The sequence below is a fragment of the Alligator mississippiensis genome, chromosome 6 (assembly GCF_030867095.1).
Source record: "Alligator mississippiensis isolate rAllMis1 chromosome 6, rAllMis1, whole genome shotgun sequence".
Lineage (NCBI taxonomy): Eukaryota > Metazoa > Chordata > Crocodylia > Alligatoridae > Alligator > Alligator mississippiensis.
In genome coordinates, this window is record NC_081829.1 from 49851933 (window position 1) to 50428648 (window position 576716).

The 576716-nt window shown below is 44.9% G+C and overlaps 4 protein-coding genes, 3 long non-coding RNA genes and 1 other non-coding gene across 20 annotated transcripts; 5 read left to right on the forward strand and 3 right to left on the reverse strand.

The window, feature by feature from the left end:
* The first annotated feature begins 80585 nt into the window (after positions 1-80585).
* NRBF2 (nuclear receptor binding factor 2) lies at positions 80586-99640 on the forward strand. 4 transcript variants are annotated; one of them, XM_019496675.2, is made up of 5 exons: positions 80610-80707; positions 84336-84389; positions 93173-93257; positions 95116-95156; positions 96284-99640. In XM_019496675.2, exons 2-5 carry the CDS (start codon positions 84357-84359, stop codon positions 97001-97003), a joined length of 879 nt encoding a protein of 292 aa, XP_019352220.1. In that variant the 5' UTR covers positions 80610-80707; positions 84336-84356; the 3' UTR covers positions 97004-99640. The 4 variants fall into 4 exon arrangements, with proteins under 4 accessions (XP_006264808.2, XP_019352220.1, XP_019352223.1 ...); XM_006264746.4 differs by lacking the exon at positions 84336-84389 and having other exon boundaries at positions 80586-80707; XM_019496678.2 differs by lacking the exon at positions 95116-95156.
* A 5934-nt stretch (positions 99641-105574) lies between these two features.
* LOC132251166 (uncharacterized) lies at positions 105575-108742 on the reverse strand. The gene is made up of 2 exons (XR_009463040.1): positions 108627-108742; positions 105575-106776 (listed from the first exon to the last, which is right to left on the reverse strand). It is a non-coding gene; the product is annotated as an uncharacterized LOC132251166 (long non-coding RNA).
* A 478-nt stretch (positions 108743-109220) lies between these two features.
* On the reverse strand, positions 109221-368060 carry JMJD1C (jumonji domain containing 1C). Of its 3 annotated transcripts, none has more exons than XM_014610135.3 (26): positions 367731-368034; positions 280844-281008; positions 197962-198075; positions 168215-168320; positions 159412-159536; positions 157401-157544; positions 157095-157281; positions 155316-157006; positions 150963-151135; positions 148337-150534; positions 143247-143448; positions 140794-141008; positions 140149-140301; positions 134265-134354; positions 130192-130319; positions 129766-129979; positions 129056-129270; positions 128328-128606; positions 126252-126420; positions 125725-125815; positions 125498-125628; positions 124075-124197; positions 122340-122479; positions 119295-119471; positions 110474-110605; positions 109221-110142 (listed from the first exon to the last, which is right to left on the reverse strand). In XM_014610135.3, the coding sequence occupies exons 1-26, from the start codon at positions 367884-367886 to the stop codon at positions 110053-110055; spliced, it is 7608 nt and encodes a 2535-aa protein (XP_014465621.1). In that variant the 5' UTR covers positions 367887-368034; the 3' UTR covers positions 109221-110052. The 3 variants fall into 3 exon arrangements, with proteins under 3 accessions (XP_014465621.1, XP_059585853.1, XP_059585854.1); XM_059729870.1 differs by lacking the exon at positions 367731-368034 and adding an exon at positions 286066-286148; XM_059729871.1 differs by lacking the exons at positions 109221-110142; positions 110474-110605; positions 119295-119471; ... (4 more) ...; positions 126252-126420; positions 128328-128606 and adding an exon at positions 129388-129493 and having other exon boundaries at positions 129185-129270; positions 367731-368060.
* LOC109285487 (uncharacterized) lies at positions 254447-256023 on the forward strand. Its single transcript, XR_009463039.1, has 3 exons — positions 254447-254535; positions 254648-254744; positions 255791-256023. It is a non-coding gene; the product is annotated as an uncharacterized LOC109285487 (long non-coding RNA).
* LOC109285488 (uncharacterized) lies at positions 267486-277157 on the reverse strand. The gene is made up of 3 exons (XR_002093240.2): positions 272661-277157; positions 270256-271282; positions 267486-268253 (listed from the first exon to the last, which is right to left on the reverse strand). It is a non-coding gene; the product is annotated as an uncharacterized LOC109285488 (long non-coding RNA).
* Positions 368061-396333: 28273 nt separating the features above from the next.
* On the forward strand, positions 396334-488869 carry REEP3 (receptor accessory protein 3). 2 transcript variants are annotated; one of them, XM_019496690.2, is made up of 9 exons: positions 396366-396434; positions 413653-413757; positions 433168-433240; positions 459841-459917; positions 460345-460465; positions 460636-460749; positions 476430-476577; positions 480751-480902; positions 482176-488869. In XM_019496690.2, the coding sequence occupies exons 2-9, from the start codon at positions 413741-413743 to the stop codon at positions 482230-482232; spliced, it is 759 nt and encodes a 252-aa protein (XP_019352235.1). In that variant the 5' UTR covers positions 396366-396434; positions 413653-413740; the 3' UTR covers positions 482233-488869. The 2 variants fall into 2 exon arrangements, with proteins under 2 accessions (XP_006266983.1, XP_019352235.1); XM_006266921.4 differs by lacking the exon at positions 413653-413757 and having other exon boundaries at positions 396334-396434.
* On the forward strand, positions 483145-549959 carry LOC102568065 (solute carrier family 22 member 15-like). 7 transcript variants are annotated; one of them, XM_019496688.2, is made up of 12 exons: positions 483145-483231; positions 499502-499648; positions 503648-503780; positions 506797-506961; positions 509177-509306; positions 515473-515694; positions 522297-522437; positions 524854-524939; positions 528084-528192; positions 533776-534008; positions 543529-543601; positions 545899-545989. In XM_019496688.2, the coding sequence occupies exons 2-11, from the start codon at positions 499523-499525 to the stop codon at positions 543555-543557; spliced, it is 1374 nt and encodes a 457-aa protein (XP_019352233.1). In that variant the 5' UTR covers positions 483145-483231; positions 499502-499522; the 3' UTR covers positions 543558-543601; positions 545899-545989. The 7 variants fall into 7 exon arrangements, 6 of the variants coding, with proteins under 6 accessions (XP_019352233.1, XP_019352231.1, XP_059585856.1 ...); XM_019496686.2 differs by lacking the exon at positions 483145-483231 and adding an exon at positions 493324-493594; XR_009463041.1 differs by lacking the exons at positions 483145-483231; positions 533776-534008 and adding exons at positions 493336-493594; positions 547324-549959 and having other exon boundaries at positions 545899-546121.
* On the forward strand, positions 537921-537992 carry TRNAG-UCC (transfer RNA glycine (anticodon UCC)). The gene has a single exon. It is a non-coding gene; the product is annotated as a tRNA-Gly (tRNA).
* Positions 549960-576716: the final 26757 nt, after the last annotated feature.

The following is a 576716-nucleotide window of genomic DNA, read 5'->3' on the forward strand; positions in this document are numbered from 1 at the left end:
ACTTACAACAGCATTGTTTAATCTTCTCTTCAAACTCCTTTTCCAATGTTTCCAAATCTGTATTATCTTAAGAATGGCTCTTTTATTAGAATCACCAGGAGAAAAATCCATACTACTTCATAGCACTAGAGTTTACAAGAAGACTTTTTTTTTTCCAATTTTTGTTTATATCCCACTTAAAGAGTTTAATGTCATCAACTTTTTTTTTATTTTTTTTTAAGTTTGATTGTTTTGGTTCTATATACTTTCTGGTTCCAAATAGAACCAAGCCTGCCATCTAAAGCTTTTCTCCCTCTACTTATTCCTACATTGTTCTGTATTATAGTTCTGTAACTGAAAATTAAGGAAGTTTTAGTAGCACAGAAAAGTAATTTTGTTTTAAACTGATTGGAAATAGAGAGGCAATGCATCCTGTGAGTGGGGTAGACAGAAGGGGGTGTCTTACTCTATTACTTCCTTCATTTTCTTTGGAAACTCCTTTCAGGACTCTTCTGAAAACAAACATCCCAAGTGGTGAGGAAGTAGAAGCTCAGATGTTGAGAAATACAGACAGTGCATTTTACCTTACGTGTTTAAAACATCTTGCGCTGTTTGTTTGTTACAATGGATTGAAGATTGATGTCTTTTTAGGATAATACTTCAAGGAACTACATATGCAAAAAGTGCCAGTTCCTTTTCAGTTACTTCTCTGCATGTGCCAGGATATTGGTGGAAAAAAAAAAAAAAATCAGCAAATTTGGAGTGTTAATGTTCAACCAGGTACAGTAAAGAATGCAAAGCACTGAGAGATAGATCAGCTTGACAGTTCCACTCCTCCAGCTTATTTAGCCATGTATGTATGTTCCTTGTAAGTTGCCTTGTCTAATTAGCTGCTGAGGTGTTCCATCTTCATCCCTAGATGCATCATTGCTGATGGTAAGTAGAAGAAATCACTGCTGTGGACTATGACAGAGCAATGCTTGATTGTACTACAAGATGCCCCATGGATGGGGACCAGACAATTTTAACTAATAATTAACTTTCCAGCTCTTAACATCACTGAAAGAGAAGAACTGACGGTAAGACAGATACTTGGGTAAGATCTGAAACTTAATGAAAAAGGAATGGGTTGCCTTGTTTGTTTTAAAAAGGGCTGATTACAGTAGGCACCACTACTACAGCAACTGTATAACTCAGAAACATGAATGAAGATGGGATTCCTCTTAAAATAGATTTTTAAAAGGCTCAGCTTTTTAAAAGGCCATAGCACACACTTTTTAAAACATAATTCACAAATAAAGCTTCTCTCAAATCAGCAAAATCTATTACTTCATATGCAGCCTAGATTCACAGTTTAATTCATGTGCCATAGAGTTACTCATGAGAAGGGCAGAAACGATTCTGTGAAAAACAACAGCAAGGAGGTAGTAGATGGAACTCACAGAAAGCTGCAGAAATAAGCCTGAAATATGATGTCCTCCATATACTAAACACATTTGGTGTGCTCTCCTCACTGTAAACAACTTGAGTACACTCAATGAGTCCTTGAAATGATGTCAAAGTTTAATACCCAGATGTGCAATGATTTATTGGAGTTCCACTGCAATTCTGCCATCTTTTTTTTTTTTTTTGATCATCTAGAACCCCTCTTAACAGTAACTGCATGTGCCAGTTTCACAGTTAAAATTAATAAACTCATTATCTTGACATTAGTTATCTTCTTGATCCTTCCTCTCTTAATTTTTCCCTTTGAGAAAATGTTATTAAAGGAGGTCATGGTGAATCTTCTTTGGGATTACCTTGAAATTCTCAGATTTCCAGAATGTATTTCAGTTTGTTTTTAGACTCATCACTGGTACAGAAGAAGTGCTGGTTTCATTAGTCAGTAATTGGCTTTTTACTGATAGACATTGATCAATGGCCTAACTCAGATCCCATTATGCTGATTTAATACTTCAGTGTGATTGACATGAATAGAAGTACCTCTGATATATACTAATCAAAGTGAGGTTATAATAGTCTCAAGTATCTATGCTGAAGCCTGCATAGCTATCTTTTTACTACTGACTACTGTCACTAGTATGACTTTTAGACCAGGGAGAAGTAGATGAAGTATCTCTTGAAGGGTTCCACTTTTTTCTCACAGAGAAATCAAATGATAGTTCACCTACCACCCAGGTGGTTTACTTATCCCATGACTCTAGTATATCAACATTACTGTTCAGAAAGTACTGCTATGAGACCATGGGGCTATTAGTGAAGTAATGTGGGCTAAACTACTATCAATAGGATATTTAAACTTTTCATGTCTTTTCATTATTTCTAGACAGGGAAATCTCAATACTCTCTTGTCTGGAGCTTCAATAAGGAGTAGCCATCTAAGGGTTAAGCTGGGAAAGATAAAAGTAATTACAGAACAAAAAACCCCCACAAACTTCGTTAAGAGACCATTATTAAAATTACAAAGCAAAATTTTTCAAAATTAGGAAATGCCAAAGTAATTTGCTTGTGCAATTTTAACTCAACCCTTTTTGTATATGCATTAGGTTACATTTTTTAGTAATAAGATCACATATTTTTTCCCCACAGGTCCCCTACCTCATTCAGTACATAGAAGAGACACTACATCATTAAAGAGGAGCTATTCACTATAGTATTTTCTCATCATTATTCAATGTGTATTCTCTCTCTCTCCTGAAGACATAACTAAATTTCTCCATGGACTTTTCTATGGTGCTTATGACAACATTATCAGAGGGCTTCACAAACAATTAAATTTATCTTCAAAGTATACAGTGAGGATATTAACCTTCTTCCACAGATACAGATCTGAGGCACACAGAGAAATAAAAACATCTGTTAATTTTGGGTGCCTATTTTGAGTTGACCAGGATTGATTTTTCAGTATGTTTAGTTTTGTGTAGCACTTCATATGTTCAGAGGACTGTTCCAAATTACTACAATTGCAGTTCTGAGTGCTCTGCACTTCTACAAATCAAACAAAGGTCTCACCTTGGATACCCAAAAACTAAGGCACGCATAACTCACTACCTCCATAAAACATTTGATTTAAGCAATTGACATAGTATCACTCAAGAACTCGGTGATAGAAGGCAAAGACAGATTCCATTTCTCCAAGACAGTCTGAAAGATTCCAGTTCTACCTTAACCATAAAACTATCATTTCTCTTATTGTCACACCTGACAAGTTCAACAACAAATGAATCAAGAACCTTAGAGACAACATTCTTCTTTACTACACAACCCTAACCATCCCCTACAACTCCTCCCTTACCTCCAGTTAGTACTACCAGCCCTACAACCAAACAATGCTATTGCCTACCTTCTAGGCAGAAGAATGACCTGTTTATATGGGCAGCCCTAGATCCAAAATGGCTGCCCTCATCAGGCACCTGCTGGCTGCCAGCTTCAGGCCTTTAAAGTGGCAGGCACAAACAGTGCCCTGCCACAATGCATTTACATCCCAGTTACGCATACTTTATAAGCTGTAGGAAATATAACATATTTTCTCTTTTCATGGGTGTCATGCATGTGCAGCTTGGCTGCATGTAGGAACTAAGAGGTCAAGCTCAAAATATTTGGTATGAATGGAATATGCTCAGCAGCTACAGTGTGCTCAGTCAAGATGGCATCTTCAGATTCTTTAGCTGTCAAACTCTAGCAAATCTGGAATAAGCATGTACAAACTGAAGTTTGTTCAAAGTCATATAAGTTGGCCAAATTTGGGGAGATTCTTCCATGAGTACCACAAAAGTGCTTCCGTGAAACAAAGGTTACTCCTCTGTCAACTATCAAAACTCCATTCCAAAGCAATAAAGAGCTAGACCAGTCCAAATAAAGCCCCCTATATATATATCTATATATATTCGTATATAGATATATATATATATACACACACACACACAAGAAAAAACAATTTAGCTTTGTTCTTAGATTTGTTTTGGCTGTAATTTAAAAATAAATAAAAGAGTCGTGTGGAAAATGTCAACCAAATGGCAGTAGTATAAGAGTGATATTTAACCCAAATAAGTTTGACAAAATCATATGCAACTGAAAATGGCTTTTTACAGGTGACATATGACACCTATACTTCATAGTCTGCAGTGGCTACTAATTCATATGTGAGCACAGTTCAAAGTACTGTTTTTAATCTTAAGAATATACACTTAGGGGATGAGCATGCATGTGCCTCTTGCCCCACCTCAAACCCCTTTGAGGGAGGGGAACAGGCATGTTCAGGAACAAAAAAACATTCCCTGCACTGCAAACTTGCAGCACGGGGAGAAAATTAGACCCCTGGATATCCAGGGGTCTAAAAAAATTAAGTTTAAAAAAGCGAAGCAGGGGGGCTTGGGAGGCTGGGGCAACTGGAGGCTGGGTCCTCATGGAGATGCTCTGGCTGCCAGAGCACCTCTGTGGTTGTCCCTAGCCCTGGTGCAGATACACGAGGCCCACCAGGCCGTGTGTTTCACCACCAGGGCTCTGGTGCTGGTAAGGAGTCAGGGGGCCTGGAGGAGGGGAGAGGGGAAAATGGGGGGGACCCCCGATGGCCCCATCCACTCCCCCAGCCCCCCGAACCCTGCCAGGGCCAGCTTGATGCCCCTGACCCCTGCTAGGCCCGGCCCCTCCCCCTGCCAACCCCCTGAGGCCCCTGACCCCTGCCGGGGCTGACCCCTCCCCCCGCCAACCCCCCGAGACCCCCTCCCCCTGCCCTGGCCAGCCCCTCCCCTGCCAGCGCCCCTGAGCCCCCACCCTTCCCGGGTCCAGCTCCTACCCCCGCCAGCCCCCCGAGACCCCTCCCCCCTGCCCCCTGCCGGGTCTGGACCCTCCCCCTGCCAACCCCCTCCAAAGCCCCTGACCCCTGCCAGGGCTGGACCTTCCCCCCACCAACCCCTGCTGGGGCTGGCCCCTCCCCCTGCCAACCCCCACCAAGGCCCCTGCCAACCCCCCCAAGGCCCCCAACCCCTGCCCTGGCTGGCCCCTCCCCCTTCCAGTGCCCCCAAACCCTCAACCCCTGCCAGGCCCAGCCCCTCCCCCCGCCAGTCCCCCTGAGGCCCCCAACCCCTGCTGGGCCTGGCCCCTCCCCCCACCAGTGCCCCCAAGCCCCCTGACCCCTGCCCTGGCCTGCCCCATCCTCCCAAGCCCCCCAGATCCCTGCCCCCCCACCCTACAGCTTAAAAAACAAAACAAAACAAAATAAAAAAAAAACCCGGCACTTACCTGCAGTTCAGCTGCAGTCTGGCTAACTGGGGCCCTGCCTGCACAGTGTGGGGCAGGCTGACAGCCCCAGCAGCTGCAGCTCAGGCCCTGCTGCCCCGCTGCTGCCCTGTGCTACCCGGGGGGCTCTGCCAGGAGCCCCTGCAGCCCCCCCCCCACCCCTGCTTCAAAGGTAAGCAGAGGCTTTTTTTCCCCTTTTTTTCTGTTTTTTTTCCCTGTGTTTTGTGATGGTGCCTGAGATGGTGGGGTTAGGTCTGGGGGTGCAAGTTGCGGGGTGAGGCTGGGTGGGGAAGCCATTGGGGGGAGTCTGGGGGAGTGGGGGGGGCTGGGTGGGACAGCCATTGGGGGGGCTGCAGCAACTGGTGGGGGATGGGGCCAGGAGGCAGCAGTTGGGAGAGGCATGTGGGCCTTGCTGGGGGGGATAGCCCCTGCGGGGGCCATTTGGCCCCCATTGGGGGTGTACCCCTTGTGTGGGGGCTGAATCCCCAGTTAGGGGGCCGAACTCCTTGTTTGGGGCCTAACCCTCTGTTGGGGGGGCCAACCCCCTTCTTTGGGGGCTGTACCACCTGTTTGGGGGTTGAAACCCCTGTTGGGGGGGCAAACCCTTTGTTTGGAGGCTGAACCCCTTGTTTGGGGGCTGTACCCCTTGTTTGGGGGCTGTACCCCATGTTGAGGGGCTGAACCCCTTGTTTGGGGGTTGAACCCCATGTTGGGGGGCCAGACCCCCTGCTGGGGGGCCAAACCCCTTGTGTGGGGGCCATCTCCTTGTGGGAGTGCAGCAAAACGTGTATTCATGAATTCATGAAACATGTATTTAGAGTTCACTTTGTTATTATGATAAGAGATTTGCTTTACCACTGTAGATATATCAATAAAACATTGTCCAACTGATCGCTGTCTCTGTCTTGCTCTCTCTCGTTATAGTGGTCTTTTGTTTTACTTGTGGAGGAACATGGATTTAGGGGTAGTTTACAGAGTGTCTTTGGGATTTTTTTTATCAGGGATTTTTCAGTTTTCCAATAGGGAGGCCAGTGGCAGGACCCTGCCTGCTCAGAGCTGGCACCTTGGACCCAGCTGGCTGTGGCTGACCTCCTGGCCAAATGGGGCCAGGAGGACATCTTTGACAGTTCAAAGCAGGCCACCACACCCAGAACATCTTCCAGGCGATAGCTGCCCAGATGGCCAGGCAGGGGTCACACATGGCAGTAGTGCCATACAGAGGCTAACCCTGCAACCACAGTTCACTGGCAGGTGGCCCAGAGGGGCAGATGCCTCTACTAGATGTGCAGTCCCCATCTAGGTCTGGCAGGTGCGCAGCAGGTCACAGCCAGGCAGCAGCCCCCACTGCCAGACCCCTACAGTGGGTAGAGGGTGCAGAGAACTCTCAGGGCTGCTTCAGCAGTCCAGCTGGCACAAGGGGTAGTGTCCCCAGGTACCAATTGGCTGGGCTCCAGAAGTTCCTGAAAGCTAGTATCCCTAAGCCATTTGCCAGGGCGGCTTTTTATACTGCTGGAGCCAGGACAGGGCAGCTTTTTATACTGCTGGAGATAGCACAGGTGCTGGTCCCAGGCTCTAGCTCCCCCTGGCTGCAGATCCGGGAGGGGCCAAGCAGGGTTATTTTGCCCCAAGTGGCACAATTTGCTCCACACCAAAGTGCATGTCCTAGCATGTGCGCTGAAGCAAAAAGCCTCAGCTCAAATTTGCACCGCTTCTATTTGAGCTGCTGCAAGCGCACGTGCTTGCATGTGTGGACGTGCCCTTGGGTCCAAGGTTACCTTATAAACCATTTCTTTCTTGGTAGTGCATCCCAACAACTGTTTCAGCTGGCACTTCAACTTCCATCAGTTCCCAGATATAAGCATATAAGGAGCAGATGTTGAGCCTTCCCAGTGAGGAGACCTTATCCCTGGAACTCACATCCAACTTTGGTCAGATGAAGCCTAAGTGTATTGATTCTCAGTTTACATGTAATAGTCCATTTATTACACAAGATTTTCACTGTGACAGTGTTTCATAGGAGTTCTCAAGACTTTTTGCCAGGTGGAGTTATTGTTACCTTTTTTCAAATTAATCCTTTAATTGACACTGAGAAAAAGTTGTTGTGTAATTTACATGTAGATGTGCTTTGTGGGCACTGGAATAGCTATTTATAATTGGATCGCTTACTTTTTATTTCTCTCATTCCTTTAAACATACATTTTAACTTCAGGAAACTTTCCATTTTAAAAGGTGAAATTCCATCACAGTATACTAGAAAAACCATTGGCTGTCAAAATAAAACAGACGTCATAGTCACAGGACAACTAGATCAACCAAATGCAAGAGACATAAGACTGCAGCACATTTTTACTTTTTGGTAGTTAGTGGAGTATTTCTGTATTAAATTTAATAGGGATTCAATAGAGGATGCCAGATATTTTTGGTTTCTGCAGATAAGGTCCCTTCCCACGGGGGAAAAAAATAAATCTAGCATTCCTGTTGCTCGTGTAAGGAAATTATTGAGGAACATGACTGAACTGCAGTCCTATACTAGTAATGACTAGGTAGTCATCATTTTTAAAAACAATGCCACAAAAGCTATTTCAACGCTGTCACTCTTAAGAATAATTAGTTTCCATCAAAGCAACAGATTATCTGTTCATGTTGTCCACTGGGTCATTACAATGAGCAACCAATACAGATAAATGGTATCTAATCTTTTCTGCTCTTCTATTGGACTGATTGATGGTTATAACATCTCCAATATTATAAGGCAGAAAAATTATGCTGACATTTAGAAGCAAAAGCACAGAAAGATAAAACTATGTACAAAGCACATCCAACACCATAAAAAAGAAAGAAAAAAGAAATAGCTGAAGACAAATAGAACAGAAAACAGAATGGCAATTAGGCCCAAGGAGAATTATAGAAGGGAAAAGCTATACCTTGTGGGTGGCAAGCAGTTCAATTAATAATATTACAAGAAGGGAAATCCAGGCATTTCCAGGAGACATTATTAAAAGCCATAATGACTTAACTTTCTTTACATGTTATGCTTTAAAACAGAGGTGGGCAAAATATGGCATGGGGCCAGATCCGGCCCTCCAGATCATTCTATCTGGCCCATGGGGCCCCTAAAAAATTTAGAAAATTTAATATTTATTTGCTCCTGGCTGCCTGTCAAAGATGACAGGGGCCAGGGGCAGTAGGACCCAGGGGAAGCTGGCAGCAGGACCCAGCAGCTTGGAGGGGCTTGGAGGCCTCCTCCAAGCCCCTCCAACCAAAAGCCCCTGCCTAGCAGAGGCTTCTGGCCTGGGACTGTGGGGCTGTTCCTGCTACCCTGCACTGGAGAGGGAAATGTGGCCCTCAACAGCTTGCCAAAACTTGGTAAGTGGCCCTCCACCAAAAATAATTTCCAGTCCCTGCTTTAAAAGAAGACAAAAGGATTTCTATGGTATTGATTTTTTCCTGAATTCAGCTGACGTTCAGACATAAGAAATAACATAATGAGAGTTGGCCATGTAGCAAACAAGAAGGTATTGCAGTTACCAACACTGGTATTTGCTAGCTTCAATATATTATTGTCTTTGGCAGTTCAGAATTTGTTCATATTGCTTGACAGATATTTTAAACCACAAAATATGTTTTAAACTAGAAATTGTAAGATAATTCATTCATCTACTGCATACAGCTGACCACTATTACAACATTAGAAACATTAACCAACTTGAACCTGTAAGGCTGCATACAGACATTACACTTAGATTGTTCTAAGTGATCAGAAATCTATCTAAACCTGTAACAGTATAGAAGTTTGGCATGCATATTTTGGTCTAAAAATGGCAAAAGTAGTCCAAGATAGACCTTGTTTGAGGTACACTCAAATCAGATCTATCCAGGTTAGACTGGTACATCAAACTTCTGTACTGATTCCCTACCATTTCAAGATAAATCCCAGCCTTCATTGCAGCCCCCACTACTATTTCCTTTCAGGGAGGCATGCTAGCACTTGGCCTGCTTTCTGCTAATCCAGCTGAGAGCCCAGCAGGCCCCACCCCTGAACTCTTCCAGAACCAACCCAAAACAGCCCCTCTCCCCAGCCCTGCCTCCTGCCTCTGGCTATCTGTCAGCAGCAGATAGGCAGCAGAGGGAAGAGAGGCATCTGTGTCCACTACATGAGCCCCATGCCTGGGCACCTGAGTCCTCAAGCTGTGCCCCCACCCAGTCATGAAGCATCCCATGATGTACACACAGACCTGACACTGAGCCCAGGAGAACTCCCATGCTGGTGCACAGCCCCACAGGCCATGATCCTGGCTCCCATACACCCACTCAGGAACCCCCATGCCCCTGTGCTCAGGCATAGCCCCATGGAGCCAAACCCTGGCTCCCACACACCACATTTCAGGGGCCATAGCCAGGTACCCTGCCACTCAGACCCTGTCATGTACTCCCCAGGCAGGAGCCGGTGGAAGCAGCTTGCCTCTGGTGGGTTGGGGTGGCAGGGGCAGAACAGCAGGACTGGAGGAGGCAGCTCTGTGACCTCTGTGGCTCAGCCACTGCTGGCAGGTACTCAGGCCATGTGCACCTGGGGTGCTGCAAAGGTTTTTCAGCCCACAGCTACAGGGTCCTGGACTACTGGGGCCAGGGGTGGGGGGCATTGAGCATCCAAGCCAGGGCAAGCAGAGGGATGCCCCTGGAAACTTCAGGAGCAGGTAGGGTGTGCCCAGCTGGCTCCATGTTGCAGGTAGTAGACACGGGAAATTTCCAGGCTGGGGCATAGGAAATTGCCAGAATCACAGGCTATCTGCTGGAAGCCCCTTTAAAGTTTGAGGTTGTCAGGGTGGCCTGGTCAGTGGAGCCCTGGTTACTCTGGAGCAGGGGCTGCACCCAGCTACAGTGAGATGGAGAGCCATGTGCTGGGATCTGCATCCATCCATCCATCCATCCATCCATCCATCCATCCACCCCCTTGCAGCCAGACTCTTACCCACCAATGGATGCTAAGACCCCACAAGCACTGCCACAGATCATGAATGAGCCTGTCCCAGAGGCAGGTTGGGTACTGGAGGAGGATGCTCCTCCACTACCCAACCCTGGTCACACAACTGAGACTACAAGGAGATAAGGGATCTCGTTACCATCTGGGGTGAGGAGGAGATCCAGCACTGGACCAAGGATGTCTTCAAGTCCATTGCCTAGCAGATGCAAGAGTGGGCTTAGAACAGGGACTGGGTGCAGTGTCATGCGAAGACAAAATGGATGAAGGTCCAGTATAAGCATACGTATGATGCCAACAAGAAGTCCAAAGCCAGGAGGAAGACCATGCCCTTCTACAAGAAGCTGTCCCACTTGCTTACTGCGGACAGGGGTGTCGAGAACCCATACACCTATGGCACCACCAGTGGTGGGGGAGGAGTCTTCAGGAGGGACCCCACCAGAGGAGTAGATGCATGGAGGTCCCAGGACTAGGGAACAGTTGGGTGCCCAGGAGGTGAAGGGATTCCCAGGGCAAGAGTTCAGCTGCTGGAGATTGCCCCCAAGGAGTCCACCCCATTGGTGCTGGTCCCTGCATCATCACAGGCTGTGGGAGCTGAGCTCCATTTGCAGCTGGACCTGAGCTCCTTTAACATCTTCTCAGGCATGGCTGAAAGCATGGAGCACAGCACACAGGAGCAGGGAGAAAGCTCTGATTGAGACCTAGGACACATGGCAATTAAGATCCAGGACCTGGAGTCCAAGCCCATGCCTGCCATCACAAAGGAGTTGCCCCCACCCCAGTACTTGACCCCACAAACCTCAGCCAAGCATGCAGGTCCTGGGATACCATTCCTCAGACAACTGCCACAGGTGTTCTGCTCCCACTCCTCCAACACTTTGCTGCTCCCCTTCCAGATGTGCAGTCCCCTCCCCATTCCGCAGGCCTTCCACTACTAGTGTAGCAGCAGCTGCTGCAGCACAAACCACAGGACACACAGCCATCCCTCCCCGCACTTCTGTTGACAAGTCAGGCTCTGAACAAGGATGCCATGCAACCCAGGACAGTATGGTTCACCCACACTTCATGTGGCCATGACAGGGACCCAGGTACCATGGGAAACACAAAGTCCCTGAAAGGAAGCAGGGGGAAGGAAGGAGGAGCAGGAGGACCTGTAATTGCTACAGGCCATCCCCATGGTCACAGCCCTCTCCCAGGCTGTTGTGGCTGAGAAGCCCAGAAGGGGTTGGGGCGGGGGTATGCAGGGATGTAGGGGCATGGGGAGAGGGTGAATTGCTCTGCCCTTACCACTCAAAGCACAGGGCCCCAGGCCACTAAATGTTCAAAAATGTTTCTGTCTCAAAATGTTTCAGCACTGGGTAGACCAGACACTCCCTCTCCTTCCCTTCTTCCTCCCATCCTGGACCACAACCAAGGTGCCAGGCCCCCCACTCCCTGGCCTTGGGTGGTTAGCAGCCCTACTCTCATTCTACAAGAACATAAATCTGCCTCATTCACATCTCCTTGCCCTACCTCTTAGGACCATGCTCAGCTCCTGGGAGAAGTGAAGCATCCTCCCCAATGGCCAGAGCACTGGTGCTGAAACAACTCTCCCTCCCCTTTGCACTCACAAAAAGGCAGTAAAAGAACTCTGCAGACAAAGTGTCAAAACCAGGAATGAGTGCTGACCTTTAGTGCCCTACCCCAGTTGGCAATGCCACAGGACCAAGTGGCAGAGAGGACACTGAGGTCAGGGACAGGAGATAACACACAGCTATCTAGGAGAACAACTGGAGTTGCAGCACAGCAGGAACGAGAAAAATTCCCCCTTGTCAAACAATCCCTCTCTCTCCTTCCTTTCCTCCCAGTCCAAGAAAGGCACAGATGCGATGGCAGGAGTCCTGCATGTGAACCGTTATCTCAGCTGAACTGTTATCCCACTGCCCAGGTGACTCCCAAGTTGCGGACCTGGAAAGACTTGCAAATGGCACTCCTTCACTTTTCCACCTCCTCTCTGATGCTATCAGAGAGAGAGGGATAGTGTATGGCTACTAGGTGACTTCGAGTCTCACGGCACAGACAGACACTGTACCAACCTTTCATGGCAACTCCCATGCCCCCTCCTGCAATCACAGCCCCATCCTGGTCCTAGACCATACCCCTCTCACCCAGCCCTTGAAAGCAAAGTAACCGCCAACCCCAGCCCCTCCTAAAGTATTAAAAGTAGAAGAACAGTGCTGGAAAGCCAAGAGCAGCATACAACTGTAGCAAAACCACCAGTTTTTTGTTTTTTGTTTTTAATGCATTCTCTCCCCTTCCCCAACCATTTCTGACTTTTCCTTTCCCTCTCTATTCCCTATAGATAACTATAAGTGAGCTAAGACATAGGATAAGCTTCAGCATCTTATTTTGGTAGCAAGTTGTACTTGTTTTGTTTTTTTCTCCTTCTTTATATTGTATAATTATTATATTTATATTGATATTTACTGTTCTATATTACTGTTTTACTGGTACTGTATGATTTAGGCCTACATATGTAAGTTAGCATAAGTCATGTCAAGTCTCCATCCTGTCCTCGGGCCCGGTTGTGTAACCCATGACTCACGCCTACCCCTCCTATGTAACTTGGTTCCTGAATGAATGGGGATGAATGAGGATGCTTGAGAAACAATGGCAGTAGGTCTAAAAACAGCTCCCTCTGAATGACCAAACCATAAACACCAATACCTGGACCAATGACCCAGCCCTTGGAACCACCCTCAGCATTCAAGAAACAAAAGATGAGGCAACCCACCATTGTGCCAAGGCTGCATATGCTCAGTAAGAACACCTGGGTCCCTCTGGGACAGGACTGACCTTGCCTGGACAGGCCCTCCCCATAGGAGATCAGAGGTAGTCTGCCCCATAAAAAGGGTAGTGAAGACTGACTCCTTGGGACGCCCTCTCCATCTGGACCAGCACCATGCCACACCACCTATCCACCCAGAGGCCCTGCTGGTGAGCTCCCTCTGGACAACACCTACTGGACAAGGACCCCTTCCAGCCTGGATAGGCAGCTATCACCCCCCCACCCTCTCTTCAACCAAGGACTTGGACTCTGCTTCTCTTCCCTACCTGAACTCCAGCCCTTCCACTGAGTGTCTTTCTCCTGCTGCCATTGTGAGTGCTTGTGTGTGTGTGTGTGTGTGTGTGTGTCTGTGTACCAATAACTTCATGGGCTGTTTAGTGTGTCTGTTTAATAAAACTGCTATTTGGACCCCTAAGTTGGGTTTTGCTTTACTATGGTTTGGCCCTGCTTCAATCTCTGCTCCTCACCCCTCTAACTTCTGTCTCATTTCTCCCTCTCCTGCTTCCTCCAACACCTGTCCTGAGCTCCTCTCTGCCTCCAAACCCCCTGTTTCTTTGCCCCACTGCCTTTGCCTTTTCCCCTGAGCAATCAGGTTTCTGCCTCAGTTTCTTTCCTGGCTGTCTCCTCCTTGCCACCACTTATCTGCCCGCCCCCCCAATATCTCACTGCCTTTTCCCCTGAGCAATCAGGTTTCTGCCTCAGTTTCTTTCCTGGCTGTCTCCTCCTTGCCACCACTTATCTGCCCCCCGCCCCAATATCTCAGCTGTCTGCCTCAGTTTCCAGCCCCAGTCTACCTTAAGTAAACCCAAGCCTCAGTTCCTCAGTGAGCTTCTTTGTAGTCCACCGGCTGTAGTCCCAGTTCTGGCAACTTTCACTCCCGACACTTTAACTCTCTCTCTCTCACCTGAACCTTCCCCCAAGTATCCCAGGACCCCAAGCACACACATACACACTGCATCATCCAAGTTAGGAACTTACCTGTGTGTATGTATAGGTGGGTTGTATGTGTGTGAACTGGTGAGTGTGTATATATATGTCATTGTGTGCATGGTATACGAATTAGTGATCTGTGTCTAACTTTTGGGGTGTATAGTGTATGTGCCTGATCTGGTAGTGTGTGTGTATGCGCCTAATTGATTTGTCTTGTTTGTGTGTCTGTATATGTGTAATTGTGTCACACCCTCCTGTCTAACAGCACAATATTGAGATCCTGAGAGTTGGCCTGACCCCACAGGGCAACACAACAAGACTCTTCTTAGGCAGCAGGATTCTGGGGAACCTCTCCTTGGGTCAGGTCATGGGTTCAGCAGCATGTGAATAGTGGTGATGATCATGCAGGGGTTTAGGTTGTAGCCGTGTTGGTCTAAGGACATAGGCAGACAAGGTTCCTTGGGTGAATTTGATATCTTTTATTAGACCAACCCAAATAGTTGGAGAATAGTTATTAAGCAAGCTTTTGGGTTCAAAAACCCTTCATCAGGCTAAGGAAGTTTCAGCAGTTGGTGTATGCTCTTCCTGGATCATGAACTCATCCACAGGTGTCAGCTCATCATAGCGAAACCACGGGTAGTACGCAAGGCAGATCCTCACATTGAATGGCAATCCAGGATTCCCTGGCATGGCATCAAAGCAGATGGCCCTTCTCCGGCTGTTGAGCACCTCCCAGGGGACCATGTCCTGCAGCAGAAGCAGGGCATGTTGGCTGGCTCTCCCCTGGAAGTAGTGGTAAATCTCATCCCTCCAGGCCCAGCTGACTCTCATCAGAAAAAAGTAGGGAGAAAAGTACTGCTCCTGCACAGACACAGTACTGAAATGCTTCTCCTTTCAGGAAAGGATGGGGGGGAAGCGGGCAATGTAAGAGCTCTGCTGGCATTCCCAAAACTGGCCAGTCCCTGCCCACTCCAGGAATGCAGGACCCTGGGTCCCAGGACCCTCTGAGGGAAGAGAGCACATGCCCACCACAGAGCCTAGAGAGTGACCCAGGCCCTCTCTTCCCAGCAACCCATCCCAATACCTCTGCAAGGCCTGCATCCCACCCACAACACAGCCAGGACCGCAGTCTCCACTGTGTCAGGTGGAGAACAGCGGTGTGGATCCTGGCTTTAGGTTGGGGAAGGGTCCAGACAGGGGACTTACTATAGCTACCTTGCTGTCTCTGCATAAGTGGCCAGGCAACTGTTGGGAGGGTCCCAGATTTCCACCCTTATACTTCATTTTATCAGCAAAAGTTTCAACCTCACGCAAAAGTTCTGTCCCTCCCTTGTTTAACTACAGAGACACCATCTGTGCAAGGGAAGACAATGCCAGGAGATGCAATGCTGGAACAAGGCCAGAGGGGTGCACAGCTGCAGACTGTATGAGAGATGGCTGTAGGAGGTGTTGCAGAAGCAATGAGGAGATGCTGCAAACCTTGGTTGCCACCTCTGAGCACACAGAGCTGACTCCTGGCACCAGAAACTACGGGACCAATAGGAGGAGAGACTCCAGATGTGGAGGAGGGACATACTCAGGCTGGGGGACGCCTACACGTGGGCTGTCAAGGTGCAGGAATGGGAGCTTTACATGGCCAGCTGCTATTTCAAGGAGGCATCCCATGCCTCTGTGGAGCTGGCAGAGTTGCAGTGCCAGGAGAAGGAATGTATGGACAGAGTCCTGGACCACTTTGTGTCCACCTACAACACTCCTGACTGATGCCAATGCTACTTCCTGCAGAGAGTCCATAGTCCTCCATGCCAGTGTCTCTAGTGGGTTATGGAATAGAGAATGGGCAACTATTATAAGCATTCAAATATTACATTCAATATGACATCCCCCCGTGCCCATTAGGCAGTTTGATTACAATTGCATTTCACTACTAAGCCTTGCAAACTTATTGCAGTGATTCCATGATACCATACACAAAATTAATTTTCCTAAAATGATTAACCCAAACAATCCAATGATGCTTATTATAACATATATCACCCATTTTCCCAAAAATATAGTCTTTATGATGTTCCATAGTTGTTGTCCTATCGATCCTATTTCGTGTATAGTAGGTTTAACACCATTCCCCACTGCATTTCCAATCATGGCTAGTCCTTCTAACAACGAAGCAGATGGTGCATTGAGGATCTTGCTGGCGTTGAGTAATTTCAGGTAAGTAATGTGTTCTCCATAGTCCTTTGACAACATCACTAATTGTCCAGTTTCCAAGTTAAACGATATACGAGTCAAATTTAATTCCTGCAAGTCAATGTCCCACGCAGATAGTTGGAAATGCACCTTATTCTCCTCAGTCGTGCTCCAATGATCTGCGGCGATTCATGGAATGCCTGTTTTTGACCAAAGTACTACCCCCCAAACTGGAGTGTAGAGCATTAATTTTTGGCTCTATTATGCACACACATTTCCTTGCAAATGTGTCTCTCCAAAACTGAGCTCCAGGCTCACAGGGTGACACTTGAAGGATATTATATTTTATTTCCATTATTTCCCCTGTATCTCTCCAGAACTGACCCTCTTGCTTACAGGGCTGGAGCTGAGGAATATCATATCCCATTTCTGCTATTTCATAATACTGGGTTGCTTCATCTTGGGGAGTTAAGTCAAAAGCATGATCATAGTTTGATATGTTTACCTGAACAGTTTTGGTGTAGATTTTGCATTTGCAATCAGCACATTGCACAATATGGCTTTGATTCCATGCTTCCAATTCAGAACATTTATCATTTAATTTTACTTGGTTGGTGTTTACTTGCGTGCAATTATGCTTGGTACACCGCATGGTGGGTAATGTACCTGTATGTTTTCCTCCAATGCGGGTATGTACTGTCCAACCCGTTAGTGGGTTCACTAAACAGAGCCATTGTACACTTCCCTGATTTTCGTGACTAAATATCATAGTTATTTGACTATGACATTCTACATGAGGTATATGTCCAGCATCTGTAAATTTCTTTAAATTCGTTACAATAAGTTGTTCAAAGGTACTGGATTCATGAAATTGTGTACAGGTGATGAACTGTAATCTAGCTTTGATTTTTCTCATGTTAGAATTAGTGATATTTTCATTTTGTTCAGTTAATGTTATGAAATTTTGCATTCTTTGTGTAATGTTTTTTGTAATGGTCACGTGTAGTGGCAAATCCTAAAAGTGACATGAATTCAGGTTTTAAGGTTTCTTCCCATTCTCAATTTTGATTTTGCTGTGCCCATTCTGTTCAGATTGACCTGCGCTTTCTTTGTGGCTGCGTGCAGTTAATGTTATATGTAATGCGCATGGCAGCGCGGGAATATTCAGGATATTTTAAATGCCAGGCTACTGCGCTTTGTTTTTGGTGCGGTGGATCCCTTATAATTAAGAGATAAGGTAATATCCCTTTTCTAGTATGTACTATAGTTCGGCACCAAGTGCTAGTGGTAAGCCGGCCACTGTTCTGGGCAGTGTTAGGTTTCCAGAAAAGTTTATTCCACTTACATTGGATGATACCATAGGGGTCTATTGTAGCATTTTCAAATAACCCTACTGGGATAATAGTTAATTTTACCCCAAATATACTCTTTTCTGGGTGTGTTCTCACAAAACCCCATGGTGTTGGATAGTACTCAGTTTCGTTTATCCCTGCTTCTGTTCATTTAATGCCATACGGATATGGTTCATTAATTATATTACAAGGATTTAACAATTTGGAGGGGTTCCATGGTCCTTCCCAAGGAATATTACATTTAAGGGAATAACCTGGTATTGTGAGATTCCATACGTCGGTGTCATGGCGGGGTCCTTCAGGAGGGCCGTGATCTCCTCAAGGCCCTCTCTCCGCGCTAATTCGGCCCAAGGGCACAAATGTAATAGGGAGGCTGCCTCGCATCTCCTCGGGCTCGTAAACTCCTGGACCCCTCGTAGGTCTCCCCGTACGATGGGTGCTACTCAAGCACCCTAGCCTTGTGGGCCACACGTGGCTCCTACCACCCCTAATACCATGCCCCAAGCCTGGCTGATGTACCTGACGTTGGTGTGTCCTTCTCTATATAGTCTGCCCCTATCTGGGGTCTTCTCTCACAAGGCACTCCCCTCTTCAGGGCTTGCCATGCCCTCCTTGGGCTTCCTAAAATGCTGCCCCCCTTCTCTGGGGCTTTCTCTAACACTGCCCCTCTTCTCTGGGGCCTCTTCTAAAAGTGTTGTCCCACTCAGGGACCCTTGTCCACTTTGGGACTCTTACCTCGAGCCTCCGGTCTTTCAGGCCCACCGCGCTGCTTCCCCTCTTGCAGGACGCTGTGCTGCTATCCCCTTTACTTGGGGACCACCGCAGCACCCTGTCCTTCTCTTGGGGAGCTGTGCTGCTAACCCTTTCTGTCTGGGTCCACCGCAGCACCCTGCCCCTGTCCTGGGTTTTTTCCTGCAGCACTAGCCGATTACCGGGCTCGCTACGCCCGTCCTGGGCTTCTCAATCTGGCCCCTCTTGGGCCTCTCACATATTGCCCCTCTCGGGCTCCTCACATATTGCCCCTCTCGGGCTCCTTGAGCCCGCCTTGGGCTTCCTAGTAGTGCCGCCCCCTCTTTGGGGCTCGCCACGCCCACGCTCGGGCTTCCTAGCAGTGCCCCCTCCTGGGGCTCGTTGTGCTCACGCTGGGCCTTCTCAAAACGCCCCTCTCTGGGGCTGGGGTCTATGCACCCCGCACACAACCCAGGGTCTCAGTTCCCCGCCCGCAACCCACTGGTTGCACTCAATTGCGCCTCCACTGGCGCGCAAGCTGCGCCTTCACTGGCGCTAGGGGACCCCGCCCCTATGGGGACCCTATGAGGCCTCCTCCAACCCCTACAGCCTCACCCAAGCCTCCGGTCGTAAAATACACAAACGCAAACTCAAGCTGCCTGGCTATAACTAAACTCAAAGCCCTATGGCTCCAACAACATTGCTCCATATCAGCGGTACTTGCTGCTAGGCTCCTCTCCGCATCCTCACTCCCGGAGCTCCTGCCTCCCTGGCTGCTGGCAGGCAACCACCAGCCTGGCCTTGACTCTTAGCTTTACAGGAGCCAGGCCCTGCCCCCTACAGGCAGCTGATTCTTATTAGTCACCCTGGCAACCCACAGCTTTCCCCTCTTTAGGAGCAGGGCAGCGAGGTGCGCCGCAACAGTCAGCATTATATCCCAGAATTACGTTGGGTGGTCTAGGTACTGGTCTGCATAATGTTGCGTTGGTTAGCCACATCCAGTTTTCATCTCTGGGATCATTTTCATTCTTGATCTCTCACTGCAGCCACTTCAATCCTTGACACCTATAACAAAATTAAATGATCGCTTAGGTCCTTGTGAGACCTAGCTTCGTGAGGTTAACCAACTTTGATGTACTAATATTGTTTGATTTTCCTCAGTTAAACAAAAATAAGTGTTGGGATGTTTCCCCAGTTGATCAATTGCACCTTTTGTTATTTTTTCTTCTTTGGGTAAGTGTATCCACACTTTATCACCTTTTTTATACTTATATGTCCACACTGGAAATTCTTTCCTTTTGTGTTTCAACCACATGGTTTTATCATTATTGCACTGAATTAAGGTTACATGCAATACTGCATCCCAGTTTTTAAAGGAAATTGATTTCAAATTTGTTTTCAGTTGTGTCTTTAAAATACCAATGTGTCTCTCCACAACCCCATTAGATTGTGGATGGTAAGGAGTGTGCACATGGTGTTCTATATTATTAATTTGGGCTTTTTCTTGATTTCTTCCTCCTGCACTATGATTCCTGTTTAATCAGCCACCTCCCAGGGTGTCTGCCCCACCAGTGGTAGTAACCAGGCTTTTACTCCTGGGGTTTTCAGTACATTTGATGCTACCTCTAGCGACATCCTGTTGCAAATTACTTGTTCAGGAGTGCTGATAAACAAACAATCATTCCTTAATCTCTGTTGTACCCCTCTTAGGGTGTTTGGGGGTGCTGTCCAATGGGCAAAACTAATTCCCCATATTATGTACCTGATGTTATTCATACCCCCTTCTAAATTTTGGAGAAAGTTTAGAGCTCCCAAGTGATTTTTTACCCCAGTGGCAATTAATCTAGCTAAGGTTATGGGATACATGCCTCCCGGAATTATATTCATGATATTTATGAGAATTGCCCCCTTACTCCATCCCGTATTTCTCATTAGTGGGAGGGCCTCCTCCGGACTTAATAGGGTCCCTATTCCATTTTCTTCCTCTATAATCCTTCCTAGCCACACACAGCAATTTTTATTAGTACATCGTACCGTTCTCCTAGCCATATCCTCTATTTCCTCCCTGTTCCTTTCTCTATAGGTATTCTGCCTAACTGCAGGATTTGTCCCTTGTTGTTTCCAAGTGGTAGTTACTATAGGGTATGCCTCTGGTATTGGCTCTGCTTTACCTTTAGCTACTTCTCCTACCTCATAGTCAGCTTTTAATTCTTTCAATGCTGCTATAACTTCTCCATACGGGGGTGGAGCGGATGGAGCAATTGGAGAGGGTGCAGTAGGTTGCACAGATATTTTACTTGGTTTCTCCCCATGCTCCCCTGTTTCATTCACTTTACTCTGGTTCATAACCAATTTTAAAGCATTATTCTCTGCCACTAAATTTTCTACCTCATGCAATAACTGAATGATTCCCCGAGATGCCTCTCCTAAGAGGGACAGATAATTAGGTTTTTTCAAAGGACCTCCTGATGCTTGTTTCCAACTTACTTCTAACTCTCTTAGTATCTCTCCTGCCCGTGAACGTGTTATCTCCCTTGCTAGTGGCAATTTTATCTGATCGTAAACTCCTTTCCCTAACACCTTTCGCATTATCTCTCGAAAACCTCCCTCTTCTTTTCTACTTTCTTTCTTCCTACACACTTTTATTTCTGGCTTTATTTCCTTGTTTTCTAAGCGCCAATCTTGCGGACCATATGATTTCTGAATTTCTCCCATACAGCATCTTAAACTTCCTTGTGTAAACACAAAACTATACGTGATTGTTTCATCCTCATTATTAAGAACCCTTATGTTTACCTTCCAAGTTCCCTCATTATCATTGTGGAATGTGCAAAGCTGCAACACATTCACCCCATTTTGAAATGGGCAGCCAGCATATCCTGTTCGTGATGTCATGTCTCTAGTGGGTTATGGAATAGAGAAGATCCCACACAACTTACTGATTCGTTTGATGCACTGGCTGGGGGAGTAGTTAGTTGATTGCACGATTTCACAATGATTGCACACTTAATTCATACAACACAATTTTATTTTAAAATTCTTTGCTACGCATATAACACTGCTTAGCTTTAAGAAATACCACAAACATTAACACAATAACTACATATATCAGAAACAATGCTCCAAATGCACTTCCTTCCCAAACAATGCTATAAGAATTAGTATTACAAAAACAACTACAATTACAACTCAAAGTTAAATTTGAATCAATACTATCATTTTTTATAATATACTTACAATCCTAGAATTCCAAGAAACCAAATCCCCAGGTATACCTTCATTCTTTAGCTATGGTTTTAAGGTTGATCTCAGCAGTGGTAGGAATGAGCCTCCTTCCTTCAGTCCCCTTTGGACGCTCCTAGGCTTCAGCGTGAACTAAGAAATTCATGTTCACGGAGGGGGTGGTTCAGGCGATCAGTCTGATCTGGCCTACACTTGTGATTCTTCCTTCGTTGTTCTGCAAGTGAGGTTACCTCCAAATTGGGACTGTAGGTTACAGTTTTTTTTGAGTGAGTTGCCGTCTTGGGCCCCTCCTACCCAAACCTGTCACTACTCCCAAATTTGGGCTCGGATCTTGCTCAACAGATTTCTGCTGGGTTCAGTTTCTTTTGTTGACTATTTTCATAGATTCATAGATGTTAGGGTCGGAAGGGACCTCAATAGATCATCGAGTCCGACCCCCTGCATAAGCAGGAAAGAGTGCCGGGTCTAGATGACCCCAGCTAGATGCTCATCTAACCTCCTCTTGAAGACCCCCAGGGTAGGGGAGAGCACCACCTCCCTTGGGAGCCCGTTCCAGACCTTGGCCACTCGAACTGTGAAGAAGTTCTTCCTAATGTCCAATCTAAATCTGCTCTCTGCTAGCTTGTGGCCATTATTTCTTGTAACTCCCGGGGATGCCTTGGTGAATAAATACTCACCAATACCCTTCTGTGCCCCTGTGATGAACTTATAGGCGGCCACAAGGTCGCCTCTCAACCTTCTCTTGCGGAGGCTGAAAAGATCCAGTTTCTCTAGTCTCTCCTCGTGGGGCTTGGTATGCAGGCCCTTGACCATACGAGCGGCCCTTCTCTGGACCCTCTCCAGGTTATCCGCATCCCTCTTGAATTGCGGCGCCCAGAATTGCACGCAGTACTCCAACTGCGGTCTGACCAGTGCCCGATAGAGGGGAAGTATCACCTCCTTGGACCTATTCGTCAAGCATCTGCTGATGCACGATAAAGTGCCATTGGCTTTTTTGATGGCTTCGTCACACTGCCAGCTCATGTTCATCTTGGAGTCCACTAGGACTCCAAGATCCCTTTCCACTTCCGTGCCACCCAGCAGGTCATTCCCTAGGCTGTAGGTGTGCTGGACATTTTTCCTCCCTAGGTGCAGCACTTTGCATTTCTCCTTGTTGAACTGCATTCTGTTGTTTTCTGCCCACTTGTCCAACCTGTCCAGATCTGCTTGCAGCTGTTCCCTGCCTTCTGGCGTGTCCACATCTCCCCATAGCTTTGTGTCATCTGCAAACTTGGACAGAGTACATTTGACTCCCTCGTCCAAGTCACTGATGAAGACATTAAAGATTATCGGTGCCAGGACCGAGCCCTGCGGGACCCCACTGCCCACACCCTTCCAGGTCGAAATCGACCCATCCACCACGACTCTCTGGGTGCGACCCTCCAGCCAATTCGCCACCCACCGGACTGTGTAGTCATCCAAGTCACAGCCTCTTAACTTGTTCACCAGTATGGGGTGGGATACCGTATCGAAGGCCTTCCTGAAGTCTAAGTATATGACATCCACCCCTCCTCCTGTGTCCAGGCGTTTCGTAACCTGGTCATAAAAAGAAACTAGATTGGTCAGGCACGATCTGCCTGCCACGAACCCGTGCTGATTTCCCCTCAGCATAATTTGCCCTGCCAGGGTCTCACAAATGTGAGCCTTGATAATTTTTTCAAAGACTTTGCCAAGGATGGAGGTGAGACTGACTGGCCTATAGTTGCCCGGGTCCTCCTTCCTCCCCTTTTTGAAAATGGGGACCACGTTGGCCCTTTTCCAGTCCTCCGGGACTTGGCCCGTGCGCCACGAGCGTTCAAATATTCCCGCCAGTGGCTCTGCAATGATGTCGGCCAGTGCCTTCAGCACCCTCGGATGGAGCTCATCCGGGCCTGCCGACTTAAAGGCATCCAGTTCTTCCAAGTGACTCTGCACCATCTCAGGGTCTACGCATGGAAGTCTGGCGCCTTGCTGCTGCCTCTCTACAACCCCAGTGAGAGACTTGTCTTGCCCCTCGCTTAGGAACACTGAGGCAAAGAACTCATTGAGGAGTTCAGCCTTGTCCCCCCTGTCCGTCACCAATTGTTTCTGCCCATTTAGCAGGGGTCCTATTCCTCCCTGGGCCTTCCTTTTACTCCCTATATATCTAAAAAACAATTTCTTGTTGTCTTTTACTTGGGTTGCCATCCTCAGCTCCATGATAGCTTTGGCAGCTTTAATTACTTTAGGGAACTTCCACACCACTGCAGTGACCTTTTCTTTCCAATTTTTTCAAAGGCCCTAGGGTTTGATCTCTCGGGATGTTTGCTTAAGGGTCATTTTTAGGTTAACTTTGTTAAAGGCCTCTAAAGATAAAATTCAAGAGTTAAGACTTTGAGCAAAGTCAGGACCTTCCGCACGTAAGCCAAAACAATGGCCTAGATAAGAAGATGAATCTGGTCTTTTTCCTAAACTGGCTAATGGGCAACTATTATAAGCATTCAAATATTACATTCAATATGACAGCCAGGAATGGTGAGAGAGGCTGCCATCCAGCCCCTCATGACATGCTGTGCTCTGCTTCAGACTCTTCACAGGGCTGACAGGAATAGGGATCCTATGGGAGGGACCTGTGGATGCCAGCTGGGGAGGAACAGTCCCTACCACACCTTGACTGGGAGCTACCAGAGTGGGAGGGGAACCTGGACAAGAGAAGTAGTGCAAGGAAGCCACTGACCCAAGGTCCAGGGAAGCAGAAAAGCCCCTGGAATTGCATGTACCTTTGGGTCCTCTCCAGCAGGCAGCAGTGAGCGAAGGGAGTGGGGTGCCTGGGCCCCAGTGCCAGGGCCATCGGGGCACCATCCTCCTCTCAAAACTGATCCTCTCATCCCCAGCCCTGGCAGTCACTCCATGTATGCAGTTCCCCCAAGTGGGTCTAGGACAGTCCCAAAGGGGTAGAGAAGCACTCAGGAGCAGGGGGAGAGCACAACCCACAAGCCTACTGGGCATTAGCGTTATAGAGGTCTTTTCTTTTGTATGATGTATTACACTGGTTTTGAATTGTATACAAGGGAAATTCCTTGTATATTATGTTGCTGTATTTTAATTTCTCCTCAGAATTGTCCTTCAGGTTATCAAATAACATATTCATAATTTCCAACTTTGAGGTATTGAGTGTAACAACTGTTCCCCTTAAAGGTTCAAATGACAGTTTTGTAGTTTCTTTAATACTTCAGCTACACATGGAAAATCATTTACAAGAATCCACCGGCACTAAAGACAACATTATGCCTTAGACAGAGATGGTCCAAAGAATTCCACATCAGTGGGATATTTAGAAGTGAATATGTAAATGTCAAGACAAAAAACAAGTTCTATTTCTGCTCCATAATTATCAGTCTTTAACTTAAAACAAGTCAATCAACCAGATCTAAAGAATCAAACCGAATGACAAACATTTGATTGCTAAATGAAGCTTTAAGGAGTAAATTATGGATATAATTCTGTCTTTGTTTCTGTCTAAGCTTTTGAAGGAGGGTGAGCAGATTGGCAGCAAGTACATAGGGATTCCTAAAATATTCTACCTATAAAAGGCAGAGTATAAGAGCAGCCTACTCAGTAGATTCCTCTGTAGTGTCCCAATTATTATTTGGATTTATAACACACACTATCCAGAAAGGCTGTTCCACCCTCAACCAACTGATAGATGTTAGCATGATGTGTGTGCAGAAGACTGTAGAGCTGGGTTGCCAATCTAAGACAATACTACAAACTTTTTATTGATGTATGTTTTTACTGACATACGTTTTACACAATGTAAAGGTAACCTTTCTGCCAGCTCCTGAACAAGAGCCAGTTCAAATTTAAAGGTTTAACAGCAACCAGAGTAAAAATATTTGGTTGTCAGTAATAATTTGCAGATTGTCAGTAAAACGAATCTTAAATTTGCAACCCTGCTTAACTGCAGCAGTGGTTTTGCACCATGCTGTGACCTCAGGGATTCCCTACTCAGCCTACCAACCTGATACCCCGACCACACCTTGTATCATGCTGCCCCCCAGCCCATCCCTAGCCTTATGCCTGCTGGCCCTGCTCCCCCATACTGGCATGGACCCACAAAGAAGGACTACTGTCTGCCTACCTGCCACCCATCCCTGTTACATGCAGGCAAATGGATGCAGCAGTACCACCTGGCTGAGAGGGGAGAGGAGGAGGGAGCTACAGAGACTCTGATGAGCCACAAAACACTGACAAGAGCTCCCTTCAAGATGCTGTACTACTGCCTAGATACCAGGTGGTGCTGCTCTGCTTTGTCTGTCCTTCAGTGCTGCATCCAGCTTTACTGCAAGGGAGACTCAATCAAGCTCCGGTAGCTACATTAAAAAAAAACAAAAAACCCTTCCCCATGCCCCACTCCCCCCCCCCCGGCAATTAAAAAAAAAAACAAACAAACCCTGACAACTCCATTTCTGTTACAGATTTTATGTACAGGAACTTCTAGCCTTGTTTTTTATTGAGTATCTGTAAATTTACAGACAGTTGGCAATCCTCTTAATGAGCATGTTCGTTAGGTTTTACCCTAGGGTTTGAGAAAGCTACAGCTGCATCCTGCCTGTTATCTAAATTGGTATGTAGAATACAATAATAAAGTGGGAAGGTTATTTGTGTCATCTCTTCTCTCTACCTGATGGTACAAAACTGGCAAAATGTTATGTCATGGTTTTATATTAGAATAATTTATATAGAGCCTGATTCTTTCACATACAACAGCATAACTTAATTGACTAAAGTGGAATCATTCCAGATTTATATCACTGCAGGTCAGAGAGAAATTAGGACCAGAGTCAGGAGCACTGCAGTTTATTCTGCCTTCAGCTGAATAGTTAGTTGTCAAAAGGGTACAGTGCGGAATGAATTCTGTGAACTGCTATTTAACTACGTGACCAATCCAACTCTCTCAAGATTGCCATTCCTGCCTTCAGAAAGCACTGTGTGTACTGGCATTTGTAAAATGGCCAAATGGATTCACTTGTAATTCATCCCATGGGTAGTTTGATTTCTCCATTTAAAGTCACACTTCAAAGCAGTAATTAAGAACATACTGTAAACATAACTCTCGCCATCAAGCTAATTCCATAATTTAAAGAAAAATCAAACTTCCTTGTTTAAAACCAGATGAGAAGTATATTCAAGAGAGCTTCCCTCTAACTTTCTGCCTACGCAGCCCAAAGGAACATAAGTGTTAACTGCTGAGAATAGCTCAGGGGAGAAAGAATTCTGAAGCTCTGAATTCATGCACACAAAACAAAACTTGACTTTTCAAATAGAAAAGGTATAAATATTTTTAAGACTAGGAAATTACAAGCCTGACTAACAAAGCGACATGAGGCAAAGGTTGCATTAGAACAATCAATTTATTAGTAAAGGGAAACTGAAATCCTTAGAAGGAACACATAGGATTGTCCACCTCAGGAAAGTTGAGTGAATATGTGCCATTTGGCACAGTTTAGCTGATTTCAGTTTAGCTCATTTCAAAGACAAAATGTTTGTTCTTCAGAAACGTCTCTGAGCTAAGAGTAAAAGATGTTCCTGATAGGCATGGGCAGATTTAGGGTTTTGAAATGGGGGGGTGCAGATGGTGTGGCACATCATCACCAGGGATCTGGGTTTTCCGTTTCCTCCAGAAAAACACAGATTTTCCCCTTTAAAAGAGAAAAAGCCTTGATTTTCCTCTTTGAAGCAGGAAACTGCCGCTTTCTCCTTGCAGGCTGGCAGAGCTCCAGCCTGCAATATGCTGCCTGGGGCTAATGGGAGCAGAGGGAGGGTGAGAGGCAGGGCTGGTCTCTTCTCCTCCAGGCTGGGGCTGGGACTTGGGTGGTGCCTCCTGAGTTCCTTTTGCTTTTGAGTAAGGGGCTTGGAGCCTGGAGCTCTGGGCCTGGGGTGGTGGCAGCATAGGCACCCAGGAGTGGAAAAGCAGCAACACAGACAGCAGGTATGGGGCATGGCAGGCTGTGTTCCCCACGGGAGCTGCTGCTGCCAGTGATGTGCATGTATGCACACATACCCCCCCTGCCCCATGTACCCCCCATACCTCACACATATACACCCCTCCCCACACACCCACCTGGTACACCTGGAGGTTGGGAGAAAGTGAGTGGGGAGCAAGTAGGGGCTGCAGGTCACGAGTGAGGGGCACTGGCAGGGCTGTGGCTTGGGAGTGAGGGATAACAGCATGGGTAGCGGCAGGGCAATGGCATGTCAGGGCTGCTTCATGCCACAAGGCAGGGGGTGGGGCAGCTGCAATCCTGGTGCAGGGAGGAAGCAAGTGGGGGGTAGGCAGGGGCTGTGGCTTGGGCATGAGTGGCACTGGCATACCAGGGCTGTTCAGCACCAAAAAGCAGCAGGGGGGGGGGACAGCTGCAGTTGGACTCACATCCTGTTGAGGAAAGGGAACAGGGGGAGCCCTGATTTTCCATGATAAAAAACACCCAAAATATGGAGGTATTTAGAAGTTATTTTATTATAATGAATGAGGCACTGGGAGACGTCTAAGTTGCTTTAAAATGGTAAATATATCAATAAAACATTATGTTCAACTGATACCTATATACATAGAAGTGTTTCATTGTAATTGCAGAAAAATGTGTATTTTGGGTTTTTAAATCAGAGAATTTTGGATTTTTTAACAGAAAAACCAGGGTCCCTGATCATCACATACAACAGAACACATCTTTTTCTCCGGTTAAAGAGAAACTAAAAGCTTTACTAATATACTAGGGTGATAGCACTATATTATTCAGTTTAAGAGGAAGGTAAAAATAAATGTAACTATAAGAATGTGCACTGATTTATTAGTTATACATAAAGTTTTTAGAAAAACACAGGAAATTAGACAAAATAGTTAAAATAGACAAAAGACATTGCCATTAGTCTCACAGTCATTATCGTTAAATGTACATCTCAATCAGATTCATAAAACAAAATCTAACCTTCTTGAGTATCTTGACAGTGCCTCCAATATTTTGGTACCATTCCTTTCTACATCTGAGCAACACCTGAGTTAAAGTTTTTAGATACAACTAAAAACAGTCTTCAGGGCTGCGAAATAAGAGACACACATTATCAGGAATGTCTAATAGACAGCTAAATTGCAGAAGAAAGGACTAGTTGAATAGTGGAACAAGATCATTAAAAAGGATAGAGGGTCATTAACACCTGTGGAGTGGAGAGAGATAAGTGGGAATCAGGGAGATAAGGATGCATGAAATCAGTTGACTCTCTCTGTCCTGCCTGAATAGAAATGCTGTTGCCTCTCCCAGGCAGTTGGTTTCAAAGTTTGGGTAGAGCAGGGATCAAAGAGGAATGCAACTGCACCACTGCAGCCCTTCCCTCTCCATCTGCCTCTGCTGACAGGACCTAATTAGCAGAATCAGACACAGATACTGCTATGAAGTGTGACTTTAAATGGAGAAATCAAACTATGCATGGGATTAATTGCAAGTGAATCCATTTCGCCATTTTACAGATGCTGGTACACACAGCGTTTTCTGAAGGCAGGAATGGCGATCTTGAGAGAGTTGGATTGGTCACGTAGTTAAATACCAATTTATTAGAGGCAGGATATTTCTTCTCTTGCCATTAACAAACAAAAGGCAATCCAAGCAGATAAAAGGCAACAGCTGGGACATGTGGCATAGCTCACAAAAGCAGTGGATTTTGAGATTAAGGAAAGGGCAACACAGGACCAGAGACTTCCATGGCAAGCCATACGCAGAGAGGCCAAGGGATCTGGGACTCTTCATCTTCAAAAAAAGAAGGCTGAGAGGGGACTTGGTAGCAGGTTACCGCTACATTAGAGGTGTACATCAAGGGCTCGGTGAACAAGTGTTCACCAGGGCACCTCCACCTAACCCACGAGGTTAAGTGCCTTCTGGCACACTGAGGGATAACTTCAGAGAAGTCAAAGGGCTGCATGGGTAGAGCCAGCCTCCACCCCAGCAGCTGGGTCCAGGTTCAGAAGGTGCACAGTCCCACCAGGGGAAATGCCTTGCTGGACCTGATCCTGGCCACAGGCAATGACCTGGTGAGGGGACTGCGGGTTCTCAACCACCTGGGCAATAGTGATCATCGCCTACTGGAATTCACTGTCCAGTGCAGGGTGTCAAAGGCCTGCAGCAAGGCAGTAGCCCTTGACTTCAGGAGGGCCAATTTCAATGAGTTAAGGAGATTAGTCAGAGAGGCACTGAGGGAGTTGGGAGTCCAAGACGAGTGGTCATTCCTTAAGGAGACAATCCTCCAAGCCCAAAGGGTGACAGTCCCAACATGAATCAAAGGGGGCAAGAAGGCTCAAAAGCCCCCATGGCTCACCAAAGGCATTCAGGAACATCTGAAAGCTAAAAAGGAGGTGTACACCTGGTGGAAGGGAGGGGCTATCACCAAGGAGGATTATATCTCCGTTGCTCGAGACTGTAGCAGGTCTGTTAGGAAGGCTAAGGCAGAGACAGAACTAGGACTAGTGACCAGGATCAAAGACAACATGAAGTCCTTTTTTAAATACATAGGGAGTAAAAAGAAGGCACCGGGTAACGTGGGGCCCCTGCAGGACACGCTTACCAATCTGGTGGTTGCACCAGATGATAAAGCTGACCTCTTTAACAAATTCTTTGCCTCCATTTTTCTGAGCAGGGACTGGGATACCCTCCCACCAGGATTCCGGACGGACTCAGAAGAGGCACCGACAGGCCTAGAGTCAGAGAGGACCTAGTTAGGGTACTTCTGGTGGGCCTGGACGTGTTTAAAATCAGAAGGTCCAGATGATCTCCACCCCAGGGTACTGAGGGAATTGGCAGGGGTCATTGTGGGACCCCTGGTACAGCTTTACAAGCACTCATGGTTCTCTGGCCAGGTGCCAGAGGACTGGAAAAGGGCCAATGTGGTCCCCATTTTCAAAAAAGGGAGGAAGGAGGACCCAGGAAACTACAGGCTCATTAGTCTCACCTTGGTCCTGGGGAAGCTCTTTGAGAAAATTATCCAGAAGCACATCTGCGAGGGACCAGCAGGGGAGATTAGGTTTAAGGACAACCAACATGGGTTCATTAGGGGCAGGTCCTGTCAGACCAACCTGGTTGCCTTTTACGACCAGGTCACAAAATCCTTGGACGCAGGTGTCGCGGTGGACATAGTCTTTCTGGACTTTAGGAAAGCCTTCAACACTGTCTCTCACCCCATTCTCATTAGAAAAATTAGGCGACTGTGGCGTTGATGCCTACACAGTCAGATGGGTTGCAAATTGACTAGAGGGTCACACCCAGAGAGTGGTGGTAGATGGGTCATTTTCAACCTGGAGGGATGTGGGCAGTGGGGTACGCCAGGGCTCGGTCCTCAGGCCCACACTGTTCAACATCTTCATCAGTGAGTTGGATGAGGGGGTGAAAAGCACCTTGTTCAAATTCACGGATGACACTAAGATGTGGGGAGAAGTGGGCACGATAGAAGGGAGGGACAGGCTACAACTAGATCTGGACAGATTACAGAGGTGGACAGATGACAATGGTATGGAATTCAATACTGACAAGTGCAGGGTAATGCACCTAGGGAGAAAGAACCAGCAGCATACCTACAGGTTGGGGAGCTCCCTTCTTGTCAGCACAGAGGCAGAAAAGGATCTTGGAGTCATTATTGATTCCAAGATGAACATGGGCTGCCAGTGTGAGGACATGGTCAGTAAGGCTAACCGCACCTTGTTATGCATCCACAGATGCATCACGAGCAGGTCCATGGAGGTGATCCTCCCCCTCTATGCAACATTGGTCAGGCTGCAGTTGGAGTACTGCATCCAGTTCTGGGCACTGCACTTCAGGAGGGATATGGACAGCATTGAGAGGGTCCAGAGGAGGGCCACTCGCATGGTCAGGGGGCAGCAGGGCAGGCCCTATGAAGAGAGGCTACGGGACCTGAACCTGTTTAGTCTCCAGAAGAGAAGGCTGAGAGGGGATCTGGTGACTGTCTATAAACTTACCAGGCGGCACCTGCTGGGAAAAGGAGAGTCTCTGTTCCCCTGAGCACTACCAGGAGTAAGTAGGAATAATGGCCACAAGTTGATTGAGAGTAGGTTCAGGATAGACATCGTGAAGCACTACTTCACAGTCAGGGCAGCTAGGATCTGGAACCAACTTCCAAAGGAAGTGGTGCTCGCTCCTACCCTTGGGGTCTTCAAAAGGAGGTTAGATAATCACCTAGCTGGGGTCTTTTGACCCCAGCATTCTTTCCTGCCCATGGCAGGAGGTCAGATTTGATGATCTGCTCAGGTCCCTCCTGACCCTACCTACTATGAAACTATGAAACCCTTGGGGAAAACTAGGAGTAATGGTCACAAACTCCTGGAAGACCATTTCAGGCTTAGCATTATGAAAAACTACTTCACAACTAGGGTGCCCAGACTGTGAAATAAGCTCCCTCCAGAGGTGGTACAATTGCCTACCCTGGAAGTCTTCAAAAGGAGACTGGATGGTCACCTTGCTGGGGTCACCTGACCCCAGTTGTCTTTCTTGCTTGTGCAGGGGGCTGGACCCGATGATTTTTTGAGGTGCCTTCCAGCCTTACAATCTATTAATCTATCAATCCTGCTATGAGAGACTGTCACTTTCCACTCCATAGCTAAGTACAGACAGTCTTACTGCCTGCGGCTGACTCGATTCAGTCTTTCAAGTTACTTTAAACTGCACTCATTACATTGAAACACAAGTGAACAAACATTTATCTTTGATTCTGATAATGCAGCCACATGCCTGCAGTGGCTCAGGCCAGAAGCTGTGGAGCACTAGAGCACAGCTTTTTGTCTGTTTGTTCACTTCCTCTTCCTGCTGCCCCCAAGGTCTCTGGGATTTGCAGTGCAAAATTACAGCAGCAGGACTCCGCAGGGTTGTTAATCACTTCCTCTTCCAGCTTCCAGGTACTTCTGGGATTTGCAGTCCACAGTTGCAGCTAGCAGTAAGTTTGAGCAAGGGAAAGGGTGTTTAACCCTGCTCCCTGGCCCCAGGCCCCAGCCAGGTTTTGTCTGAGTGGGGCAGTCCCCACCCTCTGCAGACTGGGCTGCATCCCCAGCTGGGCTTGCCCCACCCCTGTCAGCTAGCCCTCACTCCTCCAGCTAGGGAACAGAGGAGCAGGGCCAGCCCTGCTCTCTGGAGCAGACAGCATAGCCCAGCCCAGCCCAGGGCTGGAAAGCATGCTGGGGGACTGCGATTTAACCTGAACCAGGAAAGGGTCTGGGACCGAAATTTCATAAACCAGTTTGACTCAAATCAGTTAAGTCTGATACTACATTCAACCAGGTTTATCTTAAACCAGTTTCAGCCATTTTGAAACTGGTTTATGTGCACTGAGTTTCTGTTCTGTTACAGCTTTAAACCAGTTTCTGATGACTTAAACCGGTTTATGTGTAACTTCTGTCCCTAGCCCATGTGTTCTGGGATGTAATGACAGGAATCGTCTCCTTCCACATTGATATCACCATTTCTACAACTATGTTTCACAGGTATAGCTTGAAAAGAAAATTAACTGGCCTGGACACCAAATTATCTGAGAATTTAGAGGAGGACTTCAGAAAAGTACTAGGTGCCTAGGACTCATGAACAAGCAGCCTGGGCCTCAGTTCTGATTATCTATTAGAATTAATATTTTCCTAGTAAAAATGGCATATAATTACCTAGCACACAAAAAAGTAAGTAATTGTAGAAGTTCTGCAAGAGTTGAACAGACCCAGGGGATCAGGGGGAAACACAACCAAAACTTTTTCATGCAAAATTGAAGAGCTTACCCAGCTCCTTTCATACACTGAAAGAGACTACATGAAAATGGCTTCAACTAAGAATATATGATCTTAATCACACAGAGTAGATTTTGGAAAATATGCAAGCGAAATTCTCTGCAATTTCTATGTTTTTTTCTAATACAACCTCCCGAATCCTAACACCATTTCCTTTTAACTAAGCCTCCACTCCTTCAAAAAAAAATCCTGCCCAGGCACACGCATCGAAGGTCTGGGTGGCCCTCATGCATACACCATGATCCAGGAGGATTGACAGTTGCCACCATCCTTTTAACTATGAGTACTGAGACAGAATATGAAAAGGTCAACAACAGCTTCTATTGACAGTTTATACAAACAAATCTTCCTACCATTCCACATAATTACTAACGAGAAGAAAACTTACAAACAGTTATAAATATGGGATTTTATTATTTCCTTTTCAGATTACAGTAGATATATACACTGATGCCACTGTTAGCTGCAAAGTAGTTGGCTACATATTATTTTGACAGTATTGTTGAAAGATGCATAAGCAAAGGAAGAAATAAGAAAAAAATCTTTTTATAGCTAGTTCATTTTTATTGGAAAGTCTAAGAATGTTAAATTATTTTCCATCCAGCTCCTATAGAACCAGGATCTAGTTTAAGTTGGTAATATATGGCCTAACCCTGGAAGATGTTTCCAGTTTCTATTGAACAAAATGGGAACTGAGTGCGCTCAGCAAAACAAAAAAAAAGGACTCACAGCATTACAGGAATGAGTTCCAAAGTTGCAACTAACCAGGAGAAGTGGAACAATCTCTCCAGTAGCTACCACCAGAACATCTCAGATCTACCAGTATTTTAAAGAGAGCATTTCTGTTATTTTCAAAATAAAATAGGGCCCAAGAGTTATATCAAAATTAGGAGGACTTTGAAAGACTTCCTTGGTAAAATAAACTCTGTTGTGTGTGAATTCAGCTCTGGTCATTGTTCCTAAGCTCAATATTTCCTTTACAGAATGAAGATTTTCAGTGTTTTTCAGAGCTGTCATCTCAGATTCAAAATTCCATACAAAATTACACATATTTTTAAAAGAAAATCAATTGGAAAGAGAGGTAATATATCTGGCAGCAGTATCAGAAGGTACCATATCAATTTATAGCAAAAGATAATTAGGAAATAGAATCTTGTGCTCCTAAGTTATTGGACAAGGTTATTAAATTCAAGTTAAACTAAATTTAAGTTACTCACTGTGTATGCATTAAAACCCTGGTGAGTACTGGGAATCTAGATATTAGGCTCTTCACTGTAGGTGCAAGAGCAAAATGTTTTTAAAAGTGAAAAAATAATTAAAAATAAACAGAGAAAGGATGATGTGAAATAAAACTTTGACTGAAATGTTCCTAAAATGTTTACCAGAGTGGTCTGCTTTATAAGGACCTGGAAGTCTAGGAGCTGTCAGCCCAGTTTAACTATGGATATGGGAAAGGGTGTATATTTTCTACAATAAAAAGTTGAGAAAGCTCATACTGGATAGTTGTAGGAAGAAAGCTGATATCAATAACCGGCACAGGAACATGGATATAGGGACAGCCCAGCTGTCCAGCCTTTGAGCTTTGAAGTTTGTGGGTGCATCTACACATGCATATTAACGCAACACAATAAATTCTGGTGCAGTTTGTGCTGGAGTTTATTGCTCCTGGATGCAACGTTTACATGTGCACCCAGGACCACAGCATGTTGAGCTGGGGCAGTGCACCCCAGCTGGCATGGGGGCCCAGAGGTCTGCCTGCCAGCTCGGGACTGCTCCAACCTGGCTCAATGTGCTGTGGAAGGGCTGGCTGGGGCACCTTTGTGCTTCAGTGCGGGTTTAGTCAGAATTTTTCCTAGTACCCTCATGCCCCAGCCAGCCCTGTCAGCATCTACACATGTGTTGTGGCAGAATAAATAACTGCCATAGGATAGGCAGACAGAAATACCCAATTACCGGTGGGGGCATATTTCTCACAGGAGGGCCACTCTCTCTCCAATCTCTCAGTCCTGATCCTCAAGGGAAACTTACACAACACTTCCCAGAGATGAGCCTATGAGCTCCATTTCATTAACCTCCTGGATACTAGAGATCATGGACTAAACATAGACATTGGATTTTTGATACATTATAATCTGCCTGGCAACTGACTCCCCAGCCCAGCCCAGCCCAGCCCCTGGCTTGTTTACTTTTCATTCCATCCAGGAAGAGCACACACCAACTGCTGCAGCTTCCTTAGCCTGACGAAGGGTTTTTGAACCCGAAAGCTTGCCTAATAACTTTTCTCCAACTATTTGGGTTGGTCTATGTGACAGGGGGCTCCTCGGGGCCGATCTCCCCGGCCCGCCCCCTGTCTGGTGGGCAACCACCAGCCTATCTCGCCTGCCACGCCTTTGATGATAATGGATTCAATCAGATGTCAATTAAACGGGAGGCTGCCCATCTAGTGCCCCGATGCCAGGGGGCGCCCTCTGCTGCTCCTATCCTCCCCAATACCGCAGCCCAAGCCTCGCAGATGGCATCTTGGTGTTCACATAATCACCGGCCCCCAAACTGGGCCCCAGAATCATCCACACAGGACCCCTCTACAATCCTCTCCTATCAGGCGGCCACTCCGCCATCATCCACTAGCCCTCCCCCCCCCAGCTACTTTCCCCTCTCGGGCATGGTCCCCCCGGGACCTTCGGCTTCTTGCCCTGGCCCACCTCCAGGCCAGTCGGAACCCCAGGCCCCCGGCTCTTGGGCGTCCCTCACGGTGGGCCCCTGGCCCTTTTGACCCTTCAAGTCCTGGCCCCAGCTTGGGCCACTTGAGGGTACTCCCTCCTTTGGGCTGGGTCTCTAGCCCCTCACTCTGTCTCCTCGGGCCTCACCGTGCCACTACTCCCTTTCTCCTAGGGGCAACCGCAGCACCACACCCTGTACTCCATACACTCTCTCGGGGTCCGCCCTCTGGGCCCCTCCAAACATAGGGTTACCCACCCGGTGGTGGGAGCTAGGGGTTAAGGCACCCCGACCCGCCTTTCACCGGGGTGATCACTGGCCTGGTATTTCCTGGGGGCTCCTGCACCACTGAGAGCCACACCAGACCACCCACTCCCGGCAGGGTGCAGTTTCAGGTCATGCCCAGGACCAGGAGCCTCCTTACCAACCCCTTGCAGCTCCACCCTGTGCTCTGCCACACACCTCCCCCCTTAAATCATCGCCGCCCCCTCACACTGGGGCTCATCGCCATCCCCTCACACTGGGGCTCCTCGTCGTTGCCCCCCTCACACTGGGGCCTCACACTACTGCCCCCTCACACCGGGGCTACGCAACCCACTGGTTGCACCTATCATCGCCCCCTTCCTGGGGCCTCTCATCACTGCCCCCTCTCTTGGGGCGTCTCACCACTGCCCCCTCTCTTGGGGCCGCCCCCTCACTGGGGCCGGGGTTTATACCCCCTGTATGCAACCCACTGGTTGCAAGTGGCAGGCACACAGTGCACTGCCACAGTCTAATAAAAGATATCAAATTCACCCAAGGAACCTTGTCTGCCTATGCCATAGGATAGTACTTGTATCTAGTAGTACTAACCTACAGCGGAGTTAATTTGTTTACTCCAACCTAATAGCTACACATATTGTTTAAGCTACTAGTTTTGTTTTGTGTTAGTATTTGTTTTAATTAGTAAATTGTACCCTGTAGAATGGCCTGAATCTTTGGTGTGGCATCAGCCTCACTGGGGGAAAGGCCAGCAGCCCTGCAGTATCCTTTTTCCAAAATATTTTTTTATATTTTAGTAGCACAGAGAGGATCCAACTGAAACTGAGGCCCCTTTATGCTAAGTACTGAACAAACACATAGAGACAGACTCCATGCCATACCAGTATGATCTAAATAGACAAAAGAGATAGGGTAAGGGAAAACAGGAGGCAGAAAGAGGTAAAGTACAATCACAGAAAAATAGGAGTGGAGGTGACATCAGGAGGTTTAGTCCAACCCTCTGTTCCAGGAAGGACAATCCCTGTCTAAACTATCCTAGACAAGTGTTTGTCTAGCCTGGTCTTGAAAACTTATAAGGAAGTGATTTGTTCAAACGCCGGTAAGCAGAGCAATAAAACTCACTGTTCTTAATTCCAGAACACTGCCTCATGCCCTATACCATGGTCTCTCTCAAAATATGGTCTGGTAGCTTTATGGAAAGAATAAAAATTATTTAGGGCTAAATTCTGGCTTTGGATATGGTATACTACCAGGATATTATGTTAACTTCAAGAAGCCATAGTGATTAGTTGCCTACACCAAGCCAAAATTTGCCCAGTGCTTTAACCAATCCCCTTTATGCTTATTTTTCATTCAAGCTTCTTCTATGCTTCCCAATTCCCAAATACCACTCATGTGAGGCTACTTTTGTAACTGGCACCAAACCTAAGCAAAACTGAAATAGTGCTAGTTCAAAGGAGAAAACACTTCACTAAATGGAACAAAAATAATTAAATCTGTTGTAACACATCTGAGGTTATTTCAATTCAAGTCTGTGGTGGGCTTTTTTCTTTTCTTGCAATAGGAGTGCCCTAATCCCAAATAATTTGATTTTTTTCTAGTCTAAGTTATGTGGAAACAACTTATTTCTTATTCTAAAATAAAATCATCCATACACAACTTGAAAAGAAGAGTTTCAGTTATAACTGATTGAGTTGACTTTGGTTCCACTGACTGTGTAAACAAGTCCTTCCAAGATGCTGACCTTTCTCACTGAGGGTTTTTGCCCTCCAGTCATCAAAGCAGTACAAAGCTTTGAAGTTCCTCTGTGCTTGTGACAGACTCTAGCTATGAAAAAAATTAATTCTGGCCATAGTGATTAAAGTTTCTGTTACCTCCAGATTGGACTATTATTCAGTGCATCTGCAACTGCCAATAGAACCAACTAAGAGACTCTGAGCTGTGTATGGTGTGATGGCTCTCCTCCTCAGTAAAATCAGAAAATGACAATTCACCACTCCAACACTTCAGAAGTTCACAGTGCTAATTCAAGGCCTTGGTCTCTAAATCTATCTAGTCAATCTAAGTCTAGCTACATCAGAGTATTCTTAACAGAAACAATTCATATGAGGAAGTCCATCTAATCAATCTAAATTCAGCTACATCAGAGTATTCTTAACAGAAATAATTCATATGACAGAGGCTTGCATATATTGCTCTTGACCAGATCACAAACTAGTTTAATGACCAAGTAACTCAGTACTAGAACTTACCATCAAATCTCCAAACTTAAGGCCACATTGATGCAACAGTGTCCAGCCCAAGTAGCTGGGGTATTTGGCAACATAGGGAATGGGAAGGGATCCTCTCTGAAAAAGGTATGGAGGGTTCCATTTTGTCCACTGAAGCTACTCTTCTCCTAACCTGCCTGCTATGCTGCACAGGAGAGTTCAGGGAAGATCTGAGTAGCAATGTGTTCTCTGATTTATTTGTGGCTCACTTGTATTTGCACTGGTGGGCAAAAAGTCTGGTGGGGGTGGTCATTAGGGCTGTGTGAAGCTTTGGTCACTGATTCAATTTGGGGGATATTTGGCCCGATTCAGCAGCTGAATCTCCAAATCTGAATCTAATCAGGAGACCCTTTAATCTCTCCAAATCGAATTGGAACCCTCCAAATCAATTCTGAGAGATCCGATGATTTGGACACAGACACAGCTTTAAATGTTTTTTCTACATACCTCCAGGTACCAGGTGGCTTGTGAATATTCGCTGAGATGTTGGGGTGGATGGAGCCTCCCACAGGAACACAAGGGGATCCCCAGGGTACTCAGCAGTGGACCCAGAAGTGGACCAGAAGCACTTCCTGGTCAGCCGGGGAGTGCACAGGGCCACACACTCCTCAGCTCAGCAACTGATGCCTCCTGGGTCTGGGGGGCACCCAGGGCCTCCCCACAGCTGATCACCAAGCCCCAGGGACCCTAGGGGGGTCCCCCACATGCTCAGCGGTGGACCTGGAAGTGGTCACTTCCAGACCCACTGGCAAGCATGTGGGGGGGTACCCCTGCACTCCTGTGGGATGCTCCATCTGCCCCACTATTGCAACATTCACAAGCCATGCCTGGTACCTCGAGGTACATAGAAAAAACATTTAAAGGTGTGTCTATGGCCGAATCACTGATTCTCCAAATCAGCACTGAATCTTCAGATTTGTATTCAGCCGAATCAAATCAGGGACAGTGATCTGAATCAACGAATCAAATCACTGTCCCTGATTTGGGCCTGTCCCAGAGGTACAAACATGGGGGCTACGCACCCCCAAAAAGAGAAACCCCTAAATCAAAGGATGCTCACCCACTCTAGGAGTCTGGACTCCAGATGAGCAACACCAACAGGAGAAAACCGTGCAGTTCGTCAGCCACACCTATATACAGCTAAAGCTGACGGGTGACATCACTGACAATCGCTGGCCAGCTAGGATAAAACCTGGCACCAGCTGGGAGCAGAGGAGGGCAGGAAAGGCAGCAGAGGCTGCGGAGGCTCTCCATGCCAGTGGCAGGCAACGCCGGCGAAAAGGGGGAAGTCCCAATCAGACAGGGACACCCCAGGCAGCAATGGCTGCAACAAGCCTCCATGCCAGTCACGGGCAGTACTGGCTTGTGGGAGGAAACCCTGCTCAGGGAAGAGCAGGGGGAAGCCCTGGAGATGTAAGAAACTCCCTGCACCGGGCACTCAAAGACTGGGTCAAGGGAGAAGAGTTGACCCAGAGAGAAGTGGAGGAAGAGCAGCCAAGATAGAGAATGGAACAGCATTGGAGGAAGCTGCCAAGCACAGACTCCAGGGCAGGCAGTATATCAAGGCAATCCAGCCTGACCTCTTTGTTTTTTTCTTTAGCAGCCTTTGCATTCCTTTTTGTGTCCTTCCATTCATTGCCTTCTGACCTGTGCTTATTTTTCTTTTGACATTTACCTTGTTTGTTGGTTTATTTTTCATTCTTTGATAACCTGATGCTGGGAGGTCCAAGCGACAACTTAATCACAAGAGCTGCCCACTCACAAGAGCCAACAAGGAGCCAGCGCTGAGCGGGAGAGACCCGTATGACAGAGGAACACCCAACGGACCCGTAGTCCACTAAGGTGGCTGGAGAAGACCCGACACTTGAAAGCGTGTGATGGATAAGGACTAGCACAACCAGAAGGCAAGCCACATCAAGATCAGGTGGCCTGTCAGAGGCTGGCTTATGGCAGGGGTGTAGGGGAGGTGGACCCCCACATCCATCAGGAGGAACAGCCAATCTTGAGGGATTGCCAACAGGAGACCCCACCACTGAAGATACATTCAAAGTTGTGGCAGGTGAGTTCTGGGGTCCTCTCCAGGGTGATTGGGGTCCCTGTCTGAGGTTGCACAAAGCCTCCCCATGCTTGTCACCAGGCGCACACACCAAGGTGGCATGTGAACAAATATTCAAAGCAAGGCGGGCACAGGGCCAAATCTGAATTGAATACAGCTCATTTTGCACATCCCTAGTGGTCATCCCTACATAATCATTCCAAATATTGCTGCCCCTTCTGCAACCTTTACACAGCAGAACAACACATATAGAACTATAGGGGGAGAGGGGACTTCTGCACCCTGAGGGAGGGACAAGTGTCACCTCTTAGTGGAAATTAGTTTTGTGTTGTTTTAGATTATAGTCTATTTGCTTATTTCTTTCTAATTTTTCAATTTTAACAGCATTAAAGAGCAGTGGAGCCAGATTTCCTGTCTGCTTCTGTTTACTACAGTAATGTATAATGAGCATTAGTAGGAAGCAGGGACAAATCCTGCTTCTGTTGCCACAAAAATGTGCTTGATGGGGAAACCAGTATGGCTCCAATGCACAAGGAGGGGTAAGATTCTAGAAGGTGCAGAGTTTAGCACCCAAGAGAGCCTTCTGTGCAGCTGGAAGGAGCTTAGCTAGGGAATATGCCACTGTGAGGTTCCTCCTGTCCACCCATACAATGGAAAGGAGGACAGCCAGGGTTAGGGAGCCTCTACTTATTCTTCTTTGGCTGTATAGCCAAGAAGCAATTGTGTCTTAACTCATTTCTCAAAAGTTTGTGCATGGTAAAATACTTGGATTTATTTTAAAATTATAATGCTCAGATTTAAATAAGGTGCAGATCCACACATATGCATGCACAATATAAAACTGACATGACATTTGTGCTGTCATGTTTTCCTGGAAGACGGCAGGAAACTTTTGTCAGTTTCTTCATTTATATATTGAAAATTACCAACAAGTTACACTGAATTGAACAAGGTCCCAGATACGTGCTACAAACCAATGGAACTTCATCCACATTCACTAGGCTGAAGTTTAGAACAAAGCAGCATACTCAAATTCAGGCAAAGTTCTTTGAGTAGATGTGATATCTTTTATTAGACCAACTGAGTAGTTGGAAAAAAGTTCTTAGCAAGCTTGTGGGTGCAATCATCCTTCTTCATAAGGAGTCTCTGTTGTTCTGAGACTCCAAGGAATGAGAAAATCTAAAAGTGTGACGAGATGTCAGTGAGAATGTAAATAGGTAGAAATACGTTCTCACTGACATCCTGTTACACTTTCAGCTTCTCTCATTCCTTGGAGTCTCAGAACAGTAGAGACTCCCTATGCCTAAAGAACGGTGATTGCACCCAAAAGCTTGCTAAGAACTTTTTTCCAACTACTCAGTTGGTCTAATAAAATATATCACGTCTACTCAAAGAACCTTGCTTGCCTGTGTCCTTAAACCAACATGGCTATAACCAAAAACCAAGCATATTTAATTCAGAATTCCTTGTTTTTGTAAACTTAAATCAGACATGTACAACTATTTTCAAGTAGGATTTTATATTTAAAAATAATCCATGCACACACAGGCTAGTACCAAAGCATAGCTTCTTAAACAATTAGTATCATATTCTCTTTACAACTGTGAAGCTCTCCCAAATGGAAGCCCAACATTTTGTTATGAAGTGGACTGCTGTTAAGGGAAACCACCTATTGTTTTAAAATAACTTTAATATCAATGAAAGGTAGTTTTGCTCAAGTCTCCTTTGCACTCTCTATGTAAAGGGACATAGCATAGCCTACACCTTCTATTTAGAGAGTCAAAAAACCTTCAGTGTGGGAAAATTGAGCTATTATATATGTATGTATGTATGTATGTATGTATGTTTATATCTCTCTCCATAAAAGAAACTTCCAGTATTGTCTGGTGTAGATCAAAAAATAATAAAGCCATTATATGATTTTTTTCCACACATTTCAGCCTATATATTGTCTAATATAATTTCACCATTGTCTCATCAAGATTAACATTAAATCAAACTATGAATTATTCATGAGGTATGAATAAATGGGATTAGCCTTTCTAGCACTCAGTCTGTAAATCGCATCTACTGGATAAATGCCTTTTTTATGTCTGAACACTAGAAATAATGACCTGGCTTGCAGCATTGCTAGATTAGATCTTGTTAGGGTGATATTTTTAGATGAACGCAGGTCTTATCAACAAACAGGATGTCAGTTCTGCCATCATTCCTAGCTTCCAATACTTGCCCTCTCCATCCCCAAACTGCTGCTTCATTTCTAGTAGCCATGGTACCTGGAGCTCAAATGATTTGTTGAAATTGACTCATTATCTACTGTGTTGTAACAGCAGTTAGAAACTGAATGACATTCAATTAAAATGATATTAGCAGCTCAGGAGTGATTTTGTTTAATTTACTCCTACTCAGATGTAAAAACATTAGTGACTTTTTTAATTGGACCTCATAATGTCTAACTCCTACTCAAATGCAATGAAATTAAAGACTTTGGTGGCTAAATACCGCTTAATTTACTCCTACCCATCTATAATGACATTAAAGATGCTTTAGGGTAGATATTGTTTCCAATCATTTTTATTCAAAAGAAATCTGAGCTTATAGGTACTATTATTAAGCATATAATAAAATCATACAAGAAATGTATCTATACAGTAGGGGATAGATGGTTACTAGTAATATTAAAAAGTAATCATTCATTTTTAATGCAGGGATATTAAAAAGTAATATATTAAACACAAGAATTTGCAAAGTTTTCAGTTGTTCACAATCTGTTCAAGGGCAGGGTTTTTTTTTATTGTGTGTCTGTTTTTATGTGAAACTTTTTCGATGAAGTGTTTCTTTTGCATTGATCTAGAAATCTTTATTTAGTATTTATATGATGCATCTATGCTTACTTTCATTATTATAGAAATACACAGTGAGCATATATGCCAGCAGTGCAATTCATTTTGTTTAGTAACTATGTTGTAGTATAACTTAATCAGCGTAATACACTATTTTGAGGTGGTAGGTACATGATTTTCTGTCACAATTATATTACATTGTCTTCCTTTTACAGTTGACTCATCTCAGAACAAAAATAATGGCTAACTGTTTCCCACTGGTCCAGTTTTGTAATACTGTACTGATGCATAGTAAGCTTTCTGTTGGGTCAAATACTATATACTTCCCAATTTCACACAAATGTCCCTTGGTGTTCTACAGTACCCTTTTAAAAGTCAAGTTCAATAAAAATTCCTTCCTTTCCTAGCAGCACTTTTAATTATTAAAATGGAAAAAAAATTAAATCTTGTTTGTACTTTATCATTTAGATAATTATTTAGGCTATTATTATTTAGGCCAGGGCAAGACAGTAATTGGTCACTGACAAGGGAGTGAAATGTACTCTGTCCAAGTTTGCAGATGACTCAAAGCTATGGGGAGAAGTGGACACGCCGGAGGGCAGGGAACAGCTGCAAGCAGACCTGGACAGGTTGGACAAGTGGGCAGAAAACAACAGAATGCAGTTCAACAAGGAGAAATGCAAAGTGCTGTACCTAGGGAGGAAAAATGTCCAGCACACCTACAGCCTAGGGAATGACCTGCTGGGTGGCACGGAAGTGGAAAGGGACCTTGGAGTCCTAGTGGACTCCAAAATGAACATGAGCTGGCAGTGTGATGAAGCCATCAGAAAAGCCAATGGCACTTTATCGTGCATCAGCAGATGCATGACGAATAGATCCAAGGAGGTGATACTTCCCCTCTATCGGGCGCTGGTCAGACCGCAGTTGGAGTACTGCGTGCAATTCTCGGCGCCACACTTCAAGAGGGATGCGGATAACCTGGAGAGAGTCCAGAGAAGGGCCACTCATACGGTTAAGGGCTTGCAGACCAAGCCCCACGAGGAGAGACTAGAGAACCTGGACCTTTTCAGCCTCCGCAAGAGAAGGTTGAGAGGTGACCTTGTGGCTGCCTATAAGTTCATCATAGGGGCACAGAAGGGAATTGGTGAGGATTTATTCACCAAGGCGCCCCCGGGAGTTACAAGAAATAATGGCCACAAGCTAGCAGAGAGCAGATTTAGATTGGACATTAGGAAGAACTTCTTCACAGTTCGAGTGGCCAAGGTCTGGAACGGGCTCCCAAGGGAGGTGGTGCTCTCCCCTAACCTGGGGGTCTTCAAGAGGAGGTTAGATAGGCATCTAGCTGGGGTCATCTAGACCCAGCACTCTTTCCTGCCTATGCAGGGGGTCGGACTCGATGATCTATTGAGGTCCCTTCCGACCCTAACATCTATGAATCTATGAATCTATGAATAGCAAAATGAGTTCTCTTTCTCCTGTGCCTTCAAGCAACAGCTGGCTATAAAGGTCACTAAATCAGCAAGACTTGGTGTAAGTTACAGTTGCAGTTGGTGCTAGCAACCCCTTGTGCCTTATACTCTGTCCTACTTCTTCCACAAGACCCCTTGGAGCCGTTGTGAAATCTGACCACGGCACTCGCATTTCGCACTCTGACCCTAATCACTAAACAATATGCTGGTTTAGGCCTGCCAATGTTGCAAGCAAGTAATTACATTTGTTACTGTAATTTTCTTTTTTTTTCTAATTAAAAGATTTGTCATGATGTTTGTAATCCCCTCCTCCTCCTTTTAAAAATGTATCTGGAATTGAATGTCTTGACAGCGTCTCCTGAATTACAGAGTACACCTTCATAAGTACTTTATCCGAACAGGTACTTAGTACTCTGATCCTGAACCAGCAAAATATGTAAGCAATTGCTTAGTTTTTTAGCATATGAATGTTCCAGTTGGCACCAATGGAATTACTTGCATACTTAAATTTAAACATGAAGTTCATTGTTTGGCTGGAGCTGGACCAACATGCTCATATTTTACACTATCAAGGTATACAGAAAATATACAATAGAAATATAATAACAGTAACAGTTAATGTAATGGTACTGTTAGTGTAACTCTCTATAACTAAGCTTGACTTTAGTATATGGGACTTATATAAGTGGTTCTCAACCTTGTTAGACTTAAGGTACCCCTCAGAAAATCCCAGCTGCTAGCTTTCACTTTTTTGTTGACTATGGAAAAATAAGGAGAGCAATTCTTGTAAAGAAGTCAGACAGACCATAAAAGTTCAACCTGTTTTTGGCAGTATTTGAAATCTCTGGGTTTATCATGAGCCTGCAATCCGATGCTGCAGCTAGTAAAGCGACCAAAATGCTGGCTTGCATCCATAGATGCTTCTCAAGCAAATCCTGGGACGTCATTCTCCCCTTGTACTCAGCCTTGGTGAGGCCGCAGCTGGAGTACTGCGTCCAGTTTTGGGCTCCACAATTCAAAAAGGATGTGGAGAAGTTTGAGAGAGTCCAGAGAAGAGCCACGCGCATGATCAGAGGTCAGGGAAGCAGACCCTACGATGACAGGCTGAGAGCCCTGGGGCTCTTTAGCCTGGAAAAGCGCAGGTTCAGGGGTGATCTGATGGCCACCTATAAGTTTATCAGGGGTGACCACCAGTATCTGGGGGAACGTTTGTTCACCAGACAGCCCCAAGGGATGACGACTAGGTCGAACGGTCATAAACTACTACAAGACCGTTTCAGGCTGGACATAAGGAAGAATTTACTGTCTGAGCCCCCAAGGTCTGGAACAGCCTGCCACCGGAGGTGGTTCAAGCACCTACATTGAACACCTTCAAGAGCAAACTGGATGCTTATCTTGCTGGGATCCTATGACCCCAGGTGACTTCCTGCCCTTTGGGCAGGGGGCTGGACTCGATGATCTTCCGAGGTCCCTTCCAGCCCTAATGTCTATGAAATCTTGTGAATCAGGTGCATCTAATTCCACATCCTACAGTGCTAATATTGAATGTCACCTCATATCGCCCTTAAAAGGATCTGTTACCCTGGTTGAGAATCACTGCTTTAAATAGTTTGGGAGCCCTCTAGTGGGCCTCTGTTTTATATTGTATTGCATAAATCACCAGATACCAAAGAGAAACAAAATGTACATGTAGACTGGCCTTGTATGTTTGTATATAGTTAGAAAACGTGTATTCATGTATTCTTGATATTGTACACAGAACAGCACAGTTACAATCTCTTCATGAGACAGAGCAATTTAGCTGTCAGTAGTTTATCCATTAACAGAGTATGAAGGTAATTCTAGCAAATAAATCCTTGCCAAATCCCTAGCATATTGGTTGCAGATTTTATTAAGATAGAGGGGTTGATAGGAACATAAACCCCAAGGGCACTTTTACACATGCTCTGAGGGTGGGGCACTTTAATTAAAGCAGCTCTCGGAGCGCTGCAGTGACTCATGTATCAGTTCCCTGTGCTTCAAAATGACGGTGGAGTCACTTGAACTATAGCTCATTCAACTAGTTTTAGTTAAAGTGCCCCAGTTGCTATTTTGAAGCGCGGGGATGCTGAAATATGAGACACGGAGGCTGGCTGGCTGGAGTTCAGTAATTACAATGCTCCAGCAGACTTGATTAATTGAGTCTTCTCTAACATGCTGTAATTACAGTGCATCCAAGCAGCCTTGCAGCACATCTACAGGCATTCTAAGCTTTTAACTTCCTGTTGTTCGTCATATACTTGCATTTTCCCTTCTTTTATTTCTCTCTCCCTTTAAATCAATCTCTGGACACACTGTTACCTCACAACATGATGAAATCAGAGATAGCCCAGCTGCTATAGTGAGTAGCCTGGCAATAAATAATTGTAGAGATAGAGAATGCAAACACTGAGATCTAAAAATGAAAGGAGGCAAAAGTGAAACAAAGTACATGACAAAGAAAAGGAGTAGGAAAGAGTGATTTGTGTTTTCACTGGTTCAGACATTCCAGTGCTAGTGTCAGTTAAGGCTGAATTAGAGATACATAAAAATATGTTGGGTACTTTTTATAAGGTTCCACAGTTTGGAAGCCATGTGGACTGTTAACCATATCCAGCTTTGAAACTATTACATATATAATGAAAATAATCGGATACTATCAATACATAGCAAGCACTTAAACTTAAATTTCAAGTCAAGTCAGTACCGGGGTCACTGCGACTATGGAGGTGGCACCTTAGATGTTGTAACAACCCTCCAAGGTTAGTTGAGTTGTTTTGTATCATTGGTGATTCTTCGGGCACAGTGACCTGAAGGCGCCCATCTCCTCTCCAAGTATGGATGGCAGTTGACTCGCAGGAAGCTCATCCACCCTTTGACAGGTCTTGTTTTTAGTCTTGCTGGGTGTCCGCACCTCTCCTCACCCTGGCTAGCCCAGGCAATGGCGCCAGTTTAGTCACCAACCTCACTGTAACAGCGTCGCAGCCGCAATGCGGTTACTATGACGAGGGAGCAGCTGCCGGAGATGAAGACATCCGGGAAATGGAGAACCCCAGGCAGCCAATGAGGACCCAGGAAAGAGAAATAAAGAGGGGAGGAAACTTCCCAAGGTTGCCTTCGGGCACGCACTCGTGGAGAGGAACGAGAAGGGACGCCTATGGCGACAGATACAGAGAGAATCCAGGAGGCAGGGATGCACCCCCAGACGGAGCTGGGAACTTTGGGGATCAAGACGTCCTTCCCTGGATTGAGTCCTACCTTGAGAAGACAGCCTCTGCGGTGAGTCATAAACGGAGCGGCGGCGCGGCAACCCTGCAGCTCCGAGGGCTCAGCGTGTGGGGATTCCCCGAGCGAGGGGAGAGAAGAGTAAAGACAGAGGCAGAGAGGAAGAGGGCAAAGGAGCCCCAAGCCTGCCCGGCAGCCACGGGAACCTTGATCCCGCACCGGAAGGTGAAGGGAAGCAGAGAAGCCAGAAAGTGAAAGGAAAGAAAGAAGGGAAATTGACGAAGCCACACTTTGCAAGCTGGCACAAACCGGGACTGGGGAATCCCGGTGTCGGCGTTAATCAGCCGCTAACAAGGCAATTAGCGGCTGATCATGAAGTAACAAAAGAACAAGTAGCCCTGCTTTGCTCGCAGAAAGCAGACGGTGAGAACCCCACAGCAATCCCCGGGGGATTGATGCTCCGAGAGAGAGAGAGAGCCAGGCTAACGTTAATAAAGCACTTGGAACTACGATCTGACCAGCGTGTTCTTTACCGCAGTACCGGTATCTAACAACTCTTCCTCCCCCCCAAATTTGCATTTAGATCAAGTCGTGGCAGGCGGGAATTGGGGGAGCTACAAGAGAAACGGGTACCCAGGACGGGCACGCTGACACTCACCATGGAACAGGCTGTACTGGTTTACATAATATCAGATAGCAGGCCAAGAGAGGCCTGGCCTGACAAGGAAATTTAAATTTACCTTCAAGAATTTGAGAAGTTCCCATTGAAGTCTGTAGTATTTTGGAAGTCAACAGGATTACTCACACACTTAAATTTAAGCACATCATTAAATGCTTTCCTGAATTAGTACATGGATTGTCTGGAGAGTTGATCAAAATATTTCACATGTAAAACAAATTGTAGAACGTACACCTCCTCTTGAAAAATAAATCTGTAACAACAACTGTGTTAAAGAAAGGCAATTTGAAATGATCAAACTAAACAAGACAGAATTCAGTTGGAGGTACTCTCCCACTCCAATGAAAAGTTCATGATCTATTGAAGGGCAAACCAAAATAGTCCTAATCTTGTCTCACTTTACTTGATTATCTAAATCCTCTTTCAAACATGGCTGCATTTACAGACTTCATATTTTCCATGGCTACCTTGCACTTTTTCTTGCTTAGCATTTAATATGTCTTTTTATACAAAACATTTGGAGTTTTTTGTTTAAAAAATGGGAAAGAATTATTCTGCAATAGACACAATGGAAATTTTAATAAACAGCACCCTCAAGAGGATTGGAACTCCTTTCCTTTAACATTTGAGACAATTTTTTAGTTGCTAGGCTACAGAGTCTTTAGTTACAGCCAGAAGTTTCCAAGGATTAAATAATATGATTAACTATACACACATCATGTGCTGCCCTAGAAATCAGCTACTGAGATATTTGTGACAAATATTGGTATTTTGACTCTCAGCTGTATCTACCACAATATTTTACTGTGCTCTTCATCAGAGGACAGGCACAATTAAAAAGAAAAATAATCCATGTTACTTGAGCATGTGAGGGGAACATATTTTGTTCTCTCTTGTATTTGCCATTTTAAAGGAAGGAATTGTGGGAAAGCTAATGCAGAGGAAAAAGATCTTATATTTTGTTCTGAAGGTGGTGAGATACATGGTCATTCTAATAACTTTTGGAGGGACATTCCATAACTGCCAGCCAAGTGCCAAGAAGACCCCAGTCTATACACCTTCAAGTTTCAAAGTGAAGTTATTTTCAGTGTTTCTAAGGAGCTCAGTTGTGATGACTTGGTAAGAAGAGGCAGTTTCTGAGGCCACACAGGTTGCACCAATTAAAAATCCTGAAAAGCAAGATTGGAAATACATATGTACTAAAATACGTGGAAGCACCAGAAAGGAGATTTATAACTAGGGACCTACTCAAATTGCAATTGCTTGGATATGATATAAATTGTGAAATCAGGCGATCTCTGTAAAACCCATAGGAGAAAAAAAACCCATATTAAAAACAAAATGCTGGCTCCCCAGTGGAAGCCAGCAGTCCTTCCAGCCGTGCAGCCTGGCACAAAAGGGGCTGCCAACACAAAGGCAAGCAGGCAAGATGGCTGCCGCCCCACCCCTCACTGATGATTAGCTGACAGGGATGCCTGTGCAGCCCTGCCCCTTTCCACTAATCAGCACCAGGGCCCCTCAGCCAATCAGATACATGGGGAGGCCCACCATGATAAGCCTATGAAAACGGTGGCTGGCCCCACAATCTGCCCTCAAAATCGGCTGCCCACATCCTTGAGTTGGGTAGACCCCTATTTATAATGTATAGCAGTAGAGAGCATCGAGATCATCTGAAGTGACTACATTCACTGTCCAGCAATACCCTTGCAACAGCACATAGCTCTTGCTATATCACTGCTGGCATGATTTTCCTGCATGTTAGTCCACTAAAGGAGCAGGATTTATTAGATTTATATGTCCCCATCTCCAAAAGAGGTTTAGGACAACTTATAATAAAAACTAGATAAATTATACAGACAGATAAAAGTATTAAAATAATATGCAATAGAACAAACTCCTCAAAAAATGCTTGCAAACTCAAATCACCTGCTGAAAGCCTTTCCAAATGAAAACATCCTATAATGCTTCTAAGACATACAAAAAACTAAAATTATTGGTTCCAAAATGATACCTTTTATTAGACCAACTGGAAAATGGCAAGAAAATTGTCTTTTTCTGCAAGCTTTCGGGATCAAACTCCCTTCGTCAGGCTCTGGGAAAAGTGTAGATGGTACAAGATGGTAAAAAGTCTCCATAGGCAGGAAATAAAATTCATTTTTGCACAGAGGGAGCTGAAGATGGAAGGCTGTCCCTCTGGGTCCATGAGAGTGTCTTTGTGAGCTACTCACAAAGACACTCACAAAGTGTCTCACAAAGTGCTCACAATGTGCTCTTTGTCTCACAAAGACACTCACAAAGTGCTCACAAAGACACTCCCATGGACCCAGAGGGACAGCCTTCCATCTTCAGCTCCCTCTGTGCAAAAATGAAGTCTATTTCCTATCTATGGGGACGTTTTACCATTTTGCACCATTTACCTTTTTCCCAGAGCCTGACAAAGGGACTTTGATCCTGAAAGCTTGCAGAAAAGGACAATTTTTTTGCCATTTTCCAGTTGGTCTAATAGGTATCATTTTGGAACCAAGAGTTCTAGTTTTTTGTATGTCTTTTTGTCTCTGACCAACACAGCTACCAAGTACACCCCTTATAATGCTTCTGGAAGATAACCAAGCTCAGGCTCTGATGAACCAGAGAACTGGTCCAGAACTAAGGTGTGACTGCTGATAACAAACTCCCATGTGTTTTCACTATACAGACTTGGTACATTTTGGTATGTTTGCAGGAGGTGGTTCTGGACTGACCTTAGGGAATGTGATGCACCATAAAGGGGAAGGTGGTCACTTAGGTATGTAGGGTCCAGTCTATTCTGGGTTTTATAGGTCAAAACCAGCACAGGAAATTGTGCCTGGATTTCTAGGAATACAATCTCACTAACACAGCAGTGATTATTAATTTATGCAACAGTTATTTACAGAGAGACAGAATTTATTACCACTTGGAAAGTTTTTCTGTAATGTTTAATGTTTCACCTGGAGAATGAAAACACTTTAATATTTACTTAAACTATGTGTCCCAAGAACAACGGGACTAGAGGGAGCCCCCGGCCCAGGGCCAGGGGAAACACTCACTTATGCTCCACAGGAGGGGGGAGCAGCGGCGGCGTGCAGGCCGGGGAGCCACCCGCGCGGCTCGTTAGCCGCGCTTTCATACAGCTGTGGCGGAGCGACATCAGAGAGAGGCGCCGCTCAGGGGAAATAAAACGCGGCCCCGAAGACAGAGGGGGCGTGCGGCGGGAGGACGTGGAAACCGGGAGGAAGCCCGGAAGTGGAACCAGGCCCCTGCAAGGGGCCTTTGCCATGGGCCAAACAGGCTGCAGCCACGCCGGGAGCAACGGAGGCTGGGAGAGCCGCGCCGCCGTGGAAGAGCGGCAAAATTGACGAGGGGGCCGGCAGAAGCTCCAAGGAGGAGCCCAGAGAGAGGGCCAGCTGGAACCACCGGTGAGGTAACTGGGAACGAGTGGGCAGAGGCTCCGGGGAGGAGCCTAGAGCGGGAGCCGGCGGGAACTCCGGTGAGGATGACCCGGAGGTGTATATTGAGGCCTTTGAACGGCATGCCCTCGTGGCAGGGTTGGATAAGAGATCCTGGGCCAGCCAGCTGGGGGCCTTAGTAGTGGGCAAGGCCCAAGCCGCATACCGGGCCCTGTCAAGGGAGGATGCCCTGGACTACGAGTCTGTAAAGGAAGCCATCTTAAAGCGCTTAGAGATCAACCCCGAGCACTACCGGCGCTGATTCCGAGCTAAGAAGGGCCACGAGATAAGACAGCCGAGAGTGTTGTTACAACAGTTGCGCGACTTGCTGGATAAGTGGGTGAGCCCAGCGGGGCATGACCGAGAGGCACTAGCCGACCAGATCGTCCTGGAGCAGTTCCAGAACGACTTAGAGGAGCGGACGCAATGATGGGTCCGGCAGCATACCCCACAGAATTGTGAGGAAGCTCTGAGGTTGGCTGAAGCTTTCTCTGCCTCGGAGGCGTACTACCCCAGGGAGAGAAGGAGCCAGGGACCCTCAGTGGCAGCCCCACGAGAACTGGAGCACAGGCGTCCGCCCGACCGAGGGACTCCTAGGGATACGGTATGTTTCCGGTGCGGGCAGAAGGGCCATTTTTCCAGAGAATGCCCACGGCAGGCCGCGGAACGGTGGGCCCCGGATAACCGAACAAAAGCCCTAGCGGAGCGGTGGCAAGGTCAAGGCCTCGGCGAGCCTATGGACTGCAGTTATGCGGTCGGCGGAGGGAACGTGGCGTGGAAGCGCCCGGTTGTCACAGCTGGGGTGGAAGGCCGCCCCGTGCAAGCTACTTTGGATTCGGGATGTGCTCAATCCCTCGTCAGGGAAGATTTGATACCACCGTACGGTCAGGGGGCAGCTTCCCCTGTGAGAATTGCCTGCCTCCATGGGGATGCGAAGCGGACCGAGTGCCAATGGGTCCGCCTACAGGTAATGGAGCATCAGGGAGAACTCCTGGTGGGCGCGGTGCCCCGGTTAGCCTGTGAAATGCTCCTGGGGCACGACTGGGCACCGATATATGACGTCCTAGACAGGGTAAGGGACGCAGAAGGGGCCCGAAAAAGGATCCAGAGCCGAGAGGGCTGGTTGGGCGAGCTGGAAGAAGGCGAGGGGCCAACCGATGAGGCGAATATGTTGGACCTCGACAACCTCATGAGTAGTCTCCTGTTCCGTGACGCCCAGGAGAAGGATCCGGAGATTGGGACGCTTTGAGAACAGGCCCAAGGTACCCAGAGGGCCTCTACGTCGACACCGGAAGGACGAGCCCACTTTGAGGTAAGGGATCAACTCCTGCACCGCCTACAGGGGGACAGGGGGGAGGAGGTCGAGGGCCCGCAGCTAGTGGTGCCCGCCCCATTCCGCCAGGCTATTTGGCAGTTGGCGCATGTGAGCCCCGCAGGGGGGCATCTGGGCCGAGACAAAACCTTTGCGAAGGTGAACAGATGGTTTTTTTGGCCCGGGATGAGGGAGGAAGTAGCCCGCTGGTGTGCGGCCTGCCCCATTTGTCAAAAGACAAGAACCGAACGCCCTCCTCAGGCCCCCCTCCAATCCATGCCTGTCATTACCACCCTGTTCACGAGGATCGCATTAGACGTCGTGGGTCCTGTGCCCCGCAGTACCTCGGGTCACCGATATATTCTAGTTATCGTGGACTATGCCACTCGATACCTGGAGGCAACCCCCCTGCGAATGGTAACGGTACCGTGTATCGCGGAGGAACTAATAAATTGGATAGCCCGAGTAGGGATCCCACAAGAAATCCTGACAGACCAAGGGAAAAATTTCATGTCTGGGGTTTTAAGATCGGTATGCCGGACCCTTCAGATAAAGCAGCTCCGCACCTCGGTCTACCATCCCCAGACCAACGGGCTGGTAGAACGCCTTAACGGGACCATAAAACGGGCATTGCGCCGGTGCATACAGGGGGATCCCCGGAAATGGAACCTCCTCCTCCCCCTAATACTATTCACTCTCAGGGACACCCCCCAAGAATCCACAAAGTTCTCACCATTCGAGCTGGTATTGGGGCATCACCCGCGGAGCCTATTACAGGTCCTAAGAGAAGAATGGGAGTGAGAAGAAGGACCCTCCCAGGAGCCGAAGACATACCAGCAGACGTTCCAACAGAGGATCAGATTGGCCCGAGATCTGGCCCACGAGAACCTCAGGGAAGCCCAAACCTGCCAAAAGGGCCAGTACGATCGCCGGGCCAAGGAGCGAGAAGTCGAACCGGGGCAGAGGGTCCTGGTATTGCTCCCCACGTCCACCAGTAAGCTCCTAACGCAGTGGCAAGGGCCGTTCGAGATCCTCCGCCGGGTGGGGCCCATAGATTATGAGGTTCACAGACCCGGACACCTCCGGGAGAAGCAGATCTATCATGTGAACCTCCTGCGGGAATGGCGGGATCCCGAAGGATGGGCAGCCTTTTCCGAGGCTGAGGACGAAGAACTAGGACCCCAAAGGCCGGAGAGAGGGATGGAGCCCGCTTCAGAAAATACCCCAGTCAGGCTGGGGGAGGAACTAACTCTGGCACAACAGCGAGAGGCCCGAACCCTGATAGATAAATTCAGAGGGGTCTTTCGTGAAGAGCCTGGCTGGGTTCGGAATACGTGCCACGCCATCAAAACACCCCCTGGGGCAATAGTGAGGGAGAGATGGCGGCCCATTCCCCACCATCTCTGGGAAACGGTCCGCAAAGAAGTTAGGTCCATGTTGCAACTAGGAGTTATCCAGCCTTCCAGAAGTCCCTGGAGAAGCCCATTGGTACCTGTGCGTAAGCCGGACGGATCATTAAGACTGTGCGTGGACTACCGGCGCTTGAATGCCATGGCGGTCTTTGATGCATTCCCCATGCCTATCGTGGCAGAGCTGGTAGAAAGGATAGGAGATGCGCGGTATATATTAACCCTTGACATGGCCAAGGGATATTGGCAGATTCCGGTAGCCAAGAGAGATCGGCAGAAGATGGCATTCGGCACCCCGTGGGGGCTGTACGAATTTGTTAGGATGCCTTTTGGATTGCACGGCGCCGCCGCAAAATTCCAACATTTGATGGATCAAATCCTGGCGCCCCACACCGAATATGCAGCCGCGTATATAGATGACATCATCATATACACCCGGACTTGGGAACAACACCTGGGAGTCCTTCGGGCCGTCCTCGCAGAGTTGAGACGCGTCGGCCTAACTGCAAATCCTCGAAAGTGCACTTTTGCGCAGAAAGAAACAAAATATTTGGGATTCTTGGTCGGCAGGGGCACAATTAAACCTTTGGCCGACAAAGTAGAAATTATCCGAAACTTTACGGCCCCACAAGATTGTCGCCAGTTACGGTCCTTCCTGGGACTAACCAACTATTATAGGCGATTTGTGCCCCATTTCGCAGAATTAGCAGCACCCCTGTCGGGGGCTCTCAAAGGGCGGAAAACGGGAGTAGTCAGGTGGTCGGAGGAGATGATACAAAGTTTTGAAAATTTGAAGAGGGCATTATGCGAAGAAGTCATAATTCATACCCCTGACTTCCAAAAACCCTTTATCTTGCAGACAGACGCCTCAGAGACGGCGGTGGGTGCAGTCCTCACCCAAGAAGGGGGGGGGGGGGGGGAAAGACCTGTGGCATATGCGAATCGCAAGCTACTACCGGCAGAAAAAAGGTACGCCACTATTGAGCGTGAGTGCCTGGCAATTCGGTGGGCGGTGGATTACTTCAGGTAAGAATTTACACTAGCGACAGACCACGCCCCACTGAAGTGGCTAAGTACGGCCAAGTCCGATAATGCTCGGATCACCCGGTGGGAATTAGCGCTCCAACCGTATAAGTTCCGCTTCACATACCGACCCGGGAAAACCAACACCGTGGCGGACTTCTTGTCTAGGTGTGGAAATGAAGACCAGGCCGGGGACCAAAAGGATCCGGGGAAAGGGTGGACCAACTCTACAGGTACAACCCGCAGGGGAAGCAAAGCAGCGCCCCAAGGCATCTTAAGGGGGGGGGCTATGTCCCAGGGACAACGGGACTAGAGGGAGCCCCCGGCCCAGGGCCAGGGGAAACACTCACTTATGCTCCACAGGAGGGGGGAGCAGCGGCGGCGTGCAGGCCGGGGAACCACCCGCGCGGCTCGTTAGCCGCGCTTTCATACGGCTGGGGTGGAGCAACGTCAGAGAGAGGCGCTGCTCAGGGGAAATAAAACACGGCCCCGAAGACAGAGGGGGCATGCGGCGGAAGGACGTGGAACCCGGGAGGAAGCCCGGGAGTGGAACCAGGCCCCTGCAAGGGGCCTTTGCCATGGGCCGAACAGGCTGCAGCCGCGCCGGGAGCGACGGAGGCTGGGAGAGCCGCGCCGCTGTGGAAGAGCGGCGAAATTGACAAGGGGGCCGGCAGAAGCTCCGAGGAGGAGCCCAGAGAGAGGGCCAGCTGGAACCACCGGTGAGGTAACTGGGGACGAGCGGGCAGAGGCTCCGGGGAGGAGCCCAGAGCGGGAGCCAGCGGGAACTCCGGTGAAGGAACCGGACTGGAGTCAGTGGAAACTCCGGTGAGGGAACCGGGAGAGAGCCGGTGGGAATCCCGGTGAGGGAATCAGGGAAGACCAGGCAGAGACGCCGGCAGGGCGTCGGGGAAGAGGGCCACAAGGGGCAGAGAGGCCCCTCGATGCCCAGTCCTCGTTCGGGGACAAGGAACCAAAGGTCCACGACCAAAGGTGGCGTTGGCCAGGGTGTAGGGGAGGTCAGAGCCCCGTGTGAGCCCGCCCAGGGGCGCTTCAGCACTGGAGGCCGCAGTGAGGGGGACCCCCCTGCTGCAGGCCCGGCCGCGACCGCGGTCGGCGAGTTCCGGGGATTCCCCAGTGAGAGCGGGGTAGGCCCAGTTAGCCAACCGCGCAAGAGTTGCCCGAGAGCACCTTCTGGAGCAGAGGCGGGCACACTATGTTTACACACATTCTTACTAAGAAAAAACAAATTACAATAATTAATAATTACACTTATTTTACTGAACTGTTTTTTAAAGACCTCATCTTGGCCTCTATTTTTGCTGGTTCAATTTGCATATAAAGTTAAATTGCATGTGCGCACACTGTCATTTTGATTTACTGTTTCTATTATTACAGAATTGTTGTTACTATTATTATTATTATTATTATTATTATTATTAACAGCAGCAACATTCTTCTGTGCTTATCACTATGGTATCTGGGCATCTTGCACAGATTACATGGAGACCCCCAATGTTTGACTGAGAAACCAAACACCACGCTCACTTTCAGCTTTAGCAGTTTCCTAAAACATCAGCCTGATCAGATTTATTTATTTATTAGATTTACATACTGCCCTTCCCAACAAAAGTTCAGGGTGGCTTACAATAAGAGGGAAAAATATCTTACAAAAAAGCAGGTAGCATATTAAAATAAGATATAAAACAAAAACTCCACAAATAATCCTGACGGCTAAATGCCTGCCAAATAAGAATAGGTATGCCTAGGCAAAGAAATGCACCTTAAAGCTTTTCCTGAAAGTAGCCGTATTTATATTAAATCTTTTTGGAGGGAGTGAATTCCAGAAGGTACATTCAGGTACAGACATTTCATTGATAGCTTGTGTTAGTGTACTTAATCATCCTGCAGAAATAAAGGCTGATTTTTAAAATGAGACAGCTACCCCAGAGAATGCCTTTATTACTGAGAAATGATGGTCACTGTAACATGTTGGCAAAATCAGATCTGGTGGTAAGGTACTTTGCTCCTAATGCTGTACCAAGATGACGTATTTAAGGTATAGGTTCATCCACGTGGACATATGCAGCGGGCACTGAAATAATAATAAGTTGCTGAATAATGTTCACTCACAATCAAGTTAATTAGGGGCCAAGTTTTACTTATGTGCAATCATTTTCAAGATTTCAGCATTAATGGATGTTCTACTAGTGCAGGGGTTGACAACCCCCAGCACACGTGCCAAGTATGGCACACAAGGCCATTTTACTCCGCACACCATGTCCAGCCATGGCTCTGGGTAGCTGCTGCCAGTGATAGAGCCTGGGCTGCTCCCAGCAGGGCTTGCAGCATCCCAGCTGCCTGCTGGGAGCAGCTCGGGCTCCCGGCTGGCAGCAGCTACCCAGAGCCAGGTCTGGCTGGAGCCAGGAAGCTCCAAACAGCTGCACTGGGCTCCAGAGCCCCGGCATCAGCTCCGTACCAGTGCGTGCACCCACGCATCGGAGCAGGCAGTGGGGGAGGGGCCTGAGGAAGCACAGCCCTGGTCTCTCTCCCACTCCTGGCATGGAGCTGGTGACTGGGCTCCAGAGTCCGGCGCAGCTATTTGTAGCCAGCCTGAGCTCTGGGCAGCTGCAGCACGCAGCGGGCAGGCTGCAAACAGCTGTGCCAGGCTCCACAGCTCCAGCATCAGCTCCATGCTGGCAGCGACTACACGTGCACCTTGGAGTGGACAGCGCTGCCCCACTGTCCGGTCTGAGGTGCGTGCACAGTCACTGCCAGCATGGAGCTGATGCCAGAGCTGTGGAGCCCGGCGCAGTTGTTTGCAGCCTGCCTGCTGCTTGCTGCAGCTACCTAGAGCACAAGCTGGCTACAAACAGCTGCGCCAGGCTCCACAGCCTAGTCACCAGCTCTGTGCCGGGAGCAGGGGAGAGACCGGGATTGTATTGCCTCAGGCCCCTCCCCCACCACCAGCTCCGACACGCGGGTGCATGTGCTGGTATGAAGCTAATGCCTGGGCTCCGAAGCCCAGCACAGCTGTTTGCAGCCTGCCCGCTGTAGCCGGCCCTGGGTCTAGGTAGCTGCTGCCAGCTGGGAGCCCAGGTTGCTCCCAGCAGGCAGCTGGGATGCTGCAAGCCCTGCTAGGAGCAGCTTAGGCTCCAGCAGCTACCCAGAGCCAGGGTAGCTGCTGACAGCCACAGAGCCTGGGCTGGGGGGCAAGGACTTTGGGTGGGGGGCATAGGGCAGCAGGGCTGGGGGGCAAGGGGCAGTAAGGCTGGGGGGCGGGAGCTTTAGGTGGGGCGCAAGGGGCACAAGCAGGGTATCCTGCCATGTACCCCCTGCCCTCATTTTGTTTTTCTGGCATGCCAGCACTCCGGCACCTTCCAAGGTAGGTATTGTGATGTTTTTCAGCACTCCGGCCAAAAAACATTGCCTACCCCTGTACTAGTGGATCCCATACACTGATTGACTGATTCACTCACATTACTGAGTCAGTTCCTTCTCTTCTTCAGATTTTTTCCATTTCTTAAAACAAGTCTTTCAAATTGCCTCAGATGAACTTACTGTAAAATGGAGATTACCTACTTTGCCATATATACCAATACTTGGCTAATCATGTAAAAATCCAGTATACCAGATGCAGCACATGTGGCCACTACCTCTGCGCTTTCATTGCTCTACTCTTTAAGTTAAGGATGGAGAGCAAACTTTAAAGGAAAACTTTCTGCACACCTACAAATTAATATTTCTTTTCTACCCTTCATAGAATAATGTCATATTGAAATAGGAACCCATCTTAACCTATACATCACCCTTGACTATATTTATCTTCATACTTTAATTAACAAAAAGGTGTTCATGAATCAGCTGAAAAATCTCATTTCGTAGTTAGATGACGCATTTTCTTCAACTAAACAACAGTCCCCAGTTACAAATGCCAAACAGGAAGAGCACATCTGTGAAAAACAAGCCTCTTACACTGAAAGAATGAATAATGATGATGTGTGGGTTGTGCTTTCTATACAACAAACTCTGGGAAGACCTTTCTGTGAACAGCTATCTGATAACAATTGAAGAGGCTTTGGTGTTCCTACTTGCCTCCCACAACCCTTTGTATCAGCCGCTTAGCAAAAAGAGTCTGACAGTAAGATTTCCTTTGTCATTTGAAATTTCAGGTACTGTAACTTGCCTCAGTGGAGCAAAAAGGCACTTTCTACCCTGTGAGTAAAGCTCATCTGTATAGAAGACATGGATCGTCTCGGTTGCCAGTTTCAGATCATGGCACATACTCCCACAGGAACTAAAGACCATCACAACTATCCTGTTGTTTCCAACAAGTTTCTCTTGTACCTCACATTCAGTGGACATTTATATTCCACTGACATGTAAAAATACCTTAGGTCCAAATGTAAAATATTAATATAAGCAAATATATCTTAGCTGACAGGGCCTTCTCTTCCTGCCATAAACTTTTTATCCATGTGGATTAATTTTAATGGTTCACTGTAATCATACATGAAGTATATCCATCATGTTAAGACTGCTACTGAGAGATGATAGCATTAATACTGGCAAATTCACATCTTCTCTTTCCCCAAATTTAATTATGCCAGTATCAAACCTACACACATGAAGATTCTGCTACATTTGTGTAATGCAGCTACATAGAAATAAAGCAACGTTAGTCCTGAACTCTAGAAAAAAAAATCACAGAAAGCAATGTTTCCAACAAGTTTCTCTTGCCAATACTAGTGGCGCTGGCAAGAAGCAAACTTCTGTAGACAAGAGTAGCATCCCCTCCAAGACTGGGGTAAGAGGAAACTTTTCATTCCCAATGAAAAACACAAACATTTCCCAAACCATAAAAACAGACAACCAGGGCTAAGGTCAGTTCTTGGATTTCTCAAACTGAATCTGACCAACTTTTCTACCATCCAAAATCGCAGTCATTAGATAAGTGATCAGTAAGTCCTTTTACAATGTATTTATTCTCCTCAACCTCACTTATATACTTTAAATGGCTGTAGCTTCACGGTGTAACTTGCATTTTTCACTTCTGAGAAATGAACACACCTCAGGTGAAATAACCATGAATACTGCTGTAATTGCCGTGTGTTTCACCCCTTCCACATAAAAATAATGCAAATTCAATCTTTCTGTTGACTTCTGCGTGTGTGACTTTCCATACTCCTTTTTGCCTCAGATTGTCAAGGACAATGCAACACTGCTTTGAACACAAGATCTGCGCAGATTTTTTACATCCAACTTGCATATATGCTGAGGACAAAATGATGGTTTTACAGAAAACTCTGAATGGGATGATTAAAGCACAGATCTTTGAAGCAAGAAATCAAGATCCTCTTACTGTCCATTACAATCATGCCATGTGACCCCTGTAAAAGCAGCTGCGCTCTGCGTTTCAAATCCTGCATCTGTAACATGGGATAAATATCTGCCTCATAGATGTTCCAAGATTTAATTAATTGGTGTTTGCAAAGTTTTTTGAGCTTCTGAGATAGAAGGCACCACAAAAGCATAACTTTTTCTTCATTTGTGTCTCTGTTTTTAATTATAAGACAACTGCAAAAGCTGTTCACCAGCTCTAGCTTCTCTTAAAGTAATTGCTAAAGTAAAGCTACTCCTGCCTTTAACTGCAGAAAAATCCTCCCACTACTTCCATCCTCCCACAGGTATTATTTTGCAACAATGCAATATGCTTAGAGCCACAGCAGGATGAGATGTGACTGCAACCCAGCTTCTTTCCAGGCACAAGCCTCTCTCTCACACACATACAGTAATATTGATGCTCTCCTTCACTGCAGGTTTGGAGATCCAAGCACATTTTACTTCTTTAGGGACTACCTAAAGTAGTATGCAGACCTGTGTGTGGGAAATAAGCAACAGAGGCAGGTAAGCTCTTTCACAAAACTCCTATGTGTATGCCAATATAATTTAAAATAAGGTTGATTGAAAAGGAAAGGAGATGATAGACTGTGTAAACAGAATGGCTTCTAAATAAATGTAAGCCACATACCTGTTCCCCCAGTCATGTGTTTTTTTTACCATCCTAAGAGAAAAGGCATCAAGTTAAGTGAAATCTGCAGAGCTGTACCTCAGCTGATTCCACTTTAGCATTCTCCTAGATTTTGATCAGGCTGTTTCTCCGTTTTCTTAAACTGTGTACAGACATTTGCCAAAGTTAAGGGGAGGTTAGATGGAGAGAAAAATGGCCACCTGATCTAAGGTAAGTCAGGATGGGGGAGATTAATGGGAGGAGGTTGAGAGGATGGGGAGGCAGGCAGTGTCCACAGGGGAGCTAGGGGGTCAAACATGGTCCATGGGGGGTGGAAATCAGGAGGGCAGACAGGGTCCACAGGGAGGTTGGTGGGGTCTGGGAGGGCTTGGTAGGATCAAGGGGGCTCACAGGGTCCGTGGGAGGGTGGGGAATGGGGGGGGGGGGTGTTCTCTTCCCTAGTCCCCAAGACTAGGGGCTATTTTTAGCCTCACAGCTTCCAAACAAATAATGTCCCCACTGTACCTTCCTCTCCACCCCCACCCCCACCCCTACTTACTTGCTTGGCTCCCAGCACTGGCAAATACTGGGGAAACCAGCACTGGGAGAGGCTTGTAGGATGCGGGGGTTTGCTGGGCTGGGGGGAAGGAGTTGTCCATCTGAGGGTAAGGGGGAGGAGCTGGGGAGCTAAAAATAGCCCAGTGCCAGGGAGGGGGTAGGAAAAGCACAGCCCTGTGGCTGGGGCCAGTGGCTAGACTTTCGCAGCCCTGGGGCTTTACTGGAAACTATGGAAATTCAGGGCAGTTAGAGTGACCTAAAAGTGACAAATCTGATCTAAGTTAGCTGTACTTTGGAGTAGGGTTAACTTAGGTCAGGTCAGCCATTTTTAGATTTATCTAACTGACCTGAACTTCTGTACAATACACACTTAGATCCACCTAATTAGTCTAAGGTCCATACCTTAGCAAATTAAGTTAGATCGGGTGGCCATTTTTAACATGACCTAACTTCCCCCTAACCTTCCCAAGGTGTGGGAAGGCAAAGTTTATCCTTATCTACTACTCTGCTGAATATAAGCAGGGGCTGGCAACGTTTTCTGGCAGTGGTTTGAAATGATCTAGCTCACATTTGAGACAAGTACACATTAAGAACTAGCTACCTCTACTGCTTTTCCCTGCTGGTTGGTTACAGCAGGGAGAGGCCCCGCTCCTCTTCCAAAGCCCCAGGTGCCTGACTGTCACACAGTGCAGTGTGGGCAGAGACCCCATGGCCAAATGCTGACAAAGCCCCAGCTCCATAGGCTGGATCTGGCCAATGAGACATAGGTTGCCAACCCCTGGTTTATAGCAAGCTACCAACTTTAGTCTACTGAAGAAATAGCCCCACCAAATAACCAAAAGAACTAACATGAGGGTCTATCTGTGGTGTGTTAAAGCATAATGTATTTGTGCTCCACCTAGTCGCTGAACACAACTAAAGCCAGATTCTGAAACTGGTTATGTGTAGGTATAACCCCACTGACTTCAATGGTCCCTGAAAAGGAGATTTCCTACATGGATCCAGCTATAGGATCAGGCTCCTAGGGCCACAAGTGAGTAAAGAACTAAGGCACATGTTAACATGTAGCTTTGTTAACTAGGGCCTAAGGTTCCAGTTCAGCAGACCACATATTTTGAGCAAAACACTCAAGCATAAGCTTAAGACTCACTGTCTTCAGGGGGATCTAAGCATACATGTGAGTGCCCTTTTAAGGAGGAGCAGACCTAAGCACTTAGGTGGATGAGGTCTTTTTATTCTAGATTTAAAAAGTGTCTAGAAAATATTGCCTTACATTTATTTTAATATAATTATTTAATTTGAGGTTTATAGAGCCAAGCACGAAATATTTATTATTCTACCTATAACAAAAATGATCCATTAACTGTGACAATATTTTTAGTACATATTTTGTTACAAAAGCATCAAGACATGTTATGAATCATTCTGGCATCATATGAGTTAACAGAAGATTATATATTTTTCAGGATTATTAATATTTAGTGTCTTTCAGTAAATTAAAAAATCAAGTTTAACTAAGGTTAAAAATATCTGATGATACAGTACACAGAAGATTGTAAATGTATATTGATGAAGCTTTGCACAATTGACTTGATATTTTTTCGTTAATCACTCACAGAACCATGCCACACATATATCAAGACTTCAGCTCCTTTTTCATCCAATCTTCCAACATTTCATTATTATGGTTACCTGATTAATGGATGCAATAATATATGTGGCATGATATGATATGTTCACATTAAATTTTAATCAAATATTACTAAATTCAGAAAACATTAAGTAAATCATGACTGATGAGGCAATATTGCTGTACTGTCATATTGATGGTTAGAAAAACTCACTACAGAGAGTTACAGATTAAGCATGAGAAGTGAATCTTATGAGGAAAGAAAAGTATCTCAACTTCAACTAGTTGTGTTCTTTTTAAATTGCCTTGCAGCCAAAGGCTGGATGCTAGATCCGTTAAAACTATTCCAGTGTCAGTAACTGGTGTGTGCATTTTCTTCAATTTGAAATCATCTTGCTTTTGCAAATATTGCTTCCATACAAGATCCAGAGTAATGGTGTGGTTCTTCTGTGGCTCTTGCATTCTGGGGAAATTTACTAGGGGTCACTCCTGAACAGAAGACAAACGTAGCGGATGCCAAAATCATTCTAATATTGAAGATGATTTCATGTAAAGTAAATCTTCCACAAGATTGGTAAGGCTTTGTAGAGCTGTGCGAAGCTTTGGTAGCTGATTCGATTTGGAGGAGATGTGGCCTGATTCAGGGAATCGCCGAATCCGAATCAAATCGGGAGACCAATTAAAATCTCTTAATCGATTCAAAGCATCACCAGGGCAGAGGCAGAGCATCACTGGGGCAGGAGCAGAGGCAAGCACAGGCAGAGGAGCTGTGGGAGTAGCCCCCAAGGCTGCCCTGCCTGGCCCCAGCCCCAGTCCCATCCCCTCCCGGTACTTAAAAAAAAACAAAACAAGCCCTGCACTCACCAGTTCTGCCAGTGGCAATTGGGGCCTCTGAGGGCTCATGGCAGAGCCCCCCCACACAGCGCAGGGCAGTGGGGGGAGGCAGGAATTGCTCCCCCGCCTGGCACCTGCGAGGCAGCTGCTCCATGCCACAGGTGCAGTGCGGCTTGGTAGGGTGCTACACGCTGTCTGCAGCTGGGGCAGTTCCATGTGTCAGCCAGAGCCCAGCACCACTCAACCCCAATGGCCCCAGCTGTACCTGCTCCATGGGGCAGATGCCGCATAGGTGTCAGGTGGGGGGGGGTGGCGATCCCTGCTGCCCCCCACTGCCCCATGCTGCACAGGGTGGGAGTCTGCCACGGGCACCCAGAGGCCGCAGGTGCTGCTGGTGAGTGCAGGCCCCAATCGCTGCTGCTGCAGCTGGTGAGTGCGGGGCTTTTTCTTCCCCCCCCAAGTGTCAGGACCAGGCTGGGGCCAGGCGGGGATGGGGTCAGGCAGGGCAGCCATGGGGGCTTCTCCCGTGGCTCCTGCCACCTGGGGAGATGTAGGCACAGCCAGAGGAGCTATGGGAGAACCTGCAGCTGGCCAGCTGTGCCCGCCTCTACCCGGCCAAGCCGAATCTCTGAATCAGCGCCAAATCTTCTGAAGCCAATTCAACCAAATCAATTCAGGACAATGATCCAAATCTCCGAATCGAATCACTGTCCTCCAAATCGGCTGAATCCAAATCGAATACTTCTCTATTTGCACAGGCCTAAGGCTTTGTCTTGAAATACCAGAGAATCTGGCTCTAACTACTGCAGACAGCTATTTGGCTTGCAGCTTTTGTTTTTCACTAAGTTGGGAAGAAAACCACCTATTTTAAGTCTGTATACATTCGTAATAACTTTCATATTATGTTTTGGCTGGTGGGAAAGTGGTGATGTTATTGTGTTTGTATTTTGAAATACAAACAGAATTATAATTGTCTATGTACATTTCTTTTTTTTGTTGTTGTTGGTAAAAAATCTGATCAGAAATCATTTTGCTCCTGCCTCTTTCCCCATATATTCTGTTCTACCTTTACTCCATGAGAGATTCAACATATTAATGGTTTCTTTGGATACTGTTCCTACAAGATTTATAACTGCATCGTTCACACAAACTCAATGCCATGAGTTAGGTGACCTGTCACACACCAACCAGTAAAGGTCAGGTATCGAATATGTAAAGCAGTACTAGTTAAAAAGAGATTGTAAACATGTATCTTAAACAACAGCATTGATGTTATAATGTTGGACTGCTGCAGCCATGATGGTCCAGGAAATGTTGGAGGCAGGGATTTTTGTGGGTGGTATCTTCTTATTGGACCAAATACATGCTTGGGAGACATTCAGACAAGCTTGCCAAATGTTAATTTGTCATCTTGCCCTGAGACTGGATTGAAAGCAGGAATGTTTCTGCTTAGCCTCAAACAGAAGGAATATAAAGAGAATACAATAATCACTAGAGCATGGATATTCAGCTGCTATCTCACACATGCCTAAGTCAAGACTGTTCCTTGACATGCCTAAGTCAAGCCAATTGGTGGCCCCTGAGGGGTTATATTGTGGCTCCCGGACACCTGCCCAGCTGCTGCTCTCCCCATCAACCTGGCTACAACAACAGCTGGAGTCTATGTGAACCCACTCCCTCCCCAGCTCCTGTTTCCTGCCCGTATTCCAGGGGGCAGGGCAAAGCAGCAGCATGGGGACCTTGGGGGTGAGCCTGGGGTGCACAGTACAACAGGGGGTTGCAGATATGGGGTGCAGTGTGGGGACTGGGTTGCAGATATGGGGTGCAATGGTGGGATAAGCATATGGGTGCATGGAGTAGCAGTGGGGGGGGTCATGGGTGCACAGTGTAGCTGTTGTGGGAGAGGTCTCAGATGCACAGTGCAGCGGTGGGGGGAGGGTTGTGGGCACTCAGTGCACTGAGGGGTGCTGGGCATATGGGAAGATGTCATGGGCACGAGGTAAAGCAGTTGGGGGGTGTCTGTAGGGATGTGGCCTGGAGGGGCCATGGCTCACCCTGGTGCAGCCTACAGGGTATGCAGCCCCACTGGTATGGACCTTTTGATGAGGCCCCCAGCTGCTTGGAGGTTGGACAGCCCTGTCCTAAGTTAAGGCATACCTGGCATATGTTCATTCACAGATCCCTTTCTTTCTCCCTTTATCCCCATCAACTCCCCTTCCTAAATTAATTGTATATAGAAATGATATGCTATATCATTTTTCATTTAAAATCCGATCCAAGTCCAATGAAGCCAGGAAAAAGACTCTCCACATGATTAATTGTAATGGAAATATTACCTTTACTGCTGCATCACAAAATTCTGCTCAAGTCAGTGCATAGTATGAAGACTTCCAGTTTTTTTAAGCAGTAAGAAAATTCTCTTCTTGCATCTGAAACCAAAATAGGTAGCCCTATTAATCTTAGAATATCACACTGGTATATAATATTTCCATTTTTTGCATGAAGGATGACTAATGATAAGATCAGAAGTGATTTGGTTCCCTCTTTTTAGTGAACACACATGAAGACATGCAGTGTGGCTACATAGAGTGGTGATGTGTAGGGGGTGCACGGGGGTACATTTGCACCCCCTGAGAATGCTGGTGTACCCCTTGGTTGGCCGTGCTCGCTGCTTAGGCGATGGGCAGGGGGGCCAGGCAGGAGTGCCGGCGCCCCTCCTGCCAGCGTTGCAGCTGATCACTGCAGCCACTCCCAGAAGTGGCTGCAGCGAACTTCCCCCAGGCATTGAGATCTGCCATGGGGGACTGACAGCCCTCCTCCCCCACGGTCAGCACAATCGGCCACAGGGAACGTTCCCCCGGTCGCTGACTCAAGAGGCACCAGTCACCCATGGCTACATATAACATGCTTTTGGTTCAATCCTCAGTGCATAAACTATGTTACAAAAATATACATCTAATTTTTTGCAACAGAATGTCTTGTACTGATTGTTAGAAAATTATCTTCCAAGGATCCCATTTTTTAAAACTCACTGATTGTGTCCAGAAAATCAAGTAGGTGAAATATTTAAATCCATCATGTCTCTGCATCTTAGTACAGGTACAAAATTGTGGAACCAGATGGTAAGGCCATGAGGGAGTTCGGTGCACAGGTGGTATTCTCTTCCATCCTACCAGTGAGCGGACGCGGAAGATGGCATGAGAACTGCATCTGAGAGACCAACTGGCGGCTTCGGCAGTGGTGTCTCGAGGCAGGCTTCGGCTTCCTGGACAATGACCCGCACATCACGACGAGGGACATGCTCAGTTGGGATGGGCTTCACCTGTCCCCCAAAGGTAAGTGTGTGTTTTCTTCTAGGTTGGCAGATCTCCTCCGGCGGGCTTTAAACTAGGCTCACCAGGGGGGAGGGGAAGATGAGGGCGGGGGAAGCTGTGGACCACCAAACCAGGTGGCACCCACAAGGACAGCCCAGCCTGAAGAAAGAGAACATTGGGAACCTGCAAGACGTGGGGCGGCCAGCACTACGGCACAGGTAAGAAACAAGAAGGTAAGAAATAAGGGGCCCCTTGGGACTCAGAGAGGGGGGGCAGCAAAGGCACCAGTCGCAGGGCTCAAGTGCCTATATACTAATGCTAGGAGCATGGGAAACAAGCAGGATGAACTAGCGCTCCTGCTTGCACAAAACACCTACAACTTAGTGGGGCTAACGGAAACCTGGTGGGATTCGTCCCATGACTGGGTGGTACATATTGAGGGTTATAGATTGTACAGAAAGGACAGGGTGGGGAAAAAAGGGGGAGGGGTTACTCTATGTCAATGAGCAATATACGTCAACCCTCATCAAGACGGAATCCAAGGATGAGGAAGTAGAAGGATTGTGGGTTAGGCTACATGGGGGGCAAGGAGAAAGGGATTTGGTGGTAGGGGTCTGCTACAGACCCCCATATCAAGGGGAAGAAATAGATGCAGGGCTCCTGAGGCAGCTCACCGAGACCATAAAAGCTAAAGAGGCGATAGTCATGGGGGACCTAAACTACCCAGACATCTGCTGGGAGACACAGACAGCGAAGTCCCACCGCTCACGCAGGTTTCTAACCTGTGTACAGGACCTCCACCTGACACAGGAGGTACACAGTCCCACTAGGGGGAATGCCATACTGGATCTGGTATTGGCAACGGGGGATGACATGGTAGGGGACCTACAGATCGGTAGCCATCTGGGGGACAGTGATCACCTAACAGTAGAATTCACCATAAGACGTCGAGTGGGTAAGGTAACTAGTAGGGTGAAAGTACTAGACTTTAGGAAAGCTGATTTAAATGAACTCAGGCGATTAGTCAAGGACGCACTGCAGAGTAGGAGTTTTGAAATGATGGGAGCCCAAGAAGGGTGGCTGTGCCTTAAGGAAATGATCTTTCGGGCACAAAGCGAGACGATCCCCATGCAGGGTAAAAGAGGGAAAGGGGCCAGGAGGCTTCCCTGGCTGACCGCAGAAATCCAGGGCAGCCTAAGGGCCAAAAGGGGAGCACATAAAAAGTGGAAACAGGGAGAGATCACCAAAGACGAATATACCTCCTCTGCTCGTGCTTGTAGGGAGGCAGTTAGATGGGCCAAAGCTACCATGGAGCTGAGGATGGCAACCCAAGTAAAGGACAACAAGAAATTGTTTTTTAGATATATAGGGAGTAAAAGGAAGGCCCAGGGAGGAATAGGACCCCTGCTAAATGGGCAGAAACAATTGGTGACGGACAGGGGGGACAAGGCTGAACTCCTCAATGAGTTCTTTGCCTCAGTATTCCTAAGCGAGGGGCAAGACAAGTCTCTCACTGGGGTTGTAGAGAGGCAGCAGCAAGGTGCCAGACTTCCATGCGTAGACCCTGAGATGGTGCAGAGTCACTTGGAAGAACTGGATGCCTTTAAGTCGGCAGGCCCGGATGAGCTCCATCCGAGGGTGCTGAAGGCACTGGCCGACATCATTGCAGAGCCACTGGCGGGAATATTTGAACGCTCGTGGCGCACGGGCCAAGTCCCGGAGGACTGGAAAAGGGCCAACGTGGTCCCCATTTTCAAAAAGGGGAGGAAGGAGGACCCGGGCAACTACAGGCCAGTCAGTCTCACCTCCATCCTTGGCAAAGTCTTTGAAAAAATTATCAAGGCTCACATATGCGAGAGCCCGGCAGGGCAAATTATGCTGAGGGGAAATCAGCACGGGTTCATGGCAGGCAGATCGTGCCTGACCAATCTAGTCTCTTTTTATGACCAGGTTATGAAACGCCTGGACACAGGAGGAGGGGTGGATGTCATATATTTAGACTTCAGGAAGGCCTTCAATACGGTATCCCACCTCATACTGGTGAACAAGTTAAGAGGCTGTGACTTGGATGACTACACAGTCCGGTGGGTGGCGAATTGGCTGCAGGGTCGCACCCAGAGAGTCACGGTGGATGGGTCGGCTTCGACCTGGAAGGGTGTGGGCAGTGGGGTCCCTCAGGGCTCGGTCCTTGGACCGATACTCTTTAATGTCTTCATCAGTGACTTGGACGAGGGAGTGAAATGTACTCTGTCCAAGTTTGCAGATGACACAAAGCTATGGGGAGAAGTGGACACGCCGGAGGGCAGGGAACAGCTGCAAGCAGACCTAGACAGGTTAGACAAGTGGGCAGAAAACAACAGAATGCAGTTCAACAAGGAGAAATGCAAAGTGCTGCACCTAGGGAGGAAAAATGTCCAGCACACCTACAGCCTAGGGAATGACCTGCAGGGTGGCACGGAAGTGGAAAGGGATCTTGGAGTCCTAGTGGACTCCAAGATGAACATGAGTCGGCAGTGTGACGAAGCCATCAGAAAAGCCAATGGCACTTTATCGTGCATCAGCAGATGCATGACGAATAGGTTCAAGGAGGTGATACTTCCCCTCTATCGGGCACTGGTCAGACCGCAGTTGGAGTACTGCGTGCAATTCTGTGCGCCGCAATTCAAGAGGGATGCGGATAACCTGGAGAGGGTCCAGAGAAGGCCCATTCGTATGGTTAAGGGCCTGCAGACCAAGCCCTACGAGGAGAGACTAGAGAACCTGGACCTTTTCAGCCTCCGCAAGAGAAGGTTGAGAGGCGACCTTGTGGCTGCCTATAAGTTCATCACAGGGGCACAGAAGGGAATTGGTGAGTATTTATTCACCAAGGCGCCCCCGGGGGTTTCAAGAAATAATGGCCACAAGCTAGCAGAGAGCAGATTTAGATTGGACATTAGGAAGAACTTCTTCACAGTTCGAGTGGCCAAGGTCTGGAACGGGCTCCCAAGGGAGGTGGTGCTCTCCTCTACCCTGGGGGTCTTCAAGAGGAGGTTAGATAACCATCTAGCTGGGGTCATCTAGACCCAGCACTCTTTCCTGCCTATGCAGGGGGTCGGATTCGATGATCTATTGAGGTCCCTTCCGACCCTAACATCTATGAATCTATGAATCTATAATGGAACTCCTTTGAAAATAATAAATAGAACTACAAGGTATTCAAGTAGCTACTGTTGTCCTCGCATTAAATATTCACTGTCTTTTGGCTGCCCTAACCACTGACCTTATGTGATAGTAAGATAGAATACACGACAGTGCGTTGAGAAGCCATGATCCAAATACACTGTAAGGAAGGAAAATGTGATAGCTGAAGATATGTCATTATTTAATAAATTCGGTAATATCTTACCAAAAATGTATCCTCCATACCTGCCAAATCCTTCTAAATCTTATCATAATTTTAAATGTTTCTTCATCCCAAATTGTCAAAACATTCCCAATGTGCATGGTCTTGCCCACATTTCTGCTACCAAACCAATTTGAAGATACATATCCTCTTTGGGCACAGCCCTGAAATCTGGTTATTTTGAAGACCGAACAAATAAAACCAGACCCATCAGTATGATAGCTGTACAAGTGTAGTGAGAAATAAACTGTCAGGCACATCAGTACATAGGGGAATTCCTTTTGTTTAAAAACTACTTCTTCAAAGGCATAGGCATCCCCATCTCTCTTTGAGGAAGGCACTGTGTGGGAGGCTACGTGGGCTTTTCTACAATGCCACAACTGAGAAGCCTGTCTCTAACTGGTGCTTAACTGAAAATGCACAGTCCAGGCAAAATGCAAAGGCACAAAGAGTAAATAAAGAAGTAGTCAATGCTAAGAAAAGTGTGGGCTGAAGAATTCTGCCTCCTAAGGATGTGACAGTCAAATGAAGCTGGCTCATCATGTGTGTCAAAGGCAGCATTAGACAGGTAAATGGCAATTCTACTCTTCCCTCCTACTCTAAAATTCCACTCTTAAAACACTGAGTATTTCAGGAAGCTTCCTGCTGATTGACACATCCTGATTAGAATTACATCTGAATATACCCTTGTACCAAAAAAGCATTTAACTGATAATTACATAATCAACGTGATATTTTCTGATACACTTCTTATGAGTAAAAAATCTAAAACATATACACACACACATACATATATATATTTGCCACACAGGATTAAGCTGAGAATGTTTAAAAAAAAGTTATCACAATATATCTTCCTTTCCACAAAATCATTAAGCTATATATGTTATATTTCTGGGAGTTTTGTACTGCAACTTTCAGTCTCTTAGGATTCTACTCTTTATAGGCAGCCTTTTTTGTGCAAAATAACAAAGGAGATTCTAAGGTGGTGTGGCACTAACGAGTTGGTTATCTTAGAACCTGTCAGCAAGCCAGTAGATGTCCCAAGATGTCCCTCAGAATGAAATCATGCGCTGATGATTTGGCCCAAACTTAGGTTCTGATGTTGCAGCTGGCTTTATGAAAGGGATTGCCTGTGCCTCCTTGACTATTTATAGTCCACAACAGCTCAGGAAACTAACCCCATGAAGTTCCTTCAGGATAAGAACCTAAAGGAATTTTAGTTTCAACAGAGCTAGAAAGTGGGATTTGGCAATCAAAAGTATTAACAAAATAAAGATTAAACAAGGACCAGTCTTGCTAGCCCCCAGCTTTAAAAAATCATGAGTCAAATGCCAACATCATGAGATTGATTTAAACATTATGAGATTTTTTAAAATAAGATTGGTGCTCTTTTTATTTGAGTAAGGTTTTTGAGTTGTTAGGCTTCATAGTCTCATGTTTTTCTTTAAAACCACAAAGGCTAGAAATGTATTTATTTTTAAAAGTAAGCTGAAAGTCTCACGTCATAAGCTGATTTAAGAAAAACACAAGATATTGCCATATCCATGATATAATTATAAGAGCTGGAGCACAGAAGCCTGTGTAAATCAGCTTGTGATCTTCTCCTCTTTCTCTGTACTTAACTCCTTGCAGTCTCTCCCCTTCAGGCTCATTTCTCTGAGGGCGCTGACAGATGTGCAGCTCCCTGCTGTAACTCATGGCACTTCACAAAAAACACCACGAGTTATAGTGACCCCCACCCAACAGACATTCGCTGTTTGGGGACCAGGGGGAGAGTGGAAATAGAGATCCATTTTGGAACTGATCCAGCAGAGAGAGGCTGTATAGGTCTGCAGCCTCTTCCCTAGCCATACCACTCCCCACACCCAGCTCCAATGTTGTCTGCAAGATGGGAGGGAGGAGGGGGAAGAAGAGCTATGGTCTGGGGTTTGTGGGGGCAGGTGGATTGGAGCCCCCTGATGCAGGGAAACGTGCAGGGACAAACAGATGTTAATGAAGGTGCTCTGCTTTGGAACACCTTCGTCTGAACCCCATTAAATGCAGATTAATTTGTCACGTGATGGGCACTTCTAAAGCGCTCTGCAGCCGTACACTTTTGTCAGGGCATGGGTGCAGAGCACTTTCAAGGGGCTGATTGCATAACAAATGTCACTTCTGTTAGTGTCCTGAGTGGTGATATAACCACTTATTTATTAATGTCTCCAACCTGGCCTACCATGTCTTATCAAGAGCTGACCCGCAAAGATGGCACAGAAAAAACCTCCAAACACAGGGCTCTAAAATGTGAGAGAATTTGTGTAATTCTGACCACCCCCGCTATCCCCCAGCAACTGCTTGTTCTTTCAGAAAAGCAATCAAGAAACCAGTAAGTATAAAATGTTAATGGAATTATAACATTTTCCTTCCAAAAGTCTCAAAGAAAATTCCAAAACACTAAATTGTACTGAAAAGAGAGGGAAAGGGCTCCTTTGGATTGTTTATATATGGAGGTATTAGGACAAGTTTTGCTGTGCAAATCACTACAAAATAAAATATCACACTAGGAAATTCTTAAATAAATATCACGCCAGAGAAAAGGCTTAAGGAATAAAACCTCTTTCTCTACATAACATACCTATACTGCAGCAGATCAAGAAACACTCTTTATGGTCCGCAATGAGAAGGTACCCACTCATATCGCTGAATGGGGGCATGGCCAATCCCTTGGATGCATATTGCTATTGATAGTTTGTTGGAACTGTAGTAAGGAACACTGCAGACTACATGGACACCTGAGCAACATTATCTTATGACAGTGCAATTTTATGATATTTAATCAGCTGATGCAACTTTCCTTTCCCAAACCATTTCTCCCACAGTTGCTGAATTTTGTTTTTTGGCTGTAGTTTTATTGGTCTAAGGACATAGGCAGGCAAGCTTCTTTGGGTAGATGTTATATCTTTTATTAGATTAACCAAATAGCTGCAAAAAAGTTCTTTGCAAGCTTTTGACAACAAGCACCCTTCTTCAGGCATAGGGGATCTCCAAGGAATTAGGGCACTATTTTATCTGTTTTATTGAAGAAAACATCTTATGAATTGGTATTTATCTTAACTTCTCCTACGTCTCTTACAAAATGAAATTAAAATTAAATTAATTACTCTTTCTTGACACTTGTTTATGGAAAACGTTCCTCAAAACTAATGATTTTATTTCTAGGAAATTGTTCAGCATAACAGTCTATTTTTAGAAGAACTGTGCTAATTATTGAGAGTTGGTAAGCACATAGGAGGCAATAGTTATTCTATCTCCAGTCATAAATTAAACTTTTTGCATAATGTATTGAAAAAACATGTAACAAGGTAAGTTTACATATAGAAATTTTTTTCCAGGTCTGAAACTTAGCAAAGAGAACAGCAGTTAATAAAGTGGAGAGAAATGTAAGCAACTTGATAGGATATTGTTTCACTGTCATTGTGTAACTAGCAAAACCCCCAGTTTCTGTTTTTTTAAAATGCATTCCCTCCCCTTCCCCAACCATTTCTGACTTTGTCTCTCCCTCTCTGTTCCCTATAGATAAGTATAAGTGAGCTAAGACATAGGATAAGCTTCAGCATTTTATTTTGGTAATAAGTTGTACTTGTTTTGTTTTTTCTCCTTCTTTATATTGTATAATTATTATATTTATATTGATTTTTACTGTTCTATATTACTGTTTTACTGATACTATATGATTTGGCCTACATATGTAAGTTAGCATAAGTCATGTCAAGTTTCCATTTTGTTTGTCAAGTGTCCATCCTGTCCCCAGGCCCAGTTATATAACCCATGAGTCACACCTACTACTCCTATGTAACTTGGTTCCTAAATGAATGGGAATGAATGAGGGTGCTTGAGAAACAATGGCAGTAGGTCTAAAAATAGCTCCCTCTGAATGACCAAACCATCAACACCAATACCTGGACCAGTGACCCAGTCCTTCGAACCACCCTCAGCATTCAAGAAACAAAAGATGAGGCAACCCACCATAGTGCCAAGGCTGCACATGCTCAGTAAGGACATCTGGAACCCTCTGGAACAGGACTGACCTTGCCTGGACAGGCCCTCCCCATAGGAGATCAGAAGTAATCTGCCCCATAAAAGGGGTAGTGAAGACTGACTCCATGGGAAACCCTCTCCATCTGGACCAGCACCATGCCACACCACCTATCCACCCAGAGGCCCTGCTGGCAACCCCGCTCTGGACAACACCTACTGGACAAAGACCCCTTTCCAGCCTGAATAGGTAGCTATCACCACCCCCACTCCCCCACCTTAAGCCAAGGACTTGGACTCTGCTTCTCTTCCCTACCTGAACTCCAGCCCTTCCACTAAGTTGCTTTCTCCTGCTGCCATTGTGAATGCTTGTGTGTGTGTATGTGTGCACATGTGCGTGAACCAATAACTTCATGGGGCTGTATAGTGTGTCTGTTTAATAAACCTGTTATTTGGACCCCTGAGTTGGGTTTTGCTTTACTGTGGTTCAGCCCTGCTCCAATCTCTGCTCCTCACCCTATAACTTCTGTCTCATTTCTCCCTCTCCTGTTTCTGGCTCACTGCCACCTCCAGCACCTGTCCTGAGCTCCTCTCTGCCTCCAAACCCCCTGTTTCTTTGCCACTGCCTTCTCCCCACTGCCTTTCCCCCTGAGCAACCAGGTTTCTGCCTCAGTTTCTTTCCTGGCTGTCTCCTCCTTGCCATCAGGCTTCTTTTTTTTTTCCCCCTGCCATGCAACAGTGACCTCGATTAACCCTGGGACCACTTAAGATTAAGTAAACCCAAGCCTCAGTTCCTCAGTCAGCTTCTCTCTAGTCTACCAGTTCTAATCCCAGTTCTGGCAACTTTCACTCCCTACACTTTAACTCTCTCTCTTTCACCTGAACCTTCCCCCAAGTATCCCAGGTTCCCCAAGCACACACATACATACCATACCATCCAGGTTAGGAACTTACCTATGTGTAGGTGGGTTGTATGTGTGTGAACTGATGAGTGAGTGTGTGTGTGTGTATGTATGTGTGTATATATATATATCATTGTGTGCGTGATATTTCATGATATCTCATTGTGTGCGCTCGTGGCGCATGGGCCAAGTCCCGGAGGACTGGAAAAGGGCCAATGTGGTCCCCATTTTCAAAAAGGGGAGGAAGGAGGACCCGGGCAACTATAGGCCAGTCAGTCTCACCTCCATCCTTGGCAAAGTCTTTGAAAAAATTATCAAGGCTCACATTTGTGAGAGACCGGCAGGACAAATTATACTGAGGGGAAACCAGCACGGGTTCGTGGCAGGCAGATCGTGCCTGACCAATCTAGTCTCTTTTTATGACCAGGTTACGAAACGCCTGGACACAGGAGGAGGGGTGGATGTCATATATTTAGACTTCAGGAAGGCCTTCGATACGGTATCCCACCCCATACTGGTGAACAAGTTAAGAGGCTGTGACTTGGATGACTACACAGTCCGGTGGGTGGCGAATTGGCTGGAGGGTCACACCCAGAGAGTCGTGGTAGATGGGTCGGTTTTGACCTGGAAGGGTGTGGGCAGTGGGGTCCCTCAGGGCTCGGTCCTTGGACCGATACTCTTTAATGTCTTCATCAGTGACTTGGACAAGGGAGTGAAATGTACTCTGTCCAAGTTTGCAGATGACACAAAGCTATGGGGAGATGTGGATACGCTGGAGGGCAGGGAACAGCTGCAAGCAGACTTGGACAGGTTAGACAAGTGGGCAGAAAACAACAGAATGCAGTTCAACAAGGAGAAATGCAAAGTGCTGCACCTAGGGAGGAAAAATGTCCAGCACACCTACAGCCTAGGGAATGACCTGCAGGGTGGCACGGAAGTGGAAAGGGATCTTGGAGTCCTAGTGGACTCCAAGATGAACATGAGTCGGCAGTGTGACGAAGCCATCAAAAAAGCCAATGGCACTTTATCGTGCATCAGCAGATGCATGACTAATAGGTCCAAGGAGGTGATACTTCCCCTCTATCAGGCGCTGGTCAGACCGCAGTTGGAGTACTGCGTGCAATTCTGGGCGCCACACTTCAAGAAGGATGCGGATAACCTGGAGAGGGTCCAGAGAAGGGCCACTCGTATGGTTAAGGGCCTGCAGACCAAGCCCTATGAGGAGAGACTAGAGAAACTGGACCTTTTCAGCCTCCGCAAGAGAAGGTTGAGAGGCGACCTTGTGGCTGCCTATAAGTTCATCACGGGGGCACAGAAGGGAATTGGTGAGTATTTATTCACCAAGGCGCCCCTGGGGGTTACAAGAAACAATGGCCACAAGCTAGCAGAGAGCAGATTTAGATTGGACGTTAGGAAGAACTTCTTCACAGTTCGAGTGGCCAAGGTCTGGAACGGGCTCCCAAGGGAGGTGGTGCTCACCCCTACCCTGAGGGTCTTCAAGAGGAGGTTAGATGAGTATCTAGCTGGGGTCATCTAGACCCAGAACTCTTTCCTGCTTATGCAGGGGGTCGGACTCGATGATCTATTGAGATCCCTTCCGACCCTAACATCTATGAATCTATATACGAATTAGTGATCTGTGTATGTATACTGAGTGTGCTGGTATTGACAATTGATTTTTGTCTTATGTTTAGTGTGTATGTGCTTGAATTGGTGATAGGTATGCATGTGCCTAGGCTGGTTTGGATGTGCATGTGCCTGAGCTGGTAGTGTGTGTGCGTACGTGTGTGTGTGTATGCACCTGATTTGTGTGTTTGTATACGTGCAATTTTGTCACACCCTCTTGTCTAACAGCTCAATATTGAGATCCTGAGAGTTGGCCTGACCTCACAGGGTAACATAACCATAAACTCATCCTACATAATACCTAATTTAGACCCAAGTCTGCAGCTGGATTAGTACATCTTGGAAAAGGATCATCGATAGATTATGTGAGAGCTCAGGTACCAGAACGTGTAGCAGAATCAGTAAAATATACTAGGTCAGTAAAACATGCCGCATTTGGAAAACACATCTTAATACTTCACGAACTAAAGGGCTCAGCACTAGACTCTGCAAGGTGCCTCATGAAAAAGTAGCATGGGATCTTACAATTAATTTTTTTTGCGGTAATTTAAGAGTGATATTGTATCCATGATGGATCAGAAATGATGCAAGAGGCAAGGATTTCTCAGGGTGATACCTTTTATTGGACCAACTACGTAGCTGGGATAAAGTTAGACAGGCTTTTGAAAGCAAGACATTCTTCCTCAGGTCTCTGAACATACAAGGGAATAGCAAGAGAATACAGGAAGCCAATGGCTTCCTATATTCAGAGACGTGAGCAAGAGTGTCCTGCATTCGAAAGCTTGTCTAACTTTATCCCAGCTATGTAGTTGGTCCAATAAAAGGTATCACTTTAAGAAATCCTTGCTTCTCGCATAATTGCTGCACCATCATGGCTACAACATCATTCTTCCACTATTGCGAAAGGAACGGGTCCTCTAAGACTGTGCTATGCTTACTTTCTTCCTCAGGTCTCTGAATGCAAGAAGCCAACTTTGGCTTCCTATAGTCTCTCCTATATTCTTACAGTCAAAAGCTTGTCTAACTTAATCCCAACTATGCCGTTGGTCCAATAAAAGACATCAAAAAAATGCTTGCCCCTCATTCCTTTCTGCAGTGAAAAGAGTATGGGGTAGTTTGAGGCAAGGGTTAGAAAAGTGGCTTGGAGGAAACAGGATAGTCCAGAGGGTACCTGGGGGTACCCGTGTCCTATTGTGAGCAAGGGGTGGGCCGCTTCTGAATACAGCTGCCACTGATGTAACATCAGGAGGCAACACTCTCCAAGTGGCCCCTGGCCCCTACCACCAGCACATCCCTGTGCTAATGACAGGGAGGCAGAAAGGCCTGACACTGTGGGAAAGTTGGGGCTGAAGGTCCTGCTGAATTGGCCTGAGTGCAGCAGCAGTTAGGCCTGCAGCTCCTCCACCTGCACCTCCTCCACCTTGGCTGGTGCGCCCTGCCACTGCCCTAGACAGCTCGGGTAGTCTCAGAGCTGATGGAGGCAGTAAGGGCTGCTCAGGGGCCACCTGTGCAGCTCGGTTGCAACTTGCCCAGGTTCCCGGCAGCAGGAGGAGGGCACAGCAAGTTGAGCCTGGTGCAGGTGAGAGGCTTGGAGCAGGTCCGCCTTGCAGGACACGGCAGGGCCTGCCTGCGCAGCTGCTCAACCTAGGGCCCCGGAGGGCCGCAGCTGGGTGTAGACTCGGGCTCGCACCTTCCACCTTGCTAACGCTGACGTCAAAGATGATGTCAGGAGGCAACACTGGCCACAACCACCCTGCGCGTAAGAGCGAGAGCGAGCGGGGCGGGGCCGGGGCGCGGTAGCGCTCCAACTCCGTATCACGAGTCCTTCCCCCTGGGGAGCAGGCCAGGCACCTGCCGACTGCCCCTTCCCGGCCGCGATGGCTTCCTTGGTGTCACTAAAGGAGCAGGAGCCGCCTGCAAGGGCACCGCTTCTCCACGCAACTCCCCAGGCGAAGGCGGCCCCGAGCGGCGGCGCCGGGGAACGCACGAGGCCGCCGTAGGCTTGTCCCACTGCGCCTCCGTAGTGGCCTGGGGTAGGACCACGTCCCTCCCCCCGCGCTGACTGTGTCACAGCCGCACCCTCTCCCTAACTGTCGCCGCGAAGTGGGAGGCGGACCCTGAGTGGGCGAGGCTCCGGTCGATCACGTGGAAGGGTTGAACCAATGACAGCCCTGGAGTTGCCGCCGGCCACAGTAACCGGGCTAGCAGGATTTACCCTGTTAGGAGGAGCCTCTCGCGAGACTTCTGCGCGGCTCTTGCGCTCGGTGACGACACTGCGGTGAGCGCCAGGCGGAAGCGTGCCCGTGTTTATAGCGCGGGCCGGGCGGGGGGTGCCGTGGGGTTGGGCCAGTGCCTATGTGCCTGCAGCCGGCGCCCATGGAGGTGATGGACGGGCCCCTCAATTTGGTGAGCGCGCGGCGGGGCGGCTGCTCCGTCAGCCCGCTGGGCCCGCTCCGGCCGAGCCCTGGCGGGGAGACGTGTCCGGCTCGGGGGGGGGGTCGGGGCCGTTACACCGGGGTCACGTCGAGAGGCGGTGGCGGCAGCTGCGGGCGAGCGATCACGGGGAGCGGGTCCTTTGCGTGGCCCAGCTGCAGCCCTCAGGCGCAGCGCCCCTCGCTGCCGGTGGTGCTATTCCACAAACAGCGCCTGGCTCCTTGGGCGGCGCCACGTCTCTCGGGTGGGCAGGGGGCTCTGCGGCCTGGGAGCGCCCGGCCTCGGCATCATGGGAAAGGGCAGAAGCTCTCAGGCAGGCCCGGGGAAGTGCTTCCCAACCTGTGCTCCGGGGGACTGCACCTGCCGCTTATCTGCCTCCAACTGTCCAGCATCATTTACCTCTTGTTCTGCAGCTACCGGCCTTTCTGGTCACGGAAACATCCCCTGACTTTTTATTTAATCTTACTGAGCACTTGGCCTCTCCTGTGGCACCAACCACCACAGATACTGCACTCCCAGTTAAAACCAATATTCATACATTTTTGCACTGATTCTTGTCTGCAGGCTGTTAGCATGCAACTCAGATATTAATTGACTCGGATATTAATACCAGTTGTATTTTCCTCTCTAAGCTGTTCAGGGTTTAATTCTGAGACAGTGTCCAGTGACTCAAAGGAGTTAAGGAGACCTGCCAGCTTTCCCACAAGAGGATCCTTGTGTCAGTTCTCATGCTGCAAGTTGAATGTGAGCCATTTGCCAGTGGAAGGAGGTAACATGGCTGTACCACACTATGCTCCAGCGATCTCCAAATCATGCAGCTGCCTTTTGAAACAATGGCCACGTTGGCATACTTCAAAAGAGCATAAGGACATGTAATTTATGGCAGGGCTAAAATAGCCTCTCTTGAGCTCAGAATTAAGGAGCTGTGCTCACATCTGGCACTGACCAAAGTATGTAAAGAGAGAAATGAAATTGAGTCTTTGTTCCTGGAGCGCCTTCTGAGAAAAGGAACTGGGGTAGTTGGAGTTGAACCAAAATGTTAAAGACGAGGCTATACTTGTGAGTTACATAAAGGCACTGTGTTTTCAGTTCCAGTTTTTAAATATCTAACACACAGGTTTCTTAACTAGTCCTGCAGTCTGGCAAAGGCCTTTGTAATTAACATGTTACAATTTACAGGTACCTGTTACAGTTAACTTGGCAAAGTACCCAAAGTGTACAAAGTGGAGGTGCATTGCTGTATTGGTCCATATCCTATCAGCACCGATAAAAGGAAAACTGACGTTATCAGCAATTGGCTTTTTGGCCAGTGTAGTCAACAATGTCACCGATAAATACCACATGCATGGGTGCAGCTGCAGCATGCACGCAGCCAGGAGTGCAGCCTGGCAGCTTGGAGAACAGCCTCCTGCCAGTAAGTCTGGGGGGAGGAAAGGGCATGGGGGGAACAGTAAAAAGGGACAGATGGAGGCCCCCTCAATGAGGGAGGGGGTGGGGCTGGGGCAGGCACTGCTCAGCTGGGCTAGGGTAGGGTGTAGGAGAGAGCTACAGGCAGCTCAGGTGGGGGATGCAAGGGGGTGGGAAGGCAGGGGCAGCTCCTGGCTGCTGTGCAAAACCCAAGGGAGGCGTGGGGGCATTGGCAACATGTAGGGGGTGCACGTGCACCCCCTGAGATCGGCTCTGCACCCCCTGGAAGCGCCAGTGGTGAAACTGGAAGTGTACCACCAGATTTGGGAGGCACCAGTCACCCATGCATTGGGGGCATGTTCCCCCTGCGTTTGTGCATGGGATGAGGGTAGGCTGCCTGCTAGGGCTGCATCGGCCTCTTCCTGGCAGGGGGGCTGAGCTGGGGTTGCGCTCAGGGCAGGCGGTGGTGGCACTGGAAGGGTGGGACTACAGCAAATTTTGGGGTGGCCGGCCCCCTCTCCCAGCACTGTGGCCACCCCACCACGAAGAGGCCACCACAGCCCTCAGCAGGCAGCCCACCTTTGCCCCAGACACACATCTGGGGGGCACATGCCCCCCATGCCTCCCCCAGGGCTGCATGTAGCAGCAGGGAGCTGCCCCCCCCTCAGATGAGACCTCTGCAGCTCTGTCTCACATCCTGCCCTGGCTGGGCAGAGCCTGCACCTGCTCCAACCACACTCCCTCCCTCACTATGGGGACCTCGATCTGCCTCTCCCATGCCCCTTCTCCACCACAGACTTACCAGCCGGATGCTCCTTTCCAAACTGTGGGGCTGTATATTGGCAATCAGATAGGCATTGGCCGATACGGCTGGCTAGTAACTGGTGGTTGGTATCAATCAAAAAAATATTTATTAGTGCACCCCTAGTACAAAGGTAGTGCTTCCAAATATACATTCTTACATGGGTCAGTAGTGCCCCACTTAAGGCACCCATTCATTTATTACTTCTTAGGTACTTCTGGTGGTCTTCAGTTTGCTCTTCCATATTAAACTACTATAAATTTCATCTGGAAGTGTGATCATGTTTATAAGTACTGGCCTTTGTATCGATCTGTATCATCTCAGTAGTGGGGTTTGAGGTGAGATTAGTTAAAATCTGCTGCAATGATTTAAATGGGATTTAGGCATCTGAACATCTCTGCAAATCTGGATTTCAATATGTACCATTCAATTAATGGTACTGAATTGTACCATTTTCTGTCTTTAACTGGGAATGCCTTCTGCATCTGTTTGTGCATTTTAATCTTAAGAGTTTTTAGTTTCCTCACTTCAGGGTTTTGACTGGCTACTTCACAAAATCCTGTATTACTTACAGATGTGTTGAGAATGGCTTCTCCTTTCTTTCACAAAAAACTTAACACTATTGTGTGGTTCACTCACAGGCTCTAAAGAGAACAGTCATGCTTTTGGCTTTTGTACCTTTTCCAGAGAACAGCAACATTTTCCTGGCTCCAGAGTTTCTTTAAACCCTGAGTTAGTGGATTTCTCTAGCCCTGATCTTAATCTTCTTAAGGATACCAGGAAGATAACCCTACATATACGGGAATTGGGTTATATCTTAGAATTGGTATCCAGATAGATTCTACTGCTTTGGTTCCACTCAATCTGCTTTCTTCCACTCAATCTCATTTCCTATGTAATCTTTAGTATAATACTACTAAGCCTCTTCTGTTTACCTCCTGTATGTCAGTGTATATTTTATAAACAAGAAATACTTAAATGCTTCTTGGTCATAATTTTTTTCACTAGTTTCTTAACCTGCAAAGGACATTGTTGAGGACTTGAAGAGCTCTTCATCTAAACTAGACAGGCGGGGACATTAAAGATGATTCACTGTGTGTAGGTCACTATAGTTACCAAGTTCTTTAAAAGTTAGGATTTAGAGACTGCTTAGGTTTAAGAGGAGGTGTTAAAAACCCATATAGAAAAACAAGCTATGGAAATAATTTGGCATTCCTGCTTTTACCATATAATGATATGGGTGGAATGGGGAAGGAAAAGGCTAAGGGAGAACTCCATGAGTGTTCAGGAGTTATGCTATGCTAATAAAAGCTGTGTGCACTGAGCACTTTACTTCCAGAGCAATTTGGAGAGCTTCTCCACAAGTGACAGATTCCTATTCTATTCTTTCAGTGAAGGAGAGGCTGCAGAAGCATGCCAAAGGGCTACACTATGAATAACCATGGGGTGAGTAACCAGCTTGCTTAGCCACCCTGCATATGAGAAGCAGCTGAAGCAGAACCAGTGCATCTGCCTGCATAACATAATGTAGGGAGACGCACCATTTTTTGCCACAAGCCAAACCCGCAAGAAATAAAGCGGAAGCAGTACACCTACCTGTATAATATAATGCAGTCATACAGGCTGCCTGTGTGGCAGCTCTTTCTCAACGGGGCTCCATGTGCTTCCTAAAAACCAAGGCGCATAGGGCAATTTCACTCTGCAGCAGTGACATCATGACATCCCTGGCAGGTTCTCATGGTTGTCTCATCCCTATTGAGAACCACTGTTCTAATCCACGTGGCTATTAGATTAAGTCAGTGACTGCTTCCTTTCAGTAAGCAAGAGCTGATGATACAGCTGTGTTGAGATGTTCAGAGAGGTCCTGTTTAAAGGTGCAGGGGGCAGGAAGAGAAGGGAAGTTCAAGTCCTGAAATATCGGACTTTGTTTAATATTGGACTTTGTGGCCTTGATCCTCACTTGACCACAGTGATAGAATTGCACAGTCAGCATATGTTTATCTTTACTTTCTTCAGAAATCTGAGTCTCATCTTATCATTTTTTTTAATAGCAAACAGGAGTGGAGATTCTTTTCAAATGATTCTAGTCAACTGTGTTTAGAAATGCTTTAGAAACAGGTTTTAAGTGAACATAGTTCTGGGAAACATCTTTGGAAAGCCCCATATTAGGGACTTAAACTTTGATACTTATTTACAAAATCACAATCACTTATTGACAAAAATCACAATCAAATGACTTTTCTTTCTTATTCCTATCCTGTTGTAATAATCCCTATGGAGGACACCTAATACTCTTTTCATATAATGCCTGAGACTGGAGGACATGCTGTTTTCTGATCTTTGCTCAAAACATTTGTTAGTGATTATGTCTTCAGGAATTGAGTGCTGAATCTGTGCCTCATTGTTGCTTAACAGGATTCTTTTTTGGGAAAGGTAAAAAGTCTGAAATCCCTGCTGAATAAGGGGTGTTAACAAGAGAATGTAAATTGCTCTCAGTACTTCTTTAAACTGTCTTTTACAGTTGAGCAAAGCAGTCCCACCCAACAGACAGTTCTCCTTGAGAACCTCCGCTTTATCTTGGTAGCTTTGTTTTCCTGATTTCATTTGCAACCATCTTAGCAAATAGCACATTGTAATATGTGTCTAATTTGTTGCCTTAAAGCATGTGTTGGTTTCTAAACAGCGCCCTTTGGATTGCAAGCCTAACAGACAAAATGGCTTTCTGGGACTTAAAAAGTTCCTTTCTAGTGAAGAACTTTTCTGCTGTGTTGCAGAAAAACAAAGTATAACTGAAGGAAGAAAAAATTTTGTCACATTGTTGCTCTGAAGAGACTGTAGTAAACCCACCCTATATAAAAACAAATTGCCAAATCTACCTTTCAGAAAATGTTGACTAGTCCAATGCATCTTCTCTCCTTAACAGCTAGCACTCAAATGAAAAGGTTTGGAGAAGCTGCCTTTTCTCTACCCAGGTTAGGGCCACATGAGCACTTAATTCTTAAAGCTGTAGTTGTTCATTTCCACAGAAACAAAAAAAAAACCTGTTTCCATCTTTCCATACCCTAAAGGGTGCTGCAGATCTGGCTGTTTTCCCTTCATCTCATTTGAAAGAAATCTTAACTCCTCATAGTTCTTATCAAAATTATTTCTAAGTACACAAAATTTCAGTGCTGTATTTCTTCCAAGTTGCTTTTTACACCATCTGTGAGGTATCTTAGCTGCAGGCAGAGGTGCCCTGTCACAGCTTCATTATAAGCACACTGGAAACTTGTTTGTTTCTTTAATTTCCTTTGTGCCTGGGTCTGGCAAAGCATCGATTCATTGCTGAACACTTCAAGAGCTCAGGTGACTACATCTAGCACAGCTATTGTCAGAGTAATTGCAGGAGCCATTTACCTTACTTGTATCCCATTCATGCCCGCTTCCACTTGAGAAATACAAGATTTTCAGCTTACCTGTTTGTCTCATGGCAGATGACAGAGCTAGACACTGCTTCTCACCACAGTTTACTACCCAGGTTTAGTCACCTTTTGCCCTACCCTTTCCAACCACTCAGATGACAGGGAAAGGAGGAAGCTTAAGTACAGAACAGTGTAACATATGCTGCCCAGAACTGAACACAAGACCAGGCATCTTTGAACGAATCCCCAGTTTGCCATTTTCATGAGTCCTTAACTTTTTTTACAGTGGCTTTTTTGAAAGCAAGAAATGCTTAGGCTGTTGTTTCACCAAGACAAGGACTGTTGTGGGGAGAGAAGTCAGCCATATTTTGTAAGTTCTGTGTGCTGGCACAGAGTTTATTTCTGTGCCCCTATCAGACTACCGCTGGTGCATACGGCCTGTGGGAGCTGATGGAGCTGGCTCTGCCCCCAGCATTTCGGAGGCTATACTCTCTAGCATCCCAGCATTCCCAGGGTCTAGGTTTAGAGTGGGGCATAGGACATTCTTATGCCTGGTCTCCAGCAGCCCTGAAATTGATGAAACAACCTCTCCTTCATCCTGCACCAGCCAGGGGGTGAATCTGGGTGCTGTATCACACTCATTACCTTCTTGCACAAGGTCCTCTGCCACATACCTGAAACAATAAAGGTCTTTCTGACTTCAAAATCTGTCGGCTAACAAGTGGGCGGTCAGACATATGGTTAGAGATCTCGGAAACATGACTTATGAGAAAAGGTTGAAAGACCTGGAGAAGAGAAGCTTGGCGGATTTGATAATGAGCTTTAAATTCATGAAGGATTTTTATAAAGAGGATGGTGATTGATTATTATCTGTGGCCGCAAGGGATGAGATGATAAGTAATGGTCTTGAATTGCAGCTAGGGAAACTTAGGTTGGCATTAGGAAACCTCTCTGTGTGAGGGTGCTTAAAGATTACAACAGATTACCAAGTGAAGGGGTAGAATCGCTATTTTTGGACACTTTTAAGAGCAAGTTAGACAAACACTTGGCTGGGATTGTTTAGGGGGAGAGAGTTAGCCATGTTAGTCTGAAGTCAGGCAGAAGGCAGGATAGGTTTGCACCTTTATAGACTAACTAGCCAATTGCCTGTTGAGAATGACGGGCAGCGGGGAGTGGCCATGGATAGAGGCCTGTGTTCGGCCCCCCCAGGGCTCCCCGCCCTGCCGTCTGCTCTGTTGCTGCCGCCTGCAGGGCTGGTCTTGCCCCCTACCCCCTCTGTCTGCTCTGTTTTTGCAGCCTGCAGGGAGCAGTGGGGATGGAGCCACTGCCACTTGCCCCACCCCCCCTCCATCTGCTCCATCGCTACCACCTGGTGGGTGGGGGGGGGACAGGCAGGGACAGAGGCCCAGGGCCAGGTTCGCTCCCCCTACCCTCACCCCTACCGCTTCAGGGCTGGGGCTACTCCCCATCCCGGGGGAGCTGGCAGGACCAGAACCCAGCATCTGGCCCTGCTCCCCTTGTCCGCGCCCCCCCCCCCCCCCTTTCAAGCCTAACCACCACTCCCTGGTGGCTGTTGTTGGGATGGGGCCCGCTGGCTCAAAGAAGCAGCCTGGGGGGGAGGTGGGCAAGGCCAGCCCCTGCTCTGCCCCCTCAGTTATGGTGGCACTTTGGTCCCCGCCATCCCCCTCTGGCTCCAAGGAGCCCCTCATTCCACAGTGTCACGGCAGTGCTCTGCTGTCTATCTGTCTGTGTAGAACACTCTGATTGGCTGCTGAGACAGCCAGTCGGAGTGCAAATAAAGTGTTATGGACAGACAGGCAGACAAAGACTTTTACAATATTAGAATTAAATTGGAGATGTATACTCTTTCCTAAGCAGAGGACTTATTTCATCAGATGCTCTGAAGGGACTGTAGGAAGCAGAGCTGGTGAATAGAAAGCAGTGACAGAGAATACAAAGGGCAGAGAAAGGGGACAGAAAAAGGAGGGGACACTGCTGAGAGAGGCTAGGTGTATAGGAGAGAGAAAAACAAAGCAATTAACCCATCGAGCGGATGCGTGGTTTGTAAAAGGAATTCAGGTAATGCAGTGGTTTTCAATCTTTTATTATTTGCAGTCCTCTAAACTTGTTTTTGAATGGAGGTGCCAGACCCCTTTGAATTGTAAGTGTGTGTATTCACATACTTTTGATCACGGTCATCTTTCACAGATCCCTTAGATGGGGTCTGCAGACCACAGGTTAAAAATGGAAAATTACATTATTCCACTGAGGTAATGGAATAAGAACCTGGAGTCCATGTTTAGACCCTACTTAACTCAGGCCCGTCTGTGGATAACATCTTGTTCTGTCATTTCCCATTCAAATTCATTTTTGAAGTGTTGTTCTCTAAGACCAGGCACTCTGAGGTCGGCAAATGTTCAGGGAGGTTAAAGTGTTCTGTCCCAGTTTTGTCTTTCTTTCTGGTATTGATGTCCCAAGTGTTCATTCATTCTTGTTTAGCCAGGGAGCTGTAAGCAGAGGATGGAACTAAATGACCTCCTGAGGTCCCTTACAGCTCTAATTTTCTGTGATATCTTACGAGTCAGGGTTGTGCATAAAGGGATTTGGCACTGAGAATGCACAGTAGATAGTCATAGGCTAGACAAGAGGTGGTACTTGTCATTAAGAGATGCCATGCTAAACATCCAAGTACTTTTGTTAGAGGTGTATCACTTTCTGTTAAGGAGGCAACACCATCCTTTTCTTTGGACCCACAGATTGGTTATGCTGAATATTCTAAGGTCTTCATAAAATTGACTGGTTGGAAAAACACTTGCAAGGTGGAATAAGTGAGTAAACATTTCCCAGATGAGAAATTTCCCCCTAGTGAAGAATACCTTGTTTTCACAAATAGAGCAAAACCTACCGCTCCCCAATAGGAGTTTCCACAGCAGAAATTAGTTCCAGTGATGTTGGAATTTGCCCTACAGTATACTGATGCCAGGACAAACATTCATTTTATCTAAACCTGATATTGGCCAAAAAGTTTTGTCATTGTATCTCTATCTCTGTATTCTGGATAACAATCTGATTTTTATCAACATACTTCAGTTACTGCCTTCTTACTTGCTAAGCTAAGGCTTTGACTTTATTGGGCTTGCTTAGTTGTTTAACCAGTCTCTCTGTGATGGATAATACTTAATAACTTTCAGGAGGCTTTTACATATACTTAACTATCTTAATTAAAACCATAGTCAGATGGTTAAATGACAAAGATTAATTTAAGAACTTGTGAAACTTAATTCTCTACACTGAAGAAAATGATTTCAGGCATTCACAAGTGGAATTGAGGCTCTGGTTGCTGACTTCCTGTGAACAATTAGATTTTTTCACCTCTCAGGATTTTAGAAAGTTTCCTCCTCCTAGTGTACCTGGACTCTGTGGGTCTGGTTTCCCTACCCAGTACAAGGGCTGTTGGTTCCAAGTTGCAGAGAAATGTTACACTGGGCAGTTTTGGCTTCAGTATACTGGGACTCTTACAGTAGTTATTTTGATGTAAAACACCAAACTCAGAATGCCTGGTGATGGCCCACTGCAGATCCTTTTCATGGAAGATTCTTGATTTTTGTATACCTTCTTATTTTGGTACTGTTTTTCTTGGTAGTTATCAACCTCCTTTGCCAAAGGCAAATGGCACAGAAAGTGGCTGTATCTGAAACAAACATTTCTAGATGGGCCAACATTACTTGCAAGTTACTCATCTGCTTCTTCCCTAGTAATGTGTGCTCGTTTCCTTGGCACAAGATTGGTCCCCATGCCTGAGCTCCTACAAACAAAGTCTTTATATTGGAATACTAGCCAAAAACCTCCTTCCTCCTCAGTAGCCAAACAAATGCAGGGGTGGATGTGAGAGAGAGAGAGACAAAAATAAGCTAGTGAATTCTTGTCAGTACCTTAAAAATCTAGTCTGAGATCAATTTTTTTAAACTACTCAATCCTGGAAGATTGAAAACAGCCTTCAGAAGACTAATATATAAACTAAATTGATGACTGGCCAGACATGTGTGTTGGAGAACCCCTCCTGAAAAATGAATAATATATATCATGTTTTCCTACACTACAAAATTATTCTATATTTGCTCTGGGTGCAATCTTAATGTGGATAGGGAAGTGACAGTTTCTTGTTGACATTTGTAGCATTTCCTGTTGCAGGTTGTTTTGCAGGAGGAGCCTTCAAAAATAGCATAGCCTGTAATAGACACTGCAAATTCTTGTTTATCTTAGTAACAATGTTGCATGACCAGCAGTGTAGCTAACTGGTCACACCTGAAGGCTAATTACTGCATCAATTATTTCATTTCTTCATCATCATGTCAGCAGTAGAACACAGCCATGTCAAGCAGGGTTCAAAATACTGCTTAATCAAGTTTGAAAAAAGTGTTTATTTTAGTCTGGCTTTTGGTTTGGGTGATCCTTTCTGATGCCACCAATCAACAATATTCAGTGGCCCACAAAAGTATGTGTTTGTAGATATTCTCTCGACCATTACTTAACTGAATATTTTTATTTTTTTTTCCTTTTTAATTTTCACTGATGGGAAGGGATGGACTTCAAATAAAGTAATGCAAACTTTTAAACCTCCCATTCCGTGCCAACTAGCTTCTCATTCAGCTTCCTCTAATGGTTCAAAACTGTCCAGCTGTTTCTCAACCAGGCGCTTAAGAACAAAGTAGCACCAAACAACAGGATGTTGCATTTATGTGCTTTAGCCTAGTTCCTGGGCTTTGTCTAATATGGTCTCTCCCCCTTATAGTGGACAGATTGGATTGGCACTCTGTGAAGTAAATGATAAAATGGCTGGTATTAACAGTGCAACTGATAATCACAACTGAGTCTTTCTGAAATATTTTGTTAAGCATACCAGTTACACGTGATGCATTTATCATTGACATCTGCAGAGATGGTAGAAGGCTACAACATTTTGCCTACGTAATCCATGGGTTTTTAAGTAGATTTTTCTTAAACTGCTAGGGTAGATGCTGCCTATAAACCCATACTTTAAGTTTGCAAGGTAATGAGTCTAACTCTTCTTGCTACATAAAGATAAAATCTGAATTAGTGCGTGCAGACAGACCAGCTGATAGGATCTCTGAGTCCTTGGGACTTTTAAGCAAGAGAAACAGGGGGCTAGTAATAAACATGACAGACTTGGTAGGCCAGAAAAGTAGACTTCTTTGGAAAACAAAATGAGTAAAGCAGCCCACCCTCTCATCACCCCTTCCTGGTTTTCTTCCATCAGACAGACCAGTGGACTAAAAGGCACAGTCTTGACCATCACAGCCTGAGTTACCTTTTAGGTTTTCATCACCTGGAGAGATGTCCAGACCAGATAAAATCAGGGGAGAGGCACTCAGCTGTTGCTCCCACCCCACTCCCTCAGGTTTGGCTGTCACCTGAGCACCACCTGTGGCTGAAAGACAAGGCAGTTTGCACAAATTATTTCCTGATAGCTCAGATGAGGTGAAATACACTGGCTGCATCCAGACAAGTGTGACTGTGCAATACGTGGTACTGCAGACCTGTCTATGGTACCACGTATTGCCCATTCACGTGTGTTCTGTGCTGCTGCCTTGCAGCACAGGGTTGGGGGGGGGGGTTTGACCCCCCAAAATCCAGGGGTCAAAGAAACCGGTGCAGAAAAAAAGTAGGGCAGCACACATGGGGACAGTGTGCATCACCCAAAACTGGAGCCTGGCTGGCTGGAGCTAGGCTTCAAGCTGCAGGAGTGATGCAGCTGCAGCTTCCCTGGCCTCCAGGACCCCAGGTAAGGCTGCTTGGGTCAGCAACTGTGTTGGCCTCTGCCTCCCCTACCCCACCCGGGGTAACCAGCCATGCACCAGAGGGCAGATAGCATGAGCATTCCCCAAGGGACCAAATCTCCATGCTCGTCTGGACGTGGCCATTGTGTCCTAATAAAGACAAGGCCAGAAGCCGAAAGAGGGAGATACAGGAACTAGCTGCAGAATGATCGGTGCAGTCCCACAGCTCAACTAAATTTAATGAATCAGTTCCCAGAAAGGCATGTTATGGAGGATGGGGGAAATCTCATGCCCAGCTAACCCCACACATGATGTCTTATCTACCAGCAAGCTGTTCTTTGGTGAAGGATGCACACGAGGTGATGCATATTCCAAACATATGCTTGGAACAGTCATAACTGAAGGGTAATAAGTTGCATGAATTACTCTATCCTATTGCAGGCCTGGGCCAATTTTAAGCAGGCCAAATCTCGTGCAGTAATAGGCAAATCTCCCATGCATGTCTGAGGATTTCAGGAAAGTGGGTTAGTACTGATGAGCCTCCTGGTTATTGGTCTGAAACACAGCAAGGAGGAGCTTAGTCAGAAATAGTCTAAGTAAGTTTTAATTGTTGAAGGCTAACGTAGAGCATAAAGTCATAATTCTAATGGAAGCCAGTTCCTCAGAACAGCTGTGCTAAACCAGTTTTTTGACATTTATCGAACACTAACACACATTGTTTACTGATATAATTATGTAGCTGTGGTGGCTGTCACTACTATGTACTCATACACAGTGTTTATATAAAAAAGTGCACATGGTCACTGTGAGCAGGGTCCTCTGTGTTGTCAGATCTGCCCAGAACGCTTGTCCGCACAGCCTTACACAGCAAGTCTTGCAGGAGATGCAAGTACAGGGGAAATACTTAAGTCTGAGGCTGGTGTATGAGAGCTAAGACCCCCTTGAGTATCCAAACAGCTGTATTTGCTACTTACTTTAAAACAGTTTTAGCTTCAACTCTAATTATAGTAACACTACTCTTATTTTCAAGGCTCATCAGCAGAGCAGAAAAGCTGACCGGTTGTTGGCAGCAGGAAAATATGAAGAAGCAATTTCTTGTCACCAAAAGGCAGCTGGTGAGTAGGCACCGCTGATGCTCATAGCCCAGTTTCCAAATGCCTCATCTGAAGTTGGTCAGTCCTAGTAACTAGACATACTGTTTTATGTACTTGGAAAAACTAAAGTCTGGGGCTTCTGCTGGAATGTGATGTTTATTTTTAATTGTTGGTACATTAGTTTGACACTTCAATAACTTCCTTACTTGGAATTACAGGCTTTGTCCGTGCAGTGTGGCAAGTGTGTAACTTGTTTACCAAAAGTTTGTGGCTGACTGGTACTTGGTTATATTAATCTACTTAAGGGATCGGTTGCTGGCACCAGAAAAGCTCTTCTTCTAAGGGGTAACAAGTTCAGCTTCTATAGGTTATAAATCAAATGCCAGGAAACTCTGTAGATCCATCTTTATTGATGGCTGGACAGTCTTCCCTTCTGCATTGGAACTTAGTTTATTTAGCTTCTACCTTAAGCACACGTTTAGATGTTCATATTTGATAATGCATGGATATGCAGCTGGCAGTAGGGTACAATTGGTGTCTAGTAGTTGGAGGCATCTGCTTTAGAGGGATGGGAGGGAGGAAGAGGGAGTTAACTGGCACTAGTAGCAGGTTGCAGACAGCGGTTAGCTCTTGTATGGAGGCAGCAGATAAGTGACTATTTCAAGTGGTGCAGGCTGAAAAATGGGACACTTTTAGCAGATTCTGCTAAGTGTGACAGTGGCCAGTAAGGGCGTGCAAAATGGGCCGTATTCAATTCGGATTGGCCCAAATCGGGGACAGTGATTTGATTCATTGATTTGGATCACTGTTCCCAATTCTATTTAGCTGAATCAGATGATTTGATGCTCATTCAAAAAACCAGCGATTCGGCCATAGACACAGCTCTAAACGTTTTTTCTATATACCTCAAGGTAGCAGGCAGCTCGTGAATGCTGCAATGCTGGGGTAGATGGAGTGTCCCACAGGAGTGCTGCCTCCCCCACTCCGTGTGCTCCCTGGCGGATCCAGAAGTGCTTCTGGTCCACTTCTGGGTCTGCTGCCAAGCATGCTGGGGAGCCCCCTACGCTCCTGTGGGACACTCTATCCACCCTAGCATCACAGCATTCATGAGCCACCTGCTACCTTGAGGTAAGTAGAAAAAAAGTTAAAGCTGTGTCTACAGCTGAATCTCCGGATCTCTCCGAATCGATTCGGAGAGTTCCAATCCAATTCAGAGAGATTAAAGGGTCTCCTGATTCGATTTGATTCAGCCACCGAATCAGGTCGAAACTTCACACAGCCCTAGTGGCCAGTCCCTGAGAATAGTCGCTATGGGGTGAGGGAGGGGGTTAACAAAATCTGTGAGTGTGAGATTAGTGAAACAAACAAAATATTTACCTGGGCCATTACTTAACCACTCTTCTACACTTTCCACCCCGCAAGTGTCCTAGGCACTGACCTGACCACTCTGCAACCTGCTAGTAGTGCCAGTTAACTCCCTCTTCCTCCCACCCCTGTGGAGAAATGTCACATAGACAACACTGTTTTTGTGCTTGAGGGGTTAAGTCCTATCGGAGTCTGGCTGTGTTGTTGCTGAGCTTTCTCTGACAAGCTGAGAAGTTGGGGAAGAATAGAAGTTGTAGAAGAATGCAGACAAGTAGTGGATCCGCACAAGCAGAGACATCACTTACAGGTGGTGGTGTGTAAAGAATGACCTTTAAGACTTTGAGCTCTGAGTAGAGACACTAGAAAATCAGCAAGCACCTTCTTAGCACTGCACTTGTGTGCTTCAGCCAATGGATTCTGTGTTAAGAAAAGCTTTACCTTTTAGCTTTAGAGAGCATTCTAGCTTTCACAACTCTGCCTAAAGTCTTTCCCAACGTGTCTGTTTTTTGTGCAGCATACCTTACCGAAGCCATGAAGCTGACGCAGTCAGAGCAGGTGAGATTCCATTTAGCTTCAATTCTAACTACAGCTGCTGGGAAACGGAGAAGGCACAACTGTGCACCCCTAACTCTGTCCCTTGGACATGTGCAATCCCCTGTGTTCCAGTGTCATCAGGCCCCTCAATTACTGCACAGTGGATCCTAACTTCAACTTAAATTTCCAAGGCACAAATTGCTGGTAGAGTAGCCAGGGACAGGAACCATGTAATTCCTCCCCCGCCTTGAAAACAATTGGGCTCCACAGAACAGAGGCAGTATAAAAACTGAATTGCCTAAACAATTTTCCCAAACCTTCCCATGATGCAAGAGGAATCTTCAGGTAGTTGGTTAAGTGGTCTTCCTGGCTCTCATCTTTTAGTTTTTAAAGAAGCACAACTGCGATCAACATCTGTTGGAGCTAGGCAAGGGAAAAAGTTGAATGCAACATCAGAACAAGTGTCACTGGACGTCTTTTTTTTTTTTTTTTTTTCCCCCCTTCAGCAAGGACCATTTCTATAGCAAATGACCATTTTCACTGCAAGGTACAAAGTTACATTATCATGATAAGGGAGAAGGCAACTTCCCCCTCATCCTCTTGTCCTTGGGATTGAGTGACACGTGTCTTCAGGAAGAGATCTAAGCTGGGCCAGCAGTTCAGTGGCTTAGGAAGTTCTGAGCAAGTTGTGGTCAGACTGGTTAGTTAGTTACCTTAGCATTAACTGCCACCACCTAACCTAGCATGTGAGCCATGCACTACAGCAATAGGATTCTTTTTCTAAAAAAATTCACATTTTTCAATTACTTCTCCACTGAATTAATAAACACATTTCAGCTAACACTTCTCTATTTTTCTACTTACCTCAGTTAGGCTCATAGTTGTTCCCCTTACGTGTTCATAGACCGATTCAGTTTTTGGACTTCTTTCGATCACACTTAACAATACCATTCCACTAATAAATTGTAGCTCTGCAGAATTCAGTGGTATGATGTCTAATTCTACTGTGCTTGGGAACATTGGGCATTCACTGGTATATTATCTATATAACATGCAAAGTTTCCCTTCAGGCAGGTCTGCCAAAATATTCAAGCAAATAAAGTTATACAAGCTTAACTGTTAATTCAGCCAATCTTGTTCTTGCACAGGCTCAACTATCACTGGAATTACAAAGGGATAGTCATATGAAACACATACTGCTCATCCAGGAGAGGTGGAAAAGAGCAAAGAGGGAAGAAAGGCTAAAAGTCCAACAGAATGTAGACAAGGATATAGCTGCCCATCTTCAGACTTCCTATAAGCCATCAGCTCAAGAGTCTGATGACCAAAATGTATTGGTTACTACTACTCAAAAATACAGCCCTTCCTCGGAGAAGCATCTACAGGAAATTCAGGGAGTCTTTGACAGGGACCCAGATACACTGTTGTTTCTGCTTCAGAAAAAAAAGGAGCCATTGGAAATGTGTATTGGGAGCAAAGCTCCAAAAGATGACAAAACAATAATAGAGGAGCAGGCAACCAAAATTGCAGATTTGAAACGGCATGTGGAATTTCTTGTAGCTGAAAATGAGCAATTGAGGAGAGAGAACAAGCAGCTGAAAGCAGAACGGGCAAAACTCATCAAATCCCCAGTGGAGAAAGAGCTGGATGTTGATGCCGACTTTGTGGAGAAATCTGAGTTATGGGGTCTTCAGCAGCATTCAGAAACTACTGCTACATCAGCCTCAACTTGGCAGAAGTTTGCAGCCAATGCTGGGAAGGCTAAAGACATTCCAATACCTAATCTCCCTCCTTTGGACATTCCATCACCCGAGCTTCCTCTTTTGGAGCTCTCAGAGGATATATTAAAAGGACTCATGGATAGTTAAACAAAGGCCATGAGAAGTGGTCAGTGCAGTTAAGGAAGATGAGAAAAGGGAAGAACCCTGGGACAGTGGTGATCCAAGGGTAGCAATAGCCCTATGGTGGGAGAAAAGGCACAGCAGCAACTTTTCCACTGTGAAATACAGGTCCTAGCTAATCTATTTCACAGAGCTGAAGGGTACTGAAACTGGCTTAAAAAGGAGGGAAAAAAGCAAGTTCTTCAGTCCTCCTGACATTTCAAACCAAGTGAGTGGCATTGGAGAACACTTCAAACAGCACAATCCTTCAGGGTTTTTAAGTACATTATATGTAATAGCTATATCTAGAATGCCATGAACAGAACTGGTTGCCAGATGGCTGCCACTTCATATTGAAAATGGCTCTCTCTCTCTCTCTCTCTCTCTCTCATGTGTATGCATTTTCATATACACACTTATGGACAAGTTTGCTAATTTAGTGCTGGTGCAACTCAGACACCTCCAGATGGATCTACATGCCACATGCTCTGTGCTCCTGATACTGTTAACCTCAGATCAGTCAGGAGAGAATTAATTTTCGACTTTATGAAGGAACCAAGTTTTTAGTTCTGTGAGGATTTTTTTTAGTTCTCTGTTTACATGACTAATCAGGGTGCATCAAATCTACTTTGATTTCTGTTTAAAAAAAAAAAAAAGACATTGTCTAAGAAAATATACTCAAGGAAATCTGGTTTTCTGAGCTGCACGAACGGAAGTAATACTTAGCTGACAGTAATTGATTGAAAAAAAAATGGTTTGTTTACATCTACATTAGCTAGGAGGAGGATGAAACTAAGATGTTCTATGCTACACTCTTAAGCTGAACACTGCAATAACGATAACAGTCTTTTCAACTGTTGCAGAGTCATTAAAGAAAAAGATTCATGCTGTCGCTGACATATACATAGAGAAACAGTGACTGAACGTCTGTAGCCTCTCCACTGTCAGTGAGTAAAGCAGTGTTAGCATAAGGTGAGGAATTCTTGGCAGTATATGAAATGACTCAGCTCAGTCTGGTTCTTATGATGCAGATCAGGTGCCTAGCAAAGCAGCAGAGACTGCAGGATGTACTTCACCCCAAGAGTTTGTCTTGAAGTGAGAAGACTGTCTCCCCACAGGAGCTTTAGGAATGTGCAGGATTTAAGTTTTTAGTGGTGCTACTATAATGTTTTCAACTGAACACTGTTCATACTACAACAGAGGTCAGCAGTCTGTGGGGGCTTTGCCTACACCACACTATAGCCTAGAGGGAGGGAGTTTTGTCTGTGCTGGGCCAAGTCATTCCAGCCAGTTATGGCAAAAAGGCTGCTGACAGCTGTATTACATAAACTGTTCCAAGCCAACATGTCTTGGTTTAGTGACTAGCTAAACATATGTTTTTTTTTCTTTTAAATACCTCTTCTTTCCAGAACTGCAGGCTCCTACATCTTGAGTAGCAGCCTTTTGCTGAAAAAAGGTGAAGACCACAATGCTTCTACTTTTATCTCATCTGTGCAAAGTTTCTTACCCTGTTGAAGGAGCGCTAAGGAAGAACCATAGAAAAACAGCCAGGACTTGCCCAAGGAAACCCACTCTTGATTCAGTTGTGCTGTAGTCATAAGCAAACAAGACACATTTTCCACTTCCTGAACATGCTTCTTTAGAGATAGAAAAAGGAGATTTTAAAGCCTTTTGAACAAAACAGTAGTTATGTTGGCTTGTAAAACGAATGAAAAAAACCCCCAAAAAACACGGTATGCTCCATGGGTAGCTGCTTAAGTAATTTGATTGAACTGCCTGAGATCTGAGTAACGCAGTGCACGGGGGCAAGTAGTAATAGCTGTCTGTGCTCCTGTACCACCCAGAGCTGTTGCATGGCATTCTCTTGAAGCTCTGCAACAGTAGGTCACTGACTCAGGAGCAAGACTGCTGAGGAGCTTGTATGCTGCAGGCATCATAACTTTGCTCTCCCTGTCAACCTGAAAACCCTGTATCTAGTGGACAACATTTCCTTGAGCATGAGTAATATGTTGCATATTCACCACAGTTTGAGGACCATTGAAGAACCAGGAGAAAGGAAGAAGGCAGTAGCAAGCCTTCAGCTTTATTCATTCAGTTCATAATAAAGATGAATATTCAAACAAGTATTTCCCTGGCCCTTGGAGGAAACTTCCCACCTCCAAGAAAATCCTTCAGCACGTGACAAGCTCCGTGGGTATGCCCACAGTAAGTAGCACAAAACACATATTTCTACTTTTCCTCTCCACAAACCTCTACAGCAATTAACCAGAACACCTGGAAGCTTCATTGGCTTAATATGATGGTCCGAGTCTGTTTATACCTTGATGAACTCTGCACTGAAGGCAGCGTGGCACAAAGTAAGGATGCAGAGCTGGTTCCATGTTGGCCCCACTCATCCTGCATATTGGGGAAATAGGTTACTTATATGAGCCCCTTCTCACTTCTGTAATAGCAACATTGACACACAGTACTTGGAAATCCTGGAGGAAAAGCAAAGTGCTGAATATGAACATTTCCAGGCTAATTTATTACTTATACTCTAGAGAACTCCTGCTGTTTTCCAGTTAAAATCTGTATTCAGCTTGAAATAAGCATGTGGCCTATTAAAAAGCTGCTGCACACTAATTGTTATGCAAGGTGCCAGATTTCTTAATGGATAACCCTGTAGCTAAGTGTTTCTACTGAATCCTTTCTTAAGGCCCGTCTCTGGTTAGCTTACACTCTAATACAGGGTTGACAATATTTTGCAACATTTTGTCACCTGTGGCACTTGCAACCTAGCCCATGCCCTCGCTGCTTCATTTGAAACCTGAGTCACTCCCCCGAGCACTCGCACAGTGCTGCTGCCACCAAAACACAGCAGAAGCCCTGTGGCTCTTTGGCTTGTAGGTTGCTGACCCCTGCCGTAACGTTTGTGGATATTGCTCTTTCTCCACAAACATCTCATCCTTTTGTGAATCCTCCTAAGCCCAAGCCCTCAATGAATCAGTTGGCGATGAGTTATACAGGCTAAAAGTGAGAGGATTTTGCTGTTATCAATTTTGGATGCACTACCTGTTGGATCGTTTCCCGGTTTCTGTGTTGAGAGTAAATAGGGGTGTGCCCAAATTACTTCCTCTGCTACAGCTAACTCCAGATTACTGTTGTCATATCCATCCTCTAAGAAGTCCCACATTTTTCCTCCTTGCTGTGGCCTGGTTTTTCTTCCCATGCTGCCTCTGGATTTTTTTCTGTTTTTACCACCTCCTTTGTGAAAAGGACTTTTTTAGAACTGAACCCAGCAGGGCAGGTGAGGTACACTGCTGATTTGTAGAATGATGATAATTCTTTCAGTTCTCTATTTTCATATAACACTATTTGCTTTTTGACTGTTACCAATGCATTCATTCTACTTTAACTGAGCTAGTGGCGCCCAGGTTAAACCTTGCTTTGGTTTTCATTGACAGACACTGCCATCTGGTGGACACGCAAAATACTGTTTGTCATAAGAGCTATTAGTTTTAATTTTCTTAAATAGCATATCGTTTTCTTTTAAATTGCCCACTTCTAGTTATCAATATTGTTCTGTTAGAGAGATAAACATTACATGCTGTATAAGCAGTTCAGATCAGCAGAATCTGTGGTTTTTGCTGCTGTAGTTTCAACTTGATCAGACAGACCTGTTAGTTAGGCCTGATCCAAAGCCGAATGTAGAAACTCTGATGGGGTTTGAAATCAGATCCAAAAGGCATTGTACTCAACACATCTGTAAAACTCCATGGTCCATAATTTCAGAGTGTCTCACCAAGAACCAAACTGACATGAGTCCAGACATTGACTTCTATTCCTAGAGCTTACTTCACCACAGGAACCACTGTTTTCTTTGGAAACTAGATATGTTATCCTTGATGTATATAGACAGCATAAGCTTTGTAAAAAGAAATTCTAAATACACAGTCTACAAATACATCCCCATAGAGAGAAAAATCAATAGAAATCAGCTGGGAAGTGACATGGAATCAAAGCCTATCCCAACCATGCAGTTGGTCCATAAAATATCACCCCCAACAATCCTTGATTCACATATTTTCCATACTGTTGTAGCTGCAACATCACTCCAACACTACCAAAAACATTGCGTCTGTTTCAAACTTCAGTTTTATGGCCAGTGTGTTCTTTTAGTTTTTATATGAAATCTCCTTTGCTGTGAAATGCTGGATTTATTTTAACAACAGTTTCTGTGCCATACAGAAGCAACAGTTAGTTGGATATTTTGAAAAGTACCAAAAATGGTGTCTCTGAGGTCACCTGGGCATTCACAGTCCTATCCATGTTTACACTCGTGACTGCTTTTCATGCTTACCCTCCCATTCTGAAAGGGCACAGTAGGGGTGCTGAAATGAAGTAGACAAATCTATTTATTTGAATCAGTGAAGGCTGGTTAAAAGTATTAAACAGGCCAGCAGAGCTCCATGCTAATTTGCAGCTGCAGATGAAATTCCTCACTAAAGTGGACTCAGGTTGTGGCAATATCTACCCAGTCAAAGCTCCCCAACTTGAGTTGGTCTAATAAAAGATATTGGATTTTTCCAAAGAACTTCTTCTCCCCTAACTTAGAGACATTTAAGAGAACCAATTTTTCATTGTGGTTGTTATGGTCTCTTGCTACTCAGGTGAGAAGTAACCCTTCCCTTTGTGGGAATTAGAAAAAAAATTGAGCTCTGGAGACAGCCCATGACCTGGCTGATGAACATCTCTGGAATTTACTGTTCAAAAGTGATGCTAATTTTTTTGATGTTGACCAATGAAGCCTGGATAGCCACCAAATAAAGTTGACTTTGGGCTTCCACTTCTCATGAACTGGAAGGTAGGCAGGAAGAGTTTATCTTCCTGGAGACAAGGTGATGGATTTACTTTCTTAACCTCGGAACATTGGCTGTCTACCCTACTTCAGGTAGGAATTTGTTCCAACTAACACAACAATGCTGTCCTATCCTTGGGGCTGCAAAAATACAGAATTTCCTACCTCAGATCTACTAAAGTCTCGCCGTGAGATCTGCTAGGGAAATAGTTTTACACAAAAATTATGATAAATGCTGGATGGAGTAGCAGACAGTTCCTGAATTGGGAGAAGCAGCACTTGCAAGATGACTGAATCATGCAGGAGATGACAGGAAAAGGGAGGACATTAACTGTGTTTATGTGGTTAGAATATCCCAGTGATGCTCACTTCAGAATATTACAATGAAAACTTTCCTGTCTGACACTTATCCTGAAAAGACTTAAAAATGCAGCTGTTCACACAAGCCATGTTGGGTAAAGCATCTGTTTCTGATTTGCTCTGAGAGGAGACAAGTTTCCTGCTGGCAGATTAATTTTCTGTTGTGTTTAAGTTACGTCACAAGCTGAGCATCATCTGGCCTTTGCAGTTTCCAAAGCTGCCTTGCTGAGACAAAAAGAGGGGAGGACAGAGAGCTAAAAAAACAGCTTGCAACCACACCAAAAAAGTAAATAAAAGGACTGAAAACAGAACTGCTGACCTCGTTTCACCAAAGACAGAGCTGGGGACCAAACAAGGGGGAAAGGTTTATTCCCAGGGTCCTGACTCTGGCAGGGAGGGCACACCTATTTAGTAGGGATTGAGGGGAGATGTTCTATGATGGGGAGAACTGGGGGTTTTGAAGTGCCCCTTATTGATCACAGACATGTTAGACCTGATCCTAACTGGGGACACGTAGTGATGGTGGAGAGAATACTGAAAAGTACCTCCCAGCCACAGGCCTGCAGGGCAGGAAGGTTGATAGCATTGCCACTTACAAAGAACTAGGACAGGAGAGGTGTTGGTAGTAAAAACTTTTGGCCCCATTGAGCTAGGATGATACAAGTCCTCTCAGATGAAGACAAGCAAAATTCAAGATGCTTTAGTGTAGATTAACTGGTGCCCTTCAAGAGAGTTGGTGGAGAGGGGCAATTGAACTCATGCAAATATTACCTATGTTGTAGTCGGCATTCTGGTCATCTCAACTTCACTATTTTGAGTAGTGGGTTCAAGTAAGCATGAAAAGGTGCAAGGCAGTGATTTCAGAGAACCAATAAAGCAAGCCTGGTATGATGTTTTGGTATTGCACAGAGCAAGAGTTTTGGCCTTTATGTTTCTGACTATCTTTATAATTAGCTGTTCACTAGCAACATTCACTTTAATAACTTCCTTGTCTAGGAAAACATGCAGTCAATGATGCTCCATTTGTGAGTAATAAAGTCATGTTAAGTTTATGGTAATAATCATAGCTCTCTGTCTTATCATATACCTTTTGTGCCACTTTACCCCTTTAATTTGTTTTTGGCCTTTTGTTTTTGGCCTCCCCCATATGTAGTACATTAGTAACTAAGGGGAAGAATATTACTGCTCCAGGCAGTGTGTGTAGTGACATCCACAAGTGCAATTTAAAGGCAATGTTTATAAGAGTATGTAAAATACAGTCTTTTTTTAACCAGGTGTTATAAACCATTTAACACAAATATTTTTAAGAGCTTTATACTCATTGCAACTATTGTGTAAACACAGCATACTGTATACATATTGGACATACCAAGTCAATCTTCTGTTCAGTGAAATTCACTATTACATACCATATAGTCATCCATATACCCATTTGCCATATTTCTGAGCCGATTGTTTTATCTAACCAGTTCGACATTGTACTGAGACAGCATAGAAAAAGTACTTACTCCAACAATTACTCAACATATTTTTCCATCTTCTCCATTTTGTGTTCCCACAAGGGAGTTGTTTTCCTGAAAGATTATCAGTATCTCAGCCTTTTCCTTTGAAAAGCTAGCTCTAATACTCCATCAATACCACCCAGGTCTGTATTTTTGTCACAGTCACAGTTCCACAGCAGAGAATTGTGGAACATGATGAAAGAGAAACAAGAAACAAGAGAAAGTTTAGTGCTGATCTCTGGAAATTAAAGGTAACTTGAAAATTGAAGGGTTCTGTCACCAAGCACTGAGGTAAAAGACTTAATTTTTCCTATGTCCAGCAGACACATACACTAGGACTATGGCCCAATACAGCTGCCCTGTGAAACAAAGTTCTGGTAGTCCCAATTCTGAGCAAAACAATGGGCCAGAAGAGGCGCAAACTAAGGCTCAGATATTCAGAGGTACTTAGGCACCTTACAATCATAAGTACCTCACCTGTATTGATTTCAATGAGAAGTAGGCACCTAAATATCTGTCAGGATATCGACTTAAGGGTCGAAGTGACACTCCTTGTTGGCTAATATATAAAGGAATAATTGATTTCAGCTAAGGAATCCTGAGCCAGAAGGGAAAGGGAACTTGGATCAGTTGGCAGCCCTGTGTACTACTAACAGTCCACATTGTTTAAAAGTAAATTTAGTGCCCCTGAAAACTGCTAGACTTATAGCACTGGAAACTAAAGTTCTCCACCCCCCAGAAAACATGCAGTATACAAGTAAGTTCATCCCTGCTGCTCTGTCTTAGGCTAGACTGAGAGGAACCATTTTTAAAAGGCTGGGAAGAAGGCTCCTGCCTATTTAAAATTAAGCTCCTGAGATTGCAGAAGTCAACTTTTTTCATACTTGACCAGCTGGCGTAACTTTTAATTGATGCTAAACAAGTGGTCAGGGCAAAAAGCTCCAACCTGTATTTTATTGACAATGCTCCAAGATATCTACTCTCTTTAGCCTTCCCTTATGTTGTATCTATAAATGATCTATTAGATACAGCTGTTTGTCAGATGTTCATATATACCAAATTAAATGGGACTGGCTTCTATTTAAACTGCTGCCCCATAATGCCTCAGCTTACTCCTAACAGTTAAGTTCATAATTACTCCTAGGGCACTGTTTACAAATTCTCTCTCAAAGCAGCAGCGAATTCCAAGACCTCTCAACATGTTGAAATGATTTGACAAAGATAACCTTGAGGATAGATACAGTTGATCACCTTCCAGAATATGCTGTCTCATGGGCTAGCTGGTACAAATAACAAAATGCAACTATTAATAAAAGTGACCTTGCAACCACACGCTTGTACTGTAGATGAGGAAGGTAAATACGAGGGCATCTTTCTTGCTAAAGCATTTCACAGTCCGTTTTTCTCTTAATGCAAGAGGAAAAAACATTCATGGTTGAACATTCTACATCATAGAAGGGGTTAATGGGGAAAATGAATCAATTTCCCAAGGAAGGTGGCAGGTAGCCTGAGCCAAGCTGCTCAAACAAGAAAACAACAGCTGGTCTAGAACTGAAAGTTACTCTGTATTAAATGCAGAGTAAATTCAAAGCATAAAAATTATTCTGCCACAGGTTCTCACACAAACAGTTTTTACCAGGCTCTGGCTTCATTCAGCCGGTTTCAGATTAAAATAAAATTAGAAAAGGCATTCTTATTCTAGAATGAATGCAGCCACACAAGGAACTGTTGTGGAACAGCTATTCTGGATCATTATCCCAAATAGACAAGCTCTTAGACTCTGGATCTAATGACATAGTCATCCTAATTACCAACTCTGGATGGAATATGGAGCAGTTCTTAAGTAATCAGAGACACTTTTTGTAAAAGAGCTTCTAAGACCGTTTAATTCCATAATCATCAGATCACATGGCATCATGATTGTAAGTTCATCTTGCAGCAGTCATGAGTACAAAGGAGCACAGAACCGACACAAACAAATTGCATCACCATTGGATCTCATCCAGGAATTTCAATGCCTGATCCTGGGAGATATATAGACAAGGTCAGATGGTGTAGAAGTTTTCTGAAAGTCACAGATGAAATAGAAGGTGAACTGAATCAACTTTGGTGGAGTTTAAGACAATTGTTATCCCCCCATTTTAGCTACCATCTGAAATACATACCAGTCACATAAAATAGTCAGCTCTATTTGCTGCATAGCCTGGGCAATAGATCATTCTTCAATCTGCACAGTAATATTAATGCCATACCAGAAAAGCAAGGGCTTCTCACAGAAATCACGGAAAGGAAAAGATGTTATATTACAGCTTCAACCTGCCAAGATGCAGTGAATTATAGACAAACAAAACAGATTAGAAATTAAAAAGAATATCTAGAGTTCTCACAACTGCAAAAATTGAACAACCAATTTCTTTATCTTCCGTGTGAAAGATCAGCTTCAAGCAGATATTGTTCGTATCACTCAGGCAGGTGTCCCTAAAAACATTACAGGATGAGAGACATAGGCTGCCTACTTACAAAATAGGATTTTCATTTGTGAAAGGAATTTTTTAAACACTGCCATGTTGCTCACTGTATATATTGCAGTTCTCCAGTATTACAGTCTATGTGCAGCAGTACATACCAATAATACACATACTGAGGCAGCTTAAAATGAATAGGTGTCTACTTCTGGAATGTCTTCAACTACAGTATTGGTCTTAAAAATCTTGGTGCAGATGTTTACAGACATCTTCATCCGAGTGCAGATACATTTCCTGGCAGACTATTTAAATAAGCAGTAGTCTCAAAATGGCCTTAGAATCTGTTTAACATGTGGAAAGACTTGCCACTAAAACAATTTCTGTCCTTTATGGTCAGTTGGACCGCCCTAAGCAACCCAGAAAATCTTGGGCACCAAAACTGTTCCCATGACAACCTCCCTTCATACTGTCCTGCCTGAGGCTTCAAACAGCATCACATGCTTACCACAACACCACACATTTTGCCTTCTCTCTACACTACCACATTTGGTTCCTTTTGGCATCTCTGGCAAAAAGGTTCCTTGCAGGCAATACCTGAAGGAAAAAGAAAAGTTCAAGCGGTTGTAGATGCGCATGGATCTAAGCATTTATATTGTAGGCCCCTGAGCAGAAGTGCAAATGAAAACACAATAGATCTGATGTGGGATCCCCACAATCATGTTTCCTGCCATGCCATACATAAATGGCAAGAGGTGCAATTGTGGGATCCAGCTTCAGATCCCATCACACCATATTGCTGGTGCAGGGGGAGTCTGAAATCACAATCCCAGCGCCAGCAAGTAGCAAGATCCCATGGCTGCAAGCCACACATTCAGTTAATGGTGTGATAGGAACCAGCCACAAAGTTACCACACAATTTTATGTAATAACTTTGTGGATTATTCCTTGTTTTATCACACAATTAATTGCATAAACATGTGGCCAGGTAGCAACGTAAGACCATGTCTGGTTACTCATGTCTTAAACGTAATGTGTCGGAGCTTAAGAATGGGCATCAGCTGGCACTGCAGTGAGGATAGCAAGATAGGAGACTACAGTAGCAGTTCTATGCCTTAAATACTAGTAAAAATGACCATGTGCTTTGCGTAGGATTTTGAGAAAATGACATGCATATCATGTTTCTAGGTGACCATAGTAAACAATTTATAATATTTTTCTTATTTACTTCAGATCAGGTTGGCAGCAACATTATAAATTTGAGAGGCTCCAAAATCTAGCCAAAGGTTAAAGTTCCTCAGCAAAAAACAAACCACTACCACAAGAAACAATCTTTTTAGGGATTAGAGTAAAAATTAATTAGTAAAAATTAATTCAGTATCCTAAGCCTAAATATTAACAACCATTATACTATATTTGTAATCAGATTTTATTTCTGAAAAGGTACGTATAAAAGTATGTATAAGCAGCTTGCTGCATCTCCAGCTAACAGGTTGATATTAAATGCTCTACCCGTTCTGCTCTACACGCAGAATCAAGGAAGTAGAAATACCATATTTTGTCATATACCACATGCCCCCTGAAAAAGACATGCACTTTGTTTTTGAAAGGCAGGCAGAATTAAAGAAAAACAAATCTTTCTTTGACAATCCTGGTAAATACAGTAATTTTTCAAAGAAAACAGGCAACTGCAGGGCAGAGGGAAGCAAAACATTACAGATGCTATATTATAACCCACTAAGCTGTAAGACAGCGCAGGCACTGCTGGTTGAGCCAAGCTGCCCTCTTCTCAAACTGAAAAGCAGCATCTGCCAGGTCCACTTTTTCAAGAAAAGAGCCTAGCCTGCCATATCTGTGGGCTCAGCTGAGAGCCCATATAGCTTGAAGAGTTGGGCAGTTCAGCTCCATCAGGATCAGGCCCTGAGCTGACTTGGCAGGTGACACTGGCTGAACCATTTGGCTCAACTCAAGAAGGGAAGAGGGGTCAGGTAGTTCAGCTCAGCCAACAGTGCTTGCTGCATCATCCTGCTGGAACTGAACTCGTCTTGAGTCAAGTGGGCCCACAGCTGATTACGCAGGCACAACTTGCCCATCCAGCTAGAGAAGAGGGGCCAGGTAGCTTGGTTCCCACAGGATCCCTCTGCTCCTTAAGACCTGCCCCCTACCCCAATTTCCAGCAGCCAGCTCAGGAAAAAAGGCATATGTTGTATTCAAGTAAAAGTGTTAAGTGGACAGGAACGTAGGGCACAAAAGACAATGCATTAGCAAACCATTCCAGTAAAGTCCCTTCCAATTTTTCTTACCAGTTTAATAATAAAAGTTTTACTTTTCACCAAAAACCCCCTGAAATTACCTTTGTATATCACCCATCTTAGTAGTGCAAGTTAAATGCCACCCTTCTTCAGATAAAAAAAAAAAAAAAAATGCTGACATACTTTGTTACCTACCTTTATTTCAGTTGGCAGCGTGACATTTATAGCTGCAATATTGTTGGCTGAATCATGAGATAGGTAACAACTACCAAAATCTAAAAGTGAGAAAAATAAAGTTGAAAACACTATGTAAAATAATATTTTATAATGAATAGGAGAGTTCCTCACAACTGACCTAGTCCTACTGATTTTTCTTTTAACAGGTTACTAGATAAATTAGACAAATACACTCTTCTTTGGTAAAGAAACACTTTACTGGGTTATTTGAATTACAAGGAATCAAGAAGTTCAACTTTTATTCCTCAGAACGAGGGAAACATTTTGTTATTGAAGACAGAACATAAAGTTGAATTTTATTCTGAAGAAGGAGAGAGCTCTCTGTGGCTCTGCCACTTGAACTGTGCTCCAGAACATCTGTTCTGATTTCCGTATTCAACCTGGAGAGGGCAGAATGGTGCATGCTAATTAACACACAACATCCCAATCTTTTACAGAAAGCAGCATTACAATAGAGACATTTGCAATCACTGTGAATTAATTAATGACTCAGACAAGAGCATCTGTCACAAACGTGCCACAAACATGAAAAACAAACACAGTGAGACAACATTTGATAAAGTCATTTTAATGGAAAATGTAAAACCCCTTTCAACTTCAATGTACAAAGCATGTGTAACACTTGCACTTTTAACAAATTAAAGCAAGCCAATGTTCTAAAAAAATACATCATTGAATGTATATATGTATATATTTACATAGCATATTAAGTTTAATATTTAGCTTTAAAAGTTCACATAAATTTTACCAAAATGAGACTTTTTTTAAATAAATTACACCTTTGAAAACATTTAATTGTACACTGAATAGCTTCAATAAAATACTGAAGTGTCTGTATTTAATATCTACTTTATATACTTTATATTTACAAAGTTTACAATTATTTGGCAGTAATTTTCAGATTATGACATGACTGCTGTGCGGACTCAGCAAGATCCCAAATGCAGGCAATAGCTGGTGTTTGTGTCCTACTCTCACAGTAACTGTCTCAATGTAGTGAAAAATATCTGAGTTATTTTAGCAAACTGTACAAGTCACATTTACATTTGATCAACAATATAGCAGAGAATTTTGTGGGCCTTTTTTTCCAAAAATAAATACATCATTTTAAATCTTTGACATTTCACAAACTTCATGTACATTATAATACAAGACAGCAGAATGCTGCTTAATTTTTTTCTTTTCAATAAGTCTAATGTAATCACAGTAACTGTGATATATGAAGCTAGACGGCTGCAGTGTCAGTAACAAGTAAATATGATGACTATATTTTCTTGGCACTGATGGTTTGTGAAGCTTAAATTAGTGTGCATACTGTTCATCATATATTAGAAAAAATAACCTCCATCTGATAGTCTAACCAAAAAAAAAAGGCAGAGAGCACTTAGTTTTCTTCTGCATCTTCCATTTCACTTTCATGAATCTTCAACGCTCTAACCATTTCTTTAACTGCATGATACAAGATATTTTTGACCTGCAAAAATATTGAAGACACTTCAGTGAGATCCACATCATAAAACTATTTACTGTTAAAAGATGGTCAATAACTATGTTTAAGATTGAGATTTAGACTCAGCCAACAAGAAAACCTGATGCAAAAATATTTGTCCAAAAGGACATTAAAACTGAAATTAAAAAAAGCGACTCAAATGAAGGTCAACTACATCAGCGCAGTCGCACTGGTGTTCATTGTTATTCTGTGTGAATGGCAACTGGGAAGTGACCCCACAGTGTTCCACATTTCAATGAGTGTCTGAGCACGCAATGCTTTCAGAACAGATTCTAGATGAGAATTCATCCCTTACCTGCAGTTTATCATCATAATTGATTTCTTCCTTTGACAGCCTCAGTTCCTGTGTTAGGTGAAAAGACTGTACAAGATGTTCTGGAGACACAAAGTCTTCAGTTACTTGAATGCAGCTGTGAAAATTTTGTACCTGTTGGGGGGGGGGGGGGGGGTGAAAAAAAAAAAAAAGGAAAATTAAAACAGGTTTTTTCTTGGAAAAAAAGGACTGAGTAATGGGCTCCAGAGCTTTCAAATTATGTGATTACTGGACAAAGACCATTTTTCTACTTTTTTTTTTTTTTATGAGCAGTAATGAAGTGAACTAAGTGAGCTAACTTCAGATAGCAGGTATCACCTGAATAATGCCAATTAGTATCCGTTTCTAACACTCAGCCCTACACTGGGGCTGATATTCTTAAAATATTCTAATATCTGCAACCTGGTGGCACAAGGCTTGTATCAGATGTGCAGGAGCAGTCAGTAGCTGCAAGGCTAATGTGCACCAGTTCTTAAAATCCTGACATAGGCCCCCAAGCTGAAATATCCTGAAGGAAACAAGTCAAAAGCCAGGGAACCAAGTTTTAACCTCATACATTTTTCCAGCAATTCAGAAACATGTTTCTGTGAACTGGGACAAAGCCCCAACCCTAGATTTCTGCAGAACCTAGACGCTGCAGTATTTGTTTTAGAAACATTCCAATGTGGTGTTTATGAAATGAAACATGTGCTCCTGGCTCCCCAGCTGCCTGCCTGGGAGTCTTAAGCAGAGACAGGCTCCTAGAACCCTGAAACGGAGTAAATGAATTAATTTCTGTCTGTTCACTGCCACACATGTGAAGTTAAGGCATGATAAGATCTTATGTGTAATTCACGCAATCGTGCCTTCTGCTGTGCCACACAGGCATGGCAGGAGGTGTGATTGTGGGATCACAAATATCCCATTGTGCCTTAGTGCCCGACTTTTCCCCTTGCACTGGCAGGCTCCTGCAGCTGGGAGCCTCATGCACCCTAGCTGAGGGGCCCCCAGCTGCAGGGGTGTCCCATGCACCCCCAGGGCCAAAGGATCGCTGCAGAAGTGATCTCCCCGCCCTGGAAGTGTGGGAAATTCCTGGGGCCAGAAAATCAACACAATCCTCTGGCTCCAGGGGTTCCCTGCACCCCAGATCCCTAGGGATTGTGGGAGCTGATGGGGCTCCCAGCCAAAAGGGGAGACCCTGCTACATGTGCAAATTAAAGCTCAACAGAAACCAGTGATGAAGTTAGCACACATTTTCAAGGTCTAACTTTACAGCTGGTTGGAGCTTTTTATTGTGCGATAGCTACTTTGCACATGTAGCTGATCTCCGGGTAATTGCACAGTACTTGTAACGCATAGAAGAGGCCTGTCTAGAAGTGGTGAAACTAGTGACAGTACCAATCAGGCAGCCAGTAACACTATGGAGCCTGGATGCCCCAGGTCTTTGGTAGTTTGCTTAAGGCACTATTGAGGAGCTAGGCTCCCTGGTTGCCTAATTCTCCATCTTGCGCCCAAGAGTCTGGAACCTTAGGCTTCCTGTCTCCATGTTAATCTACAGAGAGAGCTTCTCTGGAAGCCTAGGTCCTCAGATGGACAAACTGGTAGGAACCTGAGATTTCTGTACTGAAAAAAGAGATTCATTGTTCCTTAATAGAGTGCAAATCCCTGGTAAACTGAGAGAACAGGCATGTCCCTCTTCACAGCCCGCACACAATGCCCCGAGGTAGGTGGAACATGGAGAAGGCCTCAGATACCAGACAAGTAGTGTGTGAAAGAGGGCTGATTCAAAATGAGCTTCCTGCACCAGCAGCTCCACAACTCCTGTCACAGAAAGCTCACTACCCTTGCCAGCAATGCACTTCTCAGCCCCTGTGCAGCCAGAGCACAGACTCTACCATTTAACTGCGTTGGGTCATAAATGTAAAGAAATTCCTTTATCATGTATATTCATCAAATCATCTCAGGAACAGCCCAATATCTATATATAATGCATGTTGCATTATAATGTCATTATGTTGGTAAATCAACATAATATAATCTAATGTACATATATAATCTAATGAACTTGTAAAAAAAACAAACCCCACAGAACATAATTACTTGTCCTGCTACAAGCAGGTAATTCAAGTACTGCATTTAGTTTCAAATGACATACTTCAGTCAGTAACTCAAGTACTTCCCTCTTATCTTTTAATGACAGCTTTAATTAGGTTTTTAAAAATTCAGAAGGCTTAATTAGCAAACTAAAAATGTTTGATATCTACAATTTTACTATACCTTTATTTGTCTTAGATTTCAGTACAGAAAAGAGTAAAAGCAGTGAGCATAACACAAAAGAAAGCCTCTGAGAACATAACATTTCATAAATATTGGGATTTGCAAAATGCAAGTTACCACAGTCAGCAGCATGAAATCTACTGGTGACACATTAATACAGAGGATCACCACCCCTTATTTTTACAACTGGAGAAACAGAAGTGGAACAAAAACTTCATAGGACCAGAAGTAATGTCTCTCACTTAAAAAAGCATTTATGAGATAAGCAGGGGCTTAAGTGACACATGAGTTGAAGGACCCAGGGGTATTGATCACAGCATGCTCAACCAGCCAGAACAAGGCCATGACTATGGAAAAGGGAAGTGAGATCCTAGGATGCATCTATATTTTCCCAGTATAAACAAGAAAGTATTAATGCTGTTGTACAACAGACTGGTGAGACCTCATCTGGAACATTTCTAGTCATTCAATGTCCAATTAAATGGAGAGCCTCTCTTAAAAGAAGAGACTAAAAAAACAGCCTAGTTAGCCTGAAAAAATGAGTGTTCTCTATAAACACATAGTTGGAGGCAAAGGGGAGAGGGTAAACACCAGGGAGGGAAGAGTTACTTAAGTTAAAGGAAAATATTAGCACATGGACAAACACCTCCAATGAATTTAGTCTAGAAACTGGAAAAATATTTCTAGTTAATCAGAGGAGTGAAATGCTGAAAGAGCTAGCAGTAAGCATTATATAGCATGACTCCCTACAGGGCAAGGGGCTGGGACCAATGACCCAGGAGGCCCCTTTCAATCTCTGCTTCTAGTCCAGATGAGCATCTAGTGACAAAACAAGCGAAACAAGAAAAGCAAAGATAATTTTTGTCAGCTGTACTCTGAACTCTGAGACGTTATGCATATAAAAATATTAAAGCCTTAAAAATGTGAGATCCCAATATGTCACCCCTGCTTGTTGCAGCTGCTAAATGTGTTTTGTGGCATATGAAGGATTTGTGGCACAACTACAAAATTATTTACAGATCAACATATTGCCCACATATCTCAGGGAGCTCAGCATTTCCCTTTGTTCTATTTTCAGGAACCTGTCACTAGAGAGAGCATATTTCACCCATCAGGAATTTCAACAAAACTGTGCTATTAACTTCTGACTGCCTATCCCACCTCAAAAGAGGCTGGAAATTATGTCAAGGGGTTAAAGGTGAAAACACACCTTCATTTTAGGATAGCATTATGGTGCCAGTGCATTCATGTTATGCACCGCAGGAAGGCTTGTGCATGCCTTATACGCTATAAACTATTTTGCCCAATACCATCTGGGGAATCTTGAGGGTTCCTGTTTTCTACGCTTACAGTTGGACTCCAATCAACTGCCAACTACAGGGACATTTCAAGTAGCAGCTGCTGATTCTGCCTGTACCCTTATGACACATACTTCAACATGTCCTGAATTTATCAGCTTAAAACACTGATGCAACTTAAGAATCCTTTAAATAACTTTAGGGCTTATGCTGGTTGCCCCTTCGATTTTTCAGCAAAGATGCGAGTCCCTTAGAGTCTTGGGGCAATTTATTTAAAGAAAAAATAAAATCTGACAAATTGTACTAGGTGGCATAATCATAAAATGTAAGCTGAGCTTGGACATTACTTTTCTGAGCTGTTCTCTAACTTCCAAGAAGATATAATCATTTAGGCTCCCCTCATCTTCAGGCTGGTTTAGGAGTTTGATAGTTCATCTTACCTGAGCTAAAGTAACCACCACAAAACTCTTATAACAGACACAAACGTCAGTGCTGCATCTCAGGGAGAGATCTGGGTCAAACCGCACTCTAACTGAATAGGAAGAAAATCTTCTCTGTTTGAATCAGAAACAGAAGAGGAGAAAAAATATTCTATTTGAATAGGAGGATCAGAACTTGAAGGAGCCTGAGAGCATCAGAGAGAAGAAGCTGCACTAGTACAGGCAAGTTGTGGTACTATCTTCAGTAATTTCACAGAGGTTGTAAATAAATCAGATTCAGAAGGGGCTGATACAGCTAATTTCCAAGCACCATAAATTTAAGTGCTAATGACTTCTGTATTGAGAGAATACAGTCAGCACATGGGCTCATGTCACCAATGGCCACGTAGAGATATTCAGTTTCTACTGGGAGAATTGCCATTCTCCCAGTCAAAACCCAACGCATGTGGACCTTCAAGCTTTCTATCCTAGAGCAAAAATGACTGCTCCAGGAGAAATTTAATCCAGGAACAGTCAAGATTAAACTGTACCAGGAGACAATGTCCAATTTAAACTACCCTGAGGCCAGGAGCAGTGGATCCTGGGAAAAGGCTAGAGAGGGCATAGGGGGGCTGGGGGGGAGAGAAGGAGCAGATGCTCTCCCCATCCCACAGAACACGGAAGAGCAACCACCAGCTGCTCTCTGCCTGCTTCTCACTCCAGAGTTCCAGGGGGGAAGAGGGGAGAAAGGGGCATTTTACCATCATAGCAAGGCTCCCAACCTTTGCAGCTGCAGCACAGCAGCATGCCTTGTGCCACACTGCTCCAGATCAGCTGGACGGCATAAGGAAGTGGGTGCATGGAAGCTTTCCTAAGCTGGACTCCTGGCCCCTCCAGCTTTTAAATCACTGTCCCTGCCATCCAGTTGAGCAGCAGAGGGAGGAAAGGAGAAGCAGGTAGGCAAGAGGTGCATTTGCAAGCCTGACTCTTGGCCACACTGGCTTTCCCTCATCTCCCCTGCTGCTCACGCGGGTAGCAGACAGCAATTTAAAAGCCAGAGGGGCCAGGAGTCCAGCTTGGAGAAAGTATCTGCAGTCTGGCTCCCACCCTTCCAGCCTCTGCTTGCCACCTGCACAGCCCAGATGACCTGGAGAAAGTCAGCCCAGAGCACAGCATGCCAAGATAATGTTATAATCTCCCCCCTGCAAGGCTCATGACCCTTGCTACCATGCTGATGTGCCCCCAACTTCACCTCAGCCTGTAGCATGGAGTAAAGGCAGTCTGCTGTGCTGCTGCCACAAGGTTCATGGAGGCTTGTCATGGCAGCTGAGTTCTGCCCCATCCCAGCACTCCTCTGGGTTAGCTGGAAGGAGTGCAAAAAGCAGGGACATTTTCCTGCAGGGGACACCTGAAAGAGCTCCCACTATAGGAAAATGAGCTGACAGGCGCAGGGTGCATTCTCTGGGGGGCTGGAACCCTCCCCAGCTGTCTGTGGCAGCTGCTGCTTTTCAGAAGTTGCCATCTGCCATGCAACAGACTGCCACCTTCCCAGGCAGGGAAGAAGGCTGCCACCTTCCCAGGCAGGGAAGAAGGCTGCCTGTCAAGTAATGAGCTCTTTTGAGGGCAGGGGTGGCCCAGGGAGCAGCAGCCCTGTGAAGCTCTCCAGCCATAGGGCTACAAGAATGTCTGCACAGCCCGGCTCCCAGGCTATTGTTCTACCAGAAATTTCTTCTGGCAGAAATGAACATCTGTATTAAGCTAACGTTACTGGCACCTGCTATCTATGGCAATACCAAGATAGAAAGATCCTTCTACAGCATCAACTCGCATCTGCAGTTCCTATAGCTAGAAGCATAGTCAAAAAAGAACAACATTAGTGCTAGAGGTCAAAGAGTCAGTTTCCTCCGGCTGTCAGCCTTTTGTACTAAGAAAAGAGGACAGGACAGTCTTTTGGCTTTGACTAGAGATCTGTTTCACAGAGGAATGGCCTGAAGCAGATGACAGACAGAACAGCTGAATAGTGGTTCAGTGCAGAAGCAGGATTTCTAGGAGCTGAAGCAGAAAGAGACGCAGCCAGAGCACTATTTGCATAGGATTGCTGGAGCCCAAGAAATAATTTCATTCTAGAGTGGGAGGCAGGCTTTATGGACATGTCTAATGGGGAAGGCTTTAGTTGGACATCTCTAGTCATTTGAAAACAAAATTATGGATCCCAGTCAGTAACACAGGTTGGTAGTAAGCCAAATACATTTAGGGCTGTCCTCCTTGAGGGGAAGAGCTGCCTCAGATAACATGTAGTATGTGAAACTCCTGTGGGACGCTCCATCTGCCCCGGCATCACAGCATTCACGAGCCGTGCCTGGTACCTTGAGGTATGTAGAAAAAACATTTAAAGCCGTGTCTATGGCTGAATCGCTGATTCTCTCTAAATGGAGCGTTGGACTCTTCAGATTCGGCTGAACTGAATCAAAGACAGCGATCCAAATCAACGAATCAAATCACTGTCCTCAATTCGAGCCAAATCCGAATCAAAGACAGCCCATTTTGCACACCTCTACTGGTAAACATCTTGCCAGTGCACAGCATCTGACTCGGGGGGGGGGGGGGGGGGGGGGGGGGGGAGGAGAAGAGATGTTTGGAAGTTGTTTTTAGAGGACACTTGATCAGATTATTCTTCCTAGGAAAGGACCAGACTCTTAGTACAAGTAGCACAAAAGCCCAGGAGGACGGTTAATAGATGATCTACAATCCCCCTTAGCCAGTGTGAAAATGCTCTTTGACCCACGAGTACCAATCATCTTGATGGCCATGCAACAGGACATGTAATGCAGCCACACTAAGTTTACTAGGCTGCCTAGTCTGTGTCAATATTCTTGAAGTCCTCACAGAGTCCAGTCCCGGTCAAACTGTTTTGATGAACATTTAGGTTTATTCTGTGGGACTCCCTTTTGTGCATCAGAGGGGGGCTACTGTGGTTTGAGAAGAAATAAAAGCCATGTTAGAATGAAGGTAAGTCTACTGCGCAATCAGCACACTGCTGATAAGCACTCTCTTAAGAGCTAACTACCATATTTTTCTTTATGAAGTTGCAAATAACGCTGCTCGTTTGCAGGAAAGAACAGCACAGTTTGTGATGCAACGGAAGGCTTCGGACAGTGCAATCTGCAGCTAACACTTGCTTTTCTGGCTTGGAGATGCATCTTCTAAGTAAAAAAGGAATTTGAGAGACCCATTACTTCAGACGGAGGAAGGATTTCCTAGAATGTCACCTCACAGATGTCTTGTTGACTAAACCAAAACTTTCCCAAATATTCTACCATGGTCTAAGATTGAACAGGAAAAAGTCTAAATTATTTTTCTTTCAGAGGAGATTAGAAAGTTGGAAGAACAGTAGGTTTATAATGGAAAGGTACAAATGTAACAATGTAGAAACTACCATGAGGGTTCCATAACTTGCTAGTCAAAGGAAGTTAATTCATAAGCAGGGATCCAGGTTTTCTATTTGCAACAAAAAAAGTGGCAAAACCCGTATTTTCACATTTTAGGAGAAAAAAAAACAAGGGAAATGGTGGGTTTCCCCTTGCAGGCTGCAGAGTTCCATCCTGCAAGGTGTTGGGGGGAGCAGGAGGATGGCGGTCAGGCAGGTGGTGCCATGTGCATGTGCACACTGGCTCCCTGCTGTTGTGCACATTCCGGGGGGGGGGAATATGCGCCGCGCCCCCCCCCCCCCCCAGATTCATGCATGGGGCAGAGGCAGGCTGCTCGCTGAGGGCTTGGGCTCCCTGCCCCGATGTCTTCCCGGAGCCTCTGCAGCCCAGAGGGCGGGACCCAGCACAGCAGGATAGAGCAGGGTCGGGCAGGGAAGCTCAGTGCTACTGCTGCAAGTCCTGTACTGTCTGGCAGCAGCAACGGGCAGAACTCTGCACCACCCCGCCACTGCTGCTGGGCAGCCAGTAGGAACCTTGCTACACAGATGTGGGACTCATGGCGCAGCATTGAGCTTCCCTACCCCACGGGTTCTTCCCACTGAGCTGCGGCGCCCGAGCATGCCCCAGGCAGCCTTCCCCCCATCCCGCACATGGGCTCTGCTCTGGCAGTGCCACCCATGGGGGAGGGGGAGGCAGGCTCCATGCTCTGCTCCACTGTAGCAGCCAGCACCTCTCATATGCAGCAGCCAAAGCTTGGGTACTGCTGCTGGAGGAGAAGGGGCTATGGACCTGGGTCTCTGGCCCCATAGCCCTGGCAGCTGGGGGCCCCCACTGGCAGAGCTGGGGGGGCTGTGTCAGGAGTGAGGGGCAATGGCATGAACCAGCATTATCAGGGCTGCTCAGCACCACTAAGCAGCAGGGAAGATAGTTGGAGCTGGACCCATGACCTTGCGAGTGAAGGGGGCAGGGGGAGCTCTGATTTTCCATGATAAAAAACCCAAAATCAAACGCTAAAATTTATAGGTATTTAGAACGTATTTTATTATCATGACTGAGGCACTGGTAGGTTTCCTCAATTACTTTAAAATTCTAAATATATCAATAAAACATTGTGTTCAACTGATAACTATATATACACACATACATATAAACATATACACACGCACATATACTTCCCCCCATCTCTATCTATATCTCTATCTATACACACACACATATATATAGTGGCATTTCATTTTAATCGCATAAAAGTGTGGATTTCGGGGGTTTTAAATCAGAGAATTTGCTATTTTTTAAACAAAGAAAACCAGGATCCCTGCTTATAAGAATCACTGCTAAAGAAATAAAATCCAATTCAAGCGTACTTCCTACACACTGCTGTCTTTGAACAGAAGGATTTTACCTGATGAAGTGCTCCTGCTGGCAGGATAATAGCATCACCAAGGAACTGAATAACAGTGCAGGTTTTTACTCCATATTCTTCAAGAAGTCTTTGGCGAAGTTTTTTGTTCACATACCAACTCTGGTCACGTATCGGATCATGCTCTGGTAAAACTTCCAGGCCCTGTTCCTTTGCAATCTGTGATACAGGTGAGATACAGGATTAATTAAAAAACCCAATAAAACAAAAAAATGAACTGGAGAAACTGACATGTTAAAAAAACAGTAACTTATCACAATATGTGCACAAGAATTTTGGTTAAGATAAAAAAAAAAATCTCCAGGGAATGTGGCACCCAAAAGTTACACCTAAATAACATTACACCTAAATAACAGTAGGCATTTTGAAAAGTCTCATAAAACTTCATTTATAAGCAATTATGACATAAAAATGGAGGAGAAGGCTTAGAAGAAAACAGTAATCTTGATTTCATGAAAGTTCATCTCCTTCAGATTTCCTATGTACCCCCGCTTATGTTATGCATGTTTGCCTACATGGTGTGTTCTGGAATGGTAACTTTGTGTTCTTTCTCTGCATACCCTACTCAGTATGCATGCTTGGAGGTCTGGGGGCTACTCACACCTGTTTTTACCGTTTGTGGGCCTTGGTTTTACTGTTTGAAGTCAAGTGTGCAATTGTAATTGTGTCCATTGGCCTTCCCTATTAAAAAGGTGAAGTTTTAAAAGGGTGAAATATTGCTAATGTAAGGGTTGCTGCAAGTTCAGCACTTACTGGGAGCCTAAAGAGATCTGCAGTAGAGTGGCCCTCAGTTTGAGCACAGAGTTAGTGTTTGAGTAAGAAGCAGAAGAGGCTCCAGACAGAAGTCCATGCCTGGATAGCCTTGGGGCTCATGAACTCCTTAAGGGAAAATATACTTGTGAGTACAAGTCCCTACAATGGGTTCAGAGGGAAGCCTGATACTCGCTACAGCTAAGAAAGCTGAAAATCCCTGAACCTGCTGTTGAAACAGGGTAGGGTCTAAAAAGACCTGGGGTTGCACAGGCCACCAGAGGAGCTGTAGTGTGAAGCAGTAATCATGGCCCCTAGCAGCATGGAGAACTAGCAGTGGCAACCCCTGGAGGCGATGGCCAAGGCAGCAATCCCCAGCACCGATCCCTAGCAGCAGTCCCCAGCAGCACAGTGGCAGCAACTCTGTTTGGTGAGAGCTTCCCGCTTGCTACTCTGGCTGGCATAGCTGGTTGAACCCAGAGCAGAGTAGCAAACCCTCTGGGTTGGGCCTCTCTACCCAGCATCTGCCACTGCTGGCTGGCAGAGGTGGGTAAAGCCCCTGGACAGCAGCCCTGGGTTAATCTCAATTCCCAATTTAGTGAGTAGGTGGTTTGCCAGGGACTGAGACTATTAGCTGTTTTGGGTTTCAGTTAACGTTTAGCAGTTAGGGTGTTATTTAAGGTTGTGTGCTTGTTCCCTTTTCCCGCTGAACATGAGGGAAGATGGCTCACTTTAGAATAGCCAGTTGCGGTTTGTTTTCCCAGATTTCTGCATGGGGGCTGAAGCTAGATTTGAAAAGCTGGCGTTAAACCTCTGAATTAGAAGCCAGACCTTATTACTGCCATCCATCGCCTGGCAGAAGGGTTACACTGACAGTCCAAACTATCCAGTGTCGACACTGCCAAATGTGACATTATAATCTCAAATCAGGAAAAAGCAGCACAAGTTCATATCAAGCAAAGGAATTAATTGTCTTAAAGTATTTCCCTGAGACATCAATAAATTTTAAGTTAAACAATCACCAGTTTTCCTGATGCTAACCTCCTAAGCAGCCAAGCAGAGAGGGTCACTACTGTCTGGATTATTTCCATTTTCCAACCAAAGATGTAAAGATACCTAAACAGTTCTGGGGGACAGGGGCCAGAACTAGCCACTAGGAATCCTTCTTGCTTCCTCCCAGCATTGTTTATGCTTTACATTACACAGTAACTGGCTGGAAAAACAGAAATAAGGCTGGCAGGGGAGACATGAAACCAGGACTTCTCTCTCCCTTTGCAAAAGTGCCCCGACTGCTAGGCTATAAAAGCAGATTCCCTCTTGCTTGTTGTTCTCCTCAGCTTCAACAAGAAAAGCACCTAGTCTACTGTATTTTAGTGGTTTAGGGCTCTGTCCTGGAAAGTGGGAAGATGTGGGTTCAAATCCCCTCAGGTTTTCCACTTCCTTGGCAACCATAGTAGGCTATTGGGCGAAGTCAAGAGAACAACGTGGATTTTGAATCACTTTAATTCAGAAACCCAGTACATGGCTATCCTCAAATGTGGGTCTAGGCATTGTGAATTGCAAATCAATTTTTTTTTCAAAAAGGATGCAGACAGACAGCTGCTGCAGAACTCTGTAAGAGGAGAGCAATGGGTTAGGCTCCAGAGTATATGCTATTCTTGCTAAGAATAGTACTCCTCAAGTATTCTGCGATAAGCCTTCTCATGAGATTAGAGTCCAGACAGATTTACTGCACCTGACCTCTGCCTCCTTTTCTTCAAGCTGTTGTCTTGGAGGCGTGGGCATCCATCTAGCTGTGGATCTCTCTTACCCTAATGGGACCAAATCTTGTGAGGAAAGTAGGTTCCTTTATGTAACTTCCTATTACATCAAAACTCCCTGAAAGCCCCTTTCCAAACAGACCTATTCTTACACTTCAGACAGAAACACTAGGCTGTTGGAGACGAGGCTCTGTAAACACTAGGCTGGGATGGAGACTGTCCAGAACTAAAGACTGATATGGCTAGAACCTGTGGTTTGGACGTGTGCCATAATTAAAAGTCTTATGGTTATGACTATTAGCTGGTTGGGAAACATTGTAACCTAACCATTTTGACTGGTAGAACAGATCAAGAAGTTGTTATTTCACTAAGAATATCCTACAGCCCAGCAACAGAAGCTTGGAAATAGCCACCTCAAACAGTAGGAATTTTCAGAACTACATTTTTTTTCAATATAACTAACAATTTTGAGGAGTTACGTTATGCAAAGAAAATATCTATTTATTATAAATCTAACCTTTTGCAGAAACTCCCTTATTTTGTCCACATCTTTGCCAGCATAAATGTGCCACAAAGCACCAGGCAATTCACTTGAATCTTTCAATCTTTTCTTTAAAAGGTCATCCAAATCCTCCTCTTCAAGTTTCTTTAATATGCCTAAGAATTGACAAATATATTAAATACAGGTAGCAGAAAGACTGAAACATTATTCTTGTTTTTTAAATTTCCTGTGACTAATTCACAAAGACTTTATAAATGCAAATTTTTGTTCTCACAGCTTTCAAAATCAGAAAGTTAAGGGTACACATTATAAGATTCTAAGACAATTTATGTCCATATTTTGAAATAGTCTGACATTTGATAAAATCTGATAGAAAGTGTTTCCCTAACTAGAAATAAATATGTTGCTGAATCAGACAATTTAGAGTGGGAAAAGACATTTTTGTGAAACCAAAAGAAGTAATTTTGTATTAATTCTACAGCACCCAGTCAAAAACCGACTATGTATTACTAGAACTATATTTATATTAATAGTAATTACACGCGACTAAAAAAAAGCAAACTAAAGATAGTCATGCATAAGACAGGGCAAGGTGACACTTTACAGACCAACTCACAGGTGCTCAACCCCCAACCCAGATCCAGCCTGCAGAGCTATGCTGTCCAGTCTGCCAGGCTCCCCAGGGTCTGAATATCTGGCCACAAGGAAGCAGAGACAGCGTTAACTGCTGCTCCCCTGCTGCCAAATTTCCAGACCTGTGGGGAGCCCCATGGGCTGCATAAAACTTTGCACACTAGATCAGGTGTGCACAGCTGGGGCAGCACCGGGCCCAATCTACAAGCATGGAGCTGGGCCAAGGTGGCACAGGGCCCAATCTGGGTGCAGAAGCTGGGGCAGCACAGGCCCTGGTTTGTGAACCAGTCCCACACCACTCAGTTGGCCCATGGAACCAAAAAGTTGAGCATCACTGAACTAACTCATTCAGAGAGACATGAGGGTTTTTTGACTACAGTCAACTTTGTCAGATAGCATAAATTAATCTATAAAGGTGCCAACCTGCCCTGCCTTCTGCCTAACTACCTCTCTCTAGAGATAGTCAGGTTCAGTCTACATCTGTTAAGCATGATGAATAAATCAATGTTTGCTTAGATCCAGCTAACACACAGGAAAAAATAATGGACAGGGAATAAAACCCTGTTGTTTTAAGTGTATTATGCACTACAGCATAAGTAGTAAACATTATACTCAGCACTAGCATTCACCGCTTCAAGTTCTCTGGTCTAGAATCTATTTCTTTCATACTAAACTTAACACAGAAAACATTGTATCAGGTAGATTCAGAGTTATCCTAATGGATTTGGAAATTATATCAGGCTAGACTAGAAGCACTTTAAGAGAAAATCCTTCATCCTGCTGTTCACTTCTTCTGCCATCATCAGCACTGCTCAGGTACTTTAAGTAGGTAATGGCAGGAAAAAGATGAAAAGGTGAGAGCAGTAAGTGACTATTTCTGAGCTCCAACATATTTTACATTAAATAAGTCACTGCACAAAAAACTTATCCAAGCCAAAGCACTACTTTCAGCTACTAGCATGTATTTGAAGTCATGTTTCATTTATACATTTGTTTCATTTCACTTGCACATTTCAAAAAGCATCAATTTTAAAACTGCATATTGAAATACCCACTAAAACTTTTAAATCATGTGTCATGCAATCTCATTTGTCCAATACAAATCATTTTTCTTTACCTGATTTGGAGTGTGCTCCATTTCCTTTTGCTATACCAACATAAACAAGGATGTTCACTACATCAGAAACTTCAATATGGAGATTTGTAGTTCCTACATCATGATCTTTAGTAGCAGCAACGCCTATTTTACAAGATACAGAATTTCAGATAGGATTTAGAGTTACTGAACTGTCTTATTTGGGACAAGTTTGGGACAAGATACAGAAGTGGAAACAAAATGATGCTGGCTTTGTTCCCAGCCCTATTGAATGGGATCTTATGCAAGTCATTATCTCTCCTTTTCTCATTTTTACACAGGCGAACAATAATGCTAACTTGCCTTTTGGATGCACATATGGATCTACAGAAGAAAAACATTATGTAAGAGATAAGTAGAATTATTATTACTATTATTTGTTCAACTCCAGGTTAAACCAAACTAATCTGTGCATAGAGATACTATGATTTACTTTTAAGATATACTGTTTTATGAATTCAGAATGGATCTTTTATACACTGGGAAAAAGGATTAAAAAAAAAACAAACAAAAAAACCCAACAACTTAGTCCTGGCAAATATCCTTTAAATCAGATCATCTTTCTTTCCTGCCTATAAAATGGCTTGAACCCTCCTTACTAAAACTAAAAGACAGGGACATTTTCCCAGTGCAGAAGGTTAAAAAAAAAAAGGTTCTCTCTAAAAACAATATTTTAAAAGTATTAACAACCTTAAATATGGGGTCACTAGTGTTTCACCTGTAATTTCTCCAATACATCTTTAATTGCTATCTTTAATATATATGTTTCAACAAAGATGACTCAAAATATTTCAAAGCCTTCAACCTCTGTGCAGTAATTCATAATTCACTTCTTTTAAGAGTGTAAAACAGAACACAAAAATATATTTGCAAAATGAAGAGCAAAAGGAAAAAAAGACTGTGGGAAGCAAAGTTTGTTCTAAACAGCCTTTTGACAGTTAATTCAGACAGAAATAGTAAAAGGAAAAAAAATTAAAATTGCAATAGATAAAAGTAAAACTATCCCACAGATTTTTAAGGCAGATTAGAACTGAAGCTAAAAGCTTGGTTGGAGTTTAAAAAAAAAAAAAAAAAAAAAAAAAAACCAGCAAAAAACTTACCAGACATTTACTATCCAATTAAAATAGCCACAGTTGCATTAGACAGGATAAAACAAACAAACAAACAACTAAAATGCATAAGGGATGTAAGTTATGATTCAGAACATATGCTAACCACTGACTGATGGGTTAAGAAAGAATTTCCCTCCTGGTCTGTTTACAACTGCCATTTAAACAATAACCGTACTTTCCTCTGAAGCTTTACCTATTGAATGTAGTCAGAAACAGGATCCTGGAGTACACAAACCCCTGACCTTTTCAGGTATGTTAATTCCTGTATTTCTACAGTACTGATGAGTACTTACCATATCCACTACATAATCTGGGTCCCAAATCTGGACGTACAAAAAATCCCGGCAAGTGGGAAGCCAGGTTTAATTTTCCTTCTGGACTACAATACTCTGGCAATGGCAAACTTTTTAATAAGTCTTCATACCTGGAGAACAAAAGAAAGAATGTTACCAGGCGTGCACCATTTCTGAGAAACCAACACACCATCATTTGTGAATAATGTCAGATTTTAAATAAGTACCTTCCTGGCATCATAGCCTTGAAGTCTTCACCAGATGGCCAGTCTTTCAATTTTAGTACAACTGTTTCTCCATTTTTTATTTTCTGCCGTTCTGCAAACAATATACAAATTATGAAAAACTATATATGCTACAGATGTTTTATCTGAACTCAGATGAAGATACAATGGAAACACGGACTTCTTTATCCTGATACCTGATATACTGTTCCATATTTTATAAAATGAGTGCATTTGCTAGCAACTAATTTTGAAAAATACAACGTAATGTACATCCACTTTGGCAGCAAATATAAAAATGAATGTTTAATTAAGTTTACATTTCACATAACAATACCAAAACTAATACAGGTCTACATATCCAGAAAATGCATAAAATGCAACACTTCACTAGTCTCCTTATATAGACTGGCCTGAGCTTTGTTTAAATTTAATTATTTTTGAAACCTCAAAAACCATGAAGTTGGCAGTTTTTGGCTATGTAGCTGCTATGTTTGTACTATTCCGCTAATTGTACTTAAATAACATACTTGCAACTTCTTCAAAACCATCCCAGAATTCCTTGACACTGGCATTCGAAATAATGCTGTCTTTGCAGTTCAGGATATCAGCCTGCTGGTCTCCAAAATCTAGACTAATTGATTCTGCCTTCCACAAGCTGATGTTCATTTTCTTGTGCATACCAGACACTAAAACAGGCTTAAAAAATTAAGGAAATGTTAACAGACTAATAACAATTACATTTGAAGGACATGCTTATTTCAATTAAAGCATGAAATACATTCCACATGTCAGATGAAACCTTGGCCCCACTGAAGTCAACAGCAAAGCTCACATTTACTTAAGTGGGGCCAAGACTTCATATTCCGAATTTTTTCTGATGCCTAATATCCCTTATAATTTTTGAGAAACCTTCTTGTAAGCACAGAAAACAGATTTTTAAATCTATTATCACTACTGAAACATAGAAAGGCATCTGCACGAAACACTTGGCGTGGCCAGAAGTATGTTCCAAAGGGCCATCTGTACAAACGTACAAACCCTTTGAAATGTTTCAAAAACAGATGAATTGCTCCAAAATAATTCCTTGTTAAACGAACTACTATTTTGAAGTGTTTCACTTTTTGTTACTTGTGCATAGGGACAGGGATGCAGAGCCTGCCAGGTGTTCAGCCACTGGTGCTCCTGGATCCCCACCAGGCCCTCCTGTTGGGTGCCCTGCCCTGCCCCTACCAGGCTTGTCTTTCATCCCCCACCCAAGGTGACTGCCACAGCTGGCTCTTTTAGCCCAAATCCCCCTCTATTTCTTGGCTGAGCAGAGAGGGGGGAGAGGAGAGGTTCAGGGGATTTGAGGTGCTCCACCATCTCACCCCTGCTTGCCTCTGGTGTTCTCAGCTCTCTCATCCTGATGGGGGATGGGGAAGAGGGGAGAAAGGACCCGCTGGTTGCTGCAACCTCCTCCAGTGCCCCCCTGGTCAGCATTAGAAAAAGCTGTTTTTTAAAACATACCAGGCAGAGGGTGCCACAGGAACTGTATGTACACCCCCTGGCTGAAACTCCCTTTCTGGAACATTCCCCAGCATTTATTTCCCTTGCAAACATTTCAAAAGTTACTTCTGCCCACACCCACTTAGTGCATTTCCAGGGATGAAATAAAATCTGTTAAGAATACAGCTTCAAACTTGGTGAAAGAGCCAAAATCTATGATGTACCCATCCTATTAATAACATCTGAGAGTTCATATTGGACATTGAGCAGTCAGCTCAAAATAAGAAACGAATTACATGGGGAGACAGCGGCAGTATAAGACTAATACATTTCTTTAATAAAGGGCTCATTCTGTTTAAAATATACAAGGTTTGTAGAAAAAGAGAGTCATACTTCTAAGGTGTCCTCAGCACACATCACAATTTTTCTGCAACTATTTATATATTGCATCTTTAAAAAGAAATATGTTGGTATTAATATACTTAAAAATCTGTTATGGCTACTAGTAAATTCAACAGCAGGTACAATTGAAGCATCTTGAATAAATTAATTATGGAAAGACAAACATTTCAAACTTTACAATTTTGAATATTTGACCTACTACACCTCCTAAAAATGTGTTTTATATATTTGTAGCATGCAAGTAATGTATTTACTATAGTTTTAGCAGTTCATGTTTAGCAAATCCTATGACCAAATTTAACCCTGTTCTCTGTTCTTTGCTAACTAACATTTTTCAAAGTTCCCTTCCCAGCCTTTTTACACAGAGCTGCCAATTTTAAATAATAAATTTGATAATCTTGCACATTACATTACAATATCACATGAGCATACAGTACTATCCAGTACAGCTCTGGTACTAAGGAATGGGTTCTATTCTAGCTTGTGTACCAACAGCACTCTTAACTAAATTCCAATTATAAAAACATTATTGCTGGTGATCCATAAGAAAGCAAGCCCACCCCGACTTGAGATTCAGGTTAAGTATACGGAGTTGAAGGTCTACACAACCAAAACTTTTTAACTACACCAAACAGAACTGATCTTGAAGTTAGAGACACAAGCATGAACTGCTGTGTCACTCACTTTTCACAACAGACTTGGACTTTGATACATACCTTCCCTTGTTTCCAGCACTCTTTAAAGAGCTTCCAGTTGTTGCTGTTTTTATGATCGTTGAGCCACAAAATGTGCTCATCACAGAGCCACGAATGTGGAATATCACTATACAATTTACTGCAATCATCCAGAACAGACTTTTCATCATCCTTTGGCTCATCCTTCATTTCAGATTTTACATTCATCTTTGGTGTTCTACTGGGTGGAATCTTATTTTCTACAACTGAAGCAATGATGTCATCAAGAATATTTGGCATAGTCCTTCCGCCTTTGCCACTCTGACAGAAGAACAGAAACAACTGCTTACATGCCGATATTTTGATGGGCAGCCTAAAGTCTATGGTTTTCAGCAGAACGTTTAATATTTAAGTATCAAAGTATAATCTCAAGAAATATGCTGCTCCTGAAGAAAAATGGACAGACTTTTACACTGAAATAACTATTTCGAAACAAAGAAATGAAGCTAAACAGCAATACATATATCAGAATCTTTCTTTAAATCGTTAAGTCTGTTTATCCAATTCAATGATAATTTTGTTAGGTATTGATTATTAAAATATCAACATTTTGGGGAGGAAGTTTAGTAAGGTTTATTTATACACTGAATTCCAAAATAATATTCAAAGTAATACAGTTATTAGATTGTTCTAGTTAAAGTGAACGAAAGCAAACTGCATTAATTTTCTAAGCCCCAATGGAAAACCCATGCACTGGTGTCAACACTCACTGGTGTTCCTGTAGAGTAAACTGGAGCAAAAGCAATACCAGCATCTGTAGAGCCAAGACGCAGCTTGCCTGCTGTTGTTGTTAGTAAGTCTCGTAAGGTTGATCCCTGCTCGTTGTTCTGGGACACAGGAGGGGAAGTTTTACAGTTTAGGGACTCTGAGCTGTCCTGGTCTCTTTCTTCTTGTGGATGTTTTCCAGGAGAACATTCTTTATTCTCTAAAATAAAAGTGTTTTTTGATATTTTACATTTTGGGATTATGATGCAAAATATGAGCATTGGCATCCTACATTTTACAGTGCTGGTAAGATACTGAAGCACTAGTGCTTATTCACCTGAAAACACACCAGAAGATGGATTAAATCCTTCAAAACGCAGTCAAACAGTTGACCATGAAAAATGGCCTTCCACAACATCTCAGACACGCAGCTGAGTGTGTACCTGTCACAAATGAGAGATGCTGTAGCTAAAAGAGCCTGGAAACACTGACATATTACACGTGCATGCCACTAATGGTTTTTCTGTAATATTCAACAAGTAATCCACTAGAGGAAGGCACTAAAGTTACATGATTAAGTTCAGAGACTATGACATTTTAATTATGTATGTCACAAATCAAAACCAACATGGAATTTTTATTTTTCTAGTGCATTCAGTACAGATTGCTGGGACCTCCAAACCATGCACTCAATAATATTATGTCTAATAGTTACCTTTCTTTTCTTCTCTGGCCTTTTGTTCTGCTAAATCAGCTAACCAATGCAGTGGTGACTGGGATTCAGGTGGAGTTAACTTGCTGTCTGTGCTTACATCACTCCCTGGACTTGTATTACCATTTGTCTCAGACTTTTGAGAGGCACTCTGATGCTGAGACTCAGGCATGCACAGAGAAATTTTATTACTGTGATTAAGGACATTCTGTAAAACCTAGAGGGCAGAACAATTATATTTTTTAAACAAAGAACATATTTTGTTTTAATATATGCAAAAAGCAATACCTAGCTAATATATGAACATGGAATATAGTTATATAAATAGTAAAGAAAAAGTTGATTAATGGATTTTATCCTTCAAATGTAAAAAAAACCTAACATGAATTGGCATTTCTGAATAAACTAACTTAAATGTTTTAAACTCACCTGAGAGACACCATTCACAGCAGGGAGCTTGCCAGCTTGCACACACTGTTTGTTCGTACATTGACAGTGGGATTTAATTTCAAATTTCTCTTTAAGATTGTGCATTGCATCTAAAAGATCTGTCAGAACTACAAGACAAGCAAGCAAAAAAAAAAGGAATTTTTTTTCATAAAAAATGCAAAATTATTTTGTGACCCTCTTTTCAATCAATACAAGTGTTGTAATCAGATAAAACTACTTACAATCCATAGCAAAAGCTATGTGGAACATTCAAGAATCAGGAAACAAAAGCTTGCTTACTTGGCCTTAACACTACCTTAACATTTGCACAGGAGGCAAAGTCTTTAATTACATAGTGATATACCCCCTTTCATAAGACCAATATTCCATGCTATTTACATGCTCTATGGCGCATGGTAACAGAGCGCATTGTTCATTTTAATAACCACTGGATGCGTCTACACATGGCTGTACAGCGACGTTGCTACGGTGCTGCGCTTTAGTATTTATTTTCAGAAGTACTAAAACAGTGCAGTAACTACCCATAGTTACACAGTGTGCAGTTAGATTTTGCCACTACGTTGCCATAGCAGTATGCTAAAATGGGGGAGTGTGCTGCTAGAGCGACATAGCTGCCGATCACATGTAGACCCATTGGTTGCTACTTCACCATAGCGCCCTATACAGCAATGTAGTATGTCACTATGTAATCACAGGGTGACATGTAGATGCGCCCAGTGATCAATGATGTACCCCTGCCTCACTTCACACCTGTGTAATGTGTGATCATATAATTAAACATGGTTTGTATTTGGATGTGCTAAAGGTGACAGAACTAAGATTGTGTAGGCAGACTGAACTTTGCCATTTTCAGCTTGGTTCTTTACTAAGCAACTGACCTTTAACACAGGCTTTCTTTTTTATTGAATTTGTCCCCATGTGTTAATAATTTTAATTTGTTACAGTACTTGAACAACCTTTATTCTTCCCTGAAGTAACGTGAAACAAGCTACAGGGGTTTTCAACCTTTTTAAACGACTGTACCCCTTCTGGGTACACTTTTGGCGCGGGGGGCGGGGAGGAGGAAACGGCAGCGGCCAGACTGAGGAGCAGGGGGGCGGGTGGTCTGGGGGGTTTGCATATTGCAGCGGTGCAGGGTGGCGGATAGCAGTGGCGGCTGCGTGCGAGCTCCCCACCCTGCCCCCACATCTAGCCAGCCAAGTGGTGCCTATGTGGCCCTGCAGAGGGGAGCTGCTGCCCTTGTCCCCCCCGGCCCTGCTCCTGGGAGGCGGTGGCATGGGCTGGTGGGTGGCAGCACTCTGTCCCCGCCCATCTGTGCGTACCCACTAGCCCTTTTCCAAGTACCCCTGGGAGTATGTATACCCCCCAGTTGACAACCCCTGAGGTGTGAAATTTAAATTAATGTGCATTTGTAGCTGCACATAAACATTACTAATCTTATTTATTTTAAAACACATTAGGTTTTTACATTCTTTTCCACTGTGGATGCTACTAGAGAGCAAAATTAATGTTGTCCAGGAGTTTTAAGTGTACATTTCCATAACTAGCATGTTTGGTTCAAGTTAAATTCACAATATCTTGAGTTTATATGGGGGGTTGCTACTGAAATATTCACATCATTCTTGGATTTTTACTTTACGGGGTTTGTTTGCATAGGTCAACATGGGGCAATAGAGAGGTAACTGAGCTAGGTTAATGTTAGGGTGACAATATTTGGATCTTGGGGAGCATTGGATTTGCAGCTGACCTGTGGCCTAGCAAAAGCTGCTGACCACAAGGCAAAATGATATATTAAAAGTATATTACAAGACACTTAGGCAAGCAAATTTTGCTTATGAATGCTTATGCTAAGCCAGCCATTTGCTTATGCTAAGTAACCATTTTAAATGTGTCAACCATTTTCAAGTAAGTCTGTGTGCTGTGAATGAGGTAAAGCCTTAGGAATGTGGAATATGGTAGAACATGGGACTAAAAAACAGACTGGAATGTGGAAGACAAAATGTAATTGGTAACAGAATCTGAGATGAACAAATGCAAAAAGGTGAATGGTGACCGGTGAAGAAGCTTCCAGGTTTTAGTCAAAGTCTGCCCAGTGACCGAAGAAGTGGGGTGAAGTTCTTAGGCATGCGCTCTTAGCAAAGAGGCATGTAAATGAAAGGAATGCCTAGGCAATTCCATGCTAATGAAGCAAACAGTAAACAGAGGCAGAGCTTGAGATGGGAGGAGAAATGGGTGCAACAGAAGGAGGGACAGAGGTAGAACAAACGTTAATAAGCATGAACCAAAGTGTATAAGCGTGGAAAGAACTATTGTTCGTTGCTGCTCCCCTGGTTTCATGGGCTGTGTGTCTACGAGGGAGCTCGCCCAAAGCCATCTCCATTCTGAATAAAGCTGTTGCAAGCAATGTTTGCTCCCTGCTTGCTCTGGCTAATGAGTAACAGGATCCACGAGCAATTGGATCACCATCTCCCTAGTTGTTGGGTGCCGCGTGGAGACAGGGTCTACCAGTACCAGAAGAAGTTCAGTTAAATTAGCACAGAACTCCACAATGTATAATTAGTATGGGCCTCCATCAGGAAGAAACAGTTCTACTGAGTTCAGGATCCTACCGAATTCGGAGCTAGTTCAGGTACCAGCTGTGCTGGTCAACCCCCCCACTCCTGGAGGTGGTGGCAACTCCTGGAGATGGGGGGGGGGGGGGGGGGGGGGGGGAGGCAGTGTGAGGCCACCAGAGCTGGCCTCGCCTCCCTGCCCTTGCTCCTTGGAGGTGGTGGCGGTACATGGAGGGAGTCAGGTCAGGACACTGCAAGGGTGGCAAGCCCACCAGTGCTGCCCTTGGCCTGCCCTTCCCCCCTTCCGTCATCACCGCCTGCAGCGCCAACATGTCGGCAGTGGAGGGAGGAGCGGGCGTGCGGTGGTGGGTTGAGAAGCTGGCCCACTGCAGCGCTGGGGGGAACAGCAGGCCCAGCCTGACATGGTAGCGGCTGGGGGAGGGGAGGAGCAAGCCTCCTCCCCCCTTCACACCCGGACCCACTCCTTCCCCACACCCCCTCCCCCACATCAGCCCTGAGCCCGCTCCTCCCATCTCCCTGCCACCGTTGAGTTGGCCCAGGCCCACTGCTTCCCTCCCCTGCCGCAGCAGCCTGGCTTCTCCCCACCCTCGGGCCCGGTTCTCCCTTGCATCGGGTCCAGGTCCTCTCCTCCCCGTCACTGCGGTGGGGGGGGGGAGTGGGCCTGGACCCCAAGCAGCAGAAGGGAAGGGGGGAGCAGGTCCACTCCCCCTGTCATTCTTATTGTTCCTGTGTGACCTTATTAATAAACTAGCCAATTGCCCATCAAGAAAGAGAATGTTATCAGGGAATAATCTGTGTTTTAAACTAGAATCTTTTTTAATTCTTGTTTAGGGTCAAATGCACTAGAATACTGGTGTTCATTGTTCCAGCACATGGGCTGGAGAAGGTGGGATTTGGAAGGTCCACAGGCCAGATCTAGTGTGTGAAGCCCACATGGATTCAAACCCACATGCTAGGTCCAGCTGTGGACCAGTCCTATACAATCAGCTTGATCCAGCATGCAGGGCCGTATCATCTGGCTTGTGGGGTTCCACACACATCCAAAAATTTGGTGACAGGGGAGCACTGGCAGCATTAATCATTGTGGGGCTTCTGCTCCCCAGCCACCAAATTTATGGACCCATGGGGAATCCTATGGGCCAAATGGTTCAGGTTCACACGCTGGATCCACAGGCTGTACTTTCAGCACCACCGCACTAGTACTCTGACGGCTTTATCCCACTCCAGAGCAACGCAAAACTATTTGTTATGGCCATCTTCTGTTCCTCCACCTTCATGCTCTTGCAAACCTCTAGCATTTTCTGCTTCCTCCAGACTCCTCTGAACTTCTCCCTTCTCCATTTTTCCCCACGTGCTTTCCTTGCTGAGACCTACTAAACTAATAGTGATGAGAAGTTGCCACAAATTAAACTTGTAATCTTTGTTCGTAGAAAAATAACGTTGGAGAATAAATGGTGTCCTTCTTGCAGGACTTCTTACCAGAGCCTGGAATAATCTGAGTTGGCATCAGATGCTTGTGATCATGAGGCTGTCCTTTCACACATTTCATCCAAGCATATAATTCTTTATCTGTAAAACAACATTTCCAGTAATTTATTTATTTAATTAGGGTTATCCTACTGATCAATTCCAAACATAGTATAAACAGATGTTGGTGTTGAAATCTCCATTATTATGATAGCAAATGAGGCCAGGACTGACATTTAGGCCTTTTGTGTTATGCACTAAAAAAAAAAAAAAAAAATAGGAAACAAGGATTTCCTTGAAGACCTCACAGTGTAAAAAGTTAAGATAAAATAAAGTGTGGAAAGGAGAAAGACCTAAGGCAATAAAGTGATTTGTCACTGATTTGTGTGATCTACACTTCCCTCCTGACTCCCAGCCCAGTACCCTATTTATGGGTCCATGCTGCCTCTTTTAAAAAGAATCTTCAAATCTTTTCACCAAATGTCCTTGTTCGTAGCAATGCTTGTTGCACGCTCCCAACAGGTGGGCTAACAAGAATTCGGCATTTGCACAGCATACATTTCTTTACAATGAAACCTTTATAAAGGGACCAAATGCTTTCCTTAGCCTGGGCGATGATAGCTCTCAGAATGCATTGTCACAGCTGAAAGAATTCCATAAATTTTCTTGGAGGACAATAAAATGTACAACTGAAAACAATCAAGAAAATGCCATTCCAAGAAAAATAAGATCATTGTATAACTAACTAGGGCTTGTAGACATTTGTTCAATATATTTCTTCATTGACTTATTTCATCTAAATTTTGGAATTAACTTTTCCAAGGTAGCATAAAAATCTAGAAATAAGAAGACTCCCACTATTCCACGCATTTAAATCTAGCGAACTGTGTATTAGAGCTCCAGTCTCCACCCAGACCCTGCAATGAGTTACACATGGGTTGCACACAGTTATTTGATTACTACACAACCCACTTTTAAAATTAGTGTGGAGAATAGTAATTACTAAGATTATTTTGTATTTAGAAATGAACTTGGAAGTCTTATTTATATTTGTTTTCTTGTATTTATAGTTACTGGGAAGTCAGGAACTGCATGCATTATGGAGAGTAATCAACCTGTTACTCCCAGAGATAGTCTCAGCTGCATTTGGTTTGAGGTATGGTGGGAAGGGAGTAAGTACTCCTGCTGTCCTGTAAACAAGGCTTCACTTACCAGGGCTCTGGACCAAACTTGACACACAAAAATTATATGCAAATATGCAATTCAGTAGTTTGAATAAAATGTCTTAAAACTTGGCAAATAGGATTGATGGTGCCAGGAAAAAGCTTGGAAATTTGTAATTTTTTTATTGGTGCAGTGAAATTAACTGGCTATTTAAACCTCTGACATTCAGGGTGAGGCTGCCAGGAATCAACATATCATTCTCCATTACATTAAAACAACTGCATAAATTGTCTCTGGTTCCAGGAAAAATGGTGTAATATGAAGTGGAATTATATGGAAGAGTGTGTAGTGTTAAATGTTCTACAGTCACAGTCTAGGTACAGTTCACATGCAGTATACCAGGCATCCCCAAAAAGGAAACTGTAGAATGAGAAGCCATCACCATAATCCTGTTTTAGCACGTGCTGCAGGATGATGCGATAAACAGGAACAATTCTCTCTGAAAAAAAGAAGCCTGTTTCTGTATACTTCCTTTTCAAACATCTGAGACTTTTTACTAAATCTTCCTGGCTGTGTAGCACGTGCGCTGTAAAAAACCTCTGAGTGCTTGTACATGATTTCCCTTAATGTGTTTCTAAGCATTCACAAATGCCCCAAGCCAAGTAAGGCAGATATACACATACATACAGGGTCCTAGACAACTAAGAAGAGCTGTTAGAAGAGGCAGTATAATAAATGCTTTTGGGCACCAGAACTAATTCTTTAGACAGAAAGGAAATGTGTCTTAACTTTCCTTGCTGCCTATAAAAAGTCTTTCAGTGTGCATGCAGAGAACTCTATGAACAAGTAGCCAAAATAGCTGCAAAACTGATCCCAGTCATAGGCAAGCATAAGAGTTTCACAAGAAACTGACGTGAAAAGCATTAGGAGAAAAATAAATAACTTGGTTTACTTAATTCTGGCAGGAACCTCAGATTAGGAAACTAATTAGCAAAAAGATTTGGAATCACAAAAGGTACGTGCACACTGGCCACAGAATCTATGAGATACTGCTGTAAACCTTCTCTGAACACAAAACTAAAACATGTTCATGGATCTCTCAGCTCAGGCCTCTGCTTTTACCCAAGGAGAAGCATTTATCCAAGGATTTTCCCCATATTGCCACTTTAGACCCTCACATACAAATAGAAGACAAAAACCAAAAACCACCAAAAATATACCCCATGACATCCCAGAAGTAAAAGCAGGGGAGATGAGTGTACTGCTACTTGCTCTTCTGCTGCAAGGATGGAGAAACAACTGGTTAATAAAGAGATGGGCAACTGGGAGCCCATGGACTATGGGAGCTGTATGCGGTTCCCAGGCTCCCACCCACCCCTGCCCCTTCCTTTCTCTTCCTGCTACCTCCTCCTCTGGGCTCACTCTCCCTTCCTCAGCTTCTGCTGCATGCCCCTGACCCAGGGAGCACAACCCACAGGGCTGCGAAAGTTGAGAGCCCAGACAGACTGCCTGTGCAGCAGAATGCCACAAAGAAGCCCACAGGAAGCTGAAAGTGAGGGGGTGCTGCACCATTCAGGGAAGCACCAAGCATGCGTGCAGAGGTGTGTGGTCCCTGTTGGTGTGGTCTGTGAGGCATGCGATGTGGTGTGTGGCCCAAGACCAGGGGCGGGCAATTATTTCAGGTGGAGGGCCGCTTACTGAGTTTTGGCAAGCCATTGAGGGCCGCATAACAGGGCAGATAAATAGTAATTTTCTAAATTTTTTAGGTGCGCCATGGGCCAAATAGAATGGCCTTGCCCCCCCCTGCCCAAGACACTTTGAAGTTGGACACCCAACTTCCCCAAGGAAGGGGAGCATGTTTCATTCAATAAAAGAAGGCAAAACTCCCATGGTCCTTGCATATATGGCAATCAGCATGACCCAGAGAACAAGATAGGATCATAAGCAAAATCCAAAACTGAATACAAGCCCTCAGCACATTTTCAAGCAGAACACCAGACCACATAGAGGCACATGCAGAAATAAACAACCCAGCACATAGAAGGACTTGCTGTTTGGCTTTTCAAATTCTTAATAAAGAATTCTTGGTTTAACGAAGACTTATCACTGACCACTGAGACCACCCTGGCAGGCAGCAGGTGCTCTATGTACAACCAACTCTATGTACACCCAACACTGCATTTTGTTTGAGACAGGAACATACCTATCTGCCTGGAAGTTTCAGAAATGTTTATGCATTCTGCCTTCCCTTGCTAGTGTGCATAGAGTACCCAGTACATTAAATACCCAGGTCTACCTTCTTGAACGACAAATGTTCTGGAGAAATATACCACAAATAAAAGACTATCTAAAGTAACATCGCAGCAACAGCTGATCGGTATATTTGTACTTGAAGTGATATAATTTCAAATGGAAGAGTATTAGTTTAGATAGGTCATGAAACAAAACAGCCTACCTATCTAGTCTTCCAAACAGGTGTTTTCAGAGGTGCCAAAACTTAACTATAACAGGAAGATTAATCTGCAATAGTCACTACTTCCATTTTACAAATAGCAGTAGTGACACAGACTTTTTGAAGGACTTTGGAAACACCTTATAACCAAGATGGAGGAAGGGGACCTCTTGCCCTGTGCCAAGGGACAGAGAGGGAGTAAAGTTTTTCAGTAGTTTGACATTTTATTTGTATTTATTTTTAATGGTAGTCAGATAAATGAAAGTAAATATTCCTGGAACAAATGTGGAGATATTTCTTCATAATTAATACTGTATCTGAATTTGTAGCTAGGATGACATTTTATTTTAGTCTTCCAGGTCTAGGAGGGGAGGTGGATGGTAGGAGATGCCTTCTAATCGTCACTTAACAGCCTCCACTTCAGGGTGATTATCAGACAATGGCAGAACTAGCAGCCTTAATGGCTCTTTCCCAGTATCCCAGGAAAACCTGTTCCAAGATGGGATCTGGGTGGGTCACAGAAGAATTTTTGCTTTTAAAGAGAACATGAGTTGGTCCTGTTATGTTCTTATAATTTAAAAGGAAAGACTACTTGTAGTGAAATGTAAGATTAGATTAAATCAAATAGCATGTAGGTCATTTGTTTGTTTTAAAATGCTTTTTCCTCTAATATGTAAAAGCAAATAATAATAATAAGCAATAATAATAAAATAGCTTAAAAGCAAATAAGAGAAATAATAATAATAATAATAATAATAGCTTAAAGCTAATAAGAGCAACAACAACAGCAACAATAATAGCTTAAAAAGCAAATAATAATAATAGTGTAATAGTAATAATACTATTACTTCCTTTTAATAAGGCTATGGGTTAAGAAACCTGGTCATGGATTCCAGAGGGGAGGATTTAAGCAAGTGTTTAACACAAAACAAGCCTTTACAAAATAACAAGAGGTTAGCTGGCACTTACATCCCAGCTTAAAAGCAAAAGAACTACAAGATTCCATCTTGAGGCAACTAATGATAAAAACCTTAAAAGCAGAGACCAAAAGGGAGGCAGAAGTCTAGCTAGCCCCATAACCATGAAAACTGATTATCTGGAAAGTTTGATTTTAAATATTTACCATAGTTACCCCAATATAAGATGAACCTGAATCTAAGATGACCTCCCAATGGTTAGTTTCTACACATGGAAAATTTATAAATGTATTCTAATCCTTCCATGTATGTAATCTAATTATGGGAGGATCATCTAAATTTACCCCCCTGTCCCCCACTACTGCAGGTGGTAGGGGGAGAGGTGATGAGGGGGGCAGTAATGGGGTAGGCAGTAGGGGCAGACAGTGGGGGACAAAATAGGGGGGCGTGTGGTAGGGTAGGCAGGGGCAGTAATGAAGCAGGCAGTGGGGAGCGGATGGCAGGGGGCAGGCAGACAAGAGAGGCAAGCAGCTTGCCCCCTGCTGCCTGTCACCCCCCTCCCCCCCCCCCCCGCCACTTACCTCCCATTGTGCCTGCCCCCCTTGCAGCCTAAGGCTGCCCCATTCCCCCCATCCCATTCCTTGCTGCTTCTGCTGCCTGCAGCCTCAGGTCCCTGTCCCCAGTTTGTCCTCCTCCCCCTGACCCTTACCTTTGCTCTGTGCTGGCAGGTTCCATCCCTGCTGCAGCCCAGGGCCCAGAACATAGTTCCAGGCTGGCCTGGTAGCAACAGCAGTGCAGAGCCAGCACTGCTATTCTAGCTTGGGCTCTGTAGCAGCACCACTGGCTCCCTGCCACTGCTGCTACAGGGCCAAGCTGAAGCTATGCTCCATGCCCCAGGTTACAGGAGGGATGGAGCCTGCCAGTGCAGAGCAAAGGTAAGGAAGACAGTAGCAGAAGGGGGGGGGGAAGAGAGGGAGCAACAGTGACAGAGGGGCAAGAACAGGGAGCTGGGGGGGGAGGGCATGAAGTGGGGAGTAGAAAGGCATGCAGCACAGGAGGGGAGGTGGAAGCTGCAGCTGTCTCCACGTCCAGCCCCAACCCCAGATTGGGGCCAGAGCCACAGCAGCTGCCTCCATCCCCACCCTACTGCTTGACTGTAAATGGCAGAAAAAACTTCACCTTCCAATCAAGCAAATTTGGTAGCATCAAGGAAAGTTAACTCCTCAGAAGCAGAAAAAAAAATCTTAGGCTCCACATGTAAAAAATAATATACTTATTAGTTACAAAAAGGCATGTACAGTTCTTGACCAGCAATTTTAAAATATGCAAACTGCTTTAATTCATATAAACTTAAAAAATTGACCTCTAGAACTCTTCCTTTCCTTTGCTTTATAACAATCTAAGCAGACCACAAATCCACATTTTTGGCAGACCCAGTGAATGTTAAACAGTGTGGCTTCGCATGCATCACACATCTCTCGGACTCCTCTCACTGCTCTCTTCCAGGCAATTTTGGCTGAAATACAAAATAAACAGAATAAAAATCACTGACATTTAAAGGTAAATATGTGCAAGCTGTGACACAAAAATGAATATTTTCATCTAAAGGGCCAATCATAACTTTCCTCTCAAAAAAGTCTGAAAAAAAAAAAAATCACCCTACATATAGTTTTCAACAAATACAACTTCAGCTGCATTCCGAGTATTATGTAACAAAATTATCCATGTTATATACCACTATCCTTAATGAAAAAAAGACAAAAAATAACAAACATAAGACTTCTGTAGAAAAATACAGGTAGAATATTCTCTATTGAATGATATGTGGCACAATTCTTAATGAATTCTTCTGTTCCTATTTGGTCAACAATAGTATCAGTACACACAAGTATTGTGTACACCAGACAAATGGAGCATACTGAGACATGAACAATTCTGAAGGGGAATAAAACTTCATTAAAACTAGCTTTGGAATGGAATTACAGAACAACACTTAAGATTTCCTTACCATCTTTTTTCACCCAGGACATGGCTGTTTTCTCAGATGTTACTAACTGACAGAATTTATCCCCTATGATGTCTAAAATGTATTTAGAAGTTTCTAGGTCCAGTTCATCATCATCATAATTTTCATGTGTCCATAAACTCATTGCTTCATCATCATACTGGTCAGGAGAAGAGAAACCATCTATCCTAACCACTCCATTCTTACTAAAAGACAACCTAAAAATGAAAACAGAATTTAACTATAAGTCTTATCATACGTTGCACCCTAACCCTTGTTTGCCATTACTATGAACCACTGACCAGATAGAACTAAGTTTAGCTTTTGCAGTAGAGAACACATATGTCTCTGATGGTTCTCCCCTCCCTCCTCTAAATTTGTAAGAGAATCTGGTGTTACTTCAACTCCTTCCTAAACCAGTACTAACAACTCTGGCTTAGTTTTAACGTTCTACAGACCTCCTCCCAACAGTTATTAATACCCATGTATTCATGATCTAAAGCAGGGGCAGGCAATTATTTCAGGCGGAGGGCTGCTTACTGAGTTTTGGCAAACCATCGAGGGCTGCATGACAGGCAGCCAAGGGCAGATAAATACTAATTTTCTAAATTTTTTAGGGGCCCCGCAGGCCAGATAGAATGGCCTGGTGGGCCACACCTGGCTCACAGGCCGCATTTTGCCCACCCTGATCTAAAGCGTTCTTCTGTTTCAATCCGGGTTTCTTTCTAGACTGGAGACTGATAATGTATGAAACAATGACTATTAAGGTCTAAACAATGACCAGAATGAAACCAAATTTGTATTTATAACCTGTGCCAGATTCCCAGGATACAGGTCCTCCAGAGTGGAAAATAGGCTCACTAACCTTCTACAGAAGTAAAGAGTTCTTTCCCCCCCCCCCCCCCCGCCTCCCTCCCCCCAGTAACAATTTTCAGTAAGGAGGCAAGTATTTTTGTGGGTGGTATCTTTTATTGGACCAACTCATGATTAGGACAGACTTAGGCAAGCTTTCAAATACAATAATATATTTAACTGCTATAGAGATTTATTTTAAGAACAAAGAGAATATTCTAAAGCTAAAAATAAGTGGTGAGGTAGATTACATGTTAAGTCTAATTTACTCCATATTTTCCTTTTATCATTAAATTATAAACAAATGCTAATGCAAAGTATTTCTCTTCAATTTGAAAATAAAGTTCCATCTTCGGTTATTTCTCAGACAATTTACTGTGTGTTACATTGTCCCACTACATACACATCCCTTCCAGCATAAATACTTAGCATTCTTGGATTGATAAACCAATAAAAGCCAAAAGGCCAACCGGTACAGCCTTCCTAACATTAACAGAGGGCATCAAAGGATTCTATTTTCTTGTGATGTAGGTCCTGGTGGATTGTTGTAGATGTTTCATGAGCACCACTGCTGACTGGCTAGAAAAGACATGATGCAAAAATTATCAGCAGTTCCATTCTTCAGCAAAAAGGTCTAAATGGAACTTCCTCTCCTTTCTCCCCAATACTGCTGATATTAAAGAATGGACTGTTCTAGTGGTTTTTCGGGAACATTGCTCAGCTTGTGCTTTCTATGCTAGACGTGATACTGTGGTCCTGTCTGTCTGTACGCACTTCTCAGTCCTTTCTATTCCGTTGCTGCTTTTCCATGTGCTTGATCCCTGCATGGGTATGTACTGAGATAGCTGGAAGTACCCTTTGGCATTTTGTAGTAGATTCTAATATGAAACTAGATATGTTCTTCACCCAACAGAAACAAAAGTATCCATCTCCTTGAAAGATCAAAAAAAATGCTACTGAAAAAGGTGGGTACAGATCCAAGAAGCTGCTTACTATGAAAATGGCTCATAATGAGCTTTGTGCAACACAGTACTATTTATGTAAGTAGTTGGCTTCTAGTCAAGTTGACTCCCAACAGTGGAATGAAGAAATTGAACCAGACAAATCACTGCTTTTGTGCCTGGTGCATCATGGGACAGCAGTGGAACAATTATTTATATCAACTGTTTTACTATGGCTGTGAAAGGTGTCCATACAGACAATTAATCAAACTAACAGACTGAGTCTTATTCCATAAGGGCTACCTGCCCTAATCAATGGCCATTCCATTGCCAACTGTAAAATGGGGATAGCAGCACTTGCCTACCTCAGGTGTGTTAAAAATTGATTAGACCATGTGAACTCAAGGGCGTACCCCCACTTACTTTAAGACAGATCAATTGACTGACAGCTCTAACTGTGGGTAGGTCTAAGAAAAACTACTGTATCTCAGGAATGGTAGTTGCTTGTTCAGATGTAAATCACTATAATGCTGCAGTGTTACACAAAACCTACCTCTTCCAAACTACAAGGAGGTCACTACACAAAAGGAACTCTGAAAATGCAAATTAACGTAAAGGATTTTAACCACAAAACGAATACATTTCCAAAAGAATTGTACTTACCGACGAAAGTAGTAAAATCTACAAAATACTGGTGAATGAGATGGTTCTTCACCTTTCTTACTTCTTATCAGCCTACATTCTCTGCACTTCTGCAAATTGGGCCCTATTTCAGAACAAGAATCATCCTGCAAAAAGGATTCTCCAGTTTGCTTCAGCTTCTTTACTTTGCGCCAATCTTTTAATACTGAACGCGGTATGCCAGCTGCAAAAGTAACAACCATTTCAGGCAAGAGAAATTTACAAACTGTTTATACTTTGAAGTCCACAAGAACAGCAGACCTTCATTTCTGGAAATCCAGCTACTTTCATTTTCTTCCACTTACATAAACACTCAAGTTTAAAAAAAAAAAAAAATCTATGATTTTAAATGTTACCTAGACAAAAATACAGTTAACTGTATCACTACTTATTTACATACTGCACTTGTCCAGTATATTTATTTGTATTTGTTAAGTATTCCCCAGAAAATTACTGACACAACACTACTGCTACCAAGCAAAAAAGGATTCAATAACCTAAGAAAGACAGGTTCATTTCTTGTATCAATGAGAACACACATACAACAATGCAGCAACCTCCAAAAATTTTCCATTCTGCTGCTTCAACGTTAAGCCACTCAGACTCTCTGTTTTGCCAACTGTAAAATGGGGATAAGAGCACCTACCTACCTCAGATGCGTGAGAGGATATTTTGGTATTTGGCTCCATTTCAAATTGTGATTAAAGAAGAAATCTTGAAATCTTCCAGATAAGGGTTGCCATGAATGTGCACAAGTATTCCCAGCAGCTTGTCAGGAATCCAAGCAAGATTCCCAGAACCCTGTTTCTCATCATCTGAAAGTTCAAGCCTGAGATGTTTTTAGGTTAAAAAAAAAAATCTGAATCCAAATAAGTGTACTATATTTTCTTGCATACAACACTTAAAGAAAAAAAAAGCTGCTGGAATTTTCAATGCACATTATAGGTAACAAATATGGTAAGCGCAGTTTCTGCTCTTACAGGGCTGAAGTGAATGTAATATCTGCACAGACTCACAGGGTATGGACAGAAGTTACACATAAACCAGTATATGCGATCAGAAACTGGTTTAAACCTGTAACAGAACAGAAGTTCAGTGCACATAAACCAGTTTCAAAATGGATGAAACCAGTTTAAGATAAACCCAGTTAAATGTAGTATCAGACTTAACTGATTTGGATCAAAACGGTTTATGAAACTTCTGTCCCAGACCCCTTCTCTGGCTTAAATTAAAACAGACACCCCCCCCCCCCCCCCGCATGCTTTCCAGCCCTGCTGGGCTGTGCTGTCTGCTCCAGAGAAGGGTTGGGAGAGGGGCAGAGGGGGAAGCAAGGAGTGCCCCTCCCGCCTTGGTAAACCCTGGCTGAGGTCTGGGGCCAGGGAGAGGAGTTAAACCCCCCTTTTCCCAAGTACAGAACTGCCCTGCCCTGCTAAACTTATTGAAAGTTACCGCTGGCTGCAACTGTGACTACAAAATCCAGAGGCACCTGGAAGCAGGAAGAGGAAGTGATGAGAAACCCTGTAAAGTCCTGCTTCTGTAATTCTGGACTGCAAACCCGAGACCTTGGGGGCAGCAGGAAAAGGAAGTGAAAATACAGCCCACGCTGGCCACGTGCCGGAGCCGTGCTCTAGCTCCCCCCGGCTTCTGGCCTGAGCCACTACAGGCATGTGCCTGCATTTCCTGAATCAAAAGTGAATGCGTGTCCAGTTGTTTCTCAGTTTAAATCTCTGCAGCTTAGACTAACCTGCAAAGACTGAATCGATTCAGCCTCAGACTTTTTGACTGCCTGCACTTCGCCACAGCGATAGAATAATGAGCAGGTTCAGCTCTACATCTGCTGCTACTCAGTTATTACTACATGTAAATATCTTTTTTCTTCATTCTGCCATTCAAAAACAAGGTGCATGTTTTATTCTGGGTCATGCTGTATGTGAGAAACGTCCAAATATGCGTTTCATCAGAAAATTTTGGACCTGGTCTAACTGTAATATAATGGGAGTTATTCCAAAAGGAATGCAAATAAATGGTGAATCATTCAGTGGTGATCCATAATCAGAAGCTGATAACAGGAGGATAGGAGGGAGGGGGAACTGACAGTGCTGGCAGAGAACTGGAGCAACAATAAATTAAAGGACAGTGGCAAAGTATCTCATAGGTGACTCAAGCAGTCTACGACAGCTATTAATAGTCATAATTATTACCTATTAGAAAATATCAATAATGAGAAGGAGGACAGTAAGGACCAAAGTCTACTAATGTTTATCTTCTCTTTCCTGAAACCTACCCAGTGCACAAGATAAATCCTGAAGTTCCTACTTATCTGACAAACCTAACACCTTCCAAATAATTCTAGAAACAACAGCTGAATTACTAGACAAAACAGGGGACGGTCCTTCATTTAAGCCATCTTACTCATGCCTCTACATTAAGAAAGATATTGTCATTTTCAATGAACCCCTACATATTTTTCATCTCGTGACAGGGTGAAGATCACTTGGTAGTACTGCATGCATACACAAAAAGTGTGAAGTCCACTTATGCACTGAGCTAGTTAAAAAAAAAGCAAACAAAAAATGGACCGTTCTCTTTCATCCTCCCCTTTGGAGAAACAACATTAAAGACAGAAGTATTCTAAGCATTGTACCAATATGGGACACCTTCCAAAAACTGATACTGGTATCATGTTACATAAATTAAGCCTACATAAATTGGACTACGATAGTGTTGTAATATGTCAGGAGGTAAAAGGCCACCAAGTCAAAATACAGAGATGAAAATCCATCCTTTGTACTAGGGCTGTACGAAATTTCGCTGCCAGTTTTGTTTCGACACTGTTTTGAGGTCGAAACAGCAAAATCAAAACAAAACTGATAGCTATGATAACGAGTTAAAGAGCAAGGATTAACACCTATGAAACCACAGACTAATGAGAGGAAAGAATCAACACAGAGCACGGCACTCCTTGAAACTTCACTGTTAAAGGTACAGAAGCCCGGGTTTGAACTAATGAACACTGGAGACCGACTCTTGGGACTGAATACCCCTCGATCAACCGTTCCCAGAGCCCTATTCATCATGGCAGTGAATTAATCAAAATTCATCAACAGACTGCTAAGACTGCATGTACTTGTGGACATGACCCCTGGGGCTGACAGCTGCCATCCAGCAGCCAACAAAGGAGACATCCCACTAGGTCAACGACCCCTGGATTAGGTAAGCCCAAGAATTGGGGAGTCACCAAACTCTGCCAGAGAGGGATAAAAGGCAGTGAAGAATGGCCCCCAATGGCACCCTCTTTGACCTGACCAGCACCCCTGCCTGTCCAGCCAGAAGGACCAGCCAGCAACCCCCTTCTGAAGCAACATCGCACTGAAAGAAGCTTCAACTGGCCATCGATAGCTGACTCCAGTGCTTGGGGATAGGTATATCTTGACACTGATGCTTACTGAGAGAGAGGGAGGGAGGGAGTGAGTGTGAGTGTGGATCAGCCCCAAGGTTTACTATTTGAATTTTGCATCCGTCTAATAAACTAGAATTTTATGATGATTCTGCGAGTTGGTCCTTTGTAGCAGCTTGAGGTACAGTTTCCCTCAAGCCCCTGAGCCTATCTCCTTGAAACCTGGCAGGCTTTGTGGCCTCAGCAGGGGCTAGCATGCCTGCAGTTTTGACCCCACTGTGGCTTAACACATACACTTGACATGAGTTTTGCTTTCAAGACTTTGTGGTGCAGTTCCCCCAAACCCCCTGCACCTATCTCCTTGAAACTTGGCAGGCTTCATGCCCTCAGAAGGGGCTACCACTTCTGCAAGCTTCATCCAAATCAGGCCAAAAATGACAACATTATAGGCTGTTTTGACCTTCCTCATTATATCACCGTTTCAACCCTGTTTCAATGGAAGAGAACGAAACAGCAGTTTCAAATCGAAACAAAATCTGAAACAGAATGCTGTTCCATCAAAAGGCTGGTTGAAATGGAACGCTGTCATTTCGCACAGCTTTACTTTGTACCAGCTGCATTAAAAAAAATTCTACATTATGAAACGAAAATTAATAGGGGACTTTCACATTAGACCAAAGATGAAAAAAACTAATAATATTTATCTTACATAAAAATAACTCAAACATTTCAAGAAAAGTCATTCCTGCTCCCAAGGTCAGGTAGTTCAATTCGGTACCTGTGACAACATCACAGCATGCAGATTCATCTGTAGCTTTATTCCTCATTCCCTAAACTGGTAAAGATGATGGTACTGTGAAGGCAACATGCTCAAAACTTAGTAGAGGTAGGGACTCTCATAGCTCTGTGTAAACCAGTGGCACTCAAAGCACAGCCTGTGGAGCAGAGTCATGGAGCATCTCACAGCTATGGGAGCCCCACAGCAATTAAGGCTGCCACCATTCCCTTATTGCTAAGTTTTTGGACCTGTGGGGAACCCTGCAGGCTGGATTATATGTTCCCACATGCTGAACTGACCCAACATGGGGACCTGCCCCTAGGCATCAGATGTGGCCCATAAACCAGTCATGCCTTTCTCATCTGGCCCACATGCTGGAAAGGTTGAGCACCACTGACCTGAACTATCCTTTCCATGCCAAGCACAGAGCATTCTCAGAGTCTCAAGAAAATTACCTGCAGTCTTTGAGTTGGAGGAGGAATTAAGATATGGACACCTCCTCAAATGAAAGTTTAACAGTGCACCCCAAAACTTAACGATTCTTTTTTTTTTTTTAATGATGTAAATTAAGTGTGATCCCCTGCACAGTGAGACTAGTTCTTTATAAAAGCATGCTCATACATACTTGTTTTTTAACAGGCATATGTAGATTTTTTAAAACCAAGAAACAATGTGTGAAAATACACACACTTTTATATAAAAGACACTTTTCTTAGACTAAGGCATCCAGATGGGGTTCAGTTAGTAAACTTGTAGAGCTACCCAATTTTGATACTGTCTTTTTAGACTGTTTTCAGTTGCATGCTACCATAACACAAACACTCCATGCATCAACACAACTGTCCATAATCTTTGTTTTATTTATCTCTTCTAATTCAGATTAACTGACATACTTACTGCTGTTGCTCTGCAACTTCAACTTGCTTTTTTCTTTGGCACTCCTGCTAAGAACACCATTGGGTTTTACTTCTTCCTCTGGATCACCCCTTCTCTTTTGCAAGTCATTTTGTTTCTTTTTGTAAGTTGGCTTAGGCTGCCGTTTAGTCCTTTGCTCTGATTTGCTCTCACTTGCATCAGAGTCTCCACTTTCAGAGCCAGATTCATAAGTTCTTTTTGCTTTTCTCCTTGGGTGTTTATCTTCTTTCACAAACTTATCTGCTAAGATTTTACTATCTACATTATTTTGTAAATCATTTGATGTAGAAGCTATTAAACTGACAGTACATGGCTTAATAATTTCTGATACATTGTTCCCTGAATTCTCTCTTTTATTAGTGTTTTTATCTTCCTCTGAATGTCTTGTAAGCCAAGCTTTTTTCAGTTTTGTGTGGTAGTTTGGCTGACTTGCCTGGGAAGTTTGCCCATTGCCTACAGAGTTTGCTTTGTTTATTGTATTGCAGATGATAGCATTGTCGAGGGAAATGGAGGCTGGAAGTGTCTGATTTTTCACAACAGTGGACTCAGTCTCAATGGCATTACTACTTTTAAATTGAGCTGCAGCCAATGCTGCCTTGTGCTTTTTCAAATGGATAAAATCAGTTGGGCCAGAGAAGCCAGAGCTGGACTGAACTGCATTTGCTGGCTTGCCACTGGCTGGTGTAACCGGAGCTGCAGTGCTGACCTTGCATTCTTGTGTCTGTGCCACTGCCTGACTTACTGCTGTAGAGGATGTACACTCAAGTGGTGTACATGTCAAAACTGCATTTGATAAAGAGCAAGTCGCATCTGAACTACCACAACCTGAAACACCGGTAGTTGTGGCTGCAGATGTGGTTACATCCATTTTGGTACTACACATCTTAGTGGTCTTAAGTGTGCCAGAACTAGGAATGCTGCCTTGTGAAACAGCTGGAAATTTCTTTTCATGCTGTGTGTGAGTAGTGTCTGAGTTCATATTTGGCAGAATGATTCTTCCAGTCTCTCTGGCTTCCGCTGTTTTCAGGCAATCTGTTTGATTTGTCCCTGTTGAAGATCTTTCACTCACTCTGTCTTTGGATGAATGCATTACTGGCGCACTCTCATATTTTGTACTAGGAGGACGTACAATGACAGATGCTGTAGCGGATTGCGACTTGCCACTCATTCTCTCAATACGCCATTCAACTTTTTCATTGTTTGGAGAATTATTAGATTTCCATGCATCTGATATATTCTGCTCAGAAGTGCCCTTGTACACTGTTTGCGCTTCCTTAGGTTCAGGTACTAAAGTTGGTGGTTTTTGTAATTCCTGGATTTTGCCACCAGCATTAACTGGCTGGACTGGAGTTAGGGTTGGAGGTGAAAGGCTGCTATAACTGCTTTCTTTCCTCTCTAAGTTCTGATGGACAGGAGGATGAAATACAGGGGCTCTATGTAATGCAGGCATACTTCGGAGTGTATTTGAAGATGAAACTGATAACTGAGTAGGGCTCCGGCTGTCATTTCTAAAAGAATTTATGGAGTGAGACTGCATTGGCTGGGAAAGCTGCTCTGTTATCTTGCTTACTGGACCTTCAGCCTCTGGTTGATGCTTAATCAAAGGTGGAGGCTTTGAAAGAGATGAAATGAAAGAAGGGAGAGACTGGAGATTAGTTGCTGTTGATGGACAACTACTGTGTTTATCGATATACATGCTTGAAACTTCTTTAGATGGGTATGACCTTGGTGGTTCATTCACTATGCTATTAGACAGGGTGGTGAAATAGTTACTTTGTGGCAAACTCTGTGCTACTGAATGCTTCATTTTATAAAGTTCTGAGACAGAACGTTCTGCATCCTTGTCATATTTTACTACATGGCTTTTGGGGCTCAAAGATGATAATGGTGTTCCTCTTGAATAATTTTCTCTCTCTCCCTCTAGAGCCTTGGTTTTAGCTGTAAAAGGAGCAACTTCAATACTCTCTTGAAGTATCCGTCTATGCTCTTCTTTGTATTTGTTTAATCGCTCTCCAGTCTCCTGTGGTGGCTTCGGTAACTGGTTCAGCATTGGATCCACAAAGTGTCTGTGCAAATGGCTCTCTTTTGCAGTCTGTATTCTGCTTTGTTCCAGATCAGTCTTTACTGGCACAGTTGTAACAGAACGTAAAGGTTCAATAAATGCTTTCCTCTCCAATTCTCTGTATAAAAAGAAATGGATAAAGTACACTTAGATTTAGAAGAAATATACTACAACACAGTAGACCTTTCCTTCATCTCTCCCAAACAATACTCTCTAGTAACACAAAGTAAAGCTGGTACATATCTTTATGCTAGGTATAATTTTTCAAAGCCTGCAAGTGACTTATGAACTTAAATTTCCTTCGAAGTACAGTTGGCAGAGTCAGTTTTAAAACTGGACTTGAGTGCTTTTGAAAACGTTGTCATCATTTGTTACTATATTTAGGCTTGTTGATATCTATATCTATAGATATATAGATACATGCCAGATGATGCACAGTCACAAATAAACTGGAATGAAAGTAACTGAATATTAAACCTTATGCATTTCATACTGCAAACAAAGAACTACACATCAGGTTATAGATTTAAACAGTGACCATCTTACTCTTTATGATGATCTACTAGATTCTTGGACAATGGTGGACTAGAATGTGTTGTCAATTTGAGTGGCCGATGAGGATCTGCACTGGACGGTCTTACAGGAATGTGACTCAATAACCCAAGACTGTCAGCTGAGGTCACAGGGGTGGGCTGGTGCAACCAAGGGCTGGGAGTATTCTGTTAACAGCAACAAAATCAGACTTAAAAAAAAAAATAACCCCAGAAACAGAAGCATACTAGCATGATACATATTTCTAATTCTTCCAATGATGTAGCTAAATGATATTTCAACACTGCAAATCATATTTTCCTTTTTTTCTTTTTAAGGCTCTGAGACATATTTAGAGAGTAGGGCTGGCTATCTGACCACAGTTCCAACTTGTTTTGCAACATGTAAAACATGCATTTCTAGTTTAATATGTATTTTGTAGAAGTTTAATTTTCAAATGCCTCTTTTGATAAGTTCAGCTGCTTGCAGATGTTAAAAAACAAACCCCCCCCGTGCTTTACTGGAAGAAATAGCATGTTACTTTAACCTGACTGCAGCGTCTGTAAAGATCAGGTGCTTCAGTGGGGCTTTTTGGCACTTTTAGCTAAAGCTAATTCAATCAGCTATTAGATAAAAGCACCCAAAAAGCCCCATTAAAGCACTATATCTATACAGACGTTGGGTGAGCTGGGTCCCACTAAGGCACTGCCTCTTCTGGGCATGTGTAGGGCTTGGCACAGGAACACGCCAAGTTTAAAACAAAACACCGCTTTGTTTTTTTTAACGTCTGCAAGCAGCTTTTGTTTCTAGAGAATTTCACCTCAAGGCTGTGTTAAAAAAAAAAAAATTGCTTAATACTAACAAAATGCTGACACTTTAGTAGTGTATAATTACAATTATCAGTTAAACAGAGAATTGGATTTCAATAAATTACAAAAAAAAAAATTCTTTAAAAGGTATAATTCTTAGGTAGACTTATAAAGCAGATCAAAGTTTCATAATTATCTTTTTTCCTTTCTACTTTTCCTACTGTCACAGAGCACTGAGGTGCCCTGCTCTCAAAGAGGGGAAAACTGCTGGGGAGGAAGCCCTAGCAGGGAATAAGAAGCCCAGCTGTGGGTTGCCAGGGCAACCAGAGAAGGTCAGCTGACCAGAAGGGGCAGGGCTTGGCTCCCTTTATAAACCCTAGGGGCGAGCAGTCCAAGAGGAAAGAGCTCTGTCATGGAAAAGAGGGGAGACCTGACTGCAGGAGCAGCGTTTGGCACTGCTGAGGGATGGAGTAATCCCCGGGTAGGACTGAATGGTCTTATGGCCAAGCGGCTTCCATTTAAGTTATAGCCAGAGGGCTTGTGTTTATGTTGCTGTTTGTTACACCGGTGGTTTGGGTCAGGCTATTAGGGGATGGAGGAGGCCTCATAGGGGACTCACAGTAGTGTGGGGACCCCAGCATCAGTGAGGGCGCTGCATACGGGGTATAGACCCCAGCCCCAGAGAGGGGCAGTTGAGAAGCCCCAGAAAAGGGGGCGTTACTGAGAAGCCCCAGTGAGGGCATGGTGAGCCCCTAGGGAGCGGCGTGACAGAGGAGGCCCCGAGAGAGGGCGGCAGTATTGAGCGCCCTGAGAGGGGGCAAAAGCCCCAGAGAAGGGGGCAGTTACTGAGAAGCCCCAGTGCAGGCGTGGTAAGCCCCGGGGGGGGGGGGGCATTATTGGGGAGCCCTGGAAAGAACAAAAAGGGGGCCAGTTTGTAATTAGTTTGAGACATAATGTCTTCCATCGGCAAGGTGTGGACTGCAGTGTAGGGGAGGAAACAGAGCCGCAGATAGCGCCCCCTGGCAGCGGGGCAGTACAAAGGCAGCCTCCTGCTAATTAACACCAATCAATCAATTAATAACAAGGCATGGCAGGTGAGTAGGCAGGCGGCTGCCCCAGGAACAGGTGTGTGGGCCCCGTTTAGGTTGGCCCGGATCGTGTACCTGTCACACCTACCATGCTACAAACAATTAGTTGCGTATACGCCTAAGTAATGTTATAATGTCCCAAAGAATTTCACTCAAAGGCAAAGGTTTGCATGTCGAAGTACTCAAGATTATGGTATCGTATCATATCAGTTTTCACATACAGTTGAAAACTTTTGTGAAATGAATGGTTACAAGTTATCTCTGAAACATTGCAGTGTTTGTCGCATGCGAGATATAAAAAAAATTATCGCAAATACATATGGCTAAGTGTAGATTTGCAGGTGAAACATTAATATTCCTATTATTTCCTGACTTTTAAACACTTAACTGAAAGACCTTAGATCAGGGGTAGGCAAAATGCAACCCGCAGGCCAGATGCGGCCCACCAGGCCGTTCCACCTGGCCCACAGGGGCCCCTAAAATGTTTAGGGAATTAATATTTATCTGCACCAGCTGCCTGTCATGAGGCCCTCAATGGCTTGCCAAAACTCAGCAAGCGGCCCTCCGCCCAAAATAATTGCCTGCCCCTGCCTTAGATACCATCTTAATGTAGTTTTTGCTGTTCAACTAATGTCATACATTTAAAGAAAGTTTCCAGTACTATAACTAGAAGACAGCAGTCAGCAGAAGACAGAGACTAGCTAATAGTTATAATTAAAAATCTCCATATTTACAGACTAATTTATTTCATGTGGTCAGAGAATCTGATGGGAAATAGTCTATGATAATCCCTTAAAGCTGGGTTAATATTTCCATATATACTTTTATAAGCAAAATTAGTAATGCCTATATTTAAGACTTCCTTCTGCTTTCTCTTACAAGGCAATTTTTCTTTTAACTTATCACTGTCAAACTTCTCACTGAATATTTCCATACCAAGTCAAACTTCTTTTCTGGAAAAAGTTTCAACTAAAACAGTTCAGTCATGTTTGTAAATAAGGTTAAGGAAAAATAAAAATTGTTTAATGCATGATAAAAAATTTACAACCACTGAGAAGTTCCAATGTAAAGACAAAATATTCCCAAATTAGGCCATACGTACAAATGAAAATTATGCAATGCTCAGGAGAAGTCTGACAGAGGTTGGCAGCACTATTTTCCAAAGATTTCATCTGCTCCATGCCAGAGCTGAGCAAGACTTTTCCTGCAGTGGCTGCCTACAATGGAGTTCCTTCTATTGTGATCTCAACTGAGTTGTAACTAGTAGAGTTTGCACCCTGGGGTGCCAGAATAGAGGCCAGAGTCGATTGAGGCTCTGGCCATGCACAGTAGTGTAGGATGCTGCTTGCAAAAAGAGGTATTGCCACCAACGATCAGATTAACTGTCTCCTTGTCCAAAAACCCTTAATCTGACTGCACCTACAGGGTCAAGGAAGGGTTAGCTTGGTTCTTCTAGCAACACCAGACACCTTCCCTGGCAGGAACGGGGAGCCGCAGTGTATTCAACAGGGAGAGAGGAATGGTAGCCTGATAAGAGGTCTCTTGACCCTGCACAACCAGAGCCTCAAACCCCCTTGTCTCCATTCCAGTGGCTGGAGTTGATGTCCTAGTTGCACACCCTTAGTTACACTACTGGATCTCAGGGCTTTCTTTTGCCAACATTCAGAAAGCATGGAGAAAAAAACTGTCAGCCACACTTGAATACAGAGGGGGTAAAGAGCAGATGGGGAAGCAGAGACAGGAGATAAAGAATGTGTGCAGAAAGGAACAGAAGGGCATAGAAATCTAATAGGCGATGCATGGACAGATGCAGAGAAGAACAAGGCAGTGAGTGGCAGTTGATGGGGCAAGAAAGGTGTACAAATATAAAAGCACGCTTCCCAACACAACCTGTAATTGAACCCAAAATTCCTCCAGTCTCAACACTTCTCTGTCATCTAGCAGATACGAAATCCACTGGCAAATCAAATGTCGTCTAACACTTAACCCCTGTAACAAATCGTTTCCATAACACTGTTAGCTCAAATAATCAAATCCTGTACTGCGGATGTGCAGATTCCATTGCTGTTATTTACCCAGTGTTGTTGCAAATGAAAATGTTTCAATAATATTTTGTTAAGGTTTTTAAAAAAACTTCAAAAAAAGTATGTATAAAATAATACTTTTTAAAGATGCCCGAGGTTGTGGAGCCTAGCAAGAAAAAGATAGCAAATGCCAGAATTAAGGTTTCCCACAAAAGCTTAATTTAGTCCTCTGTTCATGTCCATTAAGATACAGTTACTTCATTAGAAGTTATACCCATTGTGTGTGTGTCAGAAAAAAAGTCATGTATAAGCCCAAAGGCATAGCTGCACTATGATCAGCTAATAAATATATTTAGGAGCCACCCAACTGAACATGTAAACCAGTTATCTGGAAGGCAAAATGCTATCCTTACATAAAACATATCTGAATAAATCAGTATAACTTACCCTTCTTAAGGAAGCCTCAGCATTAACAGGAGTTTCTGGATGGACCCATTTAGAGGAAGGTAGACCAAGTCCTGAGTAAGCATGTGTTCCATTTGGATACTGCCAAATAATTGGATAAAGCCCTAGCTGATTATATGAAGCAGTAGGATGAGCTTGTCCAAGTAGATGTGGCGACTGGTGCTGTAACAACTGCTGCTGTTGCTGGTGTGCTAATGCCAAATGGCTTAGGCTGCTGGCATGAGCAGTCTCTAGTCGTGGATGGCCACCTAGTAAGGAGGCTGTAGGCACTCCAGGTAATACTGCAGGAAGTAGATGAGGGTGATGAACAGAATGGTGTGATGTAGTACCAAGAGGATGAGTGTTAATAGCAGACAACGGAGTTTGGTTTGATGACCCAGCTAATAGATGAGATGCACCAGATAATGCAGGATGAGGGGGGTTTGGATTTAAACACGTTCTGTGGGACGAGGAATGAAGAGGATAATTATGTTGATGTAAGTAAGGTGAAATGTGATTAGCTCCTGTTTCTTGTCCAATAAGTGTGGGATCCCTGTATACTGTGAAATGTTCGTTCTTGTCAATGATAAGAGGACTTTTAGTAGCTTCTAAAGTACTAACTCTAGCTGGAACTGGATGAAAACTAGACCTAGGCAAATCATACTCAGTTTTATTTGCTGACCTTGTTACTCCAGTAACATGACTGTTCTGTGAACTAACCTTAGACTTCACAGTATCAGGAGATTGGGTGAGTTTAGCCTTAACATCAGGTGAAGAATATGGCTTTGATTTGGGATGATCAACTGAAGCACTAGACTTTGACTTCACAGAATCAGGGGCTGGGCTTCGTTTACGTAGTTTGCCCTCTTCTGCTAAAGAAATTACATTTAATGAAGACATAAAGGAGCCATATTGAACTTTTTCTTTTTCAGGATTTAGATGTTCATTCACTGATGAAGTTGTTTTTGTAACCCCAGCTGGGATCAAATCCATTTTATTGACAATAGCGCTAACCCAACTCTGATCAGTTTCTTGTTTTCTTACTTCTAGAAAATTTGCATTTGTAGACTGGTGTTTTAAATCACTGCTACAAGACTCTATTTTCTGAACTGTCTGCAAAGCAAAGGTACTTGCAGCATTTTCCTGGCTCTCTCTATCAGAATTGTTTTCATTAGTTATAACAACAACACATTTTGGTGTAGGAGGCCTGGGCACAAACTGCTCATTATTCAATTTCATAGCATGCCGCTTCTCAGTATTGCACTCTTGAACATGTAGGCCATTGGCATTCTGATCAGAGACTGTTGGCTGTTCTGCTGGATGGGGTGAAGATTTTTCTTGCAGGTCTAAGTCAGTTGACTTTAGTCTTTCTGCCCCCTGATGTTTTTTATCTTCCTGTATTCCATCCCAGGGAGACTGCCTGTCTATTAGTGTCTGTTCCTCTCCACCCTCACTACTTCGGGATTTTCCTTCTTCTCCATTTATCTTTGAAGTGTTCTTGCTTTTCAATTCATTCTCCGAATTTTGCTCGGAGGAAGAATCTGTTAATCTTTTATTTGAGTTTTCTGAGTCACTGCTCTCAGAGTAGTCTGAGATATTGTCTGTCCGCAGTCTTTTCATACTCAGTTTCTTCTCATCCTCTTCAGGTTTTCTTCTTTTGCTAAGAAAGTGTTTATTTTTACTTTTGGGATTTTCTGTAGAGGAGAAAGAAATGCTTGTTATATTTTTAGTTCCGTACAGCTTTAAGACTCTTTCGCCCTCCCATTTCAATAACTGCCCTACCTCCTCGACCTATATAATCATATTTTTCTTCTTTCATTTTTTCTTCGTCAGGCATGCTGCTATCTGAGCCTTTCCTTTTATTTGGCCGAGCGTTCCGTTGTTGCTGGTGAGAATTCTGTTTTGGTGCTACCGTTTGGGAATTCATTGCTGGTCTGGGACTATTTGCTTGAGCACGGGTATAATGACCCTAGAAGTAATTACATAATTAGTTCACTCTACATGATCCTAACTTAGCAGCTTAATCATAGATACTGATTATTTGCTACAAACAATAATACTTTAAGTAAGAAGAGAAAATATATCTACGTGGACTGTGTTGCTGTTCTGGCTGGAACGAGACCTGCGGCGCGATGTGATGCCAATATTTTCACCTTTCAACAAAGAGTGAACAACATCATCTAGAAAGGTCATCTGAACCATAGAAGGATCAACATTCTGTGGTTCTAACACCTGGTTTATTAAAAAGAGAAAAAAAAAAATCCATAATCAGCAGGTGTTCAGATACACTCCAACCTGTATTTTCATAGTAAGGTTCATGTGTTTACGTAAGCTAAATTATATACTTTATTTGTAAGCTAAAAGACTAGCTGAAGGGAAGACATAAGGCAAGGCAGATTTGCACCTTAGACTAACTAAATCAGAGATGAGTTGCACATCCTTTTGTAAGCAGCGGACTTATTTCATCAGAAGTTGGGGAAAAGACTGCAAGAGGAAGACCTTCTAAATAGAAAGCAGCGAGTTCCTTTACAGCATCTGATGAAGTACACCTGCTGCTCACAACAGCTTATACTACACATCTCTGATTTAGCTAGTCTATAAGGTACAAATCTACCCTGTCTTCTGACTGACTTCAGACTAACAAGGCTAACTACCTTTTTCCATCCAAGTGAAAACCATAGCTTATCTTGATCAGGACATCAGATTATGGATTTTTTAACTGGGGATTGAAGCAGCAGCAAAACCCAAACCTTATTACTTAATTTGAAGGTCACCATTTCTGCTGTAGGCACTATTGCACTGGTTCCAGATAACAGTTTGCCAGATAACACATTGAAAAGCCACTGAATTTTTCTTAGCTGAGAACCATTAACCAACTGTTTTAAAAATAATATACTCTAGCCACAAATAGAAAAACGAAGTAACTGATGGGAGTGAATAGCAAAATGCCAAGACAGAAGGGAGATGGTCACATCTATACAGAAAGCCAGCACTAACGAGATAAATTTAGGGAACGCTACAAGTGAAGACATTTTTTCAGGTAAGTGAGAAATGAGGCACAAAGAAATCCATGAGCTATGAGTGCTAGACCAAAATAAAACAGATATTTGGGGAAAACAATTAGAAGAAAGGGAAAGAAAGAACTTGAACATACGGTTTATAGTTCTATCTTGACCATTTAATCATGGGGTAAGCAACATTTTTTGGCCGGAATGCCAAAAAACCCACAATGTCTACCTTGGAAGGTGCCGGAGTGCCAACATGCCGGAGCCTGGAGCAGCTGTTTGCAGCCTCCCGGCTACAGCTGGCCCATGGAGCTCTGTCTACTTGCAGCCTCCCAGCCGCCTGCTGGGAGCAGCCTGGGCTCTGTGGCTGGCAGCAGCTGCTTAGAGCCTGGGCTGGTGGTGGTGGGCCAAGCAACATGGCGTTGCGTGCCATGCTCAGCATGCGTGCCGGGGGTTGCTGACCCCTGATTTAGTCACTTCAAGGAAGACGGGACATCTGCTCTTTTAGAACTAACCAATATTCTCAGGTTTCTCTTGGGATGCAATTAATTTTTGCCATGAAAAATAACTCGCAGTTTTTTTGGCCAAGAACAATTTCAGATTTATAACTGAAGAGTACTATAACAAATACTTGTACTGTACTGTTCAAAGTGAAGGCTTTTAATTGTTCAGGGGAAAAAAAAAATTACTGGAGTTATAAGAGAAAAAAAAAAGTTATTCCAACTGGAGTTATACAGGAAACTTGTGTTAAAAAAGACTTCCAAATGGTGCTGACAGGAAAGACTAATTTGTATTACTAAATTACTTCATTTCTAACACTTCATTAGTCAGATAGTGACCACATAAGAGAAGCTAAAGTCTTTGAATCAGAATTAATTATAAAATGCATTTTGCATAAACGCTCACCCTCAGAAAAACTTGACTGCTGATCCAAGGACTCAAACACTATTTTACAAGCAAGAAGGATATACTTGTACACATTTGAAGCAAACAGTATAATAAATCGAAGATCTAAGACATTACAAAACCTTTAGAAAATTCCAAGTATTTCTTTTTAACCCAATACTTTTCCAAGTAGTGGATATAATAATTACCTGGTCATTCATAACAATCATAGTGCGAGTGAAGAGGTCATGATGAGTAATTATACCAGTAAACCACTGGGTGGCAGAATCCTGTCTGTATACTCTCACCCTATAGCCGTTTAAGGAATATGGACCTTTAAAAGGAAAAATTTACAGAAAGATGCTAAGAAATTCAGAAAAAAGAGACACACATAATGTTTTGCAACCATACTCAAGTATAGTGTCATCCACAGGACATGGGGAACAAGCCACATGCACTTTTGGCAGAATGGCCCACCTATGCACTTTACTTTCATTCAGAAAGACGTTCTAAAATTCAAGTGGAATCTTTAGGATCATTTGGTTGAACCTACGGTCAACTATGCTAATATTTTCAACACACAATTTCCTTATCTAACTCTATGCATCTGTGATGATAAAAAATGGAAAAAATCTTTACTACAAAAGGTAACCATAGCAAAGTAATCTGAAAGGCAAGGTAGCATCAGGTTATACAGAAGCAATTATTCAACAGGTTGGTCACATGCCCGGATGCTTCTGCTGGGAAAAACAATTTAGATTGTGGTGTTCAGGTTCTGCAGCTGCCAAGACTTTCTTATAAATGACCACAAAGTTTGTCTCTGCTGCAGGAGTTCAAAAACCCAGTAAAGTAGTCCTACCCCTCCTCCTGGCCTCATAACAAGCTGCAGTTATATGCACTAGTAAGAACTCTGCTCGTTTTGCAAAGGGTTCACGTGTTAAGAAACCGTAAACATCACAATCGTATAGGTTGCAGACAGAAGTAACAAATTTTCACCTCATCTGGCCCCAGAAAATGGTCTATAACAGTGTCTAAACAAGCGCATAGCTACACCTCACTTAAAAAAATGACTGATAGGATGAAACTCTGAACCTTCATTGCATGAGGGTTCAGATGAAGACATTTCAAAATATAGCGTCTTCTGTAATTTGTGTGTGTGCTGCCTCCCAGGCAGTCCCCGTTTTCAGAATGGGAGGGAAGAAACAAAGTGGAGGGAGTTTGGTTTGGGCGGTTTTCAGCCCTGTGGAGGGTGGGGATACTGGAGCCTTTACCTTAGGGGGCTCCAGTACACCCACCCACCCTCCAATGCCTGCTGGGAAACCTGTAAAAGAAGCTCCCTCTGCTTCACTTCCCTCCTCCCATTCTGAAAAAGGGACACACCGAGAGGGAGGAGGGGCCATCGCTAGGGGAAACCAGAGGCAGTCTGGTATCCAGCAGCTAGATTCCCCTCCCTCCTGGAACCAACAGGGAACTTCTGTTTGGTCCAGGTGCTCTCAGTTACAGTGGGGAGCTGCACTTCTGTTTGCACCCTCCCTTAGTGGCAGAATCCCCCTGTGCCATGAAGGGGTGATATTATATCTATTTTACAGACCAAGATGCAGAGATTAAGGTCTGAAGTTTCCATTAATTTAGGGTGTCCAGTTTGAAAAGACAACGACCACCGTATATACTCCCATTTAGTTCTATTACAACTGTGAAAAGTCATTACTTCTGAGTTTCAAGTCAGGCACCCAGAAAATGAAGAGCACAGACTATTAGCAGCTACTAATAAGAGTTTAGTTGAAATGATTGGCCTAGCATCATATAGTACCTCTGTAGCAGAGGCAGGGATGGAATCTAACTTACTAGGATAGAATTCACTTGCCTTTACCACAAAACTGTCCTTTCTCTTCCTGCAGTCCCCTACCTCCTTCACTACATACCTCCTTACTTCTGCAATAAATGAGGCAGGGATCCTACACTAAAAAAAACAAAAAACAAAAGCTGATTCACTCCCACAGCAGATCTCTCCTATGCTCCGAATGGAACAAGAGACCTCCAGAAAGAGATTACATGATCGGAAAATTCAGGGCTGTAGCATTTATGCATGTGCACAAGAAGGCAGAATCAAGGTTGTTTAAGCAACCTGAATTCTGATGTTTCCAATCTCTGAGCATTTAGCCCTGCAACCTTAATAACGGTCTTTTGTAGTTTTGGTGTGTAACTATCTACATTTTAAAAAATTATCAAACATTTAAAAAGTCATGTGGCATCACCCTCAATCCCACACACGGTTTACTGGAGTCCAGTGATAAATCATCAATAATGAGCTTTGCCTCTTGAACTAATGGGTTAAACAATGTCTGCAGTACACTTTCCTCCCTTACCTGGAGGCCTGCCTAGAAATGGATGAAACTTACACTTTGCTGTGAGCAAATATCTATGAAATCCATTGACAGAGTAATATTGAGACTGGTGCTCTGGTGTAGGCAGTGTACTGTACCAGGTCCAAGTCTTCCCCACCCAGCCTCCTAAGTCTTTTCTCAGCCAGATTTATGCCAAGTTTTTCCCTTACTTTAGACTCACAGTCCTCATCCCAAACCATTGTTTTCCTTCCCTCCCAACCCAGCTTGTATCCTCCTTTGCATTCTAATGAGACAGTTTCCTCTTCCAAGCTGCCTGATGTTAGTTAGAAGGTCACTAAGAGAAGTTTCAGATGAGACAGTCACTCTGGTCAAGAGCAGCTGGAAACAACCCCTGCAAAGAAAGTCTGGCTTTGTCCTTTTAGCCCTGGGCTGGAACACGTTCAGCCACTCTTTGAGGAAGGTACATGGGCTGTGCAGCCACATATAAAAGAGCTTGAGAGAACAGAACATATTCAGTTGCTCTCAAAGTTCTCAGGAAATGTGATCAGCACTAGAAGCTGTCAGGCTAACACATGCTCGGAAGACAGAATCTTCAGAGATTTTTAGCTGCTAAAATTTAAAAAAAAAATATAAAAAATATATATATTTACTGGACAGATGTGAAATGATTTTGCAAAGGCTGGCCAAATTTTGGAGTATTTTCACAGCAGTGACATAAGGCATATCCCTGACAAAGGCTACCCCCTGCCAAATTTCAAGCCTCTAATCCAAAGCATGGGGGGTTTGACAGTTGTTCACAGATTCTTTTTGACATGGGCAAAAAACATGTTTCCACATCTGAAGCTAAGGGAAAATAACTGAACATTACTGACTGAAATTTCCAAAAAATAAAATTAAATCTTAGGAAGCACTTCTGGCTAAAATTTTCCTTTTGAAGGGTCAGTGCTCAACAAAGTTAAAATCAACTGTAAGATTGGTTTTATAGTAGAAAACATTAGGCAAAAAACATATTGCACTATCAGGCCCTAAAATATGATCACTGAGATTCTTGTGTAATTATTTAATGCAAGGAGCTGGGACTTTGAGAGAAAAATTCTACAGGATTTGAAATAAAATTTGAGAGTTGGCTACACTGCAGAATACATTTCTAAAACGAATAATTAAACTAAACCCACACTTTAAGGCATGAAAAACTTATGTGCATTTTTTTAAATCTCCTTTATGCATTTCTGGATAGCTTCTTTGTAGATGTAGAACAGAATCTTACTCTGCTACTCGTTTCACTAATTTTATTCAAAATATTGCACAGGAAGGTACTATTCACACAAGTAAGCAAACCAGAACCCTTTGTCATTATGAAAAAAACATGCCTTTGATTTTATGTACAAGATACCAACAGTATTAATACTCTATGTGCATTGAACTATTAGTGGATTTATGACCACAAATAGGTTAAAAGTGTTCCAGCATATACACTCCTTAAATATATCACATTATCTTGGTTCTAACTTTGCAGGGTGTGGTCAAGCTGGCTTTGAATAATCAGACTAGTTTGTTCAGTCCTACCTATTAAGACAGATCTTTGCCTGAGGAAGAATGAAAAGACAAGTTTCACTTAGTTTAAGACTCTAAAGCTGTCCAGTTCTTATTGAAGTCTTTGAATGTGTTACTCTCAATCTCATTATCCCAAGCTGCTTTCAAACAAGAAAAGAACAGAAAATAATGCTAATACCATATTACATGTTTAATATAAAATGCACATATAATTTTATTGCAAATAGAAGAAATTCATGGTGCTGGTTTCTATAACATATAGAAGAACAAACTGGAGTTGACCATTTCAGATCTTGGAAGTCTTGTCTAGTTTTGTTTCAAAAACTAGGATTTTATTGAAAAGCTGAACCAAAGTGGAAGTCTACAGTGATTCATGATGAACACACTGTGCACTTCTCCATTTCAAATGTCATCATCTATTTCATGCTCATCAGTGAAAGATACTTTCTTAAAGCATATTTTGACAGCTTTTGCTGTTTTGTTTTAAATGTCCAAAGAAAACAGAACTGGGGGAAAAGGGAACAAATGGGGGTGTCTACAACTTTCCTTGGAAGACTGTCACACAATTTAGTAAACTAAATAGTAAGGTTGTTACTATTGTTACATACCTAACAGCTGACAATGTACAAGGTGCCAGTGTGAACTGTCATTCACACAAATATTAGAAGTCTATTAATATTTTAATTGGTCCTTTAGCATGTATTTCTTGCTCTTTTCTCAACTTCAGTTTCTGGCATATATAGGCGCTGACTCCATGGATGCTCCAGGGCTCAAGCACCCACAGAAAATCAAGTAGAGGTTGCTTAGCACCACAAGCCAAGGCTGTTTTGCTTGCAGGTGTTTAAAAAAAAGCTTTAATGGAAGCAGCATGTGCCTTCTACCTGGCTCTGCAGCATCTGTAAAGATCAGGTGTTTCAGTGGTGCTTTTGGGAGCTTTAAGCTAAAGCCAATTCAATTAGGTATTAGACAGAAGTGCCAAAAAAGCCCCACTAAAGTGCTCCATCTTTACATACACTGCAGAGTCGGGTTGAAGTAATGCACTGCCTCTTCTGGGCATGCGTGGGACTCAATGTGGGAACATGCCAAGTTTAAAGTAAAGCACCAATTTTGTTTTTTTGTTGGGTTTTTTTACGTTTGCAAACACCCACCATTCAAAAAAAGCGGCTTTTCGCCAACTGAGAACTGCTACCCAAAGGAGTTTTCCATCTATTGAACCCTCTGTAAAATCCCATGAAATAATAATAATAATATAAACTTTCATTTCTACCCAGAACTTTTACAATCTTTTCTCTGATACCTGATGAAAGGGTGTTTGTGCCTGAAAGCTTGGAATTAAAGAATTTTTTTTTTGCAAAAATCCTGTTGGTCTACTAAAAGATATTACCTTTTCATAAGCCCTGAGGCAGAAGAGGTACACTTGTTAAAAAAGGTTGAAAACCCCTGCCTTAGTGAAATGCAGCTGGAATAAACAAGTACTAGGGAACCTAGGAGTTTATCACCTAAATTAAGACATACCAAATGTAAACAACAGAGATGGGGAATTAAGAGCACCAGTGCCCAAAATTCTGGCCCCATGGGTCAGATGCGTGACATGGGGTCAAGTCTGCAGGCTGGATCCCACACAGGGTCAGGTCATGGGCCCAATTCTGCAGTGCCTTGATCCAGCCACAAACTACCTTAATCCAGCCCCGCACAGCTTGCCTACCAGATCCAAATTTACGCTGTCATGATCCAGCCACATGTGGCCTGTTTTTCTAATCTAGCTGCGTACTACCCTCCCTACTGGATCCAGCTGCAAGCCAGTTGCGATTTTATGTTCAAGACCACATTAACCAGCAGGGCTCCCCATGGGTCCAGAAAGCTGGCAGTAGCAGAGCAGTACCCCACTCCCCCACTGCCAAACTTCCAGACCTTTGGGGAACCCTGTAGGCCAGACAACATGGCTCCACAGGCCAGATCTGGCCTCCAAGCTGGGGGTTGAACACCTCTGGTTTACAGAGATGAAGAGAGTAACATGAGGTTACATTGACGCAATAAAATTTCCACATTTGGAGTCTTTTTAAAAAAAAAAGAAAAAGATATAAACAATGTTATTTGTAAATCGCCAGTGGCCACCAGCCTAGCCTTTATCCGATGGCAACTTACTATAGGCTTCATGCCAGAAGTGAATCTTGAGGGAAGGGGTAGGGAAGGGTTGGGGAGGGGAGATCTGAAGGACAGGACAATGGTTTAACAGATTAGTTCAGGAAAAGGCATCCCATGTGTAAGAGGAAGCATGAATATACTTGGAGATATATATAAGTAAACACAAGCATGGTTAGTCAAATGGAGTGACAAGGACACATTACAAAGCACATTAATGGTCCTAAGGGACCATGTTCTCCCTTTGCCCCATCGCCAGGCCTGTAAGGTGAGGCGAGAACAACTTCCTGCAAGTACTATTAGTAAGTCAAGTCCACCTGGCAAAAAAGCATGGAAGGTCATTCTCAGCAGTTGCTCCTCAGCTTTCGAACTTCTTCCCTCAAGGCCCAAAGGCCCACCAGAGACTGAACCCTGGACAACTTTTGGAAGAGCTGTAAGACCTTCCTATTTTGGTAGGCATTTAGCAAGCAAAGCTAGGTTGAAAATATTGGGTGGGGGGGGGGAATCAGTTTTACACTGATTTTCTAATTCCCTTTTAAGTAATTTGGTTCCTTTTGTTGCAGACCTGTCTTCTGTCCTCTTAATGTAATGTAATTTGCCCTGGGCCTTTGGTAGAAAAGGCAGCATATAAATACAGATAGACAGAGCTTCAGTAGCTGACTTGATTCACAGGAGATGCGGCCTGATTTGGCCGACTGGGCCACAGACTAAACAGGCAGCTGAAAGCTGCCTCTAGCTAGTAAGTCTGTTGGGGGAGGGGGAGGAAAGGAAGGTAGGGAGGGAGGGATTGGGGCTGGGACAAGATGCCCAGCCAGGGCAGGGGGTGCATTATTCAGGGAGCAGGGCAGGGGACCTGGCATGTGGGCGTGGCAGTGCTGGGAGAGGGGCTCTGCCTTGCTGCCACCTGCTCACCTGGGGGCAGGGGGGGGGGGGGGGGGGGGGGGGGGGGGGGACCACGGCGGGATGCAGGTGCAGCTCACTCCTGGCAGAAGGGGGCAACAGGCAGCAGGGCACAGCCCCGTTCCCAGTGCTGTTGCGCCTTCATCCTGTGTTCTCCGTGCCGGCTGGCAAGCAGCAACAGGGCAGAGCCCCCGCTCAGAGTGCTGATGCAGGCACGATAGCACTGGGAACAGGAGCTATGTCCTGCCGCTGCCCGGAGTGAGCTGTGCCTGCATCACGCCCCCCTCCCCCCCCCCCCCCCCAAGCTGGCCAAGCAGCAGCAGCAGCGCATAGCCCCTGCAGCTCCCCCCACCAGGGCAGAGGCAGGCACAGCTGGGGGAGCCGCAGGAGAAGCCACCATGGCTGCCCTGCCTGGTCCCATCACCCACTTGGCCCAGCATCCTGGCAATTAAAAAAAGAAAAGCCCCACACTCATCAGATACAGTAGCAACGATTGGGACGTTTGAGGGCTTGTGGCAGAGCCCTCCCCACCCCCCAGCACAGGGCAGTGGGGGACAGCAGGGATCGCCCTCCCCCCACTTGGCAGCTGCCCTATGGCGTGGGTGCAGCATGGCTCAGCAGAGTGCCGTGCATTGCCTGGGAGCTGTGGTGGCTCCAGTAGTCAGCCGGAGCCTGGCAGCACTCAGCCCCAGTGGCCCCAGCTCCCAGGCAGCACGTGGCGCCCTGCCGAGCCATGCTGCACCTGTGCCATGGGGCAGTTGCCATGGGGAGGCAGGGGCCATCCCTACTGTCCCCTGCTGCTCTGCCATGAGCCCTCAGAGGCCCCAATTGCTGCTCCTGCAGCCAGTGAGTGTGGGGCTTGTTTTTTGGGGGTTTTGTTTGTTTTTTTTAAAGCTCTGCAGTCACCAGCTACAGGAGCAGGAATTGGGGCCTCTGGGCGCTTGTAGCAGAGCCCCCCTGCGCAGCGCGGTGGAGGGATCGTGTCCCCCCACCCCGACCACTGGGTACCCACGCAACAGCTGATACATCGCACGGGTGCAGTGAGGCTCAGCAGAGTGCCGCACAGTGTCTGGGAGCTAGGGTAGCTCGAGCAGTCAGCCGGAGTCCGGCAGTGCTCAGGCCCGGCAGCCCCAGCTCCCAGGCAGTGCACAGTGCCCTGCCAAGCTGCACTGTCACACCATTGGGCAGCTGCTGCGTGGGTACCAGGTGGGGAAAAAAAAACGATCCCCGCTGCCCCCTACTACCCTTCGCTGCAGGTGGGGGGTGCTCTGCTACGAGCGCCCAGAGGCCCCAATCGCCACTCCTGCAGATAGTGAGTATGGGGCTTTTTTTTAAGTGCCAGTACTAGGCTGGGGCTGGGCAGGGGATGGGGCCAAACAGGGGAGCCATGGGGGCTTCTCCTGTGGCTCCCCCCAGCCGATCCAAATCACTGAATCTCTCCGAATTAGTGCCAAATCATCAGTAGCTGATATGGCCAAATCGATTCAAGACAGTGATTCGAATCTCTGAATCGAATCACTGTCCTCTGAATCAAATACTTCCCTATTCACACAGGCCTACTACCTCTAAAACCACATATAACACTGGCTCAATTGTCACCACACACTACACATTTCTGCCACAGCTTAATACCTAGCTTCTCTCTGTACCCTTTTGTTTTTGATTTAATGGGTTATCTGTAATTACAGCAATTAAGACTAAGTCAGAGAATCTTAATGATCTCTGACCTAACAGTAACTGGTTAGAAAGAGGGACTATCAATGACAGGGCCTTTTTATCAGTGCTGAGCTACTGTAAGGGAAATCTATTTACTTCTGAGTAAAACTCCGTTACCCAAGACTGCTTCTTTGTTCTGAATGTGTACTGGTATGCTGGGAGATGAAGAGGGACACATGGTTATTATTAGTTTATAATAAAGATATCACATTTTAACATCAAAATCCTTAATAAAATATCCACGAGCTGACTTATCAAATTACAACTGTAATGACATGTCCCAAATTTTTTAATCTATTCAGTCACATTTCTAGCTTCAAAACAGAACATATGCATACATTGCCAAAGTAGTTACCTTGCATAAAAATCTCCTGAACCTTTTGTTCTTTTACCCAGGCTTTTACTTCCTCATGTAGCTGCGGGCTGTCCCTGAGAACTGGGTTTAGACTGTCTACGTCGTCCTAGAGATTTAAAAAGCACCATATGTTATGTTTATTCATAACATTTATGAATATTTTCCTAAATATAACCTGGAATACAATGTGAAGTAACCTGGCCCTAAATGTACTGATTAAATACAAATCTATGTACTATTCTTGGAAAAAATGCAAGATAGAAGAAAAGGTTGCAGCATGAACAAAGTATACAGATCCCACAGGTGGTAAGACTTATAAGTTATTCATAGGATCAGACATTTATAAATAATGCCTCATTGCAAGCTAGTTCCCCTATAAAGAATACAGTGTTTATAAGCACACAGCAAAAAAGGATAATAAAATGTGATAAAAAGAATTTAGAAAGTTAGTTCAGTTTTACTTTTTTTTTAAATTAATTGAATATATACTGAACACACGTGCACACACACAAGCATGCACATAGACAGAAACAATTTAAGGTTTTGCATTATACATCTGTAAAAAAAAGAAACATTTTGACAATTTTAAGGCTGAATATAATTTTGTTAACAGTATGGGTTCAAAGATCATATATTTCAATATTGGTTAAAATGCTCTTAAATATTTAATTTTAAAATATACATTTTCTTGCCACTGTACTATTTTGAGTTAGTGAGATAGCATCTTGACAGCTAAACAATGCATTTTTGGTGGCACTGTCATCATACCAGTATAGATACAAAACCATTTTTCTTTCCCCTAATGCACGGCTCACAGAGACACAGGACATGGTACAATCTATTGGTTCACCTTTAAATGGTGGCATTTCAAGGTATATTTTCTACTCCTGCATTCATGTTCAGTGGCAGAAAAACAATAAAACAGCACTGCTGATTGGTGGCTCTGAGAAGAACACAGGCAGCTCCTTGAAACTAGTAGATAAAAGGTATATTGTAGCTGTGCTAGAGACTTCCATCTACAATTAAAATAACTGGGGAAATCCTCTGTACATGGGTTAAATGTTTTAACAATAACTGACCCATTTCCTTTCAATAATCCTGTTATTAAAAGAGTCTATCTTTAACTGCATCTTCCAAGCTTAAAAATGGGAGTGAGGGTGCATATAGTATCAAAAGACAGGTCTAAGAGGTAAAACATACTTTGCACAGGAAACTGAAAATCAGCTTGAAAATTGTATAAGCTTCAACACGTGAATTCCAGGCCTACACACTGTGTTTGCCATTTGACATATTGCATCTCTGATAAGTACAACATACGGAGTCACAAAAAAGCCACACACAAACACACGAAAGCTATACAAGATATCACAAAGATCCCTTCAGAGATTAACCTAAATATGTGTCTCTGTATATATATCTAAAAAATAAAAGTTACCACATTAAACATGTAACAATGGTAAAATATGCTGAAAGTGAAGCTTCTCACTGAATGTTTCCAGGACATACGGCATATTCACACGCACAGGATGTGTGAATTGCTCAGTGGTGAGACCTTAAATAGAAGAGCATCCCCCGCCCCCCCCCTGGTCCCCAGGTGAGAGAAAACTGCATCTCAAAGGATCCCAATACAAGTAACTAACCTTCATTTTTCCTTCCAGTTTGCTGGAGGCTGCAAGTGAAAGGAGCAATGGAAAAATCCCTGGCCGTACCCAGTTTACTCTCCCTCTTAGCATCTAGCTCTGCCACCGTGACAGGATATTGGGCAAGATGGACCTATGGCCTGACCAAGTAAATTGCAGTTCTTCTGGAAGTTTGGGGTAGGTCCCTTCATGGAAGAGACTAGAAAAAGATGACTTACAAAAGAAAGTGGGGTTCCTTTAACTGATATTATACCAGAGGCACGCTGTCAAGGCTGCTATGGCCTCAGCAGGACCTAAAGCAATTGTGTAGGTTTGTATGTATGTACCTGCCACTGCAACAGTGACATGGTGGGGATGAATTGCCTATGCAGCAGTGGCAATGGGGGATTGGAGCATGCACAGGATCACTCACACAATGGTGGCAGCAGCAGCAGGGAGCTTGCACTGCTCTTGCAGTGGGGGTCCTGGGGAGTCTGTATTGCAGCACACAGACAATGTGGTGTATGGCCCCAGCTGCTCTGAAGCTGGACATGCTTTAATGCATGAATCACAAGTTTTAATACGAACAAAAACTCATTACAACTGCAATGTTTTACAGAAAAAAAAGGCTAAGTAGATTTTGCAATTCTTGCAGAGGTCAGCACCACATTAGTCCTCGCCATCTGTGGTTTAATTAACTATAGCTTCCTCTGGCTGCTTAGAGATTTTCTGATGATTTAAGGCATGAATTAAATGAAAACATGAATATAACAAACTTAAAAATACATTTACACTGAACACGTGTAGAAAATAAGTACTGCAATAATTTTTTAAAAATATTAATGTACAGGGTTGTCATCCAAATTTAGGAGAGCCAGCTAGGAACTCATTCAATTTTGGTATTAATTTCAACTACAATGGAATTATTCTCACTTATATTAGAGGTTAATTTGCTCAGTAATTATAAGACTACAGACAGACCCAGTATTTCAAAAGCTTAAAGCTTATCTTCATTCATCAGATCCATTCTATACACAAGAAATTATTTTATAACCAGTAAGGTACACATCCACTTACACAATCATCAACTGCTGTACTTAAGATTATTCAGTTTCCAGAACTAAGTTAATAAAGTGATTAATTTTACAAGATTACCGCTTGCCTTTTCCACACAGGTATTGCCTCAAGATACACCATGATGAAAACAGGTTTTTCTGGTTACAGTGCAATTTATCAAACCCTGATAAACTGTTTATTTGCCATCTCAGTCTATGAAGGACACAGATTTTTAACAAAAAAAAGTTTACTTAAGATCAAATTGAGTAATATATCTATTATGCTCATTTCCAAGGAGAACTATTTTGAAGATACTACAATGGCTATGACTGCACCCCTAACACAAGATGCCTGTGCAACTGTTGAAGCTGTCCTCAGTCTCAGGAATTTAACAGCTTTATAGCTGCTTCTAGACTTTCAGACAACAACAGCCATAAAAATGTAATTTTTAACCTTAAGATTGCTAAATTATTTCCTCTTGGATGCAAAACCCAACAACAGGTTTACTAGATGGAGCATCAAACAAAAGTTTTTAAAAATGGGCTTCTCCTACAAAAAATTCAATGGCACCTTTCTTCAACCTTCCTAGACAATCAAACCTTTAATCACCTTTCCTGATTTCTTCCTACTCAGCCTCTCTCCCCCAAAATGTTCTATTACATTATTTCTCCATCTTTTACAGCCCCTCATGTCAGCTGTATCTTCTCCCTTTTCTTTTCTCCACTCCCTCTCCTCTTTTCTAGCTATCATCTCCTCTGCCTTGTGAAAAAAAAATGAGGGAGGCAACTTATTTTTGTGTAATACCTAAGCCAGCTTTTCTGCTCAATATTATCCTGGCTCACTGAAGAAAATCAAATCAAGAGAGGCTCTTAGAAAGGTACAAGCAGGAGATGAAGCAATGAAATATAAGGTAGCATCTGATGAAGTAGACCAGCGGTGCTCAACGTTTTTGCCTCTACAGGCCAGATGAGTGGTGCATGGATGCCAACAGGCAAGACTGGGCCCCACACTGCCCAAACTAGCATACAGGGCCACACTCTTTGGTCTCCGAGGCTTCCCATGGGTCCACAAATTTAGCAGCAGGGGACCTGCAATTAGCTGCCACCACTCTCCTGCAGCCAAATTTTTGTACATATGGGGAGCCCCACAGGCTGGTTGACAGCTCCATTGGCCAGATCTGGCCTCAGGGTTGGGAACTGAGCACCTCTGAAGTAAACTATATCCTACAAAAGCTTACTCTTCTCTGAATGAGTTAGTCTGTATAGGGTGCCACCCTGCCCTGTCTTCTACCAAAAAAAAAAAAAGAAAATAAAAACAAACAAACAAACAAACAAACAATCAAGGATCCTCAAGAGAGTGTGAAAGGAGCTATTAATTGGAAATTGCCCACCTGCCTGGCTGCAACCAGGCGGGAAGGGTATATTCTCCTCAGGCCTGAACCTAGGTTAGACAGAGGAACTGAACTGATAAAGATCCCTGCCTAAAGAAAAAGGATGTGGGTGATCAGCAGCAACTACAGATGAGACACTGACAGTGAAGCAGAAAAAAATAACAGGGTCAGACTCTCTCTCAGGTCAGGAGTAGGGGTGTCAGGTTAAATAGAATTCCCACAACAACAACATTTGCATGGAACAAATTTTAGGTAACCCACAACAGACATTTAAGCCTCCTGTTGTTTCATACCTTTTCTCTGCCTACAGTCTACCAATGCATAATACATACACTGTTGTGAAAAACTGAGTGTTTTATTTTAAACTTGGCGCATTCCCTCATCAAGCCCCATGCGAGCCCAAAAGAGGCAGCGCCTTAGTTGCACCCAGCTCACCCAACGTCTCTATAGATTGGGTGCTTTAGTGGAGCTTTTTTGGCACTTTTATCCAATAGCCAATTGAATCAGCTTTAGATAAAAGCAACAAAAAGCCCCGCTGAAGTGCCCAATCTATACAGACGCTGCTGAGCTGGGGTAATGCACTACTATTTCTGGTAACGCGTTGTTTGTTTGCTTGCTTGTACATATGAAGCAGCCTTACTGGTCACAGGCTCCCAAAGGAAAAATGGGCTTGGAGGTGTGTTTGGACTAAATGTGTAATCGCTTGTAGCAAAAATGGGGTCTACAGCCTAGAAATCCAATACAGAAGTGGTAGGACTGTGTGGTTTCACCAAGAGATAGAAAGTGGTGGAAAACATACATTATCAGAGAGCTTCCTTCAAGAAATCTAAAACATTGTGCATTCTGTAATCACGATACCATTCTTTCCAACTAAAACAAACTTGAAAAACTATATTAGAGATTAACATTTGCACCACAGAACACTAAAGGCTTCTAACTGAAACTATGACAAGGCACAGTTAGTTGCATGTTTTACCCCAATCAGGAAAACTAGTCATGATTAAGGTAACACATGCTAGCTAAATCCAATCTAAACTTAACATTTTTCTCTAAATAATAATAGCTAAATAACTGAATAATAGCAACTTGACTTTACATGAGCATGGCAGGAGTCCAGACTACAGAAAACTGAACTAGCTAAATCAAGTTCAATGCTATTATCCTGCATTTACACTAAGGAAAAGGTCAAGTTTAGGTAATTTAGTTAATACAAGTATGATTAGACATGCTGCTAGAAGTGGACCACTAGAAAATTCATGTCAACAGGAGGCCACAATTTAAAAAGATAGGGATGCAGTCTTGCTCAAAATGAAAGCAAAGACAAACATAAACTGATACACAGAGAGGGAGAAAAAAGCCAAATCCACAAATAAGGGATAACTTGCTTGCCAGTAGCACAACATCATTATGCTGTCACAAGAAAATCAAATATAAGTTTGACCTGGTTTAGCAGAAGCAGTATATGCAACTACACAGAGCTGATTAGGCTTCATCTGAAGTATGGTGTCCAATTTTTGGCACTGCACTTTAAGGAACACATAGAGGGACAGGATCCAAATAAGCAGCCAGGATGATAAAGGAATTGAAATACAAGCCATGGGAAAACTAGATATATTTAGTTTGGAGAAAAGTAATTAAAAAATGGGAATGACAGAAGGTTTCAAATATTTGAAAGTTCACCATAAAAAAGAGAAATAATCCTTTATCACAGAGAGAAAGATAATGAGTTTAAGTTCAAGTAGAGAAAAGCAGGTTTGGATTAAACATCAGGAAAAGCTTCCTTACTATAAGAACAGGAAGACAATGAAAAAAGCTGCTTAAGGAAAGTGGGGCATCTCCTTTATTTCAATGAAAAGCTAGATAAATATGTCCAGCATGGTTTAGGAATAACTGATCTCGCATATATGCAAGGGTTTGAACTAGATGACTCATGAGGTCCCTTCCAACCCTACTGTGAAAATCATCATTCTGAGACAGCAGATACGAACGCTAATGTTTGCATAACGGGGGACACCGAGCAAGGAGTTGGACTACATCAGACCTCTGGAGGTCCCTTCCAGCCGTACTTCAATTCAATGATTCATTGTCTTCAGAAAAAGAAATTCTCTTTTTTACACTCAACAACATAGATATATGAGTATATACTATCCTCAACTGGAGGCAAACTGTAGGTTGATAAAACTGGGAAGCTTGCAAAAGAATATTAAAAGCTGCAATATGGTCACTGGGTGTTAACTAACTTTTCTGGTATTTGTCCAATACCTTACTGTTATATTCAGCATTACTCAAGTGAGAAGAAAGCAAATTTTTAAATATTTGTACTGTTTCTGTGTTCTGTTCTCTTTTCCCCTCCATCACCATCTTCTCTAAGCCTTCCATGCTTTTCTTTCCCCTCTGAACAATCTTTCCTCTCTCTTCTAGCTCCTAGTACCACAGCCTTCATTCTCATGCACTTCCCCATTTCATTTGTTAGCAGAGATGAATAATTAACGATGAATAAAGTACCTCACAGAGATGCTGGTATCCATCAATGGACAGCTGTACCAGACCTGCACCCCAAGGCTAGGCAGATGTTACATAAATCACTTGAGAATCACACTAAAAGGCTAATACAGTTGAGAATAATGCAAACCAAATAAAAAATAAAACTCAAGGACCGTGAGTAAGCCTACTTGCTCTTTTCCTACGTGCAATACGAACATCAAAGTCTAAAAACAATAAGCAGTCTCTCCCATTTCCATCTTCTCCTACTGATGACTCATTCATTTTCTTTCCTTCTCCACTGAATCAATCACTCTCACTCCTCATGCATTTCACACACAACACATTCACCATCATCATTTCAACTAACTCATTCTCCAGTTTGTTTTCTCTCTGTCTTATTTGCAAAAGACAGTGAAAAAAAAATGAAGAGCAAACCCTGGAACATTTCTCTTGCTCCAACCAACAGCTCTGAAAGCCACAAAAGACAGGTTATGTCCTTAAGCATCTTCCTGACACCCTACTGATGGCACTAAAGGCAATCTAGGGAATGAAGGACACAGATTCTCTTCTCTCCAGGGTGAGCAATTAGAGAAGAACAATGCGGACCAGCATATGATTCAGGAAGAACCTTGTACTCTGGTATGGGATTTTAAGCCTAGATACAAACATGTTATTTATGGACTAAGATACCCTTTGAAGGCAAATAATACTCCAAGTCATATCACTAGGGAACAAATCATATAAATATGGAAAGTCTTCGCACAAAAAAAGCTGTCAAAGAGGCATTCTTTTGAATGACAGTTGAAAGGTTGGAAAGTGGCTAGATGGATAATCTGCTACACCCAGAAGTCAGGAAGAGTGACTAAAGCTTTCTTGACTGAGAAACAATCTTTCAATCAAAGAAACTGACATTAAACATTACTAGAATCTGAGCGAACACTGGGTATCAGGAATAATAAAAGTTATTTGCAGTACTAGGACCAGTGGAATTGGAAGGCCCATATACACTAAGTGTATTTAGAAATGGCAACAGACTGAATGATAACAATTCATAAGTCCCATCAATAAGATTTGTGCTGCAAGACTATTCCTTGACAAGTAACATTGATAGGATTTATCACACAGCAAGCTACTACTCTACATGATCAAAGGTCTCAAAATCCAGTTCTACACAAGGAAACTATGAAATGAAACATTATCAAATATTAACAGCAAAGCTCAACCTCAAAAATAAAAATATTCACTAATGTAACTTCAATGAATCATACTCACATTTATCATTTGTATTACCAGTAACTTGGCTTCCCGGCAGTTACAGAATCAGCAGCCTTCCAGATAAAATGTATATAGGCATATAGAGCCAGCCTAGGAACTTCTCAAGATCTTCAGGAATATGCTGTTCCAACTCCTGTCTCTACAGAGTCTCTGAAACATGGGCAGAGTATAGATGTCTATCAGACCACAGCCTTGAATGTGGGGTCTCGGCCTGGACAGCACAGCTGGTCATCCTGGCCTGCTACCATACAGCTGATACCCCAGGCTGATCAAAGCCAATCCAAAGCCTGCAGCAGGGCCTAGCTCTCTGCCCACTCTCTGTCACTTGAGGGGCTGGCTGGGGTCAGCTGAGCCTCCACTTCCCTTACAAAGGGAGCAGGAAGCATCCTGGTAACCTGACCCAAGACTGCTCTGCGACTCCTTCTTAGACTCCACTCTTAGTTTGATCTCCCAACTAGGCCTGTTGGTAACCCTGCTTTCCCCATCTGCTCCTCCAGTGCTCTTGACTCAGCTCGCTCATAGATATTGCTCTCAGTTGGATCTTCTGGACTCCTGACTCTGCTCATTGGTAATCTTGCCCTCTGTCTACTTCTTCAGGGCTCCTGACCTGGCATGCTGTCTAACTCTGTTCTCAGACTGACTTGGCTCCCTGACCCAGTCTGTCCCCAGGCTGTATTCATCCATCCTGACCCAGTTCAGTGCCCCAGTCCCTGAGTGGCCGCAGACCCAGCAGCCACGTCCTAATGTGGCAACCTCTCAACTCTAAATACTCACCAAATCCTCTCAGTTGCAACGCTCATCCCTTAAGAAAAACAAAATATACTGAAGGAGTTGCCATAGTTACCTCAATGTTTGCAGCAATAGCATGTTTCTGGCACACTAGCTGCCACATATGAAATGTTATTTAAATCAGCAGGTATTTTTAGCATTTTGGTTATAAAATACATTTCTTGGTAGAGTGTGCGCCAAACTTGCTCCAAATCCTGACAGTGAAGAAGTATAATAAACAAATATTTTCCACCTGTGTTGCAAAGAAACCTCCTTTATAGCTGTAATTGAAGTTTTTGAAGTTATGCAATCTTGTGAAAAGTGTCCTGCACAGAAAGGGAAGGGTCAATAACAAACTGGTTCGTATACACCAGTATTTTCAGTATTAGAGCCCACCAACCTGTAGTCATGGAGGTCCAGACAGTGAAAGACTTGCTTCCTGAAGAAAGACAGCTAAAGAAGGTGTTGCTTGTCTGTTAGACTATTCTCAACTGAACAATCAAAATAATTACTTCAAAAAGGATAGGCTCTGATTAGAGGAGCTGCTTGAGGTATATACTGAATGTCTCCTATGGTTTATAGTGTCTCTTGGAGAAACCAATAGCAGCTCAGGTAGTATGCTCTTGAAACTTTTAATGCTCTCTTGTTGGGGCAGGAGTACACATCAGGCCTGCATGAATAGGGAAGTATTCAATTCAGATTTGGCCGATTCGGAGGACAGTGATTCAGTTTGGAGATTCGAATCACTGTCCCAAATGAAATTCAGCAGAATCGGTTTCAGAACATTCGGCGCCGATTAGTAGAGGTTTGGTGATTTGGCCATAGGTTATAATGAGGAATCACTGAAACACCTATAACTCTCATTTTTTGGCAGATTTAAATGAAAATTGCAGGGATGGTAGCCCCTTCTAAGGGCATGAAGCCTGCCAGGTTTCAAGGAGATAGGGTGCAGGTGTTTCTGGGAAACTGCACCTCAAACTGTTCAAACCAAATCTCGTGACGTGTGACTTCGTGTGTGTTAAGGTGCTGTGGGAAGAAAACAGGGGCTACCATCCCTGCATTTCTCACCCTCAGAACTCCACTGCAATCAGTAAGCCTCAGGCCTCTCAAAGATCTTATAGGTCTGGGTTCTCCCCAGCCAGGACTGTGCGGTGACTGGAAGTTATCAGGTGCCTCCTACCCGCCTTCACAGATGGGCCTATGAACTAAACTTCATAGATTCATAGATGTTAGGGTCGGAAGGGACCTCAATAGATCATCAAGTCCGACCCCCTGCATAAGCAGGAAAGAGTGCTGGGTCTAGATGACCCCAGCTAGATACTCGTCTAACCTCCTCTTGAAGACCCCCAGGGTAGGGGAGAGCACCACCTCCCTTGGGAGCCCGTTCCAGACCTTGGCCACTCGAACTGTGAAGAAGTTCATCAACCTCCTAGATACAGAAACTCATGGATTCAATATAAGCACTGGATTTATGACACACTACAACCTGCCTGACATCTGACTCCCCAGGTAGCAGGTACCTCTCCCCTTTTACCTGCTACATCCCCCTTCCACCTCCCTCCCCCATCCTCTCTCGCCCTCTGATGCCTCAATTTACATTTTCACTGACTGGCTTTCTTGCTTGCATTGTATGCCAGCCTCTGGCTTCTTTACTATTCCTTCCACCCAGGAAGAGCACACACACACACACACACACACACACACACACACACACACAACAACTAGATGCTTCCTCAGCCTGATGAAGGTTTTAAACCCAAAAGCCTGTGTTTCACAGATGGCATCCCAGGCAGCTAAGCTCACCTGGAGCCTCACAACTGCACTGCAACCAGCAAGCCTCAGCCCTCTCAAAGATCTTATAGGTCTGGGCTTTCCATAGCCAGGACTGTGCATACATGTGGTGCCTGGAGATTATGGGGCCTCCTACCCACCTTTCACCAGGGAGGTCCTTGGCCCTAGCATTTCTTCAGGGCTGCCATGCCACCAGCAGGGTGCAATTTTAGGTCATGCCTCCCAACCCTAGCAGGGTGCATTTTTAGGTCATGTCCAGGACCTGGGGCCTCCTCCTTTCCCACAGCCCCAGCTCATACCTCCAAGTTCACCCTGGCACAGGAGCTCAGCAGGAAGATGTTCTTCCCATGCTGGCCGGTGATAAATTGACTGCCGCCTCGCCAAGTCTCTGCATCCTGCATGATTTTGTGCTGTGGGATGATCAGGTCTGCCTGTTTCTCCTGCAGCACCTTGCCCCCCTTGATGCTGCGGTGAAAGTAGCATGCTACCTTCCAGCATTTTGAAATCAGCTGGGTGGTAGTGATGGTGCCATCACCTGCAGCCCTGTGCCCCTCCAAAGCATCCCTATGAGGGAACTTGTGTGCCACACAGCAGATGCCAACAAAGTTGACATCATGGACCACCTTGACCCTATTGGCCCCGTTGTTGGTGACCATGAACCCGCAGGTGAGCTCACCCTGCCCAATGAGCCACCCCTGCACCATGTGGTTCATGGCCACCATGATTTCCCTTGCCATGTGGGACTCATCCATCACCTCATCTTGAAAGAGAGCCTACCAACGGCCTGACTGATCACACCAGTGCCCTGTGAGGGAGAGGTAGGTATGATCTCCATCCTGGTTGCTTCAGATGCCCGAGGTGAAGTGCAGAGCTTCCTGTGGGCCTACTCTGCTCAGTTCCTCCCTCAAGTACTCCCTGCATGCCTCATACAGGGAGGACACCACCGTCCTGATACAGGTGGTGCATGCGGGCACTTGGTAGGATGGGGCCACAAGCATCCCTGGCCACTCAACTAAGAAGGGCTGGCCATCCAGACCAAGCACCTCCCCAGTGGGGATGGGGGCTTTGGAGCAAGAGGGGGACTTCTCTTTAGGTATGCTCCTACTGGTGCCAGGCTGAGGAGGAGCAAGGGCAAGGGGGTGCTGCCTCCCAAGATGAAGCAGCATCACCATGGTGGTGAAGTGTTTCACCTCCTTGCCCTGGCTGATCTGCCTTCAGCAGTGCTGGCAGGAACCATACCTGGGATCATCTGCCACCTCAGAATGATCCCACGCTACACAACCACGATCATTGAAAAGCTAGAGATAGAATATAACTTCCTATCAAAGATGTCCAACCTTTAGACTCTATTTGTCAGTATAGATTTAGACTGTCCTTGCTTTGCCTTTTCATTAGCTGCCTCTATCTATGACAAGGAATTCCCACAGGATGGGAGAAAAAATGTTCAAATTCTTGTGAGGAGACCTTCTAGAAACATTCTTCCCATTTCAAAATGCGATCAGGGGAGTTAAAGGACTATCACAAGCATTCTAATTCTAGGTGGCAGCAGGGATCCACGTATATCATGCTCTCATACCAACTGAACTCATATGATTGTGTCTGGTACTCTCATTGCCAGAACTATCAACAATGGTAGTCTTTACAGCTTTGGAGCCAATACCAGTGAACTCAGTGCTTATCTTCAACAGGAGTGTTTTTATGGCACATACCAATCATAGCTTTTAGTTCCTTGAGCCAGATTCATACCAATGGGTTGCTAACATACTAAAAGAAAGAACTGTAGAGATTCAAAGGACAACGAGAGTCGTAGAGTCATAGCTCAAGATTCACAGACTTTTCATGCAGTTATACTTTGGATGAATATACTTGAGAATCTTGAAGATACTGGAAGTTTATGTTATCATCTCTGCACTCTGCATTTTGTGCAACACTTTTGAAATACCGTGTCTAGTTCTGGCATCCATGATTCAAGTACGATTCAGAGAAGAACCATAAAAGTTATATTGGAAAACAAAGCCTGATCATCAAAGACTCCAAGACTTGTATTTGTTCAGATAATGGGTGACTCGAGCATAATCCATAAGCATCTACATGGGGAACAAAAATTTGGTAAGAGAGACTGTGCGGGCCGGGAGCGGTTCGAGGCCCTCGGGGGATCGCGGCGAGCTGTGGCCAGCAGCCCTGGCACGCGGGTCGGGGAATGCAGGCCGGTGGACTAGAATTAGGCACGGACGCTTAGCGGTTGATTAAAGATTATTTTACTTACACTGTAGATGGTCGCGGTGCAGGCAGGAAAACTTGCTTGAGTTGCAGTTACAGACAGGAAAGAAGAAAAGCAGACAAGAGTTCCTTCCACGTGAACCTCTAGCCCAATCCGGTTGAAGGCTCTAAAACACGTGAGCCTGTCGTGTCAACCGAAGAAAACAACTCGGAGAAGAGCTCTGGATACACTCACACAAAGTTTGCTAGGCTCCGTGGAACTTGCGCGCAGGGAAGGGGTTCATCGAGGGATCGTTCGGCGACGGGGAGAGGCCAGAGGTTGATCAGACCCCTATAGCCTTCTTAAGGCACGCGCTGGGTTCGATAGGCTCCGCAGCGCTTAGAGTGCTTCACAAGACGTGAAGCCCTCCTCCTCCAGATGGCTGTGGAGTCCTCCCTTGCAGGGTTCTCCTTGGAGTTCTCCAACTTGGGCGGAAACCGCTCAAGCCTCTTATACGGCTAGCAAGCCAATCGCTAGCCGCCACGTGGGAATAATTTAGAACTGGCCAATAGTGGGACACAAATTTGCATGTGGGTGGCGGGAACTCCTTTGCACCGTGCATTTCTCTTTGCAACTAAGAAATGCACCCTGCAAAGAAAGCTCCGAGTGGCGGGAAATAATTTAGCAGTGCCAAAGCACACACAAACAAAATCACACCCTTGGGTTGTGACAGAGACCTCTTCAATTTAACAGGCAAAAATATAAGATTCAGTAGCTAGAAGTTAAAAGCTAGCCAAAATCAGACTGGGAATTAGATATAAAAGTTTAACAGTGTTATAATTCAACAAAATAATTACCCTAAATATCTTACCAAGGGTTATGGTGGATACTCCATGGAAATTTTAATTCAAGATTATATATTTTTCTATAAAATATGCTCTGATCCAAAAGGGTATTAATTCACTCAAGTCATCTGGCTTGTTATATGAGAAGTCACACTAGATCAAAATGGTCCTTTCTGGTCTCATAATTTTGATGTATAAATTGTATTTTGATATCTGTTATGGCTATCTGCAGCTCTGTTGAAAGAGTGGCTCTATGGATTGTCAAAAAGAAAATAATTATGGTTTTGTATGGAAGAAAAACTGGACTGACATTTGCATAAGAGTATTATGACTGGTTCTGCCTGGTGTGACCTCAGCAAGTCATTCAATCCCTTTGAGCATCTGTTATCCCATCTGCAAAATGGATACAATCCTTTTCTACCTCACAGGAGTTGCATGTGGATAACTAATTATCATGTACTCACGAGGTATGCAAGAAACAGGATGCTGATCATCAGTCAATCAATTCAAGAATTAATTTAATCAACTTGCAATAACTACAGCTGAGCACTACATTTCAGTTCCAAATGTTCAGCTCTGCTTTTCGGAAATTGAGATACTGGCTGGGGAGGAAGAAAGCCTCTATAATCTTAAAATAATGTATGCAACTTATATTCAAAATTCATCATTTGTCAACGTTAAGTTATACTATAAATTAATATTTGCAAAATCCATCAAAACCAATGTTTCACGCTCTTATTTGCTCTACAAGCACAAGCTAAAGCATAATTCTCAATAATGCTAGCATGCACACACACAGGAACAAAACAGGAATAGTAATCTTAATTTCAACTCCATTCAACAGACAGGAAATGTTTACTAAATTGAACAGGACAAAAATCTGTATTTATAAACAATGGTAGTAAAAAAATAATAATTCAGAACTATATTTAATTAAGTAGTATACTTTTATGAGCAGGAAATGTATTGTACTCCAAGTCTTTTACATCAAAACAAAAACTGCAATTCTATTTCGTTAGTAAAGCCATGCCAATGCCAAAGGAAATAAAAAAGCTATTGGCTAATCACCCTCATCTTTATTAAAAGAATTTAAAGTTTGGATAAAAGTTACATGAGTTCCTAAACAGGTATCTGGCTGTCAGAATTCCACATATAGTAGTTCCAGATGAAATGAGGATGTAACTAAATTTTCACTAATTACAATTTGCTGAAGGTCTTGGAGTAGAATTCTTGTAGAGCACTAATCCTGGAGTTAAATAAATAAATAATCTGTACTTATACTAGGTATTTTTTTTAGAAATATATTTAATTGGAAATTACTTCTCCTGCCAATAGCAGTTAACTTTAATACTGTACTGTTTAAAGCTTTCACTCATGACATTATTTAAACCTACATTACCTCAAAATACCACATACCCTGACTTTTCTGTAAGTTATTCATCTACATTGCATGAGCAGGAGGGTGTCACCTATACCATGAGTCTACCAGCCACAATGCACTACATCCAGTTTCCTCAAATATGTATTTTTAAAGGTATGAGAACTTTTGATGCTTTCTACAAAATTCTCTGAAAACTGCTGTTAAAGTGCAGCATTCACTCCACAAAAACAATTCCCATTCCTACTCTGTGAACTTACTGTGCTTCACAAGCATCCTCAAGCATCCCAGGTGAACCACTTCATAAACTGGAAGCAATATAAAACTGTACCCATCTGGCATCACAGGTAGACTGACCGATACTGCCACTCAGAAGCACACAGCAACCCATCCCAAAGTACAAAACAGACATGGTTATGCTGGTTCTGGTTTAGGAAGCAGCCCATCCAAAGCAGTTTTTGAGTGCCCTGCTCTGGAGCATAGTAAGTTTACTTTGTAGGTTAAGTCAATGTTATGCTAACTACAGTATATTTACCATATTGTTTTGTAAAACATAGCATACCTGCTTCTTACCAAACAGCATGATATCGAGGGAAAGAACAAAAGCAGATATCCATTTCCACATTTCATCTAACAAACTCCATCCTGTGGGTGGGACCAAATTTAAGTATTTAAGTTCTGCGAGGAAAAGTCTCTACAGAACTTAAGTCTCTCAGAATTTCTCCCATAAGTTCCAATTGTAACAAATTTTTTGTATATTTTTTTTTTAAACGTTTCACTTGAATGATTGCAATACTATGTCCCAAACCAAGTTTCTGAGTTCCTTTACAAAATTACAGTGAATTTGCTACCAAGTATATGAGAAAATGTAAATTGATTTTTAATCAACTGTTCATCAAAAAGGGGCACTGGAAGGAAACACAGAAAGTAAACCAACAACATAACCGGTAAAAAAAATGCATGTTACTATTCTGCATATGTTGTTACCCACCTCCATTGCCCAATCCAAAAGGTAAGAATGCCACAGTTACAGAGCCTAGCTGCAAAACTCAACCTGTAAAAGACTCAAGGTTAGTGGTGGAAGTTTCTGGGTTCAGTCCACAATGCATCAGCTAACATAGCAGCTGTCACACAGGGCAGATATTTTAGATTTCCAGTTTCTGTCATCTATTACTATATGTGGCAGGGCACTGTTGGTGCCTGCCACTTGAAGGGCTGACTCAAGCAGCCAGCAGGTGCTTGACTGCAGTGGCCATTTTAGAACCATGGCCGCCTATATAAACAGAGCAGTTCATGGCTGACCTGGCTGAACCGCTGAACGGAACATCTGCAGGCAGGAGCAGGAGGCTCTTGGTCTTGGGTATAACCTAAAACTTCACCCTGCTGGGTGCGCGTGGCCTGGTGGGGCTCCCAGTGGCGTGGGAGCCCCTCAGGAAATACCAGGCCAGTTACCACCCCGGGAGAAGGTGGGTCAGGGAGCCTCAGTAACCTCTAGCTCCCACATCACTGTGGGTAAAAGTTGGGGCCAGGCATGGCTATGGCAACCTGAGCCTCCACTGGGGAGGGAAGCCCCGTAGCCACAGTGAGAGGGTAGATGTGAATCTCAGTGAGGGAGCGGAAGTGGAGCCCCAGGGAAGGGGGGAAACCATGGGGGGGGGGGGGGGAGTGGTGTGTGTGTGCGCACAGTTGCCCCGGGAGGTGCCAGGGCAAGCTTGCCCCAGGTCAGTTAATTGGCTGGCCACTACCCTGGTAAGGGTCACGGGAAAGACCCAAAAGACAGCATGTCTGCCACCCAAGGTGTGTTCTAGATAAAGCCTATGGCCTAAGGGCTCCAAGAGGGAGTAAGGCAGTATAAGTTATCGATGCTTGAAAGAGACCCTGTAAGAAGGGGTGGAGCGTGAGAGGAGGGTGGTATGAGCACATGTACAAATGAGGCCTGACAATGACGGCTAAGCTTGGTCCGGCTGTAGGCCAGGAGCACTGTCACCTGGATGCCATCTGTGAGGCTTGGGCTGTGGTATAGGGGAGGATCAGAGCCACAGAGAGTGCCCCCTGGCATCGGGGCAAGAATGGGCAGCCTCCCACCTAATTAGAACCAATTATGAAACAAGGCATGGCAGGCAAGTGAAGTGGGCGGCAGACTGGCCCTGAGAAGGTCCCCCGTTACACCATATTTACCCGAATTCAGGATGACCCTGAATTTAAGACAACTCCCCCAGTAATTAGATTCTATACGTGGAAAAGTTGTTATAATTTTCCATGTACAGACTCTAACAGTACGGGCAGCAGGCAACTTGCCCCATCTACCCCTTACCACTTATTCCCCCACCTTGTGACTGTTCCTGCCTGACTTATACTACCCCCGCAGTAACCTTGGGTCCATGTTCCCCAGCTCCCCAATGCTGCTTTTGCCTCCATGTTGTCCTTCCCCCTCCCCCTCTGCTTACCCTTGGTTTCAGAGCCCGCAGCAGCACTAAGCCAGTAACACTGCTATGAGGCAGGACCATTCATGGTTGATGACAATGACAGCTTAAGAAACTGCAATGAAACTTAGCTAGCACCACCAACCATCCAGCTCCACAGGAAGTATTCTAAAGGTAGAAACTGTTAACATTACGGTGTACATAGCTGCATAGATGTTTCCCTCAAGGCAAGAAACTTGTACACTGGTCAATGTACAAGTTTAGAGAAACAACATTTCCACAAAAAAAAAAAAAATGCCCCATAATCATCCGCTTGTACATCAAATTTATCAGTTTAAAAACTACTACTGAGATCTAGTAAGAGCAGATACACAAAGCAATGCTGAAAAGGTCAGACCTCCTGTTCAAAATTACATTTCTTTTACTATTCTAAGATGCCTGATTTATACTTTCTGACATTTAGTTCAAATTTATTTCCACAAGAACTTTAACTAATGCAATCAATAACTTAACTCAGGGGTGGCCAACTTGGGGCGTACTGTGTGGTACACAGCAGGCTGGGAGGGGAGTTGCAGCACAGTGGCAGATGGTGCAGGAAGCAGAAAGCAGAGCAGCAGGTCAGGCAGGGAGCACAGGCGACTAAGCAGAAAAAAGCAGCAGACTGGGCGGGGGAAGGGGATCAGAGTGGCACTCGGGGTAGGTGCAGGGCTAATGTGTGGCATACCTGCCAAAAAGGCTGGCTCCCACTGACTTAACTGATCACAGTAAGAGGAACAGGGTAAACAAAAACCCCTGTCAGACTTTTGACCAACCTATTCTGGGTTGAGAACAGACATTAAAATCTCAGGGAACTCACAGTTCATTTTCTAAGGAAGACATTCATACTGGGTTAGCAGAGATGGTGTAAGCCTGCACAGCTTTACTCCTTTGCCGAGTTAATAAATTGGAAGACATAGAGCAACCCTCATTCCTTTCTTCTCGGTGTCATGATGAACCTGATCCTTCTCTCACAGTGGTAAAAAGAAGATGGATGTAGTCAACTGACCCATTTCTAATGGATTGGGGCTTTTGTCTGCCTTTATGTTGGGAACATTCGTTTGAAAGATGTGGATGGTGTCAGTAGCATGCTGTTCAGTCATCACTGTTTAAGATGCTGCCAGAGAAGCCAGCTGGACAGCTTTCAGGCGGTCCAGACAACAAATATGGATAAGAATTGAAACAGTTTTTAAAAGAGCACCAAGAAGAGTTAAATACTGAGACGCTGTGTGCTGCTCTGTCATCTGTGGAGGAAATGAAACTGGGAGCTGAGCACATGACGGTGGGGAATGCCAGCTGGCCTGCACTGAAATTTCTCAATCTGTTCCTCTCAACCTTCATGAGTGGGACAAACCAAAAAGCCTATGAGTTGCTTCATTAGAGGAGGTATAAACTTATGAGAAAAGCTTCATTTCACAGTTGCAGTTGTTCTTTCTAAGTCAGTAGCTGACTACATCTCAAAAGAGTCCATGCTGCATGATTAGACTGCTTAAAGTTTCATAAACCACACTTATTTTACTTCCCTTCTCAAGGTTTCAGAGTACACTATTTATTAATGTATTTATCCTATAAAAAGATGTGCACCATGTTTTATCATGCACATGTGAATACTGTCTAAACCATGACACTTGCTTTGCTCTTATGAGCAAACAGGGTAATGAAAAATAAAGTATCTAGTTTTCATATGCCTTCTGCCTACTCACAAAAAACAGAAAAGGAGTGAAAGGGTTTTATTTTTTTCTTATATATAAAAGTGTGTGTACACACACACACAGAGAAATATCCATATTTGGGCTAGCTTTGGGGTGAGTAAAGATTTTAGCAGCAAAGCCCTACAACTGTGGGCCAATTTTTTTTAATGAGTCAGTTGATTTGGGTTTATTTTGGGGCTTTTATGGTAAATTTTATCTTTTAGGTAGGTTACAATTGTGAATGCTTAAACTTGAATGCTTAAAAAAAGTATGACACGTATTTTAAAAAGAGAATTCTCTGAAGTGCTAACTAACCTTTACCTTTCTTCATTTTGCACACAACACCTCTCTCAGTTCTTAACACCTTATCCTGTCTGGAACTAGGGTAGGTTAGACGAACTGACCTCCGATTACCCTGATAAAAATGCTGAGACAGTCGGATGCAGCTAAATTCTGGCTGCAGTTTTATCTCCCATATATTCTGGCTGGTGACAATCTGAAGAAGCATGTTTGGATCAAAAAGAAAGTCCAACTCAATGGAAAGCTGGTAAGGCATGTCTTTAAAAGCCTTGTCCCAGCCATTTGTTGAAAGGACTCATAGAAACAAACTTTTGAAGATGGTCTTGTGTATTTCCTTCCTTATGTGGTGAAATGCCCCTTGCAGGAAATATAACTAATTTAAAGGCACAGAATCTGAATTTGTGCTAACCTCCTAACTCACCTGTGCAACCAGCCACTGTTTGTTCCCATGTTGGGTCATGTCGTGTTCAGAAACACTGGGTAAAATTTAAACTTACAGCTGTTAAGATTACAAATCAGCACTTGCAGGTTCTCCAATACCAATTCAGCTGCCTTGGGAGCAGCAGGCAAAGTAAAAACTTTCAGCTCTGGTTACTAGGCAGCCATAACAGCAGCCCGTGGGTTCACACCCTGCTCTGTTCTACCCAGACAGTAATCAAAGCAGCAATAAAATTGTCTTCGAATGTGTATTTTGAGCTTCTTGGGCCCGATTCTTTATATTTTATAGTACTTAGTGAATTTTGTTGTCTTGTTTTAAAAATATTTATTTTTGTTGGTTATTTGCTCGTCCAAAGCGCAACAGATCCTAGCAAAAAAGGGAGCATCAGCCAATAATGACACAACAAGTGCTTAAGCAGAACTCTGTGCCTGTGAAAGACCAATGTTGCCGAACATCTTTCAGAAAAAAAACACCACGTTGATGAGACTATACACAACTTATATGGTACTTTAGTTCTTAGCATATTGTCTACTTTTCTTCAGGTAAATTGCACTTTTTAAACAAATGAATATACTAACTTTTTTTTGCTGTAATTGTAGAGCTTTCATTTATAATACATACTATAGAAAACAAATATACAATTGCTTACATATTATTATTATTATTATTATTATAGGTAAACATATACATTTTGAACACTACTTATCAACTGTACAGAGCTGCAGAAACAGTAAAGTCTAATTTAATTTTAATTACTGGTTATACTTATATTTTTGTGTCTCTTATAAATTCACAAATATTTTAACAAAAAACTTATTTGACAACTGTGTTTTGCATATATTTAGTTGATTTTGAATATCTGTTCAGAAATATCCAGGCTATTAAAAATGTAATCAACACACAATCTGAGTATTATATAGGGTCTTGGCTCTGCACTTCAGTATTCATATGTAATCTTTGAGGTCAGAATTAATCAGAAAATAACAGAATTAGGTTATTTAGGTATAGGTTTTTAGTTTGAGCCAGACTAGTATTTCAAAATGGGGGGGGGGGGGGGAAGAACGGGACAGACACATGCCACCCCCCAAAAAACCCTCAAATATATTCCACCATGATTAAATATTTAAGATTTTAGATTAAATTACTTATAATATCTATTCTTGATCATTTGTAGAAATAAACAGGAATCTTTTTAAGTAGCATTGTTTGAAATTATAAAATTTGGTCTCAGCTATTTAAAAGAGGCATGGTTTTGCTTTGGTTGACAGGGAAATGCACTAATATACATGGAAAGAGACTGTACTCTCAAAGTATAATTTGAAGTCAGCATACTGTTTAATATTTCATCATATTTTACATATCTTAATGTTATTTCTGTTATGTTTTAAAACTATAAGGACTTTTCTTGCACTATGAAACTCGTGATGAAATTTAACATGATATTTGGCTACAAGTCCGGAAGTTGGGTATGAACTGTTTCCATTTAGAATATGCAAACTGGAGTAAACCTACTCTGTGTAAATTCAAATACAGCACTGCAATATACTGTAGTAATCATCCTGGATGTATTTAAATCTGATGCAGTAATAGTTTGCATAAATCTCATAATCATCAAAAATATGAGAACTGAACTATAGTTGGGCTATTATTTTTTAACTGAAGCTTCCAGGGGTAGAACTACAGGATAGTATGCTAGTCCAGTGTCTGAAGATAATGTAATTTTTTTCATCTTCAATGCACTCCAACATAAAAATTTGACAGAGTTTTGGCCACTTGAGCACAAATTGCCAAAATGGAAGTAGTAGATCAACACTAAAGGTGAAATTTAGGAGGTGGATGAAAAAACAATTTTGCTTGTATTATTCCTGACTCAACTACCCACTAGTATTGGTTTATTTCCTCAGCGCTTGCAAGTTTTTTGCAAAGCATGTTTTCCACATACAGCATTTTAATGGATCATACGAACAATATTAAAATATGTATTTTGGATGCAATGTACATGACTTTATATTTCACATTCCAAATCCGTTATGTCAATTACAAATACAAAGTATCATTACAATTTTAAAACAAGCATTTTAATATCTACCACTTACTGCAAGAAGGTAGTTTTCATGTCATTATTCAACCTGTTTGCATCAGTTCTCTGAATGTCTGTCTTCTCCTCAGCAGTATGGAGACGCTTGCCACTAACAAGGAAATTTGTCATTAACTGGTCTGACCCTCCCATATTAATGAATGCGAGTTGCACACAATTTTCATGTAGGAAATAATAACTCTTATCCTCTCTGTAGCAACCAAGATGATAAAAACTGCAGAAGTGCATGTGACAGGCAATCAAAAGTTATATGGTGACTGCTGCACTGCACATACAAGATCCTGTGGGCACAAATTATAAGTGGTTGCCAATTATAAAGGAGTGACTTGACTTCACAGCAGCACCTATGCACGAATGGGAAAATGGAATTCCATGCAATGAGAAGTTTAGATAGATGTATGAGCTGGACGAGGTATTCTCCAGGCAGCTCTCAGAGGCCATTCAGGCGAGGGAGGCGGTGGTCATGGGGGATCTAAATTACCCAGACATCTGCTGGGAGGTGCCAAACAAACCGCTCACGTAGGTTCTTATACTGCATGCAGGACCTCCACCTAACCCAGGTGGTGTCCAGTCCCACCAGGGGTAGCGCCTTGCTAGACCTGGTCTTAGCAAACGGGGATGATCTCTTGAGGAACCTGCAAGTACACAGTAACCTGAGAGATAGTGACCATCACTTGGTCGAGTTCACTATCTAGCGAAGGGTGGAAAAAATATCCAGTGAGGCTAAAGTGTTAGACTTCAGAAGGGCCAACTTTAGTAAACTTAGAAGGCTAGTTAGTGAGGTGGCAGAACTCAAGAGCATCGAGCAAATGGGGGCCGAGGAGGGTTGGAGGTTTTTCAAGGAAGTGATCCTTTGGGCACAAAAGGAGTCTATCCCCTTACGCAGGAATGGGGGTAAGGGATAAAAAGCCCCCTTGGCTGAACAGGGAACTCCAGAAAAGACTGGGGGCAAAGAAAGATTTACAGGCAGTGGAAGCAGGGGGCAGTCACCAAGGAGGAACACACCACCCTGGTGCGCTATTGCAGGGAATCAGTTAGGCAGGCCAAGGCAGGGCTGGAGCTTAGGCTGGCTACAACAATCAAGGACAATAAAAAGTCCTTCTACAGATACATACCGGGCAAAAGGAAGGTGCAGAGTAACATAGGGCCCCTGCACCACCGATCAGGACAGTTGGTGGTTGACGCAAGGAAAAAGGCAGAGCTCTTCAATGAGTTCTTTGCTTCAGTATTCCTAAGTACTGACCAAGACATTTCCCTCACCTTGAACATAGACATATGTCCAAAAGGCACCAGACCACCAAAGGTTAGCGCTGACTTAGTTAAGAAGCACTTGGAGGGGTTGGATGGGTACAAATCAGCCAGCCCAGATGACCTTCATCCATGGGTGCTGAAGGAATTGGCCACTGTCATAGCTGAACCTCTGGCACGGCTGTTCGAGCACTCATGGTGCCCTGGCCAGGTCCCTGAGGATTGGAAAAGGGCCAAAGTGGTGCCCATTTTTAATAAGGGGAGAAGGGATGAGCTGGGTAACTTTAGGCCAGTCCGTCTTACCTCTATCCTTAGGAAAATACTGGGGAAAAAAAAATAAATAAAAAAAATCAAAGAGCACATTTGTGAAGGCCCAGCAGGGGAAACGATGCTGAATGGAAACCAGCACAGGCCCGTCACAGGTAGATCCTGCCTGACAAATCTTATAGCCTTTTATGACCAGGTCACACACTGCCTTGACACAGGAACTGAAACTGATGCCATCTACCTGGACTTTAAGAAGGCCTTCGACACAGTTTTGCATCCTATTCTCATAGGGAAGCTAGCAGGCGGCAGGGTGGACGCTTGCACAGTCAGGTGAGTGGCCACCTGGCTTAGGGACTGCACCCAAAGAGTGGTGGTGGTGGACAGGTCGTTTTCAGCCTGGAAGGAGGTGGGCAGTGGGGTCCCAGAGGGTTCGGTCCTTGAACAGGTGTTATTTAATATCTTCATCAGCAATTTGGACAAGGGTGTAGAGAGCACCCTCTCCATCTTTGCAGATGATACCAAGTTATGGGGCAAAGTGAACACACGGGAGGGCAGGGAGCACATACAGCCCGATCTGGACAGGTTGGAGCAATGGGCAGAACAAAATAGGATGCAATTCAACAAAGATAAATGCAAGGTACTCCACCTTGGGAGGAGGAATCCCCAGCACACCTATAGGCTGGGAGATGACCTCCTCAACAGCTCAGCAGCTGAGAGAGATCTTGGAGTCATAGCTGACTCCAAGATGAACACGAGCTGGCAGTGTAACAAGGCCATCAACAAGGCCAACCACACCTTGTCGTGCATTAGCAGATGCATGACCAACAGACTGAGGGACGTGATGCTCCCCCTCTATACGGCATTGGTCAGGCCGCAGTTGGGAGCTCTGTGTCCAGTTTTGGGCGCCACACTTCAAGAGGGACACAGAGAATCTGGAAAGGGCTCAGAGGAGGGCCACTCACATGATTAGTGGCCTCCGTGAAAGACCCTATGAGGGGAGGTTGAGAGATCTGGATCTCTTTAGCCTTCACAAGAGACGACTGAGGGGAGACCTTGTAGCCGCCTATAAGTTTATTAAGGGAGGACAACAAGGAATTGAAGATGTGCTATTTACCAGAGCACCCCTAGGAGTAACTAGGAAGAATGGGTGCAAACTAGTGGAGAGCAGATTCAGGTTAGACATTAGGAAGAATTTTTTTTTTTTTTTTTTTTTTACAGTAAGGGTGGCCAGAATCTGAAAAGGGCTTCCAAGAAAGGTGGTGCTATCACCTAACTTGGAGGTCTTCAAGAGGAGGCTTGATAGTCACCTGGCTGGGGTCAAATGACCTTGGTGCTCTTTCCTACCAGGGGTAGGGGGTCTGACACAATGATCCTTTGTGGTCCCTTCTGACTCTACAATCTATGAATCTGTGTGTTAAGTTCCAAATTTATTTATCAAGTATGAAGGTGATAATGAGAAGATAATTCTTGTGATACAGCAAGTATGTCCATTTGGTACCAGTAAAAGGCACTGAATTTACAGCCACTGAAATTAAAGTTATATAGTTATACTATGGGAATCTATGCTCAAGATTCCTCAGACAGTCCTGCCAAGATGCCTTTATCTCTCTTTTTTTTTTTTTTTTTTTTTTGCAGGGGCCATTTTTAATACTTTAATTTCCTTGATTAAGCAGTCTGCATTTTTTCAGCTAAAACTAAAAAACTACCAGTTATTCTGTTTCCTCCAGCTTTGTCTTTGAACTAGGCTAAGACAACTACCTAATGCCATAAAGGTCATATAACTGTTGTGTGAGATGGTGATCTATTTCAGTCAAAACTGATATGGTGGTCAGAACTCATACAGGAGATCTACAGAAAAATAAAAATATTAGAAACATTGTGTGTCAAATACTGATAGTACGATGAACATATTTATCATCTTACTGACAGGAAATTTTATTATCATCTTACTAACAAATTCACTTGGAGAAGAAGGTGATTAGGAACAGTCAGCATGGATTCACAAGGGCCAAGTCATGCTTGACCAACCTGATTGCCGTCTATGACGAGGCTACTGGCTCTGTGAATGCGGGAAGACCAGTGTGGTATACCTTGACTTTAGCAAGGCTTTTGATACGGTCTCCCACAACATTCTTGCGGGCAAGCTAAGTAAGCATGGGCTGGATGAACAGACTGTAAGGTGGATAGAAAACTGCAAGTCTGGATCATTGGGCTCAAAGGGTAGTAGTCAATGGCTCTATATCTAGTTGGCAGCCAGTATCAAAGTGGAGTGCCCCAGGGGTCAGTCCAAGGGGCAGTTTTGTTCAATATCTTCATCGATGACCTGGAAAATGGCACAGAGTACACTCCCAGCAAGTCTGCAGATGACACAAAGCTGGGGGGAGGAGGGAGCAGGGATAGTAGATACGCTGGAGGTAGGATTAGGATTCAGAGAGACCTAGACAAACTGGAGGATTGGACCAAGAGAAATCTCACGAGGTTCAATAAGGACAAGTGCCAAGTCCTACACTTCGGACAGAACAATCCCTTGCATGGGTACAGGCTGGGGACTGACTGGCTAGGCAGCAGCTCTGCAGAAAAGGACCTGGGGGTTGCAATGAACAATAATATGAATATGAGCCAACAATGTGCCCTTGTTGCCAAGAAGGCTATTGGTATGCTGAGCTGCATTGGTAGGAGTGTTGCCAGCAGATTGAGGGAAGTGATTATTCCCCTCTGTTCTTCATTGGTGAGGCCACATCTGAAGTACTGTGCTCAGTTTTGGGGCTCCCACTACAGAAAGGATGTGGACAAATTGAAGAGACTCCAGCAGAGGGCAATGAAAATGGTAAGGGGGCTGGGGCACATGACTTCTGAGCAGAGGCTAAGGGACCTGGGCTTATTTAGTCTGGAGAAGAGGGGACTTAATAACAGCCTTCAACTACCTGAAGGAGGGTTCGAAAAAGGATGGAGCTAGATTGTTCTCAGTGATGGCAGATGACAGAACAAGGAGCAATGGTCTCAAGTTGCAGCAAGAGAAGTTTAGGTTAGATATTAGGAAAAACTCTCACTACAGGGGTAGTAAAGCACTGGAACAGGTTACCCAGAGAGGTTGTGGAATCTCCATCCTTGGAGGTTTTAAAGACCTGACTAGACAAAGCCTTGGTAGGCATGATATAGCTGGGGAGGGTCCTGCTTTGAGCAGGGGGTTGGACTAGATGACCTCCTGAGGTCCCTTCCAACCCTCTTTTTCTATGATATACAACTCGTGTGTTAAAGCACTGAATCTGAACTTTGTTAGGGTCTTCCCATTTAAACCTTAAACAAAAATTTAAACCTTGCCTGTTTTGGTACTAAAGAATTAAGACTGTAGAGCTCCCAGTGCATCGGAGCAGACTCAATTAAACTGAGTCTGCTGGAACATGGAAATTGACATGCTCCAGCAGCCTCATGTGTCATGTGTATTAGTATCACCATGCATCTCTATGCTGACAAAATGGCAACGGCGAGCTTTGAAATAAAACATATCTGATGAGCTTTAGTTCAAATTGCCCCACTCTCATTTTTTCAGCATGGGGACACATGGTGATGCTGATACACATGACTCTCAGGCGCTTTTAATTAGCATGGCTCATTAATTAAAGTGCCTGGCGCCAGGCTGGAAACGCATGTAAAAAATGCCCTTAGTGCTCAGACTACAAGAACGCACAATAAAAAAAAAATGTAGTTCAACCACAAAGGTTTAAGACATTTAGGGATCTAAAGTATTATATACAGAAAATACTACTGTTAAGGGCCCAAACCAGAAGATTAAATACATTTAGAAAAGGATTTAAGTTGAATGATTTTTGCAAAGTTGTGTTAAGTGCTTTGTTCAATGGTATGATAACAGTATTCTGGTTTAAGCCTTTCCAAAAGAGGATAAAAAATTAAAACTAATTTAGATTTTAAACTGCCTGAAAGAAGGCATGTGTGTTTACATGGCAGTAACTTCAATGTTGGTACTCAACAGATCAGTAGTTTTTCAAAAGAAAGCGTGTTAAGTCACAGATCTTCCAGAAAAGAACACCCAGCATATCAGTAAGGAAAGCTGTTTAATATATTATGCACATATAGTTCTACTGATGCATTTTACAGAAGTGTCCTTTAAAGCTGAAGAAATTCTCACAATTTTTATATGCACGTTAGAAACAAAAATGCTTAGTAACAAGGCATTGCAGTCCCTGGAAGTGAAGGTAAAACTATGCCTCTGAATACTGTTTCCAAAATATTTCAGGATTCGCTATCTATTTCAGTTATTTTTCATTAAATATTTGGACAACTGGTCAATGATGGTTAGAATCCTGGCACAGATCTACATTCAATGTACAAATCAGATCCAGTCTTTAGGATTCCATCAATACCTAAACAAATCTTTCCTTTTCAATTATCTCCTCATTGTTATAACGTGGAATGATAATTTAGGTTTCTCTCAAGACCTACCAATGTAGGATGGTCATAAATTAGTGATCTAGCATCTAGGTCATCACAAAAGATGTATGGAAAACAAATTTACCTCCCACTAACTCAGACTGACCACTACATGTCAGAAAGCAGGCCAAATGGAAGCAGAAGCTAGGGAAATCTTACACTAATGTCCTCTATGTATTATGAATCATACTGCACCTTTTTGGTGAAGTGATGAATTCTATTCCCCAATATCAAATCTACCATGAAATCCCACTCATTAAAGTATTAGTATGAATGTAACTATCTGTGAAAGTCCTTAATACAAGAACATAATGGACTGAAATATTTTCTAAAACCAATTATGTCAGCATTAGCAATTCCAAGGATTCCAATTCTAGTTAAACTAAAAATCTCCAAAATCTAAAGCCAATCTTTGAAAAATTTAGTGAAGCCTCTTCAACTTTCAAAACACTTTAAAATAAAAACAAATGCAAACATACTGTGAAGTGCTGGGCCTTAGATATTCCTTTGTTGTAATTGTGACACAGTATTAATCAACAAATATAATGATGTAGCCAGCAAGTCATATGGCATTTTCAAAAATTACTGCATTACTTCAATTTTAGTTTCTCTCCTCAAGATATACTCAGGAGTGAGAGAGAGCAGAGAACAAGCGGGTGAGAGCATAAGAGCAAGCATACGAGTGGAAGACACACAGAGCGCAATTTTGTGCAAATATTTGTGTGTATGCCCATGCATATACCATTTTTTTGACAATCACCTGCTACACTAAAGGATTCTAAACACTTATTGCATGGGACATGTATATGTAGGTGTCTGCCAACTGGCCACATGTCGGATGGCTTGACAAAAATGCAACATTTCTTCCCCGTAAATTCAGTTAGCTTCACTGTAAATTTGCTCAGACTGCTCTGTAGAAATGCAACATAACCTTCTGTCAAAAGAAGGATAATTGCATCTACTGGAATAACATTTCTGGAAAGAAAGAGCTTGCACGTGTCTCATACAAACCACAAGAAAATTAAAGCAGACATTTTCTTGGTGAATGAAGGAGTTGGGAGACTGAAATTGGACTTAGTATAGGTTTTCAGTTTGTTTAGCTTCCTTAAATATTAATGCTACATCACAAAATACCCAAACCATTAAGAAAACTAAAATAATTAAATTCTAGCTATACAGTTCTTATTTTTCTATGTATTGGCAGGGGGAGGGGAATTACAGCAATTCTGAGTGTGGGAAGGATGTTATACGGAACTGGATCAGCTGTTAATCTTTCAATATCCTATAGAATATAATCCCAATCAGAAGAGAATTCATAGTAAGTAGTGGCAAAATGAAGTGTTTATTCCAACACTCAATTCTTTGTATTTGTCACAGAAGAACTCTTTTGCAAACTTTTCTTACAGAACACAAAATATTCTTGTTCTTAAGTTCTAGTCATCAGATCCTGCACAAACCCTATGTTCCGATCACAAATATAAGCTAATATCAGAACATTTTTCAAATTAATAAAGGTTGCAATTAAGAAATCTTGAATACTGGACATGTAAAACTGAGCTTAGAAGCAGCAGCAACAATTACCTATTTTGTCTACTGTCAGGAAAAAACAGCTTTCTTTCTTTAAAGTGAAAATGGACACCTACTCCATTTAATCAAGTACTACTGTAACCTGAGGCTCAATAAACCAGAGTACAGCTTCAGAAGGGCAGATGATACACTATTATCTACTTGGTCATTATTGGTATTGGTTAATCTTTATCAAGTAAGCTATTTTACTTATAAAAACTGAATTGACAAGGGGCTGTGCAGTGTTTCTGCACCCCATCATCAGATTCACCACTAAAATCCAGCTACGTGACATGCTGAGCACCACCTCAGTGAATACCAGGAAATGAGGTGCTGATTATTACATAGGACTTGAACTGTAAAAAGTATGTGGAAAATAAGTAGACTTCAATTAAACTAGATGTACACTACCCATGCTTCTTACCTGATAGGGCTGAAAGGCACTATCTTCAGTTACAAAATCCAGTTGTTTGTCCACAAGGAATTCTACTGCAGTGATTGAATTGTACACACTTTTTCCAACCAAGGGCTTGAATGCCTAAAAACAAAATGTAAAAAAAAAAAAAAAAAGGAAGCTGTCAGAGGTAAAAACAAAAAATCCAATTTCCCCACAGTTGCAGCAAACATAAAATAATGACACGCTGGTATTTTAACAGAAACAACAGCAACATTTCTTTAAATGAAAAACAAGTTAATGCTTAATTATCTCTTAAGAAATCAGAGCAACAAGTACAGATTAAAATGTTGGGGTTTTTTTAAAGTTTTGCTTTTTGTTTTTGTACAATGATTGTAAAACTTGGGGCAAGAAAAGGGAACTACAACATACATTCTTCCTTTTGCCCACTGTTGAGCAAAAACATTAACTACAGAAGCTCAAAGTCCCATTTTAGAGCCCAGGATTGTACCATGGGTACATAGCTCACACTGAAATTCCCACTTCCTGCATGCAGACAGATGACCACAGATGCATCTGCTTAAGAAAGCACATGGAAAGGAACTGCAGATAAGAGCTGCTCCATTCCCTTGCTGAATCTCCTCTTCCATTCTCCCTAGGCAGTTTTCCCTTGTTCTTCACTGCCTCTAAACGCCTCTTCTACTTCCCTCCTCCCTGCTGTACTCTCTTCCTGCTACTCCTCCCCCCTGCCAGCTGCTCCTGCAGAGCAGTCTCAGACCTGACAAGCCTCTCTGCTTAAGCTCCCTTCCCCCTCCTCCCTTGGGCATTTGGCAGGAAGTAGGAAACCTCCTCCACAATACAGGCAAGGAAAAAACGTCCTACTAGCTCCTACATACTCCTCAGGAGAAAATACCCCAAGTGGGCAGGACTAGCTGTAGAAGGCTTGTAAACCCTCCCATTTTGTGGGACAGAAAAAAATCTTGCAGAGAAAATGTGGGAAGAGAGTGAAATAGGGGAGGAAGGTTCTCCTGGAGAGATAGGAAAGAATCACTTCCACTGGTGCGATTTCCAAATACAGAAGTCGAGCATGGGTGTGACTGGCTGGGGATGCATCAAGAGAAGAATGGTAAAATGAATCCCAGAAAAGTGACTTGAAGGTAAAGGAGAAAGAATGGAGCTGAAAAATGGGCAGACAATAGGAAGAGGAAGTTATTAAAGGAATGAGGCAACAGAAGAAAGGAGGTTAGCACAGACCACATGCATAACACAAAGGGAGAAAGCAGGGAAAAAAGAAAATTATTATACAAGATAGAGAAAAAGGAATAAGGAAAAATCCCAAAAAGATAGACAGCATAAGGTGAGAACACAGGAAGGACCGGGAAGTATACAAAGCTTTGTGAACAGTATACTAAGCAATGCTTCAAGACATAAGGGTGACACCTAGTACTTACACAGCCCTTTTCAACAACAGAGTTCAGTGCATCTTACAAAGGAAGTTATTATTACCCTCATTTAGAGATAGGAATACTGAGGTACAGTAAAATGAAGCAACTTGCCCAAGATAATTCAGCAGACAAAGGCAGGGCCAAGTGACTTGCTCAACATCACCTAGTAGGCCAGGAGCAGAGGAAAGAAACATTAAGTGCTTTAAGCATTTTGTGAAGTTCTCCCGAGTTTCAGTGTAGTGCTCCACTGACTTGCCCAGACTCCCTTTAATGTAGAAGACTGTATGCGTGAGTATATGAAAACACGGCATAAAATAGTTGACCTGTGGGTATCAATTTCACCGTGGACACCTAAGCAGGGCAGAATCCAGAAACTATAATGGCATGTAAAATATGTAATGAGAAAATTTGGGGGAGAGCCTCTTCCATTAAGAAGTACTACTGTCAGCCCAAGTATGCAAATACTGCGCAGTCTCACATGCAACTATTTTTTCATGTTGAATTCCTCTCCCTTGTGTTTCATTTGTCCCACAATCTAAAAATTAACACCCAGTTTTATCCAAGTCCAAATATAAACCCAATACAACATTACCCAAAAGTGTGATTTATGCATTCACTATAGTAACTCCGGTAAAATAACGAAAATGAAAATAATCAGATTCTTAAACTCTCCTAAATAAAGAGCTTCAAAAATCTGAATAATAATTAGAAAAAAGAAACAAACCTCTCATTCATACTAATTTACAAATTAGGAATAGGACCATGTCATCAGAAGGTACTGTCGAGCATATAAGGATGCTCCTTGCTAGTGGTATGAGTAAAAATTCCAGCACTAAATATATCCGGCATTTGTACAAGTGAAAAGGGATACTTTATAAAAATACTCCATTTAAGATTATTTTGCTATACATTTAATATCCAGATTTAACATGCCAGGCTTCTATATTTAATTTAGTGATTATCTCTTCTCTTACGGTTTATGAGAAAAAAATCTCTCCAGCATCCTCACCGATATGATACCTGGAGAGGTAAATGGGTGGGGCTAAGTGAAGAGGAAGTATGTGGCAGAAAGTTTGGAAATTCTGGATTCCAAATGGCTGATAATTATTTAACTTATACTGCTGAAGGGCCTTTGCTCTAAATCAGTTTTCACATATTGGGGCCTTGGATAGGTAGGTAGCCTTTTGAGTAAGTCAAGGATGTAGTTCATGCCATCTATGCCTAAACACACAATATAAAACAAAAAAGGGGATTCATCTATTTCAGATTCTGATAGCTATTTTTAAATTACGGATTAGCATCTGCACTCTACTTGCTCTTCAAATTGCTTTCTTTAGTGCTGTCAAATCATTCTTGCAAAAAAAAGTATTCTTAATATAAATACTTGTATGTAGAAGGTAATTAACTAAAACACTACAGGCGCAATGTTTTCTTTCAGGTTTTGTAGAAAACTGCATAGTAAGTTAACATGTAAACCACCAGATTGATTCCTGGCACTGCAAAACCTGGTCCCAAATACTATCTTAAAAAGTGATTCTCCCCAGAAAATTAATTCTGTTTCTCTTATCCTTTAGCAAGCCAATGCTCCAAAAAGCGGTGGGAATACAGCTCCACATGGCAGATCGAAAGAAAATAAAGCAGAACTGTACAATGTTACACAACCTTGTAAAAGGTGCAACTGGCCAGCTGAACATGCTTAGGTTGAGATTTCCCAAACAGTAACAGAAAGCATTATTATATGAAACATCTGTAAGGAAAAGCAAACATTTTTAGCCTGGGTATCATTAAATCAGTAAGCTGCCATATATAATGGGATCCAAAAAACCTATATAGATATACATCAGTCAAAATGTTAGCAATTCTTGAAAGGTTTTTTTTTTCTACTTGGTAGCCTAGATACAGAGAATCCCAACATGCAGTGTTACACCCCATGCATTATAGGACTACAAAAAAAAAAAAAAAAAAAAAAAAAAAATCATCCAAGCCTTCTCTACCACTAAACAGTGTGTAAAACATATAATAACAAGAAAATATAAGGAAAGGCTCAAATGGTCTCTTCACAAAGCTCTAGAGAAAATAATTTCCCCTCTTTTAGCTAACAAGGCAATCAATGTACAGACCTCTAGAGATTTATCTTGTTTTTTACTGGAAACAAGGAAAACCAAACATCTTCAGCCAACTAATTCTTTTACCAGGGCCTCTCTCCTAGTTTTACCATCTCCATCTGTTGCTAAGACTTAAGTGCTTTGCTTAATTAGGATTTTTAGAGGTTTAAGCACATGCTTAACTTTAAGTGACACAGGTCTTTTTCTGAACTGGTTCCTTCAAACTTATTCTCTTTGCCTGTATTATGATCCAGAGCTTGGCACTAAGAATTTTATGAATACAAATGTTTAATTTCTGTATCACCAAGGTCATTATTATACATAGCTCTTACACTGACTCATCCTTCCCATCAGCTTTGTACTGCCTGGCAGGGGCAACTGGGACAGCTTTCAAACTGATGGCAAAAGTCACTTTCAGGCTTTTGAGAATTGGATGCAGAAATTAAGTGGAATAAAATACTGAAAAAAATCTTGTTACTTCATAACAGTTTCTTAAACGTGTTCATGTTGAATATCAAATCTTCAGAGAATAAATTTTCTTGTGGGTGCCTTTTCCTTACATGTGAAACTGTGCAAACTCTTCCCATTTATCATCACAGCAACCTGGTAGCAATTTCAGGCACTATTTCCTTGAAGTAGCAACATTAAGAAAGCATATAATGAAGTTTCAGTGCTAAATACAGTACAAGAAGTAAGCTGCTGGAAACAAGGGAAGCTGATACCATGTGACCAGCCAGTTCTCTGGGGGCCTCCAGCACATGATCGGAGGATTACCAGTGTGGTTCTAAGAACCACAAATTTAAGAACTGCTTACTAAAGAATATAAATTTATGTAAATCACAGTGATTAAACAGGCTAATTTTCATCTCAAAATACCCATTTTAGAAATAAAATAACAATGGTGTGGTTAGTTTGCCAGATTATGTAAATTTATTATTATTATTATTATTATTATTCTTGTGTAGGCAGCACAGCTGCTTATAACCCAATCTTCATTCCAAATAAATATGGTTTACATAGTTTTCTTATGTGGTGATTTGCCTTTTTAAACTATTCATTAGCCTAAAGTAACAAAACTATCTACCAGTTTTTATAAATATAGCAAATGCTTTAGCATCTGGTTTTTCAAATTAATTTGGAATAAACGCTTTATAATACATCCAAGTATACTGGAATGTGAGGAACTGTAAGCAGAATTTACTGAAAATGTACAACTCTGTATAAATGATTTAATTATATAAATGGATGCATTAAATTCAAAAGCAGGTTTTCAATTAAAAGTCATAGTATTCAGCAACATTTGCTTCTTTGGCAAAATACAGAAGTGATTTTATAATGTTTCCATTTAAACTATAATAGCTGGAAAATAAGTGCACTCTATTAAGTAAACTTTTCCATATATTGTTTTCCATTCCAGCTGTTTTAATCTACAATAGAACAACATGCTGGCACCTGCTCATCATGCTACTAAATCGTTAGACCTCAAAACAACTATAATTTTCTTCCCATATGTGTTTGCTGGCATGATGACAAAGACAAAACTACCAAGTGAAAAAGGTAAAAAGATAAAAAAGATAGTTAAGTAATATTTCCAATCCTATTCTGGTTCATTCCTCCTTGTGCAAGTCTCCTTTACCGAAGCAGTATAGGTTGTTTGTATTTCCTGTAGCACAGCTAGCCTATTTCTAATTTGAAAAACACATTATTTAGAACACATGACCCTACACAGTACCTTCTTCTAAGATGTCAAAAGGTTCTCTGAGAGTGCAGTTAAACAATTGATAAAATGGACTAAAAACAGTAATGATAATCATTAGAACTTAAGCATCAATCAAGCAAGGGTTTCTACTTCTTTCGGGCCAATCTATTTGGTGGGGCTTTTCTTTCTATTTCTTTTTTGCTGCATCAGGAAGAAAAATATACGGATAGCTCCAAATATTATTAGAAAAGTTGACGCCTTCCATAGTATTTTCTTGTTCCTCAATATTGAAGGCAGAATTCTGAATCTACAAAAAAAGCTATATATATTTTGTAGATAAGATGCACAAAAGAATTTTAAAATGTATTTTACTCATTATTTTAAAACTGTGTGCACCAAAAAAACCCACCCCATTACCTACATGTATTTCTGACAGATGTTTCAGGAACATAGTAAAGGTATTTAGTATGCGACTGATGAAATTTGAAAAACGTATGAAGTTTCAACATTCAGGCCACATCTATAAAATAAACATACAACCAGCTTTAAAAGGGACAAACGGTGTATCCACTATGCATGTAAATACTTACAGAATGTGGAACATAATTATGCAGTGCAGTAAAATGCCAATATAGCTTCTTTAAATCTGAAAAGTATGAAATATCTACCATTTTTTATAAATATAGCTTAGTATCTGGCTTTTCAAATTAATTTGGAATAAACGCTTTATAATACATCCAAGTATACTGGAATGTGAGAAAATGTAAGCAGAATTTATACATCACTAATTCAAGATTGCAGATCTATTATTCTGCAAGGTACTGCCACAGCCTTAGGGAAGCTGCCATTTGATGAAAGTCACTGTGGGATAGTTCTGGTCACAGATGGATCATTATTCAATAGGACTACCAAAGACACCATAGTAAAGCAATGCAAAAATAGCTTTTCTAGTCAATATTCAGAGCTGGAAAAAAATATCCAACTACTGGTTACAAAAATGGCACCAACTAACTTATTAATTGACACGCGCACTACATGCTACATACTGCAAACTAAAATAAATCCCCTCTGCTGTGTAGATGTCTGCCTTTCTATTATGACCTACCACTATATAGGAAGAAATGCTCAGAACAACTGTATCCTGTATGGAGCTCCGTGCTGCACTACATTCCTTTCACATGAGAAAAAGCAGACCAGACCAGCCCTCCCTGAAAGGCATTTTTAAATAAATCAGCCACAGTCCTTAAAACACAACTCAGCTGCTCAGCACACCCCATGTTAAAAGCACACCCTTTAAAATGTAATAGGAAACACATACATCAATTCAAAATGGTGGAAAAAATATAAGCTCCTGTTCCACTCCAAGTCCTTTCAAAAGGCAATCTTTTTGTCAAGAGTTTTGCTGGCACATGGGCTCTCCAACACCAAGTCTTCAATTAATAAGTCTGAACAGAACTCAAAGCAGAGTGGGGCTTTTCAAGCTTTGTGCGGCCCAACAACCCCATCGCTGGGTCCTTCAGGGCTCCTAGCCAGGGGCTTGGGAAAACACCAAATGTTGCTAGAGAACAGCTCCCGCAGCTGGGGGGAGCAAAAATATAAGGAACTGAAAAAACTTCAGAGAGATATAGATATGTCTATAGCTATATATAAATATGTATATACAAGTATTTATGTCTATATCCGCATATATATTATGTATCTGTATCTATATCCATCTAGCTCTACGTTCTTTTCTCCTGTCCTAGCAATGGGCTGGGTCCGAGTATACTGTTTAAGCCGGATGATTAGCGCAGCAAAGGAGACACCCGCAGGGCCCCTCCGCCCCGCCGTGAGCGGCCGAAGCCGCGGAGATGATACAAACCTCAGTGGGGCCAGGCTAGGCACCGGGAACCCCGCGGCATGAGCCGGCCCCGCTCACAAGTCATGGCCGCGGCCCGGCTGGGTGGGCGGGTGGCGGCGCGGCGTGTCCGGGGCTCGCTCCAGCCCGTCCTCGGGCTCCGCAAACCAGAAGAAAATGGTTCTCAAGCCCCGATTTCCGGATTCGGGCACATCGCCGCTCCGGAGGGGGAGGGGGAGGGGGCGGGGGGAGCCGCGGGCCAGGCCGGGCCGGGCCGGGCCGAGCCCGGGGTGGGGGCCAGTCGAGCAAATGCGCGTCTCCGGCGCGGAGGCGGGTCACCACTCGCTTTGTCGCCAGCGCTGCGGTGTGAACGACTAAGAAATCCTGCGGCGGTGGCGCTCCCGGATCTGGGTCATGATCACTTCTGCCGAGGCCGCTTGCATAACCGAGCAGGCCGCGCAGCGCAGGGAGCCCTGGGCCGCACTTCCGCGCGCCCGCAGACGGCGTCGCCGCTAGGCGAGCTGGCGCTAGGGCACGGGGGAAGAGGGGAAGAGGCGGTGCTCTGCAAACTGTAACTAATCCTTCGTCACAGGTGGTGATGGAGTCACTTCCAGCACGAGTCACATTACTGATTACTCAGTTGGCTGGCTGGGGAGGGTGAATCATAATTTTAACTGCAGACAAAGCCAGACTAGTGGCGAGACTGACAGCTCAAATAAACCGTCCTCGCCCTGCAGCCAATGGAGGTATCAAATTTTTACTTTCCCGATTTACTTGAAAGAGACAGGAGACGGGAAAGCAAGTGATACGTTTGTAGGCTCTCCCCCTCTGCTTCCTGAAGGAAAGCCTCAGTTTTGATTCTAAAACCAAAGCCAAATTGTTACCAATCAATCCTTACTTTCCAGACTGTGGGTAGATCAACATGAGTGGTCATTGGCACAAGTTCCCCAATCTAATCTCTTTTTGTTAGGAAAAGTAAAATATTAATAAATATATTGGCAGATTGCCATTTAGAAAAACTGGGATTATGATTTTTCCCAAAAAAGAAATCCCCACCCCCCTTTAAATTTTCTTCCAGTTAATTATTTTTAAACTGGCAGCAAATTATCCCTAAAACTGTCAATAAATCTCACAGATTATAAAAGGTACAACTTTTCTAGCAGCCCCAAGAGGTCTGCTAGAAGGCCAACCACCACTCAGATCAGAGGGCAGTACGGAGAACAACATTCATAGCCAGAAAATGAAGCAATACCTCTTTTGCTTTCTACAGTCAAATGACTTCCAGGGGCTGGCAGTTTTCCTATTTCAAAGCCTCTGGGTGCATTATATCCCACAATGACTAGCAGTTACACGGAGCAAAAGAAAAGGAACATTTTAACCCTGAATTTCTCTCACTTTCTGAGTACAGCTTGCTAGTTCCCCTCTGCAGGCAACTACTACCCATTGTGCTGCTCCACTATAGGAATTACTGGTAATAATAACCAATACAGAGGCATGTTGCAGATTTTTAATTTGTGATCATTTGCTATACGTTACATTTTAATCTACCTTCTTCATGCATTTATAGTTGTCCGCATCTTATGTGAATGAAGAGCTTTTTATCCACCAAGGACCATTCTTCCCTACATTGGTGATAACCTAACACAGAACCAGGAAAGGGGACCAAGTCACCACTTCTGGGGACAGTGTAGCCTGGCTAAAGCTACATAACTGTGAAGACTATACTTTCTTTCAATGGGAAATGTCTCTTGTCCTCAAAAGCAGCTTAAATAGAAGGTTTCTTTTAAGTGGCCCTTGAGGCCTACCCAATTCAAAGTGACAAAATCTGACTGGCTTTGCCTAATTGCTGTATGTGGTAGACAGGCTGTCAGAAAAGCCTGGGATGCACTGATCATGCTCAGTCTATTCCCGATGTTGGAGGATTCGACAATTGCTTGTCTGATTTCAGGCAACTAGGGAATTAATTTAAATTGGCTTCATGGGCCCAAAATTATATCTTTATTGCATTCAACCAGAGAAAGGTAATTTCAAGTGTCAATAGGACAAACCTATCTTTGCACAACCAAAATTAATCAAATGGGTGTGTATGGGTATTTAGAAGAATGTACTCTTTCACCACAAGTGGACAATTTTAACCAATCAATCCCTACTCCCAACCACCAGTCAACTGTGAGAGCTCCTCAATTACACCCAAAGATATTAAGATAGATATTTTAGTGACACCAACTCAACCTAATGTCCTTTCAGAGACTTTTTTGGGAATGTTACTTCAACTACTTTTACTAACATTAAGCATGAAAAGTGGAGACAACAAGAAACAGCACTATTTCTTGTTCATGTAAATCAGCTTTGTATGTTTTTCAGCGGCTTATCAATTCTCTACCACTGAGTCAAGGCAATGCAGAAGGTATATAAGAGAATTCAACTATATGAAAGCTTCCCCCGCTGACTTAATTTACAGTAACAAGGGCTCAGCACTTCTGAAAATCAGAACTTTAGTTATTAATATGATCAACTCTTGCAGGGGAAACAATACCACTGAATTTATATCCTGCTGAAAATAAATATATTTCAAAACAAAATACTGTACTTTATTATTTTTATTTCTATAATTGGATTCTAATATGATCTGAAACTTTATAGAATTTTATAAAAAGCATTTTAGATCCTCTTTAAAATGACCCTAATTGTGTATCATTCTAAAGAAAGACATGGCATTGTTTCTTTTACTAACAGCTTCTGCACAATTTTTCTTTACTGAGCCTTTAACATAACAGTTCTGAAGTTAATTTATTTCAGTAACTGGAAACAACTGGATTATGTCTACTACAAAATACACTATTTTCGATTATTAATATTCAGTTATTAATACCATTTTTAACAAAGCAGGCAATTCTTAATACTATCCAAGACCTGCACAAGTGGAGGACAAGGAGTTTGTGTGTTTGCATAAAGTTTTATTCCTAGAGTATAACTCAGTAACAAAGAATATGAGAGGCGACCTTGTGGCTGCCTGTAAGTTCATCACGCGGGCACAGAAGGGAATTGGTGAGGTTTTACTCACCAAGGCGCCCCCAGGGGTTACAAGAAATAATGGCCACAAGCTAGCAGAGAGCAGATTTAGACTGGACATTAGGAAGAACTTCTTCACAGTTAGAGTGGCCAAGGTCTGGAATGGGCTCCCAAGAGAGGTGGTGCTCTCCCCTACCCTGGGGGTCTTCAAGAGGAGGTTAGATAACCATCTAGCTGGGGTCATCTAAACCCAGCACTCTTTCCTGCCTATGCAGGGGGTCGGACTTGATGATCTATTGAGGTCCCTTCCGACCCTAACATCTATGAATATCCAGTGTAGCAGCCTTCATGTATTTACATAAAACCTTCGACTAACATTTTTAAACTACTACCATAGAGTAGTAACATAAGGGGAATGATACATGGATTTCCAATATTTGGAGATGTTCTCAGTGAAACTCCACTAAATATGGCAAAGACCCCTTTATCCTGATATAGCTACAACTGGTGCAAATGCTAATATAGGTGTGCTAACCCAATGTAAACCAAGTTTATTCCAGTCTCGCTGACTCCTGGAACCTACAGCAGTCAAGTCAATCATGAAAGAGTATTGAAGTCAAATTTTAAAATACTAATATCTGGTGGGTGGTGGATGGCTTGTAACAGAATAACTTGGTAACATTTCTGAGACCCATAGATAGGTATTAATGTGCAAGTTTATTTTTTGAGATGTGCCAAATTTTGCACTTGAAAAACAAATTATAGTTGCATTATTTTAGCACTAGTTTAAATTACCATTTGCTTCATCTCACAACCAGGCATAAACTACGTGAAATTATTCTTACTGTAAGCTCAAAAAACAGAGCTGTCTTTGTTCCCTGGCACTGCCAGTCCCCTATGGACTCAAGCAGCACACAGAACCGCATTTAGCAAACAATCCCTGACCTTCAGTTACTGTCTTGGCTAACTGCCACAGGATTCATGTATTACTGGTAACACACTGTGCCCAATCTTACAGATAATCATTCGAACTAACTCTGAATCTATGAAGAAAACCCAAATATTCCTTCTTTAACAAAAATTCGGTCATGATCTGCACCTTCAGCTACTGCTAAACATTCCTTTGGTATGCTGTAAGAACACACCCAGCTCTTTCGTCTGAAGAAAATGTGACAGAAGATATTTTCCAGGTTTTGTATTTTTAGAACTAAGTTTAAAAATTCTAGGTACAATGTATTAGTAATGCCTTTCAGAATTCATCTGTTTCAGTTGGGGAGAACGAGGATGGGATCAGGGAGTTTTGTAATTCAAGTGATTATTTCTCCAAGGAACCTTTTAAACTTTGCGATGTTTCTTACTCAAAACACACTATTATACAAGTTTCATCTTCATTTCATGTTCTATCACGTTTGCTCATTTAGACTGCCACAGACATTTTGAACACTATTTTTTAATACTATTTATATAAAACACTACAAAGGGAATACTCCTTACTGGCAATGGCAGCGCCTCATGCAGCTCCTTTGTTGTAGCAGAGGGAGACGGGGATTCTCAATGGCCAGCTGGAGCTCTTTTATTTATGAACTGGCTGACAGCCAACTCTGAGAATGAGTCATTGGCTAGTGGTATAACATAACCAGAAAATAGCACGAGCATTGGGAAATTAAACACACACATGCCCACACCACCAGGACTGTTCAAGTTTAACTTTTTAGTTACAGTACTTGAATGCAGTAAACAGGTCTTGCTGTAAAATGCAGTCAGTCCCCTATCAATATGTAATTCCAAGATGCATATATACAGGACTAAACTTTAGCTAGGAAAGAACACTGTTTGATGTCATAGATAGATTGAAGACATCATAAAGCAATATTCAAATTATTTTAAGATAGGAACCTAAAGACTACAAAGTATTTAAAAAAACAAAACCCCCTGAAACAGTGTAAATCTGTTCTTTGACGTGATTACAAATGCCACTTCCCTACTTGTCTCTGCTTCCTGTGTACATTGATTCCCCTATCTGATTAGCAACAAAAATATTTTTATATTATTAGCATTTCAGTACCACCATGCCATAAGAAAGGGAGCTGAACTATGTTCTGAGTGCACATCAACAGAAATAAGTATATTTCACCTGGAGGACTAAGTTTTTACTTCAGTTAAACTTATACAATCTATGAGGACAAAAGGTGTACTTGAGTGTAAAATCTGAAATCCAAGGGTACAAGAATGTCAAACTCCAGCTGATCTGTCTAAGGCAGCAATACCAGACAGAACAGCCTGATATTCACATCTCAAGCCAGTTAGAAAAGCTTCCTACAGTTTGGAAATTCTTCCTTTTACTAAGTAAACCTTAGACTGAAATACAGAAATTAAGACAGAACCCCAGCATGCTATTCTTAATAGCATTTCAAAACTAAGTCATGTTTTACCAGAGGACAACATGATAACAAGCACAAAAATAAAGATCAGCACATATATGTATGCATAAGTACAAAGTCGTTTTATGGCCTGTTTCAGATTGAAATAGTATATTTGCCATTCATTTCTTAAAAGCAGCTTTTAATCTTTGTGTCTACTTTTCTTTTTTGTTTGCAATGCTTCAGCTTTTTTTTTTTTTTTTTTTTTTTTTTTTTTTTTTAAGTGGATTTTGTCCTTTTCCCTTTGGCAAACGTCTGTTCTTCTGCAGTATGAACCAACATGACTCCACAGTTTTCCACCATTACTCTGTCACAAGCCAAATAGATGCCCATCACTGATATCAGCTCAGTTCTGGGAATAAGATCTATTAGTAAACTTTAGCTCCCTTTGTGGTTAGGATTGGCTGTCCCCAATGCAGCGAACTAATAATGTTGTAAAGACAGACTTAAAAAAAGTCGCCATTAAAATAAATTCCAGGTGAAAGCAATGGATAGGAGTTATTTATTTGCTACTCAAAATATGCTACTAGTTTATAAACAACTTTATGAGATAATCAGATTTATAAATAAATATTTTATAAATAAATTTGAGTGAATGTAGTTGCCTTCTACCCTTTAAAAAAACTCCTTAATGAGCCTTTCCATAGTTGACAATGCTTTTCTTGAATTTTGTCCTTCCTTTGGCTTCCACTGTTTTCTCCTGGTATTCCTCTAACTGTTCCTTCGGCAAGTCCTTTGGAGAAGTCTCTTTTTCAAACCACACTTTCAAATTTCTGTAGACACTTCCAGAAGAGACAGCTGTGGCATTGATCACCTTTTCTTCTCCATCTTACATCTAGATAGTCTAATCTACTACAAATTCATCTACCATTTCTAGGCTGACTATTCACAGATCTGTCTTATGTCCAAACTAAAAATCAGAGCCTCTCTCTCTCTGACGTCTCTACATGAATGTCTAGCTGTCACTGAAACCTCAACACAACTAAACAAGAACCCTTAATCTTCGCCCCCATAATCTCATGCTTCCTCCTTTCACCATCACTGAGGATCATGACACCATCCTATTAGTCAGAACTCTAAACTAGGTGCTTCTTTAGCTACCACCTCTCAATTCCATATATCCAAACTACATAGAATCTTCAGGAGTTTCTTCTCCATAACATCTTTAAGATAAGGCCTTTCTTATCCTTCCACACAGCTAAAACACTAGTCTGGGCTCTTATCTTGTATCTCAATTATTGCAACATCCTTTCCTTTGCCCTGGGCAAATGCAATCTGGTCCTGCTCATATCTATGCAGAGTACAGGGGCAAAGCTCATTTTCCTAGCCCACTGCTTGAACTATATCAACCTTCTCTCTTCATCCTCCCCACTTACTGCCACTTCATCAAATATAAGCAACTTGTCTTTACTTACCAGGCCTTTCATGGCCTATGTCTATGCTTCCACCCCTCATCCACTATCAAAAATCCCACTCCTGACTGCAACTGGTTCATAATGTTAGTTTTCCTTGCCCAGTTGTTAATTTTTCAAACAAGCACCTCTGTGTTCTCTGTCAGACTGTCCCCCACACTTTGAGAAGAGCTCCTATAAACAACAGAGCCATCGCAATTTCTTCCTTAAATGCCTCCTTTTCCATCATGTCTCTAAAAACCTTGACAAGCGTTTCACTATTAGCATTCTAAGACCACTGCCTGTCTGCTGAAGAATACAGTCTCATTGTTTCCTTATATTCCTGCATCTGAGTGCCTCTATTCATTACTGTCCCCAATATATAAATTGGGTCACGGACACTTATTTTTGTATAGTATGCAGTACAATGGGATTCTAGCCTATGACAAAAGCTACAATATCACCACCATCACCATCACTGGGGATAGAGGTTGCTTCTCTACATTGCTGTCAATATTCCTTGATCCTTTCTTTCTGAAGGTATCATGGAGATCTTGTCTAGTCATTTACCATTCCTCTAGGACTGCCAACATACATACCCCAATTAATTCTTGGTTTCCTTCTTTGGAGATAGTGATCCTATTCTAGGTCTAACATTTACACCCTTCTTCATCTTTGTTATCCCAGACCACTGATAAATGTTCTATTAAAGGCATGATGTGATCTGATTTGTGATCCCAACAATCACACCTCCTGCCATGCCACACAGGAGCATACATATGGCAGGACATGGTCTTGGGATCAGGGATCACACCCTACTTGCCACTACAGGGGGAGCCCAGGATCATGATGTTGAACTCCCTCTGCACCCACAAAGGTGCCTGGCAATCAACTGATTGTTAGCCAACTCCAGGGACCCACCCGGCCAATTCACGCCTCTGGAACTGGCTCCCGATCAGCTGATGAGAACCGTATAGGGAAAGGAATGGTCTGCCAGCTGCTGATCAGCTTTTTGGTGGCAGCATCAGCACTACACCAGGGCTAGAAAGGGCCCTGGTGGGGTTCCTGCCAACTGCCAACCAGCTGATTAGTTCTTTACCATTTTGTGCCTGACTTACAGCCCTGGTATGGTCCACCCTGTCAAGCATTCAATTTAAGACAAAGAAAACCAGCCACAAAATTACTGCACATTTTTGTGCCGTAATTTTTTGTCTGGTTAAACTTTTTCTTACACCATTATTTGACTGAAAGTGTGGCTACTCTTTACAACATGATTAACTGGTTAATCACGTTTTAAGGGTAATGTCTGCCACAGGTCCTATCTACACTCACCCCTCATACTTAGCTACTGACAAAAGGCAGGGCAGGGTGGCACCTTAGAAACTAAATGGGTCAAAGTAGGATCAGATAGATTTCAGACTAACATGGCTAACTTGCTCTCCGTAGTTAACTTCTGACAAACTTAAACTGACCCGAAACCTGCAGCTCCATCACCTTCTTCCACTCAGAGAACTACTGCTTTCCTGATTCAGCACATTTCATTACCCCCTCTTCTCATTTCCCATAAGATGAAGGCCATTATAACAATGATGAGTTCTGCCTTTTATGCTCTCACTATTTCCTACCTCATCTCACTTCACATCTCTAATCTTTTACCTCTAGTGTGCATACATCTACAGAGTTCTTTCTACATCTCCTGTGCACTTCTCATTCCCTTTTTAACTTTTCTTCCTCTCACCTTACCTACACACCACCCACATCTTGGGGTGACATCAATTTTCAACTCAATGATCCCTCCAATTCTGCAGTCTCAATACCTCGTTAGCCTCCTCATAGCTCTTGTTTTGGCCCGATTACTCCATTCACCAGCTTAGTCACTCTCCTGGCTCATTTAAACTTGCTGGCTTTTGTTCCGATTGCTCTTTGACTATTTACTCTCTTCTGGCATAACCCAGTGTCCTCTTAATCTGTCACACAGTGGGACGGCCCTTAAAGAAGACTGAATTTAACTCTGTACAGGCAATCCTCGGACTTGGGACACAACTGGCTCCTGAAAAATGCGTCTTAAGTCAAAACGTTGCAACTTGGAACCGATTTTCGCATAGGAAACAATGTTATAAATGGGGGACTGGTTCCTGAACCAAGGCCCAACAGCATATTTTCACCAAAAATAACCCAGAATTTTGTACTTGATCAATTATAGATGAGTAATATGGCTACATCAATGTATTTATATTGTAAATAGCAATCATATTGATTTCGAAAGACTTCTTTGAGGTGACTTTGCTGGACTTTTTGAAAGGCTCTTGGTTGGACTTTTTGAAGGGTTCTTGATTGGAGTCTTCTCAGGAATCTTGGCTGTAGGTTTTTCTGGAGTCTTGTCTGCTTTCTTAAAAAAAAGAAAGTGTCCAATAAAGTTCGGACAGATGTTCTCCAGGGAGATGGGCGGTGCAGAGAACTTGTTCACCGGTGTGGCGTCGCGTCAGATCAAGTGTTGTAAAGAAAAAAATGATATCGGAAAGTTGAAACAGGGTGTCAATTTATAAATGTCGTAAGTGTGAAATGTTGTAACTCAAAACGTTGTAAGTCAAGGGCTGCCTGTATCTGCAAATAAAATATGCCGGCTAGGTGATAGGTTTGAGGCCAAACATCTATTGGCAGCTATGGGTCATTTCTTGCCAGAATAAACAGCTCAGGAAGAGAGACATGTAGGGAACAGGGTTCTTGCAAGAGATCCAGAGTAAAAGGAAAGGACCTAGGAAGTCCTGCCTAGACCTACCTGTAGCAAAGTACAAAACCCTCAAGAGCAGAAGTCTTAAAAAGAGGCTTGAGGAAGTCTCAAATAGCACAAATGTGCTGTGGGAAAGAGCTACTCAGTCCAGCAGAAGGCTCCTGTACAGACCATAAAGCAGAGAAAGACTTGCTTTAAGTTGAAATGCCTGTCATTTTAATAAACAAAACCTAACCAGAAGGGTTGAGATTGGGCCTATAAGAACATGAATGTGGAGAGAGGGGAAACCAAAGCAAAGTCTGATCTTTCAGCTGCCCTCAGTCTTTTCCGTTCATCACTTTAATCAGAGCAGGGCAAGTAATTTGGAAACTTATATATGAATTTCATTATTTTTTTTCCCAACTGAAATACACCACAGTATCTATTTGTCTAGACTTGGTGTACTTATAACTCTTCTTCATTCTCATACCATATTTTGTATCCTTAAACCTGAAATCTTCTCTCTTCTCATTCATATTTTACTGACTACATATGCCAAATCACACAACTATGTCAACTTCCTTATGTATAAAACTTATATTCTCATTTTTTCAACTCTTCCTTCAACCTTTCAAAACAGCCATCTATTTCTACTTTTATGCTACCAACTCCTGACTCGTTTTCTGGACCTTGCATGAACCCTTTTTCCACTACTTCCTCCCCTTTCTACCTCCTTGGTGATTTTCTGAACTTCTTGGTATTCAAACTGAAAATGCTCACTGCGCACTGTCACCTCATGTCATTCTTTCACACTTCTTTGCTTCTGAGCCTTGAGCCTCTTTTCTTCACCTATCTCTTGTCATTTGATTCTCTAATTCCCTTAAGTTGTCTAAACATCAGGTCTTCTTGATCTTTTCCCTCTACCTTCATTGCCACTGCCAACCTCTTCTTTCAACTGATCAAAAAGCCCCTCAATTACATTTCAATCTCTTTGTTCCTTTTTTCCCATCCTTCCAAAATCAGAGTTGTACCCATTTTCTTCCTTCCTAGCTATAAACTCCCTTAAGGCTCATTTCAGTCCTTTCCATTCCATCACCACCCCGTCACAAAGGGAACCAGTAGCTAAATCAGAGGTACCTCTTCTTTTGCCTTCTTGATCTACCTGCTGTCTGGGCCATGGTTATTCCATTTTCACTTCTGGCTCCGGTCTGTGTTGCTTTGGGTCTCTTTTCCACCTTACTGTTTCTTTAGCGTCTTTCTCAGTGACCTCTTATTCTCCCATCACTTCACACATTTTTTCTGTGCTCTTTACTTCATCAATTCTTTTCTCTCTCTGCCTTGAAATCATGTCTACATGACTTCCCTCCTACTCCACCAAAACTTCCCTCTTCCATTCTCATTTTTTTAATTGGAGTTTTTGGTCCTGGGTGAAACCCTGCAGACTTCATATCCATCTAGAATGGCTTTCCCCTGAAGTAACAGACACTGTGTTTAGCAGCTGGACCCGATGGTCTCACAAGATCCCTTCCAGCCCTAATGTCTATGAAATCTCTGATTCTAGAAATATCCTTGAAGAGGCACAGCCCTTAAAAGGTTTTTGGGCAGATTGGCCATTGCCAGTGCCAAAAAAATAAAGCTCAAGAACATACTAAGATAAAATAAAATAGAAGATACTCAATTAAAAAATCTGGTAAAAGTGCTTACAATGTAATGCCAACTATACAACAATCTGAAAAGCAAACTTCCAGTTTTCCACCTAACTCTTGCAAAAAACAGAGTAAAAGGCAATTATAATTTGATCTAAGAGCTGGTAGTGTGTTATTAAGAGGGTTTTTTTTTTTTTAATTGGAACTAAGAGGGTTTTTTTAATTGCCTAGATGAATTAAGGCATCTAAATCCTATTTTTAAAAATATTGGGATTTAGTGAGCTCAAATCACTTTAAAAATGAGATTCAGACTGAAACTTACTTAGGTGTTTTTGAAAATGTTAGTAAGCATTAGCTTAACCCACTCACTCTCAACAGAAGGGGTAATCTGATCTATTAGCAATGTGAAAACTTTATTTAAAAATATTTACTCTGTTTACAGAGTTATAGGTTTTGTTTTTAAGATCTGGCACCTATGGCTGAACAGGGCAGCACAGATCTGCCCCTGCCATGGCAAAGATTCCCTGGGGCAATTCTGACACTCCCTCATAATCAGTGCCTGGGGCTTGGTGCCTTGCTTGTCCCACTCTAGCTATGCTACCGCAAAAACGTCTTTTAGGGAGAAGTTCTAGGGGCAGGCTCTCAAAGGGAATGTTCAAACTGAAGTTTATGTACTGCAAAATAATGAGGGGAAAAATCCACAGAGGGTAGGATTTGGACAATAATTCACTGTACTGGGTTGATGCTGAAAGCAAGGTTGGAACCCCATGAATTTATACCTCATGTAAGATAGAAAATAATCCAGCTCTTATACTAAGGAGGTTCCCCAATACCATAACATCAGATTTCCTCCCTTCAGGCAGCAACCCTGATGCATTAACATAATTTTTCCTTTTCAGAAAAGCACAGCACAGATGGTGTTGAAATTATTTCTCTGTCAAACAAACATGTTTTCCATTTCTTGTATATATTCACTCATCTTCAAACTGTGACAGCTGTAAGTTTAACTTAAAAGTCAAAGTGATCCAGATCTTGTTCATCTCCTTTCTCTAGAGACTCTAAAAGGTTACACAAATATGCCTCATTTGCAAGTTTTTCCATTAAATGAAAATGTTTCTCTTTTCTGTATTCAAAAATATTAACATGTCAAACATTTAGCATTTGATTAATACAGGACAGAGTGTATATATGATTCTTCTCAAACTTTGCGTTAAGGTTAGATTACGTCTATCAGAGGTCCACAGAATCCCTGGTTTCACTTATGCACCTTACTGGAACAAACACCAAAAACTGTGAATAAATAAAACCTTATTAACTGCAAATGGAATTGCTAGCTACAACAGCAGTTAAAGCTGCCTAAAACTTTCCATGACCAGACATTGTTTTCAGGTGATTATGAAACGTTGTCAAATTATTAAAATTTGGAATGAAATTTCCATTGCTGAGCATCTTCCTCAGGCTGAATTTATATATTTCAAAGTTTCAGTTGAAAAAGTTCAACCATTTCCAAGACCAGCACCATCTGGGTAAAAATTGTTTTGCCCATGTGAAAATTAGAAGTGTTTCACTAGGAAGTTTAACACCTTCCTTCTTTGTAAGAAAAAAAAAAAAAAAAAAATTAGTGAGGGGGTTATCCTCATGCCTGGGTTGTCCTATAGATAGCGCTATGAAAATCTGCCAAAATATAGCCAAGATAATAGCCCTGGGGGAAGGGGCAAGCAGCAGGGGGCAAGTTCACAAGTACTTGGTTGAGATTTATTGAAGAGCAGCAGCTAAATTATCTGAATATTGTCTGTGCTGAATATACATTATCAACACAGAAAAATGTGGACATGAGATGCAAGTGACAGTAAGGGGAGAAAATGGACAGAGAGGAAGGCACAAAACTGCATAGGGGAACTGGAGAATGCTATGGGTCTTACTCTGGCCCCTACCCTGACAGCTGCACATTTCAGAACAGGTACTCTATAAACACACTTCAAAGCATCACTTTTGTACCTACTTCTACATAGTACAAACTTTTTTTTTTTTAGTTTTGTGTCGAGCCAAATCAGCCAAATCAGTTCCAAATTCTCTCAACTGAGCAGAGCTCAATTGTTCAAGTCTGTGTGACACTACCACAGGCAAGTATCCTACCTCCCAGACTCTTCAGCTTGGGACTTCAGATACTCACAAATCCATGGCAGGCACCCTGTGTGCAGGTTCCAAGCCCAGAGGCCTTGGAGTTCAGATGCCCCCCAGTCTTGCTTGCCCTTAGCCAAAAAGGCCTAAGGAGCAAGCTAGAGGGAAAGCCTGAGAAGAATCCCCCATCACCATAAATTGTATAGCCAAGATTCTCTTGGAGGCATTTGTAGACTCTTACAGGGGTCACAGCCTGTCTGCAGTGCAAGGGACAGGTCTTCACCCTCTAACTACATCAAGTCATTCAAGGCCAGGAAGAGGAGCATCTCCCTGCCAGGTAAGTAAAACCACCTGGGCTGAAAACTACCTCATAATATCTCCCTCTTCATGATATCACGCCAGATCCAAATGGCTCGTGATGTCTCATATAGTTCACTGGGCTGGGCCCCAGCAGAATCAACAGCTTTTCAAGCCCTGGTGACCCCACAGCCCAGCACTGCTCAGTGTGTGTATGTATACTCCAGATATGCAGATGAGGCACAAGGCTGCCTGGCTCCATCGTTACCCCATACAGGGCAGGACCACATGCTAATTACACAGGACAGGCTGAGGGAGGGGGCAACAGAGCCTCTCAGCTACAAAGAAGTTTGGTGATTTTTGCCAGATATTTAAGGAACATGGCGAAACCAGGAATCATTAGAAATGGGAAAGAAAGGCACTGCTCAGATAGGGGAGTAAACGGGAAGTCGCATTGCATTTGATATAGTAGTTCACTATGACTTGGAAAGGAATAAGCACTGAGGGGGACTGAATACAATGGGCACTATACTTATTCAGATGGGCTGCACTTTTGGCTAAGAACACAGCTACCAAATACACCCCTGAAACATGGAAGATGCCGAATTTCAGCTGATTTCGGATTTTAAACTTCATTGCAGAACAACAAGGAAGTTTTTTTTTGCCTCCCCACCTACCATCTGACACCTTCAGGGAAGGAATTCTACCTGATCAAGACATCAAAGAGCTATTCAACACAGCTCACAAAGACACTCTCGTGGACCCAGAGGGACAGACTTCCATTTCCAGCTCCCTCTGTGCAAAAATGAAGTTTATTTCCAACCTATGGGGACATTTTATCATCTTGTACCATCTACACTTTTCCCAGAGCCTGACGAAGGGACTTCGATTCCTGAAAGCTTGCAGAAAAGGACAATTTTCTTGCCATTTTCCAGTTGGTCTAATAAAAGGTATAATTTTGGAACCAAGAGTTCTAGGGAAGGTGTCAGGGCTGGCTCTGGCCTCCTGGCACTGTCCTGGTATTGCAATACCTCCAGGCCCAGTGCCACGTCCCCATGGAGGGAACACCCAGCCATTTTTTTTTAAGCCCAGTAGTCAAGTTCCAAATTTCAACTGAGCAGAGCTCAATTGTTCAAGTCTGTGTGTGGTTCTACCATGGGGAAAGTATCCTCCCTCCCAGAGCTATCAGTCTTGGGCATCAGATACTCTCCAAATCTATGGCAGGCATCCTACGTGCAAGCCCCAAGCCCAGAGGCCTTGGGGTTTAGATGCTCCCTAGTCTCACTTGCTCCCAGCCAAAAAGCTGAGGTGCTAGCCAAGCAGCAAGTGTGAACACAATCCTCATTGCCACAAAACTGTGCAGTCGAGTTTCCTGCATTCACGGAAACCTGAAGGAGTCAGCCGGCCTGGAGCGCAATGGACAGGTCTCACCTTGGCAGAATCGCCTTGGGAAAGTTGCAGCTAAATCAAGGACGTCCCTTGGTGTTATACACAGGTATTTAACTTTACTGTAGTCTTAATTTTAGAAGAAAACAGTTAACCAGTAACAGGAAGTAACATGGTCATTGTAGTTAATCAAATAGAAATTGTAGGCATATACTGCAGAGACATGGAAGAGATCTCAAGGATAAGCTAGTCCAGGGCTGCTCAGATCTGGTGAGGCTGTGGGCCCCAGATGATACCAGCATGTGTTGCACAGGCTGCACGCTGTGGGGGTGGGCCCCTAGAACCCCCTCACTGCACGGGCTGCTCCAGCAGCATGCAGACCCCCATCCTCAGCCATGCAGGCTACATTAGCAGGACATGGACCACTCCTCCTCCCCACAGGCTTTTCCCCCTTGCACAGCAGTGGGAGCGGTGGCTGCCCAGGCCCATGCCCTATATATTAACTGCTTGCAGACCCCATGTAGACTGTGGGCAACATCCTGGCCCTTTGTGGGCCACATGTGGCCTGCAGGTAGTCAGCTGGGCAGCCCTAATCCAGTCCAACCCCCTGCATAGAAAAAATGATGTCCTGTTCCTAAGCCATAACAAATATACATACTTTCTGAAAACCACAACTTCCCTAGGCATTTTCTTACAGTGAGTACATTTTTCCTGAGATTTGATCTAAATCTGCTTCACTGTAATTTAAAAACTCACGGTGGCAAGGAGTATTTTGATAATTTTGATACCTTTGGTTGAAATCTAAATTCAGGATGTAGGTTAAGGAGTGAGTTAAGTCCTGCCCTAACTCCCCATCGGCATTTGAGGTTGCACTTGGCATATGATGGCAGCACCTGCACATGTCAGGCTGTACCTTACATATTATGACTATACCTGATGGGTGGGGGTCCATATTGATACCACAGTATTATTACATAGTAATAAAATGATGATTTTGAACTAGTGAGTTGTTTTTAACTTCACCTGTCTCTGCCAAACTAGTTTTTCTATGACTAAAATGAATTTGGGCTCTATTAGCTACAGGGCCTAAGCTACGCTCAAAAAATGGAAAATCAGAGGAAACGAAAAATTGATGCTGAATGTCGAGTTTTCAAAGATAGTTGGACCACTGATTTTTTTTGTTATTGAACAAAATGGGAACATTCTGTGTCGGATTTGCCAAGAGAAAGTAGCTGTCTGCAAGGAGGACAATGCGAAGCGACATTATTCTACAAAACACGCAAAGAAATTTGACAGCCTGGCGGGTCAGATTAAAATTGATCAGATGAACTCTCTAAAACAGAGCATGAACGGGCAACAGTCTTTTTTCAAAGCTGCAAGGCAGAATTCTGAGGCAGCAACCAAGATCAGTTTCATGATATCTGAGGCAGTAGGTAAGAGAGGGAAACCATTGTCTGATGGAGAATTTGTGAAAGATTGCTTGGGCATATTTACATCTGAGGTATTTATTCCCTGATAAACAGTCAATGGCTGAGAATGTCAGCCTTTCACATCAGACAGTTGCTAGAAGAGTAGACAACATGGCATCAAACATTGAAGATCCACTGATGAAAAGACTCAGTGCCTGTCAGTTTTACAGCTTGGGGGTTGATGGAAGCACAGATGCGAGTGATACAGCTCAACTGGCAATCTTTGTATGAGGAATAACCAAACAATTGCATGTTGTTGAGGAACTGGTCGACTTATGTCCAATGAAAGGCAAAACAACAGGACAGGACGTTTTCAATGAAGTGAAATGTGTCTTGTCGAAATTCAATCTTCCAGAGGACAAACTCCATGGTCTAACAACTGATGGAGCCCCTGCGATGATAGGTAAACACAAGGATTTGTCAGTTTACTGGTCAAGTCAGCGCCTCAGGATGTCATCACACATCACTGCATCATTCACCAGGAACAACTGTGTGCAAAGGCCCAGGAGATGAAACGTGTGATGAAAGAGGTTGTTTCTACAGTCAATTTCATAAGGTCAAAGGGGCTTAATCAGAGACAATTCCAAGCATTTCTTGCTGAGATAGGATCAGACCATGATGACGTTACTTACTTCTGCCAAATTCGTTGGCTCAGCAGGGCAGTCACACTAGCCAGATTCTGGTCACTGCTTGACAAAAATTAAAACCTTCATCACAAACAAAGGAAAAGATGTTAGCTTCATGGACGATGATGCATGGCTGAATGACTTGGCATTCCTAGCTGACATCACCAAGCATCTTGCAGATTTGAATATAAGACTACAAGGGAAGGATCAATTTGTCAACAGACTGTATGAACACATCCAATCCTTCATTCATAAGCTGGAATCGTTTCAGAAACAGTTGAATAAAAAGAATGTCACCCATTTCACAATACTATTAACAAGATGTGCTGAGACTGTGAACCATGACAAGCATCCTGTACTGATCGGCCGTCTGCTGGATTAATTCATACAAAGATTTGTGGATTTCAGGGAACACAGCAATGAGTTGAAGCTGTTTGCAGATCCATTTGGAACGAATGCCACCGATGCTCCTGACATATTCCAAATGGAACTAATTGACATCCAAAATAATGGTGCCTTGAAGAGAGCTTTTGCAGAACATGACCTACTGACATTTTATAGTCAATATGTTACGTGGCACTCTCCCAAATCTACTGAATCACGCACTTTGGTTCACTGCACTGTTTGGCAGCACATATTGCTGTGAACAGCTTCTCTCAAGAATGAAGAACATAAAAACAAAATCAAGATCACTTTTGACAGATGGACATTTATCTGGAATACTCCGCATTGCCACATCAAGTGTGCCAGCAGATATTGATAACTTGTGCAAGCAAAAACAATGCCAGGTATCACACTAAAGAAATCAGTGTTCATTGTAGTTTTCAGAAAGTTAATAAGAGTAGACTCGTACACATTGTTTTTACACTGTTTTTGTACACTTACAGTGTGGATTGGAGCATGCTTGTTTTCTTGAGACTTGACAACAGTTGTGTTGCCACCTGTCTCTTTTTTTGCCTGGATAGTTCCTGTTGTAACAGAATGTCCCCAATTATGAACCTCACTGGATAACTGTGCTATATGCTTGTTTAAGACTGAACAATATGTTCAAGAATAGAGCATGAACAATTTGGGCTCCAAAGTAAATTTGGAGCAGGTAAAAATCTTTGTAAAAATACTGTCCAGTGTTTGGATTCTGTTTGCTCCTGTTTCTCTTTGTGCAGGATTGGGGGTTCAACTTGTTACTACTTGTTAAAGATGTGTTACTAACAAGTTATTAATTCAATAAAAGTAAATCTTCTTGAAGATTATTCTCAAAAATGCCCATATTTTGTTGCTTTGATTAGTTTCCACTCTGGCTGATATCTTTTCCACATTTGATCTGTCAACTTGCATTATGCTTCTTTCATTCACTGAGAAGTAAATAGAAGCAAAAGTGTTTTAGTCAAGTGTTTGGTATTATTTCATTCTTGCTTTTATATTGTTTTTATTTTGGATTTTAAACCACATTTCCAGACCCATTTCATTGTCATTTCCTGCAACTTCATTGGTGTCAAAGGTCACGTGACATTACTTCCTGATGTGATATCACTTCCTGTGAGGTCTTTGAATATGGCTCGCTGGCCCACTGGGTGATAAAAAGCTTGTGATCCGGCCCCCACATTCAAAAAGGTTGGACACCCCCTGGAGTAGTGGGAAACAATATTGCTTCTTTAACACAGAACTTTGTTATTATGAAAGTTGAATGGTTAAATTCATTCTCTTTAACTTCTAAGAGAATATTACCAACAATCATACCTTCGAAATCTGAAAATCTGAATGATTTTTTCTTCTTGAACTAACATGCTGGACATTGAATATAAATACAAGAAAATGGAAAACCTGATTGAGAAAGCCTTAAACTTCCATTATATAAAACCTCTCTCTCTCAGCCATCTAAGCTTGTATAACAAATTCACTTAAGAAAACCTGTAAAATGTATGACCCATGTTCTAGTCTTGTCTGAATAGAGACCTACAAGCATCACTCTCTCAAAAGATAAATCGGAACAGAAAGGAGGTAGAACATTTTTTTGCCAACACAAGATGGGAAAACGTATTAGGACCAATGTTCCTCATTATATATAATGTGCATATAACCCCCATAAATATAGCTTTAATTTGTGTCTCCCAAGAGATGGCCAGAACCATTCTTATTCCCTGCAAAGCGTATGGCAAATTCACTTCTCACAAAGGGTGCATACTTCACACAAGACAATCACTTCCTCTCCAATCTCTCTGTTCTAATCCTCAAAAGGAATTTACAAAACATCATTCATAGACGAGCCCACAAACTTCACTTCATAAATCTCCTGGATACAAAAAATTGTGAACTTGATACAGACATTGGATTTATGATACATTACAACTTGCCTGACATCTGATTTACCAGGTACCTGCCTGACCCCCTTCCTTTCTTGTCTACCCTTTGTTTTCGAAGTGAGATGGTCACACACCTATTTACATTCTCCCTGACATCCTGTCACACTTTTAGCTTCTTTCATTCCTTGGAGATCTCAGAACAGCAGAGACTCCCTATGCCTGAAGAAGGGTGCTTGTGCCAGAAAGCTTGCAAAGAACTTTTTTCCAACTACTCAGTTGGTCTAATAAAAGATATCACGTCTACCCAAATAAGCTTGTCTGTCCAAGTTCACCTGGAACTTTCCTTGTTCTGTTCAGTAAGGTCTGTAGATCCTGTTTATCTAGGAAACAGATAAACTGAAGTGGAGATGAAAATTGATACTGACTTCATAGTAACACAGCTCACTACCTCTCATTGAAGTATAGTTACCTATCTTCAATTTGGGAAAGCAGACACTGTTATTCTGGCCACAGAAGTTGCTTCAACTGGAAGAAACTCAAAGTATTCCTCTCACTGCCAGGGACTAGAAGGTCAGACTTCAAGCAATGATATGTTTTTTTCTAAAGAAGAAATGACAACCTTAATTGTCAGTGCAGAGTTTAAACTCATCTCTCTTTAGAAGACAGCAATGCATTCCAAGAACAGAGAACCAAGAATCACAAGTAAAGTCAGCACAAAAGGTTTCAATTTCCATGAACCCCAAGGGAGAAACTAACTTTTACTGTAAAAAGACAACAGCCTTTAAGTACAACTATGGCACAGCTTTTCTTATTTCCTATGTCCAAGCAAAATGAAAAATGTAACATTCTGTATGTAATACAGAGGTCCCCATGGATGTGTATTTTTAAAAATTATTTATAATTAATTGTGTGACTGGTTACAGCGTTAGAGGTTCATGTTACCGAAAATTAAATCTCCCTCTGCAGAACAGATATAGCATTGGCATTAAAATTATTGTCCCAACAGTGCAGAGACCAATTTTAAAACTGAAAAACATTTGGTTTCACTTGAGCATTCAAATCTTCATCTCCTTGTTGAGACTTCCAAAAAGGTGAACGAGGTTCACGTATCCTACAGATCTGATAAGATCCGATCTGAAACTACTGCACTTTCACTGAAATTCTCAATGCAATCTTAAGCATGGAGTCAATTCTAATACCTCCCTTAGAGTTCCCTTAGAGCTCTACAAGGGAGGAAACAAAAGGAGAAAAAACTCCTAACAAAGTACTAAACTTCATTAGGAGTAAAACTGACAAATTCAGGGAAATGTAAAACTAAGGAAAGAAACCTATATACTATAAATACCAAATTAAAATCAAAGATTGCAAAAGCTGACAAAAAAAAAAAAAAAAAAAAAAAAAAAATCGCACATACTTGCCTGTTTTAATTTATCACTGCTTACCAGTAATGATAGAGGATATTTTGCCTGCTGATAAAGATAAATATTTTCTCTTATTTCAACCTGATTAGCCCTCACCATTTACCACACTTAAGTCATGTATAGTCAAAACCTCCCAAACAAAATCAGCTAGGATATCTTTAATATTTCAACTTCTTTAGGGAAGGATAAGATGTTTTTACACTTCACGTTAACTAGTTTTCACCCCCACCCTCCTCAAATCCATTACTCTATAGTGACCGGAATGAGCTGTAGAAAACTGAACTTTTGAAACTGAAAAAACAGAATTTTGAAGTGAACACACTGAGTGAAGATTACTCTTACATCACTGTTCCTTTTTACAATACTACTTGTTTACCCTGTCATTATATTACCCCAGATGGCAGCTGTCAAAAATACTCCAGATGATCCTATATCCCCTAACTTTTTCTTGTATTTTGGATTTAAAGCTTTCAACAACTTCAGTTTTTTTTTCTACATTCATTTCCCTTCCCACTGCTTATATCCACTTCCATTTTAATTACAGGCCAGATATTCTAAAGCAGAAGAAAAAAATCCTGTGGAGCCAGACTGTGGCTTTCTAGAACTTGGACTGTGCAATGAATGTTGGCTATATATTATAATGGGGTTGGAAACTATTTGTTCTACTCCCTAAGCACCGCAAAGACACAAGCTGTTGAGAATTCCTCTTATTGAGAGTTCCTCTTATTAACACCAGGGAACAACTGCATTTCAGATGCTGCAATATTATGGGAATATGTAGAGAGACAGTTTTCAATTATGCAAACAAGTCACAAGACTAGAGGAAAACCAAAACAAAACAATCTCACAAAAGGTAAAAAAAAATCTTAAATAGCCCAGTCCTTAACAGATAATTATATTATGCTAACGATATTTGATTGTTATTATATTAATATATTCCATTCAAAATCTATGCATCTTCATATTTTTCTTAATTAGCAGCACAAAGGAGCTCTGAAAAGTTAATGGAAAACCTTTGGTGATCATTTTCACTACATCTCTACCTCTTTGCTCATTCAGCCTACCATCTAAAGCAGGGGCACGCAATTATTTTGGGCAGAGGGCCACTTACTGAGTTTTGGAAAGCCATCGAGGGCCACATGACAGGCAGCCCAGGGCAGATTAATATTAATTTCTACATTTTTTAAGGGCCCCGTGGGCAGGATAGAATGGCCTGGCAGGCCGCATCCAGCCCCCGGGGCCACATTTTGGCCACCCCGATATAAGGTTTTACTACTTTTTCCTTTAGATAAAAAGTATTTGAAGTCATATAGAATTAGGGTTACTTTTAAAAGTTGAAAAAATTCTCACAGAAAGATAAACATGTTTCCTTACATTCTAGAATATAATGCATATTGCTCTTCTATTTTTAGGAATATTTTATTGCATACTGCATTCTGTCTTTCACACCAGCTTTCTCACATGAAACCCAAATGAAGGATTAAAATGTGGTTTAAGAGGCTAAGGTGTGAAAACAAGATAAAGAGGGGAGAGAGGTTATCCTTGCGAGCCAACATTGTTGGTGGAAGGTATTATTCTATATAAATCATAAAGTCTCTTAAAACTCATGGGAGTGACAGCGTAGTGGAAAGTAAAGGCAAGGCCATGGCCATTTTCTTGAAAGTGTTACTTTTGGAGTAATGTGGTTTAAAGACAACAGTAATCAGCTTCTTGGGGGGGGGGTGGCGGGGGGTCATCCTTGTGTTCACATAGTCAAATTATTGCACCTTCTTGCAGGATTGTGCATTAGGGGATTAAGGATATATTTCTGGCATTTCTAATGCACTTTTACAGGGTTACAATTTTTTAAAAGATAGTGGGGGGAAGAGGAAGCTTTTTTCTCTCTCATTCCTCAATCTAACCTTTTGTTGTATCTTTTGCAAGTGATGGACATTGGGCAGAGGTCTCTAGCGGGTTTCTGGGAAATGTAGTTCAGAAAGATAATGGGTTTTTAAAATTACTTTTTGCTTTTCAAATGTTAAGCAACACATACAAGAACTCCATGTTAGTCTCCAGTAAGTAACTGAAGCATGCTGACTGCAGATCCACGCTACTAGGAAATACAACACAGTGAATAAGATATCAAATTATCTAAAAGTTGATTAGGCATAAACCCTTACCCCTGAAATCAGTAGCTCTGAAATGAGATCAGATAAGGGCCACAGCCTGTTTCTTTCTACTACTCAATTTAGTGAGAGAGTCTGAAGAAGTGCTGAGACTAGACAAATATGAATATGCAGAGACAATAAATTCAGAACTCCTGTTACTGATACGTAACACATAACATTTCCTCCCTCATTTTAGCAATTGCAATGAAGAGGTGAGCTCCTCCTTGATGACTGAGATAATACAACACAGCTGTGTTATTCACAAGTGACTATGGTTGACTTTCCCTTGCTATAAGAAGGAATGTTCTGTCAGAGAGTCAAGTAACTCCAAGCTCTGGACATTTATATGTAGCCTGGATTCCTTGAGCTTGAACAAGTTATCAGCAAAACAAAGGACAACAATTCTGCTTTATGACAACTTGCAAGGTTTTGAAATTTATTTCGCTTCCCATATAGTGTGTGCCTTCCTCTCTGTCTCCAACTCTCTGTCTCACACCACAGTCTGAATGGGAAACTGGTCTTTGATGTGGAAAACCCTTTTTTGAGTCTCTGATCTAATTCAGAGAATCACCTTTATTATTAATTTCTCCAATTTGGAATTTGAACCTTACTCTCTCTACAGCTCAGGCCAGTCCTAACCACCCCATAACAAACAGCCCATGAGACTGCCTCTCTCCTGACCCAAATACAGTCCTCATAAAAGGTTAGTGAAAACCAACATATTTTGCAAAAGAATGATCTTGCCAAAAATTAATCACAATGAAAATATTCCAATCAGCCAAAGTTTAAGGTAATCTAAGTGGACATCTCAACTGGAAGCTTTTGTTCCTATTAGGCTATTTTAATTGGCTAGGAGAAAGCTCTCTTAAAAACACTGAATTTTCACCACAGCAGAAAGCCCTGACTGCACAGTCCCAAATCTGATGTCTGTGTGTTCTTGAACAGAACCTGATATTTAACACAGATAAGACAGACTTTATACCAAGCCTGGCAAAAAACATCTTGTGGTACCTGTTTAAAAGTTTGTTTTGACAAGCTGGCACAGTCATATCTGAAAATTTCTAATTTCTCCTAAAACTCAAGTTGGCTTCCTATTGGTTTACAAGAACTAGGTAAGTACTCTCCTTCCTGTTCCTCTAAGGAATGAAAGGGTTGTTTCTAAACTGGCTTTTTCCCCCTAGCCATTATTACTATGGAAATTTCTGGCCTATAATGCTAAACCTTACTCTGTGCTACCATGATGCTCGCTTGGATTTTTGCAAGTTTGGAAGGACTCTAGTACAGTGCCCCCAAAGAAAAATCACTCACTACAAAAATACCTCTACACAACCAATAGTCTATTCATTCCATCCAGGAAGAGCACACACCAACTGCAGAGACTTCCTCAGCCTGACAAAGGGTTTTTAAACCCAAAAGCTTGCTATAAATTTTTTTTTTCCAGCTATTTAAGTTGGTCTAATAAAAGATATCATATTCACCCAAATAACCTTGTCTATGCAACAAAAGCATTTCAGGTGGAACTATAAGTAAGCTTGTCACGGCGGGGTCCTCCAGGAGGGCCATGATCTCCTTAAGGCCCCTTCCCCTGTGCCAAGCCCGTCCAAGGGCACCCTCTGATTCTCGTCCTCCACGTCTTTGATGTTTATATAAAGTTTGGGAGGCTGCCTTATCCCCTCTTGGACGCGGTTCGTTGGGACCTCCGTCCCCGTGTACTCCCGGACTCCCCGTGGGTCTCACTGTACAATGGGTGCTTCCCGGGCACCCTAGCCTTATGGGCTATGCGTGGCTCCAACCACCCCTTATACCACGCCCCAAGCCTCGCAGCTGGACTAGACGTTGTTCGGTCTCTCGTTCTGCTCTCACGCCCCTCTCTCCAGGGCCTTCTCTGTACTGCCGCCTGGCTCTCGGGCCTTCTCGGTAATGTCGCCCCTCTCTGGGGACTTCTGTGCCCACTCTGGGACTTCTTGGTCAAGCCGCCTGTCTCTCGGGCCCACCGCACTGCTACCCCCTTTCTCCAGGGCTCACCGCACTACCACCCCCTCTCTCCGGGGTTTACCGCAATGCTCCGCCCTTCTCCGGGGTTTACCGCAATGCTCCGCCCTTCTCCGGGGGATCACCACGCCCGCACTGGGGCTTCTCAGTAGTGCCCCCTCTCTGGGGCTCACCATGCCCACACTGGGGCTTCTCAGTAGTGCCCCTCCTAGGGCTGGGGTCTATGCACCCTGTACGGCACGCCCTTACTGGCGCTGGGGTCCCCATGCTGCTGTGGGTCCCCTATGAGGCCTCCTCCAACCCCTAATAGCCTCACCCAAACCACCGGTGTAACAAACAACAAAAAAGAAACTCGAACCTCTTGACTACAACTTAAACATAAGCCGCCTGGCTATAACAACATTGCTTGGACATCTTCGAGCTGCCATCCTTTACTCTGCTTGAGGAGTACCTGCAGTTCTCACATCTTAACTCCACGAGCTCCTGCCCCTCTGGCTGCTGGCAGGGAACTGCTAGCGTGGCCTCAGCCCCTGGGCCTTATGAGGGCCAGGCCCTGCCCCTTCTAGTCAGCTGACCTTCTGGTTGCCCCAGCTGTGCTCCTTACTCCCTGCCAGGGCTCTCTCCCTGGCAGTTTCCCCTCTCTAGGAGCAGGGCACCTCTGTGCTCTGCGACAAAGCTATTCTAAATTAATCTCAGGCCCTCGGGATGCAATACCCAGAATGTACCTAAAGGTGACAAAACATTCAATGTGGTTTGTTTACTCAAACTGTGCAAGAAGTTTCAAGTAGTTGCCTTGCATAATTTGTAAGTAGATTACTTATCGGATGACTTTTCAACCTATAAGTGGCAATAGCCAGCAGGACTCTGCAATGCAATGCCTAATCTGTTTGGCAAGCATGAATAAAGAAGACTGAAGCCTTTTTGGATATTTTTTTCTGCCAAGTTATTAAAAGGAGGGCATGCTATGGATATGTACAAGAGGTGAAGAACAATATATTTCACTTATCCCCAAAATATTTCACTCATCCCCAAAACCCAATCAGTTTCCACAAAGTTGTAAAGTCTATAAAGCTGCAAAGTCAAGATGTGGTGAGATACTTCCACTACATTTCTCAGGAAAAACTGTTAAAATCTGGATAAAAATCAGATGACCATAGTAGTGCAAGAACCTGTTTTGATGATCTACATTTTCCTGCCTAAATTTTAGTCAGATTCATTAAGTGGCTACGTGTTTGAAAGTACTCAACCATGATGTACAAGTCTGACCCATGTTCTTGTTATTTGAGAACATTCAGAGAGGAAATGCTAGTCAGATTGTTAATACATGTCTTTGGGAGGGCATTTTCAGTACTACTTAAATACCCTGTGAAAGCATTTGCTAAAGAAACTGCTTTGTACTGGTAGTGTTACATTATAGCAGTAGATTGAATTTATCATCTTAATGGAAGCTTGAGATAAGGCACTATGGAAACATATGTATTTCTGGGATTTCCTGATTTCCTATCAAGCTTGCTTTTGATGCAGCACAGTTTCAGCAATTACAGTGACCATATTGGTTAATGATCCCTTTGTGGTGTCCTTGCTGATTCTTTTACTTTTATCAGTAGTTTCAAAGGCAGCTGATCACATGGTTTTGTTGACATACCAGCTGACACTGAAAGGTCAGATGAAGTAATTCTTGAGTGGCTCAATTTTCTGATCAAGTAGCCCAGAGGTTAGGTCTTGAACAATTGTGTATTACTCCAAAAATTCTTTGGGGTACCATAAATTCTATTTCATCACACCTCCTCTTCAACCTATATACAAGACTGTTAAGGGAATTAGCAACATAGTAAGCTTCAATAACTTCATCCCCAGACCTCTTATAATAAACTTGGATGGTGCAACAAGTAAGCTTCCATCCGTCTAACAAGGACTGAGATTTGTAGTTTACAGTATACTCAATAAAGCAGATTTTTTTTTTTATGGACTGAGACAAACAGCCAAAATAACTGGTGGAGGAAATAGCTCAAAATCAAACAAAAAGTTTACTTTTCCAAGTGTTCTCATCCAAACCTTCCTCTAAAATTATGAAAGCCACAAAGTAAGGACTGCTGATTGTTTTGTCTCACTGTATGTAGTAACATTCCTGGCAGGCTCTATTCCTTCTGCTCCTTCACAGAAGACTCTAAGGAAAGACTGACACAAACTTTCTCAAGGATACATTATAATTGTAAGTATAACTTTGCCAGTACACAGGAAGTCTTTTAGAGTGATGCCCCTGGCAATGTATTGAAGTTTGTGCTGTGTAATTAAACCAATGATGGTAGTAAGGAAAGAAAAAAAATGTGGAGAAAATTAACTGGCCAGCTATGGAAGCCATCTAGTGTTGAGACAGTGGTAGTAAACATTTAATACCGTTAAACATGGTATTATGGAGGACGGTTTGTGAAATATTTATTCCAGGGAATAAATGGGCAAAAAGACTCAAAGAAGGAATTGAAAAGGTTACAGCAAAAGTGGAACAATATTTCTGTCACCTTAGACTCCTCATTTAGCTCTCTAAACTACATTAATAAAGATACTGAGAACAAAACACAACTTTTCACAAAGGACATAGCTGAAAAACAGAGTCAGGACAGAATCTTAACAGTAGGAAGAGAAGTTACTCATAAGTGGAGTTCTCCAAGCATCTTTTGTCCATGTAAAATCAATTTGATCAAATAACAGCCTTTTTGCAACTATTTAGGTGGTCTAAAAATAAATACCACCTCTACCCAAAGAGTTTGTCTACCCCTATGCTTAGACCAATATGACTACAGCCCAGATCCTTGTTAGACCTCTGTTTAACTACCTTAAGCCTACGGGTTACTCTGGCTGTTGATTGACAGCCTAGGCACATTGCATCTGACCTGGCCTTTCCAATCTTCACAGCCTCCAGCTGTCCCTTCGATACCTAAATCCTCTAGTCCAGGCTCAGGCTCAGCTGCTTCTGCCTTCTCAGCCTTAGCCAGACTCTGTCCCTGGTTTTTGGGATCCTCAACCCTAACTTGCTCCTAGTTCCAGCCTCCCTGGTGCCCTTGACCTAGGGCATGGCTTTATGTTGGGTGCCCTTGCAGCACCCCTCTGACCTCCTTTCTTCCCTTTTAGCCACATCTGGTCCATCTATTATACAATAAATAAACATATAATAGCCCAACTAAAACACGTGCACACTGCCTTCACAAAACTAGCATCCCACAAGCTATGCCCCGCAGCGCTAAACCTCTCTCACCTCTATGGGTAGCCTCGTTTCTCTGGGCAGTGCTTCCCCACAGTCAGCTTCCCTGTGGAAGCTCCTTTCCCTGCAGTCTGCAGGGTCTGACTGCCACCTGGGCTCAGGGACAGTGCTTATGTGCCCCTGAGCCCCACCTCCTCTTAATCACCTGGCTCTTCTTTCTGGTTAGGGTCACAGTCCTCTCCTGGATGCCATCTGCCAAAACTCCCCCCCTGCTTGTGGCCTACATTGGCACAGCCTCAGGGCATGCTGATGAAGTTTCCTCTCCATTGTGTCTGAGTAACAGGGTTTAGGTCCCCTGTTACAAATATACTTGCACATAAAAGTTACACTTGTCTGCAGGATACTCAAAACACTAAAACAGTGAATAAATGAGAATTAAAAAAGAACCACTTTCTACATTAGGTTTACATCAATAAAGTTTAACAAAAAATTTTTATCAGTTAAATATTTGTAAGCAAAATAGGGGTTCATGTTTCAGCCTGTACAAACATGTTTATCAACCTATTCATTCACCTAAAACAATTCAGTTGGTTTTTGTTTGGTTTGGTTTGATTTTACCGTTTTAGAATAGTTTCACTTGAAGTATGCCCTACTGATTTATTGCAGAGCTGACCAACTTCTAAGTCCTGGGAGGACACATGCCCTAGGGGCCATACCAGCAGGAGTTGTATCCACACATGTGGGCACCTCACCCCTGCCCCCTTGCATCAGTTACTCCCTCCATGTGACCCCAGGATTTGCCCTCAGCTCCCTACACTGCTTCACTACAGAAAAATAACAGAGCAATTCTCCTGTTGCAAAAAATGCAGAAAGACCAAAGCAGGTAGGGTTCAAATTACACTTGGACTCTTGGTGGGGGGGGGTCTATGGCGGTGGCAGCTGGAAGAAGCTGGCGCTGCCGCCACCTGGGCTGCTTAGAAAGGTGTAGGACAGGCCAGGGGCTGACCAGCCCGTAGTGGGGAGGGAGTTCTCATCTCTTATGGGGGTGCTCAGCTGCCCTAAACTCCCCCATAATTCAAACCCTGACAGCAGGTCAGAATGTTTCTAACACTATGGATTTCTGTTTGAAATCTCGGGGTTTATTCTTGCACTCCTAACAGCGCTAACATCATCTGGCACCCTTGATAGTATCTCAGAGCACCCCAGGGTGCCACAGTACTTTGGTTGAGAAACACTGTTCTATTGTATCTTGCATCAGGCAACCAGAAAATAAGGAATGCATAATTAATGGTCACCTGTGAAAAGTTTAAAAAAAAACTGTAGAAGGCAGAGTAGATTTTCACCTTATGCCTGTGTGGAAAAATAACTGTTGCAGCTTTGCAAACGAACCATTGCTGATCCAGGAGTAGAAATTATTTTTCCAAGGTACCATACAAAACTCTAAAAACATCCTCTTTCTTTCCACAGCCTCATTGTTACTCAAAGTTTTGACCCTGTGGACCAGATGAGTGACATAGGGACGGTCCATGACCCAAATCAATCCCTGTGCTGCCCCTGCTCAGCTGGGATTGGCCAGATCGGTAGCCATCTGGGGGACAGCGATCACCTAATAATAGAATTCACCATAAGACATCGAGTGGGAAAGGTAACTAGCAGGGTGAAAGTGCTAGACTTTAGGAAAGCTGATTTCGATGAACTCAGGCGATTAGCCAAGGACGCACTGCAGAGTAGGAGTTTTGAAGTGGTGGGAGCCCAAGAAGGGTGGCTGTGCCTTAAGGAAACGATCCTTCGGGCACAAAGCGAGACAATCCCAATGCGAGGAAAAAAGAGGGAAAAGGGGCCAGGAGGCTTCCTTGGCTGACCAGAGAAATCCAGGGCAGCCTAAGGGCCAAAAGGGTGTGCAGGCCGGGAGCGGTCCGAGGCTTTTCGGGGGCGCGCAGCGCGGGCTGTGGCCAGCAGCCCTGGCACGTGGATCAGGGAAGGCAGGCGGCACGCTAGAATTAGGCACGAACGCTTAATGGTTGATTTAAGATTGTTTACTTATACCGTAGATGGTTGCGGTGCAGGTTGGAAAACTTCCAGGAAAACTTCGCTAAAGTCCCAGTTTAAGGACTCGGACAGAGCTCTGGATTCACTCACACGAAGTTTGCTAGGCTCCGTGGAACTTGTGCGCGCAGGGAAGGGTACGTCGAGGGATCGTTCGGTGATGGGGAGAGGCTAGAGGCTGATCAGACCCCTATAGCCTTCTTGAAATACACGCTGGGTCCGATAGGCTCCGCAGCGCTTAGAGATCTTCACGAGATGTGAAGTCTCCTCCTCCTGATGTTTGTGGAGTCCTCCAACTTGGGCGGAAACCACTCAAGCCTCTCATATGGCTAGCAAGCCAATTGCTAGCCGCCACGTAGGAATAATTTAGAACTGGCCAATAGTGGGGCACGAATCTAAATACAAGTGGCGGGAACTCCTTGCAACGTGCATTTCCTTTCTGCAGCTCAGAAATGCACCCTGCAAAGAAAGCTACAAGTGGTGGGAAATAATTCAGCAGTGCCGAAGCGCACGCAAACAAAAATCACACCGTTGGGTTGTGACAAAGGGGAGCACATAAAAAGTGGAAACAGGGAGAGATCACCAAAGATGAATATACCTCCTCTGCTCGCGCTTGTAGGGAGGCAGTTAGATGGGCCAAAGCTACCATGGAGCTGAGGATGGCATCCCAAGTAAAGGACAACAAGAAATTGGTTTTTAGATATATAGGGAGTAAAAGGAAGGCCCAGGGAGGAATAGGACCCCTGCTAAATGGGCAGAAACAATTGGTGACGGACAGGGGGGACAAGGCTGAACTCCTCAACGAGTTCTTTGCCTCAGTGTTCCTAAGCGAGGGGCACAACAAGTCTCTCACTGGGGTTGTAGAGAGGCAGCAGCAAGGCGCCAGACTACCACACGTAGACCCTGAGAGAGTGCAGAGTCACTTGGAAGAACTGGATGCCTTTAAGTCGGCAGGCCCGGATGAGCTCCATCCGAGGGTGCTGAAGGCACTGGCTGACATCACTGCAGAGCCAATGGCGGGAATATTTGAACGCACGGCGCACGGGCCAAGTCCCGGAGGACTGGAAAAGGGCTAACGTGGTCCCCATTTTCAAAAAGGGGAGGAAGGAGGACCCGGGCAACTATAGGCCAGTCAGTCTCACCTCCATCCTTGGCAAAGTCTTTGAAAAAATTATCAAGGCTCACATTTGTGAGAGCCCGGCAGGGCAAATTATGCTGCGGGGAAACCAGCATGGGTTTGTGGCGGGCAGATCGTGCCTGACCAATCTAGTCTCTTTCTATGACCAGGTTACGAAACGCCTGGACACAGGAGGAGGGGTGGATGTCGTATACTTAGACTTCAGGAAGGCCTTCGATACGGTATCCCACCCCATACTGGTGAACAAGTTAAGAGGCTGTGATGTGAATGACTACACAGTCCGGTGGGTGGCGAATTGGCTAGAGGGTCGCACCCAAACAGTCGTGGTGGATGGGTCGGTCTCGACCTGGAAGGGTGTGGGCAGTGGGGTCCCGCAGGGCTCGGTCCTTGGACCGATACTCTTTAATGTCTTCATCAGCGACTTGGACGAGGGAGTGAAATGTACTCTGTCCAAGTTTGCAGATGACACAAAGCTATGGGGAGAAGTGGACAAGCCGGAGGGCAGGGAACAGCTGCAAGCAGACCTGGACAGGTTGGACAAGTGGGCAGAAAACCACAGAATGCAGTTCAACAAGGAGAAATGCAAAGTGCTGCACCTAGGGTGGAAAAATGTCCAGCATACCTACAGCCTAGGGAACAACCTGCTGGGTGGCACGGAAGTGGAAAGGGATCTTGGAGTCCTAGTGGACTCCAAGATGAACATGAGTCGGCAGTGTGACGAAGCCATCAGAAAAGCCAATGGCACTTTATCGTGCATCAGCAGATGCATGACGAATAGGTCCAAGGAGGTGATACTTCCCCTCTATCGGGCGCTGGTCAGACCGCAGTTGGAGTACTGCATGCAATTCTGGGCGCCGCAATTCAAGGGGGATGCGGATAACCTGGAGAGGGTCCAGAGAAGGGCCACTCGTATGGTTAAGGGCCTGCAGACCAAGCCCTACAAGGAGAGACTAGAGAAACTGGACCTTTTCAGCCTCCACAAGAGAAGGTTGAGAGGCGACCTTGTGGCTGCCTATAAGTTCATCACGGGGGCACAGAAGGGAATTGGTGAGTTTTTATTCACCAAGGCGCCCCTGGGGGTTACAAGAAATAATGGCCATAAGCTAGCAGAAAGCAGATTTAGATTGGAAATTAGGAAGAACTTCACAGTTCGAGTGGCCAAGTTCTGGAACGGGGTCCCAAGGGAGGTGGTGCTCTCCCCTACCCTGGGAGTCTTCAAGAGGAGGTTAGATAAGCATCTAGCTGGGGTCATCTAGACCCAGCACCCTTTCCTGCCTATGCAGGGGGTTGGACTCGATGATCTATTGAGGTCCCTTCTGATCCTAGCATCTATGAATCTATGAAGATGAATAATACAGGGATTGGGACTAGGCTCCAGCACTGGCCAGATGAATAGTGTGGGACAGTCCATGGGCTGGACTGGGCCCTGTGCTGGCCCCTACTCTAACAGTATCAGGCCCTATACTTCCCTTCACACCCTACCTAGTAGACAGGACCACAGATTGCAGGGCTCCCCACAGATCTGTGGGGAGCTTCACAGGTTGGATGAGGCGCACCAGGGGCCAGATCTGGCCTGCAGGCCAGGGGCTGAACACCCCTGTTCTACCTCACTAAGTCAGCACAAAGCTCACAGCAGCAAAGATCTTCTCTGCGCAGCCCCGCCCTGCCCCGCAGTGCCAGGTTGCACCTGCTGCACTGCGGAGGCTCTAGGAGAGGGTAGCAGGGCAGGGAGCCCAAGCCCGCAGCAGGCCAACCACATCCACTTGTGCCCCATGCACAGATCTGGGGGGCACAGGTCCTTCCTGCCCCCTCGAGAGTGCACGCAGTGGCGGGGAGCCGCCCCCCAAGCCGAGCCCTCAACAGGCAGGAAGCAGGCAGTCAGGGGGAGGGGAGGGAGCTGGGGTTCACGCTCCACTCCACTGCAGCAGCTGCTGCCTCCTGTGGGTGGCAGATGGGGCTTGGGTGCTGTTGATGGCCAGGGTCCCCAGCCCTGTAACACCTGACAACTGGGGGCCCCCTCTGGCAGGGCTGGGTGGGCAGGGAGTCACGGGTGGGAGACGAGGGGTACCAGCAGGGCTGGGGGGAGTGAGGGGCCTGGACCCACTGTGTTCTATAAGCTAAGGGGGAACTCTGTATTTGCATAAGAAACCCAAAATCGGAATTAATTTTAGTATAGTGATGGAGGCTCGGGTAGGCTTCCACAATGCTTTAAAATTGTAAATATAGCGAGAAAACATTATATTCAACTGCTACCTATATAGTGGCCTTTCATTTTAATCACGGATTTGGGGTTTTTAATCAGAGAATTTACAGTTTTTTGTTTGTTTTTTTTTTTAAATCAGAGACACTGCGTTTTCTTTTTTAAAATCAGAGAATTTGCAAATTTTTTTTAATCAGGGAAAACCAGTATCCCTGCTGATGATTCCTCCTAACCTGGAAAGGTCTGAAATCTGGATTGCAAGGAAAAGAAGGGAACAATTTCCCCCAGAGGCAAGACTGAACATTTCTTATAGAGAATTCCTGTATTGCAGAAAGTGAATTTTTCTTGGAAAAGTATTCCAATGCAAAATTCCTGACCATCTCCACTGCCATCTACACATACCACTCCCTACAGTTAAATGAGACTCACTTTGTAAGTAAGCCTAATAGTTATTTACTAAACAGAAAAATGCTGTGACTGAAATTCCAGGTTCTATTCCAAGTTCTGAAGGGGATTGTATTTTAGTAAATGGAGACAAGTTTCTTTGGGTAACTCTGATATATTTTATTAGACCAACTCAATAATAATAAAATAGTAATAAAAGATATGAGATTTACCCAAAGAACCTCGTCTGCCTGTGTCCTTAGACCAACACAGCTATAACCTATACCTCTTTATAGACGGAGGCACTTTTGTCCTATCTATTCTACCATGTCCCCTTTTGTTCTTATTCATTCCCATTAGCCTCTGCTGGTACTTGCCTTTCCTGCATAGGTTTTCCAATACTAGACTCAACACATAAATGATGTGCTTCTTGACACTTGCTGTGCTGCTCACAGGATTCTAGACTGTCATGGAAGTGACCAGCACTAATGTTTGTTTAATTCTGCAAGAGCCAGCAGTATGGAAGAATGTGCACTAGAAATGTAAGACCTGAGTAAGTAAAGGACACAGAAGGATGACACTATATTGATTTGTATTTGAAAAGCTACTTTAGAAAAATCAGGGGCAGGTTTTTGGTTTTGTTTACAGAAAGCTTAATTAAAGTCTACAGAAATTGTATGGTTAATCCCCATGCTGACTAAAAACATCTTCCCCTCAGCTATGTTTTTCACCCCCTAACTGCATTTCACATGAGGCTCTTTTCACATTTAGATCTTTTCTGGCCTCTAAACTAGTAGTATCTTCTGAAGTAAAAAATACACTAGAAGAAATGTTTCTCAGTTACTTCCCTTTTAATCACAATGCAATTTCAGTATCCAAAAATTGATTTTGTTAAAGTTATGTGCCATCCTGTAGATCAGGAGTCAAACATATGGCCTGCGAGCTCAATCTGGCCCACAGAGCTGGGTCATCCCATCCGCAGACTTTGCCCCAACCCTAGCTGAGATGGTGGAATCTCACTTGCTTGGTTGCCAAGCACCTGAAAGCAGTGAAAGCAGCGGTGCTGGGGTCCCAGCAGCGTGGCAGGAAGAAACCTGATACCACAGCTCAGTTCCCACAGCGTAGCCACGTGCCCAAGATGTCAGGCTTTTTCCTGCTGAGTCCCGAACCAGCTGGAGATGGTGCCACATGTGCCGCCTGTCCTGGACTGGAGCGGACACTGTATGCATTGGATCCAGCGTGCAGGGGAAAGGGGTTTCCACAAGACTAGATGAGTTTGACACTCCTGCTGTAGATTAATAACCAGTGAGGAAATCACTGAAGTGACTCATGCTACCCTCAAGTAACCTTCAGACTGTTCTCACAGAAGAGGACTATAGTAGAATACATTAGTTGCTGACTCAAGCGGATGAAACAAATGTCTGCATTCCCCTCAGCATGCAGTATTCTTTCTGTACCATTAAATCTGATTCATTTGCATCATTCTGCCAGTATCATAAAAGAACAGATCAACATAACACACATTTCGTGTGGTTTCTAACAGTCTGTTCTTTTTGAATACAAATGAAGTAAGCTCTAACAACTTCATGTATAGCAACTTGCCTTTCAACCTCAGTAAGTGTTAAAGATTTGTTATCTTTATTTTTTGTACATTCCTGCACATGCTGTATGTACCAGCAATGAGTGAATTTCCTGATACTGCAACCCAGCAAAATGTTAATGTTTTGCATTAATTATTATTAAGAAGAGGCTAATGAAAATTGTGTGCTTACACCGAAGATTTAAAATATTTTTTGTCTTTGCACATTAAGTAAGTAAAATCTAACTTATCTATCCAGCCCCCAGAAATTCAATCAGTTCCTCACAGTATGTAGGTCAAATGTAGCACAAGTAACTGAGAAAGCACATTTAAGCGATGCCTTCAGAGAGTACAACACTAGGCAATCTGAATTTTGACAGTGAAATAAATCGGAGACATAGACTTGATTAAGAGCACAACAATTATGTCAATCCACACTGGACAAACACCGTAGTATAAGTAGGTGTCACTGAGGGGTACCTGCCCCAGGCGCCAAAGAATCATCCTCCACCTCTGCAGAGTCTGAGCTCTGGCAGCATTTCCATGTTGGGAGCTCCAGAAGTGTGTGACATGTGACAAATTCTAAATCTTACACAGCAAGCTAGGTATTTATCGCATTTTCTGTAGCTTGGAAAGCCAATGCAGATGCTGACTAGGTCCCTTCCTCAGCTGTAAAACAGGGAAGCAAAGAACTAAACACAAAGGAATTAGAAAGGTAGTTAGCAGTGTTAATCTGAGGTCAGACAAAAAGTGTTGATAAAGTAGGCTGTTCCCTGAAAACAGCTGATACCTTTCTGAAAGAACTGAAGAGGATTTCTTGTTTAGGAAGGTGCTTCCCCTCAGTACTGGATGATGTAAAAATAGATGTTAAGCATAAATCAGGGCTGTCCAAAAGGCAGATCACAGACCATATGCGCCCAACGTGGAGAGATCTTGCAGCTTCTAGACTCTTACCTGGCTGCCTCCCTGCCTTCACCCGTGCCATAATAGCAGCCAGCGTCTTCTCTTTTAGCTGTCATTTCCCATTCTCCCCCCAGAGGGGCAGGGCAGTGTGGCACATGGCAAAAGGAGATGAGGGTGAGTCTGGGTTTGCATGTGTGTGGGAGTGGGAACCCATTTGCTGGAGGAATGGGAGAAGGGAAAAGTGGGGAAATCCTACCTAATACAGCAATGGGACAGATGCCCATGTGGGCACAGTGCACCCTGGGGCAGAGGGGGAAAGCATCGACACAGCATATAAGCCAGGTGACCATGCCTCGCCTAGTGCATGCCACATGGTATGTGGCTCCTGGCAGCTTGTAAGTTGGACAGCCCTCTTTTACGTGAAGGAATCATGCCTTGAAATTAGTATTTATAAAATTTACAGAATGTTGCAAATCACATAATAAATAAAAATGGTGTGTTATATTATGTAAAGTACTTTGTATATGAACTGCACAGCCTGAATATGAATACACTGCTACTCGGTCAGTAGTATGCAGATATTTCAATACCATTTTTGTTCAAAACAAATAAATAAACGCTGAATTTATGTATTTGAAAGATACACACACAAAACATTCCTAATCTTTTATACTGTGCTCAACAAAACATTATGTGAATCTCTCTCATAAAGCTCTGAAGTAGAAAAGAATCTTCTTTCTAACAGACAGAGGAACAAATAGGCTTAAGTAACTTGTCAGAACTAAAATGGTAGCCCCAAACCTATGGGTTTGTAGTCCTGTTTCTAGCCATAACTAAAAGTTTTAAGTACACACACATACTCTTACACCCTACTAAAATTAACACCGCAAAATATTAGAACAAATCCTCAAACACTATTTTAGAAATTGCACAGTACATTGACAATTTGGTGATTATATATATTACCCCAATCAGAGTTTTAAAGGCTTATATATTACCCTGCAATACTGTAGTTGTTAGGTTGGACTGCATTATTTCTCCTGGGTTAAGAGGAATCTTGGTACCTGGGTGTCTGACTCTGAACAGAGGACTATCAATGGCCGTCAACTATTGAATAGCTCTACCCAGAGAGTACAATGAAGGCTACAAGAACAGAGATTAACTGTTAATCTACAGAAGGGTTGGAACATGCCCTTCAGAACGCCAGGAGGGTTGGAAACCTCAGTTCGACTCAAGGGTTGGATCATGTTAAGTCCCCGTGTAAGGTGTCTCAGACTGATTTTAAAAGGGAAACAGGAACACAAAACCATAAATGCATGAGGAAGAATCCAGTGACAGGAATAAAAGACTGCCCAAGAGAAACAGGGGTTCAGGATGGTCATGGATTACCTGAAGGACAACAACAAAAACCCTAAAGGCTCTCAGGAGTGCAGAAGAAACTCATGGAGACAAAATGAACTGTGGTGTTTGTTTGGTTTTTTGCCTACATCTGTAACATTTCTGCTTTTCTTTGAATAATATGTATATGGTTTTAGACATGCCTTTGCAAAGTCTATGCAGTACTGGCTTTAATTGTCAGGTAGCCTCCAGAGAGCCAACTACAAATGTGGACACATCTAAGGGAGGGGAGGTGGGGATGCAGCCACACCCCTTTGGCTATATAGTACATGTGAGGTGAGCTCTCTAAGTCACCAGTGCAGCTCCAGAATCCAGAAGGTGGAAACCAAGTCACTTGAAATGGAATATGTCTTGGGGCTTAAGGCTGTTGGACTGCAAAATCATAAAATTATAGGAAAATAGGGCTGGAAGGGACCTCAGAAGGTAATCTAGGCCAGGCATGTCAAAGATATGGCCCACTGGCCAGTTCCAGCCCATGGATCCCCATCATCCAGTCCTTGATGCTGCCCCAGGGTCACAGATTGGACCCTCACGCCACTATGGCATGGGGCTAGTCCAGGGAAAGAGCTGCCAGAGGCACATGGGGCTGGTCGAAGGCTGCTGGCAGTACCATGCTGAAGTGACCCTATGTTCAGGCCTTACTTGGCCCAAGGACCAGTCCAGCACTAATCTGGCCCACGGAGGCTGACGAGTTTGACATCCCTGATCTAGGCTAACTCCCTGCTCAGAGCAGGATCATCACAGACAAGTCACTGCAGACTAGTGTTTATCAAATCTGTTCTTAAAACTTCAAAGACTACATACATCTACCAGGCATGATACCCAAAATATGAAAAACACTGTTTAACTAGCCACAGGTAAAGTGGGGGAGCAAGAGAGAGATCAATGCTCTGCCACTGCAAGGACAGGAATTAGCTTGTTCAAACATGCTCAAGCGATCCAAGGAAGAGGATTCCTTAATCCCAAATTGTACCAGACAGGAAGTCTGTACCCCAGGAATATCTCGAGAAGCCAGATGCAGAACAGCATCTGGATGCTGCTGAGCTATTGTAGGCTTGGAAGTATGTGGATTCCAATGGTTGCATCCAATACAGAGGCCTGATGTTTGACCACTGCAGGGAACTTGGGCAGGTTTTTAACATATACATTCTTTAATTTTTTTAAATCACCTTAGCCTTTTAAACTACTAAGAGGGAGTACTGAGGAAGCATTTTGCTGTTAAACAAATGAAGTAGAAACAACATATATTGTACATCAGATGAAGAATATGCTTTTTCCACCAGGCAAGAAAAAGACATTTACTGCTTAGAACTATGGCTTAGGCAACACTATATAGTTTATCCAGCAGAACTGCGAGTGTTTGCATTCAGAGCACCCTATGAGAGCAGGATTCTTTCCCTCTGCCAGCAGTGTAACTGTATCTACCTAACTCAGAGAATACTCCTGGCATCACCAGTAACAGACACTGATAAACACACTGTTGCCTCCACAACTGCTGTAGTGGAAATGAGCATCTATGAACAGGCTCTAGTGGCTTCTGTCTGCCAACAGAAGCTCTGGTGACAGAAGAAGCCTACCATAGACAAGGCTGATACATTCACAAGCACACAACAATACAAACACCCAGTCTATGTCAAGCCTCATGAGATTTCAGAATATGAATTTGAGGTAATACAGATGTGCATATATAAGAGAAACATCCATAGGCTTATGTACCATAAGTGATGTAGCTGTCTTTGAAAAGTGGTCAGCTCACTGATGTTTATGAGAATTTTTGCTAGATTTTTCCTGAGGCTGTTAAACTGCAAACGTGCAAAGGCATCTTGAACAGTTTTCTTCATTCTGACCTTTGTTTTCTGTACAGAAATTTACATAGGTCTTAGGTAAAAGGATAATTATCTTCACAGTCACTGCTGTTCAAGATGTGTTGCACTTCTACAGATTCCATAATAGATCCGTGATCATCCAGTGCACTCAACAGAACAGACTTAGTAGGAGTACTTTTGGGACAAAGTAAGTACTCTGCATGTCTTCCTGCTTTCAGCATAGAAGCATAAAGCATCTGTGCCACCTCCCTCAGACTCCTTCATTCTACACAGAGCTACTTAAATCTGCTTAAAAGCTGGAAGCTGTTCTGAAGACATCTGCCAGCTTGATGGGACACTTAGAGACAGCACCTCATGTATTTATTTATTCAATTTATATGCCTCCCTTCCCAACAAGGGGCTCAGGGCAGTTTACAACAAATATGATCCAGAAAATGTGTTAATTACCAACGCACTTCTGAAGGGACTTTAAAGATGCCAAGTTCAGCCTGTACAGTCCAAGATATCCTAGGACTACCTAAGGGATTGCTTTTCCTTATGCACCATACTATACCTGCTGCGATCATGTAAGGTACTTATGCTGTATTCACTTCTATATAACAAAAAGGGGGATTGCTTGAAAAGCATTCATAGTTAGGACACTGGAGTACTAGAATACTCTTTGTTCTCTGTTGCAAAACAGCCCAGATTTTATGACCTTAGGAACAAGCTATATCACCCACTGGTTTTAAGTTTTGGATGGATATAAGGCAAGGATGAGGTACTGCCTGAGGTACCAAGGTATATTATATTTTGACCTGGTGCTTTGTAGAAGGATGAAGGATGACTAAGACTTGTTTTGATGTTGGAATGTTATACAAGTCTGCCAATAACTTAGAAGCAAGATATACTTTATTAAAATAAATAATAACATTTCTGTTGAATTCAAACAGAATTTTTAAAAGTCTGTATTCTCTTCCAAATGTTAAATGAATGTTACAGCAATCTAGTGGTGTCTTCCCAATTCTGCAGGCAACTGTAGAGGTTTTGCTGCTATATGGGAAACAGCATAGGGGTGGAATTAACCACGATTCAGAAAGCAATTTACATTTTACAAGCAGTTTAATTGCCGGCTACACGTTGCTGTTGTTGATGCTTCCTCTAGTCTGGAAGGTCTGTAGTGGAGTTCACGATGCAGAAAGATGCTTCTAAAACTGCAAGGGTGCAGGAGTGGGATATCAGGGCAGAGAACGCTTATTCTTCTTCCCCTTGTAATAGCTGCACATTGTTGAGTATGGGAAATCCCCAAACATCAAAATATCCAGGAGGTTCTGGAAAAAATAAGGGCCACCTTTCCTCTGAGCAACTATAGGGAAAGAGCAGTAGACCAAGATGACAGTATTTCTAAAAGCGCTCACGTATCTTTTGGAAGACTGCCTAAGGGGCTTATTGAAATTGGAACTCAGCCAAGAAGAGAAAAAAAAATTAGTTTTACTTCTATACTTAAAAGAGCATACACATTTACAGAAAAATTCACGTCAACACAAAGCTCTGCTCTCAACTTTTGTTAATAATTGTTTCTAGGCCTCATGGTACAAAGATAGCCTTAAAAATGCAAACAGGCTGGGGGAAAAAAACCAAAACTTTCAGATATTTTTATGAAGTATACAAAGTGACTTTGAAGGGTGCGAACTAGGGCTGTGCGAAGCTTCAGTCACCTATTTGATTCAGAGGAGATTCGGCCCAATTTGGCAGCTGAATCTCTGAATCCCAATCGAATCAGGAGACCCATTAATCTCTCCAAATCAAATCAGAAGCCTGAGTTGATTCAGAAAGATTAGACGGTTCAGCTATAGACACAGCTTTATATGTTTGTTCTATGTACCTCAAGGTACCAGGTGTGGCTCATGAACACTGAGATGGTAGGATGGATGGAGTGTCCCATGAGAGTGCAGGGGGTTCACCCGCGTGCTCAGCGGCAGACCCAGAAGTGGACCAGAAGTGCTTCCGGTCCACTTTCAGGTCTGCCGCCAAGCATGTGGGGGACCCCCCCGCCCTCCCCCGGCTCAGTGATCAGCCGCAGGGGCCCCCCAGACCCAGGAAGCACCAGTTGCCAAGCCAGGGAGCAGGGGGGTCTGGTCTGCTTCCAGGTCCGCCACTGAGCGTGTGGGGGACCCCCCCCGTGCTCCCATGGGATGCACCACTGCCCCACCATCTCAGCATTTACAAACCATGCCTGGTACCTCGAAGTATGTAGAAAAAATATAAGGCTGTATCTATGTCTGAATCGCTGATTCTCCAAATCAGAATCGAATCTTCAGATTCAGATTTGGGCAAATCTAACCAGGACCGTGATCTGAATCAGCAAAGGAAATCACTGTTCCCTGAATTGGGCCAAATCCGAATCAAAGACTGCCCGCTTTGCACACCCCTAGTCTGAACTGCTCCACTAATCTCAAATCAGAGCTTAGTGGAGTCCTGTGTTTGACTGACTACAGCCTTTCTCCAAGATGCAACAGAATACAGCAGTTTTGCTGTAGAATTGGCCACATGTTTGCAGCCAAGCAAACTGTTTTTTTTCCTGTTTCCCTGGATTATTACGAACTCTCTGCAGCTGCCCCTCACGCTCAAGTTGCACTGTAATTCAGTTGGTGGGAACATTTCTCCTTGCACTCAGCAGCAGAAGACTGAGGAGGAAGAATGAGGGTCTTGAATAAGGGAAGCTCAATATGTAGGCTTGTAAGCTGGCAAACAGTACAGAAGCCAAGGTGTCTGGAAGATGAACCAGTGAAACTGGCTACGAGTTACTACCTAGAATGGAAAAAGGGTCTGGGGTTCCAGGGCACCATGTAACACTGTGAGATCTGAAGTCAATACAGAATTATCATTTGGAGTGCATAATGAGAAAACAATAAAAATAACTCCAATTAGAATTTTAAACTATTTTCCCCCCATGAGCTACAGTTGTGCATTTGCCAAGTGCAGTAGGAAGACACGTTCTATATGGATAAAGAATAAATTAACATTCCACGCACTAGCTCCACGTTTTAAGGATGCTTGCCACAAAGTTTTATGCCAATCCATTTTCCAATGTGCACACTGTCCCTCCCTGTTCATACACAGGTAAAAATGTAGTACTGTTAGGGATACTGAAGGTTGATCTAGGATACAGTGTTTACCCTATGAACTTAATAAACTAATTCTTGGCTCCTGGGCAACAAATAGCTGTATTTTATGCATATGATATGGTCACCTCCTAAGTTTATGAAGCACCAACCAAAACGTGGCTCTTCTTCCCAACAGAGCAAATCAGGGCAGTCGAAAGGAGGACAAAGGGAGAAAAACAAGTGAGAATCAGTACCCATCTGCGGTTCCCTTAATCTTTAAGCCCCAGCACTGGCACAAGACAAGGCAAGCCTGGAGGTTGTTCTGATTTTTGCTAGTACCCTCCCCAATTTTAGTTTTTTTCAATTTTCACCAATATCCACAGGTTTTTTTCTGCTGGTACCTAGAACATTTTCAGAAATGTTGGTGTTGATTGGAGTCAACATTTAGGCTAGGGACAGACATTCAAAAAGTCTGAGCCTGAATGGATTCAATCTTTGCAGGTCAGTCTAACCTAGCTAGGCTAAATCACTTTGTAACTGCTCAGACATCCCAGATATGCAGGCACATGCCTGCAGTGGCTCAGGCTGGAAGCTGGGGGCACTAGAGCAGCCCTCCCTTGCACAGAACTGAGCTGAGGGGGCATGGCCAGGCCTGGCAGGACACTGATTAGGGAGGGGTCCCCCCCTTGATAACAGAGCATTTATCAGCTCTGTTATCAGCAAGGATTCTGGTTATCCATGATAAAAAATGCAAGCACTCTGATAAAAACCCCCAAATCCGTGATTAAAATTAAAGGCCCCCCACAGCCCTACTGGTGCCCCTCTTTACCCCCACAACAGCCCTCCAGCTCTGCTCGTGCCCCTTGCTCCCCACCCACAGCCCCTGCCCACTTGCCCTGCCGGAGGGGGGGCCCAGCTGCCAGGGCTATGGGACCAGGGACCCAGGTCCACAGCTCCCTACCCCCAACAGAAGACAGCTGCAGCAGGAGCACAGAGCCAGCTCCCCTGCTGTTGCCTGCGACTGACTCGGACAGGGGTGGGACTGGCTCCTGGCAGCCGTGCACACTCCCGGGGAGCAAGGGGGACCTGCATCCCTAGATCTGGGGGCAGGCTCCCTGTGGGCTTGAGCTCTCTCCCTGCTTCCTTCCCACAGCACTGATATAGCCCTGCAGGCAACACCCAGCATAGCTGGGAACAGCGGGGCCGTGCCAGGATCTCCTCACCCCCCACCGCACCTCCTGTGCCTGCCACTGCTCTGAGTGGTGGATCCCCACATTGCTTCCCTCAGTGCAGCCCCGCATGCAGGAGGCTCACCACTGGGGTGGCGCAGAGCAAGCAGCAGCTAGGAGATCCCCGCACAGCTCCTCTGTCACAGCTGTGCCAGGTTGTGGGGAGGGGAACAGGGTGGCAGATCCCTGCTGGCAGATCCTTGCTGCCCTGCTGCTTCAGTTTTACCTGCCCCCAGCCGGGCACTCCAGCCGCAAGCAGGGAAATACGGAGCCAGCCAGGCACTCCATGCGTTTCCTCAACACTTTGCTTATGGCCAGAGTGCATGGCCAGCTCCACATCTCCCTGCTCACAGCTGGAGTGCCTGGCTGGGGGCACGTGAAACTTAAGCAGCTATAGCAGCCCTTAAGGGAAGCTGCACGTGGAGGCGCCAGGCACTCTGTATTTCCCCAACACCACCCCGCTTCCTCAGCCCCCAACCAGCTTTCACACCAGCCCTACCCGCAACCCCTCAGGCCCCTGAAAGTCCCACTTACCAGTTCACAGGCTCCAGGAGGAAAGTGAGCCTGACCTAGGCCTTGTGACTGAATAAAAGCCTCAGGCTCTGCCCTTTCCCCTCTGCCTCCCCCTCCCCCTGCTCCTCCGGGCAGGGTTGGGGGCTTTCTCGCCCTTTTTGCAAACAGCTCTTGAAGACTGGAACTTAGCCAGCCTGCAGAGTTCTTTGCAAAAGGGGGAAAATCCATGGGTTTCTCTGCTAAAAGGGAAAACCCATGTTTTCTCTGATAAAACCAGGAAATCCATGGTTTTCTCCATTTTTCCATGGGAAATGGAAAACCCGGATCCCTGGTTATCAGCATTTAATACCCCATCAGAAAACAAAGCCTTGCTCATAACAAGCTCTAGCTTTTTCCAAAGGAAGGAATGCAGGGACATTAACATCTGAGCTGTTGATTACCTCGAAAAAGCCCTAAGGAGACAATGCCCTATCTACCTTACACAGCATTACACAGCATATTAGCTAGCATACCACATGCTGGCTACAGTCTGTGCTGTGGGAGAGAGGAGGAAGGAATCTCTGCTTAAGCAGCAAGTGGCAAGAAGGATGGGGAGTGGGTACAGGGAAGCCAGCAGACCCTGCTGTGACTACAAGTCTCTGCCAGAGCTGCAGCCAGGGAACAGATGGGTGAGGCCAGCTCTGCGGTGGAGCAGAGAGCCCCACCCAGCCCAGAGAGCATGCCGGGATGCTGGGGGTGTCTGGTTTATCTTAAACCAGCAAGCGGTCTGGGACAGACATTGCATAAACCAGTTGGACCCAAATCAGTTAAACCTGATTGAATGTAGTATCAGACTTATCTCAAACCTGTTTCAGCCATTTTCAAACTGGTTTGTGTGCACTGAACATCTGTTCTGTTAGAAGTTTAAACCAGTGTCTGATCACTTAAACCAGTTTGTGTGTAATGTCTGTCCCTAGCCTTATAGAGCTACAATGATGTAAGCAGACACAAATACAGAAATACCACTGAGTAGAACATTAGACCTTGCTTAATTTGACTAAGAAAGCAGCAGCACTTTGTCTTCTTTTTCTGCGTGCTTCACATGAAGTTTGGTGGGATGACACTGGTCATTATGAAGCTCAAATGGACACATGGTCAGATATTTATACACGAATGGCAGAGACCCAATACAAGGTGCGCTGCTTATTCTACTAAATAGGCTGGTATACAATCTTATCTGTGCCAATAATTTCATCTGTGTTGAAGGAACTCCAAGTACTTCTATCATTATAGACCGTGAAAGTACTAAACCAGCCAAGGATGTTGAAATCAACCTTCTCCAGCCAGGGCAATAATGTAATGGTAACATGCCAAGACATGATTAAATACAATTCACTGGGTATTTTGATACTGACATGGGGAAACAGGTAGTTGTGGAAAGAGGTTGAGAATGATCAACTAAGAAACCAACTCACTGAGTTCTATTATGGGAATAATCTAATGCAAGGGTCAGCAGGAGGACGGGGGGTGAGGGGAAGGCAGTAGGAGGGCATGCGGAATGACCCAGTTCAGGTATTAGGTTGCGAGGCATTAGGATCCAGCTGCTGGCACCGCTTCTTCCTGTCAATCAGCTGCAGCATGGCACAGTAAAAGCCCTCCTCTGCCAGAACCCGTGCTGCCCCACTCCAGCTCTGACTCCAGTGCAACAAGGGGCTGAGTTCGCCATGCAGTCCATGCAGCAGTGGAACACGGTGCAGGGAGAGCTTCCCTCTGCTGGAGCCCCAGGTGACTGACAGTGGTATGGCACAGGAAGAGCCCTCCCCCTGCTGCCGAAAACCATGGCTCCAGAGGCCAGATCCAAAAGCTCCTCAGGCCAGATCCAGCCCATAGGCCACAGTTGCCAACCTTTTTTTTTTTTTTTTTTTAAATGTATGAGCATTACTGCATCAGTGACACACAACCAGAACTTGCATATAACTATGCTTCTCAAACTATGCTGATCATATGGTTAATCAAATTTTTCATTAAGAACTGTGACTAACATGCATATATTCTCTTCCTCAATCTAACAAGCTCATTTACACCAAACTGAGACCATAAATCACCTGATGCAAGATGTGACATACTGTGCATTTCAATTCAACACAGATATTCATATTTACATGACTACATAACAAGGAAGATGTTCATAGTTGTCTCCAAAGACCATTCATTATCAATTAGATTTTATTCTACATAAGTCAACTGCTAGAGTGCTTTTCCCTGTACTCAAAAGCCAACTAAAAGCACCGTCACTCCTATAATTGTACCAGTCCCACTGCCTTAGTTTGTTAAAGGATGTATATGACTGGGACCCCCAACTAATTAAAATAAAGTAGTGCAGCAAATCTGATGGCCCTAAGTCCCAAATTCCAAGCAAAGTTGGTTTTCTGGGTAATACATGAGGATTGGCATTGCCTCAGGTTCTATTTTTTGGAACTTGCCTGTTAGAAATGCATGAGTTGTTACCTGACTAGAATACAGCAAAGCCTATTTTAACAGTGACACATGAGCAGCACTTTCGTACCTCGTAAGTGGGGATCTGGGTCTTCCATTCACCATGGAAAAAAAAAGGGTAAAACATGGATTTTTTCATTTTAAGCAGAAAAATGAAGGAAACGTTAGGTTTCTCCTTGAAGGCTGGCAGAGTTCCAGCCGACAAGGTGCTAGGAGGAGTGGGAGGAGGGTGGTCAGGCATGGGGTGCCACATGTATGTATGCATGCACACATGCACGTGGCAGCCAGGCAGCATGAGAGCAGCTCCCACAGCTCCCCACAGGCAAGTCTAGGGGGCGGGGGGATTGAGGCCTCCATAGTCAAGGAGGGCAGGAGATGGGCAGAGCTGGTGCTGCAGGCACTGCCCAGCCAGCATGGTGTGTGGGTCCTGGGGTTTGGGGCCCAGGGCAGGAATACGCAGCCACAAGACCTGGATGGGAAGCGGGATGGAGCCATGGGCAGCTTGTCTGGGGGGCCACTGCACACATTCCCAGGGGGTGCATGGGGGATGGAAGTACCTCTCAGACTTGTACACAGGGCAGGGGCAGATGAGGGCTGGCCACTGCAGGCTCAGGGCTCCTTAACCTGGTGCCTTCCCCTCAGGTCCTCTGCGGCCCAGTGGGTGGGATCCAGCATGGCAGGGCAGAGTGGGACAGAGAAGCTCGGTGTTACCCCTGGGAGTGGTGCACCCTGCCTACCCGGCAGCAGTGGGGTGCACAACTCCACGCTCCCACCCCCACTGCTGCCAGGAGAGCAGGGATCACCTCCCCATGGTGGCACGGGGCTCCCTGTGGTGGCACCAAGCCTCCCTGCCCTGCTCTCCCCTCCCACAATGAGTCCCACCCACTGGGTCACAGAGGCCCCAGAGGAAAGGCAGCAGGACAGAGAGCCCCAAGGCCACAGCAGCCAGCCCATATCTGCCCCACCCACAAGTTCTGCTCCAGCCATGCCATCCGTGGTGGAGGGGGAGCCAGGCTCCACACACTACTCTACTGCAAGTAACACCACATCAGGGCCAGGGGGCTGTGGATCAAGAGTAAGGGGTGCCAGCAGGGCTAGGGAGCCATGGGTTGAGAGTGAGACAATGGCATGAGCAGAACACCAGCATATCAAGGTTGTTCAGCGTGACTAAGCAGTGAGGAAGGACAGCTGCAGCTGGACCCACATCCTGATGAGCAAAGAGGGTAAGGGGAGCTCTGATTTTCCATGATAAAAAGCCCAAAATCAAACACCAAAATTTACAGATATTTAGAACTCATTTTATTATAATGACTGAGGCACAGATAGGCTTCTAAATTGCTTTGAAATTGTAAATCTATCAATAAAACATTGTGTTCAACTGATACATACATGCATACATAGTGGCCTTTCATTTTAAGAGCATTAAAAAAAAAAAAACACGTAGTCTGGGGTTTTTAATCAAAGAATTTGTCAGTTTTTATCAGAGTATCAACAATTTTTAAATCGGAATCCTTGCTCATAAGGACAAAAGGAACTAATGAGAGTATTTACATCAGACTTGCTACATAATGCAGGCACTAATACTTCCCTGAACTACGGTAATTCCGGACGTAATTCTGACATACCAGAGCAGCAGCTCTCAACCATTTTAGATTCAAGGCATCCCTCAGAAAATGCTAGCTCTTAGTTTTTACTCATTTTGACTACAGAAAAATAATAGAGCAATTCTTTTGTTTCAAAGAACTAAGAAAGACCACAACAGGTCTGAATGCTTTTGACACTATGAATTCCTATTTGAAATCTCTAGGTTTATTTTGTGAATCAAGTTTGCACACCTAACAGTGATAATATTGCATGGGATTTCAAGGAATTCTGGTTGAAAATCATTGTACTACAGTATATATAATTTTTAAGAAGAGGGAAAAACCATATTCAATCTTGATTTTAAATTTCCAACGACTTAGAATCCATTACAACCACCCTTAAAACCATTCCAACATTTAACTAGCGCAGTGTTGAAAAATTTTGCCTCATTTGTCATCTGAATTTGTAGTGTCAGTTTCCAGCAATTAATCTTGGATGCTGAATTTCTAGCAGCTTTCATTATATAGTATGTTTTCTATTTTATATATAATTATTGTGCCCCTTGTCTAAACCCTCTCCAGTTTACCATTAACATCCTTGAACTGTGGACAAAGGAACAGAATACAGCATTCCGGTAGCACTGACAGCAGTGCCAATATTCAGAGGTAATAAAACATCTCTTCTAGCACCTGGCATTTCTTTGGGCTACAGCAGTCATCCTGGCATCATTAGCTCATGTTCAGCTAATTATCTACCATAACCTAAGTTTTTCAGAGTTACTGTTTCCCAGGATAAACCCTGACCCCATAGGCATGGCCTCCACTCTTTGTTCACAGCCATTTAACTTTGCCACATGACCATATTAAGAAACATATTTTGTTTGATTCCAGCTTAGAGTTCAAAGTAGCTTTGTATCAGGGACTCGTGCTGTTTCTTACTTACCATTCCCTGAATCTTTGTCAGCTGCAAACTTTATCAGTAATAATTTTGTTTTCTTCCAGGTCACTGATACCGTTGATGGTAAAATACTTTCCATTCCATCATCCCATGTCATGAATAGGTCCCTGAGAAAATTGCAATTTTGTGGACTGCACGAATACCATGATATTAACCCCACACTACGATTTTTAAGGACAGTGTTCCAGCCTGCAAGGGGAAACCTCAACTTTTGCAGTGTTCCAGCCTGCAACTGGCTGCTGGGGGCATGGCCAGGATGCAGCCAGATGAAGGTAAGTGTATAGGGCAGGGACGGGCAATTATTTTGGGCAGAGGGCTGCTTACTGAGTTTCGGCAAACCACAGAGGACCGCATGACAGGCAGCTCAGGGAAGATTAAAATCAATTTTCTAAAATTTTTAGGGGCCCTGCAAGCCAGATAGAACGGCTTGGCGGGACGCATCCGGCCCCCGGACTGCATTTTGCCCACCCCTGGTATAGGGAGGGAAGGGGGTTTGGCGGGCCAGAGCTTGGGGACTGTTGGGGGGGGGCGGGGCGGTGTATGCGTGTTTGCCATAGGTAGTGGAAGGTCAGGGCTAATGGGGCTTAGCCCCCCCAAACTTTTCACAGCAGCCAGTGACAGCAGCAGCACCACAGCACTGCCATCCCGCAGCACCCGGCAGCACTCAGAGTGCATCCACTCTTCCAGTGCCGCTTACAGCCGCAGTGCATGCCGGCCCTGAAACAGCCCCATGGGAAAGAGAGGCGAGGGTCAGGCAGGGTTCAGCCCCCCCCGAATAATATTTTACCCCACTGCTAATGCTGCTTGCTGCACATGGAGCATACATGTGGGTAAAGTATAATTTTTCACGGAACATTCAAAGAACCACCGGGACCCATTTGCCAAGATCAATAGTTCCGTAAATATTCTGTGAAAAATGATATTTTACCCACTCACGTGCTGCGAATTTTCTATAAGAAATCTGTGATCTTTTCAAGACCCTAGTCATGACTACATCATCTGGCTTTTTCCCCAAACGAAAAACATCTCTCAAATACATTTGCTCTTCCTGGATATATGAACACAAATTCATCTACAGCACAAGGACAATAAAAGGCTGATGACAAAAGTCACTAAACTAACCTGCAGCTGCAGGTTAACCAAACAAGTAGATGCACCTGAAGTACTTTTGTGTTTCCACCTTAGTAAAAACTGTGGAAGACTTCAATCTGAAGGTTGAGAATATGGACCAATCTGGAGAATTTTAATAAGGATTATACTGCCCAAAAATGTAATAAAGGTCTAGCACTGGTACCAATTCTAAAACTTCTACTTCCAGATGCCATCAGGATCACTCCGTGAAGTAATTTATTTTGAAAAGAATTTCTGGAGAGGAATGGGAAGAGGAGTGGCATTTCAGCAAATTCTTAAACTACCTTTTTGATAAGCAATCAGAGCCCAAGTTGAAAGAAAATAAATATCCTGACATTTCCACAATATTGTAAACAGACAGGAGATTAAATAATTAATTCTAGGTCTATAAACTACAATAAATCTGAATTTTCTTACCCATTTAAGCATTTTCAAGATTTTTACAACTGAAGACACCAGAACTGGGTCAATGAAAATACTGTGATTGTAGTCTCCCCATACTGGGGACACGGAGCTGCTGATAGGTGGCTCTTCCACCTCAGCTTTAGAGTGTGCTCCCTCTCCCTTGGCCCAACAGAGCTCAAGTTGGTTGACCTCAGGGCATACTGAAAAGCATATTATTCCAGCTTTTGAGGTAAAAAAGAGATAGCTGTGAGGCAAGTTTAGGGATGGAAACTGGTTTCCATTCTTTATTTTGCCCTGCTACAGAACACAAAAAGGGCAGATGCAGTATCTGGACCCAGCATCTCTCACCCTGATAAACTAAGCTATAGGACTTTTACCTATGATAAAAGGATTTCTGAGAAGACTCGGATACCCGCTTTCTTGCAAAGGAACCTGAACCTATTCCAGGGGGGAGGGATGGAGGGTAATTATTTCAGCTCAATCAGTCTCTGAATCCGCTGCTGTTCCTCCCAAGACTTCACGCTTTTATCCAGGAGAGGAAAAGTTAACTGCTCCAAATGTTAAGTGGGCACTAGCTTTTTATATAAAAAGTTCAAACTTTAAAACTCACCTAGAATATTAGTATCATATAAGGAAATAATCACACACTTCAGGCCATTACAACTTGGCACTTGTAAAAGTTGCTCCCACTGATGAATGCTATAAGCTGGCTGCGAAAATCATCCTGCCAGCAACTGCAAGTTTTTGCTTTCACAATTATTTTAGTACTAAAATATGATGCTCTTCATTGCCATTTTCATACACATTAGTGGACACTCAGTGATACATAAAATATTAAAGACAAATTTAAAAACAGCAAAGAAATCTTAAAGCTGTATCTGATGCAATCTTTTTTTCAATTATGCGTAACAATAAGTAATTATTACAATTTTACTACTTTCAGGACCAAGCTTAGAGCAGATGCTCCAATACCCAATTCATCTCCATTCAGCTAGCCAGTAAATACAATATTTCATTCAAGTTACAGCGGTATCAAGACAGGGTCTAAACCAAACCTATAGCCCGCAGAGCCATATAAGTCTGTAGACTGACTCCAAATGCCATGTGGGGCTGGCCCCAGCCCCGTACATTACATGCAGTGTGCAGGCTTGATCTGATGTCATACGTGCTGCATGCAGCACCTATGCCAAACAAACTCTGCATGCTGGCTCCGAAGTTAGCCCAGACTGGGCCATGCCAAAGTCAGCATGCAGAGCTGGCATGGTGGAGAGCTGCATGCAGCATGAACCCTGTGCCAGATCCCTAAGCTGCATGCAGCATACATCCTGTGCCAGCTCCTTGTACCACATGCAGCACACACCAGCCCCAGAGCTTGTGCTGCATGTGCCACATGGGCTTGTCTGAGTGCTGCATGCAACACAGGGAATCCAGGGTGCGAGCTACATGCAGCGGCCACACCAGCTGGCTCTGTGTGCTGGCTCTAGCACATACGGGCAGCATGGGACCCAGTCTGGACTGGCCCTGGAGCCAGCACACAGAACTGGTCCTACATGGATACTAGGCCTGTGCAAAGCTTCGGTCACTGATTCAATTCAGCAGAGATTCAGCCCGATTCGGTGGCCAAATCTCTGAATCCGAATTGAATCAGGAGACCCTTTAATCTCTCTGAATCGAATCAGAACCCTCCAAACTGATTCGGAAAGATTCAATGATTCAGACACAGACACAGCTTTAAATGTTTTTTCTACATACCTCTAGGAACTAGGTGGCTTGTGAATGCTGAGATGGTGGGGTAGATGGAGCATTCCACAGCGTGCTAGGCCCAGGAGCAGATCAGAAGCACTTCAGCCCACTTCTGGGTCTGCTGGAGAGCACACAAGGCCCCCCGCCTGCCTTCCAGCTCCGCGATTGGCGCCTCCTGGGTCTGGGGGAGCACCCGGGGTCTCCCCGCGGCCAATCGCCGAGCCAGGGGGCCCCCCACGTGCTTAGCAGCGAACCCAAAAGTGGACCAGAAGTACTTTCAGTCCACTTCCGGATATGCTGGGGAGCGCACAGGGGAGCCCCCCTGCGCTCCTGTGGGATGCTCCATCCACCCCACCATCGCAGTGTTCACAAGCCATGTCTGGTACCTCGAGGTACGTAGAAAACAACATTTAAAGCTGTGTCTATGGCCAAATCACTGATTCTCTGAATCAGCATTGACTCTTCAAATTCGGATTCAGCCAAATCGAATTGGGGACAGTGATTCAAATCAATGAATCAAATCACTGTCCCCGATTCGGGCCAAATCCGAATCAAATATGGCCCGTTTCTCACACCCCTAAGGGATACCAGATGCCCCAGACACCCTCTACTGCGTGCAAGGCTGGGTCCAGCCTGCACAGACCCAGCCTTGGGTCCAGGGTGGGGTCAGTGCATGCTGCATGTGGCGTGCAGGGTGGACCTGGAGCCTCTCCCATAGCACAGACCCTCCTTCCAGGTTAGATTAATTTGATAACGCTGATCTAAACAGTATACCATCTTCACTGTTAATTGTAGAATATTTGTGCACCATTTTAAAAAACTTTTTTTTATAACCATCTTGAAAACAAATTCTATCAATACATTTATATAATCTCCACAGAATTCACCAGGTAAGAGTATGACACCAACAATGCATTATGTCTCATAACTCAAGACAAACTTGAAATTAAAATACTGGATCAGAAGTCCTGCATTGGTTCAATTATAAGCTGACCCTGCACAGAAGCAATATGAAATGTTCAGGTTTAATTACTGGGGGGAAGGAGGGGGGGGCGGGCAGAGGGAGAATGGGTTTTTCCTTGAATAAGTTGATAACTACTAATGAAGTCTTTGAACTACAATTGCCACTACAAAATCCCACGGGATATTCAAATATCCAGCAAAAGGACATAAGAGGTAAAATTTACTAAATATACCAAAATACAAATGGCACTGATAAAATGTCTGATTTGGTATGTTTTATTGAATGCACCAAAATGCTGCAAGTACAAAAAGTCAAGACCGAAGGGGCCTGTTTATCGGTCTACCCTGTGTATAAGGTGTGTGCAACTGTTGTGGTTCTTTTGGAGGAAAAATAGGGGAGATATGATCAGAGCAATATAATAGTTTTTAGGATACATGCATGATGCACAAAAATGTGCAAGGAAAAGTTAAATTTCTACATATAACTGTAAAATGTAAGTTATAGGAAGTTTTCCATAAAATAGTGACACCCACTTAACTACCTAATGCAGGGGTGGGCAAAATGCGGCCCACGGGCCACATACAGACCACCAGGCCATTCTATCTGGCCCACGGGGCCCCTAAAAAAATTTAGAAAATTAATATTAATCTGCCCCTAACTGCTTGTCACACGGCCCTCAATGGCTTGCCAAAACTCAGTAAGCAGCCCTCTGCCCGAAATAATTGCCTGCCCCTGACCTAATGGATAGACTATTTCTTTCAGAACAATTAGAAAGGGGGACCACTATGACTAATAGAAGACAAATGCTTCATTCTGCCAACAGGGGATGTAAGGTCTCAGACAGAAGGTCCCCGAGAAGTGAAAACTCTGCTATATACTGTGTTAATGATTCACCTGCTTTGTAAATGAAAAGCCAAATTCACCTGAGGTTAGCTCAGGTCAACCACCATTCTCATGGTAAAACATTAAACACTACTGAAGAACACTATTTTTCACCAAATCCAAATAAGAAACACCACATGTTCCAACTTAAATGTGCAACATCATCATCTGACTCAATTTAATGCTTTACCATTCAACTCATTTATAAATTTAATAGGTCAGTGTGTTTTTCTAATGATAGCCCAATTTCATGCATCTATTCCCCTAAGATGATGTCGTACAGCCTGAAGTTACAGTTCTTACTTTTACTTTCTTTGAGGCAAAATTAAAATATTAAATAATGTTGTAACAAATAGTGCAAGTTAATAACATGTATATATTTTCTGTTAAAGTAAAACCGAACACAAATCAGACTAAAATTTCAAGGAAGGAAAAATTAAGAAAAAATCTCTGCTCTTTCGTTGTATATTCATATAGTCACTTCTCCATTTATATGGGTCTTTCACATAGCAATGAATGAGAGGAAAAGAAAAACAGTGCAACTGAAAAACCACAACATTTGGTAGCGGTATTACATTTCAATACTTGAAACCAGATCTTTTTCTAAAGCTGACTTGTTGACTGTCATCAATTTTTGCAAAACACCCTTGAAGAAGGAAACAGACCAACTTCAGTATTACCTTTTGATTTAAAAAATGTCATTAAGATCATTCACAGCTTTTTGTTGCCTACTCAACTTCCTGATGTAGACAGGGGCTGGAAGATTCTTGCTTAGATCAGTGGTGCTCAACCTCCTGCTTGCAGGGCTCCCCAGGGGTCCAGAAATTGGGCAGTGGGAGAGCTGTGGTAATATTAATTGCCACTGCTTCCAGAGACTGTTCATGGCCAGATCCAGTGCGATGGACTGAGCCAACATGCCAGACTGCAGCCTCGGACTGACCCTGGGTACTGACCTCATGCTGGATCTGAACTGGGGACTGGCCTTGCACCCTTCACAGGGCCAGAAAGTTGAGTACCACTGGATTTGACAATATAGAAAAAAAAGTGATCAAAGCAGCATGCTTTAGAAGGGATTCTGAAGTCATAGAGGGATAGAGGAACTGGCTTTCCCACATAAAATAAATCTGATGATATAGCAATGGAAGTTAAGATAGTAGGAAGATGCTAGCTCCTAAACAAGCATCCTCTAGAGTGGAAAAGATCCCTAACACTTTTCTCAGTGCTTTAACAACCTTAAGATTCCTTCTTCCTTCAGCTCTCACGGTGCATAACTTAGTGAGGCAGAAAAACAACAATGAACCATTTCTGCAAATCACAGTCTGGGATTTGGACTCTGTTCACAAGTTGCTCCTCTGATCTCCCATTCAGAATGTTTTATTTTGAATTCAAGTCTGGTCAAAGATCACTTTCAGAGTATTTTCACAGATAAGTATCCAGCTTTGACAAGACACACTCTACTTCAACCTATTATGCTGGTGTGCATGCAGGGTCACTAAAATATCTACATGCTTCAAAAAAGAAGCTACACAGCATTCAAGACATGATTTATGATGCTGAAAATAAATGTTCTTAATATCATATGGCATGTTAGAATTTTGTGCTTGTTCCCAGCACACAGACAGTAGTTCTTGCAACAACTAACTGCCTTAACCCGCACCTCCCTGATAGGACCAAACGCACAACATTTGAGATATGGAGGCATACAGTTCTATCAGTTCCCTATTTTCAAGAAAAGAAAGAAAGAATTAAGATGTGCCCCTAATCTGCTGAGAAGATATAAAAGGAGATAAAGGAGACTGGATGGTCACCTTGTTGGGATCACCTGACCCCAGTTGTTTTCCCTGCCTAGTGCAGGCAGGGCTGGACCTGATGATCTTGTGAGGTCCCTTCCAGCCCCTTACAATCTATGAATTTATAAAAGTGCTGAAAGGTCAATGTAAATAAGTAAAAAAACTCCAAATTAATGGAGACCACTTCATGAAGATCAGGATAAAAATCTCTCACCTACTTTCATACTTTAGCAGTACATGTTCTCTGCATTAAAACTCCTCAGATGCATGGCAGAAAAAGTCAGATTTAAAAGAGAAGGAAATCTCAGGTGAAAAGCAGCTGGATTTCTTCCAGTAAGCGCTTCAGACTTTTTGTGCTTTTAAAAGTACAGTGGGAGGAGCGCAACTGTGTTTCTTGCCTTTCTGATTCCGTAGTAGTATTTGTTGATCAGCTGAATGGGCATCAGAGGCTTCTGTGAATTACTGTTAAGGCAAATGTAGTTAAGTCTGGATCTAAAGAGTCACATATGTTACAAACATAGTCAGGCAGCAGAAAGGGGCCAACAGTTGAGCACAGCAAGAAACAACTGCAATTTCAGTGAAACAGGAAACAAATGACACAGGATTTAACACACTGATGTGGGCTTTTCCAGAAGGTAATAGGAACCTTACACAATTTTGAGAACATGTTATCAGGAATACTAGATTTTAACATTATAAAGTACATCCTCCCAGACCAGCTAATGTCATTATGCCATTTTAATCCTTGCAGCAGATGGGACACTGACGGACATGGAAAAAAAGCCCTCCAAAACTGCTTTTATCTTCAGCTTGGCGCATCTCCACACACCCAGAAAAGAAATTGCATTTGTTTGACCCAGCTTGTTCAGCATCTGTATAGTTCATGTGCTTCAGTAAGGCTTTTAGGAGCTTTTATCTAATGGCTGATTGAATCAGATTCTAGATAAAAGTGCCAAAAAGCCCCACTGAAGTGCACGAGCTATATAGATGCTGGAGAGCCAGGTCAAACTGAAGCTATTCCTCTTCCGCTAAAGTGCCAGTTTTGTTTTCTCCAGGTATGTCAGCACCCATGGTGTTTTTACTTTTCTACAATGGGTGTAGACAATACATTTACTAGTGTACTAGTAGAGAAGATATACAATGTACTAGAGCAGTGGTTGTCAACGGGGGTACGCGTACCCCTTGGGGTACTGTAACAGGGAACCCTAGGCCCGTTACAAAGAAACAGGGCGGTTCCTTTAAATCCAGAACCTTCTGAGCGTGGCCAGCCAGTCAAGTAGGGGTTAAGGATCGAGCCCTGCCAGGTGGTCAGGTGACAGGAAGGGGAAGTCAGAACCATATAAACTGCAAGTGGAGGCGGCCAGAGAGGGGGACTCCCAATGACTATGGTGCAGCTGCTGTCACCTCTTTGGGAAGAATATGCCATGCTGTGAGACAGAAGCATGATCACATAAAGTAAGCGGGCAGTTTGCCTCTCTTATTTCTTATTATTTTCATTATATGGCCATAGGAGCCTATGGTTTATGTTTGATGTTAAAAATGCCAGTGGTTTGTGGCTGAGGCTGTAGGAGTGGAGGAGGCCTCATTAGTGCCAAGGGGCGCCATGATAGAGGACTCAAGAAGCCCTGCTGCACTAGGGCCATGAGCCCAAAGTTGTTTGAAGGGGAGATGGGAGCCTTGAAGCCAGGTCCTAGCAGGTGGACTTAGGTGAAAGGTCGTAACTACAGAAAGAGGGGCACAGCCAAAGGGGGCTGAGGCCCCAACAGTCTGGCGTCACAGGGGCACACAGTGTAGAAGGGCCAGTAGGCCTGGTATTGTGGACAGCATGGAACGGAGGGCCTTGAGCCCAAGTGAGTTAGAGAGCTAGAGCCTCAGAGTCAAGCCCCGATTAGTGGATTTTGACTGACAGGCCTAGCTAGAGAAAGAGGGGGTAAGCCCACAGTGGCTGAGACCCCAACATAAAGAGCAATTTATAAAACCATCTGTGAGGCATGGAACATGTCAAAGGAGAGGTAGGAGGTATGCATTTTTGCCCTTAAGGCAACACCTCATTATCCTATGGGTGGTAAGCCTAGAGCCTGTCTGGGAACCTGTGCATCAGTCTCCCTCTTTCTTTACTCTCCTCCCAAGACTTAATGTTACTTGGCTCTAAAGGCGGGGTGGGGGGGAAAGAGTAAAAGGTGGGGAGCTGATCCCCAGAGAAGAAAAATCCAGCAAGACTTGACAGGGCACACTTACCGGCATATTTAAAAAAAAAAAAAATGCAGCTGAAAATGGCCCCTCATCACAGGTACGTAAAAAGGTCATACGGAGTATGCAGAACTGAAGTGGCCATTGAATGGCATGTGTGAGGCCTGCTGCAGCGCAGCACGCAGGTGGCCAGGAGTGCAACCCAGCAGCATGGAGAGCAGCCGCGTCCAGCTGGTAAGTCTGTTGTGAGGGAACAGGCATGGGGAGGCAGATCGAGTCTCCAGTGGTAAGGGAGGGAGTGAGGCATGGTACTGAGCTGTGCTGGGGGGTGGGGGAGGGGAAGAGATGGTTTCCACTGCTATGTGCACCCCCAGGAGGACATTGGGGGGGGTGCGTGTCCCCCCAGATCTGCATATGGGGCAAGGGTGGGCTGCTGCCGCTGCCAGTTGGGGCTGGGGCAACGTCAGGCTGTTCCTGGCGGGGATGTTGAGCCAAGCTGCTACTGGGGCAGGCAGTGGCAGCGTTGAGGGAGGTGGGGGGGTTATGGCAAATTCTGGAGTGGCTGCAGCCCCTTCTGTATCCGCCCTCTCAGCACTGCTACCCACCCCAAGCAGAGCCTTGCCCAGCCCCAGCTTCGAAGAGCTCAGCATAGCCCCAGCTCCAGCCTGCAGCAGCACCCCACCCCACCCCACTTTCAGATCCAGGGGCAGCCCCCCATGCCCTCCCAGGGTGCATGCAGCAGCTGGAGCTACTCCCCCCCCGCCCCAAACTGCTCACAGCTCCATCTCACGTTCCACCCAAGCTGTGCAGCACCTGTCCCTACCTCAGCCCTACTCCCTCCCTCATCGTGGGGGTCTCAATCTGCACTCCCCACTTAAAAACAAGGAAAAAATATAAAAGGGGTACACGAGCTGAAACTGAGACAGAAGGGGCACACTAGTTAAAAATCCCTGTACTAGAGGAGCAGATATAACAATACACAGCTTCACATTAGTTTAAGTCAGTTGACTCTGGGGAAATTCACTCCTCAGAAAATGAGTAATAACTGCAAATCAGTATAAATTACACTAGCATGCTCTGTGTGTGTCTGCTTCCCAATCAACTTTATCTCAAGGTAGAAATTTGGCCAGTGCAAATTGTCCCCTACCCAACACCCAGGTATCATCATAGGAGCTATTACAGACAGTAAGCTTGGCAGAGCTAGTCATCTCACTGCTCCTTGCTACAGAGTAAATTTACTATGAATTAAAATCTAAGGTAAATAACACCACTGGACTCTAGTTATATGCCTCACCTCCCACCCAACAAGTCAAGATGGGCAACAAGTTTAAAAAGAGGTTTATCAGAATGACCTTTGAAACTTGCAAGAGCAGACCTAAAGCTACCAGGAAGGGTTTTACTTTTTCTGTGGATCCTATCAGAAATTAGCACAGAGGACAAAGAGAAAGGTACAAGGAATTATTTATTATCCACACACCCTAAAAACCCACTTGTGAAGCTATGAATATCACTCAGAAAAGAAAAGGAACGCAGGAGTCCAAGACAGTCTTTTGTTACATTATGTTATCCTATTTTGATGTATTTTCTAGCATAACTGAAATCTTGCAATGTCTGCTAGCATAAGTGGTTTCAGCTTGGGGATGGTAAACCTTTAAATCATTCAATTTTAAAGTACTTCTCCCAAATGCAAAACACTGCCAGTACACAATGACACAAGGGGACCAAAGACACAGTAAAAGAGAAATGATTAATGCTATTCTAGAAATATACAATTGATATCAGTAGCCAAAGACACTTCTCACATCAGCTCATTTCCTTGCTTGGTCCACCAAAGCTAATGTTAATTAACCTAGCAGTCATTCCTTTCCAGTACTTCTGGAGAGGTTCCTTGAATAGTTGCAAGGAAAACAGGATTAGGTGGGGGAGGTTATGGGCATTATGACTAATTGTATTAACTCTTGAAGAGTATCTGGATAAAGGATTTCTTTACCTTTTGCAGAAAACATCTAAAGCTATTTTAATGAAGCCTCCTTAAAACTGAAATACATGAGTCCATTTCAGAGATATGGCCTATATGCCAGATCAGCTCACGAGATACCTTCATCCACCTTGCAACTCACTGCAGTCTTTGCCAGAATCAGGTCTGCAGCTCTCCAATCATCAAAAAAGCTAAAAGGAAGACGGAGGCTGAGGAGACAAGGGAGCTAATGTTCAAATGAATAACCAAATTAATACGTTTTTCTTGTCCCTCTGGAGTGGCAGTTATTTATGAGCTTCTGTCACTGTATCACTGAGCCCTGTAGTCTAAAGTAGTAGCTGCTTTCCAACATCTACTACACAACTCATGAAGACAGACTCCATTCTCCCTTGGATCCCAGTGCCACAGCTCAGTGGTATTGGGAACAGGACTGTAGAGAGGAGTTGCCCATCAACTTACCTTTCTTTCTTGATTATTTTTTTTACCAGCATCAAACCCCAATGCACCAGGCTCGGAGGACTAGTTATTTCTCCACTCCCATCTCTACCCATCGGCAGCTCAGACCATGCTGTCACTTCTGTTGCTGAGTTTAGCACCACACAGGTCAGGAGGAACCAGCTCTTTCATCCCTCTCTTCTGGTTTCAACCCCTCTGAAGGAGCATTGCCACTGCAAGATAACAAAATGCTTACAGACAGACTTCCCCCCTCTACCTATAAGTCAAATTAGTTATTAAGTATGCGGGAGCTATTTAGCTTTACCCAATAACACCTGGAGACAGGTTTCAGTCACTGAATGAGGAGTTAAAAGTCCACCTTGTTTTGTATCTAGGACTGAGGAAGACTGCTTCCTACCAGAATATACCAGCAGAAAATAGGCCTTGCAAAGGATAACAACTATTAAGCAAGCTTTTGGGTTCAAAGACCCTTCGTCAGGCTAAGGAAGTTTCAGCAGTTGGTGTGTGCTCTTCCTGGATGGACTGAAAAGTAAAGAAGCCAGAGGCGGGGCTGGCTTCTTTACTTTTCAGTCCATCCAGGAAGAGCACACACCAACTGCTGAAACTTCCTTAGCCTGACGAAGGGTTTTTGAACCCAAAAGCTTGCTTGATAATTGTTTTCCAACTATTTAAGTTGGTCTAATAAAAGATATCAGATTCACCCAAAGAACCTTGTCTGCCTATGTGCTTAGACCAACATGACTACAACCTACACCCTTGCAGAGGATAACTACTTTGTCTGGGGGCCCCCCATAACTAACTTACACTGGCCCAAGCCCAGACACAGCCTGAGAGCTAAAGAGTATGTCAAGGATTGAGCCTAGAAGGGCTAGAAGAGTTCAGATTTTTTCATGTTTATTTGGACTCTAAATATCCTGTAACTGATAGAACTTTTACATAAAATAGCCTTAGGGTAAGATCACTTCAACCTGGAAGGTGTTGCCTGGAAGAGGCATGAATGCCTGAAGCATTTTCCCTTGGGGGAAAGGCTCTGGTTGGTATGCATGAAAGTTTAATGTAAGCTACTTATGGAACTAATCAGAAGAAGAAATATACAAGGGTAACAATGAGAGAGGTTACAGCAAAAACTATATCTGGAGTAAGTGCATAGTGATCTAAGAGGTATCCCATGGAACACCGTCCTAATGCCAAGCTCTATGCACTCGGGGACTTTTCTTTCATTGTGTGGAGGATCAAGCAGCTTCATTCACACACCACCATTTCAATTTGGGAAATGACTGTATTGCAAAACTGGGGTGATCACTAGAAACTGCAAAATTTTAGTATGACAGACTTGCCTAGAAAATTCTAGCCTAATCATTGGCATGTACATATAGATTTACAGCAGAATTAATTCCTCAATTTTAAAATGCTTTGAGCAGCATTAGAATGGTGGTGTATTTATAGCTGGAAATGTGCCTTTGTGAAAAAAGTCTTTTTTTTTTTTTCAAAAATAATCTTTATTGAAAAATAATACAAATAAAAATTTAAGTAAACAGAACTATTTAAGATTGCTAATATTCAACACCATGAAACAAGGGAAGCTTTAGAACAAACAATGCTGTGGTATATATTCTATGGAGAGTGCAAGGGTTAACAGCACATCTGTGAGCTGTCATGCTAACAGCTGAGCATGCATCCATTCTTCTTCTTGGCTGTTCTCCCTTGATGTGTTAAATGCCTTGGAAGTAAGCCTTCATTTGGGTCTAAGTAGCCAATAATGGGTTGCCACAACTTGCTCTTCTTGCTCTGCTGGGGTATGTGGGGGGTGGGAAGTTTGCCATTAGAAGGCTCTGCAGAGAGACCTGTTACTCCCAGTAAGCAATGTTCTCCAACTCTGAAATACACCTGGGACATCTCTCAAGGCTGTTGTGCTCTTTGGAAATGTTCCAGCAGCATGCCCTCCAGAAAAACAATGCGTCACCTCCAAGACTTGCTTCTGCACATATGCAATCTTTTCCATACTATTTTAAAGTCAAATCGGTGATCATCCAAGTCACTGCAAGGTTCTGTTGGGTCAACTCTGTTTAGCTGCATCTTTCTCCTTTCCTTCCCAAGTCTGGTCTTTGATCCTTCAGAGGGGCTGGCTGCTCTCTGAACTGTCTTGCTCATCCAGTGTTTCTCTTCCCCACTCCTGAGAACATGGGTGTTAAGCCCTGGATAATGGTTTCACCCAAGAGTCACAGTCCTTCAGGTGCAGGAACTGTAGGAGTGGAGAAAAATTAACAAGCAGTTATTTTTTTGTTCAGGCAGTATAGCAGCCACAACATACTTCTTTAAATCAAATTTGAAATGCCATCCTTACTTCCTTCCCGGTCTTGGGATACTGTGAAGATTATAAGCCTTGTTTCAATTTATTTCACCCATGCCTAGAAACCTTGTTACAATCAATGTTATTCTTCTGTGGACTGAGGAACAGCAAGGTCTAGTGATTCGCTGTTACTCCATGCAATACAGTGGTAACTTGGGGAAATGGAAGCAGAAATTCAGGAAAGTGGCTGGGTGCAAGAAGGGTGGTTAGTAATTACAACTACATCTCCCTGCAGGTGGTCCTTTATTTGGAGGATGCTATGCTGACCTAGGTACCATAGTTTACGCCATATACGTTGACACAGTGTACAAGTTGACCCCATATCTGTGTACAAAAAAAGTTAGGATTTTTGTAGATCTATTGTACAAATCAACCCTGCCTCAGTGGGTGAGGTGCTGGAAGCCCAGGCAGGCTTATGGGAGAGGTGGCATGCTGGTGGGCTCCCAGAACATCAGATCAGGCTCCTGGAAGCTCAGGCAGCCCACCTGGCTGGTCCTGGGGTGTGCTGCCACTGCAGAGGAAAGGACCGGGCCCCCCCTCCCTCACAGTTCGGGGACTGCCCAGGCAGCCAGCAGCTCAGCCCCCAGCCACAGGGCAGGCAGGGAGGATTTACCAAAAGCAGGATCAGGCCCTCGCTACTTCTGCCTTCATCAGGCCCTGCCTGACACCTCTAGCCTCCCCCACCCCGGCCCTGCCCAACACCCCGTGTTTCCCAGGCAGCACCAGATGAACTGCCAGCTGCAGGAGCCTGCTTTCAAGCAGACATGGCAAGGGGCCCAGTCCTTCCTGTTGTGGAGCCTCCCCACCTGGCCTGGGGCTGGGGGGTGAGCTGCTGGCAAGCTGAGCAGCCCCTGAGCTGGAAGGGGGCCTGGTCTTCCCTCTGTGGCAGTGGTACCCCTCAGGGCCAGCCAGGCAGGATACCAGTGGGCTGGATGCTGCCCCAGCTTGCACAGAGTAACCAGGGGTCCAGGCAGCACCATTTCCAAGGGACACCGCATGGTTGAATCTCAAGAGTTTAAAATTTGGCTTCAAAACTCAACTTACACACTGTGAAATACAGTAACTGGGAAGAAAAGAAGGGACTTGTTTAAAAAAAAAAAAAAAAAAAAGCAAAGGGCAAACTCACATGTTATGCAGTGATATTCATCACTTGAATGTCTCCCAAAGTGCCACAGAACTAGAAGACCTTCCAACATATGTAAGAATGAATAAAGTTGCTGGGCCATGCAACGTGTCAAAAATAGAATATCTTTGCTTTAAACTGTAATTGATTTCCCCAGAAGAAAGCACACAACAAAACATAGTTCCAAAATAATTGTTCAGAAACTTTGTAGTTAATGAATTGCTAAAATGTTGTGAAATCTCTCACCATGCTAAAATATATATAACTATCTATAAAATATCTATAACATCTTTAATTCATAAAAGGCAATTATCAAAGCTGAACTAGTTTTGCTACTTTTTTTTTTTAATGATTGTTACATTTCAAGAAACATTTATTTTATAAGCTTTTATTATTTGTGTTTCTATAATGGAAGGAAGCAGGCACTTACAGAATATGACCAGAATAGGGGATTTCACATTAGTCACCTGGGACAAGGAAAGAGACTAGAAGAAGAATTTAAAGATAAATGCTGCCTTGGCCAGAGCCAGCAAAATCTCTATTCTTGGGACAGCAATATACTTTACAGACAAATACTACCACCCCCTCCCCTCCCCAGCATGTGGAACCAAATGTTCTCTATGTGGGGCTGGAGGACTACAGAGCTAAAAGCTTGAAGACTCCTAAGTTTATTTCTGACCAAATGGTTGCATAGGTTCTAGAGCAGACCCCAACTGCATTTCATAATTTGTATTACTACTAAAAGTTCAATATAGCATAAAAGATACTTACTAGTTGATGTTTCATCTCCAGGGCTGTACAGCTGTTCAGTGGGTGGCTTTAGGGTCTGTCTCATATCCTTTTATAAGGAAGAGATCCTGGACAACTGGAAGACCACCTCCTGGTTCCTCAGGTTTCTAGGTGGCCAGAAGGTCCACAGTCTTTTTAACTGCTTCTAGCATGTTCACCATAAATCAGGTTCAAGTGTCCAGGATAAAGTAGCGTCCAGTTCCACTCTTTGATGATCTTTTTGTACTTGGCTTTCTTATATACCTGAGGTCCTTGCTTTTGTTGGAGTATGAGTCACCCTTGTTGGCCATTTGTCTAGTGATGGCTTTACTTGCCCATTTATTGCAGGGATTCCCCTCTCCCCAGAGACCTCGTTCAGAGATCCTGGGTGTAGTATTGCATGGCTTTAAAGGTTCTATATTGCTAAGGTCTGCTACTGCAGATGGACCAACTGCAAATGGACCAAATCCTGACTGTGCAATACACAAACAGAAAGTGACATCCAGCAAATGGAATCCTAAAGTAATGAGGGGAGGGGGGCACAAGTAAACAGACAGGCTGATTCTGGTGACAGGGTCATGCAGAGCAGCTTAGAATAGAAGCTGGAGGACTGCCACTATTAGTATAAAGATCAGTCCATACTAACTCAATTTGCAATTAACTTAATCCACCTTCAAAGTGAATTAGAGAATTTATAGAGAATTGGCCAATTTAATTTGCAATGCAAATTGTATAATGTGGATAGAGGTCATTTTAATTTGGAAAAATGAAAAAAAAAGTGAAAGAAAATTCTCCTTTGAATAAAATTAAACATTCTGTGTTTGTTTTCTGACTTCAGAATATCTATCCTGACAGAATATTAAGGTCCATGGATTTCTTCTGAACTATGCAAATCAGCTCTTAGAGAATGTTTTATATTCTTTATTTCCTGAATACTTGAACTCTACTTCATTTACAGCCAAACTTGAAAAGCAATATTACTTTACTTCTATGTATATTTCCAAGCTCTCAGCATTTCACAAAACATCATCTAGTAAAAAAAAAAAAAAAAAAAAAAAAAAAAATAGTAACCCAACACATTAACATATAGCTAATTCTCCATCCCACATAATTTAAATGTTCAAAACTGGTACTTCTTTCTGTGGATGCTTCAAGTTCAAAATTATATTAACAGATAACCCAACACAGAACACATTATATAATCCAATCTTTTGGTGACAAAGGAATGGTAGCACCACCTATTACTAAGCTTGTCCAACACTTCCTACAAGTCCTCATTTTTAACTGCTTACAAGAACTTTGCCAAAAAACTGTTTGGGCATAACTTTTCCATGTTGGAGATCTACCTTGAGCTACACAGAAAAAAAAAAATCAGTTAAAAGTAGTTTGTCATTTCCAAGAAGGAGATCAGAATAAAAAAAAATGTATTATGTCCATATTAAATTCTGGCAATCCTTTCTTTTAAAGGCCCCATTTTTTTTTCTTTAAAGGTTTAGCACTAACACACTTCGGAGACACTGAATTTGGTAGGGGCTGGTCTTCCTAGAAGAGATGTGCCTTTTGCGATCTTGTTGACAAATAAAAACAAAACAAAGCAAAAATAAAACACCCCCCTCCCATAAACAAAGTTATAAACCACTGGAAAAACATAAATCAGATTTGTGCTTAAAGACTTGAAGTTTTGCTGTTAAATTCCCTGCGTGTGTTTTCATTCTAGACTTGTAATTCTTCAGTCTGGGGCCAAGTAAGACTTCCCTACAACTGAACTTTTGGGTAGCCACGGACTGTTTGGTCGGGTACCTACCTGATCAGAAAACGGGGAAACTTCTAAGAAGCATGGAAGAGGCTGCAGATGAGACAACAGCCAAACCAGTGCAAGTGGTAGGGGAAGTTTGGGTTAAGGAGAAGACAGAGAATGGGACTGTTAGTTGGAGGCAGACTGGTTAAGTAACATCATGAGAAAATTGGGGCTGAGAAACAACAGGTAAATTAAAAGATGGAGGTGGAAGTTAAAGTAGATTTATCTTGGACTGAGATTCAGGAGAATTGGATCTCACTTGTCAAAGAAAGACCCTGATAAGGAGCCAAGTGAGCAAAAGGGGGAAGCATACTAGATGACGAGCCCAGGAAATAAGAACTGAAGGCTGGATCAGGGTTGGTGGGGGATACGGGAAAGGGAAAAGAAAAAAAGAGAAAGCAAAAATAAATTGGATGAGTAGCTGAGAATTAGGATTGGCTGTCTGAGGAAACAACAAGGAATAAAAGGAAAGTAGGATTTAGTGGATGATGTTACCAGGACTGGATTCAGAAGTCTGAGGAATTGAGATGGATGGGCTAGATGACAGTAATAGAACAGTGACAGATTGAAGCGGATTGGTAGAAGACTGTACCTAGTAGCGCATACTAACCTTCAGACCTGGGAATGGAACCCAAGATTCCTGGAGCTCATCATTCCTCTGTTGTCAGCAAATACCTGTGAAAAGGCAAAAAATGCCCATCTTCCTCCAGTGTTGGTCTGATCTATACTAATGGAACTGGTAAACTTTTTCCACTATGAATTCCTCCTTCAGTTCTGCTATCCTTCCTAACTAAACTACTTCTCCAATTTAACTGAATTATCATTGCTCAATCCCAACTACATTTCCACCACCTTAAACTCACTCACAACCCTTTTCTCCTCTTGATGCCACCTCATTCTTTCAGAATCTCACTACTTTCTGCCAAGAGAAATTTGGATTGGGGGATGGGGGGGGGGAGGGGGGGAAGGAATATACATTTCTACTTCCCCTCTCATATGTCTCCTTCCCACCTCTAGTCACAGGCACCAAAAAGCTTGTCTGTTCTCCTCTTCAACCGTTTTAGTTTTCCCAGTGACCACAGATCTCTCTCTCTCTTTTTCCAACTAGTAAATTTCTTACTTTCTCTTGGCTCTTTCCTTAGTGCAAACCTGCTTCACCCTACCCACCTGAAAATCACACTTGACCATATTTGGCTTTTGACTTGTAACCATCTTCCATCATTCTTGTATTTCCAAGATAACTACATATTCCATCCACAACAGTTGTCTGAAATGCCTTTCTTCCATTTTGATTCTAGAGCCTCAATCCAGCTTCCATGCCTGGCCTTCTACTAAAAGTGTAGTTTAATGACCTTTTCCTAACAGAAACAAAAAACAGTACTTAGTCCTCATTCTGTCAGCCACCATTCAACACAGTTAACTATGCTGCTGCTTAAAATCTTGTCCTTCCTAGGCTTCCATGACACTGCCATCTACTAGTGGTTGCTTGACTTCTCTATTTGTTCCATCAGAACATCTTCCATATCTCCCCTCCAAATTTCTGAGGATTCGAGTGCTTTTCTTCCTTTCATTTCTCCACTCCCCCCCCACCTTATATCCAAGTAATTTAATCTGCAAATACATGTTCAATTATTATCTCTATGCTGACAAACCATAGCTCTACTTCCTCCTGTTTAAAATAAAATCTTAGTCCATCTCTCTCTGACTTCTCATAGATGTCTACTCGTCACCTCCAACAAAACACGGCTGTGACCAAGCACTTAATCTGTCATCCCCCTCACACACTCACCTCCCTACCACTCACCACCATCAACTGAGCATCACCTTTAACTCTGACCTCCAATGTCTCCACATCTAAACTGTCTGAAGCTGCAGTCTTTCATCTTAATATCTTTAACATACAATGGTACTTATCAATTCACACACAACTTCATCTTTCATCTTGCAACTCAATTACCACTTCTTTTCCTGTAACCCAGACAAATGCAATCTTCATCATACATATTCACTATGTATTGCTAGAGAGAACATTCACCTAACATCTATGACCAGTTCACTCTTTGGAATTCTTCCATTAGCTCTTCATTTTCTATTGCATCAATCATAAGCTGCTTGACTTAACTTCAAGGCCCTTCATAGCCAGTTTCCATTCTACCTATCCACCTGTATTATACAGTAATCAACTCTTGCCTCCGTCTACCACTTATTAAATTTTCAAATATGCACTTCTGCACTTGTCATGCTCCCCTTCAGAATCTACAGAGCTGCTTCATTATCCTCATTTTACCTGACACAAAAGACTGGTGTGCTAACACCATTGCCTGTCATGCTGATCAACGCTCTCAATGTTTCCATGTGCTTTTCTCATTCGCCTACCTCCATTGAGGGTCTCTTATATCATACTTAGATTATAAACTCTCTCATGTAGAGACTTTTTATTCTCTGTTTGTATACTTAGCACAGTGGGTTCCTGGTTCATGATCAGAACTTTTAAGTGCTATAGTAACACAAATGATTTCATAGTAATAATTTATTGTTATCAGTTACTCCTGATAACCCTGCTGACAACTCAGAGTAACAATGATGCCACACGACAGAATGTGTTTTCAGTGCTTAAAAACAAAACAAAACAAAAACACACCTTAGGAAACTACACAAAATAATCTTCTAAAAAAAGTTAAGGTTGCAAAGTTAAAGCACAAACTGTTTAGAAGTGATAGAATCAAGGCTACTTACATACCCTTTTTTTTAAAGTAGTAAAGCTATTTATGGGCTAGATGCTGAAAAAAAAAAATCTCACTCCTACCTATAAGCATTTATAGAAAAGGCAACATAAGTACTTGTGTGAATAATAGCTATTTCCCTTTGAAAGTGTTTTCTGATACTTCCATGCACAGATTGGGTAATATTCTGGGAATCAATGAGGGCTATGTAGTGAATGAAGGAGCCCTGCTTCATTTACTACAGAAGTTGGAAGTTATTTACTTAATGAGACTGCACAAAGATGGTCTTATGATGAAATATATGAATCCTACCCTGGATAGAGTCTATGCTTACTTCTGCTAAGAGGTCTCCATGCCATAATAGGTTGGCCACTAATGGTTCATTCCTCATTTTCTGGGAGCCTGACTGCATTTTGATTTACAGAAGTACTGAGCATTCACACCTGCAACTGAAGTCAACAGAACTCATTTTGAACCTACTAATTACATACCAGGTTCTATATGTTCACAAATGGAGTATTCAAAAATAAAAGAAACCTTTGACCTAAGTATGCTTCAGAGAACCCTCAACTGTGAAATGAAGCTAATATCCACATTTCCTAGGGGTGTTATGAAAATAAATTCACCAGTACTTATAAAATACTCAAATACTAGTGTGGAGTATGACTAAATGAATAATTCCATCTTCAGAGCTAGGGTTCAGCGGTGTGCAGCAAATAAGGAATGAGGCCATACTGATTAAGAGTAAGTAAACTAGATGATGAATCTCTAATACAAATAGGACAGGGTCCTAAAGGAAATGCATACAATGTTTTTAAAGATTATACAATAATGCACAAGCCTGTAGGAAGCTAAACTAAAATTGTACAGGCAGTCTTACTTCTGGTATTTAACATTAGGGTATTGGACTCTGCAGTGTTTTAAATGTATATGAGAAAGTGATTCAGAAAAAAGCTGTGCTTATAACTAAAAATAAACCAAGCATAAATATTTGGTCATTCAGACATAGCACTGAATATAACAATCCCAGATTCAGAGCTTTATTTACAGAACAGCTGACATTCCTTTATTTATAAAAATTTCACTCTTATCTTCCCACTGTTTTCCCAATCCTAACTTTAGTGTCTTGTCTGCATTAAGATATGGGCAGCAGGCCCTACTCTGGTCTCGTGTCAGGCTTCTGTTCTACTGCATAAGGGTGTTGACGTGTTATCAAAAGAGGAAGTTAAGTATGAGAGCAAAATGAACATTTTTCTTGATCCAATCTCGACAAACATTCCGCTGGATGTTTCCCTTCTCACTCCTGACTTAAGGCTAGGTGATCACAGGCCTATTATGCAGCCACAAGTTCTTTTCCTTCAAAGCTATGCAAGTGACAGACAAAAAGTTTTTGTTTGTAATGGTGGCACTCAATCTAAATTTATCAAAATTTCTCTAACATTTACAAAGTCCTTCAAATCTGGATTTAAGGCAGCTCTGGATAGAAGATCTAGCCCATTTAGTGAACTCTTTAGAACAGTGTTGGCCAACCCACAGCCCGTGCATCACAAGTGGCCCATACAGCCTCTAGTGAATGGGGATTGGAGTGACACTCAAGAAGCTTGTGGTATGCATGCCAGAAAGAGTAGCACCCACTGTTTTAGCTCCTTAACCAGAATTATTATTGAAGAGGCACTCTTTCCTAGTACTGTGGGTGAAAAGGTGTGCTAAGAAGAACAAAAAGTTCATCCCCTAAACCTCTTCCTTAGCTCACCCAGTATCTTAAACATTCTTATTGATATAATTTATATTACTCTTATATCAGCGTGCAAAACCATGCTATTGCTGCACCTCACCACAATATAGCAGGGGAGCAGGTAGTAGTAGCCTGCTTGGCTTGAACAAATGGCAACCTTGGGATAGGCTGCAGATACATGCCATTGGTACTACAACAGCAATGGATTAAAACAAGCCATTATATCACCCACTGCATGAAGCAGTCTCTCTCAACAAGCCTGAGTCTGGGACTCAATTCTAAGCATCCGCTCCCTTCAGCATCAGGCCTGCATACATGATTAAGGAAGTCACCATGAATGTTACCATCCCGCCCTCAAATCAAAGGCAGAGTTCAAAGAGAAATAGCCTTGTAAAGTCCCATAAAAGGACAGGGAAACTCCCTAAAGTACCTGGGATAGAATGAAAGCAAAATACTCTATTTACTCCAATATTAAGTTGACACCCCAATAATTAGATTCTATATATAGAAAATTTATAATTTTCCAGTATAGAATCTAATTATTGGAGGGTTTTCTTAAATTTGTGCCCCCTCCCCCTCACTACTATAATAGGAAAAGTGGGAGGGGGGGGATCAGGTGGCCCCCTTGCCCTCTGCCCCCTCTACTTCTTCCCCTTTCAGCCTTTCTGTCTGCCCTGCCACTGGCACACCCTACCCCCTAGCTCCCCATAGCCTCTGCCCTTTACCCGAAAATTTCTGCCCTTTTCCCCCACTCCCCAGTCTTTGCCTCTTCCCCTCCCCACCCCTTGTTGTCAAAAGCTGCTCAGGCTCTGTTCCCTCCTGGAACATAGCACTACAGCATGTAGAAGTGCAGTCCCCGCTGGCCACGTGGCAGTATCAGTGCTGCTGATTGGCCAGGCACGGGACACCACTTCCACAAGCTCCATGGCTCAAGCCGCAGCTGAGGGGCATCTGACAGTAAGGGGGAAGGCGCACAAGCTGCAGAGGGCAAGTGGGGCTGGGGGGGGGGAGGGGAGGGGAAGGCAAAGAGGGCAGGAGGCTGCTGGAGCTCTGGTCCTCAACCTACATTAGGACTAGAGCTGCAGCAGCCACCTTTCCTCCCCTATGTTGGGGGTGGGGGCTAGCCTTAGATTCAAGTAAATACACAGCAAGATGGATGTGTTCAGAGCTGTGAGGAAGCTGAACACAAAAAAAAAAACTCTAGTTAATTTGCCACTATTGCTTAAACTAGCTTTGTTCCGATTCCCCAGCAGCATCACTTCACTCCCATCCCCCTACCCTGCCATTCAATAACATGCCATTATCTGCATTCTCCTTAAAGTGGCAAATCAGAGTTTACTGTAAATGCAAGCACTCAGAGACATATTAAGAAGGTATGTATTCTAAGAAACAAATAGAAACTTGCTTCACCCAAAGAAACATCCAGTTTTACCAAAAAAAACCTAATGCCTGAAAAAGTACAAGTCCCATTCAATGGCCTGTTTTGTTGAGAAACAGAATTCTCCTAAAGCTGCAGCAGCAGCAGGACAACCCTGCACTCAGAGACTCATTGTCATTTTTTTTGTAACCTTGAGCCATCTTAGCCTGAACAAAGAACCAGACCAACCAGTCCATCCTGAACAATTCCTGTGCCACTTTCACAAATAACATTTTCCAGAACTTGCTAAGCTGGACACTTTTTGTGGTCCAGTGAACACTACAGTCAGAGAACTAAATCAAAAAAGACAACTCAGAATATCTATTGTGGAGAAAGGCATGAGGGGACAAGTCTGTGACTAGATATACAAGATAATGGCCAAAACCAGAAAAAGAAAAGAAAACCATAGCTTTATCAAGACAAGTCAAAACTACCAATTTTCAATAGCAAAAAAACCCTCCAGTTGAAGACACTAAAATCAATCACGACTAAACAAGCATCTACATGACTTCATCACGTTGACAGATTTGTTACAGTTCTCCTTTTGTATTCCACTAGTTGAAGTCTTCTGCAGGAAGAAAGGGATCTAAGTCTATTCCTTTGCAGATGATCTCATCAGAGTCTGATTAACCCTGAGGGTCTGTCAGCAAAAGCTGTAGTTTCCTACTAAACAGGGAGAATATTTCTCTTAGTTTCTCAGCTGCTTCAGCATCTAGGCATCATTCCAGAGGCAAAGGCATGAGGATGAATACAGGCAACCCCCACTTAGTGCTCTTAATTGGTTCCAGAAAAACTGAGTGCTAAGCAAAACCCATTTCCCCATAGAAATGAATGTAGAGATTAATTGGTTACTGCCTGCCCTGCCACTGCCTCTCCCCACACCCCCACCCACCTGCCAGTGCTCCAGCCCCACGTACCAACCCAGGCCTGTGCTCCAGTTGCCCCGCTCTGGGCCCCCGCCAGTCCTGGCCCTGGGCATTGACATGGATCCCATGCTCATGCCCAGCTCCCCCTTAACGCTTGTCACTCCTGCCGCTTCTCCCCATCCCCCTCGCCTGCCTGCCAGCCCCTCTGGCCTCACTTGCCAGCCTGGGTACTGGCACTACTGCCGTCCCATTCTGGGAACCAGCCCCTGCCACCAGGCACTGGTGTGAGCCTCATGCTACTTCCCTTTGTTGTTACTGTTTCTCCCAACCTCCCTGCCTGCTCCAGCCCGAGCACCAGCGCTCCTGTCACCCTGCTCTGAGTGCAGACTTCCACTGGCCCTGATACGGGCCCCACACGCCAGAGCAGGCCCCATGATCCTGCCCCCCACCCTGGGTGCAGGACCCTGCTGGCCCTCACCCCAGCCAGTGGCTTGGGTCCTGCGCTCCTTGACTCTTTTGCAGCCACTTGTCTCCACCCCCCCGCCTGTTCCAGCACCAGGTGCCAGCCTGGGCCCGTGCTTCTGCCATCCTGCCCTGGGCCCTCATGCCTGCCCACCCACTCACCTTCCACTCGCTGCCACCACCGCCACTTCTCCCTGCCTGCCTGCCGAAACTCCAATTCCACCGAGTGCTATAGCAAAACTGGCTGAGCGCTCAGCGGAATCGGGTATCAATTCTAAATGAGCGCTATAGCAAAATAGCGCTAACTGAAACCGCGTTAAGCAGGGGTTGCCTGTACATTGAAACTTTGTGCATTCACCATCTCTCTAGACCAGTGGTCACCAACCGGTCGATTGAGGAGCCCCTGACAGTTGATCTCAGTCTGGGGGGGCTAACCCCCAAGGCTGAGATTGACTATCAGAGGCTCTACAATAGTGAGTGGCGGGACACAGTCCAGGAGCAGCGGGATGTAGGAGCAGCAGGACACACATGGCCGGGCTGAGCTGTGCACCCTGCTGCTTGGGCTGGGCTGGGCTGGGTGAGCGGGACAATCCCTCTCCACGCCCCCTACCACCAGGACTCTGGCTGGGCTGAAGGAAGGTCCAAGCCTGGGCAGCTCATCTAGGCACATGGGGGGGCTCCCACCACTACATGCACCCCAGCAGAGGCCCGGGGGGGCACATGCCAGCTTCCCTTCCCTCCCCTCCCCCCCCCGGATCTGTGTCTGGGGTGAGGTGGCTGCCGCTGCGTGCTGGGCTTTGCACCCTGAGGCTTTGTGTCCCAAGGCTTTGTGCAAAGCCCAGTGCGCAACAGCAGCTGCCTCACCCTGCGCAAAGATCGGGGTGGGGCACGTGTCCTCCCAGGCCTCCACCAGGGTGCATGCAGTGGCAGAAGCTCCCCTGCATGCCTGGACAAGCCACCTGGGCTCCAACCCTCCCCCGGCCCGGCCTGGGCCCCACTCACCCTGCCCATGCCCCTGCCCTACTCACTGCCTTACTGTAGGGGCCTCAATCTGCAGGTCAGTCTGGAGGGTGGGAAGAGAGTGCAGTAGGTCCTGGATTGCCCTTTACTTCAAAAAGTGATCTTCACTTTCAAAAGTTTGGAGACCACTGCTCTAGACTTTTATGCAAATTCCTAGCTCGCTGCTACCTCCCTGGGGAAAATGACAGTCTCTCCCAATCCCACTAGTGTCACAAAGTCTGGAGTACAAGTTTTTACCTAAGAACTCCAATCCTCTGTGTAGCACTACAACATGCTGCTAACAGGCTTTGACTGTGAAACATGCTATTAGTTTTATTTAAATTATTTGAATGAAGAGTCTAGCTTTATCATAGTCAAAAACATGTAAAAATAAGTTGAGTGACTAACATCAAATATCACTCCTTTCAACATGGGCTTGATGAGCCTCAAAACTAAAAAGAGTTTGGGGTGGGTGGGGAAATCAACCACCAACTTCAAAGTAACTGAAGTGAAATAAGACAACTTCTTAGTAGCATTCTGTGTTATACAGGTTAAGACAGCTTGATAAATGCTACTATTCAAATGTCTTACCAATGCAGGCCATTGAATTTGTTTGATCTTTGATCCCTGAGTCTGGCTTGGGTCCTTTCTTTTTGCCCAGACCAACTGGTATTCCACCAAGAAGGTTGCAAAATCTTCATACACTTTAATCCACTCGCGTTTTTCCCATTCAAGGTCATCAAATTCCACATATACCTGGAAAAATGAAACCACAAGACAAAAAATATTTAACATGTACAGATATAAATATACACAATCACATTTTGAAATATATAAATTCTGAAGTTAAATAATTTAAGTTATACAAATTTATATTTGGGTACAATGAAATAAATAGATGACACTGCTAGGAACCCCAGGCAGCAGTAGAAGAAACCTTCCCTGGCATTTCATTTGGCAAAAGTGTCAAATATACCTGTGTTTTTGACACAAAAACAAAAACATGACTTAAGAGAAACAAATACCAACCAGTGAATCAAGCTTACAACATAGTAAATTTGCAAAAATGTAAAGAAATTGCCAATTTGCGTACACACACACACACGCGCTCTCTATCTTTTCATCCATAGATCAAACGATTAATATAACAATCATTGTTTAGACATCAAGCAAAATCATTTGGAACAAAGTAAGAGTGCCTTGCTATTGCACGGAATTAAACTACGGAACCCTTTGATAAACTGATTATGCTCCATCCTAAAGCCAACTGGGTTTCTTGCCATTACTACCCCTATTGTAAGGCTGTTTTACAGCCTCTCTTCTCTAATGATAAGGAAACCTTATTCTAATTTCCAGCTGACATTCATTCACAGCCAGCTTACACCCATTTGTTCTTGTGCCAATGTTGTCCATTAGCTTAAATAGCTTTTCTTCCCAGATTATATTTAGAGAGTGTGATCACACTCCTTCTGTCTTCAGATTGTTAGGCTGAACAAGCTGAGCTTTTAGTAGCTTCTCATAAAATAGTCTCTCATTCCCCACACAACCTAGCAACTCTCTGAAAAGTGCAAATATTTTATATGCTGTAATGCATTAAAGAATATATTTTTAAATATAGTTATAGTTTAAAAATATACCAGTGTAATCAGTGCAGTTCACTTTGCTGAATTATGATAAAAGCTTAATAACTTTTTCAAATGCTGCCACAGAGAAAATGTCTGACATTCTGATTATTTGAGAACAATAATAATTATACAAACCTTTGAAAGGAAACGGGCTTTATTTCTTTCGCAGCTCCCACCCCTCAGCTACACCCTGCAGAAGTACAGTGAGTGATTTCTGGAACTAGAATTTTTTCTCCTCACTGCTACTGCAAGCTTAACTGCTCTTTTCTGGCAGAATTTTGTCTCTTTTTTAACTTGAGTTAATTTTATGACTAAAGTTATTTTCTATCTAGACATTTTGTATTAGAATGTGTCTATGCTGATATTTAAGAACAGACCTTTTACTAACCCCCAAGTCCAAATCTACCAACTATATACAGCAAAAACCTCCTGTTTGACCCCCAGGGGCAGAACAGCCTGATGTAGAACTCTTGAACGTCAAGATCTGAGATCAAGCTGGCCTCCTAGTCTCCCTGTTCCTGGAGTATATTTGGAACTCATCTGGGCACTGGAGGCTGCAAACTCAGAAAGCTCACTAGCAACAATTTCCTGTTCCTGCCTTTCTGCCCCTCACCACCTATCTCTGCTGCTCATATTTATAGACAAGCACAAAAGGAGACAAGACTGGTCTTCAAGAGTCCTAGAAAACAGAAAGCAGACTGCATGCAGATGTGGTGAGAGCTACAAGATAATAAATGGACAGGGAGGTTGAGAGCAACACTTAAGGTTGATTGATTGATTGATTGTGTGTGTGTGTGTGTGTGTGTGTGTAATGTATACACACACACACACACACACACACACACCTCTTGTAAGTTAGTAGTTAATAAACATACACTTTTCCCTTCAGTCCTCTCTGATAGTTCGTATCCTACCTTGTACATTCTGCTTCAATTTTTTTTTTTTTTTACCTATAAGAACAGCTCCTGCAACACATGTTCTTCTTCAGTTCCCACCTTTTCTATTCTTTGCCTTCACCCTTACTCCATCCCCTCTTCCTTTCAAAATGTCTGCTCAATCTCAAAAATCACCAGAACTACCCTATGAGTTACCGAAACCTGAATTCCCTACCTGGACTACCTCCCAGTTCTTTTTTCTTATTGTAGCCTATCATTGCTGCTCTCCTTCATTATGCATAAACAGAAAGGGAGGGACCCTGGCATATCTTCTTCCATTTGGCCTTCTTCAACATCTTCACCACCCATTCCACTTACTTCTCCTCCTGCTCAAAACTCTCTTACTACATTCCCTCCCCCCTGCATCTTTCTTCCTTTTTTTAAGATAATTTTCCGTGTTCCAAGCCAAATCTGCCAAATCAACTCCAAATCCGTGAGTCAGTCAAGAACCATAAGTGGCCCTACTACCAGCAAACATCCTCCACCCCACCTGGGGCTTCAGATGTTTCCAAATCCTTTGGCAGGCATCCTGTATCTTTCTCCTATTCACTTTCCCTCATACTGTGGCAGCTGGTTATCCTTCCCTTCACAAAATCCCACTTTTATCCACAGCAACTTTATCTCCCAAACTGATAACGACCCACTGCCCTCTTTGCTTGCCACTTCACTTCCCCTCACCCCTTCTTGTTTGATCTTCAGTCCTGAATCAACTCTCTTGCTCATTCCATATTGTCATCACTAATCCTCTTTCTCATCTTATACTCCCCACTTTACCTTATGCAACGCTGCCAACTTGCTCCCACTACATTCTATCCCATATTTCAGCATCCAGCCCACATTGTCCCCACTTACCCAGCTTGTTCATAAACTTATTTGCTCCGCCCTACAATTCCAGAAGGTCTCCTAGGATGCCACACTTCCTGGACATTTTATGTTCTCAGGACTTACTTTGTCATACAAAGTTAGGCCCCAGACCTTGAAAGGGCAGGAACAGGATTTGCACTGCTGTTCTGGAAATAACTCTTTATATGAAGCTCTTGCAAATAAAGTATTGTTTCTACATGACAAGCCTCATCAAGATACTACCAGTAACTTACTAACTTGCTGCTTCAGGAACAATCCTTAGTGCTCAGCCAATAGCTGTGGCTGTGAGATGGTTGACACAGGACTGCACCCCTTCGGCATGCAAAGCCAGACGGCAAGCAGCAAATACCTTGCCAGCTGCATGGCAAGCACAGTGTCTCCAGGCTTGCTTCTTTTCCAGCAAAGAAAAAACAGCTTCCTTATTTAAGGCATGCACCACAATGCTGGGGGGGCTGATTTGGTGGAAAAAGGTATGTGTGGTATGCAAATAAATAGAGTACATTAAACTATTCTTGGGCGGGTCACTATAATTTGACCTCGACCAGTCTATACTTGGGGAAGGAGAGGAGGGAAACAACAAATACCAAAAAAAACCCCCACATCTACTCTAAGCCTCTACAGCAGGGTTGTCCAACTGATGGCCCATGACACTTTAACATGACGCCTGTGGGCTTTCATCTGGCCACCACTCCTTCCATTCTTCCTGCTGCTGTGATAGCCAGGGGCTCTAGTTCCTACCTTAACTTCTGGGGGCAGTATAGCGGTGAGGGGCAGGGAGGGACTTGTGCTGTTCAGGATCTTCAGGATGGAGCAGAGCCCAAACTGCCTGTGGAAAGGATGCGGAACCCCATGACGGTCACCCCTGAAGCACGTCCCAAGTGTCTGCAGCCCACAGGGTGTGCAGCCCCCTACTATTAAAAATTGGACACCCTTGCTCTACAGAATGTGCAGGATAAAAGAAATGAAAGATCAAAGCTAATACAACTATACCCCCTGGGAATAGGAATACATTAATTGGAAAAGAAAGAAAAAGTACCCCAGACTTAAACATTTTGGAATCTATCACCTTAAAGCAGATGGCATTTTCTGGAATAGTAGCCAAGTTACTATTTATGGGTAAACTACATGTCTACTACCTCTAAAGTTTTAAGTGCAAATTCTGCACCACACACGAGCAGAATTCAGATATGGTAGATAGAGAGGATTTATCAAGGAGCTATTTTGGCTTCATGATGCTAAGCTGCTTAACCACAGTGTATAACTCTGATCTGCAGTGGCACATTTCTAATAACGGAGAACTGCATTTGGTACATAGCCCTACTCCAAAATATTCCTTCTCTAGTATTAATATATCTACCCTATGGCAATGCTTTTGGCAGCTTTCTACCAAACAAACATTTCCCTGCAGAGTGGCAACTAACCATGGCTATCACTGATATTTAAATCCACTTTGAACTGAAGAGTCAGTACAGCACAGATTTAGCCATGGAAAGTCAGGACTTTAATGAATTCTCATGGAGCTTTTTGATATCACAGCAACACAGAAAAATATAGCCACATGCTCTTCCAAAGTAATGAAACAAGCTCTCCAGAAACTAACTTCCCATTTTCCTTCGAGGTTGGTCTACCACGTCTGAAAAGTCAACTCATCAAGCCAAGGAAGGACAACACAGCAGAGCTGATGCAGCAAAATAAAACCTAGAGCCAAACCAGGATCTCTATGAAGTGCCAAACTTAGTATTTCTATTCCTTTGCTTTTATTTAATGATCAAACTCTAGCAGGGAACTCTGCAATTCCAGTGTGCTTTGTGGGCAAAGACAGCAAATTCAGAAGGTCTTCAGAATAATGAGATTTCCTTCCTGAACCAGTGATAGAGTTCCATTCTACTTCTTTGTAACAGTCAAGGATGAAGATCCATTAGCCTGGATCTGGAAACTTGGATACAAGGAGAAGTTCCCATTAAGAACATTTTCTAAACACAGTAAGCTTTAACTTGGTCACTTTTTCAACTTATTACCATATTCATTTCAACAGGAGATAGAATTCAATTCTTCCCCATACCTAGACAATTAAAGCAAGACTGCAAATAAACTTTTTTTTTAATACAGTTAGACAAACTATTTTCTTCAAAACATGTTTCTAAGCCAGAATATTCCAGGGTGTGGCAATCTTGAGAAAGTTTTCATCACAGAGATTTCTGTGATCTATGCGGCTCCCTGGTCACTTCTGCTCTAATAAATACCCACATAAAAAACCTGACCATTATGTCTGATGACGGAATAGGACAAAACAAAATGCTGCAGCCTTTTAAGCTGTCATGAAACAGAACCATTACCTTCTAGCAACTCTACTTTAAATCCTGGAAAAATGTAGGCCATCATTACTCACTTTAAAACCGCTGGTGATGGCAGGATGCTGCTCATAACTCATCAGTAGTGCAGCAACTGTACAGCTTTGCTCATCTACCTGGTTACCTGTTGCAAAAACTGAGTTATTAAGAATCTGCTCTGGATTTACTGTGTGTCAATAGTCCCAAGCAACCCAGATACAAACGACAAAAACATATAAGACGACAGACCTTAAGATCATTACTAGCAAAGAAGACAAGAGATGACAAAAATCACCTGCTGCATCAACTGTTAACTGAAGACCTGAACGGATGGAGATTGAAGAGGCTTAAAAAATTGTAAGCTATTTGTACATGAAGCCCACAAGCTCCTGGAAGAGAGTGGGGATGCCGAACCCAATCTATAGGCAGTAGTAGAGTAAACCAACCACTGGGAAGGGTCAGATCTATTCCTACAGTGTTTTATACCAACACCAAATTGTCTCGGACGGCCAGAGCCAACCCGAGGTGATTTAGAAATTGCTCGTTCGTCAGGGCGGGCTGGTGAATGGAGAGGCTGACAAGGTTTAATGGTTGTAAAAACTTTACTTACGTCGCAGGTGGTTGCGACGGAAACGGTCCGGTCGTCTGAACAACAATGTAAGTTGTTCCAGCTGGCGAGGCCAAAGCCAGCAAATCCGTCCGTAACTTAAGCCGGCGGGAAAAGGGTACGTCTGGGATTGCGCTCGGCGACGGGAAGAAGGATCGATAGGTGATCAGTCTACCGATCAGCTAGCCGCAAGTCGGATCTCTTTAGAGGCACTCTGCAGCGTGCTCAAAGTTCTTCGACTTGGGCGGGAGTCGCGCGAATTTTTAAACGGCCAGCAAGCCAATTACCAGCCGCCACGTGTGAATAATTTAGCACTAGCCAATAGCGGGACACAAATTTGCATTCGAATAGCAGGAACTCTTTGCACCATGCACTCCTATGCTGCAAAGGGAAAATGCACCCTGCAAAGACAGCTGCAAATTGGCGGGAACTCTCTCCTGCATGCGGGTTCTTTATGCAGCAAAAACCCTCGCTGTGCAAGAGGCTCTCATGTGACAAGAAAATTCCATAGTGCCGAGGCACCAAAATCACTGGATTGTGACATGCCCCCTTGCCGACGGCACAACTGGAATTTTAGACACATGAGCACATCATACGGCATCTTTGTTAGAGGATTCACTGACTTGGCAAAGCCTTCACAACCAATATCTATATATCTATAAACACAAACAAATAACTTGACAGACCGGTCTTTGACAAATTACAACATACAATAACTTTGAACACATAATAACAACTGCTGATCATCGTCTGATTGGAGAACATCCGCTTCGGTCCGTCTTCTCCTATAACAGACAATGTCAGTAAACACTTAACAAAATGAAAAATAGTGTCATAACAAGTCCTGAGCAAATGGGCGTTTGCCGTCTCAGTGCCTCCCTCACAACCATCATTCTTTGGCTTCGAACGGACTGCAGTCTGGTCTCATAATCAGGTGGTTGTGGATTACTGCTTTTGCTGGGGTCAAACCTGTGAAGAAAACAGAACAACAAGACAAAACAAAACAAGAAAGAATCATAATTGGCTTCACTGTAAGGATACTGGGTGAACGTTGGAACGGCGAGTCATCCAGTTGTGATGAACGATAATAGAAGGACGATCGGGCTTCTCTTCCAATTGGACAGAATAGGTATAGCACTTGTTCTTTAAGGTCAAGCGCTTTTATCCCTGGGATTCCTAAAATGTTGATGCCCCCTAGAACAGCCTCTAGGGGATATCGGTGATCCTGAACCCAAAACTTGTCCTTCGTTGTGACGGCAATAGCATTAAGCCCTTGTACTTTGATCGTCTTGGTGGTCTTTTGATGAGGTATCATTGAGGTAATCACATTGGTCTGAGCTCCAGCATCGAGAAGGAAGAATGCTTGTTGTTGGTCATCCGGATCGGTAGGGTTCTAAACAGTGAGTTCAGTGTATGGACGAGAATCAGTAGGATCGGGTTTGAATTGGTGAAGGCCGCCGGCGGAGCTGATGGCCGTTACTCATTTTTTGGCGAGCCCTCGAAATTAAATCCCAATGCTTCAGCCATACTGGCCTGGGCCTTGTCTCCCAAAAGTCTCAATTGAGCCTTTGTTAGTCCGGAGTAAGTGAGAAGAAATCCGAACATAGTTCTTTCCTTCAGAGATCTTTCCTTTGGGGTCCTTGGAGGTGACCCCCATGGCTCTCGCCGAGGGGTATACCCTTGACGCCTAGGCCTCAATGTTGCAGCTAGGTACACTGAAGGTCGATCCCTTATGTCATTAGAAGCTTCCTCACCTTGCTTCATGAGTGCCTGCAATCGTGGGAGATGGCCTAAAAGATTTCCCACTGGTTGACCTGCCATCGGGTTCAAGAAGAGAGTCGGAGTGCAACAGCATTCGCTCCTCCGTATACCTCCACACAGGCATCTATAGCTTCCAAGGGCGTTGGAATCGCCCCGGGGTCCGATAGGTGACGATGAGCCCATCTCTCTTTACGCTGGACTGCTGTTAGTCCCATTGGATTTGTTCTTGGACTCCATGAGAGATACGACACTCTAACTATAGCCAGGAGAAGTTGTTCTGCAGTAGCCTTCTGCGGGCAACCCTCGTGCCAGGTGTGAAATTTGTGGGTTACCTGTCCTACCACAAGCGCCGGGAGCGGGATTGGCCAGTGGGCACTGTCCGTGACCACAGTCAAATCAGTAGTGCGCCCTCCGCTCCACGCCACTTGTCGTGTCAGGGCACTTGCTTCTTCCTTATCCAGAGTGTCAGATCCAAATTCCACTATCAGTCTTCCTAACCACATGGCCAAGGTTTCTTCCGGCCTTATTTTAGATTCTTTGCAAAGCTCTTGTATCTCTGGTCGGGTGCGTGTGCGAGAGATAACAGTGGTACGCGTGGTACCTTCTTCATCCTCAACATGCTTCGTCACCGCTATCGGGTGAGCTGCGGCAGAGAGAGGGTTAAATTCTGTATCTGGGAGCGTTGGGTATATCCCTCCTCCCATTGCCCCCTCCCTGTGGTAAGGAGGCGTGGCCGTTGGGAACGATGTCACCTCAGGGGGTGGAGTCACTAGGCGGATCCCCGCCGGGTCTTCCGAAACTCCGCCCCTCTTCTCCGGGTTCCCCGGATGGCTCGTGCTTCTTTCGGCGCCATTTTCTGCTAACAGCATCATGCGGCTGGCACTGTTAATAAACGCTGCTCCGGAGCCCTTTGCTGTCCGCTCCAGCGACTCCTTACCCGCAGTATGCATCTGAGCCTCCAAATTCGCGTATTCCCTTAGTAAGCCCGTTACTGCACGGAACAGCACATTTATCATCTTTCCCTTTTTCCATTTAATTAGACCCCACTTTGGCTTGTGACGGCCCTTAGTTTCCAAATCCTCCCGTAGCTGAATGAGGAGCTCATGGCCCCGCGACTCAGGCACCAAATCTGGACAGTTGAACCAGTCTGCGGGGGTGGGTTCCCCCCCCACCTTTAAGTATCGGGTGCGTTGGGCAAACTCCTGAGCGGGGGTCAGCTTTTCTGCTTTCCGCACCTTCACCCCGGCTAGGGATATGGTTGATGTTTCCTCCGGGGGCCGATAATAAACCCGGTCGCTCCCCATTATGCATCCGAACTCCCCAAGGGATAGCTTTGTTCTCCATTCTTTCACTATGGCTTCTTCTCTTTTTACGGAGAAGTAGCCATCAATATTTCTTTCATCCCCTTCTATTGCCTGGTGGTAAGCGATATGCGCCCATAGATCGTTAGCATTCTCTACGTGGCGGTTCCCGGTGCACCAGAGGCAGCACCTAATTAAGTTCTTCTCCATCACCGTGCCCTTTAATCCCATCCTCGTCGCCATGTCTCAGACGGCCGGAGCCAACCCGAGGTGATTTAGAAATTGCTCGTTCGTCAGGGCGGGCTGGTGAATGGAGAGGCTGACAAGGTTTAATGGTTGTAAAAACTTTACTTACGTCGCAGGTGGTTGCGACAGAAACGGTCCGGTTGTCTGAACAACAATGTAAGTTGTTCCAGCTGGCGAGGCCAAAGCCAGCAAATCCGTCCGTAACTTAAGCCGGCGGGAAAAGGGTACGTCTGGGATTGCGCTCGGCGACGGGAAGAAGGATCGATAGGTGATCAGTCTACCGACCAGCTAGCCGCAAGTCGGATCTCTTTAGAGGCACTCTGCAGCGTGCTCAAAGTTCTTCGACTTGGGCGGAAGTCGCGCGAATTTTTAAACGGCCAGCAAGCCAATTACCAGCCGCCACGTGTGAATAATTTAGCACTAGCCAATAGCGGGACACAAATTTGCATTCGAATAGCGGGAACTCTTTGCACCATGCACTCCTGTGCTGCAAAGGGAAAATGCACCCTGCAAAGACAGCTGCAAATTGGCGGGAACTCTCTCCTGCATGCAGGTTCTTTATGCAGCAAAAACCCTCGCTGTGCAAGAGGCTCTCATGTGACAAGAAAATTCCATAGTGCCGAGGCACCAAAATCACTGGGTTGTGACACAAATGAGTCCCCCGTTGGGCATGACTAACAGAGAAGTGTGCATCAAGCTTAACGGACTGAGATCTGGATACGGATGCTTTAAATAGGGTTACCATATGTCCTGGTTTTTCTGGACATGTCCTCTTTTTGGGTCCTTCCATTTATGTCCGAGAAGTTTTTTGTTGTTTTTTTTTTTAAATATCAACAAATGTCTGGGATTTTGCTCTGCCTCTGCTCAGCACTGAAGTTTTTCCTGGCATTTCCCGGGTTGCCCCAGCAAGGAGTTGCTTGGGCTGCAGAGAGCAGGGGAAGGACAACTGGAGGTCTGGGTATCATGTGCATCTGCTTGTAAGCCCCAGCAGTTGCAGGCAGGTAAGGCCAGGGCTTGGGGACTGTGGGGGGAGGGGGTGTGCGGGCACATGTGTATGCGTGAGTGGGGTGGGTGCCTGCTGGCATCAGGGTTGCAGCAGGGCAGGGAAATGGAGAGGTGCCTTCCCTTCCAGCAGGAGTGAGAGGCACCAGCAGGGCTGCTGGGGCTGTAGCTTGCGAGTGAGGGGCAGCAGGGGGGTGGGGGACTGAGTCGGGAGTGTAGGGCACAGGCAGGACCAGGGGGCTTTTTGTTGGGAATGAGGGACAGGGGTGCAGGCATATCACTGCCCCCGCAAATCATATTAGCCCCCCCCACAGGTGTCCTCTTTTTAAAAACTGGAAATATGGTAACCCTACTTTAAAAGAACACTTCACTAGATAAACATCTTGGACAACCCCCTGTGTGAATGCGATGTCCAACAAACAGCACAGCACTTGATCGAAAGCTGCAATCTTTATAAATGCCCAGACAGGGCAGATGGAATCCACACATTGAGCAGACAGTGGCTCAGATTTGCAAGTTGGTATCTGATGCCACACCAAAGAACTACTAAATATATTTCTGTACCAGATTTACCTACAAGTTTTCTATCACAGTAGTTTAAAATGATTCATCAGCTCAACTGGTTGGCATTTAGAGAATGGTTTTCTTTTCATACCTAAATGAGGAAGCAAAAAGGAAACAAAGGAAGAAGCTTTATACTTCTATACTATTTTATTAAATTCCTTCATCTCAAATACAGTTCTCTTCATTTTCCTAATTTAATAAAAATTACTTGCTTTTGCACAGTGATTGAAACATTTTTGTCAGCAGTTAAGCAGATATCAATGTTTTAGAAAGCTGTCCCTTATTAGACACAGTTTACAACAGCTGAACTTAAACCCTGAAATCAGCAGGAGATTAAGCCATTGATTTCAAGGACAGTGGGTCATAGTGAGCACCCCAAATTAATCTCAATTTTTTCATCTCATAATTTGTGCTGTTTACAACTATAGTGCATAGTGTTGTATATTTCAAGCGTAAGTGTTAAGAAGTAACTCAAAACTTGCTAAAAAAAAAAAAGAAACAAAATGAAACATACCTGCCAGTTTTATTTGCTTAAAAAAAAAAAAAAAATCATAAACAAGTACTTAAGTATTGTTTAAAAACAATGCTCAAACAACTTCTACATTCTATTAGACTTTTAATAATTTGTTGCTGCATACTGAGATATGTATGGATTATACTACTGTTACAAAACCTCAAATAAACCACATATTAAAAATGTAAATTATGAAATTATAAACTATAGAAGATTTTCAAGTAAAACGCAGATACACGCTTCAATTACAATACCCAAATCTCTTATAAAAACTCAGTCTTGCACACAGTACTATTGTCTGAGAAAAAAAATACCAATACATTTGCATTTCAGGCTTTAAAACTCAGTTTCATTTAACTGGCAATTCAGAAAATCCATCACAAAAAAGTTAAAACAGATGGTATCTAAAACAGCTAAATGTTTGCTGATTAAAGCTTCATTATGTTCCTTCTTCCCCTCTGTCTGACCAACAAACTGATCATCTAAGCCCTTCAGTTTTGAGCCATATTGCGCAACTACTGGACTGTCTGCTCAACTGTTTTAAAATGAAAGCCTAAATATATTTACTATAGTCAAAGCAGGATAACATTTTTAGAAGTCAACTGGCTGGATCACAAAATATACATTTACTGCTCAAGTAAATTATGACAAGGTATTAGAGTGAAGATGCAAGATTATTTCTAGCCCTCAAAACAGGACATTATAATAGCCAAGTTCTGAAATCCAAGTTAAGTTGAGATAAAAACAAAACAGTATCCAGTGCCTCCCCCTACTGGCCATAAAATATATGGAGAGAAATAAAGTTAGGGAACATTACAGAAACTGTCATTTACAGCAACAGAACTTTAAAACTGGTAACAAAACCTCAGGTCTGATGGCTCCATACAAATATTTAATGCAAAGCACCAATAAAAAGATACTGCTGATGCACTAATTTAACTATGTATAATGGTCAGAGTTCAGATGCATCTACACAAGCAGTTATACACAGAGTACACAAGCTACCTCAAGATGTGTTTTGAAAAAGCAACATGGTAAACAAACAGTCAACTGGTACTAATTATAAAGAGCTGTAGTGACACTAGAAATTCTGTTTCTGATGGAAAAAAGGTGTTTTGCTAACAAACTGATCTCCTTCTGCTCCCATGATCCCTACCTTCTCATAATTTTACATAGTTTCTCTGACAGGCATGGGCAACTGGTGCCTCTTGAGTCAGGGGGAGCACTTGTCCCCCCAGCAGGCAGTCAGCAACAGGGGAGGGGGGGATCCCCCCACAGCCAATCCTGCCAAACTGGGGTGTGGGGTTCTGGCACTTCCTGGTCGATGAGATCGGCTGCAGGGGGGAACCACTTCTCCTGGCGCACTCCCCAGCTGGCGCTCTCAGGGAGGGCATCAGTGCTCTTGCCCCCCCGCCTGGGAACATTGCTGTCAGGGGGTGCACCAGCCAGCATGCACACCCATGCATCCCCTACGTATCACCACTGATGACAGGAATGGCATTTCTCATCGCCAAGTCTTTCTAGATATATTTCTAACAGTTCAAAAGGCAACTGTTCAGCTCAGCTGGTTACAGCATGGTGCTAATAATGACAAGGTTGCAGGTCCGATCCCTGAGTTGGCCTAAATGTCCCTTCCAGGGAATGTCCTACTTCAAGTTAAAGCATAAATTGTTAGGGGTGCACCAATAGAGAATTTTTGGGCCAATACTGATGGCCTATTTTTAATGAGCCATATCAGCCGATACTAATCTGATTCTGATATGCCCGCTCCACCCTAGCTGTGCAGCTCCTGCCCCTGCCCCAGTCCCAGCCCCACTCCCTCCCTCACCACTGAGGCCTCAATCTACCCCACCCATGCCCCTTCCCTTGCAAAACTTACCAGCTGGACCCAGCTGCTCTCCATGCTGCTGGGCTGTGCTCCTGGAGAGTCAGTGCAGGTGGGTGTGATGTTTGCGTGTATGAGGGAGGATGTAGTTGTGGTGTTTGTGGGGGAAGGTTTGTGGGTATGGCGAAGCGTGCATGGGACCCCCCCCCCCCCGTACACATCCCCTGAGCCAGTCAGCACCTGCACCAACAGCCCAGAGCCCGCATGTGCCATGGCACATCCCTGCCACCACCACTGCGCAGCACCAGCCCCCATCCCGCGCCCGCTCCGGACTCACCCCTGCTGGAGTGGATCAGCTGGAGCCTGCGCACAGCCCCAAACTGGCCTGCCCCACATCACCCACCCATGGTGTGTCCTGCCACCCCCTGGGCATGCAGTGAGGCTGGGGCAGCTCCGCAGCTAGACTGCCTTTCTACCCACAGCTGCTGGCCCCAGCCCCGCAGTACCAGCAGGGAACTGCACAGCATAGCCCCAACCCTGCGCATCCCACACCTGCTCCAGGCTCACCCACCCAGAGTCAGCAGCAGCGATGGCACAGGACAAAAGCTGTTGCTTAGCATAGAGGAAAAGCAGCCCCGCCCCCTCCTGCTGCTGGTAGTTCCCTACTGCAGCCACACAGAGCCTACACTGGGTTATCCTATGCCTGCTCTGCACTGCCATCGCTACTCTGCAGGGCAGCCCAGAGGCAGAGGTGACAGCAGCAGAGATGCAGGGCAGCTGGAAGGAGACACCTGCCACCTGGGCTGCCTAGAAATGCAGTCCAGCTGCGGAGCCACCCCAGCCCCACTGCATACCCAGGGGGCAGCAGGACGTGCCATGGCTAGACTGTGCCTGAGCCAGGGAACCAAGGCACCCACTATGAGCCAGACAAAGACCAGATCCGGCCCACAGGCCATATTTTGCTCACCTCTGGTGTATATGGCCAATCACATATAATAGATCTTCCTCTCTCTCTCACGAGCACACACATTTCTTCATTTACAGACCTCTACCTTAGAGTGAACTCTTCAAGGAACTGTCATCTTTTTTCTTGATAATTAACCTGTATACCTGAAGAAACTACAGACGTTGTTCAGGTAAATCTAATGTATAACGAACAATTGCTGGAAAGATTATTAATACAAACTGTAGCACCTCCAAAGAGCACCTTCAAAAAATAAATAAATAAATAAAACTAATAAGAGAAAGCCAGCATCTATTCTAAAATTGTAACTTTTAAAAATGATTGCCCAACACATGTTTGACAAATACATGAACAGTTGCACAAAACGGTAAAAATGCACTAAAGGGTTTATAGCAGGCGAGGTTCTTTGGGTAAATCCAATATCTTTTATTAGACCAACTAACATAGTTGAAAAAATTCTTCTTTGCAAGCTTTCAGGTACAAACACCCTTTGTCAGACCTGACAATGAGTGTTCATACCTGAAAGCTTGCAAAGAAGAATTCTTCCAACTGTGTTAGTTGGTCTAATAAGAGATATTGGATTTACCCAAAGAACCTTGCCTACTTATATCCTTAGACCAACATGGCTACAACCTATACCCCCCTAAAGAGTTTATAAATTTTAATTTCCTAACTTTCCTAACATCATCTAATGTAGATTATAGTAATAAAAGAGGTCTGATTTTGCTAGTTAACCTTCTAAATCATTAGGCATAAAGGAAAGGTTTTATTGACAACTCTACTCCTGAAACATTAAAGCATGTATATTCTTACTGTGGATACAGCACTTTCTTTTTTGCCTGATAAAATGTTTTGTATATCTGTATACCAGAACAAAAGACTTTCCACAAAAAAAAGAAATACTTGTTTTTGTTGCATACTATCTTCCTCCCTCTCTTAAAAGGGTATCTTGAGACTCACGTTTTTAAAGTGCTTTGAGGTCTTCAAGGGTTCTATACTGTTTTTAAGTACCACTGTTTATTGCCACTAAGAGAAGGAAAATCTTCTAGTTTAAATGAAACCTTGATGAAAGGTTCTTCCTAAGAAGGTTTATGAAAGGGTGAACCTTTCATTCTCTTTGTTCCAAGCATGCACTTATATGCCTAGGTGCCCAACTTAGGCCCCTGCCCTCCTCCAAGATGCATACAATGCCACTGTGATACAATAAATCAGACCACATAAAAATTTGCTGACAATTAATTAGGATGCATGAATTGTCACTTTTCTGCCATTCATAGATATAGAGTAATTGTAATTGTACTGCTTTTCATGAAATGTCAGAATGGCTCTTGTTATTTTCTAGTGTTTTAATAGACCTGAGTATTTACATTGCCTAAAAGTAAAAACAAAATACTTAATTTATTAAACACCCCCTGACACATCCATCACCCCACAGGGTCATAAGCACTCCCCCATATCTAACGGTGGTTACATCTGGCTCTTTTCCTCTCTAGTTTGCCATACCTAAAACAGCAATTGCAAAGTGAAATATACTGAAAAGTTTCTTTATTTCTAAATTCTAAGAAATTTGGGCAAAGTTCAAGAGAAGTAAAACTATGGCAACATTTTCCCTCCCCCCCCCAAAAATATTCTAGTAATTTTTTTTTTTTGTGAGAGAGTGAGATTTACTCATTTAATTCTATATTTATAAATACATTAAGAGGACTGGAAAAGTGTCTATTTTGATTATCTAGGGAACTTGTCATGCTCAGCTGTCTCTTTCCAAAGAAGAACAAGAGAAATACCCATTTAAGTTTCCTACTGTAGTTCTTTTAAGTTTTTTAATGCACATTTTAGTAATTAAAAAAAGCAAATCAATGAATATTTTCAATTTCAGGCACTTATACAAAACCTTGCTAGCTTCTAAGTTACCTCCCAAATAGAGGGGCATATTCTACTGAATATTCTCCTGCAGACTACTAACAAGTATTAGATAGTAATAACATTCAGCTACTATCATATGAAGCTGGATTTTTTCTTGTAAGTTGAAAAGACTCAAATCTCTCAAGACTTAAGGAAGCAATTAATATTGGAGATGGTAAAAAAGCCAGTATCACTAATAATTTTGGATAGAATCTTCAGAGCAAAATGTTACCATCCAAACTAATCTTCACTACTCAACCTGTTGCTTACGTAATATTAATGCTTAAATCAGTGATTCTCAACCAAGGTGCAAGGGCACACTAGAGTGCCACAAGGGCTAGGGACAGAAGTTACACGCAAACCGGCTTAAGTGATCAGAAACTGGTTTAAACCTGTAACAAAACATAAAAGTTCAGTGCACATAAACCAGTTTCAAAATGGCTGAAAGTGGTTTAAGATAAGCCTGATACTGCATTCAACCAGGTTTAACTGACTGAGGTCAAACCAGTGTATGGAACTTCTATCCCAGACCCCTTCATGGCTTAAGTTAAATCACAGTCCCCCAGCATCCCACCATGCTCTGCAGCCCTGGGCTGGGGGCTAGGCTGTCTGCTCCAGAAAGCAGGGCTAGACTCACCCTGCTCGTACCTAGCTGAAGCTCCAGCTGGCTGAGAAGGAGATGGAGATTGTAGGCACAGCAGCATCTGCCTGGCTTTCCCCATGTGTCTGTGTGTCCAATTTCACTGGAACAGAGGCAGACAGAACAGTGTCCACTTAGGGCTTTTTTAAACTAATCAGCAGATCAACTGGTAATGTCCTTCCATTCTTCCTTACAAATGCCTTGGAAAAAGCTGTTTAAGAAGAGTTTGAACTAATGAGAGAGGCTTTGTTGTATTGATGGCCTGATAAGCTTTATATGTTCTGATAAGCTCCCTGCTGGCTTGCTTACTTCAAAGGCCGCAATCTGTCAGTGTTCAAGAGGGGACAGAGAGAGGTATGAGAAATGACTTGGTCTGGAATGAATGCAGTGCCTATCAGTTTGTTGCAGACAGTATGAAGAAGCAGGGACAGGGACAATGGAAAGCTCAGTATCATGAACAGATGCATGCACTCCACACAAATAATCCTCCTTCCCCCCACCTCTCCTTTGCCTCAGTGTAAGCCGCAGGCCGGGGGGGGGCAGGGCGGGGAGGGGGTCTAGCAACAATCCCCCTCCTTGACCAGTAAGCAGGGAAAAGCCTAGCAATGGCTGCTTCCCCCTCCCCCTTCAGGCACACCCCAGCTGGGGACTGTGTAGACCAGGATAGGAGTTTAAACCCCTCCCTAATCATAGTGTCCTGGGAAGGCCTGGCTATGCCCCCCACCCCCTCAGCTCAGGGAACAGATTTGCAACCCACATGCCAGACAGGATCCTCATCTCCTTGCAAAGAAGAATGTTGGATCAGGCCAACCAACACAATGTTTTCATGGCAGGGTACGGGGGGAGAATCCCCACACATAATAGTCAAAAGAAGGGGAGGGGAGCTGCTTCTCAGCAGCAGAAATAGGCACAAGGCTCAAGGATTTTTCTACATGGGAAAATTTATCAGGGTAACTAGAAACCTAATTGTACCACTATAGCTATTTTCTGGGAAGGGAAGGGGGGGCTCACTCTAGCACCCCCCCAGTTTCTAGCCTGAGCCACCATAGCCATATGCCTGCATTTCCTGACTCAAAAGTGAATGTCTATCCACTTGCAAATCAGTTAAATCTCTGCAGGCTAGACTAACCTGCAAAGATTATATCAATTCAGGCTTGGGCTTTTTGAATGTCTGCCCCTAGCCAAGATGTGAGGAATAAGCAGCTGAGAAGATAAGTTCAAGATCAAGCTCAGGCTTCCTGGTCACTGCCTTGCCCACACTGCAGGGAGGTAAGCAATGTAATAAATACATTATTTTTTAAAACACTGCTTGTGCTCAATTCACAAAAGTTGTGGTCAGATGACATAAGTTAAACAAGGGGTGCCTTAAGTCTAAATAGGTTGAGAACCACTGACTTAAGTGGCATCACTTCGTGAAATCACAAAGACAGATTTAGCAAATAATGAGCACATTAGTTCTGCATTACAAATATTTATTCAAATCCTCTGCCCCCGCTTATTTGTAAGACAATCCTTAACTAGATAGTAAAATAGGTACAAAATTACATTCCCTTCCAACTTACCACACACAAACCCAATTAAAAATTAAATGAATATTTCAAAGAAGGTGCATTTACACACCTTATAAAATACTACAAACATCTCCGAAGAAATCTGCAGAGTACTCCATTTTTCAGGTATTTTGCCTGAGAGTGCATAACTGGAAAAGTATCATCCTTTCAGATATCTAGTAAAGACACTTATTAAATTTCTTGTGCAAGCAATGTTTTACATGTTCTATGTCTCCCCACATGCAAAAATGACCACAATCCCAGAAAAGAAAGTATTCTTATTAAGTGGATCTGACAAAGATTGTAACAAGCTTAATGAAATATTTTGGAAAGTAAATCCAAATAGTCTAATATGTTTTCCATTGACGTAAGAATATAGACATAGTAGAGAAAATTAGTAGCAATATTTTGAAATGTATGCCTAAAACCATACAGAAAGTAGCTATATAGATATACATCTGACAGATTCCATTGCCAGTTGAATTCAGAATCTGGATAAGAAAACTCCCTTAAATGAGGTACGTACTGACAGTAGCAAGTAAATCAACCAAATCACAAATATGATAAGCAAGAGAGAGAAAATGACTTAAAAAAATAAAAACAAGATCTTTAGTCAAGTAATAGGGTTGAAGTGTTGCTGTAGCCATGACAAATCAAGACATGTCTGAGGCACACAGATTTTTTTTGTGATCTCTCTTATTGGACCAACTATATAGTTAGTTGGAAAGGCCCGGTGAACAAGTTTTGCGGCATCAAGTAGCCTTCCTCAGACCATAGGAGGCAGAAGGCTGGGGCTAATGGGGCTTATCCCCCCAAACACAGCTTCAGTCACACCACTAACATGTCCTGCCACCAGAGCAATGTACCCAGTACCCCCACCACACCATGCGCTCCTCGGCTGCAAACAGCAGCAGCACTTGCTGGCCCTGCTACGACTGTGCAGGAGAGAGGGGGGTGGGGATCAGGTGGTGCGCACCACACCACACCCTGCACCACCCCCAGCCTGCCCCCTTCCCCCCTCAAATATTTTCTCCCACTGCATATGCCTTAGGCAGAGGTCACCAAAAAAAACCTCGACTCCCAGATCTCAATTTAAATCATATTTTGATTTAAATTAAATATTTGTCATGATATTAAAGTAGATTAAATATAATTTGAAGTCAAAATTTACTATAATTCACAATACACAGAAAACAGTTAAATTAAATAGCTCCAGACTATTACTGCAATCAAAATCACTGAATGGCGTAAGTCACCTGGAACCATGATTTTATGAAGTGTCAAACAAGCTTTTTACAGTAGTAGCTTCTTGTTCAAGCACAGTGAAAATGTTTTATTTCAGTTTATTCAAGGAGTCCAGTTCAGATGTTAGTTTCTTTTAAATTACAAAAATGATTGGAAGTCTGAAAAAGGAGGAAAATCATAATTCTAATCAACAATTTACCACTGAAAAAAATATGTTGATAATACTTATGTAACAGAAAACTGTCATGCCATGGATGCAAATCATCATGTGTTTTCATAAATACTATGTTTTATCATTTAAATATACAAGTAGTAAAAGATGGTCTCAAATACTCCTAAATATAGTGAATGATCCAGAAAGTTAAAAGACTGCAAAAATTTTTTTAATAATAGTGTATTACGAGGTGAACGAGTGGGGCACATGCCCGAGATGCCGCCTAAGGGAAGGGGGCCAGAAGTACCCCAGAGCAACTTGCTGCAGTCTGCACCTGCTGCTTTACTTCGTTCTGTTGGCACATTCTGACTTCAGAAAGCAGCACCCCAGGTATAGGCAATGGGTGGCAGAGTTCAAGGTGATCTGGGAATCATAGCTTCGTGGAGCAGCAGTGGAATGTAATGCTGCTGGGGAAGGGAGGGAGGGAGAACTGACCCCCATATTTTTGCCCCTGGACATAGATAGGCTTTGGCAGCACAAAAATGCAGCAAACTCCATAGCCAAGCTAAAGAATTCTAATGCCCAAAAAACACCTTTCATGCTGTGAAACTGCCCAGTTGAAGGAAGGAGGTGTGGGAGGGGAAGGTCAAGTGGTTGCCAGGGGCTCATTTTTTCCATGCTTCACCTTCGGTTTTTATATCAGTATTTTTATCTTGCAAATTCTCTTTTCTATGTTTTTTTCTAACTTGCATGTTGGGGGCAGAGGAGAAACATAAAAAGTATGAATATCATGTACTTAGGATTACTATATTTCCAGTTTCAAAAACAAGGACACTTGTCGGCAAGGGGGGGGGGGGGGGGCAGTGACATGCCCATGCTCTGCCCCTGCCCCTTACTCCCAAGCCACAGGCCCCCCCCAGCCCCTCACTCTCATAGTTTCATAGATGTTAGGGTTGGAAGGGACCTATTAGATCACTGAGTCTGACCCCCTGCCCTCAGCAGGAATGAGTGCTGCGGTCAGCTGACCCCAGCCAGGTGTCTGTCCAATCTCCTTCTAAATACCTTCAAGGAAGGGGACAGTACCACCTCCCTTGGAAGCTTATTCCATATTTTGGCAACCCTCACTGTAAATAATTTTTTCTTGATGTCCAATCTGAATTTGCTCTCTTCCAGTTTGTGGCCATTATTTCTAGTTATCCTGACAGGTGCCCTGGTAAACACTGTATCCCATATTTCTTGCTGACCCCCCCTGAAGAGTTTGTAGGAGGCTGAAGAGGTTCAGGTCTCCCAATCAGTCTACATAGGGTTTTTTCTGTAGGCCTTTAACCAGATGAGTGGCCCTCCTCTGAATCCTCTTCCAAGCCATCCACATCCCTCCCGAAGTGCGGTGCCCAAAACTGGATGCAGTACTCCAGCTGTGGCCAGACCAATGCTGCATAGAAGGAAAACGGACAGTACCCTGCCCCTCAGACCATGCTGTTGCTGCTCACTCCCAACCCACAGTCCCCTTGTCCCTGCTGATACCCCTCACTCACAACCTGCAGGCCCCTGGACCTGCCTGTGCCCTGTGCTCCAGACCCACAGTCCCTCATGCCCCTCTGGTGCCCCTCACTCCTAAGCCACACCCTCCCAGCCCTGCCAGTACCCCTCACCCCTGACCCACAGCTCCTTGCCCCCCACAACCCTGCCAGTGCCCCTCACTCTCAACCTGCAGTTCCCTACCCTCCCTGCCCTGCTGCCCCCCCAGCTGCCTGCTGCCCCTGAAGAGCCCCCCACACTTGCTTCCCTGCTGGAGGGGCAGGCACCTCCCTTGCCTCCCCACCTTGCTGCAGTCCCAGTGCCCAGAGATTTCTCCAGTGTCGGCAAGCACTTGGCTGCCGTCAAACACCCGTGCCCCCCCACCACACACACACACCCGACAGTCCCCAAGCCCTGGCCCTCTGCTCCCCACAGACTTAGCTGCCTGGAGCTGCTGGGGTGCATGTACAGATGCATGATATCCCAGCCTCCAACTGCCCTCCCCTGCTCCTCTCACCCTAAGCAGCTCCTTGCTGGTGCAAGCCGGGATGGTGAGCAAAGGCACAGCAAAATTCTGGATATTTGTTGGGATTTTGAAAAACTGCCCAGACAGAGATGGGAGGACCCAAAAAGAGCACATGTCCAGGAAAACCCAGACATATGGTAACCCTAATATACTATTGGACTAGATTATAAGTAACAAAGCAAGAATGTGTGTCCACCTCACACAATACTCCCAATGAGGGTAATTTTATTGGAAGAAAATAAAATTCTCACAAGGCTCAAGGATTTTGCCTGTTTGTTTCACTAAAGTTGTAATGCTTTCTCACCACAAAAACATATTTACCTTGTCTTCCATTATAAAGTTTAATTACTTAATGTCATTTAAAATATTATGATGAAATACTATTTGCCATAGTGTCTGTGGGTATCTTAAAACTAAGGTAACGGCCAAGAAAATTACTTCTTAGCTTTGACACTTTCAATTTTATTAAGTTTATTTTTTATTTTCTAAATGAACATCTGAATAGAATCATGTACAGATCCTCTCGTTTGGGAAGCAGACCATGGAACAACAAATTCCGATTTCATCTTCTCAGGAGGTCTATATATTTACTTAATCTCCTTTTCCCTCATGAAAAAAGGACTAAAATGTAGAATGGCATGTATTAAAATACAGTTAAGTTTCCATTTTGCTGAAATGTAGAAGATTCCACAGCTTTGCATGTGCAATTGTTGAAGGAGAAAAACTGCCACTATATATTAGTTTGCTCTAAAATAATTTTTAAAAGCTCTTAATTGATGTTTTTGTGACACTCTAGCGACATTTTATAAGGACACATTTGCTATAATAAAAAGGTGTTAATGGCTGTGTCCGAAAAAATAGGTAGAGGTAAAATAGCTTGTATGCTTCAGTTGTTTTGCGCAGCTCCAAAGTAAAACAGCCAAAGCATGTTGGTGAATCTTGCACTATGAAGTTAATATTACATGTCCCAAGTTCACTATGTTTAGTGAACGCTCTTTATGTTTCATGATTAATGTCCATGTAAGGAATACTTATCTATAAAAACCCTAGCAATATTTGCAGATAACTGTTCAAAAGATGTTATGGCTGAGAATACATTAATAATGTAAGTGTAAAAGTATAAAGCGTTGTAATGGTTATCTAAAACTTCAGCATTAGAATGTTAGAGTTAAGATTAACATTTAAAAGAAGCAAAACAGTAAGATATCTCCTACTAGTAACTGTTTTAGCTAGAGAATCTCCTCTAAGCAAAACATGTGCAAGCTGCTGCAGTCTTCTCTACAAGGTCATGTCCATTCGACATGTAAAAATAATGTAAATGGGTATGCGCTGTCAACAAAAAAATCCCACAAAAACAAAAAAAACACAACAAACACTGGCCATTTTTCTACCCATACGCTAGTGTGTCGATGTTAAAATGTGGAAGGCAAGAGGAGAAAGTAGCATGAATACAAAGACAACTCTTAAGTAGCTAGTTACAGTAAATAAAGACTTTCTGTCTAAACAGCAATGTATATAAAAAGAGAAACAATAAGAAACATTTCACATTTTCCTCCATTTAACAATTTAGCCAATTTCAATTTATGTTGGGAACTGTAACTCTGACTCCCTGAATGGTATATCTGAATTCTTAAGATTATTTTAATAATGGTTGGCACTGAACAGCCGGAGAGAGATACGATTAAAGAATATTATTATTATCTACATAGATACAAAGTAACTTTGTGAACTAACTAGACCAGGCTCTATTACCAAGAGTGCCAAATAACCTACATGTTAGGCAGAGTTTAAATTTTGATCCCAGAGAAGATGACGACAGAATAGAAAAGCAATTAAAATCCAAGCAGACTGTTCCCAATGCCATCTTGAAAAAAATAACAAAAAATTCTTTAAGATTTTGGTGGACTGGTAAGGGAGACTGCTGTAGATCAGCATATACTTTCCCAGAAAAACCTACAGCTGAAGCTGCGAACCACACGGAACTAAACAGAAGAATCAGCAACCATATACAGTGGAAACCAAATTTATAATAATTTATTATCTAAGTTATTCTTCAGTTTAAAACAAACTCTCAACGTAATTGTCCATAGTTCACAGGAAATTTAAATCTTTACATATGAAGCAATTTGAGTTGCCTAGGTCCAAAAACGGTTTCTAATTTTGATACTTAGATACCAATAAGGGTCCAACAGAATTTCAAACATAACAAAAATTGATTTGTGACTGTACTGAGTACGCATGGGAAATTTCAGTCCAAGTGCCACTGTTCTAAAAAATGTTGTAAGTGCCAAAAATAATTGGCTATACAACATGTACTTGCCTTTAACTACTGTGTTTCTAATCTGAGAAAGAGAGAAAATAAGAACATTTAGTCCAGTTTTAAAATTAAATGATTAAAATGAATACCATGCTAAGTTTAAATCATGCTCCTATCAAAAAGACTAAGTCTGTTAGATTCAAACAAACCTGCTTAAAAATTTTATCCATCCTAGGATTTAAGTGCAAGAAACTTTTTTCCTAGTTAATCTAATAGCCTAACATTTATCATAGGTGCAAAATGTTTAAAAACAAAAGCAATGTGTACAATTGTCTTTTTAACTTTTCAAAAACTCATAATAACTTAATTGAATAGAATGTGTTTTAAGGAAAGATAAACAAGTTCACATAATATCTATAGTGAAACTACTATTTAGGCAACTAAATATAATCATGTAATAGGATATATGTAGATCATCTCAGTAGCACTAAAAAGGATGAATTATTAAACAGCTACTGCTATCATCTAACAGATTCAGCAGGACTTGCAGCAATAGAGGCAATGGATTTCTCAGATGATTCTATCCAAGATATTTTTAATTACATACACTACTTACATTTCAACAGTGGATTGAAAAAAAAAAAAAAATAGCAACTTAATGGAGACAAGTAATTCTAAATTTTCACAGGGTCAAGATCTGTTAAGCTAAACTGTCCAAATGTCATTCACAACATTCAACAATTAAGATTTTTAATAAGGATAGGGTTAAAGTTCACTTGATGTGTTGGCAGGAACACGGTGCACTATGAACAGCTGAAAAAAACCCATGGTATCAAGGATTAACTACTTCCATGTTAAATTCCAGATTCAATGTTAATTCACTGTACCTGGGACACATCACTACTTCTATCTTTTATGTCTCTTCAAAAAAGAAGACATTAAACATCTTTACAGCATGGAAAGTCTTTTGAAGGTGGTCTTATAACACTTTTAAGATTTAACGTATTAAACAGTACCCCCTTGTTGGTCCCAAGTAAACAAAAAAAAATGAGGACATTTGCAAAAGCTTGAAAAACAAAGAAGGTATATGGCATCATCAGTTAAAATACGAGCAAGAGAATCTACAAAACAAAAACCTTTGTTAAGTTTGCTACAGTATTCCTATGCCAACCTGAACAAGTTAGAACTTATAGAAGACTGAAAACCAAACTCAAACTAATAGGTGATGACATAAGCTTATTAGTTTTCAGGTCCCAGGTGACTAGTCTAAGAAAACTTCACTGCAACTGAGTAATATTCAACAATCACTACCAATAACCATCTCAGCAAAGAAGGAAATCAATGGAAACTGCAAAACCCTGAGCTCCCCCACGTTTGCCTAGAATACCCAGTAACTGATTAAGACAGCAAAGCAGCCAAATGACAACACTTTCTGGATATCAAAAAACTGATCCACCAAACTGCATAGGCCCAAAGTGAAATCATGTGGAGAAACAAAAAGATTTATAACTTTGAAACAAAAGTATTAAAATTGAAAGGCATTAAAACATGAGCTCCTTTGAAAAAGAACTGAGGATCAGCACGTTCAACTGAACCACTCATCAGGACTCACATGGAGAGCCTAACACCACTCCCCTCCCCCTTGAAAGAAAAAAGAAGAGATATGAAGGTTTGGTCAGAAGCACAAGATGAGATGAGAGAAAAGCTCTTTCACCGTGAATTCAACTAGAAAATTCTTTAAAATATTTAGTTGATAAATGGATAAATAATACCTTTTCTACCTCTCAAAGGCATGGCAAACAATAAACTGCATGTTGCTCAGACACTATGGAAAATGGGGGCTTATCATACCCAGCTATAAAGATTAATTCTCTGTTTTGGCTGAAAACCAGTTTTGTCTCATATCTGTAGCAACATACCTGGATAAAAACTAAATGTACTAATATTTCCAAGTAAATTTTATTTTGTGTTCTAATCCAGGCTGTCCCCACAAGGGGTTAACCTGCAGATGTTCTGTGTACAGATGCTGCTGCCCCCCCTTTCCCCACCCAATTTCTCTCCTGCTGCTGTCACCAAAGTCTCCAAGCTCACTCTCCCTCCTCCATCTTTTGCTGGGGACAGGGCAGTCCACAAGGCTGAAGGAGCCTGCAGTCATAGGATCCTAGGGGCAAGGAAAATATGGAAGCACTGGCACTGTGCAATACAGCACAGCAATAGTCACCCAAAGAGCAATGGGGGAGGGAGGCATGTGGCATGATACAAAGGCAATTGCGCAGTGCAATCGGGGGTGAGGCACCCATGGCAAGGGGCTATGCAATAAGGCCTGTTGCCTTGTGGGGACAGCCTACACAGGCCCTGGCCACTCAGAAATTGAACAGCCCTGTTTTAATCAATTTAAAAAACAGACCTTGAAAAAAGGTTAAGATTGAGTCATAATTTTTGTAACCTCCACCTTAACCCGCAGACTGAAAAAATTTTAAAAGGCGTGCATGATGATTTGGAGTGTGTTGTCAATAGTGGGCAAGAGACAGTCTTCTAAGGTGCCATCTTACTCTTTTCAGAGAAGCCTGTGTTCTCATAGGCAACAGTCTATTTTGTCAGATAATTACCTATGAAAGCTCATGACTCTCTGAACCAATTAGTCTCTAAGGTGCCATCCCGCCTTGCCTTCTGCCTGACATCAGAGCAACACGGACAACCACCTCTTTAACAATACTGTGATTATTAACACAGAGAAAACTAGATTTAGTTGCAACTGAACACTTGCATGCACCAGGTAACTGATGGATGACACTGAGTGCTTTCGCAGAAGGCGCCATGAATTAGACCGACCATCCCGACCCAACAGGTGACCATTGCTAGATCAGGAGACTGGAGGATTGAGCTCAATTTTGGAGCCGACCCAGCTAGAGAGGCTGCGTGTCTGCAGCCCCTTTCTCTAGCTCTGCCCTGACTGTCTCAGGATGGGAGGGGGAGAAGGCAGGGAAGGGACGTCAGTGTTTTGGGGTTTGCCCAGCCTGTGCTGGAGTAGGGGGGTGTATGTGAATTGGAGCCCCCGCACCTTGGGGACTCCCTCTCCTTCCCCCCCCATCCTGAAGACAGTGCCAGGGATGGGGCTGCTCCAGGTGCACTTTGGAGTACCTTCATCTGAACCCTCATGTAATGAGGGTTCATGTGTTGTGTGATCAGGCACTTGTTAAAGCTGTGCACTTCTGCCAGTGCACAGCTATAGAGCACTTTCAGACTCTCCGCATTTGTCCTGCTTCTTAGAGGAAGATGTTTGACAAAGCAAGCACCAGTTGATCTAGGATTCCGATAAGAAGTGTGAAATAGGGTGGAGCGCCAGGGCACTGCTGAGAGAGACCATGTCACTGCCAAGAGGTAGGTTAAGCTTTCCCTGGATCTGCCACCACTAGTTTTATCTGGTGAGCAAAGATCAAAAAGCCCTTAATTCAGTGCTGGCTGCAGAGCCAGGGAAAGGTTAGCCTGGCTCTTGGTGGCGACATCCTCTCACAGCAGTCTCTCGCCTTTGTTCACTTCACTAGTGGTAGGTGGAATCAGAGGGGTGCAACAGTACCACTACACTGCCCCCAAGAGTGGAATCTTCAAAATACCAAACCAGCCTTGATCTGACAAGCACTTTCACAGGCAGCATATTTTTCCAGAATAACCACTGACTGCTGAAGATCCTGTTTTTATTATCATCACCACCACAAATGAACATTCATCATAACTGAATTACATCGGTTACTGTCCTTCAGCCAGGAGCATTGTTTTTTTTCCTGTATAGTAACCTAGCAAACAGAGCACTTCTAAAGATGTTTTCATAAAAGAAAACTGTGGTTAAGGCAACCAATCAAAAACAGCTAAAGAAAACTTACCAGGTAAAAGGAACAAAAAATGGGTACTACAGCACTTCCAGCAACCTGTGCCCCAAATGCAAGTGGAAACGAGCACAAGCAGTGCTGAAATTCAGTCTGCTGGGAGTTGAGAGTTCTGAAAAGACTTGCATTTCTAATAAGTCAAAGCTACAGCTGTAGTCTTGTAAGTACGACTCTAGATAGGGAAATAAATGTAAATTTTGATACCTTTTTATTTCATTGCTTTGAAGAAATGTTTTATATGGATCAGTCTCAACTGAAACACAGGTACATGTGCGCATAGGAACTGAGAGAACAGAAGGCTTACTTGAACAGAGTGGCAACAAAGAAAAGACAAAGTAGCAGCAGCTGAGTCAGGACAATGAACTACCTTAATGACAAGTTGGATTTTTTCAGCCCACAGCTCCAAAAAGTTGCCAACCAATGCTGTATATAAATTTAAAAAAGCAGCTCTCCAACTTGTTAAAATATGAGGAAGAGTCACTGATGCAGCAATTTATTTAAATTATTTCAGAAGATGATAGTTGGTTTAAGGCTAAGCAGACATCAAATCTTATGTTAAAATTAAGTATGTTGACTTTTCTTAAAAAGGGATTTAATTTAAATAAATTCAATACCTATCAAGCTTGATCTTCAATATTAGCAACCAGTCTACTTATTCTGATAGAATACAAATTAGCTTATCAATCAGATAAAACAATTTTTAGATACTTAGAGTATGTTTGAAGTTCCAAAGTTAGGACCACCATCAGTTTAATAAAAAAGTGGAAAAGGGGGGTCTCAATTTGAAAGAGCCTTTAAAAAAAACAACACAAAACACAACAACAAAAGAAAAACTTGGCAGACCCTCCTATAACATGAAACTTCTGCCAACAACAACAACAAAAATTCAATGCTTAGTAGTTATTTGAAGATAAACTTAAGACAAAGAACCCTTGCTAGGTTTATGGCCTGTAGGACAGACTAACATTTGCATATGAAAGGAGAGAGTGTTCTCAAGACCTTCCCTTTTTCAAATACATCTAGGACCACACAAAAAACCTTGTATTGTTTTAAATACTATTTAAAAAGAAAATTAAGAGCCTGTGGCTTTAGAAAGAGACTAAAATGTGACTGATGGCCTGAATTTATAATAAGTACTTCTAGCAGTTTGCAACCACCATGCAATACTAAAGACTACACCTGGGGGAGGGAGCAGGAGGTGCTTCATATTGGTAGAGGCATAGTTTTAGGGCCTTTTATGTATGGTCATATCTAGTCTTTAAGTTAATTTACTTTGGATTTAAAATGAGCCAAAAGTTTAAAATGGACTTGTGGTCAAAAATGAAAAATAAAAGGGGATAAAAGATCCCAAACTAGGAATCACCCATTTTTCAATGCTATTTTTCTAGTAAATTAAATATTCTAAGGAAAATACTTGGATAAAAGAGGATCATTTCATTGTGGTGGGGAAAGTACTACAATAAACTCAGAAGTAGTAAGTTCCAACATTGAACATTACAGGGAAATACTCTGGTTCCAACTATTTCTTAGTGTGTGGGTGTTAACTCATACCATGTAAACTGAACTGTCCCCTAGAATGGACAAGGACCAGCCCCTATTGTCATGTTCTTCTCACACAGCCTCCCTTCAGCCTCCTGGGCATGGGCATCCCCTATTTATTGATATGTCAGCAATGCTATTCAAGTCTCTGTTGATGCTAAAAAGCCTCTCTTGTTTGGTCTTAAAACCTCAGCAATCTCCTGCTTTGCTGTCTCTAACCCAGAGGTCAGCAACCCCCAGCACGCGTGCCGAGCATGGCACGCAAGCCCATTTTTCTCGGCATGCCACCGCCAGCCTGGGCTCTAGGGAGCTGCTGCTAGCCGGGAACCCAAGCTGCTCCCAGCAGACAGCTGGGAGGACAGAAGCCCTGCTGCAATGCTCCCAGCCAGCTGCTGGGAGCAGCCTGGGCTCTGTGGCTATCAGCAGGTACCCAGAACCTGGGACGGCTACAGCCAGGAGGCTGCAAACAGCTGCTGCCTCCCTGCCCCGGCACCAGCCCTGACCTCAGCTGCCTCCCAGACCCAGCCCTGGTCTCCAGGGAAGCGGCAAGTGCCAGCAATCAAAGGCAACCCGAGCAGGGCACAGAGCCTGGGGCAAATCAGTCCATGTGAGGTCCTGCCCTTGCTCCGATCCCATGGGCCCCAGACCCGAAGAAGCTGCTGCTGCTGTTGGCAGCAAGCAGCAGCAGGAGTGTCAGAGAAATTATCCGTCTAGATTCCCAATGGGGCTCGTTTCCAGCTGACTCAAACAAGCAGGAGACGAGGGTGTGGTCTTTCCAGTTTATTTGGCTGAATGTCTCCCGTCCTCGTAAGGGCAGGGGCCCCAACTGCAACTCAACACATATATTTATAAACTTAGGTTACATAAACTTTTCCATAACGCATGCGCAAAACACTCAGCGGAAAATTACCAACACAGCATGAATTTGCACATCCCACACGGTTGGGTCCAATCACCTTTCTTGTCCGTTTAGATTGGCAGACCTGTGGCAATCTTAGTGCAATGTTGCATCAGCCATCATCAATCAGAGGTCACGCAGAGGTCACGTTAATTTTTCTAACCATTTTCTAACAATTCCCCCTTATGGCCAAAGGCCTATGGCCTGCTGGCCATTTCCCAGGTTTGCATAACATTGAGATGAATTACTTTTTGCGTAACTTGAACTACACATGCTTTAATTACAGCAATTACTAAAATAATAACTAAGAAAATCCCTAATCCCCATACAATGTATTCTAAGATATACCTTCCCCACATTCCTAGACTTGAGGCGAACCATTGCATTACTGACCAACTTCGTAAAGAGTTTACCCGTCCTGCTGTGTCTCAAATTGTTTTTACTACGGCAGTTATATTGTCAGAGTGGTCAGGAACATAGGTGCAGCAGGGTCCTCCTGTGATTAAATCACATACCCCTCCTTCCCCTCCCAGTTAGGCTCGGGAGCAGTGAGAGACGCGCAGGTGAAAGCCCACTGCGTCCCCGCTCCCCCGAAGCCCTCCAGAAACCCTCCAGCAGCCGTGGAGCCCCCCAACGACCCCCAGCACAGCCGGAGGTAAGCGGGGCCCGTGGAGAGAGGGGGCTAACCCCTTAGTGAGTGGGAGGAGGTGGCTGAGTGGAGCCGGGCCGGGTCAAGCCCCTCCCAGGCCCCTACTTCGTCCAGCCCCCCAGGGAGCCACACGACCGGAGCCACGCGAACAGACTGCGCAAACAGGCACGCTTCTCTGCTGGCGCGAGTTAGCGCGGAGGGCATACGGGAGGGTCCAGGACCCTGCCTGCACACCCCCCAGGGTAGACAGTCCCAGCCGTAGCCAGCCTACCAGAGGCATGCCACGGATGGGCATGCGCCGCACCCCGAGGGTCCCCTTGGGCTCCGCGCCCCCCCCCCCCCCGGCACCTCAGAGACTGCCACCCAGACGGAGCCCCTGCTTCCGGCCTCCACACAGACGGAGCCCCTGGCTCTCGGCTGCAGGGACTGCCCGTCCCTTTTTCAGGCTCTGGGGCCTGGGAGCATGGTTTCCTCCCCTTGTGGGATCTGCTCCCTTTTGGGGTCTCTGGCGCGCCAGCTGGAGGAGCTCCAGGCCACAGTCCAGAGACTGCGTGCCATCAGGGACTGCAAGCAGGAGATAGACTCCTACTGCCAGGCCCTTCTCCCCCGGGAGGCAGAGGATAGACCACAGTCTCCCTCCAGGCCCAAGGAGGACTCCGGGACCTCCCGTTCTGTCCAGCCAGGGGCACGGACCACGGTGGTCAAGGGCCCTAAGACCCGCCGCACCAAGGCCCCTGCCCCGCCAGAGCTGAGCAACAGGTACGCAACTCTTGCCGCTCCAGCAGAGCCTGTTGAGTTGCCGGCTCCCACAGGCAACTTGGGCCCAACTGCAGCTACCGCCCCTGCTCTCCCCAAGACAAAAAACGTAAGGTGTTTGTTGTGGGAGACTCCCTCCTGAGAGGGACTGAGGGGGCAATCTGCCACCCCAACCCCTTAGACTGGGAAGTCTGCTGCTTCCCGGGGGCCTGCATCCGGGACACTGCAGAGAGGATCTCAAAGCTCCTCCAACCCACAGACCACTATCCCATGCTCCTTATTCACGTGGGCACCAATGACACGGCTCGGAGCGCTCCCAGCCGGGTCATGAGGCGCTACAGGGATTTGGGAGTGGGGCTAAAGGGTCTGGGGTCACAGGTGGTGATCTCGATCTTCCCAGTCTCAGGCTATGGGCTGAGGAGGGAGAGGAGGATCCACGTGGTCAACCAAAGACTGCAGCGCTGGTGTCGTTGGGAAGGCTTTGGCTTTCATGACCACAGCCCGCTCTTTGGCGAGAGAGGCAGCGAGCTGCTGGGAAGAGATGGCCTCCACCTCTCTCCCCTAGGGAGGAGGCTCTTCTCAGCCAGACTGGCTGACCTGCTCCATCGGGATTTAAACTAAGCCCGCTGGGGGACATGGGGGACTACCACCACTGCTGGCCCACTGAGCAATCCTTGCAAAGCCAGCAGTTCAAGGCACTTAAGGGAGCCCACCCCTGCCCCAGCCCTGGTAAAATCTGTGGGCAAGGACCATGGTTGTCATGGGTGACTTTAATTACCCGGACATCTCGTGGGAGGATTGCTCAGCAAAATCTGAGCGGTCGCAAAGCTTCCTCTCATGCGTGGATGACCTCTACCTGACTCAAGAAGTCTATGGGCCAACGAGAGGCAAAGCGCTGCTCGACCTGGTACTGGCTACTGGGGGATGACCTAGTCAGCAACCTAGTGATCGATGAGAAGCTGGGTGACAGCGACCACTAGCTGATCACCTTCACCATCCGCCGAAAAGCTGGCAAGTCAGTCAGCAACACAGAAGTCCTTGACTTCAGGAAAGCCGACTTTGACAAGCTCAGGAGGCTTGTCAGTGAGGCCCTAAGGGACCTCACTGACAAGTGAACTTCACTGACAAGTGAACTTCTTGAACTCCCCTCTCCACGGGGAGAGGGGAGTTCAAGAAGAGTGGTTGCTCCTCAAGGGAGCAATCCTCAATGCACAAACTAAGTCTATTCCATCTCGGAGGGAAGGCGGCAAGAGGGCACAGCAGCCCCCCTGGCTCTCCAGGGACCTAGCAGACCTCCTGAGGCTAAAAAGAAAGGCCTACAAAGGATGGAGGATGGGAGTCACCACCAAGGAGGATTACTCTGCACTGGTCCGGTCCTATAGGGAGCATACCAGGAAAGCCAAGGCTGCAACCGAACTCCAACTAGCTTTGAGCATCAAGGACAATAAGAAGTCCTTTTTCAGATATGTGGGGAGCCGTAGGAAAAGCAGGGGCAACGTTGGACCCCTGCTGAACCAGATGGGGCAACTGACAACTGACGCCCAGGAAAAAGCCAAACTATTAAATAGGTACTTTGCGTCGGTCTTTCATCAGTCCCATGGGACGCCCTTGCCTGCTACGGGACAGGGAAGTCCGGGTGAGGGTGATCCCCTGCTCTCCATTAATGCTGACTTCGTGAAGGAACATCTTGAGAAGCTGGATACCTTCAAGTCAGCCGGCCCTGACAATCTTCACCCCAGGGTACTCAAGGAGCTGGCGAGCATCATAGTCCAGCCTCTAGCACGGGTCTTTGAAAACTCTTGGCGCTCTGGTGTAGTGCCCGAAGACTGGAAGAAGGCCAATGTGGTGCCTATCTTCAAGAAAGGGAGGAAAGTGGATCCAGCTAACTATAGGCCCATTAGCCTGACTTCTATCCCGGGGAAGATCTTAGAAAAGTTTATTAAAGAGGCCATCCTTAATGGACTGGCCGACGCCAACATCTTAAGGGATAGCCAGCACGGGTTTGTTGCGGGTAGGTCTTGCTTGACCAATCTCATTTCCTTCTACGACCAGGTGACCTATCACCTGGACAAGGGAGAAGAGATTGATGTCATATATCTTGACTTCAAAAAAGCCTTCGATCCGGTTTCTCATGATCACCTCTTGGAGAAACTGGCCAATTGTCGCCTTGGGTCCTCCATGATCCACTGGCTGGAAAATTGGCTCCGTGGTCGGACCCAGAGGGTAGTAATTGATGGAAGTCACTCAGCATGGTGTCCTGTGACCAGTAGGGTCCCCCAAGGCTCTGTCCTTGGACCCATACTGTTCAACATCTTCATTAATGATGTGGACACTGGGGTCAGAAGCGGACTGGCCAAGTTCGCCGATGACACCAAACTTTGGGGCAAAGCATCCACACCAGAAGACAGGCGGATGATCCAGGCTGACCTGGACAGGCTCAGCAAGTGGGCGGACGAGAATCTGATGGTGTTCAATGCCGATAAATGCAAGGTTCTCCACCTTGGGAAGAAAAACCCGCAGCATCCTTATAGGCTCGGCAGCGCTTCGTTGGCTAGCACTATGGAAGAAAGAGACTTGGGGGTCATCATTGACCACAAGATGAACATGAGCCTGCAGTGCGATGCTGCAGCTAGTAAAGCGACCAAAACGCTGGCTTGCATCCATAGATGCTTCTCAAGCAAATCCCGGGACGACATTCTCCCCTTGTACTCGGCCTTAGGGAGGCCGCAGCTGGAGTACTGCGTCCAGTTTTGGGCTCCACAATTCAAAAAGGATGTGGAGAAGCTTGAGAGAGTCCAGAGAAGAGCCACGCGCATGATCAGAGGTCAGGGAAGCAGACCCTACGATGACAGGCTGAGAGCCCTGGGGCTCTTTAGCCTGGAAAAGCGCAGGCTCAGGGGTGATCTGATGGCCACCTATAAGTTTATCAGGGGTGACCACCAGTATCTGGGGGAACGTTTGTTCACCAGAGCGCCCCAAGGGATGACGACTAGGTCAAATGGTCATAAACTACTACAAGACCGTTCCAGGCTGGACATAAGGAAGAATTTCTTTACTGTCCGAGCCCCCAAGGTCTGGAACAGCCTGCCACCGGAGGTGGTTCAAGCGCCTACATTGAACACCTTCAAGAGCAAACTGGATGCTTATCTTGCTGGGATCCTATGACCCCAGCTGACTTCCTGCCCTTTGGGCAGGGGGCTGGACTCGAAGATCTTCCAAGGTCCCTTCCAGCCCTAATGTCTATGAAATCTATGAAATACCCAGCTGCAGAACTAGTTCACTTGACTGACAGAAGATTTACAGCATGGTTTATCCAAGCACTGATGCAATGAACCCTAAATGCCAAACTTTCTTGTGTTCACATATTGAACTTCAGTTCATTCATTGCTTGAAGCACAAGACTTGAACAGAATCTGATTGACTGAGACAAGAAATGGTTCCTTAAAATTCACACTGTAGCCAAAAATAATTCTTGCATTCTTCACCACCACAGATAAAAATCTAAACCCAGTGAAGCTGTTAAGCATACGGGCTGACTACTGATTCAGATTTCCTGCAATCTAGATGGAAGGTAAATGTGTCAAAGCAACCAGAAACAGATTTCATGACTAATCTAAAATTTGAATTTCCCTTTCTCCTCACATTTGGAAGTTTTTCCATCCTAACCTCATCCTTCTCCCATTAAAACTGCAAATGTAATCAAGAAACATTTTAATAGAATGGTGCACCCATGTATTCAAAGCAAAACTAGTTTGTTAATTTTTAAAGCTACCACCAAACCTCAGTATTCCTGCATACATTTCCTGCATGCAAAATAGGTTAAGAAAAGTAGAAGGGTTGTAAGGATGCCAAGCATAAGGCATTTGTTTGTAAGTAACCAATTCTTAAATTTAAGGCTAACAGTATATAGTCTTTCTGTATTTTAATGGTCTGATTTCAATTCTTTAGATAGGTGGATAAAAAAAAAAAAATTAAAAAAAAAAAAAAACACACTGAAAAGTAATTGAAAACCCCTTAGAAAAATCAACAACTACAGAAAAAGATTCCATTTGGTAACTGCTAGTATCATCAAGTTACTCATCACAAATCTCACATTAAGTCCCACCTCTTTCCTGTAGTTCTAACTGTTGGAATTTGAGAACAGAGCTTGTGTTCGTGCTAAACTCCCACAACTAAGCAACTGAATTTCCTACATCCCTTAAAATACTATTCTTGAAAGCAGATTTCACATGGAGTCATGCAACATCCTGTTCATAGCAAAATGTTCGAGATGGAAAGTCTTTCATGCTGCTTTTATTTTTTCCCCTATTAAGCTTGCTCCATTTCCTTTGCAAGCATTTACCCCAGGTTGATGCTACAACACTATGGCAAAAATCGAACAATTTTAAGGATTATCACAGAAACCAAACCTTAAAACAGTCTAAGGGGAGGGGGGGTGAGAGGAACCCTCGCTATTCGCAGATTTGCAATTCTCAGTTTTGAATATTCGCGGTGCGCCATGCCACGCTCTCTCTCCACGCAGCGTGATGACACTTTGTTACTGCACTCTGGTGATACTTTTACATTTGGTACGTTGCAGTATCAGCTAAGGGTTTTATTACAGCGGGCAATAAAAAGCTAGTTAGCATTTTATTAGTATTACTGTCTCCAGCTTGTTTATCCTAGCCTATTATCCCTGCGGTACAGTATTCATGGATTTCCCCATTCATGGGGATCTCTAGAGCATATCCCCCGCGAATGGCGAGGGTCTCCTGTACATAGAGAGAGAGAGAATATATGTGTGTGTGTGTGTGTGTGTGTGTGTGTGTGTGTGTGTGTGTGTGTGTGTGTGTGCGCACACACACACACACACACACACACACAGTATGCATATACTATTATATATTTCTAAATGTTACATATTTGTTAATAATTTCATATTTACAAAAAATCTCAACTTGCTTTGACCAAATCATTAAATTACCAAAAACTTAAAATAAGAAAAATTAAAATTAACACTATTTAGCAGTATTGTCCTATACTGCCACATAACATCCACACACTTGGCAAATACTCTTAAAACTATTTCAATTTGGCTTGTGAAGCCAAAAGTTACCTTATGTTAACCAAGAAAAATCTTAATTTTCCATTACATTACACAAATTTCATTACAAATAGTTCATTATCTTGCAAAAAACTCCAGCTAAAAGTCACGATATTCCACAGATCAACCTTAATGAGAAATATTTAATGCAGTCACATTGTAAACTGTCAGCATTTCTACAGTAAGGCAATTTTCAAAGGACTAATAAAACAAACATGTTTAGATATTATTTATTCATGCTATATACTAGAAATCTATGTACAATAAACTGTCATAACCCAATGATTTTTAGTGCCTCAGCACATTGGAATTTTCCCACCACATGGAGCTTTTTTTGCACGGTGGATTTCTCAGCTGCAGAGAGAAAACCCCGGTGCAAAAGAGTTCCCGCCACACGTATGCAAATTAGTGTCCCACTATTGGTCAATTCTAAATTATTCCTACGTGGCGGCTAGCAATTGGCTCGCTAGCCGTATAAAAGGTTAGAGCAGTTTCTGCCCAAGTTGGAGGACTCCACAACCATCTCGTGGGGAACTCTAAGCGCGCTGTGGAGCCTAGCAAACTCCACATGTGTCCTGGAGGAGGACATAGGGGCCTGATCAGCTTCTAACCACTCCCCGTCATAGTGGAAAGATTGACATATCCCCCGTGTTGAGCGTGCGGAGTCGTACATCGACGACTAATCTCGGTTCGGTTCAACAAGAGATCTCACTTCTGTTTGTTTGTGTGCAACTGTAACTCAAGCAAGTTTCCTTCCTGCACTGTGACCAATCGGCAGTTAAGTAAAGCTTTCTTTGTACAACCAATACGCTTCCATGCCTAACTCTACTCCGTCGTGGAAAAACCCCACCTGACGGTCCGGGCTACTGGCCATAGCCTTAGACCGCCCTCGGTCCTGACATAAACAAACATGCATACATATATTAATATTGTCCAAATCTTTCTTTAAATATTGTTTACTATACTGCACAAAATCACAGTCAAATACTGAGTCATATCTGAATTTTGAGTCATCATTTTATAAAGGTGAAAATCCTTCTAATTTTAGATACAGAACCCAGCTTAAAAGATTATCTACAACAGTAAAAATATGCTAAAAGTATTAAACTTCATATATGTAATCCTGATGTTCAGGTTCCCCATTCGTCACACACGCTGTAAAGGATAACTTGTCCCTTCTCAAAGAATAGGCTTGGCAGGATTTGATTTTTTAAATAAGTTAACATTGATAAATGTCGATTTCACCTCACACTCACACTGACAAAAAATAATTCCATCGTTAATAATTGAAATTTATAGAAAGGGGACATAAGAAAAATAATAGCTGAGGGAGTGTGTGATGACGGGGAGCAGTGCTACAGAACCGTGCTGACTGTAGTTTATACTACAACTCCCAGAAACCCCAGGGGACTGGGAACAAAGGAAGAGGAAGTGACTTAGTAAACAGGGTAGCTACAGGCAAGCAGAGCCAGGACTGATGTCAGGTCTGGTGCTCAGCTGGCAGCAGCCCTGTGTTAATTATGTTTGTGGGCAGTTAAACTGTGCAATCCTGAAAATTTAAATTGATAAAAATCAAAAAAAAAAATTCTAAAAATAAACACAGATATTATCTGCCAAAATTATAAAAAAAAAAAAAAAAAAAAAAAAAAAAAAAATATAAAAATGAAATCCTGCCAAGCCTACCAAAGAAGCAAGTATGCACTATAGCAGTGGTTTTCAAACTTGTTAAGTCACAGAACCTTCTCATACCACTTCTCCTGCCTTGGAATCGCTACCCCTATCTTAAAGACTGGCATGCAACCTGGCATGCATCCTAGCCCACTCTGCCATTACCTCCAATCTCTTTGCAAAACCTCTAATGACCTATTGCAGAACCAAACGCAGTTTGAAAACCATTGTGGTTTAGGAATAATGACAAAACTGGACTAGAACTTACTCTAGAGACATAAATCATTAGATGATCTTTTATTAAAAAAAGAAAAAGAAAAGGAAAACAAAAGCAAAGAAAAAGAAAAATCCACCACATTATGAAGTACACTAAATGAGACAATACAGCTAAATTACTTGTATAGGTCTAGGCCGTATCTATCTGTGCTCTAGCTTATATCAACTACCTAGTACATTCTGGAGGAAAAAGAGACATGTTTAAGGAAACCTGAAAAAGAGAAGATAAATCATTTCAATTTTCCAAACTACTACAGTATATGCTTTCCAGATTAAAAATTTCTATTTTCTGTCTGTATACAGATACTCTTTTAAGAGAAACAACCACCACTTCATAGCCAACATGAGAGAAACTGAGTAGAAAAAGGTAAAGGACCCAATACTAGTTTGCCATATAGGCCTTTGCATGACGAATAGGTCCAAGGAGGTGATACTTCCCCTCTATCGGGCGCTGGTCAGACTGCAGTTGGAGTACTGCGTGCAATTCTGGACGCCACAATTCAAGAGGGATGCGGATAACCTGGAGAGAGTCCAGAGAAGGGCCACTCGTATGGTTAAGGGCCTGCAGACCAAGCCCTACGGAGGAGAGACTAGAGAAACTGGACCTTTTCAGCCTCCACAAGAGAAGGTTGAGAGGCGACCTTGTGGCTGCCTATAAGTTCATCAAGGGGGCACAGAAGGGAATTGGTGAGTATTTATTCACCAAGGCGCCCCCGGGGGGTTACAAGAAATAATGGCCACAAGCTAGCAGAGAGCAGATTTAGATTGGACATTAGGAAGAACTTCTTCACAGTTCGAGTGGCCAGGGTCTGGAACGGGCTCCCAAGGGAGGTGGTGCTCTCCCCTACCCTAGGGGTCTTCAAGAGGAGGTTAGATGAGCATCTAGCTGGGGTCATCTAGACCCAGCACTCTTTCCTGCTTATGCAGGGGGTCGGACTCGATGATCTATCCCTTCCGACCCCAACGTCTACGAATCTATGAATTAACTGCTACCAACATTTTGCACTCCACTTAAATAAGCAGTTAATACCACCAGCACTATACCCCAAAAAACTATACTAATTCCCATTAAAAGCATCCATTTTGGTATAATTTGGTGTCAAGTTTGTTCATTTAAGGGGAGTGGGAGAAGAAGAGAAAAAAAACCGAACAAAAAACCCCAAAAAGCAGCCACAAGTTCTGATACTATAAAAATGAGGGGGAGGGGAAGAAGACTAAAACTATTTGAAGCAAAAAAAAAAAAAAAAAAAAAATTAAAATTAACAGCAGTAGAAAGACGATACTGGAATTATTTAGATGTCTATACAAAGGAACACTTAAGATCAGTGGTTCTCAACCCTTTTTGTACTAGGACCCATGATGCTGCTGCCACTGCTGGGATCCTCACACCAGCCATGCAGCCAGCGGCACAAGAAGCAATGGACAGGGGGGAAGCAGATTGCACTGCCCTCACCTTCTCCCACTGCCAGCTGGTTGCGCACCAGGCCACAGCTCTACCCCACCACGATGGCCCAGCCGCCACTCTCCTCAGGCCACAGCTCTACCCTGGAGAGGAAGTGGGGTGGCAGGCCGTGTCACTTATGTCCCCTCGACCCCCTGACATGTTGTCTATGTCCCTCCCTTCCCCCCCACCCCAGACTTATCTGCAGGGAGCTGCAAAAGCTGTCCTCCACACTGCCTGGTTGCTACATGCATGCGTGTACATACACATACATGTGGCACCCTCTGCCTGATCACCCTCTTCCCACTCCACCCAGCCCCAAGCAGCCCCTTCCAGGCTGGAACTCTGCCAGCGTGCAAGGGGAAACCCACCATTTCCCCCCATTTTTAAAGTTTGTTGATCCATTTTTTAAAGTTTGTTCACAACCCTTTCATATATTCTTGAAACACTTTTGGGTCGTGACCCACAGGTTGAGAAACATTGTTTAAGATGACACTTAAGATTTGGAGTTAAATAGTAATTTGACAATCCTGCTTTTTAAGGAAAGTTTTATTTCACACACATAAATGAGAGATAAGGATTTCTTAGGGTGATATCTTTTACTGGACCAACTGCATAGTTGTGATGAAGATCTTGCATTCAAAAAGCCTAACTCCATCCCAAATAGACCATCAGGGCCGCAACATCACTGTCACGATGTGGGGTCCCAGGGATGGCTGTGATGTTCCTAGGGCTCCACAACCATGCCAATTCTGCCCTGCGGGCATCTTCTCTTCTCGCCTGCCACGTCTTGTTGGTAAAAATAACACTTAGGGAGGCTGCTCACAAGTTTCATAGCTGGTAGGGTCGGAAGGGACCTAAGCAGATCATCAAGTCTGACCCACTGCCATGGGCAGGAAAGAATGCTGGGGTCAAACAACCCCAGCTAGGTGATTATGTAGCCTTGTTTTGAAGACCCCCAGGGTAGGGTCAAGCACCACTTCCCTTGGAAGTTGGTTCCAGAGCCTAACTGACCTGACTGTGAAGTGGTGCCTCTTGATATCTAGCCTGAATCTACTCTCAGTCAGTTGACATAAGTAAACATAAGTTTATGGCCGTTATTCCTTGTTACTCCCAGTAGTGCTTGGGGGAACAGGGATTCTTCCACTGCCTGCTGGTTCCCCTTGGCCAGTTTACAGATGGCCACCAGATCCCCTCTCAGCCTTCTCTTGTGGAAGCTGAACAGGTTCAGGTCCCATAGCCTCCCCTTATAGGGCCTGCCTTGCTGCCCCCTGATCATGCGAGTAGCCCTCCTCTGGACCCTCTTGATGCTGGCCACATCCCTCCTGAAGTGCAGCGCCCAGAACTGGACACAGTACTTCAACTGTGGCCTGACCAGTGTCACATAGAGGGGGAGGATCACCTCCTTGGACCTGCTCGTGATGGATCTGTGGACGCATGACAAGGTGCAGTTAGCCTTCCTCACCGCACCCCCACATTGGAAGCGCATGTTCATTTTGGAATCAATAATGACTCCAAGATCCTTTTCTGCCTCTGTGCTGATGAGAAGGGCGTTCCCTAGCCTGTAGGTATGCTGCTGGTTTCCCCTCCCCAGGTGCAATACCTTGCACTTGTCCGTATTGAAACCCATCCTGTTCTCATCTGCCTACCCTTATAACCTGTCCAGATCTAGTTGTAGCCTGTCCCTCTCCTCCAGCATGCCCACTTCTCCCCACATCTTAGTGTCATCCACGAATTTGAACAAGGTGCTTTTCACCCCCTCGTCCAAGTTGCTGATGATGTTGAATGGTGCGGGCCCGAGCCCTGGGGGGCCTCATTGCCCACATCCCTCCAGGTCGAAAATGACCCATCCACCACCACTCTGTGGGTGCAGCCCTCTAGCCAATATCTGACTGTGTAGGCATCCATGAAACAGTTGCTTAATTTTTTAACGAGAATGGGGTGAAAACGGTGTCGAAGGCCTTCCTAAAGTCCAAAAAAACTACGTCCACCACGACACCTGTGTGCAAGGATTTTGTGGCCTGGTTGTAGAAGGCCACCAGGTTGATCTGACAGGACCTGCCTCGAATGAACCCATGTTGGTTACCTCTAAGCATGATCTCCCCTGCTGGTCCCTCGCAGATGTGCTCCTGGATAATTTTCTCAAAGAGCTTCCCCAGGACCGAGGTAAGACTAACAGGCCTCTAGTTTCCTGGGTCCTCCTTCCTCCCTTTTTGAAAATGGGGACAACACTGGCCCTTTTCCAGTCCTCTGGCACCTTGCCAGAGCACGAGTGCTCGTAAAGCTGAGCCAGGGGTCCCGCAATGACCTCTGCTAATTACCTCAGCACTCTGGGGTGGAGATCATCAGGACCCGCTGACTTGAACATGTCTAGTCCCACCAGAAGTTCCCTGACTAGGGCCTCACTGACCCTGGGCCTGGCAGCGCCTCCCCTGGGTCTGTCAGGGATCCCGGGGGGGGGGGGGGGGGGATGCCCCAGTCCCTACTCAAAAAAATGGAGGTAGAGAAATTGTTAGAGAGGTTAGCTTTGTCATCTGGTGTGACCACCAGATTTCCTAGTGTGTCCTGCAAAGGCCCTACGTTACCCAGTACCTTCTTTTTACCCTCTATGTATTTAGAAAAGGACTTCTTGTTATCCTTAATCTGAGTTGCTAATCCCAGTTCCGTCTCTGCCTTAGCCTTCCTAACAGCCCCCCTACAGTCTTGAGCAATGGAGGTATAATCCTCCTTGGTGATGGCCCCTCCCTTCCATTGGTAAGGGTGAGTTTGTGTATGGTCATGGTCCTGTGAGATCCCCCCTAGACCCTGCAGGTACTTAAAACCCCTTGCTGGGTCCTGCTCCATGTCATTTTCGCATGAGACACCTTAAGCCTTAGGGGTTAGATGCGTGGCTCCAAAACCTTCCCTTTACCACATCCCATGCCTCGCAGGTGGTATATAAATACTGTCTCCCTAATAAGGTCCTGGCTTAATTCAGTCTCATGTGATCACTGGACTCTGCAGCCCCTGAGACTGAGCACCTTGGGCGCTGGGCTCTATGGCCTGTCACTGCACTCCTCTGATGCTGGGCTCACCACAGCCCTGTAGTTGCACTCTCTCTAGCACTGGTGCTCTACACAGTATTGCCCCCAATGAGGCTTCCTTCTCCCCTATTAGCCTCATCCCGGTCCACCGGTACAGATGATAACATAAACACAAGCCCCTGAGTTACAATATAACAATAACACTGGAAGCCACACACTGCCCCTTTAAGAAGGCAAGTGTCTCCCTCAGTATTGTGCGTCTCCTAGCCCCAGGTACCTTATGAGCTCCTGAAGTCCTATCAATCTTGTGGGCAGCATATCAGGCAATCAAACCTCCCCAGGTAACTCCTTCATACAGGAGCTGCTTCTTTTGGTGAGTGCTAGAAAACTAACCCCTGCCAGCCCTAGCCCTAGGGCTTATATGTATCCAGGGCCCTGCCTCCTTCTGATCAGCTGACCGTGTGCAGGTGCCAGCTAATTTCTTCATTAGCCTGCTGCCCAGGCAACCTACAGCTGTAGAGTTGTGTGTCACTCACAGGGCTCTCTACCCAGGCTACTTCTGCCCTTAAAGGAGAAGGCTTGCCTTAGTGTCCTGTGACAATCACTCTTAAGCCTCATTTAACCTCATTTACACTGTATACAATTATAATGTTTTATTTATATAAATCTGGAAGTGCCACATCACCAAGCGATGAAGACATTTGTGTAGACTTTGGGTATAAGTTACAAAACAGAGGATTATAAATTTTACATTTTTGGCCAAAATTTTCTTTAGCTATAGCAGATACAAAGAGAAGATTCTCTTCATTTGGACTAGCTCATTCAAAAGTTCAAAAACCTCACTGGAAGTTAAAAAAAAAAAAAAAATACAAACCCAAACTCCAGGAAAACTAATTTTCCTCTTTCTATTGAGAAATAAACAACAGGTAGAAGAGGGTAACATTATTACTTCCGAAGTAGTAAAATACAAGATACAGTTTTCAAAAACTTTTAGGTGACCAAAAGTTATCCAAATCACTATTCATTTGTTTAAATAAACCAATGCTAAACATATTTTTGCCAGACACTCACTCTTTGTATATTTAACAGATTTAAAATAGTTCTACAGTATATACTTAATAAATATATATTTTAAATGCTGCTCTTTGGACACTTAATTGAATTAAAATGTTCCTCCAAATGTAACTTGGCATGAATCTTGAGTAAAAAAATCATTAATAAGTAATGCATTATTCGCCACGAATCATAGGAAAGTAAATGTTAAGAATCTTAATACATTTAGGTTAAGTTATAAGCCAACACAAACCTTCTGAGTAGCAAAACCTACCAGACCTAGTGCAAATACTCTAGTTACTAAACAGCATATTGATAAGTGAAAATGGGCATTCTTTAGGTTAACTAAAAAAAAACAAAAAATAGAAAAATGATAAAAAATAAATGATGTAATTAAGATTTCCTGCTTAATGATTTAACTTATGGTTGAAACCAGTCTATATTATTTACCTTTAAAGTCAATCAACCTTGATGCATATACACAGAAGTGCCACTGACCTAACCACTATTTCAATACTTACATGAAAACAAAGGGATAATACATTAGCACAATAAGAAGTGTTTTCCTTTTTTTTTTTATGCTTCTACCGTAACATGACCACAGTATTTATAAATAACTGTAATAATAATTATTATTAACTCAAAGTTTAATTGGTCTATATTTCACCTGAAACAGGTAGCACTAGTTATACTTAAGGGTAAGTAAATGCTCACATGTTAAACAGCCTTTTTCTACTTCATTATTTAGTGAAACTACATAATTTAGGTTTTTTCCAAGCTTGTTCTCAAGCCAGAGATAAATTGGCAGCCATTTTAGCTCAGACTCTGAAAAACTGTCAAGTACTGAGATAATAAAAGTACACTTCTTCCACTAAAACTAGAATTTTTGCACTTTTTTAAAGCTCCCAGAGTGGTGTTAAGGGGGAAATTGGGAAAATAAAAGTATCAAGCAAGTGAAAAAGATAAGTTACTAAATCGAAATGTATCTTTTAGTCATCAATAGAATCTCTTTATTTGCATTTTTCTAAAAGCATTTTTAAATTATTACCTGAAACTACACTGAAACTCTATAAAATAAGGACAAGGAGTACTTTCCATCTCAAATGAAGAGACAGAATGAAGAATTACTCTTTCCAAATTTATAATAGCATCAAAGCAGAATATTTTTATTCTAGGTTTAAATAAAAATTATCTAGTGAAACAAGTAAAAACTTAATATAGTAGAAGACTATTAAGGCCTCAAAGGGAAACAAGAGTCTGGAAGTCCTTAATGTCCCTTAATTTGGCCAAGTGTACTTGGCACTTTTGACAGTACCTGAACATGTTAAGTACACTTTTCCTCTTCAGTACTTTTTCTCATGTAGCGAGTGCATAGTTTGGATGGTAAATTATGAATGAGGCAAGGCCGTATAAAAATAAAAGTGGCCCTATAAACCAGCTTCTCATCTCAAGTCAAATCCCATTTGCAATTCTGATATATACAGTGGTGATGGTTGTTTTTCTAATTTGTCTTGGCACCACATTCCCCATCTGGGAAGACTCCCGATGGGGAGGAGGGAGGAGCCAAGAAATTATAGGCCAGTCAGTTTGACCTCAATACTGGATAACATTCTGGAAAAAATTATTAAGTCCATTTGTGAGAGACTGGCAGAAGGCATAATACTGAAGGCTAGCCAACATGGTTTTGTTGCAGGCAGGTCATGACTGATCAACCTCATCTCCTTCTATGATCAGGTAAGGAACCCCTTAGATGTGAGATACAGTTAATGTCATATCCTTGGATTTTAAAAAGGCCTTTGATATGGCCTCCCATGACGCTCTTATAAAAAACTTGGGGGGGTGTGGGCTGATAGAGTGTACAGTCAGGTGGGCTGGCAACTGGCTAACGGGTCGAACCCAAAGAGTGTTAGTGGACGGGTCTGTATTGTCTTGGTGGGAGGTGGCCACTGGCGTGCAGCAGGGTTCAGTTTTTAGCCCTGTGATGTTCAACATCTTTATCAACGATTTAGATAAGGATGTGGAAAGCACACTGGCCTAGTTTGCAGACACTACTAAGTTATGGGGAAAAGCAGTCATACTAGGGGATAGGATGCAGATACAAGCAAACCTGGACAAGATGGAAAGGTGGGCAGAGTGGAACCAGATGCAGTTCAATAAGGATAAATACAAAGTGCTTCATCTGGGGAGAAGTGAACAGTAACATGCATATAGGTTAGATGTCCTGGCCAGCACAATGACTGAAAGGGACCTTGGGGTTATGGTTGATCACAGGATGAACATAAGCCACCAGTGCAATGCTGTAGCCAGTAGAGCTAATAGCATACTGGGATGCATTAGCCGATGCATCATGAACAGGGCTAAGGAAATGATATTTCATGGTTTCATAGATGCTAAGGTCGGAAGGGACCTCAACAGATCATTGAGTCCAACCCCCTGCTTAGAAGCCCATTCCAAATTTTGGCCACCCTTACTGTGAGAAAGTTTTTCCTGATATCTAGCCTAAATCTACTCTGTCAGTTTGTGACCATTCTTCCTTGTTACCCCAAGAGGCGCCCTGGTGAACACAGCATTTCCGACCCCTTGCTGCATTCCCCTAATGAATTTGTAGGCAGCCACAAGATTTCCTCTCTACTCGGTGTTGGTTAGACCCCTAGTTGGAGTACTGTGTCCAGTTCTGGGCAACACACTTCAAAAAGAAACAAAATCTTGAAATGGTGCACAGCATGGGCAACTGGTGCCTCCCGAGTCTGGGGGGGCATCAGATGGCCAATTGGGTGAGTGGGGGGGGGGGGGGAAGGGAGGGATCCCCCCCAGGGCCGATTGCCGTGCCTGGAACCACCAATGGAGAAACCAGAAGTGCACTTCCACTAGCACTTCTGGTTTTGCAGCTGGCGCTTCCAGGGTGTGCACAGCCAATCTCAGGGGGTGCACATGGCGTGCACCTCCTATGCATCACCAATGGTGCAAAGAAGGGCCACAAGAATGATTAAGGGCCTGGAGGACAAACCTTATGAGGAAAGACTAAGGAATCTGGGACTGTTCAGCCTGGGGAAGAGAAAACTGAGGGGATACTTAATGGCCACCTATAAGTATATAAGGGGTGATTATCGGGAGCTGGGAGAAAAACTGTTCACTAGGGCACCCCAGGGAAGAACAAGGAACAATGGCCATAAACTGTTAGAGGATGGTTTCAGAATTGATGCAAGGAAGAACTTATTTATGGTAAGGGTGACCAGAATCTGGAATAGACTTCCCAAGGAGGTCCTGCAGTCCCCAAACTTGCAAGTCTTCAGAAGGAGACTGGACAGGCACCTTGCTGGGATCATTTGATCTCAGCAGCATTCCTGCCCAGAGGAGGGGGTTGGACTCAATGATCTTTCGACGTCCCTTCCAGCTCTTAATTTCTATGATTCTATGAGAGAGGGGAACCCCACCCTCTATGGTAATTCAGAGTTGGCACCCTCAATTTTGAGCATGGGGCTATGGGCCCACAGTTCTCATGCCCTGGAAGTCTGAGGAGAGCAGGAACTTCTCTTCTGTGGGGCACATCAAACCAGCATCTGCAGCCCCCCAGGAATGGGGAACAGGAAGCAAAGCTCCCAATATATTCCCTACAACAGGCAGTCCCTGGCCTGGGGAAGAGGTGGGAAGCATTACTGCCTGCTCCCCTCCCAAGCTGGTCAAAACTACCACCCTGCACCTCACACCAGGGACTCTAGTCTGGGGAGTGAGTGGGGACAGCTTTTTGAACCCTGGTTCCCAGCCCCCCCGGTTTAAATGTGTTTCCACTGCCCAGCTGGGGGCAGGGGTAGCATTTAAAGCCCAGGAGCTGGTCAAAGGGTTATTAATAACTGGGCTGGAGTAAGGCTGGGCTTTCCCAGTTCTGAAGCTGACAGTGGGAGGGTTTTGATCTGTGACTTGGCTAGAGCAGTGGAGTCCAGCCAATTCAGAGGTAAGTAGACAAGCATTCATTCAACTGGTAGAAGCTCTACCAAAGGCAACTTCTACCTCCTCAGACAAGACAGAAGTTTCCACCAGACCCACTATTTTTGGTCCAGTAGAAACTGCTTGAATGCTTTGTAAACCTAGGGCGTCTACCAGAACAGCTGTGATTTCACCAGGGAGAAATGTAATGCTTTCATACACCTTAAGTGCAGCACTTTTCAAAGGAACACTTCATGTTAAATAAAAAAGATCCTGGTACAAATAGTTTAGAGAATCACTGCATTAAACTGTATCTTAGAATTCCTTCCTTACTTAATAATTTAAGCAGACATGTCAGACAGTTTTTTAGCATATTTATCTTTTAGCAAGATATTTGTCTTTTTAGCAAGTTTATCCTTCTGCTGCACACCCCCTCCCCCCCCCCAAAAAAAAAGAAATACAATAAAATCCTGTAATCATTTATACTTCATGCTATGTTTTTATGCTACATGGTGTTGGCTACGAATGTCCAACTCGGGATCCTTAAAATTCTGGTTTATTAGGCAGATTGAAGCACTGTAATGAAGTTAAATCATAAACCTTGGGGCTGGTCCCCCCCCCCCCCCCCCCCACACACACACACACACACACACACACACACACACACAGTAGCAAGCTACAAGAGTCAGGTATACCTATCCCACAGGTGCTGGAGTCTGTCGTCGATGGCCAGTCAAGGCTTCTTCCAGCGTGGTGGTATCCTCCAGAAGGGGGTCACCGGCTGGTCCTTCTGACTGGACAGGTCGGGTGCTGGTCAAGTTGGAGATCAAGAGGGCGCCCCTGAGGGCCACTTTTCACTGCTTTTTTATCTGTCCTTGGCAGACTTTGGTGACTCCCCATTTTACAGGTTTGCCCAATCCAGTGATCGTTGACCCTCGTGGGACTTCCCCCTCAGTGGCTACTGGATGGCATCTGTCAGACCCAGGGGTCGTCTGCATGTACGTGCAGGTTTGGGAGTCCGTTGATGAATTTTGAATAGGGCTCTGGGAGCAGCCGATTTGGAGATATTCAGCCCAAAAGTTGGTCCCCTGCGTTGATTAACTCAGACCAGGGCTTCTAGCCCTTGAACAGTGACATTTAGAGATTTCCCGGTTGCTACATTGCCTCCTATTGATTTCTTCCGTTGGTTGATCTGCAGTTTTCCTAGGTGTTAATTGCTGCCTGCTACTGTGTTACGCATTCAGTCACTGATTCGCTCGCTCTTTCAGGGGCCCGCCTCATACAGGGAAGCCGTGGTTTGATTCCTGCCCTTGTTAACATCGTTACAATGTATAACTAACTTATGAAACTAAACACATTTAGTTGAAAGGTGAGGAGTATAAAATATAAGCTACAAAAGTAATGCCATGGCACACAAATAGATAAAAATACCAAAATACAAGGGGAGATACAAAATGCATACATACAAATTTTAAAACACAATTCCTTATCTTAAAGTGAAAGAAAGAGGAAGGAAGAAAAAGGTAGAAGAGGAAAAACATATCCAAGGAGGGGAGAGCAACTGCAGGCAAGAGGAAAAGGGGGCTTTCTGCTACAATGGTATTAAAAGAAAACTCTCACATTACATTTTAGATGATACATAGGTGCTAAATAGATAGTCTTTGAAATTCAATTTTCCACAGTTTGAGAACAGCATTCAGTAACAGTACAAGCTTCCCCATTACACAAATCTATCACAGTCTGTTCTAAATGGATCAAAAGAAGTAACCATTTCAGATTACACGTCGATTCAATCCTTTGCATCTTGAAAAAGGAAGTTAGTGTTTGTGATTACAAGGACTGTATCATGGAATTCACATTTCATCAAGAACCCTGAAACAGTTTGTCACTAATTTGAAATGGTAAAACTATAAATAACTATGCAGAAAAGGTTGAAATGATCAACAAATATTTTTGAAAAGCTGAAAAACTAGAAAGGGTTCAGAAAATAACTAGAGGATATAATCAAGAACCAGAAAGCTTGGTAACAGTGAGAGGCTTATGTTCAATTTAGCTGATTTGTCAAAGAGGAAAATTATACTGCTGTTGCAAAGACCTGTAAGGCAAAAAAAATAAAGGGCTCTAACCTAGTACACACAAGACAAAGAAAGTTCAGAGAATGACTGAAAGTTGAACCTATATGCATTCCAAAAAATTAAAAATATCCCTTTACAAACAACCAGAGTTTTACTTATCATCAGAACAGCTTACCTAGCAATGTGGTAGATTCATCACTTGCTACCTTTAAATCAAGATTCTATACCTAGATTAAACAATACGTTCTACCTTAAGTAGCAGCATAGATTTGATACAGAATTTGCTGTGTGGAATTCGATAGCCTCTCCCACGGAGGAGGTTCAACCAATCTCAAATGAATGAATCAATCAATCAATGAACTGATATTGCACTTGCCACATAATAATTTTCAAATGCTCTTGATGTTTCCTATTGGAGTAACTCTATTCAGTCTGCTAGGGTAGTCAGTAAGGCAGATTTTGCAGGTACACATGTAACAGACAAGACTCAATCAGATGCAAGGAAAAATTTCCTTATGGTTTGAGTGTCCAGAGCCTGGAACAGACTCCCACCAGAGGTGGTACAGGGACCTACCCTGGAGATCTTCAAAAGACTGGACACACGCTCACCTTGCTGGAGTCATCTGACCCCAGCAGTCTTTCCTGCCTAAAACCAGTGGGGCTGAACCTGTTGATCTCATGAGATCACTTCTGGCCTCTAACTTATATGAATCTATAAAATGATATGATGTGCTGCCAGCAAACTCTCATACTGATGGGAACACTCTAACTATCTGGAATACTACCTCTTCTCTCCAATCAGAAACTTCCAAAGTGAGTACATCTTTAGTGGGTTGTTCAGCCTGGAAAAACTGGGGCTGCTGCTGGTATCAAAGGCCCTGTTATGAACAATTGCTCTGCTCTTCTCCAGTCTTGTAGTATAAAACAGGATATGGACAGCAAGTTTTTTTTGTTTGTTTTTTTCTTTTAAATCTGTTCTGCAAGTCCCTGTGCAGACTCAATAATGCTGTAAATCTGAACTCCTGCACCTTCACCTCAGCATGCTACCATATCCTGAAAGTCATTCAGCAATAGGAAATATATGGGATTTCTTGGGTGATGGACAATTCTAGGAACTGGGGGAAGAGGGGGCAAAACATTATATATGCATTCACTGCTGTGAAGCTTCCCATAATACGCATTTAAAAAAGTGGAGGGAGAAAGGAAGGCAAGCAACAACCATTAGATACAGAAATCCTCAGCAGAACAGACGCTCATTTTTCTGCAGTTCAGTTTCACACCTGCCACTTGGCTTAACACCTTGAAAAGCACACTACTTAACTATCAGATCTATTGTTGCAAGTCTTCCTTCTAGTTCCCTTAATAACCATGTTAGTTATGTTTTATATGGGTCGTCTACTTGCTTACAAGGAAATGCACAGCCAGTTTACGAAAAGGTTTAAATGAAGTATCAGAAGAAACAAATTAATTTATACAATTTAAATATATGATAACCCATAATTCTCAAGTAGCAATCATAACTTTACAGTTAAAATTATATTGGGTAAAAGTAATACCTTACCATCCAATGAGATACAATATACACCCATTAAAGCAGCCAACTCCTCGCACGAGTTTAAATGAAAACAGTACTGTACAGCTGATGGTGGTTAAAAAGGGAAGAACACCCCTCCCCCCCCAAACCCAGTACAGCTTGTCCCAGTTTAAAAATCAGCAAATGCCTCAGCTATCAATCACTCATGATCATGATTACGCATGGCCAGGACTTGGGCAAATATATCATCTCTGGTTTCTGTGCCTCCAATGTACTTGCACCTGCACCAATATTGACCTAAGCACTTTCTGGTTGTTGGAACCGGTTCAGGAAGCCATCAGCATTTCCAGTCTATTCGATATGAAAATTCTCACCTCTAGCTAACCTATAACACTCTGTGAAGGGCACAGCAGACTACAATATGTGGATATTATTGCCATAGTTATGTCTGAAATTTTTTAAGGTAGTGCTGTCTTACTTGCCCTTCCAAATGCATACATCACCACAGTTCTGTACCCACTGATCATGTCACCATTTTCCATGTATATCAGCATACTCAAGATAGTTTCATGTGGGGGAAGCAAGCACACTTCAGAGACTGTACCTGGCACAGGGTCACCTGACCACAGCGCTCTTTCCTGCCTAGGGCAGTGGGTCAGACTCTATGATCTACTAAGGTCCCTTTTGATTCTAAACATCTATGAAATCTATGAAACCATACTCCATTGATACCAATGTCATTTGGAAGGAATTAGGTCCCAGCTTCTCCAAGGATCTAAACACCATATCTCCTCAGTCCTATGTCATTATGGACCTTGCCAGTATCTCCCTCACTGTCTGCCAACCTCTGTAAAACCAGTAAGTAGTGTATCACACAGTTAGCATTTACTAAATCCTGTGTATAAACATACATAAACAGTGGCAACTTGCTTGCAATCAGGAATATCTCACCTAACAGAATCACCTTCTGGCCCAGTAGTGCAAATGCACAAAAGATTGTGTGGGTAAGAAAGTGTCATATGAATGGATTTCAAATTTCACCGCCACTCCACTCCCAACGCCACTGCCACCAGCTGCCCAGCGCAGCCCCAGCTCTTCCTGGTGTGCAGGTGGAGGCAGGGCATTAAGCCAAGGCTACACTAGGCGGCTGGTGGCAGTGGTGCTAGGAGCAGAGCAGCGGTGAAATCTGGGGTGGATGTAGCATCCTCCCAGCACCGCTGGTGCCCACTCTGAGCTCAGCCCCTGCCAAGAAGAGCCCCACGCAGCCCTGACTGCAGCCCACCCTGCCCCGTGCAGATCCAGGGGGCACATGCCCTCCCAGGGTACCAGCAGCAGCAGGAGCCACCTCCCCACCAGAAACGGTAGCTCTGGCTCCCCCTCTGCCCCGCCTGGGCAGCACCTGCCCCTGCCCCCTCCCTCTTTGACCTTGCCCCGCCGTGCCCCTTCCCTCCCCGCCCCCTTCCACAAGACTGGACAGAATCAGAAATCAGATCACTATCAGCCAATATGCCTCCTTAAATATCAGTTATCAGTATCAGCCCCAAAAATCTCTATCGGTGCACCCCTACTTACAAAAGCAATATTTTTCCCAGTCAGACAAGCTTATTGCCCTTTGGTGAATCAGAGCACACAACTACAAACATACAGTCAGTCAAAAACCAAACATCAAGCCTATGCTCCTGTAACTCAAAGGGAGTTGATTTAGCTGTTGCTTCAGAATTGTTAGATCATCAGAAAGGACAAGCAGTCTCTCCTGAAAGCTCCAAAATTCTAATAAAGGCTCAAACTTCAGTTCTAGACAATACAACCTAACGCTATCAGAAATTTTAGGCCAAATTTCCAAATCAAGCACAGACAAAAGTTTACTTATCCAGCTTTCCACTCCAAGAATCCATTTCACTAGGTTGCTAATGAGTCAGAAGCAGCAATGTCCCTCCCTATGCTTCTGCCAAACTACCAAAACCAAAACATTTTCAGACTGCAAAGCTTTAAAGTAGGTGTTATTATAGAAAAGCAAACTATAAATGTTTAGACCAGGGACGGGCAATTATTTTGGGCAGAGGGTTTCTGCCCTCTACTGAGTGTCAGCAAGCCATCGAGGGCCGCATGACAGGCAGGCCAGGGCAGATTAATATTAATTTTCTAAATTTTTTAGGGGCCCCGCAGGCTGGATAGAATGGCCTGGTAGGCCACATCCGGTCCCTGAGCCATATTTTGCCTACCCCTGGTTTAGACAGACCGGGGGGGGGGTTTAAGAAGTGTGAGAGAATACAATGAGACAAAAAAAACTTCTGGGATATAATAATCAGAATAAAATTAAATATAAGCATGTATTTTTGCATTGAAGGAAGGAGCATAAAATAGCATTTGGAGCAATACACATAAGTCTCTTTTCCAATAGGCAATTGACTCTCATGTCCCAATGAAAGTTCTTACCACCTTTCAGATGGGCACAGGTCTTTATTAAATGGATAGCAAAAGTGACCTTGACTAGGGACAGACATTCAAAAAACCAGAGGCTTGAATTGGTTCAATCTTTGCAGGTTACTTTAACCTGTGTAGACTGAACCAATTTGCAAGTGAAGAGACATTCACTTTTGACTTAGGCAGAGCTGCTGCAAATTGTGTAGGGTGAGTGGCAGCACCAGGACTCAGAGGAGTGGCCATGTCCCCCAAAGCCATGCCTAGTGCGCCACTGCCATGCGCCCTATACCGTCTGTGGCAACTCTGCCCACCCTGCTCCCACCTGCAAGCACAGCCCCTGCACCAGGAAGAGGCTTGTTCTCCTGGGACACCATCACAGGGGCTGCTGCCCCATCAGGATCTCTCTCCCCTTGCCACTCCAGTGACAGGGGCCGTGGCACAGCCAGAGGCCAGCCAGCATGGCCCCTTTAAGCAAAGGGGCCAGGGAGGGGGTTTATTTCCCCCTCCATCCAGCATCTGCCCAAGAGAGCAAGGAGGGGGCTTATTCTGCTGCTTGTCCCATGCAGGGAGTGATTGGCAGAGGCAGTAGTCGGGGCTAGCAGACTCTGGTTGCAGTTCCCTGGGGGAGGAGAGGGAAATAAACCCTCTCTCTGCCCCCTTTGCCTCAGGGGGCCACACCAGCCAGCGTCTGGTCACGCCCCTGCCCCTGCAGCAGCAAGGTAGGAACAACCAGCAAACCCCAGCTCAGGTCCATGCCAATGGGACAGGGAGGGGGGAATTAAACCCTGTTTCCCCCTCCCTGGCCAGTGCACTTGAAGCTACTGCAGGGCCTGGCCACACCCCCTGCCACTCCAGCAGCTGTGGAGGGGAGAGGGGTGGAATGCCTCAAAGGATTGCTCTGCCCCAGCCAGGCAGACCCCAGCTGGGGTCCCAAGGGGAGAGGCAAGGGGGAAATAAAAACCCTCCCTGCCCCCTTCACCTCAGGGGGCCATGCCAGCTGATACCTGGCTGCCCCCCCACCCACCCCTGTAGCAGTGTGTGTGTGTGTGTGTGTGTGTGTGTGTGTGTGTGTGTGTGTGTGTGTGTGTGTGTGTGTGTGGGGAGGGGGGTGGGGAAGGAGAAACAACCCCAAAAGGCTGCTGCCTGTGCTGCTGGGACAGGGGACAGAAGGGGGAATAAAAACCCGCATATCCATTTGCTTCACGCTGCTGCTGCTGCTGGGGCTTGCCACACCCCCACTGCTGAAGCAGCGAGCAGAGAAATGCTTGGCAGGGACTGCTTCGCCCCTGCCTGGCAGACCCCAGCTGGGGTCTGTGCTGATGGGAAAGGGAAGGGAGTAGGGGAATAAACCTCTTCCCTGCCCCCTTTGCCTTAGAGGGGGCAGTGTCTGACCACAACCCTACTCCTGCTTAGGAGCAGTGGGGTAGGGACAGCCCTGCCCCACCCGAGCAGAGACCACAGTCCAGCCCAGGGCTCCAGGGATGCAGGGGTTTTGGGGACTCTGGTTTTAGTTAAACCATCAAGGGGTCTGGGACAGAAGCTCCATAAACTGGTTTGACTTCAATCAATTAAGTCTAGCACTACATACAACCAGGTTCATCTCAAACCAGTTTGGGCTGTTTTGAAACTGGTTTAGGTGCACTGAACTTATGTTCTGTTCCAGGTTTAAACCAGTTTCTGCTCACTGAAACCAGTTTACGTGTGATTTCTGTCCCTAACTCTTGTGAAGAATGTGCAATACTGAACACACAATTTCTAACTGACAGCTAACTGATATCAGCTGCTTCAGCAGCTCCTAGGCATTGTGCTTTTGTAGCTGCTGTGCTAAAAAGAAGAAAAAGTAGAGTTGTCTTCTTTGCATATTTATGTTTAATTATTCCAGTATGCTGCCATTTTTTTCCTGTGAAAAGCATTCAAGACAAGGGAAATGGAAATTAAACAGTTCTCTTTCTAAAAATTAATTTCATGAGAAAAACAAGAAGTACTTCCCTAGTCAAGAGGGGGTTTTCCCTTGTTGAATTTCAAAGGCCTGTTGCAAAAAGGGTTAAATCTAAAATTCTCTTTTTAGTGAAAAATTAAGCAACCCAATTAATAGGGGTTACTAATAGTTCACATTGCAGATGTGTACATTTTTCTCTCTCCCCTTCCCACACCCGTGTACTTTTTTTTTTTTAATCTCATACATTTTACCCTGGAACACACTGAAAATAGATTAAGAATATATCGCCAGACGTAGCCAGAAAGTCAGTTTTGTGAAATGGGGCCAGAGGAGGAAAGTGGGGAAGAGGAGCACAGGGGTGGGGGAGGGTGGGAAACGGATAGAATAGGAACATTAACAATACAGCACTGCAGATTTATAAGAGTGCTGATGATTCTTCATCCAAAATATTGCATCTTTCTGGTAGAAAAATCCCCAAAATCTCAAAGGAAATTGCTAATGTATCTGCTTAGATAAGTAAATAGTTTCATACATCTGGCAAGTCAGGACTTGCAGGATAATTCACCACCTTGAGACTGCCAAAACTGCAAAACATCAGATTTCCCCCACAGATTAAATGAGTTAGACAGAAAACTACCGATAATTCGCTTCCAAAGAATGAAAATACTATTTTAGAACATACGAACATAAGCAAGCACCACACTGGGTCAAACTAATGGTTCATCTAGTCCAGTATCCCATCTCTGACAATGGCCAAAGTGGATGCTTTAGAGGGAGAGCACTGAACTGGCTCTCTAGAGTAACCCATACCCTATTCATTACCCTCCTTGGTATCTGCCATTAAAGAATTCGGGTTTCACAGGGGAAAACATCCATCGCTGGGTTGGCTCAAAACACCAATCTTTTGTTTAACAGCCAAATGCGCTAACCAATTGTAGCGCAGAAACCACCTAGGTAGAGCTCAGCATTTTGAGTTGAGCCTGGTTTTGTGATCTGGAGATGACCTTTTCTACAGAGATGAAAAATGGTCTAAAAATAAATTAAATCCTGGCTTGTCATTCAACACTCACACCAAAATAAAAGTCACAAGCAAGGAAATATAGAGTCAGAAAACTGATGAACACCAATTGGCCATTTGAATGTGGCTTTAAAGAAGGCTTCCAGAACCACATTAGTGCACCCTGAGCCTGAAATAGGCAGTAATGATTCACAAGTAAAATAAATAAATAAATAAAAAAATACCGAAATACAACTGTGGCTAAAGAAAATAGGATGCAGGCACACAGAGCTGAAACTGAAGCAAAGTATAAACCTCCCATGCTCTGTAACAGCAGTCTGTGGGGATACAAACAGTAATATAAATGGAGAAAAAGAAATAATGTTTTTGCCAGGACCCAGTGATAGGTAGAATTTCTAAATGATTCAATAGATTCCAGTCTGGGAAAAGAGATGGAAGTGGGGACAGAAGTAGAAAGAGGTAGAAAAGGAGTAGGGGGGAATTATAGGGGTTTAGAATTCATGGAGAATAAAGGAAATTCCATTCTGAACTTAGTGAACTTGATTTACAGATTTTTGTGCAAGTCTACATACAACTGGTGAGAATTAGGTAGTATTGAGTTATACCAAGAAACTTTTGTTGGTCAAGTTCGTTTGTTGTCAATTTTTCTAAATAGTCTCAACATCAGTGGAAAAGGTGACCAAAAAGCTTTTTGACATAAAAACCAGCAACCTACAAATCAGTTCATATTTATGACTATCCTACTATTACAGTCTGTGAGCTTTGCAAATGGAATGGAATTTTTGGTAGGAAATCACACCAAGACATCCATTAGACTAGTAGTCACCAACCAGTCACAATCGACTGGTTGATCACGGATCCTCTTACAGTTGATCTCAGTCTGGGGGGACTGAGCACACACATGCACCCCCCCCCCCCCCCCAGACTGAGATACAGAGCTACAGCTGCTCCAGGAGCAGCACAAAGCCATGCATGTCCCACTGGTGGGCTGAGCCGTGCCCCCTGCTGCCGGGGCCGGGCCAGGTGAGCGGGACTATCCCCCTCCATGCCTTGCCATGTCCCCTGCCACCGAGTGAGTGGGGCCCCAGCTGGGCCAAGTGGTGAGGGGATTGGAGCCTGGGCGCGTCATCCAGACGTGGAGGGGGCTCCTGTTACTGTACACACCCTGGTGGAGGCCCAGGGGGCATGTGAGCCCCTGATTTGTGCACAGGGCAGGGGTGGCTGCAGCTGCATGTTGGGCTTTGCACCCGGAGCCCTGCTGCAGATGCCCCCAGAGCAGTGTGACACCACATGCATCCTGCCGCTGGGTGGGCATGGAGCTTGATGCACGTAGCATCACGCCACTCCCGAGGCAGCTACAATGGGGTTCAGGGCACAAAGCCCACTGTGCAGCTGCAGCCACCTCTGCCCCGTGCACAGATCAGGGGGGCTCGTGCCCCTCACGCCTCTGCCAGGGTGCGTGCAGTGGAGGGAGCCCCCATGCACGTGGACAAGCTGCCTGGGCTCCGATCCTCCCTCCACCCGGTCTGGCCAGGCCCCATTCACCCCAGCCCCAGCCTTACTCCCTCCCTCACCATGGGGGCCTCAATCTGCACCCCTTTGCCTTTTTCCTTCCCAACAAACTGACCCGCTGGGTGGGCGGGGGGGGGGAGGGAGGAAGTGGCACACGGTAGATCCTGGATTGCACTTCAATTAAAAAAGGTCATCTGGTACTTAAAAAGATTAGAGACCACTGCACTAGACAATCATCAGAAAAGGACCAAATTTCTTGATCTTATCTTAAAAGCTTTAGCTCTTTTGAAAGAGTGCCCTGTTTAATTTTACACAGTTTAAAACAAAATGATTAATACTGTTCTCCTAATGGGGAAAAATTCAGTAAAACTCACAATGAAGAGGTTTTGCCTCAGGCAAGTAGATCATTTTCTCCTTCCTCCCAATCATGTACAGAAATATTATGTAATATCTGACATTCTGTGTGGTTTGAGACAAATCCATATAACTTTTAAGGGCTCCTAAAATTCATGTTTTCACCTTGTAACTAGTGGGCTACTATCCATACTCCTCATTCTAAAAGGCAACCCTGCCTTTTGGACTGGCAGGTCAAGTGTCCACTAGGGATTTACCAATGGAACTGTTCCCTTCCAAATGAAAGTGAATGACAACAACAAAAAAAGCCACTTATACTGGGACTAAAACAGGGGTGTCAAACATATGCCCCATGGTGCTGTTCTGTCTAGCCCCCAGGGCTACGGAAATTGGACATGTGACCTGCCACAGAGCTCAGGACCCTTGTGGACATGGCACTCAGGGACAAGAGGGTGAGCAAGAGCTTTGCTAACAGTCCCACTCTTCATGGAGTTGCTTGGCCACTGCATTACTGTCACCATTCTCCCAGACTGGCCCTGCCGCCCCTCCCCCATGCAGTATCCAGCCCATGAAGAGCCCTGCAGTCCAGATCTGGTACAGGGACAGTTTGACAACCCTGGAATAAAAAAATACCTAAATGGGGTGGGTGTGTTATGCCAGGATACATTACCTATTTGAATCCACACCTTGGGTTATACCAAGAAAATTTCACACATATTCAAAACCTATGATGGGGTGGCCAACCAGCGAGTGATAAAAGTGCTTCAGGCAGCCTGTGTGTGTGACACCTGGGAGATCAGGGAAGGGTCAGGCAGCACACAGCAACAGATATGGCAGAAAGCAGAGCAGGAGATGAGGCAGAAGGCACAGAATAGGGAACAGAATGCAAAGCAGTAGATCTAGGCACAGGAGGGGATCAGAGTGGCACTTGCAGAGAGGGGAGGGCTAATCCTTCAGAATCAGAGGGCGGATTCTGAAATCCTTTGAAGTAAGACTACCACTGACCAAAGTTGGGCAGACACACAGTCAAGTAGGAAGATGAATACTGACAGCCATCAAATATAAGGTTTGGTTAAAAGTCTTAGAGCTGCAAATCAAATGTCAATATAAAACTTAGGGGTGGGCAATTATTTCAGCTAGAGAGCTGCTTAACAAGTTTTGGTGAGTTGAAGAGGGCCACAAGGGTAGCACCACCCCCAGTTACCATCTTGGCCCCAGAAGTCCTGTCCCTAACCCCTGACCTTTGCCACCAGAAGTCCCTCCCCTTGCTCCCAGAAGTTCTCTTTTTAGGAAGGGGGGGTTTGCCATTTTGGAACCAGAAAAAAAATCATATGCTAAAAGTCAAACATCTACTATATTTAAATTTTATTTTAAAAAATATTTTTGTCATGATTTGTGTTTGTATAGTGTATATAGAGATGATTCATAATAGCTCAAAAATAAAGTCTGCCAGCAGTGGTGGTGTGACAGCTAAAAATTATGTCTGTGTGATAAAGACGCTTGCTGAAGGCTCTATGAAGATTAGACCAAGTGTTTTTCTGTCATTTGTTTAGCTATTAAGCTATATGTTGTTGCTAAGAGCCTAATTAAAGTTTAAGATGTAGTAAGGCCTTGTATAAAGTAAGGCCTAGTAAATTTAGTAAAGCTTTGAAGTAGTAAGGCCCTGTGGCGTAGTTAAAATTAACCTTATCAGAAGAATGCAAGGCTTGTACTGCTATTGGTCAGTCTAAGGACAGTTGAAGTAAAAAGAATCTGAATGGCTGCAAGTTATCTGCACAGCTCACAAATTATAAATTGGCTGGCACATCCAGAAACCATTCAGAAGAAAGATGTAGCTCTGTGAAAGAAGTACTGATTTAAGATTAGCTGCTAGCCTGAATCAGTGGGCCCGTGGACCTTGAGGAGCTCAAGGACTAAATAACAGGTTCTTTCCTGGTGTCTCGGACGGCCAAAGCCGACTCGAGGTGATTTAATAATTACTTGTCCGTCGGGCGGGCTGGTGAATAGAGAGGCTGAGAAAGCTTTATGGTTGTAAAACGTTACTTACGTCACTTGCAGTTGCGACGAAAACGGTCCGGTCATCTGAACAACTATGTTAGTTGTTCCAGCTGGCAGGGCTCAGGCCAGCACGTCCGTCTACAAATCAGGCCGGCAGGGAAAAGGATATGTCTGGGATTGCGCTCGGGACGGGGAGAAGAATCGATAGGTGATCAGTCTATCGATCAGCTCAGCCACGAGTCAGATCTCTTCAGAGGCACTCTGCAGCGTGCTTAAAGTTCTCCGACTTGGGCGGAAGTCGCGCTAATTTTTAAACGGCTAGCAAGCCAATTACTAGCCACCACGTGTGCATAATTTAGAACTGGCCAATAGCGGGACACAAATTTGCATTCGAATGGCGGGAACTCTCTTGCACCGGGGGTTTTCTGCTGCAACAGAAAACCTCTACTTTGCAAGAGGCTCTCATGTGGCAGGAAAATTCCACTGTGCCGAGGCACCAAAATCACTGGGTTGTGACACCTGGTACCCCTCAGACAGCGCTGATCAGGGATGCCCGACTTTGCTGAGCTTTGCAGAAGAGAAATTTGTTGTACATCAGGCATCAGAGGGGACTGCCAATAAGTTGCCGATGCAAATTATTATCGTCTGTCTGTTTTGTTATCTTAGTTGTGCGTGTATGTTACGTGTAGTTGTGTTTTTGTTAAGACAATAAACCTTTCTACCCCCAACCATACTCTCAATCCTGAACCCTCTGCTGGCGGCTAGGACAGGTGGCAGCAGCAGCAAGCAGTGGGCCCTCAGGGTGCTTGTGGCCCATGCAGGTGCTGCTATGCTGCCTCCCAGCGGCATGTGGCTCTAGTCAGTTCTGGGAGTTGCACGTGGTGATAAGGGGTGGAGCCAGGCTAGCCTGCCTCTATTGCTTAGGACTCCCCAAAGGTGCACTCACGCGCCACCAGGGGGATACACTGCATGATGGAGCCTTCCCCACTTCATCACTATGTGCAGGTCCTAGGACTCCGCTGGGAAGCAGGGGGCTGTAACCGCTATGATAAAGAATAACCGAATTCCTGATATGTTAACAGCTCTGCCAAAAGCACTTAACTAACAGCATCATGCAAGATGATTTGTACACATTGGCTGCTTGCAGATGTTAAAAAAAATTCAATTTAAAAAATGGCACTTTATACTTCATGCATCCCCACACCGAGTCCAACGCATGCCCAGAAGAGGCATCGTGTTCACTGGACCGAGCTTGCCCAATACCTGTATAGATCGGATACTTTAATGGGGCTTTTGGGGCAATTTTGTCTAACAGCAGATTGAATCAGCTTCAGATAAAAGGGCCAAAAAGACTCACTGAAGCACTTGATCTATATAGATGCTGCAGAGCCAGGTCAAAGTAACATGCTGCTTCTTCCAGTAAAATAAGAGCTTTGATTGGTTTCTTTTTTATTTATTTATTTTTTTAACATCTGCAACCAGCCATAGTGCTTGTGTGTGCTCTGCAAACTATTTAAGAACATTTTCTGCAGCAGGATCATATATGCAGCCTAAAAGCATTTACTGTCCCCACTCATGAGGGCACAGAGGGCCAGGTGATCCCAACCAACACTGAGGTCTATACTAACTACAGTTCAAGATACCTTGAACTGCACAGAGGGCAGCTTGTAGGATCACATGTACTTTAACCAATGTACTGTATAAAAGTCACTGAAATTTAAATGATTTTTTTTGAGCATCTGTACATATGGGTTTCATTGAAGACAAGCAAGCCATTTAGTACTGAAAAAGATAGAAGTCAGGTGTTCATCTAATAATAATTGCGGAACCACTCTCCTTACTTGGACATTTGATCTTAACACTGCTACCAGCACATAATTGTTAAGCACATGCACTAAAGATCACACAGCATCTATGCAAATCTTTAGTATTAGGACTCTACAAAGTCATGCTGTGAAGGTAACCTGAGCCATGGTTGAATGAGCTCCAGTATGTGATAGAGAATTTAATTTGTTTATATCGTGCTGTTCTGATATAGTCTGTAATCCACTTCCATAATCACTAAATTAAAACTGCCCTCCTCTTGAAATCAGCTGCCAAAAGAAACAAATAGTCTAAAGCAGTGGTGTCCAGGTCAGTGGACCCTGTGGGCCAGATGAGTGACATGGGACTATTCCATGGCTCAGATCCAGAATGTGAAACTGTATCATCTGTCCCTTGGAGCAGAATTTGGTGGTAGCAGCATTAATTGCTGTAGCTCCTAGAGCCACAGCAGCTACTGTTCTGGCCACCATCAAATTTCCAGCCCCACAGGCAGTCCTAAGGGCCATATAATATGGCTCTGCAGTATATATCTGGCCTGTGGGGCTCCTCACAGGTCCAGAAATTTGGCAGTAGGACGAATGGCAGCAGCATTAATTGACAGTTCCCAGAGCCACAAGAATTACTGCTGCCACTCATCACACTGACAAATTTCCAGACCTGCAGGGGTCCCCATGAGCTGAATGACATAGCTCCATGGGCTGAATATGGCCCACAGACAATATTCCTAGTCACCACTGATCTAGGAGATTTGCAAATAGCTCTTACTCTTAGAACAATAAGGTTTCTTCACATCCAAGGAAGTTACACTTCACTCTGGGATAACTGACATCTTGAAAAATGAAAAATAACCTACAGGTAAGCATATTAATTGATTAATATCAAACATCCAAGACCACTTTTGAAACAAACCTGGAATGAGACATCTTTATTACTCTGTTAAAGGAGTATCCAGAAGGATGGATTTAACAGAGCTTGTGCTTTGTGACTTTAAAAGCTGAACTAAGTGCAACTAAACATTCCACCTTCATTGTTAAATGATAAAATGAAGCTGTCGTTTGGGAGTGAGGAGCACTGGGGGGGTGGAGTAAGGGGGCAGGGGACTATGGGTCAGGAGTGAGAGGCACCAGCAGGGCTGGGGGACCTGTGGCTTGGGAGTGAGGGGCAACAGCATGGGCAAGAAAAGGGCATATCAGGATTGCTCAGCACCACAAAGCAGTTGGGGGGGGGGGGGGGGGGGGGCAAGCTGCAGGCTGAGGCACTGGTAGGCTTCCAAACTGCTTTAAAATTGTAAATATATCAATAAAGCTTTGTGTTAAATTGACACAGACACAGGCACCCAGGTTGTAGCTAAATTGGTCTAGAGGCAAAAGGAATCAGAACCTGTGGTAGATGTGATCTCTTTTATTACACAAACTTTTTTTTTTTTTTTTGCAAAAATCTAAAGACAAATTTTAAAATGAAATCTTCATAATTTTACAAGAAGGAAGCAAGTTTTACCACCTGAAATCTGAGCCCCTGCTCTTAGCTTTGTTTGAAGTAATCTGCATTATCACAGAGTCCAGAAATACCTCACCACGTAAGAAATCCCTGCTCAGAAGAGCATTCCATATATTTGCTCTTCTGTGAAATGTAAAACATCATAACCAGAAAGAAATATGGTTCTACATCTTGCTTGCCACCAAACAACTTTGACGTAAACGGACTATCCCAAATTTTCTCTGAGCCTAATCTGCATAAAATGAACTGTTTCAAACAGGAGATTTTACTACACCTTCAACTCTCCTATGAAATATGAACTTTCATTTCTACCTAGAACATCTACAGTCTTTTCTCCTATGCCTAAAGAAAGGTGCCTGTAGTACCCAAAAGTTTCCAAAAAATATATTTTTTTTTTTTTGCAAAAGTCTAGGTGGTCTAATAAAAGATATCAACTCTACATACATATAGCGGCATTTCATTTTAAATTGCAGAAAAACATAGATTTGGGGGGTTTTATTCAGAGAATTTGGGTATTTTTATCAGAGAACGTTATTTTTAAACAGAGAAAACCAGGATCCCTGCTAAAGAGAGAGAGTTCCTCAGCTTGTTGCAGTCACTACCTTACTTCCTTCTCAGAGCTCTGCCCTGCGCTGCCTATTGCCATGCAGCTTGCTCCCAGGTAGTCACCTGTACCCCTGTAAACCCCTACCTTCCCCTGGCTGCTTACTCCCCTGCAGTTGGTCCTGACCCAGCCACCTGCACTAGCTAAAGCCCAATAGTGCTGCCTAGCCCCCATTACATTCCTATAAAAAAGAAAGGATAGAGGACACAGTGTGTTGCCTTTAGCAGATTCCTCAGATTCACCAGAAAACTCCTTATTTTGCAAAACTTCTGGATCAGAATGGGTCATTTATACAGATGTGTGCAAACTGGAGGTTCTCTGGCATGAGATGGTCTGCTAGCTTGTTGGTCTCCCCAGGGGGATTCAGAACCATAAGATTTATTTGATTTGTGATATACCATTCCCAGAAAAGGATTTCTTCCTGACCAACAGTAATTTTGGACCACCTTTTCTGCTTAGATAACACATGAGTTAAAACATCCATCAGAATTTAGATTATTCTTTCCCTCACAAGCAATAGAAAAGATTTACATACCATCATATTACTCTCAGTTCTAGGATGTCTGAGAAATTTGGCACTTATTGTTGACCTATCTAGCTATTACAAGGAGACTAAAATGCAACCCTGATCTTTTTTAAAGGATTAGTGACCATAATGTTGGTAGGCACTAGAAGATTCCTAGGCAAACATTTTCTAAAGTTATCCACCAATGAAATGATAGGAAAGTGATTTCAAGAATCGCTAACAGCTTGCATTTGATCTGAATAATAGCTTTGCATATTTGATTGGTATACTGATTTGAACCACAATATAACAGATCTGTAATTTAACACCAATATGAACACTGCTCCATGTCCCAGCAGACTAAGGCACTTTCTTATTATTGACTAATACTAGTTTGTAGCTGTTATTTCAATTAGTAAATTACTTGAAATCTTTCCTGAAGGGAGGCTAGGAGTTAAGTTTTATGTTCCTGACTCATCTTCAAGCCCAAGGAAGAACTACCTAGACTGATTTCCCCTGAACAGCTAACAGAATTAACTGCCCTGACCACCAGTCATCTTATAAGCAGAGTGGCTTAGTGGCTGAACATACGGACTCTTAAGTTGACAACAACTATGTTCCACTACAAAAAGAAGATGTTTCCTATGGACTGGATACATTGCCCCATTAAAATAGGCATCTTGAAAGTGAATGCTATTAATCCAGTCCATGGAATCTAATGAGAATGATGACTGCTGTTAGCATCAAACATTCTCACTAGATTGCAAGAACTGATTCAGATTTGATGTAGTATATAAATAAGCTGAGATGCAAGAAATCTAACATGAAGCAACACCCTCACTTCTCTCAATATCTGAAACTGGAATGGCGCAGGGGTGGGGAGGAAGGGGAGTAAAAACCTTTTCTACTTAAGTTCTAAGGTACGGTTCCTGGGGACCAAGTTCTAGTGGCAAGTCTCTCTCACTGAATTAGATTTATGCAAAAGTGGTCTCAATTCCCTTCCTCTTCAGAGTAGGGAAAAGGAAGTACAGTCTAGTATTAAATAATGTGGTCATTCTAAATAATCTGCAGACTCATGCCAACTTCCTTTTCTGGAACCTAAATCTCATCTTGCTCCATGGTCTCCAGTGTGCAAAATGCATCTCTAGAATACATGACTGTTTATGAAGATCAGAAGATCCTTGGTAAGATTTTTTCTTAAAAGCAGAAAAAGAACACTTCTGTTGGAGAAGCAGCTCACAAAGATATTTGCAGAGGAATGATTTTTTGCAATTACCTCTCAAAGAAATTTTCATCATTATCCTCTGAAATTCATGAGTTACAGGAGACTTTGAAATCAAGGGGTATGTAACAAACAGAATATACTATAACTTGAGTCATCCATTGTGCCGGATAGCTGGTCACAAAAACAGGTTAGACAACACTGTTTGCCTCTGTCCTGAAATATGCAATACCTTATGCAGATGAAAAACTGCCATATGTTTTAGCACCTAATGAAGATATTCAAGGTAAGAGCATGCTACAGGTTGATGTGGTACTGAATCAGGTATACTATTTTAATTCTAGTACCACAAACAGAGGGGTAGCTGATACCAATGACAAGTATACTGGCAGCACAGTAAACAGAACTGTTTTAACCCATGCCAACTTGGATGTCCCCTTGAAAGGGCCAACTTCTTGTCATCTTAGCTATCCCCCTCCTTGATAGCTAAGGCACAAGATCCTGAAGAATGCTCCTGTCCCCCATGTGCAGAATTGCACTCTCAGGTACTAAGTCAACATGAATGAAGCACTGAGCACACATACCCAAATAGCCCTGAAAAGGTTAGGTCAAGGCACCATAAGCCACAGCGCCATACTGAGCAAGACTAATTAGCTCTGCCACAGCAGTGTGGTGATATTGCTTGATACCCAAGCTAGGCCAGATAATACCACATAGCATAGGGCCATGCAGACATACCTACAAGCTCTCAGCAACTTAAAGCTGAGTGATGCTTTTTCAGTTCACCAGAGACAGATGTGATCATCATGGATCACTTGCTTTTTGACTTCTCACTAAAGAAATTAAATCTTCTAAGGAACCCTGGCTTAAATGCTGCCCTTTATGGGGTAGAGCAGGCTGTTGCACTACAGAAAGTGTAACAGGCTGCTGCTCTTCCCACTGCTGTTGCTGGGGTCTCAGGGCTTTCCCTCCCTCCTCCAGCTTTCACTTCCTGACTCCGTAGGGATAGAGCAGCAAGGCCCAGAGGAGCAGAGAGCCTGCAGCCCGTGTGGGAAGCCACTCAGAACTTGGACAGCTCTGAGGCAGTTTTAAAAATGACTCCTTTGCCTCAATGCACTCCCTTGTCCAATGCACTTCTTGAACAATTTGCAAATTACATACTGAATATGGATTTTCAGCTAAATGAGAGTCAGTTAACCCTGTACACAATGGACAAGTTATAAAATCAGGATCCACATTCAGCCATTCTGCTTGCAAACTCCAATGCTGACTACCTACTATAGAACAGAAAAAATTAAGCCAATAGCCTTAAAGGAAACATTCTCAAAAGAAAATAAATATTTTTTATAATAGCTTGTTACTATAAACAGTGTAGCTATCCTAGTCTGAACAAACTGCTGCTTTGTGCTATCTCCCAATAGGCAGTAGACACATCTGAACTAGGTTGGGATTGCTCTGCCCTTTATGCTCTGGAGCAGAGGTGCTCTACTCCCAGCCTGCAGGCCACATCCAGCATCCAGAGGCTCCCCATTGTGTCTGTGGGAAGCTCTGTAGACCATGGTTCTGTATACTAGACTGGACATGCAGGACCCAATCCCAGAACATGGGGCCAAACAGGGGTGACTGCAACTCTGGCGCCAGCCATGATGCAGCACTAAAGCCAGAGCTGCCGCCACCATGTGTTCTGTGCCATCAGCTGGAGCCAGAGCCAAAGCCACCATGTCAGGTAAGCAGCTATGGGAAGTGGGAGAGGGAAAGGGCAATTGGTCAGTAGGGCAGGCACCAGGTAGAAGTGGGGCAAGTGGCCAAGGGAAAAGAGTGGGGGAGAGGAAAACACAGAATGGAGACATGGGGTAAGGAGGGCGGGGCAGGGCAGGGCAAGGTGACAGGAGGCAGGCTGCCTGCTCCCAGTTGCTGCTTTCCCCACTGCAGCAATGGGGATGGGGAGCATATTTAAAATGACCCTGCAATTATTAGATTCTATACATGGGAAAAATTATAACAAATTTATCATTTGCCATGTATAGAATCTAATTATTACAAGGTCATCTTAAATTTCAAGTCGTCTTGGATTCAGGTAAATATGGTACATAAAGAGAAAGGAAAAGAAGCATGGGCCAAAGCATCCTTATGTTGTTATTCAAACCCAAATGATCTTTCTCCGATCAGCAGCGGGACAAAAAATATGCTTATTAAAAGAATTAAATGTCTGAATAACTTCAAGGTATTCAACGAAAACAGAATTTCTTATGGCCAATTTTTAAAAAGTCAAGTCGACTGTTTAAGTGAATCACAAAATATTTTCAATTTTATGCTCGTGTGAATGTGTGTGTTAAAATAGTGAGGGAACTTAAAGAAAAAAACCAAACCAACCCACAACAGCAAAAAAGAAAGGTTACAAATACAGGACCAACACCCTAGCAGGGAAGGAAAAAAAAAAAGTTATGCCTTCTTAAAACTGAAGAGATGCAATAAGAAACATCAAAGAAAAACAAGTAATCTTGGGACCCAATTACATCAATTCATCATTCCTAGAAATGAAGATAATGACTCCGAGAAAACTCCAGTTGTTTCACAATTCAGCAGTACTACCTTTACAACAACACAAACCAGCAACAGCTTACCACCTCAGTTTTCCACTCCTTGCATTAGTTCCTGAAGAATGAAGAATTCAATTCATGTTTCGATGACTTTGAAAGCCCTCTGCAGACAGAGTTACACCCAAATACAGCCCATGAAGCCACCACATCTGGCCCACAGGGCTCCTCAGGGTCTAGAAATTTGGCAGCAAGGCCATTAATGGAACAGCAGACATTAATATGCTACCCTCATCCCTGCCAAACTCCCAAACTGGGCCATGCTTCCTTCCTTCCCACCTCCCATGAGGCCAGGTTAAGCGTCTTTCCCTCGTGGGGCCACGTTGGGACTGGACTACCCCCTGCTTCCGCTCCCCTCCACATGGCTAGATGGTGCCTACCTAGTTGTCCCAGGCACCAAGTCAGGATCACCAGCCAAATCCAGCCCACGGATGGACCAGGCACCTCCCATCCAGCCTGCCTCGGAGAAAGGTTGAGCACCAAATAATTCTAAAGGAGCCCCTTCTTACAAGAAGAAGGTCCACCAGCAATATCTCAGTGTAAATACCTCTCAAGCTTTGTTCTCCCAGGACTGCAAGATGCAACAAAAGCTAAATGCTTTCATATTATCTTCCCATACTAGAATTTCCTTTCTTATGCCCTGTAGCCTATGCTTCCACAGTGCTGTAGACGTTGGCCATCTTGGCTCAGTAAGAAAAAACAAACAAAAACAACTTTCCTACTCCCAAAAAGTCAAACTCCTGAAAATTCAGAATAAAACCAATCTAGAGAAAGGCAGCTAAAAGCAAATCAGATTAAATCAGAAAAGTAGAGAAGCATGAGAACCAATCATTTCACCTATTCCAGGGGTGGGCATTTATTTAAGCTGGAGGGCCACTAAAGGAGTGTTGGTGAGCTGCTGAGGGCCAGGGGGCGGGAGCAAGTGGGAGGCAATTGATCCTATCTAGTCCACTGGTCACCACCAGGAGCCTGAGGAGGAAGGGCTGCACCCTGTGCCAGTCCGCTCTGCCATAGCCAGGGCCACGCAGCACGCAGACTCCTCCACCCCACTGCATCCATCACCCCTCCCTTGGTGTCCATTTGGCACTGTGTAGTCTTGGCACCACAGCCATCAGGTCTACAAAAGAAGAGGCGTAATGGAGTATGTCAAGTAGCTGTCCCACCTAATGTGATGAGCTGCTGCCACTGCCGCACCACACCAGAAAAGTTGGGGGTGGCTGCCATGGCCTGAGCTCCACCCAGAGGGCCAGCACAGACTAGCAGTGTCACAGCAGTAGTGGCTCACTGCGGCAGGCAGGTGGGCAGGATGGCTACTTAGCATGCTGCATTGCATTCTGTTGCATGTGTGTCTGGCTGCCGGCAGCAGCAGTGCCAGGCCTACGCAGTTGCAATGCTAACATGAAGACTGGCAGGAAGAGGATAGATTTGGTGGGGGGTGGGGGGAGAGAGGGAGCAGAGGAGCCTGCATGCTGTACGGCTTGGCTGCAGCAGAGCACAGCAGAGCAGCCTGGGGCACAGCCCTCCCTCCTTAGGCTTTTGGCAGCAGCCAGCAGAGCAGATGGGTTCAACTGGTGGGCCAGATCCATGTGCCATGTTTTGCCCACTTCTGGCCTCCTCCCACCAGCCAACCAATGGAAAGTTAATAAGACAGCTTTGCCTCATAGATAATCTTACCCATGTTGTATACATGGACAAAGCACAGCTCTATCACTAGCAAGGGCTCCTTATCCTAAGTTCTTATTCAACGTACTCTTGTGATGCGCCCAGGGAGAAGTAGCAAAATTGTTTTAATCACAGTGTATGCTCTAAGTGATCCTGGAGTAACATATCTATTTGTGAAATCCATATTTTAAGAACAATGTTTAAAAGCTGTAAAAGGTGCACATAAGAGAGGCAGGGTGAGCAACAGCAGTGTTAACCCCACAGGTGCTGGCATCATGAATACAAGAGGTCTAGCAACAGCAGAGTGAATCCAGAGATAGGTCTTCCATTGACCAGATGCTTGACATCTCTGGATAGAAGGTTATTTTAAAGACTGATCCCATGAAAACAGAGACGGAGAGACAGTCTGTGAATCCCACCTTTTACATTTCCCCTGTACCTCTGACCCAGTTCCACCAGCAGTGCTGCCACCATGCAGAGTGCAGCCAAACAAAGCAGCAATGCTACTAGAAACCTTTCAGTGATAACCAGTCATTAATAACACAGTTAACTACAACCTGAATTGAGTTAAGTTAAAAGTGAGTAATTTAGAAAATGTCATCTCATTCTTTTTACTGAATGTTTTTAATATTAAAATAATGCAGGCTACTCAAACTAATCCATTAATTTAACTTTAACATCTTAGAAAATTCTGACTCCAAATACATTTACTATATTGACAAGGATAGTCTATATTTCTCATCCAAAGAGACTGTACCCTGCCATCATGGGCCTGTTTTTCTAAAGCTTTCAAAGCTGATTCAAGCAACTACCCTTTTAGATGCATTCATGAGAGGGACAGGGTGAGCAACAGCAGTGTTAACTCCACAGGTGCTGGCACCATCAACACAGGGGGTCTAGCAACAGATCCTTCCGAAATACAGATGCCCATCAAAAATCGTTACCATTCTTTGCCTGCTCCCTGACGGTATGAGAGCAGTGGTTCGCAGTAACAGATCTATTACAGATCCCTTTGAGGTTATGGCTGGAGTTAAGCAAGGCTGAGTCATTGCTTCAACACTCTTTTTGACATTCCTTACTGTGACGCAACATTTTGCACCAACAAGTTTCCAGTAAGAGTGGAGCTAAACTACCGAATGGTTGGTAGCCTGTTTAATCTCAGCTGAGTCCGAGTAGAAAACAAAACGACCTGGACCTAAATCATCAAGTTCCAGTATGCTGATGATGCTATAGTACAGGGGTCGGCAACCCCCGGCATGTGTACCAATCATGGCACGCGAGGCCATTTTGCTCGGCATGCGCCAGCGACGGAGCCTGGACTGCTTCCAGCACGGCTTTCAGTGTCCCAGATGCCTGCTGGGAGCAGCCCAGGCTCCCACTTGGCAGCAGCTACCCAGAGCCGGGACCGGCTGCAACCGGGAGGCTCTAAACAGCCGCCCTGAGGTGCCCGTGCAGTCGCTGCCAGCATGGAGCTGATGCCAGAGCTGTGGAGCCCAGCACAGCTGTTTGCAGCCCGCCCGCTGCAGCTGCCCAGAGCCCAGGCTGGCTGCAGACAGCTGCACTGGGCTCCAGAACCCTGCTATCACCTCTATACCAGGAGCGGGGGAGAGACTGGAGCTGTGCTGCCTCAAGCCCCTCTCCCAACACCCATTCCAACGGGGGGGGGGGGGGGGGGGGGGGGGGGGGGAGGGGAATACAACACATGCCAGTAGAGAGCTGATGCTGGAGCCCAGCACAGCTGTTTGGAGCTTCCCGGCTGCAGCCAGCCCCAACTCTGGGTAGCTGCTGCCAGCTGTGAACCCAGGCTGCTTCCAGCAGGCAGCTGGGATGCTGCAAGCCCTGCTGGGAGCAGCCCAAGCTCCAGCAGCTACCCAGAGCCAGGGTAGCTGTTGGCAGCCACAGAACCTGGGCAGTGGGGTTGGGGGGCAAGGGGCAGCAGGGCTGGGGGCAAGGGGCACAAGCAGGGCATCCTGCCATGTACCCCTTGCCCTCATTTTGTTTTTCTGGCTTGCCAGCACTCTGGCATCTTCCAAGGTAGGAATTGTGGTGTTTTTCGGCACTGGCCAAAAAACTTTGCCTACCCCTGCTATAGCGCATGCTCACTCAGAAGCAGACCTTCAGGCAATCGTTGACATCTTTACCAAGGCATACAAGAAAATTGGACTGATACTTAACATTCAGAAGACTAAGGTCCTCCAACAACAAGCTTTTAATAAGCAGTCCCTAGCTCCAGTAATTCAGATTCAGGGCGAGACTGGAGAATGCTGAGTATTTCCTGTACCTTGGAAACCATCTCTCACAGAAAGCTGACATTAATGAAGAAATCCAACATCACCTTAAAAGTGAAAGTGCAGCTTACAGACACCTAAAGAAATGGGCATTATCCACATCCCTCTGGAAGTTTGGTGCCCAGAACTGGATGCAGTATTCCAGCTGCGGTCTTACCAATGCCGCATAGAGGGGAAGTATCACCTCCTTAGACCTGTTCATGATGCACCCTCTAATGCACGAAAGTGTGTGGTCGGCTTTGCTTATCACTTCATTACACTGACAACCTATGTTCATTTTAGAGTTGACTGTGACGCTGAGATCCCTTTCTGCCGCTGTGCTGCTTAGAAAGCCACCTCCCAGTCTGTAGATGTGTTGGTGATTCTTTCTCCCTCGATGCAACACTTTGCACTTATCTTTGTAAAACTGCATCCTATTCTGATCTGTCCACTTTCTCAACCTGTCCAAAAAAGCCCGAATCCGCTCCCTGCCCTCCAGTGCGTTTACTCTGTCCCATAATTTTGTGCCATCCACACATTTGGACAGAGTGGCTTCCACACCCTCATCCAAGTCACTGATGAAAATATTGAACAGCACTGGTCCGGGGTCTGAACCTTGGGGAACTCCACTGACCACATTTGTCCAGGTTGAAAACGACCTGTCCATCACCCTCTGGGAGCATTCCATAAGCCAGTTCTCCACCCACCTGACCCATGTAATAACCCATGGGGTGGGGAAGGTAGACACAGGCCTCTGTCCCCCCAGTCCCCCATCATTCTTGATGGGCAATTGGTTACTTCTTTGGTAGTGATGCAATTGTTACATCTCTCTTTTGTCTAAGATACAACCTTTTCTATGCATCCCAGAACTAAAACTCTCATCTAGGTTCCTCATCTGTCAATTAGGACAATATTTTTTTCCGACCTTGACAAATGCATCTTCTTTCAGAATCCTGCTGCAAAGATCATTTTCCTAGGCAGTCATTTTGACAATGCCATCCCCTCCTGCATTTCTTCAGTGGCTCCACCTTTTCTATTACAAACATAAGATATTTGTCTTCACAAACACCTGTTTCTAATCGATCTGTTTCTAAGCTAGCCTCCATCACCTATGTGTTAAAGTTTCCAAAAAGCACCCTTGCAATTTCTCCCGTGCTGCTCCTCTCATTTGAGAAAAGCTTCTTGTAAATATATTCTCTCACACACCATTATTTTCCTTAAAAACCCTCTTTTATTATGATGCCCACCAACCCTTCCTCCCCCTCACCAAAAACGAACACCCCTCGCCAAACTTGAAAGAAATCAGGGTGTTCACGCATGGACACCACTGATTATCCTGATGAACAGGGATCCTGGTTTTCTCTGATAAAAAATGGCAAATCCACTAATAAAAATAGCAAGTTCTCTGCTAAAAATGCCAAAATCCATTATTAAAATTAAACATTACTGTATGTATGCATCAATTGAACACAATTTTTTTATTAATATATTTATTTTCAATTTTAAAGGAATTTGGAAGCCTACCAGTGCCTCAATCACTATAATAAAATAAATTCTAAATAAATTTTAGTATTTGATTTTGGGTTTTTCCATTATGGAAAATCTAAGCTTCCCCTGCCCCCTTCATTCACCAAGACGCAGGTCCAGACCCCTCACTCCCAAGCCAAAGCCCCCCAGTCCTGCTGGTACCCCTCACTCCCCACCACCAGCCTGCTGCCCCAACCCCACCAGCCTTGCCTGACCAAAGTCCTTCCACTCCCCCCAGCCACTTGCAGGCTGTAACTGTCAGCCTGCAGAGAGCCTTTGCAAAAGTGGAAAACCCATGCGTTTCTCCATTAAAATGAGAAATCCATGTCTTCTGTTTTTCCATGAGAAATGGAAAATCCAGATCCCCGATGAACAACATGCCTTTGTTGTTTCCTTGTGCTACCATCAGTTTTATCTTGTATCATATTGGGGTTGAAAAAAAAATATGTTCTGTATTTGCATAGCACCTGGCACAACTGGGTCCCGATTCATAGTAGGGATCTCAGATGCTACAGAAAAAATAACAAAAAGGTTATGGTTGGCATGGACAGCACAAACTGAATAAGCTGATTATAGTAATTCCAAAAGCAGACCCAGAAAAAAGTTCATTTATCCTTTGCAGTCTGTTTACTATTAACATTCCTAGACTTGTCTTATCTCTTAACTTTCATACAAGACTGGCATGCAGAATAAGCCATATTTGGGACTATCCATCTCCTCCAAAATACAAGAACAATTTTCATGTATAATATGTACTTTCAAATATCTTTCCCTAAATATATCTGGTAACAAGAGCTAAACTTTAAATTGTATAGATACATTTCTAGCCATCACACTTTTACACATATCTAGAAAACAGAAGCAAGTGAATGGAATGCAGATCCCCTCCAAGTCTGCAAACAGGCACTGTTATTTATCTGGAAATAATGGCATCATTTTGGAGAGCTGCTAATATCAAAACCTAATTTTTTTTCCTGTTACAATGATAAGCAGTTTAGCTAGCATGTGAGCAAACAACATTCAGAATGCATGTGGAAGTTACCAACCTTGCTTGGAATATGACAACAAATGAAGACTGGCTGCTAGCTGATTACTTGAATGTGAACAGCACTCAAGCATGCTTGAAGGCCAGAATTTTTTTTTAAATATATCAACACTAAGATAAGAGAATATCCGTTGAATGTAAAATACTGGTTGCTAACGTTGACAGAAACATTACAAGAGGGGGTGTATGTATTAATTGAAGAAGAAAATTGAGCAAGTTTCATTTTATCCCTTTCTACCCAAAACAGTAATAGTTACAGAAGTTAAGAAAATTAACTGTTATCAAATCTAGACCAAATTATGACATTTATAATGGTCTTTCCTCCCCAGCTGTTAAAAAGCATGCCAGGTCTTGCAACAGTGAAATAAGAAACATGTTACAAATCATAATATTGTATGCATACCATCAACTACAATTTCAGAACAAACGGATTCCGGAACTTGAACTCAATGAATTATATTGTTACAGTAAAACTGCATCTTCATGTGACACTTAATATATTTTGAGGCCATAAAGTACTACCAATTTTCAGTTTCTTAAAAACAAACATAGGAAAATAAGCATAAGAAATCTTCATAAGGGAAAAAACCCTACAAAATGGCAATTAAAGCATTTAATACAATTACTCTTCATTCTGAGTATTTAATAAACTTTTCATAAACCGCATACAATTGTTACTATACTTTTAACTGAACAGAATCAAAAAGTGAAATCCCGTTACAGAAGCGAGTGAAGCTTGACTATACTTAGAATCTGGGAGGCGTTATTGTGTCAAAAATATCTGCATAGTGTTTTTACCACATTTTAAACCATGTATAAAGGTTAACACTGATGGGGATTCAGAAAGATCAACTGTACCTGAAAATAGCTGTTTGAGGCAACATTTGGTAACAGGAGGGCCCTTGATCAAAGTACCCATTTGTTTGTTTTTTTCAGTTTTGTTCCCAACTAAATTATTACTGAAGTTAATAAAATTAAGATTCCAAGTTCTAAAAAAGAGAACATATTAATTCAGAATAAATAATGTTGAGACCACTTTAACATTATGTTACTCAAACAGTGAGAAAACCGTTCAACATGGAAATCTAGTGTCATTAATAACCTACAGGATTCTCCTTTTTACTCGATATCCCTACATTGACTCGTAACTCGTAAGCTGCAGGGAGCTAGCAAAAGAATCCATAGCAATTTGGTTACTATAACTAGTATATACAAATATGAAGCAAGTGGTGGTATGGTGAGAAAGATACCACAGCAGTGATCTGGCGGGCTGGTCCAGGAAATGTGCAAAAGGACGAGGATCTTTTCCCCAGACCTATGGAAAGGTACCTTGTGTCTGGCAACTGGTCCAATAAATGTTATTCTAGTCAAAACATTACCATATTAAAACAAAAGGAGTAAAATAATCCTTTGTTTTTTCACATTTTATTCTTACTGAAGAATCTAAGCTTTCATTCATTTACTGGTTTCAGCAGCTGGTGAAAACCAAATAATATGAAGGTACCATGATTCCCAGAGCACCTGCCACAGATTTCACTAACTTACAGTACAGAAATTTAAGTTTGCCAATTTAACAAATCAACATGAACAAAACAATAAGGAAGATAAACTACACCATTCTACCAAAAGCAAACTAGTTCTCCTCTAGGTATTTGAACTCCTGCAGATTTTTCCTCTGCCAAAATAAACTCAAAACTTTAGGGTATGTTTTCCATCATACTTCTATTACATGGTACCCATTCCTTTCTCAGAGGGATCACTTAGATAGGAAAACTACAGGAAGACCGAAACATAACTGAAGTATGTCGTTTTGTTGATAGGCCAGTGATTCTCACCTTGTTAGATTCAAGACAGTCCTCAGAAAATGCCAGTTCTTAGCTTTCATATGTTTCTTTACTATGAAAAAAATAGTCATTACAGAAACAAATAAAAATATTTCAGGAAACAGGCCTAGATACTCAAACTACCCAGAGACACCAGAGAGAGCAGCTAAAAGGGGAAATATGGCTTGTGGTGGGGCACTGACCCAGAGTGGGGGTAAAGTTTAGTTTGGAGAAGTGGTTTGCTTATATTTGTGTTATGTTTAAGTCTAAGACCAGAGGACCAAGCTGTGGCTACAGGGGTATTAGAGAGGCCACAGGGGTACCTGAAAGACACCCAGAATAGAGCCCTGCAAACACTTAACAGCTTGAGGGGCTGAACAGCATGAGAGCAGCCCAGCCTACGTCAAGGACCACAGGAGCCCAAGCAGTCCAAGGGTAAGACCAGGGCCAAAGGCCCAAAAGCTGAAGTCTGAAGCAACAGACCTAAGTTGAGGGGGCACAGCCAGAGAAAAGGGTCCAAAGCCAGGAAGGATGAAGACCCAACAAGGTTTGAGGACTAAGGGGACCAACTGCTGCGTCGGGGCCAGGGGGCCCCTCCAAAGTGATACCAAGTACAATCTGCAAGCCATGGCTGTGGCTACAAGGGAGGATGGAGGCCACTAAAGGTGATTTAGTGCCCAAGGGCAAGGCTGGTGCCAGCTGCATAGATGAAGCACGTGAAGGTTGAGGGACTCAGGTTCACTATAGCACCCTGGGGCAGCTTCCTGCAAGATAAATTCCATCAAGGCGTAGCACACAAGGAAGAAATGGCAGGGTACCCCGAGGAGCCAGAGCAGGGCAGGAGTTACTGAGGCTGCAGAGGGCATTATGGCTGCCCTTGAGGTCAAGACATTGCTACACATGAGCAAATTCTAGGACAAGTTAGCTAGACATCTCTTGTTGCTTTTCTCCAATCACTAAACAGTAGTAATCAAATGAGTAATCAAATGGGGCTATCATTTCCAAATGACAGCCACAATTCTTCTCGTTAAACGATGTTATAGTTTGTGTTTTCTTTTTTGGCTTTGAAAACTGGAAGGAGGGATTTAAGAAGTTAATTTCTAGATCAATACATAATGTTCTCCAACTTTTTGATAGCTGAACCTCCTACACATGTATTCCCCCTTCCTCCCCCTCCTCCCTATTTTGACCTCATTGCGGTAGTCCTTTACCTAAAACAGACCTTCATTATCCAACTGTGGTCACAGTCCACATTACAGGTAAATAGAGTATGTATACAACTGCAGCATATTCTGCCCACAACTATGCAAAATAATTAAAAAAAACAAATAACACCATGAACTATCTGGGTTGATCTGTGCAGTTAATAGATTTTAAGCCATTCTAGTGATTCCAATTTCTGTAAAACAGCCTGAAATGTCCGTAAGACATGCATACAGCCCTCTTTAAAAGAATTTATGTAGTAAGTGTAACATAGGCAAAAGCCACCATCTACCATAGAGAATAGACAAAAACCTTCAATTACAGGAAACCAGCTGGAAACGTATTGTTTAAAAGTAATCCACCTTTGTTAATGCTCCCCGTACATTCACTTCCTACTCCTTCCCCACCACACACACACCCACACACTGCACTCAGGGCTTGGAGTGGGCCAGCTGGCAGCAACTCGGCAAGCGGTTCCTTTTCCACAGTGGCTGAAATCTTATGCTGTGGAATTTAAGCTATCCTCGTTTACAAAACAGTCTATCCCCAATGGCTTGAAAAAAAGAAGAAAACAAAGAAAAGCCTTCAGCAAGTCAGCCAAGATGTAACCAATTCAATGTCTACATGAGTTTTCACACAATTCTCAGCAAACGTTTATTCTGAACCATGTAAGCAGCATTTTAATTTTGGCAAGTGTGTGGAGCTTGGAGTAAGCTGTCACTTTATTCCTGACCTCTAATCCCAAACAACTCCATAACTATCCTTCCCAAAACAGTACTTTTCTACCACAGTATTACAGGTCAATTAACACTTAGAATTTTCACTTGCCAAATTAAGGAAAATAAATTCTTCTTAAAAATATATGGAAATAACACAACATTTTGATATATGTCACTATTTGCACTGTGGCCCAAAATAATGAAAACAGTCAAACATAGTACAGGTAGGTCTATAATGAAGGGATTGCTATTCACATAGTCATACTGGATCTAACTTGGGTACTGCTAACAGCGTAGCTGCCAGAGATATTCCCACAGATACCCTAATTAGTAAATAACAAGGTCCTTTACTCCATTTATTCATAGGGACAGTAACAGCAGCAGACAGAACCCAAGCAATTAATACCAGCCAAAGAATATTTGAAGAAAAATTGATTGGAAAAACCAAAATACAAGCATCCCTAAAAGATACTTGCTAATTCTAAACAATCTCAGCTTTCTTTAGGCCACAAGTGAGGCCATATCTACACAGTACACTCAAAATTAAGACAAATCTTTGTATTGACTTCACACCATTAGCTTATTTAGTGTCTCGCAAAGGAATGGTCTTAGTCTCCACCTGATCTGTTTGTGGGGAAAATCTTGAGGACATGAAGAGACTGCAATTGATGTAATGATACTGTCAGTCTATAGAAAGCCTGAGACAACCATGGAAATTACTAACAGCTCATTCATCTCAATGTACATCAATCCTGACCGCTAATGATTACACTTAAAATCTCAATTATTTTCAGTGTTCATAGAAGCAGTATCATTAGGAAGTGACAATTCATTTTGTTACCCCAACTGTATGCATTTGTGATGATGATACTAATTTTTCCCTAAAGTCAAGAAGCCTAACAAGATATCAGAGCTTCATTTTAGGGAATTAAACCCAAGAATTCCAGGAGACCCTGGCATGCAGACAGTCACATTTTAACTTGTGCACAATCTACAGAGAGTAGCATCTCAAATAGGTGGAGCTTATCATGTGGACAAGGTTTGGAAGATAATTATCAGTTTCCCCTTCTCTTTCCGACTCCAGTTTAACCCCTGCAATTCTTACACAAATTAACTAAAACTCACACTTCTGCAGAAAAACACATCCTCCCTCTGATACTGCACTACTTTCATCAGGAACAAGACTTCATTTCTTCAATCCACCTTATTCTGAGACAAAGTTTCAAAAGATTAACAAGGAAATTCTGGAAGGGTGGAATTTAAGTAACTGGTCTCACCTCTATTATATCTAGCAGATCTTGGCTACATAAAGTGAAGCAAACTCTTTTTTTTGTTTCTGTTTAAAAAAAATTTACTCAAATGCCTGAAAGGGCACCTCTGAAATATTAGCTACCTGACCAACTCTTACCAATGCATTTTCTAACTTTCAAATTTTGGTTTTTTACAAAGTAAAGTTGGAACAATATCACATATATTTGAGGGTAACTGCATTTATTAGACACCTGTAATATCAGGTCTCATTGATAGACCTGGAAGTGCAACCATCCCCAGATATAACCTAAGAATGTCTCTCAGTACTTTCATCAACATCCAAAGCATAGTCATAGAAGGAAAGAAATGCTTTCCAACAATCCAACTTCAAAGTTTATTTACTGATTTGATATACATTTGTTCCTACTGAAGTATTCATATCCTGCCATGTATTTTGTTAGAGTATAGGTCTGTTTTTTAATGTTTTGTTAAATCACCCAGTGGCCTATATGTTCCTCTTAATGACTTCAGCAGAAAATAAATCACTTTTTAGTATTTGCAGTGGCAATGGCAGATAAAACAGGTGACAAAACTCACTCTTCCACCATTACTGTTAAAAAGGGAGAGGCAAATTTTCTTCTTTCATTTATGCAACAATATATTTTATAATTTTTACTTTTATCCACAATGACACTGAAGTTGACAAGATTCTTATCTTCATTTTTTCCAAGAAGAATGTTATAGTTACGCGCAAAATGTCCAGATCTTTGTTCGTTTATTGAAGTCCTTTAAGAATTAATAAAAAGAGAGGAAAAAAGAAATACAATCTTTATTCTTGCCTGTTTTTCCTCTAATTTCCAGTACCTACTAACCAAGGTTCATATGGGAGAGGGAGATGCATTCCATATCATCCCTTACCAGATCCAGGGACAGCCATCATAGGGCTAAACACCTCTTCCCATAACTAGTGATGAGAAGCCCATGTCCCTCACAAGAACTTGCTCTTGGATTCATCTCCAAACTGAAAGCAGATCATCTTTTGCATTGGCCTCTACTTAATAGGTGTCAAAATATATTTGTTGAGCCTTGTTAGCAACCAAATCTAATCTTACCTAGGACATGAAATTTCTGCTGCCATCTTCTTCACCCAGACTATCTCCTGGGATGCTATACTTCCTAGACACACAATGCTCCCAGGAAGACTTATTCCATGATATCACACAAGCTTAGACCCAAGACCATTGGAAGGGCAGTAGCAAGACTGTTAGTTTTTTACTGTAAGCAGCGCTTTATCCAAGTTCCCATAATAAAATGTTGTTTTCATATCATAAGTCTCCTCCAGCTGTTACAAGCAGCTCACTTATTGCTTCAGGCACAAGCTACAGTGCTCAGCCTATAGCCAGGATTGTGAGTATGTTAATAAAGGACTGCCATCTTGGCAACCATATAGCATGCACAGTGTCTCCAACCTTGCTACTTTTTCAGCAAAGAAAACAACTTCCCCACCTAAAACATGCCCCCCAAATTTAAGGAACTGATTTTTTTTTTTTTTTTGGGGGGGGGGGGGGGGGGGGGGGGAATGCATGTTGTATATGAGAGAACACGGTACCATCCCATTTGCTAGCCTTACCTCGCACAACACATTAAAAGTTTCATCCCCTCCTTTGTCCAAGTTTATTTGAAGCTTTTTTCTGCAACTGATACTTTCAGTACATGCTACTTCTCTAACTCCTTTCATACCCCAAAACCCTATAAATTTTTTAAAAGCAAACTTAAAATAGGAATAGAAAAAACAGTCAGCTATTCTGATGTGTGAGATGAAATGTGCTTAACAAATTTATAAAATCTATCTTTTCCTCTAACACCCCAGATCGCAAAGCAGCTATTAGGAAAATTAGCAAAAGACTTACAAGCAGAACACTACCTAAAAATCCAACAAGGATTTTACCGCACTAAAATTAACACACAGGAGTGGGGGAAGGACTCTCACATTTGCAGAATTGTTTTGGATCATAATAATATAATCGAGGTATCTTCCACGAAAAAAAAGTTTCATTAGATCAAAAAGGAGATTAGATATGTTACGTAAAAAAAGAGAGACCAGTAAAAAATACAACAGTGATTGGTTTTCAGTGTAGTCAGCTTAGCCACAAGAAACTTTAGTCTATCAAGTATTTTGTCTTCATTTTCAAGTAACTGTAATTATGAAAGTCTAATCATATGTCACTTGTCATATGTCACATTTTGATTCCACTGCTAGAAACACTGAGGAAGAAAAGTGCAGTTGGAGAAAACACACACAAGCTCACTCTTACTACTCTTCGCAAGTCACGTTTACAAAAAGTACCTTTTGCACAATCCCCAGGTTTCTCATTTTATATGTGAACTTAAAATGCAAGAGGTCAGTTCTTGCAAAACTTTTACCATAATTTTGCTCCAATATTACTTCCTGTTCATTACTTGGTAAATACCAAACAAAACAGCATGAAAAAACAACTGCATAATAAAGCAAAATTCTGCGCAAAAGTCCACAGATGGTTCCTTTACTCCAAAAATTAAGTGTTTCCTTTAACAAGCTAGTTTTTTGTTGTTGTCAAGGTGACGTATGCCTTCCAGACAATTATTAAAGTTTATAACATCTGCTCATCATGAAACACTATTCCCAAGTTTAGCATTGTCATGTAGAAAACAGAATATTAGCAAAATTCACTACAAGTTTATCATGATTTATAGATATAATTTTCAATAAAAGTTAGACAACCTTTTTAAATAAGGTACCTTCAGTTTAAAAAGCCTATTTCCCAGTTTCTCTTTTTTGTATTAAAAAACAGTTCACAATAACACTTCTCCTATTTTGAAAAAAAATAGGTAGAACTTTGGGGGAAGTTTATAGTACCCCAAACAGCTTTTAGCTTATTTTTAAGTTAGTCAGATGTCAAGTTGACAATGCCCTTTTAAGAACAAATTTTTAAAGCAACAGAACCCAGGAAGACAGGTAAGCTGTCTCTCAGATACAATTGTAGGTTTGATCCTAATAATATTGATTTAAATAAGCATTTCACAAACAAGGAGAGCAACTGCTACAGCCGAGTAGAGAGCAAGCAAATCCTAGGCTGACTCCACCTTCTTTTTGCTGGCCAGTTCTCTAAATGTCCAATCTCATCACCACTAACAGCACATGGAAGTCTTTAAACTCAGTTAGAAATAAAGATACAGTGCTCTCTCAGTTGCCTCTAATGGTAGTCATTGCTAGGAACTTCTCTTATGGACCAGTGCCACGATCAGAACATAGGGGGAGGTGCATGAAATGATGCTGTTGCCACAAGCATTCACAAATGAGAAGTTAGGTTTGTAAAACTATTAAGCTGTGGTTCATATTATAAAAATGTTTGAGGATCCCCTACATTAAAGGAGTCCAGGTAGACCCTTAAACTATATACAGATTTATTTAACCTTATTTGAGCATACCATAGAGTAATTAGTTATCACACACATACGTTCAGTTCCACGGAGCGCCTGGAGTTCACTATGGTGTGAACAAGAATACTTTTGGAATAGCCATGAGTTATGATTCTGGGCCAAGAGGAGGCTTTGTACATGGTAGGAGGTATCAGGTTCATTTTCCAAGACATCAGCCAGTAGGATGGCCATCACTGCCAGTTGATTTGGCCATGCTTCCTGCCACTGGTAAAGTTACAAGATAATGCGGGAAAATAATACTTCCATAACAGAAAGGGAAAGGACACTGCAATATTTTTCATTTTTACTTAGACTCTACTTTAACATATTACCATTTGCATAGTACTTTTGTTCACATTCTGTACAAATTAGCATATTTTTCATTATTGTAATGTAGCTGGTAATATTTACAAGGCAGCAAGGGGGACCTAATCCCATTTTTAGTCTCATTGGATGCATCTACATTTTGCCCTATGGCAATGTAGCGATGTGCTATGTTACTGTACAGTACGCTACAGTGATGTGGGTCTACATGTGGTTGACAGCTACAGCAAGCTAGCGGTGCGCTCCCCTGGTATACTGTACCACTACCACACTGTAGTGGTGAAATCTAACCATGCACCATGTGCACAGCACAGTAACCACCCATACTGCATCATGCTTTAGTACTTCCTTCCTTCCAGAAGGAAGTACTAAACCATAGAGCCATAGCAACATCGCTGTACAGTGACGTGTAGACTCACCCATCAACTACGTTTGATTGGTTGAAAATAGCGGTTGCAATTGGTGGTTGATCATTTTAAAACTGCCTGAACTTTGGTATTTTAGAATTGTTTTGTTGGGTTCGTGTCCGTTTACTGTATTGACAAGAAGATCAGTTTATGTCAATTATGTGAGAATATTTCAGGATTTACCTATGAAAAATAACCATTTTCCATGGGATGAAGTATATAAAGCCTTGAAAACCCACTGGGATACTTGTGGTGAGCAGGGAACCTAAGGCCGTCAGTATGTGAAGCTTTCATTAAAATAATTCTTAGTCCCATACAACTGTGAAGTCTTACAACAAATGAGGTGATTCAGTAGTTGTCTTCCTCAAGCTGTCAACAGTCCTTGTGCTTACCCAAAGCTCACAGCTTTCAGATGCCAGGACAACAAAAAAAAACTGACAAAAATTGCCCATCAGGATACCATTCAGAGCCCCATGAGTAACAATTCAACTATCAAAAACAATATTTCACTCTGCCAATGAGTAGTGAGACAGAAGACCACCTAAAAGAAAAGCTGTGATTGGATGATAAAAAACAAACATCCCATCCATGGTAGGAGCTAAACAGGCATGGGCCCAGGGGAGAAGGGGGAAGAGTTTTTCTTCTTTTGCAGAGGGAGTAAAAAGGGGGCTTTTACATGAACAAGGATTCACTAATCAGATGCCAGTATTGGTCAAACGCAAAGAAAAATTCAATCCACATGAACAATGCCATGAATTTATTACCATAACTTGTAACTCTTTCTTCCAAACTTCCTGCTCCTCTTTGTTCTTATATTCATTTGAACATTCCCCTTAAGTTGCAGGGAACGTATACCATTAATTCTGTATATCCTCTACAGCATCTACCTAGAGAAAGGATGTCCCAGTGGTTCGGCTGCTAATCTGAGACCTGGAAAACCTGGGTTTAATTCCAGGTCCCCCACTGACTGACTGTGAAATTGTGGACAGCTCATTTTGGATACACCTACAAAACACAGTGCAGTGCTGTGTAAAGATACCCAAACTAACTTGCATATCAAAAGCAGTACAGCCAGGTTGATGCAGAGCTGTGACCAAGGTTAACACACAGCGCTCATGCAGATCTATTGCTTCCAGCACACGAGCTAAGTTGGGCACCTCTATGCAGCCCTAGTCCGTGCAATGCAGACAAACCCTTACTCACTTGACCCCTTGGCTCCCCATCTGTAAAACAGAGATGACAGAACTTTCCACACAGTCTTGCAAAATAAATGTACTAAACAGACTGAGAAGAGCTTAATATACTACAGGAATGGCAGGGCATACCTACAATTGTGGTATACCTATACCAGGCTATAAACAACATGACAAATATAGTCCTCAAGGCAGAAGGCATCCTTCCAGTCTTCATCACCAGTCCTGCCTGATGCAAACCAATCAATATAAGCTGGCTGGTAAGTGCTGTCAAGTTTTTCAAGCATTGCTGCTAAATACATGCATCCCCCCCTTGATGAGAGGTGTACTCTACAGTACTACTTTGGAAACACAAGAGACGAGGTTTTCCGACAAACCTCATACTGACAAACAGCTATGAGCAGAATTTAGATCAACAGAAGGACAGAGGTGAGCCTCTCACCCAGTGCAGGGGTGAGGACACCCAGCTTTGAGTGCTAGCACTTGGACCAGAAAACCACGGGAACAGACACAGGCTCACAACTGCCCCTTCCTAAAATAAAGCAGAAGCGCCAGGATGTCCAACAGCAAGCACGTCACCCCTATTACATCAGCAGACCCCCACCCTAGCAGCAGCTCCTGAACAACTCCTGCGAAACCGGCTCCAGAGCGAGTGGCGCGAGCACCCCGCGCTCCCCGGGCAGGTGAAGGCGCCGCGGGAGGTTCCGACCCGCCCCCGGCCCCGCTGCGGGAAGACCCTGCTCGTGCTTCCCCCAGCTACAGCCGCCCCCCGCATCTCCGGACTAGGAAGCCCAGGGGAGGCAGCGCCGCGATCCCGTCCCGGCCCGCTCCATCGCACCCCTGCCCGGCCCCATGGCGGCCGCCGCCCGGGGGATGCGCCCGCAGAGCCGCCGCAGCGCCCCCGCGGCCCTAGCACACGGGGCGCCGCACAGACCCCGGGGCCGGGCCGGGCCGGGCCGGGCCGTGCTTACCGCCAGCTCGGGGCTGAGCGAGTCGCGCTGGGACACGGCGCGGATGACGCCGGCTCGCCAGCGCCCGCCGTCCCCGCGCTCCGCCGGCTCCTCGCCGCCGCCGACACACAGGAACCGCTTCCCCACTAGCTCCGGCCGCGTCTCCACCACCGCCATGGCCGCCGCCGCCGCCGCCGCGCAGGGACCGCACCAGCCGCTTCGCGCCGCTACGGGCCGCTCATGGCCGCGCCGCCCGGAGGGAGAGGAGCGCCCCTGCGGCGGGTCGCTGGAGCCGCGCGCCCGGGCGCCGCCGCCGCCAGCCGGACACAAATACTGAGGCGCGGGAGGGGGCGGGAACTGCTCACAGCAGAACTGCTGCCCCGACCACTCCGCCCACGCAGCCCACTGCCATGGCGACCGGCACAACGCGCTGTCTCCTTCCGCCAGACGGCGCAGGAGGGCGGGGGAGTTGCACCGGATCGGCAAAGAGTCCGGGGGCCTGGGAGGCTGCGGGGAGACTTGGCTGGGTCTGCCTCTCCCCGCGCCGCTGCCGGGGCCTGTGGCAGGCGCTCGGGCAAGACTGAGCTGCCTCCTCCTAGCGCTGCTGCAGCCCGCGGGGGGAGCGCTCCTGCCGCCGCCTCCCCGGCCCGGCAAGGCGAGACCCGCCGCGCGGGGTCTTGTTTTCCCCTCAAGTCCCCGCAGAATGACTCATAGCGGCTGAGGTCACCGGCTCGGTGCTGCTGGAGGAGTCCTTCCAGGCGGCGCTACCTTCGCGCCAGTGTTTGTCAGTGAACATGGGGCTTGCCATGGTGACTGCGCGGAGCGGCTGGGCTGGCGCTGCCGCAGCTGCAGGCAGGCAGGAAGATGGAGGCCGCGGCGCGCAGGGGGCAGCTCTGGACTGCGACCTCCCCTCACGCCCGTGCGGCCCCACGAGCTGATGTAGTCGGTCTCGAGGGTGCCCTCCTGCCCGCGGCAAAGCCCTCGTGCCTGCCCTAGGTGCACTCCGGGGACAGGTCTTGGGTCGTGTGTTTTGAAGAAGTAAGGGCAGGTTTGTAAGAACAGGGTTTGTAAGTGCCTTGAGGCTGCAGGGAAGGGAGAAAATGATCCAGACCTGGAAGAAGACACAAGAGGAGCCAGCCAGTCCCCGCCAGGAGAAAACCAACCTCCCTGCCCATGCACCTGCTACAGGGAGCTCTCTCCACGCAAACCACACCCTGAACAGCTCTAATCACCTGAACCCAGCTTGAAATGCTTGCCTCTGCCCTGCTGCCAGGGATCTGCATGGAAAGGCTGGGCAAAAAGCACTGAATTTTCCAACTCCGTAGGCAAGCAACAAAAGGTTTGGTTGATCCCCAAAGTCGCAGTGTCTTGTCTTTAATCTTTTTTTTTTTTTTTATATAACTGGAAAAAGATAGTGATGAATAATGGTCAGCTAGCCAACAAACACTCTACCTCACCTGGCACTTGATCAGTAAAAAGCCATTTAGGCCACATCCAGATAGGCGCAGAGTGCAGCGCCACATGCCACACATTGAGGTATTTCTCTGCTCTGCAGGGGAGTAGTGTGGGGGAGGGGCTGACCCCTGGATATCCGGGGGTCAAAAAAACCCGCAGAAAAAAAACAGAACAACACACATGGGGGCAGCATACACTGCTCAAAATCAGCCAGGGTGGCCAAAGCCACACTCCTGACTACCAGCCAGGCTCTGCGTGGCAGGATTGCTGCTGCTGCAGCCCCAGGAGGCTCCCAGGACCACAAGTAAGGCTGCTGGGGGCAGCCTTCCCTATCCCACCCAGGCTAACATGCCATGCACCTGAGCACACATGGCACAGGCATTTTCCGGGGACAACTAGCAGCGGCACAAGGTGCACCATCACTAGTTGTACCCAGGGTTTGCAGAAAAATGACTGTGAACAGACTTAAGCAATGAAGGTGAAACTTGAGTAAGGAACTGCTGGTTCTCTGAGAGTTAAAGTAGATGCAGAAAAAAAAATGACATTTCCTGAATGAAGAAGTCACATTCCTTTCCATCAGGTTTCTGGCAAGTAATTTCTTTCCTGTTAATGCCTTTAAGCCGACAGTTAAATAGACTCTGGGGAATTTATCAACATGCTCAAAGAGAGTGACCCTCCCTGCTCCTCCTTGTGTTTTCTCATCCAGGAAAGGTGACTGAGCAGCCATACAGATGTCTAAACACAAATGACATCTAGACCCTGATTTTCCCCCCAGACCAGCAGTTTTTAGACCAATGGCATCCCACAGAAAATGTCAGCTTTTACCTTTCAAGTGACTCCATGGTTGAGAATCATTGTCCTAAACATTAGAGCAAATCAGGAGTAACTAATTCTATTTAAGTTACTCTATTGAGATTAATACCATTAGAATAAATTAAGTTGGAACTGGACTGTCAGGGGCCAGTTAACCCAGAGGTTAGTTGTGTTTTCATCTCCAGAGACGCATCTTTAGCAATGTATAGGAAGATCAACTGTATACTGGAGAATATTCTTTTTTTAACAAGTCTTGGCTACAGATCAGTCATTCAGAGTCTGCCAGAAACTACAAATCCTAGTCAGTTAATGAAGTGAAATTATCCTGTTTAACACAAGTGGCATACAAGGGATTGATGTGGCTAGCATTTATGTCCAGAGAAAAAAAAGCAAGAGTCTTGGGCCAGGTACAGACATTATACTTTTACTGGTACAAGTGATTGGAAACAGAACAGAAGTCTGGCACTTATAGACTGGTTTAAAAATTTGCCCTGCCCCACTTGCCCCTGAAGGGTGAATGTGCATTTTGTTCACTACGTCACTTACAGAAAACTGCATCACTTAGATCAGTTCTGCCTCTGGCTTTTTGAATGTCTGCACCTAGTCTTAAGGAATAAGTTACTTTGGGATGTGAAAGTTTGTAATACTCCCAAACCCCCTTATATTCAAAACTCTGTTGTAAAAGAACCACAGCAAGTTATTTGTATGTACAGCTCCAGTCAGGGTACAGAACAGTGCTTCGGTTACACAAATCTACTCCCAGCCTCACCTGAAGTACTGTATCTAGTTTTGGGCCCCACTCTTGAAGAAGAATGTGTACAGTTTGGAAAGAGTCCAACAAAGGGCAATAAAAATGACTACAGGCCTTGGAAACATGATTTATAAGAAAAGTCTGAAAGAATTAGGGTTATTTAGTCTAGAGAAAAGACTGAGGGGGATTTGATAACAGTCTTCAAATATCTGACAGGCAGTGATAATGATGGGGATAGGCCAGATCTGGCCCACAAAGGGACTTTGTCCAGCTTGCACCAGGTCCCTCGGTCCTGTCTGGCCCAGGCGCTATCTGGCCCGTGGTACACCCTGCCACCTCTGGGTGCACAGCAGGGCTGAGGCAGCTCCAGGGCTGGACTCCAGTTCTAGGCAGCCCAGCCAGTGGCAGCTCCTTTCGGCTGCTGCTGGCTCTGGCCCCATGGAGACTGGTGGGGACCCCTGTGCACAGCCCTGGCCTACCCCACCCCACTTCTTTTGCATACCTCCCTGACTGGAGCAGACCAGCTCCAGACCAGCTGGGACCTACACACGGAGCCCCAATCCCGGGCCTGCCTACCTGCCCATGATGAGCAGTAGCAGCGGTGGTGGCTAGGCAGAAGCTGCGGCAGCCACCTGGAGCCTGTGCCCAGGCTGTCCTGAAGCTCCTCTCTGCTATGGTCACCACCACGACTAGTGCTGCCCCTGGGCTGCCCAGTGGGGCAGCTGCACATTAGCTCAGTTGTGGGCTCCAGGCAGCTGCAACAAGAAGGGCCCAGGAGTAATGGGAGGGAGGCAGCCAGTTTTCCCCCGTGCCCAGCAGCAGCTCTTGCCCAGCCACTGCCACTGCTTATTGTGGGCAGGTTGGTCCAGGGGCAGCCCAGGGCCGGGACTGTGGGAGTGGGTCCGGGATGCACTGGGTGCACCCCCTGCAAAAAGGTGCTGCTGACAGTGTCGGCGGCGCCTATGGGTAGTTGCCACTCGCCACCCCACTGCCAACAGTGTCAGCAGCATCTGCGGGTGGTCCACGATTGCCTCTGGTCGCTGATGGCAGTGTCTGTAGGTGGTTGCCAACCCCTGGTCAACACTCACCACCCCCCTCTCCACCTGCCACCGACAGTGCCAGCAGCATCTGCAGGAGCTCCCAGCTGAGTGCCGCCAGGCTCCCGCCACTGCCAGCGTAGCTGTGCCCCCCCCAGCTGCTGGGGGCACTCCGTTCATGTCCCGGATAGTCCGGAGCTTGTCCGCTGTAGCCAGAGTGAGTCCAGGATAGACCAGTATAAGGGCTGTGCACACAGCTTCTACTGGGTGCTGGTGGTGGTGGTGGGGAGGAGCCGTATAGCATGTGGGCTCTGGGCTGTTGTGGTTGTGGGGGGCAGGGAGGTGTTGACCGGCTCACAACAGCTGTCCAAAACTGCCTATGTGGCCCACAGGCCCAAATAATTGCTCACCCCTGAAACAGGCATTTCTCTGTGGCTGTAGGGGACTAGAAGACTAGAAGCAAAGGCCTCAAGCTGCAGCAGGGAAAATTTAGGCTGGAGGAATCTTCTGACTTTAAGGGTGATCAAGCATTGGAGCAGGCTACCTAGAGAAACTGTGTAACTGGCATTCCTGGAGGTTTTCAAGAGCAGGTTAGACATAGACTTGGCTGGAACGGTTAAGTCAGGGATGAACCTGCCTTAAGCAGGGAGCTGGACTAGATGACCACATGAGGTCCCTTCCCTATGATCCTAATGCATACTACTACTTTTTCACTGGGACAACAGTGTGTGTTTTGAGGAGCTTGCTAGTAGTAATTTAATGTTAAATCCAAAAAGCTAATATATGCTGTAGGGATACTGTACCACCATCTTGCATCTATCACTTCTATTTTTAGAGATTGGTCAGTCCTCCAATGTAATAGGCTAACGTTCCAATTAACAATAATTTTGGAAGCAGTTGGAGGAAAAGTGATTGGACAGTCTCAACAAGAGGGAATGAAGAAGATTGCCTATGCCTCAGTCCATTATACTTGCCTTCATATAGACTCCTAGAAAGTGAATGTGGCTAGGAACAGCTACAGCAGCAAACATAAATCCGTACAGCTTGTGTGAAAGCCTTGCTCACAAACTGAGTCTGAGACACCCAGTTGTATGCAATATGCACTGATGACTCAAAATGTATAACAAATAACTGAAACGTGTGTATTGGCAATAGTTATAATTTTATATTAAAAAAACCTTGAAGTGGGCCCTTCCATTGTTTGAACTGCAGTACAGTACATAAAGGAAGAAATGGTTTTGTTTAATCAGTGGCAGGGTTTGAACTGTTTGAGTAAAAAAAAAAAAAAATAGATGCAGCCCTAATATTTGGGCTGCTGCATTATTAGAATATTGATGAACAAGAAATCAGGAGTGTGATTTAGAGTAATTGCAATTAATTACATTTTTCTGTGGATTTGCCTGCCGCTAGGACAAGGGTTGGCAACCCCTGGCATACGTGCCGATAATGGCACGCAAGGCCATTTTCATCACTATGCCTTGGGGCCAGGGCGGGGAGGCAGAAGCTGTATGCAGTCTCCCAGCTGCAGCCAGCCCTGGCTCTGGGTAGCTGCTGCCAGCCGGGAGCCCAGGCTGCTTCCAGCAGGTGTCTTGGAGGCTGCAAGCCCTGCTGCAAGCAGCCTGGACACCATGGCTGGCAGTAGCTACCCCAGAGCCTGGGCCGGCTGCAGCCAGGAGGCTACAAACAGCTGCTGCCTCCCCGGCCCCAGCCCCAGCTGCCTCCCAGCCCCAGCCCCGGGCTTCAGGGAGGCAGCAGATACTGGCGATGCTTCTTGCTGTGCTGTCCTCAGCACCACTTCTTTAAAGCAGTGAGTGGAACCTGGCGTGGCAGGGCTCAGCAGGGGGCACAAAGCTGCCTGTCGCTCTCAGCTCCCTGCTGCCCTGGCCACACGTCCCCTGCAGGTGGGGGCAGCAGCAAGGGGCACAACCCTGCATGCTGCCTACGCTGCTCCCATGCACACAAGGGGAAGTGTGACCCGGGCAGCGCGGAGCTTGCAGCTGCAGGCAGCTTCCCTGTGTGGCCCCTCTTTGCACTGCTGCTCTGGAGGGCCCAGGGGAGGGCAGCAAGACAGGGAGCATAGCTGGGGTTTAAGGGACTGGGGGGCAGGGGCACAAACACGGCTGGGGGGCAGGGGCTTTGGGTGAGGGGCAAAGGGCAGCAGGACTGGGGGACAGGGGCTTTGGGTGGGGGGCAAAGGGCACAAGAGGGCTGGGCGGCTGTTGTGCGGGGACCCACACAAAACAAATACACAAGATCAAAGGGAGTATCAAGTTTTATTGTCACCAGGTTTACAATTTTTAGACAATCTGGTATTTACCATAAAAAGGGCAACATTTATGATTATTAACTATACTACTATGCAGTGTATCCTGCCATATACCCCCTGCCCTTGTTTTGCTTTTCTGGCATGCTGGCATTCCAGCACCTTCCAAGGCACTCCAGCCAAAAAACGTTGCCTACTCCTGCACTAGAAGAAAGGCCCAGCCCTCTCTGGGGAAAGTTGGGATCCAGTCAGCTGGGATCAGTGGAGCTCCTGGTGCCAGATCAGCTGTCTGGGCTTCACTGAGGAGGGTGGACAGCCCCCTCTCCACAAGCAGGGATAGAACCCATGCTCTTGGCTAGGAGCCACTGTCCCTACTCCTCAGACCTCTAGCAGCAAGTCAGAGCTGTGCATGTCAGAGATCATATTAACTCTTAATGTGCAACTGCTCAGAGCATGTTCTAACTTTAATACTGCATGGTAATATAGAGACATGACTGAGCACCTGGGGCAAAGTGGAAACCACAATTTCCAATTGCTGCCTGTAACAGGGGCCAGGCCATGTTACTGAGAGTAGGGCTGGGCCATAGAATTAGAAAGTTGCAGGGCCCAAGATAATAAGCAGCTGGCACCTACTTAGGTACTGTATTTACTCAAATATAAGATAATCCCCCTAAAATTAGATTATTTTATATGGACAATATATAAATTTGTTACAATTTTTCTGGTAAAGAATCTAATTATTGGAAGTTTGCATTATATTTGTCTGCCTCAATACTACAGTAGGGAAAATAAATCTGGGGGATCAGATAGACCCCTTGATCTCCTCCTTTCCCCAGCTGCCCTGCAGCTGCTTCCCCCTCTCTTTACTGTCAGACCATGCTCTCCCTAAACACATGGAAGTGAGAAGGAAATTTGAAAATGCTGAACTTTAAACTGAACATAGCTGTAGTAATTTGCGCATATAGTATCCATAAACTAAACTTATCCAGAATTGATGCATGTTACCTTTTTTGATACTGCTGCAAGTTTTAGCACAAGTTATTCCTGAACACACTTTTAAGTAGCGCTTTAGCATCTACTTAGAGAAAATATAAACTTTTTTATTTTCAATATATATATATACACACATACATATGTATACACATATACACACATACGTACGTATTCATATATGTACACCTATACCTTTATTGGGTCCTGTTTTGTGACCCATACAGTTCAATTGACAGTTCATAATACACGTCTACCGTTTACCATCGTCATCTCCATTTCAGTAACATTACCTGCTTGTCCATGGCCATCTCCTTTACTCATTACAATCATGCAAAAACTACTGTGCCCCTTTTCCTCCTCTCTCCTCTCCTTCCCTCACACCCCTTACAACATCTCTGCTTCTTTCCCCAGTCCTTTTATGGCTCCACTGCTTCTGAGTCTTTATTGTTCTGTTCCTCCTTATAGTCATCAGCATTTTCCATGTCATTGTTTCCTCCTCTCTAGTGGTCTCATTTTTGAACAGTCTGTGCAATTCTTTCCTTTTCCATGCGTTTTCCACAGTCTTCTCCCTGTTGTTGCCTTCCATCTTCTAATGCAGGGGATGTCAACTGGGGGTACATGTATCCCTGTGGGTACTTGAGAAGGCCCTAGGGGGTATGTGTGGGTGGATGGGGATGGAGCACTGCCATGCACCATCCCGCACTGCTGCGCAGGCGTCACCTGCCCAGCTGGACACGGGGCCTGGGGGAAGCTTCCATGCATCGTCTGCTGCCGCTCTGCGTTCAGCCACATGCCACTCCCCACCCCTGCATCCAGCATCGCCCCATGTGTGCTGGGGGCTGCTGGTGCAGTGCAATGCAGTGTAGCCCCCTCATGGGCTGCGTGCACCCCACATGTCCGGGTGGGTGGCAGGTGCACACGGTGCTGTGCACAGGCAGCTGGGGGCCGTGAGTGCCAACTGCTCACAGTGGGAGGGGAAGGCAGGGAAGGGGAAAGGGGGCAGGAGCCCAGCCCCCAAGCTCAGCTCACTCATTCCTCCTGGGGAGTGGTGCCAGGAGCAGCACCCATTGCAGCTGCCCCACACTTGCCACCTCCCCCTGCTCCACATCTGGCTGCTTGTCACTGCCCCGGGGGGTACACTTATCAAAAAGGGGGCCGCCGGGGGTACACTTATTAAAAAAGGTTGAAAACCCCTGTTCTAATAGTACAGCTATAACTCACTCACCCCCATTCTGACAGTTTTCAACTGGGAGGACCATGTGTCTGTACATGAGCTGGTAGGTTCCTGATGTTCCACAGGGCATTTCTGAAGCAGGAGATGAACTGCTGTTGAAGTGGGCTGTGGGGGTTCCTTGCTGCTTGGTCAGATAGCTGAACAGTGCTGCCTCTCTGCTTAGGGTTCTGACCTTTGTCACCTCACTTACTCTCCACCACACCTCCCTGACATATGGACAGCTCCAAAGCAAGTGGTTGACTGTTTCCCTCTTTCATTAGCAGGTTTTCCTGCGGCAGTTTGGTGGGTCTCCCAGCCCCCCATATGTCTCAGTGCCCTCATGGGAAGCATAGGCAACACATAGGGGCGGGGCGGGACGGGGCGGGACAGGGCGGGGGAAGGAGGGACATGTACCCTCCCAGATTTCTGCACCTATGGAGGGCACAGGGCATGGGCCTGCAGGCTGGCAGGAGCCAGGCCCTGGCAGCAGCAGGGGTGACAGCAGAGGTGGTGCAATTGCTATGCCAATTGTGGGGCATGGGGCTAGCAGCAGTGGGGCAGCAACAGCATGGTGTTGTGCTCCCCCACTGTCAACACTTATGCATTGTCTATGACAGGAAGCACCCAGTGGGCTACCTGCCAATTCAGATCCCCGTGTTCCTTCTGTAGGTTTTTGTGGAAGATTTGCTCCCACATGACGTTTAAGCTGTCACCAGGGAGTATGTCCATGGGAGACAGTCCATCCCTTGCCCTTACCACCTCCTGCATCTTACTGTGGTTTTTCAGGGACCCCACAGTTGAGGACTGTATTAAGTGGGACTAAGTGAAATGTACTGGTACTACAGGAAGAGGATGACGGGAAAGAAATGGCAGATCTCATTTGGGGGAGAGGAGTCTGGCATAGACTTTTTCAGGGGCAAGCCCTCTGAGGAGGGCAGTGGGTGAGGTATGGGTATCGAGATGGGTGCACGGGTGTGCAGATGCACTGTGCAAACTGCACAATGGGCTTTTAGTGTGCTTTGATCTGCCAAACAAACCACAGAGGCCACTTGGCAGAGTGTTGGACAAGATGTAAATATACATATACACACACACATTATATATATAGCCAGTGAGAATGATGACAATGACCATAGAGTGTGTATCTGTGTGTGTTTATAAATATTTTTGCACAAAAACAAAAATAAGCTAATCCAAAAGCCTGCAATAGAACTGAAGGTCACTGCACACAGACCTATTTAAAAATGACAGAACCTGGTCTAAGATAGGCTTGGATGGATGTAGCATCAGATTTAACAGTTTAGGTTAGACTGGTCTATTAAACTTCTGTCCCAGATCCCATCCCAAGTTAAATTAGGTTGCAGTCCCCTGACAGCCCAGAGTGCTTTGTAGCTCCCCTGCTAAACCCCCTTGCAAGGCAGGCAGGTTAGTCTTGGAGGGTGCTCATCTTCTCTGGGCAAGTACCAGGCCTGCCCCACCCTGAGCTGTCACAGAGCTTAGGCAGCAAAGCCTCTTTTCCCCAGCCCTGCATCCTGCCTCCACCTGCCAGCCAGGCCAGGCAGGGGGGCAACAGAGGCCCCTGCCCTGGCCCCTACAATCAGCAGCATAACTGGGGAGGACATGTAGTGTGGGCTTCTCTCCTCCCCTGCTGACTGGCTCAGCATGGCTTCTTCCCTCAGCCTTGCTCCCCACCAGCTGTTAGGTGGGTGTGGGAAGCAGAGGCTCCTGTCCCCAGGCCCACCAGACCCAACTGAACAGATGTTGGGTGGGGGGGGAGCAGCTGTGCAGCCCGGGACTCCTCTCCCCCCAGTTCCCGGTGCAAAAGACATTTGGGCAGGTCCTGCCTGAGACTATAAGGTGGTTAAGGTTGAGTGGGAATGTGAAGCCCCTGCCCAAAGCCAGCACAGTGGGCGGGGCACAAGGTAGGGAGAAGCTCTGCTCTCCCAGCTCCCCTGCCTTACAACTGCAGGCATGATCCATGAGGGCTCAGAGCTCCAAAGCTGCCTACCACACTGGGAACTAGGGACTAGGGGCGGGAAGGGGGGAGGAGGAGGAAAGACCCCACTGCACAGGCCCCGAACACTTTGCTGGCCCAGGTGGAGGGAACCAGGCCTGGTCCGTGCAGCACAAGGCTCCACTCCTCCTGTCCCCCAGTTCCTGGTGCAGCTGACTGCTGCGTGGCTTTGAGCTAAGCCACAGCTCATCATAAGCTGTAAGGGTGGGGCAGTGGAGCCTCCTCTATCATGAGGCCCCCTCCTGCTGCTTGAGCTCAGGGCTGGGTCTGCGTGGCCCGGAGCTCTGTTTCCCCTCCCCCAACCCTCCTGACAGCTGCAAGCACAAGCTGTGGCTTGGAGCCCCATGACTCCTCCGCTATGCTAGGAACCAGGGGGGAGTGGGAGGGAAGCAGAGCCCCCCCCCACCACACAGACCACCTCCCACTCCCCCAGACCAAAGCTGGAGGGGGAGCAGCATGGCAGGGGGCTCTGCCCGTCCTGTCCCCAGTTCTCAGGCAGCCTTGACCCCCCCAAACGTGAGCTGGGGGAACCTCCTGCAATGGAGGCGGGGACGACACACAACAGAAGCAGCTCTGTTCTCTGCCTCCAGCGGTTGCTGATAGCAGACAGCTGGTAGGGGGTGCAGCTTGGGAGAGATGTTGCACTGGCCAATCGGGGTGTCTGGCTAGTTGCTCCACCTTCTCTGGCAGCCTGTTGCGAGTGCCCCAGCCTGCTGGCATCAGCCAATGCAGGCTGCCTCTGTGCCCCCTCCAAGGGCAAACATGAGTTTTGTTCACTCCTGAACTAATCTAGGGCACTTAGAAAAACACATGAAAGTTAGTGCAAAACCACCTCAGGCTTTTTGAGCCTCTGTACCCGGCCTTTATTGACATTGCCATATGTTTTATTCAGGTGGGCCATACTAGCCTATTCTTTTGGTAGGTTCCCCTCAGCATATTTGCCTGATATGGGCTATGTATTTAATAGTCGTGCTCAGTGTTGGTTGCATTTAGACAGCTTGATAGTCAGTTTCCATTACTGAATACATGCTACTTTTGACAGTGATTTCAGGATAGACAATGTATTTGGTGAGGTTTCCTTGGAGGCGAATGCAAGAGAAGAGGCTTTTTCCCCCCTTGCTGTGTGGGGAAAAAAATCTCATGCATATAATATCTATACAAATACAAGATGACTGTGTGCGTTTGAGTTTTCCCCAGCTAAAACTTCTTCTATCGCTTGTTATGTACAAGCAGCCCTGGAAAGTCCGAGAGGCTCACTTCATTTGTCAGATGGAAAGATCTACCTGTGATGAGGCATGTAGGGGATAGAGATCTGGGCAGAATTTTACAAACATAAAATATTTTTGTTCATATTATCCTCTGCTTATGTTAATATTGATAGTTGTGTGAAGAATAATACAGGTCTGTAACCCCAAATAATATTTGTGTTTACAGTTGCTCTCATACACCCTACTCCCCACATAGACAAGGAAAGTTTTTCTTGCACCATTTGTGCATTGCTGGCCTTAGACATTCCATAAATAGCTAGTGTACACTCAATTTTATGAGATGGAAGCAGGGATTGGAAGCTGTTCACAGCAGTTTTAGTGATTAAAAGTGCCAAGTTTCCTTTTTAAAAGTAGGGTAGATATGGGCTAAGTCCCACCATTGCTAGAATTCTTGCAGCTGTTGCTTTTGCCATATATTCAGATAACCGTAACATTTCAAATACTATAACATTTCAGACATCAAACTAAGGACTCTATCCAGGAAATAAATATTCATCTTTGCTACTGCAGACTACTGAATGTCCGAGTTCCAGAAGTTGGCTCCTAGGAATGAGAACAAGATTGGATGAAAGTGCCATTAGCTCTTATCACACCATCTTAGATGATTATTTACTACCTAGTAAAGGTTTCCAAGTAGGTTAAATTATATTAGCTGCCAACTAGGGAGAATGGCAATGATATGACTACTTGGTAAGGAAGCGAGCCCCTTCAAAAAGTGTTTTGCTGTACTAAAATATAAGATAATGAATTTAAGAATGAATGCAGATCATCCTGACAGAATGATAGGCTATATCCTGGAAAGCAAAAATTGAAAGATCTGTAGAGGTCATAGTGAGTAAACAATTGAATGAGGGCCTAATGTAAGGCCACGTGCAACAGGACCCGTGCCACAGAGGAGGCCATTACATCCCCTGCTGATGCCTTGACTCCTGCACTGCATTGTGGTACTCTCCCTTTGTCCTCACTTGCTATGGCTTGATCTTATTAATGAAATTTAGAAAGGGAGGCTGCCAATGGGTCTTGGAGCACACTGTAACTTGCCCTCTTGACCCCAGGTTCCTCTCAAACCCTGCTACTCCCAACCACTCTTTCTTGTTAGATGGGTCCCCTTGGCCCACACGTGCCTCAAGGGCACTCACTGCCTTAGTGGCTAGTCATAGCCTCCATACCTCCCCTACAGCTATGCCTGCACCTCATGGGTGTTTCCAGTCATCACTTAAGCAGGCACTTTGCCCCATACCACCAGGTCTTAGGCCCCCACCCAAACTGCTCTGACTGCTTTTTCCTAGGCTCACTACACCAGAACTGGCTATAGCCCTTGTCTCACCCTCTTGGGCTCTGTAGGGGTCCTCTGGCCTCAATCTCCACCCTTTTCTGAGCTGTGGGGTCTCAAGCCCCTGTTTCTGCCCCTCTTGGGCTCACGGGCCCTTTGGCCCTGATCTCCACCCTTTTTGGGGCTGTGGGCCCCAAGCTGCTTCTCTGGGCTATGGGTCCTTAACTCTCGTTTTGCCTCTCCCAGGCTTTCATCTTTTGCTGTAATCAAGCCCCTGCCCTCTGGCAGAACTCAGGGCAGCCATGTGCCCCTCCGGCACCACTGGGACCTCCTCTCATCCCTTTACAGTCCCAGCCAAACTCATGTTAAACCAAACACAAACATACGGGCTGTAACTTAATTCTCTAAGCCTATTGGCTCTCCAATACAATCATCATTCATACTGGTCCCAATCCCCTGCCAGCCCTACTCGTGGCTTAATAGGCAGAGCAGGATGTCACTCAGAACATCCATACTGGTTCCACCCCCTGCCAGCCCTCAGCCCTCTACTTGCAGCTCCCCAGCATAGCAGAATCTTACCTAATCTCTCAGCAATAAGCATCCTCCTGCAGAGCTATTTCCCCTTCACCCTCCAGGGCCAAACTGTTTGCACTGGCTCTGGTCTTGGCTTATATGTGCCAGAGCCCTGCCTCCTTCCAGTCATGTGACCCTGGGCCACCTGCAGGATGGCCTATAGCAGCAGAGCTAGCACTGTATTTGTTCTCTTGCTGCTTCCCCAGGATATTCTCCTATTGTACTATTGCTGTACTACTACCACACCAATAGGCAGTTCTTATTTAAAGGGCTCTGGATGCCTATCACTATATCTAGGAGCCCCCCCTTGACTGCCTGAGCAGTGATATTTCAACATAGTTGTTAATTGATCAAAGTTTGAGAAGTGATTTATTTTCTCTTCGTAAGGACATTTATGCATCAATTAACAGGTATTAAAAATGAACAACAGGAAGTTAAAGCCGGACAAATTCAAATTCATGTTTAACTTTTAACAGTGAAGGTGATCATCATTGAAACACCTTACCAAGAATATGATGCATGAATGACGCGTGCCCCAGAGGCTGGGCAGGGCACGGTTGACCGCCCACAGGTGGTGGCAGCGGTGGGGGCATGGCAACAGCAAGCAGGGAGCTCCCGCAGGCAGCTGCAGCGGTGTCAGCAGCTGGGGAGAGGGGGTGGCAACTGCTAGCCGGTAGATAGCAACCACCCACAGACCAGCAGCGGCGGTGGCCAGTGGCAATCAGCGACTACCCACAGATGCCACTGTCACAACCAAATTAGGTAGTGCCCATGTCACAAACAAGTAATAACCATTTAAAACAGTTTTTTCTGCACTAGGTTAACTAAGGGTTAACAATAATGATAGTAACCGCTTTTTTCTGCACATGTCAAAAAGAAACTTATTGCTGCGCCACTAACAGAGATAAAAACTTTTGCCTTCTTTGCTTTATATAAATCATTATAATTGGTCAAAGAAAACAAGAAGTAACCCTGTAAAAATAACACCCTAACAAAGACCGCTAGATAATTGGTGATTCTAATTAGATTTATGACATGGCGAAAAACAATTGGCTATCATACAAACAAAACCCGCTTACATTTTTCACAAAGTCAAAGACAACTCTGCCCACACCTTGGAGTAAATCTGACAATTTGATCAGTTGTCAGCGTCTTCCCGCCGCGACCTCCCTGGCGTACCCTTGCCCCGCATGCCCGATAAGCCGACCGCCGGCCCGTATATATATATATCTGCAGAACGACTGAATGACGATCTCTAAGCTGTAACTAACTAAGTATCTCTGACCTCCGTCTTACACCACCTTGACGTGAGTAAAGAATCTTGCTTTACAACCGATAAGCATCCGCCTAATTAATTCCACTCCAAGCGTCACAAATACCCGCCTGACGGCCTTCTAAGGCCCCGGAACCTTATCTGCCCGGGTGGGAGTCAGGGAGAGCTGCTGGCCGGCTGCCCTGTGTCCCGACAGCCACCAGCAGTGTCAGTGGCAAAGGGGTGGGGTGGTGAGCAGTGACCCTCCACAGGCGCCACCAGCAGCATTGATGGCAGCCAATCACGGGGTGCACCGCCAATCTCAGGGGGTGCACATGCACCAGTGTGCACCCCCTACTTGTCGCCAAATTATGATGCCTAATTTTCTATCTTCTGAAGTCCTATGGGGAAGATGTCTTAAGGAAAGATAGACCCTAGTCTAGTGATTCTCAACCAGGGTACTACAGCACTCTGGGGTGCCTTGAGATCTTTTCAAGGGTGCTGTGGAATACTGCAATCTTAAATGCAAGAGGCTGTAAATGGGAGAGGAACAGTGAGGAGAAAAAAAACTCTCTTCATACCTGTTGTCACAACCAAATTAAGTACTGCCCATGCCACAAGCAAGTAATATATTAATCAAAACAGTTTTAATCTATACAAGGTAACTAAGGGTTAACTAACAAGATGAAAATAACAGTTTTTTTTCTGCGCGTGTCAAAAAGACATTTATTACTGCGCCACTAACAGAGATAAAAACTTTTGCCTTCTTTGCTTTATATAAATCATTGTAATTGGTCGGAATGACAGGGGAGTGTCCGGAAGTGTTCCTATGATAACACCCTAGCAAAGACCACTATACAATTGGCGATTCTCATTAAATTTATGACGTGGCGAAAAACAATTGGGTAATATACAAATAAAACCCATCTTCATTTCCGTGAAGAAGGGGGACCTCCGTACGAACCTTGGAGACCTCTGATCACACGTATCAGAGTAACTGACAACTTGATCACTTGCCAGTGCCCCCCTCGCATCTCGACCCAATCTTAAGACGTAAATCACCGACCTGCCGGCCTGATTTTTTTTCCGTTTATCTGCCCGACGAAAGACTTTCATGCAGACCGACCGTCGAACCTTAAGCTGTAACTAACCAAATATCTCTGACCTCCGTCTTTCACCACCTTAACGGCATGAGTAAATAATCTTGCTTTGCAACCGATAAGCGTCTGTGCTTAATTCCACTCCAAGCATCATAAGTACCCGCCTGACGGCCTTCAAAGGTCTCGTACCCTTCACTGCAGTGCACGGCAGTGACACCTGTAACCTCCCGTGCCTCTCCCTGGTATGTCGTGGGTGGGGATGCTTCCCGGACTTTGCCATGGCTTCTTGGGCCAGATGCTCTAGTCAGTAAGCGACTTTGGGGTGGTTCCCCAGGGGGCCTCGCCTGCCACGTCTTTGATGATTAATTGTTTTAAATTGGGAGGACGATGTTTGGTCCTGCCCCACTGAAGTCTTCCCTTGGTCTCTTCTTCTGGTCCCTTTCTGTGGGGCTCTGCCTCCCCTACACCCTGCCTACCGCCAACTGCGATGTTACCACTCGCGTCACCAAGGGTGAAGTCCTGGGTGGTCTTCAATGCTCAAGGTCGTAGGGTCTGATGGCCACAATCAATCAGTGGTATTCCTTCCCCGAGCGTCTTCTGTGGCCCCCTTTTTCCTGTTTAGGCATCGTGTGCGCTTGGCTCTGTCTCGTTCCCCGTTGTGTCGTCCCTTCCTTGGATGGGGTCCTTACTGCCCGCTGGTAGCATTCGTATCAAGTTGCTGTTGGGTCTCCAAGGACCCCAGTCTTCAGTGGTGCTGTTCAGTGCCCACTCTGGCTCTGTGGGTGCCTCCCCTGGCTCAAGCTGGTCGCGGATCCCTAGGGCTTCCCCCTCCTGGGGTGTCTACCATGTCTCTTCCTTGGGACCGCTGGCGCACTCCTGCTCCTCTGGATCAGCTGGGGGCTCCTCTCCCAGCACCCCCTGCTGCTCTTCTGCTGAGCTTTTTATTTTAGCCCCAGGCATCCAGCTGGCCAATTGGCCCTGGCAGGCATGTAAGAAACGTGTCCACGCTGATGCAGGAGCCATCCCCAGCTCCTTCCAATGTGTCCATTTTTTTTTCCTTTGAAGTTCCGCTGCGGCGGCTCTGCCTGCTGTGGTTTAACTTTTCCCACACTTGTCCTCCAGTGCAGCATCCTGCCACCTCACAGCTTCAGAGGGTAAGACTTTTCCACAATACCCTGTTCACTCTCCCTTTCAGCATCCTCTCTTTGCCACTATGTAACAGGGTATTGAGCCAATAAATGGCCTTTCTTATGTTCTTAGCAAGTGGAGCACAGACAGCCCATGATCAGGCTGGTGCCAGGACAGAGTCCTTGGAGTCCCAGGACACCAGCCATCGCCAGCAGCATAGGAGCCCAGCTGGATCCCCCCACCCAGCTAGGTCTAGGGAGCATGGGGGCATATGCAGCTGAGCCCAACATGGTGCTTTTAGCCCAGCTACTACCAAGCAGCCTCATGCCCAGGCAGTTTGTTAGGAGGAAGTGGAAGCTGGGGTAGTATGGACACCAAGCCATGCGGTTGACTGCCCAGAGGTCAAAAGTTTGAGGCCATAGCTGAAGTGGTCACAGCACGGCCATATCAGATTCTAACAAATCTGCAAATTCTGCCAAATATCTTGTCACAGGAACATAAAAAGGAAAGTGAATCATCTTTTGTGGTTTCTTGAATTCTCTGCAACAGAAAAGTTGCTCTATTATTTTACTGTGAAAAAAAGTTAAATTTAAAAAAAGAGCTGGCATTTTCCAAGTGCCTTGAGTCTAACAAGGGGTACTTTGAGCCATAAAAGGTTAAGCAGCACTGCCCTAGCTAAACAAAAGCTACTGGGATCAATACAGGGGTAACTGGAAGAAATCCGATACTCTTTTTGGATAGATCAGACCATGTCATGGTTGCTTCTGGCCTTAAAATCTATACCTGTTAGGCAATTATGAAACGAATGCCTTGAAGAAAAAGAATTCAGGAGTCAAGCATACTGAAGCGGGTAGTGCTCAAACAGATATATAGAAAACAAAATAGCATTTCCACATTCCTTAAACTGTGTGCAGGCTAGAATATTGGAAGCTTGATCTGGATTTGTCCTTTGGGAAAACCAGTCATCTCACTGACTTCATTAACTGTTGTTGCTGTGCACTGTAATTGCCAAGCAGGATCAAAGCAGCTATCCATTGAGGCACAAAGTAACTTTTATGATGGGTCATACTATGCAAGTGTAAGGAGAACAGATATTAAATGACAGCATAATGCATAGAACTCTTCTCTTTCCAGGCAGCGCTTAAGTTGTGCTTAGGGATTTCCTTTTACCTTTCATAGCTGCAGGTTGGCTCACTGTATTGTTGGAAACCATGTCTTTCCATACATTAGTGTCATGTTGAGTTGGGCCCTAGCTACTGCTAAAATGAATATCTGATTTTCATTTTAAATCAAATCTACCAAGAGTTTAAAAAGGCAAACATTGTACATAGGTAAAATACAGCTAGTGTGCACATGTTTAGTTGGTACCCTACAAAATAGCACGGGCCTTTTTGGTGATTTTAAATGTCAAAAGTTCAAAGTTATATTTGTGTTTTTAAAAAATGGCTATAATTCTTAAATGGAATGAATTACAACTAGGAAAGTATATAACTGAGAGAACATTATTTTGATAGGAGGAATTGTAGCAGCATGTACAATTCAAACTACTTAGTCTTGCACACGCTTAAATACCTGGTACATCTATGCTATTTTAAACTGTGGTCCTTTGCAATTAGGGATAGTTATATAACTTATTGTAGCATTGAAAGGCACAGCTTTCTAGCAAGTTCTTAGCTTTAGTGTCACTGCTCAAGAATAGAAGGTTATGTATTGAGTCATGCTTTTCAGGTGTCATGTTGTTGCAAATGTTATACCCAGACCAATTAAGGGGTTGAGTACAGTAGACTTCAAACACATGAGCTGAAATTAACCTGCATCCGTGTATGTGCATAAGTACTATATATATGCATTGTTATATATAAATAAAATGTATAACAATACAAAGCATTACTGTAATAGATGATACGGTGGAGCACTTGTGCTTTATTGTGACTATTTAATGCACTCTCAACAACTGGAGAAGCAAGGTCTTTCCTCCCATTCATGAGGGCTATGTCTTAAATCCTACTGGAAACAATAAGACAGTACAGCCATAATTCTGTACTGCTGTCATAACTACGAGCCTAAAAATGAGCCAATCTGAACTTTCCCCTTCCTTTCTAGATCATATTTCTTTTAGGAAAGGAATTCTAAGCCCTTTTTTCAATCTCCACAAAGAGGAAAGTCCTGATCCTCAAGGGAAACTTACACAACACTTCCCAGAGATGAGCCTATGAGCTCCATTTCATCAACCTCCTGGATACTAGAGATCATGGACTAAACATAGACGTTGGATTTTTGATACATTATAATCTGCCTGGCAACTGACTCCCCAGCCCAGCCCAGCCCCTGGCTTGTTTACTTTTCATTCCATCCAGGAAGAGCACACACCAACTGCTGAAACTTCCTTAGCCTGACGAAGGGTTTTTGAACCCGAAAGCTTGCTTAATAACTATTCTCCAACCATTTGGGTTGGTCTAATAAAAGATATAAAATTCACCCAAGGAACCTTGTCTGCCAAAGGGGAAAGGGCACTTAACCCATCACATCCTTAATATGAATGAGTCCTCAAAAATCAGCAGAGTGATACATTTGCAAATAGGGAGTAAACTGCTAAAATATGCTACACCGTTTAATATTTGCTTTTATAATCGCATCCACTTCTGGTTTAGATGCTGCATTGAAAGACTACAAGTGATGCTCTTGACATTCCATTATGCTGCAATCAAAACAGGCTAGTTCTGGGTTAATGAAAATGTTTCAATTTCAAAATATAGTTTAATTCCAGATAATAGAGCTGCTGTTGCTTTGGATTTCCTTCAGTGAGATGCCAGTTGACTAGGATAGTTTGAGAAATCAGGAGAGCTTGATTTCTTATTTTATCCACAAAAACATTAGCGCTAATTCCAGTTCAGTTTACCTAGTCCAGTTTACCACTAGTTAGTTCTAGTACTAGAATTCCTCTTCTAGGAATGCTTTCCTAGCATGCTTTTTTACAGTGTAATCAGCGACAGCTCTAAATAACCTTTTTTTTCCCCAACAGAATAGGCAGTATTGACAATCTTGGGTATTAAAAACTGAGTCAAACCAGCAACTCAATATATTCAATTAAATTCTAAACTGTAGCAAACTTCTAAGTCTTCCCTCTCCCGTTTTTTAAAGAGCTTTCCATATAATTATTTTCAGGTGTTTGTCTGCAATGACAGGGGCTAGAAACTGCTTTTTAATAAATGAAAATGGGGTTTTAAGGAAAAAAAAAGCTAATTATTTTCAGACTGATACAGTTGTGCTAAATGGTGCAATTTCTGGTTATGGTTCTGTATTTCCTAGTCGGTGAGTATTCTTTCCTTTTTGTATTCCTGAAGTGGCATATTCTTATAGGTAGGTATCAATTGTTTTCCTAATGGATTATTTTCCTATTGTACTTCTGTACAATATTATGGGTTCCTAGAGTCTTGGTTATGATGTGCCTGTGCATTCTAAATATAACCAAACTAAAAGGCACTGCCATGCTAATTACCACTTAGCATGGTAATTAGCTTGGCCCACTTCTATTATGGGATGTGATATCATGAAAAAAAAGCAGTAGATCATAGCAAAAAGTGTCACTTGGAAAAACACACCTTTTGTAAATGTCTCAGTTGCTGTAATTCAGCAAAGTGTCTATAGAAATACCTTGTGTCAGACCCTGCAAGGGACAGAGTCCCATTAAGTCAATGAACATGTGTCTGCTCCAGGAATGATAAAGATTTGTTAGTCTCATGGACAAAGGAAAGCACATGAAAAAACTTAAGAATAATATTGTGAAGTGATACAAATGTAAATATTACATAAGATGGCTTGCATCTTATCTGCAATATGAAAAGCAGCACAGTTTAGAATAGTGGTTCTCGGCCTTTTTTGACTCAAGTTACAGTACCCCTTGTTAGACTGAAGACACCCCTCAGAAATGCCAGCTCTTAGTTTTAGGGGTGTAGGTTGTAGCTGTGTTGGTTTAAGGATATAGGCAGACAAGGTTCTTTGGGTGAATCTGATTGATATCTTTTATTAGACCAACTTAAATAGTTGGAAAAAGTTTTCTTAGGAAACTTTCTAAGAATTTTTTTTTTCCAACTATTTAAGCTGGCCTAATAAAAGATATCAGATTCACTCAAAGAACCGTCTGAGCTCTTAGTTTTCACTCTTTTTTTAATACACAAAAACAGAGCATTTTTTCTGTTTCAGTGAACTCAGAAAGATCACAACAGGCTACACTGTTTTTAACACTATACATTTCTGTTTTAAATCACTGGGTTTATCTTGTGAATCATGTTTGCACACTTAACAGCGCTAACATTGTGCAGCACCCTGGAGGCATCCTTGAAAGGGTCTCAAGAAACTCTCAGCTGTCGTGGCACCCTGGTTGAGAATCACTGGGCTAGAGAACTACAATCCACTAATTCCTAAGCAATCATTAACCTTTGCCAAAAGCCCAGTATGCTGCCTTCTGTATGTCTCATAACTACTATGTTCATAGATGCAAAAGTGGCAACTGTCTGCCTGAAAAGGATATCAAGGGCAAATTACCTTTCATTATCAAATTATCAAAATTAAGTTAAAATATCATAACTGACAACTACTTTAAGCATAGAATTAAAGTGATATTTTGAGTTTACAAAAAATATCATGATAAGATGGTCATAGTCAACTTACTTAAAAAAAAAAAAAAGTAAGGTTTTTTACTACTACCAAAACATTTGGAGCTTGTACATAAAAGGATGTAATTGTCAACTTAATCTTTTCTCTTTTCTAGTAGAAAAAGTCATCTGGTTATCTTTTATGTGAATTAAGGCATTGGGGAATTTTGTACAGCTTCATCACTTTTCTTATGATCTAAACAAATTACTAGTCATCCTGTTATTCTGTGTTGTCTCAAACATTTTGTGAAATAAAGCATAGTCTTCATAATAAGAGAAATTATACTTAATTGCCATCTGCCTTTACCTTTTAAAAATGTCTCTTTAAATGTAAATGCAGCTTTCCGATAGGGGCATTGTTTCCATAGCAACAAAGGCAAAAAATAAATCAATACCTTTATAAATAATTCTTTTGTTTAAAAAAATTTTTTTTTCCTCTTATTTTGTATAAAATGTAAGATACAATTTATAGAAATAGCAAATGCACATAGACCTAATGGTAAATAATATACTACTAATGATCATCTTGGGGGGGGCGGGGAGGTCTTAATGAGATTATAAATGCTTGATTGCTTATACTGTAAACCTTGCAGTAAGGAATGATATTGTATATCAGTTTAATGAAGGGGATGTTGATGAAAGCGCCCTTCTCATGAGTTGTTCTAGTGGGAAACTCCAGTAGACTTCAGTGGAGCACTGTGCTGGCAGAGAACTAGAATCAGAGCCTAATATGTTTAATCTTTCCAGTCTTGAAAGTGTCACTGTTTGAGTCAGCATTGTACGCTGCAGACATTTGTTATTTGAGGGAGCATAAAGAACAATTCAGAATTCTGCCTTCTTCACATGCACGTTTTTAGAAGAATCCCATTGAGGTAAACCTATTTTAAGAACTGGATTTGCAGGCAGTACTGTGTATGTGAAATGGCAGCCGACAAAATACTGTCTCCTCTTTTGCATAGGTTACCTCTTGCATTCTGAGTCACCAGTTACATTAACCTTTTATTCAGTAAGTGGTTCTCTCTCTTGAGCCTAAAGTCCCTAAACATGGATCTTGAGAGTAACAATCATCACAGAGACTAGCAGTGTGGATTTTTCTGGCTTTCACTCTCCTAAAGTAAGAAATGTTAAGCCTGCCAGGGAAATAAAATGAGAACTTGTAGTATTCAGTTTCTATTAATGCTGACTAGTTTTGTGTGCATTTCTTTAAATTTCCACTTTCAGATGTACTAACTCTAGGCACCTGGGTCTGTCTTCACGGATTGTTTTTGAAGGTTGTTCTTATATAGTGGTGAAGTTGGCACTGCTGGGACTGGGAAAAAGGCAGGCACAGCAGTCTGACACTTGCTGGAAAAACAGAAAACCATTTTTGTCTTTTTTATAGCAACTTCTGCCATAGCACTGTTCAGTTTCAAGTTAATACAAGCAGAGCTCCTTTAAAAGGCAACGTAAGAAATGGAACAGTTTGATGTTAGCAGTTTTACAATCTTCATTCCTTCATACAGGAACTATTCATCTGTATCTTGAACAGGACTATGTATGTTGTTAACACTTCATATTGTATTCATGTAACAGGTCAGTAGGTCTGTGCAAAGCAGCTAATATTCGCTTCGGATTCGGCTGATTCAGGGGACACCGATTCAATTCGGTGATTCAAATCACTGTCCCAAATCGATTTGGCGAAATCTGATTCGAAGATTTGGCTGCTGCCACTGCACCGCCCCACGTTGCATGGGGTGGCTCTGCACAAGTTCACCCAACCCCCACTTGCTTCCCCAGCCCCCCGGCAGCCCGGGCGGGGCACCTGTGGAGGGGCTGGGGGAGCGAAGGAGGCTTGGGGGGCTTGTGGCAGAGCCCCCCCATGCAGAGTGGGGCAGTGGGGATCGCCCCTCCCACCCAGCAGCACCCAGTGAGTACCAGGGCTTTTCTTTAAAGGGCCAGGAGCTGGGACAGGTAGAGCAGCCATCTGGGGGGGCTGGGGGAGTGGGCAGGGGTCAAAGGGGCTGGCAGGGGTCCCCCCATGGTCCCCTCTCCCCTGCTTCAGCCCCCCCTCCTAGTACTTACCAGCTCCAAGTCTGGCTGCAGTTCCCTGCTGCAGCCACCAGAGACTGCCCAAATCATCAAAGCTCTCTGAATCTTTTCTGAAGAGTCAGAGAGCTTTGAATCAATTTGGACATTTTAATTGGTCCCGATTTGATTCAGATTCAGAGATTCAGCCACCGAATCGAGCCGAATCTCCTCCAAATTGAATCACTACCCAAAGCTTTGCACAACCGGACAATCCAGTATGTTTAAATGTGCCAAAGTACAGTCTTCATAGAGTCTTTATCTTCAAGGTGTAAATTGGACATCTGGCTAGTTGTGGGGCTACACTATGTTACTATCTGCCAGCTTCTGACTGATGTCTATGGAACATAATGATAGAGTTTATTCAACTTACTTTGAACAGCAGGGTCTATATCAAGCAACAGTATAAGCAAGTTTGTTATGCTGCGTGATCAAAACTGAATGAGCTCTGATGGAAATATGTTGTCCAGTTACAGAAAGAATAGGGTTTATGCATGTTTTGGGGCAGTAGCTAATGCTACTGTTGTGTGTGTTGCAACTCTTTTATAGCTAGAGGATTTTAGGCTTATATGGTGTGATTGTTTGACTAAACTCTGTGAACCAGAAAACATTCATCCTGGCTTCTGTGGACTGAGCCAAGGCAACTCTATTTGCCCAGCAGGCAAAGAAACTCCAAAATGGACAAAATATATTTCCAAACAGACTGTGTCCTGGGGCTTGCCAATAAATTCTTAATGCCTTCTCCCCCTTCTTTGCTATAAAGCCATTACTGATTTCTCCTTGTAGCCTAACAATGTTAATTGTTGGACCTTACGACCGAATATCAGCTTGGACCTTACGACCAAATATATGATACAGAGGGCTTTGAGTAGGGGAGACCAACAATAAGCACATTATTGTGGAAATTGTATAGAAAAATGCTGGTTCTGCCCACTTCAAAAAGGCTGGAATTGGGATAAAACTAAATGTACATAGTAGATGCTATTCTGTAACATCTGCCTAACTTTCATTTTTGAACTGGAAATGGCTGGAAGGAAGAGAATTCAGAATATTAGATATTCTTTCCCATCAATCCACAGATTCTGATTGATTTAACTGATTCCCACTGTGAGGAGTTTCACATGCTCAAGAAAGAGATTTTGTATCTTTTTTTCATTCTAAAAAAAGCAAACAGATGAGGCTCAATGGTACATCTGGCCAGAAATGATACAATCCTAAATATCCAGGCAAGAAGGAAGCAGAATTATAGTGCTAGCTGCAGGGTTTAATAAAAGGGGAAATTATGGCATATGAGTAGTATTGGGGTATGTTATAAACCTGATTCTAGAGTGTTTTAAGACAGGAAGTCATGACAACGTTCTAAGAGTGCTGTGGCTGATGTAATAGTCTAGTCTATTGGCTAGGGTCAGGGGAGAAAACAGAGGCCTGTCTGGGTGTCAGTGAGCACCTCTGTGAGCAGGGGAGGGGAAACTTGCTAACACAGGATACTTCTTTCTTAGTCACCAATTATTGGCTGGTTGCATGAGGTCTCTCTCTCATACACTATAACAGTGGTTACCAACCAGTCTATCTCGATTGACTAGTTGATCCTGGAGCCTTTGACAGTGGATCTCAGTCTGTCAGAGGCTCCACAATCAGAGCAGCAGGATGCACGTGGAACGGCTGGGCCACACCCCCTGCCACCTGGGCTGGGTGAGTGAGCAGCTTATCTGGGAGGTAGAAGGGAGGTGGGCTAGGGACCAGGGCAGGGCGCAGTAGATCCTGGGGTGCCAAGAAATGATCTTCATCATAAAAAGATTGGAGGCACTATAAGCTGCTTGATTTCATTTTCAAGAAAATTCCCTGCCCCCTCCACACAGCTAACAGTGGTGACCAGTATCCTTTCAATTGTTTTCTTCTCCTTCCTCACGTGCATTTGTGGCCTCTTATCTTATATTTGGAGCAGTGGTCTCCAGCCTTTTTAATTAGGAGATCACTTTTTGAATTAAAAAGCAACCCAGGGTCTACCCCATTCCCCTCCCCCATGGAGGGGGTCAGTCTGTGGGAAGGGAAGGGGGGGCTGCAGATCAAGGTAATGGGAGAAAAAATGATTTGGGGGCACCCCCCCACCTGGTAAGCCTGTGGGGGGAGGGGTAGGGGGAGGGGAAAGGGCTGTTTGAAGGGGCAGATTGAGGCCCTAGCAGTGAGGGAGGGAATGAGGCAGGAGCAGGGGGGCTGGGGTGAGTAGGGCCCCAGCTGGGCTGGGTGGTGGGACAAGAGGAGGGCCAGGGGGCTCAATTCATCCCAGGCCCTGCTCCTGCCTGTGCCCCACTCCTTCCCTCACTGCTGCTGCCTCAATCGAGGGAGGGAGTGGGGCTGGGGCAGGGGCAGACCCTGCACAGCTGGGGTGGGACATGTGATGGAGCCATGAGCAGCTTGTCCCGGGGGTACCCAACACAAGGAGGGGGTGGCAGCTCCCGCCACTGCACACATGCTGGGAGGGCATGGGGGCTGTTTGCCCCAGATCTGTGCACAGGGGAGGGTGGGCTACTGCTGCAGGCTGGGGTCACACCAGGCTGTTCCCGGCAGGGGGACTGGGCTGCGCTGCGCTTAGTGCTGGCAGTGCTGGGAGGCAGGTCGGGGAGCTACAGCAAATTTTTGAGTGGCCGCAGCCTCCCTCATAGGCCTGCACCCAACCCCCCAACTGGGAAGAGCCCAGCACCACCCTGTCCCCAGCCTGCAGCAGCAGCCTGCCCTGCCCTGCCCTGTGCACAGACTGGGGGCACATGCCCCCTCATGCCCTCCCAGGGTAGCTTCAGTGAGGCTCAGGGTGCAAAGCCCAGCATGCAGCGGCAGCCACCTCTGCGTTGCGCACAGGTCAGGGGGATGCTCCCCAGGCCTCCGCCAGGATGTATGCACCCGCGGGAGCTCCCCCTGTCCCCCCCCCCGATGACCAGGGCTCAATCCTCCCACCACCTGGCCTGGCTGGGGCCCCACTCACCTTAACTCCTGCTCCTGCCTGTGCCACACTCCTCCCTCACCGCTGGGGCCTTGATCTGACCCTCTCCCCATCCAAACCCCACATACTGACTTGCTGGGCTGGTGGGAGGGCGCGCATACACACACGCACTCAGCCTCCCCCAGCCTCAGATGGACTGCAAGAGGCTCTGCGATCAAGCAGCCAATCGCGATCGACTGGTTGGTGACCACTGATTTAGAGCCTGCTTTGGAGCAGGGATTATTTTAGCGTGGTAATACAGTCCCTACCCAAGTGAGATTTGAGGTCTATGACAAACTCCCAAGTGTTACATAGGAGAAACCAAACAAGAACTGCAGAACTGCAAACCAGAATGAAGAACTGCAAACCAGAATGAACGCATACTGGAAATCCATCAAAGACAAAAATATCCAATACCTGCAGGTGCCCACTTCTCACAAGACAACCACTCCCTCTCCAATCTTTCAATTCTAATCCTCAAAGGGAATTTACAAAACAACTTTTGTAGACTAGCTTACCAACTTCACTTCATAAATTTACTGGATACAAAGATCATGGCCTTAATATAGACAGTGGATTTATGATACATTACAACCTGCCTGAAATGTGACACACCAGATACCTACCTTTCTTTAGCTGACCACTTGCATTCTTTTACACTTTTCCTTCCCTTCCCCTGCCCTTATCTCTACCCTTTGTCTTCCAAACTTCTGCTCATTTGCCTCTTCACAGACTTCTTGGTTACTTTAGCTTATTGGTTCCCAACCTCAGGGAGCGACCTAAATGGGGGGGGGGGGGGGGGCAGCTCCTCAGTAGGGTCATGAAGGGCCCACACACATATACACACTCACACGCGTGGCCCAGAAGTGGTGGATGGGCAAGGCAGGGCCACCATGCACAAAGAGGGCAATAGCAGCTCCCCCACTCCAGCGCCATGGCTGCTGCCGTGCTCTGCTCTCAGCATCCCCCACCAAACTGGGTCGGGATGTCCTGTTGGTGGCCAATTTAGGGTTGCAGTAAAAAAAAGGTTGGGAACTACTACTTTAGCTTCTTTTCTACCTTGGAGAACTCTAACAGCAGAGTCTCCCAACGCCTGACGAAGGATGTTTGTGTCCAAAAGCTCGCTAAGAGCATTTTTCCCCAACTATTTAGTTGATCTAATAAAAGATATCACACCTACCTAAAGAACCTTGCCTGCTTCTGTCCTTAGACCAACACGGCTACAACCAACAACCCTACAATAATCCAGACTCCCCCTATGCCTGAAGAAGGGTGCTTGTGCCTGAAAGCTTGCACAGAACATGTTTTCCTACTATTTAGTTGTTCTAATAAGAGATCTCACATCTACCCAAAGAATCTTGCCTGACAATAATCCAAGTGACCCATCCCAGGCCCCCGCGTTGTTTCAGGTCAAGACTAAAGTGACTCCTGTACCAGGAGACGGGGAAGAAAGGAACCCCAAGGCTGCCGGCTCCAAGCCTGCAGGGGCTGTTTGTGTCCCCGGCGGCCAGTCCCCTTGGTTCTGCAACTCGAGCTGTTCCCTGAACAGGGACAGCGCGGAAGGACTCCCTCAGCCAGGCGCCATGTCCACTCCTTCGCCACAGGGCGAGAGGCCGGCCAGGCGGGGGGGGGGGTGGGGGTGCTGAGGGCTGTTCGGCCAGGTGCTGCGCAGCGAGGTTCTCCCCAACAGCTGTTCGCAAGCCCGACCTAGCGGACACGCACGAACAAAACCACCACTGTCCACCACCAAACTTGAGCGGGCCTTCTGCGCCTGCGCGGGCGGAAGCAGCCAATCAGTAGGGGGGGCGTGGTGTACGGTCACAAAGAGGCTGCGGTGGGGTGGGGTTCCTGGTGCGGCGGTGAGATGGTGTCGTGGGTCATCTCACGCGTTGTCGTGTAAGTGGGGGAGGGGCGTGTGGTGCTCGGGCTCGGAGCGGAGCCGTCGTAGGTTTCTCTGAGCTCGGCTGGGGTCGGCGGCTCCGCTCAGTTTCTGCTGTCGGGCGGGTGCCGCGCGCTGGGGCTGGACCGGACCTTTTTGGGCCTCAACCTGTGATTCCACGTGACCCGCTTGGTTCCTGCCTTTTGCTACGCGGCTCCATTCAAAAGAGCGGGTGCGTCCCGGAGCTGGGGCCGTGCGCAGCGGGCGGTGACTGTGCGGCTTGCGACAGCCCCTGGTCGGGGGTCTCTCCGTGGGCGCGGTCGCTACAAGGCGGAGAGCAGCGTCCCGGGCTCCGCCCGCACGAGTCGGAAGAAGGTCGGAGCCGTGGGTGCGGCTGTGCGGCCCTCCCAACGCTCGGGGTCCTGAGCCCCCGCCGACGCTTCAGTCCCCAATTGCGGAGCCCACTTGGGTTACTTGGCCTTCCTTCCTCTGACCCGCCCGTGTGCTGCAAGCCTGCTGAGGCTGGACCTGCAGGGCCCGGCGGGCAGCAGGGGATGGGTAGATACGGTGCTGTAGCACAAAGTTTGGCACTCGGGGCTAAGCCCTCAGTGGCAGCCCATCCTTGCCCAACGCACAGATGCAGGAGTGCACGTGGGGAGCTGCCCTCCCTTGTTCCTTTCCCCCCAGCCCCTGCCCCCCCCCCCCAGATGCTGTTCACAGCTCCCTGGTTGGGCAGCACCTGTTGGCACCCAAGGTGGTCTCCTTGTTGTCCCTCCCCCCTCCTCCCCCAGTGCCGCCGCCGCTATGGCACTGGAAGGGTGCATGTGTACAGCATGGAGCCTCTTTCATTCATGGCATGCATGGGTGGCACTGAATGGGCTCATCCCCTCCAGGGTGAGGCCTCTTCATATTTTCTCACATCCATGTTTCCTCTAATGGTTGTCCTGAGTGAAGTCCTTTCCCTTTCAGATGCTGGTCACGTTCCAATGCCAACAACTTGCAGTAGCAAATATTGAAGTTGTGGGCTTTGCTCTTAGGGAACCACGCTCCCCCCTACCTCATCAGGCGTGTTTCTCTGGTGTTGCTTTGTCCCTCTGTTAGGAGTTTAGAAGTTGTCCCTCCAATTTTTAAGCTTTATTTGCAGAGCATCAGGCTTTTCATTAGATGATCAAGCTGGAGAAGAAAAACCTTTAGCCACTTGCTTGCTTGGAGTGAAAGCTGTAGACAGAGGTTAGTCAATATTTTTCATTGCTGATGGCTAAGGAGCAGTCAGTACAAGCTTCTCTGTTTATCTGCAGTGGAAACATGTAAAAACCCTGATCTCTCTGTCCAAAGCATAGCTGCTGCTGGTGCTGCTGTCATCTGCTTCCACTTACTGCAGTTGTGACAAAAGGGTTTAGGCAGAAGCTTTAGTGTGAACCATTTAATGTTGGAATTACACCTGGGGCGAGGGTAAAAGATGAGTCAGCCATCTGTGGCAGCCTATTGTGGTATTAAAAATACAAAAGTAAAATTATTGTTGGAGCGTTTCAGTTTCTAATGATCATGTTCATATACAGAGCTGAGTGTACATTTACTCAAAATGACTGAGTAAATGTGGTAATTGGCACTTCTTATATGAATAAGTTTATAGGTATAAACTAATTCTTGCATCACTCTTATGAAACAAGCAACTACTTGTCCTGTTTTGCATATCCCTGTTTTAGGAGGAGACAGTAGAGACAGTAAAGTATTAGGGAGTGGAACTTAACTTATTCTCCAGTTACTGTATATAAATTGTAATAGTCTCATTTGTACTCTGAGTTATCCCAATTACACCAGACACATTGAGGGGAGAAGCTGTCAGAGCTGTTTGTTAGAAGTTTTGAAAATGATGGTAGTTAGTCCATTTCTGGGCTGCTAATATCACAGCTTTTGCAGCCTGGGAAGAGAGCTCCTGAAGTATGCAGCAGCCTTGACACTGGCTATATTAGAAGCTATGAAAAAGTGATGAGAGCTAGTTGAATTCGGGGCTAATGAGACCAAATAACTAACAGTACTGTGTACCTAATGAACCCTGTTTACCCTAAGTTGAGGTAAGAGCATGCTCTGAATGAGTACTGTGCCTTTTCCTCTTCTCTTTGGCTCCCCACTTCCTCCCCTAAGGTATACAGTATCCTATAGATAAAATATTGTGCTCCAGCTGCTTGACATCTTGTAACAGGGCTTGAACTGTTTTCAGTAGTTCAAGGAGTGAATGTCCCTGTTCCCGCTTCTCCCCTTCATCCTGTCATTTGATTTGAATACCCCTCCATGAAACCCCTTCGCTTAGCTGTATAAATGCTTCATTATGCCTGGTATCCATCTGTATAATATTGATCCCATTTTTATACCTCAGCCTATTGCAGTGATGCTGCACACTAAGATAAATGAAAATTCAAATATCGGTATTGGTCTGAATGTAATGATGCACAAATGTTAGTCTGAACTTTTCTGGTAATAGTTGTAAGCTAAGTCTACAGCAGAGATCTACTTGTTGTTTTATAATAGTCAGAGACTCTACCAATTGTATCCAGCCTTTTGAATCAAAATCTGTTTACTTCTGTAGATACTGCTTTCATATGTCTTCCTTCAGGGGTTTAAAAGGCTCTCTTATGGAAATAAAGAATCACCTTGTTTGTAGAATCTAACCAATTGTGCTTATAACTGTGGAGAACAATAGATTGTTAAAATGTAAATTCTCTCATAGAAAATGTGCCAGCTAGCTGTTAGTCACAGCCTGGTATGGATGATATCAGATTATTCTGTAGTAATATTTTTGACATTAACAAAGAAAAGAAGTGTCCTAGATAAAACAGAAATGCATCATATTTTTTTGCTTTTTAAAGCAGACTAACAGATTTTTTAATCTGTTTAAAATTGTTTTTTCTTATCCTGTTTTCTTTTTTTTTTTTTTTTTTTTTTTTTTTTTTTTTTTTAAGAGTTAAAATGTAGATCTTCTGTGTGTAGTGATTTTTTCCCCCCCCCCCTTCCAAAGCATAACTAGGAGGGGAGCAGGGGCAAATGGGACACCAGCCCCAGGTGATGACTTGGAGGGGGTGCCATGGTGGCCTCTTCCCCTCCAGACTGCTCCCACCCCCTGAGGCTTTGCTGCAAGAAGTACAGCTCTGTGCCCAGAGGTATTTCTATGATGGGAGAGGGAGTGACTGTTCATTGTCTTGTGGTTTTTAGATGTGTGACATGCAAAGCCCATCTCCTTTCTTGCCCACTAACACATGTAGTTGATAAGTGTACAATGCCTCTAATATCCAAAATGCTCAAGTTTATACTTAATCAAGTTCCCCTGTACTATATGTGGAGTTACAGGTGATGACTTGTAAGAGCCTGTTTTAGTTGCTTAACTTTTTTGTTCTCTTTCATCCACTGAAATGTAGAGCATTCTGGGGGGGGAAAAAAAAAGTTCCACCATTTCTGAAAATGAGGTGGGGGGGGGCAGTAGTCCTAATATAAAAATTGCAGTAACCTAAGTTTGTTTGTTTTTTGTTTGTTTGTTTGTTTGTTTGTTTTTATGTATAGGAACTCAGCATTTGTCAGGGGAGGGGTTAGTTTCGGGATACGTTGCACCCATGAAAATTCACCCACTTTTGCTCAGATAATAAGTCTCTGAAACCATTGTTTAAAGTTGTTTTTCCAGAAATAACCTTTGCAGATTATTCATTATACTGTCAAGGTTACAATGCCTATTTGTTAATGAAGGGGGGTGTCACAGAGCACCAAGGTGCCTGTTCCTTTAAGGACAGAGTCTTCCTAGAGAGAGACCTAGGAGCCAGGCAGAAACCCCACAAGTGCAGGTTGCTATGGCAGCAGGCTAATGAGGGGAATTAGCCTGCACCTGCACCCAGTCAGCTGATTGGAAGAAGGCAGGGCACTGGGTCCATATAAACCCTAGGGCTGAGGCTGGCAGGGGTTAGTTCCCTGGCAGCAGCCAGGGGATGAAGCTCCAGCAGAAAAGAACTGCCCAGAGATGCTGGGGCTGCCTGGTATGCTGCTTACAGGGCTAATGGGGCTCCTGGAGCCCACCAGGTACCCTGGGTTACAAGGTACTTAATGCTTGGGGGGGAAGTTTGACTCTTAAAGGGACAGAGCGCACCTTGCACTGTTCGTATTAAGTTATAACCTAGGAGCTTGTGTTATCCATTGTTATTTAAACCAGTGGACTGGGCTGAGACTATTGAGGAGGAGGAGGAGGAGGCCTTACTGGGGCACACTACAGTGTGGAGACCCCAGCACCAGTAGGCCCAGAGCCTGTGTGGGCTCAGAGACAGGGCTGCGGAGGACCCAGTGACGAAGGGAGGCCCAAGCTATATCAAGGCCTCAGAGGGACCACGTTTGAATACCATCTGCGAGGCATGTGGCATGGTAAAGGGGCAGTTTTGGAGCCACGCCTCTAGCCCATAAAGCTGAGGGTGTCCTGTGAGGCATCCATTTAGAGCAGGAACCAAAAAGGGGTCAAGGAACCCACAGTGTTCAGTGGGGTCCATCAGGACAGTGTCCAAACATAAACTCGAAGGCAGCCCCCCTTTTTTATGATAATTACTAGAAATATGTGGCAGGAAAGAAAAAGGTTGCCCATAGGGCAGGGTTGGCATGGTCACAGAGCCCCAGAGACACCACGGCCATCCCTAGGGGCCCCACACCCTGACAGGGATATAAATAAGGACCTACTTAAACTGCAGAAAGACAAAGGGTTTTGTGGCCTGCAGAGCTGATTATTTTTTTTTATGGGCATTTTGCAGCAGCCCCGCTCCTCAGCAGTGATTGGCGGAAAGGCCCGGGGGGGGGGGCGGTCGGTAGAAAGGATGACAAGTGGCTGCCAACTTGATTGCTGGTTGCTCTTTTTGCTGCTGCTCCCCTCGGTGCTGATTGGACGAGTTGCTGACAGGGAGAAGGAGGGACAAGGGGGCGCTTGTCATCTTGTCTGCCACCCTGCCAGCTGCCACCGCCTTCCCCTCCTGGTGGTGAGGAATGCTGGTTTCCACTGGGGAGCCAGCATTTTGTGTTAAAGTTTGTTCTTTTTGTTGATTTTTGCAGATGATTCCAGACTTTGCAGTTTCTGCAAAATCTTTGAAATGGCAAATTTAAGTAGGTCCATAGGTACAAGGTGTTGCTCAGTGGGCTTTAAAGTGTGCAGAATTAATGAGCCAGAGAAATGTTAATATTTTCTTCCAACTTTCCAGTTTCATGTGACTTTCCCTAAGTTAACCTAGAAAAATATTGTGTTTCATTCCTCCCAGAAGCCCACTGGCAAACATAGGGATGTAACATGCTCAGTGTTGGTGGCAAACCAGCTTTTGTGATAAATAAGCTGGAGGAATGTGTGCTAGATCAGCATTTCTCAACCCATGGGTCACATCCCAAAATTGGGTCGCAAGAATATGTGAAAGGGTTGCAAACAACCGGCTGGCAGAGTTCTAGCTAGGAAGGGGCTGCCTGGGGTCCCCCCTGTGCCTCACACCCTGGGGAGCTGGGGATGGGGGGGGCGTTGGGCTGAGAGTGAGGGTCACTGGGTTGGGACTGGACATCAATGTTTTTTCAAATGGATCCTGGTCCAAAAAAAGTTGAGAACAACTGTGCTAGACTGAACCACCACTAGGTAAATGTATTACTGTGAGCACCAAGTAACTTAGTCGTTTGATTGTTAGTCTGGCAGGAGGTGTCATATGAAGTTGCACTGGGGTTTGTTCTAGGTTCAGTGGTATTTAACTTTTTTTTTTTCAGTTGGGGATTTGGGTGTAGAAATAGAGTGAACTGATTTAAATTTCTAGATGACACTGTCACGGCGGGGTCCTCGCAGAGGGCTGTGATCTCCTTGAGGTCCCTCGCTCCATGTCAGGCCGGCCCAAGACACCCTCTAATTCTCGCCCGCCACGTCTTGTTGGGAGGCTGCCTTGTGTCTTCCCTGGGCACGGCTACTTGGGACCTCTGTCCCCGTGGTTCTTCCGGACCCCCTGGGGGTCTCCCGATATGGTGGGTGTTCCCCAGACACCCTAGCCTTATGGGCTATGTGTGGCTCTTACCAACCCCTAATACTACGCCCCAAGCCTCGCAGATGTAATAGGCGTACAGACCGGACAACGTCTGCTTCCCGGGCCTCCTCTCTAATGTGGCCCACTCTGGGCTCCCTCTCTCATGCCCAGCCTCTTGCTGGGACTCTCGTCTAGCCCACTCTGGGCCTCCCCTGCCGGTGTGGTTCCGCTTGGGGAACTCTCTAGCGGGCCTCCGGTCCTATGGGCCAACCGCATAGGCACCCTCTCTGACCCTGGCTCACCGCGCTGCTACTCCCTGTCTTCTCGGGGCAACCGCAGCGCCCTGCCTCAGTCTGAGGGGTGTTACCGCACTAGCCTGCGGCCGGGCTCGCTATGCCTGTCTCGGGCTCCTCAGTAATTGCCCCTCTCTCTAGGGCTCCTCAGTATGGCGCTCCCCCTCTTTGGGGCTCGCCGTGCCCGCACGGGGCTTCTCAGTCAGATCGCCCCTCTCCCTGGGGCTGGGGTCTATGTACCCCGCACGCAATCCGGGGTCTCAATACCGGTTGCGCCCGCGACCCACTGGCCGCGCTCCTCGCCGCCAGTCTCTCAAGCACGGGCGTGCGAGCTGCGCCTTCCCTGGCGCTATGACAATAATGCGCCCTCGTGGCGCTAGGGCACCCCACACTCTCTGGGGTCCCTGTGATTGAGGCCTCCTCCAACCCCTACAGCCTCACCCAAGCCTTCGGGTGTAATGAACAGAGCCAAACATAAACTAGAGCCTCCTGGCTATAACACAAACATAAAGCCCCCCTGGCTAAACCATAGTGCCCAATCCCCTCAGGGCTATCATGAGCTGTACTTGCCCGTCGGGCTTCTCCCCATATCTTGGCTGAGTGAGCTCCTGCCTCTCCGGCTGCTGGCAGAGAACTCCCAGCTTGGCCTCAGCTCTGAGCTTTATAAGGGCCAGGCCCTGTCTCCTACCGGCAGCTAGTTCCCCTTGGTTGCTCGGGCAACCCGCAGCTCTGCTCATTACCTGAGCAACCCTCAGCTGGGCTCCTTATGTCAGGCCAGGGCTTGCTCACTCACTCCCTGGCAGTTTCTCCTTTCTAGGAGCAGGGGCACCGAGGTGCCCTGCGACAGACACAACTAGGAATGAGAGTAAAATTCAACGAAGCCTAAAAGTAAGGTGCTATTCTGAAGGGAGAACAAAAAAGTCCAACAAATAACCAGCTTGATAGTATGCTGCTGGGAAGGATCTCAGCATGAGTCAGCAATGTGAAGTGACAGAGCCACTCTACTAGTTACTGGTTAGGCTACAGTACAGTACTGGATCTAGTTTTGGGCACCACGTTATAAAAAGGAGATGGAGAAACAAGAGGATCTGGAGGAGGGTGGCAAAAGGTGATGGAAGGGGATTGGGAAGGAAATAGTGAGGAATGGTTGAACAGAGGAGTTTAAGTTTAGTTTGTGGACAAGGAGATTTAACAGGGGACATGATAGCAGTTTAAATATTTGAAAGGCTTCCATAGAGAAGATGGAGAAACATTATCTTTTCTTGCCAGAAGTGGCAGGACACATGAATGGGTTTAAGCCAGGGGTGGGCAGAATACGGCCCACAGGCCACATTTGGCCCACCAATTGATTGCATTCATCCCATGGCTGCCCCTGTGGTTCTCTGCATGGGGCTAAGCCCTGCATGCTCCCACCTGGGGCAGCCTGAGCTTCGCTTGTGCCTGCCAACTACTCTGGCCCCATCCCTGGCCAGTATGCACAGCTTTCCGGCAGGGCTGCTCCAGCTGCTGCTTGGCCTTTTCTGCTTCCAGAGGCTCCTCTTTCTCCTGCCCTGCTGCGCTGTGAAGAGGCAAGAAAAGCCCCTCTTAAATCCCCAGCCCCCGAGAGAAACAAGTCGCCTGACTTGCCGGAGTTGGCAACAGCAAGAGACTGGAAGCTGCTGTTGGAGCCCTGCTTTATTAGCAGCTGTTCAATCTGGATTGGACCTCCCTGCAGCTGCACTGGTATTTCTGGTCCACTACTAAGACCGGATGGTGGGCAGGAAGGACTCTGGAGGAAAGCCCCAATGCTGGAGCATCAGGACGCCAGAACAGAGATGGGAGAAAGGGCTGATTCTTAGTCCAGGAGCTCCAATAGCCTGGGATACTGATGCCAAGCTGGCAGCAGCAAGGAAGGCAAGGAGAGCCAACTGGAAGCTGCACTGGGCGATGAAGTGACCGTGAGAAAGTCAGCAGCACTTTGAACAAGGTTTTTCATTTGTGTTTCCTTTCATGTCCACTTTTAATGGGGCAGCCTATTAGGCTGAGTCTCTGCTACCTGGAAAAGGGAGAGGGAGAAGCCAGCACCTGGCTGGAGCTGTAGAGAAGCTGGGACAAAAACTGTGCTCCCTTCTTTGGGAGAAGTATTGTAAAAGTCTGTGTGTGTCTGTCACGCTTTATTCGCACTCTGACTGGCTGAAGGAAACAGCCAGTTGGTGTGCTCCAAGCATGGGAGAGCACTGCCATGATTCCAAAGCCGCGCTGGGGGATAGGGGGTGGGGGATTCCAAAGCTGACAGGGTGCGGGAGCTGGCCTCGGTTCCCCCACCCCATTCCCTGCAAGAGGCAGGACAGCAGCAGCATGGGGCGTTGGGTGCCGGCATTCCATCCCCGCCCCCCCCCCCCCCCCCCCCCCCCCGGGTCATTCTTGACGGACAGTTGGCTAGTAATTAATGGGCCAGGAAAAGGCCCATCCCTCGGTGGGAACAGACCTCCATTTAGGAGGCGCTGGGGAACCAATGCCAAAGTGTCTAGGATCAAGGTAATCGCCCAAGCTTGAAGGCAAAATTGGTCGGGGTTTTTTCTATGTTCTCTTTCACTTACTTTATTCGGTAGGGCTGGGCTTTGGGGAAGAGCCTGCCCCCCCTCAGGAACACAGTGTTCTGTAGTGGGAGGCTGCAACCAGAGGTCATAATTGCCTTAGGGCAGGGATGGGCAATTATTTTGTGTGGAGGGCTGCTTACTGAGTTTTGGCAGACCATTGAGGGCCGCATGACAGGCAGCCCAGGGCAGATTAATATTAATTTTCTAAATTTTTTTTTAGGGGACTTGCAGGCTGGATAGAATAGCTTGGTGGGCCACATCTGGCCCATGGGCTGCATTTTGCCTTCCCCTGCCCTAGCGGCTGAGAGACTTGCCTGAGTTCCAGTTTCCTGCTTTGTTGTGTTCTTCATGTCTCTTCTACTTAATGAGCCTCAACACAGTAACCATTGGGGCCAACATAGCTGTCATGTCCTGGAGTCAGGCCCAAGGCCACTGCAGGCCTACAGGTTGAAGAAAAGAAAGAAAATGCCCATTGAGAACCAAGGGAAGACATTAACAACTGGGTGGTATTTGAATGGGGTATAAGCCCAAAAGAAGAACTGGGCCCCCAACGGATAGGAGCAAACCACCTCCTGACAAGCAAACCTTCAACATCAAGATGTGGCAGGCAAGAATAGGCAGGATCTTTGCTGAGTATCTGAACTGGGTTAATCCTCTTCCTCATGGTCCAGTCCAGCCTGGCTCAGGGCCACTGAGGCCTGCAGCCCTATCCTGTACTGTGCCAACGTGGTGCTCTGGCCAGCTGGTAGTATGGAGAAGCAGAAGCACCTGTGGGGATGTGTGCCAGACTCCATACACCCAGCCAGGCAGGGGTAAAGCTGCAGCCATGCAGCTCCTGCCCCAGTGTATAGGGATCCAGATCCCAGCTGCTTTGTACCTACTCTGCCCAGTCAGTACAATGAGCAGCTACCTGTGGGCAGCTGAGTGGGTGAAAGGCAGCTGGAGCGGCACAGCAGGGGCAGGAAGAGGAGTTGCTGGAGGTAGCAGGAGCCAAGCACAGAAGCAGCCCTGCCAGGAAGCTGTGTGCGCTGACTGGGGCTGGGCCCATTGGCGAGCTCGCGTGAGTGTGGGTAGGATTGTGGTGTGGGCTGCTCTGGGTAGGAGCGGGTGGGGTTTGGCCCCATGCAGAGTGCTGTGGGGGCAACTGCGGGCTGGATGGGTGTCTAGGGGGAGTAGGGAGGGGATGGTAGACTGCACCTGCACTTGTACTGCCCTGTCTGGGCAAGCTCTGCACATGCCCCTCCCCACTTCTGTTCATCCTTGCTGACTCGCAGCATCAAGGGTGTTGGGAGCTCCCACCCCACACACACACACTGCCCCCCCCACCCCACCCTACCTACACATATGCACCGCTTCTCCTCCCCCCCCCCCCCCCCAAACTCTCCCCACAATATACAAGAGTAAGACTTTATTTTATGCTGGTATGCGCTCATCTCTATAACACTTCTCAAATTAAATTGGGACAAAAATACTTCTTAAGATAAAATTAAAGTATGTTATAGCAGATGTTTGGGGTTTTTTGGTATTTTTTGTTTTTTGTTTAAAGTGTATGCTTTGTTTTTTATCTGTAATTTGTTAATGATATCTTCTAAAAGATTTTATGTGCACGGCCCTTGACAGCTTGCCAAAACTCATTCAAGCTGCTGGGCCACTTAATAATTCCCCACCTCTGGTTTAGGCTTTAGTAAAGTAGATAGCCTTTTTCTGAAAGAGAACCTAGCTTTTTACTTTAAGAACAGTGGGGGAAAAACTGCCTAGGAGATTCCACGCTTTTTATTCCTTGGAGATTTTCAAGAGGCTGTATAGACATCTGTCTAGGATGACCTAGGAGTTAAGAGGTTTGGCCAAATGACACTCATTGCCTTCCAACCCTGTAGTTCTCTGAAACACTGCCTAGAGGCACATTGTGGGGGTGGACACTCCAAGATAATGATCTTGGCATATATTTCGTATTACGAAATATGCTTAAGCGTACATCTGTGTCTCCCTTGTGTCAATGGGAGGAATATGGAGAGCTATGTAACTTGGCATGAGGGAGTTCCTAGTACAAAACAGTACTAACGCTCATTCCGCAGTCCAATATTTACTCAGCTAGAAAGCACAGTTCTATAGCTTGAGGAGGGTAACTTATTCTTCTTGGTTCTTATCTTGTGTTGAATGAATTACCACCATATTTGTACAAATACATTTGAGTAACTTAAATGTCCCTAACTAAATCTGATATTCAAAGAAAAAAATAAAAATGCTGTGGGTTTGTCTTCAGGAGAGATTTTAATCCTTGATGAACAATTACATAAACTTGGCTCTGGCATGTTTCATGTTTTAAAGCAGTTTCCTTTTTAAAACAAGCTTTTTTACATTTTTGTTTAGAAAGTTAATTGGGTATATCTGGGCATGTACTCTTAATATGACATGATAAACTCTGGAACGGTTCAAGCCAGGGTAAACTGCTCCCAGGTGCAGTGTCTACAGATGGGTCTAGGACAAGCAGCAATTTGAGCCAGGGCAGAGCAGGCCTCCGACTGGCTGGCTTGACCGGACACAGTTTATGCCCCTGGTCAGCATCTACGCTTGCGTTTCAGTTCAGTGAAGTGCTCTGTCATAAGGTAGTTCTGTTCTTGGTAGTACTAGTGTATGGTGGAGTTAATTAGTTTACTGTGTCCTAATACAGGTACACATGTAGACAGTGATGCTTTACTGCAGAGCTAATTAGTTTACTCTGCAACGGTGTGTACATGTAGATGCACCCACTGACATTTGAATGAAATAATTTTAAAACATATTTTAGAAGGGGAGAAAAGAAGGTTAACATGGATGAATACAAATGGCTTGCCAGCCTTGTGTCCAGTCTTAGTCAGGTGTTTTAATCTGGGTTCCAGCAATCCATTTAGTGGGAATTCCTGGAAGAAAACCTTGATATTTATTTTGCATGAAGGCATAGGTGTCAATGCAATACAATCCTAAAGGAATGCAAGAGATTTTATGACTTTGTCACTGAGGTGTTTGAAATATAACTAGGAGAGGTGATGCAGCCTGGCTGATTTAATGAATGGAACCTTTGGGGAAAATATTTCCCCAAGTGTGCCTTTAGTCATTCAGAACAACCAAATACAACCAATGGCCGGATAGAATGGGCTGGCGGGCTGTGTTTTGCCCACCCCTGCCCTAACCTTTGCCACCAGAACAACCAAATACCTAGACAGTACTAATTCAACTAGAATTGCTTTCATAGTTATTAGGGACTGGAAGGGACCTTACAGATCATCGGGTCCAGCCCCCCTGCTTTTGTGCCAGGCCCAAAACCACACTTTGGAAGTCTCCCTGGGGTGCCTGCATTCAGCCATCCCCCTTCTTGGAGCACACCCACAAACCTGGGGTTGTCCTGTAGGGCCAAGCCAACTCTCAGGATCTCAAAATTGTGGTTTTAGGCGGGAAGGTGTGACACACAATACGCACACACAACATATACACACACAAAAATCAATTGGGCACGCGTGCGTGCACACACAACGCACATCCAAGATTACCAGTTTAAGCACATGCACACGTATCACCAATTCAAGTGAGTTCCTAACTTGGGTGGTGTCGTATGTGTATGCTTGGGGTACTTGGGATACCTAGGGTGCTTGGTGACTATGGGAGGGAGCCGAGGGTCAAGGAGTTCTGTAAGGAGTGTGGAAAGAGGGAGATGGATGGGGGTTAAGAAGTGAGAGGAAAAAATAAGAGAGTGAAAGTTCATAGTAGCTAGGGTCAGGAGGGACCTGAACAGATCATCTAGCCTGACCCCCTGCCACAGGCAGGAATGAATGCTGGGTTCGCAAGACCCCAGACAGGTGATCATCCAACCTCCTCTTGAATTTGCCGAAGGTAGGGGCAAGGACCACTTCCCTGGGAAGTTGGTTCCAGATTTTGGCCACCCTAACTATAAAATATTGCCTTCTGATCTTTAACGTAAACCTATTCTCCATCAGCTTATTACCATTGTTCCTTGTCATCCCAGGTGCTGCTGGGGAGAAAAGGGCTCTGCCTATTTGCTGTTGATTTCCCCCCGATGAGCTTGTAGGCAGCCACCAGGTGGTCCCCCCCCGCCTCCTCTTGCTGAGGCTGAACAGGTTCAGGTCCTTCACTCTCTCCTCATAGGGCCTGTCCTGCTGCCTTCTCACCAAGTGGGTGGCCCTTCTCTGAACCCTCTCCAGGCTGGCCACATCCCTTTTGAAGTGCGGTGCCCAGTACTGGACGCAGTACTCTAACTGCGGCCTGACCAAAGTTGCATAGAGGGGGAGCATCACTTCTCTGGACCGGAGCTGGGATTAGAACCAGCAGACTGGAAGGGGGGCTGGGGTTACTTGAGGTCAGGTGACCCCTGGGGTTACTTGGGAGGCAAGTCTAGGGTTTGGTGAGTGGATAGCTGGGAGGCACAGAGAGGGAGCCCAGATAACAAGACATATGGACATGGGAAGAAGATCACAGTGTTGTTCAGAGGGGGTCTCTGGGTGGGTAGGTGATGGAGTATAGTGCTGATTCAAATGGAGTGGGTGTCCCACTGGGTCGGTCTTCACTACCCCTTTTTATAAGGGCAGATCTTCTATGACCCTAGTGGCAGGGGCATGTCCAGGCAAAGGTCAGCCCTGATGCACTGAACCTGTTCACTCCAGGCAAGGATGTGCAGTTCCAGGTGTCTGTGTTGTAATAGTGGGTTGGCTGATTTCTGTATGGTCTTTGTCTTTCAAATGCTGGATTTCTGTTCTGTTCCTGGGTGAGTCAATGGAGGGCAATGGTCCGGTCGTTTTGTTGATGGTCCAGTCATTGAGTTGATTATTCAGTAGAGGCCTGCTACCGTTGTATCTCAAGCACCCTCATTCGTCCCCATTCATTCAGGAACCGACTTACATGAGTCATAGGTTACACCCAGGCAGAGGACACAAGATGGAGGCTTGACATACAAAATTAAACTTGACATAACTTGACATTACTTATTCTAATGTACACATATAGGCCTAAATCATATAGTATCAATAGAAAAAACAGTAAAAATAAAACCGCAATCGCACAGTAAAAACCAATATAAATGTAACTATACAATATAAAACAGCGGATATCCATAACAGGGCACTTACTTACAAAGGAGAGAAAAAACAAAACAAAAACCCAACAACTTGATACCAAAATAAAATGCTAAAGCTTATCCTGTGTCTTATGCTTACTCTGTCTTAGCTGACTCATACTTATCTATAGAGAAAGAGGGAGAGAAAAAGTCAGAGATAGTTGGGGAAGGGAGGGAATGCATTTTAAAATTAAAAAAAAAAAAATTGGGGGGTTTTGCCACAGGGTAACACTGCCACTACCTGGGCACTGGTTTCTGTTAGGACTCTGTGCATCCTGGGGTATGCAGACCTTGCAAGTCTTAGGGGTGCTTTGCCCCCTAGTAATATCTTTGGGTGCTTTTTATAGCCTGAAGCTCCCTAGGATAACTTCAAGTAGAACTGAGTCAGTTAATAAACAGCTGAGCTCTGCTGGGTGTGAAATGCATCTCTGACCCCTCCCACCTCAGGCATTCACAGCTAAGCATGCTGCAATCCCAAACCCTTTGAACAATAAAGGGGAAGAGGAGAGTGGGGGGTGGGGGAGGAGGTAGGCAATGGAATTTATGATGAAAGCACCTTGAGCAAGTTCTAATAAATTGAGCCTATCAAATATGGGCTCGGTGGCCCTTTTAATATGCGACTAAGTTACTTAGTTCTAAGCTACTAGCCGATTTTTAGGCATACTCACTAATTCGTCCCAAGAGAGCCTCTCCAGAGGTCCGTGCTTGTGTGTCCCAAAATGACTGCCAGAGGAAGAGGCAGCTGTCATCACCTCAGGCATTTTTACAGCCTGGTTGCCTAGGTGACCAGGTTGATTGAAACTAGGCAGAGTGAGAATGGGTGGGGGGGCTGGAATGTCTCCTTTCAGGGAGGGGGGCGTGTGGATTTTTTTCACACTTAGTAACTATGGAATAATTTGTTCAGGCATGAGCATAGACACATGAGTGTGATTAACTAACAGTGGATAACTTCTGGACTTGGCATTTGTACTAAAGACTTCAGAAAACAGTGCAAGCCCTGTTGTATTTTACAAGTGAATAGAACGGGATGCAAATGTAAGGGACTCCAAGATGGCAAACCTTTGTCTGAAGCTAAGCATTCTGTTATGTCCTGTTGCTTTGTTTCTCCTTGATAACAGGACCGTTAAAGTGGACTGATTGACCACAATATGAACATGAGCCATCAGTGCGATGTGGTGGCCAGCAGGGCAAACAAAATGCTGGCATGCATGAACTGATGCATCTCGTGTAAAACTAAGGATGTGATACTCCTGCTGTACTCATCACTGGTGAGACTGCAGTTGGGAGTACTGCATCCAGTTCTGGGTGCTGCACTTCAATAAGTATATGGAAAAACTTGAGATGGTCCAGAGAAGAGCCACTCCGTATGATCAGCTGCAAAAAGATGCATGTGAAAATAATTATAGTTGGATCCTGTTGCTACTATTAGTATGGCAAAAATTGTTCAATAACATGTCAAGTAAGTGCTACTGTAGGCTTTTTTTATCCACTCCTTAATCTTATGTTCACTTTCCATAGGTATATTAGTACTCCAGTTATGCATATCTGATATGTTCATACTTCACTTGAACCCATTGCCTGTCTCAATTTGTAGTTTATTGTTCCCATTATAACAAACTTGAGTTATCTTCATGTTGTTTAAAGGCATCCCTTAGGGCAGTGGTTCCCAAACTGTGGGTCATGACCCCAAAAGGGGTTGCAGCATCAGTGGATGGGGTGCAGCATAGCGCGCGCTCTCCCACACCGGGTCCCACCCACTAGGTGGCAGAGGCCTGGGTGAAGGGCAGCAGGGTGGGGAGCCCCAAACCTGCAGAGGGCAGCCCACATCCTTTCCATGCCCCCCAATCCCCCAACATGGGTTCTCCTTTGGCTCTGCTGCCCAGTGAGAACATGGGGGCCATGCTCTGGCCTCAGCAGCTGCTGTTTCCTGCAGGCAGCAGCTGGGCCTTGGGCACTGCTGGGATGGGGAGCATCTGGGGGCTGCAGGCCCTGGCCTTGGGGCACCTGGGGAGGGTTGGAGGCTATGGATTGGGAGTGAGGGGCACTAGCAGGGCCAGGGGGCTATGGGTTGGGAGTGAGAGGCACCTGGGGTGGTTGGGAGGCTGTGAGTTGGGAGTGAGGGACCATACTGAGGAAATGGGGTCATAAATGAAGTTATGCTGAGGGGAAGCACTGCCTTGGGGCATATTAGTCCTGTGGCCTGCTTTATGACTTAATTGTACTCGGACAATGGCACCAGAAAGAGCGAGGGAGAAACAGCTGACAAAGGGCTTGAAAATAAAAGGAGCTAGCTAGTCTTGGGTCTGCTTGCTTCCCCCCTTTATCGAGATGTAATAGCAGGCCACAAACTGACTGTGGGAAGCTTTAAAAATGAAAGAAGGTAGTCAGTTTCTGGGCTTCCAAGACCCCAGTAGTGCTTGATGAGAGTATTGTATACATTTAAGTTGAGATAAAGGCATCCTCCAGGTAAGGCTGTCAGAAATGGTTGTTAGATTTGGTCTGCCTTGTGAATGGACTGGATTGGGACTGGTAACCTTTAACAAGCCACCGCCCAGAACAACTCAACTCTGGTCCAACACAGGCTATCTGGTTTCAGCAGTACATCAGTGCCAGGGGGCTTTGCATGTGCTGTGGCCAGGCAGCTGGGAGCTGCACCTGCACTGCTGCTGCTTCTCCCAAGCTCCCAGTCCCCAGCTTTGGCATCCAGTGGGGGGCTGCTCCAGGACCAGGTATCTGAAAACTGTGTACATGCTGCTGCCACTTCTTCCCTCTATCTTCTTCCTCCGCGCAGGCCGGATTACTTTGAGTGCAAGGTTGTGGAAGTTGCTTATTCTTTACATGTACTCTCATCTCAGTTTAAAAGAATAAATTATGAAAGTAATTTTCTTCTTTTGTTTTTTGATATTATACAGTACATTCCTGTCATTTGATGTTATATAGTACATTCCTGTCATTTTTCTTATTTGTTCCCACAAGTGAATTAAGTATGCTGTACTTTTTTTTAAATTTTATTTTTTATTATTAAGAACATGTGTGAAAACTAGATCCATTTTGTAATTGCTGTATTCCTGATTAACTTCTAACGTACAGTAGTACTGTCTGATACCACAGATGGTAGCCATGATGTCATAAATAGTTACGGTTTTCAGCAGTGAATAATCCATAGGAATAGAAGAACTCAGAATAAACCAGTGATCCGGTAGTTGGTAATATGGCTTTGTTTTTGTTTGTGAGATGATTTTTTTTCCCTTCAGGTAGATGGAGAAGTACCGCAAACGATAAAAACAGGACATAAATAATTTCTGAAGGGGTTTGATTAAAATTGTCAGCAACTCAGGAAATATGTGCTTCAGACTGAGGTAAGAACTAGAATATTTGGATGAGGTTTCAGATTGTTCTTACTGGACAAGTAATGTTGTTCTCTGTCTAATGAAGTATGTTTTGGAAAACTAGTAATGTTCTTTATATTATCTGGAAATGGCTTTGGGCATTGAAACAGGATGCAGTCAATTTTGACTTTTTCAAAGGGATAATTATGAGATGGTAAAATAATTGATTAGGAACACAAAATAATCATGACTAGACACTTGTTAGTATGTAAGCAGGAAGTCGGAGAGAGACAGTGCTTTGTTGGAGGTAGGAAGTCAAACTTTAATACAAATGAACTAGTTAATAAGTAGTTGGCATGTAGATGAGTGAGTCTTAATTTAGACATTATTATGGTATACTTTATTAATTTTATTTCCTTATAATGTCAGAACTGTTGAGTTAGATTTTTGCTTGGTGCTCAGTTAGGTTGTGTATGTGTTTTGAGTAGCATGTCTCTTGAATTCTACTTTCCTTAAAGCAGTCAGAATTTTGGCTTGTACTTGTTCAAATAAAGTCAGGAAATGCAGATTACATTTCCCCTCTCTCTTTTTTTTTTTTTTTTTTTTTTTTAGGCTCTTCTATGTTCCTACTTGTATCTTGACTCTTTAGACTAACTGTAGGGTCCTCTTTTTGTGAGCTTCAGTGAGTTCAGCATTTTTGAGCTACAGGCATGTCGCATCTTATACAGGGGTTAGGTTCTGAGGTCAGTGTGTAAGGCGAAAATTGTGTATAGTCAAATCGCCAGCGATTTGGCTAGCTGTGATTGCCTCTGCCTCCAAAATCTCTCACCGCTGCTGCGGAGCTGTGCTTGGAGCTGTGCGGCCGGCAGTAGCGGTGCAGCACGGGGTGGTGGGGGGGATGGCTGCATGCTGTCGGGCCACCACCATGCTGCCAAAACCTCCCGCCACCGCCGCAAACTCAAGCCCCACCCGCCCTCCCATCCCGTGTATAATTGAATTCGCACAAGTTTAAATGCATGTATGACGCGACTATACTGTATTCATATTTTGAAAATGGTTATTTGAAGAATTGGGGGAAGTATTTTAGTACCCAAAGCTGCATATATAGTCTGGATGCAGTATGTAAATATGAGTTCTCAGTTGGTTGAAACCCTGTACTTGGAGTTACCTTTCCAGTTTGGACAGATCACGTTGGGGTCTGCAGAGTTCTCTCCTGAGTGTGGTACTAGAGTTTCATGTTTAATGCGGATGTCGAAATAAAGAATACACTTGCAGTTTGATCCAGTGTAGTATCTTCTGCAAGCTTTGTAAACACTTTGACAGGACAGAACCAGATTCAGAAATGATCCTGAAAGATTGTAAAGGGTGAGAAATAAACAAGATGACACACAATGAAGACCAGTACAAAGTGCTACACTTAGGAATGAGAAATCAAATACAAAATGGATAGTTGGCCAAACAGCAGAAAAGCCTGTAGGGCTTTTGCTGGATCACACTGAACAAGGCAAATCTCATTCCAAGTAGTAATACAAGTATAATTCTCTATGTGGTGAGGCCTCATCTGGAGTACTATCTCAGGTTTTGGGCAGTAGTGCTAAACATCTTGGTCCTGCAGGCCAGATGAATGAAGTAGAGCTGGTCTGTGGGCCAGATTGAGCCCTGGAACCTGGCACAACCTCTTCCTATCCCTGAGTGCTGGGAGGGGGAACTGGAGTCCAGCCTCATCATGAAAGAATATCTGCGTGGGCCCAGCACCACTCTTCTGCCAGGATTGGTCCCTGTGGGCCTGGCACTACCCCTTCCCCCTTCCTTACACTGGGTTTGGGTCCCAGGGGTCTGGTACTGTCCCCTCATGGCTCCCTGCATGCCAGGATTGGGCTCTGGGCCTGATGCTGCCCCCCACCTGGCCCTGTGTACTGGTCTTGGGTGCCTGATCCAGCACGCAGGGCCTGGGGCTCCCCACAAGTTCAGAAATTTGGTGGTGGGGGAGCAGCTCCAGAGATAGGCCTTGGAGTATTGGCCAGAATGGGACTGGATTTCTGCAGATGTCCTCTGCCTCTCCTTGCACAAGGGTGGACAGGGCCTGGCTTGTATCGGCAGCCCAGGTGCCCATGTTCTGCCTTTAGGCCCTGCAGAGGTTCCTTTACTGCAGTGGTGGTCAGGTGGCATAGTGTCTAACTCGGGGGTGGGCAAAATATAGCCTGTGGACTGGATCTGGCCTGCAAGGGCATTTTATCTGGCCTGCAGGACCCCTAAAACATTCAGAAAATATTTACCTGCTCTTGGATGCCTGTCAAAGATAACAGGAGCCAGGGTTAGTAGGACTCCAGGGGAGCTGGAGGCAGGAGCTCGGCCCCACCCCACCCCCAGCCATTTCCCTGCCTTCCTGCCCCCACACTGCTCCAGCACCATGTGGCTCCTGGCTGCATTGCCGGATGGAGCACGGGGCTGCTCCTGTACCCCGGGTGGGTGGGGTGGGTGTGTGTGTGTGTGTGTGTGTGTGTGTGTGTGTGTGTGTGTGCACGTGCATGCTTATGGGGCAAGTCTTACACGCACAGCCCACCATACACATACACCCACACCCCGCCCTTGCACTGCCATATGCACAGAACTCCATGCCTTCTCACACACCCCAGCCACCCTCCCACCCACATCCCACATATCCACACATACACCCACATGCTCACCCACCTGACATACCAGTATAAGACTTCATTTTAAGCTATTATATACAGTCACCTCTATGTACACTACAGAAACTCATGTAAACCTGGACAAAAATATTTTTTGAAATCAAATTAATGAATGTTTTAGATGTTTGCTTTTTAGAATATAATTTGGTATTTTTCTGGTTCTGAGATGGCAAAACCCCATTGCTGAAAGTAGTTCTGGAGGCAGGGGGAGGGACTTTTGGTGACAAAGGTCAGGGGTTAGGGGCAGGACTTCCAGTCCCAAAGATGGCAACCAGGGGGTGGGGCATCTGTCAAGGGGCAGAGCTACCCGTGCAGCCCTTAACAGCTTGCCAAAACTTGGTAAGTGGCCCTCTGCCTGAAATAATTGCCCACCTGTGGCCTTATTGGACATGCTTTCTGCCACCTCTGAGAGTGCTGATGTGACTGGCAGCTCTTTTACCTGACCTGTGTCTCCATGTGAGCCCTTGGCAAGCTGCTAGTTTTCTACCAGGACCCTTAAGGGCCTGGAGGTTAGTCATGTCTTCCAGGTTTTGAGATGAGGTCACCCAGGGTGCTGAACTGGCAGAGAGATGGAGGTGGTGGGAAGTAGGAAGAGGAGGGGAGGCACAGTGACAGCTTCCTGAGAACAGCCGGGAGAGAGGGGACTTGGGGGGGGGCAGCAGCACAGGGTGCTGGGTGGCAGCTACAGTTACTGCATGCAGGATGGGGAATGATCTCGAATGAACCTAACTTCATCTGATTTGAAATATGCTTTAGAGATGATTCTGGCACATACTGTTGTTTATAAAGATTCTTACTATGATGTTTCTGTGGCGTATTCTAATGAATCCTAGTAGTGCAATAAGCAGCGTGACTGACTTTTTTTCTCAAAAAATTAATAACTGGAGAAGAAAACATCTTATTTTTGGGTTCTCAGGATGCCTATCAGGTCAGTTTTCTTCATTAGCTGGCAATGTGTAGTTTAAGCTATGAGATTGTCCTGCTCGGGTAAATTTAACAATATGACAAACTAGCTATTAAAACAGCAGTTGACTTGAAACTAACTTCAAATGTAGTCCATAAAAGCATAAAATAGTAAGGGAAATTCAAGTGCATAAGGCTATCCAGCGTGTCAGTTTTTTCCTAGTTTCAAATGCTGTTCAGGCACAGTAGAAATTAATCATATTTTTAAAGCTGTTAAATGCTTGAAATAAAACTGGAAAAAACAGTTGGTCAATTATAGTTTTTATCTTTATTAATATATTAGTAACACAACATGAGCCCCTTTAGTATCCTACATTAAATGTATTATAGGTCTGAGAGTTCTCTACCCTTAATATTTACCTTTATACTTTAGGCAGATATACCCCATCTTGGGGTTTTCTGGGGATTTTTGGCCAGCGTCCCAACCAGAGTATACAGCTGGACTGACAGGAAGGTGAAATCTTCTATGGTTCAGTGACTGTCTTTTTAATAGGCAGGTTTTAGTTGGAGAAACAGGCTTATGGCCTGCAGTAGTAGGTTAGGATAATGTCTAATCAATGGGAATATGGGAAGACATAAGTTCAATATCCTTAACCATCTGAGCTAAAACTTAGGTTTATTTTTGTCAACCAGGCCTACTGCTTTTGTGGTTTCCAGTGATGTCTTTGGGTTTAGTTTTTTTCCATGGTATACACTGAGTTAGTGAGATTTACTTTTTTTTGGTAAGCTATAAGGAGACTTTGAATTCATTAGCAGTCAGTTTTGGAATGTGTTGTGGTTGGAGGTTAATAGGCTATTATAGCATTTGATGTACACTCTCTCATGAGATAAATTTGAATAGATATATTTATATGCATATACTTGTACTGTTTCCAATCAGTAACTGTATATGTCTTCTGTAAATTTCACTATCTATGCAGATGAAACCTTGGCAGATACTGGTTTTTAAAAAAAGGAACAGGGCCAACTCATGTTCTTTATTATTAAGACTGAGAACAAGCAGCTGGAGTTTACAATCCTGTTCTTCAGATTGCTATGGTAATGAAATATTAGAATAAAATCAAATCTAGTTACTTAGATTTTAACAAAACCTCTTTGCAAGAGAAATCTGTATCTTACTAAAATTTAAGAATTATTCCTGCATGTTCAAGAAAGTTAAAATTTTAACTTACATCAGTACCTTGTTTTCCCTGCTGTGATAAGACATGGAAACAGTACAGTAAACATGTTGCTGCCAGATCAAATTGGTTTACTATCATTTGTGTACTGTTAGTATTTCTACACACTGTCTCACTAGCTTTAAACCCCCCCCCCCACTTAATATAGATATGTAATAGCCTATAAGGCTCTGTTGTTGCAAGAAAAATTGCTCTGAAGGGCAGGGCTTATTGTCCCATCCTTACTTTCTTTGCTGACTAACCCCAATATTTTATTCATTCTTGCTGTTTCTTGAAACAAGAGGGGATCCTTTAAGTAGTCATATGCTATGAAGTAATCCAGAAGGTTGAGGATGGATGTCCTCTGATTTTTTTTTTCATGCTTTTCCTCCAACTGGTCATATGTGAACCAAAGGACTCTGTGGGGCAGTGATATAGACTAGGTGCCTTCATGCCAAAAGCACTCCTTTCTAAAGGACATCAGGGAGAGGTTGTAATACCTCACTAATTATTTTCAGGCAAAATTCACAGGCTACATAATTTCTTCTGAAAAGCTGGTTCTGCTCTCTACAATGCTTGCTTCCAATTAACCGGTATAGTTGGCCAGTGCGCTGTTATACTACTATATATACTTACCCTGCTTAAGGTACACTGCAGCACAGTAATGTGACCCTTTTTAGGCACTGAAGGTGAATGTGGTGTTTGCATTCAAAATGAAAGTTGAAAGTTACCATCATAGAGAACTGAAGCATGGTACTACACCTCAGGAAGAAATAGTCAAACACAAATACAGAATGGGCAACACCTAGTCTTGGTAAGTCACAGACTCGTATAATATGAGTCTGCAGTGCTGCACAAAGGTAAATAATTTGGATATCAGGAAAAACTTCATTGTTAGAACAGTGAGGCAGTGGTGCAGACTGCCTAGGGGAATTATGGAATCTCCATCATTGGAGATCTTCAGTAAGAAGTTGGATGATCTAGGAATAGCTATGCCTATGTTATACTATGGATTTTGCCCATGCTTCTGGGCTTTGCTGATTGCCACATAGTGCTGGGAAGGAATTTTTTTCCCCTTCCTGATGCTACATGTGTCGGGATCTGTTTTTTTTTTTTTTTTTTCCAGAAGTACTGTCTGTAGGCTGCAGCCAAGACTGGGGATTTTGACTGGGGTGTGCCAGAGCTGCTGCTGGGACTCTAACACTGGAGGTTCCTGGTTAGAGGGTCTTGCCCCTATACTCGGCGTCAGACCAATTGACATATTTGGGATGAGGAAGGAATTTTACCCCATGGTCAGATTGGTACAGATTATGGGGATTTTTGCCTTCCTCTGTAGAGTAGGGTGTGGACATCTTCCTTGGATCTCTCAAGCATATTTTAACAACCTTTGCAGCAGCCAGATGTTGGCCACCATGGTTCCCCCTCGTTTACCTGTGGCTGGCTACAGTGTTATGCCTTGTATCAGGATTGACTGTGTAGTTTTGCTAATGAGTTCTGAGAGGTCCCTTCCAGTCATACTATTCTATGATTCTGTGGAGAGAATGCAAGCTAACCATGGAAGCTGAGTGAGTGAGTGAGTGAACACTATTTACCATGAGATGGATGGACCCATACTGGTGGCCCTCCAGGTACAACTATAATTGAGTTGGGCATGAAAGTCACTTTGACTATTGATTAGCGATTGTTTGGTCTCTTTAAATACACCTGTTTACAGCATGCCATCACTTCCATTCTGCCTTGTGATTTCTTTTTTTATAGTCCCTAGAACCCTCATCACTCTTGGAGTGGAGCGGGGCTGATGGACTAGCAGCGGTCTGCCTTCCACGCCTAACTGAAATTTATAAAATTACTTGCATTACCTAGAATACAGAATTCAGTGTCCTCTTGGATCATGAGATAAATTTTCCCCCTCAAATTTTATGCTTTGGGGGTGGGACTTGCTCCTCAGCTGTTTCGGGTAACATATGTCATAGATATGTGGGGGGGGGGGGGGAGGGGAGCAGATCAGCGTCCCCTGCGGTGAGGGAGGGAGCAGGGGCAGGCACTGCCCAGCCAGGGTGGGGTGGGCACAAGATGGAGCTGCTGCTCATTGGAGCAGGGGGCAGCTCCAGCTGCTGCTTGCACCCCAGGAGGGCATGGCGGGGGAGCCTTGCCCCTGGATGTGTGCAGGGCCGGGTGGGTAGGCTGGAGCTGGGGCTGCACCGGGCTCTTCTCGGTGAGGGCTGGGCTTAGGAAGGGGGCTACGGAGGGGTCTGCAGCCACCCCAGTTTCTGTTGTAGCCCTGTTCCCAGTGCCGCCACCTCTGCATGCCTGGTGCAGCCCCAGCTCAATGCCCTGCCTCCACCCATGTGCTGGGAAGAGCTGGAGCTGTGCTGGGTGCCCCTGCCCCCTTACTGTGGGGGGGCAATGATCTGCCCCCCACTTCCATTCCCCCTCCCCGTCCACCACAACAGACTTCTCCGCTGCACACAGTTCTCCACGCTGCCAGGCTCTGTTCCTTGGTGCCTATGTGCTGCACTGCAGTTGCACACATGCATGAGCATTTATCGGCCAAATTATCAGCTGCATCGGGCCGATTTCCAATATAGCCAACTTTTTCTTTATGTTGGGACTAATCCAGTATCGGACTGATGTATCACTGCACCTGTAATATATACAGGTTATGCTGGTACAGATTTCCCTCACTTTATGCTGTAGCTGCGTTCCTGGAAATCTGCACATAACTCGAATTTGCTTAAAAGGAACCCACTTTACAATGTAACAGATAAGGATACATGCCAAGACTTCGACTGTTCTGACCCCCAGACTCATTTCTACCACTTTTACAAGACAATTGTTGGTACTCGCCAACAGCAGACAGTACACACGAGCACAGGGTATTATCATAATGAGGATGGCAACTACAGAAACACGTGTTGCAGACCACGAGAGAGGAGCACAGATCCATGCAGGAGACTATATTTAGGTACACATCACTCACAGCGCACCGCATAAAGCAGCTGACTGCAGGCTTCCACCACACCTATTTCATAAGAGTTTACCTTGCATATAACGAATTTTTGGTATAAAAGGGTCATTGCATAAGAACGAATTCGCACATACAGAACCCGCATTAAAGCGAGGGAAACCTGTAATTAGGGCTGTGCAAAACACAATCATTTTGTTTTGCCGTGCATTTCACCTTTTCAAAGGGACAGTGTTTCATTTTGTCATTTCATTTTGATTTGAAGCACTGTCCCATTTCGTTTCATTGAAGCTGTTTCTTTGTTTCAGTGTGTTTCACCGTTTCGCCCATAGGCTATAATGGGGAAGCATGAAAATGCCTAAAACTTTTTGTCATTTCTTGCCTGATTTGGATCAAAATTGCAGGTATGGTAGTCCCTTCTGAGGGCATAAAGCTTGCCAAGTTTCAAGGAAATAGGTGCTGAGGTTTCTGGGAAACTGCACCTCAGACTCTTCAAAGCACAACTCCAGACACTTGCTGGCAGCGGCAGCCTCCTCTCATCTGGTGTGCAGATAGGAGGGCTTCCATCCCCATGAGGAGTCTCGCACAGCCCGGCAGCCCTCCCAGGGGTACGAGCCCCTGGATCTGTGTCTCAGATGAGAGAAGGCTGCTGCTGCTGCCTGGGAGAGGCAGCAGCAATTATTTCTGGTCCTGGGCACAGCTTGTGCCCAGTGCCAGTCCCAGGCAGCCTCCTGTCATCCAGGGCACACATCCAAGGGCTTGCATCTCTGGGAGGGCTGCTGGGCTTTGCCGGACTCCTCCTGGGGTGCAAGCCCCTGGATCTGTGTGCCGGATGAGGGGAGGCTGCAGCTGCTCCTGCAGCAGGAGCAATTATCTCTGGTGCTGGGCACAGCCCATGCCCAGCACCAGTCTCAGGCAGCCTCCTTTCATCTGGGGCACAGATCTGGGGCTCGCACCCCCGGGAGGGCTGTCAGGCTGTGCTGGACTCCTCTTGGGGGTGCGAAACCCCGGATCTGCGTGCTGGGTGAGGGGAGGCTGCCGCTGCCTCCTGGGAAGCCAAGTAAGCCTGGCTCTCAGTGCCCTTGTTTTGTTTCAAATCCTCCTTGTTTTGATTTCAGTTTGGAGCTCAAAATGCTTTGAAACAGCTTTGGAACAGCTTTGAAATGAAATGCCTGGCAAATTTTCACACAGCACTAGTAATTAGGTTATGTGAATATTTTATGGGGTGTGTGTGTGTACATGCAAATAACTTTTTTCCTAACTTCCTTTCTTCTTTAGATCTGCATTTCAGCAGTACCCCTAGTATTCTTATATACAAATTTTAAGGAAATATGTGTTGCTTTTTAAATGAACAGTCTTGGTTTGGAGTTTGTTGGCTGTGCTGTAGAGAGGATGCTACGTTAATTACTGAATGCAGCTGGAAAACTGAAATCAGCATGCGTACAACTGGCAGTAAAACACACACTAGTAAGCAGGGTTATCCATAAATCTACCAGTGTGGAATGAATTAAATTAGGTTCAGCTGAATCCAGCTTTAATTTGAGAGGCTGGCTTTGTTCCCATCTCCTATGTGAGAGCATTGCACAGTATCTACTATTAAACAGAAAGAGTCCTCTTAAAAAATAACATTTTTAAGTGTTATGTGCATGCGGGTTAGAGTCAGACAAACGTTGAGTAATTTGGTTTGTTCTTAAACTGCCTTGTGTAATTATTGGAATATATTGCACTTGTACCAGGAGAAGAGGCTAGAAAAATATCAGTAGTTAGAGAAAAATTTGACTTCAGAATTTCATCTTGTTCTTTCTCCATCTTAATTCCAATATAACTTTAGCAGACGTTTGTCTAGAACTCTGAGCTAAGTGGTTTTATAACACTTATTTAATGTGTTGCTGGCTGCTTCAGGATAAAAGCTACCTTGTTGCTTGATTTTTATTTATTTATTCTTCATTTAATTCATGAGTCCCTTTTTTTAAAGTTTTCTGCATTGAAAGCAACACATTGTTCAGTTTGAAGTTCTTATATAGTTGAGCTTTTTTTTCAAACGTCACATATTGATAGATGTTGTATTTGTTTACTGCTTAATCCTTTTCCCCCTTACTTGCTGAGATCATTGTTCAACATTTAGTATTTTCCTGGCAAGAGTATTCCAGTTACAGCTTTAGATGCGTTTGATTTAGTTAAGCTAGACCAAAACTTTCTGTCAAAAGAGCAGTGACTAATAGTCTGTCTGCTGTGCTACCTAAATCTCAGCTAGCTATGGAATATCTACTCTACTACTTGAATTCAAGACAAGGTTTTTCTTCCCCACCTAAAATGGAGGGTTTGAGTAAAGCCCTTCATCTTGAATTTGAGTACAAGACAGTGGGGCAGGGGAGAAGGCTGCAGCAGCTGCATCCTGAAACCTCTGCCTTGCTGCCTGCCTCCCTCCTGCGACTGCTTTCCCTACCCATGTCTCCCCCCCCCCCCAATCCTGCTACTTGCCCTCTGGCCCCAGCTCGGGTCCAACCCAGATTTGTGCAGCCTGGTTGGGGCTGGAGCATAGTTGTGGCAGCAGCAGCACTTGGCAGGCCCCAGAGGCAGAGCTGGGGCCAGGGCTGCCACTTCTACAACAATTGCTGCATGGTTAGGTTGGGGCCAGAGCAGTCATGCTCCATGCCCCAGGATGAAGTGGAGCTGGAGAGTCAGCAGTGATAGCAGGAAGGAGCAGGCAGCAGGTGGGGAAGGTGCTCAGGTGTGCAGGCATCATGGGGGCAGGCAGCAGGGGAAGGGTAAATGTTGAGAGGAAAAAGGTGGCGAGGGGTAGGACACTTCACTTACCCCACCACCAGCCTCCTTACCACTATTTGAACTGCTACAGTGGCTTGGGAGATGGATTTAAGAAGGCCCTCCTTCTTAAGGAAGAACTTCTGTGAGGCTGGTCAAACATTGGGACTGGCTATCTCAGAAGCAGGGAAAATATGACCCATAGGCCGCATCCAGCCTGCCAGGCGATTTTCATCTGGCCTGCAATTGTATTTGGTCCAGCCTGTGGCTGCTCCTGTTGTGCTCCACATGGGGTTGAGCCCTGCCCGCTCCTGCCGGACCAGCATGTACTGTGTTCCAACCTTTGTGTGCCGGAGGGCCCTGGCCCTCACCAGCACACAGCTTCTGTCTGGGTGTTGCTGTTGCTATTGCTGCAGCAGCCTGGGGAACTACTCAGCTCCCCTGCCCTCCAGTGGCTGTTCCTTCTGTGTCTGCTGAAGTGAGTAGGGGAGTAGGGTCAGGTGTGGGGAAGCTGCAGCTGGGCGGAAGCATGGGGCCTGGAGTGTGGGGCCCATGCTTAGTGGAGGGAAGCCCCTCATGATGCAGCCAGCAGCCTTCCCTGCCCCCTGCTGCCATGTGAAGCTCCCGGGACTCCGCTGGAAGTGGCAGGGCAACCTGCACAATGGAGTCAGGCTGGCTCAGCCTCACTCCATGCTTCTGAGTAGAGTCTCTAGAGCTGCATGTGGCAGCAAGGAGCAGGGCCAGGCCACTAGCTTCATTGTGTGGGGCTCCCTCCTCTGTGGCATATAGCTCTGGCTGGGTCCTGGGACCTGCACATGAGATGTGGGGAGCCCCATGTGATGAAGGTGGACTGGCATGGCCCTGCTTCCTGCCACCACATGCAGCTCCTGGACCTGGCTGAAGCCATGCAACACTGGGGGGGCTCTGCCTGCACAGGCCATGAGTGCCCTGAGGGCCTGCTACATGCTTCTGTTGCTGCTGGCAGCAGGGCTTGTGCACCATGGGAAGTGGACATGTGGTGGGGGGCCTCACATGCATGCCCCACCATACCCACACCCCCCTATACCCCACATACAAGCTTATATCCACACACACCCATGCTCCCCATACACAATATACAAGAGTAAGATTTATTTTGAGCTATTGTACAATCACTTCTATATATACTATGCACACATGCACAAATTGGACAAAATATTTTTAATAAATTTAATTTTTAATAATATTTTTAAAAAATATAGTAGATGTTTGATTTTTAGTATATGACTTGGGTTTTTTCTGGTTCCAAGATGGCAAACCCCCCTCCTATGTCCCTGTGGACAAGGAAAAGGACTTCTTGTGGCAAAGGGAAAAGTTGGGGTTAGGGCTGGGACTTCCAGTCCCAAGGTGGCAATCAGGGGGTGGGGTACCTGTCAAGGGGTGGAGCTACCCTTGTGGACCTCTATAGCTCATCAAAACTAATTAAGCAGCCTTCCAGCTGAAATAATTGCCCACCTCTGGGGTATGTGCAGAAATTGTGGAATCTCCATCAGTTACTTCCATCCTTGGAAATTTTCAGGAGCAGGTTAGACAGACAGCTGGGATGGTTTAATCAGGGATGATTCTGCCTCTGCATGCAGGTATAGAATCTAATTATTGGGCGGTTATCTTTAAATTTAGTCACCTTGAGTTCAGGTAAATGCGCAAAGCAAAAGCCAAATTAATCTACTACGGTTGGGTGTCAAACACTCTATAGCTTCAATAAAGGTTGATTTATGAGTACACTCTTTTTAGTTAAAGTAAACTCTCCCTTGCCAGAATGCTTTGCAGAAAGAACCAAATACCTTCTGGAGCTGGGCAAGGCCTTATCAAGGCTTAGGCATTTTAAGAAGTAGTGTCTTAATGGTGCTTCAGGTGCTCTCTCAAATTTCGTAACTAACAGTGGGGGTGATGGAAGGAGAAGGGAAATCTGTTTGCCCAAAGACCGTTGCAGTCACTCTAGTGTTTTTTTGCAGTGGGATATTCTGCAGCTTGATATCAAAAAAAAAAGTTGTGTTCATTTGGGACAGCAGTGGTCCAGGAGTGTGAATTGGCTTTTGTAGCAAGGTACTGGAAACTACCATTTTGTCATGCATAGCATACTCTGGAATACAAAATGCACCATGTTTTTGAAAGGCAGAATAAAGAACACAGATTTTTTCCACAGTTATGGCTACGTAGAGCGGGGGCAGAGCCTAATCTTCAGCTGAATCACCTTCCCTTTCCTATTTAACTAAAACTAAAATCATAGCTGCTGCTGAAGACTGGTTTGCATGGATGGCTCTTTGATTTTTAGTATTATAGTAAAGTAGGACTGGAAGAGGCCCCAGGAGGTCCCATACTCAAGGCAGGATCATCCCCGACTAAACTATCCTCCCCAAGTCCTGAACACTTCCAAGGATGGAGGTTCCACAATTTCTGTAAATAGTCTGTCCCAAAGTTTGACCAACCTCATAGACAGATGATTCCTCCTAATCCCCTTCTTGAATTTTCTCTGCTGCAGTTTAAGGCTATCGCTCCTAGTCTTGTCCCTTACAGCCACAGGGAAAAGCCAGTCTCCATCCTCTCTGTAATTACCCTTTAGGTATTTGAAGACTGTTATCAAATCCCACCTCAGTCTCTTTTTCTCCAGACTAAATAACTGTCTAGTTCTTTCAACCTTTCCTTGTAAGTCTTGTCTCCCAAGCCCCTGATCATTTTTGTTGTTCTGTGCTGGACTGTTTCCATCCTTCTTGAAGTGTGGGTCCCAAAACTGGACACGGTACTTCTGGTGAAGCTTCACCAGTGCTGAATAGTTGGGAAGAATCACTTCTCTTGACACTCCTGTTAATATGACCCAAGATGCTGTTGGCTTTTTTTTTTTTCAATTAAGCAAGAGCACGTTGGTGGCTCATATTCACTTTATGGTATACTGTAACCCCAGGTCCTTCTCTGCAGCATTGCAGCCTGACCTTTCAATCCTGAGTCTGTATCTGTGCATACAGTTATTTCAGCCCATGTACAGGACCGCACTTTTCTTTGTTGAAACTCATCTGACTGATTTTGGACTATTTCTCCAGCCTATTCAGGCCATTCTGGATCCTAGTCCTATCCTTTGGAGTATCTGCAACTCCACCCAACTTGGTGTCATCCACAGATGTGCTAAGCATGCACTCAATCCCATCCTCCAAATCATTGAAGATGTTGAGCAATACCAGACCCAGGGCAGACCCCTGGGGCACTCCAGGTGATACCTTCTCCCAACTAGATATTGAGCCATTGATGATTATATTTTTAAAAGAGCTAGAGTTTCCAGGGCTCTGAATTAAGAGAGGAGAGAGATCAAAAGCAGACAGCAGACAGTAAAAAATTCCGTAAGATTAGCCTGATTAGTGGAATTGTGAGACCATTAAAAAGGAGAGACTATTATTAACACCTGTGGAGTAAGGAACAATGAAGCATTATCAATTGACTTGCTCAGCTTCCTGAATAGTATTGCCACAGCTGCTGGAGGGTGAAGCAGAAATCAAAGAAGGGTGCTTCTGTCTTGGTTAGAAAAACAGCTGCCCAGCTTAGTCAGCCCCCAGAATTGAAGTGTTTGTAATTTGGGGAAAAGGGTATATGTAGCTTGTGAGAAAATATGGTACCAGAGCTAAGGGTCTGTATTCTCTAAATAGATACTGCTGCTTAGTGGTTAGAGATTAGTTGGAACTTTTTGCTTCAGTTTACTCTGAGATCACGTTGGGCCATGAGCCTTGTAAGTGTTCTGAAGATGTGCAATCTGCTCAGCAAGTTTTCCTGAAATAAGTGCTTGTATTGAGTGGATTTTGTGATCAAGATGGCTGTAAACTGTATCCTTGGGGAACAGACTGTCTTGCTTTTAATCCACTGGACAGAGAACATTGGACAACTACATCTGCTTTTTGCAAGCTTTTCATTGGACTATCCTGTTATCTCCTACAGGAGTTCTGAGATTTGCTTCTGTGTTGATGTCTTTAAAAGGATCTGCAACTCACTTGACTGCTTCTGCTTCTGTCTTCCTTACTGTCAGATTGCAGATCCATCTCCCCAAGTCTAGTTCCTACAGCAGCTGACCTGCTGGAGAGAGATGGTGCAGGCTTCACCCTCAGAATCCATATTTTCACTAAAGGATTCTTGTTATAGTTAAAATTGACACTAGTTAATAGCAACTGAAAGGCCAGCTTCCAGGTGCATGACCCCTGGGGACGGAAAGTCAGTGCTTTCTAAACTGCAGAGACAGCAAAAGGAGGAAGAGACAGTTTTGCTTCTGCTTCTGATACCCACTACCTGGAACTTCCAGTGGCTTCAGAGCTGCATGCCCCATGGACTGTACCAGTATAAGCTGTGGTTAGTGTTCCGCATTCTCTTTTTTTATTAAAGAAACAAACAAACCAAAAAAAACAACCCCCCCCCCCAAAGAAAAAAACCCTGTCTGGGAACTTTTCAGGGTATATCTTCAAAACATAAAAACTGGGATGAAATCTGGATTCCACTGCTGCCCCCTCTCTGCATGTGGCTCCGCTGTTCCCCACTCGTGCTGGTTAACAGGGATTTGAACTGAAAAACAGGTGTAAATCAGTAAAAACTGAATGACTTAAAAATCAGGGAATTGATCAGTGAAAATCAGTAAAAACTGAGAATGCAGAACACTAGCTATGATATCCCAGGCTGCACATCCCATCAGTGCTTCCTCTGCCACCCACATTACACCATTAGCCCATGGTTTCCACCCCCTACCTGATCTTTGTTTTTGTTTTTTCTCTTCTCCCCCTACTGCTGCTTTGTATATCCATGTCCCACCCCTGCCACTGCTAAATGTGTGGGGACTCTCCTGCTGCACTGTGACCCTCCTGGCCCCTTCTGCCTCCTGTTGCAGCATGTACCCTAGAGTCACCCTCATCTTCCCAAGCTGCTGTGCTGCACTGCCTTGTCCCCTAGAGCGGGGGCAGGAAGTGGTAGCTGGAGGAGGGAGCAGAGCCTGGAACCACAACAGTTTGCTGGGGTGGGGAGGCTGTGGCTGGGCAGGAGCCTGGAGGGCCACAGTGTTACTTCTCATGGGCTGTTTATTGGACAGCCCTGCCTTAGAGAATTCCTTATTGGTGCTGCTGTAGTTTGGCATGTAGACCTTTTGTTACAATCATGTAAACAGCTTGTGTTTGGTTATTTTAGTGAAAGGTGCTTCATGCTACAATTTTCAGGTATTGCAAATGTCATTTTTGTACACTAACATCTTGTTTCCTTTTCAGTCTTCTACAAATCATGGGCATGCTCTCTCGTAGCTTTTGCATGATGCTTTTTGTAAATTGTCCAGTTTGTATTTGGACTGTCCTTTTTTTTTTTTTTTTTTTTTCTCCTGAGGGAGTTCTGAGATCAATTTTTGTGGTGATGTCTTTAAAAAGACTTGCACTTCACCTGGTAATAGAATGATTTTTTTCAATCCAGTGCACATCCTGTTTGAATGTCCCCTCAGTAGCTGCAGGGGTTTAGGTTGTAGCCATGTTGGTCTAAGGACATAGGCAGACAAGGTTCCTTGGGTGAATTTGGTATCTTTTATTAGACCAACCCAAATAGTTGGAGAATATTTATTAAGCAAGCTTTCGGGTTCAAAAACCCTTCGTAGCTGGGGTTTCAGTAGTGAACTGTCTTGCTAGCAAGGGTCCTCACCTACATAAACAGCACCAAGAAAGAAGTCAAGTAATCTGTGGTGTTTATCAGATTAAATCATAAGAAAAAGAAACCCTAAATGCTTTTTCACTTGCTTGCGCATCTGAACAGTTTTAGTTTGAGAGAGACTGCTAGGAAGCTTTTGATGCAATTCTTCTATTTTAATTTGAGATAGTGTTAGTGTGGTGTTGCAGCCATGATGATTCAGGAATTATGGTCAAGGAATTTATCTTTGCTTAATTGGGGCCACGTTGGTTGTAGTTTTAAAGTTTAGGAAAATGAAGAATAAGGAAGCCTTATAGCAGGGATAGGTAATTATTTCTTCTGGAAAGCCACTTATGTTTTGGTGAGCTGTCAAGGACCGCACATGCAACCTTTTTCTGAAGATATCATTTTAACAAATTATAGATAAAAGTGTGTGTGTGTGTATCAATATAGATATCTATATGCACGCACGTACGCATCTACTATAATATATTTTAATTGTATTTTAAGAAATATTTTTGTCCTGATTTGCTTTTTTGAGCATTGTATATAGAGGCAATTGCATTATAGCTCAAAACAGTCTTACTCTTGTATATTTGGGGGTGTGTGCTGGGGTGGGGGGACTACCTTTGCGCTAGGTCACAGGAGCTGACTGGATGTGAGGTGAGGGGAGGAGGGTTGGGGGGGGCGGGGGGGGGGGGACGACAAAGGGCATATTCAGCATGGCTTGCCTGGGTGGTGTGGTCTGCAGCTGCCTCCATGGTGCCCTGCATAGAGCTGAGTTGCACCTGCTCCCACCTGGGGCAGCCCCTGCCTGCTGGCCCTGGCCCCAGCCCTGGCAAGTTTTCCAGAAGGGCTGCTCCTACTTTACAGGATTCAGAGCCTGTTTCAACAAAACTTCTGAAGAACAAAAATTTCTCATTGGCTTGTAAAATATTAGCTGGAGGGTGTTCTGTCTAACTTGTAGCATGGACTGTAACAACACAGTTTACTGTACTCAGAAAATCTAAATATTTTTTTCTGTGCTATATACCATGTGTATATTTCCTCTTTAGATACAGTTGTTTAGAAAGGGAGGTGTACTTACTCTGCCTAATTTTGTTGCTAGGATTTATTCTTGCATAGAACACACACAGCTACAAAGTGCTGAGTGTTTTCTTATGACATTGTATGAATGAACAACACTTATTCTCTGCTCCAAACCAATGCTAGAATGGAACAGACTCCTTATTAAACTTTCTGGGATGTTGAGAGTGAGTGGCTGGCAGAGTCTGAACTTGTTTCTATATCCATACTTTTCCCCAAAGCAGAGGATAGGAGGGTTGGTGCACATTCCTAATAAAAAGAGGTAATTAAAATGGTAATGTAGACAGTAGAACTTTTACAGAGTAGAACAATCTTGCGGTGGTTATGGTTAGTTAGGTGCAAATCTTGTGATGGTTATGTACAAAGTTATGGAGAACCTTACCTCATTCAGGGACTTTTAATTTACTGCTGTTCATTTTATGCCTTAACCCTGTGATTCTCAGCCAAGGTGCCCTGGGGTGCCCTGATTCTTTCAAGAGTGCCCCAGGGTGCCATGCAATTAGTACTGTTAAGTGTGCAAACCAGATTCACAGAGATTTCAAGTGGGAATCTATAGTGTTAAATACATTCAGACCTGTTGTTAGGGTAGGTCTAAGTGCCAGACGTTCTGGGAAGGTTATATTGGGCAAAAATGGCTGACCCGATATAAATTAATTCCCCTGAGGAAGTGAACTAAGATTGGGAATGGATTAGCCCAATCTAACAGACATTTGTTTGTGTTCAGAGTGCAGCCCTGGGGCTGCATTTTTCCTATCCCACCCTCCCCCCAAAAAACAAACCAACCCCTGACTGGGCTATTTTTAACCCTTCCCCTCTCCTTCTACCTTGACTTGCTTTGGTTGGGTTCCCAGTGAAGCTCTTGGCACCAGTGAATTCATGCACACGTTACACCCCATTGTGATCATGGAGCTTAAAGGTATTGTAGATTGGATACCACAAATGTGCGTACATACCCTAAGTAAATCTTCACTGCTTATAGTAGAAATTGGCTGGCTGAGCAAAAATTCAGTTCTTGCTTTGCATTAGCCTCTTTCAACAGTAAGCTCTAAAAATTGTTGATGTTTGAGGAAAACGCAGTTTTAGAGTCCTGATAAGATTTCATAGATTTCATAGACATTAGGGCTGGAAGGGACTTCGGAAGATCATCGAGTCCAGCCCCCCGCCCAAAGGGCAGGACGTCAGCTGGGGTCATAGGATCCCAGCAAGATAAGCATCCAGTTTCATCTTGAAGGTGTTCAATGAAGGCGCTTGAACAACCTCCGGCGGCAGGCTGTTCCAGACCTTGGGGGCTCAGACAGTAAAGAAATTCTTCCTTATGTCCAGCCTGAAACGATCTTGTAGTAGTTTGTGACCATTCGTCCTCGTCATCCCTTGGGGCGCTCTGGTGAACAAATGTTCCCCTAGATACTGGTGATCACCCCTGATAAACTTGTAGGTGGCCATCAGATCACCCCTGAGCCTGCGCTTTTCCAGGCTAAAGAGCCCCAGGGCTCTCAGCCTGTCATCGTAGGGTCTGCTTCCCTGACCCCTGATCATGCGCGTGGCTCTTCTCTGGACTCTCTCAAGCTTCTCCACATCCTTTTTGAATTGTGGAGCCCAAAACTGGACGCAGTACTCCAGCTGCGGCCTCACTAAGGCCAAGTACAGGGGGAGAATGATGTCCTGGGATTTGCTTGAGAAGCATCTATGGATGCAAGCCAGCGTTTTGGTCGCTAATTCTAGTATCACTTTTAAAATTGTTGATAAGTTGTTGCTTTATGGGGCTGGGCTGTGGCTTGGGAAATGGCTACCCTCACAGCAAAGCAGTGATGGTTACTAGAAAGTTATATTGGCACTGGCTAGTGTCAGATACTAGGTATAGCTTCTTGTAGTGAAGCCCTGGTTCAAGAAACATTTCCATTTGTTTAGAGGCAGATCATAAGAAGCTGTCTGATGTCTTCAGGAAAATTAAATCAGCCTGAGATAAAGTATTGCCGGTACAGACTGCCTAGTTGTCTCCAAGTTGCCTGTAAAATTAGGGTTTTTTTCAAGCTATTAGGTGCTGCTTTTTCCAGGCTGTTTGCAGCTGTCTAATGGTGTAGTATGTCTGCTTTCTTTCATGTACAGACTGACAAATTTAATACCTTTTTAATTTTTTTTTTAATAGGTTGATATTTGGAATGCTGTATCCTGCTTATTATTCATACAAGGCTGTGAAGACAAAAAATGTGAAGGAATATGTAAGTCCCACATGTCTTCTCTCTTCAGTTAAACATGCTGTTGTTGAAATGTATGGGAAACTTTACATTACATTATGCAAAGAATAGTCAGCTGAAAGTTTGACACAGGTTTTAACAGAACTTCAGAAATATTAGGTACAAAAAATAATGTTAATTCACCGTCTCTCTTTCATAGTCAGTTTAGAACTCTGAAAGTTTTTATAGATTACAGCGCTCAACATGTGCTATGTGTATGATGAAATGCAATGTAGTATGTATTTCAGTAAAATAGATGCGTAGCATAGCAAGTTAGGATTGTAATATCTTCTAGCCCTGTGTCTGCACTGCAGCTGTTATGCTCAGAGCTGCAAAAGTCATCTGAAGCTAGATCAACTTTAGGTGGTTCCGCTGTGCTGAGTTGCATGCTGATGTGGCTGAACTTCTACTGGTAATCAAGCCTGCTAAAGTTAGTGTGACTTTGGCTGTATGCTCTTAGATACCTAAGAACTCTGCTTGTGGGTAGTCTTGCTTTTTTCATTCATAGTAGCATGCAAAGTTATTCACATGTATACATTCTTGTAAGCTTCTGACTGATTTATTTGAGCAGTCTAAATGAAATGTTGTTTTTGTACCCAAATTCTTTGGGTTTTGGTGGAGGCAGTAGCTTTACTTAAAGCAGGCTTGTCCAACGTGCGGCCTGCCAAGCCATTTTATCTGGCCCATGGTGGCGGGGCCGCCATGGTACGCAGAGCCGTGGTGGCAGGGCTGCTGTGGAGCGCGGAGCTGCAGTGGCAGCAGTGGGGCAGTGGTGGCGGGCCAGTGGCCGAGGCAAGGCGGGCAGGGCCGGCCCGCGGGCCCCAGCTGGCAGCGAGGGGAGGGAAGCTGCTTACCCCCACGAGGCCTGGCTCATCAGTGAGCCGGGTCCTGCCGCAGCTGCCCCAAGGGCTGTGTGGAGCGGGGCTTCCCCAACCACGCCTGATTGGATGAGCTGGAGACGGGCTCCACCCCTTGCCCCTGGCACGTGGCCTGGGGAGTTGCAGCATGGCCCATGCCCTGCCTGCCTGCGTGGTGGATGGAGGTATGAGGCATGTTCCTGTGCGGAGCTGGGGGTGCCTCAGAGCCAGCCGGGGTGGACGGAGGCACGGGGTAAGTTCCCACGCGGAGCTGGGGGCGCCTTGGGGTCAGCTGGCCCCGACAGAGGCACGGGATAAGTTCCTGTGCGGAGCAGACCCATTTCATTGTCACTTCCTGCAACTTCATTGGTTTCAAAGGTCACGTGACATCTCGTAAGAAGTGACATCACATCAGGACGTGGTCTTTGAATATGACTCGCCGGCCCACTGGGTGATAAAAAGTTCGTGATCCGGCCCCACACTCAAAAAGGTTGGCTACCCCTGACTTAAAGCATGAAAACTTGCCACATCACTCACGTAATCTTTTCCTTGTATTCAGTAAACATAGCAGCTTAATCTATGCTTTTGATAGATAGCACTGCAGAGAATGGAATGACAGGAGTTCTGCTCCATTCTATATAATATAGTTAGGTTCCACACTTGTTTGTACTGTATGAATCTTAAGACATTTAGAGCTTCTCATTAGACTTTTAGAACTATTACTATTTGAATTATGCACAAAAAAGAAGGCCCCCTGAGTGTAGTGGGGTTTTTTTCTTCTTTTTCTTTTTTTTTTATCCATACTTGAAGCCTGAGGAAACTATAATGTAAACTATGAATAGTTCATTTAAACCAAGTAATTTTACAACAGTCAGAAAAAAATATAAAAGCTAAAGAGAGACCTTCTGCATATCTTAATGTAGCCAGAAGTTTTAGTGGGTTTTTGGCCTTCCAGAAGGTTTAGTATGGGAAGTTGTGAGGTCTTAGGTAGTTTCTAGGCCAGCTAGTATTTTAGGGATAAAATTTAATTCTTTAAATCTCACTAGGTAGCGGGAAATGTAATACTGCAGTAACGAAGTCTCAATGATGAGAAGTCATGAATGACAGCAGCAGGGTCTGTATGCAAAGAAATAATTGCATCTTCCTCGTCAAAGAGCTGTATTAAACATTGCTGCTAGTTAAGCTGTTAACATTTTGGAGTCTAACAAGACTGGACAAAAAAAACAAGCAAATATTCCTTTATGCTTATGTCTTCCCAACTTGCCGAAGATCATAGAATCAGAGAAATAGGACTGAAAGGGACATCCATGGGTCTTCTAGTCCAGCCTCCTTGAGGCAGAATCATCTCTGTCCAAATCATCCAATACAAATTCAAGTAAAATAAGATATTAGTGACACCACTTTTGAAAACCTTGTAAGTTTTAAAAGCTTCTAGTTTATAAATCTGCCCTCCTCTTAGTTCTGGTGTTCAAAAACACCACATTCCCTTCTAAAACTTTTTTCCCCAATTGTTGGTGTGTGAAAGTCTGCCAATATAAAGGAGACTACCCAAAAGGACACAGTAAATCTGAATGGACAAAGCCTGATTTTTGCCAGCCATTGTACTAGCAGGCTATTTTCAGACAAGGTATGGTGGCATGGTGATACTGTCTGCACCTGAGTGATCCAGTTAAGCTTTACCTAAATAACTAAAGATGATAAAATGATGGATACTTACATACAGTTGCACTGCTCACCCCCCCCCCCCCCCCACAGCTTTTCACTCTTCTGTAAGGCTTCATTAACAAGGGTTGGCCCTCTCACTACACTTTCTCCCCCAGCATAGAACTAATCTTTTAGAAATGAAGATTTTTTTTTTTTTTTTTTTTTTTTTTTTTTTTTTTAAAGGATGTTGAAAATTGCAATAAGAGCTGATAGGTATTAATTATTATCTAGTCTTCCCTGAGAGTAACATTAATTATCACAGAATAAGATGTACACATGGTACAGGTTTTCAAGGATACATAATTGCTATTGTAAGCTGTATTTTAAGATGGTCCCTGAATTGCTGCTGCTACTACAAAAAAATTGTGAAATGCTGGCCTAGTTCTCTAGTTCGATGTTTGAACATTTTAAATCCAGGGACCACTTGTGAGGTGGTTTGCTATTTATTAATGTGTAACCTGGGCAGTACTCCAAGAGGTACCTCCTCTCCATTTGAAGGGATCAAAGCAGGTGCACAAGTGCTGTGGGAGGTATAGGGACTCTCCTCCCCCTATAGAGCAGAGCCAGACCACCAATGGGGCCTTAACCATATACCTTTTAATGAGAGAACAGTACTGGGAACATAAACGGGCATAAACCAGGCGGTACAGGGGACACTACAACACCCCACGGGAGCAGGATTCAACAAAGGTTAGACACTTAACCCTGTCTTTTGTCAATGATTGTAACAAAATATAAAACACAAACAGCAGAACAAACGATACTGGTGGGTGAAATCTAAGAAGGCACAAAATGCCAAGGAAATAGAGGGCCTAGGTACCTGGAGGGGGAGAAAGGGGGAAAACACAATGGCCCCTTTCCACTGCCAGAAGACTTTCTCCTTGTTAGCTCACTCACCCCAAGTCACCCCAGCTGGGACTTGACCTTGGATCTCTCATGTGGTAGGCAGAAATACTCCCACACAACCACCACTGGTGGCACTGCTCCAAACTGCTAGGGGTCTTGACCTTCCCAGAACCCCGGCCTCGCGTCGAGCTGCCTAGCCTCTTATTGGAGGAGCTGGAAGCAGATCTGGGAACCTTTCAGGTCTCTGCTCAGATCCTGCTGGAGTAGGCAATCCTGGAGCCCAGCAGGGAGCCTCTCCTGCTGGCCGCACACCGTGCTGCTGAGGGTCCAGCTGCTGCCTGCAGGTCCCACTCCTTCAGGCTCTTCTGGGGCAACTGCTCCCACCCTGCTGGCCCAGCTCTTGCCAGCTCTTTGAAGCGCCTTCCTTGTGGTCCCTTGCTGGTCTCTCTTGAGTCAGCTGCGCTGCCCCTTTTATCTCTGTCCAGGTGACCCAAGGGGCCAATCAGGGAACATGGAGGGTGAATCTCTGGGGTCTGCTTGGTGAGTAAAGGGAATCCCAAGTCTTCCAATCATCTTTTGCCCTTTCAAAACCCCTGGGCTAAGTCACTGCCAGCTAGCCCATCATAAATGGTTAACTGGAATTGTGAAATCCATTAACTAATGGCTTGTAACAGTGTAAGTGAATACAGAGGAGAATGTGCGGGCCGGGAGCGGTCCGAGGCCTTCGGGGGTTTTTTTCGTGCGGTAGGCTGTGGCCAGCAGCCCGGACACGCCGGGTTGGGGAAGACAGGTGGCACGCTAGAATTAGGCACGGACGCTTAGTGGTTGATTTAAGATTATTTTACTTACACCGAAGATGGTCGCGGTGCAGGCAGGAAAACTTGCTTGAGTTGCGGTTACAAAACAAAACAAAACACTCGAACCTGCAGAACATAAGGGTACGTCGCAATGGGGTTTTGGCGACGGGAAGAAAAAAACTGCAGGACTCGAACCCTGGGTGGAGCTCTGGATTCACTCACACGAAGTTTGCTAGGCTCCGTGGAACTTGTGCGCAGGGAAGGGTACGTCGAGGGATCAGGCGGTGACGGGGAGAGGCGAGAGGTTGATCAGACCTCTGTAGCCTTCTTGAGATGCATGCTGGGTCCGATAGGCTCCGCAACACTTAGATCTTCACGAGACGTGAAGTTCTCCTCCTCCTGATAGTCGTGGAGTCCTCCAACTTGGGCGGAAACCACTCAAGCCTCTTATACGGCTAGCAAGCCAATCGCTAGCTGCCAAGTAGGAATAATTTAGAATTGGCCAATAGTGGGGCACGAATCTGAATACAAATGGCGGGAACTCCTTGCAACGTGCATTTCTCTGTTGCAACGAAGAAATGCACCCTGCAAAGAAAGCTACGAGCGGCGGGAAATAATTCAGCAGTGCCGAAGCGCGCACAAACAAAAATCACACCCTTGGGTTGTGACAGAGAAGTGGATGTTTAGTAGATGTTTATTTTGCCTTGAAATTCTTGTGTTTTGGTCTAGATCTTTTTTTCTTTTTCATGGCTAGATTCTGAATTAAAGCTACTTTTGGATATGCTCTGAACAGGCAAAAGGAAAGGGATGGTTCAACACTCAAAATGCAAAAATAAGAGAGAAGAAAATAAATTGACTCTACCTACATGGTTATTTTGAAAAAAAATGCTGGAATGTTTAGCTTGCTTTATGTAGGTCACTGTGTACAGATGACAAGTTGGAATCTAATTTAATGTTGAAATTGCTTTTGGATAGATAGGCTTTGTGATTCCTTCAGTCACTTTGTGGAACAGTACAACTTTAACAAACTATTTATTTTCTTTGGAAACTATGGAAACTAGCATTTTAAAATGAGCACCAGCTTTTTTAGATTTATACAACTGCATGAGAATCAGTTGGAACAACATCATACTTATTTCAGTCAAACCTATTTTTTTTTGTTTTTTGTTTTTTTTAAGCTTAGGTTACTATGGAAAAGTCCTGCCATGCTTTTTTTTTTTTTTTAATATGCAATATGTTAAAAGATAATGAAAATGCTCAGATGTTTATGTATGTGTATCTAATCATTAAAATATACTATCAAACTAGTCTTCTATAGATTTCATAGATATTAGGGTTGGAAGGGACCTCAGCAGATCTTTGAGTCCGACTCCCTGCTCTGGGCAGGAAAGAACGTTGGGGTTAGATGACCCCAGCCAGGTGGCGGTCTTTAAGAGAAGACTGGACAAGCAAGGTAGGGGAGAGCACCACCTCCCTTGGAAGCCCATTCCAGATTCTGGTAAGCCTTACTGTGAAGAAATTGTTCCTGATGTCTTAACCTGAATCTGTTCTCCTTCAGTCTGTGGCCATTATTTCTAGTTACTCTAAGGGATGCCCTGGTAAACAGAGCATCTCCTATCCCTTGGAGTCTCCCCCCGATGAATTTGTAGACCGCCACAAGATCGCCTCTCAGCCTTCTCTTGCAGAGGCTGAAGAGATTCAGGTCCTTCATTCTCCCCTCGTAGGGCCTTACCTGGAGGCCCCTAATCATACGAATGGCCCTCTGGACCCTCTCAAGGTTATCCACATTGAAGCACGGCCCCCAAAACGACGCAGTACTCCAACTGCAGCCTGACCAATGCCGCATAGAAGGGAAGTATCACCTCCCTGGACCTATTTGTGATGCACCTGCTGATGCATAATAAAGTGCGGTTAACTTTACTGATCACTTTGTCACGTTCATGACTCATGTTCATCTTGGAGCCAGCTATGAGTCCAAGATCGCTTTCTGCTACAGTGCTGCTGAGAGGGTCATCCCCCAGCCTGTAAGTTGTCTCGGCCGGGCTGAACCGACTCGAGGTGATTCAGAATTTACCCGTTCGTCAGGGCGGGCTGGTGAATAGAGAGGCTGACAAGCTTAATGATTGCAAAAAACTTTACTTACGTCGCGGGTGGCTGCGACGGAAACGGTTCGGTCGTCTGGACAACAATGTGAGTTGCTCCAGCTGGCGAGGCCAATGCCAGTAAACTCGTCTGTAATTCAAGCCGGCGGGAAAAGGGTACGTCTGGGACTGCGTTCGGCGATGGGAAGAAGGATCGATAGACTGATCACCTATCGATCAGCTAGCCGCAAGTCGGATCTCTAAGAGGCACTCTGCAGCGTGCTCAAAGTTCTTCGACTTGGGCGGAAGTCGCGCTAGTTTTTAAACGGCCAGCAAGCCAATTACCGGCCGCCACGTGTGAATAATTTAGCACTAGCTAATTGCGGGGCACGAATTTGCATCCGAATGGCGGGAACTCTTTGCGCCGTGCACCTCCGTGCTGCAAAGAGAAAATGCGTCCTGCAAAAGCAGCTGCAAAAGTGGCGGGAACACTCTCCTGCACGCGGGTTCTTTATACAGCAAAAACCCTCGCTGTGCAAGAGGCTCTCGTGTGTCAAGAAAATTCCATAGTGCCGAGGCACCAAACTCGCTGGGTTATGACGTAAGTGTGTTGGTGATTCCTTTTCCCTAGGTACAGCACTTTGCATTTGTCCTTGTTGAATTGCATCCTATTCTGTTCTGCCCACTTCTCCCATATCAACACTACTTTGTGAACTTAAATCAAGTAGTCCATAAAGTCCTGTTTAAAAAGAACCTCAGGAGGTCCATAATGCATTTGATATGTATTTTACACATTAAGTTTGTCTGTTATACTTGTGTCATGTGTGAGACCATGGGGTGGGTGACCTGGTCTGGGGTGTACTCGGGGAGCAAGGTGCTGATGAGGTCAGGAGGTGTGAGCAGACTTCAGGGACGAGCTAGGCCAGTCTAAGAGCAAGCTGAGTCAGGAAGCTGGGAGATCAAGAGAGCACAAGTTGGAGGGAATTGCAAACAGTTTGGGTTCAGGTTGAGCCTGGTTGCCTGGAGACTTCCTGTTCTGGGTCAGAGCTTTGTGGGGGAGGATTGACTGATTGTGACCAGCCATGCTGATGCCATTGAGTTAGAAAAGTGCTGGTTCCTTCTGGAGGACAACCTTTACCAGCCTGGGTGACCAGCTGTAGGTTGGCAGGCTGGGATGAGCAACTGTGCTGATCAGGCTGACACCCTAGGTTCAAGGCCATGACCTGACATCATGCATGCACATCTATGTATCATAGAATTATAGAAAATTAGGGTTGGAAGAGACCTCAGGAGGTCATTTAGTTCAGTGTTTCTCAACCTTTTAAGTAGCAAGTACCCCCTAACTTCTGAAAATGTTAATAAATACCCCAACACCCAATTTTCCAGGGGATTTTATATTTACAGACTAATGTGTGCCATATGTTGGAAGAAGGGCTGTATATATAAAGCCGTGATATGACACATGTCTGATCTGTGTGGGTAGGGTTGCTACCTTTTACACCAGGGTGCTCAGGAATGTACCTAGACTAGAAGTGATGTTGGCCAAAGCTAGGAGGGCTGAATCCAGTGTTGTGCAAAGCGTGGCACGCCAAATTATTGTTGGGGAATTTAAAGTGCTGTACAATCTGCGGTGCGTCAAATTTTTTGCCATAGTTTTGAGAGGAGGAAGGGGTGAGAGAGAGACCAGGATATAGGGTGAGAGAGACAGCGAGACAGGGAAGGGGCAAGGGTGAAGAGAGAGAGAGAGGGGGGACAGGTAGCAACCGTAATTGTGGTGCAGGCAGGTGATGTTGACTGCTTCTGGTGCCACTGCAGCAGGGGTTGGGGTGATGGGGAGAAGCAGAGACCCGTGGCATGATGAGGCAAGTCTATAGGGCAGGGGTCAGCAACCCCTGGGGCATGCATGCCCCTACAGCAGTAACCCCAGAAGCAACCAACACCACCTGCCTGCACCACAGTTATGGTTGCTACCTGTCCCCTCTCTCTTCCCCCCCTACCCATCTCGTGCGCTCTCTCTCTTTTGCCCTATATCTGTGTGTGTGTCGCTCTCTCACCCCTTCCTCCTCTCAAAACTGTGGCTAAAAATTTGAACATCCATTTGCAGCAGAACAAAGTTGAGTAGAGTGCAGCAACCAGACAGGCCTATGAGGTCCCGGTGAAAGCCATCCCTGGGGGCCTGGCACAGAATTACTCTCCACAATGTGTTTCCAGGGCTTTGTCCTGTTGCAGATAACTCACGTGTGAGGGCATTGAGCACTTCCCAGAGGAAACTGGCCCACGGTCTACTTGAGATGCAGAGTGTGGCCTCATTTTAGCTCCAAGAGCTTTGGGGGATTGTGGGGGATGTTGTTCCCAAGCCCACAGCAAAGCCCCAGCTGACCCAGCAACCCTCCATGCCCAGATCAAGCCTTAAAAGTAACCAGGCAATCAAGTTTTTCCATCATGCTTGCTGTGCCCAGCCTGGCACGAGCCTGGGAAGGATTTCCAATGTGCTGATTAGACTTTGCTGCAAAGCTTCCAAATATTTCAGGCCTTATAATACAATGAGGAGCAGAAACACTAATAAGCAAATTAAGAGAGTGTTCATGGTATGCTAATGAGCATGGCATGCAAGGCCATTTTGCTTGGCACTCCACTGTCAGCCATGGAGCCTGGGCTGTTCTCAGCAGGTGGCTGGGCAGCTGCAAGCCCTGCTGCAAGCAGCCCGGGCTCTTTGGCTGGCAGTAGCCAGGAGGCTGCAAAGGAGCTGCTCCAGCATCCCACAGCTCCGAGCAGACAGGGGGTGGGGAGGGCCCTGAGGCAGCGCAGCCCAGAAAAGCCCTGTGCCGCCATCGGCACCTCCTATATCCAGCCTGGGCTCTGGGCAGCTGCAGCAGGGAGGCTGCAAACAGCTGCACTGGGCTTCGCAGCCCCAGCATCAGCTCCATGCCAGCGATGGCATGTGCATCTCAATGCAGAAAGTGGGTTTATCCCTGCTCTCTGCTCTGAGACGTGTATGCAGTCACTGCCAGCATGGAGCTGATGATGGGGCTTGGGAGCTGAGCGCAGCAGTCGGGCTGCAAACAGCTGCACCGAACTCCGCAGCCCCGGCATCAGTTCAGTGCTAGCTGCGACTGCATGCGCGCCTCAGAGCAGAGAGGGGATAAACCTGCTCTCTGCTTTGAGGTGCACGTGCAGTTGCTGGCATGGAGCCAATGCCAGGGCTGCAGAGCCCAGTGCAGCTGTTTGCAGCCTGCTGCAGCTGCCACAGAGCCCAGACTGGCTACGGGCAGGGGCTGGTGGCGGCACAGGGATTTTCCCCGCATTTGGCGGCAGCGGTGCTGAGCGGGGCAGGCAGCAGCCTTCCCTCCCATCACTGCAGTCTGCCCCGAGCACCGGATAGAGCTCGGTGCCACTGCCAGCCCTCCCACCCACAGTGAACTGGGCCCCGGGTGGGCCGGGTTGTGGGGCTAGTCCCTACGGTGCAGGAGGGAGTGGGGCAGTGCCATGCCCCTCCCACATGTGCGGGCCGGGTCAGACCCCGGGCCCTTTTCGTCACTCTGCACACGGGCTGTGGCCGGCAGCCCGGGCAGGCCGGGTCGGAGAGGGCGGCCGCCGAACTAGAATTAGGCACAGACATGTAACGGTTGATTTTAAGATTGTATACTTACACCGAGATGGTCGCGGTGCAGGCTGAGAACTTGCTTGAGTTGCGGTTACAACAGAAAACACGAACACATGTGGAGTTTGCTAGGCTCCACGCAGACAGAACTCGAACAATCACGTGGAGTTTGCTAGACTCCACGCAGACAAAACTCCGGATGTCCAGGACAAGCGCGCATAGAACTCGTCGATATGTCTTATAGAAGGCTCCGTTCGAAGACGGGAAGAGGTGGGCGGTGGATCAGGCCGCCAAACTTCTCTGAGCAACACACAGGGTTTCTATTACCCTGCTGCGCACACCCAGAGTCCCCACGAGATGGATGCAGAGTCCTCTTCGGCTTGGGCGGAAACTGCTCAAGCCTCTTATACGGCTAGCAGGCCAATAGCTAGCCGCCATGTGTGAATAATTTGGCACTAGCCAATTGCGGGGCACGAATTTGCATACGACAAGCGGGAACTCCTTTGCACTGTGCATTTCTGTGTTGCAAAGAAAATGCACCCTGCAAAGACAGCTGCAAAGTGGCGGGAACACTCCTTTGCACGCAAGTTCTCTGTGCAGCAGAACTCCTCCGTGCAATGAAGCTGTAAACCCACGGGGATAATTCTTAGTGCCGAAGCACACAAAAAATCAGACCTTTGGGTCATGACACCACACTTTGGGGGGGGGGGGGGGTCTTAGTCTGCCCTCCCCCCAAGCCCAGGAAGGATAAAAAAGAGAGAGAACTTACCTGCCTGTTGGTGGGGAGTGCTCAGGTATCTGTGTGCCTGCCCTCCCCCTCCTGTAGCAGCCTTTGGCCGGCTGGGGGTAGGGGCAAGCAGCTGGATGTGAACCTGGCGGCGGCAGGGAAAGTGGTGGCAGCCCCTTGCTGTGGGGTTTTTCCATACCCGCATACCCCCTGCCTGTCTCTTGCATACCCCCAAGGGTAACGCGTTCCATGGGTTGAGAAACTATGATCTAGTCCAACCCTCTGCTCAAAGCAGGACTATCTCCAACTAGATCATTCCAGCTAGGGCTTTGTTGAGCCAAGCCTTAAAAACCTCCAAGGATAGAGGTTCCATAGGTAACCCATTCCAGTGCTTCACCACCCTCCTAGTGAGAATTTTTCCTAATATCCAACAGAAACTTCCCCAGCTGCAACTTGAGACTATTGGTCCTTGTTCTGTCATCTGTCACCACTGAGAACAATCTAGGCTCCATCTTTTTTGTGACCACCCTTCAGGCTGGTATCAAATCCCCAGTCTTCTGTTCTACATACTAAATAAGCCCAGTTCCCTCAGCCTCTCCTCAGAAGTCATGTGCTCCAGTCCCCAACCATTTCTGTTCCTTTCTGTTGGACTTGCCAACTGGTCCACATATGAATTTAAAATATAAAAAAAAAAATGGAACTAATAAAAATGTGCAAAATTGACCTAAATTCCAGTAACTTTAGACTCTGAGAGTATAGTCTGTTTGGAAATATTTCAGTTTCTCTGACTTATCAAAAAAAAAAAAAAAAGGTTGTAAGTTTATGATGGCACCAGATATGTACTCATGTTATTTACCAGTTTTATGTTTGAAGTTGTGGAGTTACCACAGTAAGAATAGTATGAAGCCCTAGACTTCTCCCTTTCATCCTAAATTAATATTGCTATGGAAATGTTTTTGTGGTAATGATTGGTTTAGAGATTTTTGGCAATTTTATTTATTTGTTTTTTCAACTGACAATAACATCACCTGTATATTCTGCGAAGTCCTGCTAAATGCATAGTTGGGGACTTAACTTTAGACTTCCATGGTTTTTTTTTTTTGCAAGGTGAAAATATTTTATTTCAACGCATTTTGTCAGTAAAAGAAAAATCTTATTTCTTCGTGTTACCAACACATACCATGAACTTCTAACTAAGAGCTGATATAATTCCTGCTGTTGATCAGCAGCTCAGGGCCAGGAGAACAAATGTTTTGCAGACTTGGGACGATAAGCAGTAGTTTCAGAACTTTTGTATGATGATCCCAAGACAACAACTTGCCAAAACTCCCTATGGGGCTTTGGGTGGGTGGGGAGCAGTGTTCGGGAGCAGGATGGGAGCAATTCACTCCCTGCACACCCTGCCCTATGTCGGGGGAGGGACATGTGTACATTAGCGGGGGCGGGGGGGTGGGGGGCGTGGAGAGGGATGCCTGGGAGCTAGACAGTGGTGAGGGGAGGCAGGCCGAGGCGGTGGGCGCATGCAGCAGAGCTCACCCAGTCAGTCCTCAGCTGCCCTTGTGCTCCATGTGGAGCTTAAGTCCACTTGGGGCAGCCTGAGCTGTGCTTCCACTCAGGCCTTGGCCAGCACGCAGCTTCTGGCAGGGCTTTTCCTGGTGTTGCTGTAGCCAGTCAGGTGCTGCTCTGCTCCTCTTGCCTGCAGTGGGAGCTGCCTGGCTGAAGCTTCCCCCCTGCCCACCTGAGGTGGTGCAGTAAGGGCCAGGAGTGGGAGAAGGGAGCCACCTCTGGAGGCAAGGGAAGCTAGACCAGCACCTGCAGATGGCTGCTCATTGCACCTGGTGGGTGAAACAGGTGGAAGCAGCCAGGAGCTTGAGCTGGGGCTTTGTGCTGGGACAGGAGCCACCTGACTGAAGCTTCTTCCCTCCCTTGCCTGCCCAGAGCAGCGGGGCAGGGGCAGGAGCAGGAGCCGCAGCTGGAGACAAAGAAAGCAGAACAGCCCTGCTGGCCTGGGCCCAGCCCCAGCCAGTGCACACAGCTGTTCCCAGTGTGGCTGCAGCCAGTTTGGTGCTGTTCTGGTCCCTCTGCCTCCAGCAGTGGCTCCTCCTTCAGCTCCTGCCCTTGCTGCACTGCCCTGGGTAGGCAGGCTGGGAGGAAGCTTCAGTTATGTGGCTCCTGCTGGAGGCAAAGGGAGCAGAACAGCACCTGGCCAGTTGCAGCCACATGAGGAACAGTCCTGCTGGAAGCTGCACTCTGGCCAAGGCCTGGGCCTGGCCCTAGGCTGCCGGGCATGGGCGGGAGTGTGGCATGGGCTGCCCTGGTGGGAACGGGTCAGGCTTGGCCCCGTGCAGAGCACTGCAGGAGCAGCCACAGGTTGGATCCAGTCAGTTGGGCCATTTCTGGCCTGTAAGCTGTATTTTGCCCACCTCTGCCCTACTGCCTTAGTTAATGAAGCTGTGCCTAGGCAGGTTTGAGCCATGCAGAATCTTTGGATACACACAGAGAAGTTGCAGGATGGTTATAGTGTCTGCTTTTTGAAGACAGAAGAGAGTATAGTACTGCTTACAGATTTCTTGGGATGTGAGCGTTTCCAGTGCTGCACACATAATTGTACTCTGTATATTAGTTAAGTCAAGAGCCAAGCCATTCCATTCTGTGTGCTATGACATCTCTGACTCTGTTTCTGGCAGCTGCAAAGTAACCCAGTGAACAGGTTGAGACCGAAATAGACAGGTTTATCAAATAAACAGGTTTATGACAGAAATTCCATAAACTAGTTTGACCTAAATCAGTTAAGTCTGATACTAAATCCAACCAGGTTTATCTTAAATTACTTTTAGCTAGTTTGAAAACAGTTTAAGTGCGCTGAACTTCTGTTTTGTTGCTTCATTTGCATATAATTTCTGGAGGATCTCAGGGCTCGTGACAAGAACACCCGGTTGCAGTCAAGATTGGGGGTAATTAGCACATGGCCCCCTGGCGGGGCAGGGGGATCTGGAGTACACACATACTGAGCGGTGCCAATGGGGTCACTGTGGCTTGAAACACTGTTGACTCCGGTGGGGCCCAGCCCAGTGAACTATATAGTAATCGCAAGCCTTTCGCTTTGGGCTAATGTTATTCATAGTTTGTTCTATATACAAATGGGTATTAAAGTGCTGCTTAAAAGTGTGTTTATGGAATATCTATGCCTAAACTTGCACCTGTTTCAAAATATGTAAATGCACAGTTCTGGATGAACTAAGTCTGTTGGGTACCTGTACTATAGGTATATTTATTCTTGGGTCACTGTTTTTTCAAATTTGCCCCTAGCTTCCATGTTCTCAGGGAGAGCAGGGAGGGGAGAATGGGCTGCAGGAAGAAGAAGTTGTGGGGGGCAGAGGGGAAGGGGCCTACCTGATCCTCCTTCCCCCCCCCCCCCCCCCCCGATTGATTTTTCCCAGCTGTAGCAGTGGGTAAATTCAAAGCAAACCTCCAATAATTAGATTATGTATCTGGTATATCTAGTATAAGATATCTAGTATAAGAATTATTATCTATTATGTCCCATCACATAAGAAAGCCTAGGCTCCTCATGGCAGACTCAACTGCCTGTACACAAATACCAGGAGCTTGGATAACAAGAGGAGCTGGCCCTTCTGACTGATTAATGATTATGACCTCATAGGGATAATGGAGACCTGGTGGGACTCCTCCTACAATGGGTTAGGTATAGAAAGCTATACCCTCTACAGGAGAGAAAGTGTTGGGAAGAGGGTTCGGGTTATAGCTCTTTGCCAAGGAGCAGTACACTTCCCTTCAAACTGAATTCATTAAACAGGAAGGGAATCTTGAGACCATCTGGGTTAAAATATGGGGGGGGGGGAAACACGGGGAAGGAGATATAGGAGTCTGTTACAGACCTAACCAAGAACTGGATCTCAAATTCAAGAGGGAACTGGCTGAGGTCACACATTCCCAATGTATGATGATCATGGGAGACTTCAACCTCCCTGACATCTTGTGGGATGAGCACATGGCCAGGTTTGACTGGTCGTGTAACTTCCTCGCCTGTGTTGACCATCTGTACCTAATGCAAGAGGTCTGTGGGCCAGCTAGGGGAGAGGCACTGCTGGATCTGGTTCTGTTAGCTACAAAGGACCAACTCACAGGATTCTAATAAACTCTAGTTTATTGGATGGGATTTGAATTTACCAATAAAATCATAAATGAAAACTTTGAGTTATGGGTGGTACTGGTTAGCTTATTGCGCGCACACTCTCACTCTCATATTCAAACCCATTGAGAGGGTGCCACTGAGGGTCACACCTCACTGCCTTTTATCCCTTTCTGGCAGACTTGTATGGTTCCCCTAGCATCATCTTGGCTACCCAATCTGAAGGTCACTGTCCCACGTGTGTCTTGACAGCTGTTAGTCGCAGGGGTCTTGCCTGCTGGTACTTGAAGTTTCGGGAGTCCATCCTTGACTTATTGACTTAATAGCTGTATTGTCATGGGTTACAGGAATAGTCGATAGGGTGAGTGCTCAGTTCCAGGAGTCAGTTCTTTAGCTTGATTGGCTTAAAATGGAGTTCCTTTGGCTAGGCCAGGGGTTGGCAACCCCTGGCATGCGTGCTGAGCATGGCACGCAAGGCCATTTTCCTCAGCATGTGTTGGGGATAGGGAGGCAGCAACTGTTTGCAGCCTCCTGGCTGCCGGCTGGGACCTGGACCAGCTGGCAGGAGCCGGACCAGCTCCCCCCTCTCCCTACTAGTGCAGCCCAACTTGGCTCCACAGACCCCTGCCAGCCTGTGCCCTGCTCTGGGCCCCACCAGCGCTGGCCCTGAGACATTGGTCCCAACACATTGGGACATTGGTCCCAAGATGGTGACCAGAGGGCAGGGCACCTGTCAAGCAACAGGGCTACCCATGTGGCCCTCGACGGCTTGTCAAAACTGGGTAAGCGGCCCTCTGCCTGAAATATTTTCCCGCCCCTGGGGTAGCTGCTGCCAGCGGGGAGCCCAGGCTGCTCCCACCAGGCAACTGGGATGCTGCAATCCCTGCTGGGAGCAGTCTGGGCTCTATAGCCATCAGCAGCTACCCAGAGCTGCTGCCAGCTGCAGCTGGGAGACTACAAACAGCTGCTGCCTTCCCAGAGCCCAGGGTGGGGAGACAGCTAGGGCCAGGGCGGGAGGGCAGCAGCTGTTTGTAGCCTCCTGGCTGCAGCCAACCCGGGCTCTGGGTAGCTGCTGATATCCATGGAGCCCAGGCTGCTCCCGTGGAAGCCCTGCTGCAAGGAGCCTGGGCTCTGTGGCTGTCAGCAGCTACCCAGAACCTGGGCCAGCTGCAAATATCAGCTGCTGCCCCGGCCCCGGCCCCGGCCCCAGGCTCTAGGGAGGCAGCACATACCAGCAGTGCTCCCTGCTGTGCTGCCTTCGCCGCTTCTGCAAAGTAGTGTTGGAACCTGGTGCGGCAGGGCACAGCGGGGGGCACAGAAAGCTCCCAGCTCCCCGCCACACTTCCCCTGCAGGTGGGGGCAGCAGCGGGGGGCACAACCCTGCACTGCTGCCCATGCTGCTCTTGAGCAAAACCAGGGACGTCATCCTTCCTCTTTACTCTGCCTTAGTGAGGGCTCAGCTGCAGTACTGCATCCAGTTTTGCCCCCCACCCCGCTTCAGAAGGGATGTGGATAAGCTTGAGAGCGTCCAGAGGAGAATCACCTGTATGATCAAAGGCCAAGACGTCAAGCCTTATGAGGAGAGGCTGATGGACATAGGACTTTTCAGACTGACGAAGAGAAGGGTCAGGGGGGACTTGGTGGCTGCTTATAAGTATGTAAGGTGGGTACATCAGGATCTGGGAGAACAGTTGTTCACCACGGCTCCCCAAGGGATAACTACGTCTAATGGCCACAAACTTCTAGAATGTCGATTCGGACTCAACATAAGGAAAAACTTGTTTACAGTCCGAGTGTCCAAGGTCTGGAACGGACTTCCCCGGAGGGTGGTGCAAGCACCTACTCTGGGCTCATTCAAAAGGCATTTGGATGTTTATCTTGCTGGGTTCATCTGATTCCTGCAGACTTCCTGCCTCTGGCAGCGGGGCTGGACTCGATCTCACAAGGTTCTTTCCAGCCCCTAATGTCTATGAAATCTAATTTTATATATATAATTATTAGATTCTGTATCTAGTAGGGGTGTGCGAACTTTGGTCACCGATTTGATTCGGAGAAGATTTGGCGGCTGAATCATCGAATCTGAATCAAATCGGGAGATGCATTAAAAGCTCTGAATTGATTCAAAGCGTTCAAATTTGATTAGGAAAAGATTTGGAGATTTGGAAGGCTTTCAGGAAACAGAAACTGAGGAGTGGGGGGGAAGGGAAAGACTGTTCTGATACTGACATCTGTAGCTGGCCAGTGACTGGAAGGGAACGCAGGGAAAGATCACAATCGCAGTGCTTTGGGGGAGGGATGTAGAAGCAGCATATAACACTGTGTGAAACCTTTCTCTCCCTTTTGTGAGCTGCCTCTGGAAGCAGCAGTGTGATAAAAGTACTGGCTGTGGTGGCTGGCTTTCTAGCCAGCCTCTTGCTAGTCTCTTTCCTTGGAAAGGTGTATCCAATATATTACAAATAGAAGACACATATTAAACAGATAAAAGAAGATATATTTTACACACACACACACACACACACACACACACACACACACACACACACCCATTTTCCAGCACAGCAAACATTACGAAGTGTGCTGGAAAGGCAGGTACCAGGTCTTGTAGCAGGGGAGGGAGAGTGGGTAAGGGGAGAGCTGCAAGCTCCACCCACCCCCAACATAGACACACCTTCTTTCCTGGCAACTATGAGTTTTGTGCTGCCAGTGGGAGCAGTATCTGTCCCTGCACCTGCACCACCTCCACTAACACTAGAAATAGCCACCAGCACCAGTATGACAGTTTCCTCCACCCAATTTCAGCTCCCAGCGTAAGCCTCCCAGTGCCAGAGGAGGAGCTGGATCTGGAAACAGGGGAGCTGAGTGCCATAGCCAGGGAAATTCTGGGGAAGGAGGGGTGGAATCTGAGTTTGTGCTCCAAACCCCTCAAAGTTCCCCTAGAGGCAGGTCTTTTTTCGAAGGCACTTCAGAGGAGCTTGTGGGGGCAGGTGGCTCAGCTCCTCCTGTTTTTGTGCTTTCGACTGCTGAGGAGGGGGATAAGGATCCCTACCCTCAGCGCAGAAGTGGACGCGCTGCAAGGGTGAGTGAGGTCACCCAGAGCATTGGGGAGATGCTTGCTCTGCATGGCCAGCCTTCTTTGTTGTGGGTCCAGGGTTCAGGCAGCTTATAGTGCTTCTGGCCCCATCTTGCAAAGTGCCCGCACGCACCACCTTTAGCAGGACGGTGGTGCCCTCCCTGTATGAGGCATGCAGTGGGAGGAGCTGTGGAAGGCAGGGCCACAGGTAGCCTTGCACTTCACCTCAAACAGCTGGAGCATCCAGGGTGGTGATCACACCTACCTCACCCTCACAGGGCACTGGTGCGATCAATCAGGCTGTCGGTGGGCTCTCCTCCAAGCTGAGGTGCTGGATGAGTCCCACATGGCAAGGGAGATCACGGGGGGCCATGAACTGCATGGTGCAGGGGTGACTTGTTGGGCAGGGCTAGCTCACCGGTGGGTTCGTGGTCACTGACAACGGGGCCAATATGGTCAAGGCGGTCCATGATACCAACTTTGTTGGCATCCGCTGTGTGGCACACAAGTTCCATCTCCTAGTCAAGGACAGCGTGGAGGAGGAGGGGGACAGGGCCACCGGTGACAGTGCCGTCGCTACCACGACTAGCCAGCTCGTTTTGAAATGCAGGAAGGTGGCAGGCTACTTCCACTGGAGCACCAAGGGGGACAGATTGCTGAGGGAGAAACAGGCAGAGCTGAGCATCCTGCAGCACAAAATCATGCAGGAGACTCAGTGGAACTCCACATGCTTGATGCTCCAAAGGCGGGTCAAGCAATAGAAGGCCATCCATGTGATGGCCGGCTCGGGGAGATTGAGATCAGTGGCTCCCTTAACAAAGCGGAGCAGGATACTATCTCCCAGATCTTGGTGGTCCTCAAGGCATTCCACATGGCCATCAAGAGCCTCAGTGCTGGCAATGCCCTCCTTAGCCAGGTGATCCCCATAGTGAAGAAGCTTGAGAATCAAATGGAGAAGTTCCAGGGGATCAATGTTTCTGGCTGGGGCAAGTCGCTTTCACCAGAGGTGAAGGCACTGGTGAAGCAGCTGAAGGAGAGCACCAAAAATGGCTGGATCTGTTGTGGTCCAGTACGGTCAACGTGCTAGCGGGCATGCGTAACCTGAGGTTGAAGGGGAGTATGCAGCAGCAAAATCCTTGATTGCTTGATGGAGGTGCTAGTGAACAGGGTTAGGGAGACGGAAGGGCAGAGGTGGGGTGATGTGGAAGAGGGGGATCCACTGTCCTGTGCCAGTACTTCAAGCACCAGCCAATCTCTTCCACCACAGCCACTGCCAATGTGGGCCAAGGGCATGGCTTCAATTTTGGGGTCCAGAGACACCAGACACCACCATCAGGCATGTGGCATGGAGGCCTTGGTGGTTACCTATCTTGCTGAAGACATGGATCCCCTGCAATGCAACCCCTTGACCTATTGGGCAACCCACAGTCAGATGTGGTAGGATCTGGCCATAGTTGCCCAGGAACACCAATCCTGTCCACCAACCAGTGTTCCAAGTGAGAGGGTGTTCAGCATTGCTGGTGATGTTGTGACACCTTGTCTCACCTCCTTGGATCCTGGTTTAGTGGAGCAGCTGGTGTTCCTGAAGGTGAACCTCTTGCTGCTGGGGTTCTCCATCTCTACCTGCAGACGGAGTGAGTGCTGTCTTCCTCACTCTGTGCCTATTTGCTTTTTTTATTTTTTTTTTTGACAACCATTTAATGCCCCTCTCTCAGAGCTAGAGGCTGCAGTTTAATTTTTCACCAGCTAGCAAGGGAAGAATATCTCCCTGCTGACCTCCCATGCCAGGACGAACTTGGAGGTATGGACTGGGGTTCTGGGAAAGGAGGCGGCCCCAGGTCCTGGTCATGACCTAAAACTGTACCCTGCTAGGATAGGGAGGCCTGGTGGGACTGCCAGTGGCGTGGCAGCCCCAGGAAATGCCATGACCACAAACCTCCCTCGTGAAAATTGGGTAGGGGGTGCCTGAAAATTTCCAGACTCCGCACGCTTGCACAGTCCTGGCTAGGGAAAGTCCAGACCTGTAAGGTCTTTGAGAGGCCTGAGGTTTACTGGTTGCAGTGGAGTTGTGAGGCTCCAGGTGAGCTTAGCTGCTTGGGATGCCATCTGTAAAGCATGGGTCACAGTATAGGGAAGGTATGGAGCTGCAGAATGGATGTCACCCCTAGAGATCAGGGGCCTAAATGCCCTGGGTCTCCCATCTGGGTAACATCTGAATCAGTTTTCCATCAAGGTGTGGCAGGAAAAAGAGGGGTGGGTGGTTGGCGGGCCAAGATCTAACCAGCCCTGAGAAGGCCCCCTGTTACCACCCCTGCTACATTCATTCCACTCTGCCTTAACACACAAGGGAGACAACATTCTTTCGGTCAATCTGAGATCTTTCATTAGACCAACTGAATAGTTGGAGAAATATATCTTGGCAAGCTTTCGATTTTAAAAACCCTTTGTTAGGCTGAGGAAGCATCTGCAGCTGGTGTGTTTGCTCTTCCTGGATGGAATGAATAGTAAAAAAGCCAGAGGGCTGATATGCAAGAAAGCCAGTCAGTGAAAATGTAAATGGAAGCATCAGGGGGTGAGAGAGATGGTGTGTGGGATTGGGGAGGCCAGGTAGCAGCCAGATAAAAGTGGAGTGGTACCTGTGGAGTTAGATGTCAGGCAGGTTATAGTGCCATAAATTCAATGTCTATATTGAGTCCATGCGCTTTTGTATCAAAGAGGTTGATGAAGTGAATTTCTTAGGCTCGTCTGTGAAAAGTGTTTTGTAAATTCCTTTTGAAGATCAGGACTGAGAGGTTGGAAAGAGAGTGGTTTTCTTGTGAGAAGTGTGCCCCCACTGGTAATTGGGTATTTTTGTCTTTAATAGATGTCTGGTATGTGTTCATTCTAGTGCGCAGTTGTTGTTTGGTCTCTCCTAGGTATTTTCCATCAGGGCATTTGGTGCACTGGATGAGATGTATAACGTTTCTGGAGGTGCAGCTTTAAGATCCAGGAATGCTGATGGTCCTGTTGTGGAGTGTAGTAATCGTGGGGACACTGGAGATATGTTGGGAGGTTTCGCATTTCTTATCATGGCATGGTCTGGATCCATTCGGTGTGTTTTGGGCTGTAGGAGAGTTTGCTTCTGGTGATGAGGTTAGTGAGGTTTGATGCTTGTTTGAATTTACAAAACACTTTTCACAGAAGAGCCTCCAAACTTCACTTCATAAACCTACTGCATATAAAAACTCACGGACTCAATACAGACATTGGATTTATGACGCACTATAACCTGCCTGACATCTGACTCCCCATGTACTCCCCACTTTTACCTGCTACATCCCCTTCCCCCCTAGCCTCTCTCTCACTGCCTGACACCTCCATTTACATTTTCCCTGACTTTTTTGCATGCATACCAGCCTCTGGCTTCTTTGCTATTCGTTCCATCCGGGAAGAGCGCTCACATCAACTGCAGATGCTTCCTCAGCCTGAGGAAGGTTTTTAACCCCGAAAGCTTGCCAAGATATATTTCTCCAACTGTTCAGTTGGTCTAATAAAAGATATCACATCTATTTAAAGAACCTTGCCTGCCTGCTCCTTAGACCAACACTGCTACAACCAGAAACCCAGTTAACACACCCAGTTAACATGACACAAGTTTTGATTTCAACAGTTTGAGGTGTACTTTCAGAGAAGCCCCTGATCCGATCTTCTTGAAACTTGGCAGGCTTCCTGACTTCAGAAGGGGCTACCATGTGTTAATCCAATTCTGGAAAAAAAAAAAAAAAGTTACAGATATTTTAGTGATTTCCCCATTGTAGGCTATGGCCCAATCACTGCCAAATCATTTGAATCCAGTTCAACAAAATCGATTCAGGACAGTGATCCGAATCACCAAATTGAATTACAGTCCCCTGAATCGGCTGAATCCAAATCCGAATTGAATACTGGCCTTTTCACACAGGCCTAGTATCTAGTATAAGAGGGGTGATTGTGCCCGAAAGCTTGCAAAGAACTTTTTTCCAAGTGCTTGGTTGTCCTCATCTACCCAAAGAACCTTGCAAAACTACTATAACAAATTTGTATATTTTCCATATATGGAATCTAGTTATTGGGGAGTCATCTTATATTCAAGTGAATACAGTACTTCACTGCCTGGACAGTTTTTCTAGGTGGACCTGCTGATCAGAAGGGTGCAGTAGCTGTTAGACTCATACAGTTATGTATATCCAAGCTGGGTAAAATTTAAATGTAGCAAAACACCTCCAACTTTAGCACTGCTTCATTCAGGGTTGAAGTTAGAGTAGTTTTGCTACATTTGTATTGTTCCTGGCTTGTGTGCATGTAACTGAAAATGTAACCAGCTGCGGCATGGTTCAAAGCCAGAGTCCATTTTTTCCCTTTGAAGTGGCTCCAAATATATGTTTGTCCAGGTCATTTGAGTGGTTATTGTGCAGAAGGGGCTTGTTGGGTGCATAAGAAGGTCCAAGCAACAAGTTGTGTTGGGAACTAATGCTCTTGAAAAGGAAGTTTTATACAATTCCAGCAATATTGCTTCTTTAATATCATTCCAGCCCTGCACATTTTAGAACACAACTTTTGAACCTCCAAAGTACTTCTTACAGCAGCAGTATCTAGATCAAACCCCTGGAAGTGGTGTTGTCATGCATCCTTTCAGAGCAGACCTCTCAAAAATTGTGACTTCCAATCAAGCAGATTTTATCTTTAAAGCTGTGAGTTTCCTTTCCCCTGGAAAACATCAGCATTGTACAGCATTTCTTTTGTAACTGTATTTTGTAGTTAAGTATCAACCTATCTTCCTTAGAAGCACACTTCAAGAAACAGTAGCCTTGTCTCTGTGTAGTCCAATCTCCTTCATCAGTGATAACCAACATGTGGCATGGGCAGCCTGTATACATGCAGCATATGATGGGTTGACAAAGGGACAGGCAGATAAAGCAGAAAGCGGAGCAGCAGATCAGGCAGGGGAAGAGGACCGTAATGGCACTCTGGGAGTGTAGGGGGGCTAATTAGTGGCCTGCCTTGGCACTCACTGTGCTACGTGGTCATCAGTGTAAACGTTTGCCAGATTAGCAGTGAAAACTGTTTTCTCTGTTATTTCTTTCCCATCTATCTTACTTCACCATATGAGTTACAATACCACTATTAAAATGCCATAGCCAGCTGTCAGCCTTATGCATACTCTCTTCTGAGTAATGGTATGGCATAGAAATGAAACGAAATAGTTCAAAATCACAATTGAAATAAACATTAAGGTATGTCTGAATTACTGTTGTATTAAGAGATGGCACGGTATACACTAGAAGGGGATAAAAATTGGTCGGTTGCATTAATTTCTATATATTTTTATTTAAATCTTTTGATAATTGGAATTTACTGCAACTTAGAGTTTATGAAGAACTGATCTAACACCGTTTGCCTATAAAACAATAGTGATACTAAATTTATGCGTTGCTTACCTCTAAGATTCCTGTGAATGCAAGAAGAGTTGCATTGTTTTGAATTTGGGGAGAAAAATCCAAGGTCTTTGAAATGATTAGAAAATCTGTGCCAAGGCTAAGGACAACACTGCAAGTCCTTGAGACCATACGGATACTGTTTTGTCTCAATTTATATTGCTGTTATTACCATGACAAAATTAACTATTCTGAAGAGATGTGTTCTTCTTTAATGCAGTCTTTTAAAGCTTATTTTGATCTGAGAGGGTTCTTTGAGCATAAGTTATGCTTTTGAGAGAGTAACTAATGGTTTATCTGACCAAATGTGTTTTACGCAACTGCAGTGCAATTAATAACCAAATCAAAATCTAGTCCATGTTGCACTGCGCCAGCACCCGGGACACCAATGCAGCTGCTCTGTTCCAGCCAAGCCGGGCCTGTTGGTAAGGGAATGGGGGTGTATCCGGGTTCATCCCTACTCGCAGGGGGGGACCCAGGTATCTGGGGGTCCTGGCCCTGTGGGCAAGAGGGAACCCAGGCTTCCGGGGGTTCCAATCAGAACGTCCAAGTGGCCAAAAAAAGCCAATAATGTAAATTTCCCTTTTATCCGTGCTGATCCAATAGGCAACCGATAGGTTGGTGCACCTCAAATAAAGAAGCCTAGAGGCGTTGATTAAAAATAAAACTATTGAAGGGCTGTTCAGAATGGGTGGTGTTCAGTTAGTGAGCAGTGATTGAGGCAGATATCCTGTGAGGAAAATGGGTATGTGTAATAGTATCATTATCCACATGCACAAGAGGACCAAATTAAGATTGCAACAAGCTTTACTTTGACAGTTCCTAAACTTTTAATATTTTATCGCTTTGCTGCCTTACTGTTGTTACATTAGCATTTGGTGTCATTGATAATCTTAGTGCACTCGTACATGTAAACATAACTCTAAATCCCCCTGTTAGTAGCTTTTTATCTCTTATAATTTGGAGAAAAATTAGATGAACTGCTTGCCTTTTTATGAGTAACATTGGAGTCCTGCTCTGGCTCTGCCTAGCACTAGAATCCCCTGCTGTGAAAATGCTTATTTATGCCCTCCTTCCAAACTGTAGGGTAGTGAGTTACTGCAGTTTGGCATTTACAGGGAAACTTGTTTTGGCATTTACAGCGTGACAGACTCTTAACTATGAGCTTAATTGATTGCATAGGTCATGGTAAATCCAGTCTATTAAAGATGATTTGCAATAGAGAAGAGAGACTGTGCTTTTGTGGTTGCGTTGACTATGTAAATGAAGTCTGTGTAGGTTTTTTGTTGTTTTTTTTGTTTTGTTTTTGGGTTTTTTAAGAAATGTATGCCTTTAAGTGGTATCTGGAGATCTGTTTTTTGTCAAAAAAGCAAAATGCAATTACAAACCCTTTGCCAGGTCACGTTTAAATGTTGACTAAGAGCTTATCTGATCCTTTCCACACGGTTTTGTTGGGCTTCCATACATCTTTTCCTAGCCTGAAAGGTGAGGTGCCTTCCCCCTCAATATTCACTCAGTAAAACTGTAGTAAACAAATGTCTTGTTAGTGTAATCTGTCAAACATCCATTATTTTTTTTTTTTTTTCCCCTCACTTCTGTCATTAAACAATCTTAAGACTTCTGAGTCTGGATGTAGGCAATGTAAGTTCACAAGGAGGTCAGCAATTTAAATATGTCATGGTCCATCAGTGAAGTAACTTTAGCTCTTGTGTACATTCATTTTGGTTTACTCGCTCGCTCAGGCTTAAAATATCCGCTGATGCCTTTGAGAGACTGGGGCAAAGGATATCATCACATGACTCTGAATTTCTGTTCAAAGTGAAATGCTAAGAGGTCTTTGGATCACAAATAGTAACAAAGCAAGTGTTGGAGCATTAGTATTATGCACTGGAACGAGATAACATCTAACATTACAGTTTGGCGTCGATTAGAGAGACAAGTTGTTTGTAGAATTTTTAAAGGACTTTCCCTTACAGATGCATTTAGGTTTTTGCTCCAAAATATCATGCAAATTATATTAAATTAACCACATGAAAAAACAAAACTCATTTTTCACTAGATTTAGTGGGTACTACTACACGTGTGCTTTACTGTGGAGTTGACTAATTAGCTCTGCAGTAAAGCGTTGCTGTCTGCATGTGCATTAGTATTAGGGCACAGTAAACTAACATCGCTGTGGAATAGTCGCGGAGACATACTATCCTACAGCAGAGTTAATTAATCGCGTGGCGGTGTTTGCAAACTTAACAGCGCTGATGTTGTGCATCACCCTTGAAAAGCTCTCTCGGCACCCCTGAATCACTGGTCTAAAGAAATAAGTATAGATGTAGAATTTAAGCACAAAAGTTAGGATAGAGAAAACCCTATAGAAAATAGTGTATGGTATGTTTTTAGAGTCTAACTTTAAGTGCACAAGAGAGATTTTTTGATTTAAGTAGGAATTTGGTGCAGCAATGGGTTATGTATCCTTTAGGAGTAAATGCTTGAAATTTAAACTACTATACCATATAGCTAAATTATAAATAATTTACCTTCTCCAACACAAGTAAGAGCAAAGTTATAAAGGGAAAAAAAAAACCCAGCTGCTTTGTGTGACTTCTACTTTTGAAGCAGAAGAAAGAGAATTAAATGTACAGTACAATCTTCTGCTTAAAAATAGTCCTGATAGTTTTATATTGGCTTATCCAATTCCTTGCAAATTTCATATTCCACTTAGAACTGCATGTTAAAACTGTGACAGAAGATGAGCCTTAAGGGGAGGCCTAGTTTTGTCTTTTTGGGACTCGCTCGTTTAGTTAAGATTCAATACTGCCTGCAAAATGGCAAACTTTTTGAAGTGTGATTATTGGCACTGGACTGGGAGGTTGGTTTGAAGATTAGAAAGCCAGATTCCTGCTTTAATATGAGTTTTTTGTGAGGAACTTCGCAAGCTCCCTGAAAAGGGTTTCTCTGCGCTTATAGTCTCACTGGAGGGGAGAACTGTGGGTGTAGATGGGTAAAATGGGTGCAGCTGCTTAGCCCATTGATATAATGTGGCAGGTGCCACTATGATTTCCATGCAGAGCAGAAACAAAACAAATCACATGTTCTTACAGTATTTTGTTACTGCCTTATGGTGCTCTTATCTTTGTGTTGGGCAGCTTTTAGTTGAACAACAAAAAAGCAGCTAATACATAGCTATATTAGTTATGTTACAGCTAAGAAGTATTGATGTTGACTAAGGAAGTGGTTCTTACATAGTTGAAATTTTAAAACAATTTTATATGAGAGTTTTTTTTTCTTTCTTCCTTTCTCAGGTTCGATGGATGATGTACTGGATTGTGTTCGCTCTTTATAGCGTTATTGAAACAATAGCAGACCTAATGGTTTCATGGTAAGATTTTGCTTAGTCTAAAACTTGGGCTATAATCGTATTTATTTATGATATGTTACCTACTCTGTGAAATGATACAGTTCACGTAGGAGAAAGCTAGCATCCTATAAAAGAAACAAAACAAAATAAAAGAAGTATATGCAGAAAACCACTGATAGCTTTATCTGTATTGCTTTTGATAGTTTTGTCAACTACAAACCAAAGGATAAATTGTATATAAATTTTAATTTATGGAGTTGGCTACAAATAGCCAATACTTTTTTTTTTTAAATCTGAGCATTTTAGGAACTCAAGCCAAAATGTGGTACCAGTTACTTTTGCAAGGCCTTGTACTTTACGCTGAATTTAGCACCTACCTTCTTGTCCCAGTGCTTGAACTCCCAGCTGCTTTTATTTATTCATTTATTTTTAACTCTGTCGTGTGCAGGCTTCCATTGTATTATGAATTGAAGATTGCTTTTGTTGTATGGCTGCTTTCTCCGTATACTAGAGGGGCAAGTTTAATCTATAGAAAATTTCTCCATCCTCTACTTTCTTCCAAAGAGCGGGTATGAAAATTTATAAATATTATACACCTTCCAGAATTAAATCTTCTGTTTAAAATGTTTCTGACTGATACTCTTAATAGAAACATTTTCTTACAAATCTTAATAACTTTGACTCACCTGGATTGTGTGTGTAATAAATCTGTCTGTGGCTTCTGTGATTTTGGTTTTAGGAGATTGATGAATACATTGTGCAAGCCAAAGAACGAGGTTATGAGACCATGGTGAATTTTGGGAGGCAAGGTTTAAATTTGGCAGCTACTGCTGCAGTTACTGCTGCAGTAAAGGTAAATTTTACTTTTTTTATACTTGCTGTTCAATGAAAATATTGTAGACAAAACAGTAGTAGTATTGGGTACTAACCCCTTGTTTAACTGAAAGTATTTCTTCTTAAAGTGATTGCTTTTATACTGTGTATATTATACAATGAGTAATATGTAATTTAGATAGTGGAGATCAGCTTAGCATGGTAATTCACAAGATGCACTACAATTGTTTGTGGAAACTATTAATGTAAGATGACCATTCTTTCTTTCTCTGTCTTTGCGCTTTCGTGGTGGTAATCTCACTGTTTATAGGATCTCTGGCTTCTTTCTGCTGTTTTCCTTCAATCAAGTTGAGGTAACTGCATTTACAAAATAAGGCATGAAATATTACTACTGCAGATAAAAGTTGAATCTTAACACAATTAATTCCTAGGTGTTTTCAGTTGTGGGGGATCTAGTTATTAATGTACTATGTGAGAGCTTGCATCAGCTGTTTTGCATATTTTAATTTTGAGTGGTGTATTTAATATTAAACACTATAGCATAATAATTAGCAATAGCACTTACTTAGCTATGTGCTTGTCTGCTGTAATTTAACTGACATTTGACAGGCACTTCTCCAAAATATTTGATCAAAAAGGCTGGCAATCTAGCCAGTCAGGAAAACTTAAGGTTTCTAACTGATGAAGCAAATATGGGAACAGCTTGTATGCTTCAAAGATGTTTTGGTTTGCCATAGAGATGGGAGAAGTAGACCTAACCATTTTAGTACTTTTTTTTTTTTGCTAAAGTAAAAACAGAGAAAAGTAGCATTAGGAATTTGTCCCAAATTTGTAATTGGCCAACAGCTTTACTGACATCCTGATATCAGGCCTAGTTGCATTCCAAGAACAAGCAAAACTAATATGTTTATATAATAATGGAACTGAAACAGTTTACAAACTAAATAACCTGAAAAATAATATATTGAAACAACAAGATGCCAAAATGACATCACAGCTCATCTGTAAGGTACTGTTGCTTGGAAGCAAACTTGAGTATTGGGAAGCTGGATGTGGTGACTGCAAAGCTAGGCTTCTCTTAAAGGGTCTCTCAGCATTAAGTCATTTTAAAGAACTGTCTGTCTTAATGCCTTAGATGGAGGTGCTTTAGGGTCTTTTTTAACAATTTGCCTCGTCTGACTTGGTGCCCTTTTTTGATAATGCAAGCAGTGTCACTTTTTTCTGATTTTTATACACTTAGCACATGCTGCTCTATATGGAATGTACAAGGAATGTGTGAGAGTTTGTTAGAATAACTTATTAAATGTTTGTATTGGCCTGATATGTAAAGGTTTATATAATCATTTGTAGTCACACCAGTCTAAATGTTGGGATATCTTTAACCTACGTTAAAGCATGGGCAATTGGTTCAGTGGTCTTTGACATGATGCCATTTAATCAGATGACTAAAAGAGTGTAATCTGTTGCTGTCTTCACATTCAAAACACCTTTTGTGTCACAGCCTATATATCATTTGTTTAAGCAATACCAAGTAAAATGGATTAATACAGTTATTGTTTATCTTACAGTTGAAGTTAATGAAAGAGGTGTCAGCCTTTTTAAATCCCTTAATTTAAAAAAAAACAACATATTTTTTCAATTATTTTTTGTTCAAAAAATCTTATTTCAATGGTATAATATGCATCATCAAGAGTGGGATTGTGCAAAAAAAGTAAGTACTCAAGTGTAGGACTTGAAGTTGCTTTTCAACAAGCATGATTTTTCCCCCTTAAATATTGCAGCTGCTTTTTGGCAGAAAATTCCATTTTTCATTTGGTGCAGTATGTTTGGAAAGGTAAGGTGATCGCCTTCAGCAATATAGGGTACAGACAGAAGTGGCAACTTTCTCCCGATCTCACCACAGAAAACAGTTTATAGCTGTGACCAAACACAAGTGCATGGCTGCAAACAGCTTAAAAAATGGTCAGTCTGGTGAAAATCTGTCCCCTCGTTCCATGAGAGATCAGATAAAGACATTTCAAAATGTAGTGTCTTGTAACTTGTCTCTGCTGAGCTCCCAGCCTGTCGCTGTTTTCAAAATGGGAGGGAGGAGAGAGAGCCAAGGGAGTTCAGTGTAAGGGTTTTTCAGCTACCCCCTCCCCAAGGGTGGGGTGGGTGTATTGGAACCCCTGCAAGGTGGGTTCCCATACCAAGGTGAGGGATCCAATTCACCCACTGCACTGTTCAGCACCAGTTGGGGGGAACCCCAAGAACAAGCTCGCTCCCCTGTCTTTCCCTCCTCCCATTCTGAAAACAGCAAGCACTGGCAGAGAGCCCTGGCTCTTGGTATGGGAACCTTGCTGCAGGCTCCCAACTGCAGCGAGATTCTCCTCCCCCCTGGAACCAGCAGTGAACTTCTGTTTGGTCTGGGGTGGTGTTGTAATTCAGAACACTTTGTAGAAATCGTTCTAAGTTATAGCTGGGAGCTGCACTTCTGTGTGCACTTCGTTGCTTTGTCTTGTATCTAGCTGGCCACCAGTGACTGCATCATATAAATCAGGCTTGTCCAACATACGGGCCACCATGCAGCCCTCCATGCTGTTTTCTGAGGCCTGAGGTGCTGCGACCGGAGACGAACATAAACACTGTACTTTTGTTTTGGGGGTGTGATGTGATACCGCTTCCTGTGAGGTCTTTGAATATGGCTTGCCGGCCCACTGGGTGATAAAAAGTTCATGATCCAGCCCCACATTCAAAAAGGTTGGACACCCCTGATATAAATTCTAATTACTGCTAAAGAAAATTTGTAAGACTTGTAATCTGCAGGTATATTCAGATGCACCCATTTTGCTCTTCTTTAAGGAACAAATACCTTTTGCCTGAATGTCTTGGTTGGTTTGGGATCTCAATGCTGTTCAGCTGTGATTGACAAGAATCGTCATTCTGTTTGTAATTGTTTATGTAGACTTGTGAATATCTGTCAGCAAGTGGAGATGATGCTCACTTTCCTTAGTAACTTTTTACTTTGTATATAAAGATCTCACTGACTTTTCTCCCAGGTCATCTGATCTGTGCCTCCAGCAGATGAATCTGAAGGTCACAGCCTGAGTTTCAAAAAATGTTTCTGGGACTGGGACAACCTGTACTATGTAACTATCCACAGCTGTGTTGGAGGTACAGGAGGCATAGGAGATGGTTGTCAGATTGTTGTTCTGTCTGGTGGTTTGTCAGATGATAGATTACACACATTTGCCTCCCATTGGCTACCCAGGAAAATCCCCAGAGGACAATGCCAGGGCAGCAGTACAAGTAGGAACTGGGGAGTCTTTCTCAAGAGGTGTGCAAAATCATGTGGATACCAACTACAGTCAAAGGGAATGTTTCCCTTGAAGCATGTTACAGAAGCAGTCTGCCATGAGATCATTTTGAGTTATTCAGCACCTTGCCACATGGCATTATAGCGCATTAGGGAGGCCCTTTGTTTTAGTTGTGGTAAACAGTCCAATATGGTTTATATGCTGCCCAGATTGACTTTGCAACTTGTTGAGGTTTTTGTGGCAAACTTTTGCTTTCAGGAGTTGGCAGAATTGTAAAAATCTGGAGTTGTAACTTTTAATGTAAGGGGCATTCAAGGTTCTGAGGGAACTGGAATCCTCTCCTGCAGGCAACTGTACTTTATCTATCTAATATTCAAAACTGTTCACTTGAAAAAAGGGCAATATCATTTTGTCTGCATAGGTGCCTTATTTACTTGAATATAACATGAGCATGGGGGCAGGGGGCAGGAGCCCCTTGTTTTACATTCACATACAAGTAAATACCCCATGAAATACATTGTCTATCATTAAATGGCTGCCAAAAACAGCATGTGCTCAGTAATGGAAATCAACTGTAAAGCTGATTTAAATGCAGCCAACACTGAGCATGACTATAAAACACATGGCCCATATGGGGCAAACATACTGACAGTAACCTTTTATAAAAAAAAAATAAAAACACACTTAGCATCCTACACTTTGCTACACATATTGAGCATCCTTGTTTTACTGAGACTTCATGTCACAGAAACAGCTGCATATCAAAAACATACAACTACATACATTGAACCCTTAAACAACGTACATTAACTTCCCACAAAAAACAAACCTTTACAGAAATCTTTTTGTTGTACAGAACCCTGTGGGAAAACTGTTACCTCAGTAACTACCTGAAACTCTGTGTCCTTCCCATCAGTCCTCTCTGTTAGTTTTGTGAAATAAGTGTGTCTAATCCTTTTTCCTCTGCTTTTTCTCTGTTTCTTCCTCTCTGCTCTCTTTCCCTGTAGTATTCAAATCCACCCTGGAATAATTGGCAGTAGCACAGCCTTAAATGCCACCACTTTTCCAGGAAAGGACAATGTCCTTCCAGACCATAACCTAAGTATTTGCTGTATGCTTGCAGTCGCCTTTTCCCATGCTATAGTACTTTCCCCCTCAGCATCAATTGGGATCCCTAGCACTCTGATTTCTTTCTCTTGATGGTACAACTTCAAGTTCCTCCAGTTTCCCCACTCCCATTATGGTGCTTTTCACTCTGTTTAGTTTAGTCCCCATCACTTCTTCATACTCCGGCACATGCTTTAGCACCCTTTCCATTGAAAGTCTATCTCTAACTACTACATTTTATATCATCAATGTATAGTGCTCATTTAACCTCCCGTCTTCCTGGTGTCTTTACTCCACTTGCGACCTTGTCCTTTCGTATTCTTTGAGCTAACGGTTCCATGCTGCACACAAATAGTAGTAGTGGTGACAAGGGGGCATCCTTCTCAATCCTGTATGGATTTTAAAGGCCCTGCTTAGGTACCCATTGATTTGGACTTAACTCTCTGCTTTTCTATACAATAACCTTATCCACCATATACATTTCTCTGGGAAACCCATTTTTCATAGCACTAAGAATATGTGTACTCATGATCCACTCTGTCATATGCTTTTTCTAAATCTAGAACGGTTTGTTTTCCACTCTTGGATGTGGAACAGTGCATCTCTGATCACTTCGGAGGTCCTTCTACCTGGTACTGCATGTACTTGATCTTTGTGTATTATCTTCTGGAGACTTTTTTTCATCCTCAAAGCCAGAGTCTTGTCTGTTAACTCCACAGTCCATATTAAGGAGTATAATCAGTCTCTAGTTTTTCAGGAGTTACCTCTTCAAGAAAGGGAAGAAGGAAGAGCACAACGTTTCTTGTAAAATCTTTTTCTGCGTCTCCTGTTTCTGCTATTTCCTTGAAAGCATCCACTATATCCCTCCCTACTCATGCCCAAAACTTCCCTTAAAATTCCACAGGCAGCCCATCTGCTTCTGGTTGTTTTCCTCTTGAAGGTTTTTAAACACTCCTCCAATTCCTTTAAGTTTATCTTTTCTTCTGTTTTCTTTGCTGCTTCCTCCTCTACTTTCTTTTCAGTATATTTGAAGAAATCCTTCATCTGCTTCCTGTCTGTTTCCTTCTTCTGGTATAGCTCTTTTTGTAAAATCTTGTCACCTCTACCACCTTCTCCTGCTTTTCCACCCAGGTACCACTGTCTTCCTGCACTGCTTTAAGCTCTCCTTTTTCTGCTTTCACTTTGGCCAAAAAATATTGGGACCTTTCTTTGTTTTGTCCCACACAGGGTGCTTGTACTAAGAACACTTTTTCTCATTTTTCTTTTAAACCAGCTTTCTAACTATTGCCTTGTTTCTTCTAGGTCTTCCTGTACCTGTCTTCCTTCTGTGGTTTTCTTTAGTAGCTCCTGCATCTTTGTTTGTAGCTCTCTTAGTTCTTTTGTTCTTTTCTCTGCACATCTCCAGCCTTTCTTCCTGAAGAATTCTCCCATCCTCCTCTTCACCATCATCCACCATTCTGTGGTACTTCTGAAATATTTCTTCAGTGTTTGCCAACGTTCATGCTGTCTTGTGTATGCTTGACATCTTTTCATCCTGTAACAGCTGCACATTTAACTTCCACAGCCCCTTCCCTCTCATGGGGCTCTTTCCGAGTTTTCATTTCCACCTTCAGCATCCGGTGATCACTAAAAGCCATGTGTCTTTCTTCCTTATCCTTGTTTCTTTTGATACGAACACAAACTCAGTTCTCAGTTGTCTTTCCACTGGGGTCTGTTCTAGTGAAAACTTTCTCCCTTGCCCACACAGCTCTTAGCGATTCTTTTTTTATTATATTTGTCAGCAGTCTGGATGAGCTATCCAAGCTCTATTTCCTCCTTCCTCTGTTCTGTCATCCATTTTGATTGTACAATTAAAATCTCCCACGGTTGTGCACTGTCTCCCTCTGATCACATAAACTGCTAGCTTTCTAAGCAGCACATTCCTTCTCTCCCTTTCTGGTGATGCACATGCATTGAGCATATCTAGTTCTGTTTCCCCCGACTGGTTAGTATCATTCGTAATAATCTGCCACTGATGACTCTTTCTACCTGCTTTGCTCTCAGCTCTGGGTTCCTGAATAATATTGCTACCTCTGCCACTTTGTTTATATTAGTCCCTGACCACCAAGATATGGTCCCCATCTTCACCTTTTCTCAAAGTGTTTATAATCCCTCTCTCCTGGTATACCATGTTGTAAGCAGATTATTTGCCCTTACTTGATTCAACACTGGTTCAGTCTGTTCCCATGTTTTCCTTGTTCAGATACTACTGATGTTAAGCGAAACTATTGTCTATGGCATTTATGCTTGTTTTAAAATGAGTGTGCCTGCCCCTTTAAGGTGTGTCTGCTGCTGCTCAGGGTGGTAGACTGCTTCTCCTCCCTCTGTTGCATTCCTGTAGCATTTGTAAGCTGCCAGATTGTTTTCGTGTTTAGGAAGGCTTGCATATCCCTGCCTCCCTGCTGCTTCCCGCCATCTGGTCTCCGCTCTTGGACTGGAGCTCAGAGGCATTAGGTTTCCCTCATTATCAGGTTTCTTCTTCCTGATCTTCAGCCCTTCTTTCTTTTTCCTGGCCTGTCTCTCTGGTTCTTTTTCTTGCTCCATCTCTGCTTCTGTTGTCCCCACCCCCACCCCCAAGCTGTTTTCTATAACTGCCTTTCTTTCCATTCCAGCTCCTATCTCCTCCTGTGCTGCCTCATTTGCAGATGTTTCTCCCGCCTGAAGGGTTTCTTCCACTGTTTCTACCTTGGTGGCCAACCCCTCCTCTCCTCTGCTGGGTTTTGCTGTTCCTCAGGAGGTCTGACTACACTTACAAAGACTTTGGGGCACCTACAATACAAATGTCCCTCTTTATAAATAGTGCATTTTAGGGACTCTATGCTCCTCTATGCTCCATCTCTTTATATCTGTGGCACACCACGAGGGGACAGCGCGCGGACAGGTGTCTGACTTATCTGCAATTGCTGCACCATTTTGGTTGCCCGTGGGTGCATTATAAAAACCCTGGTGTGCCTCAGTCTGGATCACTGGAAGGAGCAGCACCCTACTTGGACTCCACTTGTTTGCTTGTAAAACTACTTGTGCCCTTCGAGATCCTGCCCAGATACTGTATCTGTCCCTTACTTTCTCTGCTAACATTACCCTTTGGACATATTTTTCCATCCATCTTTCTATGTCTTCTGCCTCTAGTAAATCTGTGTACATTCAAACTATAATCAGTCTTTCTCTTGACTTTTCCCTGCTATGAACTTTATCTGTCTTAATTCCTTCATCCCATATTCCTTTTCATATTTCTTCCAAAAGTTCTCATAACCTTCTCCATCCTGGTAAGTCAATTCCTAAGCCTTTTGATTCAAGAAAGCAGTCAGGCTGGTGAGATGCTCCTCCAAAATCTCAAACAGTACCTTTTTCCAGGAAATCGTATCTGTTCATCATCGACCCTGTCCGTCTCCTACTGCTGGTTAAAGTTGCCTTTATCAGCAGCCCCTTCTCTCTAGCTTCTCTTGGTGCCTGTTCTATATTGTCCCACTGCGCCACTCCCAGTGGGTTGGCCTGCTGTCATGCTCCCACCATCCTCTGCTTTTCGCCTGTATTTTCTCTTGCTGCTCCCGCTCTCCTCTGCTCTTGTCTTCTTTCTGGCATCATCATTGCTGCCTCTGTCATTGCTCCTGCTGTCACTTCCTTTCTTCCTTCTCTACCTTCATCCACTCTCCATCTGTCTCTAGATCTTCATTTCCACTCTTTAAAACTTTTTCCACCTCATGCTTACTTGCCTACCACTGCCATTGTTTTTAACTTTGGGTTTCTTCCTCATTATACCCCAAAGCTCTATTGATCCCTGTCTTTCTGCCTTTAAGGCATTGATCAGGTTTTCAGTGCTGATGGGAACCTTCCCTTTTTCTTTCTTTCTTCCTTTCAAGATGGCCACTGACAGGTGAAACCCTTCTGAGCTCCTGCAGCTCGGGTGCCTTTTGTGTGTTCCCTGCACTCCGTGCCCCCCTTCTCCTGTCCCCACCCCCCAAAAAACCTTGCCTCTACCCACCCTGTCCCTGGGGACCCCCTTCCCCCCCGGCTTTCTGAGCGTTTTTTCCCTGGGCTCTGGCAGCCTCGGTTGCCTCTGCCCCTCCCCCACCTCTGCCTGAGTTCTCCCTGTGATTCCTGCTGCCTCCCTCCCCCAGGGCCCCTTACCTTGGTCCCTGCCATCTCCCCCTGCCTTGGGGCTTGCCCTGAGCCCCCTGCAGGGTTGCTCTGCCCCCCCTCAGGCCGATTTTGGGGCATTTTGAGCCCCCTCCCAGCCCCAGTCCCTGGGGTCAGTGTGAGGCTTTTCTTTTTTTTTCCCTCCTGGGAGGGAGTTAACCCTCTCCTCCGGGATGCCTGCCAGCAGCCAAGGCACTTGGCATGGGGATGTTTCTGCAGACCTTCCCCTCAGCCATGGCATGCGGGTGCATGCCCCTCTCCACGTCACGGTGGAGGACTGCGCCGGAGCTCTGGTGGACCTGCTGGGACGCCGGAGCGTCCGGTATGCCTCCCAGGTCAATTCGGTGCCCATTAGCTATCTGAGCTCTCCCAACCTGGTGAGGGAGATGTGTGCGGCGGGGCTGGAAGTCTCAGGGGTCCACCACTTGCTCACGCCCCTGGAGACCCTGGCAGTGCGGGTGGTGGCCTCCAACGTGCCCCCGCACCTGTCAGACTGGGACCTCACCAACGCGGTCGAGCGCTACGGTGTCCTCACCAGCCCCTGGCGCAGGCTGACCATGGGGAGTAGGGACCCCAAGCTGAGGCAGATCCTGTCCTTCCGGAGGCAAGCATTCATGCTCCTCAAAGGGGACACTCAGAAACTGCCTCCCTCCTTGACTTTTGCCTCGCAAGGGAGGTCCTACGTGGTGTATTTCTCCTTGGGTGGGAATTCCTGCCGCCGCTGCGGCGGCAGCTCCCACCTAACTGCCCAGTGCCCGTTTGGGCAGTCGGCCGAGGCACTGGCTGCTGCGCCCGCCCAGGAGGATGGTGCATTCACCTCGGGTGCGGGACCCTCATCAAAAGGTGGGGTTGGGAGACCTGCCAAGCCCCCCTCCGCCCCTGCTCCATTGGAGGGGCTCGACCCCTCTGGCAGTGGCATGCCACCCAGGGGGGGGCCTGGGACATCCTCCCAAGTTTCTCCCGCCCCTGTCGTAGCGGATGCCCCTTCCGGTGGAGGGGCTGGGGAGTCCTCCCAGTCCCTTCCTGTCCCAGTTCTCCCCGGGGTGGCTAGTCTCGGGCGCTGGGCCCCCGTCAGGTGGAGCACCCGAGACCCACCCCCCCTCCACCCCTGCCCCAACCGAGGTGGTGGACCTGGAGGTGGCGACACCCAAGCAGCCTGGCCCACCCCCTACGGGGGAGGTGCCAGCTACTCCCCAAAAAGCAAAGAACAAGAAAAAAGGAGTGTCTAAAGGAGCTCCTGCCCCTTCGGGGCCTGTCTCGGACAGCACCAGGGAGAAGGCAGCCAGGGAACCTGAGCCCGCTCTGCCTGCCCCCCCCCCCCCCCCCCCCCCCCCCCCCCGGAAACCCTGCCACCTCTGGCCACGACTGAGAGTGTCTCGGAGATGTCTGGCAACCTCTCACCCCCGTCCCAGCCAGTGGGGCCTGTGAGCGGCAAGGCAGGGGGAGAGTGCCTGCCTCTCGAGCAGCGGCAGGCAGGAGAGAGACGGCGGAGGGTCTTGCCACCCCATCGCCCGCTCCCTTGCCTGCCGGGGCCGATGAGGAGGAGGAGATGGAGTGCCTGCCCTCTGAGCGCCGCAAGCGGCCCCGGGAGCGGGACGACATCTGCCCCCCAAAGCGGATGGAGATCGATCTCCCCGAGACGGTCCTCGACCCAGATAGAGAAGGGGGCCTGCTAGGGAGCCTGGCTATTGAGGGCACTTTCACCAGTCTTACCGGGAAGTCCCCTCCCAGGGTACAGCTCCGCCGGTTCTCGGTCGGCAGTATCCACCTCCTTCTGGAGAAACCCCCCTGGGTGGCCCCCAGCTATGGAGGTCTCCTCAACCTCTTGGACCAGACCAAGGGCCAGAGGAACGTGGCCGAGAGTATCCGGCAATGGTGCCCAGACCCCGCGTGGTTTGTCCGCGCCGCTAGCGATGCGGCGAGGCTTGTGCGCCGGGACCCGGGCATGCGTCAGCATGTCTTCCGGCTCGAGAAGCTGGTGACCCGGGTGAGGGAGGTGTGGGGCTGAGGCGGGCTCGCGGAATAGGGCAGGGCAGCGCTAGGCCTTTCCCCTGTCTCCGCGGTTTTTCTGCCCGGCGTCCGTCACCTTCTTTCCCACCGATACCCTGCCTACCCTTCCTCCCTCTTCTCCTGTTCATGGCAGTTACCACAATTGCCTCGCTCAACACCAATGGCTGCAGAGACCCGGTGAAGCGGACGGCCGTCCTGGAGGGCCTGCAGCAGAAGCGCCTGGCGATTAGCCTTCCTCCAGGAGACGCACAGCGACGCATACGTTCAAGCCAACTGGCACGCCGCCTGGAGAGGCCGCTTGTTCCTGAGCCACGGCACCAACCTCAGCGTAGGAGTGGCGACCCTTCTTTCGCCGCAGCTGCGGTACAACTCAGCGGTGGCACGAGAGGTCATCCCCGGCCGGCTGCTGACCGTCCACGTCACCCTGGCACACCAGAGCCTGCTTCTCATCAACGTCTACGCGCCCACCGACGGGAGAGAGAGGGTCGCCTTCCTAGAGACCCTGGGCAACCTCCTGCGTGATGCCAGCGAGAAGGACGACCTGCTCCTCATGGGCGGGGATTTCAACTGTACCGTCAACACGCTGCTAGACCAGACGGGGCCGGAACCGCACCTGCCTTCGGCCTGCAAGCTGCGGACTGTGCTGGAGGCGGCAGACCTCGTTGACTCCTGGCGGGTCCTCCACGCTGATGCGCGACAATACACCTGGGCAAAGATGAGTGCCAGCAGGCTCACCGTGGCCCGCCTCGACCACCTCTACATCGGCCAGCACCACTTGCCGTTGCTGCGCGGCAGCTGCATCGTTCCATCGGGCCTCTTGGACCACGCCTACGTCTGCTGTGAGCTGAGCCTGCCTGGCAGAGCACGCACGCAGGCCCCTTACTGGTGCCTCAACGTCAGCCTGCTGTAGGACACCCGCTTCAGCGACTGCTTCGCCCACCTCTGGAGGAGCTGGGAGGCGGCGCGAGCAGACTACCCCTCCTGGCGCCCGTGGTGGTGTGGGGAAGGTCCAGATCCAGGCGTTCTGCCAGCAGTACAACCAACTGGCGGTGAGTGAGCTCTGCCGCCACACCCAGGAGCTGGAGGAGGACGTGGCGGAGCTCGAGGCGGCCCTGCTCCGTGCGGGCAACGACGCGACGCTCCTCGAGAGCCTCCGCTCCCTCAAGAAATGCTTGCGAGAGCTGGCGGAGGGCACGGCCCACGGCGCGCAGGTCCGTGCCTGCTGCCAGGAGCTGGCAGCGGGTCGATGCCCCGACCAGCTGCTGCTTTGGCCTGGAGAGGCAGCGGGCCGCGGCCAAGACGCTGGACCACCTCAAGACCCCGGAGGGCTGACTGCTCACGGACCTGGGCGAAGTGCGGGAGCATGCCGTCGCCTTCTACCGGGACTTGTTTGCGGATGAGCCCGTCTGTCCGCGGGCCGCCCAAGAGCTGCATCGGGACCTGCTGCACCTGGGCGCTTCTCAGGCTGAGGCCCTGGAGCGTGAACTCTCCCTGGCGGAGCTGGAGGCCGTGGTGGGGGGGCTCGCCTCGGGCAGGGCCCCGGGCCTGGACGGCCTGCCCGCAGAATTTTACAGAGCCTTCTGGCCCCTCCTCGGACCCAGCCTCCTCCGCGTCTTCTGCGAGAGCCTTGCCGACGGGACCCTGCCGACCAGCTGCCGCCGGGCCGTGCTCACCCTGCTGCCCAAGAAGGAGGACCTCCGCTGCCTGAAGAACTGGTGGCCCGTCTCCCTCCTGTGCGCCGACTACAAGATCCTGGCCAAGGTGCTGGCGAACCGTCTCCTCACCGTCGTGGCCTCCGTCATCGGGCCCGAGCAGAGCTACTGTGTGCCGGGCAGGACCATCCAGGACAACTTGTTCCTGCTGCGTGACCTGCTCACAGCCGCGGAGCTTTTTGGCCTGGACGTTGGCATGCTCTCCCTGGACCAGGAGAAGGCCTTCGACTGTGTCGACCACTGGTACCTGCTTGGCACCCTCGAGGCCTTTGGCTTCGGGCCGCTCTTCACCGCGGCGCTCCGGGTCCTGTACCACGACGCCTCGGGCCTGCTCAAGGTGAACGGCGCGCTGTGCTCCCCGTTCCCCATGCGTCGCGGCATACGCCAGGGCTGCCCCCTGTCGGGCATGCTGTACGCCCTGGCCGTCGAACCACTGCTGCACGCTCTGCGACGTCGCCTGACCGGCCTCGCCTTGCCACTGGCGCCGGGCCCCGCCACCGGCCCCCTGCTCCGGCTGATGGCGTACGCGGACGACGTGACTGTCTTCCTGGGCAGCCAGGAGGACGTGCGGGCCCTGGTGGACTTCCAACTCACCTACGAGCTCGCCGCCCCGGCCCGCATCAATTGGGGCAAGAGCGACGCCTTCCTGCTGGGGACGTGGGCCGGCATGCTGCCTCTGGACCTGCCGGGAGGCCTCGCCTGGCTCCGGGAAGGCCTCAAAGCCCTGGGCGTGTTCCTGGGGCCACCGGCCTTTGCGACCCGCAACTGGGAGGACCTGGAGGAGGGAGTGGAGGCCCGCCTGCAGCGCTGGCGCCTGCCCGCCCTCTCTTACCGCGGCCGGGTCCTCGTTGCCAACAACCTGGCGGCGGCCACCCTGTGGCACCGCTGCGCGGTGCTGGACCCTCTGCCGGAGCTCCTGGAGAGAGTGCAGCGGCTCCTGGTCAACTTCCTGTGGGACGGACGCCACTGGCTGCCCCGAGCTGCCCTCTACCTGCCCACCGGGGAAGGGGGCCAAGGCCTGATCGACCTGGCCAGCCGGGTGGCCGCCTACCGGCTGCAGGCCCTCCAGCGGCTCCTGTACGCCGACGGCCACCTCCCGTGGCGGCAGCTGGCGTGCCGGTTCCTGCGGCGAGTGGGGGGCCTCGGCTTTGACCGGGAGCTGTTTCTGCTGGACCTCACTTTCCTGAACGGGGCGGTCCTTCCCCCGTTCTACCGCAGCATGGTGTGGGCCTGGCGGGCGGCCTTCCATCTCTGCCCCCAGGCCAGGCGCCTGCGGTTCCCGCACCTGCTTCGGGAGCCTCTGGTCTACAATCTGGCCCTGCAGCGTGTCACGCCGAGCCTGGCCTCCGCCAGCCTCGCGGCAGCCCTCATCGAGGCGCGCACCACCCGCCTGGAGCACCTCCTGGACCCTGCTTGGTCGGCGTGGCTGTCCCCTGAAGCCCCGGCTGCCTGGCTGGCGCTGCGCTCCGTCTGCACCGCGGGCCGGCTTCTGCGGACCGTCAGGGGCGCCCTCCCGGCGGAAGCAGCGACCGCCCTGGAAGTCCATCTCTAGGCTCGCCGGACTCTCCCCACCTCGGCCGCCGCGCACGACGCCTTCCCACTGCTGCCTGTCATCCCAGCGGTACCCGGCGAGCTGGCCGAGCGGCCCAACACGCTGCTCAGGCTCCCGGTGCCCCCCAGCAGCAATACGGGCTGCCCTTTTGGCACCCTGCCCCGCAAGGGCCTCTACATGTGGGTGGTGCGCACCCGGCATGCCCAGGTGCTGGCCAGCTGCCGTGACGCCACGTGGCAGCGGCGCCTGGTGCGGCCCGGGACCCCAGCGTGGCGCACGCTGTATAAGGCGCCCACCGCCAAGAAGACCGGCCACCTGCAATGGCGGCTCGTGCACGGCATCCTGGCCACCAGCACCTTTGTTCGCCACCTGGACCCGGTGGCCTCGGCGGCCTGCCCCTTCTGCCCGGGAGTGCCGGACGAGGACATTTTCCACGCGTTCCTCGATTGCCCCCAGCTGCAGGCGCTCTTTGCTACCCTGGGTGCGCTGCTTCGGGCACTGGGCCGGGACTTCTCTGAGGACGTCTACGTCCACTCCTTACCCTACCGGGCAGCGGAGAGGGCCGTGGTCAGCCTGGCCAACTTCCTGCTGGGCCAGGCCAAGATGGCCACCCTGAAGAGCCGGCGAAACCGGCTCACCGGGACCGGGATGGTCGACGCCCTGCAGCTCTTACGTCTGCTGGTGCGGGCCCGCCTCTCGCTCGAGTTTGAGCACGCGGTCCTGCGGCGGACGGTGCCCACCTTCGAGGAACGCTGGGCCCTCGAGGGGGTGCTCTGCCGAGTCAAGGTGGGGCGCCTGCTCCTTGCCCTGTAACACCCCCGGCTGCTCAAGCTGCGGCGATGCGTCCAGCAGGCTGAGGCCTTGGACTTTGCTTCATGCGGGTCGAGCCCTGAGGCCCCCCATGGGTGTCCCTGCTGGCAGAAATGTAAATATGTAAATAGACCTTTGGCTCGCTATGGTTTTTTAGTCTATTTTCCGTATGTATTTTGTCCAAGAGGGGCATTTTAATACCCCTTTAAAGTGTCAAATGCATTTGTAAGGTAATATTTTTTCATTAGGATCCCTTAGCTGTGCCAGAGTGCACTGCTACATTTTTTAAGTCATAACAGGTATCTTCATGAGAACTCTGACTAGACTTTTATAACCTCTGGCCACTTGAGGCTGTGCTTTCAAACATCTTTCAATGAGTTGTTTTGTATTGGTACCAATTCCCGACTGATTTGCGGTATTCATTAAGAATACACGCTTTTAATTTTTTCTACCACCGATACTGATTCATATTGATGTATAAGGAAAATATAAAATCCTTTGTATTGCTTTTGTTGCTTGCAGCACTCATTTTTCAAATATTTTTTATGCTGTGGAGAAACAAGTATAATCTGGACCTCCATGTAAAATGCTTTATGTTACTTTAATTGAGGACTCTGAAAACTACATTTCAATACTTGAGAAGTGGAACTGGGTAATAAATATACATGAATACATATGTAGCATTCCTGATTTGGCATTAAAGGCATATCAGGAGGAGAGGAGAATCTTTAATCTGCCTAGAATAAAGAGCAAAAAATTAGAACTAAAACATTAGTAATTGTATTGCCACCACACTGCATTATTATTATTTTTTGTAAATCCTTTTCACGGAATATCCTAATGTTAAGCTTGAGAAAAATGCCACTTACGTAGGAGGGGAAAATGAATACTACTTAAATACCAATCTTCTGTATGTGTGTCCTAAGATAAAATTGTAATATAACAAGAAAGCATGTATTTAACTTTCTTAAATCAATATTAAGAATAAGTAAGCCTTCTCCATTTGTTCTTGAAAGAAACTATTACTGTGTTCCAGAGTCAAGGTGCAATAACTGAAAGGCTGAGAAGTTTCAGTATGCATGATTTAACAGCTATTCAAGGAGATGAGCCTGTAGGACAGAGACCCTATCAGACTTTACCAGAAACCAGAAAGAAAACCAAAAGTTCAGTCAGTGAATCTCTGGGTATGTATTATCTTTCTCAAATTTTGCATCCCTTTTGTGCCATTGAATTCTGATAAATGGAAGGAATAAGTACTGTTTTTGTCTTTAAATATTTGCAAACTGTCTCCTTATTTAAAAAAATTGGTATTCATCATAATATTTTTTAAACCATTGTAACTAAGGTTGTGGATTTGTTTTATCTTGTAGGCTCTTTCATAAAAATGAGGGTAAGGTATGAGAACAACTTATTTAAGTGAACTACGTTTGTGAGCCACTTAAGCCCGTGAACCGCTAGTTTAGTGAAGTAGAAGACAAATATTTTGGATTCTACTTGTAACTGTTACTAGTCGTATCTGTTCTGAAATTGTAGAAATTGAGTAAATAAGTATGAAAGGTAAATTTAACAAGTTCATAATGTTGGCAAAGTCACTGGTTAAAAGGTGAATCTTCTTGTTTGGCAATAACAAAGTCATTAAGTTGTCACAATACAAAAATATTAAAACAATATGTCTTATATATTTTAGACTGTATCATGTTAATATTAAATTAAAAAGATATATTGTAGCCATTGGTGAATCTAGGATTTTGAAAAGGGGATGGAGAAAGGTGGGGGTGCATTATCACCAGGGTTCCAAGTTTTCTGGTTCCCATGGAAAAACAGAAAAAACCACATTTCCTGTTTTTATTAGAGGAAAAAATGGATCTTACCTTTTAGCAGACAGATCTGCAGATCTCCCAGTTTTGCAAATAGCTCTGCAGGCTGGCAGAGTTCTAGCCTGCAAGAGCTAATTGCAAAAAGGGTGAGAAACCTCTAGCCCTGCCCAGAGGAGAGGAGAGAGGGGGAAGGATGGGGTCTGAGGCTTGCACTCACCCGAGGCTTGGATCAGGCTCACTGTTCATTCGTGGGGCCTGTAAGGTAGTGGGGCTTGGGCTTGCAGGGCAGGGATGGGTGGGAAGCTGGCTGCGAGAAGCTGGCTGGGGTATGAGCCAGATTGAGAATGGGGGGGGGGGGGGGGGGGGTGCAGAGTGCATCTCTATGCCTGCTCGCAGGGCAGCAGTGCCCCTCTCTGGACCACACATGCGCCACCCAGCCAGATGGGGGGGGCAGGGTTTGCACATGGTGGGCGCCACTGCCCCGCACTGTCAGTACCGCACCCCATGCTGCGTTGCCACTGCCAGTTGCCCCATGACTACTTTGCCGTGGCTGGTCAAGCCCCCGCCACCCCCCCCCCCCCCTTTGGTGCCCATCTGCAGGCTGCACACGGGCCGCCTGGCCGGCTGGACAGAGCAGGGGTAGGGAGGGGCTTGCACACGGTAGTTGCCACCACCCCACGCCACCACCACTGCTACGGCTCACACTGCTTTGCCATGGCCTGTCACACATGCAGCTCTACAGGCAAGTGGCATGACAGTGGTGGCGTGGGGTGGTGGCAGTGACAGCCACTGTGTGTGAGTGCTCCCCCACTCCTCTGTCAGGCCAGCTGAGCGGTGCATGTGCAGCCCGCAGAAGGGGTACCACTGCCCTCACCCCCCAGCCCTGTTCCTGGGAGCGGGCACAGAGACTCACTCCCCCTCCACCCCACTCTTGATCTAGCTCCTACCCACCCCTTCCCTTTCCCGCACACACACTTACCTGCTGGTTTGTACGTGCCTGTGCCTGCATGTGTGGGGCTGGGGGGGCTGTTGTGGGGGGAGTGTGGGGCAACAGCCCCAACCAGCCCAACCCTGTGGAGGCTATGGGATGGGAGTGAGGGGCACCAGTAGGGCTGGGTAGGGGGGGAGGCTGTAGGGGGCCTTTAATTTTAATAATGGATTTGGGGGCTTTTATCAGAGAATTTGCCATTTATTTATTTATTTAATTTTTTTAAATTGGAAAACCAGGATCCCTGATTATCACATAACACAAGTGACTTTTTTCTGGTTAAAAAGAAACTAGAAGCAAAAAAAACCCCCCAACTTTACTGGAATGGGTATTAATTTGCTATATCATATATAACATATCAAAACACAAAGTAGGCAAAAATAATCAGAAAATATATATATTTTTAGTTCTGTTGTTAGAATCAAGTGCACATCTTTTTCAAATTCATAAAACAAAATTAAGCTTTCCTGAGCATCTTGACAGTGCATCCAATGCATTACTGAAAGTTATTTTCACTCCTAAGTTAATGTTCACTTGAGTTAATATTTGTAGGCAGGGTTAAAAACAGTCTGCTGAGCTATGAAATGGGAGCTACCTTACCAGGAGCATCTAACAGGCAGCAGAATTGCAGAAGAAAGGATAACTTGATCAGTGGAACCATTAGAGACCATTAAAAAGGAGAGAGCATTGTTAATACCCATGGAATGAAAAGTTTAGAAGGAATTAGGTAGATTATAATGAGCCCTGAAGTCAATTGACTCCCTCACTGCTGCCTGAATAGAAGTGCTGTTGTCACTGCCAGGCAGTTTTTAAATGTAGAGTGGAATCAAAGGTGGATATGACTGCATCCCTTACCTGGATTTACCCTTGACTGTAGCAACTAGCAGCAAACACTTAAGATTCTAGGAGGTATCTTGTCTTCCATTATGAACGCATTATGCTTATGAGTCTCCATGCTACTTTAAAGAAAAGATTAGAAGAGTTCAGTTGCAAAAGTTCTTTCTTGTACTTTGTGGCTGAAGCCTGACTAAAATATAAATAAGTTACTGTCCTTCGCAAAGGAATATTTCAGTTTTGTTTTATCTAGGTTTTTTTTTTTTTCTTTTAAGCTACAAAATGCCTGGGTTAAGGTGTGTTTTCCCAAAACAGTGCCTTTTAATGAAATAATGGTTATACAGAACTGTTCTGGAGAATAAATAATTGCTAGAGTAGGCGATGATGATTGAAATGGGAAGTGCACTTACCCACAGGCCCTTCTTGAGAGGAAGGCCTATAAATATGTTGTGCCAGCGTGCTTTACACAGTTACAGCTGCTGTGTACAGGCCACTTCTATGCTTTGTATATTCTTGAATTGAATTGCTTGAAAATGCTCAACATTCCAGTCTGCAGAAGAACTATTTTAATACAAAATGCAGTAATTTGTCATAAATTGGCTGTAATATTATTGTATTTATGCTATTTTTTAACATAGTAAATTATCTTGACTTTGTATTTCGTACATATTGTCCACTCCTGGATCCAAATAAGACGGGACGGGTTTGTAGCTTTACTTCGTTACTATACAAAGCATTTTGCACCCTCTAGTGAAAATCTTTGGTAATATAGTCAGTTAAATTTAAGAACAGGTATAGTCAAAGTTTGTACTCAACCTGAGCATAACTTCTGGATGAGGTAGCTGTTGTGAGTCTTGAGAAAAGCATTGTTAAAATGAATTTTGGATTAAGACTAATTTAAAAATAAACCCTCCTAAACTCTTCAGAACACTACAGGTAGGGTATCTTTATATATTTTGCCTTATTTTACTATTTGTACTTTATATTCCCTTTTAGCACTTCTGTCTATCCATTTTACCTGCTATAGCTTATGTTCCTTTCTGTTGGATTTATTAGGATTGAATTTCCATTATTTTAAGCATACCTGTCTGGCTGGCTTGAAATAACTTCTGGAACCTTGCCATTTAGCTGTAGTATGTTATTGGGTATGTCTTTGTTCTTGAGACATGACACTTAAAGAATTATGTATGTGAAATTTGAAGAGCTCATTTAAGAAAAATGAAAGAGACCAGGGAGAAAAACCTGATTAGTAGCTTCAAACATTATTTTAAATACAGCTCTGAATTTGCTGTATGTACGCAGTATTTGCCACTAATCCCCAACTGCAGTAGCACAAAGAACTCTTCCAAGAAAACAGTAAGTTAGAGGAGTGACTAAATTATTAGCGGCAGTTGGACAACTCTAAAGGGACAAATGTGTCATGGCCAAAGACAGACCTAAGAACTATGTGATCAGGGCAGTAAAATGCTGATGTACTTAATTTTAGAGCGCATTGCTGTTTGTAAATAAGTTTCTTTTCTGGTTCGAGACAGCTGATGCACAACTATTTTAGCTAGATAAAGAGCAGATGTCAAAGAAAAAATTTTCATCTCGTTTCAGCAAAATTAGTGGACCTCAACTAACTTGAATCTTCATCAGTTTTATTTTGCCTATACAAATTAAATGTTGTGCTACCATTCTCTCTGTAGCCAAATCTCTACCCTATGGTTTATTCTTAGGTTACAGGATTCAATTAGAGAGAAATTCTGGAGATGATAAAACTGATGAGGAAATGGAGGGGACACATTCAGAAGATGAGATGTTTGCTCAGAGGGGCCTTCGAAGATCTCAGAGCATGAAATCTGTAAAAAGTATTAAAGGCCGCAAAGAGGCAAGTGCATTAGCTCACTAACAATATTCAGTTTTATTGGTAATAAAGTAACTTTGAAAGGTAAAAAGTCCAAGCATGCACACTATTATAATTTAAAAAATGTTAGAGTAATTCAGCAATTTTAATTAAAATATAAAACACCAAACGTAGGTATAGTCCAGAATATTTTGCTTCTCCACGTAGGTCTTAATTTAATTCCACTTCTGGCTCCCTAGGAGAAATGAGGGAAGCAACTACTTATTCAACTAAACAACAAACAGAGGAAAAATATGGGGAACCTATAAGAAAACATTGAATAAACGAATTTGAACACACATTTTAAATGCATGTTTGTTAGAGTGCTGGAGACTCCAGGCCTAAAGTCTGGAAGCTACTTGGAAGGAGGAAGTGGCTCATGTATTGTAGTGTCTTCATTTAAATGTAGATGATAAATCCTGCTGCCCTGTCATAATGCAGAAGACCAAGTTCCTTTTTGTGGCTTTTATGGATGTGTTGAACAAAGAGCACTAAACCTGGTCTACTTGGCTTTGTAACAAAAGTGGGGATAAAGAATCAGCAGCTTCAATCAAATTACCAACCAAATATACCACAACATACAAGTATCATGCTTCATTGCAATTCCTTGGCCATCAACCAGAGTGAAAAGAGGACCTTCAGCATGCCCTAAAAATGATCATATTTTGGCTTTGTTTTTAGACAGAAAGGGAGGTGAGAGGGAAAAGAGCACTTCCAAAAGCTATTCCAAAAGGAATATTTTGCTGGGACCACTCCCATTTCTATACTGAGTGGGATATATATATATATATATATATATATATATATATATATATATATATATATATATGTATATATATATATATATGTTTGAACACTCCTAGAACACAACAGGTAATGAGTACAGATCGTAGAGAATTGGTGTCAGGTCCTCCCCTTGAGAGATGCTGCCACAATCTTTACCATTTAGTTTGACTAACATCAAATCCCAGGGAAAGCACATTGCAATCATCCAGTTTTGAGGTGACGACAAGAATACATTCAAAAGAAATGGCCCTGTGATTTAAGGCAGCAGATAATGAAACAAAACTGTCCTGGTTACTGGTGCTACATGACTGTATACCAATAGCTGAGGGTTCAACAGATATTATGAGGATATGAGCTTTGTGAATGTTAATAACAAATGACCAGTTCATTTTTTTTTTTTTTTTATCTTGGCAATTTTTTATGCAGTTTGAATAGTAATACTTGATTTCTAAACTCAATTTTTTCTTTTCAGATACGCTATGGCTCATTAAAATATAAAGTGAAGAAGAGACCTGCGGTGTATTTTTAAGTGTATTCCACTAATATCTGAAGATAGTTGCTGTATTTTAGTAACTTGATTTCAGCGTATCAAATATCCAGGATTTTTATATATGAGAGCGGTAAACATGGTGATAGGACTTAGTTTTATCAGTCTAAATAGCTGAATATGCTACTCTCTCTGCTTTTGTTTAATTGCTTATCACTTGGACATGACTCTTACATTTGACTAGGTCAGATTCAAAGTTTCCACATTTATTAAATTTTGTAAGAAATTAAGTGAATGACAAAGTGAAGTCTGACTTTCAAAGGTAGTGAGCTGCTACTACTTCCATTACCATCAGTTGAAGTTTTAGGTATTCAGAACTTAATGAAAATTAAGCCCATTCTGTCCCCTAGTTTAATGAAAAAGATGTACTAGGATTTCTGAAAAAGCCTTTATATTGGCACAGAATGTGCAGTTTAAGGAACAATAGATAAGGATGCAGGAAGGAAAAAGGGAAAGACATTTAAACTTGGCATGTCCTCAAAGAACCTTCTGTTATATTTCTGAGCGGTAACATAATTACATTTTAAACATTATTTGGTGCAAACCAGGTGTTCACACAGCACTTTATCTGTACAGATTTGCACAGTTGTTTACTAATTTACAGCTGTACATGTAATATTAGTGATATTTTTTAAAGTTAGATGAGTAGTTGGTTTGTAGTAGGTTTTGTGTTTTGTTGTTGTTTTTATTCCAGTAGTTAAATCCTTGTATTGTCATCTGTTTCTTCTGCATCTCCCATGTGCTTTAATTAATTGTCACTGTTTTAAGAACTTGGTCAGGTGCCTTTTTGCTTTTTAGGAAGTACTTTTCCTCAAGCACATTCAAATATAATGCAATTTATTTGTAATTGTTTTCAATTTCAGGTTGTGGTAGGAAAAAGATTATAGCAGTTACTTGGTATTGGAGACCTGAGTTGTGATCTGCAACTCAAACTGACATGAATAGCTTCTCAGAAATGAATTGGAACCGGAGATTTACTAGGTTTGTGTTAGATTGTTTATTTGGTGTCCTGCATGGGTTCCGATTAGTCTTTAGAATTTGATTATATGCTTTTCCTTAATTTCTTTAGCATTCTTCAGTTATTATGAAAGCACGTGCATAAATTTTCAGATCTGTTTTCCAGCTAATTCACTACTACAACCAAGTGTCTGATATTGCAGCTGCTTATACAGTAGTGACTTTGGATTGTTGCATGACATGAGGCTGATTCTGAAGAAACTTTTTTTACACCAATATCTCTAACCAATAGAGACAGGAAAACACTATGTACAATTGTGAAGTTTGTATACATATCACTATCTTTTAAAAGGCTACTGTCTTAAGATCATGCCAATATATATCTCTGCTATATAGATCTACTCCAAATATGATAAATCTAAGCAAAGGCTAGAAGTGCACCGATATATCCGTTGCCTATTGGATCGGCACCAATAAAAGGGGAAATGACATCAGCTATTGGCTTTTTTTTTTTTGTGTCATCATAGCCAATAATGTTTACTTATCATTATTACTTCTGGCTAGGGTCCTGGACACTTGTGTTCCCTCTCCCTCATGGGGTCAGAGCCCCTGAATACCTGGGTTCTCTTAGCCTGCAAGGGGTCCTGCCTGGGGCTGCCAGGAGTGAGATACAGAGGGTGCAGGGAGTGAGATACAGGGGGTGCTGTGTGCATGTGCACAGCTGCATGCATGCATGTGGCCAGGAATACAGCCTGACAGTTTGGAGAGCAGCTCCTTGCAGGTAAGTCTCTGGAGGGGAAGGGGCATGGGGCGGCAGATCGAGGCCCCCACAGTGAGGGAGAGAGCGAGGCAGGGGCTGGGGGCTCTGCTCAGCTAGGGCAGTGCATGGGACATAGGGCCAGGGCATGGAGCAGGACTGAGCCATGGGCAGATTGGTGGGGGGGGGGGCAGCCCCCTCCACTGTATGCGGCCCCTGGAGGAGATATGGGAGGGGCATGTGCACCCCCAAATTGTGTGTGGGGTGGATGTAGGCTGCTCACTGTGGGCTCAGGGCTCTGCTCTGCTTCCTTTTCCTCGGGAGCCCTGTGCCGGCCGTGCGCTTCCTGAGCACCTGGCAGCAGTAAGGGTGGCAAGTTGTGCCCCCCCTCGTCCCACTGCCGGGTGAGCAGGGGGCGTGCGGCCAGTGCGGGATTCCTGGAGCAAAGGCAATAGGATGGAGAGCCCCGAGCCCTCGCCAGGCAGCCCATATTTGCCCTCACCCCGCTTGCATCTGCTCCGCTTTAAAGCGCCTCCGTGTTTAAAAATGGTGGCAGCAGCGCTTGAACTAAAGCTCATTTGATGAGCTTTAGTTCAAGCATCCCCACTGCCATTTTTAAATGCTGGGATGCTGATACATGTGGCACAGGAGGCTGCTGGAGTGCACCCAAAAAAAGTGTGTGTTTATGTCAGTAAAAATCAGTTATCAGATTGGCATCGGCTGATATGTTTGGTTAATAATTGGCTATCAGTATCCACCAAGAAATCATTGCACCCCTAGCAGAGACTATATAAGATGGTGTACTGTGTCACCATTTGCGGGTAGGAGGGTTGCCTGTTTCTGAACAGCCAGCCCTGCCCATCTGCTGCTGCTTCTGCTTGACTGGGGCAAATGCAGAAAAATAGTGGTGAAGCCGTTCTAGAGGTGCCCCATGTATCTTCACAACTACATGACTGTGATTGTTATGGGTAAGATGCATGCTTGAGAATGGATACTGCTGGTAATACTGGAGATGCTGTGTTAGGCATATTCTAAGAGGGCTTTAAGAGCAAAAAAATTTCTCTAGCTTTCCACTCATTTACCATCCTCGTGTACAAGCTCAACACAGCCTCTAACAGATTCTTTAGGCCTGTCCTAAGATTTTTCTGATTTGGGCTGTTATTACCACCAGAGCAGGTCTACTGGTAGAAGCATCTTCTGGGTCATTAATATAGATTCAACACAAGCTGTCCCATCTTGGTTTAATCAGTGTCAAAGATTTTCTCTGTGCAGGGTTACATGATACAGGGTGCATCTACATGAGACATTTACTGTGGAGTGGACTAATTAGCTCCACAGTAAAGTCTCTCAGCATGTGTGGCTCAGTTAGGCTGCAGTAAACTAATAAAAGCTGCTGTAGGTTAGTACTTGTAAACACAAGTACTATCCTTTGGTGGCATTGTTTAGTGCACAGCAACTTATGTAATGTTGATGGGTCTGGTTGGGGCATGAGGATGCTTCAGTGAGAGGGCTTGCCTGCTGGCTAGCCCCGCACTGGAGCAACCTTGTGCTCCAGCCAGCCCCTCCACAGTATGTTGAATTGTGTTGGAGGAGCCCCGGGCTGGCAGGCTGGCCCCTGGTTCCTCTGCTAGCTTGGGCTGTTCCAATCTCGCTCATTGTACTGTGGTTCCAGGCACACATGTAAGCACGGTACTTGGGAGCAATAAACTCTGGGGCAGGCTGTGCTGGAGTTTATTATATCGCACTAATTGTACAAGTAGATGCGCCTACAGTGGTTAAGTGTGGCTTGTTTATATTACTGTTACCTTATGTAGAGCTGAAATGGTGAGAATTTAGAAGTCTAGTGGAGACACCTAACTGAGTGAATACTAAAGCTCTGTTGTACAGGAAAAGTTTAAAAAAGACACTACCTTTTAGTTGGTATCTGTAGCATTCTATAAGGTACTAAAAACACCAAGGTTGACACAGCTTCACTGAAAGATTTCATGAAGCAGTTACAAGGAAGCAAAATGTATACACCATATATTATTAGGACATAGCTTTTTGTTACAAACGTTTTTTACCATTCCCTTCTTTGTCAGTTCGTGTATCAAGCCAGCTGCCATGGTATTTGAGCATTGTTGGCAAGGATTTATCCCTTACATCCTGTTAGAGTTAAATTGTGCAGCAGAGACCTTAATTTTTACACCTCTGGGCTGCATGTGACCTGCAGGCTGTGGCCACCACCCCACTCCCTCAGTTGCTTCTGCCATGGCAGCCAGGTTCTTTGAGCTCTCTCTGTCTCTCTCTGTCTCTCTCTTCCTCTCTTCCAGCTTCTATTTCCTGTCCCTGCTTCTTGGGATGGAGCAGTGTAGCAGGAGAGGGTAGCATGTTGTGCATGCACTGAGGAAGGGAGCTGGGTTGTTTGTGCTGCATGCACATGGCAAGAGGATCTAGGCTGCTCACACAAGGTGGGTGGCGCACATGGCCAGGAGTGGGGGTGGGTGCAGTGGTAGCAGACGTGCCTGTGTTGTGGGGGGAGGGAGAGAGGAGAAGGGTTGCCTCTACAACACACGAGGCCAGAAGTGGGGGAGCCAGGCTACCTGTATGATGCAATGGGAGCTCTTGGGGGTGAGGGCTAGCTTGTGGCCCCCAGGCTGCCATTTTTAGCACAGGGATACTGATACATGTTAACTGGAGTCTGCTGGATCATGGTAATTACCACAGTCCAGCAGACTCAATTAATTATCATAACTATCATATCTACCACTCATCCTGTTTTTTCAATTAATTGAGTCTGCTCTGACGCTATGTGCAGCCTTGCTGCACGTGTAAAGATGCACATAGGTTCTTTGTACTTCAGTGCCACCACAGTCAAGTTAGTGTAGCTTTCTCTGTTTTGATTTAGGTGTATTAGCCTATGACTGGCACTTAAGAAGGTAGGGGAGATATAGTAAAATTGTTATCATTAGGAGACATTAACCTGATGAGGAATGGCTCATATTCAAAAACTTTTCTAGAAGTCTACCCCAACCATGCAGTTGGTCCAGTAAAAGCACCTGCAACAATCACTGCCTCTTGAGAAATTAACACCTTATACAGGAGTGGCAGTTCTCACTTTTCAAGGCTTCTAATTCAAGTTTTCTGCAGCCTCATACGCATTTTGAAGGATCATTCTCTTGAGCATAACTGTACAGTCATTTAAATAATAACAATTCTGTTATATGTAGTTGCAGACTCCTGGTCAGTCTGCAACTACTCTGACTTACCAACTCAATAACTCCAGAGGCCATATTGATAGCATTTCTTCTATGATGCAAGTTTTTCTACAAATGTTTAGATTAGGGGCTGAGATTTTTCAAAGCAGTGCAAGGGTTTTAGCTGTATGCCTTCTATTTAAAAGTAACAAGGTAGCCTAGTGGCTCTGTTGTATACACTGGCAGCCAAACATGACGTTTTCCATTGCAGATGCAAACCTGGTGGAAGAAGATTTATTAACTTGTATCTGTCATTGTCTCTCACTGTCTATGTCTTGCTCCTCACTCGTCTTTCCCCCGCCCCTGCATATTTACTTTTTTGTTTTTTACCACTTGAATACCACATTGCACTCCCAATGAGCACAGCACCGTTGAGGAATGGCTATTTTACAGTTCAGTAGGAAAGAATTTTATGCGTGATCTTGGTCAGTTTCATTCCAGCATCTTCCTTTTGAGTCTTTCCAACAACCTGATACGTTCTTTACTAATTCATCCCATACCTTGAATCATGTCTTTGGGTTAGTTGTGTCATATCTACCACTCATCCTATTTATTACCTGTTTCCTTGCCATGCTTGACATTTGATTGACCTCTTATATGAAACATTATGTTTTTTTTAATCACGGTGTCCAGGGAATTTTCAGAATTTGGGCTAGCAACACTGAACAAATAATTTACATAGTTCTAGCCAGCAGATATCCAAGAAAACGTTAAATAAAGGTAGATGTTGACTCCTAAGATCATTGTACTTCATTTGGTATGTTTCGGAAATTAAAATATGTAAGCAAAATAGCTCAAATAAATGCAAGAAGGCATTTTCAGAGAACTCTGGCCCTTTTCTACTGCCTGGCACTATTTATAGTTTCAGCTACTTAAAGATTGAAGTTTATGAAAAGGTTCGAAACATTTAGTCAGAAACAGTGATGGATTTTGTGAACTGTTTTAACTCTGTTGTCAAACAAAATTTCATCTTGAGTGTATGTAAAACTATCAGCTTCTACTTTTAAACAAGAATGTGTTTAACTCTTTAGCTATGCTGATGAAAAGGTAAAGATTTATCTTTGCAAATATATGTAGTTCAGAATTTAAGAGCAAAGTAACTAACACTGCTAACAAAATGGTCACTTTCTTCCCTACCTCTGAAGTGATTAAATATTATCCTAAACACACCACAAAAGTAACAAATTTAAATTGATGAGCATCACTGAGAAGCTTAAAAATTAGGTATATTGAGTGGTAAATTAATACTAGATATATTCAACAGTAGTAATGTTGTGACACGAGATGCATTTTATAGTTTGTTTTTATCAGTTGAGGTGTCAGTATTCTTAAAGTATTTTTCTACAAAAGATGCATGTTCGTGAAGGTAATATTCATAACACTTTCAAGGACTTTGCAGTGCTGCAGTTCCCCAGATTTAGTCTACGTTGAGACTGAACATAGTAGCTTTAAGAATCATATAATATAAGCTTTAATTTTTCTATTGTACGATTAACTTGCTGTCAACTTGTTTACATATTTGTAAAAGAAAAGCCTTTAGGATGATTCATCAATTTACCTTTAATACCTGTTAATAAAATGCTATTTTTTTAGCAGGATACAATGGGTATCTTATTACTATGAGTGTGACTTTTAAAAAGTGTAAAATAAATAGCAGATTTACTGGAAACTAACCTGTTGGTCTTATTTTTATGCATCCCTAATCTTGGATTAACATTACTCGACTTTATCATTGTTCGTTAACTCCTGCTCAGATGCTCCAAACCCAGGACTTTGCCCCAAAGACATTCCAGTTGCACCCCCAGCAGCTGTTCTTAAGCTACCAGTTTCCAGCATGCTTGAGAGCATCTCCTGGAGATGACCCTGAAGCATCTTTCCTGGCATATTTTTGGGTGTGGAAGCAGATGTGGGTGGATAGGTATGGGCATCTAGGATGTGCTTGCACCGTGCTGTACACATGACATAAAGGCAAATTCATTTAGATACTGGGGGTGGGGGGTGGAAATTCAGAACTGCAAGTTAGTCTGTGTATTCTATCCATTAACTTTATTTAATTGGAAACTTTCCATTCCGTTAAAAATAATTCTACACAGTTTTTAGAAAAGTGCTTTTCTTTGGGAAGGGTATGTGTGTTTATCTGGCAAAGGTAAATTGCTTTGGGGGTCTTATTTTGAATGGGGATTTTTTTTTATTCACCAGAGTAGAATGCTGTGTGGGTTGCATATGGTCCTTCACTACTTAAACTTTTGGTTTTAAAATCTCACTACTACATGCTGCCTTCACAGATCAGACCTAAAACTTCACAAACTTTATTATGCTATGTTGTTAAGCTTCATTTATAAGTCATACTATTTTATTGATGGCATATATTGGGTTAATTTTTGTAACCTGTAGATTTCCACTGTTTAAATTCACATCCATGAATAGACTTTACATAACAAGGACACAGAAATGTGATTTAAGGTAGGATATTCCTTGATGGTATGTACTAAGTACATGTATTTGATCCCCTTTAACTGTGACCCCTCAGGTAATCAAACACATGCTCACTTATGACAAATAGGCCAGGAGGTTGAAAGTTTACTCTTTCCAGGCTTTTCCAAGCCTTGTTTCAACTGTGCATGCTTGAACAGAACATCAGAATGAATAGAAATCTGGGCTCTACATATTGTGTCTAAAAAGGTTGAGAACCACTGTTCTAGATGGACTAAACTACAACACAGAAAGGTAAGTGCACAGTTGAAAAGATTTATTTTTACTTGAGTTCATTAAAAAGGGCCACTTTTTGTAACAAGTCTAGAAATGACAGATTTCTGTCTGGCATTACAGAGAGAGGCGATCTGTTTTCCAGCAAAATGGCTTTTTGTCAGCAAAAAACGATTTGTCAAAACTGAAACCTACAGCAAGGATTGGCGACCTGTGACCCAGGGGTCAAATCCAGTCTGCAAAGCAATTTTACCTTAGCTGACATTGAAGAATATGGTCACAGAAGTTTATATATTCTGCAGTTGGTCACTTTTTTTTGTGTGAGAATGCACCGTCTAATGGAACAGCTGTTAGATATTGCCGCCAGCCTGTTTTACAACTCCTCTGTGTTCATTTGGCTCATGGCCTGGGAGAAGAGCCAGTTGTGTCCCATGGGAAAGTAAGGACTGTGTCCTATGGGAAAGTAAGGGCCGGGTAATTTTGGGTGGCTCCCGGAGCTCTTAACCCCTGGATTATCTGCACATTAACACCTGAAACTAGTTTTAAGTATTAGTGATGCAGCTCAGAATTATTTTGCTCCAGGACAGTATTATCTTTGTTCTGTGTTATGCAGCTTATGTTACACTAAGGTGCAACCATTGCAGGCTACACGTTGGTATAAACGCACACTCCCCAGCACTCCAGATTTCCCCTGCCCCCACTTGTGGCTGCTTGCAGTGTCTGTCCCAGGGGAACAGGTAGGGGCTGGGATTCTTATATTTCAGTCCTCCAGGCCTCTGGTGGCCTGGACGTGTGACACGTTCCAAACTTGAGCTAGCACTAACACCCATCAACATTTGTGCGAATCACAGTGTAAGGTGTAACGAGGACCTAACATAACATATACCTAAGGGGACTCTTCATCTGCAATACTCTAGCTAACATGCACAGCTCCATATGGGCAACATAACTCTGCGGGAGATGGTTGAAGAAACTAGAAAACCATCTTCATCAAACATACTCCAAAAGGGATCAGTTGAAATAAAATATACTCCTTTATGCTACAAAATGAAGAAACACTAACCTGGAGACATACGTGACCTCCTTAATGCAGCAAGTTCAAACCTACTACCAGAAATACCCAAGGACAGCCGTGTAATGTAAGAAGAAAAAGTGGAATCAGCTATTGCAATAAGAGCCACCTCACAGTGCACCAGCAGCAAAGGGAATCAAACCAGCAGCACTCAAAACATGATCATCAACCTGTTGCAACACATGCTATCCCAGTCTGAGATATCTTTTATTGGACCAACACTGTCAAAAAAATATCGGACATCGCTACCTAAGAGAAACTACGCATCGAGTCAGAAGCATGGAATCTCTGGTTAGAACTAGTTAAGAGCTGCCATTTACTGTGTCAGACTGTAGGTCCATCTTGCCCAGGCTCCTGTGTTGCACACTGGCCGTGTGTGGAGGGTGAAAGGCAGAGTGAACTGGGCACCACTAAAGTTTTCCCACTGTTCCTCTCTCCCTTGCAGTGTGCACCATTTAAGGCATAGGCAGTAGGTGGCGGGGGGGGGATGTACCTTTGCGCACTTCTGTGCTAAAGGTGGGCTACAGGGCTGCAGCTTAACCAGAGCGTGGCCTGGGAGCAGCAGGGGTGGAAGTGGCGTGACTTATGCACTCACAGTGTGTATCCATTTGGCATGTGCCCAAATGTTTTTTGTTTTATTTGGTTTTTTTCCTCTTAATTTTGGGGCAGCTGAGATGGTTGAGGCACCAGCATTGAAGAAGGCAGCAGCCCTGCAGGCTTATATTATCTCTCTGGGTTTGAGCATCACACTGGCAGGGAAAAGAGGGATGTTTGTGGCTGCCTGTGGTCTCTTCTAGTGGGACGGAGCCCACCCTCAAGGTTGTGAATTTTGCTGCTGCTGTTGTTATTGGGAGGGCGAATATAGGGATGTATGCGAGTGGGGTGCTGGTCTAGGCATGGAGTTGGGGAGGTCCAGGTATGTGTCTTGTCCTCTGGCTTAGGGGTTTTCATGCTGAACTTGTGGCATAAAAGTTGAAAATTTAATCCTGGGTGTCAACTCAAACCTTCTCCTGAAAAGTGGGATCCTAGTGGGCATGAGGACATTTTTTTTTTAACCACAAAACATGACAGCTTGAACTAGTGCCAGGGCTCTGGGGCTGAGAGCTGTAGGGCTTGGCATGCTACACTGATCCCTAGATTTTGGCCTGTGCTTTAATCGGAGGGTTCGGACTGTCCATGAGGAACAGGAACTTGGTGTAGCCACATTTTTTTTTTCTCTCTTTCAATTTTGAGTCAGACAAGAACATTGAGGCGTGAGTAATGAAGAATTCCCAGCAGGAGCCTTGGGGCTGAAAGAGGGATGTTTGTGACTGCTTATAGCCTGTTCTTTCAGGGCACAAGGTCCTCCCTCAAGGCTTTGATTTTTTTAAATTTATTTTAAATCTAGGGTGGTTATGTGCATAGGTTTGTATGTGAGTTTGGTCCTGGTCTAGGCAGGGAGTTGGGTTGCAGGACTGGAGCCTGGCTAAAACCAGCATCCAGCAGCAGTGAGGGTAGTGGCGGTAGGGTGCAGTTGTGCTCCCCCATCAACGCTTGTGCTTCAGCTGATTTATTGTCTAGGACAGGGGTAGGCAACATTTTTGGTCAGAGTGCCAAAACCTCCTGCAATCTTGACTTGTAAGATGGTGGTGTGATGGGGTGGACGACGGGGGACCTGCGAAGCATTCCATCTTTGTGGTAGCGTATACCTGACCCCCTTTCCATTGTCCACCCGGAGGCATGCATGCCAAGCAAAATACCTTCCCGTAGCACACTGGTACCCCTGCTGTGGGTTGCCTATGCCTATCCCTATCCCTATCCCTATCCCTATCCCTAGTCCTGGGAGTTCTGATTCAGAGGCTGTGCCCCTAACTCCCATGCTCAATAGCTATTGATGTGCCTTTCCTTATAAATTGGTCCACTGGTCCATTTTTGAATCTAGTGCAAGTGTCAGCTTCCCCCACCTGCGGTGAGAATGAGTTCTGTGCTTGAAGGAGAGGCTGAGGTACAAAATTTCCTCTTCTGAAACTTCCTACCTCCTAGTTTCATTTTGTGACTCCCCAGCACCGTCTCGCACCGAGGCTCAGCAGTGGGCATAGGCTGTGTCGGGCCGAGCCTTTGAGCCTCTTGTGTAAAGCGCAAGTCCCTGCTGGGGGCAGGGGTTGGGGCCCTATCCCTTCGCCTAGGTCGCTGCCCTAAGAGCGGGCATGAAACAAGCGGCCTGTGAGGGAGCGGGCGGGTTTGTCTTCAGAAATGCGGCCGGGAGCGCAGCCCGCTCCCATCCTCGGGACAGCCCCAGCCCCGAGGCTCCCGCTAGCGCGTCTCAAGCCGGAAGCGAGGCCCCGAGCCGTCGCAGCCGCCTAGAGCCGCCTCCGCCCGCCCCAGCCTCGCCCGGGCCCCGGGACCGCTGAGGGAGGCGGAGCGAGGGCGGGAGGTCGGGCCATCGTCCCACCTGCCTGCGCTGGGGGACAGGCCGGGGCTGCCAGGTCAGCGCGGGGCGGGGCAGCTTCCCGCCCCTCCGGGCCCCGCGTTAGGGCTGCCGCGGGCCAGGCTATGGAGCTGGACGAGGCTTTCGGGGCCGTCGGGGAGTTCGGCCGCAGCCAGCAGCGCCTCGCCGCCTTCCTGGTGCTGCTGCAGGTGGGCACGGCAAGCGCGGCGGTCCCGCTCCCCGGCCCGGGCAAGGCCCCGGGGCCCAGCGAGGCAGCAGCGGCGCCTGGCCCCATTAAGCGTGATGGGAGGAGGGCCCCGCCCGGCCTCTGGCTAAGCAGCTGCCCTTGGTGGGCACCAGTGCCCTCCCCGCTTGTCCTTAAACGTGGCCTCCTGCCAGCAAGGCCGCTGCTTGCTGCTCCCCTGAACGGGGAGGGGTCGGGTGGTCCGTATCCCTGAGTTTTCCCAGCCGAAGCAGCGGCTCCCCACAGGCAGAGGGGGCTTCCTCAGAGATTTGCTTCAGGGTGCGGAGTGGCAGGGGTGGCCCACGAGGCCTGCACCACCTGTTTTGTGGCTGGAAGGTCAGGGTGTGCACATCCAGGATGCTTGCTTTGGACAGGTTTGCCTTAGATCCAGGCGGAGGGAGCCCAGGAGGCCCAGCCAGGCGCTCGTGAAGTCAGGTAGTTGTTTCTTGGCAAATGGAGGAGCCGTTAGCGTGTATGAGTCAGTTGGAAACCCGGGGCAAGGATTTTCTGGGTGTCATGTTCTGTTGGACCAGCTCGCTCCCTCTTGCTTCTGTTCCACAGGAGGTGTTTGCACAGTGCCGACTGCTCCGCATGGGGCTGTTGGCCCCGGGGCTGTGCTGCAGCCTGCTGTGGACAGCGTGCTCGGGCAGAGCTGATTTTGTGTCTGTTGTATGCCACAGAGTAGACTCCCCCTTAGCAGTCACGTTGTGTGTCTGCCTGCCAGAATGATCTCCCATTTGTGTGGTGTTTTTGTTGCACACTGTCTTGTCTGTGTTTCCTCCCTTGGGCTGCATCTAGACAAGTGCAGGTATGCAGTATGTGGTACCGTAGACCCATCTGCAGTGCCACACACCACACATTCAGGTGTTACCTGTGCTACTGCCTTGCACCTTGGGGAGGAGTGGGGTTTGATCCCGGGAGATTGCAGGGCAAAAAAACCCAACCCAACAGAAAAAAAGCAGGGTGGTGCACATGGTGGCAGCATGCATGCATTGCCCAAAACCAGAGCCTGGCCTACCAGAGCCACATTCTGCCAGCTGTCCAGCTGCAGGAGTGCTGTTGCTGGCCCCAGCCTCCACTACCCGACCAGGGAATCTGCCACGTGCCAGGGGGGTGCATGACATAGGCATTCCCCAGGGACAAGTAGCAGCCGCTGCTTCTTGTCCCCAGGGAAACAAACGTCCATGCTTGTATAGACATGACCTTACTGTTCTTTCTTGAGTGCTCTGAAGTTCATTGTCATTGGCCCCAAAAAGCAATAATTTTTTTTGGCAGAAAGGCTTGTGGGGTGATCTTCGTGAAGTCTATGAAGTCACTTGTGTAGCTGATAATCAGAAGTAATGGGCATCTAGACACTCTCATTGATTTGTCTATTGACTTACAAAACCTAACTTTGAGCACCCATTATTGAAAGACGTGCACAGTCCATTAAAAAAATGTGAAATAAATTGGAAATGATACATATTTTCATTTTTGAGGCAATATTTAAACGTTTGCCATATAGAATATGTCGTCAATAATTCTAATATTATAAAAGCCTAAGTCTGTCTGTCTGTCTGTTTGTCCGTCTGTCCATAACACTTTATTCGCGCTCTGATTGGTTGACAAATAACCAGAGTGCAAACAAGTGTTGCAACAGGAGCTGGTGGCATGGTAGAATGCCGCCATGATGGCAGAGACACGGGATGAGGGAGGGGGAGCGAGACCAGCACCCCCCTTGCTGCCCTGCTCCCTGGAGGCAGGGGCAACGGAGCAGATGGAACAGGGTGGGTGAGGCCAGCAGTGCTGGCCTTGCCCCCGCCCCCCCCGTCCTGCTCCTTTCAGGTGGCAATGATGGAGCGTGGGGGGTGGAATGGGCCTGGACCCCAAGCAGCAGGAGGGAAGGGGGGAGTGGTCCTGGGAGGGGGGGGGCCACAGGGCTCCATCCCCACCCATTTCCCTTCTCCCCATCATTCTTGACGGGCAGTTCGCTAGTTCTAATATTATAAAACCCTCAGTCTGTCTGTCCGTAATGCTTTATTTGCACTCTGATTGGCTGATGGAAGCTGCCAATCAGCGTGCTTCAAGCGTGGGGGCGCGCCACCATGATTCCGAAGCTGCACCAAAGACTGGAAAGAGGGTGGAGGAGCCGTGGCCTGTGCTGCTGGCCTCAGCTCCCCCACCCCGCTCCCTGCAAGAGGCAGAACAGTGGCAGCACAGGGTGTTAGGTGGTGGCACTCCATCCCAGCCCCCTCCCCCCGTTATTCTTGATGGGCAATTGGCTATTCTTTAATAAAGGTTTTTTGTAATTAAACAGTTTATTTAAATACAGTGTTCAAATCTGAACCAGTTATGCCTAGGAGAAAATAATTTTTCAATGTAGATAAGTGGGGCACTGTTGGACTGGTGGGGGAAACCAATTAGAGCTGAGGATCTTCCATGAACAAAACTTTGCATAACGTTGGATAAGACCTGAGTGCATATTAGCTTTCAGGGGTTTAGGCTGTAGCCGTGTTGGTCTAAGGATATAGGCAGACAAGGTTCCTTGGGTGAATTTGATATCTTTTATTAGACCAACCCAAATGGTTGGAGAATAGTTATTAAGCAAGCTTTCGGGTTCAAAAACCCTTCGTCAGGCTAAGGAAGCTGCAGCAGTTGGTGTGCGCTCTTCCTGGATGGAATGAAAAGTAAACAAGCCAGGGGCTGGGCTGGGCTGGGCTGGGCAGTCAGTTGCCAGGCAGATTGTAATGTATCAAAAATCCAATGTCTATGTTTAGTCCCTGATCTCTAGTATCCAGCAGGTTGATGAAATGGAGCTCATAGGCTCGTCTCTGGGAAGTGTTGTGTAAGTTTCCCTTGAGGAGCAGGACTGAGAGATTGGAGAGAGAGTGGCCCTCCTGTGAGAAATGTGCCCCCACCGGTAATTGGGTATTTCTGTCTTTGATGGATTTCCGGTGTGCGTTCATTCTGGTGCGCAGTTGTTGTCTGGTCTCTCCTACGTATCTTCCATCAGGGCATTTGGTGCATTGGATGAGGTATATTACATTTCTGGAGGTGCAGCTGTAAGATCCTGGGATGCTGATGGCTCTGTTGTGGGGTGTAGTAATAGTGGGGGTGGTGGAGATGTGTTGGCAGGTTTTGCATTTCTTGTCCTGGCACGGTCTGGATCCTTTTGGTGTGTTCTGGGGCTTGAGGAAGTTTGCTTCTGGTGATGAGGTTGGCGAGGTTCAGTGCTTGTCTGAAGGCTAGGATGGGTGGCTCTGGGAAGATCTTTTTAAGAATAGGGTCTTTTTCTAATATGGGTTACAATTTTTTGAGGCTTTTCCGTACAGGTTCAAGGGATGGGTGTTACGTCATAACCAGCGGTGTGCGATTTGTGGGTGTTTTTCTTCTGTACTGCAGCAGTTCTTCACGTGGTATCCAGGTGGCTCTTTCAAACACGCGATCTATCTCTCTGGAGGAGTGTCCTTGCTGGGTGAAAGCCTTTTTAAGATTGGTGAGGTGGCAATCCCGGGTGTTCTCTTCAGTACAGATGCGGTGGTATCTGAGGGCTTGGCTGTATATCACAGCTTTTTTGGTGTGTTTCGGGTGATTGCTGGTTCTGTGCAGATATGTATGTTGGTCTGTGGGTTTCTTGTATACTGTGGTCTGTATTTTACCCTTCTGGATACTGATCATTGTGTCTAAAAAGGGGATGTTGGTGCTGGAGTATTCTAAAGGAAGTCGGATGGAGGGATGGTGACTGTTGAATTTCTGGTGGAACTCAATCAGAGATTGCAGGTTCTCACTCCAAATGATGAAGATGTCATCGATGTATCTTAGGTATAGTAAGGGTTTGATGGTGCAGTTCTTGAGGAAGTCTTCTTCCAGGTGGCTCATAAAAAGGTTGGCATACTGTGGGGCCATTTTAGTGCCCATAGCTGTTCCCATCATCTGGAGGAAGTGTTGATTATTAAAAGTGAAATTGTGTGTGAGGATGAAGTGTATAAGCTCAGTAATATTTTTGGGTCTGTATTCTGGGTTGTAATCTTGTTCCTGTAGATATGTAAGGCAGGCTTGGATGCCATCCTGGTGTGGGATGTTGGTATATAGGCTGGTAACGTCCATGGTGGCTAGGAGTGTGTTGCTGGGAAGGTGGTCTATGTTTTTAAGTTTCCGTAGCAAGTCTGTAGTGTCTTGGACAAAACTTGCTCTGTGGGTGACAAGCGGTTTTAGGATGGATTCAACGAAACCTGATATTTCCTCAGTTAGGGTCCCATGGTTGGATATGATAGGTCTGCCAGGGTTCCCTTGTTTGTGGATTTTAGGGAGCATGTAAAAAGTTCCTGGGTTAGGTAGCGAGGGGATCAAGATCTGTAGTCTTTCTTGTAATCTTGGTGGAAATGATTTGATGGTATTGTTGAGTTTTTTGGTGAAAGGGGGAGTAGGATCTTCTTGTAGTTCTTTGTAGTAGGTGGTGTCAGAGAGCTGTCTCTTGGCTTCCTTTATGTAATCCTCACGGTTTAGGATGACTATGGCTTCTCCTTTATCTGCTGGTTTTATTACTATTTGGTGGTTAGATCTTAGAGATTCTATGGCCTTTTTCTCTGGTAGAGAGAGGTTGTTGTGGTGGCGCGTGTTGCTGATTATTTCATTGTTCATTCTTTCCCTGAAGTAGTCAATGTAGCAGTCAAGGTTAGGGTTTTGTCCACTGCGAGGTGTCCAATCTGATTTTTTTGGGGCTTTTTGGCATTGATCCTTTCTTGAATGTTGTCAGAGGATGAGTTGTTGTTGGGAGTGGGTTCGGTCTGGTCGTGGAAATATTCTTTGAGGCGCAGGCGTCGGAAGAATTCTTCTAGTTCTCCACATTGAAGTATTTTATTAGGGTATTTTTCTGGACAGAAATTTAGGCCTTTAGAAAGGACAGATTTTTGAGTTTTGGTAAGCGTGTGTGTAGAGAGATTGATAATATTTGTGGGTTGGTTGCTGCTTGCAGTTTCATCAAGTCTGAGGTTGGAAGGTGTTGGTGTTGTTCCTCTGATGGTTGTTTTGTGGCTGGGGAGCTTGTTCTTGGAGTAATTTGTTCCATTTCTTCTTTTTATGTAGGATGAATGCTGTAGAAAGTTTTTCGTAGTCTCTTTGTATATTGTCGGGGAACATGCATGGATTTCTATTTAAGTTGTAGTGTATTAGTTTTCAGGAATATTTAGATTAAAAAGCCCAGTGTGAGAAACTGAGAATTGTATTTCTAATATAAGGCATTTAAACTTTTTGTGTACCTCTTGAGTCCTGTAGGGAGGGAAAGTTTTCCCATGAGCCTTTCCATGGAAAAAATCTTTTTTTTTTGATCATCTAGGTTCTCTAGTGTATAGGGTTTGCTTCAGCTTGATCTCTGTAAAGAAAACATTAGAGCATTTTTCAGATGGAAACTCAGGTCTCTATTAGTCCTTTAGCTTTGTTGCAGGGGCTCACATTCCATAGTGAATTTTCTAAATAAACTGTTAATAAATTTTGGAATCAGACTTTAATCAAGTTAAATGTTGGTCTTTGGTATTAGATCTGAGCAAGTAATATCTAGTAAAATATTTTAAAATCTTTCTTCTTTCTATGTCTTCTGATGATCTTGCGCCACGGTAACAAGGAACAAACAAAATTGAATAATTTTGGATCTAGGGGTAAGGTGACAAAATCATACTTTTAATGGAAACCTACTGACAGTTTTAAGTGTGTCATGTGTGCTGTCATTCCAGAATGCCCGACAAAAGAGTTCATATCTATGGCTTAAAATGCATCTGTAGAACTTTGGTGTACTGATCAAGTATTAAATAAGTTTAATGAGCTTAAATCGGATAAACAGGACGGCAAGCTAGTGTGGGGGTTATTCAAGACAGATAATCACGTCTCTTCTTTTAAGGTGTATGTAGCCTGCCAGTCCATGCTTATTGTGCTAGTGGGGGCTGTACCACAGTATCATATCAACCAAGAAGAAATTCCAGCCAGCAGAGATGAGCTTGCCAAGCACATCCAATTTACAGATAACTTCACATCTATAGTAACTGAGGCAAGTGCTTTTTGCTGTGTTACTGCTTAACAATTATTTCTGTATTTCTCATTTCTTTTTTATTAACAATATGGGACTCTTCCTTGTGAAGTTTGAAGAATATTTAATTGAGGAGGTTGCATGCACAAACTAATTTACCAGTACATTAGGACGTAGAAATCACTGAATGTGAAAGGGTTGCTTGGGTATGGCCTTTCACCTTTAAACTTACCTAGACTTAAGGGATTTTTTTTTTACTGTTGTTTTCTTTCATTTCTTAAATTTATAAATATATTAAGAGCATTTGTGTTCATTCAATAAATCATGTCCTTGATAAATTCTCCAGTTTTAAAAAAGAAGCTATCTTCAGTTGTGCGCTTACGCATCAAAAAAGCACTTGGAAACTTAAGTGGTAAAGATGTATTTGTCACTTCTTTCTCTAGACTGTGTCAGCATTGTTAGAAATATTATTTTGGCCATAATTACAGGGTTACTATCTCAACATTATACTGCAAGTTTTGATTCTCTTCATTTAAAGTTTTTCACTAAGGCAGTGGTTCCTGCAGTTCTCATCCTTTCTTAGATAAACAAGGAGTCCCGTATGCAGTTTAATTAATTTTTTTAATTGAAGTTTCACCTACTTTTCAACGACATTGTATATTTCAAGTCTAAAGCTTCAGACTGAAGTATGAGGTCTTGCTGGTAAAATATATTGTTGTTATGAATCTAGCTTGACATTTTATTAGTCACTATAGTAATCAAGGTCAAACGGGTCCTTCCTTATGCAAACCCCTAAATGTATTTAGGAAAGGCATTAACTGGGTAAGATTTACTGTCTTTTGGGTGTGGCTCTAAAACACTTGCAGTCAGTGTGAGGTGAGCTGTAAGTATTTTGCACAATAAGACCTAAGTTATATTTCAAGGGCTGAGATTAAATTTATGACAGACTTTGTCAGCTAGAAATCAGTAAAACTTATCTACCCATATGATTACAACTGTTTAGATTCTAAATGTATATTTTATGTTCTGATGGTATGATTTTGCTGTGTAAAGTAAGACATGGTTTTACCATTATTTTGCATATAAATCTGTTTTCCAGTTTCTGAGTTGAATAGGTTTCTATTTTGTTCGTAAGCTTTTGTCACGATTGGATCATTTCATGAATCTTGACAGCTCCAGATGGAAATAGAGTATTACTAAATTATAGTATAAATCAGTTCATGTTTAGATAATTTTTTGTTCTGCAAAATTCTTGAAATTAATGGTATAGTTAACAGGTGTTAATAATTTCCCCATTTTACTCTTCTATATTTAATTTCATTTATTTATTTTATACAAGTGACAGTAACTATTTCTAAATGACAGAATGAGGTAATCTGATCTGAACTCTGTATAAACCAGGCCATAGAAGTTCCCTACATGCTTCTTGTTTGAACTAGGTATTATCTGGTAGAAAAATAACTTATTTTAATTTAGTTCCTCTTCTATAATGAGATTTCCAAAAAGGTTGTCAGTTTGCACCAACTGTAGTAATGGTTTAGGTATGTAGACACTGGTTCACTAAGACCTGGTTTGATTTTTACCAATTCACTTCATGGTTTTCACCTTTTGCCATAGCAGGCCAGTGCTAAACCAGGGCCCTTCTCCCATTTAGCAATGGGAAAAACAATGTGGTTGCAACCTCCCAGAAGTATGACCTCCCTGGAAGTTCCAGTTTTCAGGTTGAAAACGCAGGTCCTGGAGAGCAGGATTCAGTATAAACTAATTTTGATCATGGAAATATATGGCAGAGGTAAACCCACATTCAGCACCAAAAAAATGTCTGTGTGTTCTGCTCTGACCTCAAACAAGGTATTCAGAACTTCCATGTGAAAGCCAATTCATTTCAGAATGGAAGAGATTTTTGATTTTGACTTAATTTCTTTATAGCCAAAGCTTCCCTAAGAACTGAAAAATGTCCCCAAATACCTTGGGATGCAATCCTAGTTATGAAGTCACTTACTTTTCTTTTTCTGCCTCTTTTGTGGCATTATCAGTGCAAATATCATGATACTGGAAGCTTTTCCTTGAAATATTCGGTGGAAATATTGAGCTTTGAATTATTTGGTGCTTCTGTGTTTGATTTCCCTATGACCCTCCTCCATGTACGTGCCCTAGAAGCCTTTTTTAGATTTGACAACAGCTATTCTCATATAATGCAGTAGCTAACATGTTCTGGTGCATATATTGGTGTGAATTCACCAGAGGGAAAACCATCCTGAAAGCAGAAATTCCATCAGTCAGAGGTGGGGCAGGGATTTCTTGCTTTTTGATTCCATGGAACATTGCAGGGGACATGTACTGTAATACCTCCTTTCATGCAAAAATCTGAAGACATGGGCTCCTGCTAATAAGTTGCTATAGGGCAAGGTAAAAAACAAAGTGTACAGTTCCTTTTTAAAACAACATTTGATTCAGTATTTCACAGCAGGTAGAAAAAAGCCAAATTCCACTGCAACAGAATTGCAGAGACTAGAGGGCCTTGAATGAGATAAATGGGGCAGGATGGTACCTTAGGTCATGTCCAGATGAGCGTGGCTGTGTGATATGTGATGCAGTAGACACATCTGTGCCACCACATACCGCACATTCAGGTATTCTCCACACTGCAACGTAGCAGTGCGGGGGGTGTTTTTAAGCCCAGGAGATCCTGGGGTAAAAAAAAACCTGTGCACAAAAAAAAAAGTGGGTTCACGCACGCAGGGACAGTACCCGCCAACCAAAACCAGAGCCTGGCAGACCGGAGCCACACTCCAGCTGCTGGCTGGGCTCCAAGTGGCAAGATAGCCACTGCTGCAGCCCCAGGAGGCCCCCAGGACCCCAGGTAAGGCTGCTGGGCAGCCTCCCCTACCCTATCCAGGGTAACCTGCTGCACACCAGAGGGTGTGTGGCACAGGTATTCCATAGGGACAAGTATCAGTGGCACAAGGTGTGCAACTGCTTTTTGTCCCTGGGATAACAAATGTCCACTGAACCTTAAAGACTAACTGGTTCAGAGAGGCATATGCTTTCATAGTTGACAGTCCATTTTATAGCACCTGACAAAATAAGCTGTTGCCTGTGAAAACTGATGCCTCTGTAAACCAGTTAGTCTGTAAAGGTGTTAACAGATATCTCATTTGAAGCAATCTTGATTGTCCTAGATTTTGACCCACATCAAAACAAAAGCAGTACAGTCATTTACATGTGTAGCCCTTCTGAGTTTCATGGCTCTTACTGTCCCACTAGGTGGCCAGTGAGTGGACACAGCTTGACAGATTTGTCCCTGAAATGAATCGCATCCCATGCAATCTCTGAAGCATTAGCGCATTTTATTTCACATATTTTATAGGTAGTTGAAGCAGGTCAATAGACATGTCAATCTGTAGGATCCAGTGACAAAAGGGACTGGCCCTGCTCCTCCACCCCCCTGGAAAAGTGCTGTGTTGTTGCCCTGCTTTGCCTGACTTCAGACTAACATGGCTAACCACCTTTCTCTAGTTTATCTCGCATTTTCAAGACCCTGGGATGTAGTTTGATAAATACTGGTACATTATAAAAGTAAAACATACCATATACTACTTTGTTCCTGGTGAACATTTTTATCATTGATACTGTAAAGGTAATTTGTACAACATAATAGTTCCCTGTTTCTCAAATGAAGTGTAATGTGAGTCCTGTATTTCCATTTTTTAATGGCTTAGGCTGTGTTGCTTTGAATCAAAGTTTATTAGCCACAGCGACAAAATGTTTTTCTGTGTTGTTCAAACCCATTAAGTTGAAACCTAGCAGGAGAAATATATTATGCACTTTCTTGATGAAAATATATATTTGTTTAAAACACTTGGTCTGTAATCTGCCCTCAGGCTTTTCTGGAGACTGTGATTGAATATAGGTAAGATAGCAGTTAAAAACAAAAAAAAATACTTAATTTCTTAAGAAGCAAATGAATTAGTGCTACTAGTTTTTTTAACTACAAACAAATTCTTGTATTTTTGACAGTGGTATTTAATCAAACAAGAAGCTTATAAAGTGAGCCTTGTATCATCCTTGTTTTTTGCTGGATTGCTTATTGGAAATATTGCATTTGGCCCATTGTCTGATAAATTGGGCAGGAAGCCAGTGTACCTGTCAGGTAAGATGATGATAAAATTATTTTTTCTTACGAGTTTCCTGTTTGGAGATGTCATCTTTCCACCCCTCCCCGCACAGTAAATTAAGGTTAGAGCATGAACAATTGGGTTTTTTTGCTATTGAAACATATCTACATTCAGTTCCTTGGGGCATACACATACAATTTCATTTTCCATTGATGGTTGTGGGGATATTTTTAAAAGAAATATTGCCCTGCTTATGCAATCTTAATCCATTTTAGAAGATGGTTTTGTTTCTTCAAAGTAGATGTAGTTTCTAATATTAATTTCAATTGGTGATCTTCTCAGTTACCTTTTCAAGCACATTTCTGATATAGTGTATTTCCTAGTGTGTGAAATTTTTTGCAATTGGTAATAGTGTGTAGCACATTAACTTTAAGAGGCTTCTGCACATTTTATACCTCAGCATAGGATTTTGATTTTACTGTTTCTTAGCCAGCTAATGACACAATTTCACTTAAATTGTCCAACCTCCCAATAGTTATTTTATCTAAATCATGGGTGGGCAAACACGGGTGGGCCTGCAAGCTGGATCTGGCCTGCCAGCTGATTGGATTGGACCCATGAGCTGGGTCTGGCCCGTCAACTGATTGGACCTCACCTGCAGCAGCACCCGTAGTGGTCTGCATGGGGCCAAGACCCACCTGCTCCCACCTGGGGTGGCCCACATCTGCCAGACACCCCAGCTCCGGGGCCCTGGCCTGTACCCACGTAGCTGGTGAGGCTACTGCCAAGGTGGCCTGTGTACTGTTCTGCACCCCCCACCTCCAGCAGCAACTTCTCCTCTTCCTGCCCTTGCTATGCCACTGTGGCAGCAGGTAATGGGGGGAAGCTGTGGAGATGCACGCTGGGTAGCAGATGCCCAGCCAGGCAGGGGGGAAGCTGCAGCCAGGTGTCTTCTGCCCCAGCAGGCTGGGATCCAGCTCCTGGCTGCCTTCCATCTCGTGGCACGATGAGCAGCCACTTGTGGGTGGCTGAGTGAGTAGAAGGCGGTTGGGAGTGAAAACTGGAGCCCTGCATGCTGGCGCAGAAACTGGAGCCCTGCACAGGCAGAAACCACCTGTCCCTTTGCCCAGAACACATCCCCATGCCTTCCCCACATTACCTGCTGCCAAGAATAGCGCAGCAGGGGCAGGAGGAAGGGAGCTGAACACTACTTCCGTGGCTGTGGCAGCAGCCCTGCTGAGATGCTGTGTGTGCTGGGTGGGGCTGGGATGGTGCTGTCTGGTGAGCATGGGGCAGGTGCAGGCTGCCCCGGGAGGAAGCAGACAGGACTCTTAACTGCATGTGGAGCACCGCTGGGGCAGCCATGGGTCGGATGGGTAGGGGGGTGAACCTGACCTGCACTGTCCGGGTAAGCTCTGCTGCTTGCTCTCCCTGTCCCCCACCCCTTCTTCCCCCATCCCTAGCTAGCTCTCAGGACCTAATGTTCAGGCAGCACCCCCCTGCCCTCCAACATACACACTTCTACCCCACCCCCCACAATCTACAAGAGTAAGACTTTATTATGCAATTGCCTCTATATACATTACACACAAAAAAACCAAATCAGGACAAAAATTATTTTTTGAAATAAAATTAAAATATGTTATAGTAGTATATAGTTTGGTTTTCAGTATATAATTTGTTTTTTATCTATAATTTGTTAAAATATCTTCAGAACGATTTTATGTGTGTGGTCCTTCACAGCTCATAAAAACTCATAAAGTGATGCCCCAGCTGAAATAATTGCCCGGCCCTGGTCTAATTGATGTGCTATTGGTCAGGTGAACTATACTAGCACATATGTTTATAACCTATTTCCTATCCAACAAAAGGTGTGAAATTTGTTTTCAGGTTTTTTTTTTAGAATTCACTATAGAGAGACGTATACATTTCATATCTGTAAAGTTAAATGCTTTTCCAGCCATACTATATTTTTTTTCTTTTTTGGCATGCTTTTTCTTATTTTAAAATAACTTACTGTAATTTCATAGTATTTAGAAGGACAAACATGACATCATCCCTATTCCCATAACCTGAAGGATATTTTCTAGTGTGTCCTTTCTGGTTGCTGGACAATTTTAGTAGAAATGCAGTACTTTTTATAGGTAGCTAAAGATGTATAGTGTAATAATTGAAATGCAAGAGTCAAGAATACTGGAGTTTGTTTTTGGCTTTACTGACGTTACTTGGGCAACAGTTGCATAGTCATTTTGCATGTTATTCCTACCTATAAAGTGTGAATAATAATCATTCACATTGATTGGATTCCAAATGTTTCATCAGAGCAGGCTAATTTCTCACAAACTCAAAACAGCATCTCTTGGGATCTCAAATCACTTTAAGAGCATTTGACTAGTTACATTAGAGCAGGGGTGGGCAAGATGCGGCCTGCCAGGCCATTCTGTCTGGCCCACGGGACCCCTAAAAAATTTAGAAAATTAATATTAATCTGCCTTGGGCTGCCTGTCATGGAACCCTTGATGGCTTGCTGAAACTCAGTAAGTGGCCCTTTGTCCAAAATAATTGTCTGCCCTTGCACTGGAGGACAGTATAAACAGTGATGATTATTCACTCTTCACAGGCAGGAAAAACTAACTTAGACTATATCTGAAGTCAGAACATCTGGATACAAATAGTTCCTGTTTTTAGGAATGTTATTTCATCTCAATTTTGATGAGTAATGAATACTTATATCATGGCCATTTATTTTTCAGTTGAAGTGTTTGTTGTTTAATGATAACGTCTGAAGGTAAGGTTTCTTGTATAGATCTCTATATTAGTGATTACACAACTCGGGTTTCAGACTTGTACATAAGCTAATAGAGATTGGAAAGTATTTGGAGTTCCTTGGAATTCTCATTTTTAAAGGTGTTAGTAAAATCAAATATGTAAATTCAGAGAGATACTATCTGTACAATGCTAGTAATGATAAATAATTTAATTCTGCCCCTTTTATCCTTCCCAAATTCAGTCTACTTGATAAGGCTAATATACTTTGTGCATTTTGTTCAGGTCTGTTCTTTGATGTAATTTTCGGGTATGCTGCAGCATTTGCTCCAAGCTATGAAATTTTTGCAATGTCACGCTTTATTGTTGGGATTATGAATGGTGGAATGTCTCTGGTGTCTTTTGTCTTGACGCAAGAATATGTAGGAAAGTCATTCTGGTCTTTTACAGGTAAAATTTAAGAATATTTTATTAGTACTGTATAAAGTATTTGTTTTTTTTAAACTCACAAATGTATTATGAATTGTAACTTTATAAAGTTAATTTAAGTAAATATTAAATGACCAATTTTTTTCATTCCAAGTTACCACTGAGTTAAATGGGAATTTTGCTTGAACAGGAACCATACAATTGGGTCCAATATGATTAACAGTGGTAAAACCGTGAGATTTCAAGATTAGCATAATTCAGTGGTTCTCAGCTCTTCTAGATTCCAGGAACCCACTGAAAAATGCCAGCTCTTAGCTTTCACTCATTTCTTTACTACAAAAAAATAAAATAGTTATTCTTCTGTCCCCAGAAAACTTGGAAAGACCACAACAAATCAGGATGTTTTTGACCTTAGGATTTCTGCCCCACATCTAACAGTGCTATATTGTGTGACACTATAGTACCCTTAAAACGCATCTCGCAGCACCCTAGAGTTCTGCAACACCTTAATTGAGAATCACTGTTCTATAAAATTTCATTTGTAGTCTACTTTCCTTGAAAAAGATGTTTTTATGGATGCTCCCAGCTTCTAAATTACACTTCACAGTTCCTTGAGAAAATATTTAGAAGAGCAAGTACTCTTTTCCCCACCAAAAATGTATTTAAAGCAATATGCTCTTCTGTCTCATAAAATGAGTTAGCATGTATGTAATGCTTCCCCTCCACTCCCAAGTGCAGTACTGATATCAGATGTCTGTATCTGACAGTGCCAAATTTTAAAATACACGTAGAAGAGGTAGAAGTGCAAGTTCTTTGCTTCATCACACTATTGCAAATCTGTAGTATGTCTAACTACCATGGATTTACACTAGAGTAAACTGAGAACAGAATTTGGCTCAACATGCTTAACTGCAGTGGTTATAAGCATCATAGGGGCCTGTAGAGTAGGCTTCTGCAAATAGGGAAGTATTTGATTCAGACTCAGCTGATTTGGAGGACAGTGAGTCAATGCGGAGATTCAGATCACCGCCCTGAAAACGCAATACTCACTTCTTCAGGTTTCCCATTCTATTTTTTTCTTTTTTTTTTCTTTTATCATTTTCTTACCTCCTAGGAATAGGAAAGAGATTGTTTTGTTTTGGGGGTTTTTTCTGTCTTTTCAGCAACTGGTATTTTTTTAACTTCCTTAATATTCCTCTCCATCTCTCTCTCTCTTCTTTTCTAACTCATGTTGTCTTTATATGTCTTTCTCTCGCTCTCTCTCCCTTCTGTTTGCCCTTTTTGTATGTCTTTCTTGGCTCTTTTCCGTCTTTTCTTCTGCAGGGATGGCCCCTGATGGGCTGAAGAGATAATCTACTTCCTGCTGCTTGTCATTTCAGGTGCTTTGTGTTTTTAGTACCTCAGGAGGTGAATATGGAGCAACTGGTCAATGGGTGGATTGGAGAGGGAGATACTGAGCACTGCTTTTAACAGCAGGACTAAAGAAGTGCTTCTGTCAGCTGTGGTCAAGATTCCATGCACCTTACTCTGACAACTTCTGGTTTAGTACTAGATTGCACACAAAGAGTTTGCTGCTAGGCTTTTGTGTTTGGCATTGACTCCATATGTTTCTCCAAGACAGACAAGGTTCTTTGGGTAAAACCAATATCTTTTATTAGACCAACTCAAATAAAAGATATTGGATTTACCCAAAGAACCTTGTTTAGCCCATGTCCTTAGACCAACACAGCTACAACCTACACCCTTGAATCATGGGATGTATTTCTCCAATGTTTTTATCGATATTTATTCTCCAGGAAGGCTTGGTAAGTTTAATAGGTACTGTTGGGTGGTCTAGCTGTTTTTATACTCAGTATTATCCTTAGTGTTTTACATCTCACTTAAATTTTGTCTGCCCTACCACAGTACTGCCACTCCATGTTATCTAAATACACCTAAATAACCTCAAGTATTTACTGTCTATGTCCCCAACTTTTCTCTATCCTTCTTTCCTTTTCTTGCTTACTTCAAAAATCCATGATTTAAAAAGAATGAAAATTCTATAAAACCATATCTGAGTCAGAATCAGATGACTTTATTTCAACAAACTCATTGAATTGTACTAGCCATTCTGAAGATGTTATAAAGTCCTTTTTGCTGTAGAGTACATACCTAGAAACTGCTTAGAACTTGAAGAATCTGTACATGGGTTTTGACATTGTTTTAAATAGCAGCTTTTTCTTACCTTTATTTACAGGTTCATTAACAAATTTGACCTTTGCAGTTGGCATAGCAGTTTATGCCTTACTGGGTTACTACATAAGGCAGTGGCGTTACCTTGCATTTGTATCAAATTGTCCAGGAATTTTCTTTTTTCTCCTTTCTCTGTAAGTAGATCAAACTTATTATGGATATAAAAACACAATATACAGTACTTTAACAAGAAGTCTTGCTTTTCACTGAAAGACTGTAATTGAAGTAAGGCTAACTTTCATATTTTGTTATGCTTGTCTTCCTTGAAGCATAATGCATATATGCGATAATGAAAAAGATTTTGGCTGATATTTTCAATAATAAAAAAATGCCTTTAGATGTTACCCACCGTTTAAAGAAAATGCCAAAAGATATTTTTTCTGTCCTTACCTCTTGGATAGAAATATTGACACCGTTGGTACAGATTCCTGAGCAGCTAGAAAACAAAATCTTTGCTTATTCATGTTCACAATGTCCCCATTTAATTAGTATTGATGCACAACAGTCTGCTAACCTCCTTTGAACTGTCTGTAAGTGAGCCAGGTATCAATCAGTAGTTTGGGATAAAAATGGAGGAAGAAAGGGAAAAGAGCATCACAGGGGCTGTAGAGTAGTCCTCTGCAAATAGGGAAGTATTTGATTTGAACTCGGACGATTTGGAGGACAGTGAGTCGATTCGGAGATTCAGATCACTGTCCTGAATTGATTTGGCTGAATCAGCTTCGGAAGATTTGTCACCGATTCAGAGACATTCAGTGATTCGGATCAGCTGGGGAGAAGCAGGCACAGCTGGGCTGCTGCAGGTTCTCCTGCACCTCCTCCAGCTGTGCCTGCCTTTCCCCAGGCAGGGGGAGCCATGGGAGAAGCCCCCATGGCTGCCTCGCCCAGCCCCAGCCTAGCCCCAGCACTTCACACACACACAAAAAAAGCCCCGTACTCACCAGCTGCAGGAGCGGCGACTGGGGCCTTGGGTCACTCGTGGTGGAGCCCCCCCATGCAGCACGGGCAGTCGGGGGCAGTGGGGATTGCCCCCACCCCGCTTGGCAACCATGCTTCAGCTGCCCCATGACATGGGTGCAGTATGGCTCAGCAGGGCGCTGCGCGTTGCCTGGGAGCTGGGCCACTGGGGCTGAGTGCTCCCACTCCCAGCACTGCCACACTCGCATCCCGCCCCCCCCATCCCCCTTCCCGAGTAACGCACCCCCCAACCTTCCAGGGTAGCTTGTCCCACCTGCAACCCCAGTTTCTCACTCCTCCATGCCCTCTCCACCTCCCCTCCCCCAACCCGAATCTCTGAATCGGCCAAATCTTTTCAGAATCTTTTTCTGAATTGATTTGGATGCTTTGAATTGATTTGGAGCTTTTACTTGGTCTCCCGATTCGATTTGGATTCAGAGATTTGGTCTCCTGATTGGTCTGAATCTCCTTCAAATTGAATTGGCTACTGAAGCTTCACACAGCCCTACTGTAGAGCTAGAGGAGAATCTGGAACTTCTCAGCTTGCTGTGACAGTTGAGCTGGCCAGTGATCCAAAGAGCAGTGTTTGCTTATAAAAGGCAGTGACAAGTCTGCAGAGAAACATGAAGGCTGTTAGAGGGCACAGGCTATAGAACTAGTCCAAAATATTCACTTTATGCCATCAAAGGTTTTCTTCACGTAGCAGATTGTAGAAGTACCATTAAAAGTGTCAGGCAGAATTTTAAGGTTACTTTTCATAAGCCAAATGTCTGTAGTGATGTCTTGGTGGGAAATAAATGAAGTTATGAAGCATTTCAAAGTGCTTCCACTTGTGGGTGCTCTTTCTAGCTTGGCGCTGCTTGTGATTGCTTGCTTTGTTTGGAGTGACCCTAAGTCTGGCAATGAGGTATGACATATATTTGCTATTTAAACTGTTCGTAGAAATGTGATAATAGGTGGATTCCCTTAATACATATTGTTATGAGAATAGTTCTTGGATGTATGAATATGTAAAAAAGTTTGTAACTTAGTCTGCCTAGTCACAATGTACTTCAGATCTGTGAAAAAGCAACATACACTATGCAGCAGGGATCCTGGTTTTCTCTGATTAGAAAAAAAAATCTCCAATTTTCAGATTACAAAAGTAAGCCAATTGAAATGAAACATCACTTATATATATTAGTAGTGTTTCATTCTGATCATGGAATCATGTGGGTTTTGGGTTATTTTTTTTATCTGAAAATTGGGAATTTTTTTTAATGGGAGAAAACTAGGATCCCTGATTATCAGTAATAAAAACTATAGATGTAAAACTACAAGCACAATCTATTTATAATACTACAAAAGCAAGCCTTAACATACTGTTTAAACATCCGTTATTTCTGCATAGGTCAGCTTTTGAAATTAGTTGCCATGCAAAAATAATGTACAAAAAAAATCAATAACCAGGTATCGCCTATTTCCCCTGAGTATATATTAAGGGGCTTTTGTACATGCCACATTTTTTGCCCTTTCTTGCGCTGCAACAGCGTGACTATTTACATGAGTGGCTTTTCTGGATGCTTTAAAAGTCTTTCTGGCACGTTAAAGTAAAACTCCTCTGATGTACTTCAGTTTGGCTTGCCAGGAATTAAAGTGTCACATCCACAGATTTGTTGCATGCAAACACAAAGGCATTCAGAGACATGCAATGAGCCTCATGGTCCACCAGATGGTTCTTGGTCCACCAGACGGTTCTCCCGCAGCTACATTTTGCAGTTTACCCCTTCAAATTGCTTTCGCTTTCTAATTGATTCTGCTTTTTTTTTTTTCTTGTGTGGTTTGCCGGTGCCCTGCTTCCACAGCTGTGTATTAGGGCACAGGCATGGAGGCGGTGGGAGGCTCTGGGCTGAGGTGGGGCAGCACGGAACTGTCCCGCTCTCCTGCAGCACGAGCTGGGGTCTGAGCTTAATTCGTTTGAAAACCTAGTGTGTGTAAACACAGATGTGACGCTCCAACGCTTAATTCGTTCCAAGACCTAGTATGTGCAAACACAGATGTGACGCTCTAATATAAAGAAGTTTACATTTTATAAGCCTATTTAATTTAATGAGGATTAAAACCTGTGGTGTGTACAGGCACCCTCTGGAAGCAAAAATGTTACTCTCAAGAGATGTGTGTGCCACATAATTAATAGACTTTGTCTCACGTTAATTAAAGAGTAGTGGAGGGACTTTGAAATATGTAGTTTAACCTTGATAGAGCATATTTCCAACTTGTGGTGAAATAATAAATAGAACAAAACAAAGTTCAGCTAAAATATTCTTTGAATTATCTACCCTTTGTCTGTTGAATTGTGTAATGACTTTTGGAATGGTATTCTGGGAAATACACTAGCAAAACCTCAAACTTGGAAAAAAGGAATCCTGAGAGAAATCAGTGGGAAGGAAAGCTACTTGTGTCACTTTCATAAGACAAATGTTAAAATGCTAGTCAATACACATTTTAATCCAGTAAAAAAAACTTTAGGCAAACAATGAAATGGGGATGGCCACCACTTTCCATTATTAGGAATAAAAGTAAAAGCCTGGTAAATATTTCCAGGTAGAGAGTGGTAAGTAAATTTTGCAAATAAGTGGAGATACTTTTGATTCACAATTTAGAATGATCAAAAAGCAGCAAACCAACCTTCTAGAAATAAGAGAAAGACAAGTAATAAGGCCTCAACAAATATTTAAAAATAATGTTAGTGTATTATTGCATAATAACTAAACAAAATTATAAATCATAATTATTTTCCCAATGAAGAAAATAAGGTAATTAATTCTGATTAACATATTATTGAGAGCTTTTCTTTAAAACTTACAGTCTGAAAGATAGGACACAAGCTGGAGTAAAAATGACAGAAAGAAAATGATTTTTGTGAAAAAAAATGCACAAGGCAAAACTAATTACAACAGTGTAGTATAATAGAAACATTTTTCTTTTCACTATAAAAAGAATGGAAAAAGAAATTGGTTGGGTGTTTTGGCCCACATGCACTTTATAGCTCCAAATTTACAACATGAGATAATTGGAAATACACTACCATTTATTGTTTGGTATTTTTGGATATTATGATGTTATAACATGTAACCATTCTGTATTATCACAATGCTGGCACAAATTTAAGTTTAATAATAGTGCTGTGTTTGTCAATTTGACCAACTCAGTTCAGCTTTGATTTGCCTCTTTTTGAAATACATGTTATAATAATGCAGAGATTATTTCCTCATTCACCAAGTTTGAATTAGAGAATTTGTTACCAATTTTGTATAAAATTGACTTTAAATGAATCAGCACTGTCAGAGCTACTAAATAAAAATGACCAATGTCATTTGTCACAAGACAAAGAGAAACAATTTGTATGTATAAAAAATGTGTTTTTGTAGAACCTTATTAATCCTGGAAAAATAGTTTAGATGCCTTTTATTGACTTTAGTTATTCTCTAATTTTCAAAGTCTTGTTAGAAGCAGTGCTTTGTTTAGTAGGTTAACAAAAATGGTTCACATGTGGTTATATTAATATGCAACAAAATATGATTTTCTGCTTTCGTTTTTTTAAATTGTAGATATATTTTAACACCTCAATATTATTATTTATGTTAATTTTTACTATTTAGGAATTTACATTTTTGAATATTTTGATGTTGCTATGGAACAAAGTTCAAATTTTTTTTCTGTAATACTAATTACAAAGTACAGTTATAGGTAATTCCAAGATGAATTTTTTTTTTCCTCAGACGTGAATATTATAAAAACTGGGTTGAGGAGGAAGTTGTCAAAATCTTCTTGCAGACAAGGTTCTTTGTGTGAATCCTATCTTTTATTAGACCAACTTAAATAGTTGCAAAATTTTTTTTTAGCAAGCTTTTAGGTTTAAAAAGTCTTCATCAGGCTGAGGAAGTCTCTGCAGTTGGTGTGTCCTCTTTGTGGATGGAATGAATAGTAAAGAAGCCAGAGGCTGAGCCTGGTATGCATACAAGACAGGCAGTTAGTGAAGACATAAATTGAGGAATCAGTGGGTGAGAGACAGGCATAGTGCAGGGGGACAGAAAAGAGGGATGAATGTAGCAGTTAAATAGTGGAGAGGTACCTGGGGAGTCAGATGTCAGGCAGGTTATAATGTGTCATAAATCCAGTGTCTATATTTAGTCCATGATTTTTTTGTATCCGGGAGGTTGATGAAGTGAGGTTCATAGGCTCATCTGTGAGAAGTGTTTTGTAAGTTCCCTATGAGAATTAGAATTGAGAGATTGGAGAGAGAGTGGTTTTCTTGTGAGAAATGTGCCCCCACAGGTAATTGGGTATTTTTGTCTTTGATAGATTTCCGGTGCGCACTCATTCTGGTGTGCAGTTGTTGTTTGGTCTCTCCTACGTATTTTCCATCATGGCATTTGGTGCATTGGATGAGATATATTACATTTCTGGAGGTACAGCTGTAAACTGCAGGGATGCTGATGGCTCTGTTGTGGGGTGTAGTAATTGTGAGGATGGTGGAGAAATGTTGACAAGTTTTGCATTTCTTGTCATGGCACGGTCTGGATCCATTCAGTGTGTTCTGGGCCTGAGGAAGTTTGCTTCTGGTAACGAGGTTAGTGAGGTTTGGTGCTTGTTTGAAGGCTAGGATGGGTGGTTCGGGGAAGATCTCTTTAAAAATAGTGTCTCTTCCTAGTATGGGTTGCAATTGTTTGAGGATTTTCCGTAAGGGTTTGAGGGAAGGGTGATACATCATAGCCAGCAGTGTGTGATTCGTTGGTTTTTTTCTTCTGTACTGCAACAATTCTTCATGTGGTATCTGGGTGGCTCTTTCAAATGTGTGGGTGTTCTCCGTGTAAATTCCGTGGTATCTGAGGGCTTGGCTGTATATCACAGCTTGTATATACAGCCAAGCGCTCAGATACCACCATATTTGCACTGAGGAGAACACCTGGGATTGCCACCTCATGAATCTTAAAAAGGCTTTCATTCAACGAGGATACTCCTCCAGAGAGAGAGATCACACATTTGAACAAAGAACCTTGTCTGCCTATGTCCTTAGATCAACACAGCTACAACCCACACCCCTCAAAATCTTCTTGAATTTTAAGAACCAAAATCTGTTCTTGTTTAAATATAGCTTTAAAGTGCATTTGAGTGCAATTCCTGAAAAGGAAATTGGAATATCATGTTTCAGTTTTTGCCATTCCTTAAATTAAATATTGGATGTGTATATTTAATACATGTTTACCTCCTAATGTGATGCTTTGACTTGCTGAGAAATAAGGTTGACCTAGTCTGTCATTGATAGAAATGTACTTTCTCTATCTAATTTTTATTTGGCAGTTTGCTTCCAGAATCACCCAGATGGCTGTATTCCCAGGGGAACACTATAGAAGCGGAGCGTGTACTACAATACCTAGCCCTGGGTAATGGAAAAGAAAGGTTAACTATAAAATTAAAAGCATGTGCAGGTACAATGAAAACAGATGAATCAGCACCCAAAGTCCTAAGCCTAGTAAAACACCCAGTCCTTCGGTGGCGAACTGTCATTTTGATGTATATCTGGTAAGTAGTAAAAAGCAAGCTAATGCTGAAGCACTGTGAATTTGTCAAATATAAGACACTGATTAAGGTGTTTAGCTTCTCCCTTCATTTTTAAATAACATTCTCAAAGCTCAATTATATGTTTGACTGTTAATTCCAGGTGCTGTTTTTTTAAAACGGTATTGTGTATTACTTCATGCTAATTGCAATAATCTTTTAATAATTTTGTGTTACTTAGATACTGATCCAAAAAACGAATTAGAAAGTAGTGGAAAACAACAACAACAAAAAAGAAAAGCAAACCCATAAATCCATGAAATTGTTTCCACTTGATATTGGCTGCATGCACACCTGTCATATTAAATTGGGTGTAAAAAGGAGACTACTGAGAGTGAAAAGTGGAGTTGTGGGGGAGCAGTAGAGAAAAATATGAACTTACCATTTGATCATTAATTTTCACATGTTAGATACAAAGTGCAAAAACTGTAAAACAAAAGAAACCCACTTATCTTTGCAGTGATATCTGCACTTACTGCACTCATCTTTGCAGTGGGAAGTGTTCTGGACTTTGTCTCCTTGGTTGTGTCCAGTATAGTTTAAAGCAGTCCAGATGGGGAGAGGAGTGACTCTTCTGAAAATATAATGATTATATGATTGGAACAGCAAAAGGACATCCCAGGAAGAACCCCAGTGTAGAACTCATGTCATTATCTGGCCTGTTTAAGGCAAAGACTGGCAGAGGGCATGTCCCTATTAAAGTTGAGCCTTAGATTTGAGATTACTTCTAGATATGAAACATCTGATTTTTCTGATTCTTTCCTAGATTATCAGGGATGAAAAGGGTACTTATAGGAGAGACTATGGAATCTCACTAGATAGAAGATCTTCTTGTTCCTATAGCAGCCTTATTTAATACTTAATCCCTGGAGGGAAAAAGTGTATACAGCTTGAGACAGATTCCCAGGCAATACTTTGTGCTGTCCTCTGGTTTTCTGCTGTGTTGTCAGTCTCCTGTGAATTTAACATAATGACCCACTTTCCTGACAAAGCTACCTCTATGCAGGTGAAGGTAGCTCTAGTGCCTGTGGTGTCCCTGAGTAGTTCTCAAATGAATACGTTAACCAGCAACTCTGGGACTGTTGTGACTTTTAGGGAATGCTGACCCTTCTTCCCCACCCCCAAAGGTTCCCTTGTGATTCCTGCAAGGGTTTAAAAGAGCTGGTGCTTGTTGTGTAACTTGTACCCCAGAAAGGATTACTCTTGTGACTGAAATAAGTTAAATAGTGGCATAATGTTACAGTGATATATTACAGTAAATATATCCTTAGTTATCATTCTATTTGTGTGGTCCAGTCGGTTGTTGCTATCTTACCCCTATTCTCTGAACTCAAGGTTAATTACATTGTCAATTGGAAGCATGTCACGGCTGCTGTGAAGCGTACGTCTTTCCGTCTCTATCTTAAAGTGAAGGCTTGCTAGCAGCCTAAAGTGTGATGGGAGCTAATCCCCAATCCCAAAATTGCATGTTTTGTTGGGCCCAGTGGACCTGACTTCCATTGTATGGGGAGCTGTATACAGACAACCCCTGCTTAGCACTCTTAATTGGTTTCAGTTGGGGCGCTCCGTGGGCTTGGCCCTGCTATGCTCTGGGGCAGTGGACACTGCACACGTGTCCTTGAGCAGTGGCTCACACTGGCCCAGGCTTTGCACTCCTGCTGGCCCTGGCCTCAGGTCTCGCACTCCTGCCGCTCTGCCAGCCCCGGCCCTGGCCCTGGGCGCTGGCCCAGGCCCTGCTCTCAAGCCCCCTGTCTGCCCCTTCTTGCTGTCGCCACCGCCACTCCAGCACCACGTGTCGGAGCAGACCCCGGGCTCCTGCCACCCTGCCCTGGGCCCTACCGGCCCGGGCTCCGTGCTTACATTGCCTGGCCCCTTGCCCACCCCTTTTCGTTGCCACCACTGCTCCTCCCCATCTGCTCCAGCACCACATGCCAGAGCGGACTCTAGGCACCGGCCACCCTGCCCTGGGCCCTGCTGGCTGCCACTCACTGCTTCACTTGACGCTGCCGCCACTGCCACCATTGCTTCTCCCCACCCCCACACTGAGCGTTATAATGAAATGTGCTGAGTGCTAAGTGAAACCAGGTAGGTATTTTAAATGAGCGCTATAGTGAAACTGCAGTAAGTGAAACGGTGTGAAGCAGGGCTTGCCTGTAAACCCCATGTACCACCAGCTGGGTGGCACACATGATGTTGACAGGTCCCAGCCACATGTTGAATTTATGGCATTATATGAATGCTATGGTATGATATGCCACTGACTGTGTTATCATGCCTTAAATTGAGTTGTACATATTGCTGGGCTACTATTTAAGTGGCAATTAACCTGTTAGTATCTTAAATGTAACATGTGTTGGGGGCATTACTTAAGGCTATCCATATCAACTCTTGTCAGGATCAGTTAGGACAACTTACAGAACAAACTGTTTGTGCTACAAGGGCCACTTTTCCCTAGCGTGTTTCTTTGAAGATTTCAGGCAGTGCACATTTCCTTAGTTAATGTGTTTCTGAAAGGTGCAACTTTTTTCCCTGAGAATCCGCTGTCATCTTATGTGTACCTTCTGCTATGGCAAAAGATCTTACAGTACGAAGTCTCTCCTTTTTTCTTGAATAATATAAAATAACAAGGAGCAATGATATTAGTAATCTGAGGTTAGGTTATATGATATTTAGGTTGTTACCTCTCAGATCCGTGTTCTTGGGGAACCTTGGCACAGTACGCAGCCTGTCTGACTCACAAAGAACTCTCCCCCTCCCTGCCTCTGCCTGAACAAGAACTGATTAGAGGAAGGACTTACAAAAGACAAAGATGATGCAGTGGGAGACACACCTAAAGCCCTCCAGACAAGGGTGATAAGAGTGAAGCAACTCCCCGGTCTCATTTGCATCCGAGATGGAACCAGATGACAACTCATTTAAATGGGAGATGGAACAGGCATGCACCTTCATTAGCATTTAGGATGGAGAACAGAGATTTCAAGGCAAGGACCACACTGAATTCTGGGATCAGAAAAGCAGGGGAGCACTTCATGATGGGGAATCCTTGCTCCAAATGCTAATCAGCCCACATCTACACACACCCAGCTCAGCATTTATCAGACCAGTTCTAGTAATGACTCCTCTATTGGTATCCAAAATGCTGAATCTTTCTGTCTGTATTGTGAGCTCCCTCAGAGTAATGCCATCTATAGCCAACAGTGATCAGTTCCTATTATCCAGCATATATCCACTGTTTACCCCTAAACAAACCTAGTGTTCTCCCTTGAGCCATTGTTAGTTCTCTACAAAAACCCCTACCCAAGCTCAAGTTTCTGTCCTGGTGCTTGGATCCAAAGCTGCACCAGTTCCATTCCTTTTCTCCCTGGAATCTCTCCATTGATTGTGCTGAGGACTCTGCCTGTCTGCCAGATCCAACAACACCTGGCAACTTCGACTGGTGGTGAGACCCCAACAAGTCTCTGTCTCTGTCTCTCTGTCTCTGCGTCTCTCTCTCTCTCTCTGTCTCTCCAGGAACCTGACTTTTATTCTTTTACTCTAGGCACAGCTTTCTAAACCTGACTTTTGCTAATCAAACAAGCTAAACTTCCCCAAAAACCTAATTGAAACTATGTAATATTGTAACTGTTTATTAGTCTCTCTCTTGCATGGCTATTATTACTGGTATCATCATAAGTTCATATACCTGGCAATAAATAACTTTTATGGTGAAGCTGGTTGCTATACTTTCTCTCTGAACCTCACCTACTCCTTCTTCCCCTTGACCTCCCCATTTGCTTTGCAGCAACACTTCTTTTACCTAAGCCAAAGATTCCTGTATTGCCCAAAACCACAATGGGGTCTGCTCATCAAGGCAGTTACTACTAGGACCATTGTGACAAGAGATTGTGACATGCTGAGTTTTGAGGCGCATGAGAGTATCAGCTGAAAGTGCTGATTGGACCCAGCCTTCTCAGATGTACTCTGTTAGCATATGTGTATGTGTGTCTAACTGCATTTATTATTGTCCTAATGAACTGAGTTCAAGGCACGTGAGGGTGTCCGCCTATCAATGCTGAGTCTGACTCAGATGTGCTCTGTTAACCTGTGTGCTTGTGTCTGACTGCATTTTATTGTTGCCCTGATGAACGGCGTTCAAGGCATATGAGGGTGTTAGCCTGTCAATGCAAAATAACCTGGCCTGGCTCAGGCGTATCCTGTTGATCTGTGTGTGTATGTGCGTACATGTGTTTGACTGATTTGGTGGCTGGAGGAACCCAGCCCCATTGAAACAGAGTCCTGCAAGATAGCTCCATTGGAGGTGAGGACTTGCAGAAGGGAGAGATACAGCTCCATATAGAAACACAAGTAACACAAGCGGCACATTGATAGAATTAAAGAGATCCCCAGAAACGTACCCCTAATAAATGATCACACCGCAAAGTGACGGGCAAATCTGGTAACAAGGTTTGGTCTTAATATCTCAAAGACCTTCCCATCTGTCCTTTTAGCAAGATGGAAAGTCTTAGCAAGGTCTTGCTTTACTGAAGGCTTTAACAAGGGCTATTTTTAAAAGTTAGTTGTTTATGGAAAACTCAAATTGTACATTGAAAAAAAAGTTTTTTCTCCCACTGCCACAAGAAAAGGAAAATGTATTCAGGCTTCTGTTCTGTTCCTTCCTGCTTCTTTTTCTCACCCCCATATACTTCTGGATGATGGAAGTCTCAATCTAATTACACAATCTAATTTCTCTCTTATGAAAATAAATTAAAGACCCTGCTCATAATTACAGCCTTACAGTAATTATGAGCAAGAATCCACAGGATCATGCAATGGCAACAATCCACAGAACCACACAAATAGTATGATAACTAAGGATATGGCTACCGTAACAGTAGTAGTACATTTCCCCAGGTGTTGGAAGAAGTGTATTGCTAATCAAATAGAATTTATGGTACAGCAGCTTGTTATCCATATACCAACAAGTCTGAAGTACTCTTCCACAGGAAACTGATAGTAGAGGAGACTGCTACAGATAATATGCATTTAAAAGAAATTTATTAGGTAATCAGCAAAATCAGCTCTGGTTGACTCTCTTTTGGCCAGTCCAAGGCAATGTTCTGTTTTATCTTTTCTCTCTGTTTTGTGAGATTCTGAAAATAGGCAGGTAATTGTTTTAAGCTTTGTATATTGATATATAAGATCTAATTTCTGTTGTTATTAGTGATTAATGAGGACCAGGGATCTGGGTTTTCCATTTGCCACAGAAGAACGTGGGTTTCCCCCTTTTAAGTAGAAAAATGCGGGAAATGGTGGGTTTCCCTTTGCAGGCTGGCAGAGTTCCAGCCTGCAAGGGGCTGCTTGGGGCTGGGAGCAGCAGGAAGAGAGGGATCAGGGAGGGAGCGTCATGTGCATATGTGCACGTGCAAATGCACATGGAAGCCAGGCAGTATGGAGAGCAGCACCTGCAGCTCCCTCCAGGTAAGTCTGGGGAGGGGAGGAAGAATGAGGCCCCCATGGTGAGGGAGGGAGTGGGGCAGGGCTGGAGGTGCTGCCCAGCTGGCGCGGTATATGGAGCTGAGACTAGAAGGTGCGGCTGCAGGGGCCTGGCTGGGGGAGCAGGATGGAGCCATGGGCGGCATGCCTGAGGGGCAGCAAGGAGGCCAGCTCCCTGCCACTGCATGCACTCCCAGATTTGTGCCTGGGGCAGAGGTGGATGCAGGCTGCCCACTGCAGGCTCCGAGATCCCTGCCCTGCTGCACTTCCCTTGAGACATCTGTGGCCTAGTGGGTGGGACCTGGCATGACAGAGTGGGATGGGAAGGCTTGATGCTACTTCTGGGAGCCCCATGCCAGCTATGCTACCATGACGAGGTGCCCCCTGCCTGCCCAGCAGCAATGGGGGGGCACAACTCTGCTGTTGCCACTGCTGCTGAGATTCATGCCACTGCTGCTGTAATCCAAAACACAGATTTTGGATTTTTTAAATCACAGAATTTGTGAATTTTTATCAGAGGTTTTGTGATTTTTAAACAGAGAAAACCAGGATCCATGATGAGATGAACCCTCAGCCTTAGCAGCTTTGACCTGAATTTTATTTTTTTTTACATACCATTGGATATTTGGTTTTCTCATTAAATTTACCTGATATATAGCAAACTTGACTAATATATATATTTTTTTTTTTTTTTTTTCTGTGCCTGGGTGGATAGATTGCTTTCTTGGAAGAACTGATATGCAGCTTGTTATTTCGTGTCCACAAAAACTATATTTTCCTTTCTGTTGTACAGGGTTTTATACTATAGATTTATCTATGAAAATAACAGATACTGATATTTTTAAAGTGTTTCTTTTTTAAAATACTTAAGAAATATAAAATCTTAAAGATTTTTCTGCATATGTACATTCTTTGGTAAAATATGGTTCCTTTGTGTATTTCAATAAGACTTCTGTTGTTTTTATCTCTTTTACTTGGAGAATAATATTTTGTATTGGCAGCTCTCAATATTATATAATTAAAGTTTAACTTTTCTGATGTTAGTTTTTGATGATGATGATCATAACCAAGCCAGTTTTTATGGATATTTTCAGGTATGTCTGCAGTCTTGTGTACTATGGCTTAACATTGAATGCTGGTGAATTAGGAGGAAATCTGTACCTAAATGTAGCTCTGTATGGCCTTGTAGAAGTTCCAGCATTTCCACTCTGTATGTTCTTTATTGAGAAACCCTGGTAAGAATACTAACTTTCTAGTTTTCTGACTATACTGTAAGGTTAGCATGATATTATATATGGAAAAGTTTATGTTATATTTTATAGTAATATACAGCCTTGCACTTCTGAATTTCTTCTTTTGGAATGCAGTCCCCCATAGGGGTTACTGTTCTTACTCTTTTTCCTTTAGTTGCACTCCACTTTCCTATTCTTTATTCCCTGAACTTTTCAATGTTTAGTGTGACTCAGTGCTATTTTTTTGACAAATCTGAGTTAACACCGTTAGGATGGCTGAGTAGCTTGCACCTCCTGTATGTTTTGCTCAGAAACCTTTGCACCCAGATGAGAGAGAGTACAACTTTGAATCATGTTCATTTTTAATTAAACTTAGAAAATCAAGCCAGGTTTGTAGAAAAAGGGCCTCAGTATTTAAGGTCTCAAATATTTGAAGTTCATACTTCTTCAGATTTCTACCTGTATTTTTAGTCCCACAGTCACAAAAATATTTGTTAGCTCCAAAGGCTAACTAGTCAATCTGGAGGCCCTGAGTTATACAGGACTGTAGTCCGTCTGTGGTTTGAGAAACTTTAAGTGAAATCCTGGTCTTACTGAAGTCATTAAAGAGCAAACGCTCTTTAATTTTAGTGGGATTAGGGTTTTATCTTTTAAATTTTCTTGGTAGCTTTATAAGCTCAGTTAGATTTTTCCAAGTTAAAAATAATATCAAGAACCTATGTTTAAACTGCATGACACACATTAGTGTATTCTGTTCAGAAGATATATTCCAGTGATTTAACAACTTTTTTTGCCTGCTATCATGAAGACATAATGATTTAACTCAAAATATAGGTGTAAATAGTTGTACCAGTTTAATAGATATTAATACCAACAAGATAGTTAGCTCAGAGCGTCTGTTATCAGCTTTAAAATACAATCAGTATATTAAAGAAGTCTAACATTTTTGTTGCAAAGGGTTAATTAAACATGTTTTCAAAGACAAATATTGTATCTTGATAATAAAAAACTAAAATTGTGACACACGTAGGAGAGGATACTTAGGCTGCATGCTCACATTCATATCATCCAAGAGAGCTCCCCAGGTTTGTACAGAAATTTAGACAGAAAAGCGAAGAGCCTGCAGTGAGGATGCTGGGCTGCCAGGGGTCCCTAGAGCAGGTAGCCCAGAAAGCTTTGCAGCCTTTTATTTTTAAATTAATGTAGGTGAGGCTGGGTAGAGAGTATTTCAGGCAGGGAATAAGCCCAGAGCAGAACATGCCCTCTAAGTGCTTCAGTGCTGGGCTTTTCCACCCCTGAGCACTCGGGGGGGGGGGGGGGGGTGTTCTGCTAGCTTCTTGGCTGAGACTGACACATGCTCTCCCTCCTCCTTTTGGAGAGGGGAGAGATGGAAGCAAAGCACACTGGGATTGTGGAGGTCAGCTCTTCATGTGCTGCCTGTACAGAAGTTCTGTCTCCCGAGAGAGATTCTGTGGGAAGCCACTTCACTTGGGTTGTTATTTTTCTCTGAGTGGCCACTTGTACTCTAGGAGAAAAATAAAAAATTTCATACACTTGTGGTTTCTCCTGAGAGGACAGGGACTGCCTGGAGAAACTGAACATCTGTACTAGCCCTTAGAAATATCTAAGATTTTACTGCATAAAACTTAACTAGTAGATACACAGAAACCCGACAGTCTCTTTTTTTCAACTGAACCATCAATTATTATTGAAAATAAGATTTATTTATGTATTTATTTATTTATAATTCTTTCTAAATAATTATCAGTTTTGTATACATTGCAAATCTGGAGCTGATTTGTGATGGTCAGACTTACTTCCCTTTTATGCCAAAGTGAAGGGCAACAAATATGAAGCCATACTACATACTCTTATTGTCATGTAAAGAAAAATTGCATATATAGTAGCGTTGCTTTATGTTTTGTATCTTAAGCAACAATACAAGAATATTAAGATTGCAAAGGCAGATACGCAAAGGTTAAAAAAGACAAAATTCAGTTTTCCTGTCCAGCCTTCTTGATATGCCTTGTGACACTGTCTTTTTATTATGTGCTCAAAGAGAGAACCCCTACCTCTTTCAGTGCACCAGGTGCATTGTTCTTGGGGAGCAAATCAAGGCTGTGCAGTGAATAAAGCTGCTGCTTGTAAGACTCTTGAATCATTGCCGCAGATGTTGTTATATTAACAACAAATTTGCTTCACTTTTTTTTACAGCTTTTGCTAGAAATGTTTTCTGGGAAGACTAACATATTGCTACTCAATAAAGTAATTAATTGAAGCCACTGTCTGAAAAGCCATATGGTATATAACTGTTAGTGCTGCCATCCTATATTGTGTTTGGCCCTTTATAGACTAATACAAAAAGGCACATTGCCTGTGTTGAAGAATTTATCTAACCATCTGTCCATTTTCCTTTTAGGTCTGGAAGACGTAAAACTATGACTTCTTTTCTAATATTTGCAGGATTTGCCTGTATAATCACCATGCTTTTACCTGAAAATGCTGGTGAGTATATGCTGTTGTCAAAGTAAACCTGAGCTAGTCTAAGCTAATTAGAGAGACTAATTTACAGTTAAACCCAACTAATCTGTTAGGCAATTAGGGAGTTTACTAGAGACAAGGTATCTCTTGGAGGTGTTTGTGCAATAAGCGGACATGGCTCAAAGTAGTGAATATATATCATTATGACAAACAGCATTTCATAGTTATTACAGGAATTTAAAAAGACCTGTAGAAATTTCAGTTTAGAGTCTCAAGTTGTCTAGTCTTTCCGTATACGTTTCATTTCAACTAATGTAGTAATTTTTAACAAGGGTTCCACAAGATAGTTTTACTGGCATCATGTAATATTAGCATTTGTAGGTGTGCAAACAGTGCAGTGTATGATTCATGAGATAAACCCATGGATTTCAAATAGGAATCCATAGTGTCAAAAACATTCTGAACTGTTATGGTTTTTCTGGTCCTACTATCTAAGGTATGTTCTCAGGTCTTGTATCTTTTAGCTTCAAATTAGCAGTATGCTGTAAGTTATTACAGAATTTTAAACACTGGGAGCAATAGCAGTGACCTAATCACAAGCTATGCACCTACAGTTTGTTGTGCATAACCCCACTTGAACTTTCTCCTTTCTTTCTTTCTTTTCTTTTTTTTTTTTTTCAATGAAAGCAATTTTTAAAAATCTGAGCTTGCATTCTGTTGGGTAGTTAAAAAAGAAAGTTGATTTTATTGCAGTGGATTTTCAATTATAATTAGATGTTAAACACCTCATATCCCCACATATCAGCCAGATTTCTAAATAGCTTGCCTCATTTATTAACCAAATCTCATCTCAACCCTTTCATATGGGGAAAATTAAGTAAGAACAATCTAATTCATTAAGGGTGTATTCTCTAATGAAGGGTAAGAAATTTAAATTTGGTCAAGTAAAAACAGGTTTTCCCTTCCTTCCTACTCACTTGGGATTAATAGTATTTAGCAGGGATCCTGGTTTTTTGTTTAAAAATCCCAAATGCACTGATAACCCCTCCAAATTCTCTGATTTAAAAACAGCAAAATCCGTGTTTTTCCGCAATTACAATGAAGCACCACTCTCTTTCTCTCAGTTTAACACAATGTTTTACTAATACATTTACAATTTAAAGCAGTTTGGAAGCCTACCAGTGCCTCAGTCATTATAATAAAATAAATTCTAAATACCTATCTACTCTGGTGTTTGCTTTTTGGTTTTTTTTTATCATAGAAAATCAGCACTTCCTCTGCCCCATTGGTCACAAGGATGCGTGCCCAACTGTGGCTGCCTACTCCACTGATTTGTGGCGCTGAGCAGCCCTGATATGCTGGTGTCTTGCCCCTGCCATTGCCTCTTACTCCCAACCCACAGCCCCTCCAGCACTGCCAGTGCCCCTCACTCCCGATCTGTAGCACTCTGCCACCCCCCAAGCCCTGCCAGAGGGGGACCCCAGCTACCAGAACTATGGAACCTGGGGCAGGGCCTGCAGCTCCCTTCCCCCCCAGCAGCACCCAAGCCCTGGCTGCCACGTACAGGAAGTGGCAGCTGCTGCGACCAGAGCTGAGCAGAGTCTGTGGGGTATGGGGGAGCATACGGGCTGCCCACTGCAGGGTTTGGGTCTCCCTGCCCTGGGGGCCTTTGTGGCCCAATGGATGGGACCTGGCACAGGAGGGTGCAGCATGATGGGGAGGTGGGCATGGTGAGCTGTCCCTTGCCCTCTCGGAAGCAATGGGGTTGGCAACATTTAGAGTTGTGCCACCCTGGTGCTGCTGGGTGGGCAGGGGGTGCCTCACCTTGGTGACATGGCTGGCGCAGGGCTCCCAACGCCCTTCTGTGCCAGGTACCACCCTCTGGGCCATGGAGGCCCCCGGGGGGAGGGAACTAGGGTGGAAAGCCCAAGCCATGTGATGGGTAGCTTGCATCCTTCCCCATCCCATGCACATATCTGGGAGGCACAGGCCCCACCCCCATGCTCCTCTCCCTGGGAATGCACACAGCAGCGGGGAGTCAGTGTACACCAGCCTCCTGGACCAGCTGCCTGTGGGTCCATCCCGCTCCCTCAGCCAGACCCCAAGGCTGCACATTCCAACCCCAGCCCTGGGCACCATCCTGTCTGGGCAGCACCCCCAGCCCCAGCTGCCAACTTGTTCTACTCCCTTCCGCACTGTGGATGCCTCAGTCTGCCATCCTGTGCCCTAGCATGCGTCACTTATGCCCCCCTCCATAGACTTACCTGAAGACAGCTGGGGGAGCTGCTTTCCACCGCTGCCTGCCTGCATTGCTGGCCATTTGCATGTGTGCATGTCCACACATGCACATGGCACTCCCTGTGCCTTGCTCCCCTCAGCCCCAAGCATCCCCTTGCAGGCTGAAGCTCTGCCAGCCCGCAAGGGGAAACCTGTGGTTTCCCGTGTTTTTCTCCTCTAAAAGAAAATCCATGTTTTTCCTTGGCAAATGGAGAACCTAGATCCCAGGTACTCAGTAAGAACAAGGTAGCTTAGCCCACACTTCACTTTCAAGTGGAATAAGCTCCCTTGCTCAAAGATGGTCTTAGTGTACATTAAAAGTGTCCACATAGAGAATTAATGCAAAGTGTTGAAAGAAACAGTAAGTAAAGTTTTTAGATGGACTGATGAATTAAAAATCTCTGTTGTCACTAGTACCTGCTTCTTGATTACTTGATCATAAAAAGAAAACCAATGCACAAATCCTCTACTGACACTAAGCAGAACTCTTAGGAAGACCAGGTCTCTGTATTTGCATCTAGCAATTGGATGCTTGTTGTATTAACCTTGAGCTTGACACAAACTGTAACTGTTTTCACATTCCTAGAATTTCTGCAGAAATATATTCAACTTACAAAAGAAATTGAAGGTTCACTGTTTCATTTTACATGTTAATGACACAGTTATTTCAGTTGAAGACATAATCTGACTTGATACAAATTTTGAGCAGTTCTGTGAAGAATGTTTTTTTCTTGCTCCCGTAGGTTTTGGGGGTAGTTAGTGCTATAGTTATACGGTCAATATGCTACATTTGTGTTTCAATCTCATGAACTACCCAAGCTTTAAATTTAATGTCATAAATATAATATTTCTTTTCACTTCCACTTAATTTATTTTTTTTCTCTTCCAAAGGTTTATTCTTCAGTCCAGCTTCATTAGCATTGTGTGGAAAAATGACAGTCAGTGCTGCCTTCAACATAGTGTATATTTATACTTCAGAACTCTACCCGACAGTATTAAGGTAATTGTTAATTTAACTCTGCAGAGTTCAGTATACTAAACGTAACTGATGCTTTGTGTGAATTTTGTGTTGTTTCATTATCTCTTAATCTTGTTTCACATAAAAACATTTGAGTGTCTGAAGTGGGTGAAATAAATGTTTGACTGTTACAGCATTCTTTCAATATGAGGAGAAGAGTCTTTTAGTAAATAGGGGTGAGTCTGGAGATGGCTGAGGAGGCTGATCTGCAGACATGGCAAATGGTTCCAGGAGGAAGAAGGGGTCTTGGTAAAAACAAAACCATTTGATACAGCATATATGAAAATATAAAACAATTCACACAAAGAAAACTATGTTTTAATGGTTTATGTTAATGTTTTTAGCTTTTACTAAAATATTAATGAGTTCATACAGTAGTCAAGTTTTTACTAAAACTTGAAAAGCACATTTTATATCAGACACCCATACTGTAGTAGTTAACCCTCATGGGATGTTGATCTGACAACTTTCTCAAGCGCTAAATCCCTTTTAAATATGTGAAAAAAGGAAACTCCTTCCTTTATTAAAAACAACCTGAGATATAGTATTTTCTTGTTTGTGTTACTAATTCGTCTGGAAAAATTGTTATGCATAAAAACAAACTTCTTCTCCAGGTCTACTTTCTTCTTCTATTGTTCTTTACAAAATATAAATACATTATAGACGTAAGATATGCAAAAAAAAAAGGCAGATTATATTTCCCCTGTATAATTAAAATTGTTGGTATAGTTTAGTTTCCTATGTTTTAAACAGCAATTAATTGTTCATTTTTTGAATTTGTTGATTTAAATATTTTTAATGCAATTCATTTAACTATTTATGTATAGTTCTAGCAGTTCCGTGCTGTGTTTTACAGTGTTTTATATGTTAACAGGTTAACTAAAAACATTATAATCTGAGGTTGTAGCATGGAAAAAAATGTACCCAGGGCAATTCTCTTTCACCCTCCCCTGCCCCACACTCCTCATTCCTCTGTACTTCCAGGGAGCAGGAACAAGCAAGGTATGGTGGGAATTTTAGTTCTCTACAGTGTCAATGGGGTTTGCTGCTGCCAGGAAGGAGTGGGGGGAACTTGCACCCCACTTTTTTGCTGCTGAAGACGATGTCCAGAGGCCAAACAAAATGCAGATTTTGGCCACAAAAAATTAGGTCAATTCTCCTCCTCCCCAGCAGTAAACTCCACTGTCACTCTACAAAACTGATTCTCAGAACACCTTGTACTCATTGCTTGTGTTGGCTGCTTCCTGCAGCCAGAAAGCGCAGGCAAAGCGAGGCAGGCAGGATTGAGGGCCTCCCATCCTTCTGGTGTCCCTCCCTTTAGGCAGCTCTTGGGGCCCAGGCTCTGTTAAGGCATTCCATGTCACGCTACCGATTGTAACATATCAATTCACAGTGGCTTGGCAAAGCTATAGCTGATGTCATCCAGGGTTAGTTAATATCCAGGTTACAGAAATTAAATATATCATAGCCTTCTACTTCTCCAAATATTTCCTAAGTTGTTATGTTATATTCAGATGGGAGGAGTGCCCAAAAATGCCTCTCAGAATTTGGGCCTTATTGAGGTAGGTACTATATAACCAAACAGGAAGACAGTTTAAAAAGGTTAAAAAAAAATGTTGCTAGAATAGTACAGCATGCAAAAAAAATGACTAGGAATACCAAAGGCACATAACTTGTTTCCTTTTTCTTTTTCCGCTGTTTTTTTATATATTGCAGGGCAGGGTTTGAGGAAATGGCAGTAGGAATGAATAAATAGAAATGTAAGAGTAGAGAGACAAGGTAAAATTAGAAAAGGATGGAAAGAAAAAGAAGAGGAGACCAGGGCAATGAGAATGAGCCTATAGTGGAGGGAGTCTGAGGATAAGGGTAGGAATGACTTGTGATTATTAACTACCAGATAATAATGTACAAAGTTTAAATTGTAAAAGTACCAGATCTAAGAAATCTTTTTGCACTTTGAGTTGTATAATTCTGCAGTTTTAGCAGATGATTAGGAGGAGTAAATTGCAGAGGCTGACACCCTCCTTTAAAAAAAGACTTATTGATACTTTTGGATAATTAGCTGTAATAGAATATTCCAGCTGCTAGCAGTTGTGTTAACATGGAATTTAGAGCAGGGGTGCTCAGCTTCTGGCCTGCAGGCCAGATTTAGCTCACGGAGCTGTGACATCTGGCCTGCAGAGCTTGCAAGGTGTTGGGATATTTAGCAGTGGGGGAACACTGGCAATACTGCCACTCTCCCCTGACTGCCAGATTCCCAAGCCCCGCTCGTGGCCAGTTTGGAGCTAGGCCACATCCCCCCTCTCACGTGTGGCTGGTTTGGGGCCAGGCCATACTCCTTCCCTCTGTGTGGTTGGGTTGGGGCCAAGCCATGCCCCCCTCCCACCTCCTCTCCCTGCCCCTCCCCACTTCCAGCATGGCTGGTTCAGGACTGGGAAGGCCCCCCCCCACCCCCCCACCATAGGATCGAGTTGGGGCCTGGCCATGCCCCCTTCCCCAGGAGGCTTGGGGCTGGGCCATGCTCTCCTGCCATCCCCCATTGGGCTGGTTGGGGCTGGGCCATGCCCTCTTCTCCCCATGTGGTTGGATCGGGTCTCTGCTTCCTCCTGCGCACTCTGGGAGCTACATCAGGATCTGGCCCCTGGACAGATCAGGCATTGCCTTCTAGGTGAAAAATGTTGACACCGTTTGTTTAGAGTAATTATAGATTATTGGGATCCAAAAATTCAGAAGCTTTAAAAGAGATCACCAACACCGTGAATTTCACAGTGTTAGAAATGTTTATAGGAATTCCCAGCTGATGTGACAGAACACAGACTTTTGTGTGAGAATGGAAAAGTTACTTGAAATTAATTCCTGGCTTCAGACTAACACATCTGATTTACCTCTCTTTGCAAACTCTTATAATGTTAGGTTCCTAACCAAGTCCCCCCAAACTGGTTGAATTTGGGTTTCTGCCCCCTCCCCCCGCACAGTATTTTACATTTTTAATGTTCCCGTCTCCCTTATGCTTCCTGATTCCAAATTGCATGAGTTAAACCTCAAGTGTTAAGTTTTAATATTTTTGGTTTTGTTTCACAGTGTTCAGATAACATTTTTTTTTCTGAGAGTCACAAGGCTGTTGGTGCCAAATATGTGACAACTCATATGTAATAAGAATTATAACAGTGCATTAATGTGTTTGAGATTAGTTACTTGTGATTAGGAAAAAGTAGTTAATCTGGTAGAGAACTGCTCCCACTTGAACCTGCCGATTTATTCTTAGAGCAAAACAACCAATTTATGTTTGAAAAGCTGGCACTTTTGTGAAGGAAGTTCTCATTCTTTCTCAACCACCTTATTCTTGTAATGTGTTTAAGTAGGGTTACCATATTTCCGGTTCCAAAAAGGAGGACACCTGTCACGCAGGGCGTGAAGAGTATACGATTGTAGAAGGGCAGTGATATAGTGGTGCCCTGCCTCTGCCCATTCTTTTGCCCCTCACTCTCAAGCCACAGTGCCCCCGCAGCCCTACTGCTGCCTCTCACACCTGACCCACAGACCCCAGGCCTGCCAGTGCACCTTACTCCCAAACCTCAGTGCCCCACCCCCCTGGGCCATGCTGGTGTCCCTCACTCCCAACCCATAGCCTCCCCATCCCTGTTGGTGTCCCTCACTCCTGACCTACAACTCCCTGGTGCTGCCAGTGCCCTGCCCTCCCAACACACAGCCCCCCCCCCCCCTTGGTGCCCCTCACTCCCAAGCCACAGCCCCCCCCCCAGCCCTGCTGGTGCCCCTACTCCAGACCCACAGGCCTCTGCTGCCCCCAGCCATGCCCCTGCAAGCACAAGCACCAGCCCTGGTGCCACTGAACCAGCCATGCAGTTCCCCACCACCCCTGAAGGGCTCCCCTGTCCCCTTCCCTCTTCCCCTGCTGGAGGGGCATGGACCTCCCCTGCCCTGCTGCAGCCCCAGACTTGGCCCCCCCCGACACACCCTCTTGCCCCCACAGACTTACCTGTATCCAGCTGCTGGGCTGCTTCCACCCCCTGTCTGGCTACATGCTGCACACGTGTGTGTGCACTCTGCCTCCAGTCACCCTGCCGCCAGCCCCAAGCATCTCCTTGCTAGGACAAGCCGGGAAGTGCTGGGCAAAACTTTGAAGCTGAGCTGACCAAAATCATGCAAATTTGATTGCATTTTAAAAAACCTCCTGGACCGAGATTGGAGGATCTAAAAAGAAGACATGTCCCGGAAAATCTGGATGTACGGTAACCCTAGTTTAAGCAGTTTATGTTTAAAAATGTTGCATATTATTGCATTGCTATTCCAATACTAAAAATATTTTGGTTAACAATTTAGTGAAAGCATTTTTGTTTGTTTTTGCTTGGGTTTTTTTTTTTTTTTTTACTCAATTCCAAATATTTTTGGTACTTTATGTCCGGAAATATCACTAGGACTTCTAGTTGGGGTTGATGGGGAGGGAGCACATAGTTAAATTGAAAGCAAAGCTACAAGCAAGTCTACTGGTATAACACAACATTGCACTGAGTCTTTGATATATTTGAAGCTTCACTATTGTCTGAGATAAATTTTTTCATTCAATAACAAAAATAATTAATTGCACAAAACAGATGCCAGAGATTCCATATATAGTATATAATTCAGTTAATTGTTTGGAAAATTATATAAGGTTTAATTTAAGTTCATATCTATTTAGCAACCTGGACACTGAGATGATTAGTAATCATAACTTTGCAGTAAGATAAGAGTCAGGAAATATAGACTCAAAAATATAGAAAGAAAATAAAAGTATATTGCTTCCTGGCTCCATAGGGTAGAATCTAATCCTGTAACAAAAACTTTATAGACCATGTAAACAACAGCAAAAACTGACTGTGTAGGGATATGGCTCAGTAAAATCGACACAATGTTGTGATATGGACTAACAATTTTTTTTTTCAAGCAATTGTTCATATGGATTGTACTTTTGGTGTACTTACTTGCACCCTATGCTTGCAAATCACATCAATTTGTCCCCACAGTTTCCATTGGGCCTTATGTGCACCTAAGATGTCCTTGCACTGCATTCCTACTATGGCACCCTCCTGCTCCGTGGTCTGAGCCCCTGACTCTCCTGCCATGACTTGATGGAATGGTAAAAGGAAGGGTTCAGTGGTGTTCCTTCCCCCTGACCCAAAAACAGGGATACTCACAAGTTTGCCACGGATGTTCTCAGGGATCTGCCTCCCCTATACCCTGTCCACTTGCCAACCGTGTGGATCTTCATGTTACCACACCAATACTGGGCTACAGCCCGTCTGTTGCCCTGAGAGGCCTCTGCCTCCTTTAATGTGGAAGGGGTGCAGGCTTGGGGATTCAGCTTGCCTGCCCCTCTTCCTCTTGGGTCCACCCCGATCCCTGCACTGGCCCCGAGGCCTCAGACGGTGCTTCAGAGCTGGGGCAAAAACGGCTGATCGCGTTCCCCTATGGAGAAACACTGGCCACAAGCCTCTTGTGCTCCAGGACCACAGTGTGCAATGTTCCAGGTGGCTTCTGACTGCTCCCCTTGTCCACTTACCGCAGGGCAGAGCCAGAGGGCTCGTTAATGCTGGCGTCCCAGGCCTCAGCCAGCCCATCACCTCGCCAGCTGGCTTCCACCCTGCATCCGGCTTCCGGCAGGGTTTTTGAATCTCCCATGGCAGTGGCCTCAGCTGATGTTATCAGCCGGCTACCACCCAGCTTAATCGATGGCTGCTTGAAGAGCCGGTGCAACACTGGCTTGCGCGGCTCTTTCTCTGCCCTGGTCTGCCTCCTCGGTAAGTTTGTGGTGGCGTTGGGGTCCCTATTCCCCTCTCTGGGAACGTCTGAGTCTGCCCCCAGGGGTGTACCCTGCCGCCACACCTACCCAGATACATATTTGGCTGGAGATACACTTATTCTTGTCCACGGATCTTTGTGACTGATAGGTAGTTGTTTGCTTGGAGGTGGGTCTTAGAATCCTACCAGATTGATTGCTGAGGATACTCCCTAAAATTGCGTTTTTTTGTTTTGTTTTTTTTTGAAGAGGATCATTCTTCAAGCAGGTATCTGAGACTGCCTGAGCTCTAGTGGATTCAGCTCAGATATGTTTAAGCGGGGCTCACTTAACTGCTTTTTAATATGTTCTTATCAAGTTGGAGACCTATTTTGATAAACAGTTTTTTTTTTTTTTTTTTTTTTTACAGTCTGGCCCCTCAGCCTATCAGTATTGGCTATAGACACTTTAGGTACAATCCAAATGATTTTTTCTTATTAAACTAATATGACAAAATGCTTAATCAAGCATGTGATGTTAACTTCCCTGGGACTGAATAATAGGGAGAAAATCTTAAGGAATTGTCATTGTCACAACTATGTGCAAGAATTAAGGATGACATCTGAGAGTAATCTTGTCCTTATGGAACACTGTATCAAGTGAACCTGACATAAGGATGACCCCTATATTCAAGCTGATGTAGTGCTACTAAAAAGGCGGTCTTTACTAACAAATGATAAAGGAAAGAAGCTGCTAAGGGGAAGAAATAGATCAGAAATAAGGTATCTAAGAAACCTTACAAATACTATATTGAGATCCCAAAAAAGAATGGGAACAAAGCAGGGACAAAGCATAGATTTCATAGACTTTCATAGACATTAGGGCTAGAAGGGACCTCGGAAGATCATCAAGTCCAGCCCCCTGCCCGAGGGGTCAGTTAGCTGGGGTCATAGGATCCCAGCAAGATAAGCATCCAAATTTCTCTTGAAGGCATTCAATATAGGTGCTTGAACCACCTCCAGTGCCAGGCTATTCCAGACCTTGGGGGCTTGGACAGTGAAGAAATTCTTCCTTATGTCCAGTCTGAAACAGTCTTGCAGGAGTTTATAGCCGTTCGACTTTGTCATCCCTTGGGGCACTCTGGTGAACAAGCATTCCCCCAGATCCTGGTGAACACCCCTGATAAACTTATAGGTGGCCATCAGATTGCCCCTGAGTCTGCGCTTGTCCAGGCTAAAGAGTCCCATAGCTCTCAGCCTGTCGTTGTAAGGTCTGTTTTCCTGACCTCTGATCATGCGCGTGGCTCTACTCTGGACTCTCTCAAGCTTCTCTGCATCCTTTTTGAATTGTGGAACCCAAAACTGGATGCAGAACTCCAACTGTGGCCTCACCAAGGCCGAGTACAAGGGGAGAATGACGTCTTGGGATTTGCTTGAGAAGCATCTGTGGATGCAAGCCAGCGTTTTGCTTGCTTTACTAGCCACAGCATCACATTTAAGGCTCATGTTCATCTTGTGGTTAATCATGACCCCCAAGTCTCTTTCATCCGTAGTGCTAACCAGCATAGCACTGCCGAGCCTATAAGGATGCTGCAGGTTTTTCCTCCCAAGGGGGAGAACCTTGCATTTTTTGGTGTTAAACGCCATCAGGTTTTCGTTCTCCCATTTCCTGAGCCTGTCAGGGTCAGCCTAGATTGCCCTCCTGTCCTCAGGTGTGGATGCTTTACCTCAGAGTTTGGTATCATCGGCGAACTTGGCCAGTCTGCTTCTGACTCCAATGTCCACATCGTTAATGAAGATGTTGAACAATACAGTGCCTTGGGGGGGACCCCACTGGTCACAGGGCACCATGATGATTGACTTCTGTCAACTACCACCCTCTGGGTCCGACCACGGAGCCAGTTCCTCAGCCAATGAATTGTGGTGGACCCGAGGCCGCAGTTGGCCAGTTTTGCCAAGAGGTGATCATGGGATACCAGATCGAAGGCTTTTTTGAAGTCAAGATATATGATGATAATCTTGTGGCTACACCAGACAAGAAAGCTGATATTTTTAACAGTTTCTTTGCCTGTTTTCTTGAACAGGGACCGGGATATCCCACCTACCAGAGGTAGGGACAAGAGAATCATCAAGGAGCACATCTGTGGGGGGCCTGAAGGGGAGATCATGCTCAGGGGCAATCAGCATGAGTTCATCAAAGGCAGGTCCTGCCTGACCAACCTGATTGCCTTTTATGACCAAATAACTAAATCCTTGGATGATGGTGTGGCCGTGGACATGGTCTTTCTAGACTTTAAGAAGGCCTTTGACACGGCCTCTCACCCCATCCTCATCAATAAATTAGGCGACTGTGGCATTGATGCCTGCACAGTTGGATGGGTAAAAAATTGGCTGATGGGGCGCACCCAGAGAGTAGTGGTGGACGGGTTGTACTCAACCTGGCGAGATGTGAGCAGTGGGGTACCCCGGGGCTCGGTCCTTGGGCCTGCACTGTTTAACATCTTCATCAGCGTCTTGGACGAGGGGGTGGAAAGCACGCTGTCCAAGTTTGCTGATGACACTAAGCTGTGGGGTGAGGTGGACACACTTGAAGGGAGAGAGAGGCTGCAAATAGATTTAGACAGACTACAAATGTGGGCAGACTAGAATAGGATGGGGTTCAATGTAGACAAATGCAGGGTGCTGCAGCTGGGGAGAAGGAATCCACAGCCTACATACAGGCTGGGGAGTTCCCTTCTTGAAAGCACAGAGGCGGAAAGGGATCTTGGAGTCATTATTGACTCCAAGATGAACATGAGCTGCCAATGCCAGACCACAGCCAGCAAGGCCAGCCATACCTTGTCATGCATCCAAAGGTGCATCTCAAGCCGGTTCAGAGAGGTGATACTCCCCCTCTATGCAACTTTGGTTACGCCACATTGGAGTACTGTGTCCAGTACTGGGCGCCACACTTTAAAAGGGATGTGGCCAGCCTGGAGAGGGTTCAGAGGAGGGCTACCTGCTTGTTGAGAGGGCAGCAGGACAGACCCTACGAGGAGAGACTGAGGGACCTGAACCTGTTTAGCCTCAGCAAGAGGAGGCTGAGGGGGAACCTGGTGGCTGCCTACAAACTCATCAGGGGGGATCAACAGCAAATAGGTAGAGCCCTTTTCTCCCTAGCACCACCTGGGGTGACAAGGAACAATGGTAATAAGCTGATGGAGAATAGGTTTAGGTTAGAGATCAGAAGGCAATATTTTACAGTTAGGGTGGCCAAAATCTGGAACCAACTTCCCAGGGAAGTGGTCCTCGCCGCTACCTTGGGCAAATTCAAGAGGAGGTTGGACGATCACCTGTCTGGGATCTTGTGAACCCAGCATTCATTTCTGCCTGTGGCAGGGGGTCAGGCAAGATGATCTGTTCAGGTCCCTCCTGACCCTAGCTACTATGATACCATGACATCAATCTCCTCTCCCTTGTCCAGGTGATAGGTCACCTGGTCATAAAAGGAAATAAGATTGGTCAAGCAAGACCTACCCACAACAAACATGGGTTTGTTTGCTGCCTATCCCTTAGGATGTTGCCATTGGCCAGTCCGTTAAGAATGGCCTCTTTAATAATGAATGAGACCCCAAGAAATCTTGTCACTATAGAGTTAGGAAATACAGCATGGCCCTGGAGAGGAAAGATGTGAATCCATTGTTACTAGATGGATGCTTATAGAACCCTTATGGAACTAATAAAGCTCAGTTTGTTAGTTCAGTCTGATAGTGCTGAAAATTGTATTTTCAAAGAAGACAATATGTGCTGTAATGACCAAAAGAAACCATGTTTCACTTAGCTTCACAAGTCAGTCTGGCAAGACTTCTTTAGTGTGAAACAGAACATTTTGAATTTCAGTTAAAACAAATGATTTTGGTATTTATTAACAAATAGGTTAATATGTGTTTCTGAAAGGGGATGTTACTCAGTGGTAGAGTGTATGCTTTCCATGTATGAGGTCCTGGGTTCAATTCACAGCATCTCCATTTCTATGCTTCTGTAGTAAAACACTGGAACAGGTTACCCAGAGAAGTGGTGGAAGCTCCATCCTTGGTGGGTTTTCAAAACCTGGCTAGACAGAGCTTTTGCTAGGATGATCTAGTTGGGGATGGTCCTGCTTTGAGCAAGGGGTTGGACTAGATGTCCTCCTGTGGTCCCTTACAACTCTTTCTATGATTCTCTGATTTTGAATGACATCCAGGTTACCATAATTAATGATGGTGGCCTCATGTTTAGGATCTGACCATTGTTCTATAGGACTGTTAGGAGGAGTTGACTCTTGATTGGGAAGTGTCCTGATATGTTCTTTGCCAGGACTGTCTTCATAGATGCTAGGGTTGGGAGGGACCTCAACAGATCATTGAGTCCGACCCCTTGCCTAGGAAGGAAAGAATGCTAGGGTGAAGAGGCTAGGACCCCAGCCCCATCCTTTTCTTAAAGATCCCCAAAGTAGGGGGGAGCACCCCCTCCCTTGGAAGCCCATTCCAAATTTTGGCCACCCTTACTGTGAAGAAGTTTTTTCCTGATATCTAGCCTAAATCTGCTCTCTGTCAGTTTGTGACCATCGTTCCGTGTTACCCCAAGAGGTGCCTGCGTGAACAGATCATCTTCGATCCCTTGCTGCGTCCCACTTATGAATTTGTAGGCGGCCACAAGATCACCTCTCAGGCATCTCTTGCGGAGGCTGAAGAGGTCCAGGTCCCTCAGTCTCTCCTCATAGGGCTTGTCCTGTAAGCCCCTTAACCATATGAGTGGCCCTCCTCTGGACCCTCTTGAGTCTATTAACATCCTTCTTGAAGTACGATGCCTGAAACTGGATGCAGTACTCCAACTGCAGTCTGACCAATGCTGCATAGAGGGGAAGTATCACCTCCCTGGTTCTATTTGTCATGCATCAGCTTTGCTGATGATTTTGTCACACTGACGACTCACGTTCATCTTGGAATCCACTATGACTCCAAGAACCCTTTCCGCCTCTGTGCTGCTGAGAGGGTCACTTCCCAGCCAGTAGGTATGCTGGATATTTTTGTGCCCTAGGTACAGCACTCTGCACTTGTCCTTGTTGTACTGCATCCTGTTGTGTACTGCCCACTTTTCTAGCCTGTCCAGGTCTGCCTGCAATTGTTCCCTACCCTCCAGAGTGTGCACTTCACCCCACAATTCAGTATCATCTGCAAACTTGGATAGAGTACACTTGACACCCACGTCCAAGTCACTGATGAAGATATTGAAGAGTACAGGTCCAAGGACCGAATACTGTGGGACCCCACTACACACATCGTTCCAGGTCGATACCAACCTGTCTGCTAACACTCTCTGGATGTGACTGCTAAGCCAATTTGTCACCCGCTGGACCGTGTAAACATCTATGTAAAAGCCTCTCTATTTATGAGAATGGGAAAAGATACTGTATTGTCTTGATGCGTGATGCAACAGCTCTCTGTTGTTTATCAGGATTCACAGTATTATATGGATTAGAAAGAAGGTATGCTTTAGTCTGTGATTATAGGGTATGCGAGATCTGACAGGAAGCCCATACTGAAGAAGAAAGCTTGATGCTGCTTTTTCTTGTCTGATGCAAATAAGCCTATTGATGAGTATCTCTGCTAGTAGAGCTTCTTTCATACTCAGTGTTTGATTGGTCATGTATAGTTGATTGAGAAGTGTCTATTGAGATGACCTCCTTGTGAAATAATGAATATATGGAAGATATGGGGGGCAGTGCTGTGTGATGGTGAAAACACACAGTTGAGAGGTGAATGGCTTCCTGACAGAGGCAGTGATCATATAGCTCTTTGTCCCACATAATGCATTGGTGTGGTGTTGTCTGTCAGCATGTACTTCCCCTCATATAGAGGCTACCACTCCTGAGTGGATGTGTGACTCAGTAGACAGCCACGATAGTCACAGACATAGATTTCTTGAACACTTAAAGGTTTTCCTAGCAATATAGCAAGGAGAGAATTTCTTGCAGCCCTGTATCCAAAATGTCCACATATTTTTGCTTGATAGTGATTTCATGGAGTGCTCCAAAAGAAGTAAGTTGGGTGGATATCACTAGCGCTCCAACAGTGTTGGTCAGGGAAATGGAAAATGTATCTTAATTGCTCATACCTGAGGGACAAAAAAATCAGAGGCAGCCAGATCTTACATGCCAGAAATTCAGCTTCTGTCATACCGCCTTAAGTTTTGACACAGAGGGGAAAGGCCTCTATATTAACTAGAATAAGAAAAATGGCAGAAATTCCATTTTGTGAAGGGTTTCAATTTATTTTTTTAAGGATGTAAATACAACACTAAAGCTTTGAACTTCCCTGCAGTGGAAAGTCTTGGAAAAAATTGTTTGGGATTATACAACATTCTGACAACAACAAATTATTGTGTCTGACCCTTGTATTTTGTAATACTTAACAGTACTGCATTCATATTTTTAAAGAAAGACATATACCAAATGAAAAAATGAAACGTTTCCTTCCTGCATATTGTTTAATTTGTCTTTTTCATCCAAAATAATATTTTCTGTGAATTTGACAACATTTTTCAAAGGGCTTCTGATTTCAGTGGAACTACAATAGACTTATAAATACGTCCATATCTTTTTCTGATCATGTACTTCTATGTGTGAAAATGTTTGTTCTATTATTAAAGCAAATGGCAAGCTAGAAATTAAATCATTACTAACAGTAAAACAGAGAGATGCTGCAAGCGTTCTGACTCACTATCATAAGAAGGGTTTGGATTCCATTATGTACTCTTTTCTGCTCTACTCCTCCTCTCCAATTCTGTGTCAGTAAAGGATGGTTCAGTTGCACCAGTATATTACTGGTGGGACAAAGGCACCTAAGATTTAGGTGCAGTTACAATGGATGCTATTGGCTAGAGTCCAGTGTCATGTAGCAAGGTTCAGGCAAGCTGAGAATAGGATCCATTTCTTGTCTTTCATTATGAATTATTGCTTGAGCTGGAATTGTCTCAATTTATAATGTAGGGAGGTGCTCATTTCCAGGAGATTCCCATCAACTTTGGAATCGTTCTTCAGTCCAGAGTAGCACAAGTTTTATTTTATTTATTTATTTATTTATTTTACAACATGTTGCAGAGTACTTCTTACGCCTTTTGGAAGGACTGGACTGCATTAGAAGAGATTGGGTTTTGGAATTAAGATCTATGGGTAGAGTATATTCTATAATACTGGTTATAGTTAGGGCTGTGTGAAATGCCTGTGTTTCATTTCAGTTTTGTATTTGGCATTTCAAACGGACAGCGATTCATTTTGGCATTTTGAATTGCTGTTTTGTTTCAGCTGAAACTGTTTTGAGTTTTGATCTTGTTTTTACTCTGTTTTGGTGTTTCAGCTGTAGGCTATAATGGGGAATGACTAAAATGCCTATAACTTTGTCATTTCTTGCCTGATTTGTTGAAAACAGCAGGAATGGTAGCCCCTGCTGAGGCCATGAAGCCTGCCAAGTTTCAAGGAGATAGGTGCAGGGGTTTCTGGGAAACTGCACTTTGTCACGGAGCAGGGTTTCTAGAGGTGGCCATGATACCCCTAGGGACCTGTGACTGTGCCAGCTCTGCTCTGCGGGCACCATCTCTTCTCGCCTACTGCCACATCTTGTTGGAAAAGATAATAAGGGAGGCTGCCCTCGAGCTTCAGCTCAGTCACAGTCCTAATGGACCCCGCTAAACCCTGTAGGTTCTTGGACCCCTTGCTTGGACCCACTCTAAGTAGGTGCCTCAAGGGGACACCCTAAGCCTTATGGGCTAGATACATGGCTCCAACCATCCCTTACTGCACCCCATGCCTCGTAGATAGATGTCGATATTGTCCCTGTAATGAGGTCTTTGTCTCACTCTACCTTCTATTGTTGCTGGGCTCTCTATGCCCCTGATGCTGTGCTATCACTGGTGCTGGGGCCTCTACACAACACAGTAGTGTGCCCCAGTGAGATCTCCTCCTCCCCTACAGCCTCAGCTCAGTCCATCACTTTAAATAACAACAGGTAAGCAGCAGAGTAGCACTAGCATCTCAGGCAGCCAAACTGTCACAGAGCCTTTCTTTCCTTTCCTGCAGGAGCTTCTTCTCCAGCAGCTGCCAGAGAACTCTCCCTGCCAGCCCCAGCCCTGGGGCTTAGATGTGCCCAGGGCCCTGCCTCCTTCCAGTTGGCTGACCGGGGACAGGTGGTAGGTTGTAGGCATGTTGGTCTAGGGACATGGCAGACAAGGTTCTTTGGGTAAATCTGATATCTTTTAGTAGACCAACTGAATAGTTGGTGAAATATATCTTAGCAAGCTTTTGGGTTAAAAACCCTTTGTCAGGCTGAGGAAGCACCTGCAGTTGTTGTGTGTGCTCTTCCTTGATGGAAGGAGTAGTAAAGAAGCCAGAGGCTGGCATGCAGTGCGGGCAAGAAAGCCAGTCAGTGGAAATGGAAATGGAGGAGTCAGGGGGTGAGAGACAGGCTGGGGTCAGGGGAAAGGGAGATGTAGCAGGTAAAAGTGGAGAGGTACCTGGGGAGTCAGATGTCCAGCATTCCAATGTCTATATTGAGTCCATGAGTTTCTGTACCTAGGAGGTTGATGAAGTGCAGTTCATAGGCTTGTCTATTAAAAGTGGTTTGTAAATGCAACCAAGCACTGAACCTCACTAACCTCTTCACCAGAAGCCAACTTTCTACAGCCCAAAACACACTGAATGGATCCGGACCATGCCATAACAAGACATGCAAAACCTGCCAACAATATCTCCAGTATGGAGATATCTTCACAATACATATCTCTGTCAGGGCACCAAATGCCCTGATGGAAAATACGTAGGAAACACCAAACAACAACTGAACACCAGAATGAGCATACACTGAAAATCGATCAAAGACGAGAACACCCAACTACCTGTTTCCAGTCTCTCAGGTTTGATCCTCAAAGGGAATTTACAAACCACTTTTCACGGACAAGCCTTTTTAGATCCCTCCCCCAGAACACTGGGATTGGAAGGGACTTTATGGCCAGTTGGCAGATAGTGGCCAGCTACAGATGTCAGTCTGCTCTTCTCCCTCCCTCTCCTTACTTTCTTTTTTCTTGCAAGCCCAGCTTTGAAACACCTTTGAAACGCCGAAACATCTTTGAACTGTTTCAACTTGTTTTGTTTCGTTTTGAACGTTTCGACATGTCTCCTGTTTCGTTCAGATTCAGAGTTTCAAGTGTCAAAATGCTCGAAACACCACGGAAATGAAAGGGCAGTCGAAATTTTTTGCACAGCCCTGGTTATATGTTTTGTTGGTCTGGGGTCTGGGTGTTGAGAGAACTGCTGGAGTCAAATTAATGCCATTAACTGAATTTTCCCCCCCAAAATATAGTCAGGCTATTTAGAGCTAGAGATGAGCTCTTGACATTATTTGTGTAAATTCAGTTTTAAAAAGAAAGATGAAGTATAGATGGTTCTTTATAGGAGAATTATTAGCTAAAGGTGCACTGTGATTATATTCATATTACAGAACTACAGACACTTTTTCTTGTTTAAAACAGAAATGCTGGCTTGGGTGTCTGTTCAATGACTTGTAGATTTGGTGGTATTTTAGCTCCATTTGTGCCTTCAATGGTAAGTTAACTTTTTGTTTTACTGTTGTTAATTACTGATATTTTTTCTGTAGATAAATATTTTTCAAGGGAAGTTTGTTATCTCTATGTATGTATTTTTATGCCCAGCCTACCTGTATTGATGCAATCAAATCCCAGAGTTAATTAATGATTTTTTTTTAAATTTAAAAGTTCATTCTTTTGGAAAAGAAGCAAATTAACTTGGTAACTTGTGTGCATGTAATTCACATTGACGTCAAACGTAAAGTGAAGAACACAAATTGTAGATCCTGATTTTTTTAATATAGTTTATTTGAAAGATACAGGCAGTCCTCAGACTTACGACACAATTGGTTCTTGAAAAATGTGTCTTAAGTTGAAATGTTGCAACTCGGAACCAATTTTCTCATAAGAAACACTGTTATAAATGGGGGATTGGTTCCTGAACCAAGGCCCAATACCCTATTTTCACCAAAAATACCCCAGAATTTTGTACTTGATCAATTATAGATGAGTGTAACAGGAGGAGCGTGCTCTCCCCTAGTTACCCTCTGTACCATGCCAAGCTTCCTACAAGCACCCTCAAATCTCGCCCACCACAACTTCGATGTAGTATGTTTTATAGGGAGGCTACCTTTCGTCCTCTTGGCCACGATTCTCCTGCTGTCACTACTCCCGTTTCTAGAATGGGTGTTCCGTGCAACCCAGTCTTATGGGCTATGCGTGGCTCCAACCACCCCTGTATCACGCCCCAAGATGGAATGGACGATATTTGGTCTCTGGCCTCGTACTGTCTCTTGGGCTCTCCGCAGCCCTGTCTCTCAACGGCGCCTCACTGGGCATTCGGGCTCACTGCAGCCCTATCTGTCTCTCAGTGGCACCCCACTGGGCATTTGGGCTCTCTGCAGCCCTGTCTGTCTCTCAGCAACAACCCGCTGGGTGTTCAGGCTCTCCGCAGCCCTGTCTGTCTCTCAACGGCACCCCACTGGGTGTTCGGGCTCTCCGCAGTCCTGTCTGTCTCTCAGCGGCGCCCCACTGGGCGTTCAGGTTCCACACGACCTTTTCTCGTTTTGCCTTACCGGGCGCTCGGGGTCGGCACACTCCCGCTGCTGCTCTTTCAGGCTTACGTTGATCGTTGCCCCCCTGCTCTGGGGCCTCTCACAGTGCTGCCCCTGCTCTGGGGCCTCTCACAGTGCTGCCCCCTCTCTGGGGCTGGGGTCCCCACACTACCGTGAGTCCCCTTATGAGGCCTCCTCCATTCCCTTATAGCCTCACCCAAACCTCCGGTCACAAAGAGCAAACAGAAAGCATAAGCCCCTATAACATAAATCTCAGACCTCTGGCTCCAACATTCTTCCCGCCACACCAGGGGTGCTTCATCTCTCACCATCTCAAGCCGCTTGTGTATTCAAGCTTCTCATTACTCTCTCTGGCAGAGCTCCTTCTCCCTTAGGCGCCAGCAGGGAACTGCCTCCTGGCCTCCAGCCTGTGATTAATATAGGAGCCAGGCCCTGCCTCTTCTGGTCAGCTGACTAGGCAGGTGTGGGTCACTAGTTCGCTCTGGTTACCCCAGCAACCAGCACCTGCGTGGTTATTCCAGCTCTCCAAGTAGCAGGCACCTTAGTGCCCTGCTATAATGAGTAATATAGCTACATTAATGTATTTATATTGTAAATAGTAATCATATTGATTTGGAAGTACTTCTTTGAGGTGATTTTGCTGGACTTTTTGAAGGGTCCTTGGCTGGAGTCTTCTCAGGAGTATTGGCTGCAGGTTTTTCTAGAGTCTGTCTGCTTTCTTAAAGAAAGTGTCCAAGGAAGTTTGGACAGAAGTTCTCCAGGGAGATGAGGAATGCAGCGAACAAGCGTTGTTAAGTTGAAACTGACATCATAAAGCTGAAACAGGGTGTCAATTTATAAACGTTTTAAGTGCTAAACCTTGTAACTCGAAACGTTGTAAATCGAGGACTGCCTGTATGTGAAATGATCAAATACTGCTGCAATAGCTTAGGATATGGTGGCTGTGTCAACACGAGACACTGACTGCATAGCTGTTACTGTGCAGTCATTTAATACTTGCAAACACAAGTACTAAGTGACTGTGCTGTAACCGGTGTTACTGTGCAGTAGCGTCCCTGAATGGCTTTTTGGTGTCACTAACTGTACAGTAGCTCATTATTATGCAGAAGCCTCACATCATGCTTTGTGCCATGTGATGCTGCTGTGCCGTAGTAACAAGCTACTGCGCAGTGTCTTGTGTACATGTGGCCACTGGAGCATGAATTAATTTTATGTATTTATTTCTGATTTTCCATTTCAGAAATCTCTTAATCCATCTGTGCCATTTGTGGTTTTTGGGATCAGTGGATTATCAGCAGGATTCTTGACTCTTCTTCTTCCAGAAACTCTAAACAAGCCAATTGCAGAGAGCATTGAAGACCTGCAGATGCCCAAATACCAATCTCTAAAAAACAAAAAGGCAGAGTAAAAGCATTTTAATGTAGCTTTTTATTAATTTACATACATCTGCAGGTCACAGTATGGTAACGTTTTCCAAATTATTCAATCTGTGCATTATATCTTAAAAATGTTGGTTCTCTTGTTCCATAATGCCCTGACTGTGTTTAAGCAGAATTTAAAACTTTTAAAAAGCCTATTTCTCACTTAGAGAAGAAATCTTTTCAAGAATTGATTATACAGTCATTTTCATCTATACATATAAAAATATAGCTAAACCCATGCCATGTTTTTGGTTCAACTCAAGCAAAATGTTTAAAAGCAACCTGAAGTAATCATAAATTATTCATTTTACGTATACCTTGTGCATCTGCAGTTATTCAGTTAACCTTCACATGTGTCGCATTGTTCCTTTTTTTGTCTTGTTAGGTCTCAGATTGGAATATAACATTAAAAACAATGCATGACATTTGGGGAAATGTTGATCCCTCATTTATTATTCTGTTGTTAGAAGCTCTTTGGAACATTTTCTTGTTGTATATGTACATCAAATGAAGCTTTTGAAACTGATAACATAGTTTTTAGCTGATTAAGATGGTCAATAATGATGGATTTCAGATTATATAGCTACTGTTGTTTAAAAGGAAATGCTATAGTTTTAATTTTTAGTTTAATTCTATTATTGCAGCTGAAAAGTACAAATGTTTCTTTCAAATCTATAGAGTTTTCATAAAGAATCTTCAATGTATAAGCAAAGTATTAATGTATCTTTGTGGTACTGTAGAAAAAAAAATCCTTAAAACCCCCATGTGTTTAAAACTTCATTGTGAAAAATATAATTATACTTGGCTCATGATTCATGCAGCATGCTCAATAAGTTTCGATGTGATTTGGTAGGTTAACAGAATTTCTAGCGATAACAATAACTTATTAGCTATATAGAAATACCTCAGAGGTAAACACATACAAAGTTTCCTGATACATTAACACATTATTATAAATTGCTTTTGTTAAATATTATACTTAAAAATGTATAAGCTTTAGTTAAATTAAGCTTTATGTCTAATAGTCTAATACCTAATAATTTGCTGTTGAGACAAAATGAAAAAAACTGAAGTGCACAGATTCCTTTTCCTGCATCTCTTCTTTTCGTTTCATTTTTTAATTAAATCTGTGAAGTAAATGTATACAGCACTCCATTCTACCTTTGACATTAGTTTATGAAACTGGATAGAAAAGTAATACATGTAAAAGTATTTTAATATTTTATTTCTTATCTATTTCACAGGTAACTCAATTAGAAGAAAACACTTAAACTTTCAGAAAACATCTCTGTAGTGAAAAATCCAACATCTTTTGGATTTTTTTGGAAAGATACTTTTACAATTAGTGTGGAACCATTGTGAGATACCACAGTGGAGGACATACCTTATGCCAAGGGATATAAAGTAAAGTAACATTGTCAGTATTTTAAACAATTCATTTTTATATCAAGGTAAACTGAGAAGATGGAAAAACAGTTGGACAAAAAATGTGAAAAAGAAATAGCAAATCTATGCATTGATTTAAGGACTCTATAAGCTATACTTTGGATATGGAATATATAGTTTTTGAACTGATGGAATATTTTACTCTATTGTTTTGATATATCTTACTCCATTTGTAAGATATAATTGTCAGATGCAAACTAAACTATAATGGTGAATGGAAGTGCCATATGTATGTGTGTATGTATGTATGTGTGTGTGTGTGTATATATATATATATATATATATATATATATATATAAACTTACAGAATAGGTTGCAGGGCAGCCTTATATATTTAGGCATGCTGTAATTGTTAAAAATAATTACACCATGTATATCAATATCCTTAACTTCTTTTTATTTTTAAGCTACATAATACCTCACAGTATATTTCAAAGCAAGAAGACCAATGGTTTTTAAAGTTTATTGTCCTAAGTATAATGTGAGCAACATGAGAACCTTGGTCAAATTGATCAAGGCGTTTCAAAGGGAAGTAAAAGGACTATAATGCTGGATGTGTTTTTTTCTAGATCCATTTAAATAGCACAGAAATGTAAAGTTAAAAATGACCATACTGGAAAGAATAGCACAGTGTTTTGTTTGTTTTTTGAAGAAAAGAGTTATATTTCAGTACATGAGTACCAAACATTTAGTCAAAAGTTTATTTAGAGGATTAATTTAGCTAGCAGCAAATGCTGACCTTAGGTATAGCAGCAAAACTAGGAACAAGATTATCAAACAGCATATATTTATAAACAGCATTATTATTTCCAGTAGGACTTGGAAATATCTGTGGCAGAAATATAAGAGTTTAGTCAACAATATGTGCAATTTGGAGTAGGTATGTTATAGATGTTATGTTTACTTGATGCCCAAAACATTTGTGTAATTAAAAAGAAAATTTTGTAACAAATGTTCTTTTGCAGGTATATCTGCCCATGCTGTTATAAGGCTATTTCCAACATTTGGACTCTGGTCCTTTATTTACTGTACTTGGTAGGGAAAGCCATTGCATTTTGACATCAGTTCCATAAGCAGACTACAGTGCTGCAAATCACATATGGACTAACTGCTATGCCTTAATGTAACCTCACTGAAGATAATGGGACTCTAAATGGACACAGCATTTCACATGTGCATTATAAATTGCACAATTAATTCCTTAAACTGTTAAAAGGTAAAACGCAGAGAAAGTTGTGATTTTAGATTACATAAGCATAATTGATCTGTAGTAAAGCAAAGCATAGAATAAAGTGCAAGCATTTTTTTTCCTGAGGCTTTTTTGTATTTGTAAATAGAGGCTGCCAACAAGTATGTCTTTCTAGCAGGGGAAATTTTTGAGAAATTTCTCCCACCAGAACCTGTTCTGGGGGGTGGGGAGCAGTACAGGCATTTATCCAGCAACTGTCCCCTCTCCCTTGCTCTCCACACCTTCCCCAGCCCCAGTGATCAGTCTGGGGAGGGTATGAGGAGCAGGTTGCTCCATTCCTTTTGGCTCCAGGAGGACTTTGCATGTCCCACGTTGAGAGAGTTTTTCTCCCGTGCGGCACTTCAATGCTGGCTCCCATAGTTCTCCTGGGGCAGTTCCTGGTCTGTGGAAGTGGTGGGGAGCGTTGGCCTGTTTCTCCCCTCCCTTCCCAGACTAGTCCAGGAGGGGAGGAGAGCAGTGGTGTAAAGCCCCCAGACCAGAAGGAGAGTAAACAAGCATTTTTTCTTGAAAGAGAAACTTTCTTGCAAGGTAGATCTTCCAGGTTACTCTTGGAATATCTTTCCCCAGAAGGGGCATGCTTCCTCTCAGATAAATTGAGTGAGCACTTGTATACTTCTGTTTCTGTTGGGAGAAAAGCAATTCTCTTGGTAGAAATGTAGCTCCTGTGTGTGGCCATAGTTTGGTGGTTTACTCCCTGCTTGTAGCATTTATAACCACAATGGATAGGTATACGTCTTCAAAGGACAATTAAATCAGCAGAGAAATAGTGAAGATGAACACTTATTACTGTTGACTTAACAGTATACATATTTTGTCATAAAAATTAAATAAAAAAAAACCAACCCAACTACCTAGAGGTAGAAGTAAGACATTGAAACAGGGTCCCCCTGAAGACATCATTGGTACAGTTAAAAGTCTGTATCCTTCTTCTGCCAGATATTTAATGCATCAATCTAAAAAATGTTTTCCCCCCTTTCTTTTGTACCAGATCCTGCCGAAAGCAGGAAATAAATAATCATCTTTATTTTATATGCATTTATCTCATAGTTATTTTTTATATTGAATGTATCTTGCTCAGTATCTACTAAGTATTTTGTATATTTGACAGTTTGATGATCACAAAGGCCTTTTGTTTTATATGCTTGCCTCTGTTGTAAGGAATAAAATTAATGGTACCCTGCACAAGATTGTGTTGTTCTCTGACTGTGGCTTCTTTCTGAGTCACATACCACAGCTGCACGCTTACCATGATTTGCTCTTATCTGCTTTACTATCTTGCTGTTTTCCGTAAGTAGATAAAAGAAGTTTATTTTTTAAATTTATCTTTTTAATTTTAGCCATTCCAATGGAGACATCAGATGCAGTTTTGTTATTTTGTGATGACCAAATATAATTACTAATGTGTCCTGCAAGAGCCTAAAGCTGGGACATCAACTACTTCAATAACTTAAGCATATTGTGACAGGTCAGGAAGAGCACTATTTTGATGAAATGTATTCTAGTTTTGTTTTTGTTTTTCTTTGGAGTAGATCTGCTTCTCTCTAAGATATGGTAATTTCAGATTGTGGCTTCAGAAAAAGTTATTTTGAACTGCTTTTCTCTTGTTTTTAGTGAAGTGTAGATTGTTTGGAAATGTCCTGAAAAATTATTTACTGTGAAACTCTCCTCTTTCTATCACTTTTACCTTTATGATACCCTGTTTTCAGTTGCTTGTATCTTCACCAAACTTTTAGGGTTGACATTTTCTATACCATGTTTCTATTTTGGACTGGTTTTAGCAGGCCCAACACCCTGCTTATAGGCAGAGGTGATGTGTTGGTGGGGGTGGGGAGGCAGCAGCTTGGTGATGGCGGCAGTGCAATTTCTACACTGATGGCAGGGCATGGGGCTGCAGCCCAGCTGGAGCCAGTGCCCAGCAGAAGCAGGGGCGATGGCAGCGTGGAATTGTGCCCCACCCCCCACTGTCAACACTTGTGCATTGTCTATGCCTATAGGTATGCATTTCCTAGTTAACTGACAATCAAATCAAGCGGAAATGTCTAGGTGACAGCTTGGAAATGCAGTTTGGCTAGAGAGAGCTTATTGGTGCATTGGAGTGAGGAGTTCCTCCTTTAATTATTCTTGGTCTCGCAAGATATGGGGGAAAAAAGAGGGGGTGGAAGAAGGGGAAGAGGCAGGTGTGGCTAAGGGATTTCCAGCATTTGCCAGTGAAAGAGAATTCCTGCCCCAAAGGCAGTAAGTGTTCTGGTTTTGTTTTTAAATGAAGAAAAGTACTTTTCCTTTTCCTTGTGGCTGGAGGAGGAGGTACATATGAAGGGCTGTAATTGTAAAAAAGGTCTGAAACACAGGACTGCTGTTAAGGTGCTCAGTTTTACTGTATAATTTGTCTTGGTCAGGATTACTGATCAGTAATGTTGTATTCCAGTGTGCCTGCTTGGTCTCGTATAGACGTTCCCTTGCCGCCTTGGAGCATGTGCCCAGGGCTGGCTGCAGCATTTTTTTCTGCAGTCATGGCAAGGGCTCGCGTTCTCCCCAAGGGAAACCCTGAAACTTTCCTGCCATGACTTGGGTTTTCCTTTCAGTGGTGGGGCTTCCTCTTGTAGCCCCTCATGGGTCGGTTGCACTTCCTAGTGGGTATTCTTAGGGCTCCACCTCCCCTACACCCCAGCCATACGCCAGCCTTAAAGACAGCCACTTGATGGTTGGTTGGCTTGCCCTCCAGTGTTGCCTCCTGGACTTCCCTCGTCTGCTAGGTTCCTGATGGTCTCGCCCTGCCCTAGGTGTCTTTGGGACGTTAGACCGTCCCTGCTGCTACGCCAAGTCTTCATTGCAGCACTGCTGCTTACAGTACTGCCCTGGCCCTTCCTATTCCCTGAGCGTTGCCCTTGGCCCTGATCCTCACCTTAGGGCCCCTGGGGGTAATTCATGAAAGGAACAAAATAAAGAAAGAAAAGGGAGGTGTGGTCTTAGCCCATCCCCACTCACAACTCTGGCATCTGCAGCTCTGCAGTCCCTCGACACTGTCCTTCTCTCCCTAATTGCTCGTGGGCCCCTCCAAAGGGTTCTGTCGTTGGGTCCTCTGGTGGCAGCTGGTGCAGTTCTTGGCCAGCTTGGGGAGCACTCCTGCAGCTTGCTCCCTGCAGTGCCTCCCCAGCTTTTTCCCCGCTGCTGGCTTTTATTTCTGCCAGGCAGCGTTCTTGTGTGACGTCATCCACCTGTGCCGCTTTTAGCCAGAAATAAAAGTGGCTGATGAACCGCGCGGGTGCCCCGTCCCGGCGTGGGTTGTCCATCTCTTCTCCTGAGAAAGGTAAGTTTGCCCTGTTTTCAGGGCTTTCCCTTTTCTTGTGGGGACGAGCTGTCTCTGCCCCGGGTCCCGCCATGAGAGGGGTCTCCTGTTCCCATGTAGGACAATCGGCTAGTTGCCTCAGGTGTCTGTACATGAATGCATGGAACCTGGGAAACAAGCAGAATTGGAAGTCCTCATACAGTCAAGGAACTTTGACATGACTGGAATAACAGAGACTTATTGGGATAGCTCATATGACTGGAGTACTGATGGATACAAACTTTAGGAAGAACAGGTGGGAGACAGAGAAGGAGGAGGAGTTCTGCTGTATGTAAAAGAGCTATATGATTGCTCAGAGCTCCAGTATGAACCTGGAGATAGGTCTATTGGAAGTATCTGGGTTAGGATTAGAGGGGAAAGCAACAAGGGTGGTGTCATATTGGGTGTTTGCTATAGATCACCAGACCAAGAGGATGAGGTAAAAGGCTTTCTTTAAAAAGCTGGCAGAAGTTTCCCAATCACAGGCCCTGGTTCTCATGGGGCACTTCCGTCACCCTAACATCTGCTGGGAGGGCAATACAGCAGTGCACAAGCAATCCAGGAAGTTTTTGGAGAGTGCTGGGGACAACTTCCTGCTGCAAGAATTGAAGAGGCCAACTAGGAGCTGTGCCTTTCTTGACCTGCTGCTCACAAACAGAGAAGAATTGGTGGGGATGTAGAAGTGGATGCCAACTTGGACAGCAGTGATCATGAGATGATTGAGTTAAGAATCCTGATAAAGGAAAAAGAAAGAAAGAGCAGCAGAGTAAGGACCCTGGACTTCAGAAAAGCAGACTTTGACTCCCTCAGGGAATTGATGGACAGGATCCCCTGGGAGGCCAGTCAGAAAGGGAAAGGAGTCAAGGACAGCTGGTTGTATTTTACAGAAACCTTACTGAGGGTGCAGGTGTTGCCCTGAGGGGTCAGGCCAACACTCAGGATCTCAATATTGAGCTGTTAGGGCATGGTGTACAATTACACATGCACACATAAAAATCAATTAAGCACACATATACTCACTAGGTGCATACACCCTCACTAGCAACTCAGAAACACACACATCCAAAATAACCAGTCTAGGTTCATGCACACCTATCACCAGTTTAAGCCCATACACACTACACACACCACATCCCGGTAACTTTCACTCCCAGCAACTTTCACTCCATACACTTCTACTTTCTTACCTTAACCTTTCCCCAGGTTTCTCAAGTACACCAAGCACATACATACATACACATCTCAACACCCAACTTAGGAACTCACCTGTGTGTATATACAGGGGGGTGGTATGTGTGTGAATTAGTGAATACATATATATATACACATCATTGTGTGTGTGTGGTATATGATTTAGTAATCCATGGATGTGCAGGTGTTGGTAACCTATTTAAGCGCGACAGCAGGGGAAAGAACCAAAAAAGCCAACCTATTAGGTACTTTGCGTCGGTCTTTCATCAGTCCCATGGGACGCCCATGTCCGCTACGGGACAGGGAAGTCCGGGTGAGGGTGATCCCCTGCCCTCCATTGATGCTGACTTCGTGAAGGAACATCTTGAGAAGCTGGATACCTTCAAGTCAGCCGGCCCTGACAGTCTTCACCCCAGGGTACTCAAGGAGCTGCCGAGCATCATAGCCCAGCCTCTAGCACGGATCTTTGAAAACTCTTGGCGCTCTGGTGTAGAGCCCAAAGACTGGAAGAAGGCCAATGTGGTGCCTATCTTCAAGAAAGTGAGGAAAGTGGATCCGGCTAACTATAGGCCCATTAGCCTGACTTCTATCCCGGGGAAGATCTTAGAAAAGTTTATTAAAGAGACCATCCTTAATGGACTGGCCGACGCCAACATCTTAAGGGATAGCCAGCACGGGTTTGTTGCGGGTAGGTCTTGCTTGACCAAATTCATTTCCCTCTACGACCAGGTGACCTATCACCTGGACAAGGGAGAAGAGATTGATGTCATATATCTTGACTTCAAAAAAGCCTTCCATCAGGTTTCCCATGATCACATCTTGGAGAAACTGGCCAATTGTCGCCTTGGTTCCTCCACGATCCACTGGCTGGAAAATTGGCTCCGGGGTCGGACCCAGAGGGTAGTAATTGATGGAAGTCACTCATCGTGGTGTCCTGTGACCAGTGGGGTCCCCCAAGGTTCTGTCCTTGGACCCATACTGTTCAACATCTTCATTAATGATGTGGACACTGGAGTCAGAAGCGGACTGGCCAAGTTCGCCGATGACACCAAACTTTGGGGCAAAGCATCCACACCAGAAGACAGGCGGGTGATCCAGGCTGACCTGGACAGGCTCAGCAAGTGGGCGGACGAAAATCTGATGGTGTTCAATGCCGATAAATGCAAGGTTCTCCACCTTGGGAAGAAAAACCCGCAGCATCCTTATAGGCTCGGCAGTGCTATGTTGGCTAGGACTATGGAAGAAAGAGACTTGGGGGTCATCATTGACCACAAGATGAACATGAGTCTGCAGTGCGATGCTGTGGCTAGTAAAGCGACCAAAACGCTGGCTTGCATCCATAGATGCTTCTCAAGCAAATCCCGGGACGTCATTCTCCCCTTGTACTAGGCCTTGGTGAGGCCGCAGCTGGAGTACTGCGTCCAGTTTTGGGCTCCACAATTTAAAAAGGATGTGGAGAAGCTTGAGAGAGTCCAGAGAAGAGCCACGCGCAGACGTTACGATGACAGACTGAGAGCCCTGGGGCTCTTTAGCCTGGAAAAGCGCAGACTCAGGGGTGATCTGATGGCCAACTATAAATTTATCAGGGGTGACCACCAGTAGCTGGGGGAATGTTTGTTCAGAAGAGCACCCCAAGGGATGACGACTAGGTCGAATGGTCATAAACTACTAAAAGACCGTTTCAAGCTGGACATAAGGAAAAATTTCTTCATGGTCCGAGCCCCCAAGATCTCGAACAGCCTGCCACCGGAGGTGGTGCAAGCGCCTACATTGAACACCTTCAAGAGCAAACTTGATGCTTATCTTGCTGGGATCCTATGAACCCAGCTGACTTCCTGCGCTGTGGAAGGTATTACTGCCCTGTCTTCCGAGGTCCCTTTCAGCCCTAATGTCTATGAAATCTACGAAATCTATGTAAAAAAGGGGGTAGGAACCACAAAACTGGGCCCCCATTTCTGGGGGGACCTATTTAAGATCAACAGCGGGGGTAGGAACCAGAAAACAGGTGAATGGACCAGGAAAACGGGTGTCCCATTCCCGGGGGGACTCATTTAAGCGCGACAGTGGGGGTAGGAACCAAAAAACGGGGGTAGGAACCCAAAAAAACGGGGCACGGTTTCCGGGGGGACCCATTTAAGCGCAACACCGGGGGTAGGAACCAAAAAACGGGTAGGAACCCAAAAAACGGGGACCCGTTTCCGGGGGGGACCCATTTAAGCGCGACAACGGAAGTAGGAACCAAAAAACGGAAAAGAAACGGAAAAATGGGGCCCTGTTTCTGGGGGGACACATTTAAGCGCAACACCGGGAGTAGGAAACAAAAAACGGGGGTAGGAACCAAAAAAACGGGGCCCCGTATCTGGGGGACCCATTTAAGCGTGACAATGGGGGTAGGAGCCAAAAAGGGGTAGGAACAAGAGAAACGGGGCCCCGCTTCCTGGGAGACCCATTTAAGCGCAACACTGGGGGTAGGAACCAAAAAACGGGGGTAGGAACCAAAAAAACGGGGCCCTGTTTCCGGGGTGACACATTTAAACGAAACACCAGGATTAGGAACCAAAAAACGGGTATGAACCAAAAAAAACGGGGCCCTGTTTCCTGGGGGACCCATATAACCATGACACGGGGAGTAGAAACAAAAATCAGAGGTAGGAACTAGAAAAACGGGGTCCCGTTTCCAGGGGGAACCATTTAAGCGCGACATCGGGTAGGAACCAAAAAACGGGTCGGAACCAAAAAAACGGGGCCCCGTTTCCGGGGGGACCCATTTAAGCTTGACACCGGGGTTAGGAACCAAAAAACGGGGGTAGGAATCAATAAAACGGGCCCCCGTTTCCGGGGCAACCCATTTAAGCGCGACACCGGGGGTAGGAACCAAAAAACGGGGGTAGGAACCAAAAGGCCCCCGTTTCCGGGGTGACCCATTTCAGAGGGACACCGGGGGTAGGAACAAAAAACGGGGGTAGGAACCAAAAAAACCGGCCCCTGTATCTGGGGGGATTTATTTAAGGGCAACACCAGGGGTAGGAAGAAAAAATGGGGGTAAGAACCAAAAAAAGGGCCCCGTTTCCAGGAGGACCCATTTAAGCGCGACACCAGGGGTAGGAACCCAAAAACGGGGGTAGGAACCAAAAAAACAGGCCCTTGTTTCCGGGGGGACCCATTTGAGCACGATACTGGGGGTAGGAACCAAAAAACGGGGGTAGGAACCAAAAAAACGGGCCCCCGTTTCCGGGGGGACCCATTTAAGCTCGACACCAGGGGTAGGAACCAAAAAACGGGGGTGGGAAGCAAAAAAACTTTCCCCCGTTTCCGGGGGGACCCATTTAAGCATGACACTGGGGGTAGGAACCAAAAAAATGGGGAGGAACCAGAGAAACAGGGCGCTGTTTCCGAGGGGAGTCATTGAAGTGCGGCACCGGGGGTTAGGAACAAAAAAAGGGGTAGAACTGAAAAATACGGGGCCGTGATTCTGGGGTACCCATTTAATCACGACACCAGTGGTAGGAACCAAAAAATGTGGGTAGGAACCAAAAAGGCCCCCGTTTCCGGGGGACCCATTTCAGTGCGACACCGGGGGTAGGAACCAAAAAACGGGGGTAGGAACCAAAAAAACGGGCCCCGTTTCCGGGGGGACCCTTTTAAACGTGACACCGGGGGTAGGAACCAAAAAACGAGGGTAGGAACCAGAAAACCCTGCCCCCGTTTCCGCGGGGACCCATTTAAGTGCGACACCGGGGTAGGAACCAAAAAACGGGGGTAGGAACCAAGAAAACGGGCCCCCGTTTCCGGGGGGACCCATTAAAGCGCGACACCGGGGGTAGGAACCAAAAAACGGGGGTAGGAACCAAAAAAACGGGCCCCCGTTTCCGGGGGGACCCACTTCAGCGCGACACCGAGGGTAGGAACCAAAAAACGGGGGTAGGAACCAAAAAACCGGGGCCCCGTTTCCGGGGGGACCCATTTAAGCGCGACACCGGGGGTAGGAACCAAAAAACTGGGGTAGGAACCATAAAAAACGGCCCCCTTTTCCGGGGGGACCCATTTAAGCGCGACACCGGGGGTAGGAACCAAAAAACGGGAGTAGGAACCAAAAAAACGGAGCCCCGTTTCCGGGGGGACCCATTTAAGCGCGACACCGGGGGTAGGAACCAAAAAACAGGGCTAGGAACCAAAAAAACGGGCCCCCGTTTCCGGGGGGACCCATTTAAGCGCTACACCGGGGGGTAGGAACCAAAAGGGGGTAGGAACCAATAAATGGGCCCCCGTTTCAGGGGGGACCCATTTAAGTGCGACACCGGGGGTAGGAACCAAAAAACGGGGGTAGGAACAAAAAAACCGGGGGCCCGTTTTCGGGGGGACACACTTAAGCGCGACACCTGGGGTAGGAACCAAAAAACGGGGGTAGGAACCAGAAAAACGGGCTCCCATTTCCGGGGGGACCCATTTAAGCGCGGCACCGGGGGTAGGAACCAAAAAACGGGGTTAGGAACCAAAAAAACGGGCCCCCGTTTCCTTGGGGACCCTTTTAAGCGCGACACCGAAGGTAGAAACCAAAAAACGGAGGTAGGAACCAAAAAAACGGGGGCCCATTTTCGGGGGGACCCATTTAAGCGCAACACCAGGGGTAGGAACCAAAAAACGGAGGTAGGAACCAAAAAAACGGGCCCTCGTTTCCGGGGGGACCCATTTAAGCGCGACACTGGGGGTAGGAACCAAAAAACGGGGGTCGGCACCAAAAAAATGGGCCCCCGTTTCCGGGGGGAGCCATTTAAGCACTACCCCGGGGTTAGGAACCAAAAAACGGGGGTTGGAATCAAAAAAAAGGGCCCCCGTTTCCGGGGGGACACATTTAAGCGCGACACCGGGGGTAGGAACCAAAAAAAGGAGGTAGGAACCAAAAAAACGGGCCCCCGTTTCCGGGGGGACCCTTTTAAGAGCGACACCGAAGGTTAGAACCAAAAAACGGAGGTAGGAACCAAAAAAACGGGGGCCCATTTTCGGGGGGACCCATTTAAGCGCGACACCAGGGGTAGGAACCAAAAAACGGGTGTAGGAACCATAAAAAATGGCCCCCGTTTCCGGGGGGACCCTTTTAAGCGCGACACCGGGGTTAGGAACCAAAAAACGGGGGTTGGAATCAAAAAAAAGGGCCCCCGTTTCCGGCAGGACCCATTTAAGTGCGACACCGGGGTAGGAACCAAAAAACGGGGTAGGAACCAAAAAAACGGGCCCCGTTTCCGGGGGAACCAATTTAAGCGTGACACCGGGGGTTGGAACCAAAAAACGGGGGTAGGAACCAAAAAACCGGGTCCCCGTTTCCTGGAGGACCGTTTTAAACGCGACACCGGGGGTAGGAACCAAAAAACGGGGGTAGGAACCAAAAAAGCGGGCCCCCGTCTCCGGGGGGACCCATTAAAGCGTGACACCGGTGGTAGGAACCAAAAAACGAGGGAAGGAACCAGAAAAACCTGCCCCCGTTTCCGGGGGGACCCATTTAAGTGCGACACCGGGGAAGGAACCAAAAAACGGGGTAGGAACCAAAAAAACGGGGCTCCGTTTCCGGGTGGACCCATTTAAGCGCGACACCGAGGGTAGGAACCATAAAACGGGGGTAGGAACCAAAAAACCGGGGGCCCGTTTTCGGGGGGACCCATTTAAGCGCGACACCTGAGGTAGGAACCAAAAAACGGGGGTAGGAAACAAAAAAACGGGCCCCCGTTTCTGGGGGGACCCATTTAAGCGCGACATCGGGGGTAGGAACCAAAAAAAGGAGGTAGGAACCAAAAAAACGGGCCCCCGTTTCCGGGGGGACCAATTTAAGCGTGACACCGGGGGTAGGAACCAAAAAACGGGGGTTGGAACCAAAAAACCGGGTCCCCGTTTCCTGGAGGACCGTTTTAAATGCGACACCGGGGGTAGGAACCAAAAAACGGGGGTAGGACCCAAAAAAGCGGGCCCCCGTCCCGGGGGGACCCATTAAAGCGCGACACCGGTGGTAGGAACCAAAAAACGAGGGTAGGAACCAGAAAAACCTGCCCCCGTTTCCGGGGGGACCCTTTTAAGCGCGACACCGGGGTAGGAACCAAAAAACAGGGGTAGGAACCAAAAAAACGGGCCCCCGTTTCCGGGGGGACCCATTTAAGCGCGACACCGGGGGTAGGAACCAAAAAACGGGGGTCGGCACCAAAAAAACCGGCCTCTGTTTCCGGGGGGACCCATTTAAGTGCGACAACGGGGTAGGAACCAAAAAACGGGGGTAGGAACCAATAAAACGGGCCCCCGTTTCCGGGGGGACCCATTTAAGCGCGACACCTGGGGTAGGAACCCAAAAAACGGGGGTAGAAACCAAAAAAACGGGCCCCCGTTTCCGGGGGGACCCATTTTAGCGCGACACCGAGGGTAGGAACCAAAAAACAGGGGTAGGAACCAAAAAACCGGGGCCCCGTTTCCGGGGGGAGCCATATAAGTGCGACACCGGGGGTAGGAACCAAAAAACTGGGGTAGGAACCATAAAAAACGGCCCCCTTTTCTGGGGGGACCCATATAAGCGCGACACCGGGGGTAGGAAGCAAAAAACGCGGGTAGGAACCAAAAAAAAGGGCCCCCGTTTCCGGGGGGACCCTTTTAAACGTGACACCAGGGGGAGGAACCAAAAAACGAGGGTAGGAACCAGAAAACCCTGCCCCCGTTTCCGGGGGGACCCATTTAAGTGCGACACCGGGGGTAGGAACTAAAAAACGGGGGTAGGAACCAAAAAAACGGGGCCCCGTTTCCGGGGGGACCCATTTAAGTGCGACACCGGGGGTAGGAACCAAAAAACGGGGGTAGGAACCAAAAAAACAGGGCCCCGTTTCCGGGGGGACCCATTTAAGCGTGACACCGGGTGTAGGAACCAATAAACTGGGGTAGGAACCATAAAAAATGGCCCCCATTTCCAGGGGGAACCATTTAAGTGCGACACCGGGGTTAGGAACCAAAAAACGGGGTTACGAACCAAAAAAGGGGCCCCGTTTCCGGGGGGACGCATTAAATCGCGACACCTGGGGTAGGAACCAAAAAACGGAGGTAGGAACCAAAAAAACGGGCCCTCGTTTCCGGGGGGACCCATTTAAGTGCGACACCGGGGGTAGGAACCAAAAAACGGGGGTAGGAACCAGAAAAACGGGCTCCCATTTCCGGGGGGACCCATTTAAGCGCGGCACCGGGGGTAGGAACCAAAAAACGGGGTTAGGAACAAAAAAAACGGGCCCCCGTTTCCGGGGGGACCCTTTTAAGCGCGACACCGAAGGTAGGAAACAAAAAACGGAGGTAGGAACCAAAAAAAAGGGGGCCCATTTTTGGGGGGACCCATTTAAGCGCGACACCAGGGGTAGGAACCAAAAAACAGGGGTAGGAACCATAAAAAATGGCCCCCGTTTCCGGGGGGACCCTTTTAAGCGCGACACCGGGGTTAGGAACCAAAAAACGGGGGTTGGAATCAAAAAAAAGGGCCCCCGTTTCCGGCAGGACCCATTAAAGTGCGACACCGGGGTAGGAACCAAAAAACGGGGTAGGAACCAAAAAAACGGGGCTCCGTTTCCGGGTGGACCCATTTAAGCGCGGCACCGGTGGTAGGAACCAAAAAACGAGGGTAGGAACCAGAAAAACCTGCCCCCGTTTCCGGGGGGACCCATTTAAGTGCGACACCGGGGAAGGAACCAAAAAACGGGGTAGGAATCAAAAAAACGGGGCTCCGTTTCCAGGTGGACCCATTTAAGCGCGACACCGAGAGTAGGAACCATAAAACGGGGGTAGGAACCAAATACCGGGGGCCCATTTTCGGGGGGACCCATTTAAGCGTGACACCTGGGGTAGGAACCAAAAAACGGGGGTAGGAAACAAAAAAACAGGCCCCCGTTTCTGGGGGGACCCATTTAAGCGCGACACCGGGGGTAGGAACCAAAAAAAGGAGGTAGGAACCAAAAAAACGGGCCCCCGTTTCCGGGGGGACCCATTTAAGTGCGACAACGGGGTAGGAACCAAAAAACGGGGGTTGGAACCACAAAACCGGGTCCCCGTTTCCTGGAGGACCGTTTTAAATGCGACACCGGGGGTAGGAACCAAAAAACGGGGGTAGGACCCAAAAAAGCGGGCCCCCGTCTCCGGGGGGACCCATTAAAGCGCGACACCGGTGGTAGGAACCAAAAAACAAGGGTAGGAACCAGAAAAACCTGCCCCCGTTTCCGGGGTACCCTTTTAAGCGCGACACCGGGGTAGGAACCAAAAAACAGGGGTAGGAACCAAAAAACTGGGCCCCCGTTTCCGGGGGGACCCATTTAAGCGCGACACCGGTGGTAGGAACCAAAAAACAGAGGTAGGAACCAAAAAAACGGGCCCCCGTTTCCGGGGGGACCCATTTAAGTGCGACACCGGGGGTAGGAACCAAAAAACGGGGGTAGGAACCAAAAACCCTGGGGCTCGTTTTCGGGGGGACATATTTAAGCGCGACATCTGGGGTAGGAACCAAAAAACGGGGGTACGAACCAGAAAAACGGGCTCCCATTTCCGGGGGGACCCATTTAAGCGCGGCACCCGGGGTAGGAACCAAAAAACGGGGGTAGGAACCAAAAAACCGGGGGCCCGTTTTCGGGGGGACCCATATAAGCGCGACACCTTGGGTAGGAACCAAAAAACGGGGGTAGGAACCAAAAAAATGGGCCCCCGTTTCCGGGGGGACCCATTTAAGCGCTACCCCGGGGTTAGGAACCAAAAAACGGGGATTGGAATCAAAAAAAAGGGCCCTCGTTTCCGGGGGGACCCTTTTAAGCGCGTCACCGAGGGTAAGAGCGAAAAAACGGGGGTAGGAACCAAAAAACCGGGGCCCCGTTTCCGGGGGGACCCATTTAAGGGCGACACTGGGTGTAGGAACCAATAAACTGGGGTAGGAACCATAAAAAACGGCCCCCTTTTCCGGTGGGACCCATTTAAGCGTGGCACCGGGGGTAGGAACCAGAAAACGGGGGTAGGAACCAAAAAAATGGGCCCCCGTTTCCGGGGGGAACCTTTTAAACGTGACACCGGGGGTAGGAACCAAAAAACGAGGGTAGGAACCAAAAAACCGGGGGCCCGTTTTCGGGGGGAACCATTTAAGCGCGACACCGGGGGTAGGACCCGAAAAACGCAGGTAGGACCCATAAAAAACGGCCCCCTTTTCCGGGGGGACCCATTTAAGCGCGACACCGGGGTTAGGAACCAAAAAATGGGGGTAGGAACCAAAAAAATGGGCCCCCGTTTCCGGGGGGACCCATTTAAAAGCGACACCGGGGGTAGGAACCAAAAAACGGGCGTAGGAACCAAAAAAACGGACCCCCGTTTCTTGGGGGACCCTTTTAAACGTGAAACCAGGAATAGGAACCAAAATATGACGGTAGGAACCAGAAAAACCTGCCCCCATTTCCGGGGGGACCCATTTAAGTGCAACACCGGGGTAGGAACCAAAAAACAGGGCTAGGAACCAAAAAAACGGGCCCCCGTTTCCGGGGGGACCCATTTAAGCGCGACACCGGGGGTAGGAACCAAAAAACGGAGGTAGGAACCAAAAAAACGGGCCCCCGTTTCCGGGGGGACCCATTTAAGCGCGACACCGAGGGTAGGAACCAAAAAACGGGGGTAGGAACCAAAAAACCGGGGGCCCGTTTTTGGCGGGACCCATTTAAGTGCGACACCGGGGGTAGGAACCAAAAAACGGGGTTAGGAACCAAAAAAACGGGGCCCCGTTTCTGGGGGGACCCATTTAAGCGCGACACCGAGGGTAGGAACCAAAAAACGGGGGTAGGAACCAAAAAACCGGGGGCCCGTTTTCAGGGGGACCCATTTAAGCGCGACACCTGGGGTAGTAACCAAAAAACCGGGGTTGGAACCAAAAAATCGAGTCCCCGTTTCCGGGGGGACCTATTTAAGCGCGACATCGGGGGTAGGAGCCAAAAAACAGAGGTAGGAACCAAAAAAACAGGGGGCCCATTTTCGGGGGGACCCATTTAAGCGCGACACCAGGGGTAGGAACCAAAAAACGAGGGTAGGAACCATAAAAAATGGCCCCCGTTTCCGGGGGGACCCTTTTAAGCGCGACACCGGGGTTAGGAACCAAAAAACGGGGGTTGGAATCAAAAAAAAGGGCCCCCGTTTCCGGCGGGACCCATTTAAGTGCGACACCGGGGTAGGAACCAGAAAACGGGGGTAGGAACCAAAAAAACGGGGCCCCGTTTCCGGGGGGACCCTTTTAAACTTGACACCGGGGGTAGGAACAAAAAAACGAGGGTAGGAACCAGAAAACCCTGCCCCCATTTCCGGGGGGACCCATTTAAGTGCGACACCGGGGCAGGAACGAAAAAACGGGTAGGAACAAAAAAAATGGGCCCCCGTTTCCGGGGGGACCCATTTTAGTGCGACACCGGGGGTAGAAACCAAAAAACGGGGGTAGGAACCAAAAAAACGGGGCCCCGTTTCCGGGGGGACCCATTTAAGCGCGACACCGAGGGTAGGAACCAAAAAACGTGGGTAGGAACCAAAAAACCTGGGGTCCGTTTTCGGGGGGACACATTTAAGCACGACACCTGGGGTAGGAACCAAAAAACGGGGTAGGAACCAGAAAAACGGGCTCCCATTTCCGGGGGGACCCATTTAAGTGCGACACCGGGGTAGGAACCAAAAAACGGGGGTAGGAACCAAAAAAATGGGCCCCCGTTTCCGGGGGGACCCATTTAAGTGCGACACCGGGGTTAGGAACCAAAAAACGGGGTTAGGAACCAAAAAAGGGGCCCCATTTCCGGGGGGACGCATTAAAGCGCGACACCGGGAGTAGGAACCAAAAAAAAGAAGTAGGAACCAAAAAAACGGGCCCCGGTTTTTGGGGGGACCCTTTTAAGCGCGACACCGGGTTTAGGAACCAAAAAACGGGGGTTGGAATCAAAAAAAAGGGCCCCCGTTTCCGGGGGGACCCATTTAAGTGCGACACCGGTGTAGGAACCAAAAAAACGGGGCTCTGTTTCCGGGTGGACCCATTTAAGCGCGACACCGAGGGTAGGAACCATAAAACGGGGGTGGAACCAAAAAACCGGGGGCCTGTTTTCGGGGGGGACCCATTTAAGCGCGACACCTGGGGTAGGAACCAAAAAACGGGGGTAGGAAACAAAAAAACGGGCCCCCGTTTCCGGGGGGAGCCATTTAAGCGCGACACCGGGGGTAGGAACCAAAAAACGGGGGAAGGAACCAAAAAAAACGGGGCCCCGTTTCCGGGGGGACCCATTTAAGCGCGACACCGAGGGTAGGAACCAAATAAACGGGGGTAGGAACCAAAAAACCTGGGGCCCGTTTTCGGGGGGACACATTTAAGCGCGACACCTGGGGTAGGAACCAAAAAACGGGGGTAGGAACCAGAAAAACGGGCTCCCATTTCCGGGGGGACCCATTTAAGCGCGGCACCGGGGGTAGGAACCAAAAAACGGGGTTAGGAACCAAAAAAACGGGCCCCCGTTTCCTTGGGGACCCTTTTAAGCGCGACACCGAAGGTAGGAACCAAAAAACGGAGGTAGGAACCAAAAAAACGGGGGCCCATTTTCGGGTGACCCATTTAAGCGCGACACTGGGGGTAGGAACCAAAAACCGGGGTTAGGAACGAAAAAAACGGGCCCCCGTTTCCTTGGGGACCCTTTTAAGCGCGACACTGGGGGTAGGAACCAAAAAACGGGGGTCGGCACCAAAAAAATGGGCCCCCGTTTCCGGGGGGACCCATTTAAGCACTACCCCGGGGTTAGGAACCAAAAAACGGGGGTTGGAATCAAAAAAAAAGGGCCCCCGTTTCCGGGGGGACACATTTAAGCGCGACACCGGGGGTAGGAACCAAAAAAAGGAGGTAGGAACCAAAAAAACGGGCCCCCGTTTCCAGGGGGACCCTTTTAAGAGCGACACCGAAGGTTAGAACCAAAAAACGGAGGTAGGAACCAAAAAAACGGGGGCCCATTTTCGGGGGGACCCATTTAAGCGCGACACCGGGGTTAGGAACCAAAAAACGGGGGTTGGAATCAAAAAAAAGGGCCCCCGTTTCCGGCAGGACCCATTTAAGTGCGACACCGGGGTAGGAACCAAAAAACGGGGGTAGGAACCAAAAAACCGGGTCCCCGTTTCCTGGAGGACCGTTTTAAACGCGACACCGGGGGTAGGAACCAAAAAACGGGGGTAGGAACCAAAAAAGCGGGCCCCCGTCTCCGGGGGGACCCATTAAAGCGTGACACCGGTGGTAGGAACCAAAAAACGAGGGGAGGAACCAGAAAAACCTGCCCCCGTTTCCGGGGCGACCCATTTAAGTGCGACACCGGGGAAGGAACCAAAAAACGGGGTAGGAACCAAAAAAACGGGGCTCCGTTTCCGGGTGGACCCATTTAAGCGCGACACCGAGAGTAGGAACCATAAAACGGGGGTAGGAACCAAATACCGGGGGCCCATTTTTGGGGGGACCCATTTAAGCGTGACACCTGGGGTAGGAACCAAAAAACGGGTTAGGAAACAAAAAAACGGGCCCCCGTTTCTGGGGGGACCCATTTAAGCGCGACACCGGGGGTAGGAACCAAAAAAAGGAGGTAGGAACCAAAAAAACGGGCCCCCGTTTCCGGGGGGACCCATTTAAGTGCGACAACGGGGTAGGAACCAAAAAACGGGGGTTGGAACCACAAAACCGGGTCCCCGTTTCCTGGAGGACCGTTTTAAATGCGACACCGGGGGTAGGAACCAAAAAACGGGGGTAGGACCCAAAAAAGCGGGCCCCCGTCTCCGGGGGGACCCATTAAAGCGCGACACCGGTGGTAGGAACCAAAAAACAAGGGTAGGAACCAGAAAAACCTGCCCCCGTTTCCGGGGGACCCTTTTAAGCGCGACACCGGGGTAGGAACCAAAAAACAGGGGTAGGAACCAAAAAACTGGGCCCCCGTTTCCGGGGGGACCCATTTAAGCGCGACACCGGTGGTAGGAACCAAAAAACAGAGGTAGGAACCAAAAAAACGGGCCCCCGTTTCCGGGGGGACCCATTTAAGTGCGACACCGGGGGTAGGAACCAAAAAACGGGGGTAGGAACCAAAAAACCTGGGGCTCGTTTTCGGGGGGACATATTTAAGCTCGACATCTGGGGTAGGAACCAAAAAACGGGGGTAGGAACCAAAAAACCTGGTGCCCGTTTTCGGGGGGACACATTTAAGCGCGACACCTGGGGTAGGAACCAAAAAACGGGGGTAGGAACCAGAAAAACGGGCTCCCATTTCCGGGGGGACCCATTTCAGCGTGGCACCGGGGGTAGGAACCAAAAAACGGGGTTAGGAACCAAAAAAACGGGCCCCCGTTTCCGGGGGGACCCTTTTAAGCGCGACACCGAAGGTAGGAACCAAAAAACGGAGGTAGGAACCAAAAAAAGGGGGCCCATTTTCGGGGGGACCCATTTAAGCGCGACACCAGGCGTAGGAACCAAAAAACGGGGGTAGGAACCATAAAAAATGGCCCCCGTTTCCGGGGGGACCCTTTTAAGCGCGACACCGGGGTTAGGAACCAAAAAACGGGGGTTGGAATCAAAAAAAAGGACCCCCGTTTCCGGCAGGACCCATTTAAGTGCGACACCTGGGTAGGAACCAAAAAACGGGGTAGGAACCAAAAAAACGGGGCTCCGTTTCCGGGTGGACCCATTTAAGCGCGACACCGGGGTTAGGAACCAAAAAACGGGGATACGAATCAAAAAGGGGCTCCGTTTCCGGGGGGACGCATTAAAGCGCGACACCGGGAGTAGGAACAAAAAAAAAGAAGTAGGAACCAAAAAAACGGCCCCCGGTTTTCGGGGGGACCCATTTAAGCGCGACACCTGGGGTAGGAACCAAAAAACGGAGGTAGGAACCAAAAAAACGGGCCCTCGTTACCGGGGGGACCCATTTAAGTGCGACACCGGGTGTAGGAACCAATAAACTGGGGTAGGAACCATAAAAAATGGCCCCCATTTCCAGGGGGAACCATTTAAGTGCGACACCGGAGTTAGGAACCAAAAAACGGGGTTACGAACCAAAAAAGGGGCCCCGTTTCCGGGGGGACGCATTAAATCGCGACACCTGGGGTAGGAACCAAAAAACGGAGGTAGGAACCAAAAAAACGGGCCCTCGTTTCCGGGGGGACCCATTTAAGTGCGACACCGGGGGTAGGAACCAAAAAACGGGGGTAGGAACCAAAAAAACGGGGCCCCGTTTCCGGGGGGACCCATTTAAGCGCGACACCGAGGGTAGGAACCAAAAAACGGGGGTAGGAACCAAAAAACCTGGGGCCCGTTTTCGGGGGGACACATTTAAGCGCGACACCTGGGGTAGGAACCAAAAAACGGGGGTAGGAACCAGAAAAACGGGCTCCCATTTCCGGGGGGACCCATTTCAGCGCGGCACCGGGGGTAGGAACCAAAAAACGGGGTTAGGAACCAAAAAAACGGGCCCCCGTTTCCGGGGGGACCGTTTTAAGCGCGACACCGAAGGTAGGAACCAAAAAACGGAGGTAGGAACCAAAAAAATGGGGGCCCATTTTCGGGGGGACCCATTTAAGCGCGACACCAGGGGTAGTAACCAAAAAACGGAGGTAGGAACCAAAGAAACGGGCCCTCGTTTCAGGGGGGACCCATTTAAGCGCGACACTGGGGGTAGGAACCAAAAAACGGGGGTCGGCACCAAAAAAATGGGCCCCCGTTTCCGGGGGGACCCATTTAAGCGCTACCCCGGGGTTTGGAACCAAAAAACGGGGGTTGGAATCAAAAAAAAGGGCCCCCGTTTCCGGGGGGACACATTTAAGCGCGACACCGGGGGTAGGAACCAAAAAAAGGAGGTAGGAACCAAAAAACCGGGCCCCCGTTTCCGGGGGGACCAATTTAAGCGTGACACCGGGGGTAGGAACCAAAAAACGGGGGTTGGAACCAAAAAACCGGGTCCCCGTTTCCTGGAGGACCGTTTTAAATGCGACACCGGGGGTAGGAACCAAAAAACGGGGGTAGGACCCAAAAAAGCGGGCCCCCATCTCCGGGGGGACCCATTAAAGCGCGACACCGGTGGTAGGAACCAAAAAACGAGGGTAGGAACCAGAAAAACCTGCCCCCGTTTCCGGGGGGACCCTTTTAAGCGCGACACCGGGGTAGGAACCAAAAAACAGGGGTAGTAACCAAAAAACCGGGCCCCCGTTTCCGGGGGGACCCATTTAAGCGCGACACCGGGGGTAGGAACCAAAAAACGGGGGTCGGCACCAAAAAAACCGGCCTCTGTTTCCGGGGGGACCCATTTAAGTGCGACAACGGGGTAGGAACCAAAAAACGGGGGTAGGAACCAATAAAACGGGCCCCCGTTTCTGGGGGGACCCATTTAAGCGCGACACCTGGGGTAGGAACCAAAAAACGGGGGTAGAAACCAAAAAAACGGGCCCCCGTTTCCGGGGGGACCCATTTTAGCGCGACACCGAGGGTAGGATCCAAAAAACAGGGGTAGGAACCAAAAAACCGGGGCCCCGTTTCCGGGGGGAGCCATATAAGCGCGACACCGGGGGTAGGAACCAAAAAACTGGGGTGGGAACCATAAAAAAAGGCCCCCTTTTCTGGGGGGACCCATATAAGCGCGACACCGGGGGTAGGAAGCAAAAAACGCGGGTAGGAACCAAAAAAACGGGCCCCCGTTTCCGGGGGGACCCTTTTAAACGTGACACCGGGGGAGGAACCAAAAAACGAGGGTAGGAACCAGAAAACCCTGCCCCCGTTTCCGGGGGGACCCATTTAAGTGCGACACCGGGGGTAGGAACCAAAAAACGGGGGTAGGAACCAAAAAAACGGGGCCCCGTTTCCGGGGGGACCCATTTAAGTGCGACACCGGGGGTAGGAACCAAAAAACGGGGGTAGGAACCAAAAAAACAGGGCCCCGTTTCCGGGGGGACCCATTTAAGCGTGACACCGGGTGTAGGAACCAATAAACTGGGGTAGGAACCATAAAAAATGGCCCCCATTTCCAGGGGGAACCATTTAAGTGCGACACCGGGGTTAGGAACCAAAAAACGGGGTTACGAACCAAAAAAGGGACCCCGTTTCCGGGGGGGACGCATTAAATCGCGACACCTGGGGTAGGAACCAAAAAACGGAGGTAGGAACCAAAAAAACGGGCCCTCGTTTCCGGGGGGACCCATTTAAGTGCGACACCGGGGGTAGGAACCAAAAAACGGGGGTAGGAACCAAAAAAACGGGGCCCCGTTTCCGGGGGGACCCATTTAAGCGCGACACCGAGGGTAGGAACCAAAAAACGGGGTTAGGAACCAAAAAACCTGGGGCCCGTTTTCGGGGGGACATATTTAAGCGCGACACCTGGGGTAGGAACCAAAAAACGGGGTTAGGAACCAGAAAAACGGGCTCCCATTTCCGGTGGGACCCATTTAAGTGCGACACCGGGGGTAGGAACCAAAAAACGGGGGTAGGAACCAAAAAAACGGGGCCCCGTTTCCGGGGGGACCCATTTAAGTGCGACACCGGGGGTAGGAACCAAAAAACGGGGGTAGGAACCAAAAAAACGGGGCACCGTTTCCGGGGGGACCCATTTAAGCGCGACACCGAGGGTAGGAACCAAAAAACGGGGTTAGGAACCAAAAAACCTGGGGCCCGTTTTCGGGGGGACATATTTAAGCGCGACACCTGGGGTAGGAACCAAAAAACGGGGTTAGGAACCAGAAAAACGGGCTCCCATTTCCGGGGGGACCCATTTAAGCGCGGCACCGGGGGTAGGAACCAAAAAACGGGGGTTGGAATCAAAAAAACGGGGGCCCATTTTCGGGGGGACCCATTTAAGTGCGACACCGGGGGTAGGAACCAAAAAACGGGGGTAGGAACCAAAAAAACGGGGCCCCGTTTCCGGGGGGACCCATTTAAGTGCGACACCGGGGGTAGGAACCAAAAAACGGGGGTAGGAACCGAAAAAACGGGGCCCCGTTTCCGGGGGGACCCATTTAAGTGCGACACCGGGGGTAGGAACCAAAAAACGGGGGTAGGAACCAAAAAAAACAGGGCCCCGTTTCCGGGGGGACCCATTTAAGCGTGACACCGGGTGTAGGAACCAATAAACTGGGGTAGGAACCATAAAAAATGGCCCCCATTTCCAGGGGGAACCATTTAAGTGCGACACCGGGGTTAGGAACCAAAAAACGGGGTTACGAACCAAAAAAGGGGCCCCGTTTCCGGGGGGACGCATTAAATCGCGACACCTGGGGTAGGAACCAAAAAACGGAGGTAGGAACCAAAAAAACGGGCCCTCGTTTCCGGGGGGACCCATTTAAGTGCGACACCGGGGGTAGGAACCAAAAAACGGGGGTAGGAACCAAAAAAACGGGGCCCCGTTTCCGGGGGGACCCATTTAAGCGCGACACCGAGGGTAGGAACCAAAAAACGGGGTTAGGAACCAAAAAACCTGGGGCCTGTTTTCGGGGGGACATATTTAAGCGTGACACCTGGGGTAGGAACCAAAAAACGGGGTTAGGAACCAGAAAAACGGGCTCCCATTTCCGGGGGGACCCATTTAAGCGCGGCACCGGGGGTAGGAACCAAAAAACGGGGGTTGGAATCAAAAAAACGGGGGCCCATTTTCGGGGGGACCCATTTAAGCGCGACACCAGGGGTAGGAACGAAAAAACAGGGGTAGGAACCATAAAAAATGGCCCCCGTTTCCGGGGGGACCCTTTTAAACGCGACACCGGGGTTAGGAACCAAAAAACGGGAGTTGGAATCAAAAAAAAGGGCCCCCGTTTCCGGCAGGACCCATTTAAGTGCGACACCGGGGTAGGAACCAAAAAACGGGGTAGGAACCAAAAAAACGGGGCTCCGTTTCCGGGTGGACCCATTTAAGCGCGACACCGGTGGTAGGAACCAAAAAACGAGGGTAGGAACCAGAAAAACCTGCCCCCGTTTCCGGGGGGACCCATTTAAGTGCGACACCGGGGAAGGAACCAAAAAACGGGGTAGGAACCAAAAAAACGGGGCTCCGTTTCCGGGTGGACCCATTTAAGCGCGACAGCGAGGGAAGGAACCATAAAACGGGGGTAGGAACCAAATACCGGGGGCCCGTTTTCGGGGGGACCCATTTAAGCGTGACACCTGGGGTAGGAACCAAAAAACGGGGGTAGGAAACAAAAAAACGGGCCCCCGTTTCTGGGGGGACCCATTTAAGCGCGACACCGGGGGTAGGAACCAAAAAAAGGAGGTAGGAACCAAAAAAACGGGCCCCCGTTTCCGGGGGGACCCATTTAAGCGCGACACCTGGGGTAGGAACCAAAAAACGGGGGTAGAAACCAAAAAAACGGGCCCCCGTTTCCGGGGGGACCCATTTAGCGCGACACCGAGGGTAGGAACCAAAAAACAGGGGTAGGAACCAAAAAACCGGGGCCCCGTTTCCGGGGGGAGCCATATAAGCGCGACACCGGGTGTAGGAACCAAAAAACTGGGGTAGGAACCATAAAAAACGGCCCCCTTTTCTGGGGGGACCCATATAAGCGCGACACCGGGGGTAGGAAGCAAAAAACGCGGGTAGGAACCAAAAAAAAGGGCCCCCGTTTCCGGGGGGACCCTTTTAAACGTGACACCGGGGGGAGGAACCAAAAAACGAGGGTAGGAACCAGAAAACCCTGCCCCCGTTTCCGGGGGGACCCATTTAAGTGCGACACCGGGGGTAGGAACCAAAAAACGGGGGTAGGAACCAAAAAAACGGGGCCCCGTTTCCGGGGGGACCCATTTAAGTGCGACACCGGGGGTAGGAACCAAAAAACGGGGGTAGGAACCAAAAAAACAGGGCCCCGTTTCCGGGGGGACCCATTTAAGCGTGACACCGGGTGTAGGAACCAATAAACTGGGGTAGGAACCATAAAAAATGGCCCCCATTTCCAGGGGGAACCATTTAAGTGCGACACCGGGGTTAGGAACCAAAAAACGGGGTTACGAACCAAAAAAGGGGCCCCGTTTCCGGGGGGACGCATTAAATCGCGACACCTGGGATAGGAACCAAAAAACGGAGGTAGGAACCAAAAAAACGGGCCCTCGTTTCCGGGGGGACCCATTTAAGTGCGACACCGGGGGTAGGAACCAAAAAACGGGGGTAGGAACCAAAAAAACGGGGCCACGTTTCCGGGGGGACCCATTTAAGCGCGACACCGAGGGTAGGAACCAAAAAACGGGGGTAGGAACCAAAAAACCTGGGGCCCGTTTTCGGGGGGACACATTTAAGCGCGACACCTGGGGTAGGAACCAAAAAACGGGGGTAGGAACCAGAAAAACGGGCTCCCATTTCCGGGGGGACCCATTTCAGCGCGGCACCGGGGGTAGGAACCAAAAAACGGGGTTAGGAACCAAAAAAACGGGCCCCCGTTTCCGGGGGGACCCTTTTAAGCGCGACACCGGGGTTAGGAACCAAAAAACGGGAGTTGGAATCAAAAAAAAGGGCCCCCGTTTCCGGCAGGACCCATTTAAGTGCGACACCGGGGTAGGAACCAAAAAACGGGGTAGGAACCAAAAAAACGGGGCTCCGTTTCCGGGTGGACCCATTTAAGCGCGACACCGGTAGTAGGAACCAAAAAACGAGGGTAGGAACCAGAAAAACCTGCCCCCGTTTCCGGGGGGACCCATTTAAGTGCGACACCGGGGAAGGAACCAAAAAACGGGGTAGGAACCAAAAAAACGGGGCTCCGTTTCCGGGTGGACCCATTTAAGCGCGGCACCGAGGGTAGGAACCATAAAACGGGGGTAGGAAACAAAAAAACGGGCCCCCGTTTCTGGGGGGACCCATTTAAGCGCGACACCGGGGGTAGGAACCAAAAAACGGAGGTAGGAACCAAAAAAACGGGCCCTCGTTACCGGGGGGACCCATTTAAGTGCGACACCGGGTGTAGGAACCAATAAACTGGGGTAGGAACCATAAAAAATGGCCCCCATTTCCAGGGGGAACCATTTAAGTGCGACACCGGAGTTAGGAACCAAAAAACGGGGTTACGAACCAAAAAAGGGGCCCCGTTTCCGGGGGGACGCATTAAATCGCGACACCTGGGGTAGGAACCAAAAAACGGAGGTAGGAACCAAAAAAACGGGCCCTCGTTTCCGGGGGGACCCATTTAAGTGCGACACCGGGGGTAGGAACCAAAAAACGGGGGTAGGAACCAAAAAAACGGGGCCCCGTTTCCGGGGGGACCCATTTAAGCGCGACACCGAGGGTAGGAACCAAAAAACGGGGGTAGGAACCAAAAAACCTGGGGCCCGTTTTCGGGGGGACACATTTAAGCGCGACACCTGGGGTAGGAACCAAAAAACGGGGGTAGGAACCAGAAAAACGGGCTCCCATTTCCGGGGGGACCCATTTCAGCGCGGCACCGGGGGTAGGAACCAAAAAACGGGGTTAGGAACCAAAAAAACGGGCCCCCGTTTCCGGGGGGACCGTTTTAAGCGCGACACCGAAGGTAGGAACCAAAAAACGGAGGTAGGAACCAAAAAAATGGGGGCCCATTTTCGGGGGGACCCATTTAAGCGCGACACCAGGGGTAGTAACCAAAAAACGGAGGTAGGAACCAAAGAAACGGGCCCTCGTTTCAGGGGGGACCCATTTAAGCGCGACACTGGGGGTAGGAACCAAAAAACGGGGGTCGGCACCAAAAAAATGGGCCCCCGTTTCCGGGGGGACCCATTTAAGCGCTACCCCGGGGTTTGGAACCAAAAAACGGGGGTTGGAATCAAAAAAAAGGGCCCCCGTTTCCGGGGGGACACATTTAAGCGCGACACCGGGGGTAGGAACCAAAAAAAGGAGGTAGGAACCAAAAAACCGGGCCCCCGTTTCCGGGGGGACCAATTTAAGCGTGACACCGGGGGTAGGAACCAAAAAACGGGGGTTGGAACCAAAAAACCGGGTCCCCGTTTCCTGGAGGACCGTTTTAAATGCGACACCGGGGGTAGGAACCAAAAAACGGGGGTAGGACCCAAAAAAGCGGGCCCCCATCTCCGGGGGGACCCATTAAAGCGCGACACCGGTGGTAGGAACCAAAAAACGAGGGTAGGAACCAGAAAAACCTGCCCCCGTTTCCGGGGGGACCCTTTTAAGCGCGACACCGGGGTAGGAACCAAAAAACAGGGGTAGTAACCAAAAAACCGGGCCCCCGTTTCCGGGGGGACCCATTTAAGCGCGACACCGGGGGTAGGAACCAAAAAACGGGGGTCGGCACCAAAAAAACCGGCCTCTGTTTCCGGGGGGACCCATTTAAGTGCGACAACGGGGTAGGAACCAAAAAACGGGGGTAGGAACCAATAAAACGGGCCCCCGTTTCTGGGGGGACCCATTTAAGCGCGACACCTGGGGTAGGAACCAAAAAACGGGGGTAGAAACCAAAAAAACGGGCCCCCGTTTCCGGGGGGACCCATTTTAGCGCGACACCGAGGGTAGGATCCAAAAAACAGGGGTAGGAACCAAAAAACCGGGGCCCCGTTTCCGGGGGGAGCCATATAAGCGCGACACCGGGGGTAGGAACCAAAAAACTGGGGTGGGAACCATAAAAAAAGGCCCCCTTTTCTGGGGGGACCCATATAAGCGCGACACCGGGGGTAGGAAGCAAAAAACGCGGGTAGGAACCAAAAAAACGGGCCCCCGTTTCCGGGGGGACCCTTTTAAACGTGACACCGGGGGAGGAACCAAAAAACGAGGGTAGGAACCAGAAAACCCTGCCCCCGTTTCCGGGGGGACCCATTTAAGTGCGACACCGGGGGTAGGAACCAAAAAACGGGGGTAGGAACCAAAAAAACGGGGCCCCGTTTCCGGGGGGACCCATTTAAGTGCGACACCGGGGGTAGGAACCAAAAAACGGGGGTAGGAACCAAAAAAACAGGGCCCCGTTTCCGGGGGGACCCATTTAAGCGTGACACCGGGTGTAGGAACCAATAAACTGGGGTAGGAACCATAAAAAATGGCCCCCATTTCCAGGGGGAACCATTTAAGTGCGACACCGGGGTTAGGAACCAAAAAACGGGGTTACGAACCAAAAAAGGGACCCCGTTTCCGGGGGGGACGCATTAAATCGCGACACCTGGGGTAGGAACCAAAAAACGGAGGTAGGAACCAAAAAAACGGGCCCTCGTTTCCGGGGGGACCCATTTAAGTGCGACACCGGGGGTAGGAACCAAAAAACGGGGGTAGGAACCAAAAAAACGGGGCCCCGTTTCCGGGGGGACCCATTTAAGCGCGACACCGAGGGTAGGAACCAAAAAACGGGGTTAGGAACCAAAAAACCTGGGGCCCGTTTTCGGGGGGACATATTTAAGCGCGACACCTGGGGTAGGAACCAAAAAACGGGGTTAGGAACCAGAAAAACGGGCTCCCATTTCCGGTGGGACCCATTTAAGTGCGACACCGGGGGTAGGAACCAAAAAACGGGGGTAGGAACCAAAAAAACGGGGCCCCGTTTCCGGGGGGACCCATTTAAGTGCGACACCGGGGGTAGGAACCAAAAAACGGGGGTAGGAACCAAAAAAACGGGGCACCGTTTCCGGGGGGACCCATTTAAGCGCGACACCGAGGGTAGGAACCAAAAAACGGGGTTAGGAACCAAAAAACCTGGGGCCCGTTTTCGGGGGGACATATTTAAGCGCGACACCTGGGGTAGGAACCAAAAAACGGGGTTAGGAACCAGAAAAACGGGCTCCCATTTCCGGGGGGACCCATTTAAGCGCGGCACCGGGGGTAGGAACCAAAAAACGGGGGTTGGAATCAAAAAAACGGGGGCCCATTTTCGGGGGGACCCATTTAAGTGCGACACCGGGGGTAGGAACCAAAAAACGGGGGTAGGAACCAAAAAAACGGGGCCCCGTTTCCGGGGGGACCCATTTAAGTGCGACACCGGGGGTAGGAACCAAAAAACGGGGGTAGGAACCGAAAAAACGGGGCCCCGTTTCCGGGGGGACCCATTTAAGTGCGACACCGGGGGTAGGAACCAAAAAACGGGGGTAGGAACCAAAAAAAACAGGGCCCCGTTTCCGGGGGGACCCATTTAAGCGTGACACCGGGTGTAGGAACCAATAAACTGGGGTAGGAACCATAAAAAATGGCCCCCATTTCCAGGGGGAACCATTTAAGTGCGACACCGGGGTTAGGAACCAAAAAACGGGGTTACGAACCAAAAAAGGGGCCCCGTTTCCGGGGGGACGCATTAAATCGCGACACCTGGGGTAGGAACCAAAAAACGGAGGTAGGAACCAAAAAAACGGGCCCTCGTTTCCGGGGGGACCCATTTAAGTGCGACACCGGGGGTAGGAACCAAAAAACGGGGGTAGGAACCAAAAAAACGGGGCCCCGTTTCCGGGGGGACCCATTTAAGCGCGACACCGAGGGTAGGAACCA

Coding starts and splice junctions, on each gene's coding strand:
- NRBF2 (XM_006264746.4), top strand. CDS start 80,657: ATGTGCCTGCAGCCGGCGCCCATGGAGGTGATGGACGGGCCCCTCAAT. Junction 80,708..93,172: donor TGGACGGGCCCCTCAATTTG/GTGAGCGCGCGG, acceptor CTTATTTTCAAG/GCTCATCAGCAGAGCAGAAA. Junction 95,157..96,283: donor AGCTGACGCAGTCAGAGCAG/GTGAGATTCCAT, acceptor GTTCTTGCACAG/GCTCAACTATCACTGGAATT.
- JMJD1C (XM_014610135.3), bottom strand. CDS start 367,886: ATGGCGGTGGTGGAGACGCGGCCGGAGCTAGTGGGGAAGCGGTTCCTG. Junction 140,302..140,793: donor GTCCTGGGTGAAAAAAGATG/GTAAGGAAATCT, acceptor TTTGTATTTCAG/CCAAAATTGCCTGGAAGAGA. Junction 122,480..124,074: donor TGGAGCACACTCCAAATCAG/GTAAAGAAAAAT, acceptor GTCAATTCTTAG/GCATATTAAAGAAACTTGAA.
- REEP3 (XM_006266921.4), top strand. CDS start 396,403: ATGGTGTCGTGGGTCATCTCACGCGTTGTCGT. Junction 476,578..480,750: donor TTCAGTCAGTGAATCTCTGG/GTATGTATTATC, acceptor GTTTATTCTTAG/GTTACAGGATTCAATTAGAG. Junction 480,903..482,175: donor GTATTAAAGGCCGCAAAGAG/GCAAGTGCATTA, acceptor TTTTCTTTTCAG/ATACGCTATGGCTCATTAAA.
- LOC102568065 (XM_019496686.2), top strand. CDS start 493,511: ATGGAGCTGGACGAGGCTTTCGGGGCCGTCGGGGAGTTCGGCCGCAGC. Junction 524,940..528,083: donor GCTTTTACCTGAAAATGCTG/GTGAGTATATGC, acceptor TCTCTTCCAAAG/GTTTATTCTTCAGTCCAGCT. Junction 534,009..543,528: donor TGCCCTGGTCTGCCTCCTCG/GTAAGTTTGTGG, acceptor TGTTTAAAACAG/AAATGCTGGCTTGGGTGTCT.